General features: G+C 41.3%; 24 protein-coding genes across 46 annotated transcripts; 12 read left to right on the top strand and 12 right to left on the bottom strand.

Annotated features, from left to right (window-relative positions):
- The first annotated feature begins 42,636 nt into the window (after positions 1-42,636).
- Positions 42,637-63,797, top strand: apln (apelin). Its single transcript, XM_084009196.1, has 3 exons — positions 42,637-43,020; positions 57,562-57,734; positions 61,155-63,797. The coding sequence occupies exons 1-2, from the start codon at positions 42,954-42,956 to the stop codon at positions 57,726-57,728; spliced, it is 234 nt and encodes a 77-aa protein (XP_083865322.1). The 5' UTR covers positions 42,637-42,953; the 3' UTR covers positions 57,729-57,734; positions 61,155-63,797.
- Positions 63,798-72,716: 8,919 nt separating this feature from the next.
- Positions 72,717-98,868, bottom strand: vimr2 (vimentin-related 2). Of its 2 annotated transcripts, XR_014597117.1 has the most exons (11): positions 98,605-98,868; positions 98,058-98,202; positions 97,773-97,931; positions 97,469-97,588; positions 94,884-94,979; positions 92,971-93,102; positions 91,111-91,242; positions 87,782-87,892; positions 87,507-87,631; positions 85,137-85,287; positions 72,717-72,774 (listed from the first exon to the last, which is right to left on the bottom strand). XR_014597117.1 is itself a non-coding variant. In XM_084009195.1 (10 exons), exons 1-10 carry the CDS (start codon positions 98,712-98,714, stop codon positions 85,245-85,247), a joined length of 1,173 nt encoding a protein of 390 aa, XP_083865321.1. In that variant the 5' UTR covers positions 98,715-98,868; the 3' UTR covers positions 84,198-85,244. The 2 variants fall into 2 exon arrangements, 1 of the variants encoding a protein (XP_083865321.1); XM_084009195.1 differs by lacking the exon at positions 72,717-72,774 and having other exon boundaries at positions 84,198-85,287.
- Positions 98,869-98,987: 119 nt separating this feature from the next.
- Positions 98,988-114,001, bottom strand: ocrl (OCRL inositol polyphosphate-5-phosphatase). Of its 2 annotated transcripts, XM_084009193.1 has the most exons (24): positions 113,554-114,001; positions 112,926-113,005; positions 111,461-111,552; positions 111,046-111,084; positions 110,565-110,678; positions 109,651-109,848; positions 109,255-109,489; positions 108,911-109,084; positions 108,698-108,799; positions 108,481-108,595; positions 107,997-108,113; positions 107,646-107,827; positions 107,227-107,338; positions 106,636-106,745; positions 106,267-106,402; positions 106,033-106,143; positions 105,686-105,851; positions 105,201-105,436; positions 104,549-104,572; positions 103,074-103,193; positions 102,734-102,818; positions 102,306-102,433; positions 101,798-101,909; positions 98,988-101,082 (listed from the first exon to the last, which is right to left on the bottom strand). In XM_084009193.1, exons 1-24 carry the CDS (start codon positions 113,593-113,595, stop codon positions 100,958-100,960), a joined length of 2,955 nt encoding a protein of 984 aa, XP_083865319.1. In that variant the 5' UTR covers positions 113,596-114,001; the 3' UTR covers positions 98,988-100,957. The 2 variants fall into 2 exon arrangements, with proteins under 2 accessions (XP_083865319.1, XP_083865320.1); XM_084009194.1 differs by lacking the exon at positions 104,549-104,572.
- A 716-nt stretch (positions 114,002-114,717) lies between these two features.
- On the bottom strand, positions 114,718-118,488 carry LOC311013687 (protein eva-1 homolog C). Of its 2 annotated transcripts, XM_084009830.1 has the most exons (8): positions 118,336-118,488; positions 117,110-117,315; positions 116,907-117,030; positions 116,664-116,816; positions 116,339-116,482; positions 116,187-116,258; positions 116,019-116,099; positions 114,718-115,185 (listed from the first exon to the last, which is right to left on the bottom strand). In XM_084009830.1, exons 1-8 carry the CDS (start codon positions 118,424-118,426, stop codon positions 114,806-114,808), a joined length of 1,251 nt encoding a protein of 416 aa, XP_083865956.1. In that variant the 5' UTR covers positions 118,427-118,488; the 3' UTR covers positions 114,718-114,805. The 2 variants fall into 2 exon arrangements, with proteins under 2 accessions (XP_083865956.1, XP_083865957.1); XM_084009831.1 differs by lacking the exon at positions 116,019-116,099.
- A 2,160-nt stretch (positions 118,489-120,648) lies between these two features.
- On the top strand, positions 120,649-125,453 carry clic2 (chloride intracellular channel 2). Its single transcript, XM_084009794.1, has 6 exons — positions 120,649-120,908; positions 122,005-122,114; positions 122,646-122,771; positions 122,876-122,976; positions 124,012-124,193; positions 124,858-125,453. The coding sequence occupies exons 1-6, from the start codon at positions 120,855-120,857 to the stop codon at positions 125,017-125,019; spliced, it is 735 nt and encodes a 244-aa protein (XP_083865920.1). The 5' UTR covers positions 120,649-120,854; the 3' UTR covers positions 125,020-125,453.
- A 117-nt stretch (positions 125,454-125,570) lies between these two features.
- On the bottom strand, positions 125,571-127,500 carry urp1 (urotensin-related peptide 1). The gene is made up of 5 exons (XM_084009796.1): positions 127,355-127,500; positions 126,850-126,978; positions 126,718-126,758; positions 126,325-126,430; positions 125,571-125,791 (listed from the first exon to the last, which is right to left on the bottom strand). The coding sequence occupies exons 1-5, from the start codon at positions 127,455-127,457 to the stop codon at positions 125,760-125,762; spliced, it is 411 nt and encodes a 136-aa protein (XP_083865922.1). The 5' UTR covers positions 127,458-127,500; the 3' UTR covers positions 125,571-125,759.
- A 2,148-nt stretch (positions 127,501-129,648) lies between these two features.
- Positions 129,649-132,558, top strand: c1galt1c1 (C1GALT1-specific chaperone 1). Of its 2 annotated transcripts, none has more exons than XM_084010528.1 (2): positions 129,649-129,794; positions 130,735-132,558. In XM_084010528.1, exon 2 carries the CDS (start codon positions 130,749-130,751, stop codon positions 131,700-131,702), a length of 954 nt encoding a protein of 317 aa, XP_083866654.1. In that variant the 5' UTR covers positions 129,649-129,794; positions 130,735-130,748; the 3' UTR covers positions 131,703-132,558. The 2 variants fall into 2 exon arrangements, with proteins under 2 accessions (XP_083866654.1, XP_083866653.1); XM_084010527.1 differs by having other exon boundaries at positions 129,649-129,799.
- A 528-nt stretch (positions 132,559-133,086) lies between these two features.
- Positions 133,087-134,970, bottom strand: mcts1 (MCTS1 re-initiation and release factor). Its single transcript, XM_084009591.1, has 6 exons — positions 134,791-134,970; positions 134,063-134,215; positions 133,868-133,965; positions 133,650-133,783; positions 133,441-133,508; positions 133,087-133,351 (listed from the first exon to the last, which is right to left on the bottom strand). Exons 1-6 carry the CDS (start codon positions 134,799-134,801, stop codon positions 133,270-133,272), a joined length of 546 nt encoding a protein of 181 aa, XP_083865717.1. The 5' UTR covers positions 134,802-134,970; the 3' UTR covers positions 133,087-133,269.
- Positions 134,971-136,123: 1,153 nt separating this feature from the next.
- On the top strand, positions 136,124-144,986 carry cul4b (cullin 4B). 2 transcript variants are annotated; one of them, XM_084010170.1, is made up of 20 exons: positions 136,124-136,997; positions 138,126-138,241; positions 138,330-138,433; positions 138,553-138,622; positions 138,927-139,000; positions 139,084-139,246; positions 139,432-139,521; positions 139,970-140,052; positions 140,163-140,230; positions 140,392-140,510; positions 140,632-140,824; positions 140,937-141,041; positions 141,131-141,241; positions 141,697-141,782; positions 142,189-142,296; positions 142,411-142,524; positions 142,615-142,720; positions 142,829-143,001; positions 143,079-143,231; positions 143,784-144,986. In XM_084010170.1, exons 1-20 carry the CDS (start codon positions 136,526-136,528, stop codon positions 143,877-143,879), a joined length of 2,604 nt encoding a protein of 867 aa, XP_083866296.1. In that variant the 5' UTR covers positions 136,124-136,525; the 3' UTR covers positions 143,880-144,986. The 2 variants fall into 2 exon arrangements, with proteins under 2 accessions (XP_083866296.1, XP_083866297.1); XM_084010171.1 differs by having other exon boundaries at positions 136,125-136,997; positions 142,198-142,296.
- A 188-nt stretch (positions 144,987-145,174) lies between these two features.
- On the top strand, positions 145,175-158,565 carry lamp2 (lysosomal-associated membrane protein 2). Of its 3 annotated transcripts, none has more exons than XM_084010212.1 (9): positions 145,175-145,328; positions 149,445-149,560; positions 150,193-150,403; positions 150,517-150,678; positions 150,762-150,991; positions 151,102-151,209; positions 151,570-151,624; positions 151,740-151,910; positions 157,374-158,565. In XM_084010212.1, exons 1-9 carry the CDS (start codon positions 145,283-145,285, stop codon positions 157,514-157,516), a joined length of 1,242 nt encoding a protein of 413 aa, XP_083866338.1. In that variant the 5' UTR covers positions 145,175-145,282; the 3' UTR covers positions 157,517-158,565. The 3 variants fall into 3 exon arrangements, with proteins under 3 accessions (XP_083866338.1, XP_083866339.1, XP_083866340.1); XM_084010213.1 differs by lacking the exon at positions 157,374-158,565 and adding an exon at positions 156,641-157,367; XM_084010214.1 differs by lacking the exon at positions 157,374-158,565 and adding an exon at positions 153,560-156,454.
- A 1,201-nt stretch (positions 158,566-159,766) lies between these two features.
- atp1b4 (ATPase Na+/K+ transporting subunit beta 4) lies at positions 159,767-165,323 on the bottom strand. Its single transcript, XM_084009010.1, has 9 exons — positions 165,168-165,323; positions 164,919-164,987; positions 164,047-164,263; positions 162,376-162,504; positions 162,137-162,241; positions 161,607-161,806; positions 161,072-161,128; positions 160,885-160,977; positions 159,767-160,804 (listed from the first exon to the last, which is right to left on the bottom strand). Exons 2-9 carry the CDS (start codon positions 164,982-164,984, stop codon positions 160,643-160,645), a joined length of 1,029 nt encoding a protein of 342 aa, XP_083865136.1. The 5' UTR covers positions 164,985-164,987; positions 165,168-165,323; the 3' UTR covers positions 159,767-160,642.
- A 2,253-nt stretch (positions 165,324-167,576) lies between these two features.
- On the top strand, positions 167,577-177,782 carry tmem255a (transmembrane protein 255A). 5 transcript variants are annotated; one of them, XM_084010120.1, is made up of 10 exons: positions 167,580-168,090; positions 170,699-170,841; positions 171,214-171,276; positions 172,472-172,561; positions 174,085-174,150; positions 174,254-174,342; positions 174,517-174,589; positions 174,882-175,049; positions 175,228-175,374; positions 175,715-177,782. In XM_084010120.1, exons 1-10 carry the CDS (start codon positions 168,033-168,035, stop codon positions 175,838-175,840), a joined length of 1,023 nt encoding a protein of 340 aa, XP_083866246.1. In that variant the 5' UTR covers positions 167,580-168,032; the 3' UTR covers positions 175,841-177,782. The 5 variants fall into 5 exon arrangements, with proteins under 5 accessions (XP_083866248.1, XP_083866246.1, XP_083866247.1 ...); XM_084010121.1 differs by having other exon boundaries at positions 167,589-168,090; positions 174,517-174,588; positions 174,887-175,049; XM_084010122.1 differs by lacking the exon at positions 171,214-171,276 and having other exon boundaries at positions 167,577-168,090.
- Positions 177,783-177,885: 103 nt separating this feature from the next.
- On the bottom strand, positions 177,886-183,159 carry zbtb33 (zinc finger and BTB domain containing 33). Of its 2 annotated transcripts, none has more exons than XM_084010093.1 (2): positions 182,710-183,159; positions 177,886-181,006 (listed from the first exon to the last, which is right to left on the bottom strand). In XM_084010093.1, exons 1-2 carry the CDS (start codon positions 183,026-183,028, stop codon positions 179,151-179,153), a joined length of 2,175 nt encoding a protein of 724 aa, XP_083866219.1. In that variant the 5' UTR covers positions 183,029-183,159; the 3' UTR covers positions 177,886-179,150. The 2 variants fall into 2 exon arrangements, with proteins under 2 accessions (XP_083866219.1, XP_083866220.1); XM_084010094.1 differs by lacking the exon at positions 182,710-183,159 and adding an exon at positions 182,300-182,438.
- A 561-nt stretch (positions 183,160-183,720) lies between these two features.
- On the top strand, positions 183,721-186,917 carry nkap (NFKB activating protein). 2 transcript variants are annotated; one of them, XM_084010226.1, is made up of 8 exons: positions 183,721-184,319; positions 184,768-184,848; positions 184,946-185,010; positions 185,096-185,191; positions 185,281-185,320; positions 185,403-185,648; positions 186,215-186,364; positions 186,508-186,917. In XM_084010226.1, the coding sequence occupies exons 1-8, from the start codon at positions 183,877-183,879 to the stop codon at positions 186,680-186,682; spliced, it is 1,296 nt and encodes a 431-aa protein (XP_083866352.1). In that variant the 5' UTR covers positions 183,721-183,876; the 3' UTR covers positions 186,683-186,917. The 2 variants fall into 2 exon arrangements, with proteins under 2 accessions (XP_083866352.1, XP_083866351.1); XM_084010225.1 differs by having other exon boundaries at positions 185,093-185,191.
- Positions 186,918-187,680: 763 nt separating this feature from the next.
- Positions 187,681-189,017, bottom strand: ndufa1 (NADH:ubiquinone oxidoreductase subunit A1). Its single transcript, XM_084010229.1, has 3 exons — positions 188,778-189,017; positions 188,554-188,643; positions 187,681-187,838 (listed from the first exon to the last, which is right to left on the bottom strand). Exons 1-3 carry the CDS (start codon positions 188,877-188,879, stop codon positions 187,818-187,820), a joined length of 213 nt encoding a protein of 70 aa, XP_083866355.1. The 5' UTR covers positions 188,880-189,017; the 3' UTR covers positions 187,681-187,817.
- Positions 189,018-189,465: 448 nt separating this feature from the next.
- On the top strand, positions 189,466-193,012 carry upf3b (UPF3B regulator of nonsense mediated mRNA decay). Its single transcript, XM_084010523.1, has 10 exons — positions 189,466-189,692; positions 189,927-190,033; positions 190,127-190,233; positions 190,313-190,411; positions 190,731-190,841; positions 190,953-190,996; positions 191,097-191,285; positions 191,383-191,540; positions 191,622-191,946; positions 192,027-193,012. The coding sequence occupies exons 1-10, from the start codon at positions 189,582-189,584 to the stop codon at positions 192,183-192,185; spliced, it is 1,410 nt and encodes a 469-aa protein (XP_083866649.1). The 5' UTR covers positions 189,466-189,581; the 3' UTR covers positions 192,186-193,012.
- A 691-nt stretch (positions 193,013-193,703) lies between these two features.
- Positions 193,704-195,755, top strand: rpl39 (ribosomal protein L39). Its single transcript, XM_084010308.1, has 3 exons — positions 193,704-193,781; positions 194,108-194,211; positions 195,555-195,755. The coding sequence occupies exons 1-3, from the start codon at positions 193,779-193,781 to the stop codon at positions 195,601-195,603; spliced, it is 156 nt and encodes a 51-aa protein (XP_083866434.1). The 5' UTR covers positions 193,704-193,778; the 3' UTR covers positions 195,604-195,755.
- A 144-nt stretch (positions 195,756-195,899) lies between these two features.
- sowahd (sosondowah ankyrin repeat domain family d) lies at positions 195,900-197,929 on the bottom strand. Its single transcript, XM_084010304.1, has one exon. It carries the CDS (start codon positions 197,452-197,454, stop codon positions 196,489-196,491), a length of 966 nt encoding a protein of 321 aa, XP_083866430.1. The 5' UTR covers positions 197,455-197,929; the 3' UTR covers positions 195,900-196,488.
- A 138-nt stretch (positions 197,930-198,067) lies between these two features.
- Positions 198,068-200,765, bottom strand: pttg1 (PTTG1 regulator of sister chromatid separation, securin). Its single transcript, XM_084010307.1, has 6 exons — positions 200,641-200,765; positions 199,370-199,462; positions 199,125-199,261; positions 198,942-199,023; positions 198,581-198,742; positions 198,068-198,217 (listed from the first exon to the last, which is right to left on the bottom strand). The coding sequence occupies exons 2-6, from the start codon at positions 199,455-199,457 to the stop codon at positions 198,135-198,137; spliced, it is 552 nt and encodes a 183-aa protein (XP_083866433.1). The 5' UTR covers positions 199,458-199,462; positions 200,641-200,765; the 3' UTR covers positions 198,068-198,134.
- Positions 200,766-201,306: 541 nt separating this feature from the next.
- septin6 (septin 6) lies at positions 201,307-215,573 on the top strand. 5 transcript variants are annotated; one of them, XM_084010344.1, is made up of 11 exons: positions 201,307-201,445; positions 203,259-203,373; positions 205,044-205,239; positions 206,123-206,309; positions 207,810-207,971; positions 208,654-208,750; positions 209,524-209,692; positions 209,925-210,057; positions 210,175-210,365; positions 211,431-211,476; positions 212,703-213,157. In XM_084010344.1, the coding sequence occupies exons 1-10, from the start codon at positions 201,416-201,418 to the stop codon at positions 211,432-211,434; spliced, it is 1,284 nt and encodes a 427-aa protein (XP_083866470.1). In that variant the 5' UTR covers positions 201,307-201,415; the 3' UTR covers positions 211,435-211,476; positions 212,703-213,157. The 5 variants fall into 5 exon arrangements, with proteins under 5 accessions (XP_083866470.1, XP_083866471.1, XP_083866469.1 ...); XM_084010345.1 differs by lacking the exon at positions 211,431-211,476 and adding an exon at positions 211,074-211,126; XM_084010343.1 differs by lacking the exons at positions 211,431-211,476; positions 212,703-213,157 and adding an exon at positions 215,169-215,573.
- A 1,624-nt stretch (positions 215,574-217,197) lies between these two features.
- nkrf (NFKB repressing factor) lies at positions 217,198-223,183 on the top strand. 2 transcript variants are annotated; one of them, XM_084009480.1, is made up of 3 exons: positions 217,198-217,578; positions 217,958-218,082; positions 219,481-223,183. In XM_084009480.1, the coding sequence occupies exons 2-3, from the start codon at positions 217,992-217,994 to the stop codon at positions 221,751-221,753; spliced, it is 2,364 nt and encodes a 787-aa protein (XP_083865606.1). In that variant the 5' UTR covers positions 217,198-217,578; positions 217,958-217,991; the 3' UTR covers positions 221,754-223,183. The 2 variants fall into 2 exon arrangements, with proteins under 2 accessions (XP_083865606.1, XP_083865607.1); XM_084009481.1 differs by lacking the exons at positions 217,198-217,578; positions 217,958-218,082 and adding an exon at positions 218,425-218,478.
- On the bottom strand, positions 223,117-226,240 carry LOC311013420 (ubiquitin-conjugating enzyme E2 A). Its single transcript, XM_084009482.1, has 6 exons — positions 226,047-226,240; positions 224,781-224,861; positions 224,587-224,612; positions 223,879-223,968; positions 223,694-223,782; positions 223,117-223,524 (listed from the first exon to the last, which is right to left on the bottom strand). Exons 1-6 carry the CDS (start codon positions 226,088-226,090, stop codon positions 223,396-223,398), a joined length of 459 nt encoding a protein of 152 aa, XP_083865608.1. The 5' UTR covers positions 226,091-226,240; the 3' UTR covers positions 223,117-223,395.
- A 1,037-nt stretch (positions 226,241-227,277) lies between these two features.
- Positions 227,278-262,391, top strand: elf1 (E74-like ETS transcription factor 1). 5 transcript variants are annotated; one of them, XM_084010200.1, is made up of 10 exons: positions 227,278-227,893; positions 251,515-251,826; positions 252,661-252,717; positions 255,979-256,153; positions 256,480-256,584; positions 256,712-256,870; positions 257,002-257,085; positions 257,771-257,963; positions 258,047-258,397; positions 259,435-262,391. In XM_084010200.1, the coding sequence occupies exons 2-10, from the start codon at positions 251,755-251,757 to the stop codon at positions 260,228-260,230; spliced, it is 1,992 nt and encodes a 663-aa protein (XP_083866326.1). In that variant the 5' UTR covers positions 227,278-227,893; positions 251,515-251,754; the 3' UTR covers positions 260,231-262,391. The 5 variants fall into 5 exon arrangements, with proteins under 5 accessions (XP_083866326.1, XP_083866327.1, XP_083866325.1 ...); XM_084010201.1 differs by lacking the exon at positions 227,278-227,893 and adding an exon at positions 235,800-236,111 and having other exon boundaries at positions 256,489-256,584; XM_084010199.1 differs by lacking the exon at positions 227,278-227,893 and adding an exon at positions 235,803-236,111.
- Positions 262,392-265,643: 3,252 nt separating this feature from the next.
- Positions 265,644-310,252, bottom strand: tnmd (tenomodulin). Its single transcript, XM_084010295.1, has 7 exons — positions 310,096-310,252; positions 306,395-306,529; positions 284,644-284,784; positions 279,886-279,993; positions 272,973-273,132; positions 271,303-271,397; positions 265,644-267,251 (listed from the first exon to the last, which is right to left on the bottom strand). The coding sequence occupies exons 1-7, from the start codon at positions 310,141-310,143 to the stop codon at positions 267,042-267,044; spliced, it is 897 nt and encodes a 298-aa protein (XP_083866421.1). The 5' UTR covers positions 310,144-310,252; the 3' UTR covers positions 265,644-267,041.
- Between the last annotated feature and the right edge of the window lie 107,407 nt (positions 310,253-417,659).

The following is a 417,659-nucleotide window of genomic DNA, read 5'->3' as shown; positions in this document are numbered from 1 at the left end:
CGGCCTGTCCAGGGTGAAACCTGCCTTGGGATTAAAGTACTGCCGTTTTCAAGTAATCAGGTGGAGGCATTATTGCACATTAGGGCAACATAGACAGTCATTTCGTGGTGGATTTCAGCTCAATGATGGCTCCGTGATAAAAACAGTTTTATTAGCCTGAACATGCTGGTATTTAGCACCCTGTAGAGCCCTCTAGATGGCAGTAGAGAGAAGAGATCAGAATCAGAAAAGAGGTGTATTGCCAAGTACGTTTTCACATACAAGGAGTTTGCCTTGGTGTTCAGTATGCACAAAAATTACAAAGAATAAACAATAAGCAAAGTACTGCAGTCAAGAACATACGCATAAATAAAAAAATACTATTAATGTAAAAAACTACACGATACAAAAATATGCAGCCATATGTATGGTGATGAGGGTGGGATGCATCTTTCAGGATGCTGCTGGTTCTGCGGAGGCAGCAAGTCCTGAAGATGTCCTCCAGCGACGGGAGAGGAACTCCAATTATTTTCTGTGCTGTGCTTATGAGCCTCCGGAGAGCTCTCCTGTCTGATGCTGTACAGTTCGCATAGCAGACATAAATACAGTATGTCAGAATGCTCTCTATAGTGCAGTGGTAAAAGGGCACAGGCAGCTTTGGAGACACATTTGTTTTCTTCAGAGTTGTGAGGAAGTAAAGCTGCTGTAAAGCCTTCTTTTGGCGTCCGTATGAAGTCCTCTGTGATTTTTTTTATGTTCAGAGTGAGGTTCTGTAGGCCGCCTCATCCCCATTTCAGATCATGAAATACTTTTAAATAATTCAAAGTCATTCAACTTACAAAATGCCCTTTCAACCCTTGTAGATCACATCGACGGACATTATGTACCCCTATTGAACAATATATGTTACAAAATAGCAATTACAAGAAATCGATTTCTTCATATTTCTAACTCAAAATGTTATATCTTTTTCTTTCTGGAAAACGAAACATGCTTACATCAGCTAGTACCAACCAGTTTTCTACCAATAACATCATGACATCCATCCATCTGGGGTCAATAAAGTCTTATCTATAATATGTCACAATGTTGATTTAACTTTGCATTCATAATTAATAATCAGAATTTGCAAATAAACTTAAAGTTGTACTCTCTTTGGCGGTAGATGTAACTGCAAGCGAGCCTCTGGGACCTCATCTCCCAGAGTTCCTTCAGAAACCGAACAGTGTCGACTGTCAGGCTTCGCCAATTGTGATCCTTGTTTTCCCTCGTTGGCGGTCACTTTGCTTCTTGATGACTTTCCCGCTTCACTTCCATTAGTTTCTTTTCTTGGGACTGGAAGTTGAATGGTCTTCTTTCTCTGCCTGTTGATCCTCCATTGTGAGTCAGCAGTAATGAAGTACCTGGTCAAAGACTTTAGGCTAGAGGGAGTCTGACTCAGCAGTTGGAAGTTACCGATTTCCGATTACAAAGAAACGCAGCATACGCTTCCGTGAGTCGCTTTACCTGGGTAGACCAACCGCTGCTGACTGATGTAAAAAAGCATCACTAATAGAGCGCCGCCATTCAATTTTGTGCAGGAATGTCGCCACAGACATGGAGATCCTATTTCTGGGCAAAGCAGCAAGTATAAGCACTTTCATCAGTGGGTCATATGATCGATCAGCATTGTTTTAACGTACTCATAGATGGATAGATGGATAGATGGATGGATAGATAGATAGATAGATAGATAGATAGATAGATAGATAGATAGATAGATAGATAGATAGATAGATAGATAGATAGTAACTCAAAAGACAATTAAATAGATTAAAATGTTACGATATGTTAGTACAACTTTAAGTGTAGTGTAGTAAAAAGTACAATATTTGCCACTGAAACGTACTAGAGTAGAAGTAGAAAGTAGCAGAAAATGGGAATACTCGTGTAAAGTACAAGTACCTCAAAAGTCCGTATTTTGAGAACCTTATTGAAAAGTCTTTATTTGCACCCCAGACTCGAAGCCTGAGTGGAGTTAAAACTGTGGATTTAAAACACAGGATACACATAGTGGTGAACTGAGCAGGGTTGAACGATGCATCACCAAACATGACCACAAGGAGCCGCTAGTGTCCAATGTATCCCACCTCCAATCCCCTCTTCAGTCTCAGTGAACACCCTGTTCTTCAAAAAAAAAAAAAACCTTTCTCCATTATAGCTCTCATTTGCAATCTGCATCCATTGGACACAAAGCATCATGTTTGTGTGTCCTCGCATTCACGTGTGTGTGTGTGTGTGTGTGTCAGGGAGATTCGGTGTCAGCCATCGGCCACGCTGTAGCCTGGTGATGAGACTCAAAGTTATGGACCAATATTAATAAATGGTAGCCCTGGCAACAGTGTTCAGTGTGTGAGTCAGAGGGGAAGGCAGGGCACCATGGCCGAACACGGTCTGCTCTCTGCAAACCACCTTCAGTGTCACATCGGTGCTGAACTAGACTTTAGAGGGCAGGCTGAATTCTGATCAAATCAACATGGAATAATCTCTTACAGCAGAGGAATCTTTTTTTTTTTTTTTGTAGGAGGGGGTTTGGCTTCGAATAGAGATTTGTTGGCTTCGGGTTGTTAAGTCAACACATATCAAACACAGAGAGCTGCAAAAACCAAAGCAATTACATTTAATGACTTGTGCTGCAGTGTTTGAATGATGACAGGAGTACAGTAAACAGTCGAGGGAATACATCACGGGTGTTGTCCACGCTGCTCTGGGATTGCTGAGATGTATTGTGGTTGTGATGCACATTCTTGTGTATCGCTCAGGATATCTATCTATCTATCTATATACAGTGTATATATATATATATATATATATATATATATATATATATATATATATATATATATATTAAAAGCAATTCTAATGTTTGTGGTGGATTTTTAGGGTTATTAAAAAGGTATAAATCAGTTAAACTGCTGCAGGCTGAACACCAGCCTCCAGAGCCCCACTAGTCCTTCTAATGTGGTCTGTAGAGCAACAAAAGATTGTATACAGTGAAAGATAATGAGGAAACTTTCAGACACATTGAGAGAGAGAGAAAGGCCATGAATATGCAGAAGGAAAGAAGAGTTAATTAGTAGCAGTCCTGTCCTGTTATGCGGAGGGTTTTGTGACCTCAGTCACGTATACACAGTGCAGTCCTGTACACCTCCTCTACGCTGTCGTCAGTCTCTGTATAAAGTAAATAGCAACTGGCCATGTTGGGGTCACTCACTTCCAAGCTGCCTTTGTTTGCTGTGCCACTGGAGAGGCAGGGGAAGCTGATAACACATCTTGCCCCTTCCCCAGATTACAGCTGCATAACACTTGAATATTTTTGCACTGCTGATTTTCTGACGTCAAATTTGCTCAAAAAGCCAGGGAGTGTTTTCCTATTTTTAAAGGCCTATTTTGAAATGCAAAGTACTAAGTGTATACTTTTTAAACGTAATAGCTTTTTATTTATTGCACTATATTGTTGTCTCAAGGAGGTGCCGGAACATAATGAAACAAAGGAAACATATCTAAAGTGGACAGGGATACCTGTTTTTCAAAAATGTAAAAATAACCAATTATTGTTGATGGCTGTACTCTATTGTGATATTGTTTAATCCGTCTATAACTGATTTTTTGATCATCTCGGGGGAGCAGAAATACATCAAACAGGCTAGTAACACAACATCGATATCTGAGCACCTTAGTGTTGTAGCCAACTTACAAGCAACTTACAAGTGTTGCCTGCAGTATGTACACATCCGGCAGACACAGAAAAAAAATGAGGCTCGTTCATTTTGAGTCACGCTCTGATTGTCAACCTAATCTCCTGTCAAACAAACACAACAAGGTCTTTGAATATAGTCACTCTTAGAAATTGGCAGATTATAATTAGCACACCTAAAGTAAGACAGATGTTTTCACGCAAAGTAAAAGAATTACATTTTCAAAATCAAATCATTATTAAAAAGTTCATAGTTTTTACACTAAATGCTATCCTAAACCTCATTATAATCAATCCTAAAGATCCAGAGTTTTGAGTCTAAAAGAAACTAGAAAATGTATGTATTCTGGATTGATTGTATTGTAAATATAACAAAAATCAGTCAGGAACATGTTAAACCTGTTCAGCCTGATATTTGCCATTGTCATTGTGCAGTTAAAAGATCTAGTATAATTTTTGAGTGATCATAAATATATGCTGCATTTGGAAAGAATTCTACTTCTTTTCATCTGTGCCATAAAGGATCCCAACATCTTGAAGAAATTAGGAGATTTCAGCACCAGTCATATAACATGCCTCTTCCCTTTTCCCCTTTATAACACAATACATAATTTGGGGCGCTTTGGTCGGGAGACGTATCTCCTCCTCTCATTGCGTTGACAAACTGCTCTTAAATGGGGCTGGGAGCCCAAATGAAACCAGATTGTTTGGCGAGATAGAGGAAGCAGAAGATAACAGGCGGTAAATCAAACGCTGTTGGGAGACAAAGGTTTGCAGCCAGAGATTCACACACAGCACAGGAGTAACACCTTCCTGCAGTAGCAACAACCAGGAGAGTTATAGTGTCTGTAAAAATCGGTTCTGTGTAATGTCTGCTGACGTTTACATTGCACCTCATATACCGCTTTCAGGGTGAGTTTGTGAATTCAAGCTGCAGTGATGGTGACACAGCAGATAAACAAGACAAAGAGTCTACAGCCACTAGCAGCTCTGTGAGCCTGTTACGTAGGAACAGCAGGGCAAAGCTAAATGCTAACGTCATGCTAACATATTCACAACGACAATGTTTCCCTGCTGACGTTTAGCAGATGTAGTTTAATGTTTACTTTAGTTCGAAGAGTTAGCATGCTAACATTTGCAAATTACATATGAACACTACAGCTAAGGTTGTGGGAAAGTCATAACATTAAGCCTTAGAAGCATTATATAAACATTAAATCAACTGTTTATAACGCATTAAGCATTTATAAGCATCATACAAACCCTAACCCAAACACTAAAAGAAAAATATAACCGGAAGGTCAGTTTTCCTTGTGTTTGGTCAAACAACTAAGTATGCTACTGGACAACTTTTTGACAAGATGTTGGCACTAGAAACTAACGAAAGTTATTACATTTCACCCTGCAGAAAAACATGATTGTCTACAACAAATTCTTCAGTAATCCAAAAGTCCAACCACAAGGTTGCCTAAATCAGGTGAAGTGATAACCAAATTAATTTGGTATCTGGGAACCACATATATATATTTTACTGAATAAGTGAAAATTTACTGCTAGTGGTGGTAAAAGAAAAGTCAGGGGGGTCACAAAAATCATTGGGATTCACGCTCTGTGCACAATGGCTCTGTACAAAATATCAAGTCAATGCTTTTAATTTGTTGAGACATTAGTCTGGAACAAACAGACCAAGCTACAGCTACATAGCTACACCATTAGCATTGCTAATTAATAGGGCTGTAGAAAGACAAAATGCAAAATGACTGAAGACAAATGAAATCCCCCATAGAACCCATTAAAACATTAAAGCAAGAATGCAGATAGAGTAGCAACAACAGACTTTTGCCAGTAGCTGATGATGGAGCCTCGAATGCGATTGCCCGTCGATTTGGTTGCAGATGATTGAGTTGACTGGCTTTGATGCGGCGGCAGGTCACATGACGCCTGTCCCTGTGTGTGTATGTATGTGTGAGGTAATGGGGAGTGAGATAGTGAGAAATACTGGGATTACTAGAAGGTCGGGAGCTGTCAGATGAGATGGATGCAAGACTTCTCCTTTGGCGCTCAAATCGTGCACACACGCACGCACACACGAACACACACACACACATACACACACACACACACACAGTCGGAGGTTTGGGGTTTGAGTCCTGAGGCGCCAATGCATCACTCAAGTTGCACGGACACACACGTTTAGATGTAAAAACATGTGCATACTTTCTCACAATAAAACATGTGCATACTGGCATGTACGTCAACACACACACGCACACACACACACACACACACACACACACACACACACGCACACAAACTTAAGCCATACAGTCAGTTCTCAAACTGCATCCATCCAACTGGGCTGCGCTCCAATCAGCAGGATTAATGAAGAGGTATCGCATTTTACAGTAAAACAGCGTGTGGGGCTCCGGGGAACAAATGCCTGGAGTCTGCAATTCCTCAAGTCTGTCTTCAATAATGTAATCGACTTGTAGGTTATGAGATAGCATGGTTAAGGCAATTTGCAGAACTTTGGGGCACGGTTGAGTTATGTTCCTTAACAAGACCATCACATGCAATCTGCTACTTTCAATAGACCGTAGACCCTCATGAGTACCTTCTGTGTAAATAGTGTACTGTTGAGTAAAAGCATGGGGGTGCAGTATGTCAGCAGGTACTTGGTGAAGGAATCTGTGATCCTCTAGGAGGTTTCACGAAAAATAATTAATAACTTTAAAAGTATTTCATTTGGTAACCTTGAAAAACTCAAAACAAGCCTGGAACAACCCCAACATTGCTGCCCACTAACAGCTTCAATGTTAAATGAACAATGACTCCAACCACCAATTCAGCTCCAGGCTGGTTCTGTGGTAAAAACAGATCAAACACAACAATCTTGTTGAAAACAGAATATTTTAGGTTTGTTTGGCCCTCAACTATGCCACATTCAAAGCTTAATTTGGGGAAATGAGACTTTAGTTTAATGGAAACTGCGGTCAGTGTACAATTACCAGTGACACTCAAGAAGTAATGGCAAACTTTTGAGCAGTTTTTTTCCCTCTAAAGTTTGACTTAAATAGTTTTCTGCACAGGATTCCACTCTTTTTTTAACAAGCTAGTGGCTCATTCAGGGGTTTTGTCAAGGGCACAGGCTGCTGTCATTCTGGGAGGCTAAAAAACACTGGCTGATCCAAGTGCAGCTGGTGAAGTGGTGGCAAGTTTGGCAGGAGTGCTGGATGATAACAGTGTACACTTGGTGTGAGGTGACAGGAGCGTTGTTCAAAACTCAGAGGCTCTGGACCCGCGGGGAGACTGGTTTCGCCTCCATTTGTCTCTCAGAGTGCCAAATTCCAAAGCGCTGAGGGAATAAACCAACTTGTTGCAGGCGAGGGGAGAAACATATCAGTGGAGTACAGTAGATGAGTGTTAGAGTAGCGGGTTTCAATTGATAAAGGCCTGACAGAGGCTGAAGTGAGTGTATGATATGCTGAGAGCCAGCCCGACTAATCCTTCGTTATCAGAGTGTTTGTCTTGGGTCGGGATGAAAGTTTGGGGTGTGTAAGCAGACTCACACAGTCTTGTGTATTTGTGCGTGCATGTGCAGTCTGGGGTCTAGGGTGTGTCTGATAAAACAAAGGTCATTCAACAAAGGTCCGATCAGTAACCCAGATACCCGATATCTGAGTGATATCACAACCTGAGGTCAAAAAAGGGATCAGGAATCTGAATATCTGTAGGATTCAGATCATCTCAAATCTGATAGCTGGAGTGTTGCACTGAAGACAAAGGGTAGACGTTTCAGTAGAAGACTGGCCCGAATTCAGACCCAAAACAGCACTTTGGTAAAACAATGCAAATGTCAAACATAGGCGTGGGGCTGTTACTTTATGTACCATTGAAATATGAAATATGATCCAGGAAGTCCAATATCAGAAACACCGCCTGTAAGGATTTTTACAACTATGGGAAGTTATCATGGCTGCAATTATTTAATCTTTCAACGCAATGATCTGCAGGTAAACGGTACATAGCATCGTTGAAAGCTTTGTTCTTGTGAATAAGAGCTTAACACAATGTACAGCTGAGGCTGATGGGAATGTCATTCGTCTATTGTAGTATAATAGTATTGAACAATTTTGTTAAATTTCGTTTTATCGAACAATTCAAATTTTAACCTGATGATGGCGCTAGATAAAAGGGATCAACAGAGTTATTACAATTTATCCTGTGAATGAATGAATGAGTGGAGCAAATTGTGTGCCAATCCATCTAATAGATTTTGGAACTTTTCACTAAAAAACATAAAATGTCAACGCCAACGTGGCACTAAGAGGGAAAGTCAGGGGATTACCTGGTCATTGTTTTCTGCACAACATAGTCTGTTCTCCGTGTTTGAATATATAATGTATCAAACTATTTCACATGTCACTTCGCTCCGGAGAGAGGAAATACATTTATACTTAAAGGAAGTCCTTGGAAATGGCATTGTTTTATTTGACGATGAAGGTGTAGAGGGAATATAACTACGTCTTACAGTTGAATACAGTCGATGTGCTGCAGGCAGCTCTGTGGCTCCAGAAATAGCTAAAGCCCAAAAACTGCATATTTTCAAAACAATGCACCACACACTGGACTCCATCAGACTTCCCCCGGCTGATATTCTGAGCCTGTTAAATGACGTCCGGTGGCCAGAAAAGAACGGTGAAGTCAGGCGAGAGCTACATGACCCACACAGGAAGATATTGACTTATGGGACCAAAAGAAAACACCCAAACAAGCAGGCCGGCGAGTCAGTAAACAGGAAAATACTCAGAGGAAGGCACCTGGTTCAAGTGCACAGTGGCTTCAGGGACACGGGACACACTCCGGCTCACGCTGTGTTGTTTCCTATTGACACACGGTGTTTCCTTACTTTCGGATATCCTGTGTGTGTGCGTGTGTGTGTGTGTGTGTCAGAGTCAGTGAATCTGTCATTGTGTCAGCTTGTTTGTTCAACAATATCTATAATTGGTATCATTAATTGCACTTTGGAATTTGGTCCATTTTAATTACGTAGGATGTTACTGTATGTGGAGGAATGCTATTGTGCTGGCTAATCTCTGCGGAGGACCAAGTGATCAGACACGAACATGTGAGCCTCCCAGAGCTCTCACAGGCAATATGGCTAAATTCCTGCAGCTTGATTAGAAGTGGATATTCTTCTTTTCCACAAATCCCTAATCATGGATAAGTTTTAAGTAAATTAGGAACAGCAGGTTGGAAGCAAATGAGGAAAAATCTAATGAGAAATCATTGGAAGGATTTGCTGGCTGTGAGGTTAATGAGCCACAATTCTGCATAAAGCAAATATATAATCAATAGTTGCATAGTAACAACAGAAATGTGTGTGTGTGTGTGTGTGTGTGTGTAACGTTTAAGGGGTCACTCATAGTGATGGACCACAGTGAGCTAAGGCACAAATCTGCAGCCCCTCTCAGTGTCTTTTATTTTCATAATTTAGGTTTTTTGTCTTGTAACTTTGTCTGCATGAGCCAAAATGATGTTGATGAGGGCGGTTAGAGATAACAACAGATGTTTTGAGCCCAAAACTCCCATAAACCAGCTGTACAGGACCTGCCCAGCAACAAACAGACAGACCAAGTTAGTGACTGAATTTGTGTTTTCTTCAGGACATTCTGCACTGACATTACCATCCCTAAAGCCACGCAGCTAGTATGGATTATAAGAAAAACAATCATTGTAGATTTAAATGGATATACAAGTTAATGCAGAGCATTGAATACAAATAACTTGGCTTATCTAAACGGAAACCAGGGATCTTCAATTTTCTTATTTGGCTGCAGAAACAATGAGAGTATATCAAGAGCTTTGGTTTGACCTACGACTTAACGTATTTCTCTGGTCATGTCCGCAGATTCAGAAGCTCATAATAGGCTTGTGAAGGGATTAGCGTGGTGCCTAACTTGACCTCCTGACCCTACAGAATAAGTCCTCTGCACTACTGCAAACAGACAGCAGCTGCAGGAAAAAAAGGCAGCCACCCTTCAGTTGCAGGGGCTTTTGCCCCACAAATACGTCTTCCCCTCTGACACTTGTAAACTGCTCCACCATAGCCAGCTCTGACCCCCGTTACAAAGGGTGGACTGCATGTCAAACTTGGCTCGTCGAGTTGACCCATTATATGCACTAGTTTGGATTTAAGCTGAAACAGAGCCGAGGCTGCTGTCACAGGGAGCTTTAAGCCCATGAGCTGCTATTTTGATGTGGATACGGCATATTTAGAAAGCAGGGAAAGAACCGACGAGGAAAAACACAGCAAATCCTTATTTTTTGCTTGTTAGAAAGAATGTCAAATCTCATTATTATCCTTCATGGGAACTGCTGTGTAACAAGAAAAATATAATGAGGAGACTTGGTGAGAAACCCAGAACACCTCCGAGTAAGGATGAAATCTTAATATCAGTGATGAGTCATTGTTTTATAGGGTAAGAAAACACTTCTGCTATTTCTGAATCAAATGGAGACAGAAAAGAACAAAAATCTTAATGTGTTGAGTGTTTAACATGAATGTGAAGGCTACAAATCCATTCCCCATCCCAACATCTGGTACTGAATAACACATAATGCACAGTATTTAAAACTACAATGAAAAAGAACACTTTACGTCTGAGAGAACGATACAGTTTATGAGAAATTCAGCTCGAGGCTCTGACTTTAAAACCCCTCTTCGAAGGAGAGTAAAAAAGAAACAACGAGACCCTGCTGCAACCCCGTCATGTGCAGGACGTTTATGGGTGTCAGCAGTGACCGACGGAAAAATGAAGCCGCTGCAGTCGGCACGCACACACTGACCTCAGACGACATATCAGGCTGTCTGTCTGTTAGCTCAAACACCTTCTTCTCCCGGCTCTGATGACAAATGCTATTTATAGCACCTTTTAGCGGCGCTATCACCGAGCTATACCTTTCACTATACCCTTATCTAGAATTTTTGATTGAACCATCCCCAGGCTTTATTACTGTGAACAAATGTTATTTTAACCTTTAAAAACTGCCAACACCTGACAGTCTGACAAACCAAGCATATCGGTGAATACATCACGGAAGGAGAAAGAACAGGGAAGGCATTGTGGTCATGGTACATTTCATTGATGCTGCAGGTTTTCAGACGTTGAGGTGAAAAATAGACGGATGTAATTGTGCATTGAGCCATTGTAAGTGTGAGTCAATGTGCTTTTAATTAACTTGACTCTATATATAGTATGGAATTTGAGCAAATTCCCCATGGTATAAACAGCACTTGATGTGGTCAGATGTAAGTTTGAGTACAAGTACACAAAGGACTATGTTTAACTTAGTAACTGTGTTTAACTGTAGTCGTCAGCGTGCATGCGTGTCATATGGTTTAAGTAGATAAGCAATGCCCAGTGTGAAGCGCTAAAGCCAAAATTAAGCTTCACGCCTCAAGTCAGCTTTCAAATTTAACCGTAGGATCAACACTTAGACTACAAGGCTGTGGTGCTAAATTTTAACGTCGGCATGCTAACATGCTAAAAATGTGAATGCTATCTGATATTTATAGTTATAAGGTTTATCATCTAAGTTTAGAATTGTTTTTTCTCTGCACAGATAACGTTTAATAATCTAGATTTCAATAAAATAAGGTAACACAGTTAACTAATTTCCTTTATTTTATGGACACTCTTCATGCTTACTACCGTGCAATCACCCTCCAAAGGCCCATTCGGAGCCAGGAACTACCCTGATGTTAGCATAACATCAGCTAATTTGGACTATTCACAAAGTACAGTGGAGAAAGGTGCCAATGTCATTAGTTTAATCACTAGTTTAATTTAATCTCTAACCAAAATGTTGAGCAAAATTAATTTTGACCTGATGCTGGGGCTCGTTGGAATGAGAAAAGCATCCCCAAGTTTATAACAATTGCAATGAAAAATGTAAGACCTTTTCCCTTCACCTTTGTTTATGGTTACAGTCTTTTATATTTTGAGTATGTCAGCCTAATCTACACAGTGATCCCTTCTAAATTGAAACAAAAAGACAACAACTGTAACTATAAACAAAATGGTCAAACCAGGTGACCAGAGAGGAGCAACTCTCTGTGGATCCATAACATCAGTCCTGTTTGTTAATTCGTTATCTCAACCTGAGCTCTCTTAACAGAGAAGCAAAAATAAGCAGAACGCCTTGGCTAAACATAAGCCTGTTGCTCATAAATCTGCCACAGGCTCCTCTGAGATCCTTCGGGTCGTCGCTGCAGCACAGCAGTGTGGTACCGACTGGGTCTGGGGGTCATAGAGGAAGGGAAAGGCATAACACACTGGAACAGTGGGGAATCTGAACTCCTGTTGAGCTGTTGCAACCCATCATGGGGAATTTCCTGATTGTATATCTAACCTTTCAGCAATTTTGGCAACGTCCTGCAGAGCGTTACATTTCCCCCCCCTGTCTTCCAGACAGTGCAGTTCAAAGCGACGGGAAGATATGTTCTCATAGAAAGCGATTAACATTTTATTTTAAATAACCCATCACCTTAAAAGTCAACAGTCTATCTTCTATATGTAGTAAAGAGACCGATTTCTGTCTGGCACTGTTTTCAGGTAATAGCCATGTCCTGAGCTTTGCAGCGCTGTTAAAGGCAGGCTTATGTGTCCATCAGGACTCGTAACATAAACTGGTTCCAGATACACAGATGTCTGAGGCGTTGTTGCAGCCATTCATTTTGCAATATTTTATACATCGGTTTGGGGACTTGTGATTAAACAGGTAGTGAGCCCTGTAGATTGAGTCATATTGAATAATTACTTTGACGGATTTAAGTGCTGATAGCTCTAGATTTGATGCTTCACGCTTCAATAGTCTTTGTAGTGTCTGACTTTGTTTTCTGAGCTAGTTCCACCAGGACAAAGTGGATCAGTAACAGTGAACAGTGATCAGATGTACTGTAGAAGCTTTTATGGCTAAAGGATTAAATACTAGCTGGCATGCAGGGCTTAGGAAAGGTACCATCAAATAAAAAGGGTCAAACCCAGTCGGTTATCATCTGGCTCTCATTGTCACAGATGCTGACGCATAATGATGTCGAAGCAGAGAGCTGCAGACCACAACCGGTAACACACATGTCACTTTTTACACCATGTCACTAACAAAGCAGCTAACTTTAAAAAAAAGTTTTTGTAATTTCGTAACATTAATATAAAAGTACACAACTATTTGCTATGCAAATATATAGAAGATTAATGTCTATCTGAGCAGAGAATTAAGTCACTCTCCCTCTGTGTGCGTTGTGGTCCGAGCTTCTCCGTGCTTTGTTTATGTATGCGGTCCAGCCGTGCATGCATGCGTGAGTTTCTGTGCGTGCGCCTCACTGGCTAGTTAATCGCCGCCACTCTGCACTGCACTCATAACGATACAGATGATAAGGGCGTCACTGTTGCTGTTGTTTGCACCGTTCATGCCGTGTTTTTTTATTTAAAGCTCACTAAACAACTAAACAAGCACACTGTTTTTTAGTCATCATGCATATATTGAACTCTCACAGTGCTGCTCGTCACAGTGGTAGATTCAATGTTTGTGTTGGCGAACTTGACAACACAACATACTGTTAATCAACACCGAAATCAATTTCACCTCTGCCATCACATTGCTCTCGACCTTTGCCTCCACAGCTCCGTCAAAACAAGGACAGCAACAACACAATGGGACGTTAAAGTATATTAAGTCTACAGGTGCTCAATATCAGTGATGAAGAGCCTGTTTTCACGAAACAATAGCTGCATTCTTGGCTGCCCTTGTGGATGTGGAGGCGATGTCCAGGTTGACGTTCTTCACCGTTTCCTCGACGCATGCTGCGCTCCTCCGAGGGCCTTGAAGAGCCCGCATATTTTCCAGGCAGCACATCCTCAACAGTGATGGAGAAGAGATTCCAGGGGCTTATAGGCAGCAGGTGTGAGGCCAAGGCGGACTTTCCAAGGATGTTAAGTCAATGGAGGAATCATTAATGTCCTTCCCCTACCTCTGCAAACAAAAGGACTGGAATGCAGGAGGATGCCTGCTGACATGCCGCAGATGGAGGAGATATGGTCGTCTGAATAGGATCCTGATCACTGGTCAAGATAGTTTACACTCTGGGGCTCGTTGGGACTTTTACAGCTGGTCTCTAACACAAATAAAAATGGAAAATAAGGAATAACACCCATCTGCAGGGTTTAAGCGATTCGATGTTTGTCCCAAACAGACAATACACTCATTTCAAACCATCACCACCACCACCACCATGAAAAATGATTTGAAGAAGGATGTATTTGTTGGTTGGTTAAACTTCTAGAGAACAAGATATCGGTCAGTAGGAAAGGGAATATATTACCACTTTCAGTGCCTTAAAACTCTAACATTTTAAATATCACCATGGTGATTGCTGGAGATGGGCTTGAAAGCTGAAATTACACATAATTGCTCTATCTCAGCTTGAGTGAATTTTCAGAGGGCTTGAAGTGCAGGGAACCAACAAAGGAGCTCTTAAACAGCTACAAAGACAAAGAAGCCATCTCGACCGGCAGCATGCAAGTTCTTAAAATGCAATCATTTGATTTGGATTTTTTCCACAAGATGCAGAATTGTTGACCCGCCGGACAGCGAATAAAGATGAAACACATTATTCTGATCTGATGCAAGTTCTAACAGCGTGGACAATTATTTCACAGAATGTGGGGCCTTAAGATTTCGACGATGCAGATAACATGGACGAGATGGTGGAATTTGATGGTAAAAACATGATCAGCTCTATGGACATTTATGAAGATCAGGGTTTGTGTTAGCATTATAAGTTTCTTCTTTTTTAGGAGAGGTTACCTGTTAGTCATCCAAAAGCTGAGGAATTCGACATAAAAAGCTAAATTTAGAGCACTTTATGTCACTTAAGGATGGAATTGGAAATTGTATTGGTTAACTTTCTTTGATAAAAACAAAAACTAGGCAAGCCTAGTTAAGCCAGACCCGGATACATACCAGAGGGGACTACAAATATCTGTGTATCGTATGTCTAACAACAGTACAGTTCGCATGCACTTTATGACTTCACACCTTTGAACACTTTGACTATGCCAATAAACAGGAGGAAAAACTGTCCAAGGTTTGTAATGGGTTTTATTCAGGTTTTATATGTGACACCCTGTAGTGGATGGACCTACATAGTCCAGCAGGAATGAAGTGTTTCATATTTTAGACTATAACAAACCGCAGCGCAGACTTTCAGGATAAAATTATTAGTAACTATTAACTTGTGTATTTAAGCCAGCATGAATATCACAACTATGAAATAGGCCACAAAACCACAGATGAATTACAAATCATTAAACTATGAAATCTCACTTGGGGAGAATCTCTGCGCACTCAGAGTGATGATTAATAGAGGAAAGGTAGCGGTGTGGGAAGTACATGGGGTCGGTTTCAACAATAACATTGTCTCTTCGCGTCTTACAAAGACTCTGAAGGTAGAGCTTCTTACGTGCGACATTACATTACATCTAGCACCCATTAATGACTTCATGCAAACATTTCTTGACAGGTTATGTGAGAAAGTATTTATCAATCAAACACAGCGGCAATCTTCATGGTTAAGCGGCTGTGTCAAGTTAGGATAAAAGTAGGCTGAAGAGAGAGACTACATAGTACACTGTTGTGTTACATTCAATGATGTTCATGAAATCTTTTGTATTTTCTTATGAATTGTTTCATTTTATTCATCGACCACACGATTAGACACTTTTAAAATATGCTCAAATCATAAAATACAGAATTGGGAATAATTAAAATTGAAAACACAGAATTTCTTAAATAAAACAGACTCATATGGCCCAAAGAACACCGTTTACAAACTGGACAAATACAGATTGATACGTATAAAAAACTGATTCTCAATATTTATTTTGGGAAGACTGCGCAATTTAATGCCGGAACCTGACACCATAACAATGTTAATTAATTAATATAAACCATGGGCAGACACAAGTAAATAGAAGCTGATTATTATGCTGTGCACTACTGTACACACTCATGCAGTAATGGCACATTAGTGGGAATAATGTGCGTAATTACTAGAACCAAATGTAGAAGTAGTGTGATGTATCAGAGCCTACAGTTTGTATCAATATTGGTCTCTTCGAAAAACCATGACGATGTTTTCTCACCTAAACCGTGATCAATCCCTTTCCCCGACTAATTAGTTGCCAAAACTCAGCCAGATCTTACCCACTGAGGTGTCAGATCAGACAATTGTGATATGGCTACACCTGCTACACAAATTAATTCTCGCACTAAACTTAATTTCCTTTAATTCTGTCTGTTCTAAAAATGACTACAGACAGATATGACAGCATAAGAAAAGCCAACATAACTGCTTTTCATAACAAACTGCGGGCGGATCAGTTCTCCAGCTGTGTCTCCGGTAATAATAGAGTATCTTCTTCGTGTGTAAACAAAAGGAAATTATCCGCAAGCTCCCACTCGCTTCATAATTTCCTTTTTGTCTGTTATTAATTTATTCTATAAAAACACTGCAAACTAATGAGCAGATCCATTTCCAGTGTGTTGTCTTTACTCTGAGTGTTTCTGCTGCCCCTCTTCGAGAACGGACATCAACCTTTAGACCGGTCACCATGGCCACTGGAGTGGTCTCAGCTGGCTTGTCAAGGTGTTTTAATGGGGCCTGTTGATGGATGACACCATTATTGTACCACAGCATGCTGTGTCACCTCCAGCTGCACGCAGCACTGGCATGGCTCCCTTCCCCGTCCAAGGATGTCATCTTATTGTTTCCATTGGAGGAAATGAATAGGATTTAAAAACAACAAACAAACAAACAAACAAACAAACATTTCCTGCTTGAAATACTTCCTTCTGATAGCGCTTGATTACAGCGAGCGGGTGGGTGAGGAGGCAAGTGTTTTTGACTGCGGTGACGATGAGGCCTACATCCTGTCGGAGATGGCCCCGGCATGACGCTGAAGATCCAGACCGCAGAAACCAGACTCAAAAAAGAGGTCAGGCAGCTGCTCTTTCTTTTTGACTGAATTGCTGAAGCAGAGCAGCAGTGGGGAGTGAAAAAAAAAAGAATCGGCTGAGCTAAGGCCGCCACAACAAACAAGGCATGGCCCAGATCAAGGTGCTCCCCCATCGTCATCCTGCACGCTATCTGAACCACATTAGTCAAGCTTGAAAGGACTCCCCCTGCTCCCCACAAGCCCACTGAAGATGGACGAGCAGCAGGGAGGCAGATGAAATGCAGGTAAAGAAGAAAGGAAACACACTGAAAGTTACAACTTTTTCTGCTCTCTGCGAGACAAAAGGCCACGACTTTTTGTCTGCACGCGGCCACTTGGGCTCGATAACTAATCAATCCCAGGTGTTCACGTCTGGGAGGTGTTAAATCTGAAGGGTCCACCGAGATGGCCTCAGGGCAGCACTGAGCTGGACAGGGTGGAGGCCCCAAGAGAGCCGACCCCACTGTCACGCATGATCAGATGTTGCATTTATTCTGTTGCTTGAAATTCAAAGTATGGGGCTCATTTGTTTTACTAAAAGATACGTTTCGCCGGCCTTTGTAGTTCCTTGAATCTTGTGAAATGTGTAGCTTCAGTGCGTAAGTGTTTGTGCGTGTTGCCCATGAAACCGCTGAGGGGCATTCACTCTCAGATTGATACAGCTCCACAGCCTACCATCAGGGGTCCTCTGAAAAAGGGTGATAAAAAATTTAATGCTTTACAATAAATTTTTCACTGACAAAAAAACCTTGTACTGTGCCAGTTAGTCAGGTCTGGGGGGGAGGGGGGGGGGCGTTTTGGTCAAGAGGATTTATAAAACATCAAAAACAATTTCTTAGATTTGTTGCTACGTTACTGAATATTATCTGCTACCTAAATTGTCCCAGACATACATAAACTTTTACCTCACCGTGATTGATTAAATAGTTTGTATATGTTGCCATTTTTAGAGAGCAAACAAAATGGAACATGACTGGAGGGAGCGAATATCAAGCTGATTAGATCTGCAGCGAACCAGGATATGAAGTTGAGTGAATGTGGTGAGCAGGCTCCTAAATTACCCCTCCGTTCAACTCTGAGGCTTACAATAACACACTATAAATTAATTCCTTCAGGCAATTCAACAATGCAAACATGTAAATTAAGATGAGACGGCAACTTCCTTTTCCAATTAGGCCTTTCATTTCGTTTCACCCCAGCTTGCCAAAAAAACGCCACCGCAATCGAAGAGAAATGAAACACAAATAAATCAAGTGTGTCTCTGCGACTGCTGCGCAGGAAATGCACATTTGCTACGGACTACACACTGTTTAAATTCCAAGGCAAAAGGAATGTGTCGCTAACATTTACAGTTTGTTAGAGGCCGTTGTAAAACAAGGAAGTGGGAGTGTTACAGTTTCGTGTTTAGTGTATTTGTTGCAGGCAGAAACGTGAGAAAATGAGCCCTACTAAACCCAGCTGAACCCCACTGAGCTGTCAGGCACCTGTTTTCTGGCAGCGAGCTTTTGCACCTCAAAACAACTACCCTCCCATCCCCCAATGCTTAAATCTGGTCTTTAAGGGATTCGGATCCCTCTTATCACAATTCCTCTGCCCTGGATTATTCCCATCCTGTGAGGTGACTAGTGGGTGCCAGCAGGTCACGACTGCCGACACAGATAGGAGTCCAGGCCTGTGATGGCTTCCATATGTCACACTGCTCTTTTTCCTTCATGTTTTCTTTCCATCTCTCATCTCTTTCTCTGTTTTGCTCTTTAAATGGCCCGAGCAGGGAGGGAGAATCAAGTGCCGTCGAGGTTGGAGAGGGTCAAACGTGATGCCCATTAATACATTTCAGCGCAAAGCTGGGTCTCGGCCCCAGCTTGAAGACCACCTTTTTTGCTGAATGATTATCGTGAGGTTAAAGACTTCGAGGTTAAAACGACCACATTTTACTGCCAAAAAGCCGACAGGAGATAATTTGTACGTCTCAGAATGCCCTCAGTGTCCGCAGAGGCCTTGGAACTGGACCCATGGTGAGATTTCCCACCATAACTCCTTCTCCCATTAACTGTCACGGCGCGGGCTTGAGACGTCTTAAAGCCACACTGGGGACGCCGTGACACGGCTGTGTGTTGTTGTATGGTAAATATGAACCAAGCGGAAGCTGGAAAGCTCACTTTGACATAGCAACACGGAGAGGTTTTCCTGCCTTGACTGACACATGAGAACACTAATATTCCCTGTCTGATTATAATCCCTGTGGTCGACCTCATTAGCCAGGCATCCGCATTGAACCCTGGCCGAGTAGGGTCCTGAGCTCAGCTGTCAGTCAACACCTTTTTCTTCAAACAAAGGGCATCAGGGAGAAATAATCCCGCTCTTTTCTCTGGAGTTTACATACAGCCTGTTTTGGGATTTGTGCAGATTTATGCATGCAAGCATATACACACACTTATGAGACCAAGTCTTGGTTTTTTAACGTTTTGGGACAGAATTAAAGAGGAAAAGGTTAACAATGACACGTGAAAAGAACAGAGGAAAGCAACATATCGGTCTCTTGAGTTGAAAACTGTGTTAGTTTCTATATTATTGCACATTCACACCCAGAACGTTGCCCAGATCTCGGCAGGTATGGTCCAAAAACCAAAACTCCCTCTAAACCTCTCTCGTGAGCCCTCACACAAAGTAATTCATTGTATGTAGAGCGCACATGTAAATGCAAGTTAACACTTAAACGTTCAGGTTCACATCCTCAAAGAATGCAATAAAGCCTCCACTTTCCATACTAAAAGAATTAGGCGAATTCCATGAGGTTCAGATTCTGGACAAAGGTTAGATTGAAGTTCCCCTGTGAACTTTGGGGCCATCGTTCTGTAGCTGTCACCCCCATTCATTCACCACTTCAAGCAAAAACATCAGCATTTAGAGCGACGTGATTTCAGAGCCTCTTCCCTCTACAGCGTGGAGTGAAATAACAAGCTATAAAATGACACTGGCTACGGGCAGTCTGCCGCTTCAAAACACGGAGCTGCCAAGGTGATTTACGGCATGCTCACTTTTCCGGAGGGTGACAGCAGAGACAGAGAGGAAGAGTGATTCGGGCCTTTGTGAGTTCTCCTCATAAAAGGGTTGAGCGATGAGACCCCACTGCTCTCATAACATTCCTTTGTTGTTTGGGTAACATACCCAAACAGAAAATGATATGCCATTTACGGCGATGTCCGTGTCACCAAACACTGAAGCCGACTACCGTCCGCCTCATCTTCTGAAAAGAGCACAGAAGTGGCTTTTCATGGGAAATTCACACAGACTGACAAGCTTTAGGCTGAAATGCAGGGTGAAAACAAACAGTTGTACTCGCACTAATTCAATAATCTCCATTTTCAGCACTCTGTAACTTTATAGCACAGCAATGTGGAGCGAATTGTGATAGTGCCAGTCCCTTTGTGTCTTATGTGTGTGTCTGTGTGTGTGTGTGTGTAGCTTAAAAAGGACACAATTCAGCCAAACCAACATGCACGGGAGGGCGGCACACACTGCTCGTTAATATGAAATTCTCCCGTGCCAATAGCGTGGCTGCTCCTTACTCCTCATGTCTGTGCATTCAACATAGGAGTGCTGGACCGCCGCCTGGGAAACAGATGGCAGGGAATAACACTGTCACCCACCCTGAACACTGACATTCTGGGCCAGGCCTCCGCCATGCACTTTGCTATCCCCCCCCCCCCCATATCTTTATCCTCACAGAGCCACCACCAGATTAAGAGATATACATGAGTGAAACTGACTGGACAGCTGAGCCTCATTAGCCAAACATACGCTTCCATTTTGCAATGAGTCTGTTTGCTTGAGGTGTTGTAAGTGGCCCAGGCGGGTCTGATGGTTTGGTGTTGGTTGGGACAGATGACCAGTCAGCCAGCCCCCATGTGAGCTCCTCACGAGCTGGAGTAGGAAGACAGGTCACCTTATTTTGTATTTGGATTTAAACAATTAGACAATTAAGTGGTTAAGAGGGATCAATTGGTCCTTGGATTTAGACCAATTGCAAAAGCTGAAATTCTTTAGATTAGAAAAAAAGATTACAAAGGGAACATAATGTTCTAATGCTGATTTAAAACGATAGAAGCCTCCTTAAATCAACGCAAAGCTGACATTAGATAATGAAGCTACACGTTTACAATGACACCAGTTGATAGTTGGAATAAATGATTATGTGTAACAGAAAAAGAGACAGGTCTTAGTGATGAACCCACACGGAATCAGAGGAATTGAGTACCATATCAAATCATTTATAAGAAAAAAATAAAAACCAGCACTCAATAAAACCAATACAAAACAAGCGTGCAGAATTTATTACTCAATTTCTAAAGAAAAAATGTATTTTTTATAGTTACAAACCTTTCATGAAGTCAAGGCCATTATTTAAACTGAAGACTATTTAAAAACCAAACTGGTTGTTTTTATTCATACAAGTCAGCAATGCAACTTTCCCTAACGTGAACATGAATATAAACTTTGATATTGACTTTAGGACCACAGAGTCTTCGAATGACCTCAGCCATGCCAGCAAATCCACACTCTAATCAAAGACAGGCAGCAGCAACACAGACTCTAACTGAAGTCACAAGGACAATTTTGTCAGATTTCCTTCAGAGCAGGTTTGGGGAAACAACCTCTCCTGAATGTGTAGCTCGCTCCTGTTCAAAGACGTGTCAGCAGCATGGGACCTTTTTAATATCAGCCTGCTAGCCTTCTCCTCGCCCCCCCACCAGCACTTCTAATCTGGTTGGCAGGAAGCGATTTGATCTCGGTGAAAAGCGAAGCATCTGAAAATCTAATAGATTGGGGACATGAAGTGCCGCCCTGGCTATTTGACCTTGTGTGTTCATGCTGGTTTTGAGAGTGGGAGATGGTGACAGCAGGTGTTTTGTCTCCTGGCCCTCTTGATGTCCTATGGCAGCACTCTCATCTTTCTCTCTCTCATCTGTGATTTCTATCTGAGGCCGAAGAGGCTACAGGCAAACAGAACATTTTGAGAATAAAGTGACGGGGTGTTGTCTTGGTGCCAGCTTACTGGCAGAAAAGCCTCAAGCTATACGTAACAGGTTCAGAAAGGGATCATTCGTTTATCACAACTGGGGCCATCTTTTTGCAATTCTGGCCCTCATTTTTATCTCTACAAACCAAACATATTGCTGAGATTTGATAATAGCACTAAAATTATGTCTGATGGGTCAAGAAACAGGCTGTGAAGAAGCCAACTGATCTGAAACACTTGGAGATGAGCACACCTAAAAGCTAGGTAGGTAATCATAATCATTGCAGAGGAAAACTGTGTACACACCCTACTACACTAGTGGGTCAGAGTAAAACCAGGAGTTCAAGCTGTTAACTGTAATGGATGTCTAAAGTCTGACTATGGCTTTTTGCTCCCTCTGACTTCTTTCAAGCAATTTGCATCCCCATATCTTAGTTATTACCTTACTATTATATTATTACGGATTACCCACACATATAAAACCCAGAATGTAATTTATCCCTTCATTAAACCTATTTAACAATGCGCCAATACAGATACTAGCATCTGTGAGGTTGTCAGCTGTGTGTCTGCCTGGATTTCTGCCAGTGTGATGTATCATCGATTCAAATTCAAACATCTGTTTGGATTAGCTTACCAGACACAACTTTCACCATATCCACCTTGATTTTATTAACTTAAATGTGTTTTTTAAGTTAAGCAATTTTACTATTGATACATTTGTTGTGTTGCTTTTATTTATTTTTTTATCAATATTTTGTAAGATGTCCTTGGGTGTCTTAAAGGGAACCAACAAATAAAATGTCAAATATATTATTATTATTGCAAGTAACATTAGTGAGAGTTTGGTCAGTATCGTACATTTAATTTGTCAATGAGCATATTTGGCAAACAGAAGAGGTTAAGTGGTGAAAACTAAATAGGGAAAGGTGGGCAGTTTTATTTTGGAGCCAGCAAGGCACCAAACACCACCATCCACCAACACCAATGCAGGCACATATTAACACCTCTTACAACTACAAGGGGTTAAACTGAGTTGAGCATGTCTTCTCATGCAGGTGACTCATATTCAGAGCTGCCGCTTTCACTTTTCAATTGGTGTTTGAACCTTTTCAGACTCGCCTCCAGTGCAAAATGTCAGAATGCCACAGTGACATTTTCAGTGTTTCATATTCATTCCTTTGGACCTTGACTGGAGTCCCTGCAGTGTCTCATATCCCTCGCCTCCCCAGTTTCCATGTAAACTGTCACGCCACCAGTGACGACGCCCCTGCTGAAAACCCTCTCTGCTCGGACCACCAAAGGTGCCCTTGACTCTTGAAGTGCTGCTCCCTGTACACAAAACATCAGGAGAGTATCGAGTCAAGAGCGGTTTTGGTGGAATCTTCTCTGCCTCCGTGGCAGGAAATCAGCGTCCCTTTTACCACAGGTGGCTCCACATCTGGATGCTCCAGCTGCAGGAGAGCATATCCGGAAGGGCAGATGGATGGATGCACTGTGGCTGGTGGAAGTCCTTATTACCCGTCCACATCCTTTGAGAGGAGCTCGTCTATTGAGGCCATTAATCCTTTGCTGCTTCAGGGGTCGTATGTCACTTCTAGTCCATCACTCCCTCGTCTGCAACACCATCCCACACACACACATACACACATACACACACACACACACACACACAATGTCTTGCAGGCCCAGAGAGACAGATTTGTTGTGATGGGTCCAAGTTAGCCATGCGTGAGGAGCCAATAGGATGTTTTCATCACCGGGAGAGGTGCACTGACAACAGACAGAGTGGTAACCTCAACAGGTCAGTCAAACTCATCTACTTTAGCTGCACTGTCTCCTCAATTCAGGCATCGAATAGTTTACTAACCCTGGAGATTTTTCTTTCTTTTTTTTGTGTATGGAGTATATTCTCATGCATCAAGAATTTGACTTCCAAGTTGCAGACATCCAGGAGAATCTCAAAGCAAAGCAAAAATGTACTTCCTAACTTGAAAATAAACACCAGGTTGAACCTTTTAAGGAGAGCGAAACATATACAGCAAGAAGATAAAAAATTCATCAAAGTGTCACCAAATCATGTGGGAGTGAAGAAATCCATTTCTGGGTGGTGCAGATGTGGACCGAGCAAAGATAAGTGAGTAAGAATCCTGTCTGAATAGGAGAAAGTATCATCCTTCCCACAAATGGCTCAGATTCATTGCTTTTGTTGAGATAGCATTTCTTAAGTTAAATTTACTGACTGATTAATCAGACATGCACGGAAATGACAGTAAAAGCTACAGTTTGGTCTATGCTTGTAATTAGTATCAGCATATTTACAGCAAGTTGCAGACAATTCATAATTTTTGTATATGTTCGTATCAGAACTTGGCACAGCAAGCCTATCAAACTTTGTCCATCTAACTGTAGTAAAATAATTACTTAGCATTAAATCCTCTAGCTACATTATTTTGTTGGGTTAAAGGTCCACACTGCTTCTAGTCGTGGTGTCCTTTATATTGATACTTTACAATGCTCTATCTTTAATTTCCACGTCTTTCACATGGATCATCAATTGAAGAGGATCTTTACTTTTTTGCCAGTATGCAGCATTAGGCTAAATCTTTTAAAATGTGCATATTTAAGACACCTTATAGAGGAAGCTCTTGTTAAAACAAATCAGCTGTAAATGAACTAGCTTAATTGGCTAGCTTACTACAGCTGATAACATCTTCCAGCAACAGTTACAAGTTCAGCTTATAAAATCAACAGTCGCCCCGTAGCTTTTCTACCTCTGTTGGAAATCAACGAATTTTGAGCGGTAAATCAGCTACTGTTATCACTGTAAAAAACATATGTAATGTATGGGAATGAAAAGCTTGATAGGCAGAGCTTAGCACATGTTAAATTACTGTACAATGGCAACATGATTATTTTTACCAGATTTATTAGACAAAGGAATAAAGAACACAACAAAATGGCCATCCTGAGCTTAGCTCCAAAAAGCGACTATCAATATGTCATTTTCAGGCTAAAGTCTTGTTTTTAATGACACCATTATGGTACAAACATTGAGAACATTGAGCTACATAAGAGTAATTTTTAACCAGTTACTGAACAGCCCAGCTCTCCAGCGGAAATAATCTGTCCCGGGGGGTTTTGAAAGCCCAAGACAAGGCGAAGTAGTGATGAGTGAACCAGCTGTCCTTTCTGCCTCTAAAGCCCCAAGTGGAAGTGCACAAATGCACCGCTACCTCTCATCTGCCTCTCTGATCTACTTGTTTAATGTGCGTCTGCTTGGAGGGAACAGAGTAATCTTACTTCAATGTCAAACGTGGCTCATCCACTCTTATCCATCTCCCCTCCCGAGCGTACAAGCTCTCGTCTTGGGAAACACGATATCACGTCAAAACAGTAGAAGAACAGAAATAAGTTATGGGCCAAAAGTGCCTGGGATCCCTTGAAATTGCTCAGTGACACACAAAAAAAGATGACGTTCCTCTGCTTTCTTTTACAACAGGCAGCTGCTCTTGGCCTGTTAACCTGGAGATAATTGGTTTTGTTTGCAGGCGCTGAATCATTTTCTTCGTCTTTTTTTTTTTTTTTCATCACAACTGTGGCTACATGTTGCAAACATATGAAGTGTTTCAAAGATGGGAAGTATTATCTCACCAACACTCACTTTTGGCCCAGCACCACACCACGTATCTGCACGTACTCTCGGAGGGAAATCTTACACTAACCTCCTCCTGATGTTATTACTACCGCAGTCAGCAAATTACAATTCTCATCACTGTGTGTGCAAGAAGATAAAAATATAATTATTTGCAGCTTTTCTACCAATTTTAAAATGTTTTAAGAAGATAAAATAGTTTCTGAACATGGTTATGAGGCATCTAAGCCTCAGGCTGCTAGGTGGGTGTTTTCCATAGTTGACTGACATCCAAGGGCTGGCATTGCTAGGAGGCAACTTCTGTGAACACTGATACACGATAGTAGTTTTCAACAAGCTCACATTGCAAGTCCTCCAAATGAAATGGAGAAAATAAATTGTCGATTCATTTTTTTATCTGAAACCACTATTCAACTACATTGCTGTCTTCAGATCTGACATCATGGTTTATGGTTAAGGTTTAGTCCAGGGTTTGAATTACACAGCGGCTTTCTGGGGGAGGCCTATTTTCCGGTGTGCACCATGACTCCCCAAGTCACATGCACGCGCATACATTACAATAACAGGGTTACTGTGTAAAACATTACTACTGCAGGCAGTAAAACCTTCAGTAACATTTCATAGAGGCACAATAACAACAACATAGGATGTTTAATAGACCAATCAGAGCAAAGGAAAAAAAAAACACAAGCAGAAAAACACAGGTAACATCTTTCTGCTTCTCATCTGCATGAAAGTTTCCCTGAACACGAGGATAAAGGTATGCTGGAGACCTTCTATAATATCCTGCAAAAAACAGGAAAAGACAACCAAGACCAGCAGGGCATTTTTGGGAGTATTTTTGTCATTGTAATTTGCAAATTTAATGGTTTTCCTCAGAAGAAGGAGTGAGAGCAACAAACAAGCCGCTGCAGCAGCTCAGCAGGCAGCCGGCACAGCAGAGATACAGCGGGGGAAGAGAGCCGGCACAAGTTTTACTCTGGGAATTATCGACTTATTTCAACCAAACCAAAGTTGCTAATTCTCGGAACTGAAAAACGTATCATTAATTCGTCCAAAATGAAAAGTAAAAAATGGACAATAAACAAAGTTAGAGGTTAATTTGAATGTAATATCATTACTGTGAATTATCATGACAGCTCTCATCAATTCATCAACAGAAAATGTTAATCAATTAATGGTATAGCTAATTTTTCAAGCAAAAATGTCTGACTCAATATTCAGCAATTTCTTTGCAGAAGGTTGTTGTTCCACGTGATAGAGATTCTGTTCAGGATGTTCAGTGCGAACACTAATTCTGGTCGTAAATCAGCTGCTCGCTGCTGGATTATTGAAGAACATCCTATGAAGCAGGCGGTTGGAGCGTGTCCAACCCGCGAACAAAGAGCTGCCTATCTCTCCCTCTACTCAGGCAATGCACTTGTTAAACTCTGCTTGACATCTTTTTTGGCTTCCTGGAGGCCAGCATCGCACTGCAACTGAAAACTTTCGCCTTGCCATTTAAATGCCTTTTCTGCCCCCTTCTCTCTCTCTCTCTGTCTCCCACTCTGTCTCTCCCTCTCTTTATAATTTGCCGGTCAAAGTTAGAAGCCAGCCAAGTGGGACTTGGTCAGTAATTGGAGTCTCTGCAGTGACTGCCTACAGCACAGCGCCAAACGATGCACCAGGGAGACTTCCTAGGGAAAACTCAATAAGCTCTTCACACTTAAGTATAGTCATCATTAGGATTTTTCCACTGTAGTGAACAGTACATTACTTGTTGGCAATGCCTTGGAATAATAGGCAATGCAAAGGAAATGCTACCAGTTCCTTTTTTTGGCGTATTTCTTTCATCTCATCTCTATTTTAAATTGTCCTTCATTCATTTCCCACAGCACCGCTTTGTTGTTTAAACTGGGTCAAGGTCCTTTCCATTCACAACATTGTATTTTCCCAGTCCATCCGCAGTTACAGACATTCACAGCACATCAAAGCACAGAGCACAATCATTTACAACCAAAAAAAAAAATACATTATTCCTGCCGCTCTATTTAAATCCCACCTCGACTTTCCTGGCAATCACAAGGGAGTTAGATTGAAATGAACTTCAAACTACAAAGTGTAGGATCCTATGAGTGGTGGGTGAGATGCATATCTAATGAATATACACTGAATCAGATATGCCTTCTCGTGTTGCGAAAACAAAGCCAGGGTTTCACACAGGTTCCCCACTCACGTGAAATAACGACCACATATTTAATGCGAGAAGTCACTGTTTAACCTGTCACCCAGGAAATATGTAATGTTTTAAATTATGGCCCAAAACATACAGCAGAATTCACAATTTACAGATGAACCAGTACAGTACGTACCGATACACAGGTAAGTAAGGGAATACACTAGGAAATATGCTCGTAAAACATCTGGAAAATTAAAAGAATGTATACTTAGAGTACGGATACCTGCATACTGCATACCTATTCTGTAATTATGGGGTACCCTATGACTATACAAAGTATTTTTGACCACATGTATGTATTTGTATGTCCTGTACTGCTCCACCATAAGTACCACAAGTAATGCCAGTTACTACATTATTGATGAGAAGAGGTGGATCAGGATGTGTCTTATTCAGCTGCAGCAGATGATTGATCAATCATATTGTACATTGACTTCATAGTAAATCAGAGGAACATCACAAAGAGTCAGAGATTCGTCTGTGTCGATACTCAATCTGAGATCTCAAACACATTTTGCATGAAATCCGAGAAAAATCAATACAGCTCACAAGTAACTCTCATGCTCTCTCTCTCTGCAGTCCTGCGCCTCAGTGTATGTGCGTGTATGTGTGTGTGTGTGTGTGTGTGTGTGTGTGTGTGCGTGTGTGTTTTCTCTAGCTTGTTATGTTCTCCAATCACATACCTGCTTTAAGACACAACATTCCCACACAAGAGATGTGGGACTAGCACATACAATGCTGCCTGAAATCTCCATGTTAGTCTTAAGTACGTAAAACAAAATGTTATCATGAAATATGCTGGTGTGTAAACTCATCAGGGATGAAAAGGGGACAAATAAGCAGTCCTGGATCATTTTTAGTTTTTTTAAATGGTGCATTCTGGTGATGATGGTGAGCCCTGGTAAATACAAACTGCTGCATAAAAAGTAGGAATCCTATTTCTCTCTTTACTAAACAAAACGTGTACTTTTCTATCAACTTTAAAAGGCACCAAGAATCTACATCAGTAAAACAAAAAATTAAAACTTTAAAGCTTTCATATGAACTATGTGAAATCACAGTGACAATCTTAATACGCCAGTAATGCAAGTGTCGAAGATGGACACAATCCTGCTGGGGATAAGTATTTTTATTATAATAATAAGAAACACTTCTGTATTACAACTCTCTTTCTCTGTTGTAGCTGACCCACAGGGACGTCATCCATCTCCATCTTGTGGTTGTACTCACCATAGTTTGACAGACTCGTACGCCAATTACTCTTGTTGTCTAACCTCAGCATGCTGTAAAACTGTGCAAAACGTGTGCTTTGAGAGGAGTAGAGCTGCTTCTGAAACATGCTGTGGTCTGTCTAGTGGAATCACCCCCTATTTACCGATCAGTCCAGTCCAGTACTGTGCTCAAGTACTTGTACTACTCGTAAAGCTACTCCAATACAACAGCACCTCATACCACTAAGGCAACGTGAGTTAAACATAACAAGCTGCCCATCTGCTACAATAACCTGCTGCACTCATGTTAAATTGATAATTTATTACCAGCTGCAGTATGTGAGCAAAACAGACTCCACCACACCAATTTTGCTGCAAAGTTAGCGGTGTCAGCCAGTGTGTTGCAAGCCTGACGTAATCTTAATCTGTCCAGTTGAGAGTGCTTTTGACAGTGAGAATGAAGTCAGCAGTAAAGTTACAGCCATTAGTGTTGCAGTGTAGTGTTCAGTTTATTTGTTGGAGAATAAATGCTACAACTCCTCAACACCCGTGAGAACACACATGCTAAGTTACTGTGTCTTGTTTTTCTGCCATCTGATACTTGATGAAGTGGATTAACCTCACAGTTAGCAACAACTCTGGCTGCTCCAGCTCAGGAACACTTTAAGGAATGCGTCATCCATTTGCATTAGGCTTTGTATCGTTAGAAACCCGGTAGTATTTTTGAATTGTCGTGTATCATTCCCTCATTTTCCCCAGAGATGGGAGAGCTCCGGATTTCTATTCTGAAAAGGAGCCTCCGATGACGCAAATATTGTAATTTTGCGTCATCGGAGGCTGCTTTGGTTAGACGGGGTAAGACTACAACACTAATTCCTCATGTTTTCAGCCTGCCTATAGACACTACACACCTATTACAGATCAGTGGGTGGGACCTCACTTGCAGAAACTAAAAGCAACATCCGCCATCTTGCTTGGAAGCTTTTGCCTGCAGAGCTGTGCATTGTGGGAGTTGTCTTCCATCCACATGCGCCAAAAACTCACTGTCTGCCTTTTCTCTGTCAAGAAGGCACCAAATTCGAAATCTATTTTACATTTCGACTACATATATGACCCAATTTTAATACAGATTTGTGTTTCCACCAGTGAAGTATCCCTTTAAGGTGGGCTGACCTTTAAGGTGGATCAGGGCTATTCTCCTTTTAGTGACAAGCTGCTCTTCAGAGTTTAACTAAACAGTTTAACTGATTAACTAAAAGGTTAACTATTAACTCTACTAAAACCATGCTCTGGTAAATGGTTGTGATTGGCCCATCAGATCTCAACTTGACGGAAATCGGTCTGCACCATTATCGAAGATACCAAAATCCATGAGAGGACTTCTCACCTCAACTTGCCAGTTAACAGGAGGAAACCATGTAGAAGCATGCCTGAAAAACTGATCCAAAAGGTAAAAATCTTTAATTGTATATGAGGATGCTGTTGACAGCAAATACAATTCCAGAACAAATGAGCTAAATGTCCTGTTTCAGTGGTAAAACTCTATGGTTGATATGAAGTCTGGAATGTATTGAAGGCTGGACTACACTGGCTGAATATTCGTCTGACATCCTCTGCTGCGACAGAGATATTGACTGAGCTGCACTTGAGTAATAAAGGGCATTAAATGGTGATGCCCCCACCCACTTTAAAGATTATGTGCTTACTTCAGAGCCCACTGTGCACCAAAGGAAGAGCATAAACAAAGTGTTAATTGCAAAAAATTGATTCACTGCCAAGTCAGCAGTATGGCAGTACTGCTGCTACTCCACAAAAGGTCTAACCCCCTCTGGCTGACACGGAAAAAAGTCTGCAGATTTCGCATGAAGGAAACCGAAAAGATGAAAGGGAATTGAGTCCAAACTGCCTTTCAAACATTTATATTGTTCGGCCTCTCGAGGTCTGTCAAAAGTTGGGGAGAGTGAGCTCAGGCCTCCTCGCTGCAGAGGAAACACATCCCAACGGTGCAGGTATAGCTCTCAGGAGTGGGAGTATACATTTCAACTTTAAGATGCTGCTTCTGGAGCTCAACATATATATCGTGTGACAACCAGAACACACCATGAATCATGGCTGCTTGCGATCACTTCCTGATTAAATTCAGACCCCTCTCACACCTGGTAGAGCACGCTGAGAGTCCTGACACACAGGCACTTGGTCGACATTGTGATGAATGGGTAAGTGATGAAACACAGAGGGTCCGTGACCCCCCCCCCCCAACAAACAGCACCGCCGCCCCTCAGGAGGACAGAACATGTTACATTCACAGCCTTGGATAGATGTCTACATGACGGAGCAAAACTGCAGGAAGCACAACACGTTGCTCGATTAAGTTCTGTTTGCTTCAGTGCTGACAGTTTCATGTTTTTTATTATTAAGCAAGAGAAGTTAAAAATGGTATCAAAACCTCCTGTGAGAAAGAAAGAAGTGGGCTGCTGGAATTTAAGAAGCTCACGCTGGAAATGGGAGAAATAATGGATTCTATGATGCATCGCGATGTTGAACGATGATGCATCGATGCAGGTCGAGTGTTCACTAGAAATATGTGCAGACGCCACTTGTCAGTAATGTTGTAGTCATGTTCTCTGTGTTGCGATGACTTCGAGACAGCGCTTCTTGGAAACTACTTAAAGCCATGTGTTTGTCATAGTGCGGCCCTAGTGTGACTGCGCCCCTAGTGGCCACTGAAACTACAGTCGCGTGTAACCGATTGCGCTGTTTTTAAAGGGGCAGTTCATTGTGTGATTTACTTGTTACAGAATTTTTAGAAATAATTGTAATTAATTTGATTGTTTGTATTAATGGGTAAAAATATACCGTATATTTAAATCCAAAACAGAGAAGCCTTGTGATGCATCGAGAACATTTAATATGTGAATCGTGACCCTCTGAATCGTAATCAAATCATGAGGTGACGATTCCCACCACTAGCTCACGCCATCTAACTGACACAACTCCAGGTCTGTAGTCATCGGAGGGAAAGAAGCGGATGAGATGATTGGCTGCTGAAGGGCGCGCATCGCCTAATTAAAGCCGGAAGAGTGATGACTCGGCTCATCCCGGGTGAGTTATCATTTTGTGGTCGTCTCACTACGCGGTGACTCAGCGCTCTATGTACTCCTCTAGATAGCGTGCTCAGGCTTCCTGACAGGATGGTTCCTGGCATGTTCAGCATGGCGTCACCTCGACAACGCACGCCGCCCACCCCGCGTCATCAAGACACCGAGGAGCACAACTTGTTATGAAACAGACATGATGACGCAACACTGGGAGCGATGCTGCCTTGAAGAGTATAAACGAAACATTTGGCTGTGGAACGTCAGATGACTCCCCTCAGCTGAAGATTTAGCGATCTGTGATTGAAGCCCGTACAGGAAGTGGTGGGCGATTCTTGAGGTGTAAAATGATTTTTGCTTGTGCAAAATGTCCATATTTCATGGGCTCTTTAAGGTTGGCTCTTGGTCCACATAATGCTTAATGATTTGGGGTGTATTTCAACAAGAGGGTCAACCCAGTCACATTAATGCAGTCCACTGCTGTAGCATTGAACCGCAAAACCTGACATTAATCCTGAGGGTAATGTGGCCCTTCCTGTGCCTAATGAAATCTGAAGCTTTTAAATGGCTGCACCTAATGACACTCCCTGACAGTTTTTGAATTAAGCAGCCATGACTGCTGGGACTGGACTAAATAGCACACAGATGGCCCTCACCAAAGTTTTGTCCACCCACCCCCATCGTTGTTTGCCCTTGGGCTGTTGCATGCGATGCCATTCCTGCTTAAGCATTAAAACAGCAGAAGATTGGGAAATGGACAATTGGGAACCTCTGTTTAGTTTTTAACAATACGATCCTTGAGAGTTCACAAATGTGCACAATGTTTTTTCATTAATTTTTCCATTTCTCTAACATTACATAAATAAAACTCAAATTATTCCCACCAGTAAAAGGTATAACACCAGAAAGGAGGGATCCTATTTCATAATTTCCCTCCTCAGCAAGCTTTTGTGTGTCGGAATGTTTTTAAGAAAATACAGAATAGACTGTACATATCCTACAGGTATAATCTAATACAGAATATATTACATCTCCTGCGATTTGCTCCATACTGCCTGGTTATTTCCCCCCCAAGTTTACATTCTTGACTCCCGTTGGAGAGATGAGAGAAGTATCAGACATTTTCCAAAGATCTACAGCAATGGCCCCATCATGCATGCGAGTTTTACCCTGAAATGTAAGATAGTACTATGTTTTTATTAACAACAGCATGTGTTTCTGTCGTATCAACAAATGATTGTTTTGCATTATCTTTCGTCATGATGCCAGGCAATCAGCGTTATTCAACGGACATTAAATCAAGCCAGACTTCTCAGAAGACAGTTGAGCTCGTCACAGCTGGGCGCAAACATATCATTTAAAACCACATAATTGCTGATTTGATTGCTCCAAATCTGTGGCGTGTGCAATCTTTTCTCGCCAAATATATCAATTAATTTACAAACTGCCAACCCCAGAGAGAGCATTCTCTCTTTCACTTTTTTTCTGAAGCAGCGTCACAGTGAATAAACATCTACAGAAAACAGCTCAGACCCAATTCTTTCATGAGCAACAAACAAACCATTCCAGCAACCCACCGAGGCAAACTGCAACTGCTACCGGGGGACACGGAGTGTGAAAATGACTTTACATGGGTTGAAAACACGTCACAAAACCACAAAATGGAGCTTATTTAACCCACTTGAATGGCACCAGACTGGGAGATGATGCATTTGATTCTTTTGCTTCCAAAAACACACACAAAGCTATTCCTCTGACTAGAAATAACTCAAAATTTGCCACGAGGGAAAAACAGCTTCACAAATAAAAATCACCTAAATGTAGAGCGATAAGGTGTCCAAACAACAACATCATCACTTTCTTTGCAATGTAAGCCTTGAAATGATACCAAACACGAAGCATACCGGTCTTATCTGAGCTGTGCCTCCCTCAGCGCACCGAGGCTCAACGTTCAGATAATGAGCGAGCACGGAAGGGCCGGACCACTCATTTGATCACAAACACATCAGGACAAGCAGGGCAAAACGCTTCAGCTGCCGGCTCTCATTTAAACCACTTGGAGTGTGATCACAGAGGGGAATGCGCTGCCGTGTTGGACACCTTGGCCCGCAGGGCGTTGGGCGCTGCTTTCCCAGGGTAACGCAGCAGCCTCGCCATCTCAGCCTCGGCAGAGCTGTCAGATGCTTCGGTGCTACTGCTGAAATCCAGACATGAAGATATGAACCACATCGCCACAAATGGAGCTCCAAAAGAAATGAGTTATGGAATGAGGGCAAACAGGTGGGGGAAGGGGGTCATATCGTAATTATTACAATAATTTCAGGATAGTATGCTGATCTGTGTCGCGGTGTAGCCATTTCTTCTGGAAAGAGAACCAGTATTTAAATCCAAAGTTTGATGAGAAACAGTTAAGACACATCAGGTGGAAATAATGTGATGTACTGTAAGCGACAAAGTATTCTGTGGGTGACTTATCCTGAACTCTAATGAGCTGGGTTTAATGCCCATAACTGTGGTACGTTTTTATCCAACTATACCAAAGTTCTTCCCATCGGCTATCGGTCTGACAATGATAAGCCTCTGGGGTTCCGGTGTAGCCAGGGGATATCCGAGTCAAGACTTCCTTTTCCGTGCACTGCTCATTGTTTACAGTCCAATTAGAAACCTGAGATGTGAGACTAGAGACGACATGTATGACTGGGTTATATATATATACCATCACTTGCATTGGAAACGCATTAAAAAATGCAAACTCATGTCCTGAGCAAAAGCTAAATGTGCTACACACTTATCCACCTCCACCACCACCACCACCACCAAAGCCTTAACACCAATCATTTTCACCACATTGGCACTGAATGTTGGCGTTGGAGGTAAATTATGTGGTTAGAGATGTCTAATATGAACATAATGTGTAGGTATTACTGGGCCGCCCAACCAGACTGCTGACCCAAACGTCTGTGAGCAGGGTGGTGAGGTAGGTGTCTGGGTTCACCGCTGGAGTCCGTAGTGTGCTTTTAATGGTTTGATATTTCAAATGTATTCCAACAGCTGAAACCCGAAGCAGGAGAAATAGATGCCAACAATATGGTACGGCCAGATACATAACACGCTGCAGAGAAGACAAATACCAGCCTGGTCACAGTGTCACGCTCATTACTTTGTAAGATCAAAGAACTTAATGAACAACTCCGAAGTAGACTTTTGAAGTGTGCTTTTTAAGTGAGTTCACTGATTTCTAATCAAAAAGGTTTTCTTTTTGCCCCTCAGTGCTTTTTCTCTTCAAACTTTTCCCTATCAAATGTTGATTTCAAGCTATTTGGCGTGGTGAGTTGATTACTCTAATACAAAATAACTTAACAGAAAATTGGTCAAATCTGTGGAACAACCACAAAAAATGATTTTCTTATCATTGCTGTTGAAGGTTCCCTGAAGCAAACGAATTAGTAGACTTTTCTTTTATGTATTCCCTTCTTTCAAAATAAATTACCAACAAATATCTTAGCGATTTGCTACAGTGAAATTGTATGTGGCTACGTGTCGACATCAGAGCACTAAAAGGCCTGGCTGTGGCATGAAGGACACCAGCATCGCAGTGTTGATAGGCTAGAGTGGCTGTGTGCGTACATGTGTTTCGTAGGTTGGTGGGAAGAGTTTATACCGAGGCATTCACCATTTGTTGGGCTCTGTCAGATCTAATGCCAGAGAAACAATGTCTGGCCGTTAGTGTAACCAAATAGCAGGAACTGTTCAATTGACCCAAACATAAGCCGAAGAGTTAAAAGAGAAATAGAGTTCGGACAACGTTATCCTTCTTCTTTAATGGAACACAGGTCTGTTTTAGATTTATGGCTGTGTGCATTCGTAGATAAAAATGATGTGAAATATAATTCCCAACACCAAACGTCCAGTTGCTACGTAACAGAGAGGTCAGGCGTTCCCTGCGTGGAGACGTCCATTCATCAAGTGCTGCCAACACGCTAAAAGTACAAAGACCAGCATATCCTCCGCTGATCCGTTTCCCTTTTCGTTTGTCTTTCTCTTTTCTTCTCTCAAACACTTTGCAGTTTAACTTCTTTCAAAATGGCCATGACACAAAAGAACAACCATATTTCTTTCTCTGAATGGCAAATGAATTGGCATCACTAAATCTTTAACTTTTTCCAATCTATTTTTCAACGCCGCCCATAAATATTATGCTACTATTTGGCAAGTAAGTAAACCACATAGTGAAAAAAAAGATATTTAAGGAATATGAGCTTTTATTCAACTGTTAGGAGCTCTGCGTCTGCATTTCATTGTGGTACATATAAAAGCCTGCTTAATGGGTCTCCAAGCTCATGTCGAGAATTGCCCTTCATCTACCCCAACTGGGGCAGGTGGGGACTGGGGTGGCTCACATAAAAACGAAACAAATTATGCTCAGGATACTTTAAGTTCCAAGTCCACCATAAAACATAATGTGCCATTAATGAAGTTGCCTTTTCCTTGCCCCTTTTCCTCTTTTTGTTCAAAACAATAGCAGCTGGGGAAGTCGTCACCAGACCTGCTTAAACTTTATAGTCTGTGTGAGCATGAATAATTTACTTTGATTGCACATATCACAAAAAAAGGGGAATTTTAAAACGAAGGATTGTAGAGGTTTTCTTCCCGGAAAAAGAGCAAAGAGAATTCACAATGGGGGAAGGTGACAAGACATCAAAGAGAAATTTTACAGATAGATAAGACACAAAAGAACAGTGACTTCAAAACACTGAGTTCTCTACTTTGTTCTTTAAGTAACCCTCACTTTTCTTTACTTGCACACGTTCAACTGAACGAGTCAGACATGAAAAAAAGTTATTTGTCCTCCGTTCCCTAGCAGTGAAATGTAGTCCAGCCTCAAGAAGCAGTTTACCTTTACAATGTGTAAAGGTGAAAAAAGGACATTTGAGCTGCTAAATGTTCCACCTTATTTACCATAATATAGTGAACTATTATCCTAAGTATACCAATAATTCAGCTGTTTTGATAATGTGCATTGGGCCACCAATGAAAACCCCAACAAATGCACTATTTACTCCTAATAAAGTAACCATTGCGAAAAACAACATCACCCAGCTGTTTTATGAATTTACTGAGCGAAAGTAAGGACTATGTCTTCAGGAGACACATCTTATATTCTTAAGGGCTGAGAGCCAGACTACGCTTGCCATCTAATGCAATGCTGGTTTTGGACTTTTCATAAGATTTGTTGGCAATAGCAAAATAATGCTATTTTCCCACAACTCAAGATAATTGCATTTTCTCCAAAAATATGCAACGCCAAGGAACATTGAGCTCCAAAATGCAATCAGATCTTTCTATAGGAGGGAACATTTGTTATTTTGTTCCAAGTCATGTGTCATATGCACGAGGAATAATGGAGCGGATAAAAACTGTAAGGGGCACAAATGAAAACATTGTTATATGGCTAAGAGGTTTAGGAGTTCAGGTACTTCTTAAAGGTAAAAATGATGTTTTTAGAACAAATGTGAACCTCTTTGCAAAACTGCACCTTAAAACATCTCACGACTTGAATCGAGGCAGAAGAATTAAGTGAATTCAGTGAAAGGTTCATTGAGCTGGTTTCCGGCAGACGCTGGATCTTCAGCTCTTTCACGTCGCGGTACAGATTCGGGCTTTGTGAGCTTTCAAACACACCTCATGTCTGTTTTCAAAGTCTGTCTTCTCCCCCACAAAACATTTCCTTATCGCTCATCTGTCAAGTCTCATTTCTCTGTCTCACTGTATGTCAGCGAGACCAAGCCGCGGCATGCTCAGCCCCTAGCTCTTAAAAAAAAAACAAAAAAAAAACAGCATCCATGAGCAACAAATCAGCCGTTTCCAAAATACATACCACTGGTCAGACAGATTAAACTGATAACTGCAACAATATCACAGGAGAAAAGAGCAGTTACCGCTTTGGATACAACACCTCCTCCATTCAGCTTGTTTTGACTCTGTTTCATCCTCCGTTACAATAAAGGAAGGGTAGATGATCATCATACCTTCTGCATAATAAAAAAAAAAAACACTCCTGGAGAATAGCGCACTCAAGTACTAAAGGATTGGCATTTTTAAGTGCATGGGAGCGTGTGAAAAGTTGGCATGCCGCCACCAATTCCCGTCTCTTTGCAGCACATGCCAACACACATCAATGGGCGCAGCAAAGTTAGAGGTAAGGAGTCAAACTCGAGAAAGTTTCTGAGTATTGAAGAGACAATGTGGACTATCAGTGGGACATCAGGCTCTGAAGGGGAGTGTCAGAAGCTTGGTTGGTATCACCTGCCACCTGGTGAAAAAAAAAAACATTCAGTAGATTTTCATTGCTGATTAAACAGCGGAGGAGAGTGCAGATGGATTCAAAAGACTTCCCTTATTTGTTGTTTTACAATATCTACGGAGAATCTGGGTTTGAGAGGCTTATGTGGGTACAAAGCGTGTTTTGTGCTGTTTAAGTCTAATCCCGCCCCCACTGCAAACCTGGGTGAAAAATGTACAGTAAAATATGAGACTGCTTCATGATTTGGAGCACTACTGTGAGATGTGAAAAGATTTCTTTTTTTCTTTTTCAAATGCACATTCTACAGGTGCAACATCACAGGATAAAGAATCTGCAGCTCTGTGCCTGTAAATTCCCCGAGATGGGATAGTCTGACAGGGATATTATGATTAATAAAACTGCTGGTGAAAAGATGGATATAAAAAGTTGCCCTTTTGTCTCGGCAGTTACAGCGAATTGCCTTTTCACAATGTATCTTTCTCTGATCCGCGGGCCACTTTGTTTCTGAAGAATGATGAGCCTTACTGGACTGATTACATGCAAGACCACAGCATACGGTCCCGGGTCTCTGGTTGATTCAGGAGAACAGCAGTGAAAAAGACTTGAAAGATCATGGTGAGATGTAATAATGTGCTTTTGGTTATTTTGGAAAAGATATTACACTATTAAGGATGAATAAGTCAAAGTAGATAGAAGAAGCGGTGGAAGATGAGAAGTTAATTTGTATTTATATGATCACTGCTGTGTAAATTGCTTTCCTCTCTGGACTTGCATCTGATGTCAAGGGTTTGTGAATATTCTCAGTTCATGATTGAGTTCAGAGCCTGTTCAACATAAGAGGATAAACCCCAGCTGGTGTACAATTTAAGGGATAAGCAGACCTCCTGTCTGTCATAATTTCTTCCCCAAAACGCCAACTTAATAATTCAATGTTATCTACTTGAGAAAAAAATGTGTTTTGGAGAAACTATTTAAGATAATTTGTAAACTGCTGCATTTCAGGGCATCAGCAGTTCTTGATTGCCTTTTAATGATCACTAGGAATTCTATTTGTGCGAGTATGAAATTACAGAAAATTTGTTCATGTGAACAGAACCAGAACCACAAACCGAGAAAATTGCTGCACTATCGTCGAAAGGGCCTTGGCGAGCCCCTAACATTTCTCGGCTGCATTCGCAGTGCTGCTGATAATGTCATGATTAAAGGCAGATAAGTTAATCCAGCAAGCCTCTGATTCTTGCCATTTCAAGATACGAGGCACGGGCCGCCTGAGGGGAGAATCACATTTGTTAAAGCTTCAGATGAGCAAAACACAGCTTAGATTCTCTCATATCTTCAAAAACATGCAGACTTTGAAACGTCAAATGAAGATGTCGCACTTGCTTCTCTCGTTGCCGAATCTCTCCGGAGAAGCTAATTAGCAACCGCGGCCTGATCTCACATTGACATTCTGCTTTCACGCAGACAAGCTGCTGACTGTGACTCTTATCTTGATGGAGGTTTGATTTGTTTTCCATTTTTAATAAAAAAGTGCACTGTATCTGACGGAAACGCTCAGAATGGGAGCGGACGCGGAAGCGCTGCGTTCACTTTTACACAACAATAACGGCGACACGAGAGGCCTGCCACTGTTCATTCGATCATCAAAACAACAATACAAACAAACATCCGCACGCTTCATTAGCATTTCTGAAATCTGGCTTTTTATAGGACGCGGATGATAAACAGGAAACCCGTTAATTGTGAATACAGTAAATAAGCCAATCTTTTCCGAGATCAGGGGACTAATTTATCCACAGCTGACAGGCCACCTGTTGATAGTTCTGCAGGACAGTCTGACTAATACCAGCAAACTAAGAGGAAATGCAAAGATACCTTTTCCACCATCTTTGTTACACTTATCAGTGGAATGTCTGCGCTGTTATTAAAAACTCAGGAATCAGGAAAGGCCGTCATCAGTGCCGATTCCAGACATACGCCGCATTCCTTCATCAAACACTTCCTGTAAACAACCAAGTGCTTCCTGTGTTGAAGTACATGTGGCTGTATTGCTGCCCTCTGACTGTGTCGCGTTGCCAGGTCTCACTCCACATCCCTGGTTGCAAAAAAAAAAAAGCGATTCCTCCGCTGGCTTACGCTCACGTCATGGCACCCAGTCCACTAACACACACGAAGGGAAACACCATCTGTTACATTTTCATTGCAGGTTTTGCTTCCAGCAAAGACAATTAAAGCTAATAGAGTGCAAATGTTTGAGCCCTTACTGCCAACTTTACAATGTCTCACACGTTTCATCTATATCCATAGGACATTTTAATGCCTGGTACCTCCTAAATTATAAATTAACACGGGTAGCACCTGGATTTGGCACATTCTGGATTTTTGCCTCAGTTTCAGTTTTGATGCCCACATTAACTGTTAATTTGGAATAACACTGCAGGCAGTAAGCCCACATTGCTTTGAAATTGTCCTTGAATGTTGAATTAAATTGAATTCTGAATTGCTCCTAACTACTCCTAACTACTAAGTGGGCTGGTAATGGTGCTATAATCCCCACCGTCTCTCTTTATGTACAATTGGTCACGCTTTCTGTCAGTGATCAGTGAGCACCTTTGAGAAAATGCTGTGAACAGAATCTTTTAAAGGCACTTGGGAGAGTTATCTTTCGGCTAAAAAAAGGACAGGCTTGGATAAGCATCTTTAGCCCCCAAGGGCTTGGCCACCCCTGAGGTGAGAGGATTTCTTCACATGAACTGAAGGCTTCAAGTGCTGCATGTAAAAATGGAAGGTGCTCTTGTTGTTGGATCTCAAGTGGGTGGCACAGACATGTTGCCCTCTGGGACCTGGGGCCTTAGGGAGACAATGGGCGGGCTGTGTGAAGCTGGAGCAGCAGAGTCGAGGGTCACAGGGCCCCTCTTCTCAGGTCTATACCACTAAAGTGACTGTTTAGTGACAACACATAGAAAAGGGCGTTGTGTGGAAGACTATAGTGAGGGGGGGGGGGGTTGTGTCTGGAGGTTGTGACCAAAGGCGGTCCATCCATCATGTGTCATTCAGCCCTTTGGGAACTCAGATCTATAAGCCCAAAGTGAGCTGAAGCCACCCAACGATATTTCATAAAAAACACCTATATAAACATTATTAAAGTGATAGGTTAACATATAAGTATTTTACCAATGGTTTGTTTTACGAGAGGTGTTGGACCAGATCTGCAGACCCATCGTACCACGGTGGGGAATAAAATGTCGGAATTGGCTGGAGTTCAGCGTTTCTTTTACACACTCTGTATGCATCATTCAAAACATAAAAAAAAAAACATTCAAAATTTATGGTCCTTCCCAAACTATTCTCTTCTCAAGAGGGTATGTAGAAACTTGTTGCATTGATGCTGCTCCGTGGCTGAACACGATAAGAAAACTTGTTGTACTTCTAGTGCCTGCTTACAGTTCTCACAATTCACAGCACGAAAGGCATCCTTTCCTGTTGATTGTAGGATAAACAAATGAAAAAAAAAGAATTGATTTACTTTATAGCCGTGCAGGGTGGTGCTTTTCATGCGGCTTTTGTTTGTGAAAAGAATAAAAATCTGTGTAACAAAATAAAACAAATTACTTCAGGGGCAGTGGAACAAATAGTGCATGCCATGTGATCGAGCGGAGTCTGATAAGTTTTTTCCTGCGGTTACTCCCAGTGTCACGGACACTAACTTCAAACAGCGCGAATGATTTAAGCCGTGACTTCAACACCACCGAGGGTAAAGAATAGTGCGAGGAAGAAAGGTCTATACAGCTGGCGTAGATACAAAAGCAGGAAAGCATGAACCTCATCTCACACCTTCCCTTCTTTCATCTACTTCCCCTAATAAGCTGGTATTTTGATTCCTGGATTCCTGGCAAGCTGCCCTGTTATTCAAAGAGTTTTCAACAAGAGCATCTGTTTGAGTATTATCATAAACCTGCATGCACCCCCACCCTTCACCCCCCTCAACCCCCACCCCCCCCTATCCTCCCTCCCTTTTGCTACCGCTCTCCTTCTCCTTCCTCAGCCCCGTGCACTTGCATGTTTGTGGAAAAGGGGGTGGAGAGGGTGGATGGTGTCGGGGTTAGGGGGGCTTTTCCTTGACCCACAGAGTCAATGATACATAAGCCACATGACCAACTAGACTCATACGCACACACAGGGGGACGCACACGCCGACAGACAGACCTGCGAGCTGACTTCCAGCACATTCACAGCTCCACTGAACTTGGCCGCTTTTTTTTTTTTCTGACAGAAGAAAAGAAGAAACACACACACACACACACACACACCTCCGTGGGAGAGCTCAGATAAAGACGTGCCTTCAGTCTTGGAGTGGCGCTGTCACACTGATATACAAATACGCATTTAGACACATCCAAAGGCAGAGTCAGGGAGCCACACACACACACACACACACATATTCCCACAAATTGACACACTCACTTCTCACACACACACACACACACACACAGGGGAGCAAACAGTCTCTCTCTCTCTCTCTCCTGCTCGCTCAGCTGCTCTCTCTCCCCCTCTCTCTCTCTCCCTCCCATCCACACACACACACACACACATACACACACACATACACAAACACACACACACACCACTACAGTATATCAGCGAGTGACTAGCGGAGAGCCAGAGGGGAGTGCAGAAATGAATGTGAAGATCCTGACGCTGGTGATTGTGCTCTTGGTGTCTCTGCTGTGTTCTGCCAGTGCTGGTGAGTACAGGAGCGGCCAGCCTCGTCGCCGGTCGTCTCCCTCTGCTTTCTATTTCTCTCTCTGTTTGCCTTGTGCTTGTGCAGGCATCTGTAGTTGATCAGTTACCCAGCATGATTAGCCTTGTGTGGGCTCTAAAAGGCAGGGAAATCAGCACCTGGCTGTATACAGTACTGCACTGCAGTGGTTATACTATCTGCTATTGTACTGCCATGGCTTTTATTTTATACTTGAATGTGGTTTCTGGCTTCGATTGAGAATTTTCCTCCCTGCCTCACCTTGATCTGAGCTTCTGAGACTTGGGAGATGAAATATTAAGAGGTTTTTGTTGACGGACGTTCATGTGCGGAGCTATGAGTGATAGATAATCCTGGACGTACGGGTGACTGTTGTGGCTGTTATGAAATGTAAGATATGCATGGCACATGTTCTGTAAGGTGGAGTGAATTGGAATAATTTATGGCTTCATGAATTCCATCTGACCCAAGTGTTATATGATTATTACATGACTGTGATTGTGCAGCAGAGCAACACGGTACCTATATATGCGCGTGCCTCCTGTGGTGATGATAATGAGGACTGTAATTGTTGTACGCATCGATGAGGAGAACACAGATCCCAGATGCATGGATCGTCTCCTAAGGGGCTCAGTCTTGACGCTTTGTCACAGTAAATTTCCATAAAGTGATGCTGCGTCTCTGGAGCCATTGTTGGACTAGATAGCAATCCCAGTGTGGATCTAAAATGTCTAATATTTGGAACAAAAACAATGACTTGGGGCAAGTATACATGCGCAGGGCTATATTCATCTCTGATTGGAGTAAATGAGTTCAGAGAAATGTGGCCGGCGGGTTTACTTTGAAGACCAATGGGGAGTCTGCAGATGTGATGCAGGTAACATTGTGGTGCGAAAAAACAACAGTTAGGCCTGTGTAAATGTCTTGACCATTCATGGGAGTATCACCTACCCACCAACTACAGTGGCTTAGGAAGACACACAGACACACTGTGTTTGTATTAAATGCACGAGGAAGAGGCTGTATAAGATAAAGGAAAGATGTAGCATTGACTAGGATTATGAGATGCTATAGACACTACATCTTGGATGATACAGCCCTAGGAATACATACTGTACAATGCTGTATTGGCTATATGTTGCTAGGTGCTGTATAGACAGCTTGTGTAGACTTTGTGCTTGCTAGGTGCTGTCCACTCTGTGTATTGATCCATGGCCACAGCACTCACAGTTCCCATGCTTCCCAGCACATTCGTTACAGCGACATGCTATTTTTGTCTGAGGCTCTCAGCACATGAGTAAATGGGAAGCAATTATCTAGTATCATGGTCAGTGTCGTTTTTCACACCCTGCATGTGGCTAAGCATGTTCCACGCCTGAGAGCCCACCGTGCTACACCAGCGACTGGGAAAAACAAGGCTGCTGTGCCTCGGGGCTTTCATGGGAGCTTATCCTTCTCAACGTTGCTCAAGTCATGCCCGCTTATGTGCCTCTGTGTTCCCCCGGCTGCTACTGTAGTATCGGAGCTCCATTGACATCGAGGGAAGAGAGAGAAAGGGACTGGAAGAGAGGAGGGGATGCAAGTGTGTTGCGGCGTTGATGGGTGTGGGGAGGGATGCTAGCTGAAGTGTGTCTGCGTAGCACACGGCTCTGCTACAGTATGCGCTGTCGCGGGAAGGTGTCGGAAGAAGCTCTGCATGTAGGCAGTGGGTGTGAAGCCTTTCATCTTGAGACAAACGCTTTTCCAGTTCAGTGGGTTTTCTCTCTCTCTCTCTCTCTCTCTCCCAGGCATCTGTGTGTGGACATGTGTGTCTGAGAAAAAAGGAAGGGATGCACAGAGAGTGAGAGAGAGACAGCATGTGTGTGTGTGCAGGGAGCGGTGAATATGGAATAGAATCCGACTGCTATAGGGTGGGGAAGTGTTTATGATTGTATTTATGGATGTATTTGCATATTAGCAAGAAGTCCTGGTGCAACAGGCAAGTCAACTCCTAATGCTACTTACAATATTCATTCAGTACACTAAAGGAGCTGCTGGGGCCTTCTCTATGTAATATTAGCATCCTTTAGCAGCGCACTTCAATTACCCATCCTTGAAAAGCACTCTGGCTCAAGAGTGGGCTCCAGCTTTAGACATGTGGTATCCATAATTCATCCTGAGGCCGATCACTCTTCCTCCCCGTGTAACTCTGAAGACCGGAATATAAACAGTCGCAAAACATTCCCGTGTCTGTCATAACCTCTTAAAATATATCAAAGCTTAATTTTTTTTTCACCGCATTGAAAAAAAAAAAAACCTGCAAATCTCTTCACCTAGGGATGCAAAGGATAAAAACAATAGCAGCAGGCTCGGACATGCACGTACAGTACACACACACAAACACGCAGAGGATGTAATTGTGAGGCCTGGGTTGAACAGGTGAGCTAGAGTGTGAGGTCCAGATCAGAGCCATTATCTGCCAGAGAAATCGTCTGCTGGGGAAGGGGGGCAATTTTATGAGAGCTGCCAGCAGTGCTATTATTCCATATTAAACTTTGATGCATTGTTGGGGCTGGTTGCTCTGTGGCACGCATGCATACAACACTGTAGCCTGCCTCGCTCACATGCTCAACCAAGTGTTACCGGTCAAAGTACAGAAAAAAAGAGCAGGGGCGAGAGCAGACGCAGCCACTCATCGAAGCAACTACAGGCAGAAAACCCCGCCATGCTATTTTGTATTTTCTTAACAACATAGATATAAACCAACTGTAACCAGGAAGCTTTAAATCATAATCCCAGGTTTTTCCGATGTAAAGAAGGTGTTTGTGCTTGTGGATGTGATTATAGGCGTCGTGGAGAGAACAAACGCAGCAAAACTTTTCCAGATGTCCCGGCATAACATAATAACAGTGGGCAAACATTTGTGTCAGAGGGGGAGTGGTGGAAGGTTATTACGGGATTATGGAGAATCACAGAGCCTTTTCCTTTTCTTTCCTTTTTTTTTTGGAGGAACAGGAGCTTGTGCGCACCAGCTGGGTTTGGGACATAAACACACACACACACACACACACACACAGAGAGAGAGAGAGAGAGAGGGTCAGATGAAATCGGTTTCATGAGGAACCTGGATTTCCTCTTCCTCCAGCATTATGAGGAAATAGAGTCGGCAGCCTGCAGCATCAGTTTATCTGCTGCAGACAGCACGCACACTGAGACTTAATGCTCCATGAGTTGTATTTGGGATGTGAGTAAAGAGGGATTTGTTATCCTCTTGTTGTCTCTTGTTTGGCCTCTTCAGTAGCAGCGTTAGAACTTGTTGTGATCCACACATTAATATCCATGTTGCTCGGGTGTTGGGGTTTGACTCTTGATAATATGAGATGATATAAATGTATCAAATCTGCTATATTATTTCAACTGTGGTAGCCTTTTCTGGATATATTATGCCATTTCAACTCATATTGTTTAGCCAAGTGGGAATTATATCAGGCAGCCACATTACTGACAGCCACAATATGTCTCCTGTGGTGAAAAGAACTACGGAAAAGTCAACAAACCGCAGTACATTTACATAATATGCGATATTAACACTAACACAATCAATTAAGCTGATTTAACTTTGTACCTGCTTCCACTTGTTACAAACCACGACAAATGTGTAACAATGCAAAATTAGAAAATGTTGGCTTGTTAAATGGTGCAACGACATGGTTAGCAGTAGTTAATTAGCCAAAAAACGTTGGATTGTGGTGTTATTTTAAATATTAACAATTTTTTAAACTAAAATATTTCATTATTATGATATAAAATGATATATACAGCGATAGAAGAGTTGATCCATAGTGCCCAGCCCTATAAAATGCAACTCAGTATGGCTTTGAATTTTTATATTTTTTATAAAGGCTCTCTATGATTAACCACTTCCCATCTGTATAATATCACTCAACCAGAGCTTGGTGAATGGCACTCACCATTTCTCTGGAGTGGGTGGGAGTTGAGGAAGAGATTTAGTGAAACATCATAACTCATTTGGTAGGGATATAAGGCTAACCTTTGGGCTAACTCTCCCCGGAGAGCTCAGCTGTTGAAGACTTTGGCATGTGTGACTGCTGGGCTGCTGTAATGTAATTCAGAACCCTTTGAATGAATAAATCTACTCACTTAGATCTTCCCTTGAGAGCAAATGCAGTGAAGGGAGAAAAAAAAGCAAAAAAGGGGAGCAAAAGAAGGGCCAAGGGACAGAAAAATAAAAGGGCGGACAGGAAGAGAGGCTATCTGGGAGCCAAGAGGTTGTGTAAGCTTTCTATGGAGGAGGAAGTCACGGCTACATCAAAAACTCACAGCTGGTGATCTAGTCCGTCTTTCTGTATAAGTGGAATAACGCCACTTGCAGGGTTCAATGTTAATATGTTGTTTTCACTTGACCGGTCGGCCAAGTGTAGAAATATACTGTGCAACTAGATTCACCAGGCTGATGTGGCATTTAACTAGCCCTGGGATATCGGGCAATCCTCCTGTTCTTGGTCTGTTTAGCTGGATTACTTGTAAATTAAATTCTGACTCTATTCTGATTCCTTATGTATCCGTGTGCTGCAGTCCAGACCCCCCTTTGAGTTTTGGGGGCATAACCTGGAGGTTTGGAATGGTGGGTGTGTGGAAGGGGGTCCCGTGTTAACCAGACCTCATGTGATCACCAGACCTTATCCTCAGACCCGGGGCGCTCCTTACAACTTAATTAGAGCCAGATATTTTCAAAAACTGCTCTGTTTTCCACCAGTGACCAACATTAAAGTGATTTATGACTCTCTTTTTGAACATTAAGTGTTACATTTATTGCGGTAGTCACGGCAGATCAGATTCCTGATCAAGATCTGAGTGGACATTTTTATTAACGGGCTGCCAGGCCACAGAATAAATATTGCGGTCTTTAGGAATGCAGGTGCTTTAATGACTTTCATGCTCAATTTGTAGGAATCCAGAATGGAAAAATATGACTTTTGTGTATTGCCTTAGAGATGTCATTTGTGGGTTAAACTCAAACGTACAGCAGCTAAAACATAACGTAGGAGAGGTGGATTACTTTGGGGAATCAAATAAATCTGGTTTAGGGTATTGTCACCATTAACGTCAAACCTCTATAGGCGCTATCATGGATCAGAGAGATTTCATATAATGTATTTCCAAAATCGGGCACAGCTGGCTGTTGTTAAACAGTTCTGTAAGTCTCACATGTGATTTCATTGCTGTGAAGATGGCTGTGTGGATTCGGGCTATGGGTGGTGTAGAGGGACTTAGTGGATTTTGGGTTAATTTAGTGACTCTCCAACCCAAACTCCAAGCCTCGGGGCAACAGGATGTGCATATCACTTTATTCTCAGAGAATTATAGGATGTTGTAGTGCATCCCATGTGGCTTCAAACTGTCATGTAGCTCATGTCCTCGCCTTTAATTCAAATGCTTGAAAACGTAAGATCCCTTCCATCTTCCACAGAACCGGGGCCCTTCTGTGACAACACAGAAATCATTCATTTATGAAATCATGCATTATTCATCACAATCGCTCCGTCTTTGATCACAAATGTTACTTTCCCTGGGAGACTATTTCACACATACAGGTCCACGCTTAAACGTTGGTCAATCAAATGATCTGCCGCCGACTAATAGTGTGGGTCTCCCCACAGACAGACGGGGCCCCCTGGCTGTGTCCCCCCCGCCTCATACGCTGTTCAAGGGAGGTCAACTTCTCTCTGGGCCCCTTGAACATGAACAGATTTTTGTATAACAGGAGCAACTTAATATGTAGAACTCAGAAACATGCATCCACATCAGCCAAACAGTTCATCCTAACAGCTGATGAAAACCTTGTCAGCACAGAGAACCATTAAAGACTCAACTTTGGCTCGCCAGCAGCACAGAGCAGCTGGACCTGTCTGTCAGTAAAAATCCTTGTGAATCCTCACTAAATATCTGTGAGAGAATTGCTTACTACATTTTATTGTATGATCTTTTACAAAAGGTGCTTCTTTCCTTTACAACATCATATAAAATTCTGTTTCAGCAGACACGGTTCATTAGACAACCTAAATGTGCTTCAAGCAAAACAACTACCATACAATCAGCAAGAATTACTGGCAATTTAAAACTAAATACACTTTCCTATATATAATGAAAATTGCCCCTTAGCCAAATCCAATACATTTATTTTCTACATAGCATTTAAATGAGCTTGACTAGGGAGGGTTATAATTCAACTACAGCGCTACTTTCAGAGGTATCATGTTGATATGGTAATTTAAAAAATCCAGTTAAGCTGTAAGTGTTGGAGCCATTGTTTTTTAGTGTGGTGGAGAGGTAACACAGTCTGGTGCAATGTTGCTGCTATTTTTTCCTTTAATAGTATTGCATATGCTCTAGGGAGAAACTGTGTTCCCCCTCAGGCTTCAAAAGCTGCAGTGAACCCTGCGCAGTGACGTTTCTCTCCCTCGTTCTGTCTCTCTCTTCTCCCACATTAAAAATGGGAGAAGGCACGCAGGTTCACAGCATGGGGGGTGGGTGGGAGGGGGTAATGACAGAGGAGAGGGAGGGGCTGTGTTTCACATCTGATTAGCGTGCCCATGGAAACGGATGGTCGGAGGATCCCTTTGCCCTTGACATGCAATCTCTTGAGATTAGGGCAACGGTTGGTAGCCTTACCTACCTACTGTACTTGCCATGCGCAAAGACGTAGCCCGCTGCTGTGAACGGAAACAGCAACCCCAGCATCTCTCCTGCTCCTGCCCTCGGTTTTGAGACTCCTCAAGGAAAGGAAAGTTATAAAACGAAATCTCCCCTGAGTTTTTTTTTTCTTTTCTGACTGCTCGTGTTCTGTCTGCTCCGACCTGCAGTAACCTGGTATCCACAAATTCACCCCATCAGCTAAAGTGGGATTGTGAATAAACCAACAACAAGCAGTCAAGTGGTGAGGGGAGTCAGTGGCTTTATTAGCTGGCTCAATGCTGCTGTCAGCCCTTTGAACTCACAGCGCTCTGATCATAGCAGAGTATGCAGTCTCACACCTCATCATTTCATACACTTTCTCATTCAGGAGCATATATAACTGACTCAAAGGGACATCTGCAGAAAGCCCAGAAACTGCAGGGCTGCACAGTTTGTTTTTAATTTGTTATGTGCTCAATGAGAGTGGGGGGTTGTTTTCAGAGCAGGACGGACAAGGGGTTAATTTTAAAAGCAGCAGTAATGGGAGAAACTTTTCATGCACTTTGGTTTCCTCACTGGAGTTTGGAGTTTTGTATAGACAAAGCCAGCCTTCAACTCGGCCACAAGCCTAGCATTATCACAATACAACAATGCTGAATATCAAACAGTCCCCGACAGAAATAAAAGAAAGTGCTCATGACCAAAGCACCCCCCCTCCTCCCCCCTGAGAGGAACACTCACAGGCCAAGTGCGGTGGCCCACAGTGGGGGCTAAAAAACATCGCAGTCACAGTCAGGGATTCAGACTGTGTGCAGGGAAATCTGTAAATTGAGAACCTGGTCGATTTCAGCTGACAATGTCATTCTTTTTGCTCCAAACTGAGCGCCTTTCATGGTGGCTGCCATGGTAACATGGTCTGGAAGTCGGCAAGCAATTGGTACCAGTTTCTGCCAAGGACCAGACTTACTGGTAGGCATGCGATAAGCAGCATTTCCGACACTTAATGTTGGATTGTGAGAGCTGAACAACAAGGGACTGCCTCCTTCGTTGGGCAGCATTCCATATGTGCAGGATGAATATGTGGGGAGGCTATCAAGCCGTGAGCAAATCCTCAGTGCGATGCTGAAGCACGTTAAAGGAATGTTTGGCTTGTATATAGCACAATTAACACATCTCATCCATGGCTAAATAATCCTGATCCCCTAATGTGCTTATGCAGTGAGAAGCATCTTTGCCCATGGCATGTCTCTGTCTGGCTGTGTGGGTTAGTATGTCTGTGGTAATGGCACGCTATAGAGGGATTCATTAGCTAAAGCTACTTTTAGTGAATGAAGGAGGGATGCCCATGATGGAGACAGCAAGCCTGCTCCCCCAACGTCATGGAAATAACCATAGCTACACACACCAGGGCATTTATTCTTCCTCTCTTCCACTAACACAAATATTGCTCTGTTACCCATAAGGATTACACACACATAATGAGCAACAACTAACTCCCATATAGACACAAATAATTCTGTGGTCTTTATCTTTTGTTTTTGTCTACTGTCCAAGTCCTTGGTTTGCTTTTGCAACACAATGCAAATCCACCATTATATTTGAATTTTGTTAAGGAAAGCTTTAATATCAACGGAAAATTACAACCATGAAAAGAGGGCAAGCCTTAACTGGGTCTCAGATTTAGTCCAGTCGTCGTGCTTATAGGGAGTTCAGATAGAAGAGTCTGCAGCTATTCTTTGAGATAAATGCTAACAAGCTAACAAGGTCCACCCCTTCACTTAAGCAGGTGGCTGGCAGGCAAGACACAGGAACTTGGTTTGGGTCTTGAGGACTTGTAGCATTAAGTCACCGACTTATAAACTGTACACACACTGCACTGATACATATCTATAACGTCACTACCAACTTCAAACTCATCATCACACACACACACACACACACACACACACACACACACACACACACACACACACACACACACACACACACACACACACACACACACACACACACACACACACACACACTATCTCTCTCTCGTGACCAGATATTCGCTAATGTTTCACCGGGCTTACAATACACTAAACTGACAACTTTGCAGCTGAACTAATTGATGAAGTGGAGACTTACTGGGAAAGTAGCTGCATGTCTCAATGACAATGCATATGCGAGTCACCCAGACAGGTGAACTGGGGCATCAAATGCCTGTTTTGTCCCTCCACTGCAGCTGGTGATAAATTATGGCTCAAACCTGTTTGTAAGTCACTTATCATTGCAGCTAGGTGGCTTGTCTGGCACGTCAACCTCAGGCACTAATCTTGTCAGTTAACACATAATGATCAGTTAATAAGGGTCAGCTATCGGCGAGAAAAACCTACTTAGCATCCCTACATGACGAGGATGATATTGAAATCATTAGCTTAGCAAGGAGCATTTAATATCTTGGTAATCCATCCATTAGTAAACTGACGACAAAAGTCAACCAATGGAGCTAGAGGAAACGACAGGGAATCACATCAAGTCAGTAAATTCATCCTCTGGGGAACATGAATGTGTGTAAATCAATAAACTCATGTCAATCCAGTGAGAAATATGTATGGTGTAAAGGTGTCAGACAAGTGATGCAGGGACAGGAATGAAACAGAGGAGGGACAAAAATCTTTTTGAGACACTCAATTAACCGAGAAAACGGATCAATGAGATTGCACGCAAATTGATTCATAATCAGTGTGACTGTGAGTGATGAGCGGGACAAACAAATAAGATGCAAGAGGACAGCAAAATCAATTTGCAGTAAAACAGAAAAGATTAAACACAGCAAGGATTAAATTTTGGTGGCCATGCTTGTCTGTGCGTGTTTACATTTGTCATTACATTTTACAGTTTCTAAACTATGATCACAGTGCTCTGCTGTCAGACTCACAGGCTGGCATAGTTTAATCTCTTCTTATAGCAGAAAAAAAAAACATTGTGCTGTGGCTGCATTCACAAGTGTAGACATTTGTTACGTGGTGGTTTTGGCAGTGGATGCACACAAATCAGCTTTACGACTATTAATAAGCAGCTCTGGCTCATTTGCCGTGCTGTCTGTGTTCCTGCATGACACCCAGCGATGTGATATACTGTTTGCTCTTGCCAGCCATGAGGGCAGTTGATGAACTTGGCATTAATCCAGAGGACAGCAGTTTCTCTTCTCTGACTAGATGGACAAGTGCTAGAAGATGTATATCTCTCCAGACTCCACTGACGGACTCTTTGCAGCATCAACAGGGATTAAGCTGTCAGTATTCCACTTTCCACTGGGCCATAATAAGACAGAAAGCCGGCCATTTGAAAAACACAACATAACAGGGATCACCTTAGGAGGTGGTGGTGAAACTAGGTCGGGAAATCAGGGAGCAGCCAACCAGCTATTCATCATTAGATGGAGACTGGCCAGTTTGTGACACTGTCAACTATTCTCTTCTCTGCATGACGACCACTTCTGTCTCTCCTCTTCTACCTTCACTTTTAAAGGAGGCGGCAGCAGCAGTAGCAATAAACAGGCATTCCTGGAATTCCCCCTTTATTAAACTTAAATTAGGGACTTACCGATAGGGGGAAGAAGTGTTGAGATTTGTTGGAAAGAGGGCAAAAGCAGGGCTCCGAGGTCATCAGAAACAGAGATAAGATGCTTATTATTGTAAGACATATGTTATCCTGCCATTTTACTGTTTTACCAGCGGAACATAAACACGGGAACCTCTCATGGGAAAAGATCAAATGGGATAGTATAGAGCCTGGATCCAATATCAGAGCAATAAGATATCCTTGTTTATGGAGCTACAATATGCATTAACCAATGATCGACCTGCCATGGAAACAATCAAAAGGTCTTATCCAGATGCAACAGATGCTGCCACATTCAATTTCTGAATTCCTCTACAGATGGGTAGAGGAACAAAGCTAGCTGTTGCTATGTGTCATATCTGTCACATCGAGATTCTTTCCCTACAGGCTGCAAGTTAATCTATACCGCCAGCGTTATCACGGAGGCCGACTTATTTTTAGCAGCTTTCATTACACTTTTCTATCCTGTAGCCAGATTGGATGGGTTGAGATTTGTCAGGAGAATCACATGATGTACTCCCTTCAAACCACGGTGCCGATCAGCGGCTGACAGCTTGCTATGGCTGGAGACATCTAAATTGTCTCATTATGGACCTGGGTTATGACAGGCTGAGCAACCCTGTGAGAGGAACAGCAGATGAGTTGTGTGAGCAGAGGTGCAATTACTTTATCGTCGTGCAGTGCAGTGCAGTGTGTGCGTGTGTGTGTGTGTGCACATAGTGACTGAATGCTTTTCCATGCATGCGTTTGCAGCACCTCTAAAATGAGCCGTGGCTCAAAAATCCCCTGCAGTTGGGCGTTGTTGTGTAGCAGTGTAGTTACTGCAGGTATCACTCTGAGACATTTAAGGTGTCGAGAAGCTTTAACCGAAGCGCTTGCTGAATGGTCAGTGTCTGAAACCCCCACAGCCTTTTCAGGGTTTGAATCTGACAGGTTATGTAACCACCGACAATTTGACAACAGCGCTCACCTCATGCGGCAGTCGGTTGGGTGTGTGGAGGTGAGAATGTAGGCAGGATTTTAACTTCTCTCTCAAGCTCTTTGTTCATTTTTCACTAACTACTTCAGGCACATTCTCATGTGCACAACAGAGTACAACACCATGATCGTCTTCACAGAGTTTTCTCTGTTAGAACAATGTCAAGACTTTACTTTCCACCTGCAGCTGTGACTAGAGTTGTGCTTCAATCACTCTCAAGATGATTTAATGTTCATCTTGATACATGGTCTGCGATATCATACAAAAACAATGCAGTTAACGACTCAATTCAGTCTGACATGTGATGTGATCCGATTCATCTCTGATTCAATCAGATTTAGTTTAACTGAATACCAATTAAGTCAATCATATATCAATATGGCTCACTGCATCACATAAAGATCTAAGCTAGCGATGCTAATTTGATAACACTTGCTAATACTTCGCCAACGAGCCAAAGAAGGTAGTCGATCTCTTGTGAACTGCTCTTGAGTGTAATTTAACCTCCTGCATACAAAACGCCTGACACATCTTAATCCCATTTGTTTTTGTAACTTCATAGTTTAACGCCAAGCTAGCTGTGCCCTAGTGACCACCGATTACATGCATGACTGCTCCTGCCTCCCCTCTTTGCAGCGGCGAGGCGGGACCATGTCTAGCTGGCGTCTCCCCGAGACGATAGACTGTTACATTCGTAAAGAGAATCAATCTAGTTGTATAGACCATAGGCTATCGTTTATATGACAAACAACAAGGTCGCTGCTGTATTTGTGCCTATATGATGTTATTTTGAGTGTTGATGGAGCAGCCACAGGGTTAGCTTCAATTGCTCTGAACTCATTCAGAAAACAGGCATTTTAGAAGTGATTTGCTTATCGTCTTGGAGACAGACCTAACAAAGCATGAGTTTTAACAAATTGTCGTAATTATGTAGATAGTTTTCTTGCAATTAAAACACAACAAATTGTTTGATTTGGGTTCATACGGCTGTAGTAAACCAGCCGATGTGTGGCTTGCTATTCACAGTGAATCCAGCTCAATGAAATCCACTGAGCACCCCTGGGTGATGTTATAATTCAGACAGGACACCATTTGATTACGCGGTGTATCTGGGACTTCCACAGTATGTACAAAGCAGCAATGGTTATTTCAGCCATGATTGCTGTACATATATCCCCCTCCCCCTGTATCTAGTGTGACAGGTGACATGAATAAACACAACTGATCTCATGGTCAAACTTGCGAAAGCAAGGAGAAAATTTGCTTGGTGTGAACGTACCTTTAGACCTTTCCAAGGGGGATAAGTTAATTTTTACACCCAAAGCTGTGACCAATTGAAACGGCTAAAACAACTTCTGCATTAAGATGCAGTCGTACGAAACTGCATTCGAACCAGTTTATTTCAAGCATATCGACTGCAGCCTTGTGTTTCTATGTGTCAGGATGCTGACAGTGTTTCAGGGTTGAGCAGAAGCAGGGCCCCCACGTTAAACTCAATACACAGAGTGTATTCACATTCAACCCCCTGGATTTGAAAGAAATGAGCTGAATGCCTTCAGAATGTGTCAACGGCCCTCATTCACAGAGTATCTGGAACAATAACAAAAGGATAATGCACAGATTAGTGCTCCTAGGGGCAAAGATGGGCTTTGGATGCGGAAATATGCAACAGAGACTTTGCCTCCTGCAGATGAATTAGCCCACTGTTCACCGGCAAATATAGTGTGTAATGTGCTTGTGGAGAAAGATTAGTGTGGAGGAACTTGAGATGTCTGGCACTTCAGGGATATACTTCGACAACATTCAACAAGCTGTCTCGCTCAGATGTGCACTTCACCGCCATTTAAACCTGAAGGCTAGAAACACTTCTATTTTTCCTCTATTTCTATGGAGAGCTGTTCTTTTATAAATGTCATCAATATGCCACAGCTGAAGGTCAATAAGGCTGCGGAGAGCCTTTGCCTTCCTCATAATGGTGTTTTGAAGAAAGCTGTATTCAAAGAAGTTGATCTTCACTATAAGAGAAGTCTGAGTTCTTTTTTCACACAGCAGACAGGTTTTACAGACAGTTTTTAACACTGAGCCTTGTTCATATAACAGACTCAAGTATCGCCACTCTGTCACAACACAGACACTAACTGATGGAGCCTAGTATCATTGTGGCTTTTGTATGCTTCTCCCCTGCTGTCCTCAGTATACTCAACGCTTTTCCAAACCTCTGCAGTCGACAGGCAGACTTATCTTAAGCTGTGTCCTCACCCAAGCCCTCGTGAACCAGAGGAAGGTCATTCACTTGGGAATTTTAGAAGCGGTGCCAGTGTCTCTGAGGAAAGGAGACAGGAATGTCCTGAACCCATGTGACTGATTACAATCATATTTTTTGATAGGAAATACCCAATGGCGATGTGTTTCTTTGGCCAAAAAGGGGATAGTTTGGCTCTGAAGGAGTCATAGAAATGCAGAAGGGTTCATGGGATATAAAATCAAAATTTCAATTTTAAACCACTGAGATATTTAAGCACTTTAACATACCCAAATAAAGCACCGTGCTCTGCTTTTACTCACGTTTTATTGGACTAAATAACTGGCTGTAGTGTGAAAGTGCACTCACGTAAAATATCCTATTACAAGAAAAGATATTGCAGCAAAACATTCTTTAAAAATATCTGGATCGCAAAGAGGAGGTCTTTCACTTTATGATAGGTTGAAAGGTCGACGAGACACTTAAGGTGGACCAAACCATTTGGAAAAGAGGGGCTTAAGGGGATCAGGCCACACTTATTGAGAGATGACTGAGAACATCTGGGAGCACTCTCAAGCACACATGTACTCACACACACCTAAGACATTCACACACATTCTGACACAGACACGGCGTTATTAAACTAATCTCTAATCTTGGATCAAACACTGCGACAGGATGCATCTCCACATGGTCCGGTGCTGTGCGGTGTTTGTAATCCTGAAGGAGAGTGACGGAGACATGAGACACACGGGTTTGGGTTTCTCGTCTATCTGCTGTGATTCGGTTCCACCGTGCTGACCTGATGAACCACAATGCTGGGTGGGCTTGCAGAGGCCCACACACACTCTCACACACACTTATCTATATTTGTCTCTTGTTTCCTCATCCATTACCACTGCCATACTTTGCTACACATTTTCCGCCTGCACTGATGGATCTAGCTGATAATCAAAATGTGATACTCCGGGTGTACTGGAGCAAACATCTAACTGGTCTCTCCTCTATGTGTGTCCTACAGGTCCCATGGCCTCCACGGAGCATGGCAGAGAGCTGGAAGAGGCAGCCACAGTGAGAAAAATGGTCCAACAAAACCCTGCGAGGGGTGGTCAGACCCACAGACCAGCTGGCTGGAAGAGGAGACGCCCACGGCCACGTCTTTCCCACAAGGGGCCCATGCCGTTCTAGAGCAAGGTACGTTTATAGCAGTGAGGTGAAAAGACACGTTTTGTTTACATCAAACCTGTGATAAAACGGTCAGTGTCACAAGGTAAAGGGAGATTCTCATGAAATAGTATGTGCTTATCATCGCTGCATCGGGCCAGCTTTCTGTCAAGGCAGAGCCAGATAATATGAGCAAAAGCACTTCCCGATATATATTAAATCACATCTGCTGACGAGTGAGGAAGCACAATTTCAAAGAGGAATTTCCTAAGAGGAAAATGATGTGGAGTCTTAAAATACTTTTCGGCAGAATGAGTTCGGATGTTTTCGATGACGAATGGGAAACTCACTCTAACAGCAACACTGGGAACTCTGCGGCCAGACTCAACTCCAACACAAGGATGTTATTGTTGGCACTGAAAATAAGAGCATGTCTTAACAGATTATTGGACTTTAGCCTACCAGCTTACATGCCTTCATAGTAACACAGAGGTTGTTTTTAAGTCCATTTCATTTATTTCCTCATATGGGAGACAGTTGTACTTAGAAACTTCAACTTTGAGCCAATTCAGCCAGCATAAATCTTTTTTCTTCAAATGATTAAGTTAATTAAACCCCTTTCTCCAAAGATAACATTTTGTGGAGTTGGGTTTCCAAGCTGCGGCGCTTTTATCGTGATGGAATGTTTAACTTGCTGTCAAGTAAAATAAGTCTTTGTGTGAAAACTCTTTCATCCAAAATCAGAGACAATATTTTACTTTTCACCTTTTCACAGTTTGATTTTTTTTTCTGAACCAAAACAAACTGTATTTCTATAAAAACAGATCAAGCTTCATTTAGAAACTAAGGCATACTACCACGTATTACACAAAATGATCAAATTTACAGTATATACAGATTAGAACTCTGCTTTACACTTGCTAATGTTAGCATATACTTAGTGTGATTTGTCTTTGAATGGAAGGCAAAAGCAGCACAATTATGTTCCTGCATTAAGGGCCCACTCACACAAGGCCATCCCTTCTGTGCCTCGGCACGATTGGGCCTAAAGTCTGGATTGTTTGACTAGTGTGAGTGCTCCATTCTCTACTGAAGAAGGGTACTCGGTACCCGCTTCCTCGGCCCCGGTACGATTGGAAGAGGTGGATTTCAACACGGTACGGTTAAAGCAAGAGCACATGCATGAGTACGCAATGTGGAGCCGGATGACGTAGGCTTTAATCGATAGGCCGTCCCTCTCATTATGCTCAGTGTTCAACAAGCCGGCGCGGGACAGGGGAGGGGGGACAATCGTGCCAAGGCTAATATAGATCAACTGGCCCTGGTGTGAGTGCACCCTAAGAAGTCATTCACATGTCTCTTCCAGACGCTGTGAGAGACAGGGAAACTCGAGAACACACAATATCCCCACAGGAGGTGCCGACCATACAACGCTGACCTGCACTGGGGTGCCATAAATCAAAGCCGTAGTGAGAGGAGGCTGCAGCCAGAGAGTGTCAAGGCATGGTTAATCAGTTTTAAGTAAAAGGGATCAAAGTTTGGAAGATCTTTTCTCTAAAAATTGCCACAGAGGTTTTTACAATCTATAGCTAATTTTAGATCATTATTGTTTTTTTTGTATTTTTAAAAGGTTAGACGTCTTTGGAACTGACTCCTGCTTTCAATACGGGACTCTAGAGGCTCAGCACAATGGTGAAAACAATGAGCAAGGACGGAACCAGGGCAGGCTGCACTTGAAGGACAACTTGGGTCCTCCAACTTTCCTCAGTCTGCTAATAAAATGTGAGAATCCTCTCTGGGAGTTGAGCCGTGAGAACGTTCAATGGCCAGTGCCAGAATGCTGGCCACAAAGTGCAGGGAGCTTCAGGAAGCTGTGAACCTCAGTAAAAGAGAACGGCTCAGTGAGTCACAATGCTTCCTCTGCAAACAGCTCTTAAACCACAACATGCTGAAGATTTCCTTTTTTTTGTTAGCGGACCACTCTGCCTACTCATTCTTGTTAAGTTCATAGTTCACATTGTTCAAGGTTTTTTTTTTCACATACCATGCCAATTTACCCCACCCTGACCTCAGTGGGAACCAGGCTAGCCCTTAAAAGTAAATGATCCATGGAGGTAAACTTTGTCAATGTTCAGTCGCAGTTTGTTCTTAATGCATCAGTACGATGACTGAAGGAATTAAGTCTTAAAGCATTGTTTCATCTGTCGGCATTGAAAGGCTGTGTTATTCCTCATGTGTCCTGCTTTCTTCTTCAGTCCGATCTAATGATGGGAAAAACACCTATTGAAGCAGCTGGAGATCCATTTTGTTTGATCAAAGCTAGATTTCAATGGAGACATCCAGCAGAGGGCTGGCGAGACTCCTAGGCAGACAGACTCCATGCGATATATCATTATTGGCCTGAACTTAATTACTGCGCTGCTAAAGTACAGATTAAGAGCAGTGATTGACTTGACAGTGTCCATCCGCCAACTCGATGCTATTTAGCAACGTCTCTCCTTTTCAGCGTCAAAAGCAGCTCGTCTTTTATTCCCTGAGACACCTGAGGTGAAGTTTGACTTTTCAGCATTACACATTCCAGATGTGAGCGAATCCCAGAAGAAAGATGGCGACCCGGGTCATCCACTTTGAGCATCTGAGCAGACTCCGAGCCAAACGTGCCATTACGACTCTTAGATCTAAGCCATGCCAGTGACAGTCTAAAAGACGACAGGATATTACAGATTTTCAAGCCACGGGCAATTTCTTAAAACCCCCTTGAGACCTTGAGTGTGAGTAAGCTCGGTGAATGACTCTTTCATCAAAACAGTGTACGGGTCTGCAACTCTTCCCATACACTCGCTCTGTGATGCAGAGTGACTTCAAGGGCCTGCTGCACTGAGATCATACCACCGACACAAGAAGCACAAAGGACAACAACAACTCAGTGGAGATAAGATGTATGGAACATCAGTTCTCGGGGCATTACACAAGCACAGAAATATGCCATTTTGAACCAAGAGAAGGCTCTTATCAATGAATGAACCTTGTTGTCATGAAACAAACCTTACTGAAATCTTGTGGATTTATCGCAGAAAAGGAGAAGATAAAAGGCGAGGGAAGATTTCCTCATTGTTAAGGAGTGACCCAGTGCCCAGAGTGTGGAATAATGTGCTTGTGTTTTCTACGGCGAGATATCAATTTGTTTTTCTTACTCCCGGCTGCACGTTTCTATCAAAGAATCAGGTTGAAACATGTCCGGGTAAACCTTTTATTCACTGTTTTCTAGTTGGAAGATAACATAGGGTATAACACAGTGAAAGCTCTGGTGGGAAAACTCCCTGAGGTGCGTCATATTGGAAAGGAAATTGAAATGTCTGCAGGACTCATGAAATGATTTTTAGGAAACAAAAACAAAGAAAACACCACATGCTGATCGCAATTTTTCTTTTTTCTTTTCCTGTTTTGCAGGCACTGCTTTGAGCGCCCTCCCCCAGGTTCTGATTTCTATGCTCTTCCTTTGCCTTGGGGGGCCTTGCTACAAAAGGGCCGACGCTTGCCCAGCCTGAAGAGTGATGTCCATAGCACCTGCTGGTTCTTCAAGCAACTCTGTCCACAAAAAGATCTGGACAAGCCGCTCACCCTCAGCTCTAGGAGGAAATTGGGGGCAGGGAAGGGGGGTGGGGGTGGGGGATATGGAGCCCGAGCTATCAGACTCTATTTCTCTGTCTCTCTCTTTCTCTTACTCCCTCACTACTTATCTATCTCTGTCTTCTCCCAAATGTTTTTTTTTACGTTTTTTCAATTTTCCTGTCATTTGCTTAGTAGAACCCAAATCATCAAGCGATCTCCCTGAGTGTATCACACACTTTGCATGACATGTGGTGGAGAGGGAGAGCCCAGTCAAAACAACCTCAGTCTTAAAGCATCCGTCATTTCTCCACGGTGTGGTGTTCCCATCTCTCAGATCCAAGGTTACTGCAGCCGCTAGTTTCATTGCTGTGTAGCTACTTAACGGCTTTAGTTGCGGGAAAGAGCAAGTGGAAGGGCGGTATCAGTTTTAATAGTTGACAATAGCCAATATTAAGTTCACTAATGATACTCTGGATGTCTGCTGCAAAAAAAAGCAATTTGAGGTGTTTAAAATGGAAGAGCGGGACATTTGAATGGCATTATTTCCATCACTTAATCATCATTATTCGCGGTGCTTTGTACTAATGACAATACGTACACATGCAAAGTTAAGTAGGACTGAAAGGAGAACACATATTGACAAAACAATCTATTTAAGTGACAGTAATTCGTTCATTTGAGAGATTCTTTAATCCAAAGCTATTTTGGTGTTTCTGAACTCATTAACACCTTAGGGGGTGGGGGGGTGGGGGGGGGTTAGCGACGCGCTCAAGGTTACTGTAACATGTCCCACCTTGGATGAGTCCTTTGACCCTAAATCCCAATCCTGTCCCCAATCCCAAGCCTTCTCACCACACTGCTGCCCTGCGCAGCTGCTCTACACGACTGTTAACTGGCAGAGGCGGTCTGCCCCACCGACAGGCTGCCTTGCCTTTTAATGAAGTGCCAAATAATAACCTTCTCCACAATGCTGCCAGGAACGAAGGAATGAAAGGTTAGGGAAAAACACATTACCTCTAGTTTGAAGTCTTGATACACTGACACATTATGCATTTTTAAATTTCTGCAAACAGAAATCCCACGTCAGACAATGTTAGCGAGGATCAACTTAAATTAGACCAAAAAAAATAGAAGGAGAAACCGTTTTCAAAGCAAATATCTGCTAAGTTGATATGTCACCGTGATCAGCCTACCACTAGTACTGTGGCTGTTTTAATATTCAGCATAAGGCTAGTTTGACCCTTCGACCGAAATCTTTCACTCACAAAATGCTATGCCTTTCCATCATACTGGAATATATTACTGTTTATGTTGATTTCTGTGTTTAAGTAGTTTTATTTCTTTTTCTCAGGGTGCTGTGATAGAGGCTTGTACTAGAGCAGTCTATTTTGTGCATTTATTTAAAAAAACACAACATTTTTATGAGCATATTTTCTTATATTTCCTTACTCTCCCTATGTATTCACCAATATACCCATGTATCCAGATTCAGTCCTTTTCTATTCATGATCCTTTCCCTACATTATCTTAGGTACAGTTGCCTTTCTAGTCTGCCCTACCACAGCACAGGTGGTCGTGGCTTTGATCATTATGCTCATTAAATCCTGGAGTTAATCTTTCTCAGATGGATCTCCCCAAGGCTGGCTAGGGCCACTTAGTCTGAGCTCATTGTTAAATTGGCTTAGACTGAAACCACACCCTTCCCCCCCTTTTCCAATCCTCAGACCCCTGCTGATTCAGCGTGTAACCATGTAACATATTAGGACTGTAACCTGTAGAGCAGCCACCTTGCAATCGTTTGTTGTGTATTGGGTGTGCAAAGCAACTATCTGGGTGTTTTTTCATTCAGATTTCAAGTGAAAATCTGATTTCAATCCACTGCGATTCAATCAACACACTCTGATTTCAAGTCAAGTTTTGACCACATAAGCAACTGGCAGGTTAACCTAGATTTCCAATACCTTTTCCCTCTCGCCATGTCTCATGCAAATATTATAATAAAAAGCAGTCTTCTCAGTCCCAGCATGAGAAGCTTTTATTAAGAGAGCATCTGAAATCACAGTGGTAATCCACCCAGCCAAGATCACCTTGATTAAAAATGTATTAAATCCTAGGGCACTGTGAAGAGTAATAATTTCAGTCCCACCATTATTTTTTCATGCCCTTTCAGACAGAGATGTAGATTTCATTAATGCTCCTTGGGAGTGAGACAGCTTTGCTCAGGATGTCTCATGTATTATTTGGGGAAGATAGTAGGAAGATATGAGCTGGGGATGGAAGTTCAAAGCCGCCGGAGTTTGGATGCCGAAAGTAGACTGGGTCATGACAAGGGGTTCAAATCAATATTTCCCCATCTCAGAAGTTATTATTACGGAGCCGAGCAACGTCTGTATCCGCACTGTTCTTCATGAATGTATCCTCACCATCTGCACCAGTCACGCTGCCCTTTCAGAGACCAGAGCAAACCAATGTTTATGTAAAGCACTCTTTTTAATCTTGGTTATCAGTTGAATCCAAAAAAAAAAAAGAAAAATGAAACGCCAAATATCCCACTGATCCAAAGCCTCCGGTGTCAACTAGTCCCAACGAATAGACGTGGCTTTGCTCCAAGACCTCTCTGTATGGGTTCGCAAGGCTGCACTTTTGCAATTCCATTATGCTGCTGGAAGAATACACCCTGAAAACAAGAGTCTCTTGGTATGGAATGGTTTTCCAGTGTATTGTGACAATTTTTTTGTCTGATTCTTGTCTAGCTGGTTGTCCAAAGCTTACTTTTTGAATACAGTGTAAAGCTGTATCTTTTGTGGATGTAACAAAATAAAAAAGTAGTCTGCAGGACAATATGTCGTGGACACGTGAAAGCTTTCAGGCATTCTTTTCTTGTAGATCATAGCCCACAGCCCCCCCTGCACATCAGGTTAATGGGCCTTGTGGTGTGGAAGGACAAGCACGTCCAGGCTCAAACTGAAATGGTAAACCAATACATTATGCTCGGGGAGCAAAACCATTTTCCTTAATGGTCTTTTCCAGCAAGGCTTACACAAGAGAAACGATTCCTATCATGTCAATGTTTCCTCTCCAGTTCCTCTTCTCTGTGACCATCACAAGGCCTGAGTAATGTTCCTATGCACTTGTTAGCATGTTTTCCTGGTAGAAAAATGTTTGTTCTGAGAACTTGCCCTTTGTATTTAGTTCTTTTTGTCCAAATGCATTTGGCTTGGAGCGTGTAAGGAAGGAGGGAGGTGGGGGGGATGAGCAGAGGTAGATTTGTGTTACAGATGGAGACAAGAATAAGCTAGCAGCAGGTTTGAAAATATTAGCTTAGCTATTGATCTCCGTTTCCCAATAACGACACAACCCCCACACAAAGTGATCACAGAAAAACAGAAGGTTTTTAAGTTGTTTTTTTTATCCTATCGTCATTCTACACTCAGTTCTCTACCAGATAAAATTCCTTAAAAATGACAAACTCAAAACATTTCACTCGCTGTGGAAATGAAAACAGAGTTGGCAAGCAACACATTCCACTATTTTACTTTGTGAATCTCGAAGCCCATCAAACTGTATCATATTGGCCTCAGAGTGGGTGTCTGCAAGATCGCGTAGCTCATATTCAATCCAATGGATTCACACATTTCCACCGGCTGGGCAATCCAAAGGATAACTAGATTTTAGCTCCCGTGGGAAATGACTAAGATCTGTCATTATCTTGGAGCCTCAAAATGAGACTTCCCACACCCAAAATAGCACAGACCCCTCCTGCCTTGATCGCGACACATCCTCCATCTATGTATGTATGTCCAAGATCAGCTACATTCAATCTGAGGAGCGATGCAGTCTGTAGGCTTACACGCCATCAAAACAGTGTTACAAGGTCTCAAGCAGATACCATTTAAAAGACAATGTATTACTCCTGAAACTCATATTCTGTTTATGGTGTGTGCTCATATTACTCACCAGGCCAAATGTACAGTCCCTGTCTCTGTTTTGATGTTGAACTGGGCAAAAATAAATGACATAAATAAATAAATAAAACAAGTGTATCAGAAATGGTTGAAATACTGTGTACATATTTGAACTTTTGGTTTCTAATTTATAAAAGATAAGCTTTAGCTCTTGGAGTACTTATTTTATTTTTTCCTTTCATGCGTAGCTTTGTGTTTTTATTTTCTATTTCTGTAAAGTGTGTAAATATATCTTTATGATAATAAGTAATATTAAAAATCTTATTTTAAGAAAACACTGTGTCATGTCTTTCTTGTAAGTAGGACTTGAAGAGTCTACTGCCATGTGAGGGTATAGTGGTGCTTTGAGCGTGACACTAATGTCAATGACAATGCTAACATGCTGGTGTTGAGCAGCTAATGTTAGCCGGACGTATCTCCAAAAAAGTGTCAGCCCGACAGAACGGTACAAGTACATCCATTATCATTCTGGTGTAGGGGGTAAATCAAAGCTATTTCTTTAAGCCAATCACAATCATCTTGGGCACCAAGCACAAGATACCAGTTTATACCCACAGTCCACATCTGGTGGGTCAGTTTAGGATGTTAGCATGGTAATATTTGTTAATTTGCAAGAAACACGAAGTACATTTAGCTGATGATGGTGCTACTGACTATTACTCAGTTCATAGGTCACCAAATGTATTACCATTCAACTTGAGGGGGACATGAATGTCTGCACCAAATATCTGTCAATCCATCCTATATCTGCAGAGACATTTCACTCATAAGCACAAATGTGTACCTTATGTTGGTGCTAGAGGAAACGTAAGGGGATCACCAAAACCTGTATAATCTGTCCACTGGGAATCATATATTACTCTATAAAATTTTGTAGAAATCCTTAGAATTGTTAAGACATTTCACTAAAAACAAAAATGTCAAAATTATCTGGTGGTGCTAGAGGAGAAGTCAGGGGATCACCAGAATCAGACGGCTTCGTCCTCCAGGGAGCATGAAACGTTCAGGTCAATCCCTCCAAAAGGTTGAGATATTTCAGTCTAGACAAAAATGATCACCACCCCTAAGTACCGCCATAAAATATTACTTCACTTTCTATTTTAGCTCCAGCTCTCATTATTAAGATACTGAAAACAGACATCAATTAAATGCACAGTTTAACCGTTATAATCAAGTTAAATGTAACATTAACATCCAATGAACCTGGCAGAAACATTGACACAGCTGCATCAATGAAAGCAATTCAAACGGGATGCTGTTATCCGGAAACAAAATCTCGTCTTCTCCCAATTCAACAGAAGTGCCCAACTACTTGATGTCAGCCCAGGCCAATTGGTTATGTATTTTACGTTTGTGTAGCAGAACCTGGCATGAAACTCTACAAAAGACATGTTTACCTGACTTCCTTGGACATAAACCTTTACCTCCAGTTGCATCCTGTGTAGAAATACATTCACATGCAAATGCCTTTGGAAATGTAAATCAACTCCTCATCCATTAAGGAACACTTCTCCAGTGACAGGTAGCCTTTCCAGAGCTCAGAGTGCATACTAAGCATGCTGCACATTAATGCATCGCAGCTGCTGAGCATGCATGAAGAATATGGGTATGTCTAGCTGCCCTGAGATTGAGCATGTCATATCTACATACAATGGAGGCTCCTCATGTTTTTACTGCTAGATAATCAGAAAAGAACCCAGGCAGAGGAAAATGTACCATATTTCTACATAGACATTTCAGATTCTGTTGGGATAAACCTGTCCAGGAATCTCTAAACCGTATTAATCATTTTTTTTATACATATGAGGTGCAGGGTCAATGAGTTATGTTAGAACTTAAGTTCACAAAAGCTACTTTCTCATATTTTTTTTATCTAAAAAGGAAAACATCAGTGAAGCTGTTTAAATGTACTGGGCCTTGCATGGGAGCCACTCTTCCTCCCAAAGCCCCACTGGGACCACTCAGGGAAGTGTCTGGTTAACGCACAGAGCTGACGTGTCATGATAGACAAGAGGTTCACCTCTGAGTCCCAGCAGCCCCCAAAAGACGCCCAAGGTTATATCATCAAGCTTGGGTCAGCTGTATAATTAGGCTAGGGGTCACCAGGAGGATATGGAGCGTGACAATGAGGCTATAGAGTTACAGTTTGGAGCCGAGCGGCTAGGGCCACTGGTGGGGCATAACTGCTCGGCCAGACGTCCCTTTAAAAGAGTTCAAGGTCCATCACCGAGAGTGGCTCCAGTCCTGTACAGTGTCACTGCCTGCCAGCCACCAGTACACTGCTGGGAGGGTGGGTGTGGGTGAAGGAGACAGTGGGAGATATTGGGTTTGTTGAGAAAAGAATAAAAACATTTAAGACGAGTGAGGTACAGCGCATAATGAGTGTCAGACACAGTTGCAAGCTCTCTTGAGGATCTTTAAATTATTGACAACATCCCTTCAGAGAGAAAAGGGAAAAGCAGTGGGATTTACAGATGACAGTATGTGGAGTTTGTGCCTATGGTACTTCTATATATATATATATATATATATATATATATATATATATATATATATGCATATGTATACACATGTATACGACAGGAACAGATCGTAGAAGTTACATCTGGATTGCTTTTGGCACAGAGACCAACCAAGTCCGAGAATCAACTTCTGCCACATCATAAAATCCTTTACTGCAATAGGCTCTCCCACAATACCACCAACAAAGCCCAAGAACCGCTGACAAACCCACAACGATGGATATTACCCAGCTCACTGCTGTCACTCAACCACCTGGACTTCATAGAAGCACATTATACAGATTGCAAATGAACCGCACATGTAATGAACAGGTGTTGCAAAAAGTTTGGGTTACATTTTCATTATTTTTATCATTGTTATTCTGTAGTTATGTAGCGACAAGTAGAAGTACAAGACGTTTGAGCCAAATAATACATACCGTTGAGATTGATACCGACAGTCTCTCCTTACATTACATTAGCTCATGTTATAGTTTCACAGCTGACAGGACAAGCTGCTGCTCTGCCAAGAATGTCGAAAAATCCTGATTCAGGTGATTAAGACACAGATGTGATCTATACTTAAAACAGGGCTGTAAAATCAGGTGTACAGTCAATTAACACAAGAGTATTGAGGAGCAGATTCATCCCTCACTTTGTCCTTTTCAGCAGCAAAAATAATCATTCCCCGCCAACTTTTTAAATATCAAAATGGCACAGTGTGTCTTCTGTGGCCTCAGTGACAGGATATTTAATGATTTGATGCACTTTGGCTCAAATCCCATGTGTGTGTGTGTGTGTGTGTATGTGTGTGTGTGTGTGTGTGTGTGTGTGTGTGTGTGTGTGTGTGTGTGTGTGTGTGTGAAAGAGAGAGAGAGAGAGAATTCTTGCATCTGCTTCAGAAGAACACAGAACACCTCCTGACTGCAAAGAGAGCCTGGAGCCAGGTAAGAAGCAGGAACAACAGTCTGTGTAATGCACCTCAGCTGTGTTAACACCAGCAGCTCTGCAGTGGCGACGGATCACTGGCGTGGTCATAAAAACAAAGCCAGCACAAACACAGGACGGGAGGAGGGGGTTAGCTGGTGGAGAAATGCTAAGCTGGGATGGGGGTCACATATAGAAAGAGGAACTTGTGGCTACATGAGTTGCCAAGAGTTCCCCCTCTACTGTACATGTGTTTGGGATTTACTGTAAGGTTTAACCTCCCCTGCTCTTTTAAAACATCAGTTAGAAAAAAAACATGACAATGACTCGTGGATTTCTCTGAACTTGATTCCCTTGTTAATGAGCCAAGACTTCCTTCAGGATTATTCTATACACTGTGCAGCTTAGACACATTAGCTTTAGCTCACAGGCCAGGAACAAAGCGAGTGCACCGGCCCATAGGCTAATATAATCAGGGTCATAACTTTCCCATCATTAGAACGTTACATTTTGATGACAGACGAAAGCAGGATATAAACTGTTAACCCTTGCTCTGTTAGTTGACCTTAAAGCCCTTCCTCAAGTATCCTCTTTTCAAGGCCAAGAGGCCCCTTCCTTTCTTACTGCACGGAGAAGTGTCGGCCATCTTCCTGCCACTTTCCTTTAATCGTGGTTACAGACCCATGAAGGCATGTTGTCACTGTAGAGGTATGGGGACACTAGCTATGTAAAATCTTTATGGTCGTATATGAGGTGGTAAACACGGCGCACTCTGGGAATTTATGTGACATAGTAAAGCTGTGCAAAGCCATTGTGTTGTAATGTCAGAGAGAGCCTTTTTTATTATTAAGTGAAGACTATTTACAGGAAAGCCCCTCATGCCTTCTTCCACATTATATTTGAACAGCATAGGATGTAAACAGCTTTAAACAAAAATTTAAAACAGCCAGTTGCCCTTGAGGTTTTCTGTGATAGCCTTATCTCTACCCACACTACACACACACACACGTATCCAAAGCATGCTCCAAGGCAGGAAGTGAGTGAGCAGCTCATACAGGTGTCACCCAAAACGACATGTTTATCAGCTGTGTGCATGGCGCAGATTATCTGATAACACATCCTGGACTTTACAGAGATTGTTGATGAGGTCCATTCAAGGTCACGTCAGTCAAGCCCGCTCCTCTTCTCCCCTAACCCAAAGCATTTAAAGAAACAATTTGCTGCTGATCGGGGGATTCGTGCCCTGTTATTATCTTGTTACGGCCAGTTAGGAGGCGGTGTCTCCAAAGGCGGAGGCGACCCTGTCAGGGCAGCATCACTCTGCCCTGTGGGCTGCCATGCGACCACAAAGGCGTTAACGGACAAAACGTTGTTGCCGCATGGACACTTGATGAGAAAAAACACGCACACACACACAGACAGACAAGAACCTGAGTCACTTCACTACCCTCAAGGTATTTGCCTGGTCTGTCAAGAGGTCCAAAGTCCAGTCTACCGAGAGACGCTGAATGTTTTTGTCTCAGCCTGCTAACAAAATTATGAAAGCAATTATTGTAGCCAATATCAGTGCTGCTTGGATAATTATTTAGTAGTCAACATTAGACACAGTTGTAGATTATTGTCCCTGCAGCAGGCCGTTGTAACACCTATGTGTAAATTGTAACGTAGCTTATGCTAACATAGCAGGAGAGTTATGCTCTATAACTAACACCACCAAGCACCAAAGAAGCACACTCAGGAAGCACAGTGTGTTTTCATGTTGCATGAGATAGGAAATGAGTGGTTGCTTGTCACAAAAACCTCTAACTGTTTAGATGTCGACGTCAACAGAATTATTTTTTAGCAAAGTGGATGTTTTATCATCTAGGATCATCTTCATGTGTTAGCGTCACACTAATCCACAAATTGAGAAAAAAAAACATGAAACCACAACAGAAACAATCAATAACTGAATGATGAATTATAAATGATGCGACAGACAAACATGCCTTGTTACCGTAGCTACACACGTGATTGCAGAAATTCCATTCTACATTTCAATAATTTATTGTACTGTATGCAAGCTTAGGGACGGGTTAGGTCTCCTATTTTACATGCGTGTATATTATTGGCTTACACCCCCATTTTATCAAAGTGATGCATTAGGAGGAACACGTCTGTGACATGCTATGATTAAGGTCTGCTTAGTTAAATTATGAGTATGGATGATGCAAATGACAGAAAATGAGTAAAGTGTGAATCTAAGTAGTTACACTTTGGGTTAACTTAATGCTCAAACTTATAATACTCATTCTCATCTGCCTGGAATTTGGCACGGCAACGTTATCCTAAAACAACTCAAGCAACAATGAGTCAGTAAACAGCGGTCATGTTGTTACTGGATTTCTGTTCCACTTTAAATAGCGAAGAGAGAAACATGATTGCAGCAGGAGCTGGTACTGAGCCATTGAAAGCGAAGACAATAATGTTGTGACATACACTGACCTATAATTGCCAACAGCAGAGTGCCAAGGGGCCGTGATTGGCTGGTTCTTAGGGCCCTGTGGCCTCAGATGATGAGAGCCATCATGCAATTGCAAAGAATCAGCAAATCACTGTCAGATGCCCAGTGGCTAGACCACTCCAAACCCAAGCTCCCCCCCCCCCCCCCCGACAGCATCAGAGGGTTTACAGAAAACATAAAAGAAAAATGGTAACAGTAAAACTGAAAGAATCCTTTCAGCGTGCTTCAAGAAAAAGTCCAAAATTCAAAAGAACAAAGTGCGTACGGGGTAAGATTGAGGTTTTCTTTTAATCTTCGCACGACACTGCAGTCTCCAATAATGACAGCCTCGAGTGCATTGAGAAGTAATATAATAAAAGAAAAGTTACAGGGCTACAGAAATGTGGGCTCATGAGTTTCATTCATTCAGTACCAGAGAAAATGGTCGCGTTTGTACGTCTCATAAAAACATTAGTTTGGAGATAAATAGTAGTAAATAATAAGTAGATAATAGTTAGGAAGGAAGCATTTGGGCGTTTCTAATCTGCCAACACAGATTAGGTAAACTCTATTTAAAACATAATAGCCGATTTCCTTAAATCGCCACCAAAACTCTACAGTTTAACAAGCTTTTGAAGATGTTCTCGAAAAGTGTTCCTATTAGCCCGTCAGGCACTTTCTGATGTCTTAATGCAGGTCAGCTCCCAGACCTGCAGCTGCACAGAGAAAGACAGACCAGGGCGAAGGCGGGGGTTTGTGGAATAAACCCAGAATCAGCAGCTCTCCCTCTGCCTCCTTTCTTATCTGCTCGCACAGCCAGTCGAGAAGCACACAGACACAGCACCGTCAGACACAGCCAAGCTTTCCTGGCATCTCTCCCCCCACTACGGAGAGATGAGTTTGTCCTCCCATCTACACCTCTGTGTGAAGCCCAACACACATCAAGCAGCAACAACAGCCACGAGCACATTTAATTGGCCAGCTGTCTGAGTGGTCAGAGCTACTAATTACTTCAGAAGCGGCAGACAGCAGTTTTCTCGACAGTCGTTCGAGTCATATAGGAGCGCACGCTGGATCCGTGCACAAGAGTGCAAGCATGAGCCATATGCAAATATCAGAGAATTGTCCTTGCCCTTACATCCTCACTGGAGCGAATCTGCATTTTTCCATTTCTCCTTCAGGACGTTAATTGATTAAAAATTCAACATATGGTAATACAAACTTGCAGTGAGGCTCTGCTTGCAGGCAATAGATGCAGTCGAGTCCCTACAGTAAATCAAAGTGATGTCTTATCAACTAATTATCTCCACTGAATTGTTTATCAAACACAAACCCTGGAGACTTTCCTCTCCTCCACTACAATGTCTCTGTGTAAATCTCTCTATGCGCACATACAGTATAGTTGTGTGAAATGAATGCATGCGCGTTGGTTGGTAGGTGACATTTCTGGCTAACATTGCGTGTAAGGCTACTAAGCACAGACATCAGCAATATACAAAGCACACTGACCGTGGATGCCACAGTGGAGATGAGTCAGGAGGGCCCGAGGGTGGAGGAGATGATCAAGGTCCAGCAGATAAATGCTGAAAAGAGCACACATTGCGTTTATATAAGATGCACTTACAATTTTTTGATGCTGGTTGAATGCACTTCATAGCTTTTAAATGAAGACAAAACTGGTCTATTTTTTTTACTGTGCAGTAAACTGAATATATATATGCAGGGAAAAAAAATAGCCCTGAATGAAAAGCATTATAAACAAGAGGCAGAACCTGCAGCTACTGTCAGTGTTAATTTATATGTTTTCAGTGACAATGAAATCTACACACCTTGGATTAAATGACTTTCATATTGTTTAGAAGTGCTGTCTGGTTAAACCAATCCCTCCTTGTCATAAAGGCCACCAGCTAATGAAAAAGAGAAAGCAAAATCATGGTGAGCAAATGTGTTTACGACTAATATACATGTAATGTTCAGAGCAACCAAACAATGGCGAATTATCTGTATTGTGTGGAAAGATTAACGTGAACTTTTATTGAATTAAAAAAAAATAAAAAAGGTGGCGTCTAACTAACAGTTATGCTGCATTCACGTGCTTCTCGGAAGATCCTACTTCCCACTTGTGAATTATGAGAACAACATGTTCAAGTGCTGTAGGCCTATGGACTATTTTTTTTTAATGGATAGAACGATAAATAGCATTGGACTATATCAAATTAAGTCTTCGTAGATTACAGATTAAAGTACACAAGCAACATCTAATACTTGTTGCACTGTTTAAAACGTCTTATTTACCTTAACTCTGATACAACGTGAATGTAGCATTAGCTATTAGCAGTTAGCTACTGTAACGTCCCACTCTAACGTTACTTAAAACAACCATAAGTGACAGGCATTTATATAGAGATCGACAAAGACAACACCGTTGCTGAAGCACTTACTCGGTGGTTAAGGGCACTCCTGTTCCTCGTTAGGTCGTTGCTTTTTGTCCTTGAACTATCCAACGCGTTAGCTCCAACAGTTAGCAGGTTAGCAACAGCACGTCCGTTTTGATTGGTTGTCTGAACGTGATGTCCACGAGGTAACGCTTAAATTGCTTCAACTCAGACATTAAAGGCTCTAGTTGCAGCAGGATCTGCCTTGTGTGGCTGCACAGCATAAATATTCGTTTAGTTCTGTGGGAAGTATGTTATGCTAACGTAGCTGTTCACAACCTCCTCACAAGAAACACTTTTCAGGTTGGAAACGGTGAAAATGGAGAATATAAAATAACGCATATTTATGTTTGTTTGTTTTGTCTTAGAATGTTTAGTCTTGATACAGAATAGCACATATTGAACAACACTGGGCTGTTTGGAAACCTGTAGAATAATATATTATTATATGTAAAGGACAGCCAGCAAAAAAGCCAAAGCTGAGTCCTTAGCTGTGCCCTGGTTTTAAATCTGACCTGCACTCCTTTCACTGCATGTCGTTCCCTCCTTTTCAAGGCTACCCCTAATTTGTATTCAATTAACTTAAATTAAATCTAAATTGACTGCTTGGCTTCTGCTACTGGCCTCTGTGGCCAGCATTTATTGAGAAGGCCGCAGGACAAACGGTCCTTCCTCACATTCAAAGACATTGTTTACAAATAACATTTTTGCACCACTGGGATAACCATACAGAATGAAATAATTTGACATACCAAACTAATGTGTTTATAAGGAGGAGTGGCTGCCTCAAGATTTCTGCAAAGCTGCGTTGGGACTGATCCAGGATCAGTTTTTTTAAGATGTAAAAAAAATCAGACAATCAAAATAGGGTCCAAAAAAAAAGAAAAAGAAATTGTGAAATATTTAATTCATCATTCATTACACTATTGCAATGCACTTGCCTGCATTAAACAAATAAGAACACATGACAATCCTTTAATAATTGACAAACCCACAGACTGACTCAAACATGTTGTCTTTTACAGTTAATGATTCATGTCCAGGTAGTTTTGGCATTACTGTCCACTAAATGACTGGGTGCTCGGTACATAGAGCAGCCGACGTCTGGCCAGGACGTGTTCCTACTGTTCCTGGAGAACATCTGCCTGCAACAGGTAAACATTACAGACCACATGGAGCAACACACGACCAATCACATCTCAGGAAACCACAGCAGGGAAAGGCACGGTGGTAATCAGTGTACACACAGACCGATAAGGATCACTCTGGATTAGAGATTACTTGAAATGACTCAGATCTAGTAAAGGTCAGATGTGTGGGCTTCAACACACTAATAGCTAACACACAAACAAGTACACAAGAATATTTCAGGACTCCCCTTACTTATAATATTCTTCGTACTAATTAAGTAACTCCACAATAAGTATTCAATATAGCGTTCATTTAAACACAGAGGATCTACATTCAATGACCCCAGGGGGTGTGATGAAAATAAATGTACATTTTGACCATTACGGGTCCAGACTTGCCTTAGCTCAGATGGCCCACACGGGGCCATCGCTTCAACAGCTACTCCCCTCATGTAAACATGACCTCTGTTAAACTAACAACAGCCTGTACATTTTTTTTAAGTAATCTCATTCCAGGGGGACGCGCTATAAAACCAGACCAGGCACTTTGAAAATCCCCAAGTATGCGTGCGCCAAACACATAGCTTAGTAGAGATAGAGAGAGAAATTCAGTGGCGCATTCTCAATTTAAAGATAAATCATGAGTCTGTGTGGCTCAGCGGGCTGGATGCGAACGCCATGTGTTCCTGTCATCACAGGTTCAAAACCAGCTCGTGACCTCTGCTAGACATCATCTGTTTCCTTCCCGCTTTTCCTGTCATGTTCCACTGAGTACTATCTTCTGAGGCAGAGGTTTCCTTAACGGATAATACTGATGTTCGCTCTCTCTTCACATTATTGGTCGACAAACCCTAAAAAGAACACATCGTTAATTTCTTGTTCGGCATGAAACGCCAGTGACATGACACTGACAAAATATCTGAAGCGCAGCGATCCATCACAGAAAGAAAAAATGTAGTTTCTGAGTTTAACTTTCCATCCCTTGAATGAGTTGACTGTTTTCATCTCATGATACTTCACTTCTCCCAGTCAGTCACCTAAAGAAAGGAGAAGTTGCCGTCAGGAAATAAATAATAACCCCATGAAAAAAAGTCAGTTTACAAATGGTATTGTCACGATTCTGTCTTCTTCTTGAGGGAATTATTGTTCTGTGGCAGAGGAGCTAATTTCAAGCACAACTGGCACAGTGAAGAAAGATGCAACCACCAACCCTGTCTCCAAAAAAATCTTTTTATATTCTTCTATTGTGTTTTGCCATATTTTATAGAAAACTCAATCAATCAATCAATCAAACCGACTTTATATGTATGGCACCATTCATAGTTAACGCAGTTCAAAGTGCTTCACGGATGATTGAAAAGCCAAAAGATTATGGGAAACAACAGAAAAGACAAGAGTGGTTCAGCAAGTTAACAAATCAATTTAAGACCAACCATGCAAGACAATACATTTTTTGTAAATGTAATGAAATAGAATTAAAGGCTGTAATAACAGCTTAGTAATTATTATGTTCTTGTATCGTAACATGATCTTTCTCTAAACTTAACCACCTGCTGAGTAATATCACCAAAAAAACAAGAAAATCATGCTTTTGTTGCTCTGAGCAGGTATTGTGTTTAAATATTTAAATATGTATGAAAGTTTTGCAACTTTTCATAATTTGGATTAAAAAGGTTTCATCATTGCAGATAAAACAAGATTAAGAGTCTACAGTCATACACAGAGGATAATGAAATTGGTTACATTCATTCTGAGGTGGACATTAATGTCTGGATTCATTTTGGTGTCAATCCATTCAATTGTGGTTTCCCGTTGGGATCAAAGTGGTGGACATCTGTACATGCTAGAGCCGCGCTGCTCGTACACAGTCTTTCTCAGCTGATGCTAATCATTGTCTGCATATAATTTAGTCAGATTCTTTTCAAGCCCCAGTAACAGTTCCAGTCCAAACCACAGTAGAGGGCTGGTTGTGTAGTCGGTCTGCTGTGTCCAATTCAGTAAAAGTACCTTTGTGATCACAGCTTTGCAGAAACTCACTCTGCAGCGACTTCAGCCACTGGCAACTCTCCACGGACATTTGTGCCAACAACACAACTCAAACGGCAACAAAGGGGACGTCCCAACAAACCTCTGGCTCTTTGACACAGTCAGCGTCTCCCGAAAAACAGTGCAGCTCTGTGCTCAACCTGGATATCTGACAGGTTATTATCCCATTAGGTATGCTTCATTTACCGTCCACATAATATACGGACGCACAAGCGAACCGCAAGTGAGGCTTCAAGATAGAGATCAGCTGCTCCTGACTGTGGTTTCAACAAACCAGCGTTTATTTTGCAGCCCATTAACGGTCACGTATAACTTTTTTTTTTTATATATAGCAGGATACAATCAAACAGCTGTCAATTTAGGGTTATAAAAATACTTAATGTATTTATCAGACAATTGTGACTGTGGTTTTAACATTAATCAGATATTTTAATGGTTGAAAATGACTTTAACCTCAACTCCGGCCAGCAGAGTACTTTAGTTGTGTTTGGAAGGTTATTGCTATTAACAAAACTTTACAGCACATTTCATATGAACAATATCAGTTTGTGCACATGTCTAAAAGAAATACTCTACATTTAAAGTCCTGCACCTCAGTTGCACTACTTACACGGTGTTTGGCCATAAATCATATTGTCATAAATTATTTTATAAAACGAGGCCACTGCATGCATTTCCATCACCCCGTTTCATTTTCAGCGTGAGCAAACTCTTCCTTACAACGAATGTTTAGGCACTCTGTCAGCGTCAAACCGGCTGCTCTTCAGTGTTATGCATGGCATGAGCTGGGAATGTAAAACACGTTGGAGAGTGTGGATGGCTTTGGAAACCATGTATCAACAGAACCCTGAAATGTGTTTTGACACATCTTCAAGATGAGGGAAACAGACAGGATCCTGAATGTTACATGAAGTTAAAGATGAGAGATGTCTGTTTTAATTCCAGGTCACTGGAGGGAAACATGGAACATATAGGCAATTCATTTTATATAAAATAACAAGGTTTAGGGTTCCAGTTTCTAATATGTTGTGCTTTATACCATAACGTCAATAATCAGTGATATGTTTATAGATCATTCAGGAGCCATAAAATCAGTCAATCATTACACAAGTCCTACACTGATAAAGGTCAGGTATTTCCCACTTTATAATAATCCTGCAGTTTCAGATGTTAGTAAGATATTTATAAAAAGTAATACACATCATCACTATTAATAAAAATAACTGTGATTAACATGTTATATCCTGTTTGTTAATTAATAAAAAAAACAAAGTACATGAATATAAATTAATTTAAAATTAATTAATTAACCCTTCATATCCAACTCTGGGCAAAACAGCGATTAAGCATATCACCCACTTTTCCAGTTCCAACCTCCTGCCATCCACATGCACATGTGATGGCACGGCACAGACTGCACTTTGTATAAATATGAAATATGATGTCCTCATTATTACACGTAGCGCTCTCTGCCATATAGACATACACACAGGCTGGGTCCCTTCTTATATATAATAAATTGCAGCCTTGTATATTCCCTCAAGACCTTCCCTTGAATGGGGAGACAGATGTTTATGCAGTTGCCATGGCGAGGGGTGTCCTTTAGTGAGGGAGCATTGGAGGTGTCGCACGATCCACATCACCCTTTCAGAGAGTCATTAGACAGCCCCGGTTGTGGCGACTGCTGAAATGCCTTCCTCTCAACAGGGCGGGCGCGTTCTTTTGGGAACGAGGACGCGTTCTGCAAAATACAGACAGAATTTATTTTGACATAAGATGCCATTTCACCCCGGAACAACGAGGGAGTTATTGATAGCTTCTGCACATGATGAAAAGTAAATATTCCCACAAACGAAAGCTGAATCCCACTGAAACAAATACTGTTGAACTTCAGTATTTTAAGTATTGCGTATTTTTACTCTCATGTTAAGGTTTTGGCCTCTGCAAGGTATTGTATATCCGAAAAGCACAACATACACCAAAATATATTTTCTCATAGAAATAAGCAGATAAACTTGGTCGGAAGGGAGGAAACTGGTTTTAATTTCCTTTGTTTCTAAAATAAGCAGTGCCTGGGATACATCCATAAAAATTCACAAGGACATTGTGTGGCCATATTTAAGGAGGCCATGAGTCTCATTATCAATTTACTGCATTATTTCACTCTCTTAAGGCAGCACATATGTGCCGTTTTGTATGAAAGATACTTTGATTATTGCAAATAAAAGACTGGTTTTAATTCTACCATTCACAAGTAATTTCCTATAAATGCTGCAATGCATGCACGTTTATTGTTCATATTTTCAGGTACTCACATGAGAATAATTAAACGCGTATATAATGTACTCTATAATGTTAACATCTTGCTCAAGGCTTCTGTCAAAACTAGAAGGAAATATGCACCTTTGACATGTTGTGCTTACAATTGGCCAATAAAATCAGTGGTTTCCATGCTCTGAATGGTGTAGGTGTGTATCTGGTGCTGTCTGGCCCCTTGTCCAAACATTTGTCTTCATCTTCAAGATGGCTCCTGGCTCTGGCCGCTTGTTTGATGATTAAATACATTTTCGGCCATGTTGTAAACTTCCTGTGTGGCTGCACCATCAGGCCTGTGTTCCACACCGCTGCTCCCCAAAGGCCTTCCATGAGCACCACTATTATCCCTGCAAATTAGCCCAGTTAACCCACCCCTGCTCCAGCTCACTCTTTGTTAACCCCTCATTTTTCACCATGTCTGGACCACGGACCAAAGGCTCGTAGAAGCTGGATCCCCCCCTTACCGTCCCCGTCCACCCCTATCCCGGCAGATCCTAGCCCCTGTGAATATTAAACAGCACGAACTGCAGGAATGCCTTGGCTAAATTGGCAGCAGATGTTGTTGAGGGGATTTGGTTGTGAGGTGTTTTGTCTGCAAACTGAGCTGTAAAACATCGCAGGCCTGACAGGTCCTCTGGTGAGCCTCTGAGGTGAAGCGGCAGAAGGGCAATATAGCCCCCGTAGCAGGTCTACTGAGGCTGAATACTCAACCATCCATTTAATGGTCACTTATGAAGAAAGGTTTCAGGAGACAAGCTGAACAAAGAGCCTACTTCAGAGTTGGGAGAACAACAAAGATTAGGAGTATTTGAGCTGTCCTACCCATTGTAAATAACGCACTAGACAATTCCAAGATTTAATTGGTGGAGCTACTTAACGCCACATCATAACCTCAACTCGGTCCGTATACGTTGTTGTCCTTTACATGACACGGAAAGGTTTTTGTCAAATAAGACATAGATTCAAGTTCAAGATGTGGAAATCGTGTCAACATACAAGCAGATTACATTTTAATGTATGTATATAATTTAAAAAGCCTACATGTGATCGAGGAATGGAAAATGTTGCTTACCTGCCGGTCACGTCACTTTGAGAGGAAGCAGACCTGAGATGTCTGGATGTCTGGGAAAAAAGATGAATGACTGGTGCGCAGAGAAAATGATTTCGTAGTTTGTTCCAAATTCTAAACCAGCCATTGCTCCAGGGTACGACTGCCGACATAAACTGTGACACATGTGATTTCTTACTCCCAGCACAAATTATGATAGTTACTGGCGCTCTGGCTCCACAGAGGCACAGGAAGAGGAATTGGTTATGGGCTCAAATAAGTCAATGGGTGGTACTTGAATACGTTTACTTTGAAATGTGACAAGCAAAACATGACCTTCTGATGGAACTAAAGCTGCACTAATCAATATTTTACATAAACAATGGATCAATTGACAATGTGTAATGCAAAAGGTGATGAAAAAACAAACAAACCCAATGAGCTGAAAGGCTTTAGTGACTTTCAGCTCATTGTTTTGGCTTCATGGCGAGCAGCAGCAGGCAGCTATTATCAGCACAGAAACTTTGACAACCACACGCTACCTGCCCTCGCTGCTAAAAATACAAATTAAAGAAGAATGTATACTGGACTTAATCAATCAGGACACCAGAAACAAAACTCCTCATGAATTGCTAATGCTACTCTGTGTCTGGATGTGTAAATGGACAACTGTTAGCCGACAAATTACAACTATAAAAGGGGCTTTTAGACAGGAAGAGGGCGCCAAAGCATCTGCTGTCATTCATATCAAATGTTTACTCACTGTTGGTAAAATGCTATTTAGTTCAGAGATCTCAGCTATCAGTACAATTAGCTCCTGTTTGTTTCCCTCTGGGTGGTTCCTGTGGTTGCCATGGTCACACGACGAGTGAAATATCATCAACTCAGTTGACGCAGCAGCCATCCTCGTCTCGCTGTCTGTAAACATTGTACTTGATAATATGTCAGCATTGTGTTTACAGGCTGATGAGTGGGCAAAAACAAATCCAATGCAGGTTAATTGAATCATGATAGAAAACATTTTGTAGATTGTCGAACATCGTGTCAAATTCAAGGCCATTCTGGTGGTCTGCAAATGCACTTATGTGTTCTTCACTTTCTGATACTCTGTGAGAGAGATCACTGTGTGCGATATAATTAAATCCAATTCATCCTTATAGTGTATTTATACTCACTGTACCTATATCATAGAATGCAATCTATCAACACAGAAATTCCAGAAAATATAATCACGTTAAGTGCTACGGGAGGTTGGAGGACCTCTTGCAGCAGCAACAATGTGATATGATTCCCCCCCCCCCCCCCCCCCCCCCCAACTGATAAGAAACCATTACAACCAAAGACACAAGTTCCTATCTGTAGGGTAAGTGCAGGGAGCAGCCCATTTACTGACACGTGAAGCTTAACATGAGAACTAAATTCAAGGGTGGCCAAGATCCATACAGGCCATCTGCCAAGAATCCAATAGAGCAAATGGCTGGATGGGTGTAAGCCCTAAACCGACAATAAAGTCACTATGCTTAAAAAGATGCTAACATCCTCTAATGGGTATGAAAGCCACTGCAGCAGAATACAAATCCTGGCTGTTTTCTCTTGTTCCCCGTAGCCTAGCCTTTTATCTGCTTCCATCCAGCACGCCCTGTGAAGTTGATTAATTGAACACTTTGGGACTAAAGGGAAACTTTTATCAGCTTTGGCAGGGGCTAACCCCCTGTATGTGGAGGGTAGAGAAAAAATAAATAAATAAAAAAAAAGCTGCTTTGCTTTATCTCCCTATCACAGAACAAGGCGCTGAAGTGTTTGCCAAGAAATAAAGGTATCAAAAATTCATATGGGATGTCTGATGTAGATGGAGTCTTGTGTTGGGTTGTTTGCCACCTGCTTTGGGACGGACGCGAGGGGGAATGTGGGGTAAATGTGGGGTCACTGCTGTCAGCAGTCTCTCAGTTACACAGGCCAGTGGGACCGCTGATATGAGCAAGGCAGAAACTACAGCCATGACATGATGGGGGAGCCGTCGGTTACGCAGTCACCCTACCACCATCTTCATTCAGCATTGCATGGTGGATAAACAGTGTGTGTGTGTGTGTGTGTAAACATTCCTTAAAGGAGCTTTCTCTCGGGACTTATGTGACGCTCCCACCGTGGAAAACTGTCCTCGACCCCTATAAAAAGAGAGGGATGCCCACTTCCTTTTACCCTCGGGCATGCCAGCGCTGCCTCAGGGGAGAGGGGCCCCATAATTTATTATTTGTTCCCCTCTTGTTAAGGAAATACTTTCTCAATAGCTCTCTCTCCTTTGTATATTTTTACTGTCCTTATTTTCTTCCTTGATTCAACCCTGTCCTCTCTTATTTATTTGCTTTCTAAACACCAGCTTGGTTTGTTACGTCCAAGCTGCCATGAAGAGACTTTAAAAAATTACTTTTGTCCTCAGTGAGGACGTTGTTTATTTGTCTGGGTGAACCTGAAGGGCCAAACGAGTATTTTGGGGATACCTATGCGTAGGTGACAGCTGAGCTGAGTCATACAAGCTGACCTCCATCACCGTTACCTCAGGCCTTAATCAGATTCCTCTGCTGCAAATTGAAGATATGCGGACTGATGCAACCGGCATTGGATGTCAAAATTTATCAGCCCGGCCCCTGCCACTCTTAATGTAAAAGACATTCCTGCACCATGTGACGTTAATGGGATGTTATATCCACAGCACATGTTGTGTGAAATGGTTTCTTTCAGCATGAGAAATCCATCATGAAACGTTCAATCCCACAGCAAACATTAGCCAGAGAGACCAAACTTTATTCCCAGCAGTGACTTCTTTGTTTGTTGGTGTTGGGCAGGTTTGCCCCCCCCCCCCAATCCATCCGCAGACACCATCAAGGCAAAAAAACAAAAAGAAAAACAAGGGGGGATGAAAAGGCCAAGCCACTGGCTGACCACTGATCCATGACTCAGCTTTGAAAATCTCCGCCTTCAAATCAAATTGTCCGTTTTCAAGGAGCAGAGGTGCCACAGTCCTGCCCTGGGCCACTCAGTGTCACCAACCAGCTTTGAGGGGTTAATGCGCATTTTTCTCAGTTGTCAAGGACGTGTGATGGGGCCAAAGGAGTACGGAGGAGGACAGAGGTCACCACGCTTCCAAATATCATGTCTTTGAAATAAAATAGGCCTAACAACATCCCTAGTGATACAACTATATATATATATATATATATATATTTATATATATATTCTGTGCAGGGGTGGACTTTTGTGACAGTGTGTGTGATAATTTACAACTATTCATTTATTCTCTTGCACAGTTGCCTGGATGCAGGTGTGGGAAGATCACTTTTCCTGTACGTGAGCACATCTACAGCAGGATGATGAATATCCTGAAGTCCAAATTTTATTATGCTGGTCCAGTGTATTTCTTGATTTCCATACAGCCGACCACCTTTCCCCAAGAGCCAGAACAGAGAAGACAAAAGGTGGGGAAAACTATTTTCTAATATATTTTCATATTCATCACAAGGCAGAGACAGAGCAGTCCCTTGAGATCAAGAAGCCTGGATGGTTGTCAGCTTTTTTTATTTGAGAGATATAGAGGAGAGCACTGAGGTCTTCACTGAGCTCTTCAGCCCTGAGAAAAACAGACATTGCAGCTTCCTCCTGTAATGGCCATGTTTCATGTCGGGACGGTTAAACAAGTCACCCATTCCCAGCCCATTATTACAGAGACTAACTCCTCATCACCACAAGTTCACAGAGTGTGGCTAATCTTATCTGATCCGTTATTAGCAGCATTTTTCATCTTTATGGCAGAGCTAACAAGCCTTTCAGATCATTAATAGCTGGGAATGTTCAAATCTCCCATTGAACATGAAGATAAATGAAGGAAGGATCACTGAACACAAATCACTCTGTGCTCTCTGCATACTTTTATTTTGTGTGTGTGTGTGTGTGTGTGTGTGTGGGGGGGGGGGGGGATGTCTTAAGACCAAGTATTCACCAGCGGTTCTCATGAAACTGATTTTCACAAAAGAAATCACACAGTATGGGGCGATCTCTCAAGCAGCTCGTTTTATTTCATTTAAATCTAAAGCACATTCGGGATGCTTGTGCAGAATTGGGAACTGAAAAATGATTCATCACAGACAGATTTGAAAGTAGAAAATAAGGAAAAGATTACAGAGGAATGTATCGCCGAATGCTTATTTCTGAAACTACAGCAACTGGGACATTGCTTTTCAAAGGAGCAATAACTAATCACTCGGGGTTTTCGAAACATCCAGGTACTCATTTTGTCAGAGCTGCAGAAAAAAAAAACAACAACTTCATGAACTATTTGAAAAGCAAACAGTGCACCACAGTTGTGACTGCCAGTTATATGTTAAAAAAAACTAAACATGACTGCGTGACTGTAAAAGCAAAGGGAAGGTGGGATGCTTTTAGTTACCAAAATGGGAATGTCAATACGTTTGGTAACGGTGACGGGGTCAAGGGTCAAGAGCCGGTAATCAGACAACGTTGGGATGATGGACGAGGTGGTATCGGGAGGAACGACATCACAGTTTAACTGTGTGTGTGTGTGTGTGTGTGTGTGTGTGTGTGTGTGTGTGTGTGTGTGTGTGTGTGTGTGTGTGTGTGTGTGTGTGTATGTGTGTGTGTGTGTGTGTGTGTGTGTGTGTGTGTGTGTGTGTGTGTGTGTGTGTGACTCGTTCAACAAAGAGGGGACAAAATATTTATGAATCATATCAGTGTGCTGGTGAAGATAAAACCCACTTACGGACATATCCCTGCCAGACACTGAATGGATACACACTCATCGCACCGCCCCCTAACCTCCCACCTCTTTTAGACAGCTCCATCTTTCTTGGAGTCTCGGGGTCATCTGCCAGCGACCTGTTATCAATGGCCCGGCTTAGGCCTCCAGACGCCATTAATCTGTCATGATAAGTTCTGCTTAAATTGCTGCATCGGTATACCTTAAGCTTCGAGTGCTGGTTTTTGCTGCGTTTTGCACGTTTTGGTCTATTTTCTAATCCACGTGAGGGGGAGTGTCCAGCCTGCCAGTCTGCCTCTCTGGCCTCAAGTCACAGGCAGCACAGCCTCTCCTCCTCAGCCTCCACCAGAGTCCTGAGACACACAAACACACAGTACAGGTGAGCACTGTGACGTACTCATAGGAAGACAGAACATTGCAATGTTTTCAGACCTCCAAAATGTCACATAATCATAAATCGTGATATGTAAGTAAATTGCCATTTGTTATGTATATTTCAACCTACAATAACCCACTGGATTGCAGATACAGAAGTGTAAACACGACAATGACACGGCATCACCTTACAGAGTTGATATAATGTACCTCCAGAGATAAATATTTGGTTCTTCAGCTGCGAAATGCTCCACTATGTTCACGAGCTCGTCTCAGACTGTGTCTGTCTGCTATTTGATGCTGGGCAGCCAACATATGGTGGGTTTTAAAAGTTATTTCTGTGAAAACATCTGCCTGCTGCATCTGGAAACACTGGTGATGAGAGAGATGAGAACCGCAGCAGTGAAGTTGCAGCCCACAAAACCAAAACAATGAACTGAAAGATGCTATTTAGTTCAGCGCTGGGGGGGGGGAGGGGAGTCATTTGATTAATTGTCAATATAAATCAATTAATTAAAGCTGCTTTGAGATGCAGTAGGACCTGCAGTACATCAGTCATCCACTGCACATTACTGGAACTTGGTAGAGCTACTTGTTACTGTGTCATGCAACAGCGTGAGCTGAATACAATGAACTGCAGGATGGATTACAGTGTATGGTTCACATTAGCAGTGAGTAAAAGCAGGGAGCATCTGCCTAAACAGCTATGAGACGCTTTCACAGGCGCAAAGCCACCCAGTCATGGCAGCCTGGGGTCATTAGGGTCTGTTGTGCAGAGAGTTCGCCACAGCACACAGAGAATAAACAACCACCATTTTCATTTCTTATTCATGGTTTTAATCACGGATGACAAAACATCCAGTAAATGAAAAAAGGAGGGGGGGGAGAGGAGTGGAAAAAAGTTGGTGTTTACGGGGTGCCTTTCCTGTGCCTTCAATGTCTTTGGGACAGTCTATTGGGTAACGAGTGGGAATTAAGACTGTGGCGAATTTGGAAATGTGTGTGAGGGGACGGCTGACATTTACAGGCTGGCGTGGAGAAGAGCTGGCAGTGTACCAGCACACAGCACTGACATGTGAGGACCTCTTTGCCCATTCTAATGAGGCACTGTGAGGGTCTGAGCTCAGGTCAGCAACAGGGCCCCCTGGGGGTCAGAGGCACTTGGATCGGCGATGAAGGGACCAGGAGGAAGCCCGTGGCAGCGAGATGAGGTAGTAAATGTGCGTCAGTCCACATACCAGGATGGCAGATGGTTAAATAACCTCAGTGGAAATAAGGAATAACACAAAAAGTCTTGAAGGTCACGTACAGGAAACTGCATTATATTCAGGAGCCGTTTCCTGTGTTGTCATCCCTTTGTTTGCAAGAATAGCTTATAATGGACAATGTGGATTTCCAGGTGACTTTATATGAGATGCTTTGACCATATTGGACTCATACACAGAATCTTGTGGAAATACTTCTTGCAGTATTCACGGTAACGCTTTCGCAAATGATGTGGGGAAAAATGGTGACGACGGAAATGTTATTTCCACACTTCGTCTGCGAGTCATAATTAGTTCACACAGTATGTAAAGAATGTCAAACAGAGGATCGAGTTAATTTAAATTGAATTAAATCAACCCAGGGTTATTATGTGCTTCGCCCGGTTCATTCTCCTCAGTTTAAATATTGCGTGGCACCGTAGGGGATGCCTGTTTTCATTTGAACCCCCCCCCCCCCCTGCCGCAGAGATGCGAATCTGGGATACATGTCAGGGACGCCGCCGACGCCTCAGATTTTAATTGCAATCAGAAACTATAGCAGTTGACTTTATGACATCTTCAACGGGAGAAGACAAACTAATCAGTGGAACCAGCTGGTGCAGTGTTTTTGTTGGAATGAACACCTCCATGTTCTCCAGCAGACATGGCTGTCCATCTCTGCCCCAGAAAGCTGGTTCACAGTCATCCTGCTGACAGTCTCGTTAACCGTTAGACCTCAACGGCCCAAAGACTACTTATTTTCTCTGGTGTAATTGTACTGTGCTGTACAGTTTTCATAATTAATTAAGAATGAAAGCCTTATGTGCTAAATGTAGGGCATATGAATGCAGTATTATGTTTTGTCTGGAATTGTGAAGTCCAGAATAATATGATTTTTCTATATACACACACACACACACTCACTCACACTATCATATGTATTACAGTCTGACCTGTAGGCAGCAATTTCCATGTCTCTTGCCATCTTCTCATTGAGCAGCTCCTTGTAGTCTTCACACTGCTCCTTCATCTGCACTTGGAAGTCGTTCTCCTGGTGCCGCATTTCATCTATAGTACACTAAATAACACACACACACACATAGAAAGAGAGAGAGAGAGATGGGGGGAGGGATGGTGGGATTAGAGCGTGATATTAAATGACAGAATTAGTCCAAACCACTGGTCCTTTACAATTTATGATTAATCGTTAATCGGTCCACTCTCAGACCTCCAACTCAGCAATTTGGTCCATATATGCAGCAGTCCTCATCTCAGCCTCTTCCTCCAGCTCCATGTTACACTCTTCGAGCTCAGCAAGCTCCTTTTGTAGCTCTGACATCTACAAGAAATAGAGACAACATGCAGCAATGGTTATTCACTTCAACTATGCTGAAAAACAAAGTTTTCTACTTAATGATCTTGTTAGTAATAACATAAAGATGCCAGACTACGTCTCCATGTTCCCTCTCTTTGTGTTTCTGGCCACCTAGCAACAAGCAATTCCCATATCTAATCTTCTTTTAGCTTGGGTTTGGTCTTGCTAAGTACTGAGGAATATATCTGGGTTTTTAGTTGCTAAAGGTTCTGACTTTATACAGCTGGTAGCTGCTAACTTTGATTGCTTGAGGCTGAGCAGGTATTTGGTTTATTAGAGCTTTTTAAACAACCATTTGTTCTGATGAAAACATCTCAACACCTGTTTAATGGATTGCCATGACATATTGGGCAGATATCTAGTATCTAATTATAACTGTTTGGTCATGCAACACCACAAGGTTGATATTGTGGTTTTAGGTGAAATATTTGACATATTAGGTTAGACTAAAATAACCTTTGACTTTTCATCTAGCACCGTCATCATTTAAACAGTTTAAAGATGTTAGCAATTAGGTCAAAGCTGTAGATTCTAATGACGGTCAACAAGCAATTCTGCTCATCTGCCATTGTCTATAGAGCTAGTCTCTCTGCCCTCAGTTGCTCACTTGTCAGTTGTGTTTAAACACAACAGACAGATATGTGGTATGTAATCCAAAAACCACATACAAGTCCAGTTGCTAACCGCTCCTGCTGGGAACAGGGATGATGAGGGCACAACTCACGGGTCCTTCAGCCAAAACAATGAGCTAAAAGAGAGATTGGAATCTGGGGGTTATTTATTCATAGGGCAAATCATCTATTGAGCCATTTCTCATATAAAATGGATAGAACTGAGCTCCACCAAACCAAAAGTTAGAGGACCAATGTGTAGGATTTTGTGCAATCTAGCAGTGAGGTTGGAGATGGTAGGAACATAAAACGCCCTCTCTAGGATCAACGTTTGGTTGTTCTGTGCTACTGTCGAAACATGACGAGCAACAGGGAAAATACATAGTTTCAGGCGATTGTACTGAAAAAATAATTCTAATTAATCAATTTCTGCTTATAGATCCCCCTCAATCCTACACATTGGTCCTTAAATTGTGCCTCTCCATCCGACTTACGCAGGTAAAACAGGTTCCCTTACTTCCACGACAAGCTAAAAGCAGGAAGCCCCTGTGTCTGAAGCTGCTGTGTTGTGCTGCTGCTGCGAGTAATTACAGCAATCACAGAAGTTCAACAATTAGCTGTCGCAGCCAGATGGGGATCTGGGCGGTCGTGCTCGTCTTTCACTGAGATCATGTGAGTAGAAGAAGACCTGCGTTACAACTCACTGGCTGATGAGAAGTCCCGCACCTGGTCGAGTGACTTACTCCCACTGCTCTCCTCCGCTCTCCCTGGCATGATGAGTGAGGTCGGGGCCGTGCGCGTACGAGTGTAGCGGCGCACAAACCATATCAGTGCCTGCTCTATTATATACATTTCTGCGTCAGGGCTGATTTCACTGCAATCTGTTTGCTTGGCCATGTTGTGTCTCAGCGAGAAACCAGACCCGAGGCATTCATCACAGGCAAGAGAGGAAACAGAGCACATCAAGCCGTGCTGTTCATCCGTCAGGCTGGATTGAGCAGGACGGAGACTGGGTGCTGCATATTAGAGAGGAGTAGATGATGCTGGGAGTGTTCTGCTGTGGTTACAGAGGCTCGCTGTTTATTTAAAGAGCTGGAGGTAAGACCTGCAGCCATAGCAATGAGAAACCAACGGCCGTGTTTGTTACAGATGTGGTTGGGCTGTCAGCTGTTGTCGGACCACTGATGAATGTTAAGGAGACCAACGTGAAGAAAGAGGAGTCGCCTGGTGATTTGACCCCGAGTCGCAATTTCCTGTTTTGCCTCTTATTGATGTCTCACGTTGGTATTTCATTCAAAGCTCCCTTGCTTTCATTTTCCTGCCGGCTGGATGAGAAATATCCGATGAAGGTTTAATTCCTCTCTACCATTTGCAGAGTAAGTGCTGGTGTGTGTGTGTGTGTGTGTGTGTGTGTGTGTGTGTGTGTGTGTGTGTGTGTGTGTGTGTGTGTGTGTGTCAAGTTTTAAGACGTTTATGACGCTGCAGGCGCTCTGAAAGACTGTACTTAATAACTGAGGACACGGAGGGCAATAAATCCCGTCTGAGCTGAAGCCGAGCCCTTCACATCTCCCGCTGAAAGTGTCCGCAGAGTAAACACTCTGGTCAGCAGGATCTCCCACACTGTTGCTCTGCTGTCACTCAGCTGCCCTCCCACTCCCTTCCACTGCTGTGGGAAACCATTCATTTTTACCATTATGCCTGATTTAGGAGCTGATGGCTGACGCAGAGCCGGCTGTGGGTTGTAAGGCTCCTTTCGGTTTGTCAGTAAAGAGGTGGGAAATGTGTTATGGGTAGATCTGAATCGGTAGACAGTAACTGAAGGATTTAAATGATGTGTAAATGTGAGACTTTAAGGGTCTTGTCCCCCCCTGAAAAAATACACATTTTCTTCCTTGGCAGTGGCAGTAACTACAGTTTTGGTTTCATTTGCAGAGGTTTATAAGTATCAGTTTCTGAGATTTATATTTATTTTATGCCTCCATTACTCTGGATAATCTTAAGAACACACAGGCAACAATTTTCAAACCGTTAAAAGCAATAGTTCCAACATTTGGCAAGTACATGTATTCACTTGCTTCTGAAGAGCTAAAAGGAGAGGAGTGATACCACTTTCATGTCTGCAGCTAGGGGGAACGAGCTAACCTGGCAACCTCTTGGTAGCAACTAAACTTCACAAAGGGACTTCACCTAGCCAAGAAAAAGTCTGGCGATAGCCCCTTGTAAAATGTAAAATTTACATTCTTACACTTTTGTATTCTTGTTGTATGGTTTGAAGAAACCACATAATGTGGTAGTTAGTGATCTTTAGGGGTAGGCTGATTTTGTGATCTCTGGTTTGAGCCCATTTTCCTGTCTTGATGCTAAGCTAACCAGCTGTTAGCATTTCATGAGCGTGGTATCAATCTTCTTATCTAAGCCTCTGCAAGAAAGCCACTAAGAGTATTCAGTATCAGCTTGATTATAATATCAAAAACCTTGGCAAATAAAAAAAAAACTTAATGTAGACCACTTTGTTTATGTGATTCGGGGGAAACTGATGAAAAAAGGGATTGAGCAGTAGAGTCCACTCACCAGCATCTTCAACTCACTGATGTCTTTTATCTTTGACACATCTTTGACTGTTGACCCTCCAGCTCCTCCCAGTTGCAGTTGTTTTCCATCGCCACGGCGATCCACAGCGAAGGAGGCCGCACCGCACTCGTTCTGCAAAGAAGACGGCTCGTGAAGTGCAGTCGCGGAAAGTTCTGACCTTTCAGTTTGAGTCTGCAAAATGCACAGGACCCCGGAGGATAGCGCTTTCTTTTGGGCAGTTAAGTGCACTCCGACGGGGGAGCAAAGAGCAATCAGAGCCTCTCGTGACCGGCTTGATGGTTAAAGCTCCCCTTGTTTCCACCGCATTCCTGATTAGATGGAACAAATGCAGCCGAAACGAGCAACATGAGGGTGCACAGGTGTGTGGGAGTCAGCCAGCAATCACCATTACTGTTCAAACCCAATAGCAATCATTTTTAGCATCGAGACAATTGCGTCTCATAATCGAGGCCAGGCACAGACAAGACAGTGTCCAGCTGGCAAGAGAAGAGACCGGCGGGGGAGGGACAGAGAGGGAATAGACGGGGTTTAGGGGAACAAAAAAGACACCTACGCATCCATGCACACAAATACATATATATATATGCTGGATAACCTTCAGTCATACCTCTAAATGAAGGACACAGATACACACCGGCATTCACTCCAGCACTGCTGAGGAGCCTGGGAAGGCGGCCAGCAGTCTGATTACAGCCGTGACCTCTGAACCGGGCAGACATCCTCGCCCCAGAGGGGGTCAGGCCCACCGGAGCTATACTCTGACCCCGATGCAACACACACACACACACACACACACACACACACACACACACACACACACACACACACACACACACACACACACACACACACACACACACACACACACACACACACACACACACTTTCTGCTCAGGTCCAGTGCTGCACCTCTGATTCTCAAGTTCTTCCCCCGTGTTGTGTTAAGAGAGAAAGAAAACAAGTGGGAGTATCGCTTTGTGAATGGTGAAAGTTGAGATTTACATTCTGGACGTGACCAGGACATTTCAGAGGGAGAGAGAGAAGGTGATCATTGGGCAGTAGGAGGATGTCGATGGCAGAAGAAGTACTCTGATCTTTTTACCTAAATAAAAGGAGCAATGCAACAAATGCAAAGTCCTCCAAGTAAAAGTCCTGCACTCATAATCCTACTTAAGTAAAAAATGACAGCATAACATACAAAATGCACTTAAAGTATCAAGTGTAAGAGGCCCCTGTCGCTAATATATTATAATATATGAGGTTATTAATACTGATGCATGAATGTATAAGTGGCATTTAATCGTAGCTGGATGAGGTGTTTCTTTATGTACAGTTAAGTAGTTTAGTCCTCTCAATGCTCTCAGCTCCTCACATTGGAATAACAGTAATGAATGGATGCGCATTTCCTTTTGCTTATTTTCTGGAGAGACATTTTAAAGATTTGCAATATTCGGACAAAGTCTGACTATAGGCATCTGAAATGGGGCAAATGAGTCATTAAGTCTCTGTAAGCGGTGACAAGTTAAAATGGTTTGGAAACACTGGTTTAATCGTTTACAGCGTTTTTTTAAAAGCTTATCATGTTTCTTTAATGGTAAAATCTTAACGTGAAAAGTAATCTGTAGCTGTCAGATAACATACTTCCATCACTTGCAGAGTAGGAGTATGAACTAGCGCGGCATGGAAACACTCAGTACCTTAAAATTGTACTCAAGTACAATTAAGTACAGAGAACTGAGATCTACTGAGGTGCACAGACATGCTACTGTAAAGCATCTCGCTCAAAAAGACTTCCACATCATGACGTGTTTGTGTGCTCACTGCTCCAGTGTGTTGTACCTGGAGGCTCTCAGCCAGCTGGCAGTAGTACTCCTTTACATCCAGAGCCGGCGTGATGTCTGGGCTGATAAACGTCATAGCTGCCGTCGCTCCCGTCGTCCCTTCAGCCGGATACATCAGACTGTCCACTGCCTGCTCACACAATCAAACACCGTGGTGAGGTATATGCACGTCCTATAAGTACATGCATTCAAGTGTTAAGGATTTCTCTTGTATGCTATGTTATACTTCTACCTCATAGTTCAGAGGTATATGTGGCACTTTTTATTCCACTCCATATGTGAAAGAGATTTTACAACCAGGCATGTGATCACTTTGTTAATGCTGATGCATTATTAATGATCAAACTGAAAAACAATACTTAAAGTTGCTCCACCTTGACCAGCTATAACAATAAAATGCTGCTTATATCAAATCGATGATACGTCATAATTTAACACTGAATGAGGCCATTAATACGTTTACTTTTGACACTATGACTACACATTGCCGACCATATTTAAGAACTTTTCTTTACAGAACTTTACTTCATTCGCATATACATTGTAAAATCATTCCATTTTGAGTGTAACCAGTAACAAAAGCTGTCAAATACATGTAATGGAGTAAAAACGACACTGAATTTTATGTATAAGTGGGATGAAAGTAGGATAAAATGGATATACTGAGGTACCTCAATGCTAAAGACAGTACTTGCGTTAGTATACTTAGTTACACTCCACCTCTTAATTTGCATGTATTTTATACACACGTCAAAGACCTCAACATACTTGTCTTCAGCTTTCAATATGTAGTCTGATTAGTAAAAAAAAAAAAAAAAAAAAAATCAATTTCAGAGAAGAATATCCTGTTAGAGAGCTGCAGTATTCACATTCCCCCCCGTTCCCCTCCACCTAAATAACGACATGGCTGCCGATTCGTCAGGGGAACATGGGCGATCTAGAAGTGCTGATGATAACAACGGTTAATAATACAAAGGGAACTTCTGTTTTCATTTGGTATTTAGCTGCATTTCCCGGACTGCGAGTTATCAAGCGTGTCCCAGAGGGAGTGTGTTAAACGCCGGGCGGCCCGGCTTTGCAGAGAAAAACACAGTGTGATGGAGTTGGTCCAGCTTCAGCTGCCTCTCTCTCTCTCTCTCTCTCTCTCTCTCTCTACTACCTCAAGATCTGATACTGGGGCTCGTCTGTCATCTCCTGGCGAGGTGGAAAACACTAGAAGGTGGAGAGAGCAGGGTGTGCGTGGAAGCGATAGAGGTAATGATGTGCATTGGATATGGTTACAAACATGTCCCTGTTTTAAAGCTATAAATTAGCGTGACGTTTTGGGATATAGGCGTATTCGCTTTCTTGCCATGTTAAATTGCATGAACACATTTTTGTGTTCATTGTAATTTTTTACACTTCAGTTTTGTATTGATAGAACAAATGAGATGCGTGTCAATGAGTGAGCTCTGAAGTTGCAAGAAGGCAGATCTTTTTTAACAAAGCGTGGCTAGCTGTAGCCTTCGTGCTAAGCTAAGCTAACCAACTGTCCACTGTCGCGTCATATTTAACGGACGGATGTGAGATTGTTGTTCATAATCAAACGCACTTCCCAAAAAACATTTAACAATGAATTTAAGACACTAGAATGAGGTCTCGAATGAGCACAGCAAATTAAACGAGGGCCCTGATTTTGACTTGTTAACGATACATTAGATTCAATCCTCTCCCCATAGATTTCTGTTGACAGGGCTGCTTTTGGCACTTCATCAAGGTGAGCGGGTCATCACAGCTGTGTTTGTCGCCACAGGTCTGGGCAGTTCTCCAACATTCCCGCCGGACTCAAGTGCTACATTTTGAGTCATTTTTTGTGGCTATAAACAATTCCGTTTCATCACGCTGCGGCTTTACATCCTCTCTCCCCCTCACCGTTATGTGCTGGGCCTCCATGTTGGCCAGCTGCTCCTCGTAGATAGCCACTTGCTCCCTCAGTGCCAAACACTCTGCTGTCCCAGCATCGACTTCCTGCGAAGAAAATCAAATTAACAGGGACCGAGGCTGCACGTAAAGAAGTTAAACTTATCTGGGGGGGGGGGGGCACTGCAGTAAATCACACCACAGGTTGAAGAAAAGTAGAAACGTAGCTTTGTTTCCACCCTGAACCGCCAATTTAAAAGCCCTCAGCACATCAACCTGTTTCACTGAACAGCAAGTAGACACCGCAATGCAGAGGAAGGGGGAGGAGGAAGATCAGAAGGAGGCTAACTAGACACAAAAAAGCCCTGTCCACCAATCTATCTGCCAGCAGGGGTTCTCAGCTTATCTACTCTTTCTTAAAGAACCAGATTAATTTCTGTTGGATGCAATTACTGTGGGTGCCGGCATTTACATTTGGACACATGCAGAGCGGGTTTGGTGGTGAAGTTGTGGAGCCTCGCTGGTAGTGTCAGGATCCTTGATGGACAGCAGAAAGTAGTCTGTTCCAGCTGCTGCTGCTGCTGCATGTGTTCAACTGTCTGCCAGCTGCTGGGGAAGAACTTAAATCGTAAATCAAATTTTGTGCAATTTTAAAGCAGCATTAGTTGTCTTTGTGATCACGCAGGGGCAGCAGAACAAGCTGTAAATGCAGCACTGACATGTTATCACCTTAAAGGTTCATTTGGTACACATTATAATGGTTGCCTTTTTTCTTTTTTTCTTTTTTTTTTGCAACATTAGCATCAGTTTGGGGTTGTGTTTCTGTCACCTGACAAATGTAAGCAATATTCACTCTCCTTTTAGCTCTGGCTCTTTACCAGCTAAATACTTCACTCAGCAGTTAGCCAACAGTGTCAGTCAGGTGTATCTTTAAATATTCACCACTAACAGTGAAAAAGATCCAAGTTAAAGTTCTGGGGAAGCAATCCATCTTTCTAATGAAGCCCCACTTTGCAACCAATGGAGAAGAGGATGGAGTAAAACAAAACAACAGAAATCCAACATGTGCATTCACCAGAACTGTTCTAACTTAGCAGGAAAGAGGATGATTAATCAAGCAAATTTGCAGCCGCCTCCAAGTTTCCTCATCATTTCAAAATCAAGTGTTTTTACCATTTCCTCCCTGATGAGGACCCTCCTAGGTTGACACCAGTGGGCGTTTTATCATACATGCCTGAATAAATAAAGGCTTTGATTAGAACTTCTCTCCTTGTTTATGAAACAGACTGAGCACTTGGCCTCGTCATTCACCCAGTTCCTTCTAATCGTACTTTAATTCTATTAGACTCATTTCACTTGGCCAACTGCATTTTCCCACAGCAAACTAGAGTCCAGCAAGACATTACTAAAACAAAACGTAAAGATGCACTTTGTGGGCCTCGAAATGTGGCAGAACTGGCAAGAGAGAAGCAACACAATATCTAGTAGTAGTTGGTTTAAAGCGAACCAAACGCGTCTGGTTTCATCATTGTCAGTCTCCCGGTATATTGAGAGAACTGCAGCTGTGTATTCTTCGCTTCTCTCCTCAGCATCTCTGCTCTCCCTCTACCTCCCCGTCGTTTTCCCACCAAGTCTTGTCAGCCTGCAGCTGCTTCCAATTCAGAACCAGAGAACAGGGCCAGCAGGAACATTACGGCACCGTATTACAGCCTGCATTACATCTGTAAGAGAGGAATTAAAGCCTCCCTCGCATCTGGCCCGGCTGGGAGGAGATGGGCTCTGGCATGTGTGTGTGTGTGTGGGGAGGGGGGAGATATGGAAAAGTTGGTGGCTCAGGTTGCAGTCGGCCACCAGCCCAGACTGTGTGACTGCTGGTGATCAACACCCATTGGTTAGCGCTACAGAGGAGCAGCTGTGCAGAGTTTCAGCTGATTCACCAGGAGGCAGAGGGGAAGGAGGAGCGACGAGAGGCTCGACAACACTGCCATCTAGTGCTGAAGGCGCATTATCACAACACAGTTCTCAAAAAGCACAGCACAAGAGGAAAAGTCTTATAAGGAGTCACAAAGTCAGACCTAAACGACTCAATTTGACATTCTTTGATGGGTCAATCTAAAGTCTGAGAAGCAACCATGATGACATCATGGGAGTTTGAAGTTTAAAAATGTGACATGGAGGGTCTAACGAAAGGTGCAGCCATAGAAATAGAAACAGAGAAGAATGGTGATGGAACCATTGAGATGGCCACTGCAACGGTCTGCTATGTTGATTTGAATAAGAACATCCATTCCACTCTCATTCTATTTGTATGTGTGACTGCTTGCATTGTGGGAAACGTAGGATTCAGTGCTCAGTGCAAACTAAATTGGAGAACAGACTGCAACGTCAGAGATCCTTTGTGCTTTTCTTACTTATACATTTGAATGGTTGTTTCTTGTTTGCACTAAAGTAATTCATAATGTGTCATCTTTTTAGAAACCCTGGATGTTAGTTTGCTTTAAGTTGACCTGACTCAGTGTTTCTAAATCCTGGTTTCCGCCCTAACTTCCCCAAACTCGTGTTCCACGTACGGATGCCACTGTATTTACAGCTCTAACCTCTGCAACATCTCGTCGTCCCTGCTGGAGGAGGATCCTCTGCTCTGCAGCTTTCTCGTACTCTTTCATCAGACGTTCGAGCTCTTTCTGCAGCTCCTCGCTGTCACACAGAATCTCATCCTGCAGGGAGACACAGTGACGGATCTTGACAAGAGTATTGATCGGTCCTGCCTGTTACTGTACAAACTGAAGTAAAATCAATGGGCTGAAAGGTGCAACGGACTGGGACAGCCCACTTTAGGAATGTGACACACGGAGAAACATGCGGCAGCGCAGACACACCCAACGGCAGCAGCACCCTTACCCTCTCCCTGCGCAGTCTTTCCACCACTGCATCCAGACTGTAGTCAGGCTCGGCCACAGCGGAGGTGACGCTGGAGGAGGCTTGTCGACTCTTCAGCTTCTCCTCGAGTTCAACAATCTGACATTCAAGAGATTCATTCTCCTCTTCAAAACAACGGGCCTAAAGGTCACAGAGACAGGTCAAACAGGTACATAGATGCACTGCTACATTTATGAACAAAGGCATGACATAGCAGAGGGGAAATAAAGTGCTGATGTGTCATTGAGAGCAGTCCGTCCTGTTCACCAGTTCAATAAGCCTGACCAGGCGGTCATTGAGGGCTGCCATGATGTTGCGGTCCTGGACAAACCGGTTCAGACCATCCTTGTTGAGCGCCTTGGCAGCTCCGAAGTCCAACTTGTCACAGTCACACTCGTCAGCGGCCGCAGTCCTGAGAGGAAGACGCAAAGTAACAAGGACAAGACTGGATTTTGGAGGATCCTGGGGGAGATCGTTTGATCCACCTTCAGGGATACTTAATGACTTTCCCAAAGTTAAATAAATGATAGAGTAAAACATTAATTTGCCATCTACAAAACAGCTTTATTCTTTAAATACTAATGCATATTAGCCCTCAATGTAAAAGAACATAGATTATGTCTTTATTCCCATGAGCACAACAGGTATTTGTCATCTCCATTCAGGAAAACTTGAACTTAACCACTACACATTTGTTTCTATTCAAAAACATCTTCAATTCTAGATATTAAGTAGAACAACGTTTCAGAATCTTGAAACTGTTAAGTGCAGTCTAAATTTCGAAGTCCCCCTCTAACCTGAAACCCACACTGACCTGACAGAGGCCCGGAACTGTCCCGCACACTGCATACTCAACGCTCCGTTTCGACTCCAGCCGTCATCCTCATACAGCTTGCGGTAGGAAGAGACTCTCAGCATGGCCATGGCTTTGGAGGGGTGCGAACTGGGCTACAACACAACAGGCAAATAGTAGCAGCAGGTCCGAGGTGGGAGTTTTATATTCACAGGGAATCAGAATGTAGCACTGTGGTGAAGGAGTTCTCACCGGTCACCGAGTAGACTAAATATACCTTGTATATCAACCAGTAACAATTTCACATGTGGCCAAAGAGTGAGCCCCAAAACCCTTTGCGCAATTGTTGTTTATCAAAATAACAAAGCGGTCAATAAAAAGGCATGTTGTTCAGGGAAAACAAACAGCTTCAGACGTAGTTTTATTTCTGTTAAATAAATTAAAAGCACCAAAAGATCTGAAAAGTTGAAAACATGGTGCAGGTGTTTCCTCGCGTACCTTTAAAACGTACCTTAAATTTTATGAATGGACTGTGACAAAACTGAAGACAAAAAGCAGAATGGATCCTCACAGATACATCAGTTGGTACACTGGCATACGACAACACTTCAAAACGGAGGTCATGGATTACACCGATTTCATATTTGACATGATGAGGGGTAGTAAGACAAATTGAATAGATGGCTGTTGTAAAAAATGACAAATTTGAATCACCAGGAACTATTCATTCAGGCCCAAGCTACCTTGGCAAAGCTTGGCTTGATTTAGATCAAGGTCTAGTGTATTGATAGCAAAAAGGCAGAAAAGTGTAGAGCAACTTTAGCCCAACAGGCAATTCTATGAATGCCATCATTGTCAGTGTTGTCTCATTACATCATGTGCTCACATTGTCAACCCTAAATCTTCTGAAGTTCCTAGATCATCTGCATCAGTACATTACAAGACATACTGAGCAAAGGGACATTAATGTCATAAATGTGAATATTTATGTCGACTGGGAAAACTAATGCTTACATCTCTTGGGTAAAACTGTATTAGAGGAAATAAATGTCCTTTACACACAGAGGAGCACTTCCTTATTTCAATAACCATGACACGTTTTGCAACAGCGACTACAGAAAGAAAGAAAGAAAAAAAAAAGTCCTCAGTGGCACAAAAGAGAAAGGTGCACAAAGTCAGGCTGTATCCTGCAGAGTAATGAGCCATGAAATCTTGCACCCAAAAAATGCTGCATCACTTTAAGCAAGTGTAGTATTCATCTGCATCTTGGCATCACAAAGGCCTAAAACGATGAAAAATGAGCGTCGAGATATGGCAGAAGTGAAGCAAAAAGACATGTAAACAAACAGATATTAACAGTACCACCTGATTGACAAACTGTAGACCGATTTGCATCACCATACCGACAGTCAAATACCCATGAAACAGGGAAACAATCACTATTTACACAATTTAAGACAATAAGAACCACAGAGGGTGACTGCACTCGATTCCGGTTGACCAGGAAGTTAGTGTGTTAACAGACTTGTTTTGTAACTCAAGAGGAAATGGCAAAGCGAGATTTAAGGCTCACTGCTAGAGTTACATCAGAACGGCAAACATTCACAACACACATATTTATACAACAGCATGGTAAAAACAAGTATGGAACCAATACAGAGCTGAAATTATTGTAGTAGAAACCAAAAACTGTTCAGATGGTGCATGGAAGAAAAAAAATATATAAATAACAGTTAAAATACAATGAGTATGGTAACAAATATTTCTTAAAGATATCAATAATATTGTCCCCTCAGTTAAAATGGATGATTGTCATTATTTATCTAAAGCTTAAACATTCTTAGTGATATATTTCCATAATTATCCCATGTCATACCATTTAATGCTTTATACTATTATTCAGTCTACTTAAAACTTAAGCAATGTCCTTTTCTTTAGTGTAATTGAGTCTTTCGCTTCTCCATCTACGGATACATAGTGTTTCACATTCATCTCACTCAGTGCTCAGGGGTTGTTTTGGCATGATCACCTACAATAAGAAGTGTCAGCTGAGGATGAGGACGACTCGAGTCTGGAGCCTCGGGGCATTTAGGTCATCAGAAAGTGCATAGGCTTCAGTTCAAACCTCTCTAAGTGCTTTCAAATCCAGTGAGTGGTCATTGTGTGAACAAACTGAAGATATGACACTTGGTAAAACTTGGAAGTCTTGAGTTCCTCCAGCATGAGAGTTCGTGAAACGGTAGGGTGCAAAACAACTGCACTGGTCTCCAATAGATGACAAAATACCACCTAGATCACGTTACAGTGATCCAGGTACGTTGCAAACAGTAGGCCAGGTCGGGAATCAACTGCGTTGCCGTACCGTTGACCTTGGTTACTCCTCGTCTCCTGCCATTAGGAAACCCAGGATGAAGTCAATGGCTTTCTGCCGTTCGTGTGGTGTCTGCCTGCCCATCAGGTTGGGAGGCGGTCGGATGAGTAGGCTGGCAAAGAGTGTAGCTAAAACACAAGACCAGGACAATCAGGTTAAGAGAAACTGATATAGTAACATCATTTATTCTTCTATCAGGTAAAATAAAAACATTTTACGTGTTCCGTACAAACAAGCAGTGAGAAGAAAATTAACATTAAGACGTTCAGGTCACTGTAGCCTGAAAATCTAAGGTAATGAAGAGAGTGAATATTAGGTGCTCCTCCCCACTACTGTATCACCCACAATGCCTTCAAACAGGGTACAACACATTAAAGTAATAATAATAATAATAATAAACTAATGAATTGTCCGCTCTGAAGTCTAAAATAGCATCATATCAGTATATTAAGGGATGGGTACCATTTAGGAAAGTTTGGTTGTAGTTCAAGTTATATTCAAAAGTATTCAATTATTTTGAATACATGACAGGTGCAGTATTATATGAAATACTAAAAATAGTGTAAACAGTGTATTGTTTTATTGTTGAATGTTGTGAACATGGAACATCTGGAACATCTGGTGTTGGCATAGCGGCTTATGGGGATTGATGTAGTTAACCTGATTGTTCTTATCTACCAGAAAATACAACAAAACTATTTACACTACAGTGTTATTTTCCTTCAGACATCGTGCTATGCTGTCCAAATGAGACAGACAGAGTGAGACTGATACACATTCTAAACATGCTCAATGAGCTATAAAGTATAGCAAACATGAATATAGGAGGTATCCATTTCATACCTATGAGGCTGGCTGTTAGGTTGTTGTTGTAAGCGTGCTTGAGAAGCTCCTTCAGAAAGGCCATTAAGTACCGAAACACATTGCGGTGAGCCCGGGGCAACTGGGAGATCAACTGTCAATTGTGAAAGAGCACAGATTAGTCATGTGAATATTGTACACAATATATGACATTAGAAAATCCTGGGATAATGCCGAGCTACAATATAGACTTCTGCACTCTTTTCTTTACAGTTGCATGAAAAAAACATTTGAAAATTGCTCAAGGTAAACAGTGTCTAATTGGCATATCATACAGAAAGTACATGGTATGTTAGTGGGGTTGTATGAGGTGTTTATCCAGTCAGTGAAATAACAGCCGATGGTGGTCTGCACAATCCAAATCAGTTTTTTACGGAGTGGATGATGCTGGCCATCATCTACTATCGCTAACACACTGACTCTGGATAAGTACCACATACAGCCCCACTTCAAGAAATCTGAACTATCCCTTTAAGCCTAGTTACTGCACCTGTTTGCAGAGGCGGCTGTCATGAGCGCATTCTAGGCACCGTTGGTAGAGTTCATAACAAACCACCGGCTCTGGCAAGGCCTCCAAGAAGATCAACAGGGCCTCGGCTACGGAGTGGTTACATCCAGCTATATGTACAGTTAGGGATGGACAAGCAAATATGGAGTGCTATAAATTTAATCAAAATGATCCCGTCAAACTCTGTCCTCCTAACACCACAAGGTCATATGTTTACTAATATTAATATAATTATGATATGGCTAACAATAGTAACCGACCATGACACAACAGGGCCCATGAGTTCATTGAGTTAGTATGAAAGTCTATGTCCTAAGGCTGCTCTAAGGGCCTTTTATTTTATGTGCAGTTTGGCATTTCAGTGATTGCAGGACTGGATCTTGAGGGAACAGCTTCGTTAACAAGGATACAGATCGAGTCGGGGATGCTGGTGTCCAGACAGTCGATGATGCTCTGCAGCTCCTCTTGTAGGCCTGGTGTCTGGAACAAGTCCTCCTGGGAGACAGACAGGGAATATTTAAAAACGTCCCCAGAAGCCTCTGTGCCCAAGCAGTATATGTCTATATCAATGTACTATTATTCAACCACCTGTTACACAACAGGGAGGTTTCTCCAAGCATTTGTGTAGATTACTCCAATTTTAGAAAAAGCAGGTAAACAAGAAAACTGCTTAAAAGTCACAAATACTAATATAACATCACAACAACAACAAGTTAATAATTAGTATTTGATCAGTTGTAGCCTTCTCACCTGATCACAGGATTTGGTGAAGAGATGGTTGACAAGAATCCACACTTCCTTGGGGATCTTTAGAGGTTTGTCCTCAGTACTCGCACCTTCCACCATCAGGAAACTCACCTTTGACTTTTCCTGATGAGAGATAACACAGTCATTATATGTTATACTGAACATTTCTCGCAGTGACATTAGATTACTTCCTGGAATTATATAGCAATATTCTCCCATTTATTCATTCCAAGGGGAAAAAAATTAAATTGAAATCATGCCGAATTCGTGTCTGTGTGATTCAGAGACTTCTAGAGCGACTGCACATGAGACATCTGATCAATTAGTGATGGAGGAGGAGCAGCAGTGAGGTCAGGATTATCCGTGGGGCCTGGAAACTTGAATGAAGGCGAGCCATTTAAAAAAAAAAAAAAAGAAAAAAAAAAGCTGGATATCACATTCCTTTAGTCTCTGCAAATGGATTCCAAGGACTCAAAAGAGAAATCCAAAAATAACCACAGCTAGTGAGGCTGCACAGTAACGCAAACTGGAATGGGCCTTTAAGGGGTATGATGTTAACATGCATTACTAATGTAATATTCTGTAAAATGGTTTAATTCGGGGTATTTTCAGTATGGTTAATCTTCCAGAGGGGATTCAAAACAAAGAAGGCTTTTATATACATTCATGAATTACAACATTTTTAAGAGACCAAGCCTATTTCATATAGTAAGTGGATATCTGTTGACTCATGCTGCGCCACATTTTCAGTGATTAGTGACGAGTTATGAAATGGAAGAGGAGACTTGTCGTTTGGCTACACAGAGTGTTAGAGCTTAGCTGGACAGAGCCTAATACTTCTTCTCATTAGCTTTAATCATGTGTACGACGGAGCTTTGCAGTCAGGTTGACCAGCTGTGAAATGGGATTTAGTGTGTTTGCGTGTGTCTTAAGTTTCATTGGACTGGTGTACCCTGGTGTTCTCAATGGGCCAGGGGTTATTTAATGGGTGACTGATCCATGCACACAGATTATAACTAAGCTGGCATGGTCTGGTCTGTGACTGCCTGTGGCTGTGACAACTGTTGCCCTCGTCAACCTTCAAAAATGTAGAGAGAGTATGAACTGATTCAAATTTCTGATATCAACTTAGTGAAGCATTAAGACTGGAATCAGGGCGAAACAACTACTCTGACTATGGAATACACATATCAAGCTTAATTCATTCATTCATTGCAGCATTTTGGTGTCTGATAAGCCTTCAAACCCATGGATTTGTTCTTTAAGGTTAAAGTTAGAAAGGTTGTAGTCACAATGGGGCGTTTCTTTCATGTCCTCACATGACTGGTTCTAATAATACTTGAATCAGTTTCTATTTACTACATGAGCAATTGAGAAAGGTCAGGAAAGTGTCATCAAGTTGCTGCTTGGTCTTGTAACTAAGATGATATTGACCCTGATTCGTCTCATAGCTGGTCAGTATTGAGTTCATATTTTACCTTTTCCATGTAGCTGTCCTCTCCCTGAGCAAGGAGTCAGCCCACAACCACAGTGAAGAGTTGGAAAGGAATGATCAAGGCAATTAGAGGCGATGAAGGGAAACAAAAGAAGAAAGAACAAAGTCGATAGAAAAGGTATGCATAAACACAGAATCAGAAGATAGATTATGGATCGTTTTTGCATAAATCATTGATCAAATACCCCAGACCAGTAGGAAAATGGAGTAATAGAAATAAAGAGAGTGCTGAATGATAGTATATTCCAATTAAAAAATAGCATTATGGAAACAGACAGAGGAAGACCAGAGTAGTCTATTTATATAAAGCACTAATATGGGTCTAACCTGAGTCAGTTTTCCTGTTCTTTAGGAGCTCCCTTCCTACTTCCTCGTTCCCTTGGCCACTTTTAGCCAGAAATATACAGGTTTAGACATTCTATGTGCTCCAAATATAGTTTTCTCTGTGTCTGACTTAACCCTAAGGGAGTGAACAAGCTCTCACGTGTCCCTGCTCAGGTTTGAGGTGGTGCATAGCTACAGAGTGAGGAGCAGCCATCGTATGAAAATCTGAGCTGAACTGAAGAAATGAATATGTCCCTGTTCACTAAACCCGTCACTTTAAACGGGTCTGACTGGATTTCTCTTTGGCTCACCAGGTCAATTAGTTTGGTGATTGGGATCTCTCTGATGGGCTTTTTCATGCGGCACAGAGTCTCCAGCGAGGTACCAAAGCAGCTGGGCAGGTAGTTGCCAGAGATGGTAATGAAGTAGTCCTTGCCACGGTCCAGATGGAGCACCAGAATGTCCTCTATGGCGTCCTCTCCAGAATTCAGCAACGTGACCGAGTCTTTACTGACGTACACTTCCAGATAGATCTCCAGGGTCTCATCTGGCCAGGATGGTAAGGCAAGGTTTTAATGCACCAATAAAAAAGGGTGGATGATATGATCCTCCATAATAGTCAAAATGACACTATTACATTCGAGAAATGTGGGACATGCAACAGTAAAATATTTTGCTGAAGAAATACAACAAACTATATAATTAATCTCCCTTTTACATTTCAATTTATCTCAAAAATCGATATGATTACAGATCTAAAATTCAAAGTAACAAACCTAAGGACAAACAGACTTACTTGGCTCTAAGAATCCATCGCTTGGCTCTGCACGGAGCCACGGCTTACAATACTGCGAGTCGTTGAGTTTGGGGATGAAGGCAAAGTGACAGGGGACCTGCCCGTCATTGGTTATTAGGAAGCGCTCTTTCTGAAGCTGCCGGAATTTCACATTCCCAAACGCAAACTGAAGCACGGGGAAAAGAGAAGCAACATTAATGAAGGATTCACAGCAGCTTTATCCAACTCATTAACTAGTTACTCTGTTTTCAAGTTAATCACTGATTAGTGCCTGAGATTATATCAATGAGGAAGGAACATAAAACAGTAAGATAACTGCATGTGTATGTGAAGTCTTTATTATTTACCTCTCTCCTGCTCAGAGTTACAGATGGAAGGAAATCATTCTCCATTCTGTCCATCGCCCGAACTATTTCCTCAAACACTTTTTTGTGGCGCTGATCATTTACCACCTTAACCTGTTACAGAAACAAAAACACACAGGTCCTATTTATCAGAATTAATAGCAGAAATGTGCATCTTCAGACCAAAACCAGTCAGTTAAGGGTTTTTTTTTTTTACTTGACATCATGGCTTCTTACCCCTACACTGAAGAGAGCGCTGACAGGTTTGTGGTCACTAGTTTGCAGCTCCATGTGACTCCGGTATTTGAGCTGCTGGACATTGTTGCCTCTCCACAGGATTCTGTCACACCAAGCCGGGACACGGCACTTCCCACTGCAGGAAACAGCCAGGCAGAGGTTATGGTCAGACATACATGCAGTACCGCTGACTCTGTATTAGTTTAATGATAAGGCTGAAAAAAAAACACAGTTTCTAGCAAAATGTAATCAGGATTCCAAAGTAGAAAAACAATTCTCAGGAAAAGTTGGCAAAGCAATACAAATCCAGTTGTAAGCTTGTGTGTTAAATAAGAAAAAGAAGGACATAATACAGGGATGTGTTTTCACCTTGAGTCCCATCGATCCGTTTTGGGGTCGTACTTGTATGTAGGAAGGAAGTTGATCTCTCCCTCCATGAAGTCTGTGAAGGCTCTCTTCGTCTGCCTCTGAATGTTCAACTACACAAAAAAAGTGGCAAAATTTCAAAGTATTATTCGGGGAAAGAGTCAAAACAGAATATTTTGCACTACATCCTTTTATATTTATATCCATATCTTCAGCATCTATACAATTGCTGCTAAACTGCTAATAATACTTTTTGTTCTTGTACTTATTTTCATACATTTATACCTTTCGTTTTTAGTATATATTTGTATTCTTTACTAGTATTTTCTATTTGAGGTCACTGTGTAAAGGGATACTGCAGAATAACAATTTCATGCTCAGTGTGTTTCTACTGTGTGGATGACAATAAAAAATCTTGAAAATTTGAATTACTGTATAGTAACTAATGCTGAAATAAAAACTACCAAAAGAGGGGAACTGTAGCTAATTATAGAAACAGAAGCAAAGATATTTCTCAAACCTGTGCTAATAGAATGGTTTTTAAAGTTAAAAGTGAGTAAATGTTATGGTAAGTTTCTTTCAACAGTGTCTTACCTGATCAACCTCCTGAAGCTTTTTTAGCTCATTCTGAGAGATGTGCTGTTTGACCTCAGCAGAATCGTACATGAACAGACGATAGTTTAAATCCCCGAGCCAGATTACTACACTGAAACACAAACAGAGACAACGCAAGCTTACAATAACAGAATTACAGCAGCAATGTTGTAGCGAATATGATTATGCATACAAACACTGAAATCCTGTCAAAGAGAATTATCTGCAGAATGAATTTAGTAGTATTGCAGAATGCTGGAAATGTGCATCATTTTTTGTTATATGTAAAATCAACAAGCAAAAGCAAGAATTGTGAATAAGACATCAAGCTCACAATACAAACAAAACAAATGATTGTAAAAATCTAACTTTTCACATTAATTCAATGTTCTCTGGACATGAAAGGCTGAGGAACTCACTCATGCTTGACGATACTGAGAGGGGGGTGGTCCAGTAAGTGGAAGGTCATGCGAGCGCAGATGTCTTTGTAGTCCTGGTTTCGGCGTTCAAAGTCTTCTACGTGTGCTGCTAGATGGGAGTTGACGATGCAAAAACTAGTGTTGTGGAACACAAACCTCACTGCCACACCTCCTTTGTTCCCCTACAAAAAACGATAGGTAAAAAAAATCTGGTTGTTAAAACAGCCCATTGTTATGATTTAAGCAAATAACATGCTTACTATTAAATAAACAAACAGAAGTACAGAATAATGTGAATACAGTAATCAGGGAAAAACCCATTACCATGTACAAATATAGGTGTGAACAAACCATTTTTCCCATGATCCCTGTCCCCACGTGCTCTGCAGCAACTTCTTTTATGTGATTCTTGTGTATCTTTTTGACAAAGACCACAAGCATCATCCCAACTAAACGTATGATTCGGACCTGTTGACATAGAAAAAAACACACACACGTATTTACAATTTATTCCTCAACATGGCAAGACACAATTGTCCATCAGTATTAATTCATGGTAAATAGTTAACTGTTCAAACATGCTTAAGAATTGCACGGAAATGCCTCCTTTCTGGGATAGTAAATTCTGTTCTGTGCATGTAGGAGAAGCTCAAGACTGATTTACACAATCAATGGCTGACTATTACAGATGATATCCTATTGATGAATAGGAATTACTTGCTCGTCCCTTCAGGCTCTGTTTACATTTAAGTATAAAAAGCTGCTTTTACAAACTGTTTTCATTTCAACTCACTCATTTACGGTATTTCACTACTGGGGGTATTTCACTACTCACCCTCTTGTACTTTGCTTTTCGGTGCAAGCTCCTCTCCATAGCTTCCACCCACAGCTGCTCCTTGGACGAGTCCATGTAAAAGAAAGCTTCAGTGCTCAAGTCCAGTTCTTGAAATCTAGTCCCAAACCAAAGTCACCATATTATTGGATGTTATTGAAGCAAGAGGACAATAACTTTACGGTTAGAAAAAGTGCTGCATGATATACTGTTCACTGACCCCAGGGCATAAATATCCGGAGGGTCCGTGTCGGAGCAGAGCCACGGCTCAAGGCTGCTGTCTGGAGCCTGGCCGTTCACATTCCACGTACCTGTGAAAAACCTAAACAACACAGTGCACAGTGTAGGGTTAAAGTATACATCTAGAGTACTTTAGTTTTCTATATCAACAAATCAAAACTATCAATACACAAAATGAAGAATCTCCTCTCACCTGAAGGTTTGGATGTCCACATACTCATTCTCCTTCTTACCCAGGCGGCGTTTGATGAGGTATTCTCTTTGTCCTGCCTGGCTGGAGAACATTGCCTGTCTCATGGTGTTGGTGGTGGGGCTCTCGGACCAAGACGTTGGCCTATCCATGCGGTCAAACCCTAACCTAAAACTACTATAATGGAAAAATGGAAGTATTATTTACACCTGGAAATATTCTGGAGAGCTCCCACTTTGGGTTAATGAGCACCAAGTAATACAATCAGCTCTAACCAACGAACTTCATTCCAGCAGTTTCCAATGTTTCCAGGAAACCTGACATGGTGTCATGAAAGGATAACTTACTCTGGTTTGGAATTGTCTTTGGACTGTAGAGACACAGCTCTGTCTTTAGGGACAGGTGGAGGAGGCAGAGGAGTGGATGGAGTGTAGGAGGCTTTGCGAGGAGGTAGAGGGGGAACTGGAGGAGGCTCCCGAGCAGCAACGATGCGATTCTGCTGGTTTTTCTTTTCCTCCACTTTGACAGCGTGATTGAAGTTGTCCTCAAAGCCAAAGTCTGCGGCAAGTGATTGAACTGGATCTTCAGAAACAGAAAGTTGCAAAAGCAGAGAATTGAATCTAACAGCAATAGAAGCTAATTTGGAAGACAACAATTTGGGCTCCGTTTTCAAAGTAGGTACCAATCTGCATGTTTTCTTAACTGCTGTATTTTTCTAAATATAAAACACAGTGTATCCATACCTGTGTTAGTCTGATCTGTTGACCTGACGTTGTTGAGGATGTTATGAGGCAGTGCACTGGTAGATTTGGGTGGGTTGACTCCAGAGCCCACAGAGTTAGCAGTCTTGTTTGCTCTTTGTGGTGGGATGGGAACAGGACCTCTCAGGGCCGTTGGTGCAAGGGGCTCCATTGCTTTGGGTTTTTTGACTTTGGATTCAACTGAGAAAATAAAACAGCATTGTCAGAAGTAAGCAGACAACGCTCCACACTCAGGAGTTATTTCTAAAACAAAAATAAACAATAAAAAGGTGCAGCAGCTTGCTCAAGATAGAAGCCATTTTCCTCTCATTAAACCAACACCCAGAAGAGCAATGTTATTATTAAAGGAAGTAGAGTATACCAGCTGACATGTGGCATTTTGATAACAAGACTGAAGAGGACACAGTTCTTCCGTAGCACTGCTGATTACTATAGGATGTTACAATTATCAACAAGTAAATGAAATGACAGCAACAGTGAAACAAGACAAATAGCTTCTGTGTATAGAAATAATAACAACTCAATTAGGGCCTTCAAACTCTATTATCTCTCCAAGGTTTTGGTTCTAACTATCGGAGCCTTTGTAGAGTCCTATAATATAATACACACCAGTCTGTCAATGTATACAACTTAACAACATGATATATGGTGATTTATTCATAAGTGGCTTAAAAATATGTAAGAATGAAAGCGTTATGATTTCGGCACCGTTAAAAGGTCAATCTGATTTTAAAAAATGGCAGCCAACTGATTTGCTCCACCAGTGTGTGGGTGGCAAGTATACACAGTAAAATCAGGGAACGGTGTAATCCACCCATGGTGAATAAATGATAGATGAGTGATTAAATAATTTATCGGCCAACTGCTTTAGACTACTGACAAGAGTAGCGCCTTACCTTGTTGCTGAGCGCTCTTCAATTGGGTTAAAAAAGTCTGAGTCCTTTCATCATCCTGGAGTTCCAACAGCAAATCTGGAGCTCCTTCTCCTTTGAGTCGTATCCTAACGCAGGCTGGAGAGGGGTACAGAAAAAGAGACACACATGTTGACATCTTTGGACTTTGCAAGCACATTGGACTGTCTAGAAAACAAAGAAAAGTGATTTAATTGTGAACCGACTCCGCATTCTTTCAGACAGCCCTGGAAACCCATGACCAGCGCCTGCTACTAAATAAAGGACCTTTGGCTAAAGGCATGCTCTAAAAATGGGGCTGTGTTGCCATGTTTTAGCTTGCTTTTGTTCCCAGAATACAGGCCTATTATATTCTTACCCGGCCACTTGAAGGACCAAAACAACATATTTTCTGCATAATCTCTGCTTAAAAACAAAGCACAAAAGAGGAATGACTTTAATCTGAGAAGAAGTAAACCGTACTTACATGCTACTGAAAGGTTAATAAGAAGAGCCTCTTCAGCCTCTGCAATGAAAGAGGAAAGAGAGCTTAAACGGTGCCCATGCAGTTCAAAGGTGTAAACCAGGGGTGATATTAGTTCAACAGGCTCAAGTTGTCATTGGCTGATTTTCAAATTTCGTCTTCCCAGTGCAAAGGAAACGCTTCCTGGACTTACACTTTTACAACACTGTGACGTGAGCCAGATTAAAGATTAACAGCATGTTGCGCTACTATGGTTAAAGAATGTGAGGTGACGGTCATCTTTATAAACATGCTTGCTCTATTGGACAGGAATCACAAACATATTTGATGCATAAAAATAGTTTGTAGCAGTTAGCTATTTAAAAATATCCAAAACAATGTTGTGAATTTGATATTAAGAACATATTAAGACACATACCTCGCACAATTTCAAAATGACCATTGATGGGTATGGAGAGCTGAGCCACTGGACGAGAAACAACAGCATCAGGGGTGGCCAAAACACCCAACCTGATGAGAACAGCACAGAGTCCCACTTAACATCAGCCCGGTGATGTTTTAATATAATTTAATAATTTCTCTTTTATTTTTTTAACAGCCAACAGTCAATATCTTGCAATTAAAAAAAGTATTTTGTGATGCAAAATGGGTCGATTCACAATTAGGATTAGATTATAGTCATGAAATGTTTAAACTGTGAAGATTTAGTCTGAAATGCACATGCACACATGCAAAAGTTTGTCTAATTTGCAGCCCAGTTGCTTTAGTTGAATCAGCAAACAATTAACCAACAAACAATCTGCATCAATCAAGCCTTGTTGATGTCCAGTGTTGCATCCTGGTGCACAGTCATAGTAGCAAAGCTTTAAATAATCACCATGACTACATTCAAATCTGTGATGTGGGTTAATGTGGGCGAGGTCATATTTCACTCTCTAACAATGGCTGACTAACTGCCAGGGTCAACACAGCTCACTGCCCACACTTCCCTTCCACTTCACAATAACTCGGATTACTGCTGAAGAGAGGAAAAAGATAGTCAGCCCTGCTGTGTCATAGGAACTCACAGTCACCCCCTCTGATGTCGAAAGTTACATGATTATCAACGTAATACAAAACACCTTATAAAACGGTAGCTTTTAATTAAATATGCATGTTGCTGTGGAACTTATGGCAGGTTTTAATTTGAGACTTTCAGACGTGTTGCTTCAACTCACTGTTTTACTTAAACCCTGACAGCACCTGATCTCCAAGAGTCTTCAGTGTGTCAGTGTGTGTGTGTGTGTGTGTGTGTGTGTGTGTGTGTGTGTGTGTGTTTTCAACACAGTAAGCTGAGGCCAGAGCTCGGGTGCCCATGTGAGTCTCATTGCAGTTGAGGACTAAGTGGAGGAATTCTGCATAATTGATAGTGAGCTGACCGCTGGTCGAGGTAATCGCGTTCTCCCTCACTCTAGTCGTCGCATGCTACAATCTGCTACAAACACAAACAACACTGATTGTGTAACACACCCACTACTTTCCCTTTCACGTAACACTGAACCAAATCACTACAACTCCGTCCTGTAGACCAGTTACATGCAGCAACACATTCAGCAAGAAACCTTGAACATTTTTGTGACTATTGCATAAGGTTCTGTGTTTGAACAGGTATTCTGTGTAACACAAGAAAAAAATAGCCTTTACACCTCAACATACATTATGTGTTGTTTTGTGGCCTGTTTGTTTTTAGCCAGTACAACAGTATAATCATCCCTGTATAATGCCATCTGCTAGGATATATTTTCATTCATTCATATTGAGAGCTGCTTTGAAACCTGTGGCATCTAACCACTACCTGACAAAACACATGGATTTTCAGTCATCAGGTGCTCTGATATACTTACATAAACTCTCCCCTGCGCTCAATTAGTGACAGTAGTCTGGGCTCCTTCTGGCCAGCCCTCAGCTCCTGAACTTTCACAGTGTGAGCATCACAATCAAGGAATCATTTTGACTAAGAGTGAGAGAGACGCTTGGACATCACAAGCAGTCAGTTGTTATTTTTAATTAACAGCAGACAGAAAGACCTCAACCATCGTGTTAGGCGTGTACGTGAGTGGGGTTAGATTGAAGATACCCAGAGGTGATCCTCTCTGTTAAAAGAAGCCATGCTTATCGATGTGACAAATGAACAAAAAAAGAAGAGAGTGGCAAAGTTAGTAGTTAGTCAACGTAAGTTAAAAGGGCTAACGTAATTTTTGTTTTGACTGGTCATATTCTCGTGGTTAGTCGTGAACTGAATTGTTTAGCTATACCACAACCAGGTGAATAAACCAAGTTAACACCTAACGTGACCTAACGTGTCTAAACATAGCGTTATCTGGTTATTGAATGGCAAACGTTCACTGACGTGACCTGACGTTACAGCTAGCGTTAGAGCTATTAGAGCATACTGCTACCAAAAAAAAACACAACATACACAGACACACAGAGAGAAAAAAAAAGGGTTGTAACTTAATTCAAAAAGGATATTCCCAAGCATTCCTCGTCGCATATCCCCAAAGAGGACTCCATTCTTACCGATATGTGATAACTAGCTATGTATCACCGGCTAGCGACTCGTGTTGGTCCGGTCCGGACGCGGAGAGGGAGAAAGTTAAATCCCCGCCCGGTGCGGCAGCGGCGGCCTTCCGGGATGACAGCTGTTCGGCGGCTGGTTGCTAATGCTAAGCGCTTGTTAGCCAGCTGTGGACGTTGGTGCCGGATGTGGGCACAAATCTTCAACAGAGACGAGAAGTCACACTATACCGGTCAGTGGACACCATTTTTCACAAAACCGAAGTATCCGGCTTCTCTTCCGTGTCGGATCAGCGGACTGGGCAGTCTACATGGCCGGTGGGTTGTGGCTGATATTTAAGCTAGCTAGTTTGCGAGGCGGACTCCTTTCTCCTGTCCCCCTCTTCCTTCCTTAGTTATTCGGCTTCATCGCCTTGATTTCCAGCGGCGGTTGGCAGAACCTACGAGGCACATAACGCCACCTTCCGCCTCGGAGTGTGGACCGGAGCTCCCGTCTACCGCGAGAGAAAATATGCAGCGTCATCATGTGGCAAATTCATAATTATTTATACATCATAATTTTACTCTAAATCAGTGTGTCTTCTTTCAGGGAGTTTTTGGATAAACTTGACACCCGGGAGGGATGTAGATTAACCCATAATGAAAATAATAATTAGTTGCAGTCCTATAGAAGTTATTAATGCTTTTACCTAAAATAAACAATTTCCAATTGATTGTCTGTAAATCCGTTAATCTGCCAACCATTTCAGCCATACTTGCATATTTTCATATGTTTTGTGTGCAAGAATCCTAAATTTATAAATTAAACAATTTAATGTAGTGCACAATGCTGTGACAGGTTTACCCTGGATTACTGTGCATTAGTTCTTTTCAGTTGCTCTTTATGAAACATCAGGCATCACTGATCAGACCACACTTCTCACTAGAATAATCTTTATTATTTAGAATTACCCAATTTGTAAAATACAGTGTAATATATTTTAATATTTAACATTGTTATACAGTTATACAGTCACATTTAACATTTATTTAAAACAAATCCTCTGATTGTAATTAATCTAGCACATTAGGACTCTGTGTATTTTACTCCTTATTGTTTAGAGTCTTTAGAGTCATGGGTAAGTCAAATAAGTTGAATGAATGTCTGTGTCCATCCACAGTTTAAATCTCATAGCAGAAGCAGTTTCATTCATACATGTAACCTCTCTCAATCGTTGTAGGTTCTAATCTTATGAATGGCGTAAGGACTTGAGTCTTGATGTGGCCAAATATCTCCGTTCTGTCTCGTCTGTTCAGCGCCACGATCAACCATCTCTACTGCCAAAGTGGAAGGACTGAGGATCTCTGTGGTGCGGTAGGATTGTGTGAGGTGACGGAAGGACGACGTGTCTGAGATGTCATCGTCGAAGAGGTCCTCCATGAGCTCCTTGCGGTTTCTGCGAGATGCTTTCAGCTCATCCTTCAGGTCAGAGACCAGATCTTTAACATCCCTCACTAATGTGGAGCGTATACCAAACAGGCAGAGCAGGAAAACCAGACCAGCACAGATGCCAGAGACAAAGTACAGAGCAACTCGTTCTGGGAGATCTGGAAGAGAGTCAGGCATGTGATGATCATGGTTCAAATTAAATTCCAAATGTGGTATAAAACTGCAAATTCACAGTTATCCATCAGCGCCAGCTGCACCAAATTATTCCTTAAAATACTATACTGGTGTTATTACACGTCAACCAATTTACTACAAATCACATCACTGTTTACAATTGACCAAATAATGCCTTACGTTTTTACATTATTAATGTACTTTTAACTTCCAAACCAGCCATTAAAGCTATGGTCTACGATTTGAAAGGTTTGAAAAAAGCATTCCCCCCCCCACACACACACACAGACACACACACACACCCTCTGTGCTCCTTAATCCCCCCCTCCGAGCTCGTATCGTTCTCCCCTCGGAGCCTCCCACCTCCCTCTTATTTTAAATAGTTCACCGAAATGTGTTTCTGAAAACATTTTATGCGAGAAATAAGCTATTTTAGACTGAATCAATGTCTGACTGAAATGAAGAAAAAACACCCATTAAAATAGAGAAACAATGGCCTGCTTTAGTAAATGCTCAGACATTATGCAAAGTATTTATGCAAATTCTGATTTACTGCACAAAAATCGGAGGGCTGACATTCATTGCAAACAAGTGGAAATATATTTTAGTATGTAGTAGTTTGTGCAGAAAGAGACAAAAGGAACACACTACAATACTCTGATTTGGAAAGCCAATTCTTCCACTGGGTCCGTATGAATCTTTTAGCACTAACACATGCTAAAACACTGGTATGGCCCTTTAAATACGATCTACAAGAATGGAAAGACTTGTACATGCAACCCTACAGCCTGAGGTCGACAGGCATCAGCGCACATACCCAATATTGTTTCAATGATCTCCAGAGAGTTGGTTAAGAGCACGTTTTGAGGCCTGTAGGTGGGGCCAGTGTACCATCCACCTGCAGGTGAGAGGGGTCTGGGCTCAGACGCCAGTCAAACTCTGCTGCATGCAATGATACCTATGAGTCTTTCAGTCATACTCTCACCATGTGTGTAGTCTGAGATCATGAAAGGATCCGTTGACCCCCGACCCACATCTTCCAGAAGATACCGAGGCACTAAATAGAAAAAGTAAAAGTAATTTTACATGTTGCAGTGAACCATGTCAACAGCTGGTAAGATCCTGTTTGTCACTAACCACAAGTGAAGGACACCCGCAGGTGTTTCCTGGTGCCAGGGAAGCAGGGGTCCCCAAAGGTATGAGTATCGGCCACCACTGAGCAGTTCGCTCTGCTGTGACACCTGCGTGACACCTTCCTCAGAGCCGAAGGTGACAAACACTCTGGAAGGAATACGTTAAGTTGAATGAATAACTGTAAAGACATCTGTTCATTATTGTACTGTTAGGCTCTGGTTTCAAATATCAACTGTAAATGAATAAGGCACCCAAATTATTCTCTATATAACTGATATTTGTGGCACTGTTTCGCCACTAGATGACACTTAAGCGGCCTGTTTCAGACCCATGTCGATGTGTGTGCCAGGTTCCTGGGGACAGTAAGGACTGCCATGCAGCAGGTGTCCAAACGTGGCCGAGTAGATCGCTAGGACGGTCTCGTTTTTACACATCAGCCTCAGGCGCTCATTTTCACACACCAGCCTCGTGCGGTGGTGCTCTGAAAATCAATGCAAAACACACAATTTACAATTTGGCAACAAGTAAGCTGATCTAGTTATGTGATTGTCCACATAAGTGTGCTGCACACCTGGTCTGCACTTGTAGGAGACTAGAAGGTACTTGCTGGTGAGAGGACAGGGGTCCTGTCCAAACACAGGGCTGAAAACAGGGATGTGACAGAACCGTCGATCCTGACACTCTGACAGCACTTTCTGCAAGGTCAGGGAAATGTGTTTTACTCAAACACGGACTGGTTTGACATTTGTCTCCCCTTGGATTCATATACTGTACCTCGATGGCAACTGGCGAGGTGCATTCTTTATCCTCCTCCACAGTCGTGTTTGTGTTTGCGGAGGGACATAAATGTTGAGTAGGAACACGTCGCCCATAGAAAGCTGAGAGGACGGCCACGGAGGTCCTCGAGGGACACTCGATGACAAGCGTGTCTCCTTCACAAGCATGTGCTGTGTGGTTCTTCAGGATGGTTTGAAGATAAACTGTAAGAAAACACAAGGTGGTACTAATTTCCCTTCATGAGAATATACAAGTGGAAAAAATTAAAAGTACTATAGTAATTAAAATAGAAGCTGATATCTAATATATCTAATATGTCGCTTTCATCTCATTTGAATATATATAAATAATGTCAGTAATAAAACAAGAGTTTCAGATTTGCTTTATTACTAACAAGGCTTTTATTTCCCCTTCTTAACAAAGCAGAACTGACTGGTGGACTCATCATTATTACTCCATCAATAGTGGGACTTATTAGATGCTTTTTTTTTTTTTTTTTTGTCCTTGCAGTTTGGTCCTGGTTGTTGACTGGGTGGCGTCCCAGTCACTGGGTGTAGCTCTCCAAGACAATGTTTGGACTATGACTGCACAAACAAACACACAAGACAACAGAGCAAAGCGAGTGAAGTCTCCCCTCCCATGTGTGTATCCCCGTACTGTGTGTGTGTGTGTGTGTGTGTGTGTGTGTGTGTGTGTGTGTGTGTGTGTGTGTGTGTGTGTGTGTGTGTGTGTGTGTGTGTGTGTGTGTGTGTGTGTGTGTGTGTGTGTGTGTAAAGCATCAGGGAGCAAATGAGAGGCAGTACCAGGCACTCTATGACAATGAACTATTATTAGGCCCCTCGGAGCCTGCAGTGACACGAAAAAATGGAAATCTCTGCCGAGGTCAGATAGTGAGATACACTGCAATGCTTACAATAGATTTGTAGAAACCTACCTTTGACTTTGTCCTAACATATTGTGACCATAATGTCATAAATTATATGTTATAGCCAGGAGTCAAATAAGTCATCTGTAGTTCATTTAATGCTTTGGGAGTATCTCTTCTGTAAAAAAGCATCTTCACCCTGATCCTGTGCTTTCAACCACCAGTTTAGAAAGCATGATGCAAAGATAAATGACTGTCTCTCAGAAGCTTCCTTTGCAGTTGCAGTTCACAGCTGAAAAACTACCACTCTGCACATTTTCGAAAAGACATCTATTGACATCAAAAACAGAACACTTACGAGAGAGATCGAGAGCCGAATGTGCGGTGCAAATCCTCAGAGCCAAAAGAAGAAGAACGAGTAGTAACTCCATGGCACTGTCATTGTGCATATTCTGCTTGCCGGCCCTCTGGGTTTTGTTGTGATGGGTTTTTGTGCTAGTGACTGCATGGGAGAGGACTGTCAGTAGGTCAATGATACCATTGTGCTAACAAGAAACAGCCAGCCCCCTTAGCAATAAAAGTAAATCACTGCAGTCGATATCTCAGCTCCAGTGTTGCTTGGTGTGAAGGATGTTCATTTAATATTTGTTTTAATGCAGCTTATTTTTTGAGTATTAAGGACATATTTTAACATGTTCTTTCAATGCTGCTAGTCTTTATGCTAAGCTAGGCTAAACACCTCCAACTTCATACTTGACACACAAACAAGAGTGGTATTAATCTTCTTGTCTAAAATGACTGTTTAATGGCAAAGTCAAGACTCATTCTCTTGGACTGGGTTGTCAACAGTGAGGGTCCTGTTTATAGAGATAAGGCACTTGTTTCCAGGAGGTCACTTCCAGCTGCTGTGTGTCCAGTAGAGATATATTATCTGTCTCCATGAGTCTTCCTATCTTTTTGTCTGTGGAATGGGAAGTGAAAGGTCATTAGCATGTTTTTTCCAGGAATACTCAGGAAATCTCCCCCGTTGAGTGTCCTCTCTGCGTTGCCAGAATCGCTTGGTTTCAGTTTACTATAAAAGCTGTGATTTAAATTTAAGTTCCTCTCTTGCTCAACCCTGCGTGTGACGGCTGTTGTCATACCGACCAAAAGCTGACACATAATACATGTGAAGTCATTCACAAACGCTGACTGTGACATTATCAGCCACTTGTGATGGCGATGAATCAAAATTAATATCTGAACAGTGCTACATTTATCACACAAGCCCCATTAAACACTCCCTCCGTAGCAGCGGCATGCACGTCAATAATGGAGGCTGAGAAGGCCACGTTTTAATCAGGTGACACTCCCATCTTGTACTCCTGTAAAATTCCATTCACCTCCCATAGGAAGTGTCAAGAGGGAGACTAATTATTCCTTAAAACAGGGGTGGTACCACTGTGTGGAAGGGAAGATTAGCTGCTGTCAGACATTTGGAGAATCTCAGGCCATAACCTCCCTGACTTTGTAGGTATTTAACAGCGAGAGGCGGATGCTTTTTTTTTTTAAACCACTTTCTCTGCCTCCTGTTTGGAATTTCAAATGGGTTTGTTTTTCATGGCACAGAGCCACGCAAAACAAAGTACATGGAGCACAGAGCCGCATATCTATTTCTTTTAAATTCCTAGTGATACATTGCATAATTCTGTCCGTGATGCTTAATTCTTTAGGGAAGTCTAAACCACAGCATGGGGATTTTTTCATAAAATGTCCCTCCCCCTATTTTCTGTAAGTAAGTAACATATTACAAGAAATGCAGACACTGGACTGAGCCCTTACTCTCAAACTATCTATGGACATGTGGGTCCTGAGGTAAAAGTTCACTGCTTTATTCATTAATTTGTATTGTTATTCATTTCTAATTACTAATCATAAAATGATTATATGGAAAAAAATATTAAATGCCTTTAACTCTAAAGCACAAGGATTTTTAAAAATGCTTTCACACCTTTCCTGTCTTTGGTTTTATATGCCCAAAACACTGAGGGGATTCCCTTCACCATGATGCATTACTCAAAATAACCCTGACATGTCCAGTCTTTATTTGGAAGAAAAACCCCAACTTGACCTTTTCCATGGGTACAAATAGTAGAAAACATTATATACACTATACTCACCATTGGAAGGAATATTCACACCCTTCTGAAAGTAAAATAAAAATCATCCACACATATTTATATACTCTTCTTTTGAAAGGAAATAAAGCCAGTTACACATTCTTACATGTATTACTTATTATTACAGTTATTTTCATCATAAGAATAAATGCACACCAAGAAAAACCTGAAATAAACATTGTATTATTCAGTCATAGATGTGAGACTCTACTTTACACACAGTTGCTTTATTTCAGGTACAGTCTTCCTGTGAAAAGTGTTCCTCGTCTATTATTCCCTCCATGTCTCACAGTGTTGGAATGCGAGTGGAGCCACATGAATGGTCTCAATTTGTGTGTTTTGACTCACATGCTGTTATCATTTCCTGTGTATTGCAATATGCAGAGGTACCTATTTTAAGCTCATAGATTTTGGCTTTAGGTATATAAGAGTGAGTGCCCCACCCATTTCTCTGGGTCCTCCCTCGCCCTCGCCCCTGACTAGTGAAGTATTTTCAGAGCGATAGCCTCCAAGGATCCCTCAGACAAAACACAACCAGCCAGGAGGTGTTGAGCTCTCTCCTGACGTCCGCAGAGACACTCGAAGCCAGAGCAGCTCGTTCAAGGTCACAGTTATCAGTTTTCTCTCTCTCCGGCTCTGTTGGTGGATATCTGGGGAGCTTTAACTGAACTTAAAAAAAGGGGGTGAAAAGTGAATTCAACTCTTTTTTCGGGACAACATGGCACTCCGGCAGAACTCTGACAAGGAGCCGAGCATCGAGTTGTTCATTAAGGTCAGTTTCTTTTCAATTTCACGAAATATTTGAAGGGAGAAATTGGCTGTAACATGTGAGGCTATAACACCTGAATTCACTGTCAAAAGAACGTATTTTGTATAATTCAATTCCACATTAAATGTATCTTAATTGACCTGGTTTAGAGGACACATTTAGGGGAAAAGATAAAGACAAACATCACTTGCTGCTCGCTTATCATCAGTAATGTAAAAGGGAAGATATCCACAGTATGTCATGATCAATCAGAGGTGAACTCTCATTCTGATGGGTGGCATTTGAAGGTACCATTGCTACAGTTTGCTGAAGTGTTATACTTGCCGAGGGTCACAGCACGTTTTTTATCAGTGAACTCTGGCCACAGACAGACCGTCCATCTTATCATCACGTACCCAGACGGAGCTGAGAGCTTACAGAGTGGCTGGCCCCAGCCTCAACCAGTCACGCCCACTTTACTTACGCACGCATTCAGATATAGTCCTCAATATCAAGAAGTCACGTAAACAAAGTCAGTTTTTCCTCATTTCTCAACAGACGTGGTTGTGTAATAGCCAAATATGTACATACACCAGGATCTCTTCAATCTCTTCGTATATCTGTGCCCAAAGTGTTTTTGTTCGTGGCATCTTCTGATATTTTAACAAGGTCAAAAACAATTCAAAACAGTTTATTATTTCTCTTTGTAAAAGAAACATTCAATCTCTTGTATTAATATATTTTTTTAAAAAGTCACTTTCTTGCTAAGAGTTAGATTAGAAGGCCAATACGACTCTCACATCTGTGTGGTAAATACAAAGTTACTGCCAGTAAACACTTGGGGGAACCGAAAGCCTCTGCCCTAACCAACATTAAGTTATGTTTCCCATTTAAAAATGACAAATTGTGGATTGACTTTGTCATCCAGAGGGAGGAGAGCAAATGTTAGCGTCTGACTATTGTTTTCCTGCTTTTCCCAGCGTGGAGGAAACTGCCCAGACACGCCTTTTACATCCAAAAACTCTTGTTTCTCTGCAGACGAGAGGAGAAGAGACATTGTGATTGCTTCCTCGGCTAAAACAGGTCCTAACACTAGACATCACGTTTCTGTGTTTTTCAGGCTGGACATGACGGCGAGAACGTGGGGAACTGCCCCTTCTGTCAGAGGCTCTTTATGGTTTTATGGCTGAAAGGAGTCAAGTTTACAGTGACCACTGTTGACATGAGGAAGTAAGCACCCCTCCTCTGGCAAAAACACTTCCTGACCATCTGGTCATGGGGACTTTCACACACAACTCTATTAAGAAGAACATGAAAGAGAAATTGAAAGTAACTCACTTATCAATAGGTGTTTTGCTCACAGAGGTAGGAGGGAGGGGCCCGTAAGGCCGATGTACAAAGAGCTCTGTGTCGCTGCCAAACAAACACCTTCTTTAATTGAAGCTTTATGGTGTGAATTTCTCAGTCATTTCCCGGTGAGCAAATAAGATCAGGAAACTTTGAAAAGGATGCTGATAATTGAATGATTCAGAACACACACACAACGGGCCTTTCAAGCAGCTGGCCACTCCCAGCGCTGTGTGCTTTAAACCAACAGCCGTTGTTGAAATCATTAATCCAGAGCGCCACATTTGGTTCTGACAGCCCTCGATAACCAACACACTCTCAGTTTTGACGTGCTTGATAATAGTCTGATTGAATGAACTGTATGAATACATCTATAACTCAGGTTTCTCCCATCCCTCCCCCTCCTCCCTCCAGGAAGCCGGCTGAGCTCAAAGACCTGGCCCCCGGGACCAACCCTCCTTTCCTTCTCTACAACGGCACCCTCAAAACGGACTTCATCAAAATCGAGGAGTTTCTTGAACAAACAGTGGCCCCTCCCAGGTATTGTTGCACTTAATCATTACACAAATATTAATGAGGTGACCTGACTTATTCACATGAAACAGGTTTACTCCCAGGCTTCTCCTTTTCCCTCTCCCTCGCAGGTATCCTCACCTCACTCCGCTAAACAAAGAGTCCTTTGACGTGGGTGCTGACATTTTTGCAAAGTTCTCTGCTTTCATCAAGAACAGTCCCAATAATGCTTGTAAGTCGGACCCTGTTGTGATTCATTGAATGTGAAACCGCTTATAACGCTTTCACTTGTTCACCCTTGTATGGACGTGAGACAAAATGCTTAGAATAAATTGATTTTTAATGTGTTATCACAGGACAAATTGGTGGTTGAATGTAACTTACAACAAAAGTACAATTCGGAGGTAATATTATTTCCATTTAATGCTAATTTATAGCTCCACTCCACTACATTTCAGAGAGAAATATTATAATTTTTACTCTGCTGTTATAGTTACAATTAATATTAGATATTTTATTCACAAGATATTTGATGAACTGAGCACCCTCTTAAATATGATATTCTCTACGTCCAACAGTACATTAAGTAATTAAAATTAGTTTGACCTGATCAACTACAACATTTAATACATACTTGCTAATATATCAGTGATATGTATCCAATATAGTAATAGACACACCCTTTCTGTGTTATTCTGTATAATGAGTACTTTTATTTTCTGTGCTTTATATTAAATAAACATTTGAATACAGTACTTGTATTTCTAACAAAGTAAATGTACACTGTGGAATTTATATTTTTACTGAGAGTAGGTTTTCCACCACTGATCAAAAGTAAACCTTCATTGTACAGAAAAATGGCTCCTTATATTATTATTACATTTTGGATTATTATTTGTAATACATTAATGTGTGCACATCATTTTATGTTGTAGCTCGTTGAAGTGAAGCTGATTTTCATTTACTTTCTGTTTGATTGGATTAACCCATTGCAATCCATCGCATTTGATAAAGTTAGCCTATTTTTTGTATATAATATGTTAATCTACAAATAAACAACAGATGTTAAATAAATTGAGTGAAGTAAAAAGGTCCCTCAGAAATGTGGTGGAATAAATGTCTAAAGTGACATAACAAGGAAGCAGCAGTACCTCAAAATTGTACTTAAAAACAATGACTGAGTAAAAGTACGTACAGTTTATTTAGATTTGACTCTACCACACACAATTTCAGAAACACAACAAATCTCTGCTTTCTTACCGTCTAGTCCACGAGAAAAACCTGCTGCGGGAGTTTAAGCGCCTGGACATCTACCTGAACTCGCCCCTCCCCGAGGAGATCGACCACAACTCCAGAGAAACCCCAACCATCTCCAAGAGGAAGTTCCTGGATGGCGACCGCCTCACCTTGGCTGACTGCAACCTGCTGCCCAAACTGCACGTCATCAGGGTGAGACAGTGTGTCCGTTTTCATTTTGGGTTCATCTCTGGCATAGTGAAGGTTTGTTTTTGTTTGCCCCTTGGAAGGCAGTGGTGGAAAGTAACTAAGTACTCTTACAATTCTTACTTGATACGTTTTTCCTCCCATTTTAAACAAAACAATTGTCCATTTGGAGCACCTATACGTTACATTTCTATATATTGTAAATAGTTTCACCGCATAAATAACTGTTCAAGGCCCAAAGCGGTTAAGATTCTCAAATACATTATATCAGCAATGTGTGCATCAGAATCTCAGATTCATCTTGCCTTTAGGTTGGAAACAGCCATAAATAAACAACTTGATGGTATAAAGTACTTCAAACTAGCTCCACCTCAACCTCCTACAACAATAAAACAAAGCTTACACATTGATGAATCAGCATTAGTAATATACTTATGTAATTTAGAACAATATATCAGTCACAAAGGCCAGTTTTCTGTATAATGAATTTTACTTTTGATACTTTATGTACATTTTGGTGATAATGCTTACACAATTAACATTTTTAGAATTTACTTGAGTATTTCTTATCATTTGCATTTAATCCATCGTGTTGAAGATATATAATCCGAGTACACTTTATCTTTATGTACCCAGTGTGCTCTATGATCTTCATTTCCCTTTATTTCAGATTGCTGCCAAGAAGTACTGCGACTTTGACATCCCCACAGAGTTCTCAGGTGTGTGGCGATACCTTCAAAATGCCTACGAGAGAGAGGAGTTCAAACAGACGTGTCCAGCCGATATCGAAATCGAGAAAACTTACTTCAGCGTGGCCAACAAGAGGAACTAAAACAAATTGTGTTGTCTGTAATTAACTTCTGTTGTCAGTCAGTGTAACCATGCATGTAAAGATTTTGAGCTGTAGAGGGCGCTGCAGCCTACAAGAATCAGCAATGAATCAGACACTGTTCCACCTTAAAAACCTTCACCTTTTGTTTATGAGGACATGCTGAAAAGTTGTATTGGTTATATACTGTTTATCCATAGTCGCTGAGAGATAGATGGTATCTTAATGCTACGTTGAAAAGGCCAAATGTGCAATTGATGTTTTTGTTCATAGTGTAAATAGATATCTTCCCACCCTTTTTATGATCAGAACACCCTTATTGTGTGTTAGTGTGAGCAGCAGCTGCAGAAATAGTTCATTTTTATACAAATCATGAAATCGCTTATGTATCTGATATGATCGTCTCACTTTCACACTAATAAAAAATATTGAATTAATTTGTCATCATCTTGATTTTTGTAATGCTCCCTTCTTGAGGTCCCACACAGTCAATATTTTAAACATTTTTACCATAAAATATCACACTCAAAAGCAGGACACATAAATGACATTTCTGATTTCAAGTTTATTTTCAGCCACAAAAAAAAAGACAGTTTTACAGCTTCAAAAATATATTTTGTGTTGATTCAGTATAGACAGTGAATATGTCGTCTGGTGGGGAAACAAAAATGATGATGGAGAGCGAAGGCGTTTCCAATGAGGCTGTGATGAAATCACACCAAATGCCTTGCAGTGACTGGGCTCTAGTTGGTGACACAGTATTTCCAGAAACATGCTGTTGGGACATCACAGAGCGTAAACATTCAAAGAAAGGCAAATTTGATATGTTCTCATCCACATTTCTTTCAACCTACTCACTCTTAAGTACACAAACAGATATAACTGTTAAGTGATGTAGTTATCTACAACTTTATCTGAGTGGAGGATCAAAATATAGTAAAACAGAGATGTATTAATATAAAATATGCCATCAAATATGCGTACAATATTACCGTGTTAGAAATAAGCTAATTTATCACATGTGTTTATGAATAATAAATCAGGGTTTTAAAGTAAAGTTATATCCGTAAAGTATATTATTGAACATTTTTTTCCACTAAATAAGTAAACTTGACTACATTTGAAATCACATTTATTCCATCTGTCATGAGAATTAGGGAAAGTAGCTGAGCACTTGAAATTAGCTACAGTACTGTTAATTTGCATTACACATTAACATCCGCTCACTCAAGGTGAAATCCCTCGAGTGGCGGTGTGAAAGGAGCAGGTGTGGCATGCGCTTGATGAAATGTAATATGACTCGCTCACCTCTTTTATTTGTTTTTGGCAAGTTCTGCTCTGATCGGAGAAAACCCTGAGAGCGAAACTTGTCAGCAGCCGCCAGCTTCAAGACGGCTTCTCTGAGATTCTCCACCTCAAAACAACGAAAAGACATGATGCTGATTATATGTTGTACACGTATCTGTGGTGAACTACAGCCAGACATGTGATCTAATCACATTAACCCCCTTTTAAACCTGTTTGAATTGGCTTCCAGTGGATTTTAGAATTGACTTAAGGCATTTAATGCACACTCTGGTCTGGTTCCTGCATGTGTGATGCATATAGAGCCACACAACTCTGGAACAGGCTTCCTTCAATATATACTGCTGCATTATTACTGTCTTAAGAGTGTACAGCGATGTAGACAATCAGCCTTACCACGTTCGTAAACTTATCTTGTTGTGCTGAATCTTTAGCCCCTTAAAAAAAACATAAAAATAGAAGGTCACAAAATGATTCTCTTGACCATGTGACTGATTAATCTGCATAATATTTGTGTAACTGTTTTACCTTTATTCCAGGATTCTATTCCTCCATTGTGCTGCATCAGCAGCGGATACAGATTATTCACCTCTCTCTGCTGCGCCTCAGCAGTGTTGGCTCCATCCTCCACCTCTGACACTAATTTCTGAATGAAGTCTATTAAAATAAAACATTGTCCTCTCATCATCCTGTCATTGTGACATTAATATCTCTGCAGTGAGTTATTTATAGCATGTTTTTTTCATTTTTTAATCATACTTTGAAGAGCAAAAATGAAAATATTCAAATATTTTTGAGTTAGGAACAAACACCACAAAGTATATTTTTGAAGAATACAAGCAGAGTTTAAGTTTCTGTACATTATCTGGCAGAGACGGGGATTGAATACTACCAACTGAGCTAATATCTCACACAAATGCAGTAAAACAGACGTGCGGAGTAAATAGCGTTTGATTTAAGCCAAATTGATCTAAAGCAGTCCAACTTTTTCTGAAAGAACAAATAAAGAAATCCGTAGAAAAGAGAGTCTTACCTGGCTGTGGCTCCAGGTTGGTATCCGGGTACAGAGGTAGAGCATGTGTCCATCTTGCAGAACAAATCACAGCTACGAGGTAGAACAGAGCTACAGAAATCATGGTGCCTCTATCTTTAGATGGCCAGATTTGGACTATAACACTACCCTGCAAGGAACTTCACTTATATATCCCCAGCGGCCATCCATCAAAACCTGATCAATACATTATCATCACAGCCAGTCTCCTTCTTAATGGTTTTGATGCGGAGGATTTGGCGTCATGGACACAATTTAGGGGACCCTATCAATTGAGTCAGGGCCTATCTGTGCTTGTACAGAGGGGCCTAACAAATGTTTGCTCTGCGGCAGTAATCAGCGGCTGTCCAGAGCTCTGATGCTTTATGTCTGACACCATTTCTGTGTGATGGGCTCTTCAAATGCATCATTGCTCATGTCTGAGGTACACAGCTGGTGGAAATATGTCAATGCGGGTTTCTACGTCATTTTGAATTGAATGACTCACATTTCCGAAGCATTTAATTATCCGACGAAGCAAACAGGTCACATTGTTGTAAATATGTTGAAAATGTTTTGTTTTTTTGTCGAGACTTAAACAGTTTTGCTCTTGGGCAAATCTTTCTGTGTTGTGAACATAAGTGTTGGGGGGGAAAGAAATAAAAAAGGCACATTGTTGCTTTGAGCTAAATGCTAACACATTAGTTTAGTTCCATATAATGCTGTTGTCATGCTATATTCCAAGCCATTAGCTTAAATATATGTGAAATATATGAAAAATGTACAAATATCATAAATGCAGCTATGCAGTGTACATGACAGTGCAAAGGGTTAACTGAAGACAAATGCCAAACGAGGCCAGGGATAGTCAGCAGTCAGATCGGTCTCATAGCCTCAGGAAATACGTTTTTTCTTAATGTAGATCTGCTGAGTTCAGAATTCCTCTCAACCTAATGAACCACTAATGTGAGCTTAAAACACAACAGTTTTATATGAGAAGATGCAGATAACTGTGTTGAGAACCTTTTGGGAGAAATCAATTAAATGAATTAATGTATTACTTTTTTCATAAATGCTTAAAATTCAAGAATATTGTTCAGAAAAATATAAAAAAAATCTGTAACTTTCGGCTGCTTGGAGTGGCTGCAGGGCTGCAGGGTGTTTTGTCAAACTGAAAGGTCACTAATGGCATCGGGTGATTTATACGGCTGTCTCCACAATGTCGAAAACAACAACATTTGATACATTTGGCTGCTGAGCATTCAGTGCGAAGATGTAACAGACACGGCAAAGTAGTGACTTTCACACAATTTTGACAAAGAATGAAACAATAAGAATAACTTATTACTGTTAAAACCACATGCAGGATTGATGATGATGTATAAATCACAGTGAAAGGAAATGTAAATTTAAGGTCATAAATCATGCTTTCAAAGACAAGTATTAACAAAGTGAAAAGTGTCCCTAGCTTTGACTAATATAATATTACATTACTAAATTGTTAATAATGATGTAACAATGTACTTTATATACAGTGAAGTACTTTTAAAACCTGTGCCAAGCCCCCTCCACTGGGTCACAAGTCCAAATCTTTAGTTGTTGTTTTTTTGTGTGAAATATTTTATAATTAATCTTGTTGGGCCTTATATAGTTATTTAAATGAAACTATCTGAGAAGTTTAGAGGTGAAATCTCTCAAAGGTGGGACAGTTAACAACTCAAAGACGTCTGATAGTCAAAGCCCCGAACAAGGGGCAACAAGGTCACAAACAATAACAGTTCATCAGTTCAACCTTTAATAATAATAATTTTTTAAAACATATGTCTTAAATGCAAAATCTTCATCTGACAATGAACTAGTAGTTATAGCTCTCAGATAAATGTAGTAGAGTAACAATTACAACATTTCTTGACGGCCCAAGTAGTGTGAAGCTAAAGGCATATCAAATAAAAGCAATAACACAATAAAATATCACATTTGAGGAGCTAGAAACAATTCTTAAACGATAGATCAATTGTGAAAATAATGGATATACAAATATAATAATATTTTCTCTGGATTATTACAATTATTCAATAGTTGTTTCAGCTCTATTACATTTTATGTGATATACTCAGTTAATATTGATTATTTTTATTTTATAACGTTAAATATGTGTTTGTAGTTGATCACTATTTATTTATATTCTTAATATTTTGGGGCTCTATAGATAAACAAAAGAAACCGTTGTGGAAAAGGGGGGGGGGCACGCGGAGTCACGTGACCTCAGAAAGCGGAAGTAGCCGTTGAGTCCACGGTTCAACCCCGATGAGCAGCATTACATACATAACTTTAATGAATTACCTGCTCTTCAAGTTTAACAACGGCGACCTCACTAAACAGGAAACGGGGCGGAATACAACACAGTGAAAAGAGCGCCGCTGACAGCGTTGAGCTAGCTGATGTAAGGTACAGTAACTGCTATTTATGTTGTATATTTGTTTTGCTAACGGGACCCCGCCGTTAGCCGTTCAGGGTAAACGTTACCAAGATAGGAAGCTAACCGTTGGCTAACAGCTGACCCCTGACGACTCCTTAAAATTGTGTAAAGAAGTTCACTTAACTAATGTTGATGGTAGCGGTTCGGACTCGTTCATTTAAATGTAGACGAAAGGGTAAACGGTAGAGCAACTTCGTGTCTGTGATGGTCAATGTCTTTAGTCAAACTCGGACCACCTCAGCTGTACAAGTTAATATAAGACGAACAAGCTAAACGACCGTTTATTGATGGCGTTAAATGACTAAGCAATCCCATTATTACTTACAGTTTATTTGAGAGAAGGGACAGTAGCAAGTAATGCGATCCGACTTTTTCAGCCCCGATAGCGATACCCAGGACTTCAGTGTTTCATTAATAACCTGTCTACCTCACTGACATCATTCTCTCATGTGCAAGGCAACACCAGAATTGACTTTAACATTGCTTTTCTAACTGACAGCCCCCCCCCCCCCCCCCCTCCCCTTAATACAGGATAAGCGGTAGACAATGGATGGATTGCTTTTCTAACTTTGTAAATCAAAGATAGCAATATACATAGATGGAAATGTACTGAATTGTGATTTATTAAAGTAGTGGTAGTATCGGACTGACATCCAATATCAGTGTCGGTGCAACTAATAAATACACATGGTAAAAAATGACCAGTTAGCCAGAAGGTTATTTTTTCATCTGAAGTTCCCCAAAACAGGGCATACAATGTATAAGACTTGGAAAGTACATCAGAGCAAAACCCAAAGCAGGGCATGGAAAAAGACACAGTTGTTTATCAGTAGAAGGATTTCTGACATGAATACATGCAGAACGACAGCTACAGTTACATTAATGTATTTTCTCTCTCATCCAGTGTCTGCTGCCAAAATGTTGTCTGAAGGAGGTTCTTTCATGAAGGGGATGGTCATTGGAGGCCTTTTCTGCTTGGTCTTGTCGCTCCTGGGTAGCATGAGTCCTGGCACCGAGTCCAGCGCGGACGACCATCATCATCATCACGTCCAGGGCCCGAGTAAAGATGAGCTGACACGACTCTCTGACAGTCACATGCAGGAGCTGAGCAATCAAGTCCAGGTCTCTTGCATCATTATGGTCCAGCCCAAGATCCTTGTTTACTGGGCCACTACGATAGACACCTGGAGCAAACACTGCGATAAGGCTGTGTTTTACACCTCTGAGTCCTCTAAGGCGCTCGAGGCGGTGGACTTGGATGAAAAAGACGACTGGGCGAGGTTACGTAAAGCTCTGAAGCACGCTTATGAGAATGCCGGAGACCTGCGCTGGTTCTTTGTTGCACAAGCTACCACGTTTGCCATCATTGAGAACCTCAAATACCTGGTGCTCGTAAAGGATCCCAGCGAGCCTTTCTACCTGGGCAACGCTATGAAGTCAGGGGAGCTCGAGTATGTGTCATACGATAGTGGAATTGTGCTAAGCTATGAGGCGCTCAAGAGGCTAGTGCATGTGTTCCAGGATGAAGACAAATGTCCGGAAAGAGGACGCACCCTGTGGAAGTTGAGCGAGGACAAGCAGCTGGCTGTGTGTCTCAAATATACCGGCGTCTTCGCAGAGAATGGAGAAGACTCCCACGGGAAGGGCCTGTTCAACAGCCAGAGTGTCAACACCCTGATATCGGATAGCATGAAGGCCAACCCCAGTAATGTGGTGGAGGGCTGCTGCTCCGACATGGCAGTCACATTCAACGGGATGTCACCGAATCAAATGCAGGTGATGATGTTTGGAGTTTACAGACTTCGTCCTTACGGCCATGATTTTCATGACTCGTTAGTATTCAACCCTCCTGAAGGTTCAGATAATGACTAGAGACTCGCTACTTCAAGATGGATGTGGCATTTTAAGTGCTTTTGTTTCTGCGATGGACAACTTGGCCGTGGGAAGATGCTTTTCTAATTCTGTTTAACACTTTTATGTATGTTTGTACCTTTTTGCACTTGGCACAATCAGCACCCCATAATTTTGTGGTGGAGGCAAACCGTTGATGGGTGTTCTGTCCTTCTGAATGAAGATAGAGCTGGGACTTATATCAAACCTGTGAATCTGAGAATACATCGCCCAACTGACTTCAACATTGTATGGAAGCACCAATAATCAAGATTGAGTCAAACATATGGTAGCTTTAAATGAAGTGCATTTCTTGCCATGTTAATTTTGGTTACCTCCAAATATGAAGAATTGGATCTTGTGGCAAAATGGGAAATAATATCTTAGTGTTGACTTCTGGGTTAAGTTAATTCTGTATATTGTTTTTCACACAACTCTTCAGTGGAGGTGACATTGTTCCTCTGAAATTCTATAAACATATGGGTGTCAGATGGACCAGATTACTTTTTTTTTTAAGTGACTTTTGCATAATTAAAGTAAATAAAATAAAATTCTGATTATATTTAATGTATTTCTGTGGTGTTGAATGATCCAAAAAGGACTGTTAAACGGTGGGAATGAGAGTGAAAGTGAAAAATCGTATAAGAGTTGTGATAGTTTCTGGGTTTTAATGGTGTAAACCATTTCAAGCATTCTGTGAATGATTTTTTGTGGTAAAGGGAAATATTTTTACAGTTAAAGGACTACTTTGTTAAATTTAGCCTTGACCCCTGTTGTACACAATGTATATTAATATTTTGGTGCTGTCAGGTAGAAAAATAAAGAAAATACTGCAGTTCTCATGGATGCCTTTGTACTACTGAAATATGTAGTTGGATTAAAACAAAGGATATACACCCCTCTGTATTATTCAACACAGTTCAAAAGTTCTACAAACCTCTAAAATAACCATTAAGTTGAATCATAATCTCTGCTAAAACACTTTTAAAAATCATAAATTCATGAGTGCTATAATGTTTTTTTTTTAAAGTGTTCTATTTTTCATGTACCTAATTAAGTGGCGACATTGTAAATTCAACACTACCTGAAATTCTATCTGATTTCATCTGACTGCAAGGACAGAGATGAGCTGTAGTTGTAAACCTGTGTAACTGTACACCTCCTCGGTGTGAACATAATGATCACATCCTGTTTGATAAGGATTTGTCCCCACTCCCTCAAGATACACTACATGGAAGTAGGTAATTAAGTTTAGCCTCAAGTAATATTACAATGTTGTCATGTCTACCATTTAATTCAATTCTATAGTCACTAGGGTATACATGGACAGCTTAAAATAGGATCTAATGCAAAACACCAGCTGAGATTAAGATTTAAAGCAAGATATTTTATTTGTGCATAATGGCAAATTGACTCAAAGCCTTCAGCAGGTTACACAGCTAAATCCTTAGGTGTAAATGGGTGATGGGCAACTCATGTTGCTATCAAGAGCTCCACGCTCTCTCGGGGGGCGGGGGGCTGGACATGGGCGTTGCGAGCGTTGATGTCATCATTTATACGTCTTCATGTGCCACAATCCATCATTCAGATAGTGAACGTTCTCAATTCCAATCCCCTTGTTGACTTTCTCTCTGTTTGCACACAGATTAAGATCAGATGTCATAAGAGCAACAGCAAGGATTTATTTGCCTCAGTAACATGTAGGGAAAAAGTCTCTTACATGTTGTCTGCAGACATCTTCATAACACCAACACAAAGCGCGTGTTGTTTACCCTCCGCCATTATGGCCTGCATCCACTTGTTAAAGACAAACTGGTACGTAAGTGGTTTTGAAATGTGGAATGAATGTGAGACATTTCACTAACCATCATGGGAAAATTCCACAAGTTAGTATAATTTCCATTTGCAGCATCATGCCTTAAAGGATACAACTACTGTGTCTTCTCCAGCCGGGTAGAGTTTAGCTCCTGGTGACGTCAGCCCGGGGCACATGATATTTGCTCCACTTAACACAAATTTAATGGCCCCTTTGTCTACTTGCTGGTGTGGAAGAATGAAAGGATCTAGGAAAACACAACAGAATGTATCACCAGTGAGAGAAAAAATTCAAACATGACCATCAGGCAGGTGCCATCAGAAGAACTTACATTTATGCAAGAGTCTGAGGGTTGGGTAGAATGGTCCTTCTCGCTGTCTGAAGAAAAGCAGTTCTCCGTTCACTGTCAAGATTTCAATGTGTTCATGGCTGCGGGAAGAATAGAAATCTAAAATGAAGAAATTCTACTACACTGGAAACAGATTGCACGTGAGAACCTTGATGGGAAAAAAATGACGAGTTATACCATCTCACTATTTTCACAGGGTCCTTTTTTGGCATTATGTGATTAAGTGATGAATCAATGTCAGGAAATTGCTCCAATAGTTGATTTTTGATGCCTTTGATCACTGATGTCTTCAGCTGGATACAGTTCGACACATTTTCCTTCTCATCAAATCTGAAACAGGAAACAGAACAAGCTTTTTATGGCCAATCACATGGTAAGAATAGTTGTGAACAACAATAATTCATTCAAATATTTGGAGGATAAATTAACAATTATGCATTCTTTTAAATCTCATCCAATCACACCAATTTTTGACTAAATGTATGACAGTGTTGAGAACTTTGCAAACAAGAAAGGTACCTTTGAACGTTGTAATTATGAGCTCAGATATATTATTTTGTTATTGTAATTGTCAGAGTGAAAATAAGATTAGCTAAAGTGAGATGAGCCTGAATGTCCCCGCATTCTCAAGATGACACGGCTGTTGGATTTAAGGAAGAATTGTCTTGTTGAGGAACAAAAATGAATTATTAATCACATGGCACTGACAAACGTGAATATGTAGATTTCTCAGGCCAAGTCCAACGTTATTTAACAGAGGATGTGACACAATAACACAACCCATACCTCATATCAATTGAACTTGAGCCTTATATACGTTTGAATACGCGATTGCTAATCAGTTAGCCTTAGCCACCTAGCCGCGGTTAGCTAACGTCACAACATGGAAATAATCAGCGGCGTACTTTTTAAACATCCTCGGTGGTCGCTGTTGCCGTTGCTGCGGTCCTCGGTTGTGACAGACTTTGTCCGGACTTCCTGGTCGGGTATAGTAAACTAGTAATAAGTAAACAATAGAATACAATTCATATATCAACTCTACAGCAAATCCCACACGCCTGTTCAGCAGTGGAGAGAGGGCCAGATGAGAGTTGCGTCATTTTACGACGGTTGTTTGCGTTACACGGCAAGTCAAGTCACCGTGGTAACTTCTGTAACCGGAACACAAAGTGGGTTTTCAATGCAAACTACTGTATCTTGCGTAGATAGTAACAGCAATAGTTATTTAGTCCTACGTAATTCGTGTCAACCCGTATTCTTTTTTCTCTTTGTGCACGTGAAATGGCTTTCATGATGTCATTCTGTTTATTAATGTGGAAATAAATGCTATTTTTAATTTTAAATTGACCATCAACACTGATTGAGAGCCTCGTTAATTTCCGCACTGTGAGTATCCCTCAGTGAAACAGAATATTTGAGCTGTGTACCGTTATAAGAGGGATTTAAAGCAAATCATTTGCATTTGATTGGGCTGCTAAAAAGTGGTGATATTAGTATGTAGCGTGTTCAGGAGACAAGCTACCGAGGACTTAGTTTAATTGATTGATGGCTGTCATGATATTATTGGTTGACATTGGTTGTTACTAGTTTATAAGCACAACATGTTTTTTATTTTACAGGATTGCTTTTTGATATAAAAATATGAAGAAAACATGTTTGTGCATATTTTGTTGTAGGTTCACAATATGACTGGGATGTGACATAAATAAATACTTTACAAAATAAGAGGGCGTGTCATCCATCTATATACAATGCAATACAGTACATTGGTCCCATGGTCCAAATGCAAAACTTAAGAATTAGCAAATTAACGTAAGGTGCAAACACTAAAAACAGAAAAAGAAAGGCTATGATACATGGTACAAACATACAGTATAGTACAATAGTACATGCAAGCAATGCCAATTTAATATACACTGATAAATAAACAACAGACAAGCAGTTGTAACAGTAACAGCGGTTTCATGATGAAGAAATAATGTTCTTGAGTTCGTCTTTAATGAATACATTATTACACTTTAGTTTTACAGAGTTAACTAGAAAATATTCACAAGAGAGTATAATACCGTATCTAATTTAGCAGCACAAAAAATGGCGTGGCGCCATCTTGTGGTCAGAGGAGTTACAACACCGTAGTCGGTATAAAAAAAACACGCTTATGCAAAAAGTACTTTTTGTACAAAGTACTTCCGGTGGGGTCACCGACTAGCTTTTTTTATCAGCGAATTTTCCCGTTTGTACCGAAGGAGATTTTAGTATGAAGTGAGCTTATTTTTGCCGTATTTATATTTCTCCTGTAAATAATTGTGGTTTAGGGTCGCTGCGACCAACGGCTCCCGCTCAACGACTGTGTAACGCGGCGAGACACGAGAAGCGAAAAGAGGAAGCAATAGCCAACCATCTTTCTTCTCCTGCCAGCAATAACAAGAAAGAGACGAGGCTAGGTTCAAGTGGATCCGTGTAGTTTACAGTTTATTATCTGTCTTATACTGGATAAGCGACTTGGGTGAAGAAGAAAAAAACAACCCCTCGGTGTTGAGATAGATTAAAGATCTCGGACACTGAGCTCATCTCCCGGCAAGCCTGGAAGTTTCGGATCAGAAGACCTGGCTGTTGAGAATTAGTATTCCCGTTTTTTTCATGTTTCCAACAGGTTTATCTTCCCCTAAGCCCCCACCACCGCCAACACAGGAGGCTAGACCCGCGGCCACTGATGTCAAAAGCGACAGCGGTAACATCACGTCTCCGAAGAAGAGGAAAATAAACGGCTCAGAGAGGGAAGACACCACTGACGCGATCTCTTCCTCGCCTCCAAAGACCCTGAATCCCTCCTCTTCTTCCTCCTCCTCCTCCTCTCCCACTCCGCTGCACATCCAGAAGAAGTTGAGGTTTGACGATTCGGTGGATTTCATTGGGCTGGATGTGAAAATGGCTGAGGAGGCTGCTGCCGCTGCCGCCGCTGCTTCATGCTCCAATAACAAAAGCAAAGCCGCGTTCCTGTCTGCCGGCGTGGGACACCATGCGAACGGACTGAGCAAACCCGCAGGCTCCGGCATCTTTTCCAACAGTAAACCCGGCGCTGCCAAGAAACTAGTCATCAAGAACTTCAAAGGTAGCAGAAACATTGGTGGATGGTGTGATTCAAGTCTCAATATGCAACTTAAACTGCTAAAAAAAAGTCCCCAGAGACCGTGTATTACAAGGTACAATGTTAGAAATCAGTGTTCTAGTCCTGGAGGCGGCATTATCATGCAAACACTATAATATTACAGCATTATCTGGGAACCATGAATGCATCTACCATCACATTGACATAAGAAATATAGAATATCATAAATCTGGTCGAACATTTAATGTCCCAGAGTGGTCACCTCAGTAACTGATGGCACAATATAGTAACGATGGCTGTTTCAGACGAGGCATAAATGCTTTTAGTGATTGATTAATTAGAGCCACTCATAGCAAATCAATTCTAAAAATCCAAATAGGAATGGCTATCAAAACTATAAAAAGACCAAGGCTAGGTATCAATTTTTTAAATTTCTGCAAAGTCATATTGTGATGATTTGATCTGCGTTTTTCTGTAGTTCAAATGAATTATTCTGAGCAATCATTTAAAGTAAATTAGTTAATAGCTTGTTTGACAGAGAATTGGGCCAGGTTTAATTAATAACAGTGAAACTCTGGACATTGCTTTGAATGCCCGCAATAATGGAAAATTGTAATATTCTGTAATATTATATTGAGATCATTATTATAACCATTTTAACCTATTTTAATCCGAATTGGCTCTTGATGAATCCGTTTTGTTGACATCAAGATTTCTTTTTTCGAGCGAGACCTGAAAACAAGAATGCAGACAATCAGCATATGAGGCGTTACGACCAGCAATCAAGCAACAAATGGAGTTAATCGAATCAATTTAAGGAGTAATAAAAAATAAAAAAAGGTTTGGCTAGTAAAACTACAGAATCTCATTTGAGGGCAGTTAGCTTCATTCCTTTTAAGAGGCGCATGAAATACCTGCCGAGTTCAGTGTGTGCATGTAGTAGATTAGTAGAGAGCTGGGTCCTTTTAACAGCTTATACATGAATGTCATGAGATCATTGTTATGACTAATGATCATAACGGAAGCCTAGTCATATCTTTATATTACACTAACCAAAATCAGAGGCAATATTACATCTTATAATACAATTCAGTAAGCAGATATTAAATATTGTTGTCCTTGTGCACACAGAAAAGCCCAAATTGCCTGAGAACTACACACAGGAAACCTGGCAGAAGCTGAAGGAGGCAGTGGAGGCCATACAGAACAGCACTTCAATCAAGTACAATCTCGAGGAGCTTTATCAGGTATCACTGCAGACCCGTTGGCCTCTCAGAGGAAGCTCATTGATATAGAATATGGCATTTTTAATTATTATTTTTTTTGTCCCTTCAGGCTGTTGAGAACCTGTGCTCTCATAAGATATCTGCCAAGCTTTACAAGCAGCTGAGGGTCGTGTGTGAAGACCACATCAAGGCACAGATTGATCAATTCAGAGAATATCCTTTTATAATTTTCTACTTCTCTTCAATTTCCATCTTGCATAATTTTGTATAGCTTCGTTTTGATAATTCTGTCGTGTTGATGTGAAGCTCTTTTCCCTTAACGTTGTTCCTACGGATGCCCTGGACAGTGTGCTTTTCCTAAAGAAAATTGACAAATGCTGGCAAGATCACTGCAGACAAATGGTATGTTGAAGACAAGTGGAAGCTGTCAATCCTTTTTAAAAAATGTGTTACCATTTCCTCATTCTCCATGCAATTTGTTTGTTGTTTAATTTTCATGTTTAAAGGGTTATTCCACTGATTTAGCATTGCACTTCCATAAAGTTAGGGGACTTCAGAGAGATATTGAAATGCACTGTAAATTATCAACCCCACGTCAAGGTCAGGGTTACCAAAGAAGGCATCATAAAACTTTTTTTTTTCATAGACTGACCAACCTTGTGACAAGTGAACTGACTAACTGTGAATGTTTCTCATCGTTTAACAGATCATGATTAGGAGTATATTTTTGTTTTTGGACCGCACCTACGTTTTACAAAATTCAATGCTGCCATCAATCTGGTGAGTGATCACTGCTACTGCAAAAATATGAGGCTGATTACTGTTTTAAAGCGAGTGTTTGAACAAGCTGCTCTGCTCTGCAGGGACATGGGTCTGGAGCTGTTCAGGTTCTACATCATCAGCGACCTGAAGGTCCAGAGTAAAACCATCGACGGCATTTTGCTTCTCATCGAGAGGGAGCGTAACGGAGAGGCGATAGACCGCAGTCTACTGAGGAGCCTGCTGAGCATGCTCTCTGACCTACAGGTAACCTACCAGCCTTTTTTATTGTTTTAATTAAAAGCCTGTATCTTTGTCTTGTACTACGAGAAAAGTGTGGCTCTTGGAGCCGCGTTGTTTGTGATCATAACCGGCACAGGGCTTTGATGAGTTGTCAATTTCTATTTGACAAATGGTTTTAATGAAACTTATGTTCTCTCCATCCTTGACAGATTTATCAAGATTCCTTTGAGCAACGTTTTTTGGAGGAAACCAACCGTTTGTATGCTGCAGAGGGACAGAGGCTGATGCAGGAGAGAGAGGTGATTAATGAGACCCTCATACTTTGTCCTCACTGTGTTTGTTATTGTAATTAATAACTGGCATATTCTGGATTACACAATTTATGTCCAGTGTCTATTATAACATTCCTGCATTTCAAAAATGAAATACAACATCAGTTCTTTATTTAAGTTCCTCAGAATGAAACAGAAAGGACTCACTATTGTGTGTTCATGTTAAAAAATGTTTTGCTTTATTTATTTTATATTATATTTGTTTTATCTATTTTATGTTCCTCATTTGATTTTATTATTGTTTATTTTAATTACCTGCTTTATTTGAAGCACTTTGTAACCGGGGTTATAAAAAAAATTATAGCAGTTGTTGAGACCTACATTATCTTCCATCCATCCATCCATTGTCTTCCTACATTATCTTGAAAGTAGTGAATATTAAGAGAATAAATATGCTTTCCCCCTGTTTTCGTAGGTACCAGACTATCTCCATCATGTCAACAAGCGCTTAGAGGAGGAGGCTGACAGAGTCATCACATATCTGGACCAGAGCACACAGTGGGTGACAGACTCTAGTATTCAGTTTGCACTTTAACACTGACAAAGATTCATTTGTAATCTGAGCTTCTTCTTTTTTTTCTCTCCTTGTTATTTTTTTCTCCACTCAGAAAACCGCTCATCGCTACTGTGGAGAAGCAGTTGCTGGGTGAACATCTCACAGCTACTCTTCAAAAAGGTACACAACAATGAATGCATTGAATAAATGTATATACATGGGTCCCATTACAGCAGTAAGTAAATGTCTAGGATGTATCTGATGTCTAATAATACTGCCTGCCTGACTACATGCTGACTGAACAGCTAGAACTCTGACTTTCTCTTGTTTGAAACTTCCAGGGCTGACTCACCTTCTGGACGAGAACAGAATTCAGGATCTGTCTCTTCTCTATCAGCTCTTCAGTCGAGTGCGAGGTGGCGTTCAGGTCCTCTTGCAGCACTGGATAGAGTACATAAAGGTAGGACAGCACCAGTGGTGATAAAAGTCTGAAGATAATGCGTGACGAAGGTGCTGAGCCCTCGTGTGTTGTTGCCTGTTCTTTTGCTAACTGTTGTTTTCCAACATCTTGGGGAAACTAGGCTTTCGGAAGCACAATCGTAATCAATCCTGAAAAAGACAAAACAATGGTACAAGAGTTATTGGACTTCAAGGACAAGGTGGATCATGTCATCGACATCTGCTTCATGAAGAACGAGAAGTTTGTTAACGCCATGAAGGAGGCTTTCGAAACGTTCATCAACAAACGGCCAAATAAACCCGCAGAGCTCATAGGTCAGTAAGCATTTACCCCGTTCAGAGCTGCTGCACCATCAGTAGATGTAAAAAAGCTTCTCATCATCATCTTCTTGCAATAATGTGTAATACAAATGTACTTTATTTACAGCAAAACATGTGGATTCAAAGTTAAGGGCAGGAAATAAAGAAGCAACAGATGAAGAACTGGAGAAGATGCTGGATAAGATCATGATTATCTTTAGATTCATCTATGGTAATATTTACAATCGGATTGGTGTTAGTTTAGGATTGTTACCCGCTCTGTGTGGTTGTTCTGAATCTCATCATGTGTTGGCATTGTAGGAAAAGATGTTTTTGAGGCCTTTTACAAGAAGGATCTGGCCAAGAGGTTGCTGGTTGGAAAAAGTGCCTCTGTGGATGCTGAAAAATCAATGTTGTCAAAGCTGAAACATGGTGAGTTTAATCCATCGGAGTGTCACTTCTTAACACACACACAACTATCTGAAATAAATCACAGAAAAGGGCATCTGTCAAAATGTCAGATTTTCACTAACACTTGTCAAAATAATAATTCACATTTATGATATTACTATTACTATATATTTAAAGAAAAACTGGAGACAAACTAATTATAATGCAATGAGTCAAATTAATCTAACTTCTGTTTATTGTGCGTATTTTGAGTGTAGGGACGTGCAAAGATGGTTACTAACTACAACTGTACAAAAAGTGAGAACTTGAAAAACTTTTTTTAAAGATGCGCTGGAATATTTGCACTATAATAGATGCGTATTATTAACATGATATCGATATTTCATTTTTAAATATCGGGGTTATTGTCAATACGAACATTGCGTCATCTCTACCATGAATGCACGTTGATTTGTGACCTTTTGGTGTTTCCTCAGAATGTGGAGCAGCATTCACCAGCAAGCTGGAGGGGATGTTCAAGGATATGGAGCTTTCTAAAGACATCATGGTGCAGTTCAAACAGGTGAGAACAACAATAGTAGGTAGAATCTGGCAGAGCATCCATGTGTGTTTTTCTATTTGATACACTGAGATTATGTATAAAGCATATGTATAAAGTTTTCAGACCGACATAAGCACTGCGTGAAAAATGGAGCCCCCGTGTTCATTTCAATTAGCCCTCTGTACACAGTAGGGATCCATTTTCAATTTACACCTACCTGCCTACCCACCCTCCCTCATATCATTATGATAAATATATATTATTGATTATTTAGACACCCCACACCAAGACGGCCTCTTTTTCTTTTTTTAGTATCATGTTTTGGATTTTAACCACCAACATATTCAGCTTTTCTAGTGATAACCTCAAGTGAAGAATGAAATATGGCAGGTGGATATCACACGTGTGCCATTTTTCCCCCCTGAAGTATATGCAGTGCCAAAACATTCCTGGTAACATTGAGCTGACGGTGAACATCCTGACGATGGGTTACTGGCCAACCTATGTCCCGATGGAAGTGCACCTGCCTCCCGAGGTTAGTGCTGAGCAAATATCCCAATTTTTTTTCCGGGAACATGATGTTTTATAACCTGCCAGGCAATAAATATATTGAGGATTGCTTTGTAACGCCTCTGTTATCTTTGTCCAGATGGTGCGACTGCAGGAGATCTTCAAGACCTTCTACCTTGGCAAACACAGTGGCAGGAAGCTGCAGTGGCAATCAACACTCGGCCATTGTGTTTTAAAAGCTGAATTTAAAGAGGTGGATAAACTAATAGAGGATACTCTGGTGCGTTGTCACCAAAATACAGATCAATATAAATTTTTTTCTCTTTGATTTCTGTTACAAAAGGGCAAGAAGGAGCTGCAGGTGTCACTTTTCCAAACACTTGTGCTACTGATGTTTAACGAAGGAGAGGAGTTCACTCTGGAGGAGATCAAACTGGCAACAGGAATAGGTCTGTGTGATCAAAGTTTGGTTGGAAGCACTTTGATGAAGAAATGAGTGTTGGCAAGATGCAGCCCCACTGATCTAAAATGGTGAACATGTTTCTGTTGGCTTACAGAGGACAGCGAACTGCGTCGGACTCTGCAGTCCCTTGCTTGTGGAAAAGCACGCGTCCTCACCAAAATCCCAAAAAGCAAAGATGTGGAGGACGGGGACAAGTTTTCCTGCAACGATGACTTCAGACACAAACTCTTCAGGATCAAGATAAACCAGATCCAGATGAAAGAAACGGTATTCATATCATCTTGCAGTAGACTCCTCACTCCGAGCTTCTGGTGAATTATTTTAACCAATTGTTTTCCTCTCAGGTGGAGGAACAAGCCAGTACCACAGAACGGGTCTTTCAGGATCGTCAGTATCAGATTGATGCTGCCATCGTGCGGATCATGAAGATGAGGAAGACTCTCAGCCATAATCTCTTGATGTCTGAAGTGTACAACCAGCTCAAATTCCCTGTCAAGGTGATTATCTCAACACTGAATTGCTTTATGTGCGATGGAAATGTGTCATTGATTTCTATGGGGTGTGAGTATTTTATGTACTGTATACTGTTTCAGTCTCAAAATCTGTTGTTGCTTTATCTGTTTTCTGTATCCGCTTCAACATGTGCAGGAATCTTTTATTTAACATAATTTGTTTAACTTTGCAAATTCACATGAATTATAGAGAATACATTTGAGGGTGATAGATGCCATATGTTTGGGGGGTAATACGACATTTGAGTTTTATGAAATCCTAAAGAATTTTGACCAAAACAAGTACTAGTAGTAGTAGTAGCGTTAGCTGACAATACTGTTAGTGTTGATTTAAGACAAAGCTACCAGGATACGATCAAAACTGGCTTGTACAAGACAGACTTTTGCATAGTAAGTTACCCTGGGGAAGTGAAGTGGCCTACACTAATCTGCTTTTCACTGTCATTTCCTCACTCTTCAAGGCATTAAAAATAGCCACGAATGCTGGTATGTGCCTCGTGTGTAAACCTCTGCCTCCTCTGCCTTCTCTCCTTTCAGCCTGCTGACTTGAAGAAGAGGATAGAGTCTCTTATTGACAGAGACTATATGGAGCGTGACAAGGAGAACCCCAACCAGTACAACTACGTGGCTTAGAGAAAGGAAAAAGTGACTGAGAGAAAGAAATGCAGATGGTCCATTCAGGCTGAGGTGATCGGTCTCCAAATCTTTTGCTCCAATGGGTATTAACCATTATCATCTTCAACCCAGCGACCGACAGTGAATGGATACTGCTCCACAGGATTTTTGTCAGGGGTCTCGGGATCTTGTGGACTGCATGCCCAAAAGAGAATATTGTCCATATTTCTCAGTGCCTCTGAGAGTTGGGCTACCGTGGACACAAAAAGAAGACACACAGATGTTGTTCGGTTTGCTCTTTTTTCTTTTTTTTTTAATGGAGAGGAAAAATATTTATTTTCAAACTTAGATTCTTCTTTGTCCATAGTTTGAATCAATATGCTCTTTGTTATCAAGTCACTTTTTGTCTTTTTGTTCACTCATTATCTCAAGCCAATGCTGACACACTTAATGCTCTAAATGTACCACACGTTGGAGAGAGAGAGAGAAAAAGGATCGAAAAAATTAAACTGATGCTTCTTTTTTCAGTCGGTGTCAAATGTGGGACTATTGGATTGACGTTCATAGTGGGGAAGTGACAATTTAGGGAATACCTTTTGTCAAATGTGTGATCCTGCAGCAACATTTTCCAATTGTTTTCAGGCCTGATAAAGCTGTGATCACGAACACGCAAAGCGTTCAAAGCAGAATTCGTGCTTAAAAAAAGCAGCACTTCTTTTGTTATAGGGTGTACTCAAGCTGCTTAAACACTTCAGTTCTACAAAAATATGCATTTCAGTTTCTCATTTGTCCCGTCTTTGTACGTTTTTGTACATACTTCACAAAAGTGACATTTTAAATGCTCTCATCTGGCAGTCAACTGTTTTTTTTTAGGTTTTTTGTTAACCCTTAGAAAGTATATTAAAAGCACAATGACATCATAGGCCATTTCCACATCTTCCCCGGTGTCATACCACACACATACCTTTTGTATGTCTCCCTGTGGGGCTTGCAGGCCTTGAACAAAAGCTGGGGTAAAAGAAGAGGATTGCCTCAACACACGAGGAAAAATATGATTGACATGCTGTTGTTTGTATCAGTCTGTTAGATTTATTGCTTCAGATTAAAATAACTGTTTCAATCGGGGTTTTTTTCTTTTATTAATATATTTCTCCCACTGCAGCCCATTAGTAAGCACTTTTATCTGAAGCCGTTTAGCATTCACATTAAAGTGAGCCTTGACAAAATGCATACAGTACTAATTATCTCTGTAAAAGAGGGGGAGAGACTGCCTCCTCCTAGTTTAACAACGTCCCTGTCATATGACTTTCATTTCCTGGTACAGTCGGTGACTGAGCTCCATCCTAAACACCACAGCCTGCGCTTTACTGTCGGGGTTTCTCATCTTCTCCTCCGGTGGCTGACACTCCAAAAATACTGCCATGTATCGATATGCTGCATTTGTTTTAGTCGCCGTGGCTGGAATCGGTATGTATCATCACCTTTTATTAGTCTTAATAAAAAAAGTGAGGGGGAAATCGCTATTGCTTTCTGCGAAGTGACGCGATTAACGCTAAACTTATGGGACACTCCGGGCCTGGTGCTTCTGGGCTCAGGCTACATGCTCTGTAGAAAGAGACATGTCCTAGATATCTGCTAATTTATAGACATAAATGTGGTCTAAGGGTGAATTTACTGTACAGGCCTCGGCACGAGAATCATCGACGGTTCGCTCGAGGTACAGTCCAGTCGTGATGTGCCAAAAAAAATCTAGCTAGCATGCTAATTGTTACATACGTCAACAACATCAAACTGGAGCACCTCCAAGTCGCTGTGTGCAGTTTAACAAACTACACATCCTCTCGTAGTTGCATTTTTTTCTTTTCATGTCAATGTATAACAACCCATTAATACACTGGCTGTAGCGTTAACTGCAAATATAGCTTTAACGTCGTCTTGTCTGACCAAAAATGTTGGCCAGTTACCGTTAGCCAACTTAGCCTTTAGCTTACTTGTTCACGTCAGATACGTTGGATTGTTTTGAAACGCAAGATTGAGTTAATGTTATAACTATCCGAGTCATGTCTGCTGCTAATAACAACGTTAGCCACACACTCCGCAGTTAAGAGTAAAACATAAACGCATTACATTTTTTTTAACTGGATAAAATTGTTGGCATTCGTGTTATTTAGGTTTCGCAGTTTACAGTAAATCAGCACGTGACCGTTCAACCAGAACAAATTACCGTTAAGCCAATGTTATGTGATAGCATAGCCGGTTGGCGAACCAGCTAAGCTAGATATCGGTATGACGGTAGTTACACAACGAGATCACTTTATTTGAGATGAGCGTTTTACATGAGGAATCCACTGTTAGTTCTTCGTCTGTTGATACTGTGGTTACATTTATGATGACGTCACGTGACCCGCCGGGTTATCGAACATTAGTTTGACACAGATGTTATATTTTGTTTATGGTGTGATGGATTTCCTCCAAAGTTAATCTCAATTCGAGCTAGTTTTAGGAATAAGTAATGCTTTATTTATGATTGTATTTGTTTTCTGTCTGTATTGACATTGTAGCCCAACACAGCTAATGAAGGGGTGTATGCATTTTCTCTCGTCCATTCTTATGGGATATATGCAACTATTTTGAAATGACAATAAAGTAATTTCATACTTGCCATGTACCCTGAAGTACCCTCTTAGCTTAGCCGCAGTCGCCAGTCTGACTTATCAGTAACGGAGCCAAATATTACAGAGGCTAAGTCACGACCCCTCTGGTGTCTCCCATATGACCTTATTTACATTTCAGAAAGCAGGTTTATTGAAAACCTTGAGTTAGTTAACCCTGAGATGAGGGAAACGCTGGTTTTTCGGTTTCACAAAGCCAGTTCAGCATAAATATGAGTCAGTTACCCGGGCAACATACCGTGAACCTAACCTGCTCGCTGGCAGGTTTTCTTCAACAAACACTGGGTTTCGCCCTACATGTCTCCGCCTTTTTCCGGAATCTGAACCAACTCTGAAAAAATGTGCCGTCCTTTCCTCGTCAACTTAATCTATATGGAAATAAAAGTGATTCTAGCAGCTTTGCGTCGGGAGAGAATTTTGATTACCTTTCCTACCGATCACATATCAAAACAATATTCTCCGACATTTTCAACATTTCATATCGCGGACATAATCCACGACTAGTTTCTTTGCAGAGCTCTTTAGCTTTTTTTGCGAACGGGAGATTTATGAAAAGTTTAAGGACATTTCTGTGTTGAAATAGACGGCGCATCTATTTACTGTTTAATATGTGAAATATGATTAAAATCATTTGCCTTAGTCTACATATTTGCATAATATTCTTATGCTTAATTTTCAATTGAAGCCACTTTATTTTTGTGCCTGGGGGGATTAAACCTATATGAAAATGATTATTTGTTCATTGACTTTGTGAACCAAGGGAGTTGAACCCCTGTCGCCTCCACTGTAGGCAGCGTTGCTAACCATTACACCACAGAGTCGCTCTATGAAGCTGAACATAAAGCGTTCAATCGACTGTTTCATTAAGTTAAACACATTAGATCGGGCAGTAATTGTCTGCCACGTGAACTATCTCTACTTTGCTGCAGTTACGTTGCTCCGCTTTCTCAGGATGAGCTCATTTTCTACATAAACTCGAAGTAATATCTAATAACGCTCTCAGGTTGCCATGGTGAATCGTAGTATCGGAGCTCCATCGATGATGGCTTTGTAGAGTCGGCAGGCACGGGCATAACTCAGAGTTTACATACTCAGAGTTGATTGAACAAATTCAAACCCGCTGTTCTGAAACCGAAAACTCAGAGTTGAGGGTTAGGTTCAGAGTTTGTTGAACCTGCTTTTCTGAAACGGACCCCTGTGTGGAGACACTCAGTGAGGAGCAACAACGGGATACCCAGCTTCCGTTACCCTACCAATCCTTCCTTGCCAAAAGTGACTCCAACCAAGGTTACCTATTTGCTTTCAGGCACATGATTGACACTGAACTGTTTGGATTCCAAAGTGAATTGGAGACGCATCTTCAAGCCGTGCTTTAAACAGGCATTATTACACCGTCATCATCAGAGTGGATGGGTGCATAATTACCTCTGGCTAAACAGTCTGACAGTCAAGGATGCATATCCCGGGGAGCTAAAATGTTCTCATCACTTGACCTTCAGTCTGGCAATTGGCAGATGGGACGCTTCATGAATACACCCGCATGCTGCCAAGGCTTGTTTTGGGCATGTTTCAGATGGCGATGGAGTTTGTCCTCAGGGGACTTTGTGGGAAACATTGCTGATCTACCTGGAGAATGTCATTGTCTTTGTTAGTGTGGAAGAATTCCTGGACTGGCTTCCACAGGTCTTCAAATGTCTCCACAGCTAAAGGTTGTATCAAGAAGAAACAGCCTGAAGCTCCAAGGTGCCATCAGGAAAAAGGAGGAGGATTCAAAGACGTTTAGGAAAAGACTATAAAAAAAAGTCCTTGTTAGTTAATCAGTCATAGAAATTAAAAAACTAGTTACTGAAAGAGAAACTATTCAGTACAACTGTTGATTTGTTAACTTCATTTAAGTTAAGGGTTTACATTAAATCGTATGCCAGGATATTTTATCTATACCTGTAAAACACCATATGCCGCTGAGTCAGAGTTGTATTCTGGCTGTACAAACGGCATGTCACTGGATCCCGGTTGTAGGTCAGTAGAAATGGCATGTATGCTGCTGAATCAGAGTGGTATGCTGCAGGTACAAAAAGCATATACAGCACACTATTACATCCTGCATTTTGATAGCTGTTAACCAAACCGGTGCTCTCATAGATGGTGTAAAATAGATGGGATTTCAATGTAATTATCAAGTGAGGTGTCGCAAACTTGATGTCTTAGAACCCGACCCTTCAGTAAAAATAAGGTATTTTTATAGCAAGGTCACAAACATCTGTGTGAGTTTGAGTTCATGTTCCTTGCTTTATAAGTTTAATGGTGGGATTGTCGCAGCCAGCTGCATACTGGTAAAACTATATATAGAACATTATAATGGACCTTGGCCTCTCTTCTGTTAATTGTATACAACTTCTCAGAGGTTGTAGACAGGTACAGGTCTTGGTTGCAGAGTGTACTGTTATTCTTTTCTTGTTGTTGTTCACTTCAGTGAACTTGGGGTTATGCAATTCTTGGGTACATGAGAAATAGCCCTTAAATGGCCACTGCCACTTAAGGGACTGGTAAACAAGGATGTTTCCTGCCTTTAAGTTGTTATGTGTAATCATTTTACAGCCTGAAACTGGCCTTTGTACATTGAATTTGGTCCCTGAAATTAAGATCTCCTGTTAACATTCGTGACTCATGAGTTCACAAAATTCCCTGATCCAAGTCAGCTGGAAAGTGGTGGTACTGATGGTGGTTGTTTGCCTAAAAATATGCGGGTTCTTAATCTCTCATATTGGAACAGATGGACTTCATATGAAATGTCACTGACTTTCCACCGTTTGCAACTATATTTTTAGCGGACAGAGCAACCTGTTCAGTCCCACCTGCACTAATAATTTATGAGAGTATGGAAAATATTAATTTCCCTTTTTCTTTTCAGCATTCCAGCTGTCACATGGCATTAATGTGACTGTCAAAGACACGGACAACAAGTTATGCTTGTTTGCCAATCTAATGGTCAACTTCTCAGTCACCTATGAAGTAGCTGACAATAAGGTGAGTGTCTGGGCTAACTAACCTCAATATGTTCCACTATGACGGCCTTTGTTTCATATATTTTGCTACATCAGGATCCACAGTATCATATGAAATGAATGTACCAATATAGCAAGGCAGCTCTGCTCTTATTAGCCCACCTCAACAGCATGACTGTTAGACAACTCGTCTGGAAGCAAATGTCATCAAAAGGGAAATTAAGAGAGTGACTACAAAGCAAATAGATTCTAGCTATTTGGCATTTCTGTAACTAATGGATCCTTCTTATTAGCTGTCTTATCAGACTAAAATGTAACTGAGTAACACACCATTTGCAATATGTAAATATGAATGTATTTGTGTATATACTGTTTTTAATCATACTTTTCTCATAGTGCCATGTTTACAGAGGAACTGCTTTAGGTGATGAGAAAAAGTAAATGTTCCTTTTTATTTTTAAAGAGTTTAAGTGCCTAAGTACACTCCCTCCTATTTGCCTGGGGCAGACGCTTGAATTAAAATGTTCCCTGTTTAGAGTCATTGGATCTATCCCAGGAGTTAAAACTGTAAAGGTCTGTGACGTTTGCTTTAAACAGTTTGACATTATACTTGTATAATGACAAGAGATATGGTTACACTGTGTTCCCTTTTAGAGTGCAACAGCCGCATTTGAGCTTCCCGACAATGTCACTACTGATGGAAGTGCATGCAATACCGCAAGCTCATTGTTGAAGGTTAATTTCGGAGACGGACACTCCTGGAGCGTGAACTTCACCATCAATGGGAAAATATACCAGGCAGACACCATCACCTTTTCCTACAACCTCAGTGACACAACTGTCTTCCCTGATTCTGTATCAAATGGTAACGTCTACACATCACCGGGCAAACAAGAAGTACACACATGGATGAAAGGCTATGTACTGATGCTGATGTTTCTTTTTATTATTATTTTTTTTTTCTTTTTTTTCTTTTAGACACCGCAACTGTTACTGCAAAGTCTCACATCACGGATATAGACATGGACACCTGCTACTCGTGCAAGAGTAAAGACACGATCGAAACCGACTCAGTCAATCAGACGCTGTGGAATGTGCTCATACAGGCTTTTGTCAGTAACGGCAGCATAAGTGACAACAGTAAGTTCGAATGCAGCCTCACATCTTGCACTGCCTGTAATATTTTTCTCATGTTAACATTCATTGTCTGTTCTCTCACACAGTTACGTCTTGTGCTGCTGACATACCCACTACCCCTGTTGCCCCCACCACTCCTACTACCACTGTGGCTCCCGTCACAAACTCTACTTCCACAGCCCCGCCTCCAACCGTAACCCCGACCCCCACCCTCCCTCCACCCAGCACTGGGAAGTACAGCATCAAGTCTGATGAAAACAGCACAGCCTGTCTGATTGCCAACTTCGGCCTCCGGATTCGTGTCAAGGAAGTAGATGTATGTTGGTAAACGCAGAATAATAATGTTGAAATCTTGTTTTCCGGACGAAATGAAGATGATCTCCCATTTATTTTACTGATTTGATTCTCTTCCCTTAATTTCCCAAGATGAACTTCGAGCCCAACGGGACCACAGTCTCTGGCTCATGTGGAGTCAACAGCAGTGAGCTGGTGTTGATGTCCAACACCATGACCATCATGCTCACTTTCACCAATGTAAGTTTGATAAACCCCCCTGGTCACATTTTCTCATAGCTTTAGGATTTTAAGATAATGACAACCAAGAATTTGCACTGCACTTAGGCACTGTTGCTGTTTCTGTGTTTATATGCAAATATGTGTGTGAGCTGTGGCCTGGGGTTTGCATCCTCATTATCAGTCTCTCTCTGCTGGTGTTTCTGCTTTTGATGGGATGCATTGGATTGCTGTCTGGTTAAGTCAGTTTTTATGTATGTATTTTAAAAACCAAAATACATATTTTACTCAGCAACGGATGGGTGTACAAACGTAACAAATTAATTTACTTATGAGTATTTTTTTTTAACGTATTTTCTGTTTCTATTTTCCATCCAACAGGACACAAAGAAATTCCGCCTGCACGCTCTAAACATCACCGGAAAGATGAGTTCTGGTAATCAGAGGAACCATATCCACTCACAGACCAGACACCACACTGACAAGCAAGCTATCGTCGAGTCTTTCTTTTATATCTGTGTTTATATCTGTGTTTATATCTGTGTTTCCAGGCGCAGTGTTTTCTGAAGCGAACACCAACCTGAGTCTGTGGGAGGCAGCTATCGGCAGCTCCTACATGTGTAACAAAGAGCAGAACTACACCGTCACCGGCATGCTCACCCTCTACACCTTCGAACTTCAAGTCCAGCCATTTGCTGTCAAGAAGGGTGCTTTCAGTACAGGTAGGTTATTCTTTAATGTTTCATATTTAGAGTCTGAGGGGGAGGGGGGACCATAGAGCTGTAAAGAGCAAGAGGATTGTGCGCTTTGCAGATCATCATCAACCAGAATTTTTCCAAAGGAAACAAAAAACATTTGAGATAGATTTGTCATCTATTTAACAGTATAACAGAGAAAGTATTTTATTTGATCAAATTGAAAGTTGCCACAATTGACAATCACAATTTGTTTTAATCAGAGATGGAAAGCATCTGGTTTAGTTTGTTTCCATAAGAGATTAACCATTTGATTAAATCTTTGCGCTTAATATTAATATAAAATTTTACAATGATCTGTCTCGCTGCCATTATCTGTTTTGTAGCTCATAAATAAGTCATAGACTGCTGCCACCCAACCTAAGTAATAATTATTCCTATTTTACTTCATAATATCCTGACAACTGAGGGTAAGGATTTGACTATACACACTAAAAATCAGTGGTTCTCAAGTAGGGGTGTCATGATTTTGACTCTAAAAATTTTGGCTTTCGATTTCCGCCAAAAATTAAAATCGAAAAAAGAAAAAAGTGGTTTGGTGATTCTCTCGGTATATTTTCTTCTTTCCAACCCCGCTACTTGCGCGTCGCAACAGAAATACAACACCATGTAGCTTACCAGCAGCCTGCAGCTGCACTTAGAGACACCAGGTCTGCTGAAGGAGTCGTAAATGACGGAGAACTGGAAAATCCACCCGCTTCGCTGAAGTCACCAACAACATTTTTTCATGTAGACGACAAACGTGTTGGGAATGAAAAGTTTGTAGACTATGCTACATGCAGCTACCAAATGCCGCCACAGGCACCGCCATAGATATGGCAGGACCTAATCGCCAGGATTTGTGGCTTTTTCCAGGTGAGGAATCTCGAACTGTTGTTGGAAAATACCATTCTGCCATTTCTGCCTTCTTTTTGTGTGACTATATGGCCTTTAGTGTGGTCCATTCCAAAAAAGTTATGTTTGTTATATCACACTTAAAATAATTATCTTGTCGAACTTTACGAACCAAGACTCGATAGCCTAACACCAGCTTAGTTAGTTGGAAACTTTCATCCACAATATGGAAAATGTCTTTGGCTTTACCACAATGAAAATTTGAAATCGGAAAAAAATAAATAATAATAATTCAATTGTGATCTTGGAATCCAAGGTCAAATTGAATCTTGGATTTGGAGAGTTGTGACACCCTTATTCTCAACCTTTTTTGGCACTCTTCCCTCTAAATTAAGCAATGTCTGCTCATGCTCCCTCATCATAAGTCACCTGAAGGATATTTAGAGGTGACAATATCCCGTATTCCACAACAGCAAAATAGCACTGGTTTAAATCCTCAAAAGAGACAATCCCATTTCTAATCAAGTCTATCCTAAGCTAATGTCTGTCTTCCTGATGACTTCAGAGACCCCCAAATGACCTCCTGCAGCATGTTCATTAGTAGGAAGTGCGTCTTCTATCATCTGTCATGCCAAAGATACAAATGAGCACAATGTCATCTGATAACTTTAACATGGAGGAAATGAAGTGTTGTATTTTGGCCCAGCTGATGGCAAATGATCTGAACTGCTATCAGAAAACCATCGTTCCACCTTCTGACTTGACTCTCTTTTTATCTGCAGCCCATGAATGTTCATTGGATGACACCAGCATCTTAATCCCAATCATTGTTGGCGCTGCTCTGGCTGGCTTGATTCTCATTGTAGTGATCGCTTACGTGATTGGTCGAAGAAAGACTTATGTTGGATATCAGACCCTTTAAATTCACTTTGCAATCAACATCCCAGGGTTCCCAAGTCTGGTCCTTGGGGTTCATGTGCATTAGTTTAATTGGCAAGTAATTGAAAAAATCATCAAGAATCCAAATCTAAACTTAAGAACAACATGAGATATAGATGTGATTGGTCGAGACGTGAAATGCACATGGAGCCCTTTTGAATTGCCATTGCTTCAATGGTGTTTAATGAGACTATAATAAGGAGTAAAAATCCATGTTGAGATGGAAGGTTTGGTGTTTTTCTCAAGGACCAACCTTGTCTACCCCCAATGTTTGTTTCTGTTTTGTTGTTTTCTGGATGTGTTGTCTTTCCTTTATGTTGTGTTCTTTTGTTTCGTTTATGAGCAAGTGCAAAATCCACACGACTTCTTTTTTCAAATTTAAGATACCATGAAAGATGACTTTCAATAAACAACATTTACACTTACAAAAACCTCCGGACATTTATGTATGAGATACTTCAAAATCAGAATCAGCTTTATTGGCCAAGTAAGTGTAAACACGTACAAGGAATTTGACTCTGGCTTTTTGACACTCTCAATATACATACACAGAAATAGGCATATAACTAAAACAAGGATAACAAACTTAATAAAGGTAAACATAAACATTTTAACTACTATGTGAAGATATAAATATAAGTTTATATACAAGCACAGGACAATGACATAGTAAACCGTGTTAATTTAAATGAGTTGCTGTCGGATCTTTCATTTGCTCTGCAGACATTCCCTTTTTGTTGACTTTTGTTATTATTTAATCTTTGTGCATATTTCAGTTTTGACTTCCTTTTGTGGTTTGACTTTTCATCCCCGTGCTTATTTACATTTAAAAACGATGATCATTTTCAGCAGCATTTCTTTCACAAATCCAAAAAAAAAAAGATGGTCAGCTTTTCTTTCTTTCCGGAAAGTCATTAACAAGGAAGAAGGTCTACTCCATTTGGAAAGTAGTCAAGGGAAATATGCTTTAGCCCATGTTTTCACCCTGTAGAGCAGGAGGAACATTGGAATTATTATCCTTATTATGTGGCTCCAATCATGTGAACACAAAGTGTTTGTTGTTTAAACATGAAAAGACCTTTTTCTTGGGGGGACATTTTGGCCTCAAGCAGCACAAGTCCAGGTGGAGCTAATGACGCTAACGAGGCACTGGAACTGACAAATCATCGTCAGTGTTATTAATCACACCTGTGCCCTTGTAGCTGCAGCACGTCAAAATGTCTGCTGTTTGAAAAAGGTCCCCGACATTTGCACATGCTCCAGTCAGAGAATACATCTGAACAGAATGGTCAACTGTTTTTTCTCACACAATACATTTTGGCATTAGGGTTTGGAAAAGGGAGAGTTCTGTTGTGTAGATATTGACTTTCCTGAGGATATCTACGTGTAAATGCACTAAGGCGCTCTTCACATTTCTGCATTGCTGAGACACATTATCTCACCTGTGTAGAGGCGTGGGCTTGGCCTGAGCTCTGAGGGCTGCAGCTGGATCAGGGGACGTTAAAGTCCCTGGAAGCATCAGTTAGATTCTCAAGTGTTTCCCTGTAACACTGAATACTCCTGTCTGAATGAGAAAAGATAATGATGAAAAGTATTTGCTTTATTGCCAAGAGTGGGATCAGAATATTGTACGCCAGGGGACAATTTAGCTTCACACCAAGGCAACGGCTGACCTGGCTCTGTCCAAAGGAAACTTCTGCTTATGGCTCTTCTAACACTCACTTAGCATGTTCCGTCATGTTTGTTTGGAGAGGTTTTGATGTTCTCATCCAACTCTCTTGAGAAAGCACAAAGGGCGTTTCACAAAATATCAAACTATTGCTGTAAAACCTCATGGTATCCGCTCCATCAAGAACTTGCAGGTACGGTTGAATCTGTGTTTGTTCATCTCTTCAGATAAAGAACAAACACCACGCCTGTCTTCAGGTCTGTCTCCTCATTAAAGTAAATGCTAAAAGAAACCAGTCAGCCTGGTGAAATTGACAGCATCGTTGTCAGAGAGTTGTGTTTTAATGTAGTCGCTCTTATTAGGAAGCTGAAAGCGGAGCTTTTAAGTCAGGGACTTGGTGTAGGTTGTAATGATGCAGTATCAGGGAGGGAGGAAAGCATTAGTATCAGAAAGCCAATGTTACACATGGTAGTAGCTGCGTATTGTTGCTTAGTTCCAGCAGCGTGTTGTGTACTGATATCCTTGTTCGAACTGGGGACTGGAGCAAAAGCAGGCAGCAAACTACCGTAAATCTGAGTAGTAATGGTTGCATTTTTAGTTGCTCACATACTTAGTTTTCCCAGGACATTGATCATGTGTATGAGTTATAGCTCTAGATCAAATATGAGAGTTGATGTTTGCTTGTGATTGATGCTGTCTTGTGTATATCATTTGCCTTAATTATGAAGATGGGTTTTGCAGCACTGGTCTAAATGTTTACGTCAAGACATTTTCTCAATCTTAATCTCACAACTGTGCATTGCTTAATGATGCATTTCTGTTTTGTTCACTCACTAACAAATTCTGCTAAGAAACCTTTTTGGCACATCTCGAGTAAAGGGAATTTGTGCTGCAAGACCATCTTGTTACAGATCAATTCATGTGTGTTTTTGTGGAAAGAAATGATTTCATCTCCATTCACTCACGCTGTTAGCGATAATAAATTGGATTTAAAATTGTGTTTCAGACTGAAATGGCGCTTTTTAGTCTTAAAGATTTATGGAAATAAAAAATGTGTTGCTGCCCTGGACACCTGAGTAACCGTTTATTCTTTTTGCAAAACTGTCACAGCTTTAAAGGCTTCAGAGCTCCTTAAAGTCAGTTAGTAGGCTACATCTTTCTTCCAGCCATTCATGCCCCTGAGTTTTTTTTTACATCAATTCTTCTGTTCTACATATAACACGCTCACCTCTCTGCTCTCTTCATCCCCGTCTAGCTGAGGATTGCCAGGCTGATGGGGAGAACTTCATTGTTCCCATAGCTGTCGGAGTGTCCCTTCTTGTTCTCATTGTTATCGTTCTGCTGGCCTATTTCATCGGGAGAAAGAGAAACATGGCCACCGGCTACGAGTCCTTCTAGTCAAACTTTCCTTGTTTAGACCTTAACACCTTTCAAAGCATAATCAGTGTCTCTTTAACTAAAAATGATCAGCATGTTGTATTCTGGTGTTTAGTGCTGTTGACTTCCTGACTGTTTTCGTAAAGGAATAGATTGACGTTTGGGGAAATGTGCAAGGTGAGCAACCACTCTGTAAACATGAAGCTGCGGCCAGTTAGCTTAGCTTAGCACAAAGACGGGAAGGATTCATCAATTGTATTGATCTGACTTTTAGCAAGAGAGCATTTTGCATATTTCCCAAAATGTCAGACGATTCCTTTAAGAATTTCCTTTGCTCATCCTTCATGGCATTAATGGTCATACAGACTAAGACGTAATAACTACTTGAGTGATTTACTTTTTTGTGCCTTTGGAATATTTAATTCTCTTTACTCTAATCTCAAATCTTTTTGTAGATTCTGATCTCCTTTCTTGCTGCTGCGCCTCTTTTCTCTAACCCTTTGTACACTGTATATATATCCCTCTCTGAGTAATATTTTTCTGCTGACTAAAACCACTAACCTGCTGTCTCTTTCCTCTCTTGTCTGTCTTTCCTTCCTTCCATCTGTCAGCCGAGGAATGCTTCCTGGACTCTGATTTGAGCTTTTTGGTGCCCATTGCTGTGGGCGTGGCGCTCAGCTTCCTAATCATCCTCGTGCTTATTTCTTACTTGATTGGCCGGAGGAAGAGTCGTACTGGCTACCAGTCGGTATAATCCGACCCAGCTGCTTCTGCCTCTCGCACACGTTCAGCCCTCACTCCTCTTAAAACACCCTTTCCTGCCCGTCAGTTCATCGAAAAGCATCCCAAATTTCCCGCTCATTTGTTTGCCTAAAAATAACCGTTAGCTTATTTCTCGTACACAGTTTAAAATTGATCCCAGCAACCACCCCAATGGTTTCCTCTGTTTTTGCTTTGATGCCAATGACTTAATCGAGTACCAAAACATTTATGGTCAATATTGCATCCTTTGATTGTAGATTGCATGTTTTGAAGATTAAATTTATGGCTGTGAGTAGCCACCCACCTCCTCCGACCCCAGAGAGGCTTTTTCCCCCTCTCGGTTTCTGTGCTGTATAATAGTATATGTGTAAATTACTCTCTTGTATAGAATGAATGACGTTGAATTTTGATGACGTGAATGTAAAGAGCAAGCTCCACTGTTGTCATTCACACCCCGGACGCCACCGTTGTCACGTTGTCTCAAACTTTCATGTTAACACACCTAATTTAAAAACACTACATGTTGCACATTTAGTCACTTAATTGTTGTTTGATGAAAGGGACACTAAGTCACTTTACCAGCATTGGGACCAGTTTATTTCTGTTTGGGTTTCTTTTGGAAAATGTTTAATGTTTCATACATTAGAATGATTTATTTTCTGGAAATGTACACCTCTCTTCAAAGATTTACATTTGAGTGTTTGGTTAATTTCAGTGTTGTTCCCTTGTTATTTCAAAAGGCCACCTGGTTTAAACTTACACTGGTCACCAGGAGAAAACTTGGTTGGATGTACATTAATTACCATCCATGTGATAGTATAGTAGCAAGACCATGAGTCATAGTCAAACCATTTCATTTCTACGACCCTCATTTTTTTCGTTCATTTGATAACTCCCCTCCGACAGGTTTGTGCCTTTCTGTTGTGCACCTCGCTGTTGCTTGCTTGAAGCTTGTCTCCATCTGACGAAGAATGTGATATGATGAGCTTGTTTAACACAAGTGGGGAACAAATTTAAATAAAGTTTCATTTTTGTTTTGTATTCCCTTTCGTTCTTTGAACAGTTCTGCTTCGAGTGCCTTGACACGCTTGTGAGTCTTGTGACAAGGCTGAATTCAAAGGTTAACGGCTTGAAACCAAACATGCACGCTGCTGAGGGAACTGCTGCGATTGCTGAAAATGTCCATTCGACTTTGATCGACGGCGTGCTTTTTATAACCCAGAGGCATGACTCTCACTCCGGCTATCACGGCACATACGCAGGTTTACGCAGAGGCTTTTCTTTGGATACTACATTTATCTAGTTTGGAGATAAACAGTTAAACTGTGTTTTGTTAACATGGCTTTCCTTCCACAGACCTCACAGTTGTAAGGTTATAACGTGTTGTAATCCTTTCCCTTCCACCTCTGATGAAGTTGAGAAAATACAATCGTGTCGGTTTTGGTTGATCCAGCACGTTGGTCCAGACTGAAATATCTAAACAGCTGTTGAGATATTCCCCGTTAGTTTCATGTGGTTTTGAGTGAAATGTGTCAACAACTAATGGATAAATTGCCATAAAATTTGGTTCCGACAGTCAGAGTATGTCCATTTTTCATCTATGTTTCTATAATGCCCAGATCAAAATCCTCCCATATGACCTATGTGATGGTTTTATATTCCCAGTTACATTTTCCTGGGACAATATGTTGAAATTATCCACCTGAAACTTATAGCCTACCGATGTTATACTAAACCTACAGTATAGACAGTTTACTTCCTATTTCTATTAGCTGTAGTAGCTTATAAGCTAAATCTGTTAGCATTTAGCTCAAAGCACAAGTGTGCCTCAGTTTGACCTCAGAGCAGCTATGGCTCTAGATTGTTAGATGTTTATTTTTAAATTAGAATATATTTCATGTTTTATAAGTTATAGGAGACTGCATGTATTCCCGGTGTTAGCCGAAAGCGCTAATACAAAAAAAGAAGCTAATATACAAATCGTTACAAAACGCCATTAACAGAAGTCTGAATACAGTTCAGGAGCGATGTGTAAAACCTACTGTCGACATCAATCATAAATATAGAGGATATGAAAATAAATTGGATTTACAGCAACAAATGTAATGTGTAATTGAAAGTTTTACCATGACCATTACTGAATAATATGGTTTGTAGAGTTAACAGAGTTTAGATGTGTTGAAAGCGTTCATTAAAGTCGATGTGTCCTGTCAGTCCCATGTGGAAGAAAACTTACAGTACATACCAGAATATTGTATTTATTATAAGAACTATAATAGGAATAAATACAACATTGATACCATGTTTAGTAGCACAGTTCAGACAGGATTAATACTATCACAAAATAGTTATATTTTTAAATTGGTACAGACCTTTCACAAACTATTTCACAGTACAGTATGTCTTTTTATTGATCAGTCTTGTGTAGTATTTCATTTCAGAAAGCAAACGTTTTGTGGCTTGTGATGCTTTATCATAAATGTATAATACTGCTCTATTCAACAAAAATATAGTAATAGTGTATTTGCAGTTTATTATTTCTTTTTTTACTGTGTAAGTACAGTACAAGTCCTGCTTTCAGTGTTTGCATGATAGTTCTTTGAATTTATACAATATACATGTTTGAAAAATATAATTCAAAACAAATTAGTACACTTTGTCACACAAAACTGTGAACACAAAACCATAATCTAACCTGATACACCAATATTTCTAATCACCTAGTAACGTTTTAAAGTCATAATTGGATTTGCATAGCCAGAAATGCTAACTATTGGGCAGAGTGTAATTTAGTTTGATTAATCTTGCTAATCATTACAAAATATCAGGAATTGTAACTCAATCTACGCACTTGTCCTGTGCTCAGCACTGTTTGTTTCTGGGTGCAGGTGCCGGTGGAACACGCTCAGGGTACAAAGATACAACAGAAACACAAGAGTAAATATCTACTTCTTGAGGGATTTGTTTCACAGCAGAAGACATGGCTATTTAAGGAAACGATGAGGAGAGGGAAATTACACATTTCACGGAAAATAATGGTTCAACATATTTTTTTTTTCTTGTACATTTTCCTGCCTCATTGTTATGGGAGCATCCTGCTGGCAGCAATATGTTTGCCTTACGCTCCGATATCCAAGGAGAAGGTCACACTGCCCAGGTAGCGGTCGGTGGGTGAATCGTTAATGATGCCCTTTCCGTTCAGTTTGCATTTTACTTGGATGTGAGCGTCGTACTGCACTCCTGCAAAACGCACAGCCATCACCGGTGCAGAGTAGTTTGTCTGAGACAGAAGAGACATGACAGGCGTTATTTCATATTGATTAAAAACGTCAATATGACGACGATGAGACTCCCACTCACATGTCTAAGCTTCCCATAGTATGGAAAGTACTTCAGGTCAAAAAAGCTTTTAGGAAAAAACTGGATTTCTCCCAAGGCTTCTGGAGGTCCTTTCTGAAAGAGGAAGATGATGTGTTTACTTGACATTTTCAGACATGCTGCTCATCACTGATATAATATTACAAGCAAGAGCGGGTTGATGCTTTACCTTAATTTGACAAGTCACATTTACTGGTTTGCCCTGGCCAGGTAAGTAACCGAGAATCTATTGAAAAGTAAGAATAGTAAGAAACACAAAAAAGGAGAAAAAGTTCTTATAGTTCTATATTTTTGTTTGACATATCCTCAAACAGAACTCTGACTTTATAAGTTGAAATGTTGCATAAATTAAAATTGTGTTGCCTTGAAAACTTAAGTCTCTCCACCTCTCAAATTTCCTTTGAATGCTATTTTTGGTCGATCTATATTCTTTGCTTCAACTCCAGCAGGATAATGTCTTTATATAATAATAAATAATAATGATGAATGTGTACAAAAAAAATATAAGAATGTGGTTCACAAGAATGGCTTCATGAATCTTCATCCTCTCCCTGAAACGACCACAAGATGTCACTCACTGAGAAAACTGTGAGCTTCAACAGTCCAGAAACACACTGTGTTCCTGCAGTTTTATGTTCCCTCTTTTGTTTGCACTCGTTAAAGTTCCCTGTTTTACAGGCTTTAGTGACTGATGCTCGCCTTACCCGGTTCATTCGAAGGAGGATGCATGGCTTTCCCTGAGAATAGCCGTAGTGGGGGTCCTGCAGCCCCGAGCAGTCCCCCAACCAGGACCTCTTAAACTGACACGCTTTCCGTTCTACACTCTCCTCCAAGTCGTCCTGCATGAAGTATCTGTCCTGTGCGCAACGAATATTCTTCTTCTCCTGTGCGCCATCGTTATATGCTGAAAATGGAGGGCAGGGAGAAAAGGGGGGGGAGGGCATAAATAAACCTTTGCTATAGCAATGCCCTGCCAGACTCAGGCCTCTGATTAAGGAAGCTTGACAAAAGCAGGGTGAGAAGAAGAAAAAAACGTATTGAATGGCTGCACTCTCCCCACAAAGAGGCTTCCCTTCCCAGCATGCCCCACAAGAACCAAATGGAAAAAGGGGACAAAGGTATTGAGGATGAGGATTAACTCATTGCATGCCCGCTTAATTTTTTAAACAAACTCAACAACCTCACCTGACCCCCTTAACGTTTACATAATCCCCCACAATCACGGCTAACTCACGTCTCAGATATTCATCCATAGACCTCGCGTACTTCTTCCAGGATTTGCGATCAGAGGCGTTGAAGGCGATCTCGTGGCCTTCTAGGTGCGGGGCCATCGTCATACCTGCCAGTGGAGACCCAGAGACAGTCAACTGTGCTGAGACTCAAATAGACGCGACAGACTGAAGGACAGTCGAAGCAGAGAGACAAGAGGGGGAAGTGATGGCGGAGGAATGCAGTCGATGTGGTCATATTTACCTGGTGGCATCACTCTATCATTGAAGGTTGGATGGTAGGGACTAATAGACCACATGAGACAAAACATACAGCCGCCAAACATGGCTGCGAGAAACAGATAAAGTGCAGCGTAGAATAGAAGGATGAGGCCTGAAAGAAGAGTGAAAGAGGAGATATTAGGCGACTGTTTGTAATGCAGTGTTTGCACAAAAGTGTCTTACATAACTCGATGGTGCATCCCTCATCGAGCCACATCTCTGATATGATTGGGGGAGAACAATGGACAATTAAGAACTTCCTTTTTTACTCAGACTGTGTGGTTTGCCTGGACTCCAGCTACTGTCCTTGATCAGGACGGTCACTAATTTGTCCACTCATACAAAAGCACTGTCCTCCCCTCATGTCTGGACTTTGGTAACTCTTTTGGTCTTAAATGTTCCATACCAAGTTACTGTGAGAACCCCGTAACAAACCCCAAGAACTATCAGTGTTCTGAAATGTTCAACTAACAGTCCGTTAGCAACTAATCAAGCCAAACGTGCCCTAAATTAAATGGCTTTTGCAGTGCAGGCAATTTCACAGGGGACTAAGTGCAGCCAGCCTTGCGTCCCCGGAGCCACAAAGGCCTTTCTGTTTGAGCTCAGTGAGAATTCTCTCAGCTGTCCTTTCACTCAGGAACACAGTGAACCTCCGGTTGCCATCGTAGTGAAGGTCTTTTGCAGCCATAGATGTCCGGCCAGCTCCAAGGAGCCCCAATCACCCCACTCTGGTATTGTGTCCCCCTGTTACACACTCGTCTCACAGGACACACAGCACAGACTTCAACTCAGAGCCTTTCTTCAGCAGACACATGGGCCCCACTCCTCCAAAAGTGTGCACACACTGGTTTTTGTAGCGGAAATGAGCTCTTAGTTCTTCCCGGGATCTAGCATTTCAGCTTATGCAAGTAACACACTTTCCTTGGTTATTCTCTCTATGCTCAGTTGGATCATGTTTGCCATTGTGTACAGTGGTGCTGAGGGAGGGGACTCGACAGTGTCACATGGCAGCTACCCTGGAATATCAAGAGGCTGCTCCATCATCATTGACTCAACAAACTTGTCCAGTCTGTCTCTCCTGCCAAATAAAGTTCGCCTGCATCAAAGCTTGATTTGGCAGTGAGCTCTATGGATTTTAAAAAAGCATCAATATGTGCTTCACTGCAACTGATGGGCCGTAAGTATGTGCAGGTCAGCGATGAGGTCACCAAGGCTTTGGGAAAGAGTCTGTGGAGAGCGTGGTAAGATGTAGAGGAATGTGATTCCTGGCCAATGCGAGGCCCAGGACAGTGATCTCCCACTGGGGATACGTCCCCAGGCAGTCTGTTTTTGTCGGGCCACTCGGAATTGTCCGTGCACCTATGTAAACATCGAGCATAAGGACACACACACTCACACACACACACATTCGCAGCACAGTGAGCCGAGTCACTGGACTGGAGAGACAATTCTAACCCCCCTAATATCCCTAAGTGCATCTTTTAAAGACATTCAAACCCCCATGTCTGCTCCTGTTGATTCAAAGTGTAACCCATTCAACGTTAGATCTGTAATTAGTGGATGCATGCAGTAGAAAAAAACTTAAGTAGTTTTGCATTAACCCAGACATTTTGCTTTCACACCCTTAACAACATAGCACGTATCATCAACTCACTCCAGCTCTTCCCAGAGCGGCCCATGAATTCCTTGGTCTCTGCATTCCACAGGTACGTCTTAATGTCCACTATTTTCTGGTGGAGCGTCCTCTCGGGTAACGGCCTGCGCTTCCATCTCTCAAAGTTCAGATCTTCCTGTTCTAGAGGCTGGTGCTCGGCCAACTCCTCCTGCTCTTCCTCCAGCTCTTGGCCATGTTTGAGAATCACTTTGTGAGGCTGGTGGAAAGAAGAAGGAGAGAAAAAGCCCTCACCACACATATTCTCAACCGCTAAGTTCGGCAGTCGACCTATTTCCTTTTCAAATCACTGCAGGAAAAAAATGGCATGCCTTCTGATCCGAGTATGACAGACGATACAAACTGCCAGAGTGCTCTGCATATTAATGGACATCGCACTGATGGTCCTGTCCCCCTGTTTCTGCAAATTATAAACCCGCTGGTGACCTCTCTGGCACTCGTTGGGAGAGCTGACCTCCGCTGAGTGGACCCTCCTGCTTGGAGCAGCAGCTGCAGACAGCAGAGCTGGAGGGTCATTCTGACAGCCAGATGTTACTCACTGACTCTCAGCGTCCACAGGCCAGGACACACAGATCCCAGAAGAGCCACAGGACACTTGAGAAGTGTCACCAAAAAGTCCCTTCATTTGTGAGAGTTTGGCTTTTAAAGCAATCTGCTGTTAAATATGACAAAATGCTGTTATTAGCGTTGAGCCTTATACCAATAAACTCAGCTGATTATTGAGTTAATAATGAGTGTGCTGTTTATTTAAAACAACGTTACTGCTGTTGGGGGATATGTCTTAATTGCTACCTCTGCTTCAGTGAATAAAGTGCTTATAAAGTTTTATTTTTCTATCTAACGTCAGCACTTACAAGGCTTGGTGGTTGATTTTTAAGGAGCTTCTCTTCAGCTCCTCCCTCTGTGGAACTGGGCTCCATATTCTTCACAGAAGGAAAAGGCACTTGTTAAACCAATCACATCCACCATGCCGTTAACTCAAAGCAATGCACCTTTACATCTGCAATCTTGTTCACCACGTTTGCAAAACTTTTCACAACACAGCAATCAGACAAACAATTATCGTAAGAAACAGAATATCAATGAAAAGACATATGACCTACCTGAAGTTTTCTTTGCGATAGAAACGCCTTAGTATGTCGAAAGCCCTCTTGACCCCCAGAGATGTTTTTTTTTTTTTTTTTTTGTCAAAAAGTGTTTGGGGATTTCATTAGAAAGTTTAAGGCAAGCAAGGGGGACCGAGTGTCGAGAGCCTCCTGCAACTAAGCGCGCATCATAGTGAATGAACTCTGGACAGAGAAAAACTGGGGGTGGGATACAGTCCTTTTTTTTGGACCAAGAGACGTTTTGGCAGCGGCCCTGGGCCACAGCACTGCATTCATCACACGCACACCATCAGCCATTGTCTGCTAAGCTGGGCTAAGACTGAAGCAAAGCCTGAATACAATATTTATAGCTTATCCCACACACAAGACACTATTGTCAATCATTGCCTGCAAACTGTGCCTGCACAAAGACACTTGAACAATTAATGAGTTAAAAACTTTTTATTTGATTTAAAAACATTTTTTTATTTTTTTTATTTTTTTTTACTTTAATATGAAACAACAGAATCACACGTTAAACGTCGATCAGTAGGTGGGCCCATTGTCTCTGCACATAAAGTTGCCGACTCTTGCAGCTTCATAGACTCCTGCAACAACTGCTTACCATAAGCTCCCCTCTGGATGAGTTCAAGTTGTCCTCATCCCTGATGCTATCTGCACGCCGGTCACGTAACGCTCTGTTACCCCATGTAAAAAGTGGGAGAGGGGTGCTTTTCCCCCCTTCTTCTTTCACATGAAAAGACAAATTGCGTCATGGAAAAAAAGCTGCTCTTTGAGATTTTCGCGGCAAAAACGTGCGAGTTTGTGCACGCGCATTTTACAGTCAAGGCCAATGATTTCGTCCCATCGCATAAGGACATTAGCTGAGAAGCACACGCGCACGCACACAACAAGCCACAACATTTCGCAGGGGAAAGCATTAATGTCACCCTTGTTATTTTAAGTTTGAAAGTACCTTGATTGCTTCTTACATGTATAAGGCTCATTATCTACATGTCTACATGTAATGCATGTATGTTCCACATACTTGTTAACCATGGGGACAGGTGTTAAATGTGTAGTAATTTGATTAAACATACATTTAGGATGCACTCTTTGCTCAGTCGATAACTACTCGGTACTTGGAGCAGTTTTGGGGAAGTTCAGTGCAAGAGCAGTGTAGCTGTACAGCATGTCAGCTACCTAGAAAAGTCAAATCAGCAGCCCTTCTTAACAGTCAGCCTGCACAACCCAAAAAGTACTCTCTGAACGAAAGTTATATGCAAATTTCACAATAATTCATCATCCCCCTCATAATCACTTTTGGAAGGAATGCTTCTGTCATATGAATGGGATTTTTGGGCACGGTTTACACCATTTAAGCAACGTGATATCTTATAAGGATACAGCTCTAAAGATATAGTTGGGTTGTGTTTCAGGCAAGAGTTGCTGTGTGTGCTTATACGTGCACAGCATTAGCCAGGATTTTAGAAATGGTCATTTGTCCAGGCTGTCACTGTAACTGCAGCCCCCTCAGAGTTACACAGTTAAATAAATGTTTTAAATGAACTTAATAAATACAATTGCAACAAAGGTAAAAGGTTTTATATATATATACAGCATTTGTGTGCATTTTCTGTATGATATGATATATGATATGATATATGATATGATGTAATGTAATGTATTGTAATGTAATGTAATGTAATATAATATAATATAATATAATATAATATAATATAATATAATATAATATAATATAATATAATAATACAATACAATACAATATAATAAGGCGTACCGGAATGAGGACATGGTCACTTTGCTGGTGTGCTGCTCGTTGAATATCTGACAGCTCTTGAACGCAACGTTGTTTCTCGGACAGACGATGGCGCTCGATGCTCGGTCTGAACCCGGACATGACCCACCTGTGCCAGCTCCTATTCTTACTTTCTTCACAAAAAAAACATGACAAGGAGGTACGAACCTATTTAAAACACATACACCGTAGAATGGAAGAAATGTAAGCACGCCAAACATGATGTATTAGTATGAATGTGATGTAAAGCAGCCCTTTACGTGAATTCTTAACCCCTGATATTAACCATAAACCCTCTCAGGTGGTGACGATGAACGCTGGTGACCAATTACCTCTCTGAGTGAGTTTTCTTTTTTATTAATTCACATTATTGTATTGGCTATACATTTAATACAACATTTGTTTTAAATCCACAAAGCAGTTGAGATTTTGTTCTGTTACCTCAACGCTTGCCGTCGCTCATCTAATTGATTTGAACCTTTACTGTAACCGTTAAGCTAGCGTTACTTACTAACGTTAACTATGTTAAAATTGCGAACTATTTGAATTTCGGTGACTGTAAGTTGTTTTTTCCTCTACATTAACGTTGCGGGGAGAATATGAACCGGGCTATTAATTACTGACAGTACAGTAGTAACTGACGGGTTATTAATGGAAGTAACGGACGCGGGTAGCGGTCGTACGGGGTAAACCCGCCACGTATCCTCCGGGTGAACATGATAGTAGGTCGGTAAGTTCAAGTGACGACTGTAAAAGTGCTGTGAGTGTTTTTGTTGAGTATGTGTGTGACATGCGCACACACGGCCGGCAGCAGCAGCGAGCCACCGACGCGCCGTGAGGACGGAGACCGACAGACGTGCTGAGAGCCGCGGGGATGTGAGACGGACTCGGGCCCGGCGGTCACGGAGGGCTGTTGTCAGAGAATGCTACAGCGTGCTTTAGCTAACGTTAGTTCACAGTTAGCTCTGAAATATATAGGGAATAACGTGGAGTCGTGAGTGTTTGTGTTGTTGGTGGTGCAAGAGGATCTTCCGAAGGACTGCGTTAAACATCCTCCGGTCAGCATGCCTCCTGGTTCGAGCCTTCAATCCAGCAGACTGACCCTCTCTGAAACAAGCATGGGTAGGTGTGTGTGTGTGTGTGTGTGTGTGTGCGCAAGGTCAACGTGTCTGTCTGCAGCAGGTTTTTATCAATTAAATAACACTGTTTTCCCCCACGATGCGGGGATTGTATTGAAGCACAGAGACGTCTTTTAATATCTGCAACACACTGGTGATATTTCACATATGTGTTATATATGTTAAAAACGGTAAAAACCTGTTTCTCTCTCACACAAAAGCGTACAAAAACACACGCCGATGACCACACCGATGCTTTTCTGGTCTGCTCCAGGCCGCAGCGCGTCACTGCAGGTGCGGCGGCGTTGAGTAACCACATGAGCCTGGTTGTTTGGACAGATTTTGGCTGGAAGGCCGGCTGCTGCCATGAAAATGAAATTAACAAAATGGTCTACTCGTGATGGGGGGGGGGGGGGAATCTGCGAATATATTTTGTACATTTAAGTGCTGCCCCATGCAGTTAATTCTCACTAGATATAACTAGGTTTTTGATCATTGCACTCAGGAGCATCCATTTAAGTTTGCTTTAGATTTCATATTCATTCAAAGCAATGTTAGAGAATCTAAAGTAGTCACTTGTTATATGGTTATGTCACGCAGACCACCAGTAGATCTATTTAATATAGGAGTAGTAGTAGTCATTAAAAATTAAAGTAATCAAATAGTAATTTAGTAATGTTATATTTGTACAAGAGTAGTATTTGCTGTAAATGAAATAACAGTATACTTGAATGTAGTCTCCTGGTCTCAGGTAGAACTCCTACAGTAAGGAATCTAATGCATGTTTTGAAATGGTCAATCAAATTTGTCCAACTCTGTTAATGCATTATTGGCAAAATGTAAAGTGGCTTAATTTGTTGGCATTTCAAATTGTCTATGACATAAAGATTAGCATTGAATGATTTGATCTCTGACATTAAAACTAATGTGTCATGATCGAAAAACCCTTTCAATTTCAGATGATGCAAAACATTCACATCCGTTGTTTCAATGAGCTGTAATGTAGCATTTGAGAGCGGGAAATGAAAACAGTTTACAACAGAGAATTACAAAGAACACGATCCCGGAGGAAATGTACTCTCCTCACAGTATAATTGTTATTGTAATGCGACTCCCAGCTCTGCAAAATTTGACGTATATATTTCTCGATCATTAATCTCAGAGGCTGTCGTGATGCAGGCACCCCGGTGAGAGAACCGGACAGGAACTATTTGTGTTCCCTGCTCAGTGTAGTGAGTTGTTATTGATCTCCAGGTTGGAGCATCATAACTCAGAAGCTGTGACGTCTATCTGTGGCTTGCCAACTTTCCAAAAAAAAAAGATCAAACAGCACATAGAGGTGACGTGGATGATCTATAAGTCTGATGATGAGCTTTCTGAACACTGCAGAATACACACTACAAATATCCGTCAGTCTGCCTACTGCAGAAACAAATGTTTTAGAGAAAGTAGGAAGGACTGCACATAAAACGCCTCACCACTCCCTCCTGTCTCTACCGTTTATAACATCTGACTTCACCAAAAGGCTGCAGATTTTCAGTCAGCAGCTCTGAAGAAATGCCCCTCTGAGAGGAAGTTTAGACAAGTCTGGTGCTTTAAAAGAAGTGCACTCCTTGGGTAGGCCTACTGTTGATCAGTGTAAACCACTGTTTTTAGTTTATGGTCGTATTTGTGGTTGATTGATGCATTTTGTTAATATGTTTAGGCTATTTCAAAACCTCACGGTATTTCATTTTGACACAGAAAATTACTTTGACACAGATCAAGAGAAAAAAGTCACCTCAATGCAGATGTACTGACAGTTGCTGATATATATACTTCTCATATGTGCTTTGAGGTTAAATAACAAGGTCATATTTGCACTAGCTGCGACCTTTCAAGTTGATTTGCATGCATTCACACACACAGCCTCACACTTCACACCCATGGCAACATTAAAGAGGAACTCTGCTGAAGCCAATGATGCCCACAAGTGTCTGAGAGAAACGGTTCATGAGTTATGAAAAGGGGCAGGGCTTGTATATAGGGGGCGGGGCTATGTCGTCATGAGTTTGGCCACAGTATGTGAAAATGTTAAGAAGCTATGCACCTTTTTGATATAGGCTAGTCTCACTGTCACACTCCCTTTTATTCGCAATTGGCATGAACACAAACACATGCCTTCACTAATTAAATTATATTCTATTTACTCCTTTGCCATTCTACAAAAAACAAAGTATTTTTTTCCGATTTACTACGTAAAAAAGACCTAGGCCTGCTAGGGCGAAAACCGTGGGAGTGGGGGACATTTTTGTCCGACAGAGTGAGCTCGTAACATATATGAATATGTGAAGTTAAAATTTGGGTATTTTGTTTTATATTATTGTTGGTCTGTAAGCTGGGGTGTTTCTATCATGAGCAACATAAAAAGTGTTTAGACTACTTCAACTACTTCAACAGAATTAGCCACTGATTGTCCATTTGAACTCGGGTCCAGCCATGAATCTCTTTGAGTACTGAACTACTTGTGGTGGATTCTAGTTGCAGCACTTTACTATGCAAACAGTAAACGATCAACTCTACTGTTCACATCGCAGCAGTAGCCTAATGTTGACTCACTTGTTGTCTTGTAGGTTCCTTTAAAAAGAGGAAGAGGAAATCCATAATAGTGACGGTGTTGCTTCTCATCGTGTCGGTGCTCATCCTCATCTTTGGCCTGGCAGCGACTACCAGGACACAGAACATCACAGTGGGCGGCTACTACCCAGGAGTCATTGTGAGTGCACATCCACACCCGGGTGCCCCTGTCGTGGTTCATAATGATGAGTGAGGTGTGGGTGAAGTGAGAGTGTTTCCAGACAGCTCTTCCTGCCCCTGATGAACCTAATTACTGAAGGTCTCCGTGGGGTGAATTTTCCCCACATTCATTATTCAGCATCACTGTCATTAGGGGCTGAGTGAGGCAAAGTATCTCGGTCCATAAATGTGTTTTCTTCAAAGTACTCGGCTTTTAGCTTTGTGCCTCAAGGAAAGAGCGACCAAGAGAGCAGCTGCTGTATATCAGCTTGTTTCCTAAAGACAGAGACACATATGTATCATACTGCTTCAACAGAATGCCCTAACAGCTACTCTCTCTCTCTCTTTTCAGCTGGGCTTTGGTTCTTTTCTGGGAATCATTGGTGCTCATTTGATAGAGAACAAGAGGCAGATGGTAAAAAGATTTATATTACCTACCTGAAATCATTCTCAATGCTTGGTGCCGCCTTGTCTCTACCCTCACAGAAAACAGTAATTAAATTACATATTAGTCCCAATTACCTTACAGCAGCCCACAGGCCTGATTCTGTTGTTATTGTGACAATAGACAAAGCAGATCCAGACTGTGAGTGCCACTTGGCCTGAGAAGGCTTGCGTATCGGAGCGAGTATCCTGGGCTTCAAGGGAGATGCAGCTCGAAATAGAAACGGGGTGTAAGTTGAGGAGGACAGATGTCTACACCGGAATGTGGGGAAGGAAACTGCAGATGAGGAGAGCAGGTGGGACGTGCTGGGCGGGGACTGTCAGGGCTGTCAATGAAGAATGAGTTTGTACCGGGACACTTTTTCACATAACGCAGAGGGCTAGAGTTCCAGAGCTGATGGAGCTATGGCATGTTAGGCCAAGCAGCCCCTGATATGTTGTTTCCCATAAAATGTTACTACATAGAATAACATGTGTTTTATGGTTTGACTATTTTGATAATGGATTCCTCTCTTCATTCATTTTAATGCTACATTTTTAAGCACAACTGCTAACAGTTCAATGCTTCCAGCCTCTCAAGTGTGAATATTTACAGGTTTTCCTCATCTGCTATTTCAGTTAAATTGATTATATTTGGATTGTGGACTGTTGTTTGGACAAAACAGTCTCTGGGAAGTTGTGATGGTGTAATTGTGACCAGCCCAAGTGTCACCACATCACAACTCAAACCTTAGGGCATAAATCCCTGTTTCCCCTAGCTGTTGGATGTGTCGCTAGCACTGCCTCCCTCCTATGGCTGGGCTGGGCTGCAGACAGGGTGGGGTGATATGTAATTGAATACAAGCTGTCTTTCTTCGAGGAGTGAAAGGGGGAGAGTCGGGCAGTGGAGGGAAATTGAGGTTTGTAGTGCCTATAAAGAGCTGGGCAACATGCCAGCCTCGACCACCAGCAGCTAGGTGACAACCACGGCGCTCTGTCTGTTGCTCCATTCGATTCAGATGTCCCATCCTGCATGACAATACGCATTATTGTTGAAAATGTAATCCAATACAAATGGTGAGAGGATGCAATTACAAATCTAAATAGTGCCTGTTTAAATTGACTTTGTCATCTCAGAATCCTTACAGAGGGATGAAAAGTGACGAAGCTGATGTTTTCTTTCACAGTTAGTGGCATCTATTGTCTTCATCAGTTTCGGAGTGGTGGCTGCCTTTTGCTGTGCTATTGTTGATGGAGTGTTTGCAGCGAGACACATTGTAAGTATACGTGTAGCTTCTATTTATTTAACCAGACTGATAAATTATGAATATGCATTACACTTATGCCCTGACATATAGCGAGCTGATTAATCAATGCAAACCCCATTAAAGCTTAATATACTCTGTTTGCATAAGAGATATAGTTAAACATGCCTTTCTGCAGAGACGTTGCTCACATATGGCCGACTATAGCAGCTGCTGCACCCTTCTCGGCCAGATAAATATATTTTGTGGTAGAGGGAGATTTTATTTCTCCATGATGCAAAGTACTTCAAACAATAATAACCACTAATGCACTCCGAAAAACAATTATGCTAAAATAAGTTATGGTTGGGTGAAAGGGGAGATCAGCACCATTAGCGGGTTTTCATTTGCCAGTGGCGTCTGTGAAATGGAACATTTCTATTCAGACAGTTTTTTTAGTTCACTGACTACAAAGAGGCTGCTGCCACACTGTTGAACCAGAATCAGAATCAGAAACATATTTACTGCCAAGAATGATTTTACACCAATGAGGAATTTGTCTTGGTGACTAAGGTGCATACATTGAGAACAATAACAATAAACAAACAATAAACAGTGACTATAATATACAATAAACAGAGACATAAAGTGAGGGATGGTTGATAAATATAGACGGAAGAGCTGCACAGGAACGTGCAAAAGATAAAAAATAGAAGATTGTTAAGAGTGGTGGGTTAGAGTGCAGGTGTGCAAGGGTCAGTGTCAGTGTGGGTGGGGGTTTGGGACCCGGGACTTGCTGCGGATCCCAACTGTGGAAGGGAAGAAACTGTTCATGTGGCGGGAGGTTTTGTTCCTGATGGACTGCAGCCTCCTGCCAGAGGGGAGCGTGTCAAATAGTCTGTGACTGAATGAATGAAGGAGAATTAGGAATATGATGCCGTAAGATGGTTATTTGTTTATTTGTTACGTTTATCTACATTGTTCTGAATTATAGTTCTCAAACTAAAGCACATTTTTGGTGCCAGAGTGTACAATCTCTCCTTGCTTTGCATCAAATAAAGGGCGACAGAATGAAGTGCATAAAAAGCACAATTATATTTTTTTCATAGTTATACATTATGTGTAACATTGATGATTTGCTTCTAAAGTACATGCATATATTCTTTCAAAAGTGTTTGTTTGGGGCAGCTTTAAACGGTGCTGTGCTTCAGCCAAGGCCAATAAATCATATATATTGTGTGGTAGCGTTGTGGGTTAGCGTGTATTACTAAACAAATCTCTGATTAATAGAATTACCACAAACTAATTGACATTATGAACCTGGATTTTCTGAGTCATCGATGTCTTTACCCTGTTAATAACGCAGCCTGACCAGCTTTCTAAGAGGTTTGATGTTCACCCCTATAACCATTATTAATATTGCAGCAGTAAATCGTGCAGCACTAATAACGTACAAGCTCTTGTCTCTGTGTTTTTTCTTCCTCTAATTCATTGTGTGTTCCTAAGTAGTGATGAGTTGTCCAGTGACATCTATATGAACGTTTCCTGTACTGCAGGACCTCAGGCCTTTGTATGCTGGCCGCTGTGAGTATCACTCCAGTGAGACTTCGTCTGAACGCGATGTAAGAAACCCACGTCTGTTGGTCTTCACAGAAATACAATGAATTCATCCTCTGTGTGCACTGAACTTGTATATGGACATTGTTTTTTTGAATTGTCCATCAGGTGCCCTGTCAGACTTCATCGCGCACATCCTGTAACCTGCGTGTGAAGGGCAACACCTGTTACTGCTGCGACCTCTACAACTGCGGGAAGTGAGTATGCTGATTTTACCTGACACATGTCCGAGTCAGTGGCTGCTTACTTTGCTGTGTTGCTATAATCGTTTGCAGTTTTGATCGTGCCAATTTTTGTGGGAGATTTCTTTGCATTGCAATGTTGATCGTATTAGAACAAGATTGTTTGTTTTCTTTTAACCTTTGTTTCAGAGAACATCCTCTTATGGGACTTCAGAATAAAGAGGTTTTGAAAAAGTTTAGGAAATCATCCATGATTTGGAAGTAGGTCCCTTTTTTATAGAACCATATTGGCCATGAATGATCAACTCATGATCTTTTTTTCTAATTATGGAGTTTGTGAGATGTGTTTTCGTGTGCCTTTTCTTCTGCATGTCCTTTCATGTCTGAACCAAAGTCCCACCCATGACCTCTGTGTCTCTAGCTCTCATAGTTTTGTTTATTTCTATAAATCCAAACCTGTTGTTTGTCCTTCACTGTGTCCTAAATAAAAGAAGTAAAAACGTTATTAGTGACTTTTGTGGCTTGACTGTATCCCTCTCTGTGCCACCCACTGGGCTAGCCGAGTAGAGGTGATTGGAGGCTACCATGAATACACAGATGTGAAGAGCTGCCAGGATGTGGTACACCTCTATCACCTGTTGTGGTCCGCTACCATCCTCAACATCGTTGCCCTCTTTCTGGGCATCATTACTGCTGCGGTGCTGGGAGGCTTCAAGGACATGGTGGGTACATATATTTACCAACAAAGAAGAGAACACCCCGTCATTCAGCTGAACATACATTCGGCAGAATGCGTTGAAAAAATTGTGCTTGTGGAGCTGATGTTAAGGCTTTTGTTTTGTAATTCTCCTGGTGTTTGAATTGATAGAAACGGATCAATATTCTTCCTGTCCTTGTCAGATTCCCTCTGCTGCCTCGGAGAGCACATCTGAACCAGAGGCCATCACAGCTCCAGTCTCCCTGCAGCCTCCTCCACGCACCACCACCCTCAACTCATTTTACAACACTGCCCCCTGCCTGCCGCCATACACCGCCTACGACCTGCAGGTACAAAGACTTAAACACTTACAAAGATTTATTATTGGTGGTTGTCTCATCAGTAACATGTTGTTCAGATCAAGTTATCTATTCAAAAAATTGTTTTTTGAAAAAGAAAATGTACATGAATTCAATCAGGCAATATTATCTTTCGATTATATTTTAAAAAATGGGGGTAAATGCCTGCAGCACAATTCAACAGTTGATCAAGAAATCAGTTTCATATTTTGCCTTCTGACCCCCATTATTTCACCCCGTCTGCCATCTCTCTCTGACCTCTTGAAGATGAGTTTAGAGAGACAGGAAGGAAGATGAAGTGAACATAAAAGCCTATTTGTCTTCCCTGCAGGGCTCCTCGGGCCTGTCAGATGACTCCCAGTCCGGCGCCAGCCACTTATGGCCCACTATGATCCCTCCACGCTACTCTCCTCCTCACAGCCATCCAGATGAAAAGCCCCCACCATACAGCCCGTAAGATGGCCTCGGGCAAAGAAGGCACCTGAAATAGTATCAGGTGTTTTTTTAGATGATTGAGGAACTTGAATGCACACTTCCTCTGGGCTTTTCCTCACATTCTTTAAGAACTGTGTTGAAGGAAAGGTGATGAGGAAGAGGACGGCCACGGAGCACTTCAGCCCAACACTGAGTATTTGTCTCCCTGAGCACCGCTCACACTCACGCCTGCACCATGCGTGTGTGCATGTACACATCAAGAGAGAGAAGTTCAAACCTGGGACTGTTTACACATCTATCTGCCTTAATGCAAACGGGCTTCCAGCGCTGCAGCTCTCCATCACCTGAGCTTATTCCGTACCAGGTCAAGAACTCTCCTCCAGCTCATGCTTTCTGTTTACCTCTCTTTAGTGCATACATATTGGAAATGCTTCCTGCCACGAGTAGCACAGATGATAACGTCCTCACAGATCTGGACTGATGAGCACAGCTACGACCCACCTGTGAGACCGAACCCCAGTTCCATAAAAGCTTTGTGTCTTTTCAGAAACCGAATCAGCGAGGAAGTTAAAAACAGTAGTTGTAGGCCCAAGCAGTCATATCTTTAGCGGCTAATTAGGCAAAGTCATCAGTAATGGAGGTATTACATGCTCGCAGTGTATGTACAGCAGTATGATATACAGATGCTCCTTTAGCAGTTAAGCCTAAGTATACAGACGGATCACAGTATGTATTTATCACCTCTTCAGTTTATGTTCAAAAATATCTTGGTCGATGTGTGGTGAACTTTGCAGAGCAATGTTTGTGAAGAAATAAGTTATTCTGCAGTAGTTGTCAAGGAAGGACAGCAAGCCTCCAAACCCTATTTATTGTATTTCCACAAAAAAAACTGCAAAGCAGGAAAGCGTATGGATTCCCTGTTTGTAAGTCGTGGTAATATCACATCTATGAGTCCAAATGTGTTGTCTTCGTCAGGCCGAGTCGACAGTTGGTGCTGGATTCACTGACATGAGATGGGAGATTGTGAAAGGTCAAAAAACTGTTGTTTATTGAGGAAGAGTGAAGAAAAGTAAATTTAGTCCATGTCCATGAGACGGGTCTCTTTCAGCTTTAATCGCTGCTTTTTATAATTTAAACAACACATTCTCAGGGGCTGATTGTCAGTTCCTTTTTGTCTTGCCATTAAAACATGTTTTGTGTAATTCAAACAGTGTGTTTTTTTTTTGTTTTTGTTTTTTTTACCCAAACTAGCAACACAGTGAGTTGCTTTGGTCCAGACTGAAACCTTCATAGTTCATCATTTTTTTCAGCCTGATCTTTCTTGGCAAGAGATAAAATTATTTAGCTCCTCACTGTGTTCATTTTGCTTTAGAGGTACATCACACTGACACAACACAGTAAATAAAACTGCAGGTGTTTATATGCTAGTAGTGCAAGATGAGTTAAAATAGTAAAAGAATAATTTATTTACCATCAGGGAACCCTCTCTGCTATTTGACAGAAAAGAGACATTATGTACAATGCCAAGAAAACGGAGAACTGAATAGCCATTTCATTTTGTCTACAGCTATAAACCTAATAAATACATCTGGAACAGTATAAAAAGAAAAAAAGTGGGATTAAATCAAATATACTGTACATCACACACCAACGTTAATCTGTTAATTAAAAAAACAAATCCTGCATGATTTTATTGAATGACATGAAGTAGAACAGATTCCCATGTTAGCGCTACTTTTTTTTTTTTAAACTCATACTGACCAATCACATTTTGACAAAATTGAAAAACCAGTGAAAAAGTAAAAATATTACAAAAAAGTCCTTTGCCTGCTCCAACACTAAGTGCTATACGCGTGGACCGAAATAATCATTTTATGTCAATCCTATCACCACATGTATGCAAATCTTAAGCCTATTCTATGTCGCCAGCAAATGCTGGCATTAACAATAACATTGAGGAAACAACATGACAAGCAAAGGAAATAAAAATGTACAAGTGTAAGAAAATAAAACGGGTGTTTAATGGACACAAAGAAATAAGCCATCACTCCCCCCCCCCCCCCCCCCCCAACCACTGAAAAAAATTAAATAACCATGTTTGTCTTCCCTGCCACAATACCCACACGCGGGATCGCCAACAATCACACAATGAAAAAATATATTTCCAATCATAATTAACATTCTTTTGTACAAATTAGGCTTAAAATAGTTTCAAATGGAAACGAGGAATGATCAGCCCAGAATTGTGCCTGTTAAAATGTCCATCTGAGTCATGATTGACGCATCCGGTAATGACTGATTTAAAATTTGAGCGACCTTGTTTCCCACCTATTATGGGTCCCATACTGCATTTTTACACAAATCTGTTGAAACCATGAAATGTATCCTGTGATAAAAAAGTTCAGCGAACTGCATACAAAAATCAACGGAGGTGTCACATTCTTAAATAGGTAAACCCCATTTACATTTTATGAAATGAAGCTCAGTGGGTCGTTTACATCAGTAACTGATTTGGGGAAACATGGCCTAAAAGTTAAAAACCACTGCTGAAATGAGAACATGAGACTCAGATACTTCAGTAGAAATCCTCTAACTTATATATTGGGGCAGGTGTGGCTCAGGGGTTGGAGTGGGTTGTCAGTCAGACCCCAGGCTCTTCCCAGCTGCATGTTGAAGCATCCTTAAGTGAGAAACCGGACCTCAAGTTGCTCCCCGGGTGCTTTACAGCAGCCCGCTGCTTTTAGAAACACTTAGGTGTTCATTTAGAGGTCTAATTCCATGTATGTCACAATAAAAACAATTTATACAATAACTTACTGCATGCAGTGAAAAACTTAACATACATGATTTGCCTTTTTATTACAGCTAGTGAGCCATTTGTGTGGTCGTTTATGTTCTTTTTTTTCTTTTTAATCGTCCATTTAAAAACCAATTATTTTCTTCATGATTTTACTGTGTGTGAACCACTTCCAAGTGTCTAATGTGACTATCATTTATTCCAATGATACAAAAGACCACAGCTATTTGAGTAAACATATGGTCGCATTATACTTCCACCCTGCAACTCGTTGTTCCATCTCGCTTTCAGTTAATCTGAAGACGGCACGAGTCACAAATTCAAGCAATCTCTGGCTCTGGGAGAATGTGCATTATCACCATGTTTAGTAAAAGATTAGACCAAAAATGTCATTAGGAGGAAATGTTAACGTGGCAGTTCATTAAGCAGACGCAATTGAAAATTACAGAAGAATATTGTTGACATGAAACCAAAGAGGAAAAAGGTCGGTGGGAGGGCAACTAAAAGGCACAGGTAATAGCGCAGCAGGTGTTGCTCAGTAGGTCTCTGGTATAACAAAGTCAAACTCTGTGGCTGCCTGTGGAGGAGTGTTTATATTTGTCCCCGGTCGGGGGCGAGCATCAGGCGGCATATGAGCATCGGGTTCAATAAAGATGTCGTCCCAGTTCAACATCCTGCTCTGGGTGGAGGAGTGAACGTCTTCGCCAACGGGGTTTATGTGCTGAACGCTGCCGTCCTCGGATATGACGGGGACCCCCTGTCCGTCGGTGCTCCACGAGTATGGCTTCATCTGCACCGTTTTACACGGCAGGAGCCTGTATAGGTTGTTGTCCGTCTCATCTTTCTCTTTCCTCCCGCTGGGATCTTGGTTGTGGACTTGCTTGCAGTGGGTGGACAGTAACTGGTAGTTCAAGAACATGTCATTGCACACCAAGCACTGGTATCTCCTCTCGCCTGTGTGATGAATTTCGTGTTTAGTTCTGTACTCGGCCAGTGCAAATACCTTGTTACAGTAGTGACACGGGTACTTCTTTTCCCACGAGTGGGTGTTGAAGTGGCGGCGGAGACTCGTCAGACACACGTAGGGCCGCTTGCAGACGATGCACACATAGAAAGTCTTCCCATCCATGATGAGCTCATAGTGGTCCTCAAGCTCCGTTTTGGTCTTCTTCTTATTTGGGCCGGCCAGAGGTGATGTGGGTGTTTTATCGAAGGATTTCAAAGGCGTAGCCATTAATGACCTCTTTCCTTTATTGGTCTTAGAGCCCCCTTCACCCGGATCTTCCTTCACTGGGACAATGTCGTATGTATTTTCTCCAATATTGGCATACACTTTACAGCCTGATGAAATTGAATCAATCTCTGTGGCTGTGTTGAGTGTCACTGTCTTTTTTGCGGCTATAGCTGATTTGGGACTCTTAGTTTGACTTGCGTGGCCTTCAGACACATCTAGTAGCTTTAATTTGAAATCCCCTGGCTGAGATGAAGCAGAGACGTGCTTCTTCTGGACTCCCATTATATCGCTGTTTTCAGAGGACTGAGAGGCACCTGAGGGCTCAGGGGTGACACTGCTTGACCTGGCTGGTGTTGTGGGAGCACTTCCCGAGGAAACTCTGGCGGGGGAAGATGAGTTATTGGAGCTGCTGTCTGGACTACGCAGAGGGCTGCTGTTGGGGATACTGGGTTTTGGATGACTGATGCTAGGAGGTTTTGCGACACATGGTTTCACGGCGGTTCTGGCTTTCTCGTTCTCTTTTGGAACTGCATGATTTGATGCTGCGTTTCCTGAATCAGCTGTATCCAAATCAATTACATCTTTCTGATTGGTTACTCTGGTTTGAGCATCTGTTTGTGAGACAAACATAACATCACCATCTGAGTCCGAATCGTTATCTGCAGACTTGCTGGTCTGATTGAACTCCTCTGCGGATATTGAGAAAGACTCTGCGATGATGGGCATCATCTGTGGGGGTGCGTCACTTTTGCTCTCCGTCTCCTTTGACAAACCAGGCAGGCCCTTAACTTGTGATAATGGTGACCCCAAATTTGCAATGAACTTGACTCCCAGTATCTGTCCAGCATTGATGAGCTCCTCAAGCATGTCAGAGCGGACACGGATAAGCTTGGAGCTGTAAATGTAATTGAGAATCTCCTCAAAGATTTCCGCTTTGATGAAGTTTAACTCGATAACTTGTCCGGCTACAGTGAAGAGCTGGTGGAAATATGTACTCGAGGCGGACAGGATTGTTTTGTGAGCTCGGAATTTCTTGTCCTGAATGATAATGGTGACATCACAAAATAATCCATGATTTCGCTGCTCATTCATCGACTTCAGCACTGTGGTTGAATACTGCGTGTCAGTCGCGGATATCAGCTTTAGACTTGGCATGGCTGTAGAGAAAAGAAAAAAAAGGAGAGATAACTAATGAGAGTCACATTTCTGAATGCAAAAAGAAAAGAATTGTGTGCTGAACAAGACAAGATTTTGAAAAAGCTTTGCCCCAAATTTTGTTTTGGTCATTTCTATAACCTACTTTTACATTTCTAACAGCAAATTCTCGTTAACACCCTAACAGTCCATAGGTAAACAATCCTGAAATTGTGTTAAAAGAAATGTTTACATTTTTGACTGTGTTGATTTGTGCAATACTGCATGTTACGACTAGTCTCAAATGTATTAGCTAGCTATAAATCTGACATCCTCAAGAGCCCCAATGTTTTTTCTGTTGTGGAAATTGTCTCAGAGGAGTTGATTTGTGGTCATTTGCTGTTTAATTGTAGTGCATTACACTGGGAGGTGTTTCTAATACAGCCTGACCAATATCACATTATAAAAAATAGATTTTTGAGGACAATAAAAAAAACTAGTGTTCGCTGACAGACAAACTGTGATGTGGATCTGTTGTCTAAGTGTATTTGTCTTGCAATTTATCAATCAACACAAACCCCCAACTACAATAAATAAGCAATACGCCAAGATTGGATATTCAGTGAAGGTGGACAAAATGTAACAATGCACGTTTTCTCTGACACAATGACATTTAAAGCAACACAAACTCAAAGCTTCAAAATGAGCATGACGTTAAATCACAACAGTTTCAACAACAATGAACACGGAGACATGATTCGTGGCTGTTGGTGGCTGCGTTAGCTTAATAAGATGACTGCACCCTACACATTGGCCACTGTTTAGGCGCTAAAAATAAATAAATAAATAGAAGAAATACTTGTAGATTTTGTCTCTGATGCAACCGCGGACAGCGGGAGTGTGAATGTGAACATCAGTGTAGCTACATAATTTAATAGCGTTACTATGGCCATGCATTAGCATACGTCAGTTTAACAAAGTTGTAGAAACTAGCTGGAAAAAATAGTCTCGCATGACATCGCGCAAGTGCAGAACTACGTTAACTGAAATATAACGGGACACCGCCGGCGTTGTCGGATTTGTTAATTGAGCGCTTGAGCCTGATTTCAAGTAATAGCCAAACGTCATTGTTAGCTAGCTAACAAAGATAACGCTAGCTGCATTTCCGTCCCCTCTTCCTCTTTAATGAGACACGGAAAACGCGGCCTACTGTTTAGCATCTCGTTAGCACGCTAGCATCAAATACAACCGAGAAGGGGGGGGCACATGAACTCTTAGTACTTTAAACAGCTGGACACGAAATTACTTCTGCTTACCTGCAACCCCGATGTTTTCTACCGGGATCCAAGCAGGACCACTGACGGGTAGTACCTTAGCTTGCTACAAACAATAGCTAACCCGGACAGCTTTCCCCGCCGACTACACAGCAGCCTCATTGATTGAGCAGCCACAAGGAGTCGCCGTCGTGTAGGACTAACAACCACACGATTAAACCAAATACCATTCAGTTAACAACATTGACAATCAAAATTAAGATAAACGTCAAGTTATCATTAACATAACGACAATGGAGTGCCTATATTTTAAATCTATAGAATAATGTTTACTGTTTCCACGCCGGGTTTCGTGTCGCGATAACTACCGGTTCATTGCATTAAAAATAAAAGCGTAGAACCAAGCACTTTGGATACAGAAATTAAATGGAAAAAACAAGTTAAAAAAATACCTTGGGAGGTGTTTTTAGCTTCAGATTCGGTTTGTCGTCTAAAACCAGAGGCTAATGAAACCCCTCTGAAGCGGTTGAACTCTGCGTGAAGCTCATCGGACAAGTCCTTCCGTCTCCGTCCCTTGTATACATCATACTCCCCCGCGTGTTTAGCGGTGTAATGCCGCTTCATATTAAACGCCTTGAATAAAACTTTCTCTCTGCAGATGAGGCACGTCGCGGTCGAGTTCAACTCCGTGAAAAGGAACTCCATTGCCAGCGCCTCCTCGACATGTTTGCTCACCGGCTTCGTGTTTCTTTCCAGTTTAGCTGCAGACATCTTGATTTCCTGCGCTGAGCTTTGGCGCACAGCTCTGTTACAAAAACACACCAATTGCTTTGCAGAGAGTAGTGGCGTTGTTGTGTAGCATCACAAACTATTTCCCGTGTTGTTCGGTTAAGAGTCTACAGCCCACATTGTGAGGAACTTCCGGTGTTGTTACCGAGTTGTGTCTGCCCGCCGACATCTGCGTGCATCTCGCGGGGGCGCGTGCACGTTTACTCTACCACGTTTTTAATGATTTCTTCTGCAAATTAAGGTTAACAAACCAGCTGACTGTAACATGTTTAGAATGCACACTTTCCGGCCGAAATGGCCCCAAAAGTCAGCTAGCAAAATAATTTGACCTCAAAGTGTGTGAAAGGGGGAATTGACAGGTGGGTGCAGAAAAAAAACATTATAAAAATAGTAAAACAAACACCAAAATCCAATATGAGGAGGTGTGTCTTGTGTAGTGATACATTTTGGTGTTAAATGTAATTTATTGAAGAACAAACAACTGCCAATATTCTCTATTTAAATATTCATGCAAAATAAACCAGTTACACATTGTGAAAACAAGTGCGACCATTTGGCATATATTTTAATCAATAATTCATAATTTAAAATAAATAATTTGATTGTTCCCTTGAGGTAAACTAAGTACAACAAGCGGAACCGTGTGCATTGCATGTTCAGGAAGACCGGTTTCTTTTTGGGAACGGACGTGTCCTGACTTCCTGTTGTTGGACGCTTCTCCTGCGTAGTGCGGAAAATATGGACGCGTGTTGATACCCGTCTCCCTCAAAACAGAATTAACCTTTAGTGTGTCCCGTCGTGTCGTTGTGATTCTAACGCGGTTACTAGGTATGCCACATTCCGATCGCTCGAGCTCCGATGGCGGCGGGGAGCCCCGGAGTCCTCGGGCCCGCAGGCCCCGGAGTCGCTCCCGCAGCCGACACCGCAGCGGCAGCCGCGAGCGGAGCCTGTCTCCCTACAGTTTCGGGCCCAAACTCCCGAAGCCGCGTAACAGGGAGAAAGAACACGAGGAACGTGACCGCCGGTTCCGAGAGGCGAGGAACATTAGGCGGATTCGCATAGGGAGCCCCCGCCGAAGCCGCTCTCGGTCCCGGTCCCGGTCCAGAGAACGTCACAACAACAACAACAGCAACACCACCAGCAGCAGCAGCCACAACCACTGGTCCGAGCAGCGGGACGCTCCTGGAAAACACGGCAGCTTCAAGGATGACTATTACTACGAGCAGCAGAGGGACGACGCTCAGAGACAGAGACAAGAGGCTTTTATTGCCAGGTAACAAATGATGAGAACACTAAGATTACAGCAGATGGTTATTTTAATTCATTATTGACGGTTCAAATTATTTATTGCTCTTCTGTTAAGTTGAGGAACTGCCAAGAGAAATAGTATGACAGTCCATAGTATGGTCAAGCTTTATCAGCCTTGTTTATTTCCACTTCGGAGACCTCAGCATAAATATTTTAAAAGAACAATGCACACAACTGAATGGTGGAAATGATCACTATATCAATACAGGATACATTTTCTCAAATTACCGACCTTGACTCAGTGCACGGTCCTAGTGGATCCTACAAAGTAATGTAATTATTCTGGTTTTAAACTAATAGAGGAACTGATATGAATGTTGCCACAGTGGTTTTCCCTACATTTATTTTAACCCACAGCGATTAACACAACCAGTCGCTTACGTCTGCTGCACCCGTCTGCTTTTCTGTTACAGGCGTCTGCAAGAGAGAGAGAGGATTGGCGAGTTAGGTTGTCCTGAAGTTTGGGGATATTCGCCAAGAGTTAAAGAGCCAGAGTAAGTAACCATTATTGGGAAGCACCACACGTCTTTTATCACTGTTCAGCCCTGTATCGATGATGAAATGAAACCATGGATTTCTTTCCTCCACCAGCTCTGATGAATTCACACCAGTCGAAGAAGACGAGAAAAACAGCAGTTCAGAATCGAGCTCAGAAGGTGAGCAGCACGAGCAGTCATTTTAAAATGCACGTTGATATTGTGTATTGTTTGAATTAACAAATAATGTTGTCATTCGCAGAAGAAAAGAAGAAGAAAAAGAAGAAGAAGAAGAAGAAATCCAAGAAAAAAAAGAACAAAAAGCACTCAGAGGACAGCGAGTTGGAATCCGGTTCAGATGGTAAGACAATAATATGAATATCAATAATACATTTATTTAAGGAAATCTGTTTTCTTTTCAGCTAAAATATCATGTGATTTATCTTTCAGAAGAAGAAATAAAGAAGAAAAAGAAAAAGAAGAGCAAGAAGTAAGTGCCAATGTGCAGCTATACGTGAAACGCACAGAGAAGGGACATTTTGATTCACCAAATACCACTTGTTTCATAACAGGTCGAAGAAGTCCAAGAAAAAGAAGACGAAGAAGATCCGCAAGGACTCCAGCAACTCCAGCAGTGAAGAGTCAGAGGAGGAGGAGGAGGAGAAGGAGGAGGGGGAGAGGGAGAGGGGAGAGGAGGAAGAGGAGGAGGATGATGATCCCAATGGGGTACTGTGGGTGGAGAAAACCTGCATGGACGAACACGTGGTCGGCCCCGAGGCTCCGCTCACACACATGTCACAGGACGACAGACCTTTGGAGTGGGTATACTTGACGTTGTTCATGCATTGTCCTCATTGTGATTCAAATTTCCACATTTAAATAACAGCAGCAGGTTGTGAGAACTTCCAGGATGTAGAGCTGGCAGGTTATCTTCGCCAGCAAGGCCAACTCCCTGTTGTAATTCATTTTCAGCACAGTTTAGAGCATAATCTGGTCCGCTGAAGACTCAATTCAGTGATTCACGCTTCTGAAATTTGAATATTTGCTGTTTTCTGACATTAAAGTGAACTAAATATGGACTAAACAAGACATTTGAAACATTTAGCTTGGACATTGGGAACTTTTGACATCCATTTCATATCCTTTGACCATTTGAAATATTGTAGTTCCAAAATTTTGATCAAGAAAATGATCTGCAATGACATACAAAAATAATTACCAATTACTGCTGTAGAAGTTAGCTTTGTAAGCTCTGTCAGAGCAGGTCTATACTCTGACACATTTTTTCAGAATCTGAGCACATAAATCTTATGTAGCCTTTTTTTCTCTTCATGTCTGACTCTTCTGAGTTTAATGAGTGTATTTATCCTTTTTTTTTTTCCAGTTTTGGTCATGCGCTGTTGCCAGGTGAAGGTGCTGCGATGGCGGAGTACGTGAAAGCAGGCAAACGTATCCCGAGAAGAGGAGAGATTGGTCTCACCAGCGACGAGATTGCAAACTTCGAGAAGTCTGGCTATGTGATGAGCGGCAGCAGGTTCGTGATTTTAATAAGCAGGACCATAAACCTGACTTTTACTGCAAAAATGAAAAATTATGTTTCAAATATCAGCATGATCGAAGATATGCCGGTGTTTAAGATTACTGTGATGCTGACAAATTTTGAATATAACCTTGTAGACATCGTCGCATGGAGGCTGTGCGTCTGAGAAAGGAGAACCAGATCTACAGTGCAGATGAGAAGCGAGCTCTTGCCTCCTTCAACCAGGAGGAGAGGAGGAAGCGAGAGAGCAAGATCCTGTCCAGCTTCAGGGAGATGGTGTACAGGAAAACCAAAGGCAAGGAGGAGAAGTGAACGGCACATATCAAGAGATCGTCCTTGGGCCTTTACTTTTTTTTGTAACGGTATTAATGTTTTTTGAGGATAACCACATTCAGTTTTAGTTTCATGTACAGTGCGGAGAGAGGATTTTACTTGTATAGAATTGTGTATGAGATTGGGAGAAGTACCGTTTATATTCTCCATCCAGTCTTCCCTTTCAACTGTTTTTCAAATGATCTTGATCAGAACCATAAATACATTTTCATTATCAAGTTGTGGCTTTCACATTTTTTAATTCATTGATTTAATATGTATTTAACCAGGAAAAGCAATTGACATTAAAAATCTGAGTAAACAAAATCTTAAGTATTTTACAGGGCAAATAGCTCAGACAAAGCATCTACAGCGAGTTGTACCTTCCTCTAAATCCTTTTTATTTTTATACTTAGATAAAGAAGGTTTTTTTGGTTTCCTGTTTAATAATTTAACATACTCTCAGATTTATCTTTAGACTCCCTCAACAGAGCCATTGAATTAGATCAAGCTTTAAGAATACCAAGTCATATGATTTTGTTGTTTTCAGAACTTTCTGAAACTTCTCAAAACTCAAGGGGTGTTTTCAAATGCCTTATTGGCTGAACAACAGTCCAAAACTCAAAGACATTTAACTGACAATGAAATGAAAAGCAGGAGTGTCTCGCATTTTAAAAGCAACTGAATAATGTTCAGATCTAATGGCAAGCAGAGACGCTATTAATTTCCTCTGAACAATTCATTTAGTTTGGAGTTTCTTTCAGTTGATTGTGATGTAGCCTTAGAGCAGGAGGAGCCATTTAAGATGTATCACAACTACAGGACAACTACAAATAGATGCATTCCTTCAGTACAACCCTGGATTATCATCTCTATAGGCAACATAATATCTACAGTACAAACTACATATGATTGGGTATAAAACATTGATTTGATTACAGCACCAATCTCTTGTCTGTTGCCATTGAAATTCAACACACGAGCCAAAAAGCCTCAGAGGATTTCCAGTGTGGATCACTTTAATCAATACCAGGGACAACTGCCTTAAAAGACTGAAAAAACAAACAGCTGAATGTTACATATAATCTTTTAATCTACAACTTTCTTCTCATCAGGGTCTTCATACGTCAGGTTATCAGTGGATGTTCTCAAGTCCCTGTAGAGGGAAAAAATTACACCATTAATGAACAGTTTTTTAAAATTAAATTTCACTGCCCTTCAGACAGCTTCTGGTTTAAGTTTATTATTATGCACAAACTATTAACTGAGATAGATGATTCATCACAGCGACCATGTCACCATGTTTTGATGAACACATTCTACTATTATAGTCAGTTAACTACGTTTTTATTGGAAAGACATGTGAATCCCCTTTCATAATTCTAGAAAATACAAAATTATCTTGATCTATTGAACAATCTTTTTCCACTTCTTGTAGTAGTACCACTTAGCCTTGCCTTCAACTCCCAGTGTCTTTACTGCAAATGACAGGTTGTAATCTGATTGCTGAGTGAAGGGTAGCAGTCCATCTATTAGAAATAATTATCATATTTATATCATACATTTAGCAGGAATGTTTACCACTTTCTTATATGCTGTAACCTCTGCTCCATGAAACCGTAACTTCAACTAACTAAGTAGTTTTATTATATACGTAGTCAAAGTCGCTAGTTTATTTACATAGTCTTCCGACAGGCTACACATTCCTGCACATGTAAATAAATAATGCAATGCTAATGACTAGCTAGCGCCAGCCCCAAACATGGCTATGGTAGCTGGATGGTGAAAATGAAAATGCACTTAAAAATTGACGAGACTTTATGCCTTCTTTGGATGAAGTGTATGAATGCATTCAGCGTTTCTACACTCACCTTGGAGTCAAAGTGCTGTCCTGATCCCGACACTCGCTTGTCTCTCTCCATCAGATACCATTGCCACGGATACCGAGCTATTCTCTTTTCCTATGGGGAAGAACACATAGACATATTTTTCTTTATCGCGTAACGCCAACTTAGAAACAAACACTGACAGGAAGCAGGGTATAGATGAATCCTTCTTGTTAGCATAGTGAGAGCCACGTTAGCATCGCCCTCACCTTTCCTCCGTTGGTGAACTTGTGGATCTGTGCGGTAGCGACGCCAGGAAGAATCAAACACACGGTCATGACCGCGAAGCCCGGCAGGATTTCATACCACATGATTAAAGCCGGTAACTGTCAGGCGACAGGAGCAACGTTTATTACAACCAAGTCGCCCTCTGACTATCCCTCAACCGTTTATTTTGCTAAGAAGCTAACAAAATGTCGACTCTCCGTAATGACCTATGTTCCGCTGGCAGAACAAGAACAGCACTTCCTGTGGCACATTTTCAAAAGAAAACAACAATTATGCCATCAAACGTTAGAAACTACGTATTTAAAGAGAAAAGTGTACTCAGCAGCGAATATAACTTGTAATGCCCATTAAGATAACATTACTTTTATGCCATGAATTGCTAACCGAACAATCACGTGTTTGTGTAACAGTATGTCGTACAAAATAAACTGCCCAACATATTTATTTAAACTTGCTCGCTTTTATTTTGAAGGGCATCCGAACAAAGGAAGCGTTACTTTTATTTAAGGTCATTCTTTTTTAATGGTAGAGAATGAAGAAAAATAGCATTTCAGTCAAATTGACGAAACGCAGACAAAAGCAAATAAACAAACTAAAAATATATTTACCTGTAATTATAATTTCAAATTCACCGCGCCCCCCTCTGGCTGGAACACCAAACTGCAGGCCCAACCGTCAGAGAGGAAGTTACGGTTGCTACTAGCAGGCTAACTTGCTAAAAAAAAAGTAAACAAGTCTGCAGAATGAGATGAAATACAACCGCGGGACAAAGTAGCTTTATAATTATGAAAGAAGACAAGGAAAACGCTCGACCGAAGGAGCGAAGAGTTGAAACAACATGTGAAGATGGAGAAAAGACGGAAAGGTCCAAGGAAAAGAAAGAGGCCATGACAAAGGTAAAACTGGCTAACTATGTTAGCTGCTGTTGCTATACGTCGTCAGTTGTGGATACAAATAGTAATAATAACAACATGTAGTAAAACAGATCAAATAGCGTCACAATATATGTTTTCTAACCGTGTAAATAAGTGTGTTAGACAAATTGTAACTTTACAAACTCTTAACTTCATTATTCTCCCTGATGTGATAATATCGTCAACTGTCAATGTATATATATATATTTTTTTTAGATCGTGATCAGACGATTACCACCAAGTCTGACCAAGGAGGAGCTGGAGGAGCAGTTACAACCTCTTCCAGAGGTGGACTACCTGGAGTTTTTCTCCAACGACACGAGGTGAATTTATATAAACACGTTTCATTATTTAAAAAAAAAAAAAGTAATATCAGAGACTGGGTATAACACGACATGAATCTTATGTTCTTTCAGCCTTTATCCTCACCTCTTTGCAAGGGCTTACATCAATTTCAAAAATCAAGAGGATATAGTTCTCTTCAGAGATCGATTCGATGGATATGTGTTCATTGACGGCAGAGGTATGAAGAACACAGGCCTACACTTACAGCTCAATAGACACATTTATTTCTCTGACATCCACATTTTGGTTTTAAACAGGACAGGAGTATCCTGCCGTCGTTGAGTTTGCACCTTTTCAAAAGACTGCAAAGAAAAGAAGTAAGAAAAAGGATGCAAAATGTGGAACAATCGCTGAAGGTAAAGATATTCACTGGCATAAGTTCTGTTATAATAGAAAAGAGAGATTTAGTGATGGTTCACTTTAGTAGGGCTATTTTGTGAATGGATTTTGCCATTTTTTTCTCAAAGAGTGACCTGAAATAGCTAATGATTGACTGGCTTAATATATCAAAAGACAACTGTTTTTAACCTGATGGTTCTGTCTGACCTGAAAATACCCTACTTCTATTAAGTGTTGTTTTAAAATATATACGTTTTACCATATTAATCTCCAGATAAGCAATCTTACCAGAAGCAGCAACATGTCTTCATTTGTATTTTCATAATTTTCTTTCAGATCCCGATTACAAGAAGTTTCTTGAAATTTACAACGGTGATGATGACAAGTTGGCCTCAACCCCTGAGACCCTGTTGGAAGAGATTGAGTTAAAATCAAAAGAACTAGTAGGTAGGTGAACAGTCCCTTAAATCAAAAAGTGCACCTGAATCATCATTGCATCTATTTGAAACCAGACACACTGCTGGATGGATGAATTCAAACCTACTTTCTCCCTTCAAGCTAAAAAAACAACCCCTCTGCTGGACTTCTTGAAGAATAAACAGGTAAATAAAGTACTTTGGAAGAACAGTGTACTGTTCTAGTTACAAATGTTAAGTTGCATGGTTAAGCCTGGTCACATGTCTTGTTTTTAATGCTGTTCAGAGAATCAGGGAGGAAAAGAAAGAAGAGAGAAGAAGGAGGGAGCTTGAACGAAAGCGTCTGCGGGACGAGGAGCGACGTAAGTGGAGAGAGGAGGAGAGAAGGAAGCGCAAAGATGCAGAGAAGATGAAGAGACATGACAAACCACTGGAGAAAGACAAGGACCAAGTTAAAGAAGAGCCAAAGATAAAGGTATGTGCTACAGTGGATTAAAGCAGTGTAAAGTAGTGTGAAATCTCAACCAAAACCAATACGTCATTATGATTTTGTCTTTATTTTCAATGTATAGCTCCTGAAGAAGCCAGACAGAGATGATGCTGCTGATTCTGAGAAGCCCAAGGAAAAACCCAAGAAACCAGAGAGGCCAAATAAAGAGGACAGAGCCATTGGGAGTGCCGATCATAAGAGGCGTCACCATATCGAAAATAAGGAGGATCGAGGAAGGAAGTTAGTTGCTTAAGTTATTTTTTTTTAAGCATTTCTCATTTTGAACAGAACACTTAAACCAGATGTTTACTATACTCTCAGAGTGGACGAAGACGGAAGGAAGGAGTTCAGGGAGCGTGACCCAGATCGAGACAGAGAGCGTGACCGAGAGCGGGAGAAGGAGCGGCGGCAGAGAGAGAAGGAGCGCATCAGGCGACAGGACGAGGACCGACGGAGGAGGAGGGACCGGCAGGATGGAGAGAACTCCTGCAGGAAGAGGGATGAGGAGTTTAAAAAAGAAAAAGAGCGGGCCTTGGAGAAGAAAAAGGGTGAAAGCATTGGAGACTCCACTCACTTCGAGAGGCCGGAGAAGCATGCCAAAGAGAGCAAAGATGACATCAGTAAAAGAGAGCGACTACGAAATAAGGTAATGATTCTGACTTATCAAATCATGTCATTTTTGCAAGCATTGTCAGTGTCTCTAAGAGGATTGTGTCTTTACATCAGGACCGGCCTGCTATTCAGCTGTACCAGCCAGGGGCCAGAAGCCGCAATCGAGGTGGAGGAGGCGGAGGAGGGGGAGGAGGCGGAGGAGCTGAATCCAAATCTTCTGACAGAAAGCCAGATACCGAGACAGAGAAAGTGGCTGACAAAGGAGATGATTGAGCAGATGTCCACCTATGGCATTTTAAGTTTGGTGATGAGAGGGGAGTCAGGCCTGTGAGGCTCAGAGCAGCATTGCAGCGTCTCAGGGCGACATGCACTGCAGGTCAAGCAGGGCTGCATCCAGCTCTCCCAGTCTCAGAGGCAGAGATGTGATTGTGGAGCCTCTTAGTGCCTGAATGTGACCCTCTTTTAGTTTTATTTGTTAGGAAAGGTGATCACAACTTTTGGCTTACAGTTTGGCTGTTGGGCACATTAGGTGAAGCCAAAGCTTTCTCGGACCAGATGAACTCAAAGTGACCTTATTTCAGTATGTTTTTCCTCTCATGTAAAGTGTTGTACCACCTGCAAACATTGCCTTTCAACCAATTACTCAATATGTCGACATTGCCAAGCTCATCGGTATTGTTGCTACACTGATTAAATGAGATTTATTTTGTAGCTTTGACATGTTTTGTTGGAATCATACATATGGAAATGCCTCTTACTCTGCCTGGGGGAGCCAGACAATCTAAACGGATGTGAAGAAATTTGCATTAAAACTTGTCATGTTCCATAACTGTAAAATGCTCATATAGGCTGCAGTACATAGTCTGTACCTAACTGGTTTGAGATCATGTGTTTTGTTATGTTGATAGGTGAATGAGGAAAAACAGCCATTTCAGACTAGACTGCCATGCCTGCATGCAGACTCCAATCAGAGGGATCGACCTGTGGCCTTCCCCCAATTTTTATTCATCTGAAACTCCCCAAAAACATGAATGTGTGTTGCAACTGAATACAGCACGAGAAGCCACTTTTGACTGGAAATAAAAGAGGTCTTTGCTTAATTGTATTGTCTTTTTTTCCGTTTAGTAAGATGTTCAGTATTAAAATACAAAAAACGCACTCGGGTCTTTAACACTTCAAGTATAGTTATTTTTAGTAATAGAAGCTTGAGATGTTTCTAATATTGCAGTAGTTTGGTTTTTTCCACCTCTTCCTCTATTCAACTACTGAAATTTGCTGTTGGTCCCCTATTGACCTCCTCCGAATACTCCTATGGTGGAATAAAACTTAATTTATAATTTGGGGACTAGATTCATCTGATCAACTTACAAAATGACCTTATACTGCAGACCTTGCTTTAGCTGATAATGGTCTTCAGTGGTGCACATTCCCAAACAAATTACCAAAACATAATTGACATGTAATAAACCTTTGGCTTTTTGGGCCCCTTGGATCTGTGGCTACTGTCCACTTTACCCAGTTGGTACTCTACCTTAAGCCCAAAACATGTTGATCTGCTCAGCATGTATACTATACATATTTTAATATATATATATATACAGTATATAAACAGTTTTTAAAGCAGTTAAATTTGCTTTTTTTTTTTTTTTTAATTTTTTAAATAATTTGTATTTTGTTTGGAGTGGAGTAAACAGTGCAAAGTATGGTCTTAACGTCCTGCGATGGATGTAAACAAATCCTCCACGCGGGGTCGCTGTGTGTAGAACGTGGATCCTGTTTGGCGGCCGCGCATTGGATAAAAGAGCCGACGTCACTTCCTTCTTTCTCTTCATCCACCGCCATAGTCGGGAGAGGACTGTGGACAAAATGGTAAATATAAAATCTTCAAACATCCTCGTCAGCAGCAGCTGTATATTTGCCCCGATGTGCTGTGTGATCAAAACGTATTCCAGCGGTACTATACGAATCTGTATGATGTCTGAAAATATGGAATGCGAGCATATTAAACCTGCTAAGAAATACTAGCCGGTTCGCTCTCTAAGCATGTTAGCATGTCGTTTCCTGGCTGCTAGCTTGTTAGCTTGTACTCGTAGGTACGTTAAAGTATACTCGTTTGAAGTTGCGGATATGCAGCATAACTTAGAAAAACTGTTTTGTGTAGACGTCGTTTTAATGGGTCTCTTTGTTGTTTCTAGTCGTCCCACAAGACTTTCAGGATCAAGCGCTTCCTCGCCAAGAAGCAGAAACAGAACAGGCCCATTCCTCAGTGGATCAGAATGAAGACTGGAAACAAGATCAGGTGAGTTCATGGGGGTGTTTTTTTTTATTTTGCACGTTGTAACGTGGACCGTTATAAGATGACGATGGACAGGCGTACAGTGTACATATGGATACAGCGTAGGGCAGCGGATACGAGTCACAGCAGCTCACTACTATTTACTTTTTCGCCAGTTAATCAGGCGAACCTAGCTTATACTAAAGCAGTTTAATGTAGTTTCTAACTAGTTTTCATGACCATCAATATGCTTTCAAGAACTGCCTTCTGATAGGAATTCAAAAATGACTGCAACATACATTTCTTCATTCATGAAAATGAACTTTTATAGGGTGTAGTGTGTGTGTGACGCTGTTGAATTGTACTGTGTAATACTGCAACCACAATACAACATAATTCAACGGCACCACAGATTGTTTAACTACATTTAAGTTTTCACATGAGACCTAATGTATCTGCTTGGCATGTGTACTTGCAGAGACATTTCAACAATGGCAAGAGGTTATTCCCAGCTGTTAGCAAGTGTATTAATGCATGTGTGCCAACATTTAAAGACGATATGAACTCAATGTAAAGCAGGTCTGCAATTGCAGCACTTCAACACAGTAGAGTGCTGTCATTAATCCTGCTGAGAGCATCTTTCTGTTACGCAGCTGATTCCTGCTCACTCTTGTGGTGATGAGGAAGCTCCGTAGCTGAACATGTCAGTTTGTGATGTCCACTTGATTGCTTTCCACAGTATGCTGACTAATTGCCATAATGGCCACAATAATTTTGTAGCGGTGGAGTTTTTGGTATATGAAATGGGTGCAGCATCAACAGAATTTGCATACCTCTAGTTGCCTTAATTATAAATTTTAATTAGAAGACCGGTTTGTTCAGTAATTTTGGACTATTGAGTAGTGGTCGGCCAAACTTTAAAACTGTTTCAAAAGGTTCTCCTTTTTGTTTGGTATTTTTAAATAAAAAAAAAACTGAAAATGAGAGCCTTCAATTGAACCAAAAACTGAAGCTGTTTCAGGCCTCTGCATGCTCCATTACACCCAGGCTTGCAGCCAGGTACTGCTGCAGAGGCTGTGTGTAATGTCTGGAGATGGCAGCCTCAAAACGTTGCCGTCACTTTGAGGGTCATCTGTTAGCAGACATTGCCTCATCAGGGCGCATCTTTTCCTGGGGGTGGGGGGGAACGTGTGGTGTGGGGAAAAGGCTCGGACTGATAGAGAGGAATTGTGCCACTTGAATAACAAGTCTGTGCTGTATACTAATGGAGAAGTTAATGCACTCCTGGTCACTGCAGTTAAAGGCCTCTGTTGCTTCATCCTTTCCTTGAAAGTCTAAATGTTCTATCCTGACATGTTTGATTTCAGGTACAACTCCAAGAGGAGACACTGGAGGAGGACCAAGCTGGGCCTGTAAACTGGGTCTCTGGATCCCAGCACCCCTTCCATCCAAACATCTGCCAGGACCTCCAGCTGCGGGGCCTGACCGCGGGAGGGAGCCATGTTATCTGGAGCAGCAGTTTTGTACAGATACTCATGTTTGACAATAAAAGATCTGTGATCAAACTCGATGGCAATCTGTGGGGCCTTTATTTGGCATCAATTTAATTATATACTTCTGAATCACTGTTTCATGCAAGACTGGTTATTTTGTTTGGCTAGAGTCTGAGCTTTGGCTTTGTAGCTGGTGCCAAAGAGCACCGCTCTTCAAGAAGCCTCAGCTGTAACGAGACAAACTAACCTTCACGCCAGCAATAACTTATGTTTTTGTTTAAACAAGTGGAACTGAATCAGTAGATGGACAATTTAGTATTTTATTTTTTTAAATGCACATATGCAGCAAGTGTTTCAGTGAAAGTTCTTGCACAATACTTTCAAGGAGGCCCTGAAAATGACTGAACTGGTTCAGTGACTCAAACTTTTGAGTCACCCCTTCAAATGTAGCTGTCTACACAAGCTATGGCCTCAGCATGGTCATGAGTTAGAGAAGTTTAATTTGACAGAATTTAAAGGCTTGAAGAGGTTAAAGTAAAGCACATTGAACATGAAATGTAAACCATGTCCCTTTTGGTCATCGCAGCTAATCTCATTTTCAACCACTTCTGTTCACTAATCCCACAAAAGTCGTCTTTTTTTTCCTGAGCTCTTGGTAGAATCGAGTGGGCTGCTTAAGTATTTTTGCTGTAATAGCAGATTTCACTGTTTTCAAGAACCAAGTACTCAATAAGCAGAAGTAAGCAGGTTGGGGATCAGTTAAGTGGACGTGAAATAGGACATATTTGAAGGCTTGTGTCGTCACCACTCAGCATTTGTTTCCGAGAAATGAAAACGGGGGTAGCAGCTTCCTCCAAGACCGAAACCTCCAGCTGCCTCCCCTCTTAGTCCGGTCAAAGGAGTTCACTTCAGCAGTCTCTCCATGATCGACCTCGTCCAACGCGGTCAAGTTCGTTTCGCCGGCGCTGTTGTTGTTTACGTTGTGTTTGGCGTTTGGCGCACACCCGCAGCTGTGCTCATCGTCCCAGGTCCCCAGCAGCTCCTTCATCTCCAGCGGGGCGTCTCCCCCCAGATACTGCCAGGCTCTCCTTCCATTGTAGTCCATGGCATCGACGTTGGCGCTGAAAGCTCCCACCAGCAGCTTGATCACCGGGTACTGCCGGTGCATGCTGGCGACGTGCAGCGGGGTGAGCCCGCCACTGCCCCGCACGTTCACATTCACCGGGATCCCCGCACTTTCTGCGTGGCGCAGAAGTTGGAGCAGAGTCTCGTCCCGTCCTCCCTTGGCCAACCAGTGCAGGACCGAGTAGCCGCTGATGAAATCCTTTCTGGTCAGCAGATAAGGGTCCTCGGAGATGAACTCCAGTATGGTCTCGTAGTTCCCCTCCACTGCAGACAGCATCCACGCGTGCTCCATCGGATACAAAGCCCAGCCCGCGTCCTGCTCGGAGGACACGGAGGGGGTTTGTGACAACACGCTACTCAACCCGCTGTTGGACGGGTTGCTCAGAAGCAGATCTTTCAGGTATCTTTTACGCATGGCGGGTGTGAGCGACGTTCTCTCCGCTGCCTCCCTCTGAAGTCCTCCTGGCGCGGAGCCGTCCGTGACTTCCAGCTGCCTCTGCAGCCTCGACCTACGCTGGACAGCGGTGGGCATGACCTGCATGCCATACTTGGAGAGTCGCTCCACAACGGTGCCTTGTGTGGACGCTCGGCCGTCGGTGTGACCAACAGCTGGTTCCGATCCAGCATCATCGGATCTGCCCTCGTACATACTGGCTGCCTCCCTGCGCGATCACTTCCTTTATTTAGACACCCCGGAGATAGTGTCAAGATATACTGAAAACTGTTTCCCTTCACTCCACTGGACTCGCTCACTGTAATGAGAGGGAGGTTTATCGTTTAATACACGTTTACAACGTAGTAAATGCATAAGTACGCAATTATCCGCGCCCAAAGTGCAAATAGTACAAGTTCCTCTTTTTGCAAGAAAAAACAGACGTTTATATTCAAAGACAGCATCCCGAAACATGGATACGAACAATTCATGCGTTACTCGACTCACCTGTTCTGTATCCAACGCGCAAGGTTATCAAGGTTCCACCTATATATCTACCACAATACAGCAAACCCTGTTTTACATTAATTGATAAAATACTGTTATTAAGTTTACTCCCAAATACCGAGCTGCAGATTCAAGCATATATCCTCATTCCCTTCCCAAGAGGAAGGGAGACAAAGTTCATTCTAATCTCAGGCAAAACCAGTAGCGAGAATCCCTCACATGTGACCACTGATGGATTTCAAAGCAGGAAGTAAGCAAAGTGTATACTCCCCTGATACTTAACAGCCCTATCGCCCATTACAAACCAGCACCACAACGTAAATAAAAGAGCAGGGATAGATAAAACTTTATTTCAGTAAAACAGTCGTAACAAAAACATGCATCAGTATTCAGTCGGTCAAAAATTCTGAAGGAAGTTCAACGGTCAGCTCCTCGAGTGTTTGGAGAAAGGCATCCAGCTCTGAGCAGTGACCTGGAGAGGGGAGGTAGGGTGAAGTTAATGATACATTGAGTAAATGATACCGTTTTCAACCTGTGCCCCATGAATACTGCTGCCAGACAACTTAATGCTACGCGTTACTTTTCATATCAGATACCTCAATATACATTTTATTTTAGATTTCTAAGCCAGAACAGAAATCTCCCCTGGTTATTTCTTCCAAATATGTGCCAGAAACTGACTTTATTCACAATAGATGATGTGACAAGAAATTACTAGGCTTTCACCCACCTTGTGCTGTGCTTAAATCGCATTAAACGGATTGATATTTGATCAAAATATGCTCTTCAATCCCAAAAAGTAAGTGTAAATGCTGCCCTAAAAGGAAGTTGATACCTGAATGTTTTGGCATCTTTACAGGCGATGGGTTTGGGAGTGGAGCCAACATTTCCAGGTCCTCCTCACACAGAGGAGAAGCATGTGGGAAATGGGCCAGTCCAGGAAGCGCAAAGCCACCAAGAGGAATGAAATCCTCAGGTACGCCGTACTTCTCAAACTCTGGGGGGCAAAAAAAAGTTGTTTTAAACACACATTACAAAGCATTGTGTGGGGAAAAAAGCATTGTGGCTCAATGAAGCCGATACACAAGTCACCGATTATAGTATTGTAGTACAGATATGGGCTATTCTATAAACTGACTTATTTTACCACATCTTGGGTAGCACCAGAAGGAAACAATTTTATGTGTCAAAGTTACCAAGTGGGTCATAAGGGATGAACTTCTCAATTTCTGGATATTCTTCCACTTCGATCAGAGAAGCCTGTTTGACTTGAGTTTCCTGTGTGGAACAAAACATTGGTACATGTATAGAGCAGATAGCTAAAATGATATGCTGCCATTACCTTTACGATTCCATCTCTTATTATTGCTTATACAAACCTGTGGCTTTAAGCGTTTCTTCTCTTGTGTGTTGGCGACAGGGGTGAAGCTTTTTTTGTTGACAGCACCAAAAGCCTTACGGCCAAATGGCAGAGGAGTGTGCAACGTTTTGGCAGTTATAGGAGAGGAGAGTTTCTCTGATGGGGGGGGGGGGGGGGGGGGGGAGGGGGGGAGCAAAGGTTAACTGACCAATGTAACTGCTAAATGATTAAAAAAAAATAAGCACAAAGTTGGCATTTCCTCACCTGGAGCAGACTGAACCCGCTCTCGCATCTTCAGAATAGGTGGACGAAGACCTGCATTTTCTCGCTCTGCAAAAATTATGCTGGCCATTGTATCTGAAAACATAGTTTGATATTAGCTGTTGCAGGACATTACAATTCATCACTATGGAAGAGACCTCTGTGACAGACATTTTGGCAAAATCTGCAGACTTGCGAAAAGTGGGCACAGAGGGCTCCAAATATCTGCAACAGAGCCCTCAAGCACACCGATTTGACGGTGGGGCAGCCCTAAATCCTTGCAGACTGCATGAAAGCACCTCAAAATCTCCAGTGTGGACACTGGGATTGGGGCCCAAGGCATTCCACAGGTCCCTGGTGCTGGGCATGCAAGATCAATGGACACTTATTCATGATTTGAGAGCTGAAACTGACATTTAATTAGCAGAAAATGGGAAATGATGATATTTAACGGATTTAAAAAAAAAGTGAAATATCTGGTTCCTGTCTTTAATTGTAATCTCTGAGAAGATCAATCAATTAAAAATAATTGCTTTAATCCAAATCTGCCAGTTAATTTTTGCCCTTGGAAATAGTCAAGATAGTTGTCTATATTGAGACTATATTTGGTCAAATAATTACGTTATTTTACTAGGAGCACAAGTAGTAGTAGCGTAATTAATGTTATCAGATTCCAAATACCTTAAAAAAATTCTGGCAAACTTTCTGGAAAACTGTCTTTTTAATGTGAACCAAAACTAGGATATCCACTATGGCTGGTAGCCAGCCTGTGTTTACTCAGCATCTGACACTAAACATTCAAGGAACATCAGGCGAATTGGGGCTAATGGCCATTCTGGCAGTGTTACAGCACTTAATAGCTGTAGCCATCATTAATGAATGACACGGATCCTCGGCTAGCTCCCATACAGCTGAAACACAAGCTGACCGGCTCCCTGTCTTTATCCCGTTTTTAAGATTAACACTTTCACTGCTATCTTGATGCCGGTTTTATCTTTAGCACTAACGTTGCTTAATTAACATTAGTGCGAATATTGTTTGTCATGGTAACGAGTTAAAGAAACGCTAACGTTACACAAGCCCGACACTTTCTGCAAATATAACCCTAGCTAACGTTCGTTATTAAAGTTAGCGTCGATGGACTTAACGTTAGCTTAAATTCAAATTCAGCTAATTAACGTTAGCCAAGTCTGTGTTAGTTGACAACACGTATTAGCTGAGCGTGTTGAGCAGTAAACGCAACAGTGTCTTTGATACCATGGTGGAAAGCTCACCTGGGTCAGGTGTGCTAAACGTCCTTTATGATGCTGCTTCTCTCTCGGGACAGACAGTTGTTATGATCTAAACTCTGGTTCGTAGCGACCGCGGCTGTTTTTAAATCCGCTGCCTTCGTCCTATTGGTCAATGTAGCACAGACGACTTGAATGGGCGTTTACCAAAACATTTTTTTTTACCACTGATATATACACGACTAAAAGATATGTAAATAAATAATGATGCGACCGTTGTATTTATGTAATCCATGTAGTTTATCTAAGGTTACGATTAAAGACACTTATATTCAGATATTCAAATCGTACCACCATCAGCACTACTTCCTCTTCTGCTCAAACGCACTTAATGTTTGTTTACGACTGCACTTAAAATGTTCAGTTTGTATCAAGACGTTTTGCTTCCCCCATGTCCCCCATGCGGGGTTTTACCACTTTCTAAATCTCCCTTTGTAACGTTCATTGATGGACTGGTCGGTTCGCACTGGACGACACCATGTAGGCATCGTGCGGGGGGAGCTCAGTGCGTAGCGCTCATTTCAAAATCATAATGATTAGGAATGCATTTTTTTACGCGCATACACGAGCAGAATTGCACGCAGAGTCCACGTGTATTTCAACTAAACAACACGCAGTGTGAGCTCAGTTGTTATAATTGTAAAATAGCCTGTTGAATAGTGGTACGTTCCCACTAGGCCACCTTTCGGCGTAACTTCAACAGCGCAGCTTCCTTTGCTAACCAGAGGGAGCAGCAGAGGTTTCGTCCTCCGTTACCACCATGGCGTCAACTGAGATAGCAAGGCAAGCGGTGAGTAGCCTATTTTACTCAGGATGGAATTGTCACCATCATCACACACTCATGGAAATGTGTTTGCTGTCCTTGTTCACGTCAAACATTTCATTTAGCGTTACGTAAGAGGCAGAAATGTGGGGGTAGATCTAGGTTAGCTAGCACCCGCGGTTCGTGGTTAACGTTATATTCCATCCAAAACTCAATGTAACGTCGCAAAAACAAAACGACGTACGGTGACGGTTCGATTGTGCTTTTCTAAATAGTTCAGAATAGCCGCTTTCAAAAGCAAGGCACGAGGTCTCTCACTCGCGACTTTCTGTGAAATATCTTAATTTCAGTATTTTCATTTCCGTAAGCTAACGGCTGCAGATTTCCTGCGCTGGTTTCCAAAGCTAAAACTACCCTCAAACGACATGGTGCTTTGTGGAATCAGGTATTTTAAATAATCTGTAGTAGAATCTGTATTAGCTCACGGTAAACCGATAAGCTATTACAGAGCCATCGGTAGGCCATTCATTCTGAACGCCCCCCCATTTCTGCAAGGCTACGGTGCTCATTTCCGTTATGTTGTTTCATGTAGCGTCGAGTCCCGCTAACTTTCAGTCGGGCGTTGTCTGATATTCATAGAAATTACGGACAAAACAGACTGTAGTCAGTTATAAGAATTTAAGCCACTGTGAATTAAAACGGTTGTGGAATGTTTGTCTGTTTTCCTTTGTTGTTTGGGCGAGAAAAGGAAGCCACCGTGCCCAGGAAGAGCAATAGAAAAGCAAGGTTTTGCAGTTTGATATCCCCTAGAATGGAAACCCACTGTGTGTAACTTTGCTGTTAACGTCTTAAAAAGCACGAATGGTTTCAGGAATGTTGCACTTGCAGATGAAGACGAAAAGTTGTTTGTCCATTCACATTACCCCCGGGTTTTCCAAATACCACCTCAGCTGTTTAAACCCAATTTCAACTATCCAAATAATCCCACAGCTGTCCTGTACCAGCCGCTTGACCAGATATTTTAAATTGACCCTCAAACGGAATGTTTTCCTCTCAAAGCCACATTGAAAAGCAACTTAAGCAACACTGTGTTATGTTAAGCCACATAATGGCTGGTTGGCTGTGGTTTAGCTGGTTGAGAGGTCTTACTTTGCCATATAATCTAAATTCTTTGCTTTCCTGCACCTCATAATGTGGACGTGGGCTGCAGAAATGAGATTCAGAGATGGAGATGCTCACCAGCAGTCACACGCCCCCACACATATGTAACAACTGTGCTTTTACACTTTGGTATTTTGTGTAACTCTGGTATAGAGATGGACTGTAAACAGTGTAAAAGTAGAGTAAAAGGGAAGTTAGACTGGTCCAAAATAGGAAGCTTAAGGGTTCGAGTCAAATCGACACCACAGAAATGCACAGTGGTAGCTAACTGGACTCTTTGCTTCTTATTTTGCCATTTTAGTAATTCGAAAACAATCAGCTTTTAATATATATATTTATTGTCCATGCTTGTTTTTGCAATTCTCTTGACGCTAAGAGCGGTGTTTCCATATATGTACATTGTGGTTTGTAATCGTCTCATTCGTGGGAAGAAAGTTACTGCTCAGGAAACAGGAAGTCAGCAACATTGCACCTGAAGTCAGTCTTACAGGGCGAACATGATCAAATATGGCGGCAATTTGAGTGTCATATGAACATATAATGGTATTTCTCCACACGGCAACAATCAATGAGATGTAGATGTTAATTGTAGAGTGTTATAGAAGCCGGTGTATGTTTACAGGCAATGCACAAGGCGGTCAGCGATAAATAATCATGTGATGTTTTACGTTGATTTTAGGGTGAAGGCGCTCGTGCTGTCCCTCTGGCAGGCCATGTCGGCTTTGACAGCATGCCTGATCAGCTGGTCAACAAGTCGGTCAATCACGGATTCTGTTTTAACATCCTCTGTGTTGGTGAGTATGTCGTGCAGGAAACCCCTCCCTCTCCCCTCTCTCTCCCCTTAGGCTAAAAGATGACATAAAGTCAGGCTTTTCCACAAGACGTAAAGCACATTGCTCAGCATTTGACCCGTTAAGATGCCTTCTAGTCATTCAACATCGGTTACCATGATGAGTAAGATTCTCTGCATTTAGAATTGTATGCAGATATATATTTAATTTCTGTATAACATTCATCATTATAGCTTTTAACAACATACAGTATACAAGCGCTTTGCACAATTTCTGGGAATAGTGAGGTATTTTTACCTGTTCATTACTTCTACTAGTTTCATAGTGCTAGGATTAGTCAGTCACATACACTCATTTGCCAGTTTATGAGGTGCACCCAGCTAAAGTGGATGAAATCTAATACGACAGTCCTGCAATAAACTCAAGCTTTATGTGGGAAGGTAGGTTCGGTTTGTGTTGAAGTTATTTTAGAAAGGCTTTGATTCAGTTAAATTGTCATTTTAAAGGCTATAATTTGTAGTAGTGTCCTTTCATTGTATTGGGTTATACTGGGAGGCGTTTCTAATATTTATTCACTCTATGTGTTAATATGTGCTGGCTAGAACTTGTTTCTGTTTTTTTGGCAATTTTGACAACAAAAGACATGACAGACACGCGCACATTTTCAAGCTTCGAATTCTACACTAATATTCTGTTTTAGAATATAGTACTACAAGTTAGAGAGCAGTTGTGAATTATGACCACCTATTTCTGTAAGACCTTGCATACTATCTATTTGTGATATGTTGATGTTTATTATTATTATAACGTGTTTTTACTCGCCTCCCAGCTAAAAACTACTGAGTGGATACACTGTGTCTATTTATATTTGTGTAGGAGTGAGTGGAAAAGGCCAACAACAATGAATTTTTCAGAACTGAATAAAAACAAGTCATTACATTATATTGGTGCATAAACAACCAGAATGAAACTCTCTTAAATAATAATAGTACAATCCATTCAAGATTAAAGCATCCTTTTTTGGCAAACTGTTAATGCTGCTGTTTGACTCACTGTGCAGCATTTCATAGTAGTACAAGCATGACTTCAGGCAAAGACATGTGATCTCTGTTTTTCTATATTCTGGAGCTGTCCAAAATTCCAGGGGGGGGGGGGGGGGGGGATGAAAATGTGGAGATGATTAATTCCATTAGGCTTAGATGACTGACATTTCTGCACAGTGTTTTTTATTATGTTATTTATGATTTCAGGAGCTTTGCTTGCAACCCTTTCCAATTTGTCCCTCAGTTTCTTTAAAAAGATGCCAATTTGCCTTCAGCATGAGATACTTCTCGATAATGACTTAAACTTAGCCTTATGCATCTTTTTGAACTTGAAAATTATATATTTAAAGGACATCTTACAAATGTCCAGTTGACTCTACATTAACTTTATTAGACGCATGTTTAGGCTTCCATTAAAGTGTCTGATGAGCTTGAGCATAAATCTATCAGAAGCTGAGAAAATAAAAATTGTCAGTATAATCCACTTCCTGCAGGTTTAGAAGTATGCGCAGTGAAATGACAGCCTTTACTGTGGAAGTATAGGTGAATAGGACATTTTAGTGTGAAGGAAACGCAGATGAAGCTTTGTAGGATCCCAGACACATGGTGAATTTTCTCTGTGTTGTCTAGGTGAGACGGGTCTGGGGAAGTCCACCCTCATGGACACGCTGTTCAACACCAAGTTCGAGGGTGAGCCCACCCAGCACAACCAGCCGGGAGTCACGCTCAAATCCAACACCTATGAGCTCCAGGAGAGTAACGTGCGCCTCAAACTCACTGTTGTCAACACCGTGGGTTTCGGAGACCAGATCAACAAGGAAGACAGGTAAAGAAGTATAGGCAACTCACTTCTTTGAGAGAGGGAAAAGTCACATCTCAGGAAAGTGGTTATATACAGTTAGTTTTTATTTTTACTTACCGGCTCTAGCTTTGTGAGCAATAGCAGAAATCCATACTAGATTGCATATGTAAAAACCCTGATATACACTGACTCAGAAGCTCAGGTTCCTACTGTCCTGATCCTGAATGAAACTGTACCTGAAGGCTGTTGAATCAAGTCTTTTACAAACATATATCAGATGTAGATGCTTTCTTTCCATCTTTTCTTGTGTTAAATTACATTTTGGATGCCGTAGACCGCTGTCTGGAAGTATTTAAAAAACACAACATTGTGTTACCAAGCTTGCCATCTACAATGTAATTGCTCACTCTTCTCCTAAGGTCAGTTTAGGGCCAAATATGTCATGTGAGCTCCAACTCTATAGGCTCTCTATAATGTGAAGGTCACGGTTGTGTCCAAGTTTCACACTTTACCACCTTACTGGTGACTTATGACCAACTGAACACAAACATGTTGTAAAAACTGTGGTCATGGAATATGTCCCAACTTAAGGAGTTGATGAAGGTCACCCAAATGCTTCATGAAACAATTTAAATGTGCCCAACGTAACACAGGGTAAATTAAATTCTCCATCTTGGTTCTCCATTTAGAGCATTTGAAAGAGGTCAGTATGTCTATTTCCACCAACCAGTGTTCACCTTTTTATATAGGGGCTATATAAATTGTTTAATAAGGGTGGCACATAACGTATTGTTTAGTTCAAATACATAATGTATTGCTTTGGACAGGACAGGTGCTTATAAAGCAGTGTATTCAAAGAAAAAAATATATGCTTGAATTCCCTCTTTGTTTCCCCCTCTTCTGACAGCTACAAGTCTATTGTGGAGTTCATTGATGCCCAGTTTGAAGCATATCTACAAGAGGAGCTGAAAATCAAGCGCACATTACATAGCTACCACGACACCCGCATCCATGCATGCCTTTATTTCATCGCTCCCACGGGACACTCGCTCAAATCCCTGGACTTGGTGACCATGAAGAAACTTGATAGCAAGGTGAGCTTCACTTCACTTCAGATCTAACTATAGCCAGTAGCCATTATGTCTCAGTTTCCAAAATAATTTATTTATTAATTAATTATTTTAAGCTGGGAGAATAATTTATTCAGAGACCCACTTTCAATCCTGGATGTTTTCCCATCAGTTCCAGATCAATTCCACTTAGTGTTAAGGGTTCAATACTGGCTCTTTCATTATAACAGCACCATGCAATTTATTTGCAATTTTGCAAGATTCACAAATGTAATAGCCATGCAGGTGTCTGGATTGCTTTTTAAACGTTAAGTGAGAAGGACCGTTGTTCTGCACCAGCATGATGTCGGAGGATAATGTTTCATCATATCATAATGCTTATGAACATGGGTACTTACTTCAGCATGTCCAAGATGTACTGTTGGTAAATTCCTTGGTACTGCATTGCTGTTCACAGATTTTGATCTGTCTACTCTAGTCATGGGTCGTAAACTTTTTCTAGGCTAACTGCCTGCATGCAAATTGGTTACTGCGTCGGTGTAGGTCAGCTGTGAAATGCAGTCAGCTCAGTGACTGCAGCCTCATTTTTTTTGCGAGGGCTTTTCCACAGTAGCTTATTTGCATGGACCTCCTGGCTTTTGAACAAAGAGTCGGCTCAGTGTTTGCCAGAGCAGCTGGGCCCTCCGGCAATTGAACAAGGCAGCGTGATCCAGAGCAGAGCCTCCTCGATCTAGTTTTCACGTTCACCTGGGGGAGTGTACAAACAGTACTCTGCTGAAGTGTCCATGAGCAAGACGCTGAATCTTCAATAGACTCAGTGGTGAAGTCAATTATTACTTGTTCACATGGCCCTGAGCTGTGAAATGCACCCCCAGTCTGGGGCAAGTAATTTGGGATTGTGTCAGGGCTGCTAGAAAGGAGTTGTGTGGGAGGGAAAGTCACATTTTTCATCAGTTTACATGCATATATAAGAATGACCCTGTCTGATTTTTCCCTCCCGCCTTCCCCTTTGGGTTTCTTTTTCTGTTTGGATAACTCAGATAATGTAAATGATGTTGAAATTGTCTAACTATTAACACCATGTTTGGAGAGCTTTTACGTGATATGGAGCAGGAGATGGAAGCCTGCTGCTCCCTTTGCTGCATTTACTATTTTTATCTCTGTGCTTAAGAATGTGTGATTCTTGTGATACACAAAGGCATGTAGCTAGTGAGAGCTACAGTGATGTGTTGAAATGATGGAGAGAGCAGTATTAGCAGTAGTAGTATTTAGTATCCTTTCCTTTCTGAAATTGTATTTAAATTGCTAATACAATCCCAGGTAACCAGCAAATGGAAGAGGCATAAAGGTTTTTAACCTTTCGGTCATTAAAAACAAACACTTTCCCTTATTTTGGACTGTGAAAAAGGCGATGAGAAAAAGTTGCCACTGACAGACATCTAATATTAGCTGCATATCTGAAAGCATTATCTACATCATGTCATTGTGTCGGCCTACATTAAATATCTCCTCACTTCTCCACAGGTCAACATTATCCCAATTGTTGCCAAGTCGGACGCCATCTCTAAGAGTGAGCTGGCCAAGTTTAAAATCAAAATCACCAGTGAGCTGGTCAGCAACGGAGTGCAGATCTACCAGTTCCCCACTGATGATGAGTCCGTGGCAGAGATCAACTCCACCATGAACGTAAGGCTCCCAACTGGCTTTCTTTCTGTATTGCCTGCTTTTACACAGAATATGTTACTTAGTTCATATCAAAGAAGACGTGGAAGGTAATGCTGGCCACACTGAATCCTAACCCTATCCTGGTATAGACAACATGTGATGTAGAATGGGGACAGGCATCGTTTGTGTCTGCTCACGCTACCAGGAAGTGAGGAAGCAAGAGTGTGTTCAGAGCAGCACAATTAGCCAGCTCATTCTGCCGGAAGCCTGTAGTGTGGGAAAGGGCCTGTGTTCACTGACAGATGAGAAGGCTCGCTTAGCTGTTTATGAGGTCTGATCATGGAAACAGATTGTGTGATTGTGTTAGACTGTTGCCTCTTGGCTGTACAGTCTGACTCAGGTCCGATTAAAAAGTCATACATCCTTCTGTCAGAGCTGTTTCTTTGTATCTGTGATAATTGATGCTTAGGGTTCAGAATATATTAAAAATGCAACATATTTTCTCTATGTTGTTAGTGATGTTACCGCTGCTTAGTAATGTACCCATATCATGTATGAATGAGGTATAGTAATATTCTCAGATTTTTGTGTTATGTTACTGTATATGGTGTTGGTTTGGGGGGAGAATTTGAGTGGAAACCTCGGAAGTATACCGAGATACTTATATATATATATATGTTGCTTTTCCCTTTGTCTGTCACAGAGCCATTTGCCTTTTGCTGTGGTGGGAAGCACGGAGGAGGTGAAGATTGGGAACAAGATGGTGAAGGCCCGGCAGTACCCCTGGGGGACGGTGCAGGGTAAGTTTAGGTCACATCCTGCACAGGAAATGAGAGCATGCCCCCCCCCCCCCTCATATTGCTCCTCGACTCCAGCAGCTGCTGCAAACTAGTTGATAACCTGTTATATAACCTCATTTAGCTGCAGCACTCTCTCTGCCATTACACAGTATGTTAGAGCTGCAGCAACTCTTAGCATCTATGATTGATTTGGAAATGTTTTGTCATTGACAGTGTTGCAATTTATTGTCTTATTATTGACCTACTTAATCAACCAATAACAGAGTGACTGTAATTATGTATTATGGATAGATAGCTAATAGATCTGGTATGCTCTCTGGTTTGTAAGGACCACCCTAGTTTTTTTTTATTCATTGATTGGTATATAAAAGTCCACAAAGTAGTAAAGTGGACATTTTCAAATGTCTTGTCTTGTATAATATTTCTGTCCGGAGGCTTTATCTGACATTGGGTCTGTATACCACAGACTGTGTGCGTGCATGTGTACTCACATGATGTGACACGGTCTGTGGGAGTGTGATGCTCAGTCGGTTAACAAAATCAATAGACAAGTCACAGGACATGAACACTATTCAGTTCTGACTGGCTCTGTGAAATGCTCTCTCAAGTTACAATACATAACTTTATTTTCTGCAAGTTAATGCAAATGTAAAGTGGAGCTAGGGTTTTCTGTCATTGCACACTTGCAAATTACATAATCCACGATGAATAGGATGCCATCTGAAGTGCTGAGTAAAACTTTCATGTCTCACTATTATGTCTGTCTCACACAGTGGAAAATGAGAATCACTGTGACTTCGTCAAGCTGCGAGAAATGCTGATCAGAGTGAACATGGAGGACTTGCGAGAGCAGACTCACACGCGTCATTATGAGCTCTACCGCCGTTGCAAACTGGAGGAGATGGGCTTTAAAGACACCGACCCTGACAGCAAGCCCTTCAGGTTGGAGACTGGAGAATTCCCCAAACAGCTGACCTTTATCCCCTTACCCTCCCCCTACACCTGCTAGTTTCTACTCTGTTCTCGATTTCATTGAACATTTTTCGGCATTCATCTCCACTGAAACCTGAATCCTTCTTCTAGATTGCACTGGTTTGTGTCTGTATCTGGTGTGTTGTACAGTGCATAGTTTCAGTGTAAGGTTTCTGTTAATTTTTTTCTTTTCCTGTGACAGTCTTCAGGAGACGTATGAAGCTAAGAGGAATGAGTTCATGGGTGAGCTGCAGAAGAAAGAAGAAGAAATGAGGCAGATGTTTGTCCAAAGAGTCAAAGAGAAGGAGGCTGAGCTCAAAGAAGCAGAGAAAGAGGTAACATAATCGAACTTGGATCCTAAATCATCCCTTGGTCAAAGATTTTTAGGACTTGTTTTTTGCTTTTGTCTTTTAATAATGCAAAACGCTGTTTCTTTTGTCACCACCACATAGCTGCATGAGAAGTTCGACCGTCTGAAGAAGCTCCACCAGGATGAGAAAAAGAAAGTGGAGGAAAAGAAAAAGTCCCTGGACGATGAGCTCAACATGTTCAAGCAGAAAAAGACTGCTGCAGAGCTCTTGCAGACCCAAGCCCAGCAGGCAGGGGGCTCCACCACACTCAAGAGGGACAAAGAGAGGAAAAAGTAAGTATTGTTCTGTTCCTCTTGTGCCTTCCTTTCCATTTCACTTTTTACCCATGTGCTCCAGGCAGAAATGAATCTTGGTCTGTTCCACTTATCATCAAGCGCTAAGTGGTATTTCTTTCACCACCCGTAAGTAGTCCGGCTGTAGAGTAGTTAAACGCTCTGGCTAAGCCTGCGACTTCTCTCTCGCTCTGATCTGCAGAGGGGCGGGTGCTCCAGTTAACTCTCCATATAATAACAGAGAATATGTTCCACTAAATTCAATGCTAAGCAAGCTGACAATAATTCCTTATTTCTCACAAATGTGGAAAGTTAAGGGGAGTAGAGAGGGAGTGACTGGTGACGGTGCCTCGCTGTCCTCATCTACATAGTTGAAAAGTTGCCAACTGTCAGCAATTACCATTATCATTAAATGAAATACTCTTCACAGATGTGTGTAAATACAACAGAGTTAACACAGTGGCCACTCTTGGTTTTAATTAATCTACGGTATGAACTTAATGTTCCACATTTGTTTTTCCTGGTATATCTGACATTAACTCTGCAATAGTAGTTTTATGAAATCATGAGCACGAGACTGTTTTCCACAACACGTTTCAAGCTCAGTGGCTGTCTTTGAAGCCAGATGTGTTCATGTGTGGTTGTAGTGTGCTGTTGACATTGATGGTTCCTTCATGTTGGTAACCAACTCCTGGTTTTGTGTTGAAGCTGATGTGACGCCGTGCCTGTTAAAAAAGGAAGGAGACACTTGCACTGAGAAGGTTCTTGTTGCTTTATTCTCTTCCCTGTTAATTTATTTTCTTCACAGCCGCCACTTCTTCTCTTTTATGAGCTCTTCCTCGAACGTTTCCCTTCCAAAAAGGGGGGGCCGCTGTGCAACTTGAGCTTTGTTGGTCACTGATTAAAACGGACACTTGAAGTGTTAACACGGATAATAGTTATGTTTATCTGTCAGTGTTTTCTTCAGTTCCCAGATACATAGTAATCAACGACTGCTTGTTGTGTACATATGAATCTGCCTATGAGTGCATGTGTCACCTATGTTGCATCCATAATGTTTTCCAGCTAACTGCTCCCACTCTTGCTGCATGCTGCATGGGGCATCTTTCTGGTAAGAAATGACCCACGGTCTAAAAATATCACTCTGAGGAATCAAACTTTAATTTATGACATGTACACAAATTAAGGATTACTGCAAAAATACAAGTTAGAAATAAATCATTAGCCAAATTACAATTTAGGGCTAAAAAAAGAGAAGCTGCCATGGATTAAAGGTCCTTAAACTTCCAATGTTTCTACACCACCAAGTATTTTGAGATTGAATCCATTCTGTGGATGCTCACCATTTTTTCCTTCATTAACTCGGACATCCTGCACCTTGCCTAAATATAGAACAGGCTGTGCAAACACACAACTACCTTTTTAGCATCTCTTCCTTCGAATTTAACCACCATCAAATTAACCTTTGAAAGCTGTTAATACTGCTATGTAAATTTAACATGCATTTAATTTCCTGATATATGGACACAGTAATTCCCATATTTGAGTGCAGGCCAACAGTATATCATTGTTAACATCTGTGTCGATCATAACCTTGAGCTGGCAGTGTTTACCGTCCTTGTGCCAGCTTCTAAATCAACCAGTTTATTAGCTCCCCACACACCCATTTGATATACTGGCCCATCTGCCTCTCTAAATCCACAGTGGCCTCTTTTTTTTGTGGCTCTCCAAAGTCCTTCCCCACCCAGTCCTGCAATCACACAAAGAGCCATTCAAGGCTGAACTGAGACGAACAGGCCACACCACAGCAGTTAACAGCCTCAGGGCCCAACTCTGTTTGTGGAGATGACACGTTTGTTGATCTCACAGCCATATGACGACTCCCTCCGCCTCCCCTACCCTCTTCAGTGGATACAAAAGCCAAATCCACAGAGAAAGAATTCAACCGCTGCCGACAGTAGACGTGAACGAAGACATCCGTCTCACAATCTGTAAACTCCTCAAGCAGCTCAGGATTGTTGAAATAGATGAAAACAAGCTGCCGTTTGATGAGGAAGACAAACAAACACATTGTTTAAAGCTCAGGGGTGGGACAAAGCCTCTAAAAATAAAATGCATTTGTTTTAAAGCTTCCGCGAAAAAGACGACTGTACTTGCCCCCTAACCTCTCTACGCTCAAACCTTTTTTTTTTTTGAGTTGCCTTGAAAGCACGAGCTCCTCTAAATGCCATCTGGTCACTAATGTTGATGTGATGTCACCCATGTGAAACATTGTGTATCGTGATGATATATAAACACAAAAAGAAAGCAATAACGGCCCTTCTCTCTCATTTCCAGCTTAGGATTCCTGTAGAAAAAGTGCTCCCTTGTGGCCATCCTGCTGTGAATGAGTTTCCAACCCATCATCTTTTTACAGTACCCCTTCCCCACCCTCACCCTACCCCCAACCCCCATAATTCAACCCTCCACATGCCCCTGCTCTCTGGAAGACACTGGGCATTGCTATCAGTTTGACATCACTTATTTTTTCTCCATGTCATGCTTGTATGTTATATGGTTTGTACAAGCAATTAATCAGCTTGTCTTTTTTATACAATTTTACCAATAATGCATTCCATGTTTGTTTTATATTAAGTGATTAATTGCATGATGGAGTGAGCTTTTAAAAAAAAATATTAACATACATGACTACTGTTGTGATGGGCAGATATGTGTTGAGGGTAAAGTGAAACATGCATCAGACAGTGGGATCTGAGTGTGAACAGTATGCGTGGTCAAAGACCTGCAGTAGATTACAGAAAAAAAACAGGATGAAGTCCGTTGAGAACTGATGCAAGGATGGATTAAGTTTATGTTGATCCATCCTCAGATTAAAGGACAGCAATCTGTTTAGTGATTCCCATCTGCAATATCAGCTTATCTTGACATTGTAAACAACAATTACCAACATCCTTGTAAGTATTTAGTCATGGTTAGTTTGTTATTTTAAAGTGATAGTCCTTATGATATCAGTGTCAGGTCCTGGTAATAACAAATGATGTTTAATACTTCAGCAAACACTTGTTGAGCTGTCACTTTGTCCCTCTCTGAGGGAGAGAGAACAGTAAACCGTGAGGCTGAATTACAGTAATGCTGGATTGCATGCATGCACCTTTTCTTGTTAGTCCCTCGTGTACGTTACACCAAAATTAATTACACCTCAGGAATGGCGGAAGCCACCGCTTACAGTGAAGATTCTAAAGACAGAAAGTAAATTCTGACCATGAATAATATCTAAAAGGGGATTTGATTCAATTAAAATCTTAAGAAAAATATTAGACTTACAATACAAGTGAATTTGAGCTGTTTTGGTATATATGTCCCTTTTGTTGATATTGTTTCACTTTAGCCAGATGCATGAATAGTTGTGAGCCTAATCTCTTTGCCACTTCTCCCATACCTCATTCATTGTCATGTGTTATGTGCATACTTGTATTAGCTTTCACATTTGCACTTTTTATACACAAATGTGATGTGTTTATATATATATATATATATATATATATATATATATATATATATATATATATATATATATATATATATATATATATATATATATATATTAGTCAGTGCAATTGTAACTTTTCTTTTTTACGTACTCTGAAGGCACATTTGAAAGCCATTCATAATGATGGTCTGCAGGGACCAGTTTTGTATGTATCAGTGTTACACATAACACTCAAAACAAAATAAAGGCCCATTTTTCCACCAAATATTACAACTGTGGCCATAATCATTGTGTATGACAAATATTGTTGTAAATTAGGAGATTATATAACATTTTATAAAATAAATCCAAATGGGGTAAGTGGGTATTCTTTGTTTGCAAGACAAAGTGTTTCAGTTGATTGTCGTTGGAGAAAACCAAACTGTCCAAGTTTAGAAGACCGTAAATGAATGTTGATGCCAAATAGTATTACTTTGTTATTCCTTGTTTTGTTTTTTTCTCCACTTCAAGGTTAAAAGTTGCTTGTTTTATGGAAAATAAAATTGTCTTGGATTTGAAACATTGCTTCATAGAAACCCACTCCACATGATACCAGGGTCAAAATGCATCAAGACAAAGAGCCATTCCCTCCTCCTAATCCCCAACTCACTGGTCTGTGTGGTTTCACTTTCCTTTGCAGTAATCCCTGGCTCTGCACTGAGTAGGCCCTCAGCCCTCAAGCTTTGCTAAGGGACCAGCCTTTACTGAGTACCTCAAATCTGACCAGAGGCTTTGTGGACCCCATCCTTCAGGGTTTCTTAATCATTGCCTGCTCTGCTATAATCAAGATTTAATGTGTATCTGTGTGTCACTGCAGCTCCAAACTCACACTCAGCAATGTAATTCTTGCTTCCTGTTTGTTTGTTTTTTTGCCTATGCTTATGTTTATATGTGCACTGTTTTTGTGTTGTGACTAACACCTTTTCCACTTGATTGATTGTATGCGCACTGTTTATTTTCATATAGCTAATTATTAACATTTTTCCTCACATAAATGGACCACAGATGAGAAGACAATCACGTGGTTATAACTTATAAAAATCATACAGCATCATCAGTGGGCACAATATAATCTCATGATTTTATGCTTATTGCTTTGTTTACTATACTTCCAGGGATTTTTACCACCTAACTTTGTATTTATGATATTCACCCATCGATCTTTTTCTATCAGATGCACTTCTATATCTCAAGCCTGACTCGTGTTTTTTTTGTAAGTGTTTCTGCTTTGCCACCTCTCTAACTGCCGACTTTCTCTCTCTTTGTCTCTTTAGCTTCTTTTAATCTGTCTTGACCACCTGAAGAGGGGATTGCAGCTTCAGCAAGAACTTCGCACCCTTTACCTCTTCCCATGTTTCTCGCTGTCAACCCTTTTTTATTCTCCCCAGTGCATCTCCTTTTGTTGAATATGGCCTTATGTGGACTCGCATGGTATTTCTGACCACCTAGTGAAGCTCTAAACCCATGCAGGTTGGGAAACAGGCACAATTAAAATTTACTATCATGTCTTAATGTACATAAAGAGACTCTTGTAGTTAATTGACGTTCACACATTTACAGGATTTGTAGATGAAATCATTATTTGATCTTTACTTGAAATAAAATTGCAATGACCTACACTATGCACTCATCTTTTAAACAGGATTCTTAATACACGCTACAGGCTTTCTGATTAAAAACACTCATCAAGGACAGAAGCACTTAATGTGTAATGTGTTATGAATACAATGAGTAGTCATGTTGTTTTCCTGAATCTAGTCCAGTTTTAACGATTTTCTGAACATTAAAATTAAATTAAGAGTCATACTCATCCAAAAGCCAAAGCAATATTTTTACATAGCACTTCATTTGATGGTGCCCATGTTTACATGTCACTGTTGAATACCATGGAGGTCACATGTATTGGCCTTTTTATTACACATTGTGCTTTAATATTCACCAGCCTATTCTATATTTTTTGCATGCATCTTTTTATTTAATTTCCGCTGTGATCTTTGACCTGCTTGTTTTTTTTATCCCTTAATAATTACATTTTGCAGTCTATTTCAACTTCATTGCTGTTTTCCTCTTAATGGTGCATATTATTAATGTATATTTGCTATGTCCTGACATTTCAGCTCCCTTTTTTGCCAAATATTAGTATAAGATGGAGTTGAACTGAATCCCAGATAGGAGTGTGAAAAAGATACTCATGCATTTGTATAATTTATAAGGATATATTTTGTGTATTGGAGTGGAGACTTGTGGTTTATTACCTATGACCTTTGGACGTGACTCTGAGTGTGAAGTAACCTTTTTGGTGTCAGAAAATGCCATACATTTTTCTAGTATCAGTCATCACTTCTTGTAGTAAAAGACTCTCCCACACTACAAATAATTAAATATCTTTAGTTTGATTCCATTGATGTACATTTTCAATAAAAAAAATGTTCCAAACAAATTAAGCTTTTGTCTTTTACTTACAGTGTTGGAAGCTCTATGGTAACCCCAGATAATGTTAATTATTGTTTATTATTACGTATTTTAACTGTATCTAACCAGAAGAGTCTACCACATTATTTCCTTTACAAGAGAAACCTGGTCTAGAGGCCTAGAGTAGTTAAAATAGATACATAAACACACATGTACTTTATATACCACATTTGCATACAGTATAGCACAATGAAGTTGTAACTTAAGGGTATGAAAGAGAGAAACTTAATAAAATGAAAAACTACATTTCACAAGAAATAGTTTCAATGTGGCACGTGAATGCCTCATATTACTTAACTACTTTATTTAAGCACTGCATTGCAAATTTTCACATGATTTCAGAACATTTTTACTAAACACCTACAAATTCTACTTATTATGTTAATGTGTGTGCTTGTGTGTAATACTTTAACTCAAATAATATTGTGAGACTACTTGCAGAACACTGGCACTGTTGCAAACTAAGGTAGTAACTATACTGTATATACTACATATATGTAATGTTAATAAACCAGAAAAAAAATATTTATTATATTAAATCGCATACAGAAGACCTATAGGTGATATCAAACAATCAATACAATGAGCACAAAAAGGAGATTAATAAATAATTCACACAAATAAATGATCGTTTAGGTGCACAATGCTATGATATTAGTTGGGTAATATTTGTGTATTTTTTTTTAAAGGAGACTTATGTTATTTTATTAGTCAATAAATAGTTAATTTAAATTCCAATTATTTTTCCGACGTGAACTGCCAGCAGGCCAATGTGCTTGATCTGTCCGCTGGCAAAGCATTATGGGTCAGTGCGGTGACAGACGCCATGATTTTTACTGTAGCTGGACCAGAAAATGGAGGCTTTCTGCTAGTTAGCTAGTTGAATGGGTGTCTGAACCTCCCAGGAGGTTCTGCGCGGCATTTTCAACCACCCGTCTCGGATATTACTTAGAGGGTAAAATACTTACGTCGGTTTCTGAATCTGATACAAACTACAGGATCAGGTTATTGCTGCTGGAGGGAAGCTGGATACGCTAGAGGCTAGCAATAGCTAGCTAGTTAATGCTACCAGTCACCACCGGGGTTAGCCCATGTTAGCTATATACAGGCTAGCCCGATAGTAACCGGCTGGGTGAATTTAAGACCAAATGCACTTCCTCTTACTCAGCCGACGCACAGAGATAAACATCGGACCAGAGGCTACACCTTAAGGTAGGCAATCACGTAGCTAACTAGTCACACATTGAAATGATGATACATTTTTTAAACGTGTAGCCTGTGAGAGATGAACTCTTGTCGGCCTACTGCGTCACTCCATCGGGGGCCTTGTTTTGGTCCAAAATGCAGCTGCTTTTCCCTCCTTTAACGTAATCGTTACTAATTGAATATTTGTGCAATGTGATGTTTTGTCCGGGTATGTAGTTTGTGTTTGAGTCGCAGCTAGCTGCCGGCAGGGGATGCTTGTTTTCCAGGGAATGTTTTGAGCCTCTATAGGCAGCGTGGAGTATTAATTCTGTACATGCAGGTGTTTTGTCTGTGTATTTAATCCTATTATGAAATCTCTAACTCGCATCTTTGGCCTCAATGACAGGTATGGCCTGCATTTGATTTGGACGGTGCTGGTGATGGCAGAAGGGACTGACACTGGCGAAATGCCCTCCTTTGACCCAAGTCCTAGTTCTGAAGCAAAAAAGAGACCTATTTCTTCTGATGGCAGTGAGTGGTGATCTGGGTTGTGTAGTCTGCATTTGGGTTCAAATCTTACCATTTCCATGTTCCTTACTACTCTGTGTTTCATGGTTATAACGTTGTATCCAAATATATTTTATATCGTACCTTTTTTAAATACTCTTAGACATTCAAAAAGTCCATTAATTGATTTTGTGGCAATCCAAACATATTACGATAGCAGTAGTAACACAAGTCAGAGGTGTGTCTTGGGGTTTCAGGTTGCAGCAATAGGGTTTGACAATATTCTGTTTTTACTGTGTTGTCAACAAATCCCATGCAAAGACCAAGACCTCTAATGTTTTTGTCTGTCTCTCCATAATTCCAGACTTCTCCAGCCTGTCTGTGGCTCCTAGGCGAAGCTCATTCATTCCCACTGAAAATGTAAAACATTTTTTTAAAAGCCACAAATGTAAAATCTAATTTTAAGGGAAAGCTGAGTAATTTCCTTAAACAGTTGGGAACTGTTCTGTTTCTAGCAAAGTAAATATTCCATTTGTTGTGGACTACTTTCAGGTGCAAATTTTGTGCTTTAAAGAGTATTCAAAGGTGCAGGATGGTGTATGTGGGATCGCCTATATAACTGAACTACAGTACCCATGTTCATTGTTATGAACGAACATGTCACCCAGTGCAACCGTGTTGCTCATGTATGTGTTTCTAGTGGTTTTTGGACAACAACTGTGGCACAGAGGTATAGGATACATCAGGTTTTGGCTTTATGGACAATACTTCAGGGATTAAAGGATCATTTATTGTCATTCTGCAATACGTGGTTGCCCACGAAATGCAGGTGTAGCCAATTGATGCTATACCAAAAAATACATAACAAAAGAAAAACAGTAGTGCATTCGTAGTGCAATTTAAACAAAAAAATGCATTCAAGAGAAACGGCAGCAACCGAAAGAACATTCCCATGGACAGATAATATGGCTGGCATCTTAACATTAAAATAAACATTGGCCATCAAAACGTCATATGTTTGAGCACCAAGGAGCTTCTCGTTCCATCCTGCTGTTCTGCAGCCAGCCCATAGCTTAATCCAGGATGCCATAATGGAGCCAGATCTCTGTAAAGATGTGGACACAAGTCTCTGTGTTAGAAGGATCAGTTTATTGTTGATCTTTTCATGGCATTTGTTGACAATATGACAAATACATATGTTCACCAGACTTATCTTTGACCTGCCTATTTCAGAAACTGGACCATTAAGTCTGGGCACAACATCCTGTTTGAAGAAATGAATTAAATCACATGTACGAACCAGTTTCATGGGACTTTTGTCACATTTACACCGTTTTGCCCATCTGAGATTATTATATATTAAAGTCAAAGCAGACATTACTTTTGGTTTTCTAACTTTCTACCTGTATCATTTTATTGCAGGAGATGAGCCCATAAGGAAGATGCCTATGTCAAAATTTGGTTCCAGACCTCGATTTGAGCCAGTACACTTTGTCAGTGGTGGAAGCAGCGGAGGAACTGGCACTGATGAGAAGGAGAACGATAAGGATCGCAGGAGGAGTGAGTCATACGGTGCAAGACAGTGGGACTCTGAACACTACAGCGGCACCAGCAGAGCACAGGGCTCCTCCCTGAGACCTGCTTTTGACAGAGTGCCATCATACACTTCTGACTCTTGGGGTTCCCATAGAGATAGAGACAGAGAGATTTTTTCAGGTAGTACAAGTGGGTTAGGGTATGGAGGACGTGGATCCACTCCAAACTTTATGGCAAAAACACAGCAGGACTACTCGGTTAAGTATGAAGCCCACTCCTCTAGAAGTTCGGATTCCTATTCTCAACCACAAAGATACAATGGATATGGGGGCGGGAGCAGATCAGGAGGCTGGGATTCGGGACGTCAGGGTTTGGGATTCAGTCATCAGGACAGGCCCTCATCAAGCAGGCCATTCACCAGAGTCTACAACAGCCCAGGCAGGAGCAGTCCCACCACTTCTCAGCCGGGCTCTTCAGCACAGCCTATTCCTATATCTCAGGCAATATTAGATGAGAAGCAAAGGCTGATTTCCAGTGTGGCATCTGCATTGGCTGTTGCATTTAGGGACCCTATGTACATGACTGGAAGTGAATCACCAAACTATAATTTCATGTTGAGCCGCAGCATTCAGGCCTGCAAGACTAATCCTGAGTATATTTATGTCAACCTGAAGGACATTCCTCCGTCTGACCTACCGAAGAACAGGAAGGTACCAACTGATGGTTACGCCTGTGAGCTGAGATGCCAGGGTGTTTATCTTGCTACCGGATACTCTGGTAGTAAAAATGGAGCGAGAGACCGGGCTTCTGAGCAGGCTGTAAAACTCTTCCTGAAAACAGTCGAGGTCCGTGTGGTGCAGCGCAAATACAGACATTCAGTAGTTAATGACATAGTTGTATGTCAGATGCACAGCCCAACCCCAGGCTTTTTACCTGCACTCCGAAACCCAGAGGATAAACCAACACCTAGTTCCAAGGGCCAATACGAGCCTGACAAACGGAAGCACTGGACAGAGTTTGTGGTTATGGACAATGCTCATGACGCCATCTGCATACTCAACAATTCTGCGGCTTTTAATCGCATGAAGATAGACTATAAATTTGACCTGCTCCCCAATAACAGTGCTTGGCTATGCAGTGTATTCGTGCAGGGTGAGCTGGTGGCGCAGTCAATGGGTACCAAAAAGAGCTCAAAGCATTCAGCGGCTGAAGACGCAGTGAGGAAACTCCGCATTAACCAGGCGCAACGAGAACAGCAGCAGCAGCAGCAGGAACATCAACATCATCATCAACAACAGCAGCAGCAGCAGCTATCGCAGTACTCCAGAGGAAATAATCAGTCAGATTCTGGTGGACGCTTTGGACAACAAGTGGGTAAAAAGAAGCATCTGAGCGAGTTGGTCATCTTGGAAAACTCCGACAATGCAATCTGTATCATTAATGACACGGCTCAGTTCAATAAAGTGTCTGCTGATTACAAGTTCACGGTTCTGCCTGATCATCGCTGGAGGTGTGAGGTTTACTTGGAAGGACAGTATGTAGCAGCAGGAATTGGGCCCAAGAAAATCGTGAAGCACATTGCAGCAAAGGAGGCCTTAGCCACCTTGAGGCAGACGCAGGCTGTGGTCAAATCCAACCTGAGAAAGGAGGGTCACAACGATGCCATATCCCGATCACAGATCCTGGCTCGCTGTGGTGACGAGGCTACAAAGCAGGAGATTAAGGAAGACAACATCGGAAACCAGCTGCTCCGCAAGATGGGCTGGAAAGGAGGTGGTCTGGGCCGAGACGGGGAAGGCATCGCAGAACCAATCAGAGTGAAGGAACAGTTCTCTAGAGAAGGGTTGGGTATGGGTATGGACATGGACAAAAGTGGAAACCAGCTCAGCAAGCGTGATATTGAGGACATCATTCGTAACTATGCCGGCTCAGACCGTCAGGATGATCTTCGGTTCTCCACCGACCTCACCAATGATGAACGCAAGCAGATCCACCAGATATCTCAGAAATATGGCCTACGAAGCAAGTCATACGGACAGGGAAGGCAGCGGTTCCTTATCGTCAGTCGCAAAGTACACAAAGATCAGCTCATTGGTCAGCTTTTACAGGAGGGACAGGTGGGACGCTATGAGCTTGTAAAACCTCAGGCCTCTCACTGATTAGCATGTAGCGCAAAATTTAAAATAATCACCGGAAATCTATTTGGACTTCAGTACAAATCGGACTCAAGCGACTGTCACTGCAGTGCTTAAAACTTTTATGTCACAAACTTGCAACACGTTAATAAAAAGGAATCCCTCAGGGATCACCTGTGGTTTCTGCATTCCTTTGCCATGAAATGTACTTAAGCTTTAGAATAAGTGAAATGTCTTTTTTGTTTGTCTCCTGCCATTCCATGTCTATTGGTTTCACACCTTATGTACTTTGTGCTTTCATGTCATGATGTTCCAGTTATTTTAAGAATAAAAAAAACAAAAAAACAACTTGAGGTTTTTATCACCAATATCTACTTTTTGTTTTGTGGCAGTTTAAGGAACTTGGCAGAATATCCAGCTTTTCACGACTTATTGAACATTGCCAACACTCGACTCCGGAGAAACATCAACATCAAACTGTAGTTAGGTCTTCATATCAGTCTCAATGTAGTGATACATATCTATCTCTACCAGCAATGTTGTTTGCTCTTTTAACCCCTGGAGGTTATTCTACAAGTACAAGCTGCATCCATGATCAGAAAATCTTAACATGGACTCTGTAAGCTGTGACCGTTATTAAATGTCAGATGTGTTGGTTTAATGTAAGTACAATTAACTTGTCTGCTTGTTTTCACAGCTGTAACGAAATAAATTAAAACTGATAACTGTCAGATGGATATTTTTGTACAAAAAAAAAGTGACAGACAACTGATGTATATTTATTTTATTTACAAGAAAATGTACAGTTTGTTACATGGGTTACCAGTGCAAAGTTTTATAATCTCAAAACAGACACCATCCTGTTTTAAACAGTATTGTCAGCCTATTATGTCAGCTGATTTGTAAGATTGTAAAATAGCATATAAATGTTTTCACACAGACTTTAAATGTCAGCATTATGAAACTGTGTACGAAACAAAGTTAAGTGCCCGGAAAGTCTTCTAAATGTTGTTTCTGTGTTGAACTTGTGCATGTATATTCACCAATATCCAGAATGCTTTTAAAATCAAAAGGCATGGCTTTACAAGAACAGTTGAGAGAAAATTGACCCCCAAAGGCATCTGTTGAGTTGACAACTTGTTAGAGGGATGGACATCCATGCCAAGTACATTTTCAATCCCTCTGAAAGGCTTAAAAAGACGAAAAGAAACCAAAAACAGTGAGGCCACTGAAACAAGGAGAAACACTCATGAACGTCTTTTTTGTTGTTGTTGTAAATATGAACTGTTGGTATCTACACATCAAACCACACAGCAAGCACGTCTAATTAACTGTCACTGTGTCATCAAACCAGTTTACTTCATATAAACATAAACGGGTAGAAAAGTGACAGAGATTGGCTATTGCCTTTTTATGTAGCAAGTAACCCAGATATAACAAGGTACATTAACTTTTAACAAACATACGCTATTGCCCAACAATAGCATTTGGCATGAGTGAATGCCACAACACAACAGCATACAAACTTAGCAACAGTTATGGGACAAATATACTGAGAGGAATTTTAAGATGTGTCATTTTATTTCTGCGAGATCAGTTCTTTTCTTGATCTGTGGTTTTCTTGATTCTGGGCCGGACACTGTTCATACTCGAACAATAACAGGGGTCAACAGTCACGCCAACTCTGTTCAACGATAGCAGAAACCCTCTTCTCGTACTCCCGCTTGTTTTCCTGGTACAGCTGGGCTGCTTGGCTGTTGGCTGGACTGTTTGGGTTTGGCTCATCCAGTAAAGACTTTAAACATAAAACAAAGAATGTTTCAGACAAAGCTTTATGACAGTCATAACATGTATAAATCACTTGTACTTGTTTACAAAAATTGGATGTATATCAATTATCTTTGTAACTACAAATAATTCAAATTTACACTGGCACACTGTTTATCTGCAGAAAGGAATGTTACCTGTATTGAAGTTAAGATTGAAGAGACATCATAGGTTGGACTCCAACGATTCTGAAGTATATCTAAGCATATGCTGCCATCTGCATACACTGCAAAAAAGCATACAGAATAATAAAGCATATCTGGTAAAAATAAAGGATAAGTGAAACAATTTAAATTGTTAATGCAATATATTGACTACATACCATTTGGATGAAACATTTTGGAGACAAATCGCACTGTTGGAGGTTTATTTGGATATTCCTCTGTGAATTCAATGGTAAGTTTGAAGGTTCCTGAAAGTAAGAAGTAATGTTGTGAAGGCAGTATGCATTGGGAAACATTAACTAAAATAGTGCATTACAGTAAAACAGCCAACTAGAAAATGCGTGTTCCAGTGTTTCAGGGTCTGACGGGTTGTTCTAGTGATTTTGATGAAACACAAAAGCAAGAATAAATCATGTTTGTAGCTTTGCTACCAAGTTAGTGATCAGAAACTGATTCTTGTTGTGACATGGTGCAGGTAAAAGAAAAGATAAACAAATGCAACACAGAACTGTACTTAAAAAAGTTGTATTAACGGTTAAGGAAGAAGACTGATGGAATTATCTCAAGTCAAAGATGTGTCTTCTTGGACAACTAGTGATGTTTTTTAGGACAATTTGACAATGTCCAGTGCTGTATGTTATTGGTTAAACATCTAAACTGTTCCAGATGGCAAACAGATCAGTTGTTTACCTGCAGAACAAACTCTCACCTGATACACATTCAAGGCACTATCTAAAATCAACGAATAGCCATACCAATCAATATCAACAAACTTTCAATGTCCAATCATAGGGTCCTCAAGAATATTAGATCAATGTCATTGCAGGGTTGCAAAGACACAGTATTGGGATGTAAAGATGACTTACCATCTTCAAAAGGTGTTCCCTCTGGTCTAAAAGAGAGGTAAAGAACAGGTTGTTGATCATCACTTACAAAAAGCTCCAATTAACGTTGCATGCTAATTTGAAATACTGCTGACATAAACTACAGCTTTCTGACTTATTTCATGTCCAAACATAAGCAGTGAAAGCTGCGTCATAGTTTCCAACTGCCAACTTACCCAAAAATGACAGCGTTCCATACCATGATATTATTTTCTGATGGTGCCCCACTAACTCCTGCTGGAGGATCCTCTTGCAGCCTAACGTACATATGTAAAGGCACAGTGGTATCACAAAATACAAGAGAACATAACACATGGATGTTAAAGTCAGTACTACTACAGTATTAAAACCTCAATGGCAATTGGCAATAACAATAATGCTATTAAAAAGTGGTAAAGTTGTATCTCTAAGCCTGGTATTGGAAGGGGGGTGTATGTTTAAGGAGGGCTGACCACCAGAATTTACAAGTAGATCTATCAATATACAAGAAACATTATTATGCCACCAGTCATACTCTTGTAATGTCGTCGTAGTAAAATAGAGCTGTCTGCAGGGCACTGTCCTACCCTCAGTGAAAATGAACAACGCCTTTACCTGCTTGGCCTTAACAACCACGTTCCAAATGAATGTTGATTAAAGTTAAGTCTATCAGTGACGTTGTCAAATACTGTGGAGATTGAGTTCGACTGTAGGCCAACCAGGATTAAGTCTTGGCCTCTTGTCTGTGACCATCAGTGCCATTTAGCTGGAACATACTGAAGATAAGAAACCATGTGCCACGGCGGACTTTGCTGAGCGTCTGCAGGTTTTTCGTGACTGCACGGCAGATGGCTGCTTATCCTCAGACTAAGATAGTGATCTATCAGGGCCCGGGAATAGGAACTCCCTTGATCAGTGTATATTTGACAGTGTACATCCAAACAAACGTGTTATCCATCTGTGAATGGGCCATCTGGTAAATGACTCGAGCTGTATTCTCAGAAAACAGTTACAGCCCAGTGAGCCGACATATATATACGATTTGTATATGAACTGAACAATTAACAGTTTCGGGGAAGACTCAAATGATTATGTTACAAAGGACAGGAAAAAACGACATAGGCGATCTATAACTACGACAGCGAGCAGTGACCAGAAGTTGCACAACATTGCGTTAACGTTACTGCTCCTGGCTGGTTACCGGTAACGTTATCATCGTTACAGGACCAGATATCTAACCAGACACATACTTGTTAACACTTATCAAAATTAGCAGCAGACACCTAAACCGAAGAGAAAAACATGATGATAATCCGCCGGTGTTTATATGTCTACTTATATTACGAGTTCACGGTATTGTTGTAGTTCAGAATGACGTTCAGGCTAACGCTAACAAGCTAGTCTTTGGTCGCTGGTTGCTAACATTAGCTAAAGCCACTTGTCTGTTATTTTCTCTCGCTTACCGTTTAAAATCTCTCATTAAACGTCGTCTTGCTGGGGTTGACATCCTGTTTACACGAAAACCTAAATCCTTGGCATAAACCTACGCGACTTAAGCGTAGTGAAATGTATTTTTAATCGGTGTATTATTTTAACTCCTAGCTGACTAGCCAACGACTGCTAGTTTGTCAAATATTTGGCTGCCTGTGTTCGTCTCAGGGCGCTACCACTTACGCGCTAGAAAGGGGACATTCACGTCGACTGGCTCTAAATCGGTGAACTGTAACAGCCATGTAAACGCACGCTGCAACAGTATCACTCAAAATGGTATTACTAAGTATGCTTATATACTTGTGTGAACCAGTTGTGGTACGTTTTAGATACAACTACAGTATTTTAATACAGACGAGAGACCCCGTCTCGACACTTGTGTACTTCCACAGACAATTACGTCATTCGTTTAGAACACATATTTAGTTGTTCGGTACACTGTAGATTATGGCTTTATCCTTTCGTTTCCCATCATTTCCATGCCTTCTCTGACAATGATCAATTAATTGAATACATATTCAACGATTAACTTTGGGTGTAACCAGCGACTGTTAACACAATGTATTTGTGATTCTGTAGTCAATCTACAGTAACAGTGAAGGACCACTAGATGGTACCTAGCCCCCGAATGTTGAAAATCATACGGCCAACAACCCATATCAAGATATACGACATTATTGCCTTAAATGTTACTCGTCTACCATGGGAACTATAGTTTCGTTCTAGTTTATTCGAGCAGTGTATAATACATGTCACACAAACAGAAATTTCCTCCAGACTGACGTGCATAGTAGGTCAAGTAAGAGCTTTTCGTCGGCAAGTGATATCTTTCCCATATGGTCTAGCGGTTAGGATTCCTGGTTTTCACCCAGGCGGCCCGGGTTCGACTCCCGGTATGGGAACGTACGTTTTGTCTACAACCCAACACATGTATTATTATTTAATGTATTTTTGAACATTCCAAATATATACCCGCACATAATTAATACTAAAGAGTGAGTGTTTAATCTACAATGTTGCGTTATCACAATATACACATCTTTTTCAAGGAACACTATCTTAGACCCCGCCCGCTGAGGAGTTATCCTCATTTGCTCTCATCTCACAAGGGCTTGGACCTTCCCGGAAGATGCCCCGTTTCCATTTATATCTCCCAGTACTAACATTGGTCTAGTACAGGGAGGGAAATAAAAAAAACTCAACAGTAGCTGTAGCATATAACCGGCAACTTTATTTGACTAAACCGTGTGGAGCTATTGACAACATTTCCCGTAGAGTGACACCTGTGACCGCGTAACGGGTTACTAACGTTAAACATTGACGTTAACCGAACTGTCGCTTAGATACCAGTTTGTTTTTTAGTCGGTATGGTAAGTTACAGCGGTGGATAAAACGCAGCGAAGTAATGACCTACTAATATACATTGAGAATATAACAGTGTTTATCATTATTTGCTTCTTCTTTTTTTAAGCAATTCACTTTTTTAGCTAGTTGCTATATCGCTCACTTGAAACCACCAGTCTTACTACTACCAGGCTACAGTCAGACAAAACTTTGGTGTCGGTCCAATCATTTTCCAGGAAAATGTGACTGCTAGGAATTCCCCACGCATCGGCCCCTGCAGGAGAAAGCTGCTACCTAGTGTCAGGAAGCACGCCGAATCAGCGGGAGGGTGACGCCGACCGGTGACTATACGATGATGGAGCTATAGCCTCTCGGACTGTCATGTTTTTCTAACGTCGCCGTGTTTGGACGAGGACAAAGGACACACACTAATAAAGCCAAGGGATATGCTGCGCGGATGACAACTCCTACCAGGGTGAGTCCACAGTCAAGCATGCTTTTTTATACTTATTGCTTACTTTCCTGGCTCCCTGTCGTTACAAATACCTGTGTTGTGGGCCTAGCTCCGCTTGGAGTTATGTTGGTACTACATTTATATTTAATATCCCAGTGGAGCTTTTCATGATGTAAAATAATAAGAACTTTTAGCAGGTAATGGTTATAATTGTAGACTTGTATAGCAGTTTAGGCCTTGTATTGCACTTTGCCAATCTAGAACAATACACAAAAAGTTACTATCCATCTAAAGAAGCATGACTGAACTCATATGATGATGGTACTAGCCTCTGGGATACATGGCCTGCAGCTTACTACTCCATAGATTTCTGTGACTCCCCTTTGTGTCAGTCAGCCAGCATGTGACTGCTGTGGTGTGTGTGTATGTGTGGAACATAGACAATGCTACAGTGACAACTGTTATAATCATTATTTTGTACATAGAAGATAACAATCACAACTATGAGAGTTTTGCATTTCCTTCAAGTCTCGAATGACAGTAAACCGGTCATCTTTTTTATTATGGACTGTCGTTGGCATCAATTAAGCCGTTTATATTTGACAACTTGGGCTCTGGGAAATTATGATGGTCATTTTCAAACCATTTCCAGATGTTTTCCCATAATCTGTCTCCACCGTGTGTCACCCATTCCAAAGAAGAAGCCTCACTGAATATATTCATTAAAATGGGAGAGAGTTGCTTTCAAGAGGGAGTCTCAAATACTCCTTGAGCTTCCTTGGAGGATGGACATAAATGCTGCTTTTCCCATTTTTGACAAATATTTGCCTGAAATTCTTGACAAAAGTGTGTGTGTTTTTTTTTTACTATAGTAGAGTTGATCAACCGAGTCTAAATGTTTGCCAGATGTTTACATTTTTCAGTTAAGATGCTTGTATCATGGGACGGACAAACACAGTCTGATTGGCTGACTCCAGTTGCTCCCTTCAGAGGAGGCGGCCGTGACGCAGAGAGAGGGGAAGAGTTATGAGGTCTGAGCTTGTCAGTGCCGCTAGAGACAGGACCAGCTGGACCCACCAACTCCTTACCCACCCACCCTCTCTCCCCTCCCCTACGATCTTCCTATGGTGGGAACACTGGCAGAGGCTTGTGGATAATTGGAAACTTCAATCCACTGAAAGCAATTATCCGGAGCAAGACTTTCCAAATATACTACAGTTTGGAGCCGACTTGTTTGTTTCAAGCATGTGCCCTTGTTTTAGAAACATCCTGCCATGCTCCTGACCGCACATTTACCCACCCTTTACCCACCCTGTCCTCTCTGCTGTTCAGGCTGTGAGCGATAAGGTGTGTGTGTGTGTGTGTGTGTGTGTGTGTGTGTGTGTGTGTGTGTGTGTGTGTGTGTGTGTGTGTGTGTGTGTGTGTGTGTGTGTGTGTGTGTGTGTGTGTGTGTGTGTGTGTGTGTGTGTGTGTGCGTGTGTGTGGCTAAAGCAGTTCCCGGTAGCCTTCTGATCCCGTGACGGTGATGTCACCATCAGCAGTCTGACCGAGGGCAATAATGGAGAGCTGTCCTGTGCTGTTCTCCGCTCAGGAGCTTCTCAGACATGAGACACTTATTCTCCTTGGCCAAGACATGCACGCCTGCCTTAATGGGCTGTTGGATATTGATTTCACTCCACAAAAAGAAGATCTGAGCTTTTATCCTATTTAGAAAACAGCACTCCAGTTTCACAAAAGCTTTCCGAGTAGCCTTGCAAGTGTCTTTTGCAACTTGGCACATGTGGTAATCTGTAAAAACAGGTTTCCCGCCCTTTAACAGTCTTCAGAGATGTCTGAGTATCCAGTAACTATTATGACATTGTTTAACCCAGAGTTAATGTCTAGTGTCCACGCATGAGCATACAAATAAAGTTTACTTGCTTGCTAACTCCTGCGAGTTTAAAACGAATGTAAAACACTTTCTGAAGCCACCATCTTTACGTAATGACTTTTTTGTAATTTGGTACCTTAGAAATAACCACAAGATGGCAATGTTCATATGCTTCGACTAAACAAACAACCATACGAGATGGCTGACACCTCAAATGACTTGCAGAAATGCAGGAACCGACTCGCGAAAAGAGAAACAAAACTGTTGAACTTCCTTTTTCTTAAAAAAAAAAAAAACCCGTATGTTGGTGTGATTTCTGTTAAGGTCTTGCAGGGGAACTGCTGTGTGCAAAGTTCCTTAATTGTGCGCCACTGTTTCACGACCGCAGGCTTTTGACACCTGAATATCACCTTGTCGGACATGTTTGATCGCTAGGCAGCAGCGGCAGTAAACTGCAGCCGCTGGACCTGACGTCAGGGAGAAAGGAGAGACAGGGGAAATTCCACCTGTAACCTCATTCTGCCCTCATGCTGCAGGTCTCACAAAAGCATGTGACTTGGACGAGTCATCGTGCCTGAGTTTCACCATGTAACCGTGCGTTGTCGTGATGTAATATTCGGAGGACATCTTGACTTTATGTTTTAAGTATGTAGTTGTGATATAAATGCAGGTGTAAACGTTTTTTTTTTTTATCAAAATGTGGAAATTACAATTTTGGGGGCAATAACAAAATACTTTATGGTGAAAATGAAGTGAGAATATACTTTGTTAGAATACAAGCATTACAGTTTAACTTGTAGAAGTAGTAGAGAATTTGGGATTTATGCCTATTTCCGTTGTTGCAGAGTTAGATGAGAAGATTGATGAGTAAGAGAGTAAGTGTATTCCCCAAAATGTCAGACTATTGCTGAAATCCTGCTGATATCAGGGAAAGGAAGAAACCCTTAGCTCCAATTTATGACTTTGTCTGCAAGGCAGACTTACTGGTGGATGAAGGCAGAGTATAACATGTCCACTCTGGCAGCATGTTGACATCATGAGATTAGTTAACCACATTACTTAGATATTTTTTTACGGTGCCCGCTGAGGTTGATGTAAGCACACAGTGTAGTAAGCTGTATCATTATGTATGTGTAATCACATTAAGGAGCGATGGCTTACTGTAGTTCGACTGCACAAAGCAGCCCCCGACAAAAATAGAAACGGGCTTAGCCTGCAACTTTGGCGCATAATGATATTTCACCCTGTCATTTTTCATGTCTCTCGGTAACTAATGAGGTAGCAATGAGTGGTTCACGGAGACCTTTCATGAGTCAGCTCAGCCAGTGGGGCTCCGATTCAAAGAGTGAGCTTTGCTCGAAGAAGCCAAAGGATCTTTCCTCAGTCAACTTTCAACAAACCCTTTCAACAAATGTGACTAATAAACGCGAAGACAGAATGTGCAGTGAGCTCCGACGGCTCGTCATATCTGCTGAGAGGCGGTTGTCTGTCTTCACTGTCAGTTTTTTCCACCCCTTTTGGGTTAATTTCAGGCAGAAGGACAGGCAGTCCTCAGGCTTGTTGAATTATTTAACCGCCTGCAGCCAATGGGTATTATAATCTAGGCCCTGAGTGACAGAGCAATATGCTCTTAGGGTCTCATGGCATTTTATTAATAATGAGCTTGAGATAAACTAGAGCGCTCAAGTTAAAAGCTGCTGGCTGCTGGAGCTCACAGGAGCGGGCTTGCTCTCAGCCCTGAATTAGCTGGTGTGACACAGATGGGCTTTTCGAAACCTCAGTGATTGTTTATGATAAGATGTCTGTATGAGAAACAGCAGTTATGTGGTTCGGTGACGTTGTGTAGCAATGAATGCTTTCTGCCAAATCTGACTACAGGTAACTGTTACAGACCACAGAGGTGTGATGTGGACGCTCTGGATTGTTGGCCTGCTCTCTGTATTTTAATATTTAAAGAGTCACAGTCTGTATGTGTGGATTCAGCTGCAGTATAATGCAGCTACAACAGCTAGCCCCTGCTTCTCTGTTCAGCTCCTTTATGTTGCAGTATAAACTGAGAGAATTATACCACCTGTTTGGTTGATTGGTCAACCCACCAGACGTGTGTGTGTATATATGTATATATGTATGTATATGTATATACATATAAATCCCCCACATGTTTAAAATGTATTGTTAAAGCTGCTGTAATCGGTATTTTTAACAAAGATACTGACAACCTGAACCTGCAGTTCCTCTCAGCTCATATATAGATTTACTGGGGTTTTTTTCAGTTTCAGTTCTCTCATCAGTACCGTTTCCAGATGCAGCAGGCAGCACCAAACAGCAGACAGATGCAGTTAGTGACTAGCTGATGGACGTACTGGAGCATTCAGCAGCAGCCACTGCCTAGAGCCAGATATTTTTATCTGGAGAGCAAAACAAGATAAAATATTGTACTTACATTCATCAAATGGCCAGAAACACGACTCCAAATGAATGCTAATGTTGGTTTTCTCCCGACCACATGTGCTTGCTAACAGTTCTCCTTAGCAACTTGAAATATGTCAATGTTCTGTTTACAGCTGGTTTCCTGCATTAAATGCAGTCCACAAATTAAGGTTGTTTTTTTTTGTTCTTTTATTTTAGACTAACTGAGCATAAATACTTAAGCTATGACCAGTAGCAGTTCAACAGCATTAGAGCAGTGGAAATGTGATAATTATTTTTGATTAATGTGACTACTTCCTGTCTTATCTGTAGGGAGAACGTTCCCATTCTGAAGGATTACAATCTCAAACTGCATTATTCAACTAACCATGCAGAGTAGTATGCTAGGTATGAGGAAGCCGAGAGGTGGGGAAAATGGTTGCTCAGCTTCAGTATTTCTATAGTTGAACTTCGTTGGTTGGAGAAAAAAAATCCCATTGAGTATTGAGTGTGTGGATGATATTCAATACAACACTGAATATAATCTGCTGTGACCTGCCTGGCATTCTCAGCTCCGAGCTGCCACTGAATCACTCGTTGGATGAGATGTTGCACAGTGAAGGCATTGCCTTTTTAGCTGTAGACCTACACAGCTGTTTGTCAGGTCCGATGTTCTCCAGTCATCGTCAGTCAGCACAATGAATCATGTGAGATCCCGGCTCAGCGGGGGATGGTCATTGTCCGAGAAGGATGAAGTTTTCGTAGCGCTATCGGCTGTGAGCGTATTGAACAAACTAGATTGTTGCAACAACAAAATCTGACCTCAACTAGCTGGCACGCCTTAAAACCATAACTGTGATATTTGTATAGCGCCGTGAATGCCTTCAATCTTTCACCACGATCATGGCGACTGATGTTTTTCGAGGGTTTTCTCCTGCAACAGTTCTTTGTCCATCACAGTGGGGTTAATTATCCTGCCTCACTACCTCGTTCTGGGTCTCTTGTGGAGTGGACTGCTGTCCTGTTAGCTGGCGTCTCGGAGCCCCAGCCTCCTTGTTCTGTGTCGGAGCGACTGCAGCAGCCATCAGACGACCTCCAAGCTACACAAATAAATTCTCTGCGTCCTCCAGAGGCTCCCATATCTCATCCTGTCAAGGATTGTTCCAAAATGTTTGGTTTTATGAGTCTACAGGAGTCCAAAATAACTCTTTACTCAGTGGATCGGTTCATCAGGTACAACTTTGTAGGGCATGCATACAGAAAATGTGTCGTATAAATCAAGTCTGGGAGCAAAAACATGAAATGCAGTGAGGACTAAACATGCTGTATTTGAGGGTCTGTTTTCTAATCCCTGTCCCATAAAATAAACATGCAGGCTTATGTCACATTTATTGTAGATAAATAGACATTTGTGGAGTGACCTGATTTGTGTAGCGACTCAAAATACCATTTGGCTAAACAAGCAGAGAGATCATCAGCATGCAGTTATCTTATGTCCCACTTTTGTGTTCAAGGGAATTCCCTGACAGAGGCCGTAACCACACCAGCTATGTGGTGCAAAGTGTTGCCGTGCTCTGCCCTTTAATGGGGACACAGAAAATGAGACCCTCTAGGTCTGGTGAGTGGCTTCTGTATGCAGAGATGGCACAAAAAAAAGAGTAAAGAGTTTTTTTCATTCTGAGGTTGCAGAGGGAAGGTGTGTCTTTTCAGCGGCTCACGTGTCTCTGCACTGAACGCACCATTCTAGAAATAATGCAAGAACCCAATGCACTGTGTGACAGGCTTTTTGTGTTCTCACAGCGTTGGCTGGTTTTAATTGTATCCCTCTTGACATGTCATGAAGCACCAGCAATTTAAACATCTTCACTTTTATTACTGTTCCCCTGAGGGTGCGGATGGGACTTGTTGTCTGGGTGAGTTCCCCCCCCCCCCCCCCATAACACATTATTATGAAGCCTTACAGTTAATCTAGATTAACCATGAACGTGCCTCTCTGAACACCTTAAACCAAAGATGTGTGTCCATTTTATTTCTGTCTCTATTCAAGTCCCAACTTTTGAACAGTGATTTCAATGTTTCAGTGTTTGTTTATGCCGAAACATCAGCTTAAACAGATTTGTCTGCACATTTTTTTCCCTTATGTTTCCCCTTTTCTTTTCAAATGTTTTAAAGATTTTGTTGAATTTGTGCTTCAGGAATCTAAAGCTCTTGCAAAGTACAGCTCCTTAACATTTCCTTTCCTAAATTAAAGACCCAGAAAATCTTAAAGATAAAAAAGTACCCTGTTGATAACGTGGTGGCACACAGTTGATCCATTACATCCACAATAATGACAGGAATGTGCTAAATGTATGCAGCTCTAAGAGAGTTTATGTGTAGTGAACTGTATTTCCAAAGGCGGTGATAAATGGAGCTTGTTTGTTGTAACTTTCCCTCACAGCGAAGCTATCAATTTGCTCTGAGGCAAACAGCTGCTTTCTACTCCGAGCTGAACTATATTGAATCGAGGCCAGGAAGAATTAATGTGATGATGAGAGCACTCGGTGGAGACTGAGAGGCTGATTTGGGCGTCCACGACAAACAGACCCTGCCGCATTTGCAGCCGAGTTTAAGAGGTTCGATTTTTTAAATGTCAATCTCCAAGTCCTGTGTTTGTTTATGTTTATGTTCTTTCCCAACAATCCCAATTTCAGCCAGGTTTTATTTACATATTTGACTGTTGAATGTGCTGCGTGGGGCTTTTCAGTGCAAAACATGTATAAATTGATGCACGGTGTGAAAAAACAGAGTGCTCAGCACACAGCGCCACAGACCACCACTTCCTGTGTGTGTCACTTCTGATAAAGGTTCCTATGAAGTCTCAGTTATATTTGTGTACAGACACTTGTCAGTAAAAACCATCCACGTCACCAACTGCAGCTTAGCTGTGACATTTTCTGTTTATTTTTAACAACATAAATCATCTTGAATATAAAATTTGAGGTACACACATGTTTAGTGCTCTTAAATGTGATGATTGTTCCCGACATAAGCTTTCCCGTGATCATGATCAATGAATCTTGAACGGGAGGAAGAGAGGATTTTTATTTTGGTCCTCTGAGGTCCACTTGCTCATACCTAAATGCAGTCGACTTCACAGTTTGATTTCTTTGCAGCTCCCACTGGTAGACGTTGCTTTATGGGGCTTTCGAGTGCAGGGAGCAAAACTCCCCCACAAGTCAGCAGCTTAACTGGTTCACTGACATGGCTATTAGCCTCACAATTCATTGTAAATGTTTTAATGGGACTCGGAGAGATGTGAACTTTACTTCTGAGATGCCATGTAGATTTTAATCACCGTGCCTGGCCCATATTGTATGGTCAAAGTCTAGATGAAGTGCATAGCTTTCCAACTGTTTACCTGCACCTCCAGCACTCCTCCGCCTCTGCAGGAGGAACCCGTCTATCGTCTTTCACGCTGTTTGAGGTGTGGCCCTCTGGTTGGACCTCAGTGCTCGGCTCTCCCCTCCCCCGCTGCCAGCACCGTCCAATCTCCGCCACACGTCGAGCTCACCTGAAAGGATTTGCATCTAGGACTGTTCCTCGTCGCTGATTGGCCAGGTGAAAGCACCGTGCCTCAGGGCTCCCCTACCAATGGCGACGGTGCTGCGTGACTCATAGGGAGAGGACAAGTTGCTTCTCTACACTTCTCCTTTTTCTGCTTCATACAGCAGCCATTGCATTGTCTTTTTTTTTTTCTTCGCTCCCTCCAGTTTTGTTTTGTCACTGTGGGAAAGAGGTGTGAGGCTTTCCAGTGGTCCACACCTTCAGACAGCTTTGTTCCCCTCTCAACGCACCTTGGATTATTCCCCTTTTTCACCTTTTGTTGTCCATTTTTCTCTCGATTTTCATTGGCTATTGTAATCGACACTTGTTCGGTTGCTATTATGGACATTGTCACCCGAATCCAGAGCCTTTGAGGTTAGTGATGAACAGTTCTGCTCCTCTTCACACTGTTTTGTTGGTTCTAGTAGTAGAAACCCATGGCTTTAAATGGGTAATGTTACGTTGAAGAAGTTTCGATCAAGGTTTCTGTATTAGCATGTTACGGAGTTGTATTTGTGAGTGGACAAACAGACCTCATCATCATGTGTTGCTTTATTGTAGCATTTTAATTCACACACTTGAAATATTACGTTTTTTTTTTTTAACTTTAACAAGTCATGCAAGTTAAATTGATATTTAGGCACATGTTCTTTCCCTCGTGTAATGTTTGCCAAGCCGTCTTCTTTATAATTGTTTCTTTCAAGTAAACAGCGGTACTAGTACAGTGAGTTGTCTTTATAAAGCTTGTTTGTTGGGTTGCACACATCAAACAGGTTTCCTCAAACTCGGTTGACACTTCCAACGGCTTGACAAGGCGTGAGAGCAAAGCAATAGGTTTGAGTTTCTGTGTTTGTCATTTCAACAACATACACCAATGATCCTTTTCTGATATGTCTGATTGTTGCCTTTCTTTTATGAAGTGTTACCTTATATGGTGTGCTGAAGCAAGGGCGGGAACAGTGTTTTGCAAGCTTCTTGACCAAGCCCACATGTATTTTTCATGGTGTAGTAATCTGTAATTACACATCACGTCGATGATGTTGATGTGGATTTTGAGCCGTGATTGCATTCCAAAGTTGAACATAGTCTTGATTTAAAATGTTAAATGGCATCATCAGTTGGCATCAAAACTGCTCTCCACAGTCTGGTGGACTGTTCTGGTGCGTGGAGCCAGTCATGTGGTGCTTCATTCTTTTAAAATCTTCAGATCATCAGAACAGAATGCTGCTTATCTTGTAAAGTGGAGGCCCACAAGGTCTTCAGTTCAATTCAGAGAGAAGTTTGGTCCCACAGTATGTTGCTTCCTCTTTTATGCCCATATTAGTTGACCTTCCCTAAAGACATTTTCCCTCCCATCAGCCAGTTAAATTACTCTTAATGTTATTGAGAATCTGTTTCTGAAAGTTGCTCAGAGCAGCAGAGATAAAAAAAAAAAAAAAAAACACTTCCTGTTTCACTAGAAATTTACTTTGCAGTTTTTTGGACCACACACCACATTGTGCACATACTATATCACTGAGTAAACACGACTACAGTTTCAGAAGCATCTAGATTTCCCACCCTTTTTTTATTGAACCTGTCTTCAACTGCTGCTGCAACATACTACACAGAGCACTGTAGGTATACTAGAATAGCCCTGAACCAGTGCAGATTTCATCCAATTTTGGTCAAACCGTTTTATGTAGCGATATGCAAAAGACCAAAGCTTGGGATTGTTTCATCGGTTCGGCATTCAGAATTGATTTTGTTGATGTAATGTCTGACGTAACATGCCGTTGAGGCCCAAGACTGAGAACCGAGCATAGAGATACCAAATAAATAACTCAATAGCTCAGTTCTTGAACTATTATTAGATTTGTATCCTATGGTGTGGCGCTCTATTTGTATTCAACATCTGCTGTAGCAGCAGCACATGACCCAGTGACTGAATAGCTCTGTTGTATTGAGCAGGTGAGTTTGCATTCGACCAACTCTTCGTATACTCGGTGCCCACCCTCATTTGGATTGTAAATGAGGCCCTCGTGCCTCAGGATGAACTCATGCAGTAGGTGCTGTTTAGCCAGGCTTTGTGTGTGCCTGCTTATTCAGAATACATAGAGGCTGATGAAGAGACAGAGGGGGCTGGACGGTCGTGTCAGGTAGGCTCCTCTTTCAATACAAAGTTAACGTGTCTTAGCCTGTAATTAGATCATTAGGCTTGGGCAAGATGACGGAGGCGTTGCAAGAGGAGGGCATGACGAGAAGAGGAGGCGGTGTGGTGTTTATTACTACAGTCCCAGCATGCCGAGATATGTAAAAGTGGAGGATTTATTCCATTTCATATTACAGACACATGCTTGGAATAGAAGCACAGAGCCAACTTTGTATGGTCAGGTACAAAGTGTTTGCAATGCCTTGACATGAATAGAGCTTCAGTTTCATGTGGCCAGGTGAAAACTGTTCTCTATCACAAAAGGGATCAAAAGTATTTCTTATGCATAATCATATCTGCTGGCAGCAATAATACAAGTGTAAGAATTGGTACGGGCTAAATATTGTTCTTATTGAATGTAAGTGGCATAAACAAGCTTAAACTCACCCTGTTTGGTCTTAATGTGGGAAACAAGTAGAGAAATCCTTGAAGACTCTGAGACAATTTTTCATGATCATCTTTAATTGAATGTTTTAGATTGTCACATTATTATCCCGCATTTATTAAGGGGAAAACCAGTGGAATCATAGTGAAAACTAGTTGATACACATGTCGTTTTACCCACATCTTTGAATAACCCAGCCTGGAAAATGTTAAAATGAGAACGCAATGTCAGAGCTCCTGTCCTCTTTTGATGGTTTGTTTGGCTGTTTTTATATAGCTCAAGGATTGATCTGCATCATGTTTCCATGAAGGTTTATCCATGTATTCTATGCTGTCTTAATTTCCATGGCACTTTCTTTTTCTGGAGTGGATGGAGGCTTAAAGGTTGAAGAAGTGGGCTGGAAAAAACTGGGTGGGGAAAGTTAATGTGTAACAGCATCCTCTGCCCTAATGGCTACTGTCAAGGAGCCACTGAGCAAGGCACACACTGCGTTTCAAGGTGCTCCAGGCATAGCGACGATCAGCAGCTCGAAGCCACTTGTGGTGTTGTGGGTACACTCAGGAAACCCACCCTTGATAAATAAAGTGAAATCGATTGAGCAAGTCTCCCGGTGTTGCAAGGGTTTCATACTCCGAGCATGCTGGGACTGGCAGAACAACACACCCTTTACCATCCAAAATATTCAATGTTCTGCTTCAGTCTTGCAGAGATTTACATTTTTTTGTAGTGATGTTTCATGACGTCACGAGACTTTGAATGCACTCGATGTACCTAAAAAGTTTCACACTGTTGACAGCGAGACATTCTTTAACAAAAGAAAACTTCCACACGCTGTCCTCCTCGCTCGCTTTCTATTCATTAATCTTCATCTTAAGCATCGGTTACTTTTCGATGCTCTTGATGAAGAGACATTCGCAACCTTTCACGCTAATTTATCACGTTAAAACCACCTTAAATCCAATAGAAAGTGGGGGTGTCACACATGCACTTGAGTATATTATGTTCTATGTTGATTCTAATAAGCAGTATTGATTTTGAATTAATAGTTTCCATGTAAAGGTTCGTGGCACATGCTCAGATTGCATAAAAGTAGTGCTATGATGTTACAGGGACTGTGATAAATGCAAATGGAGATTCAGATTGGTTAAAAAAGTAAACTTCTCTTCACTCATATTTAATGCATGTGGAGGTGTGTTCTTACTATAACATTTTGAATTGTCATCTATTACCTTGCTTACATATCACAATATGTTGAGTCTTAACCCCTGTATCATGGTACTTATCGGATCACCCGTGAAAGACACGAGCTCCCAGCCCCTACTTGTATGAGACTCATAACAGCCACCTGGCAGGAAGACCGAGAGAATATGTGGAATATCAGGTCGCACCTTTTGATAATACTCCTGGTTATGCAATGTACCATGCCGGTCAGGGCACGGACTCTCTGCTAGGAAAAGTGGTTGAGTGTTGGAGAGCAACTGAGTACATTAACTGAACTACTATACTTAATTTAAGTACTTTTAGTCGTATTTACAACTTAAGTTTCTTTATGTTTCTACAACAATTCAGAAGGAATGTTGTACTTTGCTCTCTTCACAGCTATAGTTACTAGTTTACATAAAAAAACAAATCATCACATTATTCTACTGCCTAATGAATATAGTATTTTTGAACAAAATTACTTGTAATGAAGTATTTAATGTGGATATAATATTTTTACTAAACTAAAGGATCGAAGTACTTCTCAGCTATACCCCTGATTGGACTGGATGGATCATGCAAAGTGCTTCCCAAACATTTCTAAATAAAAGGCTGAGGTGATGACGAGGCCAGCAGTTAGAAACAATGAAAGATACGCTTATCATGAATTATGTACAACGAGACAGTCCGCTACATAGGCTGATCTGATTTCAGATTGTATTTTTGGAAATGCCTTGTCGTTTTAATAGCATGCAGTCCATGTAACCATCCTTAAAGTTTCTTAATATACTCAACTATTTTCTCTAGTGACCTGCTTACTGTGAACATCTGTCATAGTGCTTGCGTGGATGGAGGCAGGTTTATTTTATACCAGATAAAAGCAACCTCATAACAATTTCTGTTACATGGCTATCTTAGTTTGAAACATGGTTATTTGTAACTATATGATACCGCTAGCTGATGCTGTAAATTGCTAGCACTACACTACATAATGCAGTGACCTGAAACACATTCACATTGCAGTGTTTTTTTAGTTAATTATGTGGCTAGATGAACATTTGAACATTAAAACTGACATCTTCAGGGAAATACAATTTGCTGGTGTCTCTTGCCAAGTCCCTCGCGCTCCCTCATGCTAATTTAAACATCATGTTGCCTTTAATGCAATATCTCTTGGTACAAAGAGGCATTCTGACCCAGGCACGGAGGGAAATTGATTCCCCACATGGTTTTCGGAGGCTTTGGACCCAGACACCCAGCTGCAGTGGTGTCTGGGTCTGGAAGCCTCAGCAGCAGGCTGTTATATGGAAAACAGGCCTTATCCATAATGCTCCAGCACTCAATTGATCAGCTTGACTTCTGAGTGGAAAGGTCTTCGTTATGGAGAGTATAAGTTTAGTGCTTCATTTATTTATTTTTTCTTAAAATATCTCCTCCGTTCACTTAATGCTTTGCTTTCATATTATTTAAATGTAATTTAAAGGTGTTCTGTCACCTGTGTGTTCATGAAATGCTCAATCAACAGAAATGAAAAGAAAAGGCCTGTGGCAGAATCTCATGCATTTAATTTAGCTTAAATTGAGCCTCAAAGAGCCACATTCAGAAGCATTAAGTTGCACTTCTTGTGAAAAGACATGCATGACGGCATGTGGTTGATGTGGACACAATGGGTGGAGAAGCGGAAAATGGGCCGAACCACAGGTGTGATAAAACATGTCAAAACATGTGATATGTCAAACATATCATAATTCTCCCTGCATAAATAAATGATAAAGAAATTTTAAAAAAGGCAACATGTGCATAAAAACTGTTTATTTTGTCACATTTTACTTCCTGTGTTTTGTAAACCGGACTGTAATTATTACCTGACAGCTATTTAAGTCACTCAAGATGACATTTATTATTTTGATAATGAAAATTCACCACGATCAACTCATTGGAATACAATCTGACATCGTCCCATCCTGAGTGCACACACTCAGAGCTGCAGAGGACATTACAGATTTTGACATTCCTTCAGAAATCTGCCTATCAAGCAAATCCCTCCAGGGTTCACTAATTAACATTTGCACAAAAGGTGTGTGAATCGTGTGTGTGTGTGTGTGTGTGTACAGAAATTTGTAGCACTACTTCTTGGCTAGCTAGCATACAAATTCCATAAACAATATATTAAATGTTTATTAGGGAGAATTGTTTGTGTTTAAACTCTAGACAGAGCTGTGTCACTCTGTTCCTAGTCTTTATGCTAAGCTAACTGTCAATAGTGCTGGTTCACATCACATCACTAAAAGTATCTCACATTAAGTTTCTGAGACACTAGTGGTGATTAAATAACACCATCTTCCAGTTTCTCAGAGAGTCACAATATCGTTATCAGTTTGAAAATCCTTTCAGTTGCCTGTTTACGCTCGTCAGGCTTCGTTTTCAACACGTGTCCTTGTAAACACACCAGGCCTTTGCTGAGCTGAGTGAGGCCACCTTCTCCCTCCTTCTTGTACCACAGAGCCTTTTTTACAATCCCTCTCCCTCTGCTTGTTCCTAAGCAACAGCCACTCCTTGTTTACCTTTGCGTTTTTGCATTGTGATTCTCGTCAGAACAACATAACCCCAGCCCCTCGGGAGACTGATTGTCAAGCCTCTTTATTCAAAGTAGGATTGAAGCAATGGTTACTGCGTTTGTGAGTCATTAATGTTTATATCCCCCTGGAAAAGTAATAAGAGTTAGAGACATTAATTGTATTAAACTCTTATCTTCCTCTACTTCCCACATGTAATTATTAGATCCAAAATATGGTCAAACAATAACATCATGTAAATATTTTCTTAAATGACCAGATTGAGCACGTCTGTGGCTTCAGCCAGGTACTTTATTGTCCTCATCTCCTGCACCCCAGCGCCTGACTATCATAAATGAGTGTATTTCATATCGCCTTCTCAAATATTGACCAGACTGTCCTTCTGCTTCCTGCACAGGCTCAGATGCTTCTTCAAAGAGGTGAAACCAACCTTTAACTGATGTTTGCAGCAATGAAAAGTGGCTTGCAATCATTCATGAAATGATGCTTGTGATTAGTTCAGTAAATTCATAACAGTTCAGACATAGTTACGGAAAAAATGTCAAGATCAACTGAACTGATCTGCAAGTAATGACGTAAGACCTGCAGCATGCAATCCAAACGTTCACCATGACCTCATGTAGTTTAGTTCGGTCACATGACTTAACAATTTTTGTCCCTATTTGAAGTATGCGTCTGACATCATGACTCAGTCCTTCTTTCCTGAGATCCAGGAAAGGCGTAGACTTTTACAGGCTTCAAGATGAGAAACATTGGCCAGAGATTCCTAATACCACTGACCCAGTATCCAATTGTGTGAAATCAGATAAGCTCTCTTGAAGGGGCTAAGCTGTCTCAGTGTGAGTGGTCCTATCTGCGAGGCTTTACGGGGATCAGATGAGAAGAGCTGATTTAGTCGTTATTAGCTGCTAAACTGGAGTTTGATCTGTGGGAATCTTGAAAACCAGCTTTGCCAAAGCTGCAAATTAGTATCTTTCATAGTGTTTTAACCTTTCCCACAAATCATAAGTAATTGATTTGAATATAGGTTGTAGTGTTACATCCTCTGAGCTGACCGAAGCGATCGTGTATTTAAAGGAATATTTCAGCTTGCTTTGCTTTCTTGCAGAGGTAGATGAGACACATACACGCAGGCAGCAGCCTGTTAGCTTAGCTTAGCATTTAAAGTCTGGAAAAACAGGGGAAACCGCTGACCTGGCTCTGCCCAATGAGAGCAAAATCCACCTACCAGCACCTTTTTAAAGCTCACTGGATAATACATTATGGTATCTTGTTAGTTTACTTCCCACAAAAAACAAATGTAAAATCAGCAAGTGGCAGTTTTAAAGGAAGGGTTGGGGTTAACTGTATGCTCGTGTGCATTTTGTTACCTTTGGACAGAGCCAGGCTAGTGTTTTCAGTCTTTATGCTAAGCTATGCCAACCAGCTGCTGGCTCTAGCTTCATATTTGCAGATATGAGAGTGCTATAGACTTTCTCATCTAAATCTTTGGGGGAAAAAAAGCAAATAAGCGATGTCCAAGTATACCTTAGTGGACTTGACCCCAAAGTGTATGACAAGACAGGGAGAAAGGAAAGATTATTTCTGCTCCGTTTGATTGTATTCCCTCTCTAGGCGTAGTGCCGCATGCCTGACTATGGGTGGACACATCAGCCTGCTTGTGTCCAGACCTGTTTGGTATGCAGCCTCTTCTGCAACAGCCGGGTCCCCCGTTCCCACCCTTGACTCAGACTTGGAGTCCTGAGATTTCAGTGCTCCACCTGAACATGTACCTAGTAGCATGCTGCAAGGCTGGTGTGGGAAGTAATCCATACAGAATATAAATTTAGACTGGAATTTCTCCCTTTAAGAAAATGAGCTGTTGTGGGAAGTTACATAATCTGATGACTGCTATCGGGGGTATGTGGTTTATCGTTAAGAAAGAAACAGGACTGTCATCTTTGTTTTTATTCAAGTTTGGTTGAGAGTGTGCTGCTGCTGCTGCTGGTATTTTTCTGGTATGATGTCCTCTCTTGCTCTCGCTGCTGCCAAGATACCTGTGCTGTGACATGTTGGTATTGGTATGAATGTAAACACATCAGGGATGGGCATGTGAAGAAGCAGCTACATTACACAGCAGCGCAGTGGCACTGCTTTTAGAAACACTTCGGGATTAGCATGTTGGTTATTATGTTTTAGGGAGTTTGTATTTTTTACTTTTTTTTCTTTCACGGCAACTTTATTCTATACAGTAGCCTCCTGTACATGGCTAATGCACGTGGGAGGTGTGCGAACTGTATACAAATGGGAGAATTTAGCTGATCCAGTCAAGTCATTCATCAAATTGCTACTACACAGCAGCCAAAACAACAGCAGAGTTGGGACGCTTTTCAAATATGTCTGCAAGAAAGGAATCAGTTGGGCAGTGGGAGGCAACTGACACACATGCACAGACCTGTTTCTTCTCCTAAGATTAATACCTTTTGTGTTTTATACTTGGAGTCATTTTGATTATGAAATAACGTGATTGCCTGAGACACAAGAGAGGCTGTAAGGGATCGATACTAGCTGCTTCTGGGTTCATATTGTTTTCAGGTATCTTTTCAGATCGCCATAACTTCACAAATTGACCTAAAAACTGATTTTAAAAAAGGAGCTTGATACATTGGGTGCAAACAAAGTGACAGCTTGCTAATGTCAAGATATGGTTGCTGCTTGACCACATATTGTACATAAAGTGTTGCGCGTATCAGCTCCGTAAAGAACACGGATCGTAATATTGCAGACAAACCTGCAAAGTCAATATTTGTTTTATATAGTTTTGTGTTCCAGTCCGAATCCAGTCCTGGTTGGCAAAATACCAAGATTTGCCACGCTCCAATGCTAATAAATCTTATTTAAGCCTTTACTCTCTGCTTGTTCTTTTTTATTAGCAAAGAGTGTCAGCATTCTCATTTTTAACTGTTGACTGTTTAAGATGTAAACTATCACTGGTGATAGATCGTAGATGGCAGATTATATGAGCTGGAATATCAGGCTTCAGACTGACAGGTTGGTCTTTTTTTGAAAAAATGGCTTTTTCACCGCTATTGATATACTCCACATATTATGAAGAATGTCTAGATGCTCGAATAAAATCTCATAGCCTTGCGGACATTACAGCAGCACGCAGTGTATTACACTGGGATGTTTGCGGATGCAGATGTCTTTTCTAAAACTTTGCTGCAATTTCCTGTCCTGTTTTCACAACTTCAATGAGTCTTCCTATCTGTGACATGTGGCCTGTTGCCACATTGTAGAAGTAGGCCGCTGGAGGTAGCTTTTTGACGAATGGGCTGCATCTGTTCGGTTGAAATGTGCTTCTCTGCAAAAGAAGGATTTGTATGGTACTTGTTGTTTGATCAACTAGGAGCAGAAGTTAATTCAGCAGATGCCATTTTTATACATTGTTAACGGATGGCTTGTACGGGCTTTAGAGGTTGCGGGGTGCTCTAGTTGCACACACTCCACTTCGTGTACTAGATATAGACTCGCGTTCTGACCTGCGGGAGACGACTGTGTGACAGGAACTTTGTAGTTTTGTTCCGAGAATTTCTGTAAAAGCAACTCATAGGGCCAGTGAAAGGTGTTTGTGTGTTGTGTGTGTGTGTGTGTGTGTGTGTGTGTGTGTGTGTGTGTGTGTGTGTGTGTGTGTGTGTGTGTGTGTGTGTGTAGTACATGGGTGGGGGTTACTAATGCTGTCTGTGTTTGCACGCCCTGTGTCAGCATTGTGGGGAAGACATGTCTTGAAATGGCAGGTGTGGCTTTGAGAGGCCTGCTGTCATTAAAAAAACCTTGAGTGTAGTAGGCTTGAACATGTGATGTGTGAGTGGAGAGAACATCTTGTGGTGTCCCCTTTGCAGATCATACTTTAGACTGTTCTGCCTGCTGTTTTAAAGTATTGTATTTATGGGTCGAAATGAAATACCTGTGCTTAAAATACTGGAGAGTTTGATTGCAAGACATTTTTTTCAACTAAAATGTCAAGGCACCAGACTTTCTCTAAGAACAGTTCAGCAGAAAGCTTTTTTTATCTTTTACGTCACTCATCAAGATATTTCTAGTAACTATATTATTCATGTAAAGTGCTACCTGTGTCATAAGCCTCATATCTACGACTGCATAGCATGTTGTTTGAGAAGGAAGGAGGGGGAGTTGAGAACTTTCCGCTCTTACACAGAGGAAGAAATTTTCTTCTGAGTGTGGTTTAACAGACAGGAAGCAGCAGAAACCCACTGCTCAGTGATGCTGTTCCTGTGAGTGCAAGATTCACAGGTCAGTTTGTTTTTTCTATCCAGTTTTTAAACACTGCTAGAATAAGAAAGTCCAGTGTGCTGTGTTACGATTAAGAGCATGTTAGAAAAGTATATATGTACTTTATCACAGAGAACCTGTATTGTCTCAGCAGGAAAGATGGCTGTCACACATTTGAATGGAAACTCACCCCCCAAAAAGTGTAATCTTGTCTTTAGAGACGATTTTTGTTCTTTTCTTTTGTCACTGGGGACATTACTGATCGTTCATCTCTGTTCTCCAGACCAAATTATCCAACTAAAGCTAAAGTCTTTACAAAGTGCCAAATGGGATAAGTAATAGTACCAATACCAGTTGGCACAAACAACTGCTTTCATAGAAAGACATTGGTTCTTCTCCGAGAGCCTTGAGCTTGAGTGGAAAAGTACAAGGTTCATAGGGGATGAGATTAAATTCCATTCTCCTTCTCAAAGCTCGAGGTGACGTTCTTCTTTCGGTCTTCATTTGACCCTGGCGTGGCAGCGCCAAACACCTCCTGCTTTAAGACCGACACTGTGAGTGCTGGCTCGGATGCCCTCTCGTTTGTGTTTGCGACGTCTTGTATTCTGCAGCTGCATGCTATTAGCCAGTGTCTGTGCCTGCCTCTGTGCCCGTCTCTGCCATTTTATCCCCACATACACATGGCGTTGCCTCAGGATTGCAGTGAAAGCACTCCTTTATTCAGCTCAATATAGTGGTGTTTGAAACATGGTGAGACATGCTGTATTGTGGAATGCTGAGTGATGAGTAAAATGTAGAATACACAGTAAATACTGCATACAGAACAGTTTTATTTGGGTGCTGAGTTAGTGCTGCAGCAGTGTCTGCCACTGCCGTTGAACTCCTTCATCAGTCTTCTTACTAGACACTTCTTGGATTAACAAACACTTTTCAACACTATGACCGTCATTTTCTAACATTTTGCCCATTTTAAAAATCTTGAAATGTTGTCTAGATTAACATACATTATTGCCATTACTTTCTTCCACTGAATCAAGCAATGTTTTTACGAGAGAGTTGCGTTAGAGCAGTTTTCCTTGGCAGGAAAAGTGCTATTGTTAGCTTCTGGTGCAAAGTTTAATGACATTCTGTACCAAAGTTTGCCCGAGAGGGACCTGCTGTCCAGAACTGATGACCAGGATCCTCTGATGCCCATATGGGCTATCACAGAGCTCCAGGAATGAGCTCCAGCCTCATATCACTGAGTCATATCCTTTACAGGAACCCAGAGGATCCTGTAAAAACAGCATGTCTGTGCTGACAACCATTCAATAACATGGTAGCTGTAAGCCCACTCATATTCTGCCATCTTGCACCCTGGTGTTGCTCTGCACGGCCGAGCTGGGAAAACTAAACCTTTTATGCGAGATGCATTTAAGGGTTTCTGTTAGTACCGAATGTGTCTCTCTGCACTGCATAGTGATGGATAAAATCACTGCTGCTGTCAGTTTGGGTGTTTAGTGAGCATAGAGAGGACTCGTTCCATTTTTTATCAGGCAGTGGGGAAACATTTTTCAAAAGACCAGGAATACCACCCGCACTCTGACATCTTTAGGGCCTTTGACTGCCATATCGCAGCCACAGTCACAGCAGTCACAGCAGTCAGAGCACACACCACTGAGCAGTCATGTCACCTGAACAAATCTGCATATCTGTAACCTGAGCTGAAATGGCCGATACGTAAAGTTTACCCTGGTTCTTTTTCTCGCATCTCACAATGTTTGCACTCACCACATGCAGAGTGAGTCATTGCATAGTCATTCAATTGGCTTAAATTACCTCCTTTCATGGTCAACAATGAGCTCAGCTGAAGAGACTAAAGCGGGGGAAGTAGGGCCTTCTGGGAATGCTCCATTTGTTCATGAATCCTGACTCTAATTGGTTGTTATTGCGACTGGCAGTCACCATGCTGTAGGGGTGGAGTAGACCAGTGTTTGTTTCATACTCCTCCTCAGTCTGCTGCACACCAGGCTGCCATATATAACAGAAAGTTGTAATAGCCAGAGGAGAGGAGATTGATCAAAAAATATCACATCACCACGGTCACAGAGAAGAGCCTTGATGGAGCCATACTATCCACTATCCATATCGGTGATTATCTAGGGTTCCTGATATATTGATATTGTTTAATTGAGGAAATAACATGATTGATTAATTTCATAAAGCTGAACTTTTCAGTATTATTATATCAGCAATGACTAAAATGACTTAATGTTATCTTAAAGGAGTCAGAACCACAGATAATTATTATTAACTCTGCAGTTCCCCTCAGCTTTATGAAGTGTTTTTAAGCATCTTTCAGCTCATTGTTTTGCTCTCAATGGAATTTTCTTTCCAGACGCTGTGGACTGCTGTTTTCAGCAAAAAGATTCCATGCTACCGGCTGAGCACTAAACGTTTAGCAGCTATTGAGCCAGACATTTCCTCTAAAAGAGCCAAAATCAGAGGGACCAAAAACATTACCTCAAATGAATGCTTAAGTCGCTCCGTCTCTGCTGAATATGTGCTAATATGTGAATATGTACACGCTCACCACAACAACTTGATAAGCTGATAAAACATCAATATTGTGTTTGCAGCTTTTTCAGCTGCTCCCAAGTGGCCAATATTCAATTAATGTTGTTTGCCAACAACTGATTGGTTATAACGATAGTCGTCAATTAGGTTTTTAACCGTAGAGAGTAATGGGAATTACAACTAGGGAGAGAGAGGGATGGCATGCAGCACATGTGTTTGCTCAGATTCAAACCCAGGACGTCACTGTTAAACATTTCATGTTCTGGGTGACCAGGATGCCCCGCCTGGTAACCACACTAAAATACTCAAGTCTGTCAAAAAAGGGCCCCACCCATAATGAGTCACATGCAGTGTATTTGCTCCGTGGGCTATTATGCATTGACTTTACATACCTCCCCTCGCTGTTCTCCTTCTCTTCTCCTGTTTATGACGTAGCGAGTCCACTTACAACCCTGCCTCTGTGCTGGGACAAGGCAGCTGCTGTCATGTGCTAAAGGATAATATGCAGGCTGCGTCTGACTAATGGCTGGCCCTCTTGTGTCCCTGTCTGCTGTCAGCGTGATGCCAACTGGGCCATTCAGATCTGGGAGGAACTGACAGGAGGGAAATATAAAATACACACATGCAAACACAACACACGTCTGATAACCCATTATTGAGATGTTGATGATTTGTGCATCATTTAGCCCCATGCCCTGCCCACAGGCTCATAACGTTCACACTGACAGAGTCATACAACTAAGACAAACTGTGAAAAATGCTAAAAGAGGAAGCAAGATGCTTTTGTAAAAGGAGACGCCTGTTGCTTTAACTTTTCCGATGTGGGAGAAGGCAGCGAGGAGGGGCAGTGCAATTTCAGAGTGATCCCATATGATACAGACCATTACCACCACTTCTACCTCATCCCACATGGGGTGTCTTGGTCTTCACCGAGGGCAGATGAGGGCATCTGCTCTAAATGTGTGCGGGGTCCATGCAAAATTATAAGTGGAATCAATTAGCAGGCAGACACGTGTCCACCGACGGTTTTTCCTTTTGTTTGTTTTTTTTTAATTTACGATTGATACATCTTCCTCCATTTGAAAGCCTCGTGCAATATATCCCCTTCTTTCTGCTAGAGTCTGGTAATGGCTTGTCACACTCTCCCAGTGCAAACATGCCAGGAAGACCGGGGCACCGGAGAGCTCCAGACAGATGGCAGCAGCGTCCAGCTTTGGCAGAGGTGGGCACTGACACTGCCCAGCGGATACGGCAAGAGGGACTGACTGGAATGAAACACTAGCCTTCAAAAAGGATTTAGTTTCCCCGCCTCTCTCTCTCTCTCCTATCTCCCTAAGCGATGCTTTCCAGACCGCTGCCACATATTACTATTCTTTCCGGATGCTTAGCAGGAAGATAAACTCAATCGTAAAATGTGTTTGGACCCTGTGCTCCACAAGCTGTACAGAAGTGTAGTCCCCCCCCCCACACCCCTGACAAAACTTCAATTGGGCCTGGAATGCAACTTCGTCAGTCACACAGGCATTTCAAAGCAAATGAGCTCCACCCTGCAGCAGTGGAAAAAGAAGGGATGGTGTGTGTGTGTGTGTGTGTGTGTGTGTGGGGGGGGGGGGGGGGGGGGGGGTGCCATCTCTTACTTCTCTTCTCTCAGCTTTGTGGTCTCTGGGAACGAAGAGGGTTGGGGGTTTGTGGCCCTAGGGTGTCCGTTTATTCTTCTGCCCCTCCCGTCCTTCAGCCCTGAAACCTGCCTTTTGGTATTGGGTAGTTGGGACACACCTCGACCGACACACACACTAACAAGCAACATGACCAGCAGTTTCCCTCCCCCGCTGCCTGTGATCACAGCAGCTCCCCGAGGGTCAGCGCAGACGGTCTGCCAGAGCATCATCAGATGGGTGTGTGTGTGGGGGGGTTTAGTTTCAGACCCTGACATGTGATCATAATATCCACCCCCTGAGTCTTGATGATCGCTGGGGGTGCTGAGGGGTGTCTTCACTTCAGGGATGCAGTTCAGCACTCAGATTCAAAATGAATGGGCAGATATTGTGATAAAAAATGTTTGGTTGGTATGGTTTCATGGTCTCAAATGTGAGAATTTGTGTCTTTTCTTGGTCTTGAAATATAGTCAATTGAGTCTTTTTTGGGTCCTGATTGTTGATCGGACTATATGCAGATGTCACCTTGTGCTCTGGGTTTTTTCATTGTTTTCTGACCATACGATTATTCAGTTTATCAAGTAATTAGTAGTTTAACTCACCTGTACAAGATCCAAATTGCAAGAATACAATTATTTTATTTGGGGCGAGCACAGACAACCTTTTTGCTTGGCCTTGTCTCACTTTTTGAGTTTATTCGAGGGTTTCCTGGTGGAGAGGCTTGTGTCTTCTTCAGCTTTGAGAAGTAGACATAGCCAAGATACGTATGTCCTGCATGTAACTGTTTTGGTCTGTGGGCCTCAAATATACTTGTGTATACATACTCGCACAAGCACTCTTGCATTGCTGTCCCTGCTTCTACCTGCCTGGCTTGTCTGCAGAATTAAACTGATTTTATATGTCTCGTGACCTTAGCCCCTATTTCTTTCTCCCTCTCCGCCAGGTGTAGATGCTCCAGGCGCAGCGGGACCCAGCCTCCGTGTCAGAGAGGGACGAGGCTGCTCCCACCTGGGCCACCGCACTCTGAAACTCCTCGTGGTCGCTCTCTTGGAGCGCTAACCGCCCAGAATAGAGAACAGGAGGACGACAGGGCAGCCATTTTGTGAGGTGAAGCTGAGTCTCCGGAGCCAGGAGTAGTCGCAGCCAGGGTATTTCAGGCTGCCCCCTGCCCTCTGAACCGAACATGACGACTGCAGTACAGCCCAGTGAACTGGTGTTTGAATTTGCCAGCAACGGGATGGACGAAATCAATCAGGTACGTATCACACTGGAGAAATCACATTTCAAATATTTTAAATCAATTGATGTCACGGGGGGGGCATTTGTGACTGGTAAGCCAGAGCACGGACCAATCAGCATCCTGTGAGGAGCAGCTACAGGCGTGTGTGAGATGCTGCGTAGAAACAACAATGGCTGCTTCTAAAGCGGTCGGCATAGATGCTGCAATAGCAGGCGTTATATCCAAACTGGAGAATATTCCCACATGGAAAGTAGAGCAAAGAACAACAGTGAGGGCTTTTCTTGATGGAAAAGGTGTTTTCTCTTCTCCCGACTCGCTTCAGTAAGAGTTTGATGACAGATGGTTCACCTGCTGCATATTTTTTTATAAAGTGCCTGCCTTTTTTCCAAACAGTTTCCACAGACGGCTTCTCGGTTGGTTTTGTGTAACAAACCATCTGGCTGGGCTTGTAGACTATAATCTTATTCAATCAGAAGACCTTTGGACCGCCATCCTTTTTCAACCAGATCTAGTTGATAATTGTGAGATTTTTAATAGCAGGACAAACAAAACTTGTGTAAACAGCGCGGCCGTCGGGGGGTTGGATTAGCCGTGGCTCGGAGCCTGTGATCTTTAACATGTTGGGGAACAAGGCCGACTAAAGGGAGGATGGAGCAGAGAGGAGGTCTGGGAAGTGTGGGCTGCTGGGAGCACAGAAATGGAAAGATTGAAAAACCCGTGAGCGAGGTTAGGCCGTGGGAGGGAAAAGGGTGGGGTTTGGCCACCACAAATGTGTTCTGTGGCACAAAGGTTGCTGTGTGTGCATACTAGGTGAACCTGTGTCTATGTGTCTTTTCGTTGCCCGGTCAGGTTTGCAGTTATCTCATCCCCACAACAGTGTCTGAATCCTGTGGAGCAGGATTGCTTGTAAGTGTGGATGTATGTGTGTTTCTGTGTACTGCTATGTGTATGTGTGCGATCTAAAGTGATTAGTTGTCACTGGATCCCTGAATAGCACCAGTTCAGGCCTAACCTGACGGACCAGTTACAAGGCTGTTTGCAAGGGCTGGTATAATTCTACTCAAAGGTCTTGCATTGTTCCCGTGCTACAGGTTTGTTCCTTGCTGCACCTACTCAACCTGTTATGTAAGCCTTATGCCCCTATTTACCAAGTCCTGGAAATACCCCCAAAAGGAACGACACACATCATACTGGCCAAGCTGTAATGTTGTAATGATTAGCCATGCTATATTGGTTTTTAAGTCAATAAGTAGCTCCCTAAGGTGTATCATGTAATGACTGCAGGATGATACTTTTTTTTCTTCAGCATAAGGGGGCATAACAATGTGTTCTTAACTTGAAATAAAAATAAAAGTAAGGGTAAAGCTAAAGAAACAACAACATGACGTTTTCTGCCATGCTACATGCTCCTGCTCTCTTCAATGCCGTGATAATCAGGATATGTAAAGTGTACAGACAGTTGGACTCATTGTGGCTCGGGCAGGTAAAGCAGAAGAGAGTGGGGTGCAGAGGGAACAGCTTGCACAGATGCTGTTGCTTTCAAAGGCAGAATGGGGAACTCAGAAATGCAAATGGTCCGATTCTTATCTCTTCTGTTCCCCTACTAGAAACACTATTCAAGTCAGCAAAGAGGAAGAAGCATAAAACCTTTATGATGTTCAGTGTTATTTGTCAGCCTGTGTCCTGAAAGGACACAATAGCGAAGAGGTGATATAGGTGCTCGTCAAATCAACGCTCGATTTATGGACCTGCATTTCTATAGCGCTTTTTCTCGCCTTTTCGGCTGCTCAAGGCCCATTCACACACGTTCATACACTGATGGCAGAGGAGCTGCACATCAGGAGCTACACATTCACACACCGAAGGACACTTCGCCATGCGGACCAGAGGAGCAGGGATTCAAAACCAGCGATCTTCCTATTGGTGGATGACTCGCTCTACCTCTGCTGTCTTGTTGACATGACAATACAAGACACGTTTTTACGGTGTCCCCAGTAAAGACAGCATCCAGTTTGCATCAAAACAACAGCAGAGACGGCGGCTTCGGATGTCTCATGCCCTGTCAGCAAACTGCGTGGGATTTTCCTGCGTTTGACTGGAGGAGGGGTGGGAGATGCTGCTGTTTCAGTAGCGATGCGATAGCTAAAATGCCTTTGTCTACGCACACATACACACCCACACCCACACAAACACGCATGCCTGACTTTCACTCAAGGACAGCAAACATCATCTAAGCTCTGAAGAGGGGATGTGGTAGCCTCACTGTCGAGCTATCTGATAATATGTCTACCAAAGGCTCCGATTAATGGGAAACATTCGGCGTATGTCAGTAAGACATTGAATGTAGTCAAAGCAAAACTGTGGTTTTTACAAACCCCTTGAGTGTTGCTGCTGACATGTCTTTAAGCCGTTTTTGATGTTTATCTTAAAAGTTATCGTGGACGTCTTGTGGAGCCATCACACTCTAGTCTCACATTCACCCACATTATGAACAATTTAAATGACTAATAGTCGGTAATCTGTGAAAGCTTTATGGTTTATCATGCGGTAGTTACTCCATGGTCCTGCCTCAGAGGCCCAGCCGTTACACACTGTCAAAAATAATGACCCTGATCTGTTAGGTTCCTGGTTAAAGTGTAGCCGAAATGGGAGTGTATCCATAGACTCCCTCTTCCCACCCCCAGACACCTGGTATGCCCCAGAGGTCCTCACCAACAATGGACACTTGTGCAAAGAGACAGATAAGCCTTTATTCGTCTTCCTCCTACTGCACCTTTTCTCTATCCTGTTACCCCTTTAATTAGGTCATGACTGTAAACATTTGTAATTGATCCGGTTAAAATAACTGCAAAATACACAGATGTGTATCCATTGAAATAACTACTCTTGGGGTGTTTTTTAGGAGTGAGTTTTGTGATATGCCTGAGTTTGGTCAACAGTGCACACGCTCCTGTTGTAGGGCAGCATTGAAAGTTACACCCTGATTACAGGCAGCATGGTATCAAGAAGGTGTTTTTCTGGTTATGCTTAGGCTCATCTATTGTTTGAACACTATTTGACCTACATTTTAATCATCTTTTATCTTCAGAAAAGATTTTCAAAGGGTGCACTTCTCTCATCCCCGGTCGGCCGAAACAGTTCCGTAAAGATGGACATTTTACGCGACTTGGACACATGACGCAAAAAAGAGCCAAATAAGTTACATGAGCTTCTTGGCACTGACATTATTTCATTACATTTTTCAAATGTAGTCTGCTGCCATCTGCTGGTGGTGACTGAGTTGTTTTCAAAATACCTGAGGGGACAAAGCCATGATTATGGAATTAACTTTTGTTTGATGAGAAAATGAAATGTTCATGTGTCACGTATGATTTTGAAGTATTTGAAACAAACTAATGAACACTGTCACTTAAGGCTCCTACAACTAGAAAAAACATCACAAATAAGAGTTTTAGTGGACCATGTGAAAGAAAGGACTCAATAAGTCCCCATGTCCGTCCCATTGACACGAACCAAGCACCCAGTGAGAACTCTTCACCCGGTCTGTGTTTGAGGAGCTCTCAAATATGTTGGGCTTCTCAGTTGTTTCAGTGGTTTGGCCTAAGCTCCAGTAATTCCCTCCGTCCCCCGAGTCTTTCCTGCATCAGACTGAGCCAAGCCTGAAATGAGACGGCAGGGTTAGAATTCCCAAAGCACGTTTAGGACCTGATGAAGGGGGTGCTCGCCTGCAACTCACGATTGATCCATTAACATTCAATTGGGCTTATATAATTTCTGAGCATAAGATTAACTTCTCGGGAGATGTAGGCCGAATCAAACAGCTGGTTCCTGTCTTCTTCATCGGGTCCCTGTGGACCGCTGCAACACCACTGAAATGAGCTCTCCTCCATGCTGTGTGCCGCCACATTAGCTGCAATTGAGTATGTATCTACGATACTTTACAAGGCAATAAAGACCTGGGACTAAATCTGGTTATGACATTAATCCGATGTCATCTGGGGTTTTTATATTGCATTTATGATGTGTAGTGGAGGAATTGTTGGGTTTTTATTGCATGTGCGTATTGTGCGTAAGCGTCAGTCCTGCCTGCCTCCCGGCGATTAGCTCCTGTGTTACGATGGCACACCTGTCTCTGAACGTGTGTGCGTGTGTCCTCTCTCTGTGCAGCTGGACGACCCGTCAGTATTCCCAGCGGTGATTGTTGAGCAGGTGCCCGCCGCCGATCTGCTGCAGGTCTACTCAGGCCTGGAATCCGATGAGGTGACCAACGGCATCATGGTGGACACCACGCTCCATGTCGTGGAGGAGCCTTCCATCTTGGTGGGAGGGGTCGACCTCTCAGGTAAAGATATTTGACTTAACAATCATTTTAAAGGGAACAGTGCTCAGTTTGGTGCAAAATCGTGTTTAAGTCCAGATCACAACAGTTAGCAAACATGTTGAAGTCCACGTTCTCAGGTCACCTGAATATGCAAAAATGTGAAATGTGTGGAAGGGTACAGTACAGCAACCTTTCCAGTCATAACTTGTCTGAATTATTTCAAATATAGACTATTGTCCATAAATTAGTCCACTCACACATCACATAAAAAAAGCAGGCTGCTAGTCATGCCGTTCAGTGGTACCAGACGAAGACGCTGATGCATTTTTTTGTCCTCTGGTGGACAGAAACCTCAGTCTCCGGCCCTGAGGACAGCATGGAGACGAACGAAGCCGCAGCAGCCCTTCTAAACATGGAATCTCCCAACAACATTTTGGACGAGAAGCGTATGAGTAAGATGTTTTGAATACTTTGCCTTTCAACTTCGATCTAACATGGATCATATTTTGATCATAAAATACATTCTTCAAGGTGTATTCATGGCATATCTGTCTTTTTGCAACTCTTGTTTACGCATAGTTCACACATACGGCACTCTGCTGGAGTCGGACTTGACATACATCCCTCTGAGGCCTGACCAGATGGATAATGGCACCCTTGAAATGTCCTTAGATGAGGAAACTTCATCCATGGATGAGATACCACAAAAGTGTCCATTAAAACCTAAGAAAAACAAAGGTAAGCCCTCCTCCTCTTTGTTAGAACATAGGAATTACCTCTCATACTCAAAATTCAGTGTTGCAGGTAATTGGACGATTTCGCTGTGACCTCTCACCTTTTAACACACCACCCCTCAATTTGAATCACAGTGCGGAAGCCGCGGGCGGTGCGCCCCTGCTCTCCTATCACCACCCCTAACCTGCCGCTCAGGAAGAAGAGCAAAGAGGGCAAAGGTAAGCCTCGCCAACTTGGCCACTTGTCTGTAATGAGCCAATAAAAATCAAGGTCTCCTCTCCTCTCGTGTACGCTCTGTTTCCTCCCGTGGAGTGTGCAAACAGCAGTCCTCAACCCCTGCGGTCCGACTTGGTGGAATCTGGGCGAGTTAATGGATGAGGGGGTCTCAGAGTGCTGTGTTTCGCAGGGAAACAGAAGTGATTGCAGGCTGGAGGGCACATTGATGCTCTACCAATAGAAGCAGACTATTGCCGCTCGATGTGCACCATACAGTGTGACACAAAGAGGAAGGGGCTGGGGGGCGGCAGGTTCAGCTGCACACATATACATCACCCTGTCATGGTGTCTGGATTCAAATGACTACTGGGAGTGTTGCTGTTTTTAACCACTTCTGGCCAAAGAATCTCACAAATTAGAGCAATCTACTCCCAGGCTAGGCATAATTAATTTGCTTCCAAGGCACACATGCACACATGTGACTGATAGAGCAACGGGTTATTAGAAAAGAGTAGTTTCTCCTGCAGCCCTTTAGCTGCGATATAGCATTTTTAAGCAAGGCTGTTAATTACTAAATACATCACGGATGTCTATAGCACACCTCTAAGGCCCAACTGTGAATGTCTGATGTGTTTGAATGTTGAAAACATGACTTAATTTAGTTCCCCCACCCCACCCAATTTGCAGGCAACACAATCTACCTGTGGGAATTCCTTCTGGCTTTACTGCAGGATAAGAACACTTGTCCCAAATACATCAAGTGGACACAGCGGGAGAAAGGCATCTTCAAGCTAGTGGACTCCAAAGCCGTCTCAAAGCTGTGGGGCAAACACAAGAACAAACCTGACATGAACTATGAGACCATGGGAAGAGCTCTCAGGTAAGGGGAACACAGATGTGTTCATAGTAACACGCTGAAATGATAAACGGTAGTGAGCAACGCTTCATCTACTTCTCTTCTAGGTACTACTATCAGAGAGGCATCCTGGCCAAAGTGGAGGGGCAGCGGCTGGTCTATCAGTTTAAGGAGATGCCAGCTGATCTGGTGGTGATCGAGGATGAAGACCCGGGTTCGGATGCCAATGTGGGCTATGGGAATCAGAGGTCTACCAACGGGCGGTCTATAAACCGTGGGGGGTCCAAAGGGCACGGGAGGGCTCACAATCACCAAGTGTCAGTGAAGCACATGAAGAAGGAGCCTATTGATGCATATCTGGATCAAGAAGCTAATGGCGGACAGATGGAGCATCACCTTCACTCTGTCCACATGTTGCAGACCAACCAAGGGTCTGCAGTCCACGATCATGCTATGAGGTAGGAAATTGCCAATTTCATAGTGCCAAAAAGACTCAAGGAAGTCAGTGTTCCCTGTCAAGAAATAGGTCCAGCACATAACTGTCAACCTTATACAGATTAAACATCCAACGTGTTGATTAGTGAGCTTCGGAGGTAGATTTTTGTTCGGAGCCAGGCTAGCTGTTTCCCCCCGTTTCTAGTCTTTAAGCTAAGATAAGCTGGCCGGAGCCTTACACATTTTAAACATGCAGACATGACACGAGAGTGGTAAGAACCCAGTCGATATATTGTCAATATCAAAGCTCGAGCATCAGACAGGATCTATTCCCAACCCACTAGATGCTTTGATAGCAAAACATCTTTTTCAGAGGAGTGTTTGAGGTATAAAGCTAATTAATTCAGTGGTCCGGGATATTTGAGAAACCTCTGACACACACAAAACATTCCTTGAAGATGGTCCTCATAAGCATGCAAAAAAACAAACAAACACTCGCCCTTGAAAGCGATGTCGTATGATTTACTCAACCCATGTTGACCTTTTATTAACGCCCGCAACTTGAAAGGGGATTCAATTCTGTCTTGAAACCTTGTTGGCTTTTCAAAAGTTGAGATAAACTGTTTGCTTAGACCTTTTGATGTGGAGGGCTGGACAAAACAAGCCAAACCAGCAGACCTGCGGTTCATTTCTTGATGATGTCAGAGAGGTGTTGATCCAACTCTTTTGTATTCTTTGTAGTTTTTTTGTTTTTCATACCGCCTGAATAAACAATGTATTATCAGTCATCTGGCGTTTAAAGCTGTTAAACATTGTCTGCAGTTAGGAATGAAGGAGAATAATGACTTATGCAGCACAGCTGACAACAGCGTTTGTTCTATTAATAAAGGCATTAGTTCTGTTGTTTAGGATCATAGCGGTGCACTGGGTAACTTTCTCAATCAAATAAATATTCCTTGTCTATATTTGCAAAGATACAAACTGAATATTGAATTAGAAGAGCTCCCTCAGAGGAGATGAAGAAACATGAGCACGTATTCAGTTCACTTTCTCTTCTCAGGGCCATCACTGTTCCTGCATCAGTTCCTATGGTCCTGACGTCTCCCGGCTCTCTTCACTCTGTTCCTCTCACCACTGTTCTGGCCAACGGGAACTCCTGCCACTCTTCCCCCCCTCGGGTTATTCTCCACACCATACCCTCCACCACAGCGGGTGCTAAAGATATGCTCACCATCCAGACGGCCTCTCTAGCAGGTGGACCCAACAGCCTGCAGGATGGCCTCCCTCAGCACCTCCTGGTTACCAGTCTGGGCTCCTCCGCCACTTCCTGTTGCACTTCCTCTCCGGGAGTCATCAGCTCCACCGCTTCCAACCTCAACGGTCTCCCTCGCCTGGTCACCATCAACACGACCGGGCAGACCATGGTGGCACAGCAGCCCGGCACCGTCATTGCCACCGTGCTCAAATCCAGCGACTTCTCGGAGCTGCAGGTTAAAGAGGAGATGCTGGACCCCAGCTACTTCCAGGCGATGGTGAACGGTGATCCATCACTGGCCGTAAAAATGTTTGAGAAAGAAGAGATTGAGGTGGGGGAAGCGGAGCTGCAGTATAGGACTGTGATAATTGATACCAGTCAAAGCCATGGCTACGAGGCTGTGAGTGAAACTATAATTAATGGACATTTCTCCCAGAGCAGCAGCCCCAGTGAGGGCCTGACCCCTGTGGAGGAGCTGGAAGTGCGTGGGGAGATGTCCCTGCAGCCCGAGCAGGGAATCAAAGGCCTGCAGGAGCTGCCACTGTCTGTCCAATTGCCTGCAAACTTTATCCAGATAAAGACAGAGCCTGCAGAGGCTTAGGGCAGCAGGATGCAAGCTGAACCAAAAACAACAATTGAATCCATTTTTGACCACAGACTTAACGTTTTCTTTTCATACAACAGTAATCTGATCAAAGGTCAGAGCGAGGGATCTCACAGCATGTTGCTCTTAAAGGTTGGTCAGTTCAGCCTCAGGATCTATTGTTTACTCACATATTTTGTGATCATGTGCCTAATTTTAAAAAAATTAAGGGAGTAGCATTTAGTTTTTATAAGAAGTCAGTTTTCCGATTTGAGATTATTTCCGTGGACATGACCCCCAACATACATACAGATACATATACGCAGAAAACACACTCATTAAACAACCTCCCCTTCTAGGAGAACAGCCATTGGATAAACCAGGGATCCCTGTCTGCCAAATGTGCCAGTTAGTCATTTTCTTACCTTAAATCTCATTGGACTTGTATGTTTAAAGAAGAGAACACGACAAACCAAAACTGGGGATTGAATGCTAAGTGGTGCAATGAAATCAGACTTCTGAGAGCATTCAAAGGACGTATGTTTTTTAATAAACCACGTGCGAGTTTGGATGCTGTGTCCAGTCTGGTGGGGGGAAAAAACCCACATCTCAGAGTTTAATTGAAGAGTGCCTTACAGGAAGTTCAAAGAGCTCGAGCCTCTTTCGTGGAAATGTCTGGGGGAAAAGATGAAAAATGGACTAAATGGCTTTTCAGACTTTTAAGAACTTATTACTCATTTATTTTCATATAAACAAAAACCATATGCATTCACTCTATATTACTCCTGGCCTTATAACACTGTGCTACTACGAAAATGGGCATTTTCTGTCCATCAAGGACAGTCCAACATCAAAACTGTTTGTATAGAGCTGCAGACTGGAGGCACAGCAAGATAGTGCGGCACAAAAGGAGAGAAAGAATTTGCAGGATAAAACAGATTTTATCTGCCTCTGCTTCAGAGGCTTCGAGGTTTATATCCTGTTTATATAAAATGGAATATATATATATGGATCTATATATATATATATATACATATAATATACAATTGAGATTCAATTTTAAGGCCATAGTGAATTTATTTATTTTGTGAATTTCTAAATTCTGTATAAAAAGGCAATTTGTCTTCTATTTACATGTGTAAACATGAGGGAATATACAAAGATTATGGACATCAATACCAGGAAGCTTATTTGGTATTTTTTTAAGACCAACAATTTTCATTTGTATAGCATTCCATATAATCAGCTTTGGTTTTTTTTTTTTTTTTTTTTTGGAGTTTTGGACTCGAGGGCTCAGTGCAGAATCATTATTCCCCTGTTATATTCTTTTATTGTAGATATCCTCTGTTGTGTGTCTGATTTAAACATGTACTGAATGTACTTTGGTTCCTTCTTTTCAGCAGACATACCTCTTTACCTTTTATCAACAGTTAAGCAGTAGGGACTACGCATTTAAAATATTGTGTTCTGTGTACTGCATAAAGTATCGAATGCATCAATCAGTATGTTTTGGCTCAAGTTATCTTTAGGTGTACAGAGACGTTCCAGTGCTGTTTTTTTTTAAAGCTCCTCCTCCTGTCCTCTCTCCTCTCCTTTCTCCTCTCCTTTCTTCTCTCCTCTTCCTCTCCTGCTCTCGGGTCAGTCCAGTCTGTGCCTTCTTTATGTGCTATCCCACTTTGTGAAGGACCTCTCAGGCCAGCCACCTGTCCGGTCCTTCGGTCCTGCCGGGGCTGAAGCCATAATGATCCTGAGTGGTATCGCAGCTAAATTGGTTGTATTTTCCACCCGGACTGTAGCTGCAGAGTGAGGACATTCAGACATACTGACCTCCACCCGCGCTGGCACCTAAATACAGGAGTTAAACGCTTTACAACCTCACATCAGCCAAAGGGCTCCGAGTCTGCAAAGACACTCTGAATGTATAGTTGTTGTTTCAGTAATTCTTGACAATCAATAATTACACTGGGTTACATTTGCATAGAAATCGTTCCTGGAGTGGGGATTTGCTGCTCCATGCAAAAACACTGTTGACTATAAGATGTCGAGGTATGTCAGCTGCTTATGTTTTGTTGCTTCTTTTGTCTTGGGGTTGTCATTTACCTCAGCTATGCTGAATATAGAGTAGATTTTTAGGAAAAAAGTCGATGTAATAATTAAAAACAAAATCTTCATCACTGAATACCCTCTTAATTTGTTGTTTTTGTGGCAGACAAGTGGTTTCGAAATTGTGTGAGGCATGGAATAAAGGTTTTTTACTTTTTTTAAAAAATGAATTGGAAAACAAGTAAGGGGTAACAATGTCAATTAACTTCTACTGTCGAGATGATGCAAATGAAGCCTCTCTGCCTCAAAGTCGAATTGTTGGGCTGTTGCAGCTTTGAGGGATGTTCAACCACATGGCATTTGGAGAGAAAGGAAAAAGAAGGAAAAAAAAGCTACTGTGGGGAACTGGATTGGAGCCATTAGCAGGCCGGAGACTGATTGGACTGTACTTAAGAGCACTGCTTCTCCAGTTGCTGTGGGTGGATGAATACATTAGCATGTGACATGCCCAGAACTGAAGATAGTCGAGTCTGTCACCACAGCTTGCAGAGTGAAGTGTGTGTGTGTGTGTGTGTGTGTGTGTGTGTGTGTGGGTTACACTTACTTGGATTGATTCTGTTAGAGCATGTATTATGTTGATGTCTTTCTGCATGTGTGTGTCGGGGGACATCGGCTTGGATTGACTGTGTGTTGTGTGTGTGTGTGTGTGTGTGTGTGTTCACGGTCAGAGAGGAGAGGTGGTGGTGTTGAGGAGGCTGTCTGGCAGCAGGGTTTGCCCACTTTGCCTCGCTCTGTCTACACCCACATGCACAGCAGTGTACCACCACACAATCCACTTTTGCCATAGTGTGTTAACACACACACACACACACACACTTCAGAGGCTTGGATGATATCGCCGTATTACAGCTTAACAGGGGAATATTGAAATCTCGACAGTATGATATTGAATACAGACGCTGTGCTTTCTATGATGCTGTAGATGCGATGTATTGTAGTGCACACCGTGCGCCACCAGAGGTCAGCCTCTGAGGCAGCTGAGTGTAAAAAGATGGAGACTAAATGATTTGGGTACAAAAGCTTATTGTTTATAGCCAAATAGTTTTATGACACCTGAGGCTTGGCTGATTAAAGTGAAGGGCTTTAGCCCCAACTTTGGTACAGATTTTTTGAGATGGGCTGGATTTTATGGTGGACCACATATTCCCATTTTTCCAAGGTTTTGCTCAGCACCCCCACCCCATCCATACACCGGCATATACTGTATAATGTCAGGAAGGTATGAACAAACGGATATCTTCCAACACACACAGAAACCTTCTTCATTCCAGCAAACGTCTTCCTCACCCTTTTGTGTGTGGGACTATCGTTCGAAATCAGCAAAGCAACCACCCTCCGTTAGATATTAACAGGCAGCCATTGATCGGCTGCCATATGTAAACGTTGGTTGTTATGGATTACTAAAATATTGAATGAACGCAAGCCATTAGGTCTGTGCTATTCCTTTGGATAGTGAGTCAGAGACCCTGAAGATGGAGCGAGAGCCGGGTCCTGGGAGACGAGGACTATTTCTGTGTCGCCTGCAGTCACTGACACAGCGCGAGTGTTTACTGCTGTGCCATGCTGCCTCTCACAGTGGGAGCAGTTGAAGGATGACGGCTGACATTATTGTGCCTCCAGCCTGTAGCAGGAACAGTACAGGGAGAGCTTATTTAACCATCAGGTCACCAGACAGACAACAACATTATAAAGAAAAGGAGTTGATGACTCATGGTCGTTGCAACTGTTTGCAGTCGGTTAACTCGGCAACCTGCAGCCAAGGTTAGATCTAAATGCTCCACTTTTAAAATGTGAGGGTTTTCTTTAGAGAAGCGAGAGCAAATGTGTTTAAAGACAGCAGGTGCAGCATGGTGGAAATGTGAAAGTGACAAAACAGCACCTGGTTTGATATTGCAGCAGTACATCTCCCTCGACACAAGATGGCACTGGTAGTACACGTGTCCTCAGCAGAGTTTGAGCTTCGATCTGGTTCGGAGGGAGCTCTTCCTTCAGGTTACCAATCTAAATACAGACACTCCTCATACATTGGTTTTCACTCTCCTCTGCCCCAGAATAGCAACTCATTGATCTAAATGAACAAGAGATTATTTGAAATGAAAATAAGCAGCGGGGAGTGAAGTTTCGCTGCATTTTTGATAAGTAACAAAGGGGATTAATTCACTTGTGAGTCTCAATGATAGTGGCCATTCCTCAGGCCAGGTAGGCGAAATCCTTTGAACTGTGCTAACCTGGTAGACGTCTGGTATCTCTGTTTTTCCTGCAGAGCAGTCAATCTTGTTTCCTCTCCCCATCAAAACAGTGATAAACAAGTGCTGGAGGGTTTTTTATTCCTAGACGGCGTATAAAATGCATGAGAAAAATGTTTCAGGGTTTCATTTGAAATTCTATATTCTTTCATTCTGGTCTACAAGGGACAGGTTCTCTGTCTCAGACTTATAGATTTGTGTCATATCTAAAAAAGAATGTATTAAACCACATCATACACTGAAGGAACATTAATTTCTATAGACGTAAAAAGCTTGATGTTGAAGATCATTTGATTTGGAGTAGTTGAAGTATTTATCATCACAGTATTTATATGCAAAGAGCTTTCAAAGCTACATATCTGTTGTTTGTTCTATATAACATTCAACTGGTGTCCTCGGGATGTGCAACACACACCAGGACGTGGATGCACGCACCTGGACTGTGATCTATTCTTTGCTCTCATATAGATTTTTAATTGTGAGACGTCTGATCTTGAAAGTTTGCCTTTCATGGTTAATATTGGACTTTTGTCCCATCAGGCACAAGGAGCTCTCAGGGAACCAGCTGTAATATCTGTATCAGCCTCTCCAGTCAGGGTGAGCCGTCCCTTTCAGACCGACTCTCAGGGCTTCCATGGCAATTTACTCTCACGACCGCACAAAAGGGTCCTCAAAGTCCTCCGAGACCTCGGCAGATAGACAACTAACAGCATCTCAAAAAAATAAAAATAAAATAACACTTTGTGAAAGCAAAGGCTCCACAGTAACAGAGGCAGGCTGTATGCCTTCATTCTACAGTTGACTATTTGATGTGATAAGGGCGACTAGAGAGAAGTGAATTATATAACTGATTTTCTGAACTTTTCAGAAATGCCTCGGGGGCTTGGCTGTACAGTTGTCAGTTTATTTGAAGTATGTTTGCAATTATTGCATTTGTTAACTCATGCCACTATTTTTTACTTGACACGTTGCTTTGGGCTATTGACATTATTGATTTAAAAATAACGATACGGTTGCAGTCTGAACTCCATTTATGAGCCTATCCATAAAACATTTACATACAGTAATATGTTTCACCCTCTTTTTCACAAATTCCATTTAGCTGCCAAATATTATTGATATCGTTGACATTATTATCACACTGAGCCAACATGAGACACCCAGCTTTACTTAGCAGGTGGTTCTATATTACTGTAAATAATGTTGTTAGGCATCAGATACACAAGACAGGCTAAGGTTATGTAATTAACAGTAAGAGCATGCATGTCTAGATTTTTCCCATCAATTTGTTGCTAAATGTTTTTGCTAATGAGCACTGGGACTAATGGAGAAGAGAGGAGGAGGCCTGTTGTCTGGATCGAATGAGTCAGATTCATCAGCTTTCACATTGAAAAGGATAGAAAGCGCTATAGAAATGCAGGTCCATCTTGTTTCATATGATAGGACAACTCAGATTATTCATACAATGAAATTTTAATTGGAGAAAATCAAGAAAGAGAATGAATCATACAGAAGGCTTCAAAGCAAAGTATGACAACACGAGTGCTCCTTTTTTTAAATCCTGTTTAACTTCTGAATATCTCATCGCTTGAATACTCTCGGGCATTTATGCACCTTGTTATTCTGATGAAAGAACATCAACTGCGAATGCCTATCTCGCTTGCTTATCTGTTACTGGCAGATGAGAGTTATTTCAGCTTGACAGATTGAGATGTGGCGTTGCAGATTAAAATCGCCTCAGCAAAGAAAAAAAATATTTGAACAGCAGCACTATTTAAAGTATTTAGTGGATTGCAGCAAGACGGAAAACAATGATGCATAAGACATCAGTAACTACATCACAGAAGACAGCTGAGGTCCGTGCATCTTCATTTACACTGTCCCTCCTTACTTTAACATGATCTTCAAAACAGAAAAAAAATGTTTTTATATAGTTTGTTGAGCCAGTAAAGGAAAGCTAGTTCTGATGTATCTATTAGTGCTCACGAACGACTTAGAAAACATAAATCCTGTGTTAAATGTCTAAGGAAATAGCACCAATTAGATAGTTGCATATACTGGCCGACTGTACGTACATGTTTATTACAGTATTAGACAATTTTTTTAACATATAGAGTAAAAAATGAATGCATGACAAAATGACAGGGGTGAAGTAGCCTATTTTGTTTCCAGAGCAGTTTAGTTTCTGGTGACATGTTCCAAATTAAATTGCACCCATTCAACAGAATCAAACCGCAAGGATACTAAAGGGGTAGATAAGCAGAGAAAATTAGACAGCTGTAAACGAGCAATGCCTTTTAAGAACGCTTCAAATGCCATTAAGACTGTTTAAATGGACTAATACTCAGTGGGCCAACATACAGATTGGATAATAATTGTGTGCAATGGACTCTCACAAGTGGTGTGGCATATTTATCAAAAGGGGAATTTGCACCTGCGACGACATAAACAGTTTAAATCCCAGACGGCACACGCCCTGCTCAGATCCTCCCCAGCATGCGTGCGATCCACCAGTTGCACGGCATGACAACCTGACAGATGACCCGGCCTCCTTGGTAGTAGTATGGCCACTGGTTGAAGCCACCCAGGGGCTCGTGGTAGCGGCGGCAGTAGCGGTAACCACGGCGACAGTACTGGCAGCAGTAGCCGTGGTCATCCAGGCGGTTATCCAGCTCGATTCCGGCGTCTCTCTGCAGAGAAGAAGGAGAAGAAGGTGTGGATTGATGAGCCAGCTTTGCTTGTATTTCAGCAAGAATATATGTAAAAACCCAAATAAGAGTGAAAAGATCATAACTCTCTAGGTCTGTGAAAATGCAAAGTTGTGCCATGCTTGATGACTGTGACAAAGAGATCAGGACAGCGGGGACAGTGAGCGAGCTTGATATAAGCTGCAGGAGCATAAAACATGATATAATACCCTTGACCTTTCCATTATACCAGAGGTAGCACGACTCCACCGCGCCCCATCTCTGGATCCAGCATCCACCCCCTCTCAACCAAAGCTATCTTCAATCAAAGGGACTCTATCGTTGGTAGTTACCAGCATAATTACACTATTTCTTTCATCTCTGACCTCTTAACTCCCTCAACTGAAGCCTGCACTCTGCACCAAAATGGCAGCCCCTCCTCCAATAGAGCATTCAAATTAGAGCTCCTCACGTCTTGGCGCCCTCCCCCTGACCTTGACTTTAAGTGCGTGGCACATTCCTAAAGCAATTAGCAGGGTAATGATCGCCTAACAAGGATTCTTTCATTTGCTCTCGCTGGCTGCCTCTGAATTTATAGAGGGGCCAAATGAAACCCAAACGAAAGGTAAATTGGGTAGAATTAATGGCCCTTGGATTTTTCCATTGTGCTGGTTGGTTCATGCCCCCGTAGACTCGTGGGGGGCTGAGTGCCATGCCTTTGATCAAGAGCAACTCCAAATGGGGTTCGGAGAAGTGCCACTTAACTCACCGCGCAAGTTGAGGCAGCAACTGCCCTCAGTATGCATCTGACCAAAATGTAATCTCTTTTAGTAAAAGAATCCTCAGAGACAATCCGGCGCTGTCTTGTTAAACTGCTCGGATCCAGGAGTTGATGACTTCACATTCGGGGACAAACTGGCATAATTCCTTGCGAGCACTTTTCAGTGACTCAGCTACACGCAGTAGTGCAGAACAACACACATCCACAGTTGGGAATATAAAATGTGTGGCAATTGTTTACGAGGACAGGCCCCGCAGGAGTCCCTTCAGTCCCCCTGTTACATTTAATATGGGAATTAAGGGTTTTTTCCCTTGCATCTACTCTAACAGTCAGTGGGCAGTCAATCAGAGCGGTTGTGCAATTTATTATTTTACCTTTTCTGCTGCAGTAAGCAGACTCATCTCGTAACAACGGATTCAACATAAGCATGACTCGGTAAAAAATACAGCATGCATTTGATGTGAGCTATGATAAATTGAATGAAGTTACACGCTGGTGAGACATACTTAAAGGGTGTGACAGCTGATATCTGGGATTGCTGGGTTTGATTAATTACGATCACAAGCACAGGTAGGCTTTTAATGATTTATTGTTTCAGTTGAGTTTCAGGTCATCAACTTCCAGGAAACAATCGGTTATAAAAACAACACGAAAGCTGTCAATGGACCAATGATAATCTTATCGGCTCCACGCAGCCCAAACGGGGGATGTTGGGAAATCTGTAGCACCACGTAGAGAGTGAAGAAAATATTTCATTCAATTGATGCCACGTTTATCAAAACAAACAGCCAATAGGCAGCATTGTACCTTAAAGACAATTAATCTGAGCTATCCTTTTAAAACGGAGGGTACATATTAATCACTCCGGCTGCGAGTCTCTATGGGATGCTGCCGTGATAAGACTGGTTCACCTTGGGAAATCTGAGGCAGTCACTCAAAAACAAGCAGCATTAATGAAGAGAAAAAGCCATTACCTCCTCGCTGCATCTGATTTCATCACACACACTCCGGCTCACGTATACAACAGCAAACACACGCACACACACACACAGGCGCAGGCACCTCTGTGCATAATATGAATGAGTCTGCCGAGTAGAGAAACCGCGTCAGTCATTCAATAAGATGTAATGAATCAAAGCATGGCTCCTCTAATCTCCACACTTGTTGGTGTTATTTCACACATGGTGATCACCGCTCTTCATGAGGTTGAAGCGCGTGCCTGAAAGTGGCATCGCATCTCATAGCGGAGCTCGTCACATTCATTCTGGGATCAAAAAAAAAAGCAGGCAGAGATAACATTTCCGTTTCATGCCCCGCTTTGTATTCCAAAAGGGTTTCTTTATGTAGAGGAACGGGACAGTCACAACATATACAAAAAAGCCTCGCTGCTTGTGGCTGATCTCAGATTTTCATCTCACTGTGCTCTGCGTTGAGGTGGCAATGGTATCGCATGTAATTGAATACAGAGATAGTCGTGTATTTCAGTAAACACTGCTGGTTTACCAGAGTGATAATGGGCTTTAGCTTCAGTGTAAAGATTTCTCTGGAGCCACAAACACCTCCTGCATGCTTGAACCTGAATTCCTTTGGCTTTTTGCACCTCTGTTTTATGCATGAACGGCCAGCTCGTCTGACCCTGAATGAGTCGCACGCACACACTCACAGACACACACTCACAGACACACACTCACAGACACACACTCGCACACAACAACACTTCAACATGGGCAGAAACATACACCAAACATGTTTACATGTGTGTGTGTGTGTGTCACGTCAAATCACATTGGAAGCCCCTTTATTATGGGTCAAGGACTGTGGTACCATCCCTTCAGCCTTGTCAGATGGTAGTTATTCAGTTTGAAATTTCCAGGGCCACCTCCGTTACGCACCATCCTCTGACACGGCAGCCGTGGCAAAGGTCAATTTCATATATGTGTTAACGTGTGTCACAAGAACTCAAGTGATTATTCTGCTTTACAATCAAATGCTGGAATTCAGACCGATGTGTATGCATGCGAGTATACAGTAGTAATGATATACAGATGAAAGGATGTAGGTGGAAAGCTAAATAGTGTGCAGCAGACTGTGTGTGTGTGTGTGTGTGTGTGTGTGTGTGTGTGTGTGTGTGTGTGTGTGTGTGTTTGTGTGGTTGGCTGTTTTCGGACTGTGTGCACATTTACATGATTTCTGGTCAAAGCAGAGGAAAAAAAAAGGTCTGGCTAACACATGTGACATCCCACTGGAATGAGCGAGAGTTCAGACTCCCAATTACAGACTGCTGCCTGCCCTTTGCTTGTCCACAAAGGCCTTTGTTATCGCTGGACCCACAAACAGAGTGTGGATGTGCTGCTGGAATGGATTGCAGTGGTATGCATTACTCAGCTGATAGTGCCAGAACGTTTCAAAAGGAGAGCCGAGTTTTTCATCCCCTGGTATGTTTTAATTGCATAGCAATGCATCTCCTGCCGCAGACGATGAGGGAGAAGACAGAGGAGGCTGGGAGGGGGGGGGGGGGGGGGGGGGGGAGTGTTTCTGGGATGGGCCTGATAAATGTCAACATTATAGGATGTCTCATTTCTCTGCTTGTCTCTCACTGTTCCTCACTGCCCTCCACTGAGAAGGAGACCAGAACCTGAATCATCATCCTTGAATTTAGCTTTAGTGGCTTTTTCACCTGCAAATGCTGAATGTGTGTATCGGGTTATTTTTTGCATCTGTATGTTCCTGATATCTTTAGTATGCAACTGCTTTTTTTTTGTGCCGGTATGAGTGCATAATTCCTGCGTAATATTCTGCTTCAGAACCAGGGATGATTCACTGTAAAATATTTAGATGCAGCACGCCAAAATATGCCACTTGGCCTTTCCAATAATCCCCCCCCCCCCGCTTTGATAATTGAAGCATTAGTAATAAATGGAACTTATCTGCGGAGCTATGAGTGACCTTGAGAGTGCTCCTTTGTAGTGTCTCAGAAAAGAGAGGAAGTGAGAAAGGGAACTAACGGGCGCTGCAAGGCACAAGTTTCTGTCTTTGAAAGGCTGGATATTCCTCTCAATTAATGGAGAGACATTAAGGGAGTCTTCAATGAACTGGCCTTACTTAAACAGATATATAGAGCAATTGCTATGCCCTCTGGTGCACAAAGTCAGTTTTAACATCAATTAGTGAGCGATTTATATGCAGAAAGAGTCGAGGCGGAGCTGGGGCTGACTGAAGTGGCTCCACTGTATTTGTGGTGTGGTCCGTCCCGGTGCAGACAGGCCCACTTACGTAGTCGTTTACGGCAGGGTGGTCCTCGATGTCACGGGCGAAACGCTGACCTGTGACCTCTGCGTCGGGCGTGTCCACATTTCCCACCTCAGCATCTGAAAGAGCAGTAAAGACGTTTATGTGCTTGCAGTTGTAAAGCTCTTGGTTTGAATTTTGGCGCATACACTCCCACTGGTCTCCCAGAGTTTTCCCAGTGGCTTGACATTCAGTAAAAAAAATATGTTGGAAGTAATTACAAGCTTTTTCATGCATCTGTCAAACAATGGTGTTGTTACTATTGTGATACTTACACTGAAATCACTTACCACGTATTCTAATTAGTGAAGCCTAAACATCGTTTTGAGGAAAATCCCTGAAACAAATCTCCAGATGATCATCAGCAGGGCTGAGGCATTACATTTTTATAATTTATCATTTATACTCTTATATTCTTCTTGTTGTACAGCACTGATGGAAAGCGCTTTATGGAATAAAAACTAAAAAATGATATATAATATATAAAATGTATTGAATATTTCTATTCTCTGCTACTGCAACAACCGTTTATAAGTCACAGTGCACAACGTGAACGTACACAACCGGTGACAGGATATTATCCTGTACTGTATATTATTGTATAAAATCATAGATGAACAACTTTTGAAGATATTTAAACTTTTCAGTTCAACGTTGAAATGTCTTATAATCCAACATACACTGTTTATTCAGAAATTAAATACTTTTGGACATTGTCTGGTCTGATATGGACTAAAATTACACTCAAGAATCGGATTTAGGATTAAATCCATCAGTTGATATTTTGACTCCATCGTCCTTTAAAAATAAGATAAAAATAATTAAATATATAAATATATCTTACATAATAATAATAATAATAATAATAATAATAATAATAATAATAATAATAAGTTGCTCTAATGACTTCCTGCTCCTGGGTCAAGTTGTTCTTTGTTCGTGTTGATCAGTGTTTCCTGTTTTATTTTGTTAGTCACTTCTCCTCAAGTCACTTCCTGCCTTTAAATGTTTTCCCGCCTGTTTTGACGATCTGCCCCCCCCTGATTAGTTTCTTCGTCCATTAGTCCTGCACTGCCCTCCCCAATCACTCATTCACTACATAAACCAGCCCACCTGCGTTGTTCTCTGCCAGGTCTTTGTTGTTCTTCATACCACAGTGTTTAGTGTTTCAGCTTTTCCTCTTAGTGATTTCTGTTCCTGTTACCTGCCTGCATTTGGACTTCAGCCATAAAGCCATTTTCACAATAAAGCATTCAACTCATTCTGCTGCTTCTAGTAGAAACCTGGTGGGACAACTCTGTAAAGCTCAGTAAAACTGCTTAGTCGAGGAAAATCACTCCTATTTTCAGGTTATTATAAACTAAAAAAAAACATACTTATTAATATTAGATTCCATTTCTGCCAAACGATCCCCTCAGTGCTACTGGACCTTTTCAAATAAAGCGAGGCTTCATACTAAGTAAAGGATCTGAGTGCTTCTTCCCCCACCGACCATCACTCTCTCAACTTTCCCAACACACAGAGCAGCCTGGACTGGATGCTCATGCGGTTTGGAAAACATGTGGTCCCCATGGACCTGCACACGGCCTGTGGGGATGCCCTCCAGCGAGTGTTAATAGTCTGCATTTAGAGCCAGAGATGCCCCCTGCTCTCACCGCTCAGAGGGGAGGGATGGATCCAGTGGATGGGCAGCTCCTGGCAAATCTCCCAGATCTTGGAGTCGAAGAGGAAGGCTGGGTTAACGATGGGCTCCTCGGCGGGAACCCACACTTGGGAGTCTTCCACCTTCGTATCCATGGCCTCCGTCTCATCCACCTGTGAGCAAACACCGCACACGCTGACACACACACATATATACATAATACGGCGTGTCAGAGCCTGCAAAAACGTCCAGGCCCCACGCTAAGTATAGTGGTGCGTTTGCTCTCTCCTACCCTTAAGCAGCAGCTCCATCCTCACCGTTTTTTATGTATCACCTTTCTGTCTGCTGAGAGGGCGGCCGCTTCCTGACTCCTGACTCCCTCTGCCCTGACTGCCTCCTCCTTTTCTCGCGCCCTCTTCTCAAGCCTGCGGCATGTTCTTTCTATTATACATCATTGAAATTCACAGACAGTGATGATTTGACTTTTAAATGACTTTAGAAGTGGTCTTCATTACTCTGAGTGTGGCTGCAATATCGTTTAATGTGACAGACACAATAAAGCCTTGCATTCTCCTCCCTCCAACTCCTCCCTCCCCCCGTCTCCCCCACAATGCTTCGCTTGGCACCCAGCACTATCAGTGGGCTTAATTTGTTGATACTGTAGTTCATGAGCTGTAAAGTAAACTATTATTGCTTAATGATAGGGACTACATGTCAGTGTTGTCTAATAGAGACATATGAAGGGGATTTGGTAATGCTTTCCCCTAACAGTGCTGATATTTGTTTTCTTCATGTATATGTAAATACACACACAAACAAACCCCTCTTCCCGTTCTCTTGTTAATTAGCAACCCAGAACAGAAAAACAGTTCGCTTGACAAATGTTTTTACAAGGTGATTTTCTCCCAGTCTAAAGCTTAATTGCACATTAGTTAAGCTTGACGTAGAATCCTGGGGCTATATTCGGAGCAGGAATCATTTATATTGGGTCGTGGGCCCTCCCTCACGTTCGCCCCTGTCACTCTCGCTTGAATTACAGTTTTGCGCTCCGTGCCGCTTCTTGTTTGTCATTGAGCGACACAGTTGTGACCTGCAGAGAGGAGGGGAAAAAACACTGAAGCACATTTTGTCACATGAAAGATAGTGTTTGGGCGCAGGACGTGCTCAAACACAAGATTTTCGATACACTTCCCGCCGACTTTTAAGCGCCGGCCGATAGACTAATGATGACCCGGAGGACGGGCGTAGCGGGATCGGGGCGATGCTGCTCTGGCAATGAGCTCATGCACTCGTTCCTGTGGCTGCGGAAATTAAAATCAAACTGGAGGAACACAAACAGCACTCGCTAATTGGACCTCTTAACCACTGAAGCCAAGTTAGTCTTCTCCGGAAAGTAAATGGAGGTCACGACACGGGGCTCACAACATGACTTTGACTTCACAGTTGAGAAACGACTCCAATAACTTGCAGGAGAGGGCCTGGGGGAAGTGGTAAAGGTCAGCATTTTAGCATGGGGCAGGGATTTCTAAATGCTAGTTGACAAGCACGAAGACAACATGATCACGGTGCTCCAGTTTATGCACACTTTCGAAAGTCTTTCCCCTTTTGCTATTGTCAAATTATATATTATTAGGACACAAGCAACTTTTTTTTTTATCAAGTATCGGACCTTGGGAATGATGGTAATTTGTTTTGTGCGGCATGCTCCTGGTGTATATGCTTTCCGCCCACAGTGCACAACTTAATTATACACCGGCCGTGCTGTAGTTAATGAATTTACCCTCTCCCGCCACTGTGGCCCCAGTGGGGGGAAGCAATGTCTATGTGACACATTGTTTAAAAAGGTGCTTTGTTTGCCAGACATTAACAATGATGTTCTCATGATACCCAAGAGATTCCACATACTGTACATAACACAGCGAGGGGGTTTCATTATAAGAGTGCCAGGTGGTGAATTTTTGTTGACACCCATATTAAAGCAACTTACAATGAGAGTGCAGGCTCTTGGTTTACCCTCATCCGACCAACTGGGGTCCTTACAGACCCCCGGAGGTATACTTTTTGTTCACGGCTCACAGGTGCTTTATTCTATCATTGCAATATCAACTTGTTCCCAATGACTTCACATCATTGTTTTCTGTTTATTAAAAGTATCACTTTTAAGAAACGGCAATATGCAAATTCACTTTCCTTAAAATACTGCTAATGATTTTTTTTATTCAGGTGCCATTAATAACTACTTGTGTTTAGAAATCTGTTTATATTTTGCCATGATGGTTGTTTCTTACAGTAGGCTATAGTTGATAATCATATGTCCTTGATAAATATGTTAATAGGATGAGGGCACCAAAGGCCCGACCACGCCTATTTAAAACAATTACATTTCGTGTAAATTAATCAATTAATCCTAATGGACTTTAAATTGGATTTGCAAGTAAATCTGTATGTTTTTTTCATTTCAAATTGGTAATTTTGACATGCAAATTTGTGTGGATGACAATAAGCATGACAGTGCTGACTTTTGAGGGAATAAACTAACAAAAACCTAGAGGAAGCTAGTTTATTACAGCCTTGTCTAGTTTTATTTAACCATTGCCTGACATAAGCTGCTCCACAAAAGATTAAAGGTCAGCAGATAATCATGAGACAGGAGTTGGTTGTTCAAATACATCTTTTGAATAAACTAAGTGAACATATGTCCATGATAGCTACTGTGCTACTAAGCTATAATAGAAATGGAAAGAAGTCCAGAGAGTTATTGTAATCGATGTTCCTGGCTGGCTCTCCTGTGCAAAGACGATAGAAGCATTTATTATGCTTTAGATGCACCTCTTTCTGGTGTGATTCGGCCTCACGACCAAATATGTCACCAACTGAAGAAACTGAAGGTTTTTAATTTTCTATTTTGCTAATCCTGCCGTCATGAATTGACTTCATATCTTCATGCGAATATAAGGCAAACCAAACCGTACGCAGTATTCACATCCTCGTCTGTTTTTCTGTTTGCAGTTGTTTTCCGAGTGGGAGGTTTTGGGTTGCTGGGTGAGCTTTGGTCATCCATATTAAGTGGCTGTTTAATGGAGCAAGCAGCATCAGTTGACAATGGTTAGGGGTGTGAGGGAGGTGGATGGCGATTTCCATGTCAGACTGAGGGAACTGGAATGAAGCTCAGGGATTACTCCCTCAGACGTTTCATAGAGAAGGCAAATTGAAAAGGGAGGGAAAAAACCCTGGCAAACAATTCATGTTTGTCACCTGGTTTTCCCTCACAGGGGCTGCATTTCCTTATCAGCCACTTGCAGTTTTTCCGCAATTTTTCCCATTGTCTTTCACCGCGGCTCTAAAGCCTGCCGCGGCTGCTCTGAGCCCTCGCTCCTAAAAGCCTGCGCCGGGGTTAAGCTAAGAACCATTAGTGCTTTATCTCTCACCTCTGTGAGCTTCATGTGTCTCACCACCCGAGGAGGAACGTGTCCTGATCTTCTCCAGGGATTCTCACCGAGGCCGTTGTCAAACGTCGCTGACAGCAGTCGTGGGCAGTGTACTCTGTTACATCGACTGCATGTCCTTGAGTACATTTTTTAAAAATAAATTGTGCTTCTGAGAGTAGTTGTTTTGCATAAGTTTACTGAAATTCACTTGCGGGACAATATGTGTACTTTTGGCTGACATTTACCGCTACTTTGACTGCTAAATTTTGCTACTGAAAATTGTTATATTCAGCTGAGCTCACAACATCAGTGAGAAATAAGACTAGCAAATCATAGCACCGTAGATAGACAGTTCTACCCCCCCTCACCCCTTCAGTGCAGTTCAAGATCATGGCAGAAGATGAAACGCCTCCGTCTCCTTCAGAAGAGGCACATCTCCGGCCCGACACCCAGACCAAATTTGCTTTTCAAATGAGAAGGAACAACACTCATATTATGCTCGGCCTGCTTTGTAAGCCCAAAACCCTGCACAGCTCAACCTAAAACGAATTCTACATCCAATTGAAGAGAAAACACTTGAGGATACATTAATGTAATAAAAATACTTCTATTCGTCAATATAATTATAAAGTAACAATACTTTAGAATACCGTTTCTGTTTACCCACCACTGGACAACAGACCTTAGTGGTTACTGTCACTGTTTATTAAAATATTAAAATAAATATTATCCTCGCACTAATATTAGCAGCAGTACACGGTGGTGTTACTAAAATGAATAATGAACATTTCAAACATGAATCACATTATAAGTTTGACATTTTGGGGATGTCATGTTTATTCTTGGATCCTCCTCACTGTGATCAGTCGATGGCCATGTGAACTCTGTACGTTCATCTCCCGGGGTCTAATATGAACACGGATCCCAGCACATACCAGAAATGTCTAGATCACCTTAAGTTATAAGTGAATTTGGCCGTTTATTTCTTTGCAAATGAATCACAGCATGTTGATTAATGGTGGACATTTTTTTACCTTCCAGTAGAGCCAGCTTGTTGATCCCGCCGTGGCCAGTCTTTATGCTAATCAGCTGGCTGTAGCTTCATTACCAGACAGACGTGAGCCAGGCAATGTCTTCATCTAACTCGAGCATGAACGTGAATAATTAGATATCATTTTGCTCCTTTTTACAGGGTCCATGGTGGAGAGCAGTTATCAGGCTCTAGTTGTTTAGCAAAACCTGGAAGCTGCTTGACATCTTCCTGAATCCATTTTCTTCAGATTTATACACTCTACGTTCCATGTATCATTTTGTAAATTAATGGTCAATACCATATTGCTATTATGTTGGTTATTATGTACACTCAACACATTGCACATATGTCTGTCCATCCTGGGAGAGGGATCTAGCCTGAGTCCAGACCTTTGAATCCACCCTCTCAACTGAGAAGACTGATGTGTCCGGCATCATGACATGAAAAAGTACTACGGGGCCTATCAATTAGCCAATCCTTGCTTTGTGCGGTGACTAAAGGCGCTGGCAAGCCGTAGTGATGACGGCAGACGGCATGTCTTCTCAATATTGCCCGACATCGTAGTTTGGATTTTCCAATCTGTCTCCAAACTCTACAAAACCCAGACGTCTGTAAATCAACTGAGGAATTGTTTCTAGGTAAGTCATAATTGTTTTGCTTCCTCCAGTGAGCAACTTTCATAGGAATGAATGGGTTTTTTGTGAGCTGGGTGTACACATTGGTGCCCCCCCTCCCTCCCATGTGGAAATTGGTTGGAGTGGAGTCAATGTCAGACTGAAGATGGAAACCAAATAGACAATTCTGTCTGATATCAGCCAAGGATCCCACCTCTTCCTGAGGTTTCTAACATATTGTGTGTGTGTGGTTGTGATTTGTGTCATATAAATAAAATTGAGTTGACTATTTCCCCAAATTTTAAACTATTCCTCCAAACATTTTTCAAAATTATGAACTCAACGTTTCCTATATTATATCTCATTTTGCAATAGCAAATACTGCTTAATATTCAGTTACAACAAATATTAAGCATTCAGCCAGCTCCTGGTATTCATTGGGTTGCTCAGTTAATCCCTGTAGTAAACCCTTTTCCCTCCATTTCCATCAGATGACCTTCCCCACCCACCTGCTCCCCGTTTCCCTCGTTAGTCTTTCAGCATTGATACCAGCCCATTTCCAGCATTTTGCTCTCTCTCTGCTGGATCCTCAGGATCCCGTTTCTGCGTAAGTGTGCCTGTGTTGGCCACTATTCAAGTAAATGTGCACTAACGAGTTGTGCTTTCCCGTTCAAACGGTAGTTTTTCTGCAGCAATATTGCCAAAGGGACTTTGTTGCCTTATCCTAATCACATACGGGACTTGGGATACAAATCCTGATCCAGGGTATCAAAGTCCTGCACTTCCACTTTGACAACCTCCCTAACTCGCATGCAGTACACATGGTGAAATAAATAATAATAAAAAAACGTTTGATTTTATTAAACATGGAGTAGAATAATCGATTTCACTCGTGGCAGTCATAATGAAGGCTTCCACAACTACTGGTCTAAGCACTACTCGGTTTTCAGGCTTTAGATGATTCACTTTGGAGCAGTGTATTAAACGAATTATGCTTCACACTGAACAAAAGAAGATAGAGATGGCATCGACATATGGTGCTGCCTGGGCAATTAGTATCTGTTAACGTGGATCAGACATTATGAAGATGAGAGGAAGAAACAAAACGCTGTTTGTTTGTTTGTTTTGTTTTTTTTTGGGGGGGGGGGGGGGGGGGGCATGTAACAGCTTGTGTTAAAGTTAAAACTGAGACTGGGTTTTGCTTTGACTAACAATTGGCTTATTCAGATTTTATTTTTTATTTTTTATTAAGCTGTGAGCGAGGAGCGTCCGATATTCGCCAGCTACTTCTTCCCAGCTACAATGTGAAATGCTAATGAAGCCATGCAAGTGGGATTTTCTCTTTGAACATACGGCCCACTCAGTGAATTGCACTGTGACACTGAAAAATTGGGAATTTTGATTGATTGCATTTCCTCTGTTCCTTTTGCTGGAGTTCACATACAACTAGAAGAACCCAGAGAATCAATCTAAACTTGAACGAGGAGCCTTGTGAATTTTTACAAAGAAATTGCCTTTTAAAAAAAAAACCTCTCTTACGCCCTTCCCCCTTAAGGCTATATAGGTAGAGCCTTTGGAGATGATTAAAAATGTATATTGGCTCAAGATTGACAGCGAGCACCATTTGATGTGAGCCACAAAGATGCTGTGGGTTTGTAGGCGGCTTTCCGACAAATTCCCAGGCACCGCAAACTAGTTTACTCTTCAGTGAGGAGGTGGAATGAGATGGACAGACGGAGGATTTGTGTGGCGCTCGCCGAGCTCGGCTGGTTATCTTCCTACAATATGCATGACGCCCTCTGTAGGACTACAGAGACTCTGAGGTACAGACAGAGGAGGGAGGAGGCATACCAGTAGCTCTGTGTCCTCAGCCTCCACCTCTGCCACTGTGGGTAGTTTCCTAGTTTGGGTCCTGATGTAGCACCTTTGATGTTCGGCAAACCGGATCCCAGTGATTCCCTTTGAGGAAAAAAAGAGAAACCAAGGTATACTCAGAAATTCAGATATGTATCATTCATTAGCTTTCTGTGATGTGGATATCCCTTAAGCACCGGGACGATCGTTTTAAAATGCTTGGCTTTTTCCCCCCAATAATCAAAGCTCTTAAAAAAGTCAAAGAAGTTAAAACCTAATGAGTGAGAAGGTGTGTTTTGATCTTTTTTTTTAACATGGTATAGAATGAATGGCTGCATGGCCGTTGCATCATAGCTGTCAGACAGAATGGAAGTAAAGGGGGGTGTTCCTCCGTGGCTGTATAATACCTCCTAGCACATATACATATACGTTGCATAGCACAGCCACATTGTTGAGAATGAAGTGTCTTCCACAGAGAGTGAGCCCGTTGAATTAGGCAGTTCCTGTCCTTGTCACACTCTTAATCTGGGCAGTCAAGTGGAGTCACACTCTTCAGCTCCACCGATGATCCTCATCCGTGTGGACTGTAACTCTATTCAGTCTGACACGTAGAGCCTCAATAGGCAAGAAAGACCTGTTAATTCTCTCTCGCTGCCAATTATTTGTTAATCTAAGATATTCAGCTGGAATAAGTCTGAAAGACTCTCGCTATCTCAGATTGTATCCAATTTATTTTCCGCGTAGACCTGCTCATTCAGCAAACTGTATTAAAACAGATGGCAGGATCTACATCTGGCACGGCTGCTTGAGAATTGTATCAACGGAGAATTGTAAATTGTATGAGCGGCACCATGGAAATGGACTTGATGCAATCTAAATTTAATTACGGTAACACGGTGATTGCTATGACATCTCCTTTGAATCGGTTAACTTGACCATGTGGATGCCTTTTTCTACATTTTCTGTGGCGCTGTCATTCTGGAAAACCAGATACCAGCCGCACATGACATGATACAAAGTGATGCCTGTCATAATCTACTGTGTGTAATTTCATCGGCGCAGAGAAAGGATGGGGCAATAATGCTCTCGAGCACAAAAGCATAATGTTTATGCCAGGCTTTATTGTGATGAGTCTCTGTTTAATTTGGATCTTCTGTATTGGTGAGCTGCAGCGGCAGATGAGGAGAGGGCAATGAGATACAGTGATTACTGGGGTCGGTCAATCAGAAAATGAAGACCGACACATTTACACAGGGATGAGAAATGGAAAAGCAATGTCGTTTAAACACACAATAATAAAGTATCTGCTTGGCTCATCCATGTGCAAGAGGCTCATCTATATAAGGGAATAGAGAGCATGTAACTGCATGCATCATTCAGCTTCTGTGAATAAAGGAGTAAAGTCACGTCGGCAGGTATTGGCTTGGTTGATGTAATCAACATAATTTTATGTATTTAAGGGACCTCTCTTGCTCTTTTAAATATCTAACCTCCAATCTAAATGGTGCTTTTAATTAGAGAATACAATTTTGTGTCAAATCTGCATAAAATATTACTTTCTTTCTTTTAAATCAAAACAGCATTACTAGCAAGCCCGTTTGTGTAACCTTATGTCTTAGCTTCATAAGTCTTCCTATACATTGCTTAAATTACTATTCGATTGCTGTATGTTGGCAATAGACTAGTGTAGGGATAATGTATTTTTTTAACCATCCTCAGAAGTTGGCATCGTATTGCATCGTAAGCCAATTTCGGAAACTTCTGAAAATATGTTCTGTGGCAAACAAGTTTATGACGCTTGCACATTTTTATTTGGAAAGACAGTGTTCACAAATGAGTGCCTCATTCATGATTCTTTTTTTTAAGCATGAATGTGAAAGTAAAAACCTAACTTTAGGCTGCAAATGATGGCGTCATGACGTTTTGCAGTCTCAACTAGCCACTTAGCAAGGATATGTCCTGACATATTTTATAACATAGAAAAAATGTTAAAATCAGTTAAGCCTGCGTTAACCGCAGACTTCATTTCAGGCATCTAACAAAAAATCCCCTTGAAATTAGAGATGAAGGAACCGAAAGGACAAAAATACTGACTTCATTTCTGGGTTTCAGGACTAATTCCTGCACCACGCTATAGCCTTTTCTACAATATCTGGACATCACAGGAGAACACCAAAATCTAAGCATGATGTAATATTACCGTTTACTAAACTCAACATCATTAGTAGTTTCCTACAGTCATGGATTTTCAAAATTGCTCCAAAGAGTTTTTGGTCAGATGAAAGGAGGATTTTCATAGCTGTATCGCTCTGAGCAAAAGATTCACTGTCCAGCTGAAGGAAAGATTGGCATTTAAAACAGATAGAAATTGCTCTCTGACCAAGGATCAGGGCTAGAGGGGATCGGCACTGACAAAGCTCAGTGACACAAACAATAGGTTATGTGTATCACACGCATATGTGCTTTAATTCAACATTTATATCGGCAGTACACATTTGAGCCACATGAGGGAGCCTCAATTCCGATAACTGTAGTCTTTATGAGGCTATTGCACATTCTGTTTTTACTGATGAGAAGTAAAACCGTGTTAAGCCAGTTAACTCCACCTTAATCTATAACTGATGAGAGGACATTAAAAGAATGAGACATCCTGTTAATTACGCCTGAATGCATTTATTTGATCGATCTCTACTTAATGTTTTCAACAACACACTCATAAAACAAAGTTGTGATTCATCAAATGCACGTCTCTTCTAAATGGCTGGTTTGCCTGTTCAAGATTATATAAAATGATGTGGAAATAGTCGGGAAGGTTCATTTATGCACAAAGCCACTCTTATCACCGTTTATAGATCAGGCCTTTTGTGAATTGGGTCGCCACACTTTGTCATTTTTAGAAAGTGGGTCCCCAGAAAATAAACGCTCTAGAGAATCTGCCAGAGCAACATATTTGGAAACCAGTAAGACATTCACAAAAAGGAAGAAAAAAAAAACACATTGAGAAAACCAGCATGTTACATCTGCATTAATATTAGACTACTTTTTACAGATTGGCTGTTTCTTCCAACATCTGTGGTGGTTTATGGACTCCAGCTTTGGGCAAGACTCCATCTGAAGGTAAGCAACTAAAACAAGATGATTGATAACTGCTGCAGTGTGGCTGCACCATAACTGGATCTGGTGAAGCTGGTATTTGTGAAGCAGACGGCTGATCTAGTGGACATGATGGCAAGTTAAAGCAATAAGGAAGAAATGCCAGCAACGCTTGCTGTGCTGAGATCTGAAAAATCTTATTGGAATGCACAGTTTGGGCTGTGGGGCATCATGTGGCATGATTTACAATGCATGCAATTAGTCTACGGTTTCCAGAGCTACTAAATCGTTCACTTGCCGGGAGTATTTATGAGTTTGTTTGAGTGTAAAAATCACCCGAGTGATTCTGGCTCTCTTAGGATATCTCTTTCTGCCTTTTTGTCCTTTCTATCCTGTTAAAATGAGTCTAGCATTGGTCTGAAACAACAGCGAGTAGCTAGTGCCTGTGGTCCACCGACCTGGTGGTATAATCTCCTCATTTTCCATTCCCCATGCAGCCCTCAGGCTTGATGGAGATTGTTCTGGAGGTGGCTTTGGCCTGTAACAACATGCAGCAGCCCTTTTTTTGTATTAAAAAAATCTATTCTAACATCAGCACACAAGCTACCACTTAGTATAACCTGTTGTTTTTTTGTAGGTTTCCTTCCATTTCGGGGGGAAAAAAAGAGAAGGAAAAATCACTGTTTAAATTACTCTGCTGGCTCGCTTGTTTCATAGTCTTCCATGGTGGAGCACTGAATCAAACAAACCTCCTCGAGGGCCGTGCTTCACTAACAGGAAGTGGAACAAGCAACAGGCAGATGTGTTTATGCAACTGTGTGTGTGTGTTTATGTGGGACACACACACACACACACACACACACACACACACACACACACACACACACACACACACACACACACACACACTGGTGCTTGCTGAGGAAGAGAGAACGAAATGGGGAGATTGATTGCAGAGGTTAAAGTTTTCCGGCGCTGTGCTGGGTTTCTATCATGCAGAGCCATTTTAGATTCACAAAAAACATTCTAACAATAACTCAACGTGGCTTTTTTTTTTTTTGTGATAAGTAGCATCCTGTAACATTTCACAGTAAATAATGACGTGTGAATAAGAACTTCCATTAACCAGTCAAAAAGCACACCTTCTCCGAGGTGCAGCATGTGAAACCTCCTGCGCACTCGAGAAAGGATTCGGGAATTAAAGGCAAGTTAATGAAGACTGTTGGAGACAAAATTCCTGTTGAAAAATGTGTGAGAAACAAATAGAGATGAGTATTTAATGGTGTTGTCTCTGTAGTGTGCAGAAGTTACTGTATAAAATGATCAGAACAAAGACGGTCTTTCAAGGCTGCCATGTGTGCACTCAAACACATAATCTCAGTACAGAGTACAGTTACAGATTCAGGTATTAAAAAGAGAAAAGTGTTAATATTAATATTTAAATATTTTTCTTATTTCTCAGATGTTGCAAAGGTTTCTCATACCTGTTTTCACAGAGTGGCAAAAGAGGAGGAAATATTGTTGGAAGGAATCTGATTTCAACAAAGCCGTCATCCGCCTCTTTGAAAAAGGCAGGATGTGAACATCATAAGCTTTACTTTGCTGACGAGTTTTCAGGCAAAGACGAATAGCGCTCTTGGCCTTGTTAACCTTTTTACTTACATTCTTGAAGTCGTGCACCTCCAGTACCTCCTCGCTGCCGTTTCCCATTCTGAAAATCTCAATGCGCTGACCTGGGTCAATCTCCATCATACCGTCTCTCTCCACGCCATCCAACACGGCTTTATACCGATGGTCATACACCTGCAATGACACAAAGTACAGTGTATTCTTCATTGGCTGTATAGGCAGTGCTCAATCATCGCAGTATAACACTTAGTCAGTTAAACACTGCCTCTACCATCATCCAGCATGACTGGTTTGGCGGTGGGTCATTGATGGTGAGGCGGGTCGTATAGACTTCCATGTCAAAGGGACCCTGACTGCTGCTTGTCAGACTTTATGACCGGTGCTGTGGGCCCTGGGTTCCTCCTGGTCCAGGACTAGCTCGGCCTCATATGTCCAGAGTGTGTAGACAGTTCCTGGATGACGAAGGCATTGATGCCATTGTCTTGTCCTCTCGTTCCCCTGACCTATATGCAATTGAGCACCTATGGGACGTTGTGTATTGGGGCATCGCCGCTAAGTACGACCACAGACTGCCCAGCAGCTCACTGATGCCCTGATCCAGGTCTAGGAGGAGATCCCCCCTGCGGACTCATCAGAAGTAGCCCAGAGGTTATTCAGGAAGGCGGGGGCCCAAAACACTACTGAGTCACATTATGAGTTGGATCAGTGTGATTTTTATTAATCCAGCCCTCAATGGGTGGATGATTTTGGTTTCCATTGGCCATTGTTACGTCATTTTATTCTCAACAAATTATGTACATCAGTACAGGAGCACGTTTTCAACTTGAATAATTCTTCATCAAGATCTAAGATCTGTTCCCTTATATTTGTTAGAGCAGTATGGCCAACAGAAACAACATAAAAAAAGTTTAACAACCACTTCCTGAAAATGGTGACAAATGGAGCAATAGGTCACTTGTTTCTGATTTAAAAATAATCAAACTGATAACTAACATGAACACGACCCACCTGAATAAAGACGCAACATGAAACAGAAATTCAGTTCAATTATCAGGCAAAAACAAAATATTGGTGTAAGCATGTTAAATTTACAGTCATTGATTATTTTTTGGGCCACTTGGGGGCAGCACAACGAGTAGCCAGCACACAAACTATAACTTATTTTTTACGGAGAACACATTCGTTGGGTGATACTTGTTTGTGTGTTTGTCACTACAAGGGAGCCTTTATTAATGGTACAAATAGTCATCTCAAATATTGAAATATCAAATGCTGGATATTTCCTTTTAATCCCTATATAAGCCAGTTAAACAAAGAGCATCCATCTGAAACATCACGCCTCCAGTACAGAGAACAGGATCTTGAAAATGGTCTAAACCGCTTCTATTCGTAACCTAAAATAAGTGATAACAATCAGTTGTGCAGTCAAATCACTTGTGTTGACAAGCTATAGTGTTAAATAAGAAACTGTGCCTGAAGGAAGAAAAATAAAGACTTTTGAGCCTCTCGTACAGTTGAAGCCTTTAAGCGTTGTTTATCACAAACTGCTAGCTTTTGTACCGTTCTTGGACATGCATGGATGGCTCTTAAAATTTCCTGTCTGAAAAATGATTCATGCCCACCAGCTGAAAATATGCTATTAATATTTATGTGAGTGTTGTGTTATGATGAGAAATATATTGCTGAGTTCATCTTCATCTGTCTCAGTGGCAAATCAGAGGCTCGCCAATGAGACGCCTGATTAATGGATACACTCGGATGGGAGTCCAACAGGATTTATATCGCCCATCAGAAACACATGAACGTCCAAAACCCTCTCACGCAAAATGAGCTCTCACTATTCTCTCCTCCATGTGTTCAGTATTTAACATGTGTTGTGTCTGCTCGCTTATACGCACTGCTTTTCAATACACTACATCACATACGCCGATGGCTTTTTCTTCTTCTTTTTTCTGTTGGAAGAACAGAGTAATAATTATCAAATGGGATATAATTCCTAATAGAAGATCACTGTTAGAATGGCACAAGCCTATAAATCTCCATTAACATGGGTCACAGTAGCCTTGGCTCCAAAGAGAAGTAGAACTTAAAATCGTCAGGAGAAGCCAAATTAAGATGGGCTTGAAATTTAAGTGTCAATTGAGCAGTTATGGATAAAATTGGGGCTATTAAACAGTCTGAAAGTCTATGTGGTGAATTAAAGTTCTATTTGAGCATTTCTTTTATATTAACATAAAGGTGGAATGGGGGAATAGATTCTGGAGGCTTATTGATTTATACTAAAACAGTGAATTACATTTTCAGCAGGCTATCACTTTTGATGAAAATCCAACGGTGAGAATCTCCCCACTGCACCAGGTTGAAATAGATAATAATGTATTACAACAGTTTGACTTCAACTGGTTCAATATCCAAAGCTGCTGCTATGCACCATAATTGGCATTCTGAAAATAGAAATGAATAGCCTCTGTATGGGCTCTTTTGATTTGGACTGTATGCGTGCTTCAGTACATTGGGAAACTTGCAGTGTGATTTATGCTGCAATAAGGGGAACATTTTAAAATACAACACAGTATTTTAGCTCACTATAATGACTATCACCCTTATAATTTGTTTTTCTGCTGACTCATTATTTACATTGCTAGTTTGTTTGAAAATATGCAATGGGAGATTCAAAGAGAGCTTGTTTTGCAATAGATAGAAACTGACACTCGGCTGCGGGGGGGGAAAAAACCCAGTGGGGAAGTTAATTAGCCTCCAGTATGACACTGAACGGGCAGATAAAAGCCAGCACAAACGCTCCACTTATGTTACACTCTGTATAAAGACTCTTAAAGGCTGCTATTATGGTTGCAGACGTTATATACATTTGAAACTCCTGAAACCCCTGTGACATTAGTTACTTTTGAAAATAACACATGCATATAGTTTGACGAGCAAATCTTCACTCAACGTCCACTTTCTAGCTCAATCAGAGCCACATACATCAAGAAATTGACCATTTATTGAAAAAGTTGTATATTTATATCTCTTATACAATAATATATAATGATGGCACATTAAGCTGACACCTGGATGGATATAATTGGACGTTAACTACCTGACAGCCACATATTTATGACCGGTCCAGTAATTGTGACGACTGAAATGTCTTCGAAAGGTCTTTTTGATTTCCATGACAATGTAGCAAATGCGGTTCGCTGAGAGACGAGCGCTGTGTTTTTCGATCGATGAAATGGATCAGATGTATTCAATGTGTGCAGCGTGTTTGATGAGGTTTACAAGGACGATGTATATCAACAAAAATAACACAAATTTACATTAGAACACGTTTATACTTACATTTACATTTATCGTTTACATTGGCCTTTTTGGGGGCATTGCAACACGCCTCTGTTCAGGGTTGCAGTTGAATAGTCTTTTATTTGATCCGAGTGTTTTGAGTGATATCACCAAGAAGTATAACAGGAAGATGATGAGAGCTGGTGGAATTCTCTAAATGTTAAGGAAATGCTTCTTTTCTTATCTCCATGTGATACACTGGACCATCCTTCACCATGTAATAGAGATAATGCCGTTCCACAACTCCATGAGACATTCAAAGAGATACGCTGTTTTATGTTAACTATGGCTCATTTGAAATCATACTTTTGTGCAGGTATGATTTTTGTTTTGGGCAGTGATAGTTTCGGCGTGCATATTTTTCTCTGCATGCAAATCTGGCAAGGAAACTGACATAATACTGTAAAAGAGAATATAGGCTCTGAAAAGTAGGCTATGCTTTGTATTTCCTCGTTCCCTGCTGGAGTTTCAATTACCACGATGTGTCATGCTGTGTTATTGTGGTTTTTATAAAAAACATATTCATTCCACATATTTGTCAGGTGTGTATAAATGGAAAGCGAGAGTCACAATCAGTTTGAGAGATTAACTGTACTGTAGTGGACATCGTCGTCGTGACGGCATCCATTGGTTTGTGGAATGCCATTTGGAGTTGTGTTGGGTATTTTGGCGGCAGCCATCTTGTTTGGTGACATCACCCAATGTTTTTTATATTTTATTTTTATATTAATGTTTCTCCATAGCTTTTCTTCAAAACGTCATCCTTTTAGAATACATTTATCTCAATTAATGATTCTGGTCGTTCCTGTGAAACACTACTCAGCTCTCTGAAATCACATTTCATGATTTCTTGTGTTTGACATTCTCCAAATTCAAAGCCGTTTCCTGTCAACATGTGAGGTTTCCTACTGTGGCTATAAGCAACAGTCCCTAATCTGAATCTCAGCAACCGCTCTGTGTCCCGCCAGGCGAGCAACTTCTAAGAGCACGTCAAAGTCCAAAAACAACTCGCAGGAATAAGAGCGGATGTTTAGAACCGCTGTTTATGCGGCAGCAACAATGCGATGAGCTCCTTGGATGTTATTGTTGTCTTAAAAAACTCCATAATGTATTTGAGCACTTAAAGGTTACGCAGCAAACGATCTGGCGGCGCACCAAAATGCACGCTGACTGACGAGAAACAGCACTGTGAACCGAATCTAGTTATTTATTCAGAAGCGGCCATGTCTGACATCCCTCCGGAACAGCAGCCGATATCCCTCACATCACAAGATGCCTCAGACTTTTGCTTTTTTTTTTTTTACAGTAAAGATTTCAGATCCCCACAGCCGGGAAAACATTGTAGCTCAGGACTGCACAGCGATCTTTGTGGGAGCCTTTACAGATGATGCCTTGTTTATTTCCTCTGTTCAAGGTTTCTGTCTGAAGTGTTTCTTAACAACCTCCACCTAGATGGTTTCAAACACAGACTCACAGCGAAAAGGAGTGAATGGGAAGCGGCAGGCACAGCCGGGGTTGTTTATGCGAACGGGTTCTGGTGTGGCACCCGAGGACATTAAGCAAAGGTCACATAGATGTTGTTACAGGTGAGTGGGTCGCAGTTGGTACTGTGTGTGTGTGTGTGTGTGCATATGTGCATCTATGGAGGAGGCAGCCGTGGGAATGAGAGAGATGACTTGATGACAATATGTCCTCTTAGTTGTCCTTGAGGGCGAGGAGATAGAGGCTCCAGTCAGGCGGAACTGGAGGCCTGTCACTCACGGCGGGGTAGTGATGGTGTGTGTGTGTGTGTGTGTGTGTGTGCGTGTGTGCGTGTGTGTGCGTGTGTGCGTGTGTGTGCGTGTGTGTGTGTGTGGTGCATGGGTCTCCTGGGAGCCATAGGCAGTGCTGTGATGGGTCGAGGTGGGCAGCAGCTTAGACGGTCCCACTGGAGAACATCGTGTCCTTTTGATTTTAGTAGGTTTTTAAAAAGTCCTCACTGGTTTTAAAACACCTAGAGACTTGTAGCTTCAAATTGTGTTTGATGAAACTTGTCAAAAATAAGTCTTGTATTATATTTATCTACGGTATGATAGTTTATTTTAAATATCACATTTATATCATAGAAGGAAGAATCCTCATACTGAAACAACAAAGACTGATTGTCAGCGTGTGTGCGCGCGCGTGTGTGTGTATAAACTTAAATAGGGACAATATATGTAATGTAATATCACACTACTTCCTGCTTTGCTACTGAATGTAAAGTTATATTTTTTTATTTCAGTAAATTACCTAATTTTTTTTTTTGCTGCAAACGGTTTCTTGTCAAGAAAAGGTCTGAATTGTCTTTGAAGAAATGACGAATGTCAACATTTATTTGTTGAAAACCGTCTCATTATAGACACCTACCAATATGCCTACTTTATGGGAGGTTATTTTTTCACATGTAATAATAATAATAACAATAATAATGAAGTCCATGTGGCTGCTTCAGTTTCAGGTTCTGGTGTGTGTATGCAGCTCACTGTCACACTATCATTGCTTCTGACACCTAACGGAGTCATTGTTAATGTGATTGATTTACTTGTGTTTTGTGCATTAAAACACCTGCGTTTTGAATTGTTCATGGACCAACCCATTATGGCACATTTGAATTACAGGCTTGTCTCTGCTTTAAAAAGCATCATTTGATCCTAAGAAACGGACAATTCCTGTTGTTTTTTAAAGGTATTTTCAAGGAGATTCATGCGTTGCAGACTGCTGTCTGGGTGCTGAGTCACAGAGTCTGACATCTCTAGAGTCTCTCTGTGAACGTGTGCCAGAAGTTGCATTGTGTCATCTCAAACCAGTGAAGACTTCAGATGTGTTTGTTTTATTTCCTATTATACAGCTTATATCTGTGGTTTATTGTCTGGGATTTACACCTGTGAAGTGTTACTATTGGCCAATATTTTGCAGTGAAATTTAGCTGTAGTGTCCTTTAAATGAATCACAGAACCAAAGATTAGAAAAAAAAAAACCTGTAATGAGATTTGTCTCGCAGGTATACAATAAATCTTCTTTCTTTTTTGTTCTGGAGAGCAAATTCAAATCAGCTGGGCATGAAAAACCACAGTCGGTTGTTCACTTCATCTTTTTTTGCCAGTGCTGCAGAGAAATCTTTCTGTTTCCCTTGTCTCTATGCTGGTGGCTCCTTGTTGTCAACCAGCCTCCACTAGACTTATTTTCAGAGATCAAGTCTCTTCAAAAGGGCTCTGGTTGCACTCTAGCTGGAAATGTTGTTTTGTTATTAGAGTTTCTCATTTTCTTGTGAGTAAAACCGGAAAATCTCTGTTAGGCACATTGGGAAATTGTTGCTGCAGAGGTGTAACCTTTTGACAAATAAAAGTAAAACACAGTTGCTGCCACAATAATTAATCCTCTCTTAGAATGTTGACAAATTAAAGAGACACACACACACACACACACACACACACACACACACACACACACACACACACACACACACACACACACACACACACACACACACTCAAGAGTATTACAGGTAATGAAAAGCCACCATGGAGGAGAATTCTTGGAAACTCAATACATTAACCTGAGAGAAGATCAGGAGAAGGTTCCTGTGGAGATATTATTTGAAAATGAGGATCCGCAAGGGGAGTAATTACAGCTGGTATAGATTTCCCACCCAGGAGTAGTGGTGAAGATGGCCTTCATAGATATGATCACAGTTCTCTATTCACTGTAAGACTGCGTGTTGTGCATATCTGTGGATGTGTTTTCCATTTTTTTAACATATTTTTAACTTATTTTTACGTGTGTATATCATATAAATAGAGGAGAGAGCTAGAGAGAAATGGAGAGAGCGAGAGATCTGATAGTGTGGTGTCTTGAGACCATGGGGATTATGCTTGTGGACACTGATTAGCAAGCCTGTCAACTCCCAAGGCCCGGAGAATTCGGATAAATGAAGTAGGAATGCTCACCGGCTGCCAAACACATGCAGGCTGCCGTTTGGCGATGCCTCCTGAATACAGGCAGCCGGTTCTGGACAGGTGCCAGCTCAGAGAATTCAATTTAGGAAATACTGGTCGGTCACTAATGCGTCATCAACTTAAGTTGGTACAGGGCAAAATGAGCCAACTGGCAGTGCACAACATCAATCCCACTGAAGACAACCTGACAGCGAGCAGAGTACAACACGATGCAACATGTTGCAAACTGTGGAAATACCGTATGTGGCTTCACCCATTTGTGGGTGCACTCATCCTCGTCAATGACACACGTATTTATTAAAAAGGATTTCAGTCTGTAAACGGTGATTCAACCAATTCTGGGTTGAAAAAAAAGGCAACGTACTCAACAAATCACAACGTTTACAGCAACACAGAGTTGTTGGATGAAGCAGCAGTTTGTTGTGCCTGCTGTTTTAATACGCAAATGCACTTTTTAAGAGTGTGCAGCTCCCTTGAGTTTGCTCAAACAAACGCATTCATAGCATAATTAACTCATAAGTTTATTATAAAAAACGAAATGTTGAAAAGAGGCATCTTCTTTGGGTCAGAGGGGATTTTACCTCAAGAGTCAATTTGGTCTATAAAAACTTGGTAGTTTAATTTTATTTAAAACATTTTTTAGTTGATTGCACATCACCACATGCTTATAGTGAAGAATTCAAGCTAGCTAGCTTGTGCTACAGCAAGCTAATATTGCTAGCTATAACATTATTATTGTAAAGCGGGCTCATGGTAAGACAATAATACATGTTGTACTGTTGGTTAGCTATTATCTTATTATGTTATATGATTATTTTCTGTGAAACCCAACATTAGCATTGATGCTGATGGGTAAATTCTTTGAAATGTCTCAAAAGCAAAGTACATAACAGTATTAGAAACATATTTAGAAAGGTGTACTAGCAACTGATTGCAAAAATAAAAACCTAACTAAACCTGGGGTGGTTTAGCTCAGGAGGTAGAGCAGGTTGGCTGGTAACCGCAAGATTGCCGGTTTGATCCCCAGCTCCTCCTAGCTGAGTGCCTGGTGTGCCTGAGCAAGACACCTCACCCCAATTGCTCCTGACGAGCTGGTTGTCGCCCTGCGTGGTTGACTCCGCTGTCGGTGTGTGAATGTGTGAATGAATGAAACTAGTGTTTGTTTCATGTTATTCTCCGTCCATGTTTTTTATTTTCAGTCACTTAAAATGTGCTTAACTTTTAGATCAACAAATAGCTGTTCTTGGAAGCAAATTCAGAGGACTCTCCCAAATCTAAATCCATGTACTCAACTTCTTCTTTTCTGGATGCTACATGCATGGACCCAGTTAGTGTGTAATGAGAGGACCCAAAGTCTGACTCTGGCTCTAAATATAAACAGTTGTAAGGCACTGAAACATTTCTGCATTGTAATTAGCGCCAGCCTTTTCTGTGTTTTTTTATATGCGGAGGTAAATAGCTGCATGCAAGCAATTAAGCAACTGTGCCCTCTTTTTATCTGCAGGAAGTTCTTTCAATAGCAACGACAAACATCAATATATGTTTAAACTCAAACCTTCACTGAACTGTGAATATCTACTACTAACCACACTGGCAAACTCCTGCTGAACTTAACATTTATTTTCTTCAGCTCTTTCTGTTTTATTTGTGGCATCCTAATGTTTTTGGAAGCCATACAAAAATCACAATCTGAGTATGTGGTGTATGTAGCATTAAATGGAAAGCTAAAACCAGGTTGGCGTGGGGGTTAAAGTGCTTTTGGGAATTCACTCTGGCAATTATTTTAAGCATCAATTTGATGTTAAAATGTTTAACAGCTGCCAACGCCAAAGGCTAGTTAAGGGAAATGCTATAGTCATTGGCCTTTCAAAGAATAAGCTAGAATGTGTTGTAGAAGTTGCAAAATCTTAATGGCGCCATCTTCCTAAAGCACAGTGAAACTGATAAAACAAACAACTGCAGGCAATGTACCTCACATGTGCTTCCTCTGAGCCAATTTTGTCACTTGATGGTGTATAATTCTGATTATTAGCAGATAACTGGCCAAACCCAAACTGTACAATGTCTCTCTCAGGGCGGAGTTTAAGCACCTAAAACATCAAACGTGTTCGGTGAGGTCAGATTTTGGAGACTTACAGGAGCAAAGAGCAAAAAGCTTATTTTTTTCTAAACCCACCATTTTCCACTGATGTTCAATAATCACACTGTAGAAGAAATCCATGCAGACAGAAATCTATCTAGACCAGAATGTAATACAGGCGCACGTTAAAAGAGAGTGCATTTACAAAAAAAAAGGAATGATGACATTTCATCAGAAAAAAAAACCCACTCCTGAAGTGCATTGAACATCACAACCTGATGATACTTATATAGCAATGTAAGACTATCCGAGAGTGGATTTGCCCTTAATGTGTAGCAGACTGGAAAACTATATTACTGTAAATCTCCCAACAACCCCCTCAAAAAGGCTGTTTATATGGACATAGTGGAGGTGAAATGCTTGAAGCTTCACAAGGTAATGGGTTTGAGTTTTCTGCCCGTAATCAGATTGGTATCAGATAGATGTTGGGTAGCGCCGATAGTCTGAAGAAACACCGAAATATATGAACTCTACCATTTGAGTCCTTGACAAAGAATACAGGAGCGTATGTAAATGATATGTTCTCTATAGCTTTTAATAGTACATTTTGGGAAATAGACTACTGCTCTTTGCTTTCTTATCAACAGTTCGGCCTACATAACAAGATGGGTACACTCTGTATGCTAAAGATGAAGCTAGGAGACAATTAGCTTAGCTTAGTATAGAGTTAGCATAAACATTTTTGTTTACATTCTTTAGCTACCTTCCTGGTTTGTAAGGATTAAACAAAAGAGAGACAATGTGCTAATCTGCAAGTTCTTTGGTGTTGGTGTACATGTAGCCTATATTTTAACTTGGCAGTGAGCCAGGCTAGCTGTTTCCCCCCTGCTTCAAGTGTTTGTGCTAAGCTACGCTAATAGCCTCCTCACACCATACTTGATGCACAGACATAAGAGTATTATTTGTTATGTTACATTTTGAACTGCACAAATAAATACTACTATACTGCTTCAGATAAATACTACAAAATCATTGCTCAGCTTTTTCTCTATTGATTCGATGTGAAAATGTTTTTTGTATAGCATTAAATGTAAAAAAAGAAATGGAGAAAAGAGGAACTAATACTTTGAAAACCAGTTACCAAATGAAAAAGTTCTTCCAGGAGCACCTTTCTGTCTGAATAATGGAGCGTGGAGATATCTGAGGCTGTGGGAATATATGAAGCATATTTGTGCAGTAACTCAAGTGGAATTTTGGCAGAACTCACAGACGATCATACCGCTCCTGTTTTATTTCCGTTGCTGGAATCGATTCATCACGGAGCCTGTGAATCTTTAATGTATGCCCACCTTTCTCCTCTGTCAACCTACTCATACCTGAAAGGGATGTAATGACCCACTTTCTCTCCTTTTCCCCCAACGACTCCGCCACTTACCCCGTCTGACCACCACGCTCTGGTCAACTACAGTCTGCATCTGCTGTTAATTTACAGAAGCCCTCTGCACCCCCCCCCCCCCCCCTTTTTTTTTTTCACCTCTGAAGCATATATGACTAATCACACCAGTCATTTTAAACAACTTGAGTTCTCTCTGGCAATAAATCACCTTGATACGTGCTACCGTGCCCATAATAGAGCTGCATTCAGGAGGGAGGAGTTCCAGGGAACTTTGGGAGCGATTCAGTACTTCTGGTCAACACACTATTGTGGAACAAACTCACGGGCTGGGACATATTGTTGCTTGATGGCTTTGTTTCTATGATCTCAATAAAAATCAAAGTGAAAACAACAAAGGGCTGTATTTCCTTTATACAACAGTTCGGGGAATATGATGTTTCCCCAGACTTTTTGCTTAAAAAGTAAATATTTTCCTTTCTTTTTATCTTTCTTTTTAAATTTTTTTTTTTGCTGCAGTTATAACTTTTCAAGGTACAAAGTTGTGCTCAAGCAAATGTGACATTGACCTAGGCGGAAAATGAAATGCTGCTAACATACATTTAACCGGTGTTTGATCTGCTTTCAACAATTTGTTCACTGTCAAAGATCCGTCCAACTTGTACTTAACACGTTTTATCCAAAGCCCAGATAAACTAGAAAGAGGAAATCACTTTTTACTTCGCCTCAATAACATGCAGGAAAAATGGCTGAGAGTAAATATATTTTTTTTATCTACACATGCCAACTGTAAGAGAGAACGGAGGGACCTCACAGGCCTTCAAAGATGTGTTAAACCACATTTCAGGACATGACAAAGGATGTAACATCCCTCAAATGCCTTAAGCACACATGAGATTGTTACAGCTTCCACAGTATAAACGACTGGTATATGTAGGAAAAATAACATTGAAGTTAAATGACACAAAGGTTGACTGTGTTGAAAAATGTTAAGTCATTGCATTGTGCCACGTTGCAGCTTGCCTCTGTGCCTTTCACTGCCTGGTAACCAGCGTGCCGATCCGAAGAACAATCTGCTGCTTGTCAGGAGCACTAAATGAATCCTGTTGCTTTTTGTTATCTCACAATCTGAAACTGGCTTTGACAGACAAAAGACTTGCAAGCGCTGACTGAAGGCTCCTGAAGTAAAGGCAGACAGTCACAAGGTGAATGACCTCCAGTGGATACGTCTCCTTGACGCTCTGCTGGTTTTCAGCCATTTCACCTCCCTAATAAATCAACAAGAGCACACTCTGGGTTCCAAAAGCTAAGTGGCATTTAAGAAACAGCTTGTGAGAGCTGTAAGGCTGCAATTTGGATCATTTAGATGCAGGGCAATGATTTGTCCAGGTGAATGGCATTAACTGCAACTAGAAAGTTTTGAAGCCACTAAAAATATAAAAGAGAAAAGTCAGAGTTGCATTTTGGGAAAAGTCAATGAAGGCTGAACTTCTTGTGGTTTAAAATGGCAAAATATTCAATATTGCGGATGAGACATATTTCAAATTCACTGGCAATTTACCAACAGGTGACAATAGTCATCTTGCTATTCATCAGCAGTGTGTGCAGTGCATTTATCTGTGTGCCAAGTTATACTTAAAAAAAACAATAGTGCGTGGAAAGCAATAAAAAGCCGGTCAACATTCAACTCGCTGCAAAAACAACAACAAACAAGATCCTCTTTTTGTTACAAATAGCAATAACAGCAGATTGAACTGACATCCGCGGTTTAGTCGGGATGATCAAAGTCGGAATCGCTACAACAAGAGCGTAACCATAACACAGCTGACATCCCCGCCACTACATCATCTGTGCCTTATAACATATAGATCAAGCCGGCGATGCCTGTAACAAGGTAGACCGTTAGAAGAATCCCTAACGGAGCTTCTGGGAGACATACAGACTCATAATTGCTCCAACATTGTTTACACCATGCTTCTGCCTTGAAGGCAGAATAAAAGAGGGAGTGGTAGTACTATGCGGAGACACTGGGCTATCACACCGGGACTATTGGTACTGATGAGAAGCTCTTGGTCTGTTGCCATGGCCCCTGTGTGGGTTGCATGTCAGTGCTGCTCTGCCCTCCTTTTTAATAACGCTGAAAAATACTTTGAAGACCCGATGGGAGAACACAACACATTATGTTCCCAGTGGTCTGAGTCTGTCTTTACAGCTTAACATTGTTTCATGCTATTAAAAGAAACGTAACAAACTTGAGAGCAGTTATTTGACTCAGTTTTTCAGTTATAGCGAAACCTACATTGTCCATCATGGTCGGCCCCTAATGAAAGCATGGCGGCGTGGTGACTCATGCAAATGAAGCACTTTGAAGGAGCAAATGAATGGTTTTTTTGAGCAGTCGATATGTTTTTTTTTTTTTTTCTCAGAGTGAGGTAAACAAGCAGGTTTTCTCTCTGTGGCGCTGAAAGTTTGTGTTGGTTTATTTAACGGCCCTCCTCGAAGATTAGCTCACGAGGTCATCTGTTGAATGAGGACAGTTATTGACTATTTAACGATTAGAGGTGACCGCTCATTAATTGCTGTGAGATTTAATGTTTTTGTCAAATCTGGTGGATGTTGATCTTTGACTGCATCAGATCTACATTTGCTTTGTCTATAATGAATCTTGCCTTATTCCAGAAACATAGTCAGATCTGATGTTTTACTTTCAAACCTTAATTAAATCCTGCATTGTTCACCCAATTACATTGTTCTGACAAATATCAAATCATAAATAAATTCCCCGATTGGGTTGGGTAACTATTTATTATTTTACTTTGAACTGATAAAAGGTCTCTTTATCTACCAACAGAGTCGCAAGGAGGCACATCTGTTAATAATTGTAAGGACAGCAAAAACGCTTGTTTACTTTCTAAGATTAATTGTGATTACAAAAAGATTAGGAGTTGTAAGTTATTATTAATATTAGAGTAGAAACATATTTCACAAGAGCTATTACATTTATTGATGAGAGTTAATTTCCGCCGCAACATTAATTAACATTAAGACAGTTGACTGTTTTTACTACTAAGTACATTTACTCAATTACTGTACTTGAGTACAATGTTGAAATACTTTTACTTGAACATTTCCATTTTGTGGTAGTTTACACTTCAACTCAGGGGGAAATATTGTGCTTTTTGCTGAACTAAAATTATGTGATTTATGTGTGAGATAACAAAATATAATCAACAAAATATAATCAACCAATAATTTTAACAATAATTATTATACAATAATACTTTCCGGCATAATGAGTTATTTTACTTTTGATTAATTAAGTACATTTTGATAATATTTTTGTATTATTATAAATGCAGGACTTTTACTTGACAGAGTAACTTTTTACGTGTATTTTTATAGTCATCAATGAATCTATCCTGTCCTTTAAATAATCAACTTAATGTTAATCATATACACGTGAAAATTAACCTAATATAGAAAAAAAATCAATAAACAAATAGAAATGTTTGTAAATGTATTAAACGTATGAAACAGTTTCATTATCTAGTGATTAATGTAATACATATTTAGATTTTTCTTTAAATCTCGTCCTGATAGATGTCTAAATTTATATTGCAGCAGGAAGCATTTTTGATATTAATATGTAATGTATGACAGCATTGTTGTTAATTAAACCCTGCAACATTTCACCCACGCCTTTATCTGTTCCTGCCAGACAGCTAATGAGCCCCGCATTATCTCAGCGAGAGACAAAAGCCCAGAGGACAAACTGCACTCCAAGGAGTCTGAGACCCCTTGTGTAACTGGTGAGAAGAAAGCTGCGTTTGCAAAAACGATGCTTCCAAACAACCAGCCGCCTCCTCCTACATTTAACATGAATTGGACCCTTCCGTTTCATCCATTCACGTCGTGGCTGCTCATGTAGGTCAGTGGGACGGTCCTGCTGCCACCATGAATACCAGGAAGAGGATCTTGACAAGCTCTATCACCGTCAGCTGACAAACTGAAGTACATTTTCTGGGCAAATGAGAAACGGCAACTGGGCAGCAGCTGTCATCCATCATACTCGTGGCGTTGACTGCTGGATAGCTACACGTCGTCCACCACACACAGCATGAAAAATCTCTTTTAAAATACTTATGAGCGTTCAGATGCTTCAAAATGAGATGCATCTTAAATATTACATGGCTCTTTGGGCAAGGGGAGGATATCGACGTGGAGAAATCCTTACCACGTACTGTCAAACACAAGGACACAAAGAGAGACGAGTTGAGCTAACCACAGGGACACACAGTACCACCACATTAGGGGTTGTACATTAGTATCACTGGCTAAACATTTCTGTCATGCCCTCCTTCTGGATGGAGACACGAGCCCTGCGAATTGAGTTGAATTTAATAATAATAATAATATAACATTTTACTTATGGGTGCCTTTCAGAGTCCTCAGGGACACTGTACATTAATAAAAAACAACCAATACGTTAGAACAGACAGTTACAATTTGGACAGTTAAGATAGGACATTACAATTAGACAATGCAATCAAATTCATAAAGGCCGTTTTAAACATATATACACATACACCCGACCTCATATTTCTGAGGTCGGGTGGTAATGACTTCCAGAGCCGGGGGGGGGGGCAGAGCGTCTAAATGCTCTGCTCCCCGTGGTGGTGAGACGGGTGGGGGGGCAGTCAGGTGGATAGAGGAAGAGGATCTGAGCATGCGAGAGGGATTGGCAACGTGGAGGAGGTCAGACAGGTATGAGAATACGTTGGGTTGTGGATAGCCTTAAATGCTAACAGGAGGATTTTGGATCAAAGCGAAATTTAAGTGGGAGCCAGTGGAGCTGCTGCAGGACGGGAGTGATGTGGTGGATTCTGGTGACGATGCAGGCGGCTGAATTTTGAACCAGTTGGAGTTTATGGAGGGAACTTTGGGTGAGAACAAAGAGGAGGGAATTGCATTTATCCAGGCGAGAAGTGACAATAGGGTGTGAGGGTGGGGTGGATGTTTATGTTACGTCGTCTATGATTAGGGAAAAACTGTCAGTTTTGGATAGTGTTGATTTTGTACCAATGAGGATAACCTCCGTTTTGTCACTGTTTTTGATGAGAACCAGGATTTTGTTTCAGTCAGTGAACAGCATATTGTTTGCAATTATGAATGAGTTACTTGAATTAACCTGTAGAGCTGTTGTATTGGTGCTATTATTAGTAATGTTTTGCTGAGAAGGTGATTTATTTGTAGCCTCTCCTAACATACATTTGGATTTGGATGCAGGTGGTGTGATGCACATTCATATAACTGTTAAGTTTACCTCATTGATAAGGTAAACGATACCTATTAAAGTCCCACCTTAGTGTAACTAAGGTGATTCAGCATTACGTCTCAATAGGGCAGCCCACCTGCATGATCCACTTTGTTGGTAAATTATTTCTTATTCTGTGACTTATGGAATCACAACTTCTGAAATGAATACCTCATCATTAATGAGGTTCATTACACATCTAAAAACTAAGCTGTATGCCTTACTTCTCTCATTTCCTGAGTAAACACTTGAAGTTCCACCAGATGAAAGATCTCCCTTTTAAAAGTGTTACTTTCAGCCCCCCGCCCCCCCCCCCCCCCCCAAAAAAAGACTTAATAAGCCTAGCAGGTCTGGATGCATGTCATTATAATTAGCTAACATTCCAACTTTTAGCGTTTCTACAAGTTCTCCTTTTTCTCACATGAAAAGCCTAATCAGCTAAGGTTATTTAAAATGAAGTGTTAGACTCGGCACCAGACAGAGACCGGAACATTTAGATGCTGCTTCTCTCCTCACATATTGAGCAAGGTGACGAATGGAGCAAACTTAAAAAAAAAAATAAAAAAAAAGTCAATGCAACCTTTTAATTGCTGATAGATAAAGTCGAGCACTACCAGAGATTTTTTTTTCTTTTTTTCCAGAATAGAGTTTTACTCCACTCTCTAAAATCATAATCATCACGATTTTCCGTGCACTACATATCAACACAATGGCAACGTTTCTGATCTGCAACCTGAGATATGTCGCAGGGACAGATGAACAGGGTATTTCCAGTTTGCTGTTCACTTGTCTGCCTCTGCATTGTGGCTGTGAATGCACACTGAGGTTAAAAGCGGCGCAGACTTACTGGGAGAGTGAAAGTGGATGTGAAAGCTCAATCACATTCTAAATTGTACAACAGAGCAGAGGAGTCTTCTTGGCAGTCACACTGGTGAGACGGAGAGGAGAGGGGAAAAGAAAAGGGGAAAGAAGTCTGGAGGGTGAAAAAAAAAGCAAGCATTTGTGTCTGTTTACGCACCATACTGTACATATGACATGAGATGCTGCTGGGTTGGCACATTATACTGGCAATTAACCCTTGTTCGTCTTTATAAAACAGTTGCTTTGGCGGACAAATGTTTTTTTTAATTATTATTATATGACGGTTTCACTGAGTCCATCCATCCATCCATCCATCCATCCATCCATCCATCTATGCACAGGGTTTAAGATGCTGATCTTATCCACCCACATTAATCTGGCTCCTAAAAAGAAAATCACAGAGACACTAAAGTGCTGCATCGCACAATAAACACCTCCCAGTGGGCTTTGCAGTGCTGTCTCGCTCTCTGTAGCAGTCACCATCCCAGAAGAAGGCAATGTGCCACAGCCGCCATGAAGCCTCACTACCTCAGGCACTCTGCTGGCAACATTTTAAAACAACTCTCTTTTGTTGTCCCCGGTCTGCATCCCCGTCCTCCTCCCGACTGCTGCCCGAGGAAAACACCTAATGCATCATCTTAGGTGGGAGCCTGCAGCAGCCAAATTCAACAGCCGGGGAGGAACACCAGCGGACACTGGCCTGCTAATGAATGAATGAGGCTGACGTGTAAAATCAGAAAAGATTACCCCCCTCCCCCCCACCAAAAAAAAACCACTCGTCTTGCCAACCCAGCTGTTTAGATAAGCCCTGTTGCCTCCCAAGAATAATAATTCCTCCACACAAGAGTAAACACACAGAGTTGAAGTGGAAGTTAGGTGTCCTTGTGTTCCCGGAGACACAGTAAGAAAAGAAAACCCGGCGATAGCATCATATCACGATCAAATCTCATGTCGCCCTGTTGCATATTGACATCTGGACACCGAGGGGACTGTCGGGCAGACACAGCCTACAAGTAATAAATAAACAAAGGGGCGCCCGGCCTTGAAAAGCCGTACACCTGTGACCAGCGGAAAAAGCAGCAGGCGCAGCAGTGTTCATTAAAGGAGCCGGTCCTGACAGTGAGGCATTTAAGAGGCCATCAGGAGCGACAACTCAGCAGCTACCTTGGGCCCGGAGAGGGAAAGGCATCAAGGTGAGCAATGCAATTTCAGCTTGAATAATGGGGTACTTTCCTCAGGTCTGACATTCATGTATTTCTCAGGTAGTTTTTCCATACAGAACCAAACAACTGTGCTCTCTTCAGTGTTCCACTGGAAAAAAAACCAGGGTTTACAATGTCTACAGGTGCACATTTGCTCTGTGGCTTGCTGCCGGTCTGCAGATAATCCCTCTCAAAGGGGTTCATGAATTAAACAAACGTATGTGATTATTTGGATTTTGGAGGCTGTGACGTTCCACGCTTACATATTCTTTAAAAAATATATATTTTCTTTAAGAGAATAATTGTAATTTTCTTGTTTCACCAGCGAGATTCCATTTTTCTGGAGTTGCTGATGTAAACTGGTAATAACAGAGGATTAATTTACAAGGAGGCAAAATCCCCCGGTGAGACTTGTGGCCCAGAACAATAATGAGCACATAGTAAACAGAAATTTTGCCGTAAGCCAAAGGAGAATGCAGAGACACCTAATCTACACGCCGAAGCACACGCACACGCATGCAGGCAGTGTGATGAAAGAAAGTGATGGCAAACTATCTTCCCCAGGCCTGTGTATCAACATATGTTTTCAGGTAATTAAAAGAAGATCCCAGGCGGATATCACGTCATATTGAAATACAATGTGCAGAGTAAATTACCTTTCTGCGGTTATTTATAAAAAAAAAAAAGGTGGCGCAGGAGGTCACGTTGCTCGGGTAAACTGCGAGAACACGGCGACGAGCGTTCGTGGCTGCAGCCGTGCTGCGGTTTCATCTTTTAATTAGAAACACTCGGGTCAAAGCGCTATGTAATGTGTGATTCGTAGTGTGCAATTTGTGTGTCTGTTTTGTTTGACTGATAGCGAGTCGTAATTGTTTTCGGTGCAAGTACACAAGTTAAACTATTGACTGAGCACAAAAGTAATTCAGAGAGAACCGATTTTTTAGAAGCAGAACACATTTTGTAATCAATGTTAGTAATTAAATCTAAGGCAGCGTTGGGGGTTCCTTTTGCTTGTTATCTTCAAAGCTGTGGATTTGTCAGTTTTGATCCTTCACTTGAAAAACTCCAGCGTGAAGCAACAAACTGTTCAACACCTCCTTTTTAGAGTACTTCCGATGTGAGCTCCGTCACCTCCTTCGTTTTTTTGCACTTTGAAGGCGATGTGACTCATACAGCAAGTTGACGCCTTTCACAGTCTCACGTGTTCAGAATCTGTCAAAACAACTGAAGGCAGAACAGATTTCAGCGATGAGAAGTGTACACAATAGAACTATAAACTCCTTTTGCGATTGTGATCGGTTCCTGCCCACTCCAGAGCTTTTCTCTTTCAGATGTGTGACTAATTGATGAATCACTTTTGTACTATAACAGAGACGTCATTTGAATACATGTGGAATTCATTATGTAACCATGGTTCTCTACATATTCCACACGTGTCTTAAACCTACATTCATTGATATTTCAGCATAGAAGGCGAGTCCAATATCCACCCTCCTTTTAGCTCTGTTTCGGTCTCCATCAACTCCCGGGGGAAATATCTGCCTCTTTGGCTGCTAAATGTTCACTAGCTAACTTTGTCTGTCAGCCTCTTAGTGATGGACTGTGAGTTTATCTGAGCTTTTTACTGAAAACAGCTGCCTGCTGCAGCTGGAGACGATGCAGATGAGAGCCAAAACCGTAAAGTTGCGGGTTGTAAAACCAAAACAATGAGCCGAAAGACACTAAAAACGTTCTTTTGCAGACCTGGGTTGTAATTCACAGTGTGTTTACCATTACAAATGACGCATTTCATATTACATATCGTCATTTGATGCATTGATTGTATGGAGATATTGATTAGTTTTTAAAGAACAGTGAACTGGAGGGGCTGGGTAGTTCCATCTCATCTCTTTTAAATACATCATCTTATATAAGGTGAAGTAACCATTATAACTACAGTTACATACAGAATGCAGGACTCTACATGTCTTTATTGTATCAAACTACTATACTCCATTATGTTCCAGTTCAACTGTTCAACTCTGAGCGAACCACTTTAGTTGAGTATGAATTTGAGTTGTTTCCAGAGAGCTTATCTTTGCACTCAAATGAAAAACAGCCGCCACTTGACTGTTCCCTAAAATACATTCTGTACACTCCTCCTGGCTTCAGAAGCTGTGATTTGCTGCCCAGAGTCTATACGTGTAGGTGCCAGAAGCTGGATTATCTGGTTAGTCAGGTGTCCTACTGCATTGCACCCAATAGCGTTCACCAAACACGGTGTCGGCTGCCACGTCGCTGCAGGAGGAACCGCTGTATTGGTCCATCTCTTTACCTTCAGAGTAATCTCCAGATGGTTTTGCTGAGGATGCATAGTTGAGTTTTACTGTCCTGCTGTGTCTGAGGGAGCTTCCTTCCCATCTGACAGACGGGCGATTCTCCTTTTGAAGTGGCTCCATCTTGCTCGCTGATGGGAAGGCTGGAACATGAGCCACCACTCCCCCCCCCCCCCAAGACCCCATTAAAGCAAAACCCAGGGTCTGCAGGTTTGATAAATTCATCACCTGGGCAACCTCTGCCATCAACACATTTTGTGCCACGTGAGAACGATCACGGCTTATTAAAGTGGAAATAATGACTGCTTTACCTCCGGCATGAAATATTTAACAAGGACAAAGGAGATGGCTGAAAGGTGATTCATATCTATGTTGAAAGGAGAGAACATGGACAATGCCGGCTACACAGGAAGTGCAGATGAACCTTGGTTAACCTGAGCATTGAAGAGACTGTCAGCACTTGAAATGTGTGTCTTAATGAAGGCAGAAAGAGCCGAATAGTGGCAGAGGGTGTTCTGAATTAATGTTTATTGTAGACGTAACAAAGATGTTGGTATAATAGCAAGCGACATCCTGCACGCTAAATTTCCCTCTGTTCAATTTGTTCGGGGTGGAAATATACACTATGTGTTCAAATTTTACCGCAATAATAATTTTCTCTCATTTGCAACTGTGCTCTGTTAAGGTAGCGTATAGCTTCCAGATTGTGTGAAATTATTGATGAACGTTTCCTCCCAGCTTGCGTAAATTAGCTTTTTTGGCCCCCTGAGGAAAATCAGAGGAAAGGAGCAGAGTGAAAATGTTCTCCATCAAGTGTGATTGAATTGGATTTTACAAGATGAATGTCCAGGACAAGAGTTTATCCCAATTACGTTGCCAAGAGGTTTCAGTCCTGCTGCAGCCACTCTGGTCAACAGCAATTAAGGTCAGCTTCAGGATCCGTTATTGTGAGAAGTTCTTTACAATGTGAGCAGAGAGTAGATGAATGCAAGCGGTAAAAAAAAAGAAAAAGAAAAAAACGGTTTTGTAGTGCGGTCCAAGTAGCCTATTCATTAAATGTTAGATTTGATGGGCAAAATGCGAGCAGAGCAAAACACAGCTGTAGCCCACACATCTTTTAATCTAGCAGAATACAATAGACACTGCAGAGACTGCCGGCTCTTTGTGTGGCATTTTCTTCACTTTCAGGAATCTGTATGACTCGCTGAGGTGTCTTTCAGCTGAAGACCACACTTACTTACCACAGGCGGTAGCAATGAGGCTGATGATTGACAAACAAGGAGGTGATATTTAGTCTTACCTTCCCCAGACTGGGGCTCCACAGGTATCTCAGGCTGAAAACACAGAGAGCCAAAACCAGGAAGGCCAGAGCAAGTACCAGAGCCACTCGCTGGTAGGTGTGGTACTTGGCCTTCTTCTCTTTTCCCACCTCCACCTGCAAACAATATAGGTTTTATTATTATTATAATTGCGATTATTATCATTATTATTACGCAGAATTTTGACAGAATCAGGGCCGTTTCAGAGCAGCAGGTGTTCCAGTTTAAAGAGCGACCATGTTAATTGTTGAGTTTCAGCCAAATGTGCCCTTGGTTGCTCGTAGTAATTTACATAAATAGTTGGTCTACATAATAACCACATGTGAATATGTATTTAAAATTGATTGAAGGCTTTTACCAGGATGGCTACATGTTGAAGTTAACGTGGTCACTCATTAAAAGTGACCACGTTGAAGCCATAAGTGGTGTCTATGGCTGGAAACTATTACAAGGTTGTAACTAGCACAGGATTGATTGGTCAAGAACTCCCATTAAAAAAAAACTCGATAAACATGAAATTCAGAGTCTATGTCCTGGTATTTGACCTTACTGGTTTGTGTGTTAGTATGCTCCGTTTCTCCATGGAATACAGTACAGTATATACTGTATTTGGAAAGAAAGCACACGGATCTGGAAAGTCAATCTGTTTAGGTTGAATCCAGGATCTTTGGTGGTTGATGACCTTGCAAGCTTGTGAAGTTATTGAGCCGTTTTTCCATTTCCAAACTGCGTGCTCACACTTACTTTTGTCATCATTGTTTAAAAACTGTAAAAGAGGAGAAGTACAAGTTGATAAAAAAAAATAGTGTTTTGGGGAAACTTTTTTTGCTCTCTTGTCAAGGGTTAGCTGAAAAGATCGATACCACTCTGATGTGTAATCAAATCTTAGACTGCATCCAAAAAGTAAATAGTCGTTTAACAGTCTGTTCGCTGACTCACACAATCCTCCGTGAAACCCCACATTGTTGTTTCTACTCTTTGTTTTTTGTAACAAGATATGGCACGTTAATCATTCAGCTTTACAGATGTTAAACTATACTAACTTGCTGCTGACTGAAGCTTCAGAAGTAACGACTGAGAGCGTTTATCCCCAATTTGTATTTACAGTGACTCAGCAATATGTTCAAACAGAACCCTCCTGGATGTTCTCATGATCATATAGGTTTTTGTTACAGTCGCCAGGGTGTAACAGAATTTTGATGCTACGTGATTGATTGCTTCTTGCCGAAATTCACACTGGAAGTAGAAAGTTTTTATGTTTTTTACTTTACTTTTAATTTGTTCTTTTCCATTTGATCAAAGAACCAGATATTTTCCAATGCCGTTGTTTATCTTTTGTACTAATAATTCAGCTGAGAGTTTCGTGTCGATCCAAGCTGTTGAAGTGGAACTGTGAGTCATGAATCATTGTCTGTGGGGAAAATGAATGTTACTACGGCACATTCTCAACACGGACACCTGAACTATATTTCCCCCCACTTCACAGCTATATTTAACAGAGGTACAGTATACAAGAGTGCTATCAATCCTCTCATCCAACTCTCAGCGGCTTTTCCCAAAATGTTTTTTATCAGTATTGCATTTAATCTGACATTTGATTTGGTCTCATCTGAATCCTGTGTCCAACAACGAGGCTGCTGATGACCAGAATTGAACCATGCCCATACCAAGTGCAAGGAAGCACAGACTGCTACAAGTGCACCAGAAAGGTTACGTTTATGAAACTTTTTCTCAAATTAAAACTCTGCCCACTGTTGTCAATTCCCCAGGCTCAAGGCCACAAATGAATAAAGACGGCCTTTTGTTCCACCAGAGCTCCAGCAGGGAGAAATGAAAGCTTCTCATTCACACTAGACCCCTTTTGAAAGTCTCAGAGGACAACAGAAAAGCAGATATGTAAAATAAAAAAATAAAAAAATGGAACCAACTTCAATTAGCAAAATTGGTGTTGCTTATCTGTGTGTCTTTTAAAATGGTGATAAAGCAGCTTTGGTTTTACTATTGTGGCTTCTATTGAGGTTGTTACAGTACGTTGGGCAGCACTTTTAACAGGTTGACTTCTTAAAATAACATGGAGGAGTTTTTTTTTTCTTCTTCTGACTTTTGGTCTTGCGCACTGTTAAAATACTTATCCATAGTCCTGAAAAATGTATTTCACAGTGCACATTTGTATTATTTTAAAACTACAGTATGTAGGAGGCATGACATACAGGAGGAAATAGCAGACAGCAGTAATGGCATACAGTGACACGGTGTGCTCGTTGGATTGAATTTCTGAGTCGGTAAATACATTAGCAACATGACTTTGGGGAAGGACAGAGGACACATTATTCAAGATAGCCCCCCCAAAAAAACTGTTAAATCCACATGGTGAGTATTCTTTATTTGACATATTAGAGACAGAAGCCACATAAGTGTGAGTGTGTTGTACATTCCTAAAGCATGATGAAAAACAGAGTGGTACAATCAGAGGGCCAGAAATTCCTTTCATTGTGAATTTTTCAGAGTATAGGAAGGGAAAAAAAGAGAGAAAGAAATAACGATGGCTGAAATCCTCTGCTCTCCTGTGGCAGGTTGCATAAGCAGTGGAAACTTAACTGGAGGACAAACCTCTCTCTCTCTCTCTCTCTCTCTCTCTCTCTCTCTCTCTCTCTCTCTCTCTCTCTCTCTCTCTGCCTGTGCTTTCGATATCGAATACTCGGAGGAAGAAGGTGGGGTTGAGAGACAGACAGGCAGGCAGACGGAAAGAGAGACAGACAGAAATAAATGCAGGGATGGAGACCAAGCGAGCAGTCTGAGAGCGCGGCGCTTGCCAACTAGTGTTTAAAGGTTTAAGAGTTCAGAATCAACCAGGCAATTCCTCTTGAGCTTTGTGAGGAAGAGTGCCTGGAGCCCCCTGCTGTTATCATGCAGAGAGGAGCACTTCCCCGAGAAAAAAAAAACACACAAAAAAACAGAAGGAGCCAAGATAACCAGCGAGCTGAGGCAGTGGATTCTTGACACTGGGGTATGCTCATATAAGCGTATGAATTTCTGTGGATGTACTCCTGTGTGTTTTTCATATAGGCCTACAAGACATATAAAAAGATGATAATGTAGTTACTTATCTCTGTTGCTCTATTGTTCGCACGCTCTGCAACAAGTGGCATACAAGAGGTGGTGGAAGAAAAACACCTCCCCCTCCTCTTCCTCAATGATTAAGCCTCAAATAAATACATGTATTGGTGTATATTTGAATGCTGCTTGCATGTGAGAAGCAAGGATATTCTGGATATAAAGCGAATACAATGGCCCAGGTGTGAATGAATATAAGCGTGGAAATAAAGACACAAAGCCAAGGCGAAAAGCCAAAAGGAATTGGATGGAAAAAAAAATACGACTATTCTGAGAAAACTCAGATCAGCAAGCAAGAGAGAAGCAATGCATTTTTTTTTATAATTTTTTTTAAAAAAGTGAACTTTCTGACATTTTACTTTACTCAAATATCACAGGATCCCACTCCCCACTTTTAAACCCCCATTGCTGCCACCTTCAATTCATTTATTTCAGGGTGCTCCCATTTTCTTGACCAAAATTTCTGCACATTAAGACACCAAATGTTGGAATTGATTTAAAGTATATATTTTCTAATCAATATAAGTGCAAAAAAATCAAACATAAAAAGAAAAACAAATAGACTCACATCTTTCCACAGAATCTGTTGACTGCTGGATTTAGTGCTTGCCTCCATGATGCAAGCCCACAGGAAGAATCTTTCCGATCCTCTCAGCTAGGGAAAAAATACCGAGCGTACTGCAAGGCTAAGAGTCCCCGTTTCATTCCAGTGCTGTAATTTGGGAGTGTGCTGAAGGGGAGGGAAGTTTCAGGTGGAGTGGAATTACTGAAACATTTGTGATCCCCATTAAAAGCAAGGCAGATGTCTCTGCAGCCCGTCTGCCTGCTCCCATTTCAAAGGTGGTAAGCCATGAATGGCTTCAGATTGAAAAACAACCCTGTTGAATAAATTACAAACTGTACTTGGATGAAAATATTGTAATGATTCACTGCTTTTCCAAGGAGTTCTGCTCGTAGGACGGAGTTTGAATGTACCCACATCTCACAGATGCCAATGTTTTCAGCTGTATTTCTCTGAAATATCAAAACAGTTCCTTTTCTGCTTTGTTCCCCAACAAGTCAGTCTGCACACACGGCTACAGTAAACAAGAGCCGAGTGACTGAATGTGGAAAGATTAAACCTTTAAAATGATCAAATAATTTGCACTTTTGCACATAGAGAAGTAAAAGAGGAATGGAGTCTGTAATCTGAGGATAGAAGTTCAAAGATCCCCACCAGACATATAAAAACACTAAATTAATGATTGTGTCAATGTTTTTCCATTTAAAAAAGGAAATCACCTCATACAAAATTTAAAAAAATGACTTCGCCTTTTCTCTCGTCAAAAAAAACCCCAACCCAAATCTATGCAACCGCAAGATTCAAGATATTGATATCCAGACTAGTTGCAATGGTCGTACAAGCTCGCATTAAAGTGATTTTTAGGAGAAGAATAAGTAACCGGCTTCTTTGTGCACAAACTTCATTCTGCACAACAAAGCTCAAACACTCATGTGAAGTTCCAATGAAACACATTCTGTAGTGGAAGGGGATTCATTGAAGCATCGAGAGGTCGTCTGTGGAGCTGTTGCCATGGGTCACCACTATGAAACGGTACCACAATGCTGTTGTGTCTGCATTAAAGCTACTTTCAAGGGGAAGTGCACAAGATTCAGAACTTAAATTTTTAAACTCAACAATACGTGTTTCGTGTTATTCACGGTGAGACTATGCTGTGGGAAGCCTATTTTTTTATTTTATTTTATTTTTTTAGATAAATGCAATTAGTTTTGAACCCGTTTTGGGGCTCACAAGGGAAGAGTTAATGTAACTGAACCTCCTCAAATTCTGGTACATGCTCGACAAGCTTAATAATGCCGTCCAATGTTATTTTAATAAGTTATTTTTTTCCCTCTGATCGGAACTACATCACAAACTATGTTACATTGTTTGGTTTGCTTAGGTTCATATTATTCAGCTTCAGGTGAACCCTGACTTGTAAACAAACAGCTTTTCACTTTTATAGTAAGTCGAGGTTTGTTTCCAGCTCCTGTTTAGTGACGCAGCATGATAGGCTACTCTGCTCTACCATGATCTATTGGGAAGCAGTTAAAGTCAGACAGGAAAGATTGGGAGAGCGAAATTATGATAATGAGTTACATATGATGAAGGTCATGTGCAGGATTAAGACCCAGGATGTGGTGCTGGCAGGGTCCACCTGGCTGTTTCCTGTAAATTACCCTCTCAGGCGTTTATATCAGACCAGTCAGGGTTATACTTTTCTAACCCTCTCACTGACAAGGAAGGTCTAGTGAACTGCTCTCATTGACCCACTCTGTATAAATAAAGGTTGAATCAATAATTGGTGCACCAATTAAAATGTACTAATGTACTCCAACTAATGGTTATTAAGGAGCTACTTGGACTCAGTATCTCGTGTGCCGTATTGTGTAACAAACAGAGGTTTTTTTTGACACATAGCTGACAGTATCTCTACACTACGCCACCTGTTCACTTCATTTAAGAAACGCACAAAAAACACACACAATGCCGTTTCGTTTTTGTTTTGACATATCATGTGACGGGACGCGAAGGAGTCACTATCAAAGCACACCTGTGTTCAGCTAATTTATTCAAACCACCTGTCAGTCTTTCTTTCATATCATCTGAGAAGGCTCCTAACGCAAAAAAAAAAAAAAAAAAAAATGAAAAAAATGATTTGTAGTGAATCCAATGTATTAAAAACACAATTTCACAACCTAAAAGTTCCACTTCGCACCTGATTTGCGGAAGTCAATACGATCTGAGGCGGAGCATTGCGGGGCAAAATTGGTCAACCTGCAAGCCTTTAGTGTGGCAGGCAACATTTGAGCACATATTAAGTCTGTCAGATCTGATAGCTCTGGGACCTCGTCAGCTCTTTCCCATTGATATAAATCTTTACAATTACCGTGACATTTTGCTTGGGTAAATCAGGCGGCGGGGTCTTTCAGGAATAGTGTTGTGTCAGCAGCAGGGTTGAGCATCCTGGGACCCTCATTCCCCCGATAGCATTCAGCGGCACGGCCGGGGCTTTCACACCTACAGAATAGAATAAATAGCAATTTAGTTTGGAGTGCATACCAGATACTCCCAGATTAGAGCTGAGGTTGATGGGAGCGACCGGGAATCACAAAATAAACATTTACGCTATCCTCTTCATGCTCCAGGCCTGATAGCTTTGATAGGAATATTTCTGCGTTGTATTTGTCACTTTTACAAGCACGGACTGAGTGCAAGGAACAGCCCAAGTTAGATCCTGTGATTTTTCAAAAAAATTGTTATACAAATGGAACGTTTTCCATTAGACTTAAAAAAAAAAAAAGACTTGTCGTACTTCAGGCAGGCACTGCCTCCACAAACTTGCCGAGCGTATTCTGCTCTATTTTGCAGTGGCCATCTGGAAAAAGCTGTTCCTTGTTTGCTTTTCTTAACTCTTAAGCCAGCCTCCAAAGCCTTGTCGAGCTTCTGTCACTCAGGGAAAGCTGTGGTGGAAACCCACACATTTCCCACGTGCTCATACACATTCATTAACAGTCCCTTGCCACATGAAGGGAGACGGTCACAGCCAAAGAAAGGGGAAAAGATGTGGAGAGAATATGTGTCCGGGAGATAGACGCACAGGAAAAAATTGGGAAATTGAGCGGGACTGAAAATGTGTTTGTCTCTTTCTTGTTCTCTTTTTCTCTTCCTCTCACACGCTGACAGAAAAGAAAAAAAAATCAACTCCCCGGTGGATTGAATCACACTTTCGAGTACAGAAACTCGGTCCATGGAGGTCAAATGTGACACATCCTCCTGGCCCTGGTCTGCTGGCTTGACGCAGCTACAACACCTTAGTGTTTCATTACAGGGAAAGAGAGTGAGGTGGGGCAAGAATGGGGTCATGAAGAAGAGGCAGTCGGGGATCCTGACTCGGTCTGGATGAAAGATCTGAGACTGTCCATCCATCATCTTTCAGGATCCTTCAGAAAGGGTAGGAAGGAAGTCTGCGTAGGAAGTGTACACAGAGCTCTGTTTCCCAGGAGTCACTTGATACTTCAACAGACTGTAGCAAAGGCCTGACACGACATAATGATCTCCTACTGCAAACTCCCAAGTAAAGATACTCAGTACCCAGTAAAGTAGCAGCAGGAGCATATTGATGCCTGTCAAAGTATGCATCTGCAGTTCAGGTTCTTTTTTCCACTTACAATGTATACAGTATTTGACATATAAATCATACTCACTTCAGAAAATGTCACTCTTGTCTTTTTTTCATTTTTTTATTTTACATAATACCACATTTACTCCAAGTGGATATAAGAGAAATACATTCAAAACAAACACTATTACAGACAACCTTTCAGAATATTCTTTTGAAAAGACAATCTTTCATCTAAATGAAATATAAATGAATGGGTTGTTTTTTTTAAACTCCAATCTCTTTCTAGCAATGGATAACAAATTCAAATTCTGGAGGTTGACGTCGACAAAAACAACTATATTTCTATAGAGCAAACTGCAGCAGGCTTAAGGTCTATACGTTGTTCCTCATTTAATGCTGTTTTGGGATTAAAGTTCCCAATTTGCAAATTCTTACTGCCTCTTAAACTTGCAATAGCCAATGTTTTATAGCCACTTTAAGGTGCAACTTCTCTAAATATCCCCCTCTCTTCAACCAAAGATCCCCTCTAGATTCTTGTTTAAGGGAAGAGATACAACATTGCATCGAAGCTCACACTGATCCGAACCTCCCTGTGTGTGCATTCTTACGGTTCGCAATGGGCCAAATTTGAAACATTTCACACAGTTATTCATCAATAAATCTATGTGTTCATCTCCAAGAAGCAAAAATGAAATACAATTTGAGGATTTCTTTGTACATATCTGTTTATAATCACTCACTGGCTCCTATAGCTGACGAGATGACGAGAAACCAGTTTAAAATGCAGAAATCTCTACGGAGTTCCCTTGACATACCGAGAAACTAGATGAATAGGAACTTGGATTACGGCACTGCAAATCTTCCCTAAATTTATACATTCATTTTAAATCTCACCTTGAGAGTAAAGCTACTTGCTGGGGGATTTTCTCAATTTCTTGCTTGATGGGACAGGTGTATTTACTTACATAATTGTATTCCTCATCCAATTTATAATGCGATTAAATATTAATACAATTCCGAGTTTGAAGAGAAGCAGATCTGTGAAAATTATCAAGACAGCAACATTGTGAAATTGTACTTCTTGCTTTGCAACTTTTTCAATCATCCATAAATGGAACAGAAGCAGTGAAAGAGAAAATATTCAAATGGTATTTCAACAAATAAAGCACTCTTGAGTGGAAGATAAAAATAGGCGCAGTTATTTTTTTTTTCTCTGCGATGATCTTGACTCATCTCGGCTGAGCTTTGTTTAGTTAGTGGAGGAGCTCTCTGGGGGAACATTGTGTGGTGTAGTCAATGTGGAACTCTCCTGAATGAGCTTTGAGCTTCAAGTTCCCAATATCCCAGCATGCGCACCACGGAGTCAGACAATAGAGCCAAACGCAAGTCATAGCCAAATTGTAATTACCTCTGCACCCTGCAGAAGCAGACCAATTGACTCCTTGAGATGAATGACAACAGGTAAAGGGCAGTGATTAGCTGCAGGCCTCAGAAGCTTTGTTTGGTGCCGAGGGAGAGGAAAGTCTCTATATAGGGCAGAAGATACGCTTCACTTATTACACTCTTATTATTCTGTGGACTTATTATGGGCAGAATTCTGCTCAGTACTGGAAACTGTACTTGTTACGGTTGGCTGCTAGTGCACACGCAGTCAAGTACATCCAGATATCAAGTTTTTTTCTTGTGTTACAGGCGTCTTGACCAATTACTTATTGAGAATACCTTGAATTGAATGACATTGAATTACCGTAATATTTCCTTTTCTGGTCTCATTGTTTGTCATTAGTGTAAGTGTAAGTCAAGTGGTCATTCACGATTAATGAGGGTTGGACAGATATTGCTTTTTGTTGGTGTAGAGGAGAAAATGATGGATATTCTGACTATTATTCTTCAGTCTTGTCTTCAGTAAATGCAAACAAAATAACAATTGGAGCTTCAGGTAGAAAAAAACAACAACAAATTAAAAGCTGTTTGAATTATTCTGGCAGACAATATTAAAAATTATCTTCCATTTGTAGAACTTCATTTTGTCAAAATGACCGTTCAAGTAGTGCTGCAAAAACAAACACACTAATTTACTACTGGTGAGAGACAGCAGCCTAATTACAACCAAATAGGTGATAAAAAGCCAAAAAAGATTAAATCGTGAACAAAGGATCTGCTACCTAAACTCATTTATTTTGGGTCTATTTAAGACACCTTCATTAGTTAGTCAAATTTATCGTTTGCACCTGTTGTGTAATTGGAAACAAAGGAATAATTAATCTAAATAGTTATAAATGTTACCCTGTTCGCTAAATGGATTTCTGCTTTACATGCAACACAAGTTGAACCGTTTAAACGAAAACATATTTCACATTTCTATAATTTTCCTCCTTAAAGCTGTGTGAGAATACTCTCTTGTCACTCATTAAATATTCATAAAAATTAATTGCTATCGATAGGGTTGTAATGATTAATTTATTGCATGGATCCATTCATTATGTTGATTCGACTGCATCCATCTGGTAAAATAAAGAATCAGTTATGATCTATTACAAGCTTAATTCCATTGATTCCATTCACATACTAAATATTAAGTCGTATTTTTATAACAACATTAGAACAAATGACTACCGGGGCTCCCCATATTGTCAAACCCATAGATAATTATAACTGACTCTGTTCCTCTCAACTCAAGAAAGCTTTAAAGCATCTTTGAGCTGACGATCAAGGCTGCAACAAAAAGGCTCTAAAAACAGAGAGGACTCTGCTCAGCCCCAGCTGGCAGACCGACATGGTTAGCAACTAGCTGGAGCAGTTAGCAGCTAAAAGCCAGATATATCTGGAGCTGATAGAGACCAAAACAGAGCTAAAATCAGAGTGATAATGTTGCTCTGTGTGTAAATCATTTTGAATAACTTGTTTCTTCTGCCCTTAAGTGGCCAAAACATCCCTTACTGCAGCTTTAAACAACCAGAGAAATATTTTTAAGGGGGCACGCTCCCTTCTCTGCTATTACTGAAAACTTGCTATCACAAAAGTACAACAATTTTTTTTACAGCTCCTAAGACTGAAATCTGAATTCTTCAAATATGGGAATTTAATTCATGATTAATTTAATCACTTGAGAAATACATTGAGATCTCTGATTAAAACAGTCTTTCAGACAACAGCTAATGGAGTCTTTAGCATTACAGTGCAAATTGACATAATTTTACTTGAAAATACAATAAAATATATACTGCTATATGGGTATACACTATATGTGTATGTGGCTGTACAAATTTAGCTCCAATTTAATTAATCCATTTGCTTTTCAATCAGGAATTAAATCGAGTTGTAAAGCAAACAATTGCCCTCTCCAAGTCATCAAGTTTAAAGGCCACATACAGTCATTGGAAGGGCAACAGTTTTTATGCATTTCAATTCCCACGCGTTATAATGTGTGAAATGTGGTGATCTTTCCTGAAGCATAAAGCAACGCGTCACAGCTGACATCTGTTAAAGCAAACACTGAGCTGCCGAAGTGAACGTATTAAATGATCTGTGAAAACATCTTCTGCCGTGATATCACCTGTTGGGCTTTGACAACAAAACACACAGCATCCCCTTAAAACTTAATCTTACCTCTCGCATTCAGGCAATGCAGCAATAACTGCATAATGGGATTTATCTGCCATCTAACATAATACAGACCATGTAGTGAATGTGGGCAATCTGTTACCAATCTGTTATCATTCGGTTTGAACAACAGACTCCATCATGAGACAATGCAGGCGAGAGAGTGTACACAAATGATTTTACAACACGCATTAATTGGATTATAACATGCAGCTATCACAAGCTGTAATCTTAATCCCCTGCAGAGGACACATCTGGATCCCCAGATGAAAGTAAACAACCGTTTGCTAAATGATGCCAATAATCTCCTGGAAACAAAAGTTAAAATAGTACGAGGTGAACAGCACATGGAACATTAAACCCTGCAGGCTTTGGGGAAGCAGAATAAGTAGAGGCAGCACAGCTCCCGTGAAAAAGTGGCTCCCTAGTAACAGGAAAGTGGTTCCTAAGAAAATATCAATCCCTCGCCATCAAAAAAAAAATTGCATGTTGTATATTAAGAAGCAAATTGGGTGAATTGCATAATTTAGAATAAAGCGAGCAGAATGAAAGCTAATATACATCCCATAATGCTTCCTCTGTTGCCAGCCGGAAAACAAGGCAAATACTGCAGGAAAGAAATAGGATGGATGGTGCTATTGATGTGGCAAGCCCTTTTAATGGGTCGGTCTTTAAAAGGGAAAGTTAAATTTGAATGTTGAATCTGCTCTCTTGAGACGAAGTGATGTAAGCGAGACAAGGCAGAACAGTAAACAGCAGTGGCAGAGATGGATTAACAATGTTGGCTCTGTTGATGAAGTGGTGTCTTCTGCTCCTGCAGAATTCAAGGGTAAACACGCGAGGGGGAACAAACAACTAAACTTGGAGGATACCTTATTTGACCTTTCATCTGATCCATCCACTGCCTTGGCAGATCAAATAGGTATTAGCACATGTTCGAAGAAGTATTCACATCCTTAATTTATGAGACGTTAATAATAATCTATTGATCCTGGTCCAAAAAATAAGTTTGACTTACAGAAATGAAATTTGAATAAAACTCTGATTAGAGCATTTTACAACATCAGGAACTAATGATTTTAATAACGGCTATTTGAGTTTTCATGCTAGGAATTTTGATTTACCTAAAAAAGGTAAGGCAAAAAAAAAGGTTGTAATTCCACCATTTGGCTACTATGCAGTTTTTTTGCTTCAAAACCTAATGCTTCTGGGAGTTTGGTCGTGGTTCTTGAGTTTTTGTATGTAGTTTATTTCCTGTTTCATTCTGAAAGTCACTCTCCTTGTGTGTTACGTCTTCTTTTACTTCCTACATGTCTTTTCCCCACCTTTCTTCCACACCTGTGTTTCATTAGCTAATGAGTCTCTTGAGTATTACTTTGTGTCAGGCCGTCTGCGGCTGATATCCCTGGTCCATATTCTGCTGGGTTCCTCTTGCATAGCCTACTGGTTTGTTCTCAGTTTACTTTTTGTATTTAACCTTCGTTCCAGGATTTGCCTCTGGCTGCTCTCTCAGTTTTGTAACCTGCCGGTCTTTAGTACTGGCTTTGTTAGATGAAAGCAGGCCTTTTGCTTCTATTCAACCTGCCAGCCTGGTGTCCTGCATTTGGATCCTCTTTGAACTGTGAAACTTTTACATTTCGCGAACAAAGTGGAAGAATAAGAAGAGGACAGCTAGCTACCAAACATGTCAAAAAAAGTTTAATGAATAAGAAAATGCGTTTAACATAAGTCAGGCATCGATGATGCACACAATGCATTTTGATTTCAACCACTGAATTCAAATGATTGTAATTTTAGTTTTTTTTCTACAGCAACAACAGAAGCACCAAAGTACCACAGTACACCGCAAAGTTATTGCAAATATCCAAAGTTCAAATGCACAAATATGGCTTCTGTATGCATTTATATGTCTAAGCAGCATTTTCCGTTGTAGTCGAGGTGAATTCCCTACCTTACTGAGTGGATTATCTATAATATTCTATCATCTTATAAACTAACCACATGTTTTATCCATAAAACACTGCAGCTGTCTGACATGTATGGGTAAAAAGTAGAGACATATGAGTTCAGCGTCTTCTATCAAATGGCTAGTTTGTGAGGTTTGGGTAACAATCCAAAAACTTCTTTGTGTTTTAGATTGGTTCGTTTTTTTTAAAGTTAGGCCTCAGGAATGAGGGCGCCGCACTGTTATACTTTAGATTTTGTGCTCTATGACTGTGGCGCAGCTTTTTAACAGCAATCTCTGGTTTCTCCGTGACATCTGGTAAAAGATTCCCTGCTATTGTGATTGAAAGCATCTGCAGGAACTCTGAACTTTGTCCAGCAAAGAGCTTCCAGAGCTCTGTGGATCCCGGCGTCTACCCAGATCAATACTAGAGGTTGTATTTCAGTCTCCCACCTTCACTATAACACCACCAATGTACCTTGTTTGGTCCAAGAATGTCAATAAGACACACACACATTTTATCTGGAATGACATTCATAAAGTAATGTGAATTAGTTTAATGTAGGCCACGCTTCTTTTAACATCTGTGAAAGTAAACAAACGGAAAAAGTGGATAAATAGACCCCAAACCTTCATTAGCTTTGTGCTTATGAGTAGTGGTGATAAATTGACCTATTCCTCACATATTAATTATGATAATTTGCCTTCATAGGTACCTTCAGAGGCCACGGACCATTCAAATGATGCTTTACTTTCTGAAAATCCTAATAGAAAGAAGGGCTCTAAATTATTTTAATGTAGTCATTTTTCTCTTCCTTTCATCAGAAGAAGCCACGGACAGCACACAACTATATTTTAATTTGCCGGAGAGGAATAATTCACCTCATCACTTTAAATTATGCACACAGTTTAAAATTAAATAATGGCTTTTTTTGTATCTATGTTAAGCTTTACCCAACATTAGGGAATTCATTAAAGAGTGATACTAGCATAAAAAAGTTCAAAAGAAGAAACCTCATCTAATGTTTGTAATAGTCAGTTATTACATTTAATTTATTTTTTATTTTTAAACCTTTAGTTAAATCTCTGAAACGTCTAAAGCTCTAACAAAAGCAACGATACCCGCCAGGAAGTTTGAGATATAGAGAGAACTTTAAGAGTTACTTAGTCTGTAATACTTAATCATGGCATTTTGTCAGTATCAGTTTTTAGACTTTCCAAGTGTTACCTGAACTTTTAATGGACACTGGTTATGAATATTTGATCAAAATGACCTTCGTAGGGCTATTACAAGAAGGTAATAACGTTCAGGAGTGTCTGTAATTGCAGCAGTGCAGTTATAGTAGACTTTAGTGATGAAACGGCAACAGAAAATGTAGTGTTTCTCCGAGATCTTATCTGATGCAAGACTCAAACTCAACAAGAAAATGCTGCTCACTCTGATATCAAAACATCGTTAAAATCGAAACAGAATAAAAAAGATCATTGTCTGCGACTAAAAGGCATCAGTAGAGCATCAAGTCTCTATTCTAACTGTTACATGACTATATACATATTGTGGTTGTGAGTAGTTATAGGGAGATTTTAGCTGTGATCATAGTTAATGATATGACATCTATTAATATCTTTTACACGTCTATAAATCATCCACAGACAGACTTAAAACATGAAGACACGTTGAACTTTAAGATGAATTCAAGAGTGAGGAAGTATTATATATACAAATGATTACAAATGCTAAATAATTGGTGTTAAAATGTGACCTGACATTTATCGAACGCACCACAAAATAAAAGTTCTGGATACAAGGAAATCAAAACTTCAGGCTTGTTGAATGTCCTGCAGCTGTAATACACAAATTTTTCTCCTTGAGGCCAGATTGTTCGTCTTGCCCTCCTCCTCCTCCTCCTCAGTTGGTCAAGTTTGATGAAGGGTCTGGCCTGAGGCTGCAGCACCCCCATCCATGCTGAAAAAATAAAAAAAAAAACACTAATGCTGGTGTTGAACAAGGTCTCTTATGCCACATGTGGAGCTCTGATGTGAATTAGTTTCTGCCTGCTCTCTCTCTCTCACTCATTGTAGTTGTTGCTCTGACTTCTCTTGATAGACAGCTTGACTGCTCTCCATGCCTGCAGCAGATTGTATAGACCCATAAATATCACAGAAATCACTGAAAAGCCAATTTCAGGCCAAGGGGTTTATGCTTGTATATACAGAATGGAAAAACCCTCACGCTGTAATAGCAGGTAGTGCATTGCTGTTATTACGGTTAAGTTCTTACAGCGGCGGAGTCGGAACACGCTACCGATTTATCTATGAATTTAATCAAATGGAACTAAACTGATTAAACTATATTTCATGCAAAGGAACAAAGTAATTTACTTTTATTTATAACATTTCCTCATCGAATCACCTAATTTATAATTTTAATCAACTCGTATGTATTCTCTCTTTCAAATGTGCTCATTCAGAAATAATAGGAGCTATAGTTGCTGTGTAATTACTTTGTGATATAATTAGACCACGATTAGCACGACACTGGCCATATTTATTGGAGCTCCTACCCCCCCCCCCCAAAAAAAAAATGTCTTCACTATAAGGCAAACACAGTGGCTTGTCCAAAGAGACATCACAACCAAAGGAAGCCAATTAAACCTCAACCTGTTTCCCTGTTTTCTTCCTCTTACCTTGTCAATATACTCAACAGCTGTCAGTTGGAGTATTTCTTTGCTTATAACAGACCATTAAAATTGGAAAAAGTCTAAAAGTGAAGGCAAAACGTTGGTGATTTCCCTGTACAGAAATCTTTGGCTAAGATGAAGCTGTTCTCCCGTTTTTAAGTGGCTCGTGATGTCTTCATGGGTTTACACCAACAGCCGGCAAACTTCACTTCCATCCATTACCTTGTCAGAAACTTTGTATCGAGCTTGACTTATCTAGTGACTCCCAATCCACACTGCATCTGAAACACTCTCCTGGGTCCAAAATTTCTATACCTGCACTTCCTCGTTTGAGTTATTTCCTCTGTGAGCACCAGCAAGACATCACGCTGGACAACACACAAAACTTCTTACATCGATGATGAAACATCCTCTCGACTACAAAAAGAGGGTTTTTTTTCTCAATCAGCATATGTGAGCCAAGAGACGTGAGCAACTTTACCATTTAATGATATGTTCCCTGGCTGGGATTTCTGCAGAAAATAAGAGCTGGGTTAAGGAAATGGAAGTGAGTGAAATAGTATACAATGCAGATAAGCTTCATTAAGCAGATGACATTTCAACAGGCTGGAGATTTACGTTGCAAAATTGCAGTTTACCCACGCCAACGCGTTTTACTCTGAATAAATGTACACATTTGAGTCACGGGTCATGTGCTAATGCCCAGGCCAACAAAATAATGATGAAAATGCAGACAGGTATTGAGAAGTGGTGAAACAATCATATTCCTTGAGGTACCCTCATTAGCTGCTTTACGTCCTGCTCTTCACTCTGGAGGCTGCAGCTGGAATGAATTACAGTATATAATTGATTGAATGCAGAGAGGTGGACCGAGCATTGAGCCGTCCGCGTGTCTGACTGATCGCCTCGCTGTAGCACCTCTCCCTCCTCCCTCTTTCTGTCTCGCAGCTTCAAGGAGGATGCCCTAATGCATGACCATTGTCTAGAGGTCAGTGTGGATGTCCGAGTCATGTGGAGGTAGCTCGTCATGCAGAGCGCTGCATGCTTCAGGGAGTAATCACAAGCCTCCAGCTTCCCCATCAACATTCTTCGCTGCCCTTAGGCCAACAAACCAGATTTTTCATGTCAGCTGGCATGCACCTTCAACTCATAAGTAGCTGTTTGACTTTCACAAGTCTCGCATCATCCAAGCATACACACTCCCAGGCAAGGTTGCCACATCCTTGGTCCATAATTATATGCCAGTTAAGTGTCCACTTGTGCATGCAGATTGGCTGGGCTTCTTAAAAATCCAGGTAACAGGTCGAACCTATCCACGCAGACTATTTATCATTCCCTAAGGCAGAGCCCTCACATCATAGTAATCATTTCAAATATTTCTCATTACTTTTGTTCTCCGCTGCCCCCACCCCCTCCCACACAGCACGCAGAGGAAAACTGTAAATAATAACAACTTACTTACTCTCCATTCAATAGATCTTTTTTATGTTTACAACCTTGCATAAAAAGATTAAGACAAATGGTCACAAACGAGACACGTTTCAATGGATGACATTGCGTTGATACAATAAAAACAGGCTTTGTTCCTTGTCTCTCTACCGAGTCATTTTGGATTTTCACAGAATGACAAACACACATTTACATGAGGTTTGTGGATTTCAGAAATAGAGTTATATCAAATGTCACAGTGCTTTAACATTTCTATATTGTCCATTGTCATATAAAAGTCGTTTCTCCCTACTACCCTATACACGTGACATTCATCCGGCATATGTGTGATTGGTCACACATCTGCATTAGCTCCAAATTGTCGAGCCTTTAAAAGGCATCAGGTATGTGTGAATGTCAGCCTTGAATGTCGATGGAGGAGCAGGAACACGCATCCCCATCTGAGAACTTCTGCAAAAAAGAATCCAGCTAGCCCTGTTATTTCTCACATTTCTGAAACGGCACACACCTTGAATATTCATCTCTGTGCTTGCCTCGCAGCCACACATACAATCATGCCTCCCACTTTATTCTCCCGTGTCGGGCTTTTACATGCTGTTAATGTACTCGGCAAGTCTAAGTAGCAATGATGGTGTGTGATTGACTTTCTGCGTGATGAGAACATCAGAGAACGCGGAAGGAGCGTTGTCTCCGCTCATTACAACCAGCGAGGCCCAGCTGCAGAGACAGCTGCGGCGTACGTCTACACCTGCCGGAGGAGGGACAGGATATATCACTCGTCAGGCTCGATCTCAGCTTGATCTCGGCTCCGAACTAAACTTGGTGTGTGTTCTCACAGTAAACAAGGAGACACCTGCAAATGTCAACAGTTCAGACCAGTTTGGAAGTCTGTTAATTAAAGAAATCGCTGATTTTCTCATTTTCCATTTTTTTTTTTTTTCTCAATTCTGGTGGAATCGAGAAAACCATGGTTTACAATAAGGAGCAACTGCTGTGTGAAGATATTAATTGGAAATGTGCTCTGATGGCGGGATTGGCACCTCTGTTATGCGTCGTGACACAAGGATTACGGCAGGGCGGACTGAGGGTCCATGAGGCAATTTGTGTGCACGAGTCTAGATCCAGAGACTTGTTCCAACAAGAGACGCCGGCACACGACCCTCACACTCAGAAGCAAACTAGTCATTAGAGTTCAGCACAGTCAGCAGATTTCTGCAGAACTTTGTAGCTCCGTGTTGGCAGCCAACTTGATACTCAGCAGAGGTTAACCATTGGCTTCCATTGGTGACATAAAAATGTGGAGAGTTGTGACCTCTGCTGTTCTGGATCTTACATACAACATTATATTAGGGAAATCACAAGCAACACAGTTTGATTCTGTCTCAGCTGAGGCTGAAGTTTTGACCATTTGGGCCTTTATGTTAAAAACAAGATCTTACTCTCTGATTTTAGGTTGAATTTGAATTAAGTATTACTAGTATTTTGTTTTTAACAGCCATATTCACAGTTTTGAGTTAGCATTTTGCCCATTATTTAAGTGTGATACTCGATATACCCTAAAGACAAGATTTATGGAGAGACAGTGTGTGTGTGTGTGTGTGTGCGTGTGGGTGTGCGTGTGCGTGAGAGAGAGAGAGCAAATTTCAGCAAATCTTGTCCAGTATGTAAAAAATGTACATATATACTTTTAGATAACATTTGTGCATTTATAATTTTATCTACAACCCCATGGTATACGAAATATATTATGCCACAGAAGATTTAACTGCATAGATTAGACTTTACTAGAAATACATATGAGCAGGATCAGTATATAATTTTTTATTGATATTGTAATGTTTTAACTTTTATTGTTGGCAATAAGAAAAAGAAGATCACCATCATCTTTCAACCACCGGGCCACCTGGAGTTTTAATAAATGAAAAGGCAGATCTTATTATTACAATGACAAATTTAAAGTATAAATGCAATGCCCCAATTAGTTTTAGGCGTCAAAAATAATGTGGTTTGTATGTTAGCGTTGTCGTTGAATATGGAACAGGTGCCGGTAGAATCAATCAAAGCCATCCACATCCATGTTTTTTTTGGGTCACGCTGACATTGGATGAGGAGATATTCTTCCCCCCGAGTGCAGCTGAGTTTTATAGGATGGAGAGTCTCTATAAACTGAACTAGAGCAGACTTCAGCCTCTCCGTCATACAGCTGCTCACAGGACACACATCATCTCTGCTGCATCATTGCAATCATCCTTCATGTAATATTGACCGACCAAAAGGTAGTTTAAAGCTCAACACTTATTATCCCGCAAAGTTTCTTTCTAGTTGCATCACCCCCGATCTCGCTTTTTGAGCACAACCTCAGGGCATACTGTGTTTTGTGATACTTTCACCTCTAATTGTTAGCAACCCCCCCCCCCCTTATAATGAATAGACAAGAAGCTGGATATATTTGAAATGAGGATTTGTTCTCTGGAAGTAATTAGGGGTGATGTCCACAGAACTCATAAAAGGTATTGGTACAATGGTGGTTACCATGGAAACCTTGTGACCGAAGTGGTTTTCTGGGAGATGTGCTTTAATAATACACTGGCCAAGCGGAATGGCAAATATTAATATCACTGTATAGAAATGCCAGTCAATGACGAGATAGGGATGTATGCTGCTAAAAATGAATTGACTTCTGGGGCTTAAGAGGAAAATACCCACAGGTGAAAGTCATATTACCTGTTGTACATTAACTTTTTAAGATGATGCAAATATGTCATACAACCAGCCCATCCCAGAAATAAGAATTAAAATTGGAAATAGAATGAAAGTCCTATTCTCATTATTGCAGCTAGAATCACACACCACTATTTCTCTGTGTGCAGCTGCAGGACATGACATTGGTATTGCTTGGCAACCAGCACTATGTATTGTGTATTTTGTATCTCTTCTGCCTGCATACTTAACCATGTAACAACTCCTATTTAAATTCTGAATTGTTTATCAATTAACATATCACCCTTTTACAGTTGAGTTCAGGAAAACGGATTCAGGCTATTACTACACAGGGTAATTGACACACAAATGGAGGGCGTCAGATTTTAGTGAATCATATCTTGCCTTTATCCTCATGGATATTTTAATATAAATAATTGAGCACCTTTTAACCGGCCACCATTATTGAATTTGCAGCTCTCTGTAAATGTGCAGGTGAGCAATTGTTCTGCTATACGCGTAACCATTGATTTATTTCAGAAAATGACAGCACAAAGGGGAGAAAAGGCAGAAATTAGAACAGTAACAACACAGTTTTTTCCTCGCACTGTCGTCGTGTCGTCTGGTGCTTTGTTCAACAAAATACTCCTGAACAGTATGAAGGAGAAACTCAAATTGAGGGGAGTTATGTATGATGTGATAACTGATTCGAATGTTGGAATCTGTTCAAAACTGGCAGTGATACACCTCTAAAATGATATTTTCTTCTGCTTGCGTTACCTTAAACCAAATAAACTCAGTACTTTTATTTCTTTACATCTGAAAATGTAGTTTTCTCTTCAACACATGAAGATCAATGAGATATTCAGCGATGACACTTTGAGGAAAATGTACCTGTGTGAATTCAGTGTTGCAGTTCATACTGTGATTTTCTCTCTCTATTCCTGGAATAAAGTGACAATGAGGAATTCATATGAAATGGTCATATTTTCCAAACAATAGATCTTGATGAAGGATTTTCATCTGTTAATGCGGTTTTGAAAGACAACATAGTTTAATAGGGTCATATGGTTGTCGTCAGCCATGGCCTCCCCTCTTAAATCACTTGATTTAAATTTGAAAGCAGCTCCATTTTACTTCTTCCGCTGTGGAATTGATTGTCATTATGTGTCTTTGTTCATTGTAACATTCTCTTCTCTGCATAATTCTTGGGCGCAGGCACTCTAAGTTGTTACACAATTAGCCTTGGAGTCGTCCAATTTTAGCCTGGCACTATAAGAAACACTAAGCCGGGTGAAAAGGCACTCCAATTTCTCCAATTCCACACTCCTGTGGATTTCTGTAATCATCCAGCTATACTTGCTGATTGACTCTGACCGGCAGCTAGTACTGACTAACAACTCCATGTAAGTTTTATCTATGCTTCAGTCAGACCCAGAAATGACATTATAAGCCAACTCACTTTTAGAGCAATTACAACTACTGCTGTACATCAAGTACAATAGTGTGCCAATCTATTTACAAAAAAGGAGAAAAGGGACTAATTCTATCAAATTCAGCCTTTTGAAATAACTAAAAGTATAAAGTAAACTATAAAGTAAAATAATAATTAGATAAGCAAGATAGCATGGCCAAGAATACATTTAAATACATTATGGTGCATGGAAATAGCTTTCAATTGTTTCATTTTTGAGAAAAATTAAATAAATAAGAGAGCAATGGGATCTCACCAGCCACGATTCCAAAGTGAGGTGGGCAATGGCCTCTTCCCTGCTTCCTCATTTATTTCCAACGACCTTGCTTTTACCACACCAATCTTTATACTCTGCCTTCGTTATGATCTCAAATACACGCCTGTAATGTTTTGGGACTGCATCTTGCAGAGTTGTGACACTATCACAGTCACAATGCCTTCAGACGGACCCCTACCTTTTTTATTTTATAATCTCCCTGCAAGCTATCACTATAAAGCATAAAAAAGGTAATGAACACATTGCTGTAGGTTCCCATCCAGGCACGCACGCAACAAGAGAGAAAGGAAAGCTGACAGAATGAATGACACCCATTACTGAAATTATCTCTGACCAAAAGCTCTCACCTTTGGACACTCCCATAGTAAATGTAATAAGAAGTTACTGCCAGCACGACCATGCAAGCATAGGTCAAAGTGATTGTCAGCCTTTTAGAGAATTTGACAGCAGTAATATATGTGCTATAGAAAATCTTGTATTGGTCTACATCTCACACATTTAGAGGGCATAATTGCTTCAAATTTGATTTCTCAATTCAGACCTGGTGAGGATAATATTTAAATCCAAGTTTGTCGGAGACTCTGACAAAGACGCAGAGGTGACATGTGTGCTATGATTCTTCACAATCAGAAATAATCGGATCACAGGAATTCAATCATGGAGTAACAAAACACTATAATCGAGTAGCAGCCATTTATTGGACTCTTTTTGATGATCTTAATGACAACATTAAAACATACAAGTGGCTATGTTGATGCCAGAGCTTCTTTTCATGCTATTTGTTTTACAAAGATGGGTTCCCAAAAAACTCCAACCTGAAAAACTGAGGGACAAGGCTCCAATTAATTTAAACTCTACACATTAAATTACCAAAGGATAGCTACTGCAGGTATGCACTGAGGGGAAACAGCAGCATATCTTATATTTAATCTAGGGCTATATCTAATCTGAACTATATATTTGATAATAAAAAAATAGATGTTGACTAAATTTTGTAAAATCTTAAATCTTTTTCTTAACCTTATCTTATACAGCCATGTTTGTTTGAAAACAGTACCCTTAAGGCAATTCCAAAAACAAGAGTTCACAGTATAACGAAGTGAGAATATATATTTTATGTATCATTCAGTCAGTATTCTCAAAGATACAGCATTGGCCGAACACAATACTCCACACCTTCTGTCAGAGAAGGAATCGTTAGTTAGTGAACTCAGGTGTGCCCCCAGGGGCCTCAATGGCATACGGACAAAAATCACTGAGTATCAGTATCTTCAAAAGTGTACAAGTGTAAAAGTGTTGAGTGTTATTGAGTTTTTTTAATCTTCTTAGCGTCTGCAGGATCATATTACATTGGCCCTGACAACTTCACTTCCTTCTGCTTGCTTCTCAGAATCACAGATCTCAGAATTGAAATTGACCTGACTCACACCTCCCAATGGTTTGACTGAATCGCTCTACACAGATCTTTATTATTTATCAGTCTGACATTCATGCTGCCAGTTCTTTTGACATACTCGGAAATAGTTTTTTGGAATTCAAATTCAGACATTCCCATGTGATGTGTATATATACAGACAGTATATATACATGTAGTATATATACACGGTGTATATATATATATATCCATCCATCCATCCATTGTCTACCGCTTATCCTGTATTCAGGGTCGCGGGGATATATATATATATATATATATATATATATATATATATATATACACACTCTGTAATTTCCTTTCCCAACAGTCGGGCAGCTGAACTAGAAGTAAACAGGCCTCAGTAGCAGATTAATACACAGTTGGTGCTCTAGTGAATATTTCTGGCAGCCACGACTGACTCCATAAACTACAGTGGCCATGATCAGTGTAATGAAGGAGCATGTATTGCATTTTTTAATATTTTATGAATAACAATGTTGCTCTATGGCACGGAGGAATAAGCTGTGTCGGGCTTTGGGTGTGCTGACAATACTCAACGTCTGCAACAACTCATTAGTTTGGGACTGACAATGAGAAAAGTATGAAAACCTCCCTTGACACTGTATTTATAGAGGACCGTTTGTTGAAAAGCCTTTATGTGTGAACCATAACAGCATATATATGCTATGATATATATTGCCATGAATTTGTGTGTGCTGTTTGTATCTTTAATTTGAGTTTACCAACTAGAAGGCCTATCGAGTACTTCTGTGGCAGTGTCACTGTCACATACATGACAAGGGGAAAAAATAGCATGATGGAAAATAGAGCTGGAAGTCACTTGTGTAAAGAAGTAAGTTAGTTTCCCTACAGCACACGATGTGCTCATCAGGAGACAATTCCAGCTCAGTTTGTCTCTCAGCCAGTCAAACATTGTTTTCACATTGCAATGAAAGAGTGCCAGTCCTATTACGCTTTGCAATTGCAGATGTTGGTCAAGTCAAAAGGATTTCTCGGTCTAACTGGTGTATGCGGATGCAAGAGTTCTGCCAATGAAGACGGAACTCAAGAGCCGGTTTGCTCGAGAGTTCTGCCTCAAGTCTGATAAGGCAATTTTTCTCTGGCGCTGTAATCACTCTTAGGTGATGTTGGGACTCTGAAATCCATCGATTTTGAAAATCAAGAGCGTGTTTCAGAAAACTTTTATTGTGATGTGACACTATAAATAACAGTTAATTGAATTGCTCGATAAGGTGGTGCCAGTATATTTAAAACCGTAAAAACAAGCAACAAAATCTTAAAATCAATCCTGAGACGGACAGGAAGCCAGTGGAGGGAGGCCAATACTGCTGATATGTGATCCTGTTTGCTTTTTCCAGTAAGAAGAGGGGCAGCTGCTTTCTGTAACAATTGCAGGCGAAGAGACGACTGTTCTTCACCCGCATACAAAGAATTACAGCAGCCGAGAGGTAATTAAAGAATGAGATCTTTGGGAGGGATATAGTTTTGACAATTTAACTTATGTATCAATTTGAAGGAGGAGTCGAAGATCACTCCAAGATTTTTAACAAATGCACGAAAAACAACAAACTCTGTGGTGATGTAAAATCTATTACTTTAACCTTCATAATTTCTATATCGTAATAATAGAATTCAGAGATAAAATATAAATACACACATTTTCTTTATATAATAAACAAACTGTATGGGAAGAGTCAAGTGCGTAACTTTGAGTTGAACATTGGGGGGGTTTAGATTTCCGCCTGTGAAGCAGGTATATATATATATAGGGCCTGAAGTTAAATTCTTTGGCCACCAGCCACTGTGGCAGGTTGGGTTTACCAGCCCAAATAGTTTGTGTCTAAAATAAAGGTGACCGACTCAGAAAATGCATAATAATGTTTCTTGAACATGTACAGAATACACATTAAAGCGTGTGCAAGTGTTCGTTTTAGGACTTGTGAAATTTGAATAATTTCATTTTAATGCATTAATTTGGTGAATTCTGAGAAACAAAATATGACATATCAATTACTGACCAATTTCTTACAAACTGCTGGTACTGATACAAATGTTGACATAGGCCTACTAAATGGGGCTGAGGAGTTTAAGCATTCACGAAAAGATGAGAACAAAAATGACTAAAACCGATTAGTTTATTATTATTGTTATTATTATTATTATTATTATTATTATTATTATTATTATTATTATTATTATTATTATTATTATTATTATTATTAATACTAATAATATAAGTGGGTGACTATTCCTCAGCCTTCCTTGGTGTTTTGGTTTTGACTAAAGCTCCGTTCACATACGTCGCCAATCTCTGAGCGACAACTGTCAATGAATGTGAATGTGTTCTAGCGTGGTCAGGAAAGGCGATGTGGGCGGGTACGGAGATAAAATAATGTAACTTTCTGCGATGCGAGTGAAGTGAGTACCAAGCGAGAACCAATCACAATGTAGAATAGAGATGATTGACAGTTGACGTCAACAGAGAGTTCCACAGAGAGTTGCCGCTTGAAGTCGCCGCCGGCGGCAGTGCATTTTTTTGCCAGCGAGTAAAATTCAGTGAGAAAGCGAGTGACGGGCGGGTAGCGACGTATGTGAACGGGGCTATACGCGCACGCACTGTCAAACTCGCCGGCTGGGGGGGCTAACTTTTGTTCAGTAACATGATTTGACTCGTGAGTGGGGAGAGACCGGGAGAGACAGTAGAGAAGCGCAGTTCCGAGCAAGGTGGGCGAAACCAAATCTCAGAGCGGGAGGGGACACAGACAAATGGCACTATTTTTTACTGGTAAATTGAGAAAATCTACCACACTGTTGTAATTATAATGCTTAACATTCAATATCAATAATTATGATATCATATTGGGTAGGTTGTGGTGGCTGGTTTGGATTATTGGGTGGGTTGCAACCCACCCATCCCCCCCATAAATTACGCCTATGGGAAGAGTACATTTTATTATAGAATTACTCAGTAATGTTTTATAGTCACTGCAGATAAACTTGTTAATTTGTGTGCTGCTGCAACATGACGGCCTCCATCTAATCGTTCCTCCTGGAGAAATGAACAGCTCACTCTCAGGTCACGGAAATGCAGTCTTTATATTCAGGTGATATGCACACATAGGAATGTACTAATGAATGTTATAAATGTCATAAATCAGCCAACTAGACTGAAACAAGTGTAAATGAATCTGTAATTTGTTTGTTAAAAACAAGTCTTAGAAACATGAGTGTCTTTCCGAGCTTTATTTCACATCTGCAGATGAGCACACCAACCACGTAACATGAAAGGGAGCTCTGAGTCTCTCTCTCATCCCCTTTATTGATACCTTTTGTGAACATGCTTCAAAGCCATATATCTTAAACGGTCTGCAGTTTGTCTGACACTCGCCTTATGAGCCACACACCTCAAGTAGGCCCTACAAGTGTTTCTCCATGAATGCAACACAGGCCCTGAAATAGACGTCGCTGGCGTTAGAGGCCTGCCTAATGAATGTGCTTCATGTCTTCATTTTCCAACACAATAACACACCCTTGAACTGGTCTTAACTTCATTTAACTTAATTTAGCTTGTTTTTTTAAAGCGTCTTTGAGCACCTGAAAAAGCACTATTACTGTTGTTGTTGTTATTATTTTAGTATTTTCCATGGCCATAGTATGACAGATACAGAATTAAATCATATGAAATAAAACGATTCTCTTGCATTCCCCAGCGTGATAGACACTTTACTGTAGTGGTAATAGAAATTGCGTCAATTAATGCTCTGCGATTGATTTCATAGTGGATTTTACTTGTGTTTCTAGTGCTAGTGTTAGTTGTTTGCCAAACTGTAGCCGAATTGTTGCTTAAACTCACTCTGTTAGTGAAGTTAATGAACCTTGTGCCGCCAGAAAGACACAATTGGCCCAGTGCAGAGAAAGCCTGTGTTAAGCAGACAGTGAGAGGAATATTTATATAAAAAATCCATTCATTTCCCTCATAGAGAGATCTCATCAGACCCACGAGACCCCAATTGGATGTGTTTTTATGAGCTTGACCCAAACACTGTTAATGCATATTTTGCCTGCATCCAGGGTCATGTATGATTAGAATTTTAAAAAAGTAGGTCTATTTTTGTAGAATCACAAATGGAGTTTCAAGGAACAGACACAACAGAGTGCTTGTGTTGAAACCTGAGTTTTGGCATTCTCTGGAACATAGTAGGGAGTTGTATGGGGCATTTTTGGGGGGCACATACAGAGGGTTTGGGACGCAAAACCCCTCATGGTTTTTTCTTATTCAGTTAGCTTGAAACCAAGAGCTTGAACGAGGTTTGTTTCTTAAAACACAGACATTAGTGTTCATGATGGATGCCCTCACCGATGCCCTGACATGCCAAAGTGATGGGGCAGTTTTTTGGAGAGGCCTGCACAACTGACATATTCAGCTTAACTGCTTAGGGGCTGTAAATATGGAGCCTGTTCCAAAACTGATAAACTCTGTCCACTGGTAGTGTTTACACCAGGCTTAAGCCTTGACATATGTTTTGGAAATGAACATCTGCTGAGGCTAGAGATAATCCTATAGGCAGCCCATTAAACACCCGAGGTTCTCAGATAAGATATACAGTATCCCTATATTCCCTCTCTGCCCCTATCATCTTGAAACTGATTTCCAATAACATGCATGGGTCTGAACTCTTAAGCTGTCTCAGGCTAATGCTACTTATCTGGTCTAAAACATTGAGTGAGGTCTTTTCAGAGTTTAAAATAACACTGACTACCCCAATAAAAGCTTTAATAATTTCACTTAGCATTTCCCCATTTATCTACAAATTCCAGTAGATTGATTTCTTTGGGGGGGAGGGGCACAAGCACACAATGTGGGTACATCACTTATCTCATCCCTGGATTTCACAGAATGATAATACCAGCCAGTGTTTTAATTCTGTCATATTTTTATGTGCTCTTATACTGTAAAGCTGCCAGTAACTCCATGATTATCATTTACTGTGCGTACCATTGCAGTAAATTGTTCTTGTGACTGACCTCACATCATTTATATGTTGACATAAAGACACCAGCTGCTGGAAAATATGGATGTAATTTACATTTTTATAATTTCAAATGAAGTACCTAGACTGCCTTTCAAGATGAAGCACCTACAGTATTTGGCCCCTAGAGTTTCTTTGTTGTTAAAAAAAAAAAAAAAAATCACAATCCAAGAATTAAATAGTCTCAGGTGACTAGGTCATTTAGATAACCAATCCAAGCTGATGTTTTGAAAACTTTTGATGTCTCTCACTAGTAGAGGCATATAAGAAATAACACTCTTTCTCATACACATGTTTTTCTAAAAATCTTAAAGAAAACCCATGTCTCCAAACTTTGAATCTTATATTTATGCAGGGATGTCTTTTAAGTAATGTGAATGTGACTGCAGTTCCCTCTTCTAGTGACAAGTGTACTGCAGGTTTGCTTCATGACTCTGACATTTCAATGTGGACTTGAGAAATGTTATAACATGAAAGCACACACAAAGAGGATTATTAACTGTGGGTGGTAAAAAGAATGACATCTGAAGAAATGTCCAACATTCATCAGTGTCACAACTGTGCCATGCGGATGCCAATTATAATATGACACACGTGCTTCCATTTAAAATAATAGCCTTTGCACATTGTAAATAAGAAAACATTTGCATATAGCAACCAATCATTATCCAGCACCCAAAACAAGGATGGTGTATGGTTTATAATAAATCTCACATAAAACACCTGTCTAGAAGGGTAGGATCCACAGTGGTGGAAAGTAAGTGTGATTCTTAATTAGCGATACCATTTTCAGTATTTCCATTTTCTTCTATTTTATATCTCTACTCACCACATTTGAGAGGCTATTTTTATAAGCTTTTCTGCATTATATTTACAGATTTATTCTCTATACTGACTTTGTAAATTTGGATTATTAATACAAAATCTAATCAACAAATAAATTATGACAATTTATTAGTATTGATTAAGCTACCTGGCAGTATATAAATTCATTAAAATGAAATTTGCTAGTTTTGCCATCTGCAACATTTAAGAGATGCGCACAAATTAATCTATTAATCATAGAATCCAATGATAGAATATATAGCCTATTTTATTAAATGGCCCATTCTATATGGTAGACATACTCAAAGTATATGTTATCTTTTTGAACACTTTTGTCCGCAAATGCAGATGTTTTACATGATGGTATTACTGCCCTAGTTTTTTTGTAGTAGTTCAAAGTAGTACTTCCTTAAAAAAGGAGAGGATACTTTCCTTTGTCACGTGAACGTTTCGCATTCCCTGTTGGGGCCGAATGAGTGAAACAGCGCCTCCCCTGTGTCGTAACGTCCCTGTGTGGTCAAACATGGTACTGCAGTCACGTCGACTCTACCAAAGGGAAGCCAGGTGAAGTTGATTAAAGGAAAAGTTCGGAATTTTGGACATAGGTCCTCATTTCCAACTTACCCGAGGTGATATAGGTCGGTGGAGACCGTTTTCAGCACAATTGGTCCAGTCCTTATATTTGCACAAGTCACCGTTGCTAACTGGTGTTGAGCTAGCGCACGTCAACGGTAACATCCAGCCTGTCACTAATACCAGCTTTAACTGCTCCGCAGAACACCCGAGACAAATGTATTATAACGTCGGACTATCGATGTACATGTCAGTGTTGGTAGAATCATTTTAGAAATTAAACCAACCTTGCATTTTCAATGATAAAACATTTTGAGGGACTAGTTTCTCAGCAGCAGCGGAATTTTACTTTGCGTGTTAGTAGTAGTGCGTAAAAACGAAACCTAAGCGCCCTACAGTCGTGACAGCTAGTACTCGTAGCAGCGTTAAAAATATTTTTTTAATTATTCTACCAACACTGACATGTACATCGATAGTCCGACGTTATAATACATTTGTCTCGGGTGTTCTGCGGAGCAGTTAAAGCTGGTATTAGTGACAGGCTGGATGTTACCGTTGACGTGCGCTAGCTCAACACCATGTCCAAAATTCCGAACTTTTCCTTTAAAATGAAGTAGCTAGTAGCAACGCGTTTAACAATTTGAACTGTGAGGCCAGTCACAGTTGCACTCTCAACCGTGAGACGGTTAATGACGCCATTTAAATTAAAAACCCGGGAAGAGTTGCCTTGTTTTTCCGTGTTGCTGTGATGTAGGCAGCTTTGTTTGTTTTAGTTGTAGAAAGAGTTAGCAAGCTAGCAGCCATGGAGGGAGGAGAAGAGTTCTCACAACCATCAACAAGTAACGGGGAGGATGTTACACAACATGGATATCGACCATTTCTCCTCCATGGAAGAACCATGAAAAGAAAAGAAAAAGAAGTGCCAAATACCGTGAGTTAAATACACTTTCTCATTGTCTGTCAGTTTGGTAGTAGTTTGTTTTCTGGGTGAATTTCTCCCCATGGCTGTGTGTTTGATCTTGTTGGGTGGTTGTTGATGGTATATTATGGGTCGTGAGACCCATGATTTCAATATTTTAAAATGTTGCCCCCATTATTGCTTGTTAAGACAGCTGTTTGGAGGTCTATGTATGTGTATATATAATATACATATATGTGTGTATATATATATATATATGTATGCTGTCATCAGGTGTGATACCAAAATGTATTAATTATTCAAGTCATCGCTGATGTTATAATGGTAAATAACTGGATGCATTATCTTTATTAAAAAAAGAATAGAAAAGGTTTTTCCATGTCACTGGCTTTACAAATAATCTCTATTATTTGAATACCAATGTATTGAAACCCACCCTGTTATTTGTGGTGGGCTATATCCTTTCTTTACCTTGGAGAAAAACGAAATTAGTTTTTGCCAATTTCATATGTTATCACATCATGCAGTATAGATAAGATGCAATACCAACACAGCCAGAATTATACACAAAACATGTAAGAAATGTACAGTGTGTAAAAATGTAAGACGGTCACTGATTTGATCTATTTTTATTACATCAAAGACCCATAACTAGCGCTTGTATAATAGCCTATATTTTCTGGGACTTCATTATTCACAGCCCACTTTTCTGTGATTTACCATCTCGGAAATATATTCATACCTTGCTTCTTTCTGTACTTTTTATGATTTGAACAGAGTTGAGAGTCGAGTTGAACTTTTCTATATTCATGAGACCAAAATAAAACAGTCTATTGCACAGTGAGCCTGTGGGGGGAAATGGGAAAGAATAACATAACAAATCCAGACAGAGAGAGCCACATAGCTGTGCCACCACCACTTCCAATCTGTAGCCGGAGATGAGTATCAGTTTGGTCAAAGAGCCTTCCTGTGTGCCGGCACCGTCCTTGGAACTATTTAATCACAACATGGAACTCTGTGGCAAATTGTTGCTTTCTGATTGGCCTGCGCTTGACAGCCATGACCATATGGTGGGAAGTGATATACCTACCTGCTATCTTCCCGTGAGTGATGTCTCCAGTAAAAATGATTACTTCATTTAACCACGCATTATTCGGTTGGCTAGAGGTTGGAGCAAAATAAAAAATTATTAGGCTGTCGGGTGGTGAAGCACAGCACATCAGCTGAGCCTTTGGAGTGTTTGTGTGATTGCCTCAAATGTGAAGATTTTGCTAAAAATAAATCGGTTAATGATGTACTGGAACTGAATTTTTTACGTCAGGTGATCAAACCTTAAAACAATGCACAACGTACAGTTATTTTTAATGTCGTTTTTATAATTTCAGGGCATTTTGTTGATGATTTCTAATATAAAGTCCAGTGATTCATTAGATTAGTCTGTGCGATTGAAAACGTAATTTGTTTCTAAAATGATTCACATAAAACACAAAAATCACCATGTATAGGCAATGTATTATTCAATAAATATTAACACTATAGGGAAGCTGAAAGAGTTTATTGATGCATATAATAATATATTTGACAGCAACTATAATCCTCCTGGACACCTGTACGGTACATATTACGGGTGGCAATATAGTAAGTATTCATTCTTCATATAAGTTATAATTGTTGACAAACGATGCACATTCATAAAAGCTTAAAATGTTCTTATATCTCCCTATATTATATCTTGTTATAAACAATTTGTTAAATGTTGATATTGTGCTTCTAAATACTAAATAAGAAGGGTTTATGTGTTACTATTTTAACACGCAGAACAAACTGGGAACCTCAGAATGCAGATATAGTTTTACATCTACTAATAAATGTTGTCCAAACGGGCTGCTATAAACACAGTGGCTGCTCACGGCCAGTTCCACAATGGCAAGTGAAAAACCTCCTAATTGAGACAGTGTTCTGTTTAGTGATATTTTCCAGACAATTGTACAGTGATACGGAAATTACATTTACATACCACATGTCTCATAGAAGGAGCGGCGCAGATATGTGGCATTTAGGTAAATGTCATCCGAAAGGAATAAACACTCTTAGAGTTTCATTTCCCATCCGTGGACCGTTATTCATTAGTGCTGACTGACATATACGGCAATTAGATCAAACAGTATATTTTAACTTAACAAAGTCACAAATAAATGCCAATAAATGATCTTTGGCATCGGGAATCTTGTGTTAAATCACGGCAATACGGAATGTAATTAAGCAATTACAAATATGTGTGCCACATGCGAATTAGAAAATGTTACGTCATAGCACGGTTCAGCCATTAAACCGACAAATTTAATAATGTGCTCATTATGCATGTGCTAGAGGAAAGTGTGTGCTTTTTATGTTTGGAAAAAAGTAGGGATCCTGCTGTGAGTGAGCATAGAGACAATATTAAGTAACAAAATTGAGTTATCCTCTCAGCTAAGTGAATCCAAGGACTCTTATTACATTACCCAATGACATGCAGATATATACAGCCGTAATATTAAGAAGCGCATGTGATTATATCAATCTGCTGTGGTAATGAGAGAGAAATAATTCAGGGCTTGCCAAGGCTCAACAGGAGGATCACGTGTGCACCCAATGTTTGGAAGGATCTTATGTTATAATTATACAAGAGATGAAAATTATTCAAATTTAATATTCAACACCGAGTAGGGGGGCTTCAGCTGTACTGTAACATCGAGCCACTCAGCCACTGACATGCCATCCATCCCACAGATCTTTCATTGTCTCGTCACTTAAGTAAAACTGAGCGTTGTTGTTGACCAGAGTGTAAGTGACAATTTGGCTGTAGAAATGATAAAATGCCACGGAAGTCTCCTCTGCTGAAAGTAAATTCTACAAACAAGCTTCACGGCGCTCTGAAAGTGTTGAGGAGAACTGACATGTTTGCTGATAGAAGGTGAAAAAACACAAAGCATGCTGTATGTGGGATTCTGCACCGCCGCTCTGGATTCCCCTTATCATGCAGTTATAAATCAGTCATAACCAACTGCTGAGCTATGACAGACAATTTAGTTCTGGACACCATCAGATATTTACCCGGATTTGTATACACTCACTGTTTCACTTTCATTTAACCGCCTACATCACTCATATAAATATATATATATATATATATATATATATATATACATACAGTATATATACACACACACACACACACACACACACACACACACACACACACACTATATTGCCAAAAGTATTCGCTCACCTGCCTTGACTCGCGTATGAACTTAAGTGACATCCCATTCTTAATCCATAGGGTTTAATATGATGTTGGTCCAACCTTTGCAGCTATAACAGCTTCAACTCTTCTGGGAAGGCTTTCCACAAAGTTTAGGAGTGTGTTTATGGGAATTTTTGACCATTCTTCCAGAAGCGTATTTGTGAGGTTACGCATTGATGTTGGATGGGAAGGCCTGGCTCTCAGTCTCCACTCTAATTCATCCCAAAGGTGTTCTATCGGGTTGAGGTCAGGACTCTGTGCAGGCCAGTCAACACCAAACTCTCTCATCCATGTCTTTATGGACCTTGCTTTGTGCACTGGTGCACAGTCATGTTGGAACAGGAAGGGGCCATCCCCAAACTGTTCCCACAAAGTTGGGATCATGGAATTGTCCAACATCTCTTGGTATGCTGAAGCATTCAGAGTTCCTTTCACTGGAACTAAGGAGCCAAGCCCAGCTCCTGAAAAACAACCCCACACCATAATCCCCCCTCCACCAAACTTGACACGTGGCCCAATGCAGTCAGACAAGTACCGTTGTCCTGGCAACCGCCAAACCCAGACTCATTCATCAGATTGCCAGATGGAGTGTGATTCGTCACTCCAGAGAACGCAACTTGCTTTTATAAACCTGTGGCTACGGAAGTGACTGGAACACCTGATTTCATTTGTTTGGATAGGGTGATTGAATACTTTTGGCATTATAGTGTGTGTGTGTGTGTGTGTGTGTGTGTATATGTATAACTGCATGTTCTCCTTTTTTCAAGTGAGGGAAATCATGACTTTATTTTTCATGGCATAATGTTTACAACATTGGGACTAGGGATGCAAATTATCGAGTAATTCATTAATCGATAGCTTCTGAGAAGCTGAATTTCCCTCTGAATAGGTTCCAACTACTGTATATGTATACTGTAATGCTATCTTCCTTATGATATAAAGAAAAAATGCAAACACATATTTTGAATAATTTCATTTTAATGCATCAATTTGGTGAATTTCGAGAACCAAAATATGACATATCGTTTCCTGACTAATTCCTCACAAACTGCTGGTACTGATCCAAATGTTGACATACTAAATGGGGTTGAGGAGTTTAAGCATTCAAGAAAGGATGAAAACAAAAATGACTAAAACACAGTGCTGAGCCTTTATACTATTAGTTTATTATGACTATTATTATTATTATTAATAATATAAGTGGGTGAATATTCCTCAGCCTTCCTTGGTGTTTTGGTTTTGACTGAAGCCTCGATCACATACGTCTCCACTCGCCCATCTCTGAGTGACAGCTGTCAATGAATGTGAATGAGTTCTAGCGGAATGTGGCCAGGACAGGCGATGCTCATCTTTGTATATACTGTTGTCTTATTGTGTTTTGTGAAAGCACTTTGCTGTGTGGTTTTATCCTGTTTTGTGAAGCACTTTGTGACTCTGTGCTGTGAAAAGTGCTATATAAATAAAGAATTATTATTATGTGGGCGGGGACGGAGAGAAAACAACTTTAACTTCCTGCGATGCGAGTGAAGCGAGTACCAATCGGTAGTGTTGTAGTCAAGACCGCATCAACCGAGACCAAGACATTACCGAGACCAGAGAGTGCCGAGACCGAGACAAGACCAAGACTTTTAGAGGTTGAGACCGAGACAAGACCAAGACTTTTAGAGGTCGAGACCGAGACAAGACCAAGACCATATAGATCAAAGGAAAAACAACAAAATGGGAGTTTTTTAAAAATAAATTTAATTTAAGTTTGCTCTTAAATAAATGCAACAACAAAAACAATCTTTGTGCTGTTGTTTTCATAGCAGCACAATGAATGAAATAAATCTCAAGTCATAGGCTGTGTCCGAAATCACTCCCTACTCCCTATATAGTGCACTATATAGGGAGTTCGCCATTTTGTAGGGGTGTCCGAATGTGTAGTGAGCATTACTATTCCCTATATAGTGCACTCAAAGTTTCCCACAATGCATCGTGAAAAGTAGTGTACAGCCGATGGTCACTAGCCGAGCAAATTTTACCATCATGCATTGCGCTGAAAGACAAATCGCGAAGGGACGAGAGGAGAGAGAGCAGGAAAAAGCGGAGGAAATATGAATAATCGTACAATAATAAATGTTAATATTTAATATATGTATTGCAGAGCAGATCAAGACGACACAAACGGCCAAAGTGTGATGTTTTCCTTTATTTACTTTAAAAAAAACGCGATATATATTAATTATTTATATATGACTTTGGGCGAGCGGCGGCGGCCGGCGCCCGGCGACAGGCTGCAGGGGCCGGCGACAGTTGGCGCTGGCCGGCGGCGGTGGTGGCCGCGGCGGCCGGTGATAGGCGGCGGTTGGCGGCGACAGTTGGCGGTGGCCGTGGCGGCCGGCCGGCCGGCGATAAGCTGCATTAGCCGGCGACAGGCGGCGGTGGCCGTGGCGGCCGGCCGGCGGTAAGCTGCAGTGGCCGGCGACAGGCTGCAGTGGCTGGCCGGCCGACGAGAGGCGGCGGCGGGGTATTCGTCCGTCAAAAACCGTCACTCAAACCAAAGCGCCGTATGACAGTCTGAACACTATAAAGATGCGGAGATGAGGGACAGATTGTGGCGAGCGATCGCCGAGGAGTTTGGGATCGGGGACGGACTGCAGCCTGTTCAGGTCTGGTGGATCGCGGAGATGTGGGGTGCCGGTAGTGCTGCAACCTGGTCCTGAAGTCCACCTGGACCCGATCGGGATCGTTGAAAATAAAAATAGCAGTGAGGACGATGTAGTGATCGTCTCATTATTGAAAATTATTATTTTCTCAAGAAATGAGACGGCCACGGAATCCCCTTATTGCTGGAGGACTCGTTCTTTTGGTTTTGTAAATTTTCGCAACGAATATGTAGCTATTAAAAAATAATTATCCTGGTAATTTCTCTGCGTGAGCGGAATCTGACACGTATTAATTATGCGTCAGGACAGGAAAAAAACTCTTATCAGTAAAGCATGGACAAAAAGCCTATCAGCAATGGTCTCGACCGGTCTCGTTCAAAAAACCCGAGGCCGCCCGGTCCGAGACCGAGACAAGACCGAGTAAAAATGCCGTCGATACCAAGACGAGACCAAGAACCTAAAAAAATGGTCTCGAGACCGGTCTCGAGACCAAGACCGATCTCGAGTACTACAACACTACCAATCGGAATGTAGAATAGAGATGATTGACAGTTGACGTCAACAGAGGGTTCCACAGAGATTTGCGGCTTGAACTCGCCGTCGGCGGCAGTTATTCATTTTTTTTGCCAGTGATTATAATTCAGCGAGAAAGCGAGTGACGGGCGAGTAGCGACGTATGTGAACGAGGCTATACGCGCCGTCTAACTCGCCAGCTGAGGGGGGGCGGTGCGGGGGACGCCTCGCCATGGCGACGGGGGAAAACAGAACGTTGATGAGCCAAACCAGCCGCGAGGATTTCCCCTTATAATAAGCGCTGCTGCCCTCCTATTTAGGCCTATTATCAGAGCCGCTAGTTAAGTCCATTTGCCTTGATGAAATAATTTTGGGGCGAACATCGAGACTATGGCGGCCGATATTAGACTATGGAGGTGCGCCATAATGTGTGGGAAACACCACTTCTCGTTTTGTCTTGTTGTTGTCGTCAGAGCCCTGCTTCGCTTGTGTTCGTGCATGTGCATCAAGTACGCCTGGCGTCAAGAGCGCCCTCACGCGGACTGGCGGGGAATTACGTGTTCAAAACGCAATTAATTGCAATTAATTTATTTTAATCGAGTAATTTTTTATCGACAATTAATCGATAATCGATTAATTGTTTGCATCCCTAATTGGGACATTTACCTTGAGTTAGAGGCTCAGTTGCATTCAGTTACAAATTGAGTTTGTAACTATCATGTGAGGTATACTGTCTAAACCCCTTTTGATTTGATGTTTTTCCTACATGATAATCATTTGCATGTCTTTGTGCTGGCGGCAGCCGTGGCCGGAGACATTATGTTTGTTATGTCCATTTGTCCCCTTCATTCCCCTGATATCTCAGAAATGCCTGGACGAAATTTGGCACAAATGTCCACCTGGACTCGAGGATCATATAATTCGATTTCAAAGTAAAGAAAGAACGTGAATTTAGATAAAAAAGAAATCGCATTCGCATATGTATTTATTGTAGACCAACAATCTTGAACATTTGTACCAGAATCCCAAGTTTAGGTAACTGTAAATTAGGGCTGTAACGACACACGTATCGAAACTGAAATCGCGACACTCTGATCCACGAACCTGTCTCGCGGTGTGAGAAGGCAGAATCACGACACAACTTCCAGCTATCAAGGTACGTGTCCACAGGCAGCGGTGTTTCCCCGCGTCCCATTCATTGTCTATGTGACAAGCCGTGCAATGCATTCTGGTAGCGTCGCGGCGAATGTTGAGAGACGGCGCGAGTTGGCCGCTCCTCATTTGCATGAAGTTGAAGTGAATCTACTTTATGCTAATCAGAGGCGCCGGGCTCGACTCGCCACCTCGGGAACGCTCGCGAACGGTCGCAAAAATCTTCTAAACTGAAAGTTGTCGATCTAAAATAAAGACAGATTCAGCAACTGCATAGCTTATTTCTCGCTTAAAATGTTTTCAGAAACACCTTTTCGGTGAACTATTTTCGTAAAATAAGAGAAAGTTTCCAAACGAGCCGCCATGTTGGTCTGCGTGAACTCCGGAGCAGACAGGACAGCTGTGAAAGCGTTCGTCCAATCAGGTGCAGCCATGAACTGTACGCGTGATTGTTTGAAGGAGAGCGCCTGTCAATCAGGGCTCAAAAGATTACACGGGCAATTGTCATTTTATATTTATAACCATACTTGAGACGATAATATTGTTGTTAATCTTTAGAAAGGTTTTCAACTGTTCTATTCTTCTAGTGTTCCAAGTTATTGAAATGTTACATAAATAAAATGTTTAATTTAAAAAAAAAACTCTCTTCTTATCACACCCACAAAAAAATCGAGGTTTGTATCGAACCGTGGGTTAAAAATCGTGATACAAACCAAATCGTGAGTTTGGTGTATTGTTACAGCCCTACTGTAAATACATTTTTGCCTCCGTCCACAGGCAAATTCTTTTTTTTGTTTAACCGTAATATTCCAAAGAGGCAGTTTGGTAGCTCCAAACAGTAAGAAGATCTTCAGCCTGTAAACCCATCCTTTCACCACCTCCTAACCTTGTTATAATCCATTAAGACTGATGATGACCCTTTTCGTCAGCTACAGATAAGATGTTCCCCTTGTCAAAAGCTATCACCAAAACTGTTCTGTGTGACAAGCAGATTAAATTCACTGCCTGATCTCCTCCTTGAATGATTTAAAAAATAAATAAATAGAGAAATTAAGCATATTTCCTTCCTGTTCAAAATTCCATGGGACACATCTTCATGACCCAATAATTGCACTGAGATTTCTGGTGCCAGTTATAGCCTAAAGGATATAGAAATAGGTCCATGATTGGAAGGTTATTGGTTTGAACCCCTGTCACCCCAAACACCTTGAAGGGGAGAATGAACAAGTAGTGCTCCACCAGCTAATGTCGAGGTGCCCTTGAGCAAGGCAATTAACTACTTTGTGCTCATGTGAAATGACTCAGTGGGTGATTTCAGGAGGCTATCTTTGTGCGCGGAAAGTCCCAGATGTGAATATATGTCATTATCTAGAAGTGAAGCAGTCAGAAAAAGGTTGTCCATGTTCAGCGCGATTTTTCCTGGAAAAAGTTAAATATTGAAAGGAGCAGTGCGTAGGGTTTTGGGGGATTTATAAATATGTGCAACAGGACAGGTGGAGAAAACTCAAGCTGTTCCTAGGGATCGGTATCATGGCTGATCCAGACATATTTTAATTGATAGATCTCGGCTGTACCTCTACTAGCTACAACATTATTATTCCGTTCACATTCTAATCAATATATTGTGTAAAACAGTGTCCATTCTTTTTAATAACAAGTACTTTTATGGTAAATTTCCCCATTAATATTTGTGTACTTGAAGAATGCAGGACTTCTACTCACATCGGAGTATATTTACATTTTGGAATTGCTGCTTTTATATAGGGTACACTGTCTGGATACAACCGCTGCTGTTGGGGATGTTATTGTTAAGTGGCCTTAGTGGCTCTTAAAAATATGTTTTCTCTTTTCTTGTCCCGCAGGTGTTGTTTTTTATGGATGTTTGATTGCTTTGTTGGTTGCTGTTCTTTGAGTATACGTGTCGGTTTATTGTCATTTGCTTGACAGGGAAAGTATCTATTCAATACATTTAGAATAAGTGTTGACACTCTGCAGGAGCAGATTCTTGTTCCTTAAAGGTACTCTATTCAAGATTCAGAGCATTAATAAGCAGCAAATAACTATTTGCTGTGTTAGATATAGTGGAGGTATGTCTACCTGAGCAGAATACGAAGTTGCTCTTCCTCTAGTGCATACAAGTGATTCTCACTGGCTAACTCGTGGCTCTGCATACAATAACGTGAATGCTTCAATATGAAAGTTGTTTTGAAATTCTATGGAAAAGTTACAGGCTGGAAAGTGAGGTAATGATAGAATTAGATTGCAAACAGCTGTGTTTTCCCCTCAGAATAATTTGCACTCCGCTAAAATTGGAGCTATTTGCACTTCTGTCTCAAAAAGCGATTTGTATTCCGGACCATGCAAAGTTATTTGTTTGTTTTCAGTCCTTTGGTTTAATAAGGCTGCTACTATCAATTACACTAACGATTGCCTCCACTGCTCGGGTTATGCAGTCAGGAGAGATCAAACGCAAGAAGAAATTTAACCTCTAAACACAGGATTTCTAATTGCTCTGACATTGCTCGCACCATTGGGCCTCATTTGTATGTTCAGGTGAAGGAGCAATTTGGTCTAATGCATTGACACAGATCATTTCCCTCCACCTCTTCTCTCGCTCCTCACCTCACTTCATCAGCTGAAGGTGGACGGGCAGAGAGAGTAATATACTGAACCCATCTGTTCATCTGTCAGACCTTTTCTCCTTGCAATTTATGGCATGTCTATTTGTTGAAGTGCCTTCCCTCCCACAGAGGCCCCCGAGAGAACCCACAGAAGTGAACAATTCTCACACCGGTTTCACAACCTGTGAAACTGATTTGATGAGTCGAGCCGAATCATTTGTGATGGGAGGCTTCAGATGCATCCTAGACTAATGGCAGTCAAGGCTACAAATTGCACCCACTTACACCCATATCTTGGTAAGCCTACTGTCTGAGCCTGTGAGGAGTCTGCCTGACTCCACCGAGACAGGTATGCTTCTAGCAGCTCTTCCTAAAGCATTGCCAGGCATCTTTAAGCAGTCCCGCCACTATCAAAAGCAGCCAGAGAGATGTGAGTGGGTGATCCTGCACACCTTAAACCAGCTGCTTCCTTTGGTCTACTTGCTAGGTTCACTTGGTTTGGATTATGATTTTTATATGCTCACCCACATATGTCTCTCCCATGGAAGGCAGAATCTGTGCCATCTGACACAACCTAAAAAAAACAACAACAACTGCTGATTAACAACAGAAGGCCAATCAATTCCCTCTGTGAGCAAGCTCAGGATTCACCATTGGTCTTATGGCAGACATATGGTATTTTTTTTCACTTAGCATAAATTATAGTCTCGTACACGCCTGCGCTTGAGGTCTCCTACTGGTGTTGTCTCACTGCATAAATGCTCAACATTAGGTTTCAAGTATTTACTGATCAACTCGGAGAAACAACAAAGTTGCCACGTCAATCTTTAGTCACAATCAACATTACTAACCATGCGTAATCCCGTTTTTGCTGCTCAGACATGAGAAGTTGAGCAGCAAACTCATGAGTGAAGTTGTTACCAGAGTTGTGAATCTGGATTTTTTTTTCATGCAGACTGACAAAATTCTTTATGAGTGTGGACTTCAACAGTGATATTAACCTTCCTGTAGCAGTCAGCGCCTAGATGTTCCAGTGGACCTTCTAGTTAGAACCACTGGCTAATTGTTGAGAATGTGGCTGGATGATGATGATACTCACAAGTGTGAATTGCAATCAGCACACATCTCATCATCTCCAAAATGAATGCTCTGTTTGACTGAACCTAGGGATGAGCGGTACCTCGAATATAGTCAATGTATCGCGGGTTGTTGTACATATTAAATGACTATATCGTGAATACCACCGCTACAAAATGTCACTTATGATTTTGTTATGCAGCCGGGATAAGTATCCTTTGGCATTTCTCTTCTCTCGCTCTCTCTCCCTCAGGCTGAGTTTACACGGTGAAACTTGCATTTAATTAATATTTAAAACCATGCAAAGTGTTTTAAAAAAAGGTGTTTACATGCGATAATTGTTTTAAGACAACAATAGACTGAACAGAGTGTGATTTATTAGATAAGTGTGATATCCAAGTTCAGGTTTCCTAAATATGTATCAATTTAAGCTTCTACAGGTCAGCTAAGGACAGTTGGTGCCCTGAATGTATGTAGACTGTAACTCAAAGTTGATAAAGGTATAGTTAAATTGATAAATTTGCTCTTAAAATGTCTGTAAGTATATGAAAAGGATAGATTTGCTTGTTCTGTTAAGATGCTTTTTATTATGGGATATGCACAGGATTTATCATTCAACACCTACACTGATTTAATATGTAAAACATAGACCACCGCTATAACCCCTCAGTGATTACACTCCCACCTTGCAGACGTCACTTTCAAAATGATTCTCATTCCTTTTTTAACTGCTAGGCTGCATGTTATTTATGTGATGCTGAACTGAAGCACAATATAAGAGACATAGCAACAAATAGAGAGATTAATTATTACTGATTAATGTTGTTCCAGTGTGGTGAATGAAACCTGATGGCTACTCAACACCTAATAACATTTTACAAGTTAACATCAGGTGTGAAATCAGAAATCTCTAATGAGTGTCACTTGGTGTGGCTTATGATTGATATATTTACCACTGCACATGCAAAACGATAAACAATCTGAGTGCAAACCCGAGCAATAAATGCAAAGTGCTGTAGTTGTGATGAATGATGTTTATCAAATAAGGTCTGTTTTTGTTTTGTCAATCTGTCTGCTTTAACCAGTTCATTTTGTTGTCTTTATGAAAACAATATGAATTTAAGAACACATTTTGAATTGCAATTATATTTTCATCAGCCTTGAGCCCCATTTAAAAAAAAAGAAGAAAAAATCAATTTCACCATCATTTAATCAACACTCTTTTAATCATTTAAATTCTGTGAGTTCCATCTCTTAATACAAATGTGTTTGATCATCTATCCAACACTAATGATCTCTGCTGAAACGCTTCCCTGCCCACAGTAAGTGAACAGAAGCACATCTTCACAGATGTAGAGCCAAGCCTCAGCCTTCCATGGCACATCCGCTCTGATTGACAGGCTGCCATTCTGATTTAAGCTAATAAAAAATAACCTCCACTTTGCCTCCAGAACTGACATATTGCATATGCGGATGCAGGAGGAGCAGCAATTTATTTCTTCACAAGGGGTCACTTGTATTTTTAATAATTCATGCAGCATATGTTGAGATGTCAGTTGCTGCTCTTTGATCAAAACCTAGCCTGTCTCTCGCTGAGCCATCAATTTCCAATGAAAGCATTTGGACTTCAACACACACCTGCCACGACTGTAGCACAGAGTTCTTCCTCATATTCCCTGGCACAACACTCTGCAATGGTTCACACCAGAAAAATACTCTTCTGTGGTCCTCAGGACTGAAATTATATCATCACATTCACATCGTTGTAGTAAGCGGATGAGGAAAGTAGTTGAGCAGTGCTGCCTGGAGTGAACATGGCAGCAAAAGTTGAATTTTCAGAAGCCTTTTGCTGTCCTCTTGGGACATCCATGTACATCTGGCTCCCCTCGCTGTGTCTTTTTTTCTTCTCACTGCCTATCACTGAGCTTTAATAGGAAACTTCTGCTGCTGCGAGGTCAAATTATGTTCTTCACACTTCTGTCGTTTGTTTTTGATTATTTCCAGAGTTTCTGGATTAGAGTGCATTCTTGTTACTGTTTGTGCTTTCAACAATGTGCTTTGTCCTTCGGGGCCACCATACGTGATAGATGGCAGTCTCTGCGTAGCTGTTCAGTGAGGCAGTTGGATTATGAAAAATAACAAACTTCACCAGTGAAGTTTTCACAGTGTCTTTTCACATTTAAATATACAAACACACTTTATATACCATCTTAAACATGTTTTTGTTCAGAGAAGTTGCAATAATGTTTGACATCTTGTAGTTATTCACGATCCAGCTTAGTATTCATACAAACATAATTAGATGGTAAGTGGACAAAGATATTTCCCACAAGGTAGTAAAGGGTAGTTGGATACTAAAGTTTTGTTTCTATGGAAACTGCCTGCACAGATACAATATCAAGGAAGAGTGAAAAGCAGAGGAGGGGATGGATATTGTGCCTATCTTCCCTTTACTAAAATGGTCTATATACGACTACATAGTGAGTAATCTCAAACTTAAAGGGCCCACTGAACACATATTATATCTGTCAGTCAATCTATAAAATCTTTTAGATATCAGATCATTGTATTATGGTCTATTTGTTTGCAACTGATGGCCAGAAAATTATGAATGATCAATGTTGTGGCAGATGCAGAAGTAGCTAACAAAATGGTACAATACAAATTTGGTTTTGAGCATTTGCACTAAAAGATGTGTAACGTTACCAATGGGGTTATTTGTATAGTTTAAAATCTGTGTATAAATATTATATTTAATCAGCTGATGAATCACATGTATCTTACAGTTTGCAGATATATCCAGACACTTGAAATATACCTAAATGAAGCTTAAAGCAGGCTACAGTGTTTAAGACTGAGTAGAATAGTGTAATAATATTGTGCCTGCTCCTGCAACGAAGTGTGTTATGGACCAGACATTACACTGGGTGAATCTATTCATAGTTGATACAGGTATCTGTACAGGCTGTTGTCTCATGATTTGCCAAAAGGGCTTTCATATGGCATACTAAATATATTCAGTACACTTATATAATAGCAGAGCAGGGTTAAATTCCTTGTTGTGATAAATTGTCAGATATGCAAGCGATTTTAGTAATAATAAACTAAATATTCTGTGTCTGTGTCTGTGTGTCTGTGTGTCTGTGTGTGTGTGTGTGTGTGTGTGTGAGAATTAAAGGGTTCATATCTGTTAATTAAGCTCAGATCTCCCCCATCTCCAGTAGCTCTGTAGCTGTACTGCAGCTGCCCTCAGCATGGGGAGCGCCTTGGAGCACCTGGAAGATCACCGCGGTGCTCACGCCTTGGGTCTTTCCAGTTTCTCCCATGGGAGGTGCGAGCAGAGAAGGCGAGGAAGTTACATGAGGAATTGAAGCAACAGGCATTAAACACTCTTGCCTCAGAACTCATTTTAAATTGAAGTAAATTAAATATGACGTGGATCACAGCTGCATCAGCTATCCATTGCTTTATTATGCCGCTGTATTTTTAGATCTCTGTTGTGTTCATGGCAACTTGTATATTTACTTTGAACTATGCAAAAGATGATGGGAAGAAAGTTTCATTGTCTTTCATCTTACACAACTAATACAGCTTACACTTACAACACTTATGTGGAGTTCTCCAGGGTTTGAGAGTGAGGAGATTAGGAGGCACAAAAGGCTTTGAATGTGACTATTAGAATTGGCATCTTAGAATAAAGTTTGTCTAATCGTTACATTTGAAATAAGCAGGTCCATCCCCATGCGCAGCTTTGACGGCTCATTCTACCTATGGGCATCATATGATTATGGGCAGGTGTGTGCTGGTCAACTTTGAGTCTGTTGTCATCATTTTTGTATATAATAATTAGATTCAAATAATTTGAAATGCTGCAAATTGCGTTTTATGTTTATTCATAATTCATTAAGGCTACAAGATAGAGTGTACTCAGTGCATTGTGGCTGATTTAGTTTGGAATTAATTATTTTTTTTCTCCAATGACGAATGGATTGTTTGAAGACTAGCTAGGTTGAACTTCAGTTTACTTCAGGGTCTTCTACTTAATATCTTTTTACTTATGAAGAAATACCCATTCTGCTATTTCAGTTTATCAAACATCATGTGCACTTAGTTACCTTTCCTCATCAAAAGCAGAGACTACAGGCAACAGCTTTTATAAAAGCAACTGCAGTAGCCTTTTTCTCTAATGCAGTTCAAACACCTCTCCTCAAAGGTGACCACTTCAGCTAGTACTTTTGAATGGCAACTTGTGGCACACGGATGGCAGGTCCGACAAACACGGATGTATTAAACAAAATGTGTTTGTTGTTTTTGAGGGCATAGCAGGAATGCACACGGAAGAAAACCAAACCAAAACACAGAGACAAAGCACATCCAAGGTAATACAATAACCACAGTCTTGATTCAATTTAATGCTAACCATTTATTTTTTTATTTTTTTTTAAGTACAATCGTGTATATAAATAGTAAGAAAAGGAGTAGCATGTTGCTATTTATATTGGACACAATACACTAATCTCAAGCTTAGAATATTTCAGTGCATGGTCCCAGATCTGTTTTTACTTCTTCCTCTCTCTTTATTAGAAATGGTCAGTATCTCCAGATGTACTGTATAAGTCATTTACACATGCATTTTAATACTTTTCTTCATATTATATTGAAAGCATATCACAAACAATCATCAACAAAAATTCTCGTCTCCTTTACCTTCATGATATAGATCCTCACACACTGTATGGCTGCAAATACGTAACTGCCAACGATTGCAGAGACAGAGTGTTACCTTACGAGTAGCTGTTCTTTTTTTCTTCTTTTTTATTGAACATCCTTCACCACAAACATATGGACATTGCCTGGACTGACACATTTACCGATACACAAGAAGCCTGCAGATATAGTTATAAGACATCAGCCAAAGTACTTTGTAATCACAGCGAAGAACGCCTCCACCAAACTGTGGTCAAAAGTACAGCTCACTTCCAAAACACACACCTGTCTGCTGCTGTCATTACCAACATCTGGTGTATTATCGTAAAATTTGAGATTTGAAAGCATAATTGCCTTTTGAACGGTTTGCACACAACACAGGAATGTTTATACATCCGCACAGACGACGTCTATAACCTTCTGTCCTTGACTGGGAAGTCAACTTTTCTGTCTGTCTATCTCACTAGATGGATTGATTTTTACATTCATTAGGGTTTTATTTGGTACGATGGACCCGATGGTGGGAAAATAATGAGGTGTATTTATATTTAGTGCTGTACCGTACATACTGTAAGTGTTTTGAGGTACTAACCTTGACGTTTTTTTAAGCTTTTTATTTATTTTATAAGCGAGCGTGGGTTGTAATTGACACTGACTTCAGGCCTGACCACCTTCACTTTAATCAGCAGGACAAGCAACGCATGCAACTTGGTTTGGATCTGGATCTACACTGCATGGCTATGTTTGCAGCTATATGGTTACTGATTACTTCTATGCTAGCACCCTCTCTTTCCATCTCTCTCTGAACTGCAGGCTGCCAGGCTTGCAGTAGACAGATATCACGGAATTAATCCAATTATCTGGTGATGATTTACAAATCAAAATGTGATAGTCCAGCAACAGCTATGTTTTTTTTTGACTATCACATGTCAAATCGAATAGTGGATTTGGGGAATCGTGACACCCCTAGTACTTTTATTGATTCATATTTTAAATGTATCCACCATAGGTTTAAACCAGGTCAACATCATTGTTGTTTAATGTTTAATTGGGCCTCTATGCATCATCACTTGTTAATTGATCTTACACAGGGACCCTCACACCGAACCTATTCACCCTACTGAGAAGATACATTTCACACTGCACTGTGGTTAACGAGGATCACATCACACAGGAAGAAGCACTTGTGATTGGAATCGGTGCAGTAACACAAAAAGCACCTTGGTTGAAATGTTGTCACATGAAATTCATTCAAACTGAGGTGTTGGTGCCCTCTGTGCACTATTTCGGTCCCATCCTGATCACTCTGCAGCTTTTGTAAAGTTCTTCTGCTCAGGATCACAGTTCAGTTCTCTTTTGCCTCCTTGCCTTTTATTACTCTGATCATAAACTGTATCTATTATGATGAGCTTCAAAATAAAACTAATCTGAATCATGTGCTCAGGTGCTCTGTGATGAAACTGCTCCTCATGTTGTCCCCTAATTTTACCTCAGGTGAGTAAACACATTACAGTTAATACCTGTAGAAAAAAAGAAATCAAATATATTAGAAAACTATGTTGGGCTGAAAGAACAAGGGTTCACACAATTTAATCCATTAATGCAAGAATGTTCTACTGTACACCCAATGTAGACTGAATAACTTAGGACAATGAGCCAAAGCTAAAAACTGGAGAATTACAGTGCCTGATTAGAAAAACACAATTAGAACAAGCTTCCAGAAAAAGAAGCTTCAGCTGCTATTGCGCTAATGAAGGCTGTGAAGCAGCAACTTATGTGTTGTGACCGCCGGATATACACTCGCTCGCATTGACCAGATTGGTGCAAGGCTGATTTTCCAGTTGTGGTTGGGTGTCTCTTTCCTGGTCTGATTTCATTCACATAAATAACAGGAACTATCCCTTTCATAGTCTGACTGCACAAAACGATTTTCCTCTGTTACTGTAGTCGACGATTTGATGACCACAGGGATTTGGAAATGATTCACGAGTCTCTCTCTCTCTCTCTCTCTCTCTCTCTCTCTCTCTCTCTCTCTCTCTCTCTCTCTCTCTCTCTCTCATTTCTGTGTGTGTGTGTGTTTTTGGGTGAGATGTAAACATCTCTTGGCTGTATCGTGCCGTTACTGTAGATTTCTCGGTCCTAAATAATTTCACTGTCATTTTCATTTTAAATTGGTTAGACTTAATGGTAATTGCTCTGCAGCTACTTTGAGGTAATTACTAATGATGTGAAATGTATAATATTGCTATTATCTCTAATTATATGATCCTGATAGGTTTTACAAAATTACCTTTTTCAATGAATTTTTATCTTATTTTAATTGCCTTATTCAGCTTGCAGGTGTTTACCAGGTAAATCTAATCACAGTTAACCATGAAATGGATTACATTAATTGAGAATTCAACAATACCTGCCAACTTGTACCACCCATTATTTGCATGGGCGTTATAAGACCCTCTGTCAGTTTTGATTAATTAGCAGGTTGTCCCACTTATCACAGTAGAGCTTAATTAAACTCCCCATTTGCGTTAGCGCTCAGTGGACCTTTGATTAATACAAGCTTTACTGGATAATTTGGTTGATATGTTCCACGAAAAGGATAAATTACATTTGTACTCTGAAACATGGATATGAAATTCTGAATGATCTTTGAGCTGAGTCAACATGATTTTTTGCACAGTCTGATCATTGGGACTCTAATGGGTAAATTTCGTTGGCTCTGATCAGTGAGGGTTTGATCTAAATCAACTGGCGCAAATGACAAAAATGTCCCAAAGCTGCGGTGTTGAAGTTAATAAACATGAGCTGCAGAGGGAAAACCCCTCGAAACACTGAAATGTGAGATATTCTCACAGTGAAGTGACACTGTATACAAAGTGCTAAATTACCTGCCAAACACCCTTATTTCCCACCTATTTTCCACAGTACATGAGGTACCATTCACCCCTGCGTAGTGTATTTATTTTCCCACTGTGTCTTTCTGAGTTATGAGCCCCATTCGGCCTGAGAACAGTGAAGAAATGCCGCATAACCCCGAGCAGAAAGACAACAGCCCTGAGTTGTTGTTGGAATTTTTGTTCCCACTGAATCCAGCCTTTTCTTCTCCCCTTGATGATTTTCTGCATGCCATAACCATTTAGTTACTCACAGTTTAATAAGCCATGGTTTCCTTAAGAGCAAACTAAGAGCACTTAATGTCAACATGAAACTGCTGCGTTTAATACATGAGGGAAAGTCACCATCTTGTCCCTAAGCCTTCTCTGTGCAATCTCGTGCTGGCTGTAAGTAGCTCACATTAAAACTGGTCAAATGTGTACAAATAAAAAACTAATTATGGGAAAATGTGTTTTAATTCTAAGAATCCATTTTTTTAATAGATAATTTTATTGCCTAAATAATATCAAAATATTTACTATTCAATCACAAACAATCATAGTGTGTAAAGGTAAATAGTGATGGGTTTAGCAATTAATCTTTAATTATTTTAAAAATAGAAGATTTTAATTCGAGGTGCGTTTCTGTTTTTTATATCTAAATTCTAAACTGAATATTCTTGAGTGTTATTGTTTTGTTTTGAATATAGCTTTGGTCGTGCAATACATTTGAAGATATCACTACAGCCCTATATGTTAACAAGTATTGGTAAAGTATAAGTAAGTAAAGTTATTAATTCCTTTTGAGTATTTCTTATTTCTTTTAATAATGTACAAATGAAAAACATATCTGTTTTCAAGAGTGATGTTAATACAGAGTAATGAAACCACCAGCTGAGAGCAGTGGCAACGGATTAATTAATTGTTGTAATATGAGTTTATAATGCAAGCCATAAATATGCTTATCTCATAAAGGTTGCTCAATTATATCTAATTACTGGACAGACAGGAAATAATTAGGCAATGCAATGATGTTTAATCTTGAGAAAAGGATGAGTGCTCTCTGTAAAGGCTCCATGTGCTACCCTCACCCCTCTGTTCAGGATTAAAGGAATGGTAATATATGCGTTTACCAAGGGGAGTGATGCTAAACCAGCGCCTGGCTAACAGCAAGGAATTACGAGGGGAAACAGGAAAAAACTTGGGGTTCTTTGATCGGATTACTATATTTACCCGGCGAGTGTTTGTAACTCAGGTGCCTCAGCCATTCACAGCATCTGAAGCCTAGGCTATTATTTCCTCTGATTAGAACATTGTTAATTCACTCTTTCAGCCAGTCAAGAAACCCTTTGGTGACGAGGTGAAGCAAAAAACTTTTTAACTCTCAACTTCATAACATAGCCAGATTAATGTCTGCAAGGCTGCAGATGACACAAGCATTGTTCCAGGCTGCGCTCGCTGCAATCCCCCCCTTACTTCAAAATCTCCCCCCATTTCAGAAATTTATTAGGGGATTTGTATTTCTAATGACACCTGCGCCCTGCCACCAGAGCAATGTAAATAATCCCATCACAGAGCCCCGACTCATCAGCGACAGGCTAATCCCTTGTTTAAGGCAGTTACACCGACCCCACCCATTAATACCGCCTTCATAAAGACACAGCTTAGCATACATTATAGAGTCATAATGTGGCAAATGCTTACAGCCAACTTGAGAAATCTCCCTTTCCCCTTCAGGACGAACATGTCACCTCTGCTGGTTTCACAAAAAGGTTCTGCCACGGTGCATCACAACTCCCTTTTTTCAAACGCGGAGAAAATAAAAAAATAAAACTCATCTCTGTGATGTATTTGGGCGAGTTATTGCTGTAACAAATTATACTAAGCCACTGAGAGAAATGTTAAGAGAAATGTTAAGAGAAGTGGAGGAGTCAAACTTGCAGACTAATATCTTATGACCCAAGTGGTGGCTGTGGTTTTTAAACTCATGTAGCTTCATGGTACGTGACTCAAAGCATGTTCTCTCTTGTTAGCTGTGCACATGTGTAATAGTGAATTGTAACTTGCAATAGTCATAGTTAAACCATGTTTGTTACAAGGCCAGGGACAAATTCAGTAGATGTCACTTATGACTGTGTGCTTGTGGTTCATACTTAATCTAATGTATGGATATTTTAGATCTATTTCTGGTTATAAATACTCCAGATTAGACATGGGACGATATAGGATTTTGTCGTTTATTACGATAAACACTCAAAATGAGTGGAATTTCCATTATTCGGATAGTCATAAACCTTATTGATATCACATGATTTATTATCTTATTTAAGGTAATATATATATATATATATATATATATATATATATATATATATATATATATATTATCTGTTTTAACACGATGCAAATTGATACCAGTATATTTAAATACCATTTTACAAGTTTAAGGCATATTTTGATTAAAAGTTTTTATACACTATTGGCACGGCCACAGATTTTATGTCCGATGATACATCCCCCTATGGCTAGGGGATGTAACATCAGAGCATTTAATTTATTCATTGCTATCGGTATGTTACAAGGATTTTAAGTAATATGAAAGTGTTTCTGAATAGAATCACCTACTTAACCTTTAAGGCAGCTCTCTCTGCCGACTGGCATGGTTCGAGTATATAAAGAAGGCCTTAGAAGCCGTTGTTTTCAACAACGCTGTACACACAATATATTCTTGCATATGATCGCCCATGGTTTTTTTTTTGGGGGGGGGGGGCAGATGTCATTGCTGATGGGGTTTCTGGTAGAAGGTCTCAGAGATTTGTAGTATTTCCACAACATTTTTGCTTCTAGTTTGCACGTCTTGCATTTGGCTTTGCTTTTATCTAGCTCTCCGTTGTCCTCCCTACTTTTTAAATCCCAAATGCTGCCAGACATCTTCCTGAGGGCTGAAGGTGCTTTCAGTGGACCAGCTTCTGTTATGCTTTGGTTCGCCCGTCTCTTACGTGGACAGTTTCGCAGTCACACGGGACTAACACAGAGCATAATGGTATATATTATAAGATTGATCTAAGGATTTTAAGAATCGATATCTGATCTTTCAAATGAAGATTGATGTGAAACAGAAAATCAATTTTTTTAACCCAGCCCTATAAAAACACTAAGTATACAGTTTACTATTGAATGACACATTTAATAAAAGTGTTAAAAACAATCCAATTAATTAAATGCACAAAAGTCTATACTGTGAACATACTTTTGAGCACATCTCTGATAAGAAATTAAAGAAACATTAGAAACATAGTATTTTGATGATTCAAAACAAAAATTTCCCTAAATGTTCTGTAGTCTGAGCGCATTCCTGTCGTGTTGCAAAAAAAAAAAAAAAAAAAAAAACTGATGCACAGATGATTAAAGGTTATGATCGAAGCATCGTCACTGTCATTATCCAAGATGTGCATACTTTTTCCAATTTGATGTGTAAATAGCTGCGTTTTCCTCTGCTGGTAGGAAATATAAACATTCACACTTTATAGTTATATGAACATAAAATGAGCAAACTCTCAATTGCAGATTACATATTGTGCACATAATGTTGCTTAACAAACGAGAACACATCTATGCAGTTGTGATGAGATGTAAAGAAAAATATCACAAATTAAATACGTAAAATGTTCAGTGTATGACAGATATTCTGAAAAAAAAAACAAACAAACTGTAGCCTGGGTTTAAGGAAGGCGCCGGAGATAGAATTATTTGTTTAATGTGTCACAATAACTACATTATTGTACTACTGCCAAGCTGACAGCAGGGTGTGGTAAGCATCCGCCGCAACCGTCCATGAGTCCCTGCATTAATCAAGATATGTCTTTAATTCAGATATATTTTTTTAGGTGCATCTTCTTCCCAGTATGAAAACTCATTATGCCCTAAAAGTTCGCTGATAGCCCAATCCAGACTTATTTTGCTCAGCGATCTACAGCACTAACCGCCCCGCACGCTCACACGACTTATCTATTCCTGCCAGCTTCTTGCTAGCTGCATGCAGCTGTAATAATGGATATATTAGCTGAAATTCATCACTTTTATTATGTTATAACACATCTATGGGCTGTATTCTGTAAAGGCTTTACTTTGGTCAGTGTATGAACATCATCGACTGGCTTTTGGTCTGGAGCTAGTAGCACGACATAAGCTGAATTTAACGTTGTCGTAAGTTATAGGCTATTTACAAACATGCAGCGCAAAAGCACGGGGCACAACCTCTTATATACATCTGCGGTCTATTGTTAATCTTTTTTGGAGGTCCTTGACATGAAAATTATATTGCTAGCAAAATCCCAAGAGTGCCAGGGTTTTTTCGAGCTTCTTCTATTTATGTCCATGTATGTCTCTACATGCTCCTCTGGGAAGAGGAGGAAAACGTTGAATAAATGAATAAAAGAGTAGTAGTAGTTTGTACATTAATAATATTTGTATTGTTCAACACAGGCCATATCGGTTGATATATTAAATATATGACACTAAATTAGAAAAGAATTTAGCTAATTTCTATGACATTTTGTAGGTAGTCTCCTTCAGTCATATGAGCTCTACTGTTGTGCACTGATGTTGCAATGGAACGACCAATTAGCATTCACTCCTTATCAATATCAAGATACTGTCAAGTACTCTTCACCATCTGTGGCATCAATTTTACTTCTGCCAATATAAAAAAAAATGCTGCATCTCATTGCCCCTCTGTATTCTGCATTTAAGTATTTCCTTTGTTTTTAAATTAAATTTGTTGTCACCTATAAGACAGATACATATGCCTTATAACAATAAATAAAGCTAGTACTAAAATCAGGATAAAGTTATTTGCAAAAAAGGTAAAATTGTCAATCATTCCGTGCATTACATTGTTGAGCCAAAGATATCACTGCAGGTGAAATGCCTGTGCCGTTGTGTTGGAGAAAATCTTACTACTGCAATTTAATCAACCTTGAATCTTGTGGTGTTGAAAGGATTTCTTTTAATACCTTTTTTTTGGTTTCATCCATCGAGTTTCTAGTGTGTGTGTGTGTGTGTGTGTGTGTGTGTGTGTGTGTGTGGTTGAAAAGAACAAGAATGATTCTTAAAAAAAAAAAGTCTAGAGAAAATGCTCTTCTGTGTATTCTACTTGATTTATTATTTCTCAGGTTTGTTCCACATTCCTACACTACTTCAGTGTTTTTGCCCAAACCTTAATACTATGACACTTTTGCCTGCAAGTATTTCCATTACTGTACTCGGCATTACTATTTAATGGTATATTATTCCATGCCATTACAGAACTCTTATCTCTGACTGCAATCTGTGCATGCTGCATATGCCTGAATGCACATTTCATGTTTTATATACATGTCAGTTGATACTGCATGTACAATATAATGTATATTGTCGACTATGCTCCTCAGACTGGGGTGCTGTCGATTCATCAACAGCAATAGCTAATTTTATACTTATGCGTATTTTATTACTTATGAGTAATTGCTTTTTCCTGTACTTATAATGTGTTATGGGTGCAATAACTTAATAATTCTACTTCTATCACATCCAGACTGGACTATTGCAACAGCATCCTCTATGGTTCACCATCCAAACTCCTCAATAAACTGCAATACATCCAGAACTCAGCCGCACGCCTGCTCACCCACACCCGCTCCAGAGATCACATCACCCCCGTCCTCCGTGACCTGCACTGGCTGCCCATCACTCACCGCATACAGTTCAAAATCATCCTCCTCACACACAAAGCACATAACCTGGCCCCCCCCTACCTCACAGACCTGCTCCATCACCACACCCCCTCCCGCGACCTCCGCTCATCCGAAGGAAGCATCCTGTCACCACCCACACGGACCAAGCACCGAACCTGGGGGGACAGAGCCTTCTCCATCACTGCCCCCTCCCTCTGGAACTCACTCCCCAAACCCATCCGCACCTGCACTCACCTCCCAACATTCAAGACCATGTTAAAAACACACCTTTTTAAATCAGCTTTTAATACATAATTTCTGTGTGTGTTCTATATTGTTTTCTATGTTTTATACTGTCTTTGCTGCTTTTAATTGAATGTCTTGTGTTCTTAACTGCATTTATTGTATGTAAAGTGTCTTTGAGCTTTTGGAAAAGCGCTTATAAAATAAATGTATATTACTTTACTGGGACCATATATTTAGATGCAGGGCGACAACTAGGTTAGACATTAAGAAAGAAAATAACATTGCTTCTGTGAACCATTAAATAAATAAAGACTGCACCTGATATTTTTACAATGTATATATCGGCATAACTGATTTGCCAAGCCATTGGTTAACGATAAAATCATGTTGAGACTGCCATCAGTCGCATTGAGGATTTAATATCACATCACAAGAGAGCGCAAACCCAAGCACACCTGACCTATAACTGAACAAACGAATGATCAAGGAGTGAACTTTTAAATAAATACAGCTGCAAATACAAGAAAAGTTGAGTGCTGTATCATAGATATCAAGCAACATCACAATCTATTAAAAAAACGTGAAATATGTAAGTACGTCAATTTCGTCATGTCAGCATTTAATTATCCATCCCATCCATCCATCCATCCATCATCTACCGGTTATCCTGTATTCAGGGTTGCGGGGGGGTCTGGAGCCGATCCCAGCTGTCATTGTGCGAAGGCATGGTACACCTGGACAGGACGCCAGTCTATCACAGGGCCGACATGTAGAGACAGACAAACATTCACGCTCACATTCACACCTACAGGACATTTAGAGTCACCAATTAACCTGCATTTAATTATATTTATTTGTTTCATCATCAGGCTATGCTTAGACAGCCCATTAACGGACAACAAAACATTCCAACACACGATAACGCACAAACCAGACATTTGTCACCAGTGATGTGAGTAAAGCAACAATTGTGCAAACCTTAAGTCGCTGCAAGTGTGAATATTTACACAAAGGGATAATGCTCAGTTTGGAGAAAGACATTTTCAATCTTAGAATTAAAGTTAATTGTATATGATTATTAGTTCTGACTCATTATTCTTACTTTAGGGATATTTCTTCCTGACCTCAGTATGTAACACCCCCAGTGGTACTATCAATCTTCTGTCCTCACTGAGGTCAAGAGTTTATAACAATCTTGTTTGACCAGAGATGACGACATGCAATGAAATTCTCCAGGGGTTGTAAACTCCCTTCATGCTGAACCTCCAATCTTCTTTGTAAATTCGCCGTTGCTTTGAACATGATCTGATGGCATCTCATAGAGATGGTTGAATTTGTGTACGGGGACTGTATTCAATGGTCTTTGTTTGCTGCCACAGTAAAGAGCTTCAACGAGGCAATCTTTGTAGTCAGAGCAATCTTCAAAACACTGGAATCAAATATGATTTATGAGAATATAATCAGTGGTGGCTGAGATTTAATTTGAGTCTCAGAATAATTAAATTACTCAGCTTCTCTGTACACTTTTCAAAAATCAGATTAAGAGTGACACATTGTGAAGGTGCAGTTGCAAACTGGTTAAATGGGTGTTTTTTTGCAGTGGGCTGTAAGAGGCCATAGTGCTTCATGATTACATTAGAAATTGTCAGAGTGACCGTTTCTGGCCAGGGATGATTTCCTTTATTACAAGTGCTTGTTGCCTCAAAGCTATTGTACATCCCTGTGAGGCAAAACCTGCTCTCACACAATGGTGGGCCACCTGGACCCAGACTCTGTGTCTTTGGCCTCTGAATAGCTGGACCTGCTCCTAAGAGTTTGATCATCATTTAGCAGTTTCTACAGACTCTGCTGGATGGCAATAGATCAGCCCCTACCTCGAAGGTACATGTGGCCACCATTATGGCCCACATTGTAGTGTGTGTGGAGTGTGAAACCAAACTCTAAGGTCTCACAGACTTCTTATCTGTTTTCTAAAGGGGACTTGGTGTTAGAAGCCTTATGAGTTCCTCTGTAGGATTTGTACCGAAGCCAAGTTTTGAGTGCTAGAAGCGCTTTGTGTGCTCCCTTTTGAACCTTAGGGGAAGCCTTAGTCAAAGGGGCCGTATGCCAAACCAGCCTTTCTTCTTGCTAAAGCCTCAGCAAAGAATGTGGGTAAGCTCCACACCTTGTTCATGAGCCAAGAGTGCATGTGCAGGAACTCCTCATTCCTCCCCCAAAAGACTGTCTGCCACCCATGCCAATCGGGCCAGTGAGCTGGCAGCATATGGCCTTGCTCACCAACAATGTGAGGAGGATGAGATATCAAAACAGCTTCACCCAGTGTGGCCTGGCTCCATATATGGAGGAAACGACTGGGGTTTGCCAGTCTGACAGTCTTGTTTGCTTGGTTCATGGATCATGCCCTCTCCAAACAGAGGCTCTGCAAATTGACCGTACAGATGAGGCATAGACTGGTGTACAGCACAAGTCTGAAACTTGTTTAGAGTCATGTTGTGTCCATGTCTCAATGTCCTGGGCTATGCTGATGGGTGTGCTGCAGGTTGCATACATTTCAAGGACTCCATAGACATTAATTGCACATCAAAAATATAAGTTATGATCGGATTAATGGACAACCAGCAGTTATTTAATTTTATTGTTCATGGTGTGGCTTTACTGTGCACTGGTGACAGAGTCTTCAGTATCAGTGCTCTCTATAATATGGCAGCATCTGATGTGTCAACAATATCTGCCTACTTTCAGTCCCTGGTTTGTGTGATTTCTTTCTCGCCTCACTCATAATCACTGCATGTGGTGTCAGGATGACATAGAATTATAAATGTCATTAAGGGTTTATAAATTACTTGATGAAATAATGAGGTATGTTGCAAAGCTCAGAAAAAAAGTGTGAGGTGAACATCTTGTAGTGAATATGTTTATGGAGCTGATCCAGACTTTGATCATGATCGGCATTCTTAAAGTGTAAGTTTGGCGGAAATTGAAAATAAAGCTATTTTCTGAATGAAAATACATCAACTAAGCCGTGGAGGAAGTAATTATCGCTCATCACGCAGTTCAGAGCTAGCACGGGTCGGAGCTAGAGTCCAAAATCGCAAACAGTGGGTTAGCATGGGGCAGACAGCCACACGCTTTCAAAATCGCATTTTTAAACCACTAACATTGCTCAAAACAGCGCCAAACCTCGTCAGCAGCTTGCTCTGGGTGTCTACACATAAAACGAAGCACCAACAACTCAGTTCATGAACCCGAAGTTTATAACAGAAGACAGTTAAGAACACTCACCAATTCTACCCCTGCCAGCTCCTCGCGAAGGATAGTCCGTAAGTGTCGATTACCGAACGAGTTCCCGTGTGAGATCTCGCGTGACATGTATGTGCTTCAGATAAGGCTGCTGTCTTGAACTGATTGGAAGTGTATACAAACTATCCCGACGTTTTTACCCACCGTTATTAACTTATATTTGGCCAAACTGCCACTAATTTAAAAGTATACTCGTTTTATTCTGGGCGAAATCTTCAGTTTCACTTTCACTTTTGCATTGCGTTCGGTAATCGACACTTACGGACTATCCTTCGCGAGGAGCTGGCAGGGGTAGAATTGGTGAGTGTTCTTAACTGTCTTCTGTTATAAACTTCGGGTTCATGAACTGAGTTGTTGGTGCTTCGTTTTATGTGTAGACACCCAGAGCAAGCTGCTGACGAGGTTTGGCGCTGTTTTGAGCAATGTTAGTGGTTTAAAAATGCGATTTTGAAAGCGTGTGGCTGTCTGCCCCATGCTAACCCACTGTTTGCGATTTTGGACTCTAGCTCCGACCCGTGCTAGCTCTGAACTGCGTGATGAGCGATAATTACTTCCTCCACGGCTTAGTTGATGTATTTTCATTCAGAAAATAGCTTTATTTTCAATTTCCGCCAAACTTACACTTTAACCCCAAGTTTTTCCCAGTATAAGGTGAAACAGTTTAATTAGTGATATTGTAAATGTATCAGTTATTAGCAAGGCATATTGTTTGCTTTGTTATAATATATACATAAGGTCCACAATTAAATTGTTTTTTGGAATAAATTATTTCCATGGTGTAGAATAATTACTTTTGAATAAATGAGTGACAACATTTTCCAACACCACTGATACTGGATGGAAAAAGACCATGCTTTTTTCCATTCAATGAGGGACATTTGTGAGAATAGTTTTTTACATTTTGCACTTTCCAGAGCTAGAGTCCTAATTCAACATGATTCTTTTTTTTCTGTGAAAGTTTCTGTTAATGTTCCTAAAATTCTATTTCCACATGCTGCTGTTGTCACATGCTTCAATCATGCGTACTACAGAATGTATTCCTTATAATGGAAACACATACCCAACTTAGAAAAATAAGTTACCAAAAGCTTTTACACAGGCTGTATTGCAACTCTGTCATATCAATCAGCAACAAAGAAGCACACAGGAAATACATTCATATGAAATTATTAAAGATTTTCCCTGTGAAGCACACTCTTGCATCCAGTTTGGGCATCTCTGTGCTGACAGTAAGGACCAATAAACAAGCAGGCAGAGTGCAGACATTGGACACCAGTTTACACACTCTTAGAAATAAGGGTTCCAGTAGGGTTCTTCTACAAGGGCTGAGGTTCTACCTGGAACCATTTGCTTCTGAAAAACCCTTTCCCGAAGAAAGGGTTTTTCAAGGGTTCTTGGTAACACTAATGGTTCCAGTAAGAACCATTTTGATCGAGAGAACCCTTTAAAACCCCTTTCCTGAATAAAGGGTTTTAAAAGGGTTCTTGGTAACGCTAAGGGTTCCAGTAAGAACTATTTTGATCCAGAGAACCGTTTTTGGAAGAAAGAGTTCTTCAGGGATTGTTGAAAGCATGGGTATAATATCCTGTGTCACCAGGGAATACTTCCTGATAACCCTTACCAATAATGGTGCAAAATACAATTCCTTGTGACTACTGATACAAATACTTTTCATATCCATTTTTTTGTTTATTTGTTTTCTTCTTCTTCTCCAGATCCTGTTGATCAAACTGTAACATAATTGCCTATCTTGGGATTTGAACACCTGCCACCCAGTCTAAAGTCACTGGCATTAGTGACTGAGCTAACCTGCTAGCTGGGAGGAGTCATCAGGTCCACCATACTAGTCTATCACCTTACACATTCTGATCAGACATACAAATAATGAAACTGAAATGTTCTGTTACCAATTTATTTTTACAACCATTAATTATAAGAACGCAAGACCTTCATCAGCAAATCTTGTTGATCCAGGCAAAGATTAGCTGTGACTGGGATTTTAACCCCCACCCTCCAAATCTAAAGTCTGTACCATTACCCACTGAGCTATCCAGCAGAAGGTGTAGATCAGGGACTCCTCTGACTCGCCACACTCACTCACACAGCCAGGTTGACAGTTCCTTCATGTCAGTGGTCAGACAGAGGGAGCTGATCATGTATCTGTTTAGCTCTGTCTGTACAAACTGTGACTTCTGCTTTTAGGTCACAGTATCAATTCCCATGTTGACAGATATCATACCTTGCTGAGTGCACTTCGAGGCAATTAGCTCAGTTGGCTAGGAGCTGGTTCTTGGTGCCAGACGATGTGGGTTCAAGCCCCAGCAAGGGTGATAGTTGTAATACATCAAAATACCTGGTAGTTTTTGTGTAACAAATGTACAAAATTTTAGAGGCATGGTATTGATATGATACCATGACAAATGATATTTGACAAAAACATATCAGAATTGTACCTCGAACACTGATTTTTGACTGTGAATGGCTTAGTCAATTTGTGAAGCCAGAGTTTAGTTGCCACTTGCCAATTAGCTCAGTGCGATAGACAATGGTCTTTGGTTCCAGAAATTGTGGATTTCAGCCTCAACTGGTGCAAAATGTGCAACATTACAATGTCAACTGTCTTGCCTTCCTATTCTCCTGTTTGTTGCTCAGAATTGCCTAAAGTTGCCAAAAATAGTCTGGACCCGACCCATTGCTGCGCAGCAGCTATAATTGTGTTTATTTTTTTAAAGTTTAGTTACACTACTCCCTTCTTCAGGAGGAAATGACACACAGCAAAGAAGCAGCGAGGGGAATTGAACCCTGGATACCTACAGCAATGATATAACCCCTCTTTCTGGGGCATCTAAGTGAGCTATACGACTCACTGGACAAAGGCTTTTGAAAGTTTGTTACAAGTCAGGTGATCTAGAGATACAGTTTGAAGTTGTGAGTTCAAGGCCTGGTTGATGCAGAGTGACCATGTTAATGCCTACTGAGGTGATGTGTGGATTAGTGACAGACAATTTGAAAAATATTAAACACTTATTTTACAGACAATTTTACTCATGTATTTGTCTCCTCATACTTTTCCATGATCGGCCTCATCCCATGGCTGCTGTACCCTGCTGACTGGCTAAGTCAAGTTGTGAAGCTGCACATGTTATGTTATGTTTATTTATTTGATATGGACATCACAAATACATTAAGACTGTTCCAGTAGACAGACCAGATGCTTTGCTTGAGTGTGTTTAGCACAAGAACTAATTCTCAACACCAGTCCATAGGCGGCTAATCTAAAAAATACAGAACATATTATCAACAGTATTAGATAAAACCTAGTGCATGACACTACATCATGACAGTAGCATACTAAAAAATACAGAGCACAAGATCGAGAGGAGATTGAGCAAACAGAAATCAAAATAGTAACAATAAAAAAGTCCATATTTATACATGTGAGCATTGTTGTTTTGCTTTAAACCATGCTTTTAGTCCTCTGTTAAACGAGTTTGTGTCAGTCTCCAGTTTCAGGTGAGTGGGTAAAGTGTTCCATAGGTTAACCCCTTTTATTGAAAAGGCAGACTGTCCAAATGATGTTGTACACTTGGGAACAATGCAGTCGCCATTGTGGGAGGCTCGTGTGTTTACTCGGCTTGAGCTACAGCGTCTTTTTATCAGTGCAGAAAACAGGGATGATACACAGTTATGAAGACATTTAAAAACGAGTCTGATATTACAGTAAATTATGAAGTTTTCAAATGCAAGAAGGTGGTGTTTTCTCAGGATGCCACAGTGGTGCCATCTCATTGGTTTTTGATCCATAATTTTTATTGCTTGCTTATATATTGCTATTATGGGTTTCAAAGTGACTTGAGAGGCTTGAGACCAAGACGTGATGCAATATGACAAATGAGAGAGAATCATAGCATGCATGTAGAGTTGTGCAGCTTTACATGACAGGTCTCTTCGAATAAAACGAAAACAATTGAGATTTGGTTTAACCTTCTTGCAGATGTGATGTACTTGTTTATCAAATTTAAAATGTTTGTCTAGTATAATCCCCAGGTATTTAACCTCATTCACCACAGTAATTATTTCATTTTTGATCTTCACCTCAAACAGATCGTTCACAGGCCTATTGCGAATAGAAATACACATAGAAACAGTTTTCTTGACATTCAGGGTTAAGTGAGACATTTCAAGCCAATGAGTGACTCTTAAGTGCTTGCGTGAGGCGGTCAGCTGCTTTGCTAGCTGTTTTAGCAGATGCATAGATGACTGTATCGTCAGCGTACATCTGGCAGCTGACACCTGGACAACTTAGTGGCAGGTCATTGATGTACATAGTGAACAACAGTGGTCCAAGTATGGACCCCTGTGGTACTCCCATGTTGTTGGTGAGAAGTTGGGATTTTTCCCCATTTACCTTGACACATTGTTGTCTTTCCCCCAGATATGATTTAAACCACTGAGTGGCATCTGTAGACATTTTAAAACGTTTTAACTTGGCCAAGAGGACACTGTGGTCGACAGTGTCGAAAGCCTTTTTGAGGTCCAAGAACACTGTCCCCACAACATGTCCCTTGACCATTAGACCCTTGACCCTCTCAATAAGATAGCAGTTGGCTAATTCTGTGGAATATTTAGGCCTGAATCCAAATTGCTGTGGATGGAGCAGTTGGTTGGTCTCCAAATAATCCGTCAGTTGTATCGCAACAATCTTCTCCAGGACTTTTGAGACTACAGGGAGAATAACAATAGGCCTATAGTTACTCGCCATGTCTTTGTCTCCCGACTTGTAAATAGGAGCAATTATTGCTGTTTTCCAGCTTTCTGGGAATGTGCTTGTTCTTATTGAGAGGTTCACTAAATAAGTAATAGGCAACAACAAGTCTTTCTGATATTTCTTAATTAAACCCGCATTTGATCCTAGGAGCTATGTTGTCTGGGGCTTAATGCCCCTGGTAGGGTCTCCCAAGGCAAACAGGTCCTAGGTGACAGGTCAGACTAAGAGCGGTTCCAAAGCCCTTAATGAAAGATACAAGATCGAGGAAGTTTACGTCGCCCGGATTGGCGTCACCGGGCCCCCACCCTGGAGCCAGGCCCAGGGTTGGGGCTCGCAGGCGAGCACCTGGTGGCCGGGTCTGTGCCCACGGGACCCGGCCGGGCGCAGCCCGAAAGAGCGACGTGGGCCCGCCCTCCTGTAGGCCCACCACCCGCAGGAGGGGTTCAGAAGGAGCCGGTGCGGTGCGATTTGGGTGGCTGTCCTGGGCGGGTGCCCCGGCGACCCAATCCCCGGACAGTGACTCTAGCCATGGGGACATGGAATGTCACCTCACTGGGGGGGAAAGAGCCTGAGCTAGTGCGGGAGGTAGAGCGCTACCGGCTACAGGTAGTCGGGCTCACCTCCATGCACAGTCTGGGCTCTGGAACCCAACTCCTTGAGAGAGGCTGGACTCTCTTCTACTCTGGAGTTGCCCGCGGTGAAAGGCGCCGAGCTGGTGTGGGCTTGCTTATAGCCCCCCAGCTCAGCCGCCATGTGTTGGAGTTTTCCCCGGTGAACGAGAGGGTCGTTTCCCTGCGCCTTCGGGTCGGGGATAGGTCTCTCACTGTTGTTTCGGCCTATGGGCCAAACGGCAGTGCAGAGTACCCGGCCTTCTTGGAGTCCTTGGGAGGGGTACTTGAGAGTGCTCCAACCGGGGTCTCCATTGTTTTACTGGGGGACTTCAACGCTTACGTGGGCAACGACAATGTTACCTGGAGGGGCGTGATTGGGAGGAACGGCCTCCCCGATCAGAACCCGAGTGGGGTTCTGTTATTGGACTTCTGTGCTAGTCACGGTTTGTCCATAACGAACACCATGTTCAAGCATAAGGGTGTCCATCAGTGCACATGGCACCAGGACACCCTAGGCCGGAGGTCAATGATCGACTTTGTGGTTGTGTCATCTGACCTCCGGCCGTATGTCTTGGACACTCGGGTGAAGAGAGGGGCTGAGCTGTCAACTGATCACCACCTGGTGGTGAGTTGGATCCGCTGGCAGGGGAGGAAGCTGGACAGACTTGGCAGACCTAAACGTGTTGTGAGGGTCTGCTGGGAACGTCTGGTGGAACCCTCTGTCAGGGAGGTCTTCAACTCCCACCTCCGGGAGAGCTTTGACCAGATCCCGAGGGAGGCTGGGGACATTGAGTCCGAATGGACCTTGTTCTCTGCTTCCATTGTTGACGCGGCTGTTCGAAGCTGTGGCCGTAAGGTCTCCGGTGCCTGTCGTGGTGGCAATCCCCGAACCCGGTGGTGGACACCGGAAGTAAGGGATGCTGTCAAGCTGAAGAAGGAGTCCTACCGAACCTGGTTGGCTCGGGGGACTCCCGAGGCAGCTGACGGGTACCGGCAGGCCAAGCCGCCCTGAGTACCTCAAGTCTCTGGATGTTGTGGGGCTGTCTTGGTTGACACGTCTCTGCAACATCGCGTGGCAGTCGGGGACAGTGCCTCTGGACTGGCAGACCGGGGTGGTGGTCCCTCTATTGAAAAAGGGGGACCGGAGGGTGTGTTCCAACTATCGGGGGATCACACTTCTCAGCCTCCCCGGGAAAGTCTATTCCAGGGTACTGGAGAGGAGAATTCGGCCGATAGTCGAACTTCAGATTCAGGAGGAACAATGCGGTTTTTGTCCTGGCCGTGGAACACTGGACCAGCTCTATACCCTCCGCAGGGTGCTCGAGGGTTCATGGGAGTTTGCCCAACCAGTCCACATGTGTTTTGTGGACTTGGAGAAGGCATTCGACCGTGTCCCTCGTGGCATTCTGTGGGAGGTACTTCGGGAGTACGGGGTCGGGGGCCCTCTGCTAAGGGCTGTTCGGTCCCTGTATGACCAGCAGGAGCTTGGTTCGCATCGCCGGCAGTAAGTCAGACCTGTTCCAGGTGCATGTTGGACTCCGGCAGGGCTGCCCTTTGTCACCGGTTCTGTTCATTATTTTTATGGACAGGATTTCTAGGCGCAGCCGTGGGCCGGAGGGGATCTGGTTAGGGGGCCACTGGATTTCATCCCTGCTTTTTGCGGACGATGTGGTCTTGTTGGCTCCTTCGAGCCAGGACCTCCAGCATGTCCTGGGGCGGTTTGCAGCCGAGTGTGAAGCAGCCGGGATGAGGATTAGCACCTCCAAATCTGAGGCCATGGTTCTCGACCGGAAAAAGGTGGCTTGCTCCCTCCAGGTCGGGGGGGAGTTCCTGCCTCAAGTGGAGGAGTATCTTGGGGTCTTGTTCACGAGTGAGGGAAGGATGGAACGTGAGATTGACAGGCGGATCGGTGCAGCGGCTGCAGTAATGTGGTCGTTGTATCGGTCCGTCGTGGTAAAGAGAGAGCTGAGCCGAAAGGCGAAGCTCTCATTTTACCGGTCAATCTACGTTCCTACCCTCACCTATGGTCATGTACTTTGGGTCATGACTGAAAGAATAAGATCCCGGATACAAGCGGCCGAAATGAGCTTCCTCCGCAGGGTGGCGGGGCGCTCCCTTAGAGATAGGGCGAGGAGCTCCGTCACACGGGAGGAGCTCGGAGTAGAGGCGCTGCTCCTCCACATCGAGAGGAGCCAGTTGAGGTGGCTCGGGCATCTGTATCGGATGCCCCCTGGACGCCTCCCTCGGGAGGTGTTCCAGGCATGCCCCACCGGCAGGAGACCCCGAGGAAGACCCAGGACACGCTGGAGTGACTATGTCACCCGGCTGGCCTGACTATGTCACCCGGCTGGCCTGGGAACGCCTTGGGGTCCTCCCGGAGGAGCTGGGGGAAGTGTCCGGGGAGAGGGAAGTCTGGGCGTCCCTGCCCAGGCAGCTGCCCCCGCGACCCGGTCCCGGATAAGCGGAAGAAAATGGATGGATGGATGGAACCCGCATTTAAATCATTAATATCCTTTGACATTGAGTTGTTCATATTTGCAATAACCTTTTTAACTGTATCACTGGATACCTCTTTAATGCAAAAGCCATCTGAGGAGACATTATCACATTCTTCAGGGGATATCTCAGGGACAGCTGAATTAAAATGACTAGCAAGTTCATGCACAGACTCAATAAAAAAATGGTTAAAAACATTTGCCATTGACTCACTACTTTCAATTCGGTTATTGTCTACTTTATTTTGCGGTGTTTTTGTTTACTTGAGTCTGTTAGTCTATGGATCTGCTGCCACAGTTTAGAACTGCTGCCATTAGCCTCTTCAATGAGTTTGAGGAAGTAGTTACTCTTGGCCTTCCGTAGCTCAGACACCACTTTGTTCCTCAGACTGGTGAAGGTAAGGTGGTCTGTGTTGTTTTTCGTCACTAAGGACTTTTTAAGGGCAAGATCTCTCTTTTTCATGAGTTGGTGGATACCATTATCAAACCATGGAAGAGATCATTTCTTCGGCCTGCTTTTCCATGTTTTTGTATGTTTACTTATCAGATTACCTAAAATTGAGGTGAACTTGTTTACACTGTGATTCAAGGTTGACTCTTTAGTTATGGTTTCCCGGTTTACTAGTGATAAATCATTTTCAAAATCTGCCATTTTTGACTTAGGAATTCCTGTTGTCTTTTGATTTACAGTTTTGCTATGGTGAACAAAGCGTTTTTTTGTTAACTTTCTTACAATTAGTACCATATTAAGAGCTGAAAGACCAGTGATTAGATTACGTAAGTTCAGTGATAAAGGAAGGTCTTTGATGTCAGAGGCCAAGCCTTAACTGATGTTAAAAAAAAAAAATCATATTGTAATGCTGACTTTGGGGCTACTGCATCAGGGTTTGTTGATGCCAGGAATTGAACCTTGATCTCCCAGGGGAAAGGGAGAGGTTTGGTGTGTTGGGCCTGTGAGCTGGCCCAATGGTGGCTGTCATGTGTGAGTTAAGAGCTGGTTGCCCCATGGATTGCACCATATAGTCTGGTCTTCACCCTCTACAAACCAGGTGTGACATACCAATAGTGATTACTGTGAACAGAACAAACAAGAACAGAAGAGAGAGAGAACAGAAGAAACTTCAGAGAATCAAGGTGAGCTAAATATAATATCTTATTTCAGCATGCTTGACCCTAGCTGAGGACTTTTATGGTGAAAGGTGGACTAAGCATTTGTTTCTTGTTATGTTTTGTTCGTTCGTTTGCTTGCTTGTTTGTTTTCTTGTAGAAATGACTTACACAGCTTGGACCAAAGCCAAAGTGTGCCATTGGCTTGAAAAAGATTTTTGCTGAGATTTCCATTGTTGTTATAATACGTAACACTTTGAGTACTTGTTACATAACACTGAAAAGTATTTTAACATTATTTAAATCAATGTGAAAACTTGTGGGGTTCCCTCACTTTCTCATGATTCTGTTCCACTGTCACAATTACTACGTACAGTATGTACTCTGATTCCTTTCATTGGACCATGCATTATTTTATTGTTTGTAGATAGCTTACAATAAGGCGAAGTGAGTGCACCTTGGATTGATGGAACTCAAACTCTTTTTTGTCTCCCCTTTCTGCCATGTCACCATTGCTGGAGATTACACAAATCCATGACTGAGGACAGCATGATGTGTCTGGCCTGTCATGTTGCTGATTCCACTGGACCTATGCTGACTTTTGACCTGTTCTCCCCTGGGACCTACACAGCCTGTTCTGTTGGACTATCTTTAAATAAATGTTTTTCTCATTAAAATGTTTTGAATGTTTGTTCAATGTCAACATGACAAATGACCACAATATAATATGAACTAAACTGATCTGTAGAATACAATATGGTTCTTTATAGAACCCTCAGAAGACAAGACGGTTATTTGTGAAAACCTTTGAAAAGGGATGTTTTTAGAACCCCCTGTGTGAGGTCTAGATAAAACCTTTGAAACATGAAAGGGTTCTTGGTGGAACTCCTTTTGTAGGTTCTAGATGAAACCCTTGAAAAACGAAAGGGTTCTTAGTGGAACTCCCTGCGTGGGTTCTAGACGTAACCCTTGAAAAATGAAAGGGTTCTTAGTGGAACTCCCTGTGCAGGTTCTAGATGAAACCCTTGAAATATGAAAGGGTTCTTAGTGGAACTCCCTGTGTGGGTTCTAGACGTAACCCTTGAAAAATGAAAGGGTTCTTAGTGGAACTCCCTGTGCAGGTTCTGAATGAAACCCTTGAAATATGAAAGGGTTCTTAGTGGAACTCCCTGTGTGGGTTCTAGACGTAACCCTTGAAAAATGAAAGGGTTCTTAGTGGAACTCCCTGTGCAGGTTCTGGATGAAACCCTTGAAATATGAAAGGGTTCTTAGTGGAACTCCCTGTGTGGGTTCTAGACGTAACCCTTGAAAAATGAAAGGGTTCTTAGTGGAACTCCCTGTGCAGGTTCTGGATGAAACCCTTGAAATATGAAAGGGTTCTTAGTGGAACTCCCTGTGTGGGTTCTAGACGTAACCCTTGAAAAATGAAAGGGTTCTTAGTGGAGCTCCCTGTGCAGGTTCTAGAGGAAACCCTTGAAATATGAAAGGGTTCTTAGTGGAACTCCCTGCGTGGGTTCTTTGTAGAACCTCTCATGGGGGGTTCTGGGTGGAACCTTACACACACAGTTCTAGGTATAACCCTTTATGTGGGGTTCTCGGTAGAACCTTCCAAAAGGGTTCCAGGTGGAACCTTTATAAAAGGTTCTACCTGGAGCCAAAAAGGGTTCTCCTATGAGGACAAGCCAAAGAACCTTATATGGTTCTACTTAGCACTTTTATTTCTAAGAGTGCAGGGCTAAATGTGAAAACCGGCAATTCCTCCTTTGCCAGCGTGAAAGAATGCAAACAAATAGGGGAAAAATGAGGTTGTATAACCACTGAACCATCCTCTCCACCATCACCAAAAGATTAGATCAGATAGATTTGCCAACATGTTCTTACTCTTATGAGTCAAGAAATGCAGCTTAATCAGTGCTTCACACTATGACATCCCACATACCCCTCTTTTAAAACATTCTTATTACTGATTCCGTGCATTAAACCTGTTACCATTGTGCTTACCAGAGTCACTACTTCATGACTCCTCTTGGGCATGTCAGTTTATGGCTATATTGGAATGATGGCACATGTTCAGTCAGTGTGTGTTAAAGAGGGATTAAGCTAAGACTATGCACTTTCACAAATTCTATGAACCTGACACCACAATGCAGTGAATAAACACGGTATACAATTAATTCCTGCTTTTGCCTTTTCACTGGTATTTTTTCTCCTTCAGATACACAGATATCGTGATGTATATTGCAGATGATTTTTTTGCAATATATCGTGTAACGCACAATCGCAGTATTGTGATATCGTTTTTGTGGGCAAAATATTGTGATATTATCGTGTCGTAAGTTACTCTGTGATTCCTAGCCCTACTACAGCATGTCAACATATGCTCACTACATGGAAATTATTTTTAAAAAATAACAAAAAACGTCCATCTTCGCAGGAAGTTAGGTTTGGACAACAATACCACTTAAGTTGACGAAGAGAGCCTGGTTGAAGTTAATTTGACGAACGACTCATGGGAAGTTATGTTAAGGCAACACAATCACTTAGTAAAATTTAGGAAACAATGGGGTTGACGTTAGCTTGACTGATTACAGACTCACGTGACAAGCGAGTGACAAACAAGTCACATGACTGTCGGCGAATCATGGTGTGGCAAAATGTCAACGTTTACTTTTAGTTTCACACAGGGCATGAAGAGCAGTTCCCCGGACAAAAGTGAGCAATTGTCACACAATTTCATAAAACATGTTTGATATAATTATGTTGCAGATATTATAATCTCTGTAGTAACAGTTTCTCTCTGCCACTGGCTTCAGTTCTGCGTTGTTATTTTTCGGTTGCTTCTGTGGTCTCAGGCATGAAGCTGATGTTGGTTTATTTGGCGATGTGGCGAGACGCATCAAAGAGTAGCCAATAGTGTTGTGAAGCGACTACTTTGAAGACCGATACAAAACACTCCAGCAATGACTGCTTATCGTGGAATATGTGCTGAATAGATGTCGATTGATGAAATGAGCTGATGAATTGACAAATAGAATTCAAACGTGCTTTTGTTTACAATATATGTTTGATCCTGAATGATTCAGCTGGCTTCCACAGCATGTGGGCATATCAAAGAGAAATCTGTGGGCATTTTTGGAACACTCAGCCCCTTTTTTGGTTGAAGCAATTTTTCATGTCATTAAATATGACAAAAATTCTACAGCAAGAGGCAAGACCCGGAATCATCTGATGACTGAATCCTACAAGAAAAAAGGCACTTCAGGAACTTGAATTAAACATTTACCGACTGAAGGGTAGTTTTACATTTTAACTTTTGAGTCCTTTATTTAAATTGCCTTTTTTATTCCGTCACTATGGTCTCAGTGGTGCTGGTGACATCATGATAGACTTGCTGCAGTCATCAAAATAAACCTCTCTTTCTTTGTGTTAGGGTGCACATTTAATACAAAGCATTTAAATTGAATTGTTAATCCTCTCTGAAGAGTCGCACTGTATTCCAGTTTCAGTATTTAAGTATTCAAGTACTCTACTTTAATTTATCAGTTGCTTGTTCGTCTCCATCAATTTATCAGTTGCTTGTTCATCTCCATCAATTTATCAGTTGATTGTTCGTCTCCATCAATTTTTATTAAGTTTTATAAAGAGCTCGTTCACTGACCGGCTTCACTTCCAGCAGCTCCTGCTTCCCGTTTGACCGTTTGCTGTATTTACATTTCATTTCATTTGTGGTTTTAGTTTTTTTTTTTTTTCATTTGTAACATCAATCCATCGTCTACCGCTTATCCTGTATTCAGGGTCGCGGGGGGGCTGGAGCCGATCCCAGCTGTCATTGGGCGAAGGCAGGGTACACCCTGGACAGGACGCCAGTCTATCACAAGGCCGACATGTAGAGACAGACAACCATTCACGCTCACATGAACCTATCCCCATCCTGCATGTCTTTGGACTGTGGGAGGAAGCCGGAGAACCCGGAGAGAACCCACGCTTACACAGGGAGAACATGCAAACTCCACACAGCAATCATTTGTAACATGATTGAAATAAATTAACACAAATACCAGTCAATTCAATTCAATATGTCTGCATGAAAGTATTGTTAAATATGCAAATAGGCATATCGTTTTTTTCATGAATGACAGAGGTGTGTGACACAATGTTTTTCTCACAAGGAATTGCGGGGCGTAATCTCCTTTCTTTTCGTAAAGGAAGATCTTTTGTATCCTATGCTAAAGGACATTTGAAAGGAAGCAATGGAGCTCCTTTCCTTTGCATTTAGAGAATGTGAACAGGTGTTATCATGGCTGCCACTTGTTTATTTCTGGCTCATTTCTTCAGTTAGAAACTTTCCTAAGCAAAACAGACCATTCAACCGCAGCCCCAATGTCCGCCTGTTACTGTTAGCTGAATGCGAGTTGCTAACCACTAACTGAAGGTCTGTCTCAGTCATAGCTAGGGCTGGGTATCGTTTGCATTTTCATCGATTCCGATTCCTATTTCGATTCCTCATTTCGATTCCGATTCCGATACCAATATTAATTAGAAAGTAGCAAAGGGGTGTAACCCCTTCACTATAAATTGTGTCACTGCTCTGTGACATTGCTCCGTTTGCTCCCGGCTCACGGTCGTCTTCTTTTCCCTGTTTTTCGCCGCTATAGTGAAAGGACTTTCAATGCTTTGAGCCTTGGGGAGGGGTGTGTCTCTCTCTGTCCCTGAGCTCTCACTGTTATCTAGCAAAAATGTATGATATATGTAACATTAACGTCATTAATTCAAATACATGTGACTTGTCTGCTTATCTGTTTTTGTATAACGTTACTAACCTTTGGCGTCGGACTCCGAGCTCGTCGTGTTGTTGCTGTCTGCCGGATTTTTTTTCAGCCATTGTTCAAAGACGCCACAGTCCTTCACATTTACTCCGTGAGTTAATAAATGCTTTGCCATATTACTCGTGCATCCCCCCTTGCAAGAAATGTCTCTCTCGCAGGTGTTGCAAGTCGCCAATCCGTCTGTCTTCCTTGAATAACTGAACCACACTTTCGACCGTTTTTGTTTTGCGCCTCTTCCCTCCATTTTCTTCGTATCTTGTCTACACAGTACACCGCGCAGCCGCGGATGTGACGTAGTACGCGCGTCATCCACACAGGTCCTTGCAGATCATAAAAAAGGTCCTTGCAGATGCTCACTCAGAGCGCGGGGAGAACTGCCAGGAATCGAAATGCGCATTTTTAAACGATTCTCGAATCTTCGGGTTTCGGTTCCGGTTCCAAAATGGGAACCGGTTTTCGGTACCCAGCCCTAGTCATAGCTGCCACTGCCTGGCGAAGCAGTCTCCTGTTGGTGGGGAGGATGAAACGAAAGTTTCTGCCACCTTGGATTTAATCCAATAAAGAAACTATCAAAACGCACAGCGACCCTGTACATGCAACGTGATTGACAAGTCTTCGGGGCAGCTTTTGTTGTATTACAGGACAGGACAGGCTGCTTAGCATGCTAGTTTCAGTAGATAATTCTGGCCGCATCTCACATATTGCAACTTTAAAGCTTCAACGGAGGCTTTGGCCACAGTTAATGACAATATTGTCTGCTGTGCTTCACTCTGAAGCACACTATCGGCAAAACATCAGGGCATTGCTGCACATTCTTTTCATACTTGAAAAAAAAATCCTCTGTCCTAGCTCCCATGACAGCCTGAAGAATATGTTACAAATATAGCTGCAAAAATCAGCTTTCAATTTCTAGCTTTGAGAAAGAGAGAGCTGTGGCATGATGGAGACCAACCCACACAGCAAGGTGAATGAAGCAAAGCAAAAATAAAGCAATGATTCATTCTCCAGTGGCACTTGTAACCAGAAAAGGTATACTACGTTAGGATAACTGTTGAATTCAGCACTTGTCAGCACTGGAGCAAAGGTAATATAAGTGACAAGGGACATCCTTCACTGGCTTAGTGTGCCAGATACATACAGGGGGATCCTTGCACAACTGACCTTCATAGGGCAAAGATCTGTCTGGTGATATTGTTTATTTTAATGGAATCACCTTCATCTTAATGGAAATACCAAATTAGTTATTGTTACTGCTCTTATTGTTAATAACTGAACAGGTTCTTATATCTAATAGGGGTGGTAAAAAATCTTGCAGATGCATCACGATGTGGACGATCGATTTGTGAATCGATTCTAAATCACAAATCTTCTGAATTCAAAAATTCTAGATGTTAATTGATAAAGTATTATTTATGGAAGGCAAACGGCAGAACTCAGAAATGCAGCACCCAGACAGTCAGACGATGTGGACTGACTCAAATATTTCTCCATGGTCGCCAGCTAGCTGGCTAATAGGCCTCTGTCAAGCAAAGCAGCAGCGGGTGTGAAGTGTGTGTGATGTGTCACAATCATATCAGAGTTTCTATTGGCCCAAAGTTAACGTGGGTGGGAGTAATGGACACAATATGCTTGTTTTAGTGGCGCAAATGGTCCCCATCTGTAGATATGGATTGATAATGATACAGCACAATTTTATAATTAATAGAAAATTATTTCGTGGACCCCCTGGCTATGGGGCAGGGACTCCCAGGGGTCTCCAGACCCCACTTTGAGAACCTCTGGGCTACAATATACTGTTATTCTCTCAGGTAACCAGGAGGATTTCGTGTTCGTGGAAAGTAGGGATGCTCCGATCAGCATTTTTGGGGGCCAATCCGATCACCGATCACAGGAATCATAAATCTGCTGATACCGATCACAGATCATAGAATAGATGGGAGAATAATAATTATAATAATTCTCAATGTCCTGTATTTACAATCAAGTCCACTTTAATCGAGGCAGTCCCTCTCATTATCGCTCAGTGGGATGTCCCCCCACTATTGAGCCGTTTTATGACTGAATATGCTGTTGATGACTGTGTTGGACACAGCGGGATTCTGGGTCGGGCTTGGGCTTCAGACTTGTGGTGTGTGTTTTCACTGCCCGCTCGCTCAGCTCCACTCGGATTGCTGTAATTAAGCTGACGAACGGTTGACGTTCTTCTTGCATGTAATGTTGATACTTCACCTGCGCGGCTCGGGAAGTTGCCCAAGTTGTATTTTGGAGCACACAGCAGAGCAATCGCTCTGATCCACAGACACGGGACGAGCCTGTTGTGTGCACTAGGGTGGCTGTAAGTCCATAAAAGCTCCCCATGCATCACTAGCGCTGTTTACACTGGAACTTTGCCGTCGTGAAATTCCCACCCTGCGTCAGGGGCAGAAAAACATGTACACAAAACATGGTTGCATCAAGATGCAGCGATAATCGTTTTAGAATCGAATCGTTACCTCTGAATTGGAATGGAATCGTGAGGTGCCAAGAGATCCCCGCCCCTAATATCTAATATAAGAACCTTTTGGCCTCACATTTGTACCATACACATGATTTGTGATCCCTTGATTCATAATCTCAGTATTTTACCTTGATACCTGCTTGTACAGTGACAGTTACACAATGCAACCCAACACTTTCCAATTCCAGCCAGACTGAATCAGGATCAGTTTGAGAGCATAAACCAAGAAAAACAGTATAAAGAACCCGTATTTTTAATTTTATTGGCTTTTTATACTTTGATGTCTTTTTCTCTGGCCGACATACACAGATACACCCATAAAAGTGTGAGAGCTGAAATAAAAAACGGATACAAAAACAAACTAATAACTCTTATTATTGGCAAGGTTAGTCAGGTAGAAAGTCAACGTACACATTATTGCCGAGGAGGACCAGCCAGTGAGCGTTCCTTTCATTATATATTATGTAATTTTCTACCAGCATGCATTATAATATCATACTGACTATCTAATGACAAGCCCGGTGCATGTTTGTAATAATCACTTGGAAACCTGAAATAGGAAATTGCATTTATAAGGAGCAGCAATAAAAAATAATTGATAATTAATTGATAGTACTTTTCACTGTCTGTGAGACAACTAAAATATCATCTGTGTTGGTTTGTTCTTTGAGTACAAATGGAGAGTTCTAAGTAATTAAATATCTCTGTGATAAGTAAGTATTACACTAGAGCTATGAATGACTATTTTTCAGAGTGAAAGGTGGTGGAGTATAAGAACATTAACAAATCAAAGTAAACAAAGCTCATGAAGACTGCTTATTGTGAGAGTTTTGAATGACTGTTGCACATTGTTGCTGATTGTGTGGGATGTGGAAAACCCTTAAAATTCTTCTAAATTTGTCCCACTTTGGGCATTGTAGAGGCTTGAGAAGGAGATCACGGTGAGCCGACTGTTTTTACTTCTGGATAACCAAAGTCCATTGGCTTGATTATTTTTGTAGTGATGCTAATTTTGGCAGCGTTATCTACCATGAAATATTTACAATTCCTCAGGGCTCATCTGAATATGAGTTGCTGCACTGAATTATGAATCAGAGAATATAGTTGTTTGGAGTGAGATAGATAGAAGTAGTTGGTAATCAACATGCACATCTTCCTGGTGCATAAAACTAATAACGATCCGTCAGGAGGAGCCAGGCTGTTTGGTGCAGAGCATATTTAATGTCCCCTCTAACTGTTAGTGTGGTATCCCCATTAGACAAACTGGTCACCGTGCTTCGTCTCAAAGCCACGTCAACACGTTCACGGATGCTTTTACAATGTAATTGGATTCATTGCTCGTGCTTTCTGAACACTGCAAGGTTGACACATCAGAAAAAAACTTGGTTATAATGAATCAAAAGACTTATACTCTAAAACTGCTGTTTTATTTTTTATATTCCAGCTCTGTTGGTTGTTATACAGGTACAGTAATTATGAACAAACGTGATACAGGCACACAATGAGAAAGCTAACTGAATCCTGACAGAAACCCACTGTGGCTGGCAAATGAATGTGTATTGTATGGTTATAAAATCTCTCCACAGAATACCAACAATACTCGAGTTCAAACATGTTAACCAGTTTTCTAACTGGATTCTATACTAGCTCAAGTATCCTTAATTACAAGTTGGCCTCACAGTCTGCCCTGACTGTCAGGAAGATCACACTGAAACTGCAAAGGCAGACATTTCACTTTGAAAGGATTATTAATGAAATCTAGCTCTTTGCACAGTGTTTCACTCTTGACATTGGAAGGAATTCTCTACTCTAAGAGACTGTTAAAGTGGTTGAGTGGACATGGGGAGGGAATTGGCTGTAATTGTCACTAGAGCTTGTGACTTCAATAGCAGCGCCTTGGGAAGCTTTGGTCACATTTTAAATCCCTCACTGTACACTGCACTGCACTTTGTTTTTTTGGCATGCTCATCATGAGATCATAGATGGTTGGCATTCCTTTTCAAATTGTATTCGAAGGGAGACTGAGTCACGGAATAGCAGTATCACAGGCCCAAGAATTAGAAGGCCAAACAGGCTTTCAAGCATGATCATGATGTGAAAAGCTGCTAACGTTCTATGCAAAATGAAGAGATGCATTCAGCAGAGAAGAAAGAAAATGCATTGCACCAAAGCACAACATTAAGATGATCATATATTCACTGTTCGCACATGCATGCGTAAACAATCATTTAAATCTGCTATCATAAGCATGTTTTATACATGCATTCCCCCCTCCTTTGCCTGCTCAGTGGCAGATTGTATTTTACTCCTTATTATATCATCAGCACAACTGTATTTTCCTCTGATGCCCTGCAGTACAAATGCTTACAGATCATAAGCTGCGGTTGCAGAGGGAAATCTCCCCTGTGCAGAGAGAAACCATCAAAGTTAAATGATCCCAACCTTTCAGCGGAATGTGTGTATGAATGGTTCTCCATCCTTGAGCAAAGAAACACACACACACACACACACACACACACACACAGGCATAACCACATGGGCAAAACCACATGCTCTTGCCTCCTTATGTGGTGACACTGCAGAAGTGGGGCGAGAGGAATGACCTATAATTCATCACCCCGTACCTTGGACATCTGGTGCTGCATACAACCTGAGAAAGGGGACGGCTTGGTATAACCATCACAGCACACGGGTGTCTCTCCAGGCTCTCTAAGCAATTGACTCATTAGCTCACTGCCGACTGTCTGATGATGCATTATTCATGTGGTGGAAGGGTGGGGCAGAGAGACTGTGTGTGTGTGTGTGTGTGTCACAGGTGGCCAGGGGTCTCCTGAGAGGTTGATGCGGGATGGACGTGAGAGATTGTCTTTTCACCAAGACACGAGGCAGATGTTGGTGCGTTTAGAGCATCCACAACTAGACACGCTTGTGGATAAGACGAGCTCTGAGCATCTTGAGCGTAGTAAAGCCATTGCTGCTGCACAAATGTATAATATGTAGTCACATTGCTGGTTGCTGTAAACACAACACATTCAAAATGTGCTCCTTCTCTCCAGCTCAACGAGTGAGCAATCGAGCAAGATTGAGAGAGGGAGAGAGAGAGGGAGAGAGAGAGAGCTAAAGAGTGAGTGATGACAAGGATGGTCGTTAGTAAGAGCACAGCTGTCAATCAGAAGAATAAAACAATAAAAAAAAAAGAATAAACATGGCAACATCTCTGCACAAACCTGTGGGAAGGTGCGAATTTTGAATGAATGCAGGCATACTTGCAGTGTTTACCTGCTGTGGACCAGAGGTGGAAATCTATTGACGCCTCACGATTCGATTCTAAACCAATTATCGATGCATATCAATGCATCTTGATGCAACATTTTTTTGTGTACATTTCCATGCATAATTTAAAAAAAATTTGTTTGCTCGTCACTTCATAATTTTGTGATGATCATTAAAAAAAATCAACAGGTTAATTAAGTTCTCTAATATTTTAATAAACAAAAAAGGATTTCTTTGTCACAAATAGATGACTTTCTATGAACACAAAATCCTCCTGTTACAGGCAATGATCTCTGAGGTTCCTGAGAAAAACGATTTACTGTAGCCTATATACAGTGTATATATATAAATCCTTCACTGCAATTATCAATGAAGCTTGCATTTCAACACATTATGGAACTATGATTCAGCTCTCATACTAAAGCAAGGCTACTTTTGGTCATTGATAATAAAACATAACAGATTAATGTTTCTTCTCTATGTGTCATCAAAGAAAAAGCTCTCAGTCAAAGATAAGAATAAGACTTCTCATCACAAAATCCTCCTGTTATGGATAATAAGCAGCATATCCAATATGCCACTTTACGCTGCTCGCATTACAACACATGGTGCCAAAACTATGGTTTGGAATTCAGCTCTCATACATTTGTCAATGAATCCGTAATGGAGCAAACACAGCATAGCGGTCTGTGGTCTCCCACGTTTCATACAGAGACTGAAAAAACTATGAGTAAAACCAAAGACCGTCCATAGAACACATAACAAGGTCACTGCCGTATTTATTACATAGGCGCTACGGTAGTGTTGTCACGATACCAACATGTATTTCGGTACTTTTCGATACTTTTTCAAATAAAAAGAGAATGCAAATAATGTCATTATTGACTTTATTTTAATAGAAAATCTTAGAATAACAATAACATATTAATCAGTAAATAAAATGAAATACCACAAAGACAAGCTTTTCTAATGCGCACAATTTTAAAATAATGCATGTATGCATTTTACAGCACTGGAAAAAAGATAAGGGACCACTTCAGATTTATTGTAGTTATTGGCTTGCTATTCAGAGTGAATGCACTTCTATGAGATTAACCGATCCCCCTCTGGGTAAAGTTATAAACTCGGAGTTTAGTTTCCTGGTGTATCTGGGACTTCCACAACATGTACAAATAGTAAGAGTGTTTATTTTGTCCATGAATGATGAAACATCGATGTAAACAACTCGCACATGTGTGTTTGGTGCGCGTGCATGTACAGCAGAGATTCAGCAGGCGAACTGAATGTTGCAGCGGGCAAAATAATTTAAGTTTTAAAATTCCGAGTATTAACTTATCTGCATCGAGACATAATCATTCTAGAGAGAATCGTGATGCATTGAAGAATCAAATATTTTTCCCACCCCTAGTGTGGAATGTCTGCTTTCTCTGTGCCTGTCTCTCGACGCTATCTGCCGAGGTGCATGACTAAGTGCCGTTGTTTGAACTGGTAATGCAAACGGGCTGCACATCCTGCTTATTGACTGGGAGTTACACCACCATGTGGGTTCCAAATGGTCTTTGTTGACGGCCAGAAGAGTCCAGAACAAAGGAACATGGTAAGAGAAGAGAAAATACAGGCAGAGGGCCGGGTTTCTGTTGATACAAACACCGCCAAACATTTCTCGTGGATCATAAATGAGAATTAATAGAGATTATTTTTGCATCGTTCTGTACCAGGTCATATTTTCCAGGGCTTCAGCCCCAAATGTTTTAAGTGTAGCCCCAAAAACAATTTGGATTGTAAGCCAGTGAAGATGGACAAAAAAGGAGAAGGTAGTAATACTACAGTGTAAAATACTGTTATGCGATCATCAAAATGAACTAATAAAACTACTCATGATACAGAATTATGAATTAAAACTATTAATGTATTAATGTGTTCATCACTTAAACACATAATGTTGAAGCTGTTAAAAGGCGGAGCTTATTTTAATGACTTAATGTACTGCTGGTGGTAACATCTATATTCCATCCATCCATTTTCTACCGCTTATCCTGTATTTAGGGTCACGGGGGGGCTGGAGCCGATCCCAGCTATCATTGGGCGAAGGCAGGGTACATCCTGGACAGGACGCCAGTCTATCACAGGGGGTAACATCTATATTAAAACATATAATTTATTAGTTGATTATATACTTTTTTGATAATCTAAAAGTACAATATTTCCCTCTGAGATGGTGTGGGATGTAGTAGGAGAGTAAACAAGCACAAAATGGTATTGGAAGTACTTCAAAATTGTAATTAATACAGTAACTGAATAAATGTGCTTTGTTACATTCCACCACTAATATTTAACATGCAATTGCTGATTTTGCAGCGTGAGTCAAGAGCAGTTCTGAAATATTTTTCTGCTCTATTAATTTTAATTACTAACAACTACTAATAATTTTAACATCACTATCCACAATTAATTTGGAAAGTAAACAACAATGTACGTTGTACCCATTTCATATTTTCAATAATTAAAACATGTACTTTTAAATATAAATGAGAGGAAATTGTTACATTTCAGTTTAAAAATCCTTGTTAGAAATGTTTGGCCAGTGTAGGTGAATATGATGTATGAATAGAAAACAATCTTTGGGAATTGTTACATTTACATTTACATTTAGGTCATTTAGCAGACGCTTTTGTCCAAAGCGACTTACAATAAGTACATTTGTCAAAAGAAGGAAACAAACCACGACGTATCATTGCCGATGCAGTAAGAGCTAAAAATAGAACAAGTGGTCCTCATCTGAGTAAAGTAGTACTTCAAGAGCAACAGTGCTACGATCTGAGTGCTATAGGTAAGTTTTTTTTTTTTTTGGCTTTGCGGGGGGGGGGGGGGGGGGGGTGTCGAGGGAGGGTGTTAGTGGGTCATGCTATGTAGAGTCGAGGTGAAGTCTGAACAGGTGAGTCTTGAGCCTTTTTCGGAAGATGGCAAATGACTCTGCTGTCCTGACATTGGTCGGGAGTTCGTTCCACCACTGAGGACCAGAACAGAGAAGAGTCTGGACTTTGCTGAGCGACATTTGTTTGATTTCAGCGATGGTGGTACCAGCCGGCCAGCTGAAGTAGAGGAGCGAAGTGCTCGCTTCGGGGCATGAGGTTTGACCAGTGTTTGAAGGTAGGCAGGTGCCGTTCCATTGATGGCCCTGAAGGCCAGTGTCATCGTCTTGAATTGGATGCATGCTGCAACAGGGAGCCAGTGGAGGTCACGGAGGAGGGGGGTCACATGGGAGAATTTGGGTAGATTGAAGATAAGACGTGCTGCAGCGTTCTGGATACGCTGCAATGGTTTAATCGCATAGGCCGGGAGTCCGGCCAGGAGAGAGTTGCAGTAGTCAAGGCGGGAGATGACAAGTGCTTGGACCAAGAGCTGCGTTGCATCCTTTGTGAGGAAGGTCCGAATCCTGCGGATATTGTAGAGGGCAAATCTGCAGGATCGGGCCCCAGCAGTGATGTTGGGGGTGCAGGATAGTTGGTCATCGAGGATTACACCCAGGTTCCTCGCAGTTGAGGAAGGAAATACTGTGATGCCCTCAACAGTGACCGACAGGTCCATGCGAGGGCAGTCTTTCCCTGGGATGAAGAGGAGTTCGGTTTTATTCAGGTTAAGCTTGAGGTGATGTGCAGTTGTCCAGACAGAGATGTAAATTGTTAGTATTTTAACTCATGGTGAGTCAAATTTATCCTGTGTTCTCCAAAATAGTGAGAATCATTATTTCATACAACATTTTGTACCTCCACAGGTGGATTCCACCGCATTCAGAGAAATACTTGGACATTTGGGCAAATTTACTGATCCGCTTATTTCCAAGAGTTAGATGGGAAGATTGATACTTCTCTGATATTTGTCTCTTCAATGTGAAACTAGCAGCCAGGTAGCTTAGCTGAGCTAAGCGTAAAGACTGGGAAGAGGGGGAAATGACTAGCCTCGCTCTCAAAGGTAATTAAATCCACCTCAGAGCATCTCTTAATCTCATCAATTAACATTTTATCGCTTGGTGGTTTAATCAACACAAAACCCAAACTTAAAAACGACACATTGAAATGGGAAAACTGGGATCTTTGAGGTCTTGGGTAACTTAGAACCGTAGATACATTTCAGTTTGTGGGCAAAGTCTGGCAGGATGATCGGGTAATCAGCCAGCCTGAAGTCTAGAGGAAGCAGTGACGGATGATAATGAGAGTCTCGAGTGATTGAGGCAGGTATCAGAAACTGAAAACAACACTAAAATCTCAACAATATACACTTTAAAAGCATTTGTTCTGGGACAACATGTGCTTGGTGTCTTGCCAATGGGCTTTGGTAAGAGTTGAATTTATCACCTAGAGCCCCTCCAGTACAGGAAGAGATGGATAGCAACGGGCCGATTGTTTCTCTCCTCTGCACTGAAAGTCTGGGATAGATAGAGGAGAATGGATGTTGTTTCCTTGTATTTGGTAATCCTGAGGCGTGGTTGCCGAACAATGGGAGTAGATTTTATATATTCACACACATACAGGACATATGAGGTCTATATTTTATGTGTAGTAAGTGAATTCATATTGTTCTGTTCTCATTTTAATGAGGGTAATAATACCATTCTAACACAATGTAAATAGTTTTCCCTTAATAGATTCACTTAATTTTGAACAAAAGAAATGCAGGACTGAGTAATGATGTTTTTGGCAGTACTGCAGCTTACTCTGAAGTATTCTGAAATATTTAAACATGCACGTATTCAATTAGACATCTTAAACACAACCAGTATTGGAGTGTTTTCCCCCTGATATCTATAATCTTAGTTCTTCCGTATTCCAATTCAAGACTAATCACCTAAATACAACCAAAATGTGTATTTCTCAACATGCAATGTTCACTTTTAATGAGCTTCACTAAATTACTTGACTGCCTTCACAATGTATGCCTCTAGAGCTGCTGCATAGCAATAAGTAAATTTAAAACAAATTCTAACACAGAGAGTCTAAGGGTAGAAGGTGTTGTATACCCTTTTGAGGCAAATGTATGATTTGTATATAAATAACTTGACTCTACTTGTCACAGCAGCATTGAAAAAGCATGAGAAAAACTAGCTGTGTTTGTGGGTTCTTGTCCTCGTTACTGCACAAGTGACTCCTACTATGTGGTGGAGTCCCCCCCTCCCCAATGCAATGAAATTAAACTAGTCACTGATGGGAAAAGAAGGTATCACTTGTACATAGAATTGACAAAGACTGTATTGTATGTTGGTAAAATGGGGGGAGGGTAAAACGGTATGAAAGAGTTCAGCCATGTACTAGTATTTCAGCACATTAAACATTTTATGCTCGGGTCTGCCGCCATTGTATAATTGCTAATCAATGTATTGATCGAGGAAATTTATATAGTCCCATTATAATTTCAAGACTACTGAAATTTTATTTGCTTTGGGAAAGACTGAGTACTGTGACCAGTCTTCTTTTATTGCAGTGATAAAATCTACCTTGATATATTGAAAACTACGTCACAACAGTGAAGTCTTGGGAGTTCAGTTTTGGTCTTATATACACAATGGATTTAAAAGAAACAATCCACTCTTTTTTTTAGAGTAAGGCCAATTAAGGTACACTGGTTGTGTGTGTGTGTATATGTGGGCATGTTGCTGAGTATTTTACTGTGCATCTGTAGAATAATGGTACCCTGGGGGTGGAGGGGATGTCTTAATGACACAACACTGCAATCTCAACTCAAGATGCTCCCTGAATGGCAATGATTCTCTCTCTCTCTCTCTCTCTCTCACTCTCTCTCTCTCTCTCTCACTCTCTCTCTGTTTGTGTGTAGAATTCACCACATGTAAACAAATCAATATGATGAAGGTTTCAAAGAGCAAACATAATAACCACACAAATGAAAGTAATTGTGCCTGAGCAGTAATTACAAGCTCTAAAACTGTAAATCTGATAGTACCCAAACAACATGCTAACATACCTGCCACTTGTTGACAAACCTTTGCCTCTTATCGTATATGCAGCTCACACAGAGGGGCAGCAAGCAGAGAGATCTCCCTGATTAACAAAACCTCCTAGATTAGGGTGGATCATTGCCATCGAGTGGATGAGAAGACTATAAGATAAAGCCTATAGATGTTGGCTCTTACCCCAGGACTGGGCATCAGCTGTCGAAGTCTTTGTCCAGCAGATAACAGCACACTGAGAGTCATGTTTTAGCCTCGTGCAACCATAGCTAGTCTTTGACATTTGCAGCATCGATTAGACTCTCAGGGAACTGCATTGTCTAACTTGACAGTGGCCGAACGGGCAAACAAAGGCTTACACAAAGACAAAGAAATATCCTTCTTTCTTTCACCTCTGCATCTCATCCTTAGGCCGAATTGTAGCCTTGATATGGGCTGGCTGGCTCAACTTAGCTCAGGGGTTTTATTAGCTTCTAATAGGTGTGTCATTTGAAAGTGACAAATCTGACAGCTATTTTATCCAGGGTTTGTGGTGCCGCTGCTTTAATAGAGCCATCGGTCTGTTTCGTGCAGAAAAGACAGAAGGCACTCGAGGAGCCGTGTCTTTTGTGTTGGTTTTTCCAGCAGACATTTTTACGTGAGCCGCAGTGCCAAATCTTTGTTCCACAATGAAGAGGATTGAGAGGGATTCTGCACCAGTGTGTTGTAAGAAAGCAAGGGTTGATACTTAGGTTGCAAATCCCAGAGACAGACCCCACTCCCCCTGCATTCTCCCCAAGTCACCCGTGATGGCTTGCATTATGCTGGAGCTGTGCAGACGATGGTAATTTCCTGTGATGTGCTTTACATAACAAGATGTTCTGATAAAGAAAAGAAAGGAGAAAACATTTAAAAGAATGTGATGGCTGAAAGCATAGGGCACAAAGTTTTGGGATGGAAAAACAAGATGTTTTATTTGTCTTGTCCTTTGGATCTCTTTCCCAAATGTGATGACAGTGAATTAAAGAACATGCACATGCATATTTGTACTCACAGAAATACTGTACCTCTGCATGTCTTCTCCTGCACTAAGAATAAGTAGCAATTCACATTTTACACCCAATTCAACCTCTAAACCTGTCACTGCAGACGATCTATGATTTTTACTGCATTATAATCAGCATGTTCTGGTGGCTGGTGGCAGCTCCTTGAATTATCCCCAGTACTCTCTGTTGTATTATTATTATTAGCTATATCTTATTCCTCAGCTGCAACAACCCAGTTTCTCCACAGGGTTCATTAAAGTTTAATCTAAACTGAACAAAAAAAAAAATGTGAAATGATTTTGCTACTATGCAAGGCTGGGAATAACTGTAAGTTACTGTTGCAGCAACTGATTATATGACAGAAATAAAATAATCATCATTGTTGCTATAACCTTTTTGGCAGCAGCACAGGAAATTTACATTCCTTATGAGATATGCTTTATAGCAAGCAGTTCAGCTTTATATTACTGCAGCATAATTTCTTCCACATCCCTTTTTTTCCCACATCCCTATTCGTCTTTTCTGTCATTCAACATCTTCAGTACATTTTCCATTCACGTAAGATTACATGTCGCTTCATGTGGCAAGCTTGAAATTCAGAAATTCACAAGTTTATATGCAGGGTCACAAAAATACTCCTTTACCAAATCTCTCTCAGCGTGTCCTCCCATTGCTGCCTTGTTCAGTGTTGTCTGTCCACTATGGCGCAGTGGAGTACATCTGCAATGCAGGGGGCTCAACAGTCTGCCCTCTATTTCACATGTCATTGCCTAACACCTTTCCTTTTACTCTTACTCTAAGCATCTGTCAGTGAGGTTTACCACATGGAGTCAACCATGTGTCTGGATGGTGGAGCAGTTTATTCTGCAAATGCTCTCCCTCCTCTCTTTTCCAGCCATCCATGATACTTGCACACAAATGGAGTTTTGTTGACGGGTGAAAAATAGCAAAGTGTCACACAGGAAAGAAACGTTGCCGCCATACAATAGTGCCTCCTCTGTAGTCTGCACTCCTCTGATAGTATGGGAGTTAGATTCAATTCACTGTAGTCAAAAACAGATTAAAACAGAAACCATGAGAAAATGTCACCATAATACATATATAATACAATATTATGGACAAACATGATATAGAAAGGACGGTGCATGCACCTGCATACGTCTGGGTTTATGTGTGCGTGTGCATACAAGTGTGTGCTTGTGTGTGTCCTCATGACATACTTAATTCCCATCTCCCCCATGAGTCCTCCAACTCTTGTTCCTGCCACCTACCTCCCATCCCTATTGGTGATGGATCCACATTAGAATTCATCCCTCATCATCCTGCCGAGTTATGACCCAGTAATAGTCAGCCCCTGTGGCCTCAGCAAATGAACAATAAAACCAGAGCCTTGCAACAGATCTCTTGAAAAAAAAAAAAAAAAAAAAAAAAAGGAGACAGAGCCAGGTGCCAAATCCAGACTTTCATCCAGTGTCACAATAGCGTGCATTCCTGTCGAGTGAGGTGAAGACAAGACAAATATAGCTTCACAGCGGCTACTTAACCTTGGCAATATTTTAAGCAAGCCTCGCATCTGAACAATATGAAGATGGAAGGATTTACTCAAGCACCCTGATGCGTTAAGCTTGTAACACCAACAGGCATGCCGCCTTTGTGTACACAAACTCATGCATGAATGCAGCAATGCAGTGGGAGCCAGAGACGCACAGACACAGAGACACACCAGTGTCATGCAAATATTCGTCTCGCATGAATTCACAACATGAACTAGGCTAACACACACAGTAAATGGCCGGGGAAATGACCCTGTCCGATCTTGTTTCCTGTAGCTGCTTTTTCACGTCAGAGGTGGATTATGATTAACTTGGCCGAGATGCCACCACATGGGGAGTTGTTTGAAAGGCGACAAGAAAGTTGTTGTGGTGTAGAAACCGGTCCGATTGCAGGCTGCCTGGGGACTTCACTGGGATCAATACAGGCGCAGTGACAGCCGTGCACTTGATTAAAAGTGACTGCTACATCTGGCAGGCTTGGCCATTACTTTCCCACTCACAGTCCCCGGGGTGAAAGAGCATGAAGTGACAGGCCTCAGTCAGCCCTCCATTACCACCTTTCAGCCGGCCCTCAGGTAGCAGCAGGCTAGGGCAAAAATAGACGGATGACCCGCGGGTAGATGAAACAGAGGGAAAAGATAGGTGCTGCATGTATGTTTGCCTATGTGACCGTGTATGTATTTGTCAGTTATCGGACTGCATGCTTCTGTCTGTGTTTTCTTTAATCCAGAATGCAGGTAGGCAGGTGAGTTTTTGAGCATAACACAAAGGTCAGGTGGATAGAGAAACAAACTAAAACTAAATGTTCTAAAAGAGAGTCTGGGAAGTTACTGACATCCAGACACGAGTAAAAAAGGAATAAACTCTTGCAGTAAGAGCAAACTTAGCAAAACTTCGACAAATAATAATTATGCCAACATAGTCCCCTGACATTTGAAGCTCTTTCAAATGTCAGGGGCATCACCCTCTTTATAAAGTATCATCTTACACTTACTTTGTGTATGATCTTATCTCAATCATGCCCCGGAAGCAAGTGCCAAGTATCAAAGGGAGACTCACATTAAAAGAAGTCCCTGTGCTTGATGTTGTTAATCTCTCTGCCAGGATACAAGATGCATATGTGCTATGGAACAGTGTGGGACCCGTTGAGATGCTCAAAGCTTTTAATAGAGCAATAATGGACAGGCCACATGTCACCGATGAAGGCTTTGAGAACAGATGGAGCTCATGCGGCGGTAAACAGCTAAAAACCAGGGGTGGTGTGTGTGTGTGTGCGTGTGTGCGTGCGTGTGTGTGTGTGTGTGTGTGTGTGTGTTTGATGGGCTGGTAAGTGTCTTGTTTTTGCTAGTGTTCATCAACACCACAATAGCAGGTCATTTTGACATTTCCAAAACATTAACTGGATAATTTGTAAGTGAGTGTTTGTAGTTTTGAAAAACAATTATTTGATTGTTTGGTTTATGTGTGCTGGAATGATGTATAGATCTATAGCTAGCTAGATAGATGGGTGGATAAATTGGTGTGTTTATGATAAAAAAAGAAAAAGCTATAAACTAATTGGGCAATGCACTTTGGATGTATATTAAAGGAAGAGACTGTGGAAGGACAAGGAGGCCCAAATGAAAGTAAAGTACTTTTTTTTTTCTGGAAAATGAGCAAACGATTCATAAAAATATGAAAAGTTCTCTTGGCCATTTTGCAGGCACTTTTGATAAGGTTGCAAACTCCACCTCATCAGTCAATTCACCCTTGCAGAATGTCTAAATATCTATCATACCAAGATCTTAAGTTTAAAGGAGTGCCCTTTTCTGTGATTTATGAACAGATTTATGGCTGATTGACCTTGATGGACATCAGAGATCCACTGCACTATGAAGAGCAAGCTCTGCTGATGCTGTAATAACAGTTTGCATATGTGTGTCTCTATTTAACTGAGTTATGACTGAGAGGCAGTGGTGTGACATTTGCAGCAAAGTGCATTGCTTGGGTGATTGAAAATATTATACTACTGCAAAACTCCAGATGCTGTTTGTGTTTGAATAATCTGCTCATATTTGTTTTTACTCCTAATATAGATCTCACAGAATTCACATGTGAATGGAATTAAAGGAGAGATGCAAAGGAAGATTGAAGGCTTCTATTGGTATACTGCAGATAGCCTTCAAATGTAATAGATAAAAACAGTCCTAGTCACTGACTCCTGTCTGTGTTTTGTCTATTCTTTAAATAACAATGTCACCCTTGTTTCCCAGTAACCTCCACCACTCAAGGACTTCATTTAGTTAAAGTAGTTCCTCCTTCCTCTAGAGTTGCCTAAACTGTCACCCACCATACAGCTTGTGTCTGAGAGGCTGTGTGTGTTGTGTGTGCGTGCGTGCGTGTGCGTGATAAGCCCTGAGTTCTGCTCAATCTCAGGCACATAATACGCTTCAAAGCAAGCAGGACAACCTGCAGACTCAGCTGCGGTGGGTCATCAAAATGATTCAAAGGGAGCAATCCCATTTAACCCTAACCTCAAAGCCGGTGTTCCAGAGACCCAGTTTCAAATAGCCCCCTTCCTTGCCAATCTGTTACATTCAAAGAGCCCCAAGTCAGGGACAACGTGCGTACGTGTTTGTCTATCTCCCATCCACTGTGTGGGAGGTTGCGTTTCTGAGCTCTGTCTGAATGACACAAATGTGCTGCCTTTCCTCCAACGGGCTTCTAATTACTATCAAAATGACTCTTGTTTTGTTCGCCAAGCATTTGACACCAAAAAAAAAATACAGCGTGTCTGATTTTAATTTGAACAGCGGAAGACAAGAATGAATTAATCATCATATCTTAGAGTGGAGCCCACGTTGTACGTGTAGGTGTGCATTATCTCTCCCGCGCGCCCCTTCTTGCATTCAATCATGCAGGCATTAATTAACGCCGGGCTGATGAATATAGCTCTCAACCCGGCGCTGATAGTCAGACGGCGTTGAATGAAGCGGCCATGTAACTTGTAACACGGTGTCTGCTCCTCCGGGAACACGCCACGCATTAAGGAGCCGATCAGGGCAGTCACGACCAGACTGACATCGCCGTAGCCTATTCTCTGTTCTCATGGTAATGCTGCGTATTTCCACGTGTCACAGTAATGACATTGTTAAAGCAGCTTGTGGTGCGTGAGTGTTCTTTTTGTTCTTCCTCTCACACATAGAACACCTTGCCATTAGAGAGGATGGCATTTTCTTCTCACTGAGTTAATCAACTAATTCACTTTTTATTCATAGCATTACAACAATCATGTACAGTGTGTGTGTATAGCAAAATGTCTTAAATTTACTGTTTAATAGTGAATGATTGTAACTGTTTGTAAGCCTCCATAATTGGCACCACAGGGCTATTTGGGTGCTGTCTGTCTGTCAACAGCTCAAAAACAAAATCTCACCAGCTCATAATACTGAAAGCAATATTCCTGCACTGCAATAACGTACAAGTCAGAGAGAAATAGTTTAATTTAGTCTGCCAGCACTGGTTTAGCCAGTTTTCTTGCCCTCAGGTAAGCTGTTTCAGAGCCTACGGGGACAAGATCATGTCAAGCGAGTTGTCACCCGACCTTTAAATGTAGATGATATGACTTTGCTTGTGGCTATGCCTCATGTTCATCAGCATAATATTTAATTCTGAAAACGAAATCTTGTGCGAAGAAGACATTAAGCTGGGAGTAAGTGTATTCATTTATAGTCATATCAGAGGTACATTTCAACAACAAGCAGGAAGTAGATTTAGGACAACAATATCAATCATTTGTTATTAACCTTTTCACCGCAATTAAAAATAATCTGCAGTGAACTTCCATGAATATGAAAACCTATACAATAAATCAAAAAGCAGTATGATTTTGTATTTCTATAAATATGTCTAATTGTTAAGAAAGAACAGAGTGGAAGTCAACTCCCTCACAGTTAGAATTCTTCTACTTCACATCTTTAATGGTCAGCGGTCATTAGCAGGAACTCTGCAGCCCTCCCTCAGCCTTACTCAAAGCACAAATCCTCCTCTCACAATCATGAAAGCTGAACACTATGTTCACTCCAATCAACTGCATGAAAGGGAACCAAGGCACACAGCATGTGTAAAATGTACTAAAGATTACAGAGAACAAGCACGGTTACATGATAGAAACTCAAAAATAGTTGCAGTTAATTAAAAAGCAGTGTTAGCTGTAGCTAAAAGGTCATTTACAACTACAAATGTATGTTGCTAAAGGAAGAATCTGTGATCCCTCAATTTACTTTATTTAATCAATTTAATCAGCAATATATTTGAAAATACTGTATATAATCATATTGTGATGCATTCCCTCCGATCTGGATGAGATAGCTTTCTAAAATGAAAATGTGACTTTTATATTTCTCTCCATCACCTGTAAGCTTTGGAAAGGACCCAAGGATGTTGATGTAATTCCTCGGTTGCCGATAGAGGTCAATAACATTCATAAATGACTAAAATCCCCTTTTACTTGGCCTTCCACTTGACATGGCTAAATCAGAGTCTGTCCATGGTCTCAGCTGGCTGAGATATCATTAGCAGATTTCTTAATCTCATGGTCAACATGAATTAAACATAATAATGGGGAAATAACTAAAACATGATATACTGGAATCCGGAGAAACGCATAGGGAAAGAGAGGGAGGCTGTGTTTGGAGACGGCATGTGTGTGTCCACTTCTGTCAAAGTGAATATTCGATTTGCACTCCCTTTAATTTAGAATGCCTAATCAATATTTCCCAACGCTTGAGCTACTAAGACATCTAAAGTGAATCCCTGGTGGCCTCAGGGACCTCAGTGAAGTAAGCTGTCCACTAACACCTCCTGCTGTGTGCGTGTGGAAAACCGGTCCTGTCTTCCAGACCGTCCCACAAGTGGAAACAGCTGAGCGCTGCCAGATCCTTGTCGCAAGGGCCAAGTCTCGGTGTATGCATTATGTTGATGGCATTACCATTTTTTTAATAAACACCTTGAGGAGCCTGTGACAGCAGAAGGCATCCTACTTGACACGCTCTCTCTCCCTCGGCTAGAAACAGCTGTTTGAATCACACAGGCGTGGGCTGCGAAGCCCTGCTGGCATGTCTAGCTTTCCGCAAATGCACCCGGATAAGGATACACACTTTATTGCATGCAAAGTCTCCTGGGGGTGCATCATACCTTTTAAAAAGATTTGTGTGATCACTAAACAGGACAATCATAGATTTTTTTTTTTTAATCTCCAGCTTTGGGCTAAACACAGGAGCGGAGCGTCTCGGTTGAATGAGCTGCAGGGTAATTTATCAAACTGTCACATACTGTATGTGGATGACATGTTTGGGATGTACTCTACGAACGGTGGAAACATAAAAACTTCACAAATATTTATTAAGGAAATTTATTTTCTTGCACAAGAGAGAAACGCCCCAATCATTTCAACCCCCTTCGTTAAGAAAGTCATTTAATTGTTTTTGTTGCTACAAACCTTGAGGGGCTGCTGTGCTTGTCAAGTAAATTGAGGATGCTATATGCTAGGGGTGCTTTGACTGCGATGAATGGATGAATGGGCTGACATGAAGTGCGAGGAAGAAGCACGGCACATGAATATGAATTGGGCTTCTCCGTTTGTGTTCACTAGGCTGGAATTGGTGCTTTTCATTACTGATGGCTTATAGTCTGACTGTTTGGCTGCCGGCTGGGGTCACAATAAAATTATGTGTTTGCCAAAGGCAGAGAGGCTGGGTCACAAGGGACTAAATGGCCCAGTTATGAAGAGCAGAGCTTATCTCCCTCTCTGAATCAACCCCTACCTCCAGAACTAAAACTAAACATACAGTACACCACGCTCTGTTGGGAGCATCATCGCTGAGAAAACTGGGGACAATAAAAGATCCCTATCTGTCTTCCCGTTTATCATATTACTTAGAAATGCTGTTAATACTGTATATTTCATCTGGTGCCGTCTTTATTTGCACAGATCTGTGCACCAAGCAGTATGTACATTGTTTCATCATCGTACAACAAAATGATTAAAAGCTACTGTACAGTATGACAGTTGCTTAATTTGCTTGACTCCCACGATTTCAAAGCAGGGACAGCGGGTCGACTCTTCTTCTAGCGAAACGCTTCATTTTTGGATTTTCTGGAGAAAAAAAACTGATTTATACATCTAAAGATCATGTCCCTTATTGATTAGACCCCCCACTGGGATCACTAAGTATGATATAAAGCCATCACCATATGCCTGTGTTTAAAGTCCCCTCTTAGAACATAAGCTTGAAATGAGCATGGATTAAGTTAACTGGAGGTTCATCACCACTGCTATCGGCTGCCTTTAATCATACAATGGATAACAGTGAATTATATCAGTGTTTTAGGGTGAAGAGTTGAAATAAATTGCGTTGGTATTAAAAGATTTCCTTGATGTGGCAGATTTTTAGCTGGATGATCCCATTATATTCATCTTCCTTTGACTCTGCTAACATGTTTTGTTCTGAAATGATCAGTGATATATGGTGACACGAGTTGTTTAATTTTTCTGAACATTTTGGGGTTTGTTCTTATGTCTGGTCTCAACACTGCTCGTTGAGGGTGTTCTTCTTTGAACCAGATTTACATATCTGCTAATGCCATAAAACTAATTGCACAACACTGCTGTAGTTGAGTTCTCTTTGAGACACATCATACACACATTATGGTGATTGTATTTTTTCTGCTTAGACTGGAAAGGGCTGACTGTTGTTTGAATGCAATTGACCGTTCATTAGTTGTAATTATTACAGTGGTATTTCTGCTTTGACTTTGTGTTTCATAGCTATTTCTGTCTTGAAACACCTTACAAGATTTGAGAGATTTACAGCTCGGTTTGGCTTAAAACGACCATGCAATTGAAACAAAGTAATCATATCACCAATATAGCACCCCTCCCTCCTCCCTTGGTAGACTTCTGCAGTAATACACAAGGCAGTTTTGTTTGATGGGAACATCATTTTTAGGAGACAGCGCTGAAGTGGGACAAGCAAGAGTTTGGAAATGGGCCTTCAAGACACTAAATAGATACATGTACTTTTTAAAATCTGGAGAACAGGTTCGCAAAAATGTATTATAAAGTAACATTTACAACCTAAGACTAGCCAAAGATGTTATAAACGTACCACCCGAATACTATGTCCGCACTGGCTACAGGTAGCGTTAGCTGTCTAGTTATGGCGGCAGCTGATAAGCTAATGTTTGTGCGGAGCAGCATTTCCAAATCATTAACCCTTGCCTCCAGTGCAAAAATGTATTAAGTGTACCATAATCGGTAAAGAAGTAGCGAAAGATTAGACACACTGGGCAGGAGAGAACAGGTGGAGAAGAAAGAGAGAAGCCATCGTAGCTGCTAAGCTAACTGATAAGCTGAATTGCTATCAAGATAGCGTGGAAATGACCTGAATTTAGCGAGAAGGCAACTAAGAGAAGGAGAGAGGTGTGATTGCTCCAGCAGTAATAGTGTGTGTTTAAACATAGCGGCAATCAGCGGCTGGAGAGATGAATACAACTAAGTTAAATAAACGTTCAAACTCGTTATCATGCTAAGCATCCAAAAATCCATTTTACACCAGATTTCCCCTTTTAAGCAGTCATTCTGAAGTTTCTTAGATATGAATCAGTTTCTTTTAACACAGATAGGAATTGGCTGCAAAAACAGCACTTCACAATTACCGTAAAGCCGATCTGGATACGTTTTTTGATACCCAGTACGACCAGCATAATTCAAAGTTGTATTCCGATGTCCTGCCCTAAACTTCGATTCCTACCAACGTTATAGGGCTTTCTCACTTGAATGTAAATACGCATCCTATTGGGCATCTTGAGATAGATTTTTTTGTGCCTTTACCACAACTATCTTATTTAGTCCAGTCCAGTGGATCAGTTCTCTTTACTCTTTATCTACTGTAACTATACTGGTACAAAGCATAACGACACAAAGATAACTGGTTGAGGACAACTGGATGTAGCACAGGAAAAGTAAGGGTCCTTCAAACAGTTTAAAATGATGACACATGGATTAAAATTAAATATTAATTACTCCATATACTGTATTTCATAATGATAAAATAACCTACAATATACAGCGCTTTTAGATGCCGTAGATTATTAGCTTTATCTATTGAAGCACAGGCTAATTGGATAACATGAGACACCATACTATCAAATGCAGACGGTGTGAGAAATGCCCTACGGTTTCTCCCAGATTCCCATATTTTCCCCACAGATATATTAGACGTGGTTTTAACCAACAGGAGGCAGGGAACTCCTCCTTGCTGAATTATAGAAATCATCTTCCATTAACCATTTTAATGGAGAGAAGAAATTCAAGGACACCCTCAATGTTAAGATTATCACTTCAGAGACAAGCTGTTGACACTCTGGAAACTGTTAACGATGTAATGAATGAATCATGAGCGCCGCTTTTGGTCAGAAGGCTGTTCCTCCTCCCAGCAGTGTGGTCTGACCCTCATCCGTGTTGTGTTTGTGACACCCTGCAGCAAGAGTCCTTACCTGACTTTCACTCTGTGCCGCACTGACAGGTGAGGAGAGCAGCGAGGGGAGAGAAGTTGTTTTTTTTTTTTTAGAGGCGCTGAGGTACAAAGGGACTTTTGTCGGTCACCTCTGTTTTTCTCTCATCTGTCGTCGTCCGGAATAACAAGACAATTAAGGGAGGACAAACGGGATGTTAATCTGCGTCTTCAGTACTGCAGATCAGCGAGGATCATTAACCCCCTTTATCTTAAAGTAATTCTCCAGAGTACAGTACATCTTGGACACACATCCTCACAACTTACCAGTCGCTATAAAACATCCACTGTATAATTATGTTTATAACATCACTAAACTCGTGGATGATTCCCGTCTGGAGCGTGACGAAGAGCAGTCTGAGGAATCTTGACATTGATTCCTGTGAACATGTGAGTTTGTTAAACAAGATTGAACTGATGCAGATTGATACGAGAAAAAGAAATAGATGGTTTTGCTTCATTGATTCGGTCATATTTGGATATTAGAAGCTCTGCCCAGCCAAAATGTGTTGGTCTTTGGCTTCTCTGAGACCCACATAAAGAACTTTCTGTCTTTTCATACATTTGTGTTTTGCCCTATAAAATTGTCATTTTTTACAGTATCATTAAGTTATACATATCCCTCAGAATCAGCACAACCTCTAACCTTAATTAAAAATAAATAAAAAACGCACCTTGAATTTGTACAGATTTTATTAAAAACAGCACTGCAAACCATTATAACAAAATAAAAGCTCAATGTAGAAAGTTGCACACACTTTTTTGGATTATCCTAGAAGTTATTTGAAGCTTCTAGCTCCTTCTGTTCATGAAATATGGACATTCTTTTGGGTAGTGTCCATGGGCGTTTTGTTGCCAGGAATGGTCCTTTCCTCTCCCTGACCATATGTGTGTATATAGTGTACTTCCTCTGTGCCATTTATGTATTTAACTTTTTCTTTCACTACAATTACTATTTGACCGTCCTTTTCTCTGCTTTGAACTCCTCCGTGTCTCCCGTTTGGGCAAACACAACAACTTACGGCCAAGCGTAAATTAGGCTTTCCGATTGGCTCTAAAAGCCGCTACGGGAGCAAATACGAATGTCCGATGCACAAACATAACTCTATACGTCACTAGCAAGATGGCGGATGAGAAGCTGATCGGTATGCAAATCCAAAACGGAGAAATGCGCCACGGAGACGAGGAGACATCTCGTCACATATTTTACTACTTTACGCATTTGTTTTGTGGTCGGAAATAAATCGCTCACATGGACAAGCAGGGTACCGTTGTTTAGCCCTGTTTCTCTAGTTTAAGAGGGAAAAAACACATATTTCTAGTGTAAACCCTTATGGAGTTATGGCGCTCTAAAGACAACGTGGTCTTTAGTAGCATATACGCTACAATGGGTCTTAAACCTGACCTTCTGTCTATTCTGTGTTATCTTCATCTGAGAACACGAAGGGAGGTTCTTTTTGTTTCATTTTGTCTGGGTGTTTTTCCTTCTATCTAGTTTATCTAGATCTTACTGGGCGGATTCAGCTTCAAGTTCTGTCTATAGTCGGTGATACTTTTACGTTGCTCTTTTAATTAGAACAAAACGTGTCAGGTTTTCTGTATACCACATGTCGATGCAACATAAGCCCTTTTCCTTGCATTTCAGTGAATAATCGAAATGCTTTAGCTGACCACTACACAGGGCTGTAGTCCGGACCATATCAATTAAACTTCACCCTGAGAACATTTTCAAACCAACGGTTTACATTTTTTAATATTAATTATGTATTATTTATGAGATGGCCTAATTTAGTGGTCCCCAACCTAAAGTTTGGGACTCCTAAAATTCGGAAGGGTTGCTGGATGATTTATGGAATGGAACTCGCTATGAAAAAAGCTTTATTCATTTTTCTCTAACATTTATTATTTTCTTGTGATATACTGAACCATTTAGGCCTCTAACAAATATTTAATTGAAGAAAACACAAAACACAAAAGAAGAGAGAAACTGCTCGCATTTTATAAACATATATAACTAGGGATTGGTAGCATTAGGGCCCTTATTTAGTTTGGTTAGGCAGCAAGAAAGTAGCCTGATATGCCAGAGGCTTTGGTACACCGAATCATCTGAAATATTCTTTGGAAATGGTTTGGTAAAAAGGGGAGGCGCTTAAAAAAATTCTCGGCAGCTGCTTGGATGAATCTGTTAACAAAATGCTGAATCAAGAATGTGCTTTGTTTAGAAAATCTAAAATACTGTATATGGCATATTAGTGACAGTTTGGTCTCTAGTGTTGCAATTATTATAGATATATACAACATATATATATATATATATATATACAGATGCATTTACAGGGTTTTGTTTTTCTTCCCTACCGTTATCCTAGAACATTTAAAAATATCTGCTGTAAACACAAACACTGAATGTCCCATTGAAATGAGAGAGGGAGGCCCTCTGTGTGAACTTAACCTAAGAGGCAGCATTTAATGAGGACAAAATTCTCTAGGTGATCAATATGGTCTTTGAAACTTTAAATGGAGTCTGCTCACCAGGCTCCCATTGTCAAAGTCCACACATGGATTCAAAGGACTGGTTTAAAAAAATAAACGTCTAGACAGAAACTTGATACTTCTTGTCGTTGTATTCCCTCCGTTAGCCTCTGTAACAGGTCTCCGCTAACGTGAAACATGTAAACTTAAAGAAAAATGTGTTTTAAATAATCTTTGAATGACCCTCATTCTAAAGCATTGAAAGTCCACCAGAAAGCATAGGAGAGTGCAGTAAACATGCAGCTCTGAGAACTGTCAGTCAAGGCTGTCAGACAGCGAGGATGCGGCTGGAAGGGGAGGGCCGCTGTGTTGTGACTGCAGCTTAGAGTCTAAGGTCAGCAGTGAACTCCCAGCTCCCTCCTCCCATTTTCCATGAGAGCTCCCCATGCAGGCCGGTGGGCCAACGATGTCCCCACTGACCGCTGTGATCTGCGGCCAAGTGGCGTCTCCCTCTGCCCGATCAGACCCAGCACCTCTTGTTCGCTGGCCAACTGGCCTTCTTCCCTGCAAACCGGGGCCAGGACTCCTCCTGGTTCCGTATGTTCTGTGCTTTATTTAGGCCTGTGATGGATGCCAGCCGTCCCTGAGCGCCTTCCGAAGCTGCACCAGAGAGGGGGATTAAACAGATTCTCTCTTTTTTTTCAGAAAAGGGGATGGATGAGTGTAATCACCTATAATCTCAAATTCTAGGCCTCTTGATAATGAACCAGGGGCTGTTGCGGCCATTTGGATCAACTCCCTCCAGTCACCTACTTAAACCATGCAAAGGACCTGTCATAACAGCCTAAAACTTGGAAATGGAGTTGAGGTAGATGGCCGCAGTTCTTGTAAACTCTATTTTCTGCTCATGTGGGCCACACTGTCAAACCCATGGTTCACTCAGAACACTGAATGCTGAGCAACAAAGTCACTTTGGCCAACCTTGGCTATTGATCCCGGCTAAAATGGAAACCCTTAGGAAGTTAAGCTCTCATCGTCCATGTAATGGGGAGGATAAAACTGCAGAATAGGACATGCACTCTCTCTAATCTTATGAAAACTAAGAAGTGGAGCAGCATTTTAATTTACCGGGCTAAGAAAGAAATTGGGAAGCGTCCATCCCACGCTGCTTCACACAGGAAAAAGCCACAAAAATGTGCCTTTTACAAACATCCATCTGTCTGTCTTTCTTTCTGTCTATCTAAAAATGTATATTATAATCTGAAAATAACAGATCTCCAGGTCGGTAGGTAGGTAGATAGATGATGTACTGATATGAAGCGTAGAGGTGACATTGCATTTTTAAGACGACTTACCTTTGTCACAATATACAGTAGGAGTGTTTATTTGCGTTAAAGACTCCCATACTGTCAGGGATATCGATACCGCCAGACAGCCAATGCACTGAGGGTGTGCTCGAAAATAACATCCGTGAAAGAAAGAATAGCGAGAGAAGAGGTGTGAAAATTAAATGTCATTCCTTGACAGGGATGTCTGAGTATTAAGCTGGCAGTGAAGTGTGACAAAGTTGTTTGGTTACAAGGCAGGAGAAGACAATTGTCAACACTTTTTTTCCTTCCAACAAGTGCTGGCACCAAGAAGTGAGTGCAAAGAGAGAGAGAGACTAAAACACTAGAGTTTTTATTAGGCCCTATTTTTCCAAACCTTAACCATGGCAACAGAAGTTTTTATTTTGAACTTTAATTTATCTTGTAAAAGATGACGGTATCAAAGGGGATTATGAAACTGAGTCCTGTCCATCTTTTATTTGCTGTTTTTTTATTATAGAACATTTTGGGGTCAGGGCTATCTGAGAACTTTTTTTTCTTTTTTTTTTATCTGTTTGCAAGTTGAGTCTCCTTTGGAAAGACCTCATCAATGTTATGACCTTGGGTCCTGGGAGTAAATGTGTATCAGTATGCACCCTCTCTTTCAAAGACATGCTAATGCGGACCTCAGTCCAAAAGCTTGATGTCAGTCTGTGCCATGTCCCCACATCTGATGCATCTCATGATCATATACCGAATCCCTCTTTGATCAAAGTCCCCAGTAAGCAGCCAGTTTCACCGTAATGGCCTCATTCGATTACAACGTGTAAAGCACTCCATTAGTTTCTCTGTTCATGAATCATTAAGTGCTGGTTATGATCAGCCAGCTTCGCAATGAACTGCAGATTGAGGAAATGGAAACTGCCATAGCTGCCCGAGGTCACAGGTGGATCCAGTTCTCTGAAAGGCTAAATGAACAATGGCATATTAAGGTAGGGTTTGAGGTCAGGTAGTGTGTGGAGTCTTCAGAATCATCAACCTCTGACCGGATAGAGAAATTTCATACCGAAACATTTTAGGGTGGTTTAATTATTTCATAGATGCAGGAAATAAATAAAAGATAAAGATGAATACAGAAATTAGCTTTGTCAGAAAACCTTCCTCGAGCGTCCTATGCTTACGCAGGGGAGACAGAAGCACAGACTTTTTATTTACCCAACAAAAATTGCAAAACAAAAACACTAAATATGGTAAAAAAAAGTGAATCTTTTGACGCACATTTCCTTACTAGTTTCATTTCTTCTTCGTCTTTCTTTGTGAAGCATACTGAATGAATTGTATGCAAGTAAGCTGTACAAATAAGGTCTGAGTGACTCGTGTGCCGTTTTAAGAGGGGATGAGCTTTGGTGCCACGTTGGCTGGATGTGTATCCATTTGTTTGTTCTGTCGAGGGAGGGGCGAAAGGAATCCAGCAATGGAGAGGGCTATGGCAGCAGAGTGGTTTGGATGATGAAGTCAGACTTGAAGAAAAGGTGACAGAAAAGACCCATTTGAAGATGTTACAAAGCGGGTGAAGGACGGTGGCGAAGTCGTGTGAGTCACGGAGGAACAGACAGCGGCTGTTCACCGTACGCCGCGCGCAGTGCTTGGGAGAGTGAAATTGATGAGTTCATCTTCGTCTCATTATTGTCATGATGGATCAGATTGCTGACTTCCCTCAAAGGCGACTTAATGACTCGTTGACACAAATCTGAATGGCTGGTTTCACCGGTGGCGTCCATTAGCGTGCCACACAAAGCTCTCGGATGTGTTTAAACAAAATTGATAATTACCAAGAGCTTTCATCATTGTAATGAACGGTGTCAATAAAGGAACGATTCATATTGCATTTAATGCATTCTGTCCTGCCACCGAGGATGCCAAGGCTGTTGTGAAGTCCGGTTAGTTGTATTTACCTCACATTTTTCATTCCTTTGTTTCGATGCAGCATGAATTATAATAATCCCTGAAGACAAATACTGCGGAAAAAGCTGTAGAAACACAATAGAAAGTGACACGAGGCCTGAACAAAATGAATCGACTGTATCATTGGCTCCGTGTCTTTGATTGAGCTATTCTCACTGCCAAACCTCATGCAATACAGACTATAATAACAAGGTGGCAATATTACCATAATTACAGCTCTTCTTTCATGTCCAGCTTATTTCCTGTCTCCCTCAACCCCCCGCCTCCTCCCCGGGTTTGTGTTGTGCCTTGCCGTTGTTAATGCTCAGCCTCTAATGGCCATGGCGTCTTCTCCGCCAAGGCTTAAAAACGTTTGTCTGTCTCCTCCATCCCCTTACTTATTTAATAATGAGACCACACAAGGCAGTGTCTCTATTCATAATGGGGCAGCAGCAGAGCCATCTTGGTTGGCATACAAATCAAGACGGGCCGGGCCATACAGCAGGAGAGATCTAATTGAGAGATAAATTAGACCTCTGCTACTGATTGACTCGAGAATCGGTCAAGCTCCGTCCCTGTCGATTTGCGACTGAGTCTGTTGGAAGTCGTCCGCCTCCTGTGCATGTGGACACACTGCTCGTATCTAAATATGGAGATCTGAAGGCTTTGACTTGTTTGTTCTGCAGTTGTTCCCACATCCTGACGGTTGTCGGTGACTGTGACGAGCACACCTCAAAGTTTATTCCTCTCTATTTGCGCTGGGGAGTTGGGGATCCCCCGCCGCCCCGTCTCATCTCAAAGAAAACATTCCTCCCAGTTTGACACAAAGACCGGCGGAGGTATGACCAGTGATAAACTGATAAACAGGGAGGACACTTAGTACGCAGGTGCTCGTATGACTTGGACAAAAAGCCAAGGAAGGCCAGTTACTGTCTGTGGGGATTTTACCGCATTACAGCTTTGATGCATTTTAAATTGACCTCGGGCATACTTTGGAGACAAGGAGAGAGGGCAGAATCACACAAAGCAGATGATCAATTACTATTCTATAATTGGACAGGGCTTTAATGAGGCTGACGGATGCAGCCTTGTGCACCTTTGTCAGCCGGAGTCACAGACGTGGGTGGCCCAATCAAAGCATATCCTCATTAGCATATCTCTGCACATGCAACGCCGGCCCTCAGAGTGACCAGCACTTAAAATAGAAGAGCCTGTTCCAGCGTCCAATTTCCCAGTGATGACTGACCCCTACCCATTTTTGCGTACTATGAGTCAGAATTGACACAGTAATATTTTATGCCTAAGGCCACTACACCAAGGGGACGTCATAATTAATCCAGTAAAAAAAGAGACAACAACAAAACAATTGTAATAAAAAGAAATATATTTGTATTTATTTGCATAATTTATAAAGATAAATAAAGAAGAACCATTGAATCGTAGCTTTTAAAGGGGTCCTCTAAGCAGGTGTTTAATGACATACTGCAACAAAATATGTATCCTTTCAGTTTTGGGCTTTGAAGCATCCGTTTGACGCAAGCAGTGGGAGGTTAAAGTTAGCAGCAAGTGTTTTGGTCTCATACATCTGCTTTAGTGAGCCACTAATCCCCAACATCAGAAATTAGAGTTGAGTCGGAGGTGCTGAATACCGTAATGTGAAATCTCATGTTTGTTGTTGATTTATTCATATGATTAGGGTTTCGCCTTACTGCTTTATTTGTGTGTGTGTGTGTGTGTGTGTGTGTGTGTGTGTGTGTGTGTGTGTGTGTGTGTGTGTGTGTGTGTGTGTGTTGGGGGAGTGGTAGAAACGGATAATGAGGATGCACCATATTCATAGATGATTCTTTGTTTTTGCTTTGTGTTGTCTGCTTGTGTGTACTGTTTACATCTTTGTGTATATTGTGGTGAAGCCCCTTTATGCTGGTTACAGCAGACAATTGCCAACTAATTTGAAAATGAAAACAATAATGAAGTTCGTGATGTGCTGGGTCTGAATATAAGAATATACTCTTCAGTTCTTCCTGATGTACACATTAACCTTACACGGGTATCGTACTATATAATTAGGAGCAGTGTGATTTCCAGACAGGAGGAATCAAGGATCAAGGAACTAACCCTGCAATTAATGGATTTCATATCCCATGGTTATGAAAAGTTCAAAATAAATTGCATCGCTAGATCATGAAATTATTTTAAAATAACCGCAATTAGGGCTGGGCAAAATAGCAATATTATATCCATATCATGAGACTGTATATGGTCTTAGATTTCTGATATTGTAATATGTTTTAACAGCTACATTACAGTAAAGTCATGTCACTTTCTTAACTTACCAGACTGTTGTAACTGTTCTATTATTTGTGTTTGCCCACTTAGTTATTATATCCAAATTGCCAATGATTATTTATTTTATGGTCAACTCTCCAATATCAACACAATATCAATTGATATTTGATTTACTCCATATCACCGACCCCTAGTAGCAATGAATAACAAAGCATATTGAGGCTTATTCTAGAGACATAAACTGGACAATGTCTACCAGTGATGAAGAAATGTGATATAAAACCTCAATACTATGTTTATTCTGCCTTTAGAATTTTTAAGATAATTTTTGAATGTACCATGTATTCTGTGTTCTGGAAGAAACATTCAAGCATCTGTTTTATTCCCAGCCAAACAAACAGCCGTTTTGACAGGACCTCAACAGATGCTTGTCAGTTCCTATGAAATGCAAAAAAAATCCTTCTTTAACAAAGGTTCTTATTGATAAGAATACATTTATGCAATTACTAATGTAAGTGTATAATGGATTTCCATTTTACATTTTTTCCTGTAACTTTCACAACAAAAAGCAATATTTACCTTACAAAATCATATAAAAACTCCTTCCTACCATGTCTATTTCTGTTAGTCAATTAGCTGTAGCTCCTAATGCCTGACCGTGTTTATTTTTAATATAGAAATAAAAGAGCATAGCTTGTGTTATATATATATATATATATATATATATATATATATGGTACTTGCACATTTATAATTTGTATCAGCAATTTTTCTGAAATATGTAACGCAAGTGGGCACTCGATGAGTTGAGAATACCATAAGTGTGGGTACTGGGACAGAGAGAGACTCTGTGTGATCCACCATGTACCCAGTGACTGCAGAGCGCTCTGCATCAATACAAAGCAACTTGAAACGATTGCTCCCCTGTCTTTTTACAATCAAAGTCAACATCCTGTGTTTTGTCTGTACAGCTGACGCCTCATTATGGTTGGATCACTTAAACCATAATGTTGTCTCCAGGAAGTAGCCTGAAGTAGTATTCGTGTTTATGTAGCCTGAAACATAAAAATTGACATTTCAAACTTTCCAGTCTCAAAAGTTACATGACAGGATATGGCGGCAGGGATTCACTGCAGCTCGTGTAAAGCCTGTCAGTTTGCTCTGTCGTTATCCATGTTGAATTCTTGGATTAATATGATCGTTGAGTCTATTTAGTTTTCTTTTGGTTGTAAACATATAAACTGTTGTGAGGGACAAAGCAAAAATACACACTAGTGTGGACTATTCAGAGATGAATACAAGTACTGGCTTCATCTGCTTGAACTTCACTGACTAACACTTCACTAGTGCAGTGTTTCTTTTTTTGTTATTTTGTCACAGAAGTAATCATGTAAACCCTGATCGGGATGTCGAATTTAGCATCAGCCAGTGCAACCCTGTTTTTGGAAATATATCTATATGGTACCTATATGGTATTACTGAAAATATCTGTAAAAAGTCCATCTGCTCCTTCCACACTATATCGGCTCATAGCAACTAAACTAAACAAGATTGATGTATTTTTTATCTTGCAGCACAGGAAACATGTTCTTGGTTACATAATACAAATATTAAATGGTTACTTTATTAATGTTAAACTGAAACAAAGATCTTCCCTAAAAAACCTAAAGTATTTGTAAGGTTTCCATCCAAAATGTAGTGCATATTTTGAATGAATTTCTAGAAAAACAGGAATAAAAATATATTATATATTGCATCTATGAATATCAGGAGTTGATTGAGATACTGTACACAGTTGGTGGCACCAAATCTCCGTAGGGTGCCATCAAAGCATTGAACACAAGATGACATACCACAATGAGAGAGCGCCAGTCAGAACAATGCAAAACAATTCACATTCACAACATGAAGGAACTATGCCGTTCTTTCATTAGTTTCACATATTAACATTTTCTACATTTTAGGCCCCTCAGTGGAGCAGAAACCTCACTGGAAGTTCAAGCTCTACAAATGTACGCCAGGATTAATTCACTAAATCTATTTCCTTGTTTGTTCAATACACCCAAGTTTTCCACCTCGGCCAAGCATAAAACTGTATTTTTATTGTTGGCATTGCCACTCTGTTTTTTATGTCCACATTTACGCACCCTCCCCTGTGTCGTGGCTCACCGTCCACCTCTGCCACTTCCCTACGACTGGTCTGTAATACCAAAATGTAGCACTTCCTACACAAAATTGTTGCCTGTGAACATAATCCAGGCAGTGAATACATTTCCCATTGCAATGAAATTGTGGAAACAAATCAGTGTTATATAAATCAAATTTGCAAGAGATAATGGAAAGTTTCTCTTTTTGTCGTTGTCACAAGTTTTCTTGCAAACCCTGAGCAGGACACAGTAACTTGACAGTTAGAAGAACACCAGGACATATATCAGGACAGATATTGAGCAAGCCACAGCATTTGGTATCAGCCAGTGTCACTTACAATGGACCATACAGGCTGAACTCATAAACCCCATGCACCCCCCCTTGCTTCTGTCAGCCACTAATGGGGATGGACAAGGATATTTGCAATGTTTGACAGAAGACTTAAAGTATACAAAATGCAGAATCAAGGAAAGGAACGGAGCGAACAAATGCAAATCTCCCTCTTGGTTAGCCCAACTAGACAAAGCCAAGCCCTTGCAGACCTTAGCCCCTATCTTCCGTTGAGGAAAAAGTGGTAATCCTTTATTTATTAATAAAATCAAATTGAGCAAATGAGACTTCTGGTTGCTGTCTTGTCTATTATGCTGAAACTTGAAACCATGCAATTCCTCTCAGACAAATTGAAGCCACGTCTCCATGCACGCCGAGCATTTTATGGTAGGTTTAGCAGGGGAATCTCAAAGGCTCATTAGATGTCTTCTGGCTCTGCTTGGCAGCTAAAGGGTATCTGCAATTCTTATCTGAAGTGGCAGGCTCCACTCAGATAAGACAAGAGAGATTATGAAATTAGGCCACGCAAAACTTTGCGATGGTACCCAAAGGAAAGTTTAGTGTCTTTGCCATATTGGGGCCTAGACGTATACCCCGGGCCCCAGAGTGTTGTTGCCGCGTCTCCAGGTAAACTGATAGGCCACATCATTACCATGCTTCCACATCACCGTGGATAGAGAGACGGGCAAGAAGAAAAGGAAAGAGCAGGGCCTGGGATCAGCTCGGTGTGGCTGCTGGGGCTCAGCTGTCCACATATGCAATTCAAATCCAGAGGCTGGTGTGCTGCGACAGGGCTGTGCCGGACCAGGTACATCTGTATCTCTTCCGGCTCAATGTGGAGGAGGTGGTGAGTGACAGCAGGTGGGGATGCGGCCCAATTAGAGCGGGGCTGTTGGAGGATGATGAATGAGGCTAGCTTAGAGAGCCGAGGAGAAACACAGGCATAGGCAGGCTCAAGATGCCCACAGCTGTCTCACTGAATGACTATAAACATGCTGAGGGGTTCCTCCGTACAAAATAATGCAGCCGGCATCCACAGGCTTGTGTGTGCTCTCCTGTCTCTTTCCACCTCTTTTTCAGAGGTTGTGACAGTTATGAGCTCTCCATGATTGGCGCATGGCCTTGATCTAAATTTAGAGAATCATGCAGCTTGACACTCACCCCCCGTATATACAGGCGAAAGTATACACTGTGCACTGTACAACATGTAGCTTAGCATGGTTATGAGTGACTAGGTTTACATTCACATCACATGTTGAGTCTCGCAATCTTATAGCTCACAGTGAATCGACCTTGCAGATATTATGGCTGATAATCAAAATCCTTGATTCAATAAATGGGAATTTCACCTCTGGAACCTCACCGTGGATTTCTATTGTGTCTGGTGTGAGCACAGCCCTATCACCTGTTGCTAGGTGATACAATCATGCTGCCACTGCAATGTCAAGCTGTCAGAATGTACTTAGAAATGTAGGTTTGGTAAGGGAGTTTTACCTAACATTACCCACCAGATGGTTTGTTATACAGACACTATCTAAGAAGCCGTTGTTGAAAATTGTTTGGAAAAAGACAGGCATGTTTTCATCGATTAAAAGTCTTCAGTACTGTTCTTTGCTCTCGGCTCTCAGTGAAGCAATACTCTCCAGTGCTGCCATAACTCCTGCTAGTGCAGTATCTAACCTTTGGGAGACATAATTGTTATTTGGAGTAAATGGTTGCCTTACCTTGTCATTTGGGTCACATTTAAGCAAATATTTATGTTGAAAACACTGCAATTTTATCTTTTTTTTTTCATGTATTTGAAGCCTTTTTTTTACAGAGGCATTAAGTTCCATCTAAAAAAACATCAAGTAGATAATATTGTATAGTAAGGCAGAACCATACTGTTGTCAGGTCCAAGTCAGTAACAAGAAAAGTGATTCAGACTTCATAACCTGTGCTGATTGATGGGCTCTGGCACACCTGCAGGTGAGAGAATATCTCCCGGACCTTTGTGAAGGAGATTAGTAGAGGTTTATAATTCAATTTCATTACTCTATGAAATAGGAGGAGACTTCTCGCAGGCCACCTGTCTACTCCTGTCTTTCTGTGTCATTACCTTAATCCCCTGGAGTTATGGGGGAAAGGCGCTTAGTTCCCCTTCTACCTTTATAATATAGGGTTGGTTCAACAATGTCTTTGAAAGTTAATTATATAAACTTCTTGTTTGCACACTGGAAAATATATTGGAGAGTTTTTTTTTTTTTTTTGCAGGGAAGGACGTGATGCAGCACTGCAGTGCTCGAGACATAGAGCATACATTTCACCTGTTAATTCCCTCATGAGTTAGCTCGCCTTTCATCAGTTAGTGACTGAGGGTGATTGAGCAAGACGATCGAAGAACAGATACAGTAGATTAAGAAAGATAAACAGCATTGGACGACTGTAAGAAAGGACGAGCAGGGTCAGATGGGGGATGGAGTGAAGAGAGAACAAATACGTGAAGGAGAAAGGGAGAGAGATGGTATGACGTGCTGTATTGGAGAATAAATTTGTTTTATTGCACTGTCTGCCACAGGAACTAACCCTTATCATAATCGCCGGCAATCCATGACCTGAATAAAACAAAGAAAATCATTACCATACTGTATGTGAATAGCCTCCACTGTATAGTCACTTCAAGAGCAAAGCTAAGAAAGGAGATAGGGCGTGAAATTTACACTGCCCACATTCACCAAATGGCAAAAATGACACCATGCAGAGGATGTGTAAACCCAATACTTCTTCAGTTTGGCAACAGCAAGTCTTATTAAAGCCTGCCCAAAGCATACTTTATTATTTAACACGGATAACTATCATGAAATTATACAATCCATGTTTCAGATTTTGCATGGAAATTGAGACAAAACTGGACAGATAAATGCCTAAGAACTTGAACACATAACTATCATAATATAATAATACTATTAAGGGCACAATAATAGAAACTAAACCATCCTGACAAATAGCTTGATAGACAAAACTTGAACAGTGTTTGCAAATGTGTACTTTCTGAGAAGAATATTGTATAATTAATCCTCGAAAATTAGATGCTGTATATCATGGGGCTATCCCTACAAATAATTCCTATAAGAAGCAGGGTTATGTATACATTTAGTAATATAATTAATCAACAAATTGTTTTATCTATGAATTACAAGAAAACAGTGAAGGCGACCTCTTCAAGTGAGTGTCTGTCTCTGACCTTTAGTCACAAATTTCCAAAGGTTTAGATCACAATGATATAAAACAGTGAATCCTCACATTTTAAAGGTGAAATCAGGTTTTTGCTGGATACATGGGTTTGTTTATTTGATTATCAACATTTATGCTAATTAATTTTCTTCATATCCTCTATCATTCAAAGGACTAATTGTTTCAGCTATATTCAGTTCTTAACGGCATATGTTAACTGGCAGAGTGTGGCTTTACACAGAGGGAAACACATCATTGTCAGTTTAGAAAAATGTTGCGTTTTTAAAAAATGTTAATGGTACTAAACGTTTAAGTTCTCTGGACTCACCTCTAAATGTGATCATAATGTCCCTGTTTCATTTAACAACAGGAAAGTCCATTTATAAGAGCTAGTTGTAATTTATTGATCTTAGACATGGTACAGAGTTTCAATTCCACCTTTTTTCCCAAAGTCAAGATTTTCACCTTGTCGAGGTAAAGGTTGGGGTCTGGCTGACAGGCTGATAATCCCCTCTCCAAAACGTTTGTGTTGAAACACTAATCACCGCCCCCGGCGTAATTGACTGATCCAAGTTGGGCTCGGGTTAATTTATGTGTGCAACAACAGGAAAGCTTAAAGACAATCCCGGGGTGTCATCTATGTGATAGATCCCTCCCCTCGTGCCCTTGTCACTGTGCGAAGCCTCACATGTTTACATATCTAGATTTGACAGACTTGCAGTTAAAATGCAGGCTTCTAGGCGTTTCCATCAGATGGTGTCGCCCACACCTCGATGTGCTGAACATACATGAATATTACAAGCAAACCTCTGCTGTTGATGGCTAACCTCTACGATGGCACAAACATGCATAATACTAACAAATACGCACTGATTGTATTTTTGGACATATGTTATGTTTCTAGTTTAGGTTGGGGGTGTTTATTCGAGGGAATTAAAGGTAATGAAATGCTGTGATTCTGCCATAAGCTTAATGTTCAGAATCTATGCATTATTCAATATTTTTTGGCTATTTAACATGATTTATTTTTATTTTGGGGGGCTAACAGATCATACCTGTATTTAAAGAGTAAGGCTGGTTATATGCCATTATTGTTAGGTGTCCATAAGTCCCATTAAAAGCATGTTTGCTACTGAACACATACATCTGTTCACTAAAAGATTTATTTGAACATAATTTTTTTAAAGAGGCTAAATCTGTATTGGTCACATATAATAGTATCAAATCTTTTTTTATACACTGAAAACAACCTTCATATCAGGACATTTCGGATATAAGCTGACCATATGAGCACAGCCAAATTGCCATCTGCAGCGGCTGCGAACAAGCATGAGGGTCAGTAGGGGTTGGGTTAAGGACTTGGAGACGGGGTCTGAACTTGGAGGGTCATCTGTTGGAGTGGCAGGGCTCTGTAATTCGAGCACTAGGCACTTCTGTTCCTCAGCTGTTCCTCCCTGTTATTTGGAGGACGCCAGAGAGGGGGAAAAATCTACTTTTTCTCTCTACACAACTATGTTGTTGCAACAGCAAACACATTAATTTATTTCTTTATCATTGTGTTTTGGGGCAGTTTTGAATCATTTTATTAGATGATGAGATACTGGCAGGAAAAAAGGGAGAAGGTATGATAAAGGTCCCCAGTTGAAACCAACATGGGGAAACCACAGTTAGCTATGAGCCACGTTGATATAATGTGATAGATAGATATCGCTATGTTGCGCTTTCTACAACCACCATCCACCCTGAACACCTCCCTTCAGCTTCTCTGCTGTTGATAAATGGTAACTTTCCCTCACTCAAAAGACAGTTTTCACTGAACAGAATCTGGGCACCAATTATGTTTCCCTCAGAACATATTCTGCAAAACAAATAATTAATTTATAGATTTAACTTACCAGAAGCAAAGTTACAGAGGTAGAAAAGTTTCATCTGAACAACAGCAAACTGAGGAAGGTCAAACCTGCTAATGGTGCTTTTTCTTTTTAACGAGTGACTGTGAATTTTTGCCAATGCTTGAACAGAGTAATGCAATTTATGTTTTTCATATGTTGTTTATACATGTCTGATTGTGTGTGTGTATTATGAACATATCTACTGAAAAATTGGGTCGCTACCTGTTGGTGTGTATAGATATAGCTGTGGTTTTGAGATGCAATTATTTGTCTTAGAGATAAACACACTGCAAGATTTCTGCAAAATCTCACGACACGAAAATAGACTTTGTCAAATTGCCTGCATCTCCTAGCAGTTGTAGTAGCCACGGGCTCGGTTCCTTCGACTCAGAGTACAAAAAAGTTACATCAGCTGCTACTTTGAAAAATTCAAACCCTGAGCACAACACTGACCTGCCAGAAAATTACTGTTTGGAGAATTAAATGAATTATGAAAGTGCAGAAAAACAATTTAGTCTTGCATATCCAGCTGCTGTTCTAATAAATCACTGCCACCCAAAAAGAACTAATTTGTGTTGTTGTACTGTGAGCATGATTGATGAGCCCACTCTGGGTTGCAGTAAAAGAGACACAGTTCAACAATGCTGCACTATA

The sequence above is a fragment of the Eutrigla gurnardus genome, assembly GCF_963514095.1.
Source record: "Eutrigla gurnardus genome assembly, chromosome: 5".
In the NCBI taxonomy this organism is placed as follows: Eukaryota; Metazoa; Chordata; class Actinopteri; order Perciformes; family Triglidae; genus Eutrigla; species Eutrigla gurnardus.
Note: the sequence above shows the minus strand (reverse complement) of the source record. Positions and strands in the feature narration are given on the sequence as shown.

What these genes read in the sequence shown, in the direction of transcription:
- apln (XM_084009196.1), top strand. Translation starts at nt 42,954, where the DNA reads ATGAATGTGAAGATCCTGACGCTGGTGATTGTGCTCTTGGTGTCTCTG. An exon ending in GCTGTGTTCTGCCAGTGCTG is followed by an intron (nt 43,021 to 57,561) that starts GTGAGTACAGGA and finishes TGTGTCCTACAG; the next exon opens with GTCCCATGGCCTCCACGGAG.
- vimr2 (XM_084009195.1), bottom strand. Translation starts at nt 98,714, where the DNA reads ATGGCCATGCTGAGAGTCTCTTCCTACCGCAAGCTGTATGAGGATGAC. An exon ending in TGGTCAGGCTTATTGAACTG is followed by an intron (nt 97,932 to 98,057) that starts GTGAACAGGACG and finishes TGTGACCTTTAG; the next exon opens with GCCCGTTGTTTTGAAGAGGA. An exon ending in AAAGACTGCGCAGGGAGAGG is followed by an intron (nt 97,589 to 97,772) that starts GTAAGGGTGCTG and finishes GTCTCCCTGCAG; the next exon opens with GATGAGATTCTGTGTGACAG.
- ocrl (XM_084009193.1), bottom strand. Translation starts at nt 113,595, where the DNA reads ATGGAGTCCTCTTTGGGGATATGCGACGAGGAATGCTTGGGA. An exon ending in CAGCATCCCCGACTCGATCT is followed by an intron (nt 102,434 to 102,733) that starts GTATCCTTGTTA and finishes CTGTACATATAG; the next exon opens with CTGGATGTAACCACTCCGTA. An exon ending in ACAGCCGCCTCTGCAAACAG is followed by an intron (nt 101,910 to 102,305) that starts GTGCAGTAACTA and finishes CACAATTGACAG; the next exon opens with TTGATCTCCCAGTTGCCCCG.
- LOC311013687 (XM_084009830.1), bottom strand. Translation starts at nt 118,426, where the DNA reads ATGCACAATGACAGTGCCATGGAGTTACTACTCGTTCTTCTTCTTTTG. An exon ending in CTCCTACAAGTGCAGACCAG is followed by an intron (nt 116,817 to 116,906) that starts GTGTGCAGCACA and finishes ATTGATTTTCAG; the next exon opens with AGCACCACCGCACGAGGCTG. An exon ending in GCGGGTGTCCTTCACTTGTG is followed by an intron (nt 116,259 to 116,338) that starts GTTAGTGACAAA and finishes TTTTCTATTTAG; the next exon opens with TGCCTCGGTATCTTCTGGAA.
- clic2 (XM_084009794.1), top strand. Translation starts at nt 120,855, where the DNA reads ATGGCACTCCGGCAGAACTCTGACAAGGAGCCGAGCATCGAGTTGTTC. An exon ending in GAACAGTCCCAATAATGCTT is followed by an intron (nt 122,977 to 124,011) that starts GTAAGTCGGACC and finishes CTTACCGTCTAG; the next exon opens with TCCACGAGAAAAACCTGCTG. An exon ending in CCAAACTGCACGTCATCAGG is followed by an intron (nt 124,194 to 124,857) that starts GTGAGACAGTGT and finishes CCTTTATTTCAG; the next exon opens with ATTGCTGCCAAGAAGTACTG.
- urp1 (XM_084009796.1), bottom strand. Translation starts at nt 127,457, where the DNA reads ATGATTTCTGTAGCTCTGTTCTACCTCGTAGCTGTGATTTGTTCTGCA. An exon ending in CAACCTGGAGCCACAGCCAG is followed by an intron (nt 126,979 to 127,354) that starts GTAAGACTCTCT and finishes TTATTTTAATAG; the next exon opens with ACTTCATTCAGAAATTAGTG. An exon ending in GCCAAAAACAAATAAAAGAG is followed by an intron (nt 125,792 to 126,324) that starts GTGAGCGAGTCA and finishes ATGTCCCAACAG; the next exon opens with CATGTTTCTGGAAATACTGT.
- c1galt1c1 (XM_084010528.1), top strand. Translation starts at nt 130,749, where the DNA reads ATGTTGTCTGAAGGAGGTTCTTTCATGAAGGGGATGGTCATTGGAGGC.
- mcts1 (XM_084009591.1), bottom strand. An exon ending in CCTCAGACTCTTGCATAAAT is followed by an intron (nt 133,784 to 133,867) that starts GTAAGTTCTTCT and finishes GTGTTTTCCTAG; the next exon opens with ATCCTTTCATTCTTCCACAC. An exon ending in AAGATGTCTGCAGACAACAT is followed by an intron (nt 133,352 to 133,440) that starts GTAAGAGACTTT and finishes GTGTGCAAACAG; the next exon opens with AGAGAAAGTCAACAAGGGGA.
- cul4b (XM_084010170.1), top strand. Translation starts at nt 136,526, where the DNA reads ATGTTTCCAACAGGTTTATCTTCCCCTAAGCCCCCACCACCGCCAACA. An exon ending in GGCTGATGCAGGAGAGAGAG is followed by an intron (nt 139,522 to 139,969) that starts GTGATTAATGAG and finishes CTGTTTTCGTAG; the next exon opens with GTACCAGACTATCTCCATCA. An exon ending in ACTGGATAGAGTACATAAAG is followed by an intron (nt 140,511 to 140,631) that starts GTAGGACAGCAC and finishes TGGGGAAACTAG; the next exon opens with GCTTTCGGAAGCACAATCGT.
- lamp2 (XM_084010212.1), top strand. Translation starts at nt 145,283, where the DNA reads ATGTATCGATATGCTGCATTTGTTTTAGTCGCCGTGGCTGGAATCG. An exon ending in CCCTGATTCTGTATCAAATG is followed by an intron (nt 150,404 to 150,516) that starts GTAACGTCTACA and finishes TTTTTCTTTTAG; the next exon opens with ACACCGCAACTGTTACTGCA. An exon ending in GAAGGGTGCTTTCAGTACAG is followed by an intron (nt 151,911 to 157,373) that starts GTAGGTTATTCT and finishes TCCATCTGTCAG; the next exon opens with CCGAGGAATGCTTCCTGGAC.
- atp1b4 (XM_084009010.1), bottom strand. Translation starts at nt 164,984, where the DNA reads ATGGAGCCCAGTTCCACAGAGGGAGGAGCTGAAGAGAAGCTCCTTAAA. An exon ending in CCGCTCTGGGAAGAGCTGGA is followed by an intron (nt 162,505 to 164,046) that starts GTGAGTTGATGA and finishes CTCTTCTTTCAG; the next exon opens with GCCTCATCCTTCTATTCTAC. An exon ending in TATGGATGAATATCTGAGAC is followed by an intron (nt 161,807 to 162,136) that starts GTGAGTTAGCCG and finishes CTCCATTTTCAG; the next exon opens with CATATAACGATGGCGCACAG.
- tmem255a (XM_084010120.1), top strand. Translation starts at nt 168,033, where the DNA reads ATGCCTCCTGGTTCGAGCCTTCAATCCAGCAGACTGACCCTCTCTGAA. An exon ending in AGACTTCGTCTGAACGCGAT is followed by an intron (nt 174,151 to 174,253) that starts GTAAGAAACCCA and finishes ATTGTCCATCAG; the next exon opens with GTGCCCTGTCAGACTTCATC. An exon ending in GACCTCTACAACTGCGGGAA is followed by an intron (nt 174,343 to 174,516) that starts GTGAGTATGCTG and finishes CCTTTGTTTCAG; the next exon opens with AGAACATCCTCTTATGGGAC.
- zbtb33 (XM_084010093.1), bottom strand. Translation starts at nt 183,028, where the DNA reads ATGTCTGCAGCTAAACTGGAAAGAAACACGAAGCCGGTGAGCAAACAT. An exon ending in AGCTAAAAACACCTCCCAAG is followed by an intron (nt 181,007 to 182,709) that starts GTATTTTTTTAA and finishes TTTTCTCTACAG; the next exon opens with CCATGCCAAGTCTAAAGCTG.
- nkap (XM_084010225.1), top strand. Translation starts at nt 183,877, where the DNA reads ATGCCACATTCCGATCGCTCGAGCTCCGATGGCGGCGGGGAGCCCCGG. An exon ending in CAAGAGGCTTTTATTGCCAG is followed by an intron (nt 184,320 to 184,767) that starts GTAACAAATGAT and finishes TTTCTGTTACAG; the next exon opens with GCGTCTGCAAGAGAGAGAGA. An exon ending in TATGTGATGAGCGGCAGCAG is followed by an intron (nt 186,365 to 186,507) that starts GTTCGTGATTTT and finishes ATAACCTTGTAG; the next exon opens with ACATCGTCGCATGGAGGCTG.
- ndufa1 (XM_084010229.1), bottom strand. Translation starts at nt 188,879, where the DNA reads ATGTGGTATGAAATCCTGCCGGGCTTCGCGGTCATGACCGTGTGTTTG. An exon ending in AGTTCACCAACGGAGGAAAG is followed by an intron (nt 188,644 to 188,777) that starts GTGAGGGCGATG and finishes TCTTCCCCATAG; the next exon opens with GAAAAGAGAATAGCTCGGTA. An exon ending in GACAGCACTTTGACTCCAAG is followed by an intron (nt 187,839 to 188,553) that starts GTGAGTGTAGAA and finishes TTCCCTCTACAG; the next exon opens with GGACTTGAGAACATCCACTG.
- upf3b (XM_084010523.1), top strand. Translation starts at nt 189,582, where the DNA reads ATGAAAGAAGACAAGGAAAACGCTCGACCGAAGGAGCGAAGAGTTGAA. An exon ending in TTTTTCTCCAACGACACGAG is followed by an intron (nt 190,034 to 190,126) that starts GTGAATTTATAT and finishes ATGTTCTTTCAG; the next exon opens with CCTTTATCCTCACCTCTTTG. An exon ending in ATGTGGAACAATCGCTGAAG is followed by an intron (nt 190,412 to 190,730) that starts GTAAAGATATTC and finishes ATTTTCTTTCAG; the next exon opens with ATCCCGATTACAAGAAGTTT.
- rpl39 (XM_084010308.1), top strand. An exon ending in AAGACTGGAAACAAGATCAG is followed by an intron (nt 194,212 to 195,554) that starts GTGAGTTCATGG and finishes GTTTGATTTCAG; the next exon opens with GTACAACTCCAAGAGGAGAC.
- sowahd (XM_084010304.1), bottom strand. Translation starts at nt 197,454, where the DNA reads ATGTACGAGGGCAGATCCGATGATGCTGGATCGGAACCAGCTGTTGGT.
- pttg1 (XM_084010307.1), bottom strand. Translation starts at nt 199,457, where the DNA reads ATGGCCAGCATAATTTTTGCAGAGCGAGAAAATGCAGGTCTTCGTCCA. An exon ending in CATCCCTTATGACCCACTTG is followed by an intron (nt 198,743 to 198,941) that starts GTAACTTTGACA and finishes TTTGCCCCCCAG; the next exon opens with AGTTTGAGAAGTACGGCGTA. An exon ending in AAAGATGCCAAAACATTCAG is followed by an intron (nt 198,218 to 198,580) that starts GTATCAACTTCC and finishes TCCCCTCTCCAG; the next exon opens with GTCACTGCTCAGAGCTGGAT.
- septin6 (XM_084010341.1), top strand. Translation starts at nt 201,416, where the DNA reads ATGGCGTCAACTGAGATAGCAAGGCAAGCG. An exon ending in CTGAGATAGCAAGGCAAGCG is followed by an intron (nt 201,446 to 203,258) that starts GTGAGTAGCCTA and finishes CGTTGATTTTAG; the next exon opens with GGTGAAGGCGCTCGTGCTGT. An exon ending in AGGGACAAAGAGAGGAAAAA is followed by an intron (nt 210,366 to 214,534) that starts GTAAGTATTGTT and finishes TTTCCTTTGCAG; the next exon opens with TAATCCCTGGCTCTGCACTG.
- nkrf (XM_084009480.1), top strand. Translation starts at nt 217,992, where the DNA reads ATGGCAGAAGGGACTGACACTGGCGAAATGCCCTCCTTTGACCCAAGT. An exon ending in ACCTATTTCTTCTGATGGCA is followed by an intron (nt 218,083 to 219,480) that starts GTGAGTGGTGAT and finishes ATTTTATTGCAG; the next exon opens with GAGATGAGCCCATAAGGAAG.
- LOC311013420 (XM_084009482.1), bottom strand. Translation starts at nt 226,090, where the DNA reads ATGTCAACCCCAGCAAGACGACGTTTAATGAGAGATTTTAAACG. An exon ending in GGGAACACCTTTTGAAGATG is followed by an intron (nt 223,969 to 224,586) that starts GTAAGTCATCTT and finishes TCTTACTTTCAG; the next exon opens with GAACCTTCAAACTTACCATT. An exon ending in CAATCTTAACTTCAATACAG is followed by an intron (nt 223,525 to 223,693) that starts GTAACATTCCTT and finishes TTATGTTTAAAG; the next exon opens with TCTTTACTGGATGAGCCAAA.
- elf1 (XM_084010200.1), top strand. Translation starts at nt 251,755, where the DNA reads ATGACGACTGCAGTACAGCCCAGTGAACTGGTGTTTGAATTTGCCAGC. An exon ending in GGATGGACGAAATCAATCAG is followed by an intron (nt 251,827 to 252,660) that starts GTACGTATCACA and finishes TTGCCCGGTCAG; the next exon opens with GTTTGCAGTTATCTCATCCC. An exon ending in GTCCACGATCATGCTATGAG is followed by an intron (nt 258,398 to 259,434) that starts GTAGGAAATTGC and finishes TTCTCTTCTCAG; the next exon opens with GGCCATCACTGTTCCTGCAT.
- tnmd (XM_084010295.1), bottom strand. Translation starts at nt 310,143, where the DNA reads ATGGAGGCAAGCACTAAATCCAGCAGTCAACAGATTCTGTGGAAAGAT. An exon ending in AACAGATTCTGTGGAAAGAT is followed by an intron (nt 306,530 to 310,095) that starts GTGAGTCTATTT and finishes TATTGTTTGCAG; the next exon opens with GTGGAGGTGGGAAAAGAGAA. An exon ending in AGGTGCACGACTTCAAGAAT is followed by an intron (nt 279,994 to 284,643) that starts GTAAGTAAAAAG and finishes TTTTCCTCAAAG; the next exon opens with GGAATCACTGGGATCCGGTT.